The 576,716-nt window shown below is 37.0% G+C and overlaps 5 protein-coding genes and 2 long non-coding RNA genes across 18 annotated transcripts in view; 2 read left to right on the top strand and 5 right to left on the bottom strand.

The window, feature by feature from the left end:
• Positions 1-49,721: 49,721 nt before the first annotated feature.
• On the top strand, positions 49,722-88,199 carry VWDE (von Willebrand factor D and EGF domains). The gene is made up of 30 exons (XM_027684737.1): positions 49,722-49,773; positions 55,115-55,299; positions 58,079-58,310; positions 61,050-61,309; positions 62,767-62,856; positions 64,089-64,233; positions 64,888-65,102; positions 65,429-65,502; positions 67,499-67,772; positions 67,852-68,060; positions 68,503-69,488; positions 70,685-70,821; positions 73,648-73,803; positions 74,401-74,505; positions 75,212-75,326; positions 76,321-76,571; positions 76,691-76,910; positions 77,459-77,596; positions 78,200-78,262; positions 79,728-80,408; positions 80,735-80,830; positions 80,915-81,010; positions 81,533-81,628; positions 82,571-82,666; positions 83,004-83,099; positions 83,590-83,685; positions 83,783-83,878; positions 85,145-85,240; positions 85,801-85,904; positions 87,008-88,199. The coding sequence occupies exons 1-30, from the start codon at positions 49,737-49,739 to the stop codon at positions 87,026-87,028; spliced, it is 5,466 nt and encodes a 1,821-aa protein (XP_027540538.1). The 5' UTR covers positions 49,722-49,736; the 3' UTR covers positions 87,029-88,199.
• On the bottom strand, positions 77,464-80,916 carry LOC113968298. Its single transcript, XR_003534473.1, has 3 exons — positions 80,310-80,916; positions 79,911-80,033; positions 77,464-77,568 (listed from the first exon to the last, which is right to left on the bottom strand). It is a non-coding gene; the product is annotated as an uncharacterized LOC113968298 (long non-coding RNA).
• Positions 88,200-92,556: 4,357 nt separating the features above from the next.
• Positions 92,557-101,064, bottom strand: LOC113968297 (wnt inhibitory factor 1-like). The gene is made up of 5 exons (XM_027684738.1): positions 100,812-101,064; positions 97,999-98,094; positions 94,962-95,066; positions 94,451-94,546; positions 92,557-92,977 (listed from the first exon to the last, which is right to left on the bottom strand). The coding sequence occupies exons 1-5, from the start codon at positions 101,020-101,022 to the stop codon at positions 92,868-92,870; spliced, it is 618 nt and encodes a 205-aa protein (XP_027540539.1). The 5' UTR covers positions 101,023-101,064; the 3' UTR covers positions 92,557-92,867.
• Positions 101,065-135,898: 34,834 nt separating this feature from the next.
• TMEM106B (transmembrane protein 106B) lies at positions 135,899-154,330 on the bottom strand. Its single transcript, XM_027684657.1, has 8 exons — positions 154,245-154,330; positions 150,813-151,034; positions 148,306-148,369; positions 146,825-146,984; positions 145,861-146,001; positions 145,723-145,772; positions 142,379-142,432; positions 135,899-141,689 (listed from the first exon to the last, which is right to left on the bottom strand). The coding sequence occupies exons 2-8, from the start codon at positions 151,030-151,032 to the stop codon at positions 141,551-141,553; spliced, it is 828 nt and encodes a 275-aa protein (XP_027540458.1). The 5' UTR covers positions 151,033-151,034; positions 154,245-154,330; the 3' UTR covers positions 135,899-141,550.
• Positions 154,331-198,813: 44,483 nt separating this feature from the next.
• THSD7A (thrombospondin type 1 domain containing 7A) lies at positions 198,814-486,786 on the top strand. 9 transcript variants are annotated; one of them, XR_003534448.1, is made up of 33 exons: positions 198,844-198,867; positions 211,594-211,679; positions 251,098-251,161; positions 282,720-283,239; positions 359,023-359,854; positions 378,868-379,116; positions 380,675-380,856; positions 382,636-382,704; positions 386,500-386,655; positions 388,870-389,073; positions 411,464-411,655; positions 419,555-419,789; positions 422,841-422,956; positions 425,190-425,322; positions 429,750-429,853; positions 440,931-441,125; positions 443,463-443,726; positions 455,389-455,567; positions 459,445-459,450; positions 460,139-460,272; positions 460,882-461,035; positions 461,877-462,018; positions 462,498-462,613; positions 467,777-467,894; positions 469,634-469,779; positions 470,340-470,514; positions 472,605-472,778; positions 473,663-473,758; positions 476,770-476,852; positions 477,192-477,402; positions 480,852-480,939; positions 482,338-484,603; positions 486,774-486,786. XR_003534448.1 is itself a non-coding variant. In XM_027684634.1 (32 exons), the coding sequence occupies exons 4-32, from the start codon at positions 283,080-283,082 to the stop codon at positions 482,420-482,422; spliced, it is 4,998 nt and encodes a 1,665-aa protein (XP_027540435.1). In that variant the 5' UTR covers positions 198,844-198,867; positions 211,594-211,679; positions 251,098-251,161; positions 282,720-283,079; the 3' UTR covers positions 482,423-486,439. The 9 variants fall into 9 exon arrangements, 1 of the variants encoding a protein (XP_027540435.1); XR_003534454.1 differs by lacking the exon at positions 382,636-382,704; XM_027684634.1 differs by lacking the exon at positions 486,774-486,786 and having other exon boundaries at positions 482,338-486,439.
• Positions 452,339-500,509, bottom strand: LOC113968253. 2 transcript variants are annotated; one of them, XR_003534457.1, is made up of 4 exons: positions 500,310-500,509; positions 490,376-490,490; positions 487,567-487,667; positions 452,339-452,469 (listed from the first exon to the last, which is right to left on the bottom strand). It is a non-coding gene; the product is annotated as an uncharacterized LOC113968253 (long non-coding RNA). The 2 variants fall into 2 exon arrangements; XR_003534456.1 differs by lacking the exon at positions 452,339-452,469 and adding an exon at positions 486,447-486,558.
• A 49,252-nt stretch (positions 500,510-549,761) lies between these two features.
• Positions 549,762-576,716, bottom strand: part of PHF14 (PHD finger protein 14) — a 164,176-nt gene continuing 137,221 nt past the window's right edge. For all 3 annotated transcript variants that reach the window (XM_027684660.1, XM_027684659.1, XM_027684661.1), the window contains one exon: positions 549,762-550,585. Coding sequence is in view for 2 of the 3 variants with exons in the window: in XM_027684659.1 (XP_027540460.1) it covers positions 550,511-550,585 (75 nt within the window). In the remaining variant the exon portion in view is untranslated. The remainder of the gene's footprint in view (positions 550,586-576,716) is intronic.

Genomic DNA, 576,716 nt, shown 5'->3' with positions numbered 1-576,716 from the left:
TTCATTCCTCTTTTCCTTGGGAACACTGGAAGTGCCTTCACATGTGTTATAAGAGATCAAGTTTACCTGTAAGACTTTGTCTGAAACTAACTCTTCCCTCATGCCTTTGGGCCAATCAATTTACCTGCTCTGTGTCTCCATTTTCCATCTGTAAAAAGACCAAATCAATAGCATTCCTTTGAAGGACTGCTACATGTGGCACTTCATTAGAGTGTCACTCCTATTACTGTGGTGAAACCCAGCTAGAATTTTATCATTATCCATGATTAGTATAGATACAATGCTATGTTATTATGATTATGTCCACAAACAAAAGCTCCAGATCCAAACAACCTCTGAAATTTTATTTGTCCCAAGTCTTTCATTTGCCATGCACAGAGAAAGCACCTTTCACTTGGCTGGGTTTGTCTGGAAGGGTAATTTACAGGAAGACTGGGGGCTTCATTCTTTCCAACCCAAATTTGGGGAACTGCAAACTTCAAACTATGCCTGTAGATACAATGCAATTGGCAGGAAGCTCTCTTTAACAAAAAACATTGGTTTTGTTTTCAACATCTTACACATTTTTCTTTCCACAAAGTGTTGCATCTGGGAAATCCTGGAGAAACACTGAACTCCACAACAGTGCAGACAGAGCTAGAAGATCATTGCTTAAGGGATTCTTACTAGTGTCCCAAGCTTTCCAATGTGGTATGTAACTCACTGTCTTTTGGAATGGGCAAAATGATCCAATATGCAATTTTCTTGTGCTAAATCACTATCTGAGTGTGCATTTACCACGTAGCTTACTTACAGTTTCGGTCTAGAGATTTGAGTCCAAATCCAGCTCTGGATATACCTCCAGAGCCCTCAGCAATGCAGACTATTACAAAAAATGCTTCCCCCTGCTGCACTCAACACCCACACACTATGTTTAGAAAAGAAATTGAAACTACCTGACTGTCTTGATCTTTCAGCAGTCAATTCCTAGTAATTAAGAGTCAAGAGCAAAGCAGCTGTTTCTATTGAAGGAAAGGAGAGTATGTGAGGGTTTATTTTGGCACAGGCTGCTAATCACCAGTTCTTGGGTACAGAGGACAGGGAGTTTCCAAAGTAAGCTCATGAAGGCATCCAGCACCTCTACTTACCAGCTGTGATGGGCTGTGCCATTTCTTTTACTTACAGATGGCTGAGGGACTGGTTAGAGAAAAAAAAATTAATTGATTGGAAGCATTGGTAAGTAATTTTTAGCAATACAGAGAAATCTATATAGGGAGGAATTTGTTAAGTAGAAAGAGATAATAATGTTAATTTCATGTTATTTCAAAAATTGGGACCCAAGGAGAAGAAGTCAAATACTAATAAACCAGACAAAGTGCATTTAGTATGTTTTTGTTCCATGCTGGTATTTACAGTAAGAAACAGATATTTGCTAAAACATTTGAATTTCATTGATAAAAGCTGTTATCCTCTGTGCCAGGTTTTGTACTGTTTGAAGGACCTAGGCCTCCTTTGTTACAAGCATGTCAGGTCTCTCAAAGAGCTCATTCCTGACCTCACAGGATAGACACAAGACACATCTCAGGACCACTAGTGTCTTCCGTAGCACATTCAGATGAACGTCTTTCTTGGGACCAAGAAATTGGTAGGTCAGTGTGGATAATGAGTAGAGTCTGTATCACACTGCTTTATTCTTAGCACCATGCTGCTTAGATTGGAGTTCCTGTGAAAGGAAAGACATTGGCATTTAAATACAATCATCATCCTGTAAGGTCACATCAGGCTAGTATCCCACACGATGGGAGAAAATGCAGTTTTACAGAAAACTGGTTTCATCACGGAAAAGATCAAAATTTTCCCCATGAGAAGTTTGTTTTAGACAAGATGGAAGCAGAAAATTCTGGATATTTTTCTTTTTCTCCCAGGACTTTGGCTGCCAGGCATGGAGAGTCTGTTGGACTGCACTGTCAAGTGTCAGCCGCTCAGGAATGCCAAAGGAAAGGTGTGTTGGAAGCTAAAAAAGTGTCTCCTAACACATTTAAAAGCAGTCCTACTTTTTACCTGCCTTAGAAAGCCACCCACCATGACCCTGCTTTGAGTGGCGGTTACTCCCCAAGATGATCTCTGTCAAGAGATTTGACAATTGGCAATATAGATCCTGGCTATAGCAGCAGTGGACTCTGCTCAGACAAGTGTATTTTTCCAAGAAGGACAAGCTATTCCAGCTAAGGTCAGTGTTGTGACCAGCACATTTTCATTTTTTCATCTCATGCAGATTATCAGCATTGCAACTCAGATTCTGAGACAATGCTGCATTGTCTGCATGGATACACTGAGCCCATGTAAGCCAGGATCACCCTGGATGCTGCAAGGATCTCACTTGATAGTAACCTTTCAGTAGTGCAAACCAGCCCAGCTATCTCCATTTTTTGCACTCAAATGAAGGCTTGGGTCTAGTCAGTTTAATTGGGCATCCCAAACAACGGAGTTATGGATTCTGACAGCACCCATCAATCCTTTGTTATCTAAGTTTGCCCTCTGGATGAGGGTAGATCCAGTGTCCCTAACATAGCAGAATGAACACTCGCATCTCTACCTGCAGCTGGCAGCTGGCAAAGCTTTTCCTCCACAAGATCCAAGAACACAGTGTGAGCACAACGCTGCCATCTGCGCTGCTGGGGGCAGGGAAGTGCAGATACATCAGACCTACAAAATAAAACAGGAGTGGCTGTCATACGGATGATCTTCAACAAGTTTGTCAAAGAATTTATTCTCAGACATGTTTCAGTCTTGAATCAGAGCACAACATGTTGAAATGCCTGGAGACATTTGTGTTCAGCCAATTCATGTGTTTTACAACAACAAGCATAGTGACTTGCTGCTATTTGGTAGAGTTACATTCACAACTCAGAATCTGTCACCATCTACACTGGTTCCCCAAATATTTTAATTTTTTACGCAAATAGGAGCTGTTTTATAATGAAAATAGAGGTATGGTGCTTTTGGAGATCTCTACATTTAAGTGTTTAGTATACATATATAAACCATTAAAGCATGCACCTGGTATCTGCATATTCTGAAATAGTCTGTCTTTGAACAGTCTAATATGGACATCTTAATTCCTACAAATGAATTGCCACATACAATGCTGTATAATCTTCTGCTAAAGGCTGATATAAGAAAATGTTCCCCAAGAGATTATCTCTCCATGAAAGTGAACAAGAGGTGGAAACAGAATTACATTCATGAAAATCTAAAGGAAATTGATGGTCCATGTTTCTAGATCTCCAGTAAAATGACATTTCTCTTAGGATATGCCAGCTGTGCTCTCAAGATTGCATGATCCAAAATATTAGGAAAGAAATATAATTAAGAATTATTATTATTATTATAATTATTTCAAAATATTTTTACACAGAGAAACCTAGAAGTTGTCTTTTAATGTCACTAACTGTAAATGAAGCAGATTTAGGTGGTCAGGGACTCTTTAATAGTAGCAGCTATGGATCCCATTTGCTTCCACAAGGCTTGTATGTAAGAAATCTCCTATCAGAGTCCTTTTGCTTTCCTTTCAGTGAATCAAGTCCAGTATCTGAAAATATTAAGCAAACAGTATTTATAAGCTATAGGAAAAACTGTCTGGACTCTAGGATTTGAATAGCTATGCTTATTGTTAATCAGATAGGATCTAGAAAAAGGAACACAAAGACATACCCAGTAAACATCATAAACAAAAAGATGTTCTGTCCATGGCCTTTGCTGTGACTGTACAAAGAAAGTAGTGTTTTATGCTTAATGGTATGTACGTGTGTGTACTGTAACAAGTGTGTAGTTAATTATTTTTAAAAAAGCTATCCTTACAAGAGATGGAGCTATAGAAACTACACTAAAGGGCAGGCATCGCATTGTGAACTATCCACCACAGCAGGAATGCAGATATGGACTGTTGTATCTACCATGACGATAGCAGACATTGGACATGAATCAATTGCCTGGGACTAAACCCCCATTACAAGATTGAAATTGCAGTCTTATCAGAAACATTGACATTGACAAGCAGTTTTCAGCTACTAATCCTGCTTGTATCAGATATCCTTAAATCTAAGTGTCTCTGCATGAGTGAACTAGTGTATTTTCCGTGATCTGAGTCTGTTATTTATTAGGAAGCAGACTTGCGCTGATATTGAAATTTGAGGGGTCTGTAAGTTTCACCTGAGGCACTTAAGCCAGTTTTGTGGGTTCAGTGCTCTTATTCCTGCTCCCTACTGTTCAAGCACAGGTTCCTAATTTCTTTAACACAATGAATGTGCATGTTGTCAAGGACTAACCTATGTGATTTCTTCTGAGATACAAGATGGAAAATCAATAACTGTCATGTTCTGGAGGTACCAGCATCATCTGCATGAATAGGAAGATATATTTCCTTGATTAATTGAACAAGATAAAATCAAAATGGTGAGGTTAGGCAGCCAGATGAATGCCCTGTGAAACCAGGGAGGGAACAAAAATGGTGTGTGAAGTTACATGTTGAATACTTGATGAATATTTAACTGTGGGTTAATGGATGTGGTCACATCAGAACTGCATAGGAGAGAATGCCACAAGGAGGAGAAAATATTGTACATTGGTAATTTACATACTTTACTTGTTGCCTTTCCCTTGCCTTTCTAATTCTTTTCTAACTGAGTTCTGCTTTCCATTTAATGAAGCATTTCCCATTGGCCTGAAGGGTGAGAACATTTCTAAGTGAACACAGACATTGCCTTTTTTTGTGTATGTAAGATCAAGTCTATACTTAAGAATTTTGGACAAGTGCAGCTAGTCCTCAGGTACATTTTTTACATAGAGATCTTCCACTGAGATTGATCAATTTCTTTTAAACTCCTGACAGTATGTCTCTAAGGATTCTCCCGAGGGGACATTTTAGCGGAGGTGAAAATAAAGTGTTACATTCCCTGTAGAGGCAAGTCCTCAGTTCTACTGAATTTGTAATCACTGTACAGTCTACAGCCTGCTAAAGTTACATAGTCTGAAGTTTTCAGTGAGCTGAAAAGTTAATGGCATGTCAAAGCAATTAGACAGTACATACTGTTTTCCTCCAGACCTCATAGTGGAAATCAGCACTACCTCTTGACAAAGTCCTGAAAAGAACCTCAAAATGTTTTGTTGTTATCGGGGACTTATACTGTGAAGTTTTGGTTTCAACTTGCTTTTTTGCTTTTTTCTTGTTTCTTTTCAGAAATGCCGACTGATAATTACTTTTTTCACTCAGATAGAAAAGAAAACCAAAAAACTATTAGTCCTGAGATTAGAGCACTGACTGGTGACACTAAAATCTCCTAAAGTACCTGATTCATAACAAGAACCTGAAACCCTATTTCACACGCACAGTTAAATAATATGATTGTATACTTATCGGACTCTCTGGAATTAAATTTTGGAGCTACTCAAATTATTAAAGCACTAGTTTTCTCCTGATATGGAGTGGGGAAGGTTCTGAAACCCTGAGAACATTTCCTAAGATATGGATGCTATAGATTATTGTGCTATAGTCAGGCCCTCTCAAGTGGTGATATTAGAAAACACAACATTGGAGTTGTGGGACAAACATACTTTTTTTTTTTTCTCTTCCACCGATTTTGCAAATTTATATTTTTGGTCAAGATTTGAGAAAAAAAAAAAAAGACATATTTACTTAAAGAGAAAAGTTTTGTTTGGTAGGTTTTAAGAGAAATTAGCATCTAATTGCTATTATGAAAATTGGATAATCTTGAAATAAAGCAAATTTTCCTTGAGACAGAGTATTATTTGACAAATTTCTTTTGGCTGTAACAGCTAACTAGAAGTTTGCTTTTGATTACTTTAAGTAAACTCAAAAACAAGGAAGTTAAATTCCTGCTATCGCAGATGGCAAATAAATAAAGATATGATTTATAGATTTATATTCTTATGAAGACAGAAGGGGGGAGGAAAATATTGCTTTCCATGGAAATGTAACTTTAGCCATATGCCATTTGTGTGGTTCTTCAATAAACTACGTGTTCAGGTATAAATGTTTGCTTTGGAGGACAGAAAGGATTTTGTTTATGATCTCAGTTTTCTTTCCTATTTTAGAAATAGTAAGTTTGCTGAATTGCTCTTTGGATAAGATTTTTTGAAAGGCTCAGAGGAGAGGAGATAGGAACATTTGTAATGAGAAGTTAACTGAATATGGATAGGATAATAAATCTCATTTTAAAAGATGCTACAAAAACAAATAAACCAAACCAAATAACTACTATGAAAAAACCACATTTAGATTGAAGATTTCTCCTTCTTAGCAGGTTTAACATTAAATTTACTCATTGTGAGGGAATGCACTGATTCAAATTGTATCTTGAACTTTTAAATTTCCTTTCAACTTCTTTGTACACAGTTTGTATACGATCAGTGTTGTGAAGAAAGGACAGTTTCTTGCCATATATTACGAACAAAAAAGCTAGCACGGTGAGATGCTGATCTCAGTTAGGGCTGCTAAATGGAAAAATTACCATACAATACTTCCATCCAGCATGTCAAGCAATTCAACTGCTAGCTATTTATTCGAGGAAAGCAGAAAGTACAGGCAGACGTTACAGTGAACAAGGTAAAGGTGAACTGATTAGCTCTATTTCAGTCTGCTCTACCCAAATAAAAACTACAAAGCACATTAAAACATAGAGCTCTAAGGCTCCATTCTTCAGCATTCCCTACGGAAATCTTTTGGCAAACACTGTGTGCCTACAACACGGTTACCTATCAAAGTTAGATCCAAACTGCAGTATTAACTGCTGGGTTTGGGGTTTTTTTTTTGCTAATGATACTGACATCTAGTGGCTTCATTTACCAATCCTCAAGCACGTATTTATTTCAGTGTATTTGCTTTACAAAAATCTGGGACCCAGACACTTTACCTGCCTATAATTGTGGTGTTTGGGGTCTTCATACACACCAGTATTATGTTTGGTATTCTTCACAAAGAGTATTTTGACCTCATAAGAGTTGATCTGTGGAAAGCAAGTGACAAACTGGAGCAGGTCCCTTCTCTTTTCTGGAAGAGGAAGGAGCAGCCTGGACCTATGCCAGAAAGCTCTTGCATGGCTATGGTCTCAGAGGTACTTTTCGGTTTCAGTTCCTCTTTCCTCCCTCCTCGTGGCTTCTCAGAAGTGTTGGATGATCTATAGAGCTGGAAGCTAAAATTAGGAGGCTGCTTTAGCCATATGTCTGTATTGGCTTTGGATTGCTGCACTTCAGTGTGTTGTTGGGAGAAAGGCTAGTCAAGGCTTGAAGAAAGTTTGCTTTGACTTTCAAATAAAATTTTTCTCTCTTCTTGGTGGAGAACATATACAACAGAACATTCATTATTGATTGTTGCTTTCAGTAGCTAGTCCTGTCTGCATAACCTAGTACATTCATTGAAGATAAATGTGTAATTGTACTTTAATATTATATTGTACCTGTGCTTAGCTGAAGTATTGCTTCTTGATACCTTCTTTCAGTTCTGCAAAGTAACCTGAAGAAGAAAACTTCTAACCCTAGAGAAACACCATCTGAAGGCAAAAGCATGGTCGTTCAGGAATTTACACATTCATTCCAGCCTGTAGGAACTGAAGCTCTGACTTTCATTTTGTCTGAAATACCCATCACTAAGTAACAACACAAATACACCCTCTCCACATTTTTGTTCTTGCCTCATTAAGCAGTACAACCTTGACAGGAGACTAAACCCTTGCACATGCAGAGCAGCACAGCAGGGGGGATGGGGTTAGTTGGGCAGCACTGGGCCCACACTAGTCTCACATTGCACAAGTAGAAGTGACCAAATGAACCTTAAATGAGAGAAATATTGAAGCCCTGGTCTCCGTGCTCCCTGATGCACTTTCATCTTGCTCTGCATTCCTGGGCACACCCAGTCCACAACGTTCATTGGAGCTGCCCCATTGCTATCCTGGTATAGGACCAGGTGTTATGTCCTGCCATGGGTTATCTCATCAGCAGTGCCACTCAAGCTTCACCTTTTTGCCCAGAGGTACAGAGAGGCCCTTTCCTACACCCAAGGATGCCTCTGGGCAGGGTGAAAAACCACTGGAGCAGCATTAACGCCCTAAATAGGCAATAAAGTATTTAACTCTTTGCATAAGCTAGATACTGTGTTATCTCTGTTTTGTCTCCATGATCTAAAAACCACTCCCATACTCTGTTACCTTTCTTACACAAGAGTTCCTTGTACACCCCGAAAATCTGGAATAAATACATAGACCGGAAGGGTATTGCAACAGGCCCCAACAGAATACAAACAATTTTTTCCTACTTTGTTTAATACTAAATGCTCAGGAAACCTGAAGGAAAGCTATAACATTACAACTTTCTCTACTTTGTGCTTATTCATTCTGAGGATAGAATGTTTTGGGTTTTTTTTATGGAATAAGCTTGTGGTCCATTGAAGGATAAGGGCATATGGAAATGTGTCCCTACCAACAAAACTCTGTTTCTGAAAAAGTGTTTGGGTAGGCAGCTCACTGGAGATAAATTAAGTTCCCACAAACTCTTTTCATATACTGGGTAACATGCACCACTAACTTACGAGTTACATGACTACCCGTTCCTCCTTACCTTTAAATCCTCCACCTGTTTTCTCCAGCCCTAATTTTCTTCCTAAAGCCAAGGTTTTGCATCCAGAGGAAGTTTCTAAAGCTATTCTATGATTCTCCATTAATTTCACCAAAGCAAAAAGTCTGTGTATTTTCACACATCCCACTTCTGCCCCCTTTGTTGCTATTGATATTCCATGTATATGTATGTGTCCTAGGAACTGGAACTCACTGATCCAAAATACCTGCAGATCCATATGCACAGTGGTGCATAAGGACACAAAAGAGAAGCAAAGAACAAAAAAAGATAGAGATTGACTCATCAGTCTCCATAAACGGGGACTTCCAGAAAGACTTCATATGCTCTACCACAGAAGGGTTCTCTTTCCTCTCTTCTAGGGGAAGTTAAGTGAAGGGACAAACTTGCAGCACATCCTTACTCAGAAAATTGTTTATTCTTCCACTGTAGAAAAGAGCTGGAATAAACAATCTACCCATCTGTGTTGCTAAGAAACAAGGCACTGTTGCCTTGGGACTTGATTCAGAATTCAAAAACGAGAATAGTGTCTCATAGGACTTCATAAATGCAGCTTGAAGCCTAGCAACAAGACTACAAGTTCATTGTGCTTCTCTTACATGTTAGAAAACAAGGGACTTAGAAAGAAAATATACGACTGAGACAAAGAAAATAGTAATTTGAAAACAAAACAGAGGTGGTGTATCACCAATTATCCTAAGGAGTGGGGTGGAACTGTGTTTTACTAAACATACTTTTGTGACCTGTGTTTTGACCTGTGTTTTGAGCAGGTTCATATTTACCATAACAAGTGAATATAAAGCAGCATCAGTATTTACACTAGTATCCTAAACATTCAACTTGTTCAGTATAAGTGACAGCACAAGAGTCGGGATAGCAGAATTAATTCCCATTTGTATTTTAATTTTCAAGCACTACCAGCAGAGCAGTTTATAGGTGCTACACACACTCTGAAATGGTCACTGGAAAAATGGCATGGATTGGATTACTGGAGCAATTACTTAACCACATGCACATAGGCTGTTTTCTACATTTGCTGATGTGCAAGTGAAGTATAAATTATATATATGTTATAAACCCTTTCACCTTAACCTTACGTGCTGTTGGAAATTACATTGGTTCAATCAGCTATTTAATTGCAAAACCTGTTCCCTCTGGTTGCAGGATGTCGCTACACCACTGAAACTGGCCAGCACTCCAGCCAGTTTCAAGTCAAGTTTGAACAGAGTTATAGTTCTCAGATGAGAAAACAGATTGTTTTTTCTTTCCTTTTTGGTGTTCCATAATGAAATCGTAAAGAGATATTCTTCAGCTGTGTGAGATGACTGTGTATATAATGGATTTAACTGGAGATGAAGAAGGAAGCAAAATTCAGTGGTGCAAATCACCTGGAGCCCCCTGAACAGTTATCACATTTGTTTCTTTGATTTTCTTCTTATAAATAGACTATTTTGAAAACAAAGAAAAGAAGAAAAAAAAAAGCTCTCTTCCTCAAATATTTCTAAGTTTGCAGCACTTCCATGCAGTTCCTTCAACATTTATGTTGTTCCAGTTGCTCAGAGTCAGGACCAAAAGACTATCTGGGAAAATACCTTCGTCTTTGGTTGGTTTTGAAGGACATTCAAAACCCTTTGAGAGGGTACACTCTTACAATACCTTTTTCTCTGTCTTTAATGAAATTGACGTTTCTTCAGGCCTTTATTTGAAAAGAAATTTGGAGATTGTAGTTGAGTTTTGTGGTAGGACTTTGTATCAGTTCAAACAAGAAAGATCTCATTGTGATCCTAAAGGAAATAAGATATAATTGGATGGTCCTTTGCAAGTTTATGCTGTTCAGATACCTGTAGTTTGACTGAAGAGAAAATAACATCTAATAAAATTCCTTAAGGATTTGAATTCCTTAAATCACTTGAAGAAATAAAGTAATTTCTCATTGCCAATAGATGGCAGCATGTTACTTACTTTACAAGGTAAGGGACTTTCGAAACCCAGGAAAGCTGAGGAGCAAGTCTTTTTGCTCTACCGTAGCATAGGATGAGAGCTTGACATTTTCCTACACAAAACCGCCTCATGTTTTCAGCTAAATGTAAGCTGTTTGTAGACTTAAATAAGATTAAGGAGACCTTAAGAGTACAAGCTAGAAAAAGCAGTAAAGCTAGTCAGGATTCTAGTCTGAGCTGCAGAATCGTCTTAGGGACAAGCAAGCACAGATGGAATATCATACCCAGATTTAAACTTGAAAACTGTAGCCAACAGTATCTATGTTTTATACCTTGATAAAAGGTATTTCATAAAAAAAAAAAAAAGAGAGAGAGAAAAAAATGAGGAAAAAATAGGGGGAAAAAAAAGAAAATAAAATCTTCCCATTCGTTATTTATAGATGGTAAAAGAAAAAAGGATGAAAAATGTTTTGTTCAATCACCATTAGCATAGAAAGAAAACACATCACTTAACAGGAGCATTATCTTGACCCTTTGAGCAGGTTGTGTTCTTCAATAATTTTTAGGGTTTTTTAAACTTGAATTTTTCTCTGCTATATTGATTCCAAAGAGTCAAAAAGAAAGCAAAACCAAAGAAAAAAAAAAGAAAGGAAGAAGTAAAAAAGGAGATTTACTTCTGATTTTGAAAATGGACAATTCTTATCACCATTTTCCAACCTATGTTAGAAATAGAATCTTGCCTCAGGCTCTCAGCTTTTTGGGATAGTGACCTATTTTCTTCTTGTATTTCTGTGTCAGCTAAGACAAAAAAGTTCAGAGCCCTTGTTTGGGATATATCATAGTAATACTCCAGTAATAACTCAAAAAAATCAGGAAGATGTCACTAGGTGTTGGTAGTTCTGATTTAGTCCTTGCACTCCTGCAGAATCTGAGTATGTCCACTGAAGTTGGTGCAAAGGCAGTGTGAGTCAGAATTATTGAAAACCACTACTGGAGCAACAGAAAGAAAGATTACATTACAGAAGTTTTCATTACTGTGTAAAATGTTGATCAGCATGTGATAACAGGGTAATATTTCATTATTCCTCAACTAGGATATAGAATGGTGTTTGAGGGCAAATGGCTGCTTAGTGTTTCCCTGCTATAATTCATTTAAGTAAGGAACAAGCCTACAGATTTCATAAATCCACTTCTTACTTCTCAAATCTTATTAGAGACTGAGTAGAATAAACCCTAGTTTACACTAAAATAACTGTTTTATTTCTCTCACTCTGAGTAGTTGTTCATCAAACCAGGGAATAAGAAGCACGTCTGCCCCATGGAATGCAACTGAAATAACCCAGCTAGCTCCAGGATCAATGCCTATGGACTGAGGTCAAGGTGACACATCCATTGCCACTAATTAGTCCTCATATTCAGTGTCATGCAAACCTAATTCTGTTGCATTGAAGAGCTGGAGTTGAGAAATGGAAGCCAGCTCAGAGCTATTTTAGGCTTCTCTGTACTACACAAAGAGCTGTGAGGATAATTCCTTGTCATCACTACTTCCACAGAGATGAAGGAAAAAAAAACAGTCTCAAAGGCTAGGCAGGGGCAATTCCTATTTCTTAAAAATGCAATAGGCAGGAAAAACAGCTAGGATACCTAGAGTAACAAACCAAACAATAATGAAAACCAAACCCTGAAAACTAGCACCAACACTTGTCAGATTTGAGTCCTTATAGATTTTTTCTTTTATCTGGCTACACCTTCAAACATCTAGACTGTAGTTTACCTTAAGATATTTTATGACACAAAACAAAAGCCTCATCTAGTTTTGCTGTGAGTAGTTGCAAATTGAATCAATCCTAGGAATCCAGCTCTCCCTATTCAATATGCTCTGTCTCAGTCTTGTGAATCACTTTTATATTTGGTACCTAACCTGGAGGCATCAGAGTTATGCAATATGGTTCCTAAAACATTCTCTTGGATACATCCTGGGAACTTTTCAACACAATGGTGTCCTTATAAGTACCTTTAACAGGCTGCAAACTGGGGGAGGACAGAGTGAGTTGCAAGACAAGGGAGAGGGAGTGGCCATGTCCCAGAGAGCATCATAGGCATAGACATATGATATGGAAGGAGGAACTGAAACAGGTCTTGATTAGCACTACCTTCAGACTTGCAGACAGTGAACACAAGAATCCTACTGGTTCTGTCGTCTGTGAATAAGTAGGGACCTAATAAATGTTCTAAGCAAATTGTCTTTGAAAGGCAGTTTCAGTCATTACTTTGTTGTCATTTGACAAATACAGATGAAAGTAATTTTCTACAGGATGTTTTTCCTAGTAGGAAACTAATTTCTTAAACAGTAGACAAAATTTACTAGAATTCAATAATTGCTTAATAAAGATAATTCTCTAATTATATAATAAGTCCTTTCCTCTTACAAATTAATTTTCCAGTAATACCTGTATTTCTGTAACATATAAGAATTATTATATTGACTCTGCCAAATACATTTAAGTCTTTAAACTCCTTTAGCTAAGCATAGTTTCATGAAACAGCCAAATGATCATTGTCTTTGTAATGAAGATCTGCAATCCTGAATGCGTTTTAGTATAAATAAAAATTCTACCACTAGAGGCTGGATATTATTTCAATTAGCCAGGACTGTTTCAGGTAAATTGACTAATCGTTTGCTAACATCCTAGATTGTAAAATGCACAATAAAGAGTTAAATTAAAGTCTGAATTCACAAGATTCTTTGTTCAGTGTTTCAGAAGCCAAATCAAATATAATTTGCATTACTACGAAGATGCTAATAAATATGCACTGCTTCCAAAGACTGAATATCAACTCAAATAGGTTGTGTATATGTGCAGCTCTAAATCACAGATTCATTTATAAATGGAAATCATTAATTCAACCACCATATTACAATAATATGCCACATTGTGGGACCTGAAATATATTCAGGTGGATGGAGTTTTCTCTCATTATTCAATATGCTTAGCCCCCAAAAAATTAATATAAAACAATAATGAGTCAGATTGATGTGAGTAGATCAGTACATGAAGAAGCCTGGTTTTTTATTTATTTAGCCATAAAATAAATTGAAAAAAAAAGAAAATACTTATCTAACAACACCTAGCTGTTTTTGTTCTCTTAAATATCTCTCTGCCTTATTTTCAAATTCTTTTTTCTTGCTTTTCTGGTGAAAGCACCCTCACACTTATGAACTAGACCTTTGTGTAGCCTCTACCACCCTTTGCTGAAATACAAATTTTGACAGTCTTTATGTTTTTATTTCCTCTTCTGTCTCTGTTTTAGTCCCTTGGTGTTTTCTCCTTTTCCTTTATACTCCCCCCCCACAGCAGGGCTGGTAGGATTGCATAGCATCTGCTGGTGACTCTGCAGGGGTTGGACACCATTTTTCTTGCTTAAGCTGAATGTTGAGAAATTAGATGTACAGCTTTGTTTAGTGAACTGCTCCCGAGTACATGTGTTTACAGCCCACTGTACAGGGACTGTTGCAGATGCAGGAAGAGAAACCAAGAAGTCATTCTTCGTAGCACATTTTTATGTTGTCCTATTCGATGCAGTTTTTTCAAAGGAAGTCCCAGATTCTACAATTCTCCCAAGTGAACTTTGTCTGAAACTGTTCAATTTCAATACTTCCTCGTGTCATCTCAGAGATGTTGATGTCACATGGAACTGGTACATACTGCTTTGTACACAAAACTGCGCATCTACGACACCATCACCTCATATTGTCCTGACTTTCCTCTTTCAAATGTCTTGCATTGATTCTCATTGAAAGGAGGTACCACTTGTTAGGGTAGTCTGCAATTTGATTATAACAGCAACATGCTCAAAAAGACTTTATTACTATCCACTGTTTTATCTAAGGGTTGATCAATTAGCCACTAATTTGAGAAAGGAGGTGCCAACCCCATTGCTTGGTGAAATGTAAGCATGTGCTTAAGAGACTCTCTGCATAGTATAAGTTTACTTATATGGATAAGGGTCTTACTGAATTGAGATGCTTGACCTAAAACATGGACCTGTGTGGTACATCATTAAAACCTAACAGTGCACAGCTGTGCCAAATCTGGTAACAGCATTCTGTACATGGTATCTATGTACATTCTCTGGTTCCATGCAACTCTTCTATTGCAAGTGCAACAAAATACATTAGGGTTTGACTCTTAGTTGTTTTGGCCAAGAGGTAGCGAAAAATTCAGAAGGAAGAGTTATCCAGTGAGCATCTTTATTTCTGCAACCTTATGAAATCTAGCTATATAAAAATTAAACAGGACAACCTCTTTGGCACTCAAATACTGCATATTTATGGTCCAGAAAGTAAAGTTAAAATTTTCCAATGCAAACCAAATGATGACACATGCTTATACTAATACAGATCGAATAAAAATCAAGATTGTTTTGTAACAAGAAGGTTTAGATCTTATACAGCTGACTGACAGACAAACTCCCTTTAGCAAGGGTTGATGCAGAGGGTTAGATATTAAAAGCCATGGCAGTGAAGTGGAGTTCAGTGAAAGCTTAGGAGTAAAACCACAAGAAAGTAACTCCTAAATCCAGATTGGGATGTGTCATCTGGCAGGCAAGGCTTATCTGGGTGCCTATCCCTCACTAGACATAATTTGAGCTGCTATTCTTTAAGCAAGAGATCAGCTCCAAATATCCCTCACTTTAAAAGACAAACAATTCCTGTTCTGGGAGTCTTCAAATGTGTCCCTCAGTTAGCAGATATTCTGGAATACTTCCCCAGCGCTGCATCTTGAAAAAATAGGTGGCAACACTAACAATGAAGTCACTACATATCAATAATCATCTGGAAATTCATGACAGGCTTTACGCAGAGCTTTTGTAACAGTGATTGGCAAGGCAGAGAACACTGCCAAAAGCCTCTCCGAGTTCAAATTGCTTTGAATCAGGACAATTGAATGTACAGATGGATAAGCTATTGACAGAGCTTTAAAGAAAAAGAGCCAGATGCTTCCATCTTCAGATGAAGTGGGAACACGACTACTGTCATGAAGTAAAAGAGAGAGTGGAAGTTAGCAAAGGTGAAAGTGTTCTTTTATGTACTTTTGTGCTGAGGTCTCTTCAACTGGATTAACTACTCTTCATTTGCACAGTATGCCTGCAGAGAGAGCTGGCTAAAAAGAGCTGTGAGCATGGCCATGTGGTTAAGTGTTGTCGTTGGAATGAATATTAATACCTCAAAGCCTCATTTTTATTTTTAGTTCACTTTCCCAAGAATAATGGTGTTTAGTTTCTGAGAGGAAAAAATGCATTGCCTGATCAGACGAAACTGGCACAGAAGAACAGTAGAGACACCAGAGAGTTAGAAATTAGCAGTATTTATGGAAGACAGTAGAGGTAAGTTATGTATCACAGATCTGAAGGATGCAGAAAGGTCCAGTTTTCCTTTGGATGATAACTTTGGAGGGCATAGATATATTATAAACATTCAAAAGAAATGCGCTACCTTCCATTCTGGAAGAATTCTGATACCTCAGAATAGCCAGGATGAAGTTACAGGAAAATCTTTTTTGTCTCTTAATCTCACTCATAATGACAATCATAACTCACAATGACAATAAATTCATTTACTGACATGATGGATACTGATTTAATTTAACAGTGGCCAGATGGATTATATTTCCACCTCAGAAAGTTACTTTTACTGTTTGGTCAATGTAGTATTCCTGAGGATCTACTTCAGACTGACAGGGACTTTGCTCCACATGGTATCACTCTGCCTCCAGCTGCCTCCCAGGGTTAATACTGATATTTTCCTTACAGGGAGTAGTAGAGATGTTTTTCCTCATCTATAAATCCTGAAAAACAAACTAGAGATGGACTGAGTTTCCAAATCAGCTCATACCCTTTTAAAAGAGACACAAAAAACCCCTTTGTAGTGACTTCTGATGTCAGTCTGTATGTTAATAGTCTGCTTTCTGCCCAATTTCCTGCCTTGGTGTCTAGGTTTCAGAATATAACTCTGATCTCTAACAAAACTGAAAAAAGTCATAAAACTAAAACATATGTTACTTCTTTTTGGGGTAGGAGTATTCTCTCACTTTCCCACCTCATGTATGCTGCAGGATGCCCAAGTCTGAAGACACATTTTATTGGTATGATGAGATATGTGAAGAGGAATGTAACGCTGTGATTAAGTCTCTCAGAAGGTCAGAGACCTTTAGCTTACCTAATTCATTTAATTCATACCTGGCTCTGTGCCATGTTCAGCTCAAGACAGAAGTGCAGTTACAGATGTGATGCTGACTTGCACATAAAGAGCAAAGGCAGCATCCACCAAAAAACTTGTTATGCACCCACTCCACGTGGAAGGAAGGAAAGAATGGCAGAGCTGAAGCTATAGTTCCTAATTTTTAGAGAAGTGCTGCAGGAGAAAGCAGCAGAAGAGCTCTTTGTTACTTCTAGTGAAGCACAACCACTAAGAAATCATTCTTCCTGGAAAAACCACGAGTTAGAGAATAAAAAAGTAGTGGGCTGACTCCATCAGTTAGTGAAGGTCACTGTCCTGGGACACAGAATTGTGGGTCCTCTTACCATGACCATTTCTCCACATGAGTCAGCCTCACCAGAGGGTATGCCTTCTCTTGTGCTCTTCCTGTTGTGTCTGTCCCAGCCAGGCACGCAAGTGCAGTAAAAAGAATGTGGGTTAGGGAACTGAAGCTCTTTAAAGATTTGCACTTGAGCAAAAGCAGTTTATTCCTGATCCAAGGTTTAAGACTTTGTGTTACTTCTTGCCGCGGTCCAGAATAGGGAAAGGATCATGCGACAGCACAAAGGTGTTCGAGTGAAGTAGAAGGTTGCTCCAAGCTATCACACTTTATTCTTGTCAGGGACTCACTTATATAGGGTAGGATGGGACAGGTTCCAGAACTGGGGGTGGAGACACACCATATATGGAAAGGGTAGGAGGGACTCAGGCCTTATTAGGGTAAAGGGGAGGGGAAATGCCCAAACAAGGACACTTAGGGGAGGAACAATACCAAATAAGGAAATACTGCAATGCAGTACATTCTAGCCAATCAGAAAAAAGGAATAGAACATGAGAGAATAAACATATTAGAATTTGATAAAATTAGGGTACAAAGCTTTTCAAACCATGCACTAACAATTCTATAACTGTCCTTTAATAAAGTTAGTTTATCTTGTCTGAAATGACGAGGTTTTAAGGCATCAGTCAGTGTCTAAATGTCTCTTTTGTACACTTCTTGCCATCTTTGAAACATCTCCCTTTCTTCTCTTGTGCCCGCCGCAACTTCTAAGTCAAATATGCTTCCCATGTGATTACTCAGTGATAGACAGGAATCAAACAAGATAGTCTAACCAGATCCCACAAACAGCTGTCTCAAATAACTGAATAGGCAGGAACTTCTTAAGTCAACATATCATGAAATTATGGTTTACCATGTCAGGAATTAATAGGATCACTCTAAAAAGAGCATAACTTGTTTCTTGTCACTCAGGTCTCACAGCTTCCTTTCTATTGACTAATAAATCCAGAATTTCACACAATGTATTTCAGTTGAATACTCTTAAGGACAAGTTACATGCATACATGTAGGACTAGACTTTTCAGTTCTGTGGCAAAACCCAAGTCCTGGAACATACACCTGGAAATCAAAATAAAACCTTTTTGTTCCTTTAAAATTGACTACAGGTTTACACTCTGTGTAAAACTGTTTAATTTTGAAATAGATCAACTATTCATTCCCTTTCAAAGTTAAAAAGCTTTCTAGGTGTATCATGATTACTTGAATAGTCAAAGCTTCCCTATGTCAAAGACCTTCAAATTAAGTATTTTTATTAAAAGATTTATGGCAGGTCACTAGTTCACAACTGACTTCAGTTTACAGCTGAATTATTTCTGCTCTTGAATATCTGTCTACATAGCTGAAATCCACATAACTAAGCTTTGTGAATATCAGAAAGCTTTTTACAGCTCCATAGCAAAGGGCATTTCAAAAATTAGTTCTCAGTAACCAACATCCCTGCCTGGTCTGACCTGGAACACCTGTTAAAAGTGAACTTAGTTTGTGACAATAATGATGCTTCTGTGGTTTGCTTTCTCAGGTTCCTGAGGCCACTTTTTAGTTTATTAGCAGAGTTGCAGACATACATTATGACAAGAAAAATACAGTTTAAGATATAAACCAGTCATATTTACTTTTGTATAAAAGAATTGGTGATTTCTGAAAATAAATATATCTTTGATATATCCCTAATTCTATCTTAATTATGTAGAGTAACAACATACTTTCCTTTCTCTAATGTCTATTTTTCCAACTGTGTTTACAAAATTTAACCATGCTTGTATTTTAACGGAAGGAGAAGCCACTCTAATTTGGCCTGTTACATAAATAGGTCTCAAGAACTTCCTTGGTTTTTTACTACCTATTCAAGCTACTTGTATTTTCTGTTAGAAAATTTTGGTGTCTGCTGTAAGGTGAGCTACCTCAATAAAAAGTGGTATCCTCCTTTACAAATGGATAAATAAAATAAATAAAATACAGATCAGATTAAAATAATTTCATATCTGAGAAAATGAAGGGAAGTCTGAGAAAAAAATGGGAATGTTAAATTTCATTTCCAAATTGGAAGCAGCTGTTTGCTTTTATGAGTAAACATTGTAGAGGGAGCACAGGTGCCTAACTTATACCACGAATAGTTTAGATTGAAGAGACCATCACACTAGTGCCACTACGGGGTTTCCAGAACTAGACTCACTCATTTTCAGTTCTCTTTAATATTTCAACACATGGACATTTCTCATGTCTCAGTAGGACACCTCCTATCAAATGTCATTGAGATTAAAATCTGCACTTTCTCACCAAAGATCATCTCAACCAAAATCTGGATCCCTATTAGCATAAAACCATTACAGCAGCCATGTGGGCTTGCTTATTCACTTCTGGTGTTTCCATCTGTAGTGTCTGACTGTCTTACACCTTATTGTCACCAGGCACCCCAAAGTAGGGTATCACTGCTTACATTTTACTTAAAGGCACTTGAGACACAAAATGCTGTGGTCAGGAAAAGTAATTGAAAGCATACAGTGAGATGAGGTTTAAAGTAAGTTTTCAGGAAAATTAGAGATATATGCAGAAAAGTCTTGTTTCTAGCAGGAATAAGAAGTTGTATTAAAAAAACAAAAAAGAGTGGGATGAGTTTAAACTGGCACTTTCTTTGGTATATCCTCCTAGTTTTGGCAGTCTTAACATTGGGTGCTGCAGATGTCTTTCAGATCTCTATGTCTAATGATGATCAGATGGCTTTCTTTGATGATTTTCTAGAATTCATTTTTTGAACTATTTAAACATCTGGTATGCTGAACATTCATTTTAATTATGCAGTTTGAAAAAAAGACCTTTTTTTTCTTTTCTTTTTTTTTTAAACTAGAAACTTTGCTATTTGACCAAATGCTCTCTAGTCCTTGTTTTCTGAGAATTCTTTTTTCCTATATCTTTTCTTCATCCCAGGAAGTTTGGCAAATCCCTATCGTGTTCCTCATCTGAGTCACTTCTCCAAGCAGAAGAGTCTCAGCCTCACAGGGACTCTTTCCTGATCTGGAAACCACTCCTTATTGCATGTGTCTTCATCACCTTTCCCTGTATACAAATGCACACAGTCCCTGAAATACATGGGCACCCCACAGACCCCACAGGCTCATGAAGGCTCATAGCAATGTTTTCTGTTCCTTTCCCAATAAAGCTAAGCATTCCGTTTGCTGCTTTTTGACTGCAACTGAGCCTTAAAGTATATTTTCAGAGAATCATCTGCAATAATATGTTCTCTTTTCTGAGAGGTAATAACTGAGAAGAGCTCTTCATGTGCAGTTAAGATTATTGCTTTGTCCCATATTCATTCATTGCATGTGTCAAAGCCAAATTTCGTCTGCCAGCTTATCACCCAGACAATCCCTATATTTCTTCATGGCCCATTTCATTTTGACTACCCTGAATTATCCGTATGATCAGCAAATTTTCATCTTCCTATTCACTTTGTTTTTTTCCTAGCTCATTTGTTCCTACATTGAAAGCTGTGCGGATTTCTGTGTATCTCACTAATAACCTCTCCCTCTTATAATAACTAACTTCTGCAGTGCTTTTTCAACTATCTTAAACAGTTGCTATCCCATAAAAACCTCAATTCCTGCAAGAACATCTGAATCTAGGACCAGAACATCAGTCGCAAGACCTCTGTGCTCAGCTTCAGTCGCCACATACTCCTAGGTGCCCAAGCATCTTCAAACACCAATAAGACTACAAATTTATGTCAGCATTTTCCAATTCCTCTTGGAAATAATCAGTTGGACATCCAAATCAGAGTCCACAACACAGAATCAATACACCTATACCACTAAGAATCAATACAATCTTGGTGGTTTTATCTGCTAGATGCTCTCACATGTGTCTAATAATCTTCTATGACATGGTTTTCTTTAAAATTCAGTGGCAGCTTTCACTTTCCTTCAGCATGAGGCCAAATTAAGAGATGAAGGTATTCTTGCATTTTTCTTCTTGTTTTATGAATATGTGGATGATATGTATGCCATGGGACAAAAAGTAATGGAAGGTCCAGGGCAAGGAGCAAGTGCTTTCAAGTGAGCGCTAACATAATCATCAGCTGTAAACCCAGGCTTGGACCTAATCCCTAGAATCATAAGGTTTTTCAGACAAAGCCTTGTTTTCAGTGTTTCTTAGTGACTCAAAGCTCAATTAATGTCTCCCATGCAGAAGAGTCGTGTTTTTTTTCTTTCAGACATTTCAGGTACAGTGCCACAGCGAGCACTGTGACAGCATTCAGCAGTATTCCAGGGTTACCCTTACATTACTCTGTTGATTTCCACCAGTTTAGCCTATACCTTTTACCTGCATTCCATTAAGAAAGAGCAATGTTTTTGATGGAAGCAGAGATGTGCCTGCTCTCCTGCTGGCATCACATTAAATGAAACATGAAACCAGTACTGAAGGGAAGATGAATAGAGATTGTCAGAGTTTCGAGGGGTTGTTTTTTATTAAATATTACAAAAAATGTTAAAAAGTCTAATTTCCATTTTAAATGTTTACATTTTGCATTGGATGAGCCTGGTTCAGTGGAACAAACACTGTTTGGCCAACAGGCTGGTAAAACAGAGCCATTATCTGAGAACCATGGGGTCCATCTACTTTGTTAATCCCTTTCATTCTTTCATCTTCAACCAAAAAGAATGATTCTGTCCCAGCAAACATTACTCATGCAATGAGCCTTTTCTTTGGTAAAGAGGTTATACAAAAGTCAAAAACCACCTTAATCCAAACCAAACATTCTTAGTCTATTAAGTTCCTTCCTGCCATCGGTGTCCATGTCTGTTTTCACTAAAAAGAGATTAGATATTACTCATATAGGATAAGTGCAGAATTGCAGACTTCTTTTCAATGAAGCCAGTGTATTTGGCATCTCAGAAAAGAAACTTGTTCTGCATCCTATTTCAGTACAATTTTTCCAACTAAATTGTTGGAGCTGGGGACCCAAGCTGTGCTATATACCTGAGGCACTATCAAAACTCTTCAATTTTTGGATAATATATACAATTTGTAGATCAGCTTTTCTTATGGATGAGAAAAAATGACAAATATGGTAGAATCTTTAGAGAATTTAGTGAATAGTACTAAAACAAAAAAGATTTAAAGATTATGTGCTGTAAGTCTAGGAGGAAACCAGTATATGTTTGACCTACTATCCTGGTTTCAGGATATATACCAAGACCTGGGGTCCCAGTGAGCTCCACAGTGTAGCTCCTTGTTTGTAAAGATGGTGCATAAATGCCATCATAGCTTCTCTGTGATTACAGCTTGTGACGTCATGTGACTGTGATGCATTTCAGAAACTGCATATTAGCATGTATCAGGTAAATATACTGCATATTTATTAACAATAGGAAAATAATTTCTGTTGGAAAAGACATCTGGACAATTACTGCTACAGAAATCCAATCATAAAGGGAATTATCCTAGCTTAGGTGTTTCTGATTGAGACATATGATTGTGTAACAGCCCCCAAAGAGCTGCTGTTCTGGAGTCAGAAAATTTCACAGATCAGCAGTGGTCTGATGCAGTAATTTGTTTGGGTTTCTTTCCCATGTCTCTAGCTACCACTCTTACTGCAGTACCTGCTAGCCCCCCTGTCACTACCTTTCTTTTCAACAAAATACAACAGCCCCTCCCTCCCTTCCCTGCAGCAGCAAACTGGCTGCCCATTTCCTCTTCATCTACAGAAGTCACCTAGCTCTGAGGTTTGCCTGTTATGCAGCATGCAGACACAGAACTGTGTCTGACTCAGCTGCTTTGCCATCAGCTGTGGCTGCCCAGTTGCCTGCCTACTTTATCTGCTCAGAGCAGCAAGTGAGAGAAAATGCTCAGCAGGACATATGAGGCCCATCTGCTGTATACCCTATAGATGTATTCTAAAGGAATGCATAAAAACTGTAAATTATGCATACAAACAAGAAGAATTCCTCTTAGGCAGCTTTCCATAGCTTCACAATCCATTTGATTTTTTGGTTATGGTTTTTTTTTCCCTGTGTCTTTGCAAGACAAAAGTTGTAGAGTATAAGGACTTCAAAAATAAAGTGCCCAGACAACCTTGGAAGCAATTTCTCAGTGGGAACTGCAAAGCTGATGAGTCTTCCTTATAACATTTCTTGTTTATACTGTGAATGAAACATGGTACCTTATGTTTTATTCTCCATATACAAACAGATGTGTTGCCATATTTTAAACACCAGAATAGGTCATTTGAATTACCATCTACTTGGAAAAACAGAAGGTCTATCATTCAGTTTCTGTTTATAGATAGTGCCAAAATAATGTTAATCTGTATTTCTTTGTTTCCACATACCCTCCCATACTTGTTTTGAATTAATCTTATATTTTCCAATTCTTTATAAAAAGGAAGAAAAGGTGCAAGGCATTTCACATGTCCAGCAACATAGAACCATGCTCCAATACTTTTACTTAGATTTATTAAGATCTTATTTTGGAAGAATGTACATCAAAAAATTAGTGGAACTTGGTTCTTCATTCCTGACTAATCACACACAAGCATCATCTACAATCTACAATTAGAGTTATAAAGGAGTATGCAAAAGCACAGAATAAAACAGACAAGAAAGAAATACTCTGGGAAAAATTATAAAGTAAGTTCTCAAGCATCTCCAAAAATAATATTTTTCTATGTTTATTTATTAAAAGATGACATAAAGCATAGACCTTTCACAACATTACTTTCCTTAAGAAATATAGAATCGTGGAACTACAGAGTAGTTTTCTTGGAAGGGACCTTAAAAGTCATCTAATTCCAACCCCCCCTGCCATGGGCAGGGGCACCTTCCATTAGACCAGGTTGCTCAAGGTTTGCAATCCATGTGAGATACAATCCAAAAGGCTTGCATGCTCCAAATACTTGCTCCATATACATGGTACATACCACTTCACCACCGGCTAGATATTCTCTGCTGCTATATAACCAGCAAAAGATATAGCAACTTCGAAGTTTACTAGTCAGGTACCAGCCTCTGCCACAACACAGAGCCATTCTTCATTCCCAACCCAAATGACATTTTACCGTTTTTTGATCTTTCCTTTCAATAGCACAGAGAGAATCTCCATCTTGCAAAATCCAGGGCACCCCACTACTTGTAGGACTGTGTTAATACCAGACCTACCATCCATCCAGACATTTTTCCTATGTTCTTCTACCTCTGAAATTTTTACTTCAGCTAATAAAGGACTTCCTCTGTCTTTTTGTAGGGATCTATTACAAAAATTTTGCAGAGGGCAAGAAAACTAGGAATTTTTAAAAGTGATCAGTCTGGTCCCTACTGCAGTCTATGGTAAAACTCACTCAAGTGTTAATGTGCCCAAATCTCTTTTGCCACAATTTGAGAGATGTAAAAGAAAATAACAGCAGGGTCTGAAGTGATCCAGTATTTCAGAAAGCTGAGAAGTCATACAGAGTGGCAGAGATAAGGGGTACTGGAACTGATGTTCTCCTTAAATATGAGCCCATTGCTGCATGCAACTGTGAATGAACAACTAGCAACTTCTCCCATTAATTTTAGAAAAGCCTTCCTCTGTTTTTACTGCTGCAAGAAACTGCCCAGTCAACAAAAGAGATTGAGACAGAAATCTCACACTTAAAGAGATTATAGATGAGGTATTTAACATGTATAGCACTTGGGATCCAGTTAAATGAGGAATGTAGGTTGCAAATGCTCCAGGGGATTTATTAGCAACAATGTCCTGCAGTGAGAGTACCCAGCAAGGTAACAAAATAATTTGCAATAAGGGTATTCCCCAGAAAAAAATAAATCATTAATGTGTTCCTGCTGTGCGAGGAGTATTCATGACTTATGGAGAGACACTGGTAACTGGGCTGGAGGAGTAAAACAACGGGTGCTTTTTACAAGATTGATAGTGTTATTTTATACCAACCAGGTATAGTGGGGGAGTAAAACCAATATGTCTAATGACAGCTCACTAGAGAGGTTATTTATACTGTGCTAAAAGATTTCAGATGTTGAATTTAAAAAGCCACCCACCAAGGAAATGTGGAATAAGAACAATAAGTGATAAGACTTGAGACTTAGTTCAGTTTCCAGGCTAAAAAGATGTTTATTGATTTTATATAAACAGTGAGATTTGATGGGTGTTTGAGTTTCTCTTAACCAGTGTCTGATCATGATGTAAAGATTGGAGTTCAGCAGAGGCTTGCACATGACCCAGAGACCTCAAAATTTTGGAAGGTTCCTACCTCAAAGTCACTACTCCACTGTACACAACCAAGAGTGAGAATTCAGTTCTAGATTCAAAAAATGTCACCATTTCAGATGCTCTAGTCATAATCAAAGACCAGATTTCAGAAATCTTTCTGAGTGTGGGAGTCAAGTCTCTTGAAAATGAATGAGAGAATTCCCATCAACACTGATGAGCACTTAATCAGAACCTAAAAAGAAACTAACTGCATACATCAGCTCTTTGTCAAGTTACATTCTTTTGACAGTAAGTCTGCATAATTTGTGACTTTCTTCTAACATACTCTATTTTTCATTGGCTTACTCTTGGAATGCCCTTTGATAACAGAGAGTCAATGGATTTCCTGGTGCTTACAGACTTTTGAAAATTCTGACTATCTTCATCACAGAGAATGACTTAAATTTGTTAATGTTTACTGAATGTTTCTGAATCTTCTGAAGGAAAATTGTAGATTAGGCAACAATATTGTTGTTTTTTGTCTCTGAAAGCTTAACTTGGGATTTGCCTTGATGCTAAAGAGAGCATTCAGGAGAAAGCTAGAAAGCTTTGGACTTTGAAAGATTCAACCTTACTTCTTAAACAAGAGAAGTTAAAAATCTTGGTATTCATTATTTTTATCCCCCTGATGATGTATGCAGTTATAAAGAGTTTAATTTTTAAGTCCTGAGAAAAGAAGCATTAAAATTTGACATCATCTGTCAATAGTGTCCTTTGAAAATGGTCCTGGAAGTGGAGACAAAATAGTGCTGATTTATTCCAGAAGCTCAATATTTACATGAACAGGAAATACAACCCACAATGGTCTATTATAAGCCACTACCGAGAGCCAGGAAATTGAATGTATTACTTTATGCTTTTCAATATGGGCTTTCGGAATTGAGATGGAGTGATTCTCTTTATGGAAGAATATGAAAATTTCGCATTTCCCATTCCTCTTGAGATTCGAGTTTCCTTTTTGCCAGTGCAATAGTGTTGCTGTTTTTCCTATTCATTCATTCTGTCATATCAAAATGTATTAGCATTCTTTTGAAAAATTATAAACAGAACGAAAAGACAGATGCTTTCAGCATACTCATTAACTAATTCAATAACTCCATTTTATTCCTCTCTCAGGTTTTCCTTCCTGGAGTACAGTAGGTCAGCCCTTATCTTTTACCCCTCAGCCCCTGCACATGGAAAAGGAAAAATATTGAGTAAAAAGATTGATTAAAATATTTTTTTTTGCAGCACCACAACACTGTAACATAATTTCTAAATATTTCTGTTGGAAAGATAATGCCAAATATAAAATGCAGATTTCTTGTTTGCAATTATTTGTCTTAAAAAACTCAGTTATTTCACATTTTCCAACAGTCATTTGTGTGTAAGTTTTGCAGTCCTTGAAACCAAAGCTCTGGTACATTCTGGTGGTCACATGTGATCATTTTGAAAAGCTGCTTTGAAGCTTCTCTTATATTTTCCTTCCCATCTGCCTTCTAATTATTACTAACAATCCAGTGTCCAATTATGAGGTCCTCCATACAGGAGAGGCATGGACACACTGGAGCAAGTCCAGTGAAGGGCCATGAAGATGATTAAGGGACTGGAGCATCCTTAATATGACAGGAAGCTGAGAGCTGAGACTGTTTAGCCTGGAGAAGGAGTTCAGGCAGATCTTATCAGTGTGTAGATGATAGATTTGCTCTCCATGCAGCTTCAATGTTTCTTTCATCACGGCTTCAGGGCTGCTTGTGGCAGTTAAAAAGTCTGGTGCAGCTCTGAATTTTCTAAAATATTATCCCATCAACACTTTTTTCTATTTTTCTACTACTATGTTTAAGTCATTCTTCCATTCTGGAAAGTCCAACACTGCATCAGGATAGTCACATTGAAAAATTTAACATACTCATTTAGTCACAAATAAAGCAAATTCTCTCTCCATGAGACAATGTGTGAAGGAATGCCTGTGAGCTGTGCCTGTAAAGAAACTACTTGCAAATCCCACAATAAGTGATACAGTGGAGATAAATGTAATCGGACTATATAGACTGGGGGGAAAAAAAGAAAAAGCAAGTAGGCAAGCAAGCAAGCAAACTATATCATTCTTATTGTATTACAGGAACCTGTGATCAGATGAAAACCTGTAGGCTAATGGCCCTCTTTTTATGACACTTCTAGCAGCCCATTGTTTATAGCTGTATTTGCAATCATATTTCTAGAGGCTTTTTTTTCCCTTCTGTAATCTGAACGTATATTCAGGGACTTAAAATGGAACTCTGTTTGTAAGCAATTGCAGAACTAAGTCCTTACTGATAAAGTCAAAATACAGCTATCAAAAATAATTACAATTATATACAGAGAAGAGACCGAATTCTGGGCTGCCTTGTATTGTGTAAGGCATAAAGCAGACAGCAATATAATTGATATTTCAGACCCTATCCAAGTTATCTGCTATTTGGTCTTCATCTGCTTTTTGTTTAACTTCATGATACTTCAGATCATGAAGCTTTCTGATAGCATGTCTAAGAAGTAAGTAATGTAACTTACTAATACTTACTAAGAAATAAGTATTGGAACAGCTATAAAGACAATTACAGTTCTACCTGGAAGATTCTGCAACAAACATGGTTTATGAAAGTTTTAAAATTGTATCACTGGTACTACCAGAGAAACAAGAATAAGAAGGAAACCGCAGAATGTTATGAACAAGAAAAGAGGACTGAAAACAGCTGTGGAAACAAGTACCCTCACTACAAATAATATTTTTAATGCCATTTTATAATTCTTTTATGTACAGCACTATCTGCTTGAGGCAGTGCAGAAGGTTGCGAATGAATATATCCTCAATATGCCAGCTGTTGTTCTACAGTTGGATAGGCTATTTTATGTCAGGCAACATTTAGGTTTATAAGAAACCTCCACATAGAATTCTGGAATAGGTGGCTCAATGGGATTCCATTGCCAGGAGCAGCAAGATCAATTGTACTATCTTAGATTACAATTACCAACTCATATTGGAGAAGCAGGAATTAAACCCACAGTCAAGAACATCAGGATGCAGAGGCAATAATCCTACCCTATGAAGCCACCCTGCTGGTTCTTCTTAAGCAAAATTAAATGGGTAGGTATTCATTAAACTGTTTGAAACGTGGTAACCTGCCAGGTCCACTGACCACACTTGATTTGGGTGGGTGGGCACCTCAGTGAGAAATCTGATTAGTAGGAGATAGCTCAAAAGCCTCAATGAAATGTTTTGTGAACAGAGACAGTCCTGCTGTGCAATATTGTTATATCTTAGCCATGCCCTGCTGAGATAACAGATAAAGCAGGAGTAGTTATAGCTATAAAAATTTGCCATGTGAATGCAATGTAGCAAAAGGATTAAACTTCTTTTAGTGACAGCATTCAACTTTAATTTTATCAACATCATCAGAAGGGAAAATTCTGTTGAACAGTGAAAAGAGCCCTAGTTTTCACAGTTTTCAATGCTGCTGCCAAATATGTGGCCCCACTCTGGTGTAACCAATCTCTTGGCCATTTTCACTTTTTATGTGAAAATGACTATGACAGAATTCAGACTGTGAAATAGTATAAACTTTTAAATACACACGCTAGCATCTTGATGTAAAATTATGTCTTGTGTACTTTCATCTGCAATGTTTCCTAGGATAGATATGTTAGAGTTAGATTAACAACTTTAACTCATTCTGCCAAGTACTTAATCTCTTTGAACAAAGTCACTTGTATTCCTGCATTGTCAAACCTTAGGGCTTTTGGCTTTTGACACTAATTTTGGAAGAAAATTTCGACACTCATTGAAGAAAACAATACAAAAATACCTTTGTGAAAAGCTATTTTAAAAAACTCCGAGTGTCGCTAGTGCTCCTATGCCACTAACAAAGACAAAGGCATAACCAAGAAAGAAAGTGCCTTAAGCTCCTAAGACAAATTCTACCTGTCGACACACAGCATCTGGGAATACAGTAACTTGGTGGGCTCTGTTCAAGTTTCCTTCCTCCTTTAATTGATAATGTAGTCTGACATTTACTCTCAAATTAAATCCAGACTAGGGCCAATTTTATAGTCATTGTTTTGTTAGGTTCACTCTGAGTGAACTTAAGCTGGAGTGAAACACTACTTTATTATTGAAATCCAAAAAGTTGCATCACGACAAAAACCACTGCAAGCAGAAAGTACTCTTAGATATGTCCATACTTCACTACAGACAAAAGGAAACTTGTCATTCAATGAAGTGTTGGAACTTTACTTGTCTCAGGTTGCATGAGAAAAGCAGCTGAGAAAAATCAGGTTCCATTGAAGTATTGTTGGAATGTAACAACTTTTCTACATATTTTTGAGATAAGACTCTAAACCTGAGGTCATGAGGGTTAACTTTTTGTTTCTAGTTTCTTACTGCAGGAAGTGAAAGCAGAGACTTTCTTTCAGCAAGATTCACAACACACTGTTAGACCTAGACACAGAGGAGAAACATTAGAAATGTTGTCTTTAGGAAGATGTGGAAGATGACCTTAAGATCTGGGAACTCACTTTCCTCCTGAAGAGCTAAATAGACTTTTTGACCAAGACTGTAATCCCTACAGAGACTGTTGAGCTTTCTTTATATCTAATTTGGCAACTTAGTGAAGTCTACAAGCTGTACTTTCCCTGCAGCAATTAGACCTGTAAGGCAACTCTATTCTAAAGAAAGGAGCCCACTCTGTGAACACTAAAACCTACATGTTCCTAATACTGCCAGTCAGTAAGGCATAGCCAAAAGGAACTCAAATGTGTTTGGTTGAGGCCTCAGGTGAAGTAGTGTCTTTATTTCATATTTAATGTCCATAAAAACTGTTTTAATATTTCTTCAAATACCCAGAATCAATAGTGCCATACCTATTATGTGTGCAGTCAAAGAGAGGATGTGGAATACTGTGTTAATATGCAATATATCTAGTGAAAGCTGCCTCTGTACGCAGCAGAGGGGTGGGAACTAGCTGATCTCTAAGGTCACTTCCAACCCAGGTCATTCTATGATTCTATGGTTCTATGATTAAAACCTACAAACATCCTCCTTTGGAACATGAAGACCAGCCTGGTTAAGCACCTTGTCTGAGAGACTCCATTTCAGGACTGGTTAATTCAAACATGTTTATGGCATTTACATGTAGATGTAATGTTAGATTGGTAGAAGCTCTAGATATAAGTTTAAACCTGTCCCCTCTTCCTTCTATCCACTGGAGATACATAGTGTTATCTAGTCTTTTCTCAGAACTTTCTCTTCTTCCCTGTATCTTGTAATTTGCTATCTTGATTCTAAATGCAACCTCAGCTTTTGTACATAAATAAAATATAATTTTGGTTTGTCATTGAATTGGCACTTGGCAAAGTCAAGAGGAAAATATTGTTGAATCTCTTGTTGACCCTGCTCAACTGTAGATCTGGGCAACTTAAGAGATTTGAATATAAGAGCTGTAGACAGCAAATCATCACAGATGGAAGAGGTGTAGTGCCATTAAACCCTTTGTCTTCTCCATACCAACACCTTCCTTGGACTCTGGAGATTCATTTATGTGCCATACAAGTTTCAGTAGAAGATTCAGCTGTACACAGAGACACTACTTTCCTCTTTTACCGCTCTTTGATGTGCATTTGAGAAGGTTAAACCCTAATGAACAGCATTTTCCACAAGAAATAAACATGACATTACATTACACAGTAGTGAAAGAGGCATTTCTGCATATTATATTTCTTTCCTCCTCATTCAACAACATAATCTGTATTGGCATCTCTGACCAGCACACTAGAAACCTTAAAATACTCTTATAAAACTTGAAGTAGACAGTTGTGTTTCCACTTACGAGAATCAAGAACTAGTTTTATTTTCCTTGAGGAGAATAACTCTGATAATCTTTATAATGGTAGAATAGCTGTTTTGTTCATCCAGTATGGGATCTGAGGGATCATAATAAATGTAACTCCATGTATTATATTACCTTATTTTTGTGATGTACTTGTTTAAGTCTACTCCTCATGCTGTATTTTTTTCTGTCAAGGTTAGCTCACATGTTACTAATTATACTTTTTAATAAAGTTACATTTTTAACTGTGTCATCAATCAATTCTGAGAAATTTAATTTTCTGTAGGAATGGCTTTAGGAAAGTGGTACCATCTACAGAGTAGCCATTAGCATATGTAAATGGAAAAACATGGAAAAGAAGATGAGACCTGTCTGTGGGCTCTGAAATGATCAATCTCTGAGACAAGATAAAAGAACTGCTTTCCTGGGGGAGACAATGACTTGCTTCTTCATGGCAGTTATTTAATGTCAATGTACTTTATTCAGCTAATAAATAAGAGGAGTTCCCCTGAGCCTGATTGCTTTTATAATGTGTTCTCATATATAATTATAAAGAGAATGAAAAGCCAAGCTGGTGTGTGAGGCAGCAAACTAACTTTGCCACCCACCATTTCTCCCCATGCAATTGGCTGCTCACCTGGGAAATTGGCAATGCATCTGTAGCTGACACAGAGCCTTTCATCTGCAGGCTGTATTTGTGACACACTTGTGAGCTTCATTTCTCTAACAAAACAATCTTAAAAAAACCCCAAACCGTCAATTTGTTTCTTATAAAAGATGTTACTAGTATATACATAAAAAGGGTGCAATAACCTCTAGTTCAGGAAAGGAGAGAGAGAATTAACTACAAATTAGATAGCCACCTCTGCCTTCACCAGATTTTAAGTGGTATTAATTCTGCTTTGAGATAAGAATACAACAATCTTAATATCCCAAATCTGAAAGCCACATAGTACCAGATGTTTAAGACACACAAATAAAATGAGACGCTAAAATCCCCAGAAGTTGTTTAACTTTCAGTGAAGAGCTAGGGATTTATATTTAGCTAGAGATTCATAATTTTAAGAGTCTGTCCCACAGTCTCTACTGTGTGAAAGCCAGTGCAAAGCCAGTGCAACATTTAAGTCCTATTAAACCATCCGTCTGTAACTTTAATGATATAAAAGCCTCATGCTGACTTCTACAGAAATGACTCATGCTGCATTCCTTCCCTTTCTACACTGCCAAATTATGCAGCTACACAGTGAATATGCAAAAAAGGGTTTTGGAAACTCAGGCAGGGGGAAAATAGCAAATAGCATACAAGATCTAAACCTAAAAGTTGTAAATATAAGAACGCTTTCCTATCTTGTATGCACAAGAAGGAGAAGTTATGACTGAGAAAAAGGTCATTTGCAAATATGAAGCTGTCCCTTGGCAAAAGTGTTTTGATGTAACATTCTAGTATTTTCTTAAGGAGTTAGGATGTTAACAAAAATACTCTGTCTTCCCTAGAAAAGAGTTATGACTGACAAGGCATTTGTTTTGTGGAATGCAAGGCCAAACACTTACTAAAAATCCTCTTGTACAGGGGCTCATTAGGATGGAGTTAATTTTCTTCATAGCAGCTCTTATGGTGCTGTGTTTTGATTTTGTGACCGAAGTGGTGGTGTTATCACATCAATGCCTTGGGTGTAGCTGAACAGCACCTGCATAGTGTCAACGCTCTCTCTCCAGCTACCCCACCAAAAGCCAGTAGGCTGAGAGTGGCAAGAGGATGTGAGGGAACACACCTGGGACAGCTGAAACCAATTGGCCAGAGGGTCCATATAATGTCATGTTCAGCAATAAAACTTGGGGAGAATTTTTCCAAAGTAGACTTTGCTCAGAGACTGGGCATCAGTCAGCTAGTGGTGATTGCTTTTGCATCACTTTCTTTTTTTCCTCTTTCCCCCCTTCTCCTAATAATCTGTCTTTATCTCTACCCACAAGTTTTCTTACTTCTGTTCTTCTGATTCTCTCTCCCACCCTATTAGGGAAGGGCTTAACTGCCAGCTGGAGTCAACCCATCACACTTAGACAAAAGAGTTCTGTACTTCTGGCTTCACTGTTTTATTCTTCAAGAGTCTCAGCCTCAGAAGAAGTCATGATGAAACTGTTGGGGGACCACAGACTTAGGAGACCTGGTCTCCTAAGCAGCCTGACAGAAAAAGAACCAGATTAATGCTTCACTAAAATTTCACTGGAATTAAGGTATTTTTCATCAGGGCAAACTGTTTTGTTGGAAGTTTTGCCAACCTGCTCTAATTTGGACTAGATTTTCTTGTGCCATGCATTCACAGACCTCCTGGTAGGAAAAGGAATGAGCTGAAAACAGGCACAGTTGGGGACCTAATTACAGCATAATTACAGACCTGTCCATGTTGATATTTTGGAGAGCCTTAGAATTAATATGGCATAGTTATGTCTACCTCACTGGACTTTTATGTCATTCCCTCAGAATATTTTATCTGGCTTTATGGCCAATAAAATTCTGAGCCTACTGCCATCCCACTCACGCCAGATATGAAAGAGCATGCAGTGATGTCCTGGGGTCTGATTTTTCCCCTTCCACATGTTTCTGGATATGAGAGGCAATAACAGTTCTAACAAAGGAGACACTGCACATTATGTATATCCTCATGAATCACATACAGCAACAATTAATTAAGCTCTTTTTCAAACAGAAATATACACAAGAATATGCATTTATTACTAATGAATGCGACAACAGATGAATGTTTAAGATGGCTGAGTGGAATTAAAATATGTATATCCAAAGCTGAAGTCAGGAATAAAACCAAAAGATTTCATAGACAGAGAAGTATATAGCTATCTACAAAGAAAGGTACAAATCAGGTTTCCATAAAGTATTTTATTTTACCACAGAACTCAAAATCAGAAGTTTTGGCTGAGTAGAGACTACAGAAAACTTTACAGTTGTTTCTAACCCCTCAACTATTTCCAGTTTTGCTCCAAAGCCATTTTTTTTGCATGTGTAAGAAATATAAAGATGTATTTTGTACAACTTTGCTTTTTCTTGTATGTATGTGCTTGTGTGCTTGTGCCTCTTCTGATATATATAGGTAAAAGATATTCTTAGACTCATAGCAAATAAAGGACTTAACTTGCCCATTGATATTTCTAAGATTATATTTGCTGCAAAATTCAAATTAAGCCTATCATGTCCATGAATGGCACAACAGGAGAACAGTTTTCTTTTTAAGGGACTCCATAAAACGTAGAGGCAATAAGCACTACAATATATAGAATCCTTTAACAGGGGCACCAGAGGCTGAACAAAATTTTGTCCTCAGTAAATTCAGTTGCTGCTGGTGTTGTCATAAAGACAAGCAGTGACTAGGAGATGCTCTTCCTTTGGAGTAATAAGAGCTGAATGGCAAGATAAGCTGTGAAGTATCACATTGCTTCGTTCAATAAGAAGGTTTGCCCACTTGTTAAGCCCTGTGTTACAATCCCTCATCAGCACACTGTTTTTCATCAGTGGTAGAAGCAAACTGCCATTTAGTCTGTTTGTACTCTCACGGCCAAAAGAAGAGATGATCTGAAAACACCTACCCTGGAGCAACACTGCATTTGAATTGGTAAAGAAAAACAAGCCAGTTTCAAAGCCACCATTCTTATGTAAAGATCATCATTAAAATTGTTTTTTAAATTGCATCCTTCACAAGTAGCTATTTGTGCTCCAAATCCTTACATTCCCATGCTTCCCGCATTTGTACTTAGTCCTATTTAGAAGGAGCTTTTGAGATATGTGAAAAGTTGTCCGAGGATGTGATTTTTTTTTTTTAAGAATAAGGTCCTCAACTAGTTAAGTACTGACATCTAGGTAAAAGAATGTTATAATATGTAAGGAATGGTTTTCACATCTACCAAGTATTCAGACTTTAATAAAAGTCAATTTCAATTAGAGTAATTATGTTTTTGCTTCCTAGAAAAAGGAAACCGCTGTATGGGTTGACTCCTGTGTCCAGTCATTGCTTTCACCTGTATCTACTTTAGAAAGTCACACAAAATTAGAGTGATGCCTATACATATAATAATAGAGGTCTTGTCTGTGAAACTTTTAAAAACTTATCTTTAAGCTGAGTCATAAAATTAAAAAACATTTTTCTCACATCTTATATTTCATATGAGATTTTTGTTTAATATGATTTTTGGTCTTCAAGATTCTTTCAAATATCCCATTTTTAAATGAGGATAATACTTTACTCCATAATTGTCTACAGCGAAATAATCTAAATACCAAGGGGTGTGTGTGTGTGAAACCCGCTGATACTTTTCCAGGTTTGCGGTAGCTCTGAAACAGCTGAGGATCCTCCAGGAGATAACATATAGAAGGGAGGAAGAGATATTTCATGGGGATGTTGCTGCAGCTCTGTACATGATTTACATGATTTGGAAAGTTTTGCAATTAGAATAGTTTCTCTTACATTTTTGTAGAATTTGGGCCTATAGCATTCTGTCTACTTGAGAAAACATGACACAATTGTCTTTGAGATATTTTGTTTGCAACTACTCCTAGAGACAACTAACCTTCCTGCCTGAAAGGTTCTTTTATCTCCTACATTTTTTTACAGATAAATATACACAGGAGACAAACATTTTAAAAGGAGGAAAACCCTATCCTATCAGTAACAGAAATGTAGCTTTTATTTCATTAAAGTACTGCTATGAGCAATGGCATATACCCAGGGTTTTTTTGTTTCTGCTGTTTTGTTATGTTTTTCTGGAATGTATGATTTAAAAACCTGTGATAGTAGAGCTTTTAAAGAATAAACAGATGTTTTTATGTTCTAGTGCAAATGAGTCTCAGTGGCTTACAGCTATCTCAGCTAAGGTTTTTTTAATGGCTGTAATGTTTATTCAGTAAGCTTTTATGGAACCCTTTTTACTGAAAACTACCTCAACTAACACTGAAATAACAGTGAACGTGCACGCACACACAAACACACATCAGCCCTCTCAGTCCTGCAGAGTTATAGTGTGGGACATCTTCAATCACATCCACAGTGCCAAATGTGCTACAGAGTGTAAGATGAACATAGAGCCAAGGTCAGAAAGCACGTCTTCATACTGAGCTGTTGACAAAACATGCTATTCCCAAGCAGCTAAGAAATGTTTTTCTAAATAGTTTTGATTATATCTATTAAGCCCTGGGCTCCTTTAGAGCCCGTGGGTTATGGTTACAAAAACTTCATGAGAAGGTAAAACAATATGTTCATTGTGCCTATGTTAGTGAAAATCTCTAAAACCTATCTACAGATTTATGATCAGTTTATTTAAAAACAAGCATTTTCAGGTATATTCTAGTACCTCATTTTCATTCATGAAGATCTGCCTTGAGTGTTATTGCTATTCTTCAATATTTAAGAAAAATCAGATTTATACATATTGTTAAAACTAAAATGAATTTACACTTTTACATTAAGCTCACAGTAAACCATAAGCAATTCCTTGTGTTCATTGAAAGATGTGGATTTTGCCATGGAAAGAGACAAAAGGTCTCATACATAAAGATTGATTATTGCATTTACATACAGTAAAGTTTTTCACCATTTTAAGTCACTAATATGCCCTACTAGACTGGCACTATCTTATTAGCTGCATTTTATTTTTATTTAGATAAATTTCCACAGATTAGAAAAGCAGTCTTAATATTTATTGTACAGACAATAGCTCCAGTGTGAAATTACAGCTGAAAAGAAAGGTCTCTGGATCAACAGGTTTAATGTTTTTATTCCACTGGGAAATGCAACTGCAGTATTCGAAATTTTGAAGATTTTTGTAGAAAACTGAAGATTTTTGTAGAACATCAGTAAGATTGCTTTGCAACAACTGATACTGCTCTACTAAAGCTACTGAAAGGTTCAGAAAAAACTGTAGAAAATACTAAAAATGCTGAATTTTGAAAATCTAACAAATAAAACTAATTGAATCATTTGGAATAAACACTCTTCAGTAAAAAGAAGATTAGGTTAGGGAACGCCTAAATAAACTGGACATAAATAATTTGGGACTGTGTGGAAAGCAGCCAGATGTGCTGAGGGAGTTGGCCAATGTCTCAATTATCTTTCAAATGTCATGACCATAAGGAAAGGTTCCCAAAGCTGGGAGGAAATCAAATGTCTCCACTGTCTTCAAGATGTACAGAAAGGAGGATCCAGAAAGTACAGGCTGGTCGGTCTCATCTTGAATCTTGGGAAGGTGATGAAGCCAACTATCCTGGGAACCATTTCCAAACACAGTAAGGACAAGAAAGTGGTTGGACATAGTCAGCAACAATGTATGAAGGGGAAATCATGCCTGACTAACCTTGTGGCTTTACGCAGTAAAATGACTAGTTCAGAGGACAAAGGGAAAGCAGTGGATCTTGTACACGTCAACTTTAGCAAAGCTTTCAACGCTGTCTCCTTTTACCTTCTCAGAGACAAGATGATAAAGTATGAGGTAGATAAACAACAGTGATGAAGACTTAAAACTATCCGAACTGCTGGGCTCAAAGGGTTGTGATCAGTGTCCCAAGGTCCAGCTGGAAGCCACTGACTGGTGGTGTATCCACAGGGCCCACACTGGGGCCAGCACTGTTGAACCCTTCATTCATGACCTGGATGATGGGAGAGAGTGCACTGTTCGCAACTTTGCCATTGGGAAGAATTCTTGATGGACCAGATCCTGTGCTGCCATTCAGAGGGACCTCAACAGGCTGGGAAAAAAATGGGTAAATAGGAATCTCATTTACAACGAAGGGAAATGCAAAAATCTTGTCCCTAGGAAGAATAATCCCATTAGGGGGTACAGAGTGGGGACCAATTGGCTGAAAAGCAGCTTTGCAGAAAGGACGTGGAGGGTCCTGGTGAACAAAAAACCTGGGCATGAGCCAGCAACATGCCCTTGTGTCAGAGGCAGTCAACAGCCCGTGGGATGCATTAGGCAAAGTGTCACCAGCAGGATGAGGGAGGTGATCCTTCTCAGCACCTGGTGAGATACATCTGGGGTGCTGGGTCCAGTTCTGTGCTCACTGATGCAACAGAGACATGGACATACTGGATTCAGTCCAGTCAAAAAAAGGACAGGAAGATGGTTAAGGGATTGGTGTATCTGATGTGAGGAGAGTATGAGGGACCTGGGACAGTTCAATCTGGAGAAGGGAGGGCTCAGGGGAAATTTCCACGTGTAAAGATACCTGACAGACTGAGAGTAAAAAAGAAAGAACGAGACTCTTTTCAATGGTGCTTATAGAAAGGATAAGAAGTAATTGACACAAATTGAAATACAGGCAGCTAACAGCGCTCAACACTGAAACAGTAGTGGAGGACCTATTTCTCTCCTTTGCTTAGCATGATCATTTTGGAAGTCTTTTAAAAAACTTTGTTTTCTGCAGAGGCATTTAACTGAGCATTACCCCCTTCAAACCCAAGGATCTGGGAACTCTTCCAGAGTGGACAACACGTGGGACTGCAAGAAACAAGGAGAGGAAGATTAGACTGGCTCCATGGTGCTACCTCTGTTCTGTGATAAGACTGGACAGTACCTTCCAGAGCAATCCATGTAACCTTTTTGTGATTCCTAAAGGCTACACAAAGAAAAAACCAGCAATTTTCTTATGGAGGACTTAAAAGATCTTTGCAGAGAATTGATAGTATCAGATGATATAAGTCATGAATGCAGAAAAATACCCCATATATGTTAAAATTTAGTGTCTGTAACGTGACTTACACTGAACACAAAACTGCATGGCATCATGCAGTAAAAATTGTGCATAGATGCTTTAGGCAGATTTACAGTTTAAACCATAGGACAAAACAATAAACTTCTTGTATCCACCAATATCATTAGGAATCCTTTATATGTGAAAGGTACATGTGTATGTATTTACACAGACACACAAACACACAGAGACATAGACACATACTCTTTAAATGAATTTATAAACATATACACACACATGTAAGTTACGATGAACTGCTTCAGACCTACACTAAATGGAGGCACAGAAAAGTACAGATGGAATTTAAGATGACAAGATAAAAGGAAAAGGAATATTTGGTGGGTTTAACTGTTTTCTAGTTTGTACACTAAATGCTAGTACATAGTGTGGAATATTGAAAAAGGCCTGAGCTTTGCTGTGGAGAGAGAATACAGGGAAGCAGTGGACAGTTTATAGAGCTGGACAGAAAGTAAAATATTCTAAAATTTTCACAAAATGGGGGGAAATGTTTTATGGAATATTTGGCAATTTCTTTCCCTACATATGTGATTGCATGAGTACACACATACAGACTAAGGAGATCAAATCACTCAAACAAGATGATAAATCCCAGATGCAAGCCATGGATGTTCTCCATCTATATATAAAAGACAAACCCTTGGGGAATCTAGCCACTCTTCAAAATATTTAATGGCACAGAGAGGATGTGGATCTTGATCCTGCAAACACTTAAACATGCTGCAGTGTAAGCTGTTAAATAGTCTGAAGAAGTCAAGTGTGTAAAGCTAAATATATAATTTAGTTGCAAATTGGAGGTTTTAAAACACAGCAGAATGTATTGCTTTTAAAACTTCCATTTTTTTTCCTTAGCAATACCACACAAAGCAGGAAAAGATAATCACAGCTTGAAAATCTTCTAGTAGAATTCTTGTAAAACCAAAGATTACACTCAGAAGGGGCGACTGTCATAACCTTTATGTTCACAGATGCCAAAAAGATGCTGGTGGTCTAGGGATTATCTTCAAATACACAATGCTAAGGCTCCAGTTGAACGGCAGGATATCTGTTCTTAGCATAGCAGCAAGTCTGGAAACAGGGGGGTAAGAACATCACAAAGAGTCACAGATCTGTAGAAGGGGAATTCCTAGTTTTACAAACCATCAAGTGTAATAACTCTAGATTAAATCTGTATCATCAAAGAGGAAAGAGGTGAAATAAGGTCTGACTGATTACATTGCCTTTGCAGAGAGGGCTTAAAGACTGAATGTTTTAACTTCATTAAACCTCCTGTTAATGGATTGTGAAGTTTAAAATGACCCTTCATCCACAAAATACAGATGAGCTGGCTTCTACATATGTGGGGGCACTTTGAAAAGAGAAGCCAAGCAAGTTATTAGGGACTGGGAGGGAAAGAAATGCTACAGAGGACATCTGTTTAAAAACATGTTCTTAGTTCTAAGACTGCCACTATATACAAGGTCAATAGTAATTTTTTTGCCTTGCCTGTATTATCTTTCTTCTTTTTAATTGAAAGTCTCTTCTCCTATGAAGAAGAAGACAAAAATGAACAGATTTTAAACCCTGTTATATATGTAAGCTTAGACCAGTCTAAATACAGCAGAATGAAAGGAAATATTTCATCGTATTGATTGCTTTTACTTCTAAACATCCTCACTTCTGAGCAATAATCACTTTAGGTTAGTAACTAAACAAATCGCATTTGCTTTATGACAGTTAAAGAACAGCATTGACCAGGATAATTATTCTTTTCATTGGAATTCAGAGGGCATCAGCTTGGAATAGGCCTAGTGGGACACAGTAGATGTGTTTGAGATACATGTTATCTATCATCCTGTACGTGAAGCTTTAAATTGTGATATTTTACATTTTCACATGGGACTAGTAAGCATTAATTTCCATCACATTTCAGGGCAGGTTACAAAACAAATTTTTAACAGGTGTTTGAGGACTATTGAAGATATGGGAACTTTTATTATCCAGTGCTTTTCATGAGCTCATTTTTTACTTTTATATTTACCGACTGTATTTTAAATTCATGATAGTCAATTCTACAAAAGTATTATATGCAATGGAAAACAAAAAATACATAGGCAGGACTGAAAGAAAACCCATTTAAATGCAAAGCCTTCTTTTCCTAATTACTGGAATTGCATAAAAATCATATAAGTCCTACAGCCAACTTTTACCAGCACAAAGTCATGTAGTTCAGTGAGGCCCACCAGTGTAAGTGGAACTATTACAACAACCAATATTTTCCATTCTTTTCAACCTTTCTCCCCCAATTGCAATCAGACATTGCTGCAGTTTAACAGTATAATTTCGCTTTAATTTTTACAGTCTCAGCAATGACCGGCTGAAAGTATTCTCCAAGCCCATGGGTGGCCTCTGAGACATATGGAAAAGGAGTGGAAAACTGAACAGTATTATAGACCAACAGGTCTAATAGGAGATTATTATTGAAAAGATACATTTATTTAATTTCATATTTTCATACCTCAGGCTCACGAAGATGAACATTTAGAATACCAATAGAGTAGGATGCTCTATGACTTATAGTAAAATTCATTTTGTAGCTCCTTAAAGCACAGCAGCTCAAAGCTCTTCCAGATGATAAATTTCACTTAACTGAAAATTGAGATATGATAGGAAATAGGTCTGTATTTCAGCAGCACTAGCCTTTCCACTGCTGACAGAAAAGATACAGGAGTTCATGGCTTTGTTCTATTCACCTATCAAAACCTTCAGGTATTTGTCAAAATCACGTTTCTTCTCCAGAAAAAGCACAAGCTGCTGACACTTCTTCTGAATACTTCCAAGTTTGAAGGAGTGTTGTATGATACTAAGTAACATACTGTAAAATAAAATGTTACCATTCCAGCAATGGCACTCAATATCTTTCTTGTTTATATATCCATATATGTACACTTATATATCAATTTATTTAATAATTAGTTTTATTTAAGTAATACTTTGCTATTTCTTCATAGAAAACAGAGGGGTTTATATCCCTACAAAATATTTAGTGCACTATACAAGTAACACTTAAGCAGATTAAAATCTTCTTTACAGCAAAGGAGATAAGTTGCTCCAACAGGCTGAAATGAGTCTTTGCTTAAAGAATGTAAAGGAGTTCACTCAACTCATCTGCTTACATGTTTTCTCAAAAACAAACAATACCCTACCAAATGTAACAAGTCAGCCATGATTTCCCTTTGTCAGGACCATAGATATAACAACGGCAGCTCTGAAGCCAGACAACTACAGTACAGAAAGGGTGCATTTTAACTGGAAAAAAAAGAAATTATGTTATAATCATAGGGTTTGGGGAAGGACTAAGGCAGAGACAAATGTCTACAGATAGCCTGTGTAGGAGAGACAACTTGGGGAAAACCAATACACTACAACCTTGTGCTAGATGAAGAAATCAAGTAGCTGTTTTGTTGGGTTTTCTTTAAATAAGTAGTAGGACTATGTCTGTTTAGATTCTATTGATGAAGTTATTGTTTGATTCATTCTTGCCCTATGTAGTCACTGGAACAAAACTTGTATCATAAAAAAAGATGCCATAAGGATTTATTTGTTCTCCCACTGACCATCTGGCTTTCATTCTCGGATTTACTTATGATCTATTTCTAAAATGACAAAACTGAGATGACTAACAATATTAAACATCAGAATACAGAAGTTAATTTTTTTTTATCCTTACTCAAAGCTCTGTCTCCATAAGCCATTTTATCTCATACAATTCACATCAAAATTCCTAACTATAGAGGAAGAAAGGTAACGAAACAGCATCTTCCTGTTACAATAGCATTGCAAGAGTACTTAAATCAACATTATGCCAGAAAGACATTCAATTAAAAAAATTACATAGTATTTACCATAGTTATTTATACTGCCAATACAATGGGAATTAATATTTTAAACTAATCTAATTTAGATTTTTTTTTTTTGCTGTCTGTCTAAGTAGAGCTTTTCTTTCACAATATTTCTGTTCCTTCCTATTGTTAGCTTCAGAACCTTAGCTATAGATTCACAAGCCTGCTAAGGTTTCCCATGTAAATCTGGCAATGGTTAGGTAGCTGTTTACCCTGTAATTTTATGCATCCCTTTTTCTGCACTTCCACTTTTTACTAAAGATTAAGAACATAAGAAAAATCAAACTATATATTGCTCTGTAGTGCCTGAGAGTGACCATAGAGTGATTAGAGAAAACAGAACACACAAGTGAAATAATTTCTTGTCCTGTTCTCACTTTTGTCCAGTCTGATGCTTTGGTTTTCCTGAGCCAGACACCATAGCTGCATCATGTTTAACACTTCTTGAGATTAACAGCCCTCAAAAGTAGTTCAGTGTAATTAATTTAGCACTAGGCTTTTAAATCTGGTGTCCTACTGTATTGTAGTGGATTTTCACATCGGTCAATTTTTTTAGAAATCCAACTAGCAACACTACTGTGCTTGATTTTGTAAAAGAGTTTTTGAACATTTTGTTCATTTCTACGTCAAAACAAGGTCTGTGCTTTGATCCCGTGTCATTACACTTCTGTCAGACCAAGTCATGCTCTGTTCTTTTAAGCATGTTAAAAACCAATGATGTTTAGCTAAAAATTCAGATGGCCAAACCATCAGAGAGGGAAGTTAACAGGGCACTAGACAGAGATTGTCCTTCCAGTTTCTTCAAACTACAGATGATAAAAACCATTTTCATAACTTCCTGTGCCAAGAAAATGCTATCTGCAGTGAGATATCTTACTCCTGTCCAAGGAAAAGACATAGTTTTGTCTGGGGAGCAGCCAGGAAATACATATTCCATTAGTGTGAGGCAGGGGAATCTGTTTTCTTCAAAATTCTTGTTTAAAGCCTCAACAAAGCCTAATGGAAAACGGCAAACGGGGAAAAAAAAAATCACATCTGCTTCTCTCTATGAGGACACTTCTCAGTTTTTTCTTACTATATAAAGATACACTTGAAAACAGACATGCTGGGTGAAATCCTCAGAAAAACCAATGGATTCCCAGTCAATAGAGCTAACTGATAATCTGTGCTTCTGCTCCTTTAGAGTGCATCTGTTCTTACCATCGCAACCTACGTTAAGTCAGTAAATATTGCCTTTCCCTACAACACAGGCAAAGGCTTATGGAAAGGCACAGACTAACTTACTGCAGCAGTAAAAGCTGAGGAATCCTCTGCTTGTACTTCCTTCCTGTTATGATCCTCAGCTGTGAACTCTCTCCTTGAGAGACCACAGAGATCTTTTCATAAAACAAAGGCAAAGAATGTGCTTTTCCTGCTTTGGTGAATGCATCTTTCCTTGCCAAGCCAGCCAAGGTTATTTATTTGTATATTCGCTGTTATCAGATAGCCATGGAATGTGGAAAGGATGTGCCATGTCTGTATTTGGACACAGCCAGAGTTGGCTGCTCAGTGATCTTACTGACTTGCTACCTAGTAAGCTGTTACTGTATATAAAGTAAAAGCTGGAAAGAGAAGACATACACCCAGAAGGAAAGAAAGCAGCTTTTCGCACTAGGATTGGGAGATTTTTAATCCCCCTTCTTCTTGAGGGGTTTTACTAAAACATGTTTTAATGTTTACACAAACAAAGCCTTTGATACTAAAAAAAGGTAATGCAAGAATTTGAGAAAAATATTTCATTATTTGTTCATCATCTGAATAGGTTATATATTTTAAGAATATTTTTTCTCATCTGCATCCTAGAAGAGGACGTAACTTAGTCAAGGCTTTTATCCAGTAATGTGAACTTTTATTTCACAAGTATCAAAAATATTAATGCAAATACAAACAGGTGAAAGTAAGTAAGACTGAATATGAAGTACACTATTACCTATAAGATCAATATTTTGTACCTTACTCAAGTAGCATTTATTCTATAAAGGCTGAAGAATGAATTTTGTGGTGTCCTACTTTTTTAAAATTGCAACTAAGTAAGCTGTACACACACAAAGAGAAACAGCATGGGAGACAGAAAGAGAAGAAATAGTAATTGAGAATTGTATCACACTCAACTGATCAATGTAATTACATGTCAGTGCCCCAGTTCAGTATGGGTAAAAAACAGATTATTCCATTACTATTCCACTAGTCAAGGGACTTCCCAGAGTTCAAAATATTTTGAGTAAATACAGCTGACAGACTACGAGTTAAGAATATAAAAATACTTGGTAACAATAAAAGAGTAAGGGGCTGATCCAAGGACAAGTTAATGGAAAGCCTAAGACTGATTTTATTTGGCTCTAAATAACCCCTGGAGATCAATTTCCTATGATTTACATTAAACCTTACACTGCTTATCAAAACCAAATTACATTAGATTTTTATACCAAAGTCCTTTACTACATAAGTCAAATACAGTATATACAAGAGGTCAAATACAAAAGAGAATTAGGGGCTAAAACATACTAAAGATGTCATTACTTCTGAAAGTTAAACAGGCTGTCAACGCTGAGTACATTTACATGGCAGTTTAAAAAATATCCTCTACAAATTTTAAAAGCATTTTGGAAAACAAATGCCACCCAAAAGCCAGTCAGTTTTCTGAAAGAGCTGCCAGCAGAATAAATTTAACCTCTTGTGATGCTGTAACGTTAGCCACAGAATGACTGAAATAAATATATGCACGTGACCATTACTGGTTCTTTATTTCTATTTATTTGGTGTCAAAGATAGGGATGGGGGATAAAATCAAATATCTCATTCTGAAGTGGAACTAGCAAAGTGTCTTTTTGTGTCTTCCTACATCTTAATGATGTTTCTGGACATTAGTTTCAGAGCTGTTTTAAATCAAATGAATGTTAGCTCAGTTAAAAGTGACACAACCTACAATTTGAAGGAAGATTGGAATTTCACTTTAAGGACAGAATTGATTAGACAAAGAATGTTAACAATTTATTGTTTTGGAAAAGACAAGTTCACTTACCATTCACATATATGAACTGGTACAAGTAAAAAGAAATTATTTTTACAAACAGAAAGAACTAAAACCATTAAAGGGCAAGTGCGAGAGAACTCATCCTTCTCTGATAATTTTGGATCTGCTTAGAGCTGCAGGCTATCTCTCAGCCATCTGCTCCTTACAGGAGGGGTGTTATCTGCTGAAGTCAACTCTTTCCAAACATTCAGCACTTGGCATTACAACAATAACCTTTGAAGCTTTGCAGGGAAATTTCTCCCAACTTCCAAGTTCTGCTCACAGCTTTATTTAGAGTTAACATCCATGCTCTATCTCTGCACAGATAGCAAATACAGCAACATAGGTTTAAAGGGCTTGCTCAGATTTACCTTGCCTACAATACAGAGAGGCTTAACAGTACAGCACAGAGGATTCGTTTAAGAAAGGCTTCCATCTCTTAGATCCACAATTTGAAGGAAAAGCCCTATAATAAATCAGATACAGTGGGCAATTTTAGCTTAAGCTTAATAAGATTCTTCTCTAACTGTTTATCTGAGTTTATAAAACATGGCTAAGAATCTCTAAGTGTCAGAGTTGGTAATTCTTTGTTTAGGTCAGCATCCATCCACCCAGCTGTCCCCAGTTCTCAACCTCTGCTTCCCCTCTCTTGTGCCCTACCATTCACACTAATTACTTGTTATTCCAAGGAGGCTACCACAAGCATTGCCTTTCTTCTAGGTGATCCTCTTATTTACCTTTGAGTTGGGGGTTTAGATACAACTAGAAAAAACATTTCTGATTTTGTCTGGACCCAATAACTTTTAAAACTCAAAGGTGATTTTTCGTTTCCAGTTCACATCTAAGCAGCTATGTACACCTATATGAACATATTTTGGCTAACACTGCTGATTGTTCTTCCTGACTTAGTTACCTAAAATAGTTAAGGCTATTACTCCTTTAATCAACCTTCTATCCACTTGCCTGCTCTCCACTCTGGACTGTTTCCCCAAAAGCAATTTGAGATAACATCATCTTGTTAAATAATGTATAAGACATTATGTATTTTGTACATATTAAGTTAATGATCTAAGGTGCACTGTTACAGACATCACACTGGCACATTACCAATACAAGTGTCAGGTGATGAAGTTGCTATGTTGGCTGTATTTATAAGAAAATGCCTTCTTTCTCCTTTGACATGTTTTCTAGGATTCCTGTTATCCATACACACATGCCAGAGCTCACAGTAATGAACTTATGCAGATAACCATTAACACAACAATCTAGTTGCAGATTCAAGAACTTAGCATCAGCAGAGTCACTTTCTTTGTTATCTGAATTTTTAAACTTTTGCAATGATTCTGTTTTCAGCATTGCCCCAGTCATGTTCCTTGTCATCCAACACGTCTTTCTTCTTCAGTTTATCACTGTGCTCTTCCCTCCCTAATAAGCCAGTACTGAGCCAGCAAAAGCACTTCTGCTCGGGCTTCCTTCAAATAAGTAATTTAGTTCATTCATAGACAAAAATTTAGAATATACCTCGAAATATACATTTAAAAGCTTTACCAAACAGATTGAGATTACTAAACTGGTTAGCCTTGGAATAATTTTCAAGACCAACCTTAAATCTCTCTTTCTTCATTGTTCATCATAAAATACACTCTGGAAAATGTTGCTTTGGGCTGCAATGTCTAAATGCTCCCTAGCATTGATATCATCACTCCCTGTGTGTGTTTTCAGTTGAATATTAAACTGTTTACAACAGGAATGACTTGGACTACATAACCATTTATAGCATCTTAAATTCTTCATTTGACAGTCTCGATTTTCCTCCCAAACATCCTGTTACTTAATAATATGCACATAAAAAATTCTAGTTTGAGTTAATATTCCATTTTAAATGAGAGAGGTGTTTTCAGCAGTGCAAACCAATTTACATAGCCTATGATTTACTTAATTAAAACTACAGAAATTATGGACTAAAACTTTCTGAAATTGCAACCTGCTGGAAAGATCTATTCTCCAATTATAAGCATGAGTCTGGCCTAGAATTACTTTCATTTTCCATAGATTCACTCTCATTGACACAACTCTGTCACCATGAGTGCCAAGTACTACTTTTGGCAAGTTGTCAGCTCTTTTAGCCACAATATGCTCTTTCTCTTCTGTCTCTGTAAGAGGCTGATAGTAGGAGAGGGAGCTGGTAGAGGAAAACCAGTCTGGAAAAGATGAAAGGTGTCTGTACTCCAGGAGCCATTACTGCCACCTCTTTCGATCCCGTAAATGATCCATGACCAAAGGTGTAAATTCTCCTGTAAATACCACTCCATCATGATTTAGCAGGCGCTCAATGTTTAAATTTTGTCAAAGCTTCTCATATCTCTCTTTCTACGTCCAGATTTTGTAACTTGCTGTGTAAAATACCTCATTCTCGCCTCTTGTCTTATTTATAAGCATGTGGTTTTAAAAAAAATTAAAATTAAAACCCAAACTAATTTCAGACATATGCAGCTTTTGAGGATAAAAGTTTATCATATCTGCTAACAAATAACCCAGACAATTGAGTAAACAATTAAGAAAACTAATTTTTAAAATTTCCCTGAATGCTTAAGACAAAAGTATCTACCTGAGAGAACTGTCAGAAATCCAAGACTCCACATTTAACTCAGGTTGTGCCAGGGATTCCTTTTAAAAACTCACCACCACCGTGGAGTTGAACTGCCTCTTGCAATGAAGAGGCTCAGGGTGTGTAAGCAAAAGAGGACAGATTACCCCCACAACGCTGCTGTGCATCTGCCCCGACTCCAAGCCCTGACATCTCCTTCTGCAGGGAAACCTGCTCTGCAAACAGCCACCCGGGTTAGTACCTCCTGGAAGTAGCCCTCTTTGACCATTGTAGCCTGAAAAACTGTTCAGTGGGAGGCAGTAAGCTATGTTTCAGTGTCATGAACATTTGTTAGATTTAGGTCTACATGTCCTACAGAAAATATTAAACATTTCTGTGGACTGCTGTACACCTTGGTGTGTGCAAGGTAGTTCAGTGCCTGCACAACCTCAGGCCTACAATAGAAAATATCCAGATTGCCAAATCTAAAATGCTGAAATTTATTCTGTCCTTTGTCCTCTGAGAGGTATGAGGAATATCTCTCAGCAAGTCTTGAAAGTTGGGCTCTTGGCACTGTTAAATGTTTGCTAAACTCAGTCTGCATTAATGGTAATGAAGATTACATATAATAAAGGTTAAAGAAATATAAAACACTCTTAGTGATCTATGGAATGACCAATTTGAAACCGGCTCTTCTTCAGCATTTTACTGCACATTAGAAAATAAATACCATTCTGGGTTGGAGGGCAGTAGGACATTGCTCACGATGCCGACCAGCTTTGAGTCTGTCTGGGATAGGGAAAAGCATCTTTACAAAGCCCTCAACAAGAACTAACGACTGTTGTTCGTTTTCCTGCTGAGAATCCTCAGCAGGGAGCACCAGGCAGGGGATGCCACAGCGCCCCGGGCACAACCCCCAGCCGTGTCCCCCCAGCGCCGGGAAGGGACAGGGAGTAGACAGGGACAATCCACTGCGACCCCCGGGGGGCCGGGCTGGGGCCGGGGCTGGATGGGGGGCGGGCGGAGGGCCGGGCCCCGCCGAGGACCCCCGAGGGAGGGGCTGCGCTGAGGAGCGGGGTGGGCGCAGGGAGCCCTTGGAGGAGTGGGGAGACACCGCCTGGGCCGGGAGAGCCGCGGGGGCCGCGGAGAGGAGCCATGGCAGGGGCCGTCCCCGCAGCCCCGCGCCTCTGGCTCTGCGCGGCCCTGATGGGCTGCCTGGCGGCTGCCGGGGCCCGCCGGAGAGGTAAGCGGCGCCGGAAATCGGGCACCAGGAATCGGGAGCGTCGCCGCCAGCAGGTGGCCGGGAGGGCGCAGGGCGGGAGGCTGCTTCGGGCGGCGCAGGGCGGAGGGGCAGCGCCGGGTGCTCCCCTGTGCCCGTACATCGCCTGCGCATCGCCCCGCAGTTACGTCCCACTGGTTTCACTGGGAGAGGCATAACTTTATCAACAGAGTGGGAACTGTCCACGTAGTGCACTTGCGGAGAAGACCTGCCTAAGGAAACTCGAGGACCAGGAGTGCTGGTTGTCCCACTCTCCCCTCATGGCGCTCTTGAGGAGCCATGCGTTGCCATGCACCTCCTTGCGGTGCGTTGGCACATCCTTACCTGGGACTTCTGCAAACCCCGTGTCTGTATTGTTTCAAATTTCGGACAGAGAATAAAGAGTAGATGCAATAGTGTATTACATTGAAAACGACTACAAAAAGTTCTATAAACATATATTTTACGTTTTTATAAAGGTTATGCAATTATTTACTACCTTTGCAAAACACCCCTTAGGGTGTGGACATGAGTGGTTGAAAAGTGTTTTTAACACCAAGTCAAATAAGGCTGTTTATAAAGATGTAATAATGTGTTCGTGTTGATTTGATTTTCTTCGTTGTTCTGTGCATAGGAATAGTCATATTCCTGTTCAGTGAGATTGCAATACTGTCATTGCTACAACATTTTTGCTCACATTCTCATTTGTCTCATCCAAGGAAATGGCATCTTTTAGGTAGTTACAGTAATTTTTATATTTTGCTTTGAAAGTGTTACTCTAAATAGTTTTTTTCAGGATAACTTCTTCCAAAAAGTGAACTTCTTTTTATTTTAGTATTTTGGAAGAGTTTAAATGCACAAATACATCTAAGCACTTTTATTAAATGCAGTCCTAGTTTTAATTTCTGCCTTGGGATATTGATATGCTGCCTCCTTTGCAGTCAGTGGATGCAAGAAAAGGCACATTCATGATCAGAATGGGCACTTACTGAAGATACTGTTTAACTGGGGCCACTTGCCAGACCCTGACCTTTGGACAGGAGGAGATATAAACTGATAAGCTATTTATACCAGAGGAACTGAGTTGCTGGTCCTGCCACTCTGCCCTTGCCTATCTGTACTCTGCTGTGGCTCTTTTTCCCTTCTCTGCTCTGGTTTGCATTCATCATTTCTCAGTTATTGACTGCTCCATCATGCTGGAAACATGGACAGGTGGACAGTCATTGAGCCCTCTTTGCACATGGATGGAATAGAGATATGAACAGGAAGTTGAAAAGCCCCTCCTTTGTGGAACTCATTTTCCGCCTGAGTGCCTCAGAGGCAGTCATCAGGAGCCTTAAATATCGCTTTGGGGAAAATGAGCTCTTTTGTTAATTTCAGAAACCTCTTTGACTTTTGGTTAAGGTGTGGTATTCAGAGTACCTATTAGCCGACCCAGTTTATGTCAATCTTGATACAAACCCTGATGTGTTGGCAAAGCTTTCATCTACATCTCTCCCAATAGGCTCATCCACTGGCACAATACTACCCTTGTCTTTAAAATGTTGCAGCCTAGGGTCACATTTCTCAATATCTGCCAGGACCAAGAAGGTCTGTGATGGATCCCAGTAAAGCTCACTGTATTAATTCTGAAGACATCTGGGAAAAGGCAAATATGGAATCAAATTCTTCCTGGTATGCAGAGACTCCAGTTGAAGAACAGTAGAGACCTATATGCAATATATGGAGGGTTTGTGGAAAGAAGCACAGAATATGATAGAATATTCTGGGGAAACAGCTACATATATTCCCAGGACGGATTGCTTTTTCAGCAGACAGTATGTAGTATCTGGACCTCCAAATAGAAAAGAGAGTTTGACTTTCTAGAAATAAGTCTCTCCTGATCACATGTATCCTATTGCATGTATCTCCTTTGAGTTAAGTTAAACCAGAGGTGCACGATCTCCAAAGAAGCCTGAATTTCATGGTCTCAATTCTCAAGTATTCATTTGTGTGTTTCATAATTAGAATTTCCTTATTCTATGGCAAATATTTAAAATTAAAGTTATAAAATCACTAATATATTTAAAGGTCCAAAAAGAAATAATTAAAAAGAATATTCCCATATACGTGGAAAGATTTCCATCAAGAATAATCATGATTAAATGCTAAATTTTGTTAAAACTTACATGAGTTTTCCATTTTGTGTCAGAACACGTTAGAATTTTTCATGACTGTGGGTGAATTCAAGACAGCAGTAGTGCATACATCTTCCCATACTTTAATGTTCTCACACGCTAAGCAGAGTTGGTAGGTAAGCCTGCCCTGTAGGTAACTTTCCTCACCACTTTCCAGCTATCAGACCCTGTTTTCTGTTCCTTATAGTTTTGTCAGACTTTACTCACTGGGGAGTGACTCACTGGAGAGAGACAAGAGCACATAGTGACAGGACAGGGGATGACGGTTTCAAATGGAAAGAGAGTAGATTTAGATTAGATATTAGAAAAAAATTATTTACAATGGGAGTGATGAGGCACTGGAACAGGTTGCCCAAGAAGCTGCGGCTGTCCCATCCCTGGAAGTGTTCAAGGCCAGATTGGATGGAGCTCTGAGCAACCTGGTCTAGTGGAAGGTGTCACTATCCATGGCAGAGGGATTGGAACCACATTAAGGTCCCTTCCAATGCAAACCATTCTATGATTCTATAAAATTGCTGGGTGTTAGACACAGGCAAAGCTTTTCTGGAGCACTGCACCAAAATCAGTATTCATCATTCTGAGAATATTGTTATAAAGAATGTTTATATCAAAATATATTTTTATTTATGGCATCCTGAATAAGTAAATTGTGACTTCAGTGGAAAATTTAGCCAACTCTCTTCTTAATTGCCCAGGAGTCAACTCAGCTGTCAGATCAGACTCAGAAATTCTGGTATTCTGCTTTATTTCTGAATGAGTCTGCATTTAAAAAAAAACAAACTATCATAAAGACTTCTTTGAAATCTGATCCTTCATTTTACCTATCAGAAGAAGTAACTTTTTCACAGAGAACATGATATTAATTTCTTGTCCTTATCTATCCATAAATACGATAGTTTTATTTGTTTCTGCTGTTGCTGGAGTCAGACAGCATTTCAGTTAAACTCAGATGTGTAAAAAAGTAATTTTTATTTGTGTTATTGATGATGGTAGTTATTTTCAGTTGTTTTGCAGAATGTGTAAGGAAAGGAAAAGAAAACAAAATCAACCAGTATTACACAACTCTGAAGTTTCCATACAATAACTATGTAAATATTAGCATACTTCTAGAAAGGAAGAAAGAATAAACAAAATACTGGATGACATTTTAAAGTGATATGCATAATAAGAAACTTATAATTTGATCTTTAGTAGGATTTATAACCCTATTACAAGTGAGTACAGTCAGCTGCTCTAAAGATCTATCGAATGATGATCTAATTAAACTGTGGAGGAAAAGAAAATAAAGACTTGTTCCATGTCTAGCTTGATTTATTAATGGGGAAGGTAACAGATATTAATTGTTTCAGGAGTGGCTCAGTTACAGGAAAGGAAACTAATGAGGGTGCTCTATGAAAGGAAGAATTCCAATAAAAAATAGAGGACAGGAAGAAACTTTCACCATGGTTCATAAACTGCTTGTGCTGTAGCTTACTTGGAAAACATTTTAATAACACACATGACTGACCAGTGATTCTTCAAGGGCTTTTCTTTAAATTCCAGTGGAGGTAAGTTCTCTGTAAGGTCAAATTGTATGGACACCAATAGCCTACAGGCTACTACAAGCAACTCAGAAGCACAGTGGTGGCACAGTCAATCACACTGACTTCCAGCTGCCCTTAGAGGCTAGAAGATAAAGCTATTGTTGCCTGCCTGGGTAGCCTAAAGCCATATTGGATTAAATCTTCAGTCTTTTAAACACTACATGATTCTCATGCTGTGTGCTAAAAGAGATGAAGTCTGTTCTTTCACTAAGGCTTCTTCTCCATTTAAAGTAGGGAATTACCTGGTTTGGAAACTGTTTTATAGTTGTGGTTATCTAGACAATGACACAAAAAATGTGGAAGATTTTGCATTATTGCATGATTTGAACCAAAACATGTTTGCAGTCAGTGACACAATTATACCACGCAAGATATGTGACAAATACAGACAAACCCAGGACCGAAAACTGAAGATCAGAGCATTCGTATTCAAAATATAACATTAGAGAGCTTTACTTACTGATGCATTTTAAAATTCATTAGCAGCATAGTGAAAGCAAGAATTAAGATTCACTGTGTCATTCAGTATAATCTGAAATTCTGTTCACAGTCAGCATCAGTTGGTATCCATTTTTAAAAGCAAGGTAAATAGATAGGTGTACTTCAATTGTAATTTATTTATAAACATTCTTCTGCTTTATTTTTCTCTACTTTCACTTCCCAAGCACATTCCCGAGAAAGAATGGCTGTTCAGTATGTTGCATGTAAATATAACATTAGTCAGAATTTCTGTTGTCACTGTCTTTGACAGGAGTCATCTCAGCTGTCAGATCAGACTCAGAAATTCTGGTATTCTGCTTTATTTCTGAATGAGTCTGCATTTTAAAAAAACAAACTGTCATAAAGACTTCTTTGAAATCTGATCCTTCATTTTACCTATCAGAAATTTTGAGACATTTTTTGAGACCGCAAGGTCACTTAGATGTCCAAAAATAAGTTTTTCAGTTGTATTTACTTTGTTATAATTTAGCCTATCAGTCATGCAAATTGACATAAAGTGCATAACCAAGTGTCTACCCATTTCCATACACACTTTTGCTATAATCTGCAAGTACACATACAAACTGTATGCAACTATCCAACTACCTCTCATTCATTTGAGGAAATTCTTAATTTCATGCATTGGAATCCTGTAAAATGATAGTCTATTTACAAAAGAACTTTGGATAATCTTTACTTCAGGTAAGATTTTTATCTTCTAATATATCTGACACCCCATTTGTATTCAGGTATTCCACTGTATTCATCAGTGGAACCAGAAAGTCAAAATCTAGATAGATTGTATAAACATATTCCTTCCCTCTGTTTTTACATCTAGGGTAAATGGCTACTAATTTGCATGTATTGTCCACAAAAAAGAAGGAAAGTTATCACATGATGAATTCTATTAAATTTCAGAGTGCTAACGTGAATTTGTTGTTACTAAGACTTCAATATGTTTTTCTGTAAAACTAGTTTCAACCATATAGTGATATATCCTTATTTTCCCTTAAAAATACTCAACATCTTTTTAAAAATACTTGTTAGACATTCTGCCTTGATACTTGAAATACTCTTGCTCTGCAGTTCTTGAATGCTCTCCTGCTGGACATCAGATCCTGCAGAGTCCTTACCGAAGCGTTGATTTTGATTCATCCCATCTCCAGCAATCAGCTATTCAGGATTTGATCTGTGACCATTCCCTAACACCAGGATGGTATCGCTTTATGATTTTTGATAAGCCTGCTGAGATGCCAACCAAGTGCGTGGAGGTATTGTTACAAATCATTTGATTCCTAGAAGTAACTCTCTTTGCTGAAGAATTTTTCAGTAGAATAGGTATAAAAAAAAAGAATATGGTGGTTATGGAGACTGATGTGGAAGAATACAAAGTACCCATCTTTTCTAAATACTTGATTATATTAAAATGTATTACCTTGAAAATTGAGCCTTAAGCATTGAAAATTTTAGACTAAATGGGCAATAGCAGAAGATGATAAATCCCTTCTAGAGCACTCAAAAACTGTAATTTGTAGTCAGTGCTAAAGAAGATTTTCTCAGTGGCAGCATAGCAGGGATATCATGTTGTAAAGCTGCAACTATGTGATGGTCATTCCTATAGCAAAGCCATGTGAAAGCAGAATAATAACTTGAAGCCACATGAATCCAGTACTTGTGGAGCTTTTAAAGTGATCATGTCAGAGAGAAGGGATTACTCCCTAAGTGACTTGAACTAATAGAGCTAACTGAGGATGAGTTATCTTGTCATCTGCAAGCCCCCAAAGACTCAAGAACTACTTGAAATATTTAATACTTTAGATGTGTAATTCTTTATTTTGGAGCATACAAAAACCTGTAATATTATAAGATATGTCTTTGTAGTTTCCTATTTTAAACATTTCCATGTTTAAAAACCTAAGAATGTAATTAGAATATTTTACCCTTGATTTTTCTAAAAAATTGAAATTTCCTGGTCACAGTCTATTAAAAAGTAAAATAAAATCCCATCAATGAAGTGCTTCTAAAGGAATACAAAACAGTTAAAGTATACTAATGAATTAAATTGAGTTTATAGCAGCCTGTCTTATTTTTATTTATTTATTAAAACTTTGCAGCTGTATAACACCATTGAAGTATCCTTAATGTGCAGCTGACTCAAAGACTAAGAGGGATGTGCTGCAGAGGTTACTTGTTATCCAGGTTTTATACTGAAAAAAAAAAAATCAAAAAGTATGATTCCTGAAGGACTTTCTTTCAATTATGTTTTATACAAAAAAAAGGAAAAAGTTAATTAACTGGTTGTATTTTCTCAAAAATTGATTCTTTTATGTAAAGAGTTAGTATGAAAACCAGGCAAAAAACCAGTGTGTTTTTCAGAAGAGAGGTCAGACAAAATATCTACTCATCTCATCTAGGTAGGTTTTAGAAATTTGACTGAAATTCTCAGTGCTTAGTAAATATTGTTAAAAATAGGCTACCATTCTAACACAGAGGAGCTCAGATAATTGCAGTTGGAAAGAGATTGATTCAAAGCTTATTCAGCAAATTAAATTTATGCATTGACATCTGCTTTTTTGCATCTCTTGACAAAAACAAGACATTTATTTTGAATCTCAAAGTCAAAACATTAAAACCAAACTAAAATGCATATCTTGTTGAGGAAATTTCCTTCTTTCTTTTCTTTTAGGGGAACGTTTATTATAGCTGCATTTAATCTCTGTCAAAGATTCAGATTTAAACAATCCATCTCATTTCTGAGTACTTGTTATTAATTCTGTCCTTCTGATGGATTGATGGTGGGCTCAGAGATTCTAGATTAAGAAAGAAAAGTGTAATTTAGAGATAAGTGATTGCTCAGTGAGTCTGCAGTAGACTTTATACCAAGAGATCTAAAGACAAGTTGATCTGACACCTTGTTGCACTATCAGGTCAAAGAAAGGAATACTTGAGGCAAAAACTGAAGAAGAGGTTCTCAAAATCTCACAGTTTCAGATTTATAGTTTTCATGTAAATGTTTTCCAAATGCTGGCTTTAACATGCTGTGTCCCTCTGGTTGTTTCTCTTCAGTGTGCTTCCAGCAGCACGTGAAAGCCAGGAGTTGATCTTTAACTCATTCTGGTAACCCACGAACCAGATTCCTTCGTCTCCTCTTCTCAGAATTCATTTTTCTGTATTCCACTGGTGAACTCTTGTGTCTGTTAAATCAGACTTATGCTTTGGTTACCATGGTTGGTACTACTGCGAAGTTGTGGCCTTCAGGGCAGCTTCTTTGACCTGAAGACCTGACGTAGCCATGGCGGTGAGGGGTGAGGGAGAGTTTTCCACTGAAGACTTCTTACTCCATGAAGAAAAGTGCTGAACAAGGCTTTTGCTTGCAAGAGAAGGAGCAATAATCTGCTAAAATGACCTGTTCAATCAGCATCTGCACTACAAACCGTGGTCCACTGCTTTGTAAACACCAAAGGATTTAGGGTTGCTGCAAAGTCAATGTGATTGTTATGGGGTTGGAACAAGCATATTTGTATCTAAAGATGAGGAATTGAAAGACAGACGGGGCTTATGAGTTGTCTTGCATTTTCAGCTCAGGCCACATCTTTTAGAGGAAATCCAGGAGATTAGCAGAACCTTCAATTCGTGGCAAAGGGTGTTATATTCAGTGTGTGTATGTTCTGCCTTGTATTTGCTGTGATAGCATTCACACAGTCAGTTACTGCAGGTTAATGGGTGCAGAGTATCTCACTAAGCCATAACACAACTGTGACCTTCTTTGGGCAAAACGCTCAGTTGTGACTCCCAGTTAAGTTCTTCAGACAATAAATTATAGCCTGTCTTTAAAAAAACAAATTCATTAGACTCAATGAAGGACTTAAGTCTCTTTTGTGTACATTTGTATTCAACCTTGAGGAGGAAAGTCAGCAAGCCCTCTGTTACACTGTCTAAACTTTGCTAAAAGCTCATGCAGGTAATTAATTAATATGTACCTCTCATTAAAATGCAGCAACAGTTTGATTTAGCATTAACCATTTGATGATCTTTTTTCTGGTGGTGAAGATGAATCACTGTGGAACTCAAGCCCCTATCTGGCTGTCTCTGAGGGAGTCAGAATCCATGCCTCGACCTGGTGAGATCAAACAGTTAACAGCTTGTGCTACATGGCAGTTTTTCTTCAGCACTTCAAAAGACTGCTGTCTTTTCCGAATCCCTGTCAGGGTGAGGAACTGTGGAGATTTCTTTGTTTACTTACTGCAGCCCACCCAAGGATGCATGGGTTATTGTGCAGAAGGTGAGAAAATGCATGCTCTAATTCAGCTAAGTATGTGTGTGTTTATAAGTATGCTTCTGTGATACTTGGCTTAGCGGAAATGTCAGAAAATAGTTATGCTAGAATTTCTTGCAGTTCTTGCTTTTACATACAGTAGAAGAATGATTTGAAATGTTAAGGTGGGTTCAATTCAACCCTTTTTAACTTACATGTAGCACTCAACTATTATTCAAAGCTCAAAAACTTAAGAATTGAAATTTTCCATGTAATGAAGTGGGGTTATTAAGACCCATCTGGAAATAAAAATTCACTATACTTACAATGGCACTCATACTCCGCAAATACCCATTACTGCACATGCATAGAATTACGTATCGGAGTGAGCTTTGTCTAAGAACTTGACTAAACTGTATTTATATCTATTATTTAGCATTGTTCAGAATACTTTTGTTACTGTAATTCTTTTATCATCTTTCTGGAAAGCATACACTTCATTGCTAGAAGAAAATTTAACACAGAAATACTTTACTGATGCACACTTTATTAGTACTGTGAGAAAGAAATTTAGATTTTTTGCAATGTCTCACATTGTCTTGGACCCTTGTGCTGCAGAAGTGTGTTGGTGTTCACAGCTCAAAACTTCAGTATTTCATTATTCATGCCAGATTTTTCAGAAAACTTAGGTAAGGCATGGTTAAATCCTTACAGTTATACTGTGAAACACTGTGAAATAGGGACAAATTAGTGCAGTAGGAAATTCTTATTAGCTTGTATAACGTACCATAGTGAAAATGGTACGATATTTTTATGCATCATATACTGTAGTACTCTGAGTCATAATCTCTATTACTGACTGCTTTCAGAAGCTTAATAGCAAATCTGCCAGTGGGCTTTCTGGTGCCTTAGGGGCCTAACATTACATCTTTAGGTCCAATTGTTTGGTTTCAGCGTGCATGTGACTGAAACAATGAAGAATTCCTGCACAGTAGGACTTCCATTTACTTTGGCTCAGGGCTTGTGAAGAGGAAGGAAGACATAAAACCAGAGAGGCAGCAAGCTAGCAAATTTTTACTGTCTCAAAACAAAGCAGGCAAAAAGCATAACTCTTGTTTGGCTCTGCTGAGTGCTGTAAATCTGAAACACATTTTGAGTTTACAAGCACTCGTATAAGATGATGTTTTTGCATGAAGTGCACTGTACTGATGTGCTACTTCTAGTATCTAGATTACCATGTGTACTGTGTTTTCTCTTTCACACTTGATAACTGTAAACACTTGATGCAAATTTTCATACAGTCTGTCCTCTACATGCTAAGGAATTCAAACGTTGAATTGTGAAGTGTGGAACAACGAAGTCTTCTCTTCATTCTTTTTTGTGAATGGGATTTTCAGTGTTGTTGCTGCCCTTCTTATGTAGTTTGAGTGGAGTGACTAACCTCTTTCTGCTCCTGTTACAAATGCAAAGTTCCACTTATTTTTTTGTAGTATTCAAAGTACAAAACAATAGCAGTGCAAAAGCACTTTTTCTTAGGCCTCTGTAGAAAAGAGGATTTTTTTCAAAGCAGGTCTACACTGAATTTGGCTGTCCAGGGTTGCAGTTAATGAATAAATGTTCAGATGTGGATTTGGGGAGGCAAAATATATATTCAAGAGAATAGTTTAATTCCTTTTTATTCAGTAACAACATCTATAAGTATTGGCTGAGTACATCAGTAGTAAAAGATGCAGAGGTGGTAAATGTTTTGTATACCCTCTCTCCGAGGTGATTTCCAACACAAGCCTTTGTACTGACTGCTGCCATAGTTATATATGGAACAGATTACAAGATTGCCTCTGTTCTGCAAATTTGCACTTCAATTAGTGTTTTGTGATATTTGGTGTATTTGTAATATAGGGCAATAATTTAAGAGCACTGGAGCACATACACTGTATGTATGTGAATATACAATGTAAGAACAATTTATGATTGTTTCAGATGCAAAGCCACAGACGTGTGATCCCGAGGGAATGGAATTTCAAGGTGCCTGCAGCAGTGAGTATTTTGTTTTGATTTTCAAGATTTTCTGTGCATCTGTGACCCAATAATGTCAACATTTAGTTATATTCTGTCTTGAATAAAAACATGTTCATGTTATCAACAGTATTGCTTGGCTTGTTGCAAAATGAGCAGTTTGGAGGTAATTTCAGACAAATCTGAATTGCAAAACTAATTTCTCAGAATAATGTTTTGAGTAACGACCGAAATGTTAAAAAGTAATTGTGATAATTCTGATTTACAGATTAATTTGATTCTTTGGAAGTAAAATATAAGAGGAATCTGCAAATCTACAGTTGCTTATTCTGTTCCTTTCTAAATAGCCCTTTTCTTTTCCTTTATTCTTTTTTTTTCCCACTTTCTTCATAATTTGCGAAAGGCAAATTCTTTTGCATGTTGCTCTCTCCTATCTGGTAAAATAATTAATTGTATTTTATTCCCTTGTTTATGTTTTTGGTTTGTTATTTTTAACACCCCCCCCTTTATCACCTTCCTATTGGCTAGAATATAATAAAAGGTTCATAAGGAGTTTTTCTCCATTTAACAATTTATAAAAGGAAGATACACATTTGTGTTGATTCTCTTATAAAATTATGTAGTATTTCCACATATGAAAAAGGTAAATATTATTAGTCTATTAATTGGCAAAAGGTAGTCAGTGTCATTTTATCCAACACTGATTTTGTGCAGAATAAAAGGCACAACCCACACTTCTGTTTGAACTAGGTAACTTGGCCGCTACATCAGCTCCATCTGTGTCACCACCACTACCATCCGTTCCTGAAGTTGTAGCAGAGATGACCAAAGGCAGCATTTACTTAAGGTGTACCTTTGGCGTTCCTTCTGCAAACAGCTCTGTTGGATTCATCGTAACTTGGTCAAGACTTTCCCCTGAAGGTATCAAAGAAGAACTTACGCACGAAACAGCAGTTCATACCTTCTCACTTCTAGAACTAGATGGGATAAACGTCAGACTTGGAGACAGAGTATGTTAAAACTTAAGTATAATTTCTTTGTAACTTTGTAAATATGACCCAGTAGACACTAAAAGTGATCAGAGAGAGGTCCAGCACCGTGCTGTATAATTTTTCCTGGCAGAAACCTACTGTCTCTATACACCAAGAGTGCCCATACGAATGTGTAAATACCACAGAACATATCAGTAATTACCATTGCCTTTAAGGGTTTGAGACTGTCTCACTACAGTGTAATGTGGATCCAGGAGGTAAATTTTTATTCACGTTGCATATTCTTCACCATCTGCTGTGATTTTTCTTCAAAACTGTAAATTAGGAGGACTTTTGGATGCAACTGCATCTCGATGAGAGGCTGTAAGAGCCAGAGGCTGTGAGAAGCTGTGTTGCTGATTCATTAAATAGATTTTTTTTCTCTGAATCAATAATGAACTGCTGCTTAATGGTTTTGTCTCTAGGATTGTATTTAAATGGTTTAATTTCTGCCATCAGAAATTAATCAGTGTCAGTACCTGCATTACTTTCCACAGTAGCAGAATCAAGACATAGGCTCTCATAGTAACTTTGAAAAGCTTAAGCATTGGAAAAATCAATAAATATATATACAAAATACAGGTTATTTTTCCGGGTCAAAATAAAAACAAAAAAAACATGTAGTAGGTGTGCATGTGTGTGTTCAAGCCAAAGACAGGCTGCTTGGATGGCTTATGCACAACAACAACAATTGTTAATCCTTAAAAATCATTCAGGGACTTTGGTAACAGTCAAAGGGAAAGGCACAGTCATAATTTACCTCCTGCTGCTATGAATCTTTGGTTTGTTACAGGATTGGAAATTGCATGTGTGGTCAACATATCTCAAAACTGATACAACAAAATTTAAAGAAAAACAAAACAACAAAGCCAAACACAAAACCGAAGCAAAACCACAGTGTCTAGTAGCATGGAACTGGTTCAGTGGAGGGAAATCACAGCGAATTCATCATCTGGAAAAAGATTTTCCAGGCCCATAGCATCAGAAAAGCATAATCTAAGACCCAATGGGCACAAAAAATAATTAAAGGGCAAAAAATGTGAAATGGAAAAAAAGAAGCAAATAACATGTAATCAAGTGTAAAATGCATTTTTGCAAGATGTCATGGGTTGCAGAAATGGTGCAGAAAAAAATTTTTAAATCTGGGGAGAGTTAGGTATTAATTAAATAGGATGACTTATATGCAGCTTTTAGTTCAAGAAGTCTCTGCACCACTGGTAGTGTACACCAGGAAAAGGTCTTAGGTAACTCGATCTCTTTCTGTTTTTTTTTCTATGCTGTATTTACCAATTACCACTGGCAACCGGTAACTTCTGGTGCAGTCAGAACACTGGCCATGGTGAATCCATTGAACTGACCCATGGTGACTGGGTTTTGTCTTTATTTGACCACTTCATACCAAAAATGTATTCTATTATGCTGGTTTTGCCCTACAGATCTACTGTAGCAGTTCTGCTTTTTTCATGGAGAAGCCAGATATACAAAGCTCTTCAGTTGAGAGCAAGGAATTTTTTGCTGGAATTAAGGTAATTTTTAAAAAACATTATGTTTTACTTTATTGTAGTAGGAATCTTTGAGTATTGCTACAGCAGTCATTCCTCTGACTAGAAGACACTTAAAATGTATTAATTGTGAATTAATAGAGCATGTTGTCAGCTGAGGTGAACTTAAATTTGTCAAAAAGCGTAAGAGTCACAATTGTTTCTGTGCTCTTCATGTACTCAAGGTGCAGGAAGGCTGAATTGGCACCTTCCACACGCAGTGCAAGCCTTGGATTGCAGCAGCTTGAGCGAACTCTGGCCCAGTGTTTATAAACATGACGCCCATGTCTCAGACCTGAGCCCAGGGACACTGTTGTCCATTAGTTTAATGCTGCTGCCATTTCTGGCATGATGTTGTCCTGTGCCAACAGGCTCTTCCAGCATGTGACTGACAGGACAGTCTAGGCTGGGCCTTCTTCCCAGCTGGCTACAGGAGTGAGGAAAGGTGAGACCAACCTGATCTGGGCTTAAAGAGGGAAACAGGGACATGATCTGTGAGTTCTGTGGATACAGCTATAGGGACCCATTCACCAGCCAGGAATGGGACCCCAGTCCAGGAAAGACATACTGCATGTCCTTATGTGTTGGGTGTAGTCTTATTGACTTAGCCTGAGCTTATGTTTCTGCAGGATCAGGGCCTAGAGTTATCTCATGTAAGTGCAGGTCTGCAGTGTACACTGCAAAGGCCCAATGTGTTATTTTTGTTGCCCTGTGAGACTGAGTTCAGACTTTTACCCAGTGTACCAAGCTCAGCTGTAGGCCCCTGTTACTGATCTCTAATTGCATTTTCCATTATACATCTTTAGCGAGCTGTATTGTAAGCTTATGGAGAAGAATCCCAGGAGAAATATAGTGCTTTCAGACTCTTTTGGGAATTGTTACCTGTAGGTAACTTTCCTTCTCTTTCCCTCCCCACTCCCCCAAGACAGTACACCAAACTGTATCGTAGCTTCCAGGAGTTACTTGGAGAATACATTTTTGTGGGGTTAATGTGATTTGTTAGTTTCTTACCTTTCTATCTAGCCTTTACTCTTGCCTTTTCCTTATCCTTGCCCCTTTTCCCACCTCTTGAAGACTCTGGCTGTAGCATCCCCATCTTTTTTCCAACATGCTGCCACTCCTCAGCCCATGTAAACAAGCACTCCTAGCTGGTTAGTAAGCAGTGCTACAGTTTACTCACAGAGCATGCATTTTAAGTAGAGTTTCTTCTGTGTTAGATACATCCAGAAACTTATGATATATCAGAAGATGGGAAGGAATACAGACTGACAATAGAAAGTAGCATTCCTATTCCTTGTCCTGAGTTTAGCCAGCTTGAAAGTGACTGCAAAATCTCACTGACATTAAATAGTGTTGATGAAGGTAAGTATTACACTGATTTTGTTGCATTTTGTATGTTTAATATATTTTTCTAAATGTTCCTGCTGTATCTTTTCATGGAGAAGCTATTACACTGTCAAATATTTTCTAAAATGTTAAAGTGTTCACAGGCTGTATATGTTTCTGCTGAAAGTATGGAAGAGTATGTCCATATTACTTGTTGAAGTTAGGTGGTTTTTGACAGCTATTGATAGCCACATTCTTTTACTTGAATAGACAGAATACTTTAATACTTGTAAAGTTTAATTCAGTTAATTTTGTTTACCTGTTGTTTTCCAAATACTATATATGCAGTACCAAAGTCCTTGTTTTTTACTATTATTGACATTCTGTAGTACTTTCTCAAGCACAAGTCCCGTGAACCAGGAACAGCAGACAACCAATTTTATGTCACATTAGCAAGCCTATCATCATTTCCATTAGTCTATCAAAGCGAAAAATTCAAAAACAATTTCTTGGGTGTGTGTACGAAGGGGTAGATAGGAGGTTTTGCATGACCAAATGCAAGAAAAAAGCATAATTATTTTAGTTTATGAAAGAGTATGTAAATAAGGTATTATGTATATTAAAACTAGTATACAAAATGTGACTTATTTAGAGGAAAAATTCACTAATTACATATTTTCTTTAAAACAGGTAAAGAGCAGTTAGGTTTAAACTTGGCTCTTTCTTCTTGTCATGTGGATCTTCTCCAGAAACCCTGCAATAATGGAATCTGTAGTCAAGCTGTAATTTATTTCACTGCTGTGACAGACTTCATGCAGGATGGAGACAGAATTACCAGAATTGCAGTTGAACCTATATCCAGTGAGAATTTCCTGTGGAATGGCTATGTTCCAGAAAGCACACAGGTTGAAAATCTTCATGTTAAGCTCTGTAAACTGGCCAGAAGTATGGTTGATGTTAATGAAGTTTCTGTTTCAGTCATGACTTCCTAACACACACCAAGATTTCCAAGTACTCAGTTTTAATTGTTTTATTTTAATTTAAATTCTGTGTTTTCATTTAAATTAATTTTTTTTTACATTTTAGTATTGATATAACTACTCAGTTTGATTAAAAGCATAATATAATATCTGTACTAGAATGTAAACTAGTATCCCAAGATAAATAATGTACCTGAGTCTGTTTATTTCCAAATCTGACATGGCTTACTGTTTGCTACTTTGTTCTGAAGATTACAGTTAAGGATCTACCCACTGCCTACTGCTACTCATTTACTGATCCTCATATAATTACATTTGATGGAAGGTAATTACTGAATTGCTGCTCTTAACTTAAAGCATGTGGGGATTTTTTTGTCGGTGGTTTTGGTGGGCTGTTTTATTTATTTAAGTATTTACATATTTATTTTAAATCTCTGCTGGTAATACAAGTCAGATGTAGTTTTCTGTAACAGCACTGAGGTTTTTTGGTGTTTTTTTTGACAATAAGGATAAATGTGCTTCAGTTTGTAAAAAAAGCTTGCCAGTCATGATGAGGTTTGTAGTATTTGCATTTCTAAAGGCAAGCTTTGGGGTTGTGGCAAGAGAATTAAACAAATAGACTATTTTACTTTCTAGAGCCATACGTCAAGAGAGGAGAGGATGCTGTGCAGTCTGTTGACTATGAAAGATAGTAATGCTAATATATGAACCATGATAAAATGATTGATTAGACAAAACTTTTAATGCAAAGGTGTTTCCAATCAACAGCATTTCTGTGTGTCAGTATCTGAATCCTTGCAAGGATCAAGTTCCTAGAAGCTTTCTACTGTCTGTGTAGCATTTTGCTGAGTTTATTAGTGGCATTGACAGCACTTATTCAGTACTGTCACTTGCACGTCACTGGCCTTCTTTTTTGAAGTGAAGACAGCTTCCTTGGACACAGCTGTTGTGGTTTTGCTATGCTTCTTTCTTTCAAAATGTTTCTAATTCACAAAAGATGTCTGAACAAACACATGCTCCAAGCCTGAGACTTTCATATTCTCTGTTCAGTAGAAGCACATTTCTTCAAGTGGCAGGGTGAGAAGAAGAGGGTATGTTGCCTCCAAATAAGGATGTTCAGACCACAGCCCCACTCCTGTGAACTTGATAACAGAAGGAAAAATGAAGGTTGTGATTGATTCTCTGACAGAACTGTGACTAGTAATAATAATAAAGTCAATGGAGTTATCCTGATCTTGCAGTTTCTCCTTCAGTAGAAGTTTTAGGGATGTCTTCACTGATCATTTTAACTGTGGATGCATTGTGATCAAGCTTCCTTGTGAAGCAGTGTTTTACTGTGATGTGGTCTGTCGGAAAGCATATGCTGCAGGGAAAGAACTTTCTTTTTAAGGATAAATTATGTTGCTACTTTATTTTACAAATTGAGGAAACAAATAGAAAAGGAACTGTTTGCACTGAATCATGGACAATCTTATGCAGTCCCAGTAGGGCAGCCATCTGCAGTTTGTCTGCTGGTCCATTATACACAAAGCAGATTGCCAGTCTACAATTAACTGTCAAATGCCATTTATAGCCAAGAGGCTGTTAAACTCACAGCAAAAGTTTGGGGGTTTTCTTTCCATTCTTTCTTCTTTTTCTGTCTTGCTGCTGAATCATTAAATTGGCTATTTTAACCTTGCTTCAGGGGACAGATGGCAACCCTAAGGAAAAAAAGCAAGTTGCTATTTATGGTTTTCATTTTAAATAATCTTTGGGAATAAGCACTCCCCATCTCCATCTTAATAAAGCTGACCTTTTTAAAAAAGATGTGACTTTCAAAACCGTTTTGTCAAGGGTACTTGTGCAGTTTTCAGCAGCTGCCCCCACATGCACACTGCTGTGCATCTTATTGCTCTCTCTGCATAGGTGTACTGTTGTAGAAGCAGAAAGGCTGAGAAGTACCCTCCAGTTCCCTGTCATATGCAGAGTTAAAAAAAAATCAAAGAATGTCAAAGGCTTCATGGTTATGTTTCCATTCACAGCCATTGTCTACATATACTCTACTCCTGATACTTCTTTTATTCCTTATTTTTCTGGTGTAAAAATAAGGTTTAATTTTTTTCTTTTTTTGATTTAATGCTGCTCAGAGGAAGATATGATGGTGTTTTTTCAGGATAAGTTGTGTGTTAATCTGTGGGCTGTACTGTGAGTTTTTTCTGACTCAGGAAAATGAGTTGCATTATCAAAGTTCACCAAATATTAAAAATCTGTTCGAAGATAGAGTTGCTGACATGTGGTGATTATAACCAAGGTGATATCACATGCTATTCTTTTGATTCCAGAGTCTATGACAATTTTAAAACAGGAACATTTGTTCTCTATAAGAGTACATCTCGAGATTTTGAAGTTCATGTTCGCCAGTGGGACTGTGGAAGTCTTCACTACCCAGCATCCTGCAACTGTGGCTTTGTTGCCAAGGAAGGAAGTGATATAATTGCATTTGACATGTGCAGTGGTCAGCTACATGAATCACAGCCACACTTATTTGTAATAAACAGAGACACAACAGGAAGCAATGTCAGAGTCACTGAATCCTACCTAGGAAGAAAAGTAACAGTAAGTAGTAAATAATTGCTTACAGAGTAGGTAAAATTAAAAAACGTTTCTCATGATGATATCTTCAATCTCATTTTAGATTTTGTTTTCTTCTGGAGCTTTCATTCGTGCTGATGTGAGCAAATGGGGAATAAGCATAACGCTTAGGGCCCCCAGTTCAGATTACAGACATACAGTGGGACTCTGTGGCACCTTTGATGGAATTGCGGAGAATGACTATCACACTGCAAGTGGGGTGGAAATCCCAAATCATGCTAATGTTCCTTTTTCTTTTATTAAGGAGTGGAGGTAACAATTGTTCTGTTTAAATCAACTGTCATAATTTTTGGTTCTTCACACTCTTAAAAACTTGTCAAAATACTAAAAAAAATAATCTACTCAAGTTTTTAAGTTAATGTTAGAATGCATCAATGCATTCCATAATTAATTTAAGAGAAAATTGAAACTGAAGTGCCAAATAAGTATTTAAGTACTATGATGTAAGATTAGTTTGATTAGGTTTTGAACAAAGTATCAAGGTATACAGAAAATATCCACTCATCTCAATTCTTTTATTATAAGTTATTCTCAAGTTTTTGTGTCTTAATTGGCCTTTAAATATAGCTGTGTGCTGCAGATTCAGTGACATGCTGTAGAAGTATGAAACAACAAAGAACAAAATGTTAATACTTTAATAACACAATTAAGATAGTTCAGATGATACAGTTTCATCTTTTGCTTTCTTGTCTAGAATTTTACCAGGAGATAGCTTGTTTGACAAAACACCTGTTTCTTTAACATCTTCGAGAAAAGTAGTCTTCTGTGACTGTGCACTTGAAGATGATGGATTGTATCCATCAGTGAACAAACTGGAGACAGTTTCTCAGTCAGAACTTCCACTGTCTTGTAAAGAAAGTGAAAATGGTAGATTTCTTTCTTTGATACCAGGACTGGATGTCACTGCTGAGTATCTTGGTCCTATTGATCTTGTCAGAGGCGTTAAGAAACGTTCATCTGCACATGAAATGGATTCATCTACACTTCTGCAGAGGCAGGATAACCAAACCAAACTTCACAAAACATCACTAGTAAACTCACATGTCTCGGCAACCTCAGTGAGAAATATTGGTACAGAAAGAGAAGGAAGTTCAAGCTCAGGCATTAGAAAAAATTCTCAGCGTTACAGTCGTCATCTTCTCAGAAGTCTGTCAGTTACAAGTAGAGGGAAGCGTCAAAATTATTATGACTACCATCCAGTATTCCTATTCCAAAGTCTCAGCCAAACAGACTTAGAGGAATATAGTTATTTTTTCCCAGAGGACCATGCCACTGACACAGACCAAAAGTTCCTTCCTTCTTGGCCCACACCTTCAGGCCTCACCGAGTCTGGTGCTCTGTTACTCTGCCAGCAGGCAATAGCTAATTCCAGTATAGGAAGATCTTGTGGTGCCCTTCTTGGCCGGCGAACAGAGGATGCAATCGATATGTGTGTTAAAGATTTGCTGCTGAAAGATGACCTCAGTTGGGCAGAAGCTTCCTTACCTCTTCTGGAGAATGAATGTGAGAGAAGAATTTTAGAAGAAATAAATTACAACCCACAGGAACTTGAAGGCTCAGTTGAGAGCCTACTTACTGCATTAAAGTGTCCCAGTCTCTGCAGTGGTAACGGGGAATGTACAGAATGGGGCTGTGCATGTTTTCAAGGCTACAGCTCGTATGACTGCAGCATAATGTCTGGTAAGTGGGGGGAGATTTACGTAAGAGATTTACTTAAATAATGCTCATGCGACATACATGTATTTTTCTCTCCTGCTTTTGTACACGGACAAGGGTGGCCCTGTTTATTACCCAATAATTTACTTGCACTTAACTACAGCTATAAATATTTTCCATTCAGCCTTCTTATTTCCAAAGGACAAAACATGGGCTTACTTTCTGGTATGCCAGATTTAAAAAGTTTACCACTTGGTCAATTTGCAATCCAGAGTATTGCCCCAAGAGATTGGCAATGTTTCCACACACTGTCTTCTTCAGAGAAGATCTCCCTTCCCCAATTTTTTATAGTCTATGTGATCCTGTTTACTAAGAAAATCTGTAAGTGGGATGTTCTCTTTATTGCTGTTACATCTCTGTAAGATAACTATTAGATATGATTGAATTAGAATCGATGGTGAAGAAAAAAAAAAAGATACAGTATATAGAGCTGGGCAGGATTTTTTAAATTTTCAATAAATAAGACAGTCACTAAAAATTCAGTTAAATAGGTAGACAGGAAAAATATGAACTCTACTACAAAACTCAAAACTCTTTCAAAATAAAACCTGCTAATATTTTGTTTTGCAATGGTGTTTTTGTTTTAGTGACCTACTTTAAAACAAATAGAGAAAGAGGTATTCTTTCTATAAAAAGAAATCTTTTATTCCTCTTGAAGTCAAATAAGATGGTTTTACTTCATAAAAACTATTTTTAATATTCTAATCTGTCAGATTCTTTCCTGAAATAACTTCCACCTGAGATATTTTTCTTTAGTCCTTAATTAAAAAAAAAATCCCATTGTAAATTATTACATAACCATCACCTTTCCAGTTCCTATTACTAGGGCCTGAGTTTCATTTTGATTTTGTTCTGCCAAGATGATGTAAAGAACATAGTTGCAAAAGCAAAACACATATTCACAAGTCTTTGTTGTCTGTTGAATTTTCTCTGCTTCATAATATTGAAGTTTTAAGAGCAGACAGAAGCCTAGCTTTAAATTTAGGATTCATTTTAACAATAAAAAAAATCTTTCTGTTTATGCCTTTCTTCAGCTGGGTCCAGATTTTGTTGTTTACATAGTTTTCATAGTTGGATAGAAAAATAAACATATTGCTTAATGTAAATGCATATTAATGAGTTAATATACTGACATTTATTGTCTAATCTCTACTTCCAAGACGAGGCTCCAGAAATTACAGAGCTGGAGAATGCTGGGCTGTGTGATATTCGACAGTATGACTGCACATCAGCTAGAGTTTTTGGACATGGCTTCAGGGAATCATTGAATCTGAAATGTGAAATCATCAAATTGCAAGTAGGTCTCCCTGAGTAGTGACAATTATATTTTAAGCTTCTTGTAGAATGAGAGACAAAATGTCTAACATATTATTCATTGGTGTGGGTACAACCCAGTGCTTCAGTCAAAGCTAAAAGCAAAGGCTCTCAGCACTTTGCAGCAGACACTGAATTCTTTGCAAGATTGCCATTTCCTCCATGATAAGAGAAATACAAAACATAATGGGAATGTTCAGCAGCTGAGAGGGAGATAACAGCATAGGGCAGCTATCCATCAGAAAAGGGCAAGGGCAACTCTGTTAGTAACAACCAGTACATTGTTGTTCATTTTTTTCAGTGCTTATGGAGAGGAATTCAAGTACCACTTCTTTGAAAAAGGACAGCAAGGTTAAAGACATTACTAGATTTCTACCTAAATTCTAATTCTTGAAATAGCCCTTTATAAACATAATAAATCTGTTAGGAAAAGAGAAAGGCATCTTTCATGTGTTGTCCATTTCCCTGAGGTAGAATACCATGGCTATTTAATGGTATACATCAGCTCTATTCCCCAGATTTGAATAGGAAATTAAAAAAATTGCATGGTAAATGTTGTACGGTAAACTAAGGGGATCTGTATAGAGAGACTGTTGTTATTCAGACCTAGAATTTGCTCAAGGCAAATTTATAAGCAGTTTACAAGTTTTGGCTGGAATAAGCAATCAGCAATTACAAGTTTTTATGTTGTGTTAGACACAAGAGCAAAAAAAGCTTCAAAGTAAAACTGTTTCATTGATGTGATGCTGGAGGGGGTGAGAGTTGGCAAAAGGGGAACCATTCAATGGGAAATTTTGTTGTTGAGACAAAAGGTTTTCTTAGCTAGTTCTGGCAGATGTTAAAATTATTTTGACAGAATAAGCAATGCTGGCTATAGATTTTTCTTAAACTCAACATATATCCACTCAACTTGGCTTGAAATGATAGTCAGGAGTAAGTTTACACTCCATTAGGTTAGAAGACTTTTAGACCATGCTCACAGTAAGTCAATTATTGGGAATTCACTTATCACAGTTTGAAATGTCTCAGTTTTAACTTGTGGCAACATATTCTGAAATCTCTTTTAGGTGGTGCATTTGGCTCCCAGCTACAAAAACTTTCAATTTAATCACTTTTAGTGATGATCTGTTCACTGACAAGAGCCAATTTACTGCTGTTAGCTGCAGTTGAGGAGAAAGCTGCAAATGTTTTGCTTGAGAATACAACAGAAAGGAAGTTTGGGGTTTTGTTTTGTTTTGTTTTGTTTTTCAGGGTGGAGTAATAGTGAATTTATGGAAATGTCAATGGACTTGCAACAGAACTCCCCATATTTTGAGACTGAACTTAAATGATTAAAATTTCATAGGGGAGGCATTTTGACAGAATTAAGAATTTCTTAGTTTCAGTATTTTCACTTTTGAAATGTTAGATCGAATCTGTTGTCCATGGGGTGTCTTACCTAGCATATGATAGGAACTTGATAGAGGTTTGGGTCGGACGTGGCCAGCAAGCTATGACTACAGAGATACAGAATTGAAATGTAAAGCATGAGAGTGTGTTTAACCTCTGCAAAATGAAAATATGGTTTTATTTCCTTCTGGTTTACATTGAACCCTAGAATTAAGTTTTTCTATGAACCTAATGAGCTGGAATGCTAGTAGATCTGAGGGCTTTTTAATTGATTTTTGAAAGGTTAATCTGTTTCTGAAAAAATTATCTGAACTTGCCTCCAGGTAATAACAAAAGATTTCTGGAGAAATAGACTGTATCACTTTTCAAAGGTTACAGTACTAAATGCACTCAAAATTATATATTTAGAAATATTTAGCATTTATACTTTTACTTACCCTTGCTGTGAATTATTTAACTGAATACATGGTGAAAGAAAAACAAAATGTTTGATCGGTACAGGAATAGCCCATATGTCTTTTTAGCAAAAGTGTTCCATTTTCTGTCTTAAAAAAACCCCAAAAACCAACCAACCAAACAAAAACCAAAAAACCCCCACAAGGGCTTATACAGCAGATGACCTATGTGAGGACTGCGATTGAATAAATGTCTCGATTGGCGTCAGTAACTAGAAAACGTGCCAGCTCAGTAAAACCTATTCAAACTCAAAATTATTTTTAATTTCTTAAATTAATTTCTGTTCTCTTGATTCTTAGTCTGTCTGGATTCTTACTTCCATCTAACTTTATTTTTTTTTCATATGCTTATTCCTGCTTCCACATCCATACTTCAGTCAAACAGTATTATCATCCTTATTCTGTTACACTGAACTCTCAAGATGGATCCTTGGATGACTTGTCTTCAGTGCAGTTTAGAAGAAAAGTCTACAGGGTCAACGGTGTCTTATTCTATTGAAAATCTACTGGCTTGTACAAGGGCTAAAAGGCTCAGTGCCAGTGTTCCCCCAGCACCCAGAATGATACCTGACCTCTGCCAAAAACCTCATCTGTTCCTTCGATTAAAGCCTGTCCTCACAGGGGAGCAGAGATGAAGTGTGACAGAGGCACTTGCATGTCAGCTCGGTGCCGTTGCAGGACCACCCACTGTTTAACCCTCCTATTACTCCCCAGTTGGAAGAACTCTTTGTCCTTGACAGTGCAGTGCTAAAGGGCTGTGCGTCAGCACTGCCTTTCTTCCGCAGTAGCAGGCTTAGCTAATAATCTATGTGTGCAAATAATGTCATTTAATATTTGCCACTGCATTCTGATCCAGACACATTAGACTTGTTCAAAACTGTACAATACATGTGTTTTTTCTCTCTGATAAAAATATTTGCATGACGTGTTTCACTGAAAAACATATTTTCTGTCTTACCATTTAGTATAGTAATAGACAGTGGACTCCTGGAGATCTTCTGACTATGCCGGCTGTCTTCCAAAATGCCAGGACTGTCGACTGCCAATTACCAAATGATGGCCAGCAGTCTGATGTCATGGATGTGGTTGATGATAAACCCATTGCCAAGTGGCAAATAAAGGTATTTACAGAATTTTCAAATATTCACTTACGAGTATTCCTATTAAGATGAAAATATATCACATAGATGTTATTCTTTTTTCAATGGTTCTAAAGGTGGAACTCAGCTTGCCTAACTTAGGGTCTCAGTTTCATCACCTAATCTGAAGTGTTGAGTGTCATTTGAGAGTGTTCTCCTGGAGGGGGACTGTAGATACGACCTAGGTCCTACAGAGGCACTTGTTCTTCAAGAGTAGAAGTTATCCTAGAGCATTTCAAATAACATTGGATACATTTATGGCAGAATTGAATTGAGCCCAGGCTATATGTACTAATCCCTGGATGAGGTAGATGTCTGAGCTCTCATACGGATTGAGTCAATAAGGTCAAGAGAGTGTACATACTGTTCATCTTACCCTAGACACCTACATGTGGTTGGTCAAATATCTGCCTAGACTTATGGGCAGGTTTGACTAGATTTCTGATGACTGTTGTGAGAGTTTAAATACCCATATGTAGTTGTCTGCTAATAAGTGGAAGCTCACGTCAGCAGCCCACACTGGTGATCTGTCTATTGATACCTGTATTGGTTAATCCATTTTTGCTGTACACCTTGCAGATTTCTAATGATGGACTCATTTATAGCAACTCTAAAACAATGATATTATATGATGGATCCTGTCAGACATGTGAATCACAAGAATCTGGGTTATGTACGTTAAAGGTATGTGTTTCACTACTCTCCATTATGAACAAGGGGACCCCTGGTGGCCTAGTGGTTAGCATGCAGGACTCTCACCTCTGCGACCCAGGTTCAAATCCCAGCCAGTCCCCCAGGCAGATGGAGCCCGTTAGCCCTGTGAGGCCATCCATCTATGAGAAGGTCACTCTAAACAAACCTACGTCCTGAGGACCTCACTGCCATTGTCCAAGCTTGCTTGGCCCCGGCAGATGAACCTTAGGATTAAAGGGTGGGCTCAGTTCAGCGCAGGCTGTGTCTCACCTAAAAAATCCATTGCGCAGGCTGGAAAGGTAAAAAGACCTTTCCCCAAATCTTCGTTCGCAAAGACTGGCCATTATTATTATTAAGAACAAAATGCATTTTTTCAGGCAGAAAAAAAATGTAGAAAAATCAGCAGAATGTATCCTGTTCTCTTTTCCAACAGGGATTTTCTATGCACAGAAATGATATGCACAGAAAGACAAGCTGAGATGAGGCAATTTTAAATGCAAAGAATCAAACCAAAAGCGCTTCATATAATTACCAAATAAAACCAAAATTACTGTCAGTTGCTTAGATTTAAAAACAAGCTTAGTTGTTTTTAAACTGTTAGGTACAGAATTATTAGATTTTATTTGGTACTATACAAATTCATAACCAATTTGATAACAAAAAATATTAATAAATCACATTTTTATTTCTGTAAAAGGAGAAAACATGCAACATAGATGGACTCTGTTATGGTGAAGGAGACACAAATCCAACCAGCCCTTGCTTACTCTGCAGACCTGACATATCAAAGTTAACTTGGTCAGTTGTTGAAAGTAAGTTCTAAGTAGTTCTTTTGTTAATACCAAGAAGTTGAAAGTCTACTAAGCTTTTATATTTATGGAAACAGTGATGGTTTAGTTTTAACTATTTACAAATAACTAATGAAAATTAGCAACTTTCAGTTTAATTGGCACTTAGAAGTCTTTTGGTATTTAGCAAGTTACATCCGCATATGGTTGTCTTCAACATATAGATATAAAAAGTATTTTAAAAAAAATTATTCTGATACCAAACAGGTGGAGATCACAAACTGAATTAAATGACATGTCATATTTATTAGGCCCTTAATATTTGGACATCATCTACATCAATGGCATAGATACATGGCCTAAATATTTGAAAGTATATCCAAAATTTTCATGCTTCAGTCCATTTAGAAGCCACACTATGTAAAGAAGACCTAAGATTTTCATTTTTCTTTTCCATAATATAAAGTTCTAGACTAGAAATTGTAGTTCTTTCGGCTCAGATTTTGTATTTTCCATTGGTGTTTATGTGTATGAATGTGCTGGCAAGACTCTGCCTTGACTGGAAAGGGTCTTCTGTGAATGGGACCCCTGCTGCCTGTATTGGTGAATCTTGTCCACATTCAAACTTGTACTGAAAGCCAGCATAGCTTTACCTATTTCAAAAGAGTGAAACTTGAATGAAAGGAATGAAGTTAAACTCATCCAGCAGTCAGGAAGTCAAGGGATTTCCATGTCGTAGTCATACAGTTAAAATACAGTGGTTAAATTCAATAATTTTTTTTTTTTATGTATAGATGCAGTGCATTACAAGCTCTTGCAAAGTAAAAGTAATTTCTTGGTTATGTTGCTATAGTTAAAATGAAAATATCAAGTGTTTTTTCTGTGCCATACCAATGGCATTAAAATTTAAGAGAAAAAATTCCACGTGTCTTCCTTAATAGAAAGATATTATCCTTTTAATTTTTTTAAGTATACTGTAACTTTTGCTTAAAAGATGAAAACATCTTCTTTGTTACAGACAATCAGCCTCCAGTCCTTGAAACTTCTGAGGTTATGCTACAGACTTTTTATGGAGAAGATTTTGTATATCAGTTTTTGGCTTCAGATCCAGAGGGCTCTGCTATTCATTTCACATTAGATTCTGGTCCAGAAGGTGCCAGTCTTTCCCCATCAGGTCTCCTTTTGTGGAAAGCTGTGTCAACAAATCTCCATAAATTAACATTTTCTTTGACAGATGACTGCAATGCAACAACTAAGGTAGAAATAGAGGTAATGAATATTACAGCAAAATGACACCTACTAATAAGATATTTAAGATATCTAATTACAGAACTCTTTGCTAGTTCATTAAAAAAATAGAAAACTGTCTTATTGGGCATGTCTTGTAGGTCAGTGTAAAATCATGTGATTGCCTAAATAATGGCTCATGTGTGACAGACATTAATTTCCCACCTGGAAGTGGAAGATATCTTTGTGTGTGTGTGGCTGGATTTGAAGGTGATCTCTGTGAAGGGAATACTGATGACTGTAGACTTAACCAATGTGGTATTGGCAGATGTGTGGATGGAATAAACAGCTATTACTGTGAATGTCCACCTGAACTTCAAGGTAAATTGCTACTTTATTTACACACATTTATCACGTTCAGTGATAAATAGGAGTTTCTAATTATATGTCTGAAATTTTATTTTTTAATTTTTGACTGTAAATAGCTTACTGTTAGATTATGAAGACATTTTCTGTTCTGGTGATAAAGATATATGGTATACTTCAAGATTTTTCTTGCATGAATACAATGGTTGTTTATTTTAGTTTACTATGAAAGCAAATTTCCATTGTTTTTCTCCACAGAGGTAAACTCAGCAATATGGAGAAACATAGGAATGATGAGTTTGGTTACAGTGTGATTTTTCCTGCAGATAAACATGTAGTTCCCACAACTCATCTTCTCCGTATTCTGCAATAAGGAAGATACTTAATATAAGATGAAAAAATGTGAATTGCAAACCTAGTCAGCTGTTCTTATTAGCTGTACTGAAATGATAGATGCTTTTTTCTCTATTTCAGCACTTGCATACATTGTACTTTTATAAATATGCCATCAAAGTCTAGTGACACAATATTATAGCAAAAATTAAATCTGTAATTTAATGCAGGTAAACATTGTCAAGAGGATGTAGATGAATGTGTATCCAGTCCTTGCTTCCCTGGAGTATTTTGCTTCAATACTTTTGGTTCTTACTATTGTGGTCCATGCCCAAATAATCTACAAGGAGATGGGAAGTCATGTTATGGTAAAATTCCTTGTTTTTCAGAAGAGTAGTACTATCTTACTGTCATTTAGATAAAATATCTTTGATTATGCTTCATGTGTCTAACAATAACTTAAAACTCTTTTCAACAGTCAGCAAAACAGGACTGTGTCTCTGGTGATGGCAATATCAGACTGTACTGGGTTGCATAGCTGTAAAAGACTTCTTCTAGTGACAAAAATAAAAACAGATACAAAACACCCCAATTCTTTTATATCAAAGTAGAATACAAAGAAATTGGGGGGGGGAGTTCTTCATTATTTTCATAATATGAGAAATTATTGACAAAATATTTTTCTATTAGATTGATTAGCATAGAATTAATTACCCAAATCAAGGCATTTGCCAAATAAGATGCCCAAACATTTATTTACAATGCAATTACTAAATAACTTGTATTTTTAAAATACTCTGTTAAAAACTTTTTTAAAGTTATTAAAAAATATTTAAGAAATATTTTTTACTTTTTATCTGCTTTCTGAATTTTTAGTTGTTTTTATCTATTGAAACTTTTACTTTATTTAAAGTTGAAACAAATGTAGCTACTTCTGCGCACTACTAATGTGCCTTCACATATTTTTTTAGAAAGCTTTGAAGACACTGATGTTGAAAGGAAGGATTCCACAGGAGAAATTGGAGGGAATAAAGGTGATTTTTTTCATAATGAGAATTGAATTTCTGATTCACATACTGATCAGAATATAGTTGTCAAACAAAGGGCCTAGTCAGTTTTATTTTAGTTTCATTTTTCAGTTTGACACAATTTAATTCATTACTGGGGTTGTATTCTGATCTGAAAAATGAGACTGAAATGTCAATATCAACAAATCCCTTAGGTCAGTCAAGTCATTTTATTAAGAGTGTGATGTATGACACTCCTAGAATTGCCTTTTGTTTTAGTGACTAACCACTGACATAAAATAGGTAACATGGGGATAGGAACATCTGTTATATGAGATAAGCAAAAGTTTATGGCATTATGTTGAATGCCATTTTCCTGCTTTAACTCAAAGGAAAGGTGAAAGATGTGGCAAGTGATTGTCTTTATTGCAAAACTCTAAATGCTGTTGCTGGCATTTCCAGGTCTATGCCTGCTGGGGCTTTCTTTGCGGGAAATTCTCGTGTGTCTTTTCCCTTTGTCTCTGAATTGTTGTTGAGGGAGAAGGGAGATACTCTCTCACTCCACTGCCAATGCTGGATAACTCTTCATCAGCTGCAAAATGGTTTGCTTTTCAGCATTGGGAGACAGCACTCTAATACAATTCAGTAAAGTTTAACCTTTCGTGGACCACTTTTTAGGACTATTATAAATGGATTGGGGTTTCATTCTTCCTCTGCCCCATAATGCTAAAAGACCACATATGGTTTTGGATTACAGTGCCTTACTCCTTTCCACAGACTTCCAACTTTTCTTGGGCAGAATATAAAGAACGTTTCATTCATTTTGCACTCCTTTCAATGAGGAGGCTGAGTCAGTCTCTGTTGTTTAGCAAACACATGCAAAACCTACTAATAAAGCCCATGTAGAAACTTTAGGAACGTTGCTTAAAAAGTTTGAAGAGTAAAAGATGATAATACTTTCACAACAAGGTGGATTATTCACCGAGAATACTGTCCATGGTGCATCAGTAAGTAAAGTCATCTATATACTTGTGATTAAATTTCTGCTTCTGGACTCTCAGCTTATTACTAGCACTTAGACACACTGATGAACCATATGCAGTATTTTTTCTTTAAATTCTTTCAGCTACCTGGCTGGAAGCCACATATGGAGCTGGTAATCTGCTCTGACAGTAAATCTGTTTATTGATGTGGTATGGGAAAATCTCTGCTATCTAACTCATATATATGGTGATTTCTCCTTATCTTCCAGCCAAGAAAAGGCCATGGTGAGGGTGGGAAAGGACGTAAACAGAATACCTTGATCTTCTCTAATTCTACCAGTTAGGTTCTACTGCTTACATTTTCATATAGCACATGGAGGGACTTCTTGACCCACAGAATGAATGGGCTGTATGTTTATCTGTTCAGAAAGCATTCCTCACGCTCAGAAGGAAAAGAGTCTGTTAGTGTTCACATACTTTTCCCCCCCTTTCTTTCTAACATGCCGCAGGGTTTCAACAATCATCCTTTGAGAAGGTTTTAAGCATCTCAAGCTATATTCCCAGTCCTACAGATGTCCCAAAGAGATTTATTTCTACAGAAATGGTCAGTAGCAGCACACCACCAGCCTCCACAGTAAAAACAATCACTGCCTGGAAGTCACTTGATTCTCAGAGAAGTGCTTCTTTACAACCTGCTGTTACTGGAAACATTGCTCACACTCTCAGGACCATCAGTGGTCACCTTGCTGACATGGAAGCGAGTTCTTCAGTACATACTGTGATGACTGCATCTTCAGGGAGCCATGCTGTATCACCTGAGAAGAAAACAAGGGCACAAACTGAGGCCTACAGCTATTTTGACGCTAGCAGGAAGACTTCTTCTAGCAGCAGAGCAAATATAAGCAAAGGACTTTCTTTGCCAAGCAAAGCATTCAAAGGTGGCAATGCTCAGAGAGTTCTGCACTTATTAGCCAAGCATAAAGCAAGTAATTTACCTTTTGCCCTTGTCAAAGTCACTGTCCCACCAAAAATGCTTCCCAAAGAACTGAGTGAAGCAGTGATTCCTAAAGCAATAACCTGTACTGATTTACCCTGTTTTCCTGGTGTACACTGTGAGCCAAGTCAGGATGGAAGCATCACGTGTGGTCGTTGTCCTTATGGTTATTATGGAGATGGCTTCACTTGCAGAGGTATTACAAATAAGTGAACTTAAATGCCTTGAAGAAAAGAATCTTGAGATGTCTTTATAACTTTAAAGTACATTGTTACTGTATAATCAGTGAAAAGTACGGTGTATTGAATTTTTCACTTTTATTATTAATATTGGCATAGCCTACAGGCTTTTAGTTGTATGGATGCACTTAGAAATATTTTTCTGATGTGTCTTAGACTCCCATTTACAGACAGTGGCATAATGGATTCTCTGTGATTTTTGCATTATGTTAGGCAAAACACAGTTGTGTGAAATGCGACTTTTATTTTCCTTATTCCCTTTGTTTTCTTCATTGCCTTTCAGCAAGATGTAGACAAACATGTGGCAAAAATATGGAGTGTGTGGCACCCAATACTTGTAAATGCAAGCCTGGTTATGCTGGTTATAACTGTCAGGCCGGTGAGTACGGCATTTTGATTTGCCTGTGGTAACTCATATGCACAAATTAATGATTTGAAGAGTGATATTGATTTTTTTGCACAGCTCTGTGCAGACCTGATTGCAAAAACCATGGGAAGTGCATTAAGCCAAATGTCTGTGAATGTCTACCAGGATACAGTGGCTCCACTTGTGAGGAAGGTAAATAGAGTATTTTTTGCTTTTGAATACATAAATACCCAAAGGATGCTGTGAACAACCTCCATGACTGTTCATTCTGACAGCAAAGAGGTGTGCTCGTTTTACTTTTACTTTAACAGAACTCTTAAATAACATGTTGGCATATATCCTAATTTTCGTGATATACACTGTAAATGTTGCTTGTGATTGGATATTCCTAAATTTAGCTTTCACTGTAAGTAGAGGACTTCACCAGTGAATCTAATTGCCCCTAAGCTAAACAGTCCTGAAGAGTGAGAAGTACTCTCTGGAAATTGTGTCAGGTTTCTTTTTTTCAGGGTGGCCACCACTGTTCAGACTGTGTACTGTTGGAATGAAATTCTTCTTATTATTCTTGTCAAAAGGCATTGCATATGTCTCCTTATTTTATTTCCAGTTCTTTGCTCACTGTCAGTTATTAACATTTCCCTTTTTATAAAGCATGACCAATCCATGCATCTTTGTGGAGTCGATTTCTTGAACAACATAATTCTGTACCTGCAGCACATTGTAAACCACCCTGTCAAAATGGAGGCACATGTTTGGCCAGAAATCTCTGCACCTGCCCATATGGTTTTGTGGGACCAAGATGTGATACAAGTAAGCAAAAGAGCATGAGGGAAAAATACAGAACATTTGCTTCTGTTGTTCAGGAGCAAGAAAGTAAATTATGGTTTAAATTTTTGATGCACTTTGTCTAATGCTAGCAAATGACATAATACCTCTGCCTCTTTGAAGGAGCCCATACTTGGGCTTTTTGAACATTACATAATATTTGCACATAACTTTGAAAACATAATGGACTATTAAAGTTTGGCTAGATTTCATACTGGTAATTTTTATCATTCAGAGAGTCCAAATTTAGACATGCTGTTTATATATCCTTCACTTGAATGTACTACTTTATTGACCTTGAATTGAGAAAGTCCTTTGTCTCCTCCTCAAGTCCCAGCACTTTTGCACTCAGTTTTTCTTGTTCTAGTTTCGTTTGTGACACTAAAAAAAAAAAAAGCTGCTCTTTGTTAAGGAGTACTAAAGAGAATGAGATATAGTCTTGAAGAACTGATTCATGGTTTTCCAGAGCCATGATACTTAAATGTCTTTGCTTATTAGTCTCGTGTCACTACAAGCGCTTGCTGAAGTGATGGAAGACATTTGCCTGAACTTTCGTGGAGTCCATCAAACCCATCATGTAACATGATCTACTTGTTTCTTAGTATAGCATTTCCCATTTGCTTTAGAATTTTTTTGAAATTTTCTAGGTTTTTAACACTGAATATAACCAAACCATGGATAATTGCATGGAAAGACATTTTATTTACTTTGTTGTCTGGTGCTAACTATTATGGGTTTGAGACTGGATTAATCTGTTCAGCAATTCCTCTTCAGCTGGTGGAATTGTATGTTATTTCCAGTGTTGATATTTGGGAAAGAACTGAAATATTAATCAAGCATAATTTGTAACATATCTCTTTCTCTCTCCTCACCCCTGTCTCCTCCCCTGCCTTCTCCTTTGTTTTTGCCCAACGTTTTGGACGGTAGTGGTTTGCAACAGACATTGTGAAAATGGTGGTGAATGTCTCACTCCAGACATCTGCCAGTGTAAACCTGGGTGGTACGGACCTACGTGCAGTACAGGTAACACTCCTGCAACTTCCATGTTCCTGAGAGAGTGTCCATGGGACCTCCCATAGTTTGAAATCTGGAACTGTGTGCCTCAGAGAGCAGAGATGGGCAGCTGCTTACTGCAGCAGAGCCCCAGCACTCCCTCAGGACTCTGCATGTAGTTTTGCTGCCAGCAGCGCCTCTTGGAAGTCTTATACTGTTCCTTTAATTTTAGTGAAGATTCTGTGGGAATGGTGTTACCTGCAGTTATCTTAGGTGTTTAGTTACAGTCCTTGCAACACACACACATTTTTTTATATACTTTATTTGGATGTCATGCTTCCCACTCTTCCTGACCCTATTTCTGCAGCAATGTGTGATCCTGTGTGTCTCAATGGTGGTTCCTGTACTAAGCCAGATGTTTGCCTCTGTCCACATGGATTCTTTGGTGCCCAGTGTCAGAATGGTAATATTTTATTTTTTTTCTTACCCTCACCCTTAGCTGCCGATATGAGACAATGTGTGAGAAAACATTAAGACACAAAATTAACAATGAAGTCATGTACTTGAGAAGTGGTGCAAAACAGATACTATGGTTTTTTTAGATTTTACGACTGATTCAATGAGTGTTCAAGGAGAAGGGAGACTCAAAATTTGTCTTGTCTTCCACTCAACATTTGAGCGGCATTCAACCAGTGCCATGTATATTTTGTGTAGTCTAGTTACTCATGTACACATACAGTTGCCATCCTTGACCCCTTTTTACCTGATTTTGTCTTTACTACTGATGGTGGCACCAAACCACATTAATATGATTTTTACAACACTGGCCTGATAGTGCTGAATGCCTATACAAGCCGTCAGAATCTTAGTGTTGCTGTCTTGTTTCATAAAGTATATCACTGAGTCAAACAAAATACAAACTACAGCCTTTTCCTCCTGTTTCTATCTTTTAGCTGTCTGCAGCCCGCCTTGTAAGAACGGTGGTCATTGCATGAGAAATAATGTCTGTACTTGTCCTGATGGGTACACAGGTGCAAGATGTGAAAAAAGTAAGCCAGTGTTAAAATCCTTCCAGGATCCAAAAATAACCAACAAATTATTCTGTAATCAGTTAAATGTATTGAACAGCACATTTTTGATTTTAAGGTATCTGTGAGCCAAGGTGTATGAATGGCGGAAGATGTGTCGGCCCAAACATTTGCTCTTGTCCTTCAGGATGGAGAGGAAAAAGATGTGACACTCGTAAGTACCTTGTAATTAACAGGAGAACCATACCTTAAAAGTAAGATATGATTTAAGGTAACTCTGTCCACAAAAGTAATAGGAAGTTAGTGCCAAAGAACTTAGGTATATACACACATTGAAAAAATAGTAGTCTGTAACTTGGAAGCGAAATTTAGGATGGAGAACTAATACTATGCAGTTCTTAGGCTAAATCATGAGACCAAAATATCTTTTAAGTTCTTGTATAGCAAATATTATCTGTTTCTTTCTTAATTCTTGTCTAAATAAGAAACATCCATATTTCTGCAAGGAGCTGAGTTCAATAAAGTGAAAGAAATTCAATTTGTGCTGTAGTATATAAAATCAGATAGAAAAAGAAGTTCAGTGAAAGATGGGAAAACTGTGGAAACGGTGGGAAGCGATTGAAATAGAAGATGCAACGAGCACAAGCTCTTTAGGACAGGCAGAAATAGGACTGTGATGGTAGAATATCTGTGGGTCACATTGTATCTTAATGAAGATACTGATGGTGCATAAAGAAAATGTGTCAGTGTGGATAAAAGTATAATCTCCATGAAGATCAGCATGAGGATGGGTGGTAGAAATCCCATAGCTAAAGTGTTAGTGTCTGTCATAGTGCTCACCCGAGGCTAGGAATTGATGTGGGCAATGAGCTCTCTAATGGCACGGAGGAAAAACAGTTTTCCCTGTATTACTTTCTGTAATTACTGGAAAGGTTTTTTTTTTTGTTGAAAAAAATATTACCAGTATGGACATGGATGAGATATTCTTGGACACTGTGGAAGAGAGATTTGATTATCAAATAGGCACCTAATGAATGGAAACAATAGCGGGTTAATTATGGTTTAATAAGCAGGGACAAATGTGGAGAAAAATGGGTCACAGAAAATAACTTTGGATCAAATGTTCATGAGTTGATTCACCGTGTGTTCAGTTGCATGACAGACAAAAGATCTCTCACCAAGGTGTGGGGTTTAGAAAGGTAAATTTGGAAAAAACAAAGCTATTTAGCATATTTCAGGCTTTTGTAGCAATCTGTGATGTCACAGAACATCTCAATGTGTGCTTTGGCTGTAGGGCTTTTTGTTTCCAGTTGCCTTTCTTCTTTAATATCCTGTTGATCTTAGATAGATATTTCAGTGAAGATGATGTGACTCTTGTGTATGGAAAGCACTCAACCTCTCATGGGCATCCTGAAATCTGAGTCATAAGTCAAAGTAATCACTTGGAATTTAACCAAACTTTGTGATGATGTTTGTGCAGCAATCTGTCTTCAGGAATGTAAGAATGGTGGGGAGTGTATTGGACCGAGTACATGTCATTGTCCTCCGCAGTGGGAAGGAATCCAATGTCAAACACGTAAGAATGATGTGACCTGAAACCTCTTGCTTCAGCACAGTTCAGACTGCACAGTACAGCCACATGCAGAGCCTTGAAGTTCTATACCTTGGTTGTATTTTACCCTAATCTGTGTCAAAGGCAGGATAAAGAGTAGAGATTCCTCTGCCCATTCTGAAGCCCTCCAGGATATGCTGGCAGTCTGGGACTGTGGCAGTATGTGTTGGCTTGCTCTAATACTGTACATGCTGTACCAGCCCTGAGAAGCCATCGCAATAGCTTGAAATAGTAAGATGCATTAAAAAACATCTTACTTATGTTCCTTGCTCAGTCTCATTCATGCTCTTGGCATGTTCTCATGTTAAATCTGCATCAAAGCATGAGGGGGATGGGATAGGCATAAGAACTTCGTTGGTTCCACATGACCTTTAAGTCTCCTTATGCTGAGGGGTGTTTCCCTGTGAAAATACTGAACGAGTTCTTGGCTCCTATAAGCACACAGAATAAGTATATAGAAATAGTAGCCAGTTTTCCTCCACCAAGGTGTTTCCATGAATAAAACCACATATCTCTTGTTTTAGCTGTATGCAACCAGAAGTGTCTGTTCGGAGGCAAGTGTGTGTTGCCCAACGTATGCTCTTGTCGTCCAGGTTATACTGGAGTCCTCTGTGGGAAGAAAATTCAGGTACATGTGAAGTCAAGATGCCATCACAGATACAGTGATTTGGGAGTCATTATCTAGTCCACCCTTGTCCAATGAAGCAGCACGATATACACTAAATGTGTATTTAGTCTGATTTTTCCCTTTCAGTCTTTAGTGAGGGAAAATTAATCAAATTCCTAAGAGCTATTCCCGTAACTTTTAGGCTTTAATACTTAAAAATTGTTCTTAACACCTAATGTACGTTTCCTTTGTTTCAAATTAAGCTGAATATCTATTGTCATACAGCAGGGATTGGTAACTATCCTCTTCACAACCACTATTCTCTCTTCCAGCATCTGGCCCCATTTTAGGGAGAAGTGTCCCACTGTTGACTTTCTTAGCTTGCATCAAGTCAAGCCCTGATCTTTTTCCAGCTAACTCCACTCCCACTCAGTTCATCCCTATTTTATACAAATGTTCATTATCCCAAAGTGTAACTTGGGAATAGCTTTACTTTTTTGCATCATAAGGTATGATGACGATTTCTCTGTTTTGTCACACAATTTTCTGTTAGATTCCCTTGCTTGAGTGCTGACAGTCACTCGCTGAAGTAGTTTAATTAAACATTTCCTTACAAGTAACTTCTTTGTGACATCTGAAGTAAAAGTATGCTCTTCTTGCATCATCTGTGGTGTTTGTCTTCTTTTAATTTCAATGTATAGACACTTTTCTGGTGCCAGTAGAACTGAGAGATGGGGCAGAAATTGAAAGAGAGAAATGCTCATACATATTTTGAAAATACAAAACTACACATCCTATGACAATAAGAGACTATTTTTTTCAATATGGATCTCCAAAATTGGCCCTAAAGAGAGGATTATTTTGATTAAAATGTTTACATAAATATGACTGCAAAGCATTAATACCATTTTAATCTAGAAAATATGTATTGCTGATCAGTCAGACAGTGCTGTATTGATTAAAATGGCAAATTTTCTTTAAGAAGCAAAAGAACTATAGGCACAAGTTTAACTTATGTTGTGATTCTGTGTATCAGGAAAGCAGAGACTCATGGATAACTTTATCATATACACGGGCTGCATCATTAAATGTTTTTAATTTTTTTATCTCTCTCTCTCTCCAAGGTACAAAGGCATCATGATTGAAGAAATGTATCAATTAAATTGCATTGCTTCATGGATGTATGAGACTTGAAAATAGCAAAAGGGTTAAAGGCAATTACAGAGTTTATTTAAATGAAAGGAATATTCAGAAGTGTTATTTTTAAAGATTCGTATTAGTCACAAATACTGGTGAGCTTCAAAACAACAATCTTGTAGTCATTAAAGTGTATGTATATTTCTATAATTTTTTGCTACCTCATGCACAAATCCTACAGCTTCTGATGTCTTCACTGGACCCAGATCTGATGACTGATGCAAACCCAATATTCTGCAGTTTGTTGATGCAGTCAGCTGGACTGAGATTTCCTTTGTGGGAACAAGATTGTAGCAGCTGCTGAGTGTCTCCAGCAAGGAAGGCAACACTTCAGCACTTCCTAAATGGTACCTTCTGTTTGTAAACACTGTATACATTATGTATTATTTGGCTGCAGACAGAAGAAAAAGCAGAACTATGTTTTTCTTCTTCTCTTGTATTTGCATCATTCTTGGTATAATGATAAGCCAATAGGGAGGAAGGAGGGGGAACCTGAACTGAGGCTGGGCTACTAACAGTGGAGGCTTCCTTCCTATCTTGTTAACAGTCACCCAGATGCAGAATGACTCTGGCTTATCTATGACAAGCCTTGGTAGCCACAAGCCAGATACCAACTCTTCTGTTTTGACTTCCTTACTTCCTTACTTACACTTATAAATTTGAGTACCCAGCTACTGAATTATTGCTGTGTCTGTAAGACTTTAGGACCCTGCATTGAGATAGCATTCACTAATATGAGGAAATTTTGTCCCCAGGTCTTTAGGAGAAATTTGACAACGCTTTTAGCAATGCTGAATCTTAAAATGGGAACTAATAAGCAGAGAAATTTGTTGTATATATGCTGTCTGTACACATCATGTCAGAAAGTATTTGTAAGGACTTCTTAGAGGATTTCTTTCCATTACCTATTGCTCCAATGAACTGTTAGCACCTACCAGCTACCAGACAGTTTTTGAGCAAATAAAATTCCATTTTTTCTTAAGTTTCCTACAGAAGACCGCTACCTTCTCCTAGAGCTGTTAAAGACATTTCAGTTCCTGTCACAACGGACTTGAGTTCTGGTAAAAGATGCAAATATCCCTTTACTTAAGCCATTTAAGTTTACTGTTTTGTTTTGTTTATTTTAGACCAAAATTAAACATCATGACTTCCTGTTCTCCTGAGCAATATTTAGTTTACATACTCTAATTCTGAACGGGAAGAAAATCAGAGCTCATTTTGCCATTTACTGCCACTCTGGGATGCTGATTGCCAAATCACAGCTTTTAGCAGCTCTGTGCATAGATTTCTCCTCACCTTTTTATAGTCCTCTTATGTCATTTTGCAAAGTAAGCTGGCATTTTGAGAGCTCATCATCATTCCAGAATGATACCTGATGGATTACCAAGTGCCTGACTTGTGTATTTAAAAAATATTTTCAGTTTCCCACTTGCATTTTAAATTTCAATGTTTCCATAGTTTCTTTCAATCAAGCATCCCAGTGGCTGATAGCCTGATAATCTGAGGACTGTTCTATTATTTAAAACCTTTCTCACATCTCACAAAGATCTCGATGAACAAAACCTGACTAGCCCTTGGAACTGATGCCTCAGGATGATGCTTTGAATACAGAAGGTTCTGAAAATGTTTTTAAAGTGCAAACACACCAGTATCACGTAATCTCATATTGTAATCACCCCTGTTCCACATGTCAGTTATGGAGGTACTATGCTAAAGAGAAAGAGAACATCTGTCTGGAACATTGCTAATAGTATTTTGGTTAATGAGTTTCTGCAACCCTCTGTTCACAAAACTTAATATGTATGTATGCATTCTAAGATTTCAGGCTGAATAAAGGGGTTTTTTATCATAACTTTTAGTATTTCCCATTTATTTTCAATGGTTCTAAAGGCAGAAATTATTTTGTTCACATTTTCCAAACACAAGCTGTGTGAACAAAAGCACATCCAGAGTTTTGCTATAGTAGCTAAAAATGCTCAGTGCTAAACTGTGCTATTTTCCAGCAAACATATGGTGCAGAAAAATTACTAGTACATGCAAAAGGCCAGACAGCTACTTCAAAACTGTCCAGTAATTATGGATTAGTTCAAACTATTTTGTTACTACATTGTCCATCATACACATGAAACAGAATTCACTGTAATTAGAAAGCACATTGCAACAATGCAGCAAAATTGCTCAGTGCAGCAAGAAGAGGCAGAAGCATAGAGAGTGCTTGTGTACTGAGGTTAACAAGACTGTTCTAAACTTGCAATCTGAAATTAAGCCCCAAAGATTTAGGGGATTTGGGACAGGGAGAGAAGGGTTGCATACTGCTGAAGTTCACACAATTCCAATATGATGGAATGAATGCCCACTTGTGCCAAACTGAAGATCTTGCAGTGACCCTTAGCACATTATGCAGAACACAGGCACCTTCACTGAATTTTCTTGCATGATTTCTTTAGACACTAAAGAGTGCTGGAAGGTACCTATGTACATCATCCATTTATTACCAGGTTGTACCACAGTTGCTCTTCAGGCCAGCAGAAATTCTCCCAAGTGCAGATTGACTTTTGTCCGTGATCTTGAAAAGATCTTTAAAATGCAGTACAATTAATGCTTTCTGAAGTAAGAACTCGTATCACAGGAAATACCACAGCCATGTTGGCTGTGATTTAAAAATAAAACCACAAGTGAGCCCCATGAGAAAGGCTCTTTCTTTTTACAAAAGTTAATTACATGTTCTCAGAGCTGTGAAGAGAAGCAAGTTAACATTTCCGTTTACAAAAAGCAAACTTATAAAGAAGAATCAGCACAAAACCTAAACTAAATAGGTATAAAAATTGAAGTTACTTGACAAATTGGTTACATTGACTCCATTACTGGTCCAAATGGGAAGACACAAAGTTTAAATTCTCAATAAAACATAACATCTGGGTAGATATACAAACCCAAATGTAGAGGTTAGAAAGTGTTATTAACGACTAAAGATGTTCATGCTGTTTCTGTCACGTTAAAGGTGTCACATGGCAGTGTCAGGTCATTTTATCCAACTTCCGCCCACAGCTCTGTTTAGCCAGTAAATTATATTTTACAGATAAACCACTTAAATCAATTCTTGCCACAATCACTTAGGAGTGAAAGAGAAAATATAAATGGTAAAATGTGAGTGTAAGTAAATTAGAAAGAAGAAGCACTTCTCACATTTCCACGCACACTCTAAAAAGACAGAGTATCAAAAATGCAACCAGTGCAATATCCCTACAATTTTTCCAGTTGTTTATAGTGAAAAACAGAGCATCCTACTAACTATAGTTACAATTAGCTCTAATAAGTAAGAGAGCTAATATGTTCTGTATTGTTTATCTTGATCTTTGAGCTTCCCCCAGAAAGACACATCTATCTCCAAAAACTACATTCTGTAACTTGTACATTCAATCCTCCAGCGAGTGGAAAACAAACAAAAGACAAGAATTACTGACAGTTCTTTTAGTAAATGTATGTGGAATGTGGAAATAATGTGGGGACCTGGACTGTCCCCTTTATTCTCACTTAAAATTTAATTGAATTATAAAAAGAAATTATACTTAACAAAACAAAAAAAACATGAAAAACCCTGTAGCCAGTAGATGGTGCTACATTCAAGCAGTATTTCTAAAATATGACTACTTTCTGTGTGCTATCAAACTACTGCTTACTTATTTCAGTCATTTCTAAAGAAGAAATTAATTAAATTAACATTTGTTTTGGTCTGCTCAGAAACACCAATTACACATCTTTCACTGACTGCTCCTTTTACTCCTAACAATGTCAAGATCTCTTTCAGCTTCTAGTCACCATTATTGTCAGTTTTGTCTGTACTAGTTGAAGTCAGTCTTTTGGGAATAATACTGAGATATGATGCCTCTTTGTATTTACATAGTTATGCTCATTTACTCCAAATCTTTGGTCTGATGTAAGTAATTTTTTTCCCTTCACTCCCCTGCAAACAGCATGTCACCTAAGGTATTCAGCTCCTAAATTTCTAAATTATGGCATGATTATTGTAATGAACTGTGACACTGAATTTCATCATCATCATCAAGCCTACTTCAGAACCACTGATAAATCATCTTGTTTCATGCATGAAAATCACTTTTTTTACTAGAGGTGTGAAATAGACAGTGTATCACAGCACAAGCAGTATAAAAACCATGCACTCCTCTTATGTGGTCCTGTGTCTCCGGGAACAAATCCTGCACAACATGCCTGTAGCATGTTTTGTTTGAACTAAATGCAACAGCCTCCAAAGCAAGGGCAGAGGAAAGCTCGACTGGGCCACACAGCAATTGCTGTAACAAGAAAACAGGAGTCTCATGAACTACACCCTTGCCTTTCAATTTGCTCCCTGCATGCTTGGGTTCTCTCTTTTGGAGAAGGCTGGTAACTGAGAAGACCATTACCCTTGCCTCTTTGCTCAGTGACTTGTAATTCCTGGAGAAACATGCCCATGTAAGTCAACTCTGCCCATGAGAGCTACTGCATGTTCTGGTAAGGGAGTTTATAAAGTTAAAATGTTATTCCAACAAATGGACTAAAGTGATGCATAGCTAAAATTCTCCCATCAAAAATTCCAGTTTCACCTAGAAGACAATGAAAACCAAACTCTCTCTCTCAAAAAAATAATTGATCTGAGCATAATTGAGAAAGTTGACTGATTCAACTCACATATTTTGGCAAAACCTTCCTTAACTGCAGCATTCAAGCAACAGCACAAATTAGACATGGACATAGGAGTCTCAGTCCAATATGCAACCTGATCAATAGGCTGCAAAATCTAAATAAGGCCACATGGGAATACCTCCAGAAGGGAGGCCTCAACATGTTCCACACAGGTAATTTGTGACAGGCACAGCTTTTCCTCACTGCCAGTCTGTAGCCTCCTGTTGTACTGCTCCTATAACAACATAGTCTTGAATGGAAAAGAATTATCAATGCCTCCAGAAGAAAAACACATTTCCCTATCTCACTGGGATAAGGAGAAGAAATAATTGGAAGTTGAGAGATGATCAGATAATATGACTGTAGAAGTAGTCAAGATAAGGACTTTTTAGAGTATCAGTATGGATTAAGGTTTTAGAAGGTAACAGTAGAATTGTCTGAGTACTGTGTTTCTTTGGTTTTGGTTGTGGGTTTTTTAAATACTGCTTAACTGATCAAGATCCAGATCTGACTGGGGGAGGGGCAAGCGGACATAAAGTGATAACCAGGATTTAAATAAGATGCTTTGCAGATTGGTAATGTTCCAAAAAGATGCAAACTGCAAATTTCCTCTTGCAACTGTTTAATCTCATTGAAGTGAAATTATCACCGAACTAACAATCACTTCTGATGATCTGAATTGAGGGCTTTTTGTTTCACATGCTTTTTAAAACACACATAATTAATAGAACACAATAATTCTAGTCAAAGGGGGAAAAATCAAAAAGAAGAGCATAGATCTGTTCTGAAGTACTTGATTTGAAGAACAAATTTTATTTCAAGGTCAGCTGTATCAACCAAGACATAACACTTCTGTTTATTAAGAAAAGATGGGAACAGAAGAAAATGTGCAATACACTACATACAGTTGAATACTTAGAACAACTTTGTTACAATCAGCAACACTTTCATATAGAAAAGTATTTACTTAATACAGTGAGGACAAAAAGCTATTTGAAATCAGTTAGTTACCATGTTTATTTTAAGGTCCCCCATTTCTGCAGACATCATCTCTGGATGATTATGTAAAAAAAAAAAAAGCAGCTTATCTTTGCTGAAGTTGCTTCAATCCTTCCTTTTCTTTGTGCACTGCAGACCAGAGTATGGCAGTCGACACCTGCACACGTTTGGAGCTATGCACTTCCCTCCATGTTGACAGGGTAGTTTACATACAGCTGAAATGAGACACCAGATACACAGTATGTCTTCAGCACAATACAGGATCATTTTTCTTCTCACTGTGGTAGTAGAATTGTTCCCTGGTGACTGCACTGGGACAGTATAAATAACAGCATAATGGAAGAACTGAAAAGCAATGCCTTTCAATTTATGGCATCGTGGCCTTCACTGGAATACAGGCACAGTATATCTAGTCTTATTCATGCTCCATTTCCCTTTTAAAATACTATAATTTCTGTTCTTTAAGGCATGGGCTGTTTTTGAGATGGATGCTTCCATGAAAGTGAAAGAACAATAAAAATTCCTGCTGAAACTTATTTAAGCAAGTTCTTGGATCCTCAGGCATGAGAAAAGAGTCACCACTTTCTGTTCCCCCACAGGAAGGGCAGAAGAGGGCTGAGCTTCAGCTGTCCCCTAGCTACACATCAGTTCAGTTAACAAGCCAGGAGCTGCAATTTGCTTATGAGCATCTGCACCAACAGAAGTCAAACTTGATGCAGACCTAGTTAGTTCAGGAACAGTAATTTTGACATTAAGAACCTGACCACTTCTACCACTATTGCAGCTGCAGGGAATGGAGCTAGGCATTTTGCAAGTTCTTTGCATCTCCCACAGTTGGCTTTTATTATCACCCTCTATCTCAAGACACTGACAAATACAAAGGATAAGGATTTGCGTGGTCAAATGGGAACATCAAAGTATTATTTGTTAATGTTTGCTTGAACATATATATTGCAGAAGAACTAACACTAGATTCCTACAGCCACACAAAAACTTCAAATGCAGAGGACTTAATTCAGAGACCTTGCACCCACAATACCCAGTTTAAAAGCAATGTTTACATGAGCTTTAAACATCAAAGCAGTGCTGCTACAAGCATACAAGGCCCACGAAGAGTAGATTAAAGACTTTATAATCATCTGCTTTTGTGAATCAAAATTTGTAAAAAAGCCAGTGTTTGTTCAGCAAAAGCATCAGTACTAATACTGACTACAGGCAGCTTTCTCTTACTCAGAATTCTAAGAGCACCTGGAATTGATTCTGCCAACTTATCCTCAAAGTCAGAATCAAGTTTCAGTTTTGTATGTCCATAGAATTTAATGAAGTTTCTAATCCACACCAGCAGCAATAGTATTTCTGTAATGGTCATTTTCAGTTCTTTATTCTAGGGTCTCAGTTTATAAAAAATATTTCAGAAATACTGACAAGACATACCAAGTAATTAATTTGATGGCAACCAAAATCTGAATCTCTGTCAAAGTGGAAAAATTCTGTGTTTTTGACCAAACTAAAAAGCCATCTACTCCTTATGCATACTTGTAAGAGCCCCAGTATGCGGAAGCAGCTCTCAGTTACTATTCTAAGATACTTCCCTAGAAGCTTTGTTAGGCACTGAGGATTTGAACACTATATTGGTAAATCAAACAAGCAGAGGAAAGGATAAACGAAAAATGTCAGAAGTCATTTACCTAAGTGACATGCTCCACCGACCCATCCAGCTGGACAGCTACAAATCCCAGGAGCCACACAAGCTCCATTATTCCGACAACCTTGAGGACAAATTGCTAGAAGAAAAAGAATGGATAAGTCAGCAGGATTTACAAAACTGATATAAAAGAATCCTGACAGAATGAAAGATTCAGGATGATACAAATCAAAGTAGCAAAACACATTTTCTTCCAGGCCAGATACTCAGCTGGTATAGCTCCAAAAGCACTTCTGGGACCATGAAAATGGAAAAAAAAAGTACTTACATATTGTGTTAAGATTTTTGGTTTAAATCTTAACAGATGTACACCTAATGCAAAATAATTTCACACAATTTTATCTGAGTATGTACCAATAATGTAGGTCACTCATTTCTGTAGTAATGCAATGACATTTCCATAGTTATTAGTCTCTTAATACTTTTAAAATGGTTTTGTTACTGTAGATTTATTTTTAATCAATATAAATATTTTCATGAACGTAGATACCCACCTTCTTGGCATCTTGATCCTGTCCAGCCAGAAGCACAAAGGCACTTCACAACTCCATTGACAGAGACACATTCCCCACCATTTTGACAGCCTCCTTCACAGCTTACTGCAGAAGACAGCATAAGCCATGCATTTCAGAAGCAGAACAGAACTTCAAATAATTATCTTTAAACAGGTGGTCTAGCATCAACTACTTGTTTTATCACATCTGCAATGACTTTTCAGAGCAAGGCACAGTTCTCTAAGGAATGAGTGAGGATGACAGAACCACAACTGCAAATGCCACCTCAAAAAGCAGTTAAAATTAGGCATATGCTTAAAAGCTTATTGAGCATTTAGCCTGAGACTATTATTGCTATGGGACAGCTCCTCCCCTCCCCAGCTGCGAGCCAACAGCTCACCAGCTACACCACTGTTCATCAGCTACACCACAGGAACTACTAACATGCACATTCATATCAAACTTGCCAAATCACAGCTGGTACACCAATAACATGTGGTCAAGGATGTACGCATTTCCTTACCTGACAGGACCTACATATAACAAGAGGAAGAAGAGAAATGGATATTACTTTGACAAATGAACCTAAGCAGTGCCTTCCTAAAGGCCAAATATTTAAGCCAGCCTCCTCATTCCAGAACTGTTCCATACATCAAAGCCCTGCAGGCTTCATTAATGAAGCATTATTTATGCCAGACATATGATTGGTATCAACTGTGGTGAGCAACATCTTTGAAAAGCGGCACAATCACTCTTCTGTACAATCAAATGCTTCCTTTCACAAGCATGAATGTCAATTATACACCACCTTCACCGCATTGAAGAGGAACAACTATCCTTCGTTTTAAAAATGGACAGTTGGGATGTCTGCTTGATAATTTGTAGGGAAAACAAGGCCAAATCTCTGTTCAACCACAAGTTTTGAGCTAATAGATTTTTGGCACAAATACTAAACATGCAAGGACAAACAAGTCAACTCCAGAAAAGCTGGAAAAGCTCTTCAAAGCTTGTTTGCATATTTCTTTGTCACATTATATAAGTTAATGTATTTAATATTGATGGTGTTTGATCGATTTTGGTAACTGGGAGAAGTGCCTCAAAATTGGATGAAAGCAAATATCACTCCAATCTTCTAGAAGGGCAAGGAGGAACTGCCTGGTCCTTGGCAGCTGGCTTGAGCAGGGAGGTTGGAAATTATAACCTCCAGAGGTCCCTTCCAACCTCACCCATTCTACGATTCTGTGTGATTCTGTAATAGCACAGTACCCCACACACAAGTTTGTACAAGGTGAACACAAGCCTTACCTTTGCCTTACAGGGGTAACCTGATAACACAATCACAGAATATTCTGAGTTGGAAGGGACCCACAAGGATCATTGAGTCCAACTCTTAAGTGAGTGGCCCATACAGGGATGGAACCTGTGACCTTGGCATTATTAGCAAATACAAGAAGGACTTTTACTCAGATACAAATCCAAGTCTAGGCTGTAGTATTAGCATAAACTGAATCCTCACTCTGCTTTTTTCTATTTAAGTAGTACCACTCGTTTCTGATTTAGACTCTTGTGAGAATATCAAGTTCCCCTTTCTTGAGGGGTCCCTGTCAAGATTCCACAAAGCTACACTTTCAGTTGGCTTTTAAGACAGTTTAAGAAAAAAAAAAAGTCAAAAATTCTTTTGCTCGAAAATTAAGCTGACCATGCTCCAGTTTGCCTCATTGCTGTCAACACTGTTATGTCTACTCAAACGGAATAGTTCTTTCCCAATGCATTATGTAACAGTACTGTGTTATACAGATCTTCATCAGAAGATACTTTCTCATCTTTTCTATTCCTCTTTAATGTTAGCAATTTTGATATTAAATTATTATCACTGGCAGCTGAATTCCTATTCAGTCTAGTTAACATCCCAGAGCTATAGTTTAAGCTTCTGCAGACTTAGACAGATGTTACCATGTTAGGTACTCAGCTCACACTTTCTTCATAAAATATCAAATGCAGCTTTATGAAAAAATAAACAAACAAAAAACCCCACCAAGCCTTAACAACCCACCCACAACAAGGCTCTAGAAAGCTGCAGAAGCTAGTTGAGTTCCTTCCCCAAGTACCCAGTAGGTTACATTCCAAGTAAACTCTTGGTAGCTATTAGACATTGGAAGGACGTAAAGAAAATGCCCCCAAAATAAACATCAAGCATAAACAGAGAACCCTGTGAGGTGTTGCTAGCTGCTATGACCATAGCGAGACAGAATGTTTATTAAGTTCTCAGGACACTAATGACTGCCCAACTAATTTACCAGTGTCCTTTCAAAAAAAACTTCTAAACCTTTTTAGGTGCCACATTGAGGCTTTTCTTCTGAAAGGAAAGAAACACTTCCTTCCCTTTCTGGAGATATCTTGCCTACTACATCATTTTTCCCTAAAACTATTTCAAGTTTGCTTCCCCTTTTCTCCCAGAACTAGAGTTATCAGTAGTCCGATCAGTTCATAACAACATAACAATGTTTTCTTGGATTGCCTTTTCCAAACCACACATATATTAAATAGGCTTCACAAAACCATAAAAATTGGTCTTTGCTACTCCTCATCTCTGTAATCTTCTATTACCTCTCAACAATACATTGCCACACATATCTTTAGTGACTTGCCCTCAGTATTACAACCTTGCAGATGCTACACAAAAGTTTCAACCACTTAATGCAGAAATATGTATCTATACAAGTCATTTCAAATTATTTAGAAAGAATCTGTTACAAAGCTAAATAGAATATTTATGTAACACATAAACATGGTATTTTCTAAGCGAAAAAAATTGCTCAGATTCTCACAACACACTTCAGTAGATGTACTCCATCCAATCCTCTGCAAGCATGCAGATCCTCTAGGCCATGCATGTCTTGACAGTAAGGTCAGAGGTTTACAGAATTAAGGTCATTATTTCAAAGTGTATTAGATCCAGGACTTGAGGAGTCCCAAATTAATTTAGTCTGTTTTCAAACTTCTTGTCTTTCAAAGCTACGACTTTTTTTGGTCTTACCTTTATGACAGTATCTACCTCCATACCCAGGTGGACATCTGCATTTTCCAGGTCGGAGGCACTCGCCACCATTTTTGCATTTTGGATAACATGTAGCTGTAAGACAGACAAAAAAAACCAGCTTGGATAAAAATATGTGAAGATTACTAAAGTTATTACTTAAATACATAAGAAATTTGCACATTAGTATACTTGCATCAGTTGTCTTTGTATTTCCTAAGATATATCTGTCACGTCATCTTACATTGCCGATCAGGTGAAATAACTTCCCTGCACAGAGAGCACTCCACCCTATGAAGCTTTTAAACACTCAAAACTAAGGAATCTTTTGGACCCTAGACAGAACAGGCAGAAGAAAGAGCCATATTAAAAAGGAATGAAGGAACACAGCTGGACTGCCAAAAAAGCTTTTGATAACTGAAGTCAAGAAATGACAAGTGAGAAAATAGGTGATAAGAAGAAATGATTTTATAAAAAAATGCTGCAACTTCAGTGGCATCTTCTGATTCTTAAGATGAAATATCCGACTTTTTTCTCTTTACTGGATTCCTACATACCTGAGTTGCTTGTGTACCTCTCCAGAAAAACTACGTGCTCAGTTCCTTACACCTCTTCTCTAAAAAGTCTCCAGAAGTAAGTCAGCATTTCTTTCTCCCCCACCCTCTTTTTTTTTCCCCTCAGCTGGCCTCTCAGAGACCTTTCTGAAATGTACAGTGTTTAGTTTAGAAATCATCTGAGATACACATAACTTTTCTCATAATTGTAATTATCTTTTGTGAGAAAAGCATCTATGATCATCACAGATCCTGCAACTTTTTCACTGCTGATAGTTTGGACAGATTGGATAAGGCGCAAATAAACATTTTGATTTTGCAAAATTCTGGATAAGTCCGGTCAGATTGCAAATAAATTACCTATCACATAGACCTCCTTGCTACTCATAATCATTCCTGAATCAGCCCTGGTGTCTGAGAAAACATTTTTATTCACACACAGATTTTAGAAACCCATGTGTTTCTGAGAGTCTCATCTGAGTTAACTGCAGTTCTCTACATCACATTGCTTTATCCTTTGACTGGATGGGTGAAAAGTCTGAAACAGAGGGAAGAAAAGGTAAAAGATGAGCAGTGAGTAACACTACACTGATTTCATATAGCACTTATGATCTCATATAGCACTCTGAAGCAACCCAACGGAAGAACTCAGGATTTTTCACATTAGTACCTGCAGAATGAGTATTTGCAGGCAAATAAAGGACAGAGACGTGTGAAAAAACCAGCCAGCGCTCAGTTCTCCTTAACTATTTTACCAGATGCTCTCAGTTCATTGGAAACACCATACAAGAGCTCTCAATTTAAGAAAAATTCTATTTCTATGTCATTTCACAGTTTTCAGTTCAGTTTTCTCAACAGAACAAGGGATGAAGCTTCATTCATCCATTTTTTTTCTACATTGATGACTTTATGAGAACAAGGATTCAGTGAATCCCTTAACAATTCCAGACAGTTCACCTGTCTAGTTCAAAAATGGATCTCCATCTCCAACAATCTTTCACTTCTCCCCAAAACCCAAAAATGTCTAGGATCCAACAGTTGTTTGGAACAGTTCATACAGCATAGTTTTTAATCTCCACTACACAACACATTGGTTACACATCATTTGTCGCTATCTGCTAGCCACAGCCTCCAAATGAAACAACACTCTATGAATAATTACAGAACTGAATGAAATTTTCAGCATCTCATCTCAGAGTTAAAAAAAAATCACATTTTAAATGAAGGACATTGAAAATTAGAACTCCTGACATTGAGTGATTTTTTAGCAATTAATACCCACAAGCTCTGCAGTTAAACTTTAAAAGAAAGTATTTATAAATCAGACATGTTACATTAAACGGTTTAAACTAAAACTCTTCTTCATGATGTTCGTTTTTGCATATTGGGTGACATTTTCAAAAATACTTTGTCTCCCCTTGGAAACCAACAGGCACAGACTTCAGTTCACCTTAGCTTTAGACCTTCTACCATGGAAATGGGATGTACAAGTGACTCTGTGGGTCAGGTAACATCTAGGAAGTAAAGTCCAGTACTTTTAAAAGCACAACATATTCTAAATAAAAAGAAATCCAGAATATAACCTACTTTCCACTCACTTTCTTGATCTTCTTGTTAGTACCATCCTGACTAATTGCACTTGGAAATACCAGTTTAATGTTGCTGAAGCTTAGAAAGACGTCAGGCCTCTAAAAGCATTCAAGAACCGTCTGGATGCAATCCTGTGCCACGTGCTCTAGGATGCCCCTGCTTGAGTAGGGAGGCTGGATCAGATGGCCCACCGTGATTCTGTGCATGCTCAAATACTTCTAGGGAAGTATTTGAGCATGCACAGCTAAAGCAACAGACGGAAGCCAGCAGAAGCCTGTCCAGTAAGTGGATCTTTACCCAACGTTCAGGTGGTAAAACACGATCTACTGACCCACGGAGGGGTCTACTCACCTAGGTGAGCTCTTCACGCTGGCTCTTGGCTGTGCTCTATCAGTCCGCTACCACTGCCTCACCCCACCAAAAACTCTGTGTCGTTATCCTCTTCTTCCACCGCGCCTCATTTACGCCCTCCCCGTCACTCAACCGCCCACCTCTCACACCAGATCCAAACCCGAGCTCCTCAGTCCTTCCCGTAGGGATTACTCGCAGGAAGGCTCTCACGACAGAGAGCGAACACAGGTACCCGTGCCCAGCCCTGCTGGCACTCAGAGGCGTCCCCAGGGACCCCAGCGCGTCCCGCCCCCGCCGTGCCGCCCCAGGCACCGGTACCGTGCTGGCAGCGCTCGCCCTCGTAGCCCTTGGAGCAGAGGCAGGTGCCGTTGCCGAGGCAGAGCCCGCCGTGTCGGCAGCGGGGGCTGCAGGCGGCCGGGCTGGGCCCTGAGGACAGGGTGGCCCCGCGGCACAGCGGGCACAGCGCACACAGCGCCAGCCAGAGCAGCGGGCGGGGCAGCCCCGTCCCGCCGCCGTCTCGCCGCGACATGGCCCGGGCGGGCGGCCGCCAGCTCAGGCAGTTCCTCCCGCTCCGCTCTCCGCCCCTCGGCCGCCAACGCTCCGCTCGCCCCCCTCTCAGCCCCGCTCCCTCACCCTCCCCTCGCTTTTACCCTCTCCGTTCCTTCCCACTCCTCCTCCCCAGCTCCGGCCTCCCTCCGCCCCGCCGCCCCCCGCGCCGTGTCAGGGCGGGAGGGAGCCCCCCGGGTGTCGGTGACCCCAGCGGGGCACCGTGCGGACAGGGCCGGGAGTGCACGCAGGAAACCGGCCCTGGAGAAGAGGAAGCTCAGGGAGGACTTCAAAGCTCTCTACAACCTGGTTGTAGCCAGGTGGGGGGCGGACTCTTCTCCCAGGCAACCTGTGACAGGATGAGAGGACACAGTCTTGATCTGTGCCATGGGAGGTTTAGGTTGGGCATTAGGAAGCATTTCTTCACAAAAGGAGTGATTAGGCGTTGGAATGGGCTGGCAGGGAGGTGGTGGAGGTGTTTAAGGAAAGACTGGACATGGCACTTAGTGCCATGATCTAGGTGACATGGTGGTGTTCAATCACAGGTTGAACTCAGTGATCTCAGAGGTCTTTTCCAACCTAACTGATTCTGTCTGCAGATGCAGAGGCCTCTGCCAGCAGAGGACCAGCCACCAGGTGGTCACACAATGCGTCAGGCAAGAAGCTGACCTTAGCACCTGGCCTGGTGGCACACCCACCAGTTGCTGGCCCTGCCACCCAGTTCCAGGACAGCACAGCACTGACCTCTGACCCCCTTTAAGGCCTTACAGGCTCTCTGATTTCTATTCACTTCAACCATTAAAGGTGCTATGTGTGAATATCATGACATGATATTCGAAGGGTGATTGGAGAGAGGAGTGATGTACTGAACTCACTGTCACCTTGCAGATGAGAGGAATTTGGGTTTCATAGAACCATAGAATGGCTTGAGTTGGAAGGGACCTTAAAATTATCTAGTTCCAACCCCCTGTCACGAGCAGGGACACCTTCCACTTGACCAGGTTGTTCATATCCCCAACCAACCTGGCCTTGAACACTTCCAGGGATGGGACATCCACAGCTTTTCTGAGCAAACTGTGCCAGTGCCTCATCACTCACAGTAAATAATTTCTTCCTGATATCTTATCTAAATATACTCTTTTTCATTTTGAAGACATTCCCCCACATCCTGTCACTCCATGCCATTGTCATAAGTCCCTCTTCACCTGTCTTGTGGGCCCTTTAGGTGCTGTAAGGTGCCCTAAGTTCATCCCAGACCATTCTCTTCTCCAGAATGAACAGCCCCAGCTCTCTCAGCCTGGCTTTACAAAGGAAGTACCCCAGCCCTCTGAGCATATTCATTGCCCTTCCCTGGACTTGCTCCTTGCCGTGCTGTCTCTGGATAGGGCTTGAATACAATTCTGTGACAAATATTTCAGTTTGATCATGAAAATATTTTAGTTGCAAAGAACACAAACACAGATGATCAGGAAACATTTTTTCTCTCATTATTTCCCATATTTCACAAGCATTTCCTATAATTTTAAAAGTTTCCCAGAGAAAGCATACATTTTCAGCACCAAGATGGAGCCCAGTGGAGTGTTTTCAGATGAGTTTGATTGATCAATAGTGAAAAAGGGAGATTATAAGCACCAATACAAAATGTCCACAGAAAAATGAAATAAACCTCATGCCTTTTGAAAAAACTAAGGGAAAAACAAGTCTATTTTCAGCAATGAGAGCTGACTTTGAATTACTTTTGCAAGTGGCATAAAACAGCTTAATTTGTTTTCTAGATGAAGCAGTAGTATGATTTGGTAACTACATTCACTTTGACTGAAAATCAAAATTTGTGCAATTGCCTGGTAATCAATAGAATAAAAGGCAAAGCCACTTCTGTTGTAAAAAGGGTTTTAATCCCTTTTCATACCTACAGCGTGTGGAACATACAGTATGAAGGCCAAAAACTAAACGATCCCAGTTGGGGGTGAAAACTGGAATCTTTATTTAACATTCGCTTCACAATATAAAGTCTTGGAGGCAGGACATGTTAATGAAGAGGATGGGTTATGCTAATTGGGGGGGTGAATTATGCTAATCCGGAACAGATTATGCTAACTGGATGATTACACAATTCTCTACTACAATTACACAAAGTGGTTAATATTTTCCGTAGCGAGGACCACATGGAGGGGAGAGAACAAAGGGGCTTCTACATCATCTAACAACATTATCAAAAAGTCTTTCCATATCTTGCTGAAGGAAACAGAACAATCAAACATAGTTGAATGTTAACAAGTCTTTTAATAAGGCTCCTCAGAATAAGGAGTTTCTCCCAGCTCCTGCTGTCCATGGCCTGCTATATAATCCTGTCAGTTCCTTTTCTGCTGATAGCCGAGTTTCCGATTCCAACAATACAGTTCATAGAGGGAGTAGAATATGAGGCAAACCTCTTATTGATAGCATGAGGTGCTGTCTACCTTCTTGCAAAGATTAAGGCACATGTAATGTGATCTTTGCAAGACTACATTTAGACTTTCAAGTAGCATAGTACCATTAAATGATTAAAACGAGTAGCCTAGAAGTGCAATACTAAATAATAGCCTCAAACACGCACAATTGCTCTCCTTCTTGTGCCTAGGCAACCAAAGCAACTTTTAGATGATACATACATACAATTATATTCATCCTGTGCAAAGCTATATAGCAAATATTCTTTCATGTAGTACTAATGCTGCAAAAAAAGCAGTGATCTCATTACTCATGCACAAGGTTCCATAGTATGTTTATTTGCTATCTAGAGTAACAACATCCAAGTCCCATTCTTATTGCAGTTCCAGTTGTGGTGGGGAGAACAGCATCTCCTGTTTTTTCATACAGTATTCCCTCTTGCAAGTGACAGGGTAAGAAGATTGTGCAGTGAAAATACTTGCGGTAAAACTACTTGCCAGAAATATATTTCAGAATAAATTCTTCCCAAAAGGAATAGCTGTCTTTATACCACCCCCACAAGAGCAAAAGGAAGAAAGAAAAGAAGATGCTGACTCTGGGCTGTATTGTTCTCTGGATACATGATAATTTTGCACTTCCTTGACTTCTGCCAATAATTTTGACCTCACAGAGCTCTTCATAGAATTATTTTTCTATTTCTGTATTTTATTCATAAGACAGTTTAATGTGGAAGTGTGTCTTTCTGATATTAATGCCTAGCAACAATTTGTTCATACAGAATTCTTTCCAAGTTTTAACAGCTATTCTTCATTATTCATGTAGAGAGTCTGATTTTTAAAGTACTGTTTATTTTTAATCCCATATCCCAGCTTCCCTATTCCAAAAAGATGATTTCTGGTGGCTCAGGTTAATTAAAAGCCTCCTTTTTTTATTTTTCTCCAGGTTCCCTTTGAGGATCTTAAAATAATTAATACCAAAGAAAATAATCATATTTTGAAATATGGCAAGTGCCCCTTCAACAGGGATAATTAAATGCAAAGACTATATTAAATAAACTTGCCCAGGTGTTTCATTGAATGAAGTAAATTTGTTTAAATATTATCTTCTGTAGGAAGGATTAGGTTGCTCACCATTTTTGTGCATCTAAATTCATTTCAGGGCTTATCAAATTTGCTGAGTGCATGTCTGCATTTACAAGGGATTGAGTCATGTTAACAGAGGTTCTCACTGAAAACTGAAATGGTTCCAGGCATCCGACATGCTTAGCCATAGAAGCAAAATCTGATAAAAAATTAATTAAGAAAGACAGCAGTTAATGAAGTTGCTAAGTAGAGAGTTAGGCAGAGAGAATTCAAATTCGTTCATTCACGTCATAAGGGTCGTATTTGATGCTTCATTTCAAACTAAAACCAAAATAAAGCAGTTTTAGAAGTAGGACACTCACAGGCTCATTTTTTTGCTTATTTCTTTAGAAGATGGAGTGTCAACATATGTAATAGCCTCTTGAGGGGCACTGCTGTCCAGTTCAGAGAAAAAGACATAGAAGAAATGAACTCTGCATTATAACCAGAGTTAAGGTAGTCTATGAGGTGGTATATTGTGGCAGTAAGGATGCTCACCTGGAGTCTGGGATTCTGCTCCATGTAAGGCAAAGCAGTTACAACAACCCTATGGGAATCCCCCACTTCTGGCCAGCTTGGACCATGTGCATGTGTCTCTTGTCTATTTCAAAGACTTTTATTTCATTACAGTATGAAAAATACTCCAGAAGTATAAGCTCAGATCTTCATGTGCCATGGGAATTTAATAGTCAGCCAGCTGTAATACAGCACAACCTGCTCTCAATAGTAGACACTTGTAAGAAAACAATAAGCCTAGAAATAGGGATACAAAATCCCGAGGGGTGCTTGTGCAGTGGTGATACACAACAATCTAATAAAATGTCAGTATCCCATTAACCAACTAGATTTACTGGGGTGGGAGATAATGTTAGGAGGTGTGTTATACAGCTAAGCTCTTTCCTAGACCTGTGCACTATGTGCAGTTCCAAGCTCTGGCACAATCATCGCTGCACTGTTACAGCTGGACTGGGTGCTGTCCTTCAATCCATGTAAATAATGTGTCATCCAGAGCTGATGCTTTGTTTATCAGTGTAACATCACAGGTAGCAACCACATTTATAAGTACTTTTCAGCATAATTTGGTCTCTATTCTACCATGTGTAGATGAGCCATCAGGTAATGGTACAGTTAAGTAGCATTGATCACAGCTGTATCTTAATTCAAGTCCATGTCAAGGCTGTCAGATAATAGGGACTTATGATCAACATCAGTCTTCTTTGTTGACAGCTTGAATGCTGATTTGTCTTCCAGTGGAATTGGGCTATGGTGGCATTTGAATGAAAGTCTGCTAAAAGAAAGAAAATGATATATGGGTTTATTTTCAAACATGTCCATGTGTGAATTAGGTGAGCAGAAATATTATACATGTGCGGGCTGTGTACAAACATTCATCCACAACTGCCATGCACATCTCTTGTTGGTGTCCAAAATTAAGGGCCTCTATGGATTGCAGGTACAAATTGTCCCCATTAGTGCACCTAGCCCTTATTCCATAATATGAAACCTTATTTTAATTTATATGCAACAGATATATTAATCAAAAGGATGCCAGCCCTGTATGCAACTTCAAAACCATTATTCTAATAAGTAATCTTCTTTACATAACAGCAAACTCTTAATACATGTTCTTTAGTCAGCAAGACTGATGTGCACTGAAGTTCTTGTTCACAGATTTATCTTGCTTACTGGATAGAAACATGAAAATTGTATATGTTAGTGAGATATTTCAGAATTAACACCTTAGTCATTGCAATAAGTTGTAAATCTTTCAGATTGTCACCTTATATAGGCATTTGCAATTAGAGTGCAGAATAAATCTGTGCCTGGGGACTTTGGGTATCCCAAAGCAATACAAGAGTATTGTCAAATGACCAGCCAGGCTCACTAGGAACCAGTTTAGCTCTGTTTGAAGCTTTGTTTTATGCAAGTCAAGGTCACCTAGTAACTATTCCCTGGATGCAAACTGCCTGACAGGAAAAGAAATGACATTTCTTCTGCCCATTAAAAAACTAGTGAGCAAAAAGATCAAGGCCTGTCTTATTGGCTGACAAACAGCTCAGCTTCCAGCTGTAACCTTAGTTTCTTGTTGGATCTAATTCTATCTTTCGGGAATGTTAGGTGATGTCCAAGCTAAGAAACCTTCCATTTCTACAGAGATGGTAGGCCAGTGACCCTTTCTCTGATTTTACAAGCATAAAGCTTCAAAGTTGTTATTTTATAAAATGAGGCCCTAATATTCCACTGCAGATCACCTTCATTAGTCTCTGCAACCAGGAGAGACCAAATGTCTGCAAAAATATCACACCTAATTTAATTTTGAAAGATGAGGCCAGTCTCATCTTAACTAAGGAATTTTCTGCTTGTGCTATAGGTGTTGAGATCAGCCCCATCCTATAGATACACACCATCTGAAAGATGCTAAGCAGATACCTGTCAGATGAACCAAAATCTGTGATCCATATACAAAAGTGACCATGAAGGATCAAAGTCAAGATAAAGCAAGACTGCGAGACACTTTTAAGTATCACATCCAGCTTCCTTCAGTGCCATCAGGAACATCCTTATTTTTTTCTGCGCTGTGGTATCAGGCCCTACATCCTGGCAAATAAAGGGCAAGATATTGCAAGGTTACCTCGTATTTTTATTTGGCCTGAAGTTTAGAGGACTCAATATCTGACAAAACCATCAAAATCAAAGTGAGATAGTCCTGCTCCATTCACTTTTCTACTGTACTGTACTCTACTGAGTTGCCAAAGGGGGCTTAAAGGAAAAGGAAAAAAATTTGATTTTCTCACCACTTGTGAGCTCTCAACCATGTTCTTCATAGATAAATAAAGCCTTTTTGGTCACTGAATCTTATATTTTGCCCTCAAAGAAATTTGGCGTAGTGTCTAGTGAAAACAATAATTGAATAGCACTTGGTCAACTATTGACTATAACTCCAATACCACAGCACTGCACACAGTATAAATACCAGGGGCCTAATGTTCTGTAAATTACTTGAAGTGGAAAGTCCATATTCACTATTCATCCTGATGAACTTGAGGAAAAAACCCAAGAGGCTAAATACTAATTCTAAGATAGGGTTTTTTTACTATTGAGTAGCAAATTTTATATTGTTCCTGTAGTTAAATCTCTGCCTCACAGGATTCAGCTTTATGCCCATCAGCTTCCTGCAGTATCAAATATTATTAACCATTTGATATTTATATAGTTCTTACTGTGTCATTATTCTCATACACACTTATGCTGACATAAGCCAGAGCAACACCACTGAAGCTGTCAGAGTAAAACCGCTGTGAGTGGAAGCATTTAGAGAATCATCATGGAGACAAAGATATCGCTTTGTCTGCCACAAAAATGTTGCCAACACTAGGGTGAATGTGGCTACTGTTCAGAAGTGTACTGCAACATTATCCAGCAATGTGGAACAGGAAACGAATAAAAAAGAAAAGACCACATCTAATTGATATTTAGATATGATAGGATGTAATTACTCATGCTGGAATTCATTCAAAGCATCAGCATTCTGAATGGTCCCTTATTTAAAAAAAAAAAAGAAAAAAGAAAAAAAATTACAGACAGTTCTTTACTATCCACCAACAGAGAAGACAGATTTTGCAGTTGATTGTTAAAAATTGCTCAATACATATTTCTATGTTTTTCTTGTCATTGTTATGTTTGTTAAGCTATATTGCCTCAAGTCTACATCTGAATGAAGAAAGTGGTAGCTCAAGTAAATAGTACTTAGAAGTTTAGTCTTTACAAATTTAGCCTTTACTTAGTTTACCTTTACAAGTTTAAAATTCATTGTAAATGTTTCCAGCTTGTGTTCATTTTCACAGCACTCCTGAGGGAAAATAAAACAGCAGAACCACTCTACAAAAAATTTTTAGGCAACTCACATTTAGGCCTAATAGCAAAGCTAGAGTATAAATGGTATTGTTTGGTCCATGTTTCAAATCATGACAGCATATCTAATGTAAATGTGTCTTCATGTGACCTTGGCACGTCTGGCCAGGAAATTAATATGTGAAAAGAAGGAAGTCAGATAATAGCTTATTTCTAAAGAACTCTGTCATTCATCTGAAAACCACAGGCATCATCTTTTCTAACAGCATGGGTATGATCATGCCAAGGGATCACATCTCTAATTTTAACACAGCTGGAATCTGAGCCCTAGAAACTTAAAAAGTGAGAGCTCCTAAACATAAAACCTTAATGTCAACTGAGCAAAGAGGTTGACTTTGAATTAAAATTCATGTTAGCCAACAGACAAAAAAAGTAAAAATTATCACTAGTATCAATGAAAATATCTCCAGAAAAAAAACTATAGAATATCTGTATAGAAAAAAAACTCCAACATCAACATCATTATCTGTCTTTAAACATTCCTGTTACATGTCTCAGTTCTCTCTGCCATTTATTCACTGTGCTCCATTTAAATTCAACTCGTGATGGACACTAACCCTGATGAATACTTTAATCTGCACTGTTTGAATTTTAAAACTTGTGGCAAAGAGTTAAGGATGTAACCCTAGAAAACTCAAGCAGATAAACTTCTTAATTTTGCTAAATTCTTAAAAATAAGACACTAGTATTTTTATTTATTTATGTGTGTGTGTGTCTACCTTTTGAGCTCCTAGGGTAGGTAATACTGTCCTTAATTTCAGTTTTTATAAATGTAAAATGGCAATTTTGTACATAAAGGCACGCCTGGGAACACATGTTCATGAAAACAGAGCACAAGGTGGCCTGACATTCTAGAACAGTCCAAGTCCAAAAATCCTGAAAATCAGACTTCCAAGACATAAGATTCTCCATTTACTAATTTAGACATTACATCTACAAGCGTTCATAATGCCCTTGCATTACCTTAGACGATTTTGACATGTGACATTTTCTTAGACCAATTTCTTAGGCTGTATCTCTTCTGGTAAGTTTCCTCCTCCTTGTTACAAAGTTACAATTACAAGTTATATGTGAATCTCAAGTGTGGACAGAGGACATTCATAATTTCTGATTTTATCACCTGATTATTCTCAACTGGTTTAAATCCAGCACCACCAAAGGTGGCAGGTGCCAAAGTCTGGAGTCTTGACCCCCACAACTGGTAATTCTCTGTAAATAAAAGAAATATATTTCTTCATCTAATTGCCAACCATTGGGAGAGTTAAAACTCCAAAGTCCTTGGGTGAAACGTGCTCCAATGGTACAAAATTATCACATCATCTCATATACACTGCACCTACCTGTAGCTGTATAATGGATGTTGTTCGACACTATAGAACTTAGATGCTGAACAGAAGAATGAAGAGCTGCTGCAAAAACAGTTTTGGCTTGAAACATAGCCAAATAAGCTCAGCAAAAAATGTTCCAGACAATTGAAAACAAAACACTGACTGTACAAATTTATCCGAGTATACTTGATGAAGATGAGACTAATAAAAGCCCAGCTGCTTAGCATTTCAGACTTTTAGCACACACTGCTTGTATGTAAGATTATTTTGGTTCCAAATTGAATGTTGTTGTCTGGAGATTAATAGGTAGACTGAACATATGCTCTTTGTCTTATTTTAGGAGAAAAGAATAACTGAAGTTAAAAAAAATGAAATCTGAAAACCAAGCTGAATAATGCAAACAAATAAGACAGCCTCTTCCTCTCTGAAATGATTAATAATAATATCAAAATGTTTCATTTTTACTGATTTGAGTGATGAAAAAATCCAGTTCTGCATTACTTAACTCTCCCGTACCTTAAACAAGACGACCAGAGAATACCAGAACAGACCTTCCCTTTTTTATTATAGTTTTTTGGACATACTTTCATTAAGGGTCTTAGCAATTTTTCTAAGGCAAAACCAAATGAAACAGCCTAAAGACAATTTAGTTAATATTGTCAGATTATAATATCTCCATTCCCTCTTTAGAATTATGCCCAGTGGCCGCAGTTTTCATTTCTAAAAATAATTTCTAATCCAAAGTTTTATTTTGCCACTATGAAAACTGGTAGCAAACATACCACCAATAATGTTTGCCATCAAAACCTTTCAAAAGGTATCATATCTGCATAAAAAATTGTGTGACATTCTCATACCTATTTGCTCATTTTGTAGATGTGCAGTTCTGTTTTAAGACCCTATATTGGTGACTTCTGAAGCTGGCAAAAATACTACAGTAAAGGATGTCAAAAGTTGCTCTGTAGGACCCTGTTTTAAGACAAATCATTGTTAGAAGGTCTTGACTTAATTTTTAAAGGTGGATATTTCCATGCATTATACTGTATTAGTTTATGGACTAAAACAGAGCACGTGGCTGATGAAGTAGAGGATGACACTTTTGTTTTCTTCCTAAAGTTGGTCACTTGGTTTGAGAAACTTGGTGTCTCGTTGCCATTATACTTTAAAATAAGATGGCCCTGCATGTGCAAAACAATATGTATTTGTGTAGTGGTTTGAACCAGGTTTTCCCCCTGAAGCCAAGAAAGTGGTAACCCCCAGGGGGTGGTGACCCTTGGGGTTTGACCCAATCAGTGCTCCTGCAAAATATAAACATATCTCTGGAGACCGGAAAAGAAGCAGTGGTACTTGTGGTTAGAAGAAGTGGTGGCCATGTTGTAGAGGCCACGAAGAGCAGGGGCAGTAGCCCCTGGGGGCTTTACCCCCCCCCAGCCCCGGTTGGGGGACTGCAGAGACTCGGAACAGTGTTATAGCTGGGCTGAGTGCCTGTGGCCAGGAGCTGGGGGAGTTTCTCCCCGGTAGGAGCAGTGGGAGACGCTGGGAGCAGCAGCGGAGACAGCAGCATCCGAAGAGCAGTGGCAAAGAGCCAACTGATAAGGACCAAAGGAGCAGCAGAAGCCGGCATGCAAACCGAAGCAGACACAGAGGTGTCTGAGGAAAAGGGAAAGTTCAGCAGGAAGAGAATCGAGACCACGGCACAGACAGAGTTCCGGGGGTAAGAACTGAATAACCAAAACCCCCGAACTCCCTAGAGAGACCCCTCCGAGAAAGAGGAGGGGGTGGTGGACTGAGAGGAGTCCTAAAGTGCAGTATGCACTGCAGAGAGGAGCAAGAAGCTCAGACTGTCCTGAGAGCTACGCCAGGACGGCCAAGGAATGTGTGTGGAGGGGGTGACCTTGGGCTTTCCCCCCCCTTGCTGCAGCTTCAGAGAAGCTGGCAGCCATCTTTGAGTCAGAGCATGGGAGCTCTGTGAAGGGGCTTTGATTTCCCCTGAGGATACCAGACCGTCACGAAGACCCCGGTGCTTCGTGATATGACCGTGGTGATGCAACCTTGTCTGGGGTCAAGCAGCCCACGGAAAGACCCCCGTTTTGGGCAGACGGAGGGCCGAGAGAGGCTTGGAGGCCTCCCTCGTGTGTGCTGGCAGAAAGCCAGCAACTGTTGCCTGGAAGAGAAGAAGAGAGCCTGCTGCCTAGAGAGAGACCTGCTGCTCAGAGACTGGAAGGGGTCTTTTCTTCTTCTTCTCTCCTGGACTTTTATTTGGAGGGAGAAGAGATTTGGCCCACTGTAAATATTATTGTCATGGTAGAGATAGAAATAGAGTTAAGATTATATGTAATGTATTATAGTATAAGTATTTATTTATTTGTACAGTCCTGTAATATATTCCTTCCCCCCATATTGAGTCTTGTGTTTTTGTCTGGAAAACCCATCTCACACGGGGTTGAGATGTGGGAGAGGGGCTAGGAATCAGAATTGGATTTTGAGGCTGTTCAAACCATGACAATTTGCAAGGAAGAAAGTAATAAAACATATGTCCTCTGTTTCACTTCCTTCTTAATGGCACTCAGAGGAGCAGGTGGGCTGCAGATCACAAATACAGACCCATCGTTTCCCTCCTCAGCCAGTTCAAGGGTGGCATTCAAGCGTTCCAGGCACAAGTCATACTGACCTTTACACTCGGTAATCAATATGAAATATCAGTAATGTTTGACTCACTGTTAGAAATGTTTTGTTACACTGCTGAAAGAAGATGAGGCTGATGGAAATCTGTACCATCTCAATGGCTGCAAGGACACCTGGTCCCTGCACCTCTCCTTAGCCCTCTGAGTCATCCAGCACCAACACCCTGCACAAACTAAAATTCCCAGTGCGTAACATAAGCCTCTAGAGAAAACTGTGTTGTTCCTCAGACGGAAGCCAAAAGATATGAAAGACATTGCCAAAGGTTTATTTGCTTAAACCTGTATGGAATTTTCTTAGTGAAAACTTAGATAAGCCAAATAACCCTAAGAAGAAAATGGTTCCCACCATGAAAAAATACCCCACCAGTGGCTCCCTGCCAGCTCAGTCTGTCAGAAGTAAAGGACACCAGCTCCTCTTGAGTACCACAGTAAAAGACAGGTAGCATTGGTTCTGCCTACACAAAAATCATCCCACTGGAGTGTACCCAGTGGAAAACCAGCATTGTGGCCTGGTCAACAGCAGGCCAATGCTACTGTTCCTAGGTATACTTATGGATATTATTTTTGTGAGTTACTGTCATTTCTGCAAAGGCAATGACACTAATCACAGAAGTAAAATAAGCAGTATATAGCCGAAGCCAAGCGAGACTCATTTTAAAGTAGTACCAGACAAGGGAAGTTGCAGAAAATACAACTGTAAAAGCTTGGGTTATATTTCTGTTTTGTAAAAAGAATAAAAATAGTGATATGCAAAAAGAAAGTCTTATTTCCTATTTTCAGTGCTGAGAACACCTACATGGGATAACATCATATTCATAGCTATTTTTCCTCTACAGCTATTGTCTGCAAGCTGTCATGGAAGTCAATACACAATACAGCCTATTGCAGTGAATGGAGGTATTATGAGACTGTAAGAATTTGTGTCTCCTTTGCAATCCTTGCATTCAGTATTGGCCATTATGGATTTGTAATAGAAGGAGATTACCCCGCAGTCTGCACAGCCCATATAGTGTGTCATATTGTCTCACTGGGACTTGGTAAGTTGCTCACAGTTTATGGATACAACAGAGCTAAAATGGAGTGTAAATACCTTAATGTCTTCCCTGCAGATGTCATTTCTGAGCATTAGCTCTCCATCTGTAGAATATTGTTGAGCTGCTACAAATACATCTATTCAAATGTGTCTTAATTTTTAGCTGACTGTGGCTTTTTGACATGTCCCATCAAATAACCAATAATGATGTATTTTTGGCACTCACTCATAAAACTGCTTCCCATGTCTCTCAATTCCTTGCCCCCAGCAAAATGGCTGCAGTTATTAGCTTGTGCTTCACTGTGTCATTTGTGTTGTTCTACTTCCATGTGAAGTATGACTTCCTGCCATTTATTTGCTGATGGCAACTAGCTGCCTTTCCCCCCCTGAGGTTTTGTTTCCCCTCTAAAACATACTAGATTTTCTTCTGGCCAGAAGCATAGTTATTTTTCATTGTCAGTACATTGCTGAGTTTCATTAGGTTCTGTTCCCATCCAGCAATATAGGTACTAGAGTTACTTAGCAACAATTAAACTTCTGGAGTATAATTAAGAGGTATTTTTAAAGTACCAAATCCAAACAGCATATAATATAATATCTGTCATGAACAAAAAATACAACCATAGAAAACTGCCTTGGGACTTACAATTATGATTTTTTTGTTGTTGTTGGTCATCTTAGATTGTAGTCTTTAATTCCAAAATACAATTCCATATGCACAATAATGATGCAAACTGCCCCGGCAGAGTTTTTCAATTCTGTTTTGTGAAGAAAAATGAGTGTTTAATTTAATCTGCTTGGAATAAGCAAAACTAAATCCCGCTGAAATTCATTCCTCTCTGCATTATTTCCATTTGTCAGAAAAAATCACAATTTTATAGATTTGTTTATTCAACCTCCATTAAAATACTGATTACCAAAAAAGTCCTTTGTGCACTTCCGGGTATCACAGATAGCTACCCTGGAACTGTTGATGAAGCTGGTGTGGAATCATAAACCTGTTACAAGAAATGAAACACCAAAAATTCCAACTGAACAGTGGAAAAAAAATTAAACCAAGAAACAAACAGCTGAAGTCAAGATAGAAAGCAATCAAAGCATGAAGGCAACAGAAGAGTGTCTGTCCTATACAGTTCCATTTTCTGACCTACTTCGTTATTTCCTTTACTGTTTTCTGTACACTGTATTTCCAAACTGTGCAATTAGAGGACGCTATAGCATTGTTTGCCACCTATGCATATTGCAAGTGGTACTTCAGTATCCTAGTATTTCCTGGACTGTTTAAATGACAAAGTATGCCCAGACCTCTTGGTGTTCAGCTTTTAATCCCCTCTGACCAGTCTCCTCCACAGTCTATTTGGAAAACTGGCATCTTTAATCCTTCAAGTCATAAATGGGTCGGACAAGATGAATTTGGGATGTGGTGAACTAAGTCTACAGCTGAACAGAAGAACGAATATGAAACCAGCATAAAGATCATGCTAAACATGTAGTTCTGCATTAAACAGTGCCAGGGACTATGACTGGGGAAATGGTGAATTCTTTGTTGGTAAACTGTTCACATGATCTGCTTGGCTCTTGGCCATATAAGCCAGCATTCTTCCAGGCCACCCTGAGGACACCTACAGAGTTTGAACTCCTCAAGGACCAGTCCCAGCCTATAAAACAATGTGCCCAGTCACACTGGTTTATAGGCTAAGACTGTTTATATGGGCAGGGTATATCATGCCTGTTAGTCTCTTTACCAGCAAATAGACCTTGATGCTTTTAATATCCTAATCTAGACGCAGTTTTACAGCTCTAGCATCTCCTCATGCACCATAGGGGATCTGCATTGTGACTTACACCTAGCAGATTCACTATTTTCTAGTGTCACCAGAGTTTTTTCTTTAGGTGAGATGCAGCATGCACAGAACTGGACCCTTTAATCCTAAGGTTCATCTCAGGAAGTCTTCCATCATCCCCATATCACCATTGGCCAATCAGAGCTCAAATCAGTCCAGCAGTTTAATTACCTAGGTAGCCTCATCTCCTCGGACGGTAAGATTGACGGAGAGATAGACAACAGGTTAGCAAAGGCATATAGTGCTTTTGGAAAACTCCATAAAAGAGTCTGGCAAAATAAACACCTGAAGAAAGTACAAAGATCAGTGTTTACAGAGCCATAGTGCTGTCTACTCTTTTATATGGGTCCAAATCATGGGTCATTTACTGCCACCACCTGCGACTCTTAGAACACTTCCATCAACGCTGTCTCCGTACAATCCTAAACATCCACTAGTCAGATTATGTGACCAATACATCTGTTCTAGAACAAGCAGCAGTTACAAGTATTGAGGTCATGTTGCTGAGAACACAGCTGCGTTGGGCAGGGTACATCTCAAGGATGAAGGACCACCGCCTCCCTAAGATCTTGCTTTATGGTGAACTTGCCATCGGCTGCCACATGAGAGGAGCCCCGAAGAGAAGATACAAGGACTCCCTGAAACAACATCTCAGCCTTGGCCATATTGATAACATAACCGGTGGCCTCCAATCGGGAAGTCTGGAGACACACTATCCATAACGCTGCTACATCCTTTGAGAACACATGCAGGATCACTCTTGAGGAGAAAAGACAACGCAGAAAGAATTGTGTCTTGCCGATATCACCTAAGGAGTCTTTCTGCTGTGCCTTTTGCAACTGGACGTGCCTGTCTCGTATTGGCCTTTTTAGCCACCAAAGCGCTTGTAGCAAATGTGGGTAGAATCCTTCCCAAATCTTCGTTCGCGAAGCCTAGCCATGAGTGTCACCATACTAGAATTTGGAAATAGGAAAAAACTAATTGTGATACATCTCTGTCCAAAAGAGCCTTTTCATTCAGTGGAATAGCAGCCAGCAATTGAATTATATGCCATTATATTTGTATGTATTGGGTTAGATATGCAAAGTACTAACTTCACATTATGTTGTCAAGGAAGAATTGCTCAGCATTCTGGTGGCAAAGTATTTTACACAATATTAAAGTCAAAAGGTTAATGATGAGAACTGTGAGAGAAAGTACTACAAAAGTTTAATAGAAAACTGTTTAGAATAACTCAGGTACAGAGTGTGACTCTTGGGGATGGTCCTGTGCATGGCCAGGAGTTGGACTCAATGATCCTTGTGGGTCCAATCCAACTCAGCATATTCTATGATCCTGTGAATTTGTATTAACTGTATCATCCATATGGATATTTGTTTATTTGCTACCATTGCAGGCAATATTCTCCCCTCATATTTTACTTACATTTACAAATGCCTGGTCTGTCTGTTTCAGATTAGGCTGTAGGAAAAATGTTCAAGGTACGTTTTCTTTATTACTATGACAGTTTTGAGAGGGACTCCATGGCTTAACATGATTTGGGAAAAAGAAGGTATTCACAAGAAAGCTTGTGGAAAAAGGAGGAACCTGTGATTTACCAGCTATTAACTTGCTAATACAAGCTGAAGGAAAGTACTATTGGACTGTCTATTACAGCTTTTTAATTTCCAATCTATCTTCACAGTAACACATACTCCACTTATGCTTTGTTCCTAAAATAAGGCTTACAGTCTGCACCCTAACATATAAGCAACACAGAAATAGTTGCAAGGTTTACAAAATAACACAAATTAGGACTCACAACATTAATCAATTGTCCTACATTTTACTGGGGAAAGTCATCAGCAAAGACAATAATCACTAAAGAAAGAAAACAAATCTGTCTCTCCATCAGGTTCAATATTGCTAAAAATCACAGAAATGAGAAAACAAAACCAAACATTGTGACAACTGTTTATAACTCAGATAGCTGGGAAAAACAAGCAATTTGAATACATTATGGAGGTAGCAAATGTCCTTCTAAATTGCCCGCATCTGAGGGTTCATATGTGTATGCAATTCACATAGAAATAAATGCAAAGCTCTAACTAGACTTCCTGTTGCTCAGCAACTCAGAGAACCTCAGCATGAGTCTCACAGAAAACAATGACAGTCTGGTACTTTTACCTAGAATATGTAATTTAACATAGACTGTAAAGAAAATGGATATATTTTAAAATGTTTTCTTATTTGTTCCGACAACATCTGAAGAGAAAGTGTTGTAGACCTCAGTTTGAGTTCAGTCTTGCTAAGTGTTGAGAAACAAATCCTGGTGTCCTCAGACACAGCATAAAACAATGATCATCAACAGGAAGCCTCACATCAACACCACTTACCTTACTTGTTCCAGGATAAGGTCATATATCTCCTCTGAAGCAAACACAGCAAAAATTGTCTTCATTTTTAGCATATATGACAAGTAGACTCTGTAGAACAAAATTCACCCTCCTTATCTGTAAGTGGGTGGTTTGGCCCCACTTACACCCAGAGCAAGCATTTCCCTGTAATGGTACTGAGGGAGTAGTTTTTGATAAGTGCTTTTGAACAAGCTCCTCTGACTGAAGCCTGCAGAGCTAATTGCAAGCCATATTAAATTAAGAGGATCAGATGGTAAAGTGGGGATAGGTTAAATAATTTTAAAGCTATAATGGTAAGTTTGCCCACTTCATAAAAAGTTTCTGTCTATAATGCTCTAAGGGATGGAAAAATCTGCTTTTCTCCTGGCAAATTATTTCATCTGTCAATTAGCGTAATGAAAAATTTTGCAGCTTACCTTTACTGTGAAATTTTTTGAGTCTTTAATGTCTCCAAGTGGGAAGACCTTTGGAGTCATTTTTGCAGCTAAAGACAAACAAAATCTGATTTTATATTGATATAGGACTTGAAACTAGTCCTAGGCAAAGCCTCTACTAGATTACACAGGTGGTATATATGTAGTCTTTAAAGTCAGGGTATCTACCTGCAAGGATTACTCCTGTTTCTGAAAGATATTCTGTTAACTAAACAGTAATAGCTCTGGCATAGTTCTGTTGCAAACAGCCTTCACTACAGTGAAGTTTCAGACAGAAAATGTACCATTTTGGTACACGGTACTGATGGCAAGAGGCACGGGAAATAGGAAGGAGGCTGAGCGCTGCCCCTGACTGATGAGTAAAGCACTTCTCTGCTGTCTAGGAGGCCAGCAGAAATTGAGATGGTAACCCTGAATATCAGCAGCACCTATGAAATGGCTGCAGCTCCTCGCTTGTGCAGGGGAGGCCTCTTGTATCCCAATATATAACAGAATGCAATTGGCAAGCCAGTGTAGTCCACAATGCACACCTCATCCTTATCACTGCTCTTTGGGCATGATAAAATGGAAGGGCCATGAAAACATGAAAGCAAGATTAGGAAATGAGTTTTCCAGTGTTAACTGCAAAAGAACAGGATTTATATTGCCTGCCACCCGAAGTTAAATTTACTGCCTCTGCAACTTTGTTAAGGCTTTGACGTGGTTACTCATGACATTCTCCCTGGGAGGTGAGAGAAACTTGCTGGGGAAGTTGGGGTTGTTACAGGATGAGAACAAAACTGGTGAGAAATACCCCAAGCCTTTTCCAAGAGCTCTTTGGCAGAGTGGGAGGATGTTTTTCAGAGGGTTCATCAGCATCATAGCTCATAGGTCTGCTCCTTAACCTAATCTACATAAGAGCTGCCTTAGCCTGAGGGGACTGAGCTATCCTGAAAGATGTGCAAGAAAATTATACACATGTAAATTAGTGAAACAGGGGGATTTTGTGTGTCTGGTTGAATTTAAAACAAATAAATTAATAATGGTTGGGGGTTTTTTTGTGTTGTGTCCTTTGGCTGATGTAGTTTATGGCTACCAGCAGCTCCTGACACTGCAGAAACAGTCCTTGTAATTCTATAGCAGTCTACAAGTGACAACAGGTGTCTTTCAGACACCTGTTTATGCTCTACTCAGGACTGCTGATTGCTTCATCCCCTAGCACAGTACAGATCTGGAAAAGGATGGGTATGTCTTAAGGCCACCCTAGCCCACGTTTCCTTCGATCTCACCCACACATTCCAAGGAATCTAGTTAGTGCTTCCCCTCTTAATACTAAAATTAGAATGTGACCTGATTAACCTGCTCCTGGTGGATATTCTCCCTCATTTCAATAATTCAAACCAAGCCCAGCAGTTGTAATTTGCACAGTGAGAACGAGGTAGGTAGTATTTTTCATGTTTAAGGGAGACTGTACATTTGTTTATCTGAACCAGCTGGTATTTCTGAACTTAAAAATAAAACATGATGCCATGAAAAATGTGTAGGTCCCACATTACTTGATAGCTTTTCCTTCACTCTATGAATACAGGACACACTGTCAGCCCATTTACACCTTTGTGGCTCAGTAATGAAAGTCTTTTGTGAAGTAAAAAAGAAAAAAAAGCCTAGAAGAGTTAAGCCTAGAAGCTAGCCATTACTCTTCTTGTCAGTGTTTGTATCTCAGTGAACTTTATAAGTAATTCATGATATTCCTTTTTGTTTTTCTTACTCCACAACATAGTGGGACTATCTATTGAGACTGTGATTCCTTGTTGGGCTTTACAAAGAGTCAATGGTTGACCAAGAAGGAACAAAGGAGTTTTGTGAATCTGTCAAACTGAGGGGCTATTAGATTTTTAGCTAAATTTGAGAGGAGAAAAACGTCATCTAGAAACAAAAGGAGCATACTCAATCCATATGTCAAAGCCTAACAAATCCTGCCTTTGATTTGGGGATTGTAAATGCATCAATTAAATGGATGTTACATTCCTGAATGAACCCTTGTAGTTTTCATCCGTTTGTGGCACGAAAGCGCTTTCCTGAGTGGGAACCAGAGGTTCAGGAAACAAAGGTCTCTTGAACCCACTTTCATTTCCTTTTCACAAAGAGCTTAAGTCTTCAGATTAAACCAGAATTTAGGGCTCCCCCACTTAAGCAAAGTAAGAAATGAAACCTCTCCACAACAACTGCACTTCTGGCTAAATGATAAAATATGTAGACAAAAGCTTTTGATTTGGAGCACTTCATGAGAGTATTTCTGAGAGGTAACAGCACTTCAGAAGCTGAGGGCTATTTGTCTCCTCCCTTTCATAAGCAATAATTCTTCCACAGAATATGGAAAAGTGGCAAGGGACCTCATTTTCCTTTCCACTCCGGGGAAGGTGGTAACCTCAGAGCCAGGAAAACAGCTGAAGCCAAATGCTGACAAGGTGCCTGCAGCATCAGTTCACCTTTACAAAGTTACACCATAAACTGAGCAGTCACAAAGGCCAGAGCAGATAAGCATGCCAGGACTAGCATGACTTCCACTTTGCATGGTCAAGATGGAAGAGGTGGCTTCAACCACTGCAGCATTGCCTAGAGGTGATATATATTTAATTGAAGCAGCTGAAAAAAAGAAAGGAAAAGCAGAGGGCATCGCAACAAGGGTCTGTGGAGGCACTCAGTGCCATGAGCCAATGGGCTGGGTGTTCTGCCCCAGCATCTTCCCTGCTTTAGTGGGTGTGCACAGCAGGTCAGGGAGCTGCACTTGTCTGAAAACAATCGGGAGTGCAACAATCTCCCCAAAAATATGTTGTTAAGGACAGCATATGCCAGCATGCTCCTGGTACCATCGTAGTTTCTTCCTGCTCTCCACAACTGATAACATGTATCAAAGGCAGAGATTTCAGTTCCTGACGGTTTTTGACCTTGTGACTTTCACCCTCCTACCCCAGACTGGCAAAAAACCAGCCACCTCCTCTTTATCTCAGAGATAGAGTTGGTACAGCATGTGGATACTTGCTCACTGCAGTGACAAACATAAAAAAGTTAAGTTTGCTTGTCTATGTGACTATATGCTTGCCTTTGTAATGCCATTAAAGATGCCTGGGCTCTGTAGCTCCAAAAAATCACCAAGAGAAAGACAGTTTCTGCACTTCCCATAAGAGATAGGCTGATCAGGACATTGAAGAAGAACAATTAGTCTTACACTGCTTTTACATAGGGCTCATCCTAAGTGTCCAGGCACCAGAAAAGATGGGTTCATCTTCGCCTTCTCCCTTTTGCAGGTGTGGGAAGACTGTAATAGAGAGTGAATGACTTTGGCGAGGTCAGTCTTGAGTCACCTGTGAAGCAGGACACAGATCCCTGGTGCAAGGGCTTATTCATACCATCCTCTGCCACCAACACACAGTGACTAAGCAGTGAAGCCCGTCTCAGAAACCATCTCCAAATCTGGTTCGTCAAACTCACACCAACTAATGAGAAGTACCTGAATAAGCTTGTTCATGCTCCCTTCATGACCATGTCCCCCACCTACAGGGCACGGTGCAGAGAGATTGTCAGGTTTCACACATTCACCTGGCACTCAGTTATTTGACTCCTGCATGATGCAGAGTCCCATTTACAAAGGAGCTTTGCAAGGCATATCCAAATCAAAATCAGATTAATCAAATCCATGAGTGAAGTAGCTAATAAATATAGTCTTAATGGAGTAGGGACTACTGCCTTTTAGCTTGGTTCTAGAGAAACAAATAAGCATACACACAGTCTATCTGCCTAACTCCAGCTCGCCTATTGCCTTTGAACCCACTAAACACGACCAAACATAGAAATGAAATCAGCTAAGACATGAGGTCCTTGCAAACACTGCAAAAATTTGATGGTTGTGTAAAAGAGAGATGTCAAAAGTACTCCTGTTGTAGGAAAGATACAACTTTTATGGAGTCCACTGCAAAGTATCTAATCTAAAATATTTACTGATTTATCTGACAGAGTAATTACTACTAAAAAAAACTGGAAAAGAGGAAGTACCTGACAGTGTAATAGAAGTTTTAAAGGAAGAGAAATTAGGGGTGCCCAGATTTCCAGAACCAGCATCCTTCTAAGAAATAAATCCTAAATTAGTCAGTGCCATAAATAATCCCCTAAGAGCCTATGCTTCTGAGATTGTGGGCTCAATTATTTTTGCCATGAGAGTTAGAAGAGATTAAGCGGATAAGGGCAGAGCATGCTGATTAAGGAAAAAGTGGTTTGCTCAGCAGATGTCTTGTCAAAACCACATCCTTTAATCTGAAGTACAAACACTAAGACTAGCATTGCAATGATCTGTTTTAGCCATTAGAGTATGGAGTATTCTGGGGCACAGCAGCAGGGAATATGAAGGAAGTACAGTCATTAGGGTGCAGAGGAAATGTAAGGTAAATGTCTTTCCGTGAAAGGATAAACACGGTTGCCTAGACAGTTTCCCATCAGGAGGAACTCAGGAGATGGGCACAGACCTCCCAAGTTGTTAACACTCAAGTGGGATGTGTGGTGCCCTGAGGATGCCCCAGGGATGGGCTCATCTCTCTGTTGACCTTCTGGAGGGAAAAGATGCCCTGTGCAGAGACCATGGGCCAAAGAGCAGCCTGCCAGCAGGACCAGTGGTGTGACTCCAGCAGAAACCACCCCAACGTCTGGGAAGCTGGAAACGGAACAAATCCTTCTTTCTCCAGAGAGCATTGACAAGTGCAAAAGTTTAACTTGGGTGTTGAGCTCAACTCCATGGCTGAGACTTGGTGGTCTGAAGAAATCTGTAGCCTGAGAGACTGAAGATGAGGCTAAGAAAACAGAAATCTTAGGTTCTGTCAATGTGGTCACTCACATGACATGTAAACTTGCTTACATGAGAAAATATTCACCTTTCATTTTTGTCATTTGTCAGCTGTACTAGAGTGCTTTAAAGGGTCTGTTCACAAAACTAACAATAGCATTTTTTTTTTCAAATGTTGGATAGACTAAAAATGGTCTTCCACAGTTCAACAGTTCAGAGGACACTTTTTGCAAACAGAACCTGTACAGGAACCAGAGACTATAGACAGTCTTTTGCAATGTCAACTCACAGTTCAATCATGGAGTTAAAAGCATTGAAGCAAGAAAAGTAACTTTTCCAGCAAGAGACCTGGGATAAAAGGCCCATGGACAAACAGCTCTAGGACTTCTTTCAAGCTGGCTGCAGTCAGCACGTTCCATCAATCTAGCCCAAGGAGGGGTAGAACTTACACCTCTTTGCAGACTCTTAGCCTAAGAAATGCCTTTGTTTCTTCCACCTAATGTCATTAAATTCTGTTAATGATTTGTCAGAATTTGCTTGAAGGCTTGAATTTATGATGGGACACCAACTCATCTAAGCTCATGTTGTTTAACAATGTAAACCAGAGCGGAACTGTATCTACAGTACGAGCCCCCACAGTCTTTTCATTTGTCATTTATGAAAACATAGATATGTGGCAAAGATTATGTTCTTTACAGTATTTTCTCCATCATACCTAACATTATAGAAACCTAATTCATCTGAGACTTTACAAAATAACTCCATTTATGATGGCTGCCCTTTTTTTTTTAATCTGTTCGGTTTTTTGAACATTAGCTTGTTGGAAACCTTAATAGGGAGTTGGAGTAAATATTAACAGTGTATTACACATACATGTATTTTTCCAGCTAAATGTACAATGACCCAACAGTGCAAGAATATGAGTGTGCATATATGAGCGAGTAAACACGTGCACAAAGTCATTGACTTGAGTTGCAGGCATGGAACTAAGATTAAATAAACTAATAACTTCTGTCTGTGGACATGAAATCCCGAAAGTGATGGGGTCTGACAAGAGAGGTCTTCCAAGGAAAAGCTCGAGGGACTTTGCTGCAGGATGTGCACAAGGCGTGTAAGAGAGCACGTCCCTCCTGCCGTCTTACATCCGTGGAGCATCTGCAGGCACATGCAGAGCACCTGCTGACAAAAGGCAGAAGTGTATGAAAAGCCATGGGGACTCAGGGAGAAGGCATGAAGTAGTGCAAGATGCATCAGAACACACGCCTCAAGGTTGCTGTCCACACCTGAAACTGAATGGACACTGAAATCCCAGCACTGCTCCCCTGTCCTTCAGTCCCGGCGCTTCCAATGGTGAATATGACTGACAAGTTCACCAGATGAGCTGCTTGAAGGTACATCGAACAACCACAAAGCTGAGGGCTATTTTCCAGTTGGCCAGCAGGACTGTCACATCCAGTGCACGAGCAAATGTAATGGGTCAGAGTGTCCAGACAGTACTTCACATTACATTACAACCCCTGGATATTATTTGGATCAAGTGGCATCTCCTGTTTCACTCCTCCCCAGTTCCAACTCTGTGCTGCTTCTGAGCAGAAAGCAAATGTTATCATAGCTCTGGAGATTCCAGCCTTTCCAGATCACATTAAAATCCTTGGCAGAATGATGATTGCCCAAACCAAACATTTAAATAAGCATATATCTAATCTACAGCATTCATTTTGGTTCTAAAAGAAAAAAGTAACTTCTTATCTTATTTCAATTTTATTAAAAACTTCCGGTAACATTTTACATAATGTTTGACCAAAGATCTCAAAAAAGTTCATAAACTTGACAAAACTCTTAGTATAATAAAAGTTATCATTAAAAATGTAACAAAATACATGAACAAAATTTTAACAAAAAGCAATCTCCTTGAGTTAGGTAAATTCTGCTCCAAAATCCAAGTTCATTGATTCTTCTGCTGTCTATATTGGAGCTTACATGCAGTCCATAGTTAGTTTCTAGTAGACCAATAAACATTTTGTTCTGCATTGACTGTTTAACTTGGTGTTTGCAGAATGCGACACGAAAGGATGTTTCTTCCTGAATGTTGTAGATTTGCCAGAGGTGTAAGAATAAGTTTTGCTAATGATTTTTTAATGAATATTATTGACTTCATATTGTTATTCATGTTTCTTGCTGTAGATCTCTCTACAGTCTGATGTATAAGTTATGTATTCTGGATATGTGCACAGGTATATGTATTCATTTTTTTGTTGGAAATGACAAAAATTTCATGTGAAAAAATTAATCATGAGATGGCTCTGTTGGAAAACACCCTGGCACAGAAGTGAACTGGGAGGTTAGAAACCTGTAAGGAAGAACATCTCTTTTTTATTCTAATTTATTTCCTTCAAATCTGTGAATGTGTTTTGTGGAAATCAAGTATTTAATTCCTAGAATATAGAAGGTTTTAATGTTTATTCTTTCCTCTTTCACAGTCCCAATCCAGCTGCCTGCTTGGGTAGCCATTGCAGATTATCTGAAACTATCAGCTCCTTCATCTTATTGAGTTAGGCACAAAAAGTCTACTTAGGACAGAGTAAGGAATGCAAGGCTATAAGATTCATTTCATACATGGAAAGTTTTGTCCTGGATTTCTCAGAAAAATACACGGGTTACTTGCATAAACATTAGCTTTATTATTCAACTCCAATGCATCTCAAATGACAGTTAAACTAGAAGCTGTATTTCCAGCATCATCCACCTGACATGTCCAGGGTTATGGCTTCCAGGCACTATTGTGTTTTTGCTTAATATGCTTTCAGACACAGTCTACAGGGTGGACACTTCCATCACACATGTTATGAATGGATGCTGCATCATTTGTAGCCAGAAATTAGGTCAGAGGAAAGTGGAAAAGGCTATTAAATAAACTATGTCAGGACATGCTTTGGATAACAACACACTGAAGAGGGGTGATGTATATCAGTATCCTTTAGCTTGAAATACTGTCATACAAAACCTTCAGTCTGCATGTCAATTCAGTTTGGGCCATTAGCCATTTTTCCCCAGTCACTCTGTTCTGGAGGGAACATCTCTCTAGAGACAACACTGGATGATACAGTCATTATTTATCATCATGACACCCCTCCTGGGACTGTTAACAAATGTCTCCTGAAAATCTGTCAAGACCATCAGTATATTACAAGACAGAAAAGATAGTCATTATATAATAATTCTTCTGCAAAAATGTATTTTAACAATGCAATATTAAAGCCTAATAGCCTATTCATCAGCAAAAAACAGAATAATCCTTGGACTCAATGACTCAATGATCTTATCAATGTTTATGTCTTCTATTCTGGACCTTCAGAGCTTAATATCTCAAATGTGTATTCATACATGTGTAAATGTACACATATATACACTTCTTCGTGCACTGGAGGTCAAAATTATGGTCCATTTTTTTGCAATGAAGAGAAACAAACTCTATGGGTGAAAGTTGTCAGAACAGCAGTAGTATTGGTACTACTAATGTCCAGTCACATAGTTCTTATTTTTTTTCTAGTAGACAAACCAATCATAGTGATTGGCCTCATACTGAAGCCTTTACCAAATTTAAATGCCTCTTGTCCTGATTTAACCAATTTTAGGTTCCCAAAATCCTGGGTTCAACTATGCTGTAGAATCTCTGGTGTCTCTTTGTAGCCCAGATCCCCTGCTCATGAACCATGGCAGGGACTGAATCTGCCTATGGGACCCTGCTCCTGCAGCAGAGTAAAATACATTACCTGATAACATACTTATAGTTTGAGTTTCCAAAATATATTTTTCCTTGCTGGAAAACTCCTGATTTTTCTTCTAATACAAAATAATTTTTTCCATGAATACCAAATTTCAGCTAGCATCATTAGTTTAATGTTAAGACTTAGGCATTTGAGCAGTATTCTGCAAAAACCTACAGAAGGAAAATAAATTAGCCCATAAAAGGAAGATCAAGATATTACAAGGACAAAAGCCAAATATGTCTCTGGAAAATTGCTCTGGACTTTGAGTGTTGTACTGCACTAATAAAACACCACTTAATGCAGAAGAACTCAGTTAAAAAAAAAAAGTCTAACAATTTTCAAATAAAATTGTAACAGTTTGGTTAACTGCCTTCCTGATTATTTTGTATTATTTTTAGTAGAATTACGTGTGCAAGAGATAAACTACACTTTAACCCCACCAGAAAAGAGCTGTGTATCTTTCTATCCGACTACTTGAAATTCTACTAAAATTATCTTAATTACACTTCATGCTGCATTTGAATTACTACTTTTTTTATGCATGGCACATTTAATATTTCATTAGAAGGACCTTTAATTTTTAAAAATTACTTAATGTGTTTTATATTTCTAATTTAATGATTAAGTTGACAAAGGAAAACACCAAGGTATTTGTAACAGGCGACAAAAATTATGTACTACATGATTATTCTTTCTATGAAAAAATAAGAAATAAATTGAAAAGATTCTTTTCAATCTGAGAAAACAACAGCTAAACAATTCTGTAAAGTTGATTTTTTTATGTACTTTAGGACTCCTCCCTTTGATACCTACATGCTGGTAGTATCGTTATGCAGGAGCTCATTTTACTTTTGAGGTTTTCTTTTCAATTAGTTCATTGGCAGTGATTCTTTGCACAATTTATTTTCTCCAGGTTCTGCTGTTTCATATCACTGCCTGCCCAAGGAGAAGTACAGAATTTAAATCTGTTAAATAAGAAGTAATATTCTTACCCAAGAATAAAGCACAGAAGTTGGCTCAGATGTGTATTCATTCATCTTTTAACTGAATGGCTTCATTTCAGAAAGTACGACATGCAAATCTCACTAGCTTTCCAGGGGAAAGTTGCACCCACTTTATCAATATACCAAATATAGATTCAGCATTTCAGTGTAAACTACTAGCAGAAGTAACACATCTGTTCTTCTTTCCTGATATATATATATATATATTTACACACATATGTACATTTGTGTGTGTATGTTATATATTATGTATTATATATTATATTTTATATTACATATTCTATTTTATATACTATATATTATATATGGTATATTTTATCTAAAATATATATTAAATACAATATATAAATATTATTTTATATATTAGTTATATATATAATTTTTTAAAAAAACATTTTGTTTTCCAAAAGGATTCACCAACGCTTTTGTTATGGACTGTGTTGCACCAACCCTGAGGGAGTTAGTTTGCCATTTGAGAGGATTTTATTTATAAAAACATTTCCATAACATTCCATGTACTTATATGTTCAGATCTTTCCTAATTATGACTATGCTTTGCTAGTTACACAAGGATTTAATATTTGTCCTTTTTTTATGCTTTCTTCACAGGGTTGGTTGATGTTGTTCAGTGAAAGTGCTCACTGATCTCATGGTGATGAGCAGAAATAAAGATCTTCTGTGACTTCTATACCATCATCAATTGTAAAATCAGCTCTAAACTACCCTGATGACATTACTATTTATCATTTGTGGAATTTGTATGTATGGTTTTCAGAGCAGAATTTTTTTACTGGAGCTAAAAGATAATCACAGAGGAAAACAAAGTATTGTTTAACCTTCAAATGACAGACCTCAAACCATCCTTTTTTGCAGTCTTATGCTAATGATAAAATTTATTACTATGAGTTTTCAGCATAGAATTCACAAACATGAGGGCAAAGCTGCAAATGTGATGGATCAGTAGTCCCAATGGGAAAGTGCGCACATGCACAGGCACATACACAGGTTGAATCACCAATCATCTCATATAACTCCATAATAAAGTAATTGCTCTTCTTGACACTTGAGATGAGATTTGGGTCAGATTCTGTGCAGCCTCAGCTTATGTCTCCTGACAGTTACTTGCAGATTTCTGTGCTTTGCACACCCACCGCTATCCATCAGCCATCCTAATGGAGTGACCACTGCCATCCTCTCCCACAGGAACTCAAACTCCAGGAACCTGGGCACATTTGTTTGTAAATTTCTTCAGTAATTAGTTCAAATGATCAGGCCTGGGAAACAAAACCAACAAAAACCCCCTACACTGCTGCATTATACCAGTTCATCAGAGGTCATGGCCAGAGTATCTGGCAATATGACCACATCTCCTATAGTCTCACAGTAGAAGCCGTGAGAATAGATCCAAAATTTCCTGAAGACATAATGACAAAGAATTGGATTCTGGATTGCTGGAAGTAGTTAATCGTATGTGCTTGGACTTTAGGTTTTGAACAATTACCCAGAAGTAGTAATGCATGAGATTCCACCCACTCACAGTTAAGTATCACATCATCGGTACCATGAAAAGGCTGTCAGGATGACTTTCCCAAAATAAAACAGATAAGTTATATCCAGGAATGGATTTAGTGAAGCCAATCATGAGTGCATTGCATTATCAGATCAAGGCTCTACTGATTACCCTGTAAGGTAATACTGTTAGTATCTATTATTCAAATAGTTAAGGAGACTAAAAAAAGAAACAAAATGAAGCAAAGCACCATCCTCATCAACCTAAAATCCCAGACTAGTTTGTCTGTGGCATAGTCAATGCCAAGAGCAGCAGAGATGTTCTGCAGTGCCTTATAGATGTAAAAGCTATGGAGGTGCATGTGACACACTAACAAACTGTATCACTGCATTTGTTACGCTAAACTTTTACACCCTTCTGGTGAATTTTCCCTACTTCAACAATTAAGAGATAACTCAGTCACCCCAGGCTACTTTTATTGACAAGATATCCAATTACTACAAAATTAAATGTCTACAGAAAATAGATGCCACTCCAGATAGATTGGTACAACTCTCAAATATACTCTCATTCATACAATAGGAAAATTGCTTTTCATAATCTGATTTGCATTAATAACGATGATTAACATACATATCTTGAAGATACTACATCCTAATCAGTCTCTCTGTAGTGAAGGGGTAAGAATATCCACATTTTCACAATAAGGCAGTTTGAACTTTACTGGTCATAATTTGAGAGCATGGGAATGAATTCAGGAATTTCTTAGTTTTGAAAGCTGGGTCCAAGCCATTAAGCAATACATCTGGTTTTAAATAAATTACTAGGTACAAAATTCAAGTGTACTGTGCGAGTGCGCTTAAAGTGACACGTCTCGCATGTCTGAGAAATAAGATTTTCCCAGGCATAAGTTAGAGACTGAATTTGGGACAGATTTCTCAATGTACTGTTAACAACTCATTATCTAAGGATGATCATGCTGTAAAACTCAAAATCTGAGCAGGTACCTTCTATATTTCCTTCCCTAGGTAGCAACAAAAAGTACATTTTGATGTTAAATATTAATGTACTTTAAAATACTGATGAAGACATCTAGTGAAGAACAGGGTCAGATATTTATACCAAGACAGCACATTTTCACAATGTAAAAAAGATATTTTACATATAACACAATATGTGTTTGCAGCCATCACTCTAACATGTTAAGGGAAACATGCAGGGTGGTAAGGTCATGGAGTTGCCTCAGTAATAGTGTACTTGCCCCTGGGATAGAGTCCACAGCTATAGTTTTTAACCAAGATCATCTCTTAACCATGTTTTCCTAAACCAGAGTTGAACAGAGTGTCTCACAGAGTACACCTCTGTCTAACACAAATTTTTTCAATTCTACCTATGTTCGGGTTAATACAATGGTAGTGGCATTAATCGCTGTGCCGGTACCAGCCCCTCCCACAGATTTATAATGACCTTGCACAGGTCTAGATTTAGAAACAACTCAAACTCACTGAATTCAGAGGCAGCCAAGGATCATGGTTTCAGCAGGATATAAAGTAATGTTGACTTACAGGGAACTAAAATATTACATTGGTCTCTTCTAGAGTAATTCTGAAATTCATAATTATGTAATTCAAACATTTTTCTGCTTGGGGCCTTTAACCCACCATTTGATTCTGTGCATGCTCAGCCCCTCAGCACTTCCAGAGGTATGGATTCACCCTCTGCAATTCTGCATGTCCTAGTTACAGGGGCCAGGACCAGTTTATCACTATATGGGTATAACCAAAACTGAGTATTCTACACCCTCTACGTCATTTCTGATGGACTGTTAATAAATGGATCATTTGCAGCAGCTGCCCAGGGCACACCTGACACCTCAGGCTACAACATGGGTGTTAAAAAACCCTATGAGGCAGGAGAGTGTTCCTTTGTCTTCACACCAATGACTCAACTGCGATAACTCCCCTCCAGAAAGGTATTAACACCTTCACACCCAGCCTGAGAGGTCATCTCTGCTAATGGGCCATACTGGACTGGCATAATAGGCAGCTGCAAGGATCTAGACCATCAAAGATTCTAAAAATATCCCATGACTCACAGAGTTAAATCATCCATTGTGATGATGCCCCGGGGGGACGTACTGGGCATTCCCCCCTGAACCTGAGCATATATAATCTTGGTGTTTTGGGACTTAACGGTACCACTCGTCGGATCCAGAGGAGGACCAGAACTCCAACAGAACTGCCACTGCCACTCTCGACAGGACTGTGACCATTACTTCAACAGAACTGCCACCATCATCTGGACCAACAGGTTTTCCTTTCCTTTTTACTTTGCCCACAGGGGAACCTTGTGGTGCTCAGCACAAGGGCCTACAAACACTGTTCTGTTCTTGTCCCAGGGTGCTGCGTTATACACCTGTTTTGGGGGTTAAAACCAGTTTTCTCTGTATCATTGTATTTTGTAATCTTTTTAGTAAATTGTAAGTCTGATTTGTAATCTCTCAAGTTGGGTTCATTTCTCCCACCGGTTTACTTTTAAACCAGCACACTGCATCAAGGGGTACTGGGAGAAGCACCTGATGCCATTGCAAGGCCACTCTCTGTCATCTTTCAAAGACTGCGGAGATCCAGCTACACAGACAGAAACAGCAGTTGCTCAAGGTCTTTCACTAAATTAAATGTCTTGGCATCAACCGTATTCTCACTGCTACTCAGTTAATAAATACTCAGGACTCTTACATTTTAAATTCAAAAATAGACCTCTCTGAATGGGAATATTTCATACATTCAGAATGAAAGTCATACTGGATTTATTAGATTGAAACTCCATTTCATCTGAACAGTTCAACTGGGATAGCCCTGTTCTTTTCTGGAAGGGTGTTTTTGCTTTTTATTGTTCTTAAGGACTGGGGTGGGGTGGGCAGTGAAGGGCTGGGGAGCAGAAACTTTTAACCCCATTCCCTTCCTCAGGGAGCATTCTCCAGCTCCTCAAGCGTCACCTGAACTACATCCATCTCACTAAGGAGGCTGCTGCCCCTGGCACATGCCAAAGGCTCCTGGTATCACTGATGGAGGAAAGGCAGCAGCACTTGCCTACCTCTGCACATTAGTTTTTCATATACAAGAAAAGATTAAATAGCACCAGAATAAAAACTAGGTTGCCTCAGACTGCACTGTAAGTAATGATCAATTCTATCTACAAATAAATTGTCAATAATAGTGGTGGGGTGATTTTTTTTTGCTTGGTTGTTTTTTTTTTTTAGGAGGTGTCTTAGGGGCCAGGGAGCTGCTTTGTTTTCTAAATAAAGGGCCCTGCATACACTTTCCCCTGGGTTTAGCTGGTTTCACCAAGGTTACTAAGTAACCTTGAGTTGTATTCAGCATTTCTACTGCTCTTTTGAGAAGGAAATTGAATCCCTCCCATGTTTGAGAAACCCAGCTTTCGGTTTAAATAGGATTTTTCAAGTATTAGCATATCAAAGAGCGTAGTTGACAGCATGCAACATAAGATTAGCACATTTTATTTTTTTCTAAGTCTCAGCTTCCTTCTGTCATACTATTTTGCATTTTTAGTGAGAGTAAACCAAAGGCAACCTTGGTAGCCATCTGCAGGAGCAAGACACTGGGTGTATTTACACAACAGCTTAGTTTGCTTTCAGAAATTTAAGAGTGATTTTAATCTGTTGGGTCCCTCCATGAACACTGCTGACCCTCTGAAAGTCTACAAGGCAACAACACTTCAGTCCTGACCCCTGAAAATATTTACCAATACTGGAGAGCTGGATCCTGCCACGCCACACAGGATGTTAAAGATGTTGAAGAAGCCAGGATCCTCTCATGATCATAAACTGTTCAGAGGGCAGTCAGTCACGTCAGGTCATATGGTACGTTAAAAGGGGCAAGAGTGGAAATAGCAATTCTGCCCCATCTCTGGATTGGCAGCAAGCAAAAGGGGTTGTAGACAGTATGAGTTTTAGAATCTATATTCTGCAGCCATATTTTGGGCTTTTAAGGATTATTTTAACACTTTTTTGCATATTTGATGAAAAATTGACAAATTTAGTTTCAGCATGAAAAGTGAAACAGTTACTTTGATCCTCTTGATTATGTCAATATGTTTAAACACACTGAATGTAAAGTTTGGTCTTAAGTTTATGGTGGGAATGGATCTCAATGCAGACAGCTGCTAACACTCCACAAACCTAAATTAAGATAGACTTCACATTTAAGAAATAATATATAAGCCTCCAAAAGTCTTGAAAAACATAGTAGGTCTTTACCTGTTGTTTTTCTAGATATTACCATGTACTGAGGTAACCCTTATATCACTGCTCTGACTAGTACTAGAACAACAGTCTTGTGGTACCATTGTCATAAGGAAAGTCAGTTAGAGCCAAACTACATTCATTTCTCAACCTCAACTATATTGCTAGGGCTGTTAGAAGCATTACTTCCTAAAAACCTCTCAAGTATGACATACATCATTACCTTTCAGGTATCTATAGCTGCAGTCAGTGAAATGCTATGTTACAGTGATGCTGAAGCTCCTTAATCAAGTTCTAGTTTCCCTGCATTAGGTGATTCACCGGTTCATGAAAAAGCAGCTCCATTACAGAGTAAGGTCAGTTCCATAGTGCCCATGACAGCTTATTAAACTGTGTGGCACCTGCTACCCACACACAGGAAACATGAGTGAGGCATCTCAGCTCAGGCTTAAGAAGCAACGATTTCTGGAGAAGAAAAGGACAAAAAAAATCACAACAAAAATGTAGCAGGATCTTTACCTCATGACACCAAGAGATTTCCAGCAAAAGTAAATGCGTGATTTAGTATTCCTCAAGTTGCCAGATAGACATCATCTTCATACTGGAAGGCAATTGGTGTCATTCATCATTAGGTGAATGGCACCTAGTCAGGTGAAGGCATTAGCACAAAAACACACACAACCCAAGTATGCACTCAGTTACATAGTTATATTGAAATCTGTATGAAATCTTGAGAAGTAGAAGGAAAGCAATGTACAGCCAGCCAGGGGAACTTTGAAATCTTTCAGAAGTTTCTGTCAGTCAGGTCTCTGAAACTAGTCTATTTTAAGATGTCAGATCTTTCAGTAGTTAGATCTCCAAATCATCTACATTGGGTGTTTTAGAATAACAATTTCTGGGTCTTTATATTTGTCCAAATTCACATTTGTTTATCTATTCTCATTTGCCAGTGTATTTTTCCCTTTTAACGCTCCTTATACTCTCCAGATAGACAAGGCAGTGTTTGAAATTTGTCAGGTAGGATTTCACTTTTGTACTCCCTACCCACTCTGAAAGGGGAAAAAAACCCAAAAAATGAGAGGAATCCAAATCACGTAGTCTGAAGTATTTGGATCAAATAAAACTGTTCATTGGTAAAGATATAATTCTGTCTACCCATCTCCAGGTAGGTAGAACAAGACAGAAACAGTTCTTCACATCTCTTCAAGCATTTATCTACACATAGCAAAGTATTGCTTAGAAGTTACTGTTCTCCAATTTTATAATGTTCAATACAGGGCTTGGACAGTCATAACAATGATTATGACAACTCTGGGAAGGAAAAAGGACCATATGAAAAAGAAAATAGCAAGCATGACTGAAATTATTTTCCCATATAAACTTAGTTTTTAAAAAATTAGTCTTTGTAAAGAGATCCACTAGTTGAAACAAAACACAAAAATCTCTCTACATACTAAGACCCTCATTAGTTATCCAGACCAGAAATCTGATGTAGCAGTCATGAAAATACAACAGGTTTCTCCAGGAGAAATCTTAAAAATAACCCCTAAGGTGTTCCAAAATGTCTGTGTAAGAATACTTGTAACATTTGAATATTATGAATGTTCCAAAGCCATGTTCTTTGTTACCCAGTTTTTAAAGATTAAAGCTTTTAGGTGATAATCGATGTCTAAAATAACTTTGCAAATAGCTGTAGCTGGGTCTGGCTGGGATGGAGTTAATTTTCTTCACAACGCCCCCCCCCCCCGCCAGCTCTGTGCTTCGGGTTTGTGGCTAAAACAGAGCTGATAACACACCAGTGTTCTGGCTAATGCTGAATGGCACTCATATAGCACAGAGGTTTAATTTTTCATTGCCTCCTCTTCCTCCCCACCCTTCACTCTGCCCAAACCTTCAGGGACTAGGCTGGACATGGTCAAAAGCTGAGAGGGAACACAGCCAGGACAGATGCCTCTAACTGACCAACGGGCTATTCCACATGGCATCATCCTCAGCCATAAAAGCTCAGGGTAAAGAGAAAGAGAGGCCATTCAGAGTTATGGTGTAAATACCTGCCTGGTGGTAGGAAATAAATTCCTTTTTTTTTTTGCTTTGCCTGTGCACATAGCTTTGCTTCTCGTATTAAACTGTCTTTATCCTGACCCAAGAGTTTTCTTGCTTTTGTCCTATTTCTCTCCACCACTGGGGGGAAGAGTGTATGAGCAGTGGGGTGGGGGCTCACCAGCTGGCAGGGGTCAACCCATCACAGCAGCCCAGGTTTGAACTCAGCCACTTCAGTAGCTCAGTCAGACAACACTAATTCATTCACATATGGTGTTCAGCTTTCAGATACTTCAGTTTATTACAGACTTAACACAATAAAACATAGTATCAAAAAAAAGTAGATTGCAAAGTTTTCACATCATGGAATGCCAATAGTTACAAAAATTGAAGTCATACCATTGAAAATACATGAAAACTAGTGAGAAAATATGGTCAGATGGGGGGGAAACTTGTGGGAGACAGGGAGGAGGAGAAAAAAATATTGTCAGTTAAAAAAAGAAAAAGGAGAGATACATGATCCAAGCTTTTTAAATAGAAAATTTAATATCATTCTTCGAGTCAAACAATCCCATCTAGAAACATATATTCATAATGAAGTTAACTCCAGAATGTGAACCTCTAAATAACAAGATTCCTTGTCCCAGTTAACTTACATTAAGACAGTTTGTGTCCTACAAGTCATTCCAAAATACCCTTTTACTTCTAGAGTGTTTATCATGCTTAAGTGGATAGATTGTTTGCTACACAGTTACAAGAACATCTTAAGTTACAAAAATAGTTATCACTCATTAGTATTTCTATACATATCTTAAGCTATTATATGCACACTCTGTACAGTGGATGTTAACAGTAGTTAAATTTGCTTCCTTAAACAAAACAGAAGAACTAAATCACTGACAGATCCAAAATATTCAGGCACCATAATACACTCACATGTCTGGTACTAAACAACCCTGCCCATGCAAAGCAAAAGCAGTTTCAGTTCCCAGGAGACATACACATCCACGCTGTAGGACCCTTGTGATGGTTGGTGGAAGAGGACAGTCTGAGGATCAGGACAGTCTCTCACTACACTGCCAAGCATTCAGATTCCATGCAGATTCCTGGACAACAAGTCTCCCAAACCGGTGGAGAGTCAGGCTTACATGGCAAAAGCTGTAGGGCAGCAGAACTACCCCAAACTAGCCCTCTGGTAATGACCAGAACTCCCCAGCTAAAGATAAAATAGGAAGGTGACTTCTCAAGTGGAACAAACACTGGGTGTTTCCCATAGCCAAATTATTGTTTCCAACATGTTTTGGTTAGGTTTTATTCCTCCCTCCCAAGGCCAAAATAAAAAAATCTAGACTGTTTTGCATGATCAGGGCCATCACAAACAAATATTTTGCTGGTTGCAAGTAGTCCATTACTGAAGTATGTTGGTTGCACTGGCATTATTTATCCCTCCCTTTCAGAAGTAATAGTAAGCCAGGAAGCATTGCTAGGGTTGTGGCTTTTTGTTAGACAGACAAGTAAAAAATAGTTCTTAGAGGTACCACCATTAGTCTTAATAATCTCTTAACACTTAAAGTCCAGTTCAACTGACATTCCACTTCATGCTGCTGCCCGACTCTGAAACAGGTCACCCTTTTCAGAAGGTGCCATCTAGGAACATACAGATGTTCTGCTACAAATTTGGAGGTGGGGGGGATGGGAAGAAAAACAAAACTACAACTACCACTCCCACAAAAAACAAGGAAGCCTTAAGTGCTGAATAAGAAATAACACTACTTCTTTTTTAACTTTTTCTGAATCTAGAAGCTTCTCTCATACTACTCCAAGTACCATGCTTTCCTTCATGAGGGCACAACACTTCAGTCAGAAGGTTAAAGACCCTAATGGTTCAATCCAGGCATTTAAGAGATTTGGTGCTTAAATGGTTCCCTTTATACACCACACACTAAAAAGCCCAGGCATGTCTGCAATGTAATACAATGAAAAATATATTCACTTGCAGAACTTCAAGGACAATTTGAAGCAAAGTCAACTAAGGCATGTACTTAAGTCTGCCAACATCAGACTGCAAAATATAAACACTACAATGTTAAAATCAAGGTCATGCACACATCAGAAGTGCATTAAGAATTTCAAAGCTATACAACACAGGAAAAAGATACTTATGCTTGTCTTCATGAAAGATTAAGAACTAAGCAACTATCCCCTAAATATCAAGATGATCAAAGAAATGATGAATGAGCGTCTACAGGCCTTTCCCCACACCAGGAATTCAAGAGTGAGTGTCAGGTACTACATCTTTTAGTAAGAGCACTTCTCTTTAAATCTCTCCAAAAAGATATTTGATTGTTGGATCTTTGACGGTTTGGTAGCTTCATCAATTCATTTATTTATTTTTAAAGCAACATATTTAAAATGTACAATAATTTTGCTCTCCAATGCCAAATACCCAACATTTTTATGCATTTAGGTGTTCCATACTTAAGTTATGATTTTGAAATTTTACAATTATTCTATACAGAATACATTAAGCTGATTTTCAATAGTGCCATTACAGTGCAACATCTGGACCACTGTTATAAGGTGTAACTAACAGAGCTTCCATTTTAAAGTGCAACAGGTTTTGGTACAGGAATTGCTACAAAGAATTCAAGTGAAAACAACTCTACTAGAAATAAACATACTATGATGCCAGTATAATGGTATTTTATAGTATTAGAAGGTTATGGGGAAATTACAAGCGAAATATGAATCACTTCAGAAGAAATCCTTCAGAAACTATCTATCTTACACACATGAAGACAAGTCAGGAAAAAATACAGTTCTTCAAGCTCACTTTCTGGAGAGAATTTGTACTTATTTATAGTGAACTGAAAGGCTTGCCTTTTTTTATTTTAAAATCAAGATAAAATAAATGTGAAAAATGACAGGTCTGTCACTTGGATCTATTCTGATACCTTGTTTAAAAAGTTATACAAGTTAATAGAGCTCCCTTGTTCTCTTAGCATGTTTCCAAGGTCAGCCACATAAATCTAGTCTAAGTTAAGTATTCACACAGATGTTTACCTGCTTATCTGATGAGATGTTATATTAAAATTAGTAGATAAATTAGAATACTTGCCTTGTTTGGTTAGTAATATGCTGACAGTTATGCAAGGAGATACTAACACCTGCAGAACCTTAAGCCTGTTACTGTTACTATTACTTCTCTCATACTGACTTAATTTGAGAATTTGAGAATTCACCAGGACCTTTAACCCACACTTTATTTTTTAAGGTGAGAACTCTTCATCATTCAGTAAGTCTACCATGAACTGATGGTGTTAAAGTTTATATCCATTAGATATCCTAGAGGACAAAAATTGAGTTGTACCTTTCCCCTTCTGACACATACACGGAAAGAATAACTCCACTCAATTCTTTAATTTGAATTAACCAATACTAAGCACTACATGCAAGGTTAAGATCTACAGATTTAAGTATGTATTTTGCTCAGCATGTCTGCCAAAATTTCAAAAGTCAGTTTGAGTCTCAGTGCTGCATAAAGTGTAACCTCCTCTTGCCATGCTTGTTCAAAAGCAGTGTTCACTACTGTCACCAAATAATTTTGTCATTGTACCATTCCAGTTATTTTAGACTACCTTTCACCCTTGGAAGAAAAAAAATATTTTAAATCAATGTAAGTATCTGCCTAGAGCTGCTTTCTTCTTTTCTCTTTCAAAAAACACAAACAAATAACAACCCCCAAACAAACAAAACCAACGCTCTAGGTGTAAATACTTAGGCCTAGAAGAAAACGCCTGTGTCACTTGCTGGCTGACTTCAGATCTGACATGATTTAAATCAGAATTCTCTGCCTGCTCTCCAACATAAGCAAATCTTCCTACAACAGGTAACATCAAAAAGTTAACCCCTCTGCTTTTAGCCAGCTTCCCACTATCCTTAGTTATCACCTTTCAGACAAGCTTATCCAGGTGTTTTAGCAGCCACAGGACTGAACCTCATCTATACTCTAGAAAGACTAGTCAATTGTGAACTAGTTTCCCTCATGATTGCAAGCTGTAATAAAGAATGTTTACTTTCAAGGGCCAAAATTCAAGAATAATTTTCAGAATATAACTACAGGAAGTCATCCAAATTGACTACTCCAATTCCAGAAATTCTCTAAAGCCAAAACCTGACATCATCATCTTATCAAAAACTATATGAAACTGACAGTTCAGGTTCCAATAGTTTTCAGAGACTGTCAGAGTAAGTGCTCATAGCATTTCAAACAAAGAAGGGTTTTTTTGGTTTTGTGTTGGGGTTTTTTTGTATGGTTAAGTAATGCCTCCTAAGTAAGTCTAACATCATTGATATTCTTTTCCCCATCCACTCCCTTAGGTCCATCTAAGAGAGGCCAGTAAAGAAAAGAGTAATGCAGACATTTATCTTGACTGAAGTACTGGAGCATCAGAGATTGTTAGGGGCAAGAAGTTACCCAGCAGCCTTTTTCCACAGTGTTTATTGCTAATCCATTTTGTGTAACTTATTTCCAGCAGATGGGCAAGACAAAAACCACAACATCTATTTAAAAAAAAAAATCATTCACTAAAATCCAACAGTCTCAACAGTACCTTCTTATAGCTGCATCTTATCTAATTCAGAAATAAACCAATCCTGATCTAGTTAATTAAAACATTTTGCACCCAACCCTTAGAACAGTCAGCCCTAAGGAGTCAAGCAACTTTGGACCCAAAATTTATAAACACCATAATTGATAAGAACCCTGGAAATTCTCACCGTGCAAACTATGCTACAGAAACTATTTACTGCTGTGAGTCAGTCTTGCAATTACATCAGCATTTACCCTTACAGAAAGGATTGCTGCGTTTTTCCTTACTTAACTTTGATGTGAACTGTGAGTGCTCTGGAGATACAGTAACTACTGCATTTGCTTACTGAGCCTGTGCAAGAAATAAGCACAACCAAACACTTTAACACTTAGAAGTAGCTTAAATACATAGTATATTAAAACAATAAAAATCATGAAAATTTACATGAAGCTCTCCAAACCTGTGCTTAAAGTTTCCCATCTAGTTCCAACTGCACAATATTGATTTTCATAGCTATTCTCAAAAGTTTACTATAAAACACACTGGCAAAGCCTCTACTTATTAATTTTCTACAGTCTTGAATTTTTCCTTTGTCAGTAATTGTTCGGGGGGTTGTTTTTTGTTTAGTTTTAAACCCAACTTCAAATTTAACAATGTACATTCCCCTTATAACGTCTCAGAGGTAGCAGGAGGGAATAAGAATGATTCTAGAAGTTGCACATTCAAGTGTAGTGTCATCCAAGAGAGCTTTCCTGGCTTTCACAGACTGCATGTCACCTCTAATCATGTATAGCAAACAAAAACATAGAATCCCAAAATAAAGAACTATTGTCACTGGGTTACTAATAGAAGTTTCACACCCAGATACTTTAAAGTAATCTTGTTATTTAAGTAGTAATACTGCCTTTTTCAATAGTCAAATATCAAGAACTGAAGTATAATCTTAAAATTTATAATTTTTTTAAAAATGCTCATTAGTGACACATTTCACCTAAACACAGACATACACACAGTTACTCTAAGATGATGTACCACACTGTAAGGAAAGGTCCCAGTTCTGTTCAAGAATCCAATATTCCCCCTCTCCCTCCCACCACACAACTTGACAGAGGTGCTTAGAGTAACACAAAGCAAACAGAAGGGAAAAACACAACACTTAACAAGTGCACCTATATACATTTTGCACCTCTTCCTTCCTTGTATCTAAAGTGAACAGGTCACCATGTCTGCTATGCTGTACATTGCACGTACTCTCCCCTTCATGTAGTACCAGTCCTATCCAAAGGATCTCTGCAAGCACCAACAGCAGTCATTCCAGATCAACCAGCAGGTGCTTTTACTGTGGAGGTTGAAGTACATTTAAATATTCTGACTGGCCCAGCTGATAGGTCGTGTTTCCTCCACAGTCCACATACTGGTATCTCTCCTGGGATGTTTGCTCAGAGTGGCCAAAGTACGAGGTTGTCACTGTCACTCTTAAAAAGACAAAACAGAAGAGATTTTGAGTTTCCTATTCTAAAAATGTGCTGTTATACTACTAGGGTTTTTAAGGAGAAAGTTTTGGAACAAAACATGTTATAAATAAATTTAAAAACATTAGTAAGTTACCACTATAGATTTTCTCCATACAAGACATCTGGTTCCCTGAGTACACACTTTTTTTCCTGAAGATGCTAAAGCTGAGGTTTGCTCATAATATATTTTTTAGTGGTTAGAAATCAAATGATTAGACAAGTCATCGTATGTCTAGCCTAAACAAAGACCCCTACACCCCACCATGCTGAAATTTATGTAATGTCAAAAAAGCAGTCTCTGATAGAGTACTAAAGCCTGTAACTCCTTCAAGATCACAAAGTTCTTAGCAAGTTCTGAACAGTGGCTGATACACAAAGTCATTTTAAAGTCTTTGAGACATTAGTAGCTCCACAGGTACAGCCCAACTGCAGAGCAGATACAGTAACAACAGTTCTGTTTATTTGAGTGTCTTTACACCACCAGAACCTGTCAAAAGGCCTAGTTCAGTTTCAAGAACTAGAAAGCACGTTGATTTCATTTTATCTATGATGCAAAGACTCAAGGATTAAATATTTCTGAGTAATATTTTGATAACAATTACACAGCTTCTAAAATTTTTTCCAACAAATAGGAAGTTTGCCATACTTACTGCATCATCACTACTATGTTATGTACTTTGATAGATGGTAAAGTACAGAAGTCACTGCAAAAAAAGAAAAACAATTATTAGATTTGCATCAAACCTTTCCAGGTAATTATCTAAAAAGCAAGACTTGTGGCTTCAACTGGAAATTCTGATAGAGACTACAGAGTTGGTAGCAATGGCAATAAAATCACTTGGTGACTTTAAGTCACCAGCAGTTACTGTATGGTCACCTAGATCTATTTTATATACACAGTCTTGCTTTCACAGGAACAATCTAAACGCGTGTTTGCTTACACATAATACCTGTCAACAGAACTGTCCTAAGAAACTGTTCACTCCATCTTTCAGAAGCTAAAAAAGTTAACCTGAACCACTACATTAAAGCCTGTTGATATTACTTTGCCACTGACAAAGACTTTCAGTATGAAGGGATACAGAAATAATTTGCTGCAACTCCACTTCATGTGGAATCTATATATAGAAACTTTACAAGAAAAGATCAATGTTATGCCAACTTTAGCATTTTTTCATGTAAAGTCAGCAGCTCCTATTAAAAAACCCCCTCAAACATCCTGAAGGCACTGCTATTCTTGCTCAACACATACCAACAACTTAGGAAAGTCCCTTTTATTTTTTGCACTCATCCACCTCTACATTATGCAAAGTAACCTTTAACCAATACACAGAGATTCTGAAGTCAAGGTCATTGTTCTCTTGCAAGAAAACCTTTTCGGAGTGATGTTTTCTGACACGCACCTACATACCAGTTATACAAAGCACCATGTAAGTGCATATTTTTAACTCCCACTTCTTAAATCATTTGCTCTTGGGCACAAATTTATCAGCTCTAGAATGAAAACCATGTGATCAGTGCAGTAAGATTGCATGGCAGCCACCCACAATATTTGGATGGTCAATGCCGTGGTCATTCTTTCCCCTTGCACCAACAAACATACAATATAGTATTAAACAGTGGATGAACAAAGGTGATCCGAATTGTAAGAAAATACAAATCAAACAGTTTGGTATTAAAAGCTGTTCTATATCTGTACCAATATCAAACATTTTGATTTTGTTTTCCATGCTAGGTTTAAATCAGAATTTAGTTAGACCGTAATGCCAGATATTCTCAGTTAATGTACTTTTCTAATCCAAAATATAGACAACCTGTAACACAATATAAAGCCAGCTCATATACAGCAGTACATACTGCTGACAAGCAGAGAGGGGCAACACCAACATGCTGGTATTTTTTTTAAGTCAAGATTAGATGAAAATTAATCTGCTTTAAAAAACAAACCACAAACCAACCAAATAAAAAAAATACCAACAAACATTACACAGCACAAAACTGTAGCTAGGAAGCTACATTGAAGGTGAACTCCACATTGAGCCAGCTCTCTAAAATAAACGTGGAAATGCCCTGTATGATGTTGATTTCATATGCAGACACTTCAGGTCACTGAGAGTCTCTGGTATTCAAACTAAGTTGACTTCACAGGACATACACTCTCTGGGATCCAAACCTGGGAGCTCTGACTAAAGCAAGACCTAAATTAACTAGCTGGGGAAACACTGAAATGTGATCCACTGTACAATCCCCCAATGCTATAACCCACAACACTATCTGTATTAGAAAGATAAGCCCAGGGCCTTCATATTTTTGTGTGGAGAAAAAACCCAAACACAGAAACAAATACAAATCCCCAATAAGACAAGCTGAAGCTATCTTGGCTAGGTATTCAAACAAAGGAAGCTCACTTGCTGTCTCCAGGGTTGCTCCATACAGCAAACTCAAGTTTCCAGACTCACAATACAGTGAAGGAGCAGAAACCCATCACCAATAACTGTCAACAGCTCAGGGTGGTCAACTAATAACAACTGTGTAACATACAGAAAATATGGAGAAAATGAACAGCTATAATTTTGTATGTAGCTCATGTTCTTTTTAGTACATTTCAAACACATGACAGCAAAGTTAGTGAGTGCTACTCACTAGGACCTTGCTCTAACAGCCTGTACAAGAACTTAACTGACACAAACTTCCAGAGTCATGGGTCTCTTCACTAAGCATAGTCCATGCTTAGTGTCACTGTGTTGAAGCAACAAATATTCTCACACGTACAAATGACCTATTAGTCTGCTCTTCTAGCAACATTCAAAAACAGTCCTGAAGAAGGGCAAGTTCACCTTACAGCCTGCTGGCACTGACGCATTACAGCTTCACCGTTTCTACCGCACAACGTACCTCCAAGCTGGACCAGTGAGTGCATCACTGTTCCACACTACTGTTGCCAAGGCTCCAAATGTCAGGCAGAAGAGCCTAAAAGTCAGTCAGTTCAGGCCACAGACAGTTTCTGCCTGTCCATATCCTTTTACACATCCAAAGCCATGCAGGTTTTTCTAAGGCTAGGCATCAGCTTGCAGGGAAAAGTTGCAGCTAATGTTGGGAACAGACTCTCAACAGCATTGCTGAAGTTAAGGCCACAGTACTGACTATGAAAGTTTTAATGTATTATTGCACCAAAAGCACAACTAGGTAGGTATTAGGATGAGTTCTATGAAGGCTATGAAGTTTATTTATTCCTCATACATCCAAAGAGTGAGCAGATTCACAGGATTCAGTGTTTACATTAAGCTACCTTACATGCTTTTAAAAGGTGACTTTCCATTTATTTAGAATTTGTGCCCCTCTTGCTATTTCATACCTATTTCCATTTATTCCAACACTGCAAAACTAGAAGGTTCTCCCCCACTCCAAAGGGGCTGTCATCCATTGAAGCTGCACAGGGACCTGAAGTCTCAATAGTTAACTCTTTCTTTTCAGTCTGCATTTCCGTGTAAGAGAACTAACATTTAGCTTTTTTACCAAGACATAATGAGCTAACGGTCTGTTGGACAAATGAACTTTCAGAAGCTATGAATAAAACCACACAAAGGGCAGGCTGTAAAAACTGCTTACTATTGTATACACATGGTCTGAAGAAAAGAAATACAAATTAGTCTCTAATTTGTATAGTATTAAATACAAATTTTCTTCTACTGCAGAGAAAGTTGTAGGAAGGTTACTAGAGAACTTGCACCTTCACCCTCCAAAGCAGCTATTGCCAAGGCCTAAATCATTTGGAGAGAAACAATTTAAAGGGCTAAGTGCCAGGTACAGGAAAGCCAGTATATGAAATTATTGAAACAACTGTGGTTGAACTATTCTTCAGTACTATTAAACTTTAAGAAAATGCAACAACATCTCTGCAAGCAGATTTACGCTAACTTTGGAAAAAGTTGCTTTTAACACCATTGCAATTTTTAATAAGACCCATGTGATATTTAGAGGTGAATACACTTACAACATGTAGCTCATTTCATCTTGTATGACCGTGGGCACCATATAATCAATCTAAAAAAGAAAGTAATGAAAACACAAATGAGTAGATCTATATATGAAGATTAACATGTATTCAACTTTAAAAGCCTATACTACTTACCTGTTTCATATCCAGAGGACCAATGTTGGTGATGTTGTTTAAACGCGCTTTGCCAATAACTGTTTTTGAAAACTGAACTTGGGCTGTGATATTTGCCACTTCAACAGAGTAATAGTTGTTATTCGTTATATTTAGTGTGTTCTGAAAAAAACAAACACAAAACATTAACAGCTAATCCATTCTGTGTATCTTCATGAGAAAGCATTTTAAAACTTGTGCATGAGACAGTAACACCTGAAATTATGCAAGTAAATTTTCTCGCTTGCTAGGATTGCGGGGAGGAGTGATGTAATGGACCATCACTTAACTTCTTTCTCAGGATTTGTTCAGTGAATATACTGAGTGGCACAAACTTCTTCACAACTTCCCTAGTGACAACCCTCCACTGCAGATACTGAATTTCTTCCTATCCTCAATTATTCCTTCCAGGAAATCTAGCTATCAGAGGACCCTCTTCTCCCAAGGCAGCTTTGCTTTATTTAAAATGAAGAACTCTACCAAAAGTCTTTAGGCAACCCTGTATTGAGTGCATTACCAAGAAGTCAAGAACCATATGGAAAGAACTCCTTTAAGTTATAAGATGGATAAGAAATCATTTTTCCTCAGCCCTAATTTTGACAGATGCATAATACAAGGGTAGTATCAAATAGCATTCCTACATAGACACATTACCTTTCACTTATATTCCAAAAATAATGCAGGAAACTCCAAAATCACTGTTCCCATGAAAAAAAGAAGTCCCAGTGTTAGCCTGTAATTCCAGTTCTATTAGCTGTAGATACAGGAATGAGCCACAGCAGATACAGTTACACTTTTCCAACTGCTCATTTTAGCTGCTTCTATTTCTTAAGGCACTGACTAAACTTGTCAGCTAGACCAGAACTTCTATGTATATTAAACTATCACAGTACTATCTCTTGATGCATTATTCAGTAAAAATACCCAAAGAGACAGTCAGACTTACCGTAATATTTAGATATATTATACGTCTACCCTGTTCGTAAGTGACATACACTGACTTCACACCGACGTATTGAACGTCAATTGAGCGAGGAAACAAGAAAAATACAGCCAACCCAGAAAGCAGTAAACATACAGTTACAGAAGCAGTCACGTAGAGCTTTCTGGAGAAAAAAAGAGCACATTTCAGAGTCAAAAGCACGTTAAACAACAGTGGCATGCTACTTTCTGTAAGTGATAAGTAGCAGGTCTAGTCAATACAAGTAATTCAGTCTATGTCTAGCTTCCATTAGCTTCTAAAAGGGAAAAAAATAGCTATGCTGCACTTCACATCTATGTATCAAAACAGCTGTTACTCTTGTTTATACATCAGAAGTCACATTTCAAATCACACAGTTATTCCAACATTTGTAACTTATAGAGGAAACTAGAAGAGGTAAATATTTTTGTGGTTTGAAACAAAAGCACTTCCTCTTAACATTCATTTATAGCACAACTTCTGTCATTCTGCAGGACTCTTGCACAACACACTCAGAAAGCAAAATAAAGCTCTTATGACAGAGAATCCCAACTTTCAGGGAAAGTGTTAGAATCCAAATAAGGAGCAGGAAATTCACAATTAACGTAATTGTGTGGGTGGGTGGGGGTGTGTGTGTCTGTGTGAGATAATAAAAAAACCCACCCTCAAATATAAGACTCTACTGTAGCTCCAATTTTGTCAAAATTAGAACACTACAGTGATATATTTCAAACTTGTACTAATGTTACATCAGGTGTATGATCAGAATATATTATGTGAAGTTACTGTATTTTTTTTTCCTGGCAATCATTTCTGTTTACTCAGAAACATCAAACATTAACCAAACATTAGAGAAAACAAAACAAACAAACAAAAACAAAACTAAAAAAAACAAAAACCAAAATGTGTCAGAGCAAGAAGCCCTGAGCATTGTAACCAAACCTTTAAGTAGATCCTAAGAAAAAAAATAAATATACTGTATCAGAATGATGAATTTGTTGACTTTGCTACTTGCAAAAAATCAGAACTTTACAAATTAATTTTAGGTGACTTATTTAGTAGTAGTGGCTCAAGGAAGCTACCACTTAACCCAGACTTTAACAGTGAAGATGTATCTGCTCAGGTCAATTAATATACCACAGAGATTGATAAATACTTTCATCATTACTGTAAACACACAGATAAATATCTACATGAATAGGTCATACAGTGTTACTTAGCTTTGTACTTAGCTAAGACATACTGTGATGGAAGTATGCACACCTGTTAATAAGTAACTCCTCTGAAGTTAGAGGTTAAAACTGACATAACTCACAATAAGGGTTCTTTCAGTACAGAATACAAGAGAACATTCCAGTGATCTCAGCTTGATTCTTCTTATCACTATCTCCTTTAAATTCTTGAATTCTAACTAGAAGAGAATAATTAACTGTAGATCCATGTATGACAAGTAACCATTAACTTACGTTCTTCTTGGCCTCAGTCTCTGATCACTGTATGGAATTAATGCTACCAGCTGATTTTCCTGCCCTGAAAACAAAAACACCCTTTAAGAATTTAAGCAAAGAATAAGTATTGTTGCAGTTATTTTACCCGAGTGCCCATTATGACTTAATGGCACCAAAGAATAAACACTAATGATAAACATTTAAATTCCAGATAACCAAGTCAAATATTACTGCAGCTTCTGTAATTTTCTAAAATAGAGCAGGGATTACACAACATTGAGAGGAAAAAACACCAAGTCCGCAAAGACCAAAACACCAATAAATTCCACCTCTGTGCTGCACGCATGCACCAGAGGCAGCTTGCCTCTGGCACCACTTCCTGGAGGAAAACAGAGATAGAACAGCTCTGTGCCAGACCATGTAAAGTCATAGGACAAAACATTCAGAAGCTTGGGCAGTAACAACTGATACAGAAGGCATTCTTCATGTACTCTTCTGAAAAGCAGAAGTCAGGTTTGGTTAAAAAAAAAAAACCAACAAACAACAAACCCAAACTGAAACTACCAAGTAACAACATGGATGGCCTTGGCAACACAAGTTACATCCACACTGCATTCTGGAAATCACTGGTATATAAAACCATTTATCATGGTGCTGCTGGGCTGCAGCACCCTGTAAGTAAAAGTAAGTATCTACTGGAATTTCTCCAAACAACAAGTTATGTCACTAGACAGCTTGTTTAAAAGGGGAATATCTTAACAGTAGAAATAAAGAACGCAGGCACAGATGAGTTGTTGAAAATACATGGACCACACCTGCCTATATAGCTTTTGCTCTTTGCTGTGGAACTGAGATTTGTCTGTACGAGAACAGAGGCCTCAAGGCCAAGTCAGATTTGCACTTTTTAAGCCAAATGCAGAATTTGACCAAATCATCACTTAGCTAATTAAGCACTTGGAAGTAATTTCATGCTGAATCACTAAGCTAGGCAAAGCATGATAACCAAGCAGGTACTAACATGTAAAACATCAACCTTCTAAAGAACCTCTACCAGCTGAAAACAAATTTTCATCTCTGCTTCAATTAAGCATCTTCAACCTTTGAACACAACAGCATAGTCCTGCTTTTATACTATATCATACTGGAAAAGCTAAAACTTTCCAAGTTACAAAGCATAATTTCATGTATTTATTATAGTTTAGTCGTAATATCGTGTATTATAGACTTACTAGTCATGTAGTCATTCTGTGAACACTTAATTTATCCCCTCTCCCCTCAAAAAACCTCCATACATTATTTTCTTCTTCTCTAAAGTACTAAGGAGAAATTAAAAAGACAACCCTTAGTTCTAATAACTCATTTAAAGTTCTAGCTTTAACCACATTATTTCATTAGAATGTATGGACAACATGCATGTTTTAATAGTTACTGCAAAATGTTCAAAAATAATTAACTCGCATTTAAATATTACATCTAAAGATCCCACAGTCAAAGAAATAAACTTTGGAACAGAGGAATCCTGTTACTTCTACATTTTAGCTAGCATGGTTTTGAGTAAAACTTGCTATTGAAATTATCAAGTATTTCAAGTTAGCAAGCTAACAGAACAAACTTCCTTCTCTATAGTCTTTTGGTTAAGATAATTTTTAGTTTTGTAGCTTTTCCACACTTCAAATTTGCTGAATTCACTCCAATCATAGTATGAAGTTTAACAGCTAAAACACAAATCTCTTATATTTACAACTGTTTAAATATCCTGTGCCCCCTGCCACTTAAACATATGTGAGACACAAGTATTTTTGAACTATATCATAACCTAATCTCACTGAGGCACATGTGGGAGGACACAGCACAGACATCAGTTTTCCTGAGATGTTGGTCAAAAGCTTTTACACACAATAATCTGTTTTGGATAAGAGGTCTGGCAAAAGCAGACCCAAACATGAAATCAGTTCATCAGTTCTCCCCCCCCCATCAAAAGGAAGATCTTACATCTGAAGCAGAAGACCATCCCTTGGCCTGCTGTGTTTGTCACTCTCTCCTTCTGTCCACTTTCAGATATCCTGCATTCTCCTTTCACAGATCTCTTCCTAAATAGCTATTTAGGTGGCTTATTATACAGGAGAGAAATGCAACAAAACAGCTTCATATCAAAGGAAAAACAAAATATGAGGGCAAAGTGAAAAAAACCCCAGTTAGGTACGAAGACTAACACTGGGCAGCCTATTCTTTCCCTTGGCAGCCAAAGATCCTATATATTTTCAACTCTAAAGCTGAGAAGAAAGAAACAGTAGCATTGTACAGACAAGTGAAAACTCAACACTGAACAGCCAAAACTGACCCAATTTTTTCCATTTACGTAGTGTAATTGTAACAAAATACTTAGTGCTAAAAAGCCAAAAAAGATGAAAAAACTTGAGTAGAAGGGCTATTCGTTACAAATTATTACACTTATAACTGCACCTGGTTATGAAGCAAACTTATAAGTTAAAAAAGAAATTAAAAGAATAAAAAAGAAAACTTACCTCGTGGAATTCTTCCTGTTCCTTGGCAAGTTGGGCAGGTGACACTGTCTCTTCCTGTAAATTCCACATAGGGAAACTGCGACACATCTCCACATCTGCTGTCCTCATTGTGCACTTCTGAGTGAACTAAACCATTCCTCACGTTATCAGACACTGAGCTTCCATCATAGCCATCTTCCTTGCATGTATGCATAGGCAGGTGAGAAAGTGATTTTCCCATGTCTAAAATAAAAGTCAGAAGAAAGTTTTCAGGGACAATGATTCAAACATGGCTTGTATTTAATTCCCCTGCACCGTGTAACAGTTAGTCTATGGTCACAGTCTGACAAGACTCCAGGTCTCCTTTGTTCAGATCCCTTAAGACCTGCAAAGCACCACGGCCCTGTCAAGCTGTAAAGAAACTGAACTAACTGGGAGCTTTGTTCAGATCCTCTAATATGCACAGGTTGAAAGGGGATCTATGAGAGGCTTTAAAGTTCGAAGGGTACAATCGCTGGCAAAAGTTGCAACAGTCTAGCAGGGCTTTTCAAAGGATTGTTACTGTACAGAGTTTAACACAACACATCCACGTTTGTATAAAAGAAAAAATAAAATCAAGATTGGGCTCTAGAAAGCAAGTTTGTAATTTTTAGTTAATTCTACACACGCTACAGACCCAATTCTAACAAGTTTTTTAGGTTGGACTTGTTTTGATAACATGGAATCAGCTACCAGTTTCCAAGCTAGAAATATAGATATCTAGGTGTTTAAATTGATGAGTCCTTTTAACTCAAAAGAGGACTAATTCACAAGAAAGTCAAGTTAAAAATAGGAGTGAGTTTAACATAGTTGCTGCCAAGTAGCATTTATAAAGACTTATTAAAAAAAAAAAAAGCATTACTCACAAAAGCATTTTTGTTACTTACACAAATTTTAACTTTTTTCTCATTACTGTAGCTTTTCAGCCATAACGCTGAAACACTTTGAAACACAGAACGGTTGGATCTAAAGTCTGTAATAAACTGAGGCAAACAGAAACCTTCCCAATTTGCAACAGGTGGAAAGCAAACTCAAAGTTAAACAAAAATAAATCTGTACAGCAGTGGCAATCGGCTTATCCCCATAAGCCATTTTAATTACTTAACACATAGGTACACCAGTCACTCAATTCATCAGTGTCTTGGGGAACAGCATGATTTAAGGAGAACATGCAAAACTCCATTTTTTTTCCCACTAAGTGGCATTTTTAAAGCAGCATCTAGCAATTATCATGCTGGTTCACTGAAAGGAAGCCCTAAGAGGAAGATTAAGAGAGCAAAACAAGTCAGAATATTTTAAACCAACCACTCAAGACAGAACAAATCTCAAATATAGTGATGGTAACACAAACACAACATTAATTCATTATATTGCCACAAAGGATAGGTGAACGTGGGAGTTGGAAAGTAAGTCAACAAATGCCAACAAGTCCCAGTTACTGCTCCAGCAAATATGCAGGATTTTTTTTCCATCAAGGTCATTAAACCCTCACAAGAAGGAAAAGTACTAACCCTTGTGCTGCTACTTTTTAAAACATTCTAAGTTTGAGAGCCATTCAATAATACAAATTGTTGAACTGAAAATTAAAACTACCAGGCTATTGGAAAAAAATCCTGAAAAGGCTGCTGACAATTATTCCACAAGGGGTTTTTGTTTACTGTTCTCCTTGCAGCTGACCTACAGCCTTTATGCTACGAAACTTGAGTCTTGCAGCTTAGGCAATAGCTGCCACAGCTACAGGCCTGAAAGCTTACGGATCAATCCCTGGTGCTGTGGTGCTACAACTACACTCAACTTTGATGCTCTACTGTCACTAGGTCCAGGCTACGTCTACATTAACAACTTAACACAGACCAAGTAGCAACTCTTAAAAAGAAACAGTCACTGAGCATCCAAAATCCACACTGCATCTGTTTTTGTGTGTTCATTCCATTGTCTAGACTGACAACACCCACTGGTAACTGGACTTCATCTTCTAGTTTTAGCTTCTTCCAAAAGGAAGAGTTCATGCACTCCCTGATCACACTGTGACATTAACCAAAGCGCAGCAGGCAAGGGTAACTAGGAATTCCTTTCAAGAGCACACCCTTTACTTGAATTAAAATACTGATGCAGATGCATCCTTCAATGCCAACTCTACCTGAGCTTCAATAGTTAGAATTTACTGGTGCCAGAGACTTGGGAAATGTCTCGGTTCACAAATAAGAAAAGAGAGAACCATTTTCAAACAAAATTTGATCCTCCAGCATCCTCTCTCCCCCAACCAAGCCTAAATCATATTACAGCTTACTAATAATCAAGAACATGTTGTTTTTTTATCCAGCATTTATATGCTGAAGAGTAGTAACTATGAGAATATAACATCTTCGTATGTGACAGCCTCTACACTGTCACCAAAGCCAGAAACCCAACTTCCTTAACAGCTTTGCTTTGATCCAGTCTCTCCCTTGTAACTGATGTTACACTTCAGTCTGCTTGGACTTATCTGGAGTTTCCTTAAATTCACAGTCTGTTAAAAACAGTTTGGTAAATTAAAAATGTTTTGATAAGCGGCTTTGTTTAAGACTGCACCCTTCAGATTGCTACAGCACTGTAGCATACTACTACATAGTATGTAGACAAACCCCAAACAGTGTCGCAGATACATAGAACCACCACATCCTGTGCTACATGCAAGACTCTGGGAGGTGGGGAGAAGGACACTTTTTGCTTATAAACTCAGTGAAACGTTATACAATCAAACTGAATTGTTATACTTCTCCAGCAGGTTAGGGTGGCGTTCTTACCCTTTATATGCAAATACATAAACATGAGTTTACAGACCTACTTCTTTTTCAATACATCAAAAGATTTCGAATCGCGACCATCTCTTGCCCCATCAGCTGTGCTTTAATCATGAACATCACAAGCTCCTCCAGAGCAGAGCACGCAGCAGGGTAAGGCAATGACTTGGCAGCCACAGACCCGCCCAGCACAGGTGGGCACGACCAGCTTGACAACTCCACCTCTCGAGCGCTGCCTGCCCAGTTAAGGCTGGCGCTGCCAAAAACACGGGAGTCAAGAATCCCGGGATTTCGGGGTTTTCTCGCCCGCCACCGCCAGCTGCTCTCGCAAACATGGCGAAGTTTACGGCCGGCAGGCTCGGACAGGGCCCGCCGAGCTCGGTCGCTGCCGGGCTGCCCCCGGCGCCCGCCCTCCCGGGGGATCTCGGTGCGGGAGCCGCTCCGGGGCAGGGCCAGGTCAGGCCAGGCCGGGCCAGGCACCCCCCGCCCCGCCCCGGGCCTGCCCAGGCCCCGCCGAGGCCCACGGGAGGCCGCGGCGACCCCCGCCCGGCGCAGCTCCGCCAGCGTCCCGCAGCCCCGTTCCAGCGCCGAGAGCGCCCTTCCCTTCCCTTCCGGCCCCGTCCCTCCCCACCTGCGGCGCGGGCTCCGCTGCCGGGCCGGGCACGGCAGGACCGGAGGCTCCCGTTGCGACGCTGCAGCCGGCGCTGAGCCCCGGATCGGGCGTGTGCGCAGCCGCGGGGCGGCGGGGGCGGTGCCGGGCCCGGCACATCCCGCCCAGTCTGTCCCGCCTGGCTGCGGGTGGAGTCGCGGCCGGCTCCCGCAGGGGTCGGAGTAATGGGGGTCACCGCTGTTCTCCTGGCAGGCCGGGCCGTGCCAGGCCTCCAGCCGGCGGGAGGCTCGGGAATGGCACATAAACTACGGTCACTGGCCGGGAGGTGGGGGTGGGTAATTCCGCGCGCGGGCATGGAATCAAGGGAAAGGGGAATGGGCGAATGGGGCAGCCCTGCTCCGCGGCGGATGGAGCGGGATTTCTCCCGGGGTTTCCATGTCATCTGTGGTTCAGAATCAGAATCAGTTAACTTGGAAAAGACCTCTGGAGATCATTGGGTCCAACCCATGACCAAACACCACTATGTCAACTGGACCATGGCACTCGGGGCACTCATGTCCAGTGACACCTTCCTGGGCAGCCCATGCCAGTGTCTAATCACCCTTTCTGTGAAGAAATTCTTGCTCATGTGCAAGCTAAACCTCCTCTGGTGCATCTTAGGGCTATGTCCTCTCCTCTTGCTCGTTCGCTGCGCTGCCCGCAGCTGTGTGCGCCCCCTCCTTCTCTCTGAAACTTCTTGGTACTTTGTGAGGCACCATCGCAATTTGCTGTGCCCCGTTTGGTAGCTCTGGTGGAAGTATCTCGTCCCGCTGTGCTCCGGGACAAGGGAGATGCTCGAGGGAGGAAAATCGATGTCAGGTCAGAAAAAAAAAAGGTGTCAGAAACCTCTGCAGTTTGGTTTTATAACTTGCATCATATTATACAAGGTTGCTTGTACAGCAGATAGTTATCCAGGGCACGAAATGTTATCCAAACGATTTGCCAGAGCAAAATTAAGTACGTTGGAAGTGAATAACTTGTGATGGTTAGTCTTCATGCTCCTGCCTCTGGTCCATGAAAACCTCTGCCCACTCTCTATGGCAACATGGGAGATGGCTCCTCTGCGGGGATGCAGGGGCACCAAAGGGAGCTGTCCAGAGGGGACACAGCTCAGGAGGGGGACAAGGAAGGAGCTCTGCCTGGTTTGGGAACCTCAACCCAGCTGCAGGAATGAATCAGACTGGGGGTAATCCTGTGATTCACACCACGTATTAAACTGCAAGGGCAAGGGTAGGGACAGGGTTCGAGGGAGAGAATGAGGAAGAGAGTTTCCTAAGACAACTTGGAGTGATCACGAGGCTGGGGCAGGGTGCCAGGCTGCTCCAGAGGCTGGGAGGAGACAGGCTGCCTCCAGCAGCCATGCAGAGCAGGTGCAGCTGTGACACCACCCACAGTACAGCCCTGCCAGCAGTGTGCCCAGCACCTGGCTGTGGGACCAGGATATGATCGGTACAGAAAATAACTTTCTCCCATCCAAAAATGTGCTTAGAGAAAAGAAATCTGCAGGTATCTTTATCTAGGCCAATGCCAGCTCATTGTTTCCCTCTGTTACTGGAAAAAGCTGACAAGTCCTACATCCCTCTGGTAGACTTTCACCTGAGTCTGTGAACTATCATTGCTCAAGGTTCCTGAGGTGCCCATATAAAGCTCTCTGTACAGCAAGATCAAAAATACTGTGGTATTTTGTGAGTCCTTAACTGCAAAATGGTATGTGCAAGATACCTTGAACAGATGCCTGGCATGCTTAGCACCTATGTAGAGTTTATATCTTGCCTTAAAGTATCAGCAAGTCCCAAATTTGGTAGGCTCAGGCCTGGCTTAGTTTCACTGGCTATTTACTTTTGGGTCTGGCTCAACTTTGTATTGATCCAGGAAGCACAAAGCAAAATGTAAAAAATAGTCATAGTTTTTGGCTGTCCGAACAGAAAGTAATGCTGTCTTTGCCTTTTACGTTGTTTTAAATAATGGCAGCCAGTCAGATTGACCTGAATCATCACACAACGGGGGATGTGCCAAAAAAGGTCAAAGAAAAAGGTTTTTGGAACAGCTTTGGGAGGTCACACTGAGTTCTGGCAATTAAATTCTGTCAATACAAATTTATTCAAGAGAAATATTACTAGTAAATTGTAATTCGCAGGGAGATTTTTATCAAATCAGGATTTTGTATCTTAAACTGCAGCAGTTTTTATCTAATACTTCCAACCCTCGAACTAGGTAAGGCATCATTCAGGTAAGAATATTACAAGGTTACCTGAGACAGTGTTTCCCTTGCCCATGATAGAAACAACAGTTGAAATCAGCGAGGGCTTTAGAGACAGTTCTCTGTTACTGTAATCAATAGAGATGTTTTCTATTAAAGACTTCTCACTACTTGCCATAGCCTTTCTGTAGCTTTGACACAAACAGTATGGTTTGTGGTCTTTATCTCTTTATAGCTGTCATGATGAAAGGGAGCATATCTCTAGCTATCTGTTTGCTTTGTGTTATTTTCACTTTGAAAGTACAGGTTAAAGATAGCATTGTAGAAATAGAAATCAAAATGTTGGAAGGATCTGTCTCACCCTCAAGCTCATCCACAAATCCTCAAGGTCATCTTAAATATAATTTATTTGGTATAGGCTAAAATAATTCAATGGAAACTGAGAACAGAAAATAATATAAGGATAAAGTGTCACACCAACTGTGCAGTCTTGAAAAAAAGAAAAATATGTGGTAACACGAGGTACAAATTAGAAGCACATTAGAAGTGCTTAAATATGCGATGAGGTGCTTAAAAGTGTTACTGAAATGAGCCACTGAGGTTGGGATAATCAAGACAGGGTTCCTGTGATTATGAAAGGATATTTTGCAGTAAGGAGGTACAGAATGTACGATATCCAATATTCCTGGTTATGTCTAATGAGGATTGCATGTTTAAACAGAGACACAGAAATTAATCAGTTCAGAAATACATGGTAGAGGGGTGGTATATAATACTAGTAAACAGAAACACTCAGATGGCATAAGGAGAGAAGATGAAATCATCACCTTTGGATGGAGTTATGGGACAGCTGCAAGTAATACGAGCTCTTAGTTCTCATAGATCACTTAACAGGTGCAGTTTGTACTTCCGATAGTACATCAGTAAAGAAATCCAAGTGATGAACCTGCTTTCAAGTTGAGTTTTGTGGCTGAGGGATGATAAGGGAATCAGGGCCTTGAAAGGGCTGGAGCTGGTAATTGTAGCAGCGGATTGTGCCAGTGTGCAGCCTCCAAGATCCTGTGAGCATCTGCAAGAGACATAGATCCTAGAAGTACTAGTGAAGAATTACATTTACTTCTAATTTTTCCCCGAGATGAATTACAATCTACTAGCGTTGGTTATCTAAAGAAACTTCAGACTGCTCACATTTATTTCATCCTTTAGAAATATAAGCTACTAATTCTGTGAATATTGAAGGTAATGAAGCCTGGTTTTCTATGGATTTTCCTCTTGGTTGGGTATTATTTACCCAAATTATAACATTTTCTATTATGACTACATATACCTAGCATCTTCTCCTGCAGAGCATTTTGACAGCAACATGAAGGCTGCCATGTTCGGACGGGGAAATTTGTAGATATTTGCTGACTGGATAGGAAGTTATTATGTTTCGACTCCTAAATGTTCAGTTCCTTCTGTCTCCTTCCTGGTTATCTGTTTTTATGAAATTTGTGTAAACGCTATTATCTCTCAAACTCCACTGAAGCTGGATAATGCCCTCAAGGTTATTGGAACTTTGTACAGACAGAGGAAGAGAGATTGCATAAACCTTGTTTTTATATAGCCTACTTGGCTAAAATTGGATGGCATGCTATCTGAACCAACCAAAAAAACCCCCAACAAAACCAAACAAAAAGAATGTGAAAACTATAATCCCCATCTAATCTAGAGTATAAAGTAGCAGTATGGGGGATTGTGTCCATATACCTGTTGCTGGTGGTAGAGAAGACACTTTAAAATTCCTCTAGTTACTTTAGGTTCATCATTACTACACTGGGGTTTTTATATATAAGGAAAAGCAGGTTTTGCAGAACTATTACAGTTGTAATGTGTGGATTACATTCCTCATCCGCCTTAAGTAGCCCAGGGAATTGATATGCTGCCATGTCATAAAGATCGTGTCTTTTTCTAAATTTCTCACTAGTTCATGAGGACGCCCAAAAGAAAATGCTGGTTCCCTATAGCATGGTTTTCTTACTGAGAAACTTCAGAAAAGAGATACAAGTTAACTAGATAAAAATAAGAACCCTAATTTTTAGCAATTTTACCCTTGATTCAATAAAATTACAACAGTCTTGTTTTTTTTTGCCAGTCATCCTAGTCAAAGGATGCACTAGACTGAGCTATAACAGTGGTTTCAACAGTGGCTTAGTTGCAAGATTGCAAAATATGCCAAGTTTCATCATTGAAGGGTAGCTAAAGTCACACTCAGGCCAAAATGAAAAAAAAACCCCAAGCTTATATTAAAAAAAAGTTCCACTGTCTTAACTTGGACTTTTAAAAGGTCAGTTTTGGAGCATCTAGTTTTTCCCCCTATGAAGTATTATCTGTATTTGAGAATTGCCAATTTTAATGGTATTCTTTGGTAAAAATTTTTAGACACGTTTAATATTTGAATGTAATTTGTCACAGATACTTTCATTGCTCTGTATTTTCTGATGGTAGAGATTGTGCATTGAGTTATTTTGCATAAATAAAACATAAATAGTCTTTTGTAACTGATGTGTTTCTGATAGATTGCACAGTTACAGGTAGCCGTCATTCTTGCAATGCTGTATGGTCTTCTGCAGTGTATACATCATAGTTTCTCTTTGTTCATCACGTGTGCACAAACCTTAAATTCTGCATTAGTTGACAAATGAATGGGATGATTATATTCTGTAAGAACATGATTTTTGTTCATTCCTCCACAATTCTGATGCCGTGTGAGAACTGTGTCTCACTGCAATAAGCGCTTCTAATACCTTCTGGGGGAAAATGGCCCCTATTTCTCCTTTTTACATATTCTCACCTTTCTTTTTGAAAAGAAAACAAGCTGAATGTTGATGAGGAAAAACCAAAAAGCAATCCACAGATCTAGATAGAGAATAATAAATCTTTGGATCAACTGGGGGAATGACTTGGTGATTATACTTTTAATGCTTTTGAATAGCTTCTTTCAGAACAAGGTTTTTACAAATTGCATGCAGAACCATTTATCTTTACCTTGGAGGAGTGGCAGCGTGCGGCAGATGTGGCCACCTTTGGCTATGCATATGGACATAGAATAATACTATTAAGAACAGACCATTGATCTTAGACTTATCTCATTTACATGACCTATGCTGCAATTTCTGATGGAGGAAAGTACAAGCAAGGATATTCTAGCTTTGTTATTTCTAATGCATGGCTTGACTAGTTTTAATCAAATGGGCTGTATGCAGAGTTAAACCTATTATTGAGAGGCTTTTTAACTTGCATAGCTCCTCAAGGGGAGACTTGAACAGCCAATGGAATATTTAGCCTTTAAACATTCAAAGATATTTAACTTCTAAAATGAATATGTTTTTAATGTATGTTTGGGGAACAGTAATGATGTATGTATGACTTACATAAACCTCTGAGAAGATCTAGTTTCCTGCATTTGGAAAGTTGTGTGAGTGATGATGACTGTCTCTCGCTGACTTTGCTAACATAAAGAATTAGTATTTCACAATACAATAAATAAATGGGTTTTGCTATTGATTTATTTTTGTTTAACCTGATCAGCACTAAGAAAATCCACTTGAACCTTAAAAACTTCCCATATTCTTCTAAAACACCTTGGAAGAAGTCTGGTATTAAGTTCTCTATCTTTCATTTAGGACTCTTCCAGCTGATTTAAGGCTCAGGAATCAATCTGTGCAACCTTCTGCACAGTTTATTCCATTCTTTACATAAAGAGATTGATTTATCAGTCTTACAGATGCGTAAAATACTTTCTTAAACCACTATTAAAATACAAGAAATGGTATCCATAACAAATAAGTAGGAGATAACAGAAGGTGCAGCATCAGGAGCAACAGTGTGAACAGATAACATTGAGGAAATTTTTTCACATACAGTCTAAAGCCTGTTCCTGGCATTGTAGCTTAAATGTTTTTATTTGTATGTATCGCAACAGTAAATATCATATTTATCAGTAGCATATGGGAAGACATCTTTGATAACCCACTTACTGTAGCAAAATGATAGACAGTTTGACCAACCTTTAAAATAATGTGTTAGACTGTCAGCTAGCCAACTTGAAACACATATGTTTTTTGGGAGTGCTATTCAAAACGCTAACAATGTAATGGTCTCATCATTGTGGTTGTGTCTAGCCGCACTCAGCCTCTTCTGAAGGTTTGCCAGGTGAAGGTGCTGGAAGATGTGAGTTTTATTTCTTGGAAAATAGATAGAGGCAATCTGTTCACAGAGGGTACTTATGTTTCTAGAGGTTTAGCTTTCAAGTGCTTATAATTTTTACTTATTACTGACTAGACCAGAGTCAGAAGCTTTGTAAGGTAAGAAAATTGGTAAGTGTCTTAAAAATAGAATATCCCGAATTCCCTTACCTTTTAACAGGGACTTTCATATAATGGTTCATTTAATAAACAAAAGCTCCTTTTTATCCTATGTCCATCTCTTGTATGTTTTATATTAGGAAACCTTTTTGTTACTAAAAACAGCATCATAGGTTGTGAAGGCAAATGAAAATAAGTAAATATGATTTAAATAACTGTTCAACTAAAGGTTATACTTTAAAATACATTTTAGTGTGGGGGGAAGTCGTAGCCCCACAATTAAAGTTTGAGGCAGTGCAAAAGTTAGGCCGTGTTCCATGGAAGCAGTGGAGCTGGTTAGATGGTTTCCATGGACACGGCCTTGGGTTGCAGGGAGTACAAGGTTAAGACGGTTTGATTATGTGCAGGTGTTTGGATTCCTGGGTGTTGTTGTAGGAATATGTTTGTGTTGTGTGTGAACTTAGTAAGCTCAATAAAAGGCTGCCTGCTGCACTGAGCAGGCAGACATCTCGTCTCACTATCCTTGTGTGTCTTGTGTGTCTTGTGCGTCTTTCTTCCCCCACCGGACCAGGCCTCAAGACAAGATACCCTGCGACATTTTAGTTCTTCAGAAAAATACTTTAATAATAATTTTTAGTTGTCATATTTGCTGTGCAAAAGTGCTTCCAGAGACAGTGTTGTAATATGTTCTGCAGTATTCCAGTGGAATACATATAGAAGAGATGGAATTAGAAATTAATATTTTAACTTATCATCATCATAAAAATAATTTTTCATGGAAAAGATGATCATATAATTGCATTATGATTATCTTAATAAGTATAATTTGCTATGTCTGATTTTTTGTCCACTTTTGCACTTCTTCAGAACAGGATCCTATTAAAATATTTTTCATTACTGTCATGACAAATGCATTGAAATATTTTATTGATAATTTAATCAAGCTATTATTGCCTACTCTCTTATTGCAAAGGTAGTTTGACCTGCGTGGTGGGTTGGCCCTGGCTGAATGCCAGGTGCCCACCAAAGCTGCTCTATCACTCCCCTCCAGAAGTGGACAGGGGAGCGAAAATATAGAGAAAGGTTCGTGAGTTGGCATAAGGACCAGGAGAGATCACTCACCAAATACTGTCACAGTCAAAGTAGACTCAACTTGGGGATGTTAATTGAATGTATTACTAACAAAATGAGAGCAGGGTAATGAGAAATAAAAATAAATTTCAAAACCACATTTTACCCACCCCTCCCTTCTTCCTGAGCTCTATTTCCTCCACCCTCTCAGTGGTGCAGGGAGACGGGGAGTGGAGGTTAGGGTCAGTCATGTTGTTCCTGCCACTGCTCAGGGAGAAGAGTCCTTCCAGTGCTCCATCACAGGCTCCCTCCTATGGGAAGTCCTCCATGAACTTCTCCAGCATGAGTCCATCCCATGGCAACAGTTCTCCACAAACTGCTCCAATGTGGGTCCCTTTTACACAGGGTGCAGTCCTTCAGGCACAATATGCTCCAGCGTTGGGCCCCCACAGGGTCACAAGTTCCACCAGGAAACCTGGTCCCTGCCAGGAGCCTGCTCCAGCACAGGCTTCTCATGGGTTCACGACCTCCTTTCAGGCATCCACCTGCTCCTGTGTGGATCTCCTCCACAGGCTGTAGGTGGATCTCTACACCACTGTGGACCTCCATAGGCTGCAGGAGAACAGCCTGACTCACCACAGTCTTCACCAGAAGCTACAGGGGAATCTCAGCTCTAGTACCTGGAACACCTCCCCTGCCTCCTTCTTCACTGACCTTGGTGTCTGCAGAGTTGTTCCTCTCACTTCTCTGGGTGCATTTACATGTGCACAATAACTTTTACTTTTTCCTTCTTAAATATGTTATCACAGAGGCATTACCATAATTTCTGATGGGCTTGGCTTTGGCCAGCAGCAGGTAGTCCTGGACCCAGCTGGCCTTGGCTCTGCTGGACGTGGGGAAAGATTCTGGCAGCTTCTCACAGAAGCCACTCCTGTAGCCCCTGCTACTAAAACCTGGCCATGCAAATGAAATACAGTCTGGATGAACTTTTTCCAAAGAGTATGTTCCTGCAGAGTAGTATTTTTAGTCAGTACACAATCACAATGTATTCATTCCTGTAATACTCAACATAATTATTTTTAAAGGTAGCAGAAAATTCCATTCCAACAAAGAACATCTTTAAACAGGATAATGCCATATAAAATTATCCTTGTACTTTCTGTTCTGTAGTACAGGAGAGAACTTTTGTTGTTGAATGGCACTGTAGACATTTGAAGAATATAGGCTTAAGTTGCTTGAAGATTAAACTAACTTTTTTCTTTTTTTTTTTTAATGAATCATGCACATTTCAATATATACATAGTGCTCACAGATCTCTGATTCTTGATAGAGTTTGTTATTAATTCACAATAGATTCCTTCTTTGTTGCTATGGCTTTAGATTTCAAAATTAACCTCTAGATTTTCCTTCCCTTCTTTGAGTGGTAGATACCAGGAATAATATGCATTTTTTGCTAAATAAATTAGAGAATTTCCATTTTATCTTCCAGCTGTTATCCTCGCAGAGCTTTGGTTGACCTTATGTGTTGTATTAGTTAGGAATCCAGTAATATATCTGCAGTTAAAGGATTGGTGTTTCAGACAAAGCAGTGATCATTAAGAATAAGTAGATCTAACTGAGCACATCCATTTCTAGATGTTTAGTATGTTGCGCGCATTCCTGTAATCTTTTAACACTCAGTCTCCCCTGAGTATGCATACTAAATAGTGTCATTATAACTGGGAAACAATCTAAAATAACCAGAAATAATTTTACACCAGCTGTTGATGGAGAAACAGCTATATAACATTTGTATGAAGTGTGAAGATGCTTTTAACAGTGGTAAAAATGCCCCTTTGACTAATTATGAGATTATATGTGATTCAATTGATAGCTAACATGTTTGAAATTAAAACCAGAGTTGTAATACAGGTAGCCTGAACAGTCAAAGGAAAATGCACAACAACATTTATGCTCTTGCGTAAGGCAAAGAGCAGAGTGGATGACATGAATTGGCCTAAGTTAGGTCATAAGAAAATAAAAATTGCAGATGAATACATTTAAAAGCATATCAAATTACTGCTTTGCTTGCTTGAATAATGGGGAAAAAAGAAATGCCTGAAGGACAGATTTTATTAATTGAGGAGTTCACAGCTTGTTTTGGAAACATGAAGATTTCACTGCTGTAACACAGTCATTAAAATCTGTCTTTCTGAGAACGTTTATGTGCAAAGTACAGTGTTTGGACATTTCTGTGAGTGAGTGTGAAGAGCAAGAAGATTCTATCTCTCAATTTGAATTAAACATATGGAAAAGGTTGGCTTATATTTTTCTAGACTGCTGATTTGATTTGATTTGATTTGATTTGATTTGATTTATTTGATTTGATTTCATTTCATTTCATTTCATTTCATTTCATGTTCTGTGAGAAGAATAATGTTCTCTGGGGAGGGCACACTGTCAGCATAAGGGTGAGTCGAATATAAGGATATCTGGTGTGCAAGGATATCTGGTTAACAGCTAGTCACCTTAAAAGACAAGGACAAGAGCAAGAGAAGTAATAAACACTTTGATTTAGCAAACTTTAAGGAAGAGGAGATAGTGAGACAGTAACAAATACAGAGGTCCTCGGGGCACTGATTGATGGGCTGCTCAAGGAAGCTTTGAAGCATGGTCTTGAAGAGACCAGAACTTTGTCTCTGATAAGAAAGCAAGAAACAAGACTATTGTAGATCTTGTGGGAAGGTGCAAACTTCTAATGGAACGTTTGAAGAGACTTGGGAGGTTCTGTAAAACTTATTAAGGCCTTTTGGAGGGGATTGTGGGAATGAATAAAATTTATTATATCACATTTAGGAAAGGGGCTAAATGCAGGGAAAGGAAGAGATGGTGAAGGACCAGAGAGGAATGAGTAAAAAAAAGGAGAGGAGAATAAAACAGATTAGTCAGGAGTGAAACAAGCTGCTAGATGGTATGGTTCTCTGACTACGCCTTGGTCTTGATTACCTCAGTGTAGCTTATCATCCAGATAAACTGTTCTTCTCAACTATTTTCCCATGTGGGTATGTCTGATCAGTAGTGAGCTTCACAACAGACCAGCTGGTGGCTGGGATGAGCAGTCAGGGTGCCAACTCATGTACGCTGAGGCCACGGGTCAAAGGGGCCAGTAGGTCGAGGGGACAGTGACTGGAGAGATGGATCAGCTGCCAGAGGGACCCATTTGTGTGTGTGTCTGCCAACAGCACAGCTGGAGTAGCTGTTGAGTTGGATAAGGGGACTGTGAGGCTCTGATAGTCAGCTACTGGAGGGACCATACACCTGGACCAGCGGCCAGAGAGCCTCATGGGTGTGCATGCTAGCAAGCTTTGAGCCAGGTTAGCTGGCAAGTAAGGCATGATCAGGCCACCAGAATTGTTCATGTTTATGTGAGTCCTTTTGGTGTAAACTGTGCATGTGCAGATGCCAGAGAAGGCACTGCCCTCTGCCCGGGTTGCTTTGTGCTGCCAGATGTGTGTGTGCATAGCTGGGCTACCTACCTAGCTGAACTGTTGTCTGGACCTGGGAATGGTCACAGCAGCATTTACACCAACCAGAAAAAAGCTCTGGGGTCCTACAGCCCACCAGACTTAGCTTACCTTACTAGCCACTTCCATGGCCTTATGCCTGTGTATCTACACCATGCCTATGCTGTGTACAAACATAAGAGATGTGTGCTGGCAATTGCAGATGCAGTTGTCTGTATGGAAAATCGGTATGTCAGTAATTTATAGCCTTGCTTCTTAGCACATTCTCAGAGATGGTGATATGATTTTATAACATACATACGCCCCAGGACTTGAAAACTTTCTAGATATAACTGAAGTTAATGTGCAAGCACAGCAGAGAACTCAGAAATGTCTGTCTGAAACAGTAAGTGTGTTTCTAGGAGCCCTATTCATATATTTTACAGAAGCACATTGATTTAGTGTCTTATTTCAAGTACACTTCGTGGATCCCTGGGAATGACATAGCTTTTGCCATCAATATGATCAGACTGAAAAGTTGTTTTTCTGTCTTCATTTTTATTCCTAAATGTACACTTTTGACACTTGATTTGTGACAGCTGACACCTCAAAGCTTATATATGGCTCAAGAGTTAAGCAGCACAGGGTCAGACAGAATGAGCTAGCTGTAATCTCTCGAACATACAATACACTCTGACATCAAATGTGAAAATCATCAGCGTGTGAATAGTGTCATACAGAAAAAAAACTAAAATGAAGTGGAAAATTACTTGAGTTTTGACTTGGGGGAAGTTAAGCTTTTAAACTATCTGGTATGTATTTTTTATCCCCTTCTCTTTCTTTTCAAGGCTATAGAAATAAAAATTTTATGCCTGTATTTCATATCCACTTCCATGTCTCTGTTGCTGAGGAATAGCAAGGGAAGGGGAGGGGAAGGGGAAGGAAAAGGAGACAAAGAAGAAAGAGTCAGAGTCTTTCCTAGCAGGCTTCTGGATTTTTCAGTACTGCACTAGAAGAAGGGGCAACTAAACTACAAAGATAGCCTTTGTTTCCTGTATCTTCTAGGAAAAGGATAATTGAAATGAAGGTAGAATTTACCAGGGATGTTTTTAGGGAGAGGAGAACTGAAGTTGTTGCACTCTGAGTTACTATACCAAATATATCTGTTTAAAAGCAATTTGCTGTAAATCAGTAGTTGTCCTGATGGTAAGAAACGTGTTTTGTGTATGTTAAAGAATTCAGAAGGTGACTTTGAAGGTTTAGAAAAGTTTTATGCTACTAATATATGTAAGCATATATAGAAGATGGTTTTAACTGCTATAGTAGTGGTCATACGGGAGTTTGGGCAAGAATGGGCTGCCTTCCTCCAATAAAGCAAAAGATGGAACAGAGTTTGTAGGTAATGTAACTGATGGTCACTAAAAATGTACTGAGGAATATGAGACTTAGAAGAAAAGGCAAATACATTATTTCAGGCATCAATATGTGATCTAAATGTGTTTTGAGAATAGTCACACTCAAGGTTGGAGAGTGAAACCTGAGTATATAGCGAAGGCTATTTCAACCTCCTTGAATTGGGAAATTGCCATAATGCATGAAACCAATTCCTAGACACTGAAAGGATTTTTTGTGTTGTAAAGTCAGAAGGCCTTTCAAAGAAGCCAAATATCATGGAATCATAGAATCATAATTATAATCATAGAATCAGAGAATAGTTTGGGTTGGAAGGGACCTTTAAAGGTTATTTGGTCCAATGCCCCAGCAATGAGCAGGGACATTTTCAACTCCATCAGGTTGCCCAGAGCCCCAGCCAGCCTGACCTTGAATGTTTCCGCAGATCCAGCACCTCTCAGGACAACCTGCTCCAGTGTTTTACCACCCTCATGATAAAAAATTTCTTCCTTATATCTAGTCTAAGTCTACTCTCATTTAGTTTAAAACCATTACCCCTTGTCCTTTTGCAACAGGTCCTGCTAAAAATTTGTCCCCATCTTTCTTATAAGCCCCCTGGAGCCTTCTCTTCTACACACTGAACAACCCCAAATGTCTAAGCCCGTTTTCACAGGAGAACTGCTGCAGGCTTCTGATCAACTTAGTGGCCCTCCTCTGGACTCGCTCCAACAAGTCCATGACCTTCCTATTCTGCCCCAGAGCTGCCCACAGCACTCCAGGTGGGCTCTCACCAGAGTGGAGTAGAGGGGCAGAATCACCTCCCTCGACCTGCTGCCCACATTGCTTTTGGTGCAGCCCAGGATATACAGGCCTTCTGGGCTGTGAGTGCACATTGCTAGTCATGTTCAACTTTTCATCCGCCGTATTCCCAAGTCTTTCTCTGCAGGGCTACTCCCAGTCCCTTCATCCCTAGTCAGCTCTGTGTCATCTGCCAACTTGCTGAGGAGGCTCTCAGTCCCACTGTCTATGGCATTGATGAAGGCATCAAACAGTACAAGTCCCAGTACAGACCCTTGAGGGACACCATTTGTCACCAATCTCCATCTGGACATTAACTCCACTTCTGGTTATCAGTTGTCTCATGCATCAGGGATCAGAGGAAAGATACGTGCCAATACTCCCCAAAACAGATCAATAAATAAGTTTCAGCAGAAAGAGACATAAATATACATTAAATGGTTTGCTTCATTTAAGAATATTTAAATAGGGATCAAAATCAACCACAGTGTCAGGAAAAGGCTTGCTTCCATGCAGTAGGACAGCTGTTTTCCATTTTGATCTACTGAAGAGAAGCAGTATTTTTTGGCTCACTAGAGTCTAGGTCAGGAAACTGAGATGTTTTATGATCCCACTGGAATGGTATCAATCTCATCGAAGTTTATTACCCAGAAGAGTGAAGAATACTAATTTACAATCATGTTTTTAAAATAAAGCAACTACTGAAGTATTTTGTGAAAGGTTAGTACTGAGCTGAGTGCCAGCTGTGCTGTTTACTCACCTATTGCTAGGTTTATGTTATTTTTTTTAATTTCTAGGTCTCACTAAGGATTACAAGAAAGGACAGATGCTGAACTCCCAATAAGAGTAGTTTGGAGTTTGTGTAGAACCCCAACAACTGGGGTCTGTCTCATCCCTCAGAGCTGCAGCAGGTGCTGCTCAGGGGACCTTCATGGTTCTGGACATAAAGCGCATTATGAAGCCTGAGTTTTCTTTTGGATTTGGCTGATATTCTAGTTACTTTTTAAATTCAGAGTTTAACTTCAAGAGAAGTTAAGTAATCAAGGGGAAATTCAGATCACAATGAAGTTTGTTTTGTAAACTTGGAGATATTCATGCAGGATGTGAGACCAAGTCAGCCTTTTTTTTAAATATAACTTGTGGGAGGCAATTGAGCTGTGGATAACTTAGGCTCTGAATTTGAGTGGTTGCCGCTGTGAAGTTGTGAAGGAATGTAAACAATGAAGATGAGAAGATGCACAGGGAGGACGGAGCTGCGGGGCAGCTGTGATAGCCAGAGAGCCTGGACTGTTTGCTGAGTCACCCTGAGTTGCAGAAGCTATAGAGCAACCAATCTTAGCATGTGTATGTAGTAAGGGCACCAATGGTGGTGAAACACGCTGGCTAGGGGAGACTATAAATTAACAATGTTTGTATGAAATAAAGCTTTTTCTGCGTAAAATCCCAGTGTGGTGTCCATCTCGACAACAACATCAGCTTTTAATAATAAAGAGGCTTATATCTTTTTAAAAGTTGTGTCCCTCCCCTTTGCATTCATTAACTTTGCTATCTGTCCTGTACAAGTGCAGGCTAAGTAATAGCAGAATACTTCTGCTGCCAGGGGTTAGGGCAACTGCAACAGAGGGAGAATCCTCGTGCAATGCCCTGTCCGAGTGGTATCAGTGAGAACTTGGGAATCTTCTTCCAGCTCAGCATTTTTGTAACTTCTGGTTACTAATACCTCAGATTGAAGTTACAGGTTGAATTTATTTTTCTTTTATCTGTTTCTTCAAGCTTTATCTGTTTCTTCAAGCTTTTAAGGCTAAAAAAACAGTCTGTTTATCTAGCCATAAGTTTTTTAAATTTGGTTATATTTGATTTTGGGTAACAAAAAGCTCCATTAAAGGAAGCTGTGTAACGTGTAAAGATAAGAATTTTCTTTGTAGCCTGGTTATAGCTTTGGACAACATTTTAAAGCCTACTAGCAATTGTAAATCAATATATGTCAATTAAATGTACATGTGGCTGCCATTTCAAATTTATTTTGGATTTATTTACTCAGTTTGGCTGCTACCAATTATTTCACCTTTTATCAACTACAAACAACATGAAGCTAGCAATGAAGAATGATGCAAATGTAATGATCCTATTGATTGAACCAGGTTTCGTTCCTTGGGAGACTGCACCTACTGAAACAGAAGCTACTTAGGTAATGGACTTAGGTGAATTAAATATCAACTGAAACTCTTAGAGAATGAACATTATGGTATTTGCCTCCTGAGAATCTCTAGATATTAGTCAGTTATTGTCAGAAGCTGTACCACAGCTATGCTTCAGGGAACATTATGGTTCATCGTAATGGCCTCTACAGCTCAGAAAGTTCAGAAAAAATGGGGAATGAAAACACAATAGGATTTCACTTCAAAATACTGAAAATAATTTACAGCTATGGTTTTCCTCAGCCTTACAGAGGATCTCTCTTACCCCTTACCAGTTGCATGGCTAGGTTTCCTGTGGCTTCAGCCCTACCTGTAATCCTATACTGCAAGTGGACAGTGAATATAGAGAGTTGTCAAGTACAGCACTATTTCCTCTTCGGAGCAAATGGAGAATCAATACTGCCTGAACTCATTATCTGCTGGTGCATCTGCATTGCCTGTATAAATTGTTATTTCTGATAAGGGCTAACTTAGCATCCATTTATCTGTAGTAATGTGATAATTTCAAGATATTTCTGTGTTTCAAACAATTCTCTAAATAAGCATAGTTACAGCAAGGTACCATCTCTGTGATATTATCATGGCTAAGTTAAAATATGTGTTGGGAGCTTTGATTCATACACATAGAAATGCTCTTTACACTTATGCTTTTAAGATATGTGAAGCAGATTTTCCTTGTTCATTCAATGATCAGTGTACAAGAAATCTCATCTTCCTGATGGAGAAAAAAGTCCAGTCACTTAATTGCATAAAGCCTGAATCATTCAACCATCTTCAATGCTATCTTTGAGAATATATTTTTAACGTAGAGTTGTAAATTTTCCAAGCTTAGTAGGTGGCTGCCGATTCTGGTGCCCCAGACTGACATCCAGCTCACAGCACTGAATTGGTTAGGGTACTCACCATTCACCTGCCCCTGTACTAGGACAACCCTTTTGGCAGCACCGATCTCCCATCACTTGAGACAATTGACTTAATCCTTTAATATTCAACCTCGTTTTTTTCCCACTCTTACAAACACTGGTTTTGTTCATTCGTTCAAGTTAAAGATGGGAGGAAGTACAGAGACAGTAACTAAGGTCAGCCACAGTCCCAGGATGGCTGGGCAGGGCTGTGGGGATACAGATAAGCCAAGGCCAGGCTGGCATGCCAGCTGGTGGGTTGGAGGCACTCCCACAGCCTATCTGAAAGGGCTCTCTTCATGGTCACCAGTGACACTGTCTCTAAAGTGGCATTCCTCTAAAGAGCCTGAGGAGCCAAACCCCCAGGGTAAGGGATACACTGAGGGTCATGCCACCTTGAGATGAAGATTTTTAGGGAAGAATGGGAAAATTCAGCTTGTCTGTATATAGAGGAATAGTTTATTTGGGGGGCTTGAGGTCTTTTTGCTTTCTTGGGTTTTTTACTTTTTTTGTTTGTTAGTTTTCTGAGAGTTTAGATACATAGCTGCTGTCTTTGTTTTCATCTGTTAGAATGGGCCTAGAGATAGGATGGGATTGAAAAGTGACAAAACAGAAACAGTGCCTTGCTGGTGTTTAAAAGACTGTCATTTTGATTCCTGTCATTGAAAAGATGAATTTTACTTGTTCAGTCAATTCCACAATGTGCAATTGTCATACAGGTTGCTCTGCACTGTGGGGAAATGTTCTCCAAGTTATTCTCCAGAAATGAAAAATGTGTTCACATTCCCAATCACAGTTCCTTTGGTTCATGAAACATCCTACGGAATATCAGGTTTTGTAACCTACCACTTCTGCTCTTTCCTTTATTTGGTATCTTTGCCTAAGCTTAATATGTCCAAGTGTATTGGGAGGGGCAATATTTTTTAACGCTCTTTTTTCGAAAACTATTTGTCTAAATGCCTGGACAAGAGCTCTTGGAGTAAATAACATTTTCCTCTTGCTTTCTGGCTCTTCATTATCAAATACCTTTTGTTGTTGATATGCAATATCAGTATAAAAAGGTCAATTTAACACAGATCAGTTTCATCACAGATCAAAACAGTTCCTTGATTAGTACCATGAGGAGCATAACTAATCAGTGATACATACTGTATGCAGCCTAACTGCATGGAATAATATTTTTGTCTCCATATAGTTATGGCTAACAGTGAGCTTTCATAAGCTGAAGTAATAAAAGTATGCCATGTCCCAGAGTATGCAAAAACTTAGATGAACTGTTAGATATAATGCTTGCACTCCAAGTATGCCTAATACCTCGTTTATTGGGATTCATCAGTTCTGGCAAGGCATTATCAGGGAGTTCTGCAGTGCTCTTCCCAATGTGTTTGATTCCAGTGGGTTCACTGGCTGGATGCAAAAGCAGTACTGATCTGTTTTCCAGCTGGATTTATATATTTCCTCAGAAAGGGAGCTCCCAAGAAGTCCCAGCATGGCTGTAAGTGGCACTCTGTTTGTGGCATAGCCAGGTTCCGATTGTACTATGCCTGATCTAGTAAATTCCGATGGAATTTATCAGGATCATCAGTAGGATGGTTTTACTCATGCCTTTGGACTCGTTAAGTGCAACCCAGCTATACTGCTACAGAAATGAAGCTGTTCTGTATTCCAGGTCTGGATGCACAATTAGCATATGCTCACACCCTGCTCCCCAGTCTTACACTGCCTGTCTCAAAGTTCCGTTTTTCTTAACTGTGTGATTCTGACTCATACTAACCCAGATATTACTTTGTTCAGTGCTTTTACTTTGCCTAAATGCAATAGAAGAGCAAAGAAAGAGAGACAAGAGCTGTCAATATTCAGTCTTTTAGGCTAAAACCTTCCTGCTAAATATCTTTGCCTCCTCGTTCTGCCTTCCTGCTAGATTAGTGCCATTTCTTGCTCTGTATTTGTTTATAATTTAAAGCCCTATAAAAGTTTCTTAATCTTAATAATTTTATCTCTGAACTGAGAGTGTAAAAGCATCAGACACATAGGTTATCTTTCACCATTATGGCCATATACCATGAACCCAGAAAACACACAAGCAATGGTCTAATATTAAAGCCCTTGCTCAGTAATTCTTGAACAATTCACTAGATTAGACAGAAAAAATCTAAGCCTGAATGTACGTGCATGGAAATGTTGTTTACAGTTTGTTACAGAGCCCTTATTATAATAAAAATTAAAATAGAAATAAAATGTTATGTAACACATCTGTTTCTATTACTTATAAATGATCTCCTTCAGAACCTGTAGATATTGTACATACATTTTTTGAGCTCTGTATGACTTAGGATGCATGATCAGAACAGAGGAGACCAGCCCTTGATGAAGATTTTTAGGATCTATCTTAAAAAAAATAAGAAATTATTTTGTTCACAATGAATTGACATTGCCAGTCAATTCTTTAAACAGAAAATGTGGTTACCCATCAGCAAAATTCTATAGAGGTAGTTTCACACAGTACTGCGTAGTGTACAAAATAGATAAACATTAAAATGAGAACATACTGATTTTTTTCTCTTTGGTTTCTCCTCGTAATAGGTATACCATAGTTACATATGGAAAGAATATGTCCAAAGCTTTGGATGGATATAATTTCCAAGGATAACCCCATGCATGGAAAGAATTGTATCTTAACTGTTTAACTTCTATTTCTGTCTAATACTATTTGTAATTTCCCAGGAGTGGAGGAGCTTGGTTTCACTACTCTTTGCAATTTCTATTAATGATCTCCCAAATTAATACTTGACATCAAATATTCATTTATACTGTGATTGTGCTATTAGCTGGCAAGTCAGTCTTCCACTGAGGAAAATAATTTAGCAGTTGAGAGGGAAAACAGAGAGATTAAATAAGTTCCATGGGCAGTTGCTGCCACAGATCTTTTTATTTTGGTTTGATAGGATAGGAGATGAGAAAGGGTATCACACTGCCAAGCCTAATCACAGCAATCAGTAAAGGTGTTTGCATTGCTAAAGGGACTTACATTGAAAGTATGTGAACAGTGGTTGCACTTTGTGCGAACCTCCAAATAAACATGGGTGCCCTTTTTATGTTTGTTAAACAGAAAATTATTCATTTCAGGTTAGGTTTTATCCTGTTTCTCTGGATTTTATTTGGTGTTTTATTTAGATGAAGTAGTAAGTCAAACTAAAGGCTATGAAATTTTGTACTGACATGCTTCTAAACGTTTCTTCCTGGAATAAATCACTTCGATATTGCAAATGCCATCTTAGATCACTGTAACTCATCTATCCCTGCGGGCATAAAACCAGAAGAGCTTGAAGGAGGATAAACCTGGCCTCTGAAATTCCAAAGCTCTCATGTAATGGATTCTTTATGCATTTCTCAAGTATTTATAAGTGAAGGAGTTCCTGATCCCATGCATGCCAATGACCAATCCCTGATAGACTTCGGAGAAACCAGAGATTCACTAATTTTTGGTGACTTCTTTCAGTAATTTCAAATGTTCTATTTTAAATCTCGCTAGCATTGTCCTCCCATTGTTTTTCTAAAATTACTTCTTCCAATAAAGATATTCTAATTAGTGATATAATTATTATTATTACTATTTTTATTACTTGCAATATTCATTGTGTTTTATGAACTTTCTTGAAATGTATTGCCATCACAGGGTAAAAAAACCCAAAACATGTTTCAGCAGACATGTTAGATATTTGATATATCAGAAAACTTGAAACATTTTGTCTGAGAACGTGCCACATGTGTTCTGTACTTCTGTTGAGGCATTACGGAATTGTGCTGGTTTGTGCTTCTCTAGTGGGATGCTGGACCCCGTTGGGATTTGGTTTTTGAGAAAATGTGTTTTAGGTTTTTTGTTATGTTATTGTACTATGTTATTGTATTATTCCCTTCCATTGTACCCCCTTTTTCCCTTATTTTCCCTGTGCCTTTGAACCCTGTGTTTCTATTGGCCAGTTGGTGCTGCATTGCAATACCAACCTTATATGGCCATTTCTTCCTTATATAGATATGCTCCTCCCCTTTTTCTGCCTATATGGTCCTAGTTTGCTTATTCTGCCCTTGCTCCTCCCTGGTTATTCTCTTTGTTCCAGCAAGTTCTGCTCCTGCCCTATGAAAGGCAGGAGCCATGTTAATAAAGAGTTCCATTTTGCACCCTACATCCAAGTGTCCGAACCCTCATTCCTGTCGGGCTGTCGGGGACGCTGAAGGCCTGGTTCCCACAGGACCCCACTGGCCAGGTTCCAAGGTACAGCATGTTTAAGAGTCAGGAATGATGTTCAAGATCCGCCAGACAGCAGAGTCCTCAAAATAACAAGTTATTTCTCTAAATTCAATCAAATGGGAAGTTAAACTAAACTGTTTGGTTCTTCAGTCGGTGGTTTGTGTAATGCATCTGCCTCTCAAGGGATAACCATATTTTCTGATACAATCAGCAAAATGCTGTGAAAATGTACAAAGCATGGTAGAAGAAAACCACAAGTTCCACTCAAAACTGATTCTGAAATTATCATGTGATTAAGGTGTGAGACTTATTTTTGCTTTTTGGAAAGAAGTGCGTCATATGATCTCTTTTCATTGCAGCATGAGTCATGCTACACAGTTTATCTCTGCAAATTTTTGTGTTTCTTTGCTTTTGTTGTTACTAATTCTTGGGATTTTTACTCTTTTTACTCTGAATATGTAAAATGTAACATTGTTGTTCTATCTGAGAAGTAAAGAAAATTCAAAGGTCAAAATCATAGATACAATGAGTCAATAATTAAAATCATTAATGTTTCACCAACTAAAAAGACATTTAACACATTAATGTATTAATTACAAAGTGGGAAGAGAAGAACAATGATGGTGCTGAAAGATATATCACAAGCAACTAAGCAGGGTAAAAAATAGGTAGGTGTATTGGGGAATTGTGGTTTACCTTTTCAGCCCACAAGGACAGGTTATAGACTAAGTGAACCCTTAGTCTGGTTTTTTAGTCGTTGGTTTCTTTATATTTTTTTTTTAAATACTTGCACGGCTATATCACATACTGCTTAGATATATGTAAAGTAAGGAGTCATTGACAGAAACTATGAAAGAGTATATCTGGAAACTCTAGATGAAGTAGTCATACTAAAACATTCAAATCAACATAATGGTAATGATTTTGCAAGTTCTTCTTTCAGGAACTCTTAAAACAGAGCTAAAATTTTAAGCAAACAAATTTATTGTACTTTGCTGAATAGTCTTCAAGAAGCTGGATTTCTCTCTGTAGCAGGAGAGGAGAATCTGACAAGTAATTGAATGAACTTTTAATGTAAATATGTGTGACTTGTAAAAAATGTATCCATGAAAAAATTATAGGTTTATACCTTTTTGAGAGCTGTGTAAGAGGTGAAGAACTTTTTTAAAATCATTCTTCCATTTTTCTTTGGTATGCTGTAATTTGAATAAGAGATGTCTGTATACACAGGGAAAGAACAAAACACAAATTCTGGCGCTAACACTCTTTCTTTAGCGCTAACAAGGCACAACCATTGCTGATTTGCCAATAGGTTGTGATAGGTATGATTGTCTACCTGACTTTCTATTAAATACAAAACCAGAGCAGTTGCAGTAGAATATCTGTAGTCTCCTGAGGATCATTTACATGGACTTTTATCTGTCCATATACATACAGATATAGTGACAAAATGGTCTTTTTGTTCCTGTGGCTTGCTATAATGCACATTAATCTTTCACACATATGTGTGGAGTTTTCATTTATTGGTCAATCTGACTTTGATAAGAGGCATCATTATTGCAGTCACTATGAGTTAATGAAGTGGTAAATGTTTCTGTCACGTGTCTTGGAAAGGAAAGCCAAGCAGTGTGGTGAGATGAAGCATTGAAACTTGCAATGAGGAATTAACTTTTCCTGATGTAGCCTTTCTCATAATAAAAATATAGTTTTATACATTTTTTTTTTAAATAAGAATTTACATTATCTGTTTTCAAAGCATAAAGATGTCCTCCATATTTTATCCACAGAACAGGGACAGTGCACTGGCAGCCTACTGACATGCAGCCAGATGCAGACTCATCAGTGCTTCTCCATTAAGGATTAGAAGTTCTACACAAATAGTAGAATGGACAGTTTAATTTTTATCTTCTTTCCACTTTTGAAAATTCTGCCAAAGGCTGTCAGCCTGTATTGTGACACTGCAAATGCTTACATATGTACTGATCTGCCAGAATGTGAGATGTTACCATGAACACAACACCAGAATCAGAAAGCATTTGAGTCAGCAATGCTGCTCGTGCAGAAAACTGCACTGACATCTGCAAGATCGAGGCTCAGGGGGGCAATTACTACAGATGGTTTTGTGTGGTACATATCTGTCTGTAAGGACCTGGCATGAGACCAACGACACATTTTACATTGGTCAATGAGTAACATTTCATATTAACTAGAGTTTACCCCTGGTCTGAACTGAACTGAAAATAACGAAATGGGATTTTACCTTTTATTGGGCTCACTTGTCTTTCAAAAAACTTGAAATGCTAATATTTTGGTTTGTTGTAGACTGAAATTCATTTGAAAGTCATGCTACAGCTACTATTCCTTTATTATACATTATCATGAAACATGCAGTAAAGATAATTGAACTAAATGAGTATTTGAATATTTTCAAGGTCTAATTCACTGTGGTTCTCTCCTGACCTGAGTTAGTATGGTTTTCTTTTTGGTTGGTGAGGGTTTTTTTTGTTTTTTGTTGTTTGGTTGGGTTTTTAAGGGTTTTGTTTGTTTGTTCATTAGGGTTTTTTTTTCTTTATTCCTCACTTTTCTGCAAGAGGTTTTCAGCTTCTTTTATGTTAGACCAATCTTCCACCTTCCTCAGAGGCGAAGTATAAATGATGTTAGAACTACAAGGTTATTTTTTGCATGTGTGTGGCTTTTCCTTCCTGAAGGCCCAGTAAGTGACTTTTTTCCTTCAAGACTGTCTAGCAATTTAAAAGTATAATTCAGCTAAATTAGAAAACTCTGTTTCATTAGAACAGCCTTACTAAATGAGCAGGGAGCCTAGCTAGATGTTAGCCCCCTGGGGTATACCACCACTTGCAGAAGAGGGCTTAGATCTCAGGTGTGAAATCACCCTCGCCTGTGGGTGATTTATCTCTCCCCTCCCACCCCTTCCCCTACCAGACTTGTTATTTTACCTTTAAATGCTGATGAATTACCAGCTGCTGACCTGTGATGGATTCTGTGTGGCAGGGTGGGTGACAAGGAAGCAGGTGCATGAGGACAAAAGCTGGTTTGTTGGTTCTTGTGTGGTTCTTTCTGTAGGGGTCCTTTCTTTTAATGGCAGCAACGTAGACATACAGTAATTTGACAGTTATGCAGTTATATTAAATTTTTACACCCAATTTGGGGGCAATATGAAAATGGTGTCTTTAAAATAAGAGTGGTTATAGAACAACCAATAGGAGTGCATTTCCACTGTTCTGCATTGATCCCTCTTAATCTTTCCTCTCTTAGTGCAAGGAAAATAGAGTAACAGAACATAGATGAGGAGGCAAATACGGTGGGGAGAAAAGCATGGTGGAAGGAAGTAGGAACTACATTAAACAATTGACTACTTAAGTGCTTTCAGAATTCTTTGTTGTTCAAAATACTTTCTATGGTATTTTCTTGTGAGATGCTATGTTTTCTGTATATAATAAGGAACATTTTTCCTATCTGTCTGTAACTCTAACTACCCAATTGGTGCAATTGGATGGATAAGATACTTTAATTTTGGTATTCTGCATTTAAACGAAAATGCAAAACTCCAATCATTCCTAAGGTAAAGGAGCCCAAGGGCAAGATAGTAATTAACATGTGAAAAAGATTTCTAGGGGGAAAAATACTTCATATATTTGCATGCTAATGCAAATTAGAAATTAATACATTCCTGGAATAATTAAAATGATTTAACATTTACAGCTTTCTTCAATATTTGAAATTATGCTGCCAAAGTTTTTCACATCCATTTGTGCTTTTCAGCAGTGTGACGCCATTGGGATTGCTTTTAGTATTTGTTTTTTAGTTTTCTTCATAATACTTCTAGTTTTGCTTTGTAACTGATCACAAGAGAGATGTGATCATCCTCCTACTCTATGTAAAGGTAAACTTCCCTGAGAACAATTTCCAAGAAACTATAATACCGTGTTGGCATGTGGCTTTGCTAACAAAATATACACAGACAATATGAAAACAACTTTCTGGGATTATTTTTTTTCTGTATAATTGAAAAAAATGCCTGAACTTCAAACCTTACCATCAGAAAAAGAAATAATTAATTGATGTAACTACTACTATGGGGTGGGGGTGGGGGAGAAAATACAGCAAAAGCTATATAGAGGTGATGGAAAATTCAGTAAAAGGAATGGATTCTTCTGACTCAGCAGCTTTATATCAAAGAAATAAGTTCTTATTTTATGGTGGCAAACAAGAAGGAAGCACAGAAATTGCCAACTCGCCTTCTAATTCTCAAATAGTTTTCAGTAAAAGATATAGACAAACAAAAAAAAACCTCACTGAGAGATATTTCTTAGTTTCTTCAGCCTTGGATGTGTCATAGCTTGACTTCAGAGTCTTATCATAGACTGTCTGCACAATGTTATTTAAATAACCAAGGCTCCATCAGTGAAATGTATTTTCCTCGCTATTTTTCCTTGGACTGTAACAAATTTATTCTTTTTGTTTATTCTGAGCTGAAATTGGATTTTTTGTTACATATGAAGTGTATTAGTTAACAATTTTTTAACAGAATGGAAATTAGGTTTAAGAAGAGGGAGAGAAAACTGAAAGGAGACTGTAAAGGGAAGCTTTCCAGACATATTCATGCCTGGCATCGACAAAAGGCCGATCAAACCTCATGTTAGCAGGTGCTTTTACAGTATGAGGCTTTTTTCACCTAAATGATTTTTACTTATGCAAGAAAAGAAATCTGAAGAACTTTTAAGAGCTAAACTCTGGTCTGAATGAAAGGTAATCTTAGTTCAGATATTGATGTAAAAAAAAAAATAAAATCAGGAAGGGACATTGTGTCCAACTCAAATTGGAGAGAGGGTATTGCTTATTATCTTTTCCAAACTTTAGCACACTTGAGAAACCAGCTGATATCTTTTTAAACCTGTAAGAATTTTCTGAGGAATGCCTCCTACAAAGTTCCACCTATCTGTTGTTTTGTGGTGCACATACAAACACACATGAAATACATTTTAAAAAATATTTCTGAATGTTTTATAGATATGAAGATGAATTCATGTGTTTCATATCCAAAGTATTGTGAACTGAAGTCCTCAACAAGCATTTCTTTTCATGTTGTTCTTGCTCACTTTGAGAAACTGGTAACTTAACAGCTATGATTATCCAGTATATAAACAGATGCTGTATAAATTACACCTTCTTCAGGAACTACACCTTCTCCTTCACCAATCACTGCAGCAGAGTCCTTGTGATGTTCCTATCAGCAGAAGGCATGTGTTATTTATTCCAATTATTTCTCCATAGGGCACTGATACTCAGTATGTTTTATGTTCATATTGACCCAGGCAAACACAGGAGGGGAAAAAGTTTCAGGAATAATTGTGATTATCTACACCAGTAAGGCCACATGGCTGGAAAGGAAATGAGAGATTGTCTCTTACTAGTCAGAGAAATAAAGAATTTGTTATATTTTTTTTTTTTAAGAGTTGTTAGAACTGAAGATAATCCCCATTATTACTCTTTAGATTTACTAATCTTACAGAAAAAAAAATCAAAATGTTTCCTGTGCTTTTAAGAGTCTTTTTGTACTCAGAGCATGGCTATGTAGTAGAACTGAAGCTCCATAACAAACCACAAATAGTGTTTAGCCAAACATTTATTGGGGGGATTTAGAAAGTAGCATAAATTAGTTGAAGTGAATTAATGCTCTAGGACATGTTTTGGGATACAATATCTGTGGCAGATTATGTACAAGGATGATATGACTGTCAAATAAATTAAATGAATCCTCTTCAGTGTGTGAAGTGACAGAATAATGAAGTTTAAATACAAATAATGACTACATTTATCTTAATTTAGAGGCTGGTCACCCTAAATCAGGTGCAGATATGAGTTAAAAGTCTGAAAATAGATACTTGGTATGTAAAAGTAGTTGTTCTGTGGACTCTGGAAAGTTGTGTTTGTTTGCCTTTTTTGTTGTTGTTTTTGTCTGAAGTAGTATTTATTTAAATACCAATTATATGTTTGATCAGAACAGAGCTAAACACTACTACTAAACCTGGAGCTGCATAGATAGTATATGTTGTTTAATATAAAATTTAGGAAAAAAAGTTTTATATCAAGTCTAATAGAAGCTATTTAACATTTTGTCAAAAATATGATTGTTGTGGGCTACTTTGCAATGTTCCTGTTATCAGAGCCAAGCAATTACAAAGACAGGTTGGTTGGGCAAAACCTTCTCAACTTTGTTTCAGAGTTAAACTGAAAAATGTAAACATTTCTGGGTTTAAAATCTGAGCTAATAATGTGGGTGGGAATATGACAGTTCTTAATAGTTGCTTATGGATGCTTTTGTAATTGCAGTCCTGCTGCTTAAATTAACCACAAGGAATTCAGTTAACAAGGTAAATCTGACAAGTGGGTCATATAGAGCCACCTTCTTGATTTTTCTTTCTCTCATCTTTTCATAAATAAATGAAGAAAAATTCAAGCTGTTTGTGCTCAGATCTGTAAGACCATTTGCAATACAAGCGATCGCATTTCAAATAGGATTGGGGGCATTTTTTTGCCCTGGGTTTTGAGGCCAGTATTAACATTTCATAGTTCCCTTAATAATGAAAGACACAACAGGGAAAACTAGTATATATGTAATGAAAACGAATATCTAGTGATTGCTATGAATAAACCAACAGATCTTCTAAAGTGTGTAATGGCAAGCTGCAGAGTTAAATGAAAGTGAGTGATGCTCATTAGAGTCTGCTATGACACCTAGTTAGATTCATTAGTGCACAAACAAAGGTTTAAACTGCAGAAGATGGGCACATAGTTTCATCTGCAATGGATTGGAAGTGAACAAAAGGAAAAGGGAACAGCTATGAAAGAAAATTGTATTGTAAAAGTGCCATGTGGGAAACTAATTCATTACTGGTTGCTTACCTTGGAAAAAAAAATTCTCTTTGGGCCACTTATAAATAAGCATCTAAAAATCCAAAATGAAATAATCAAAGCCTCTGCACTGGCCTTTTGATCCATAAGAAGCTTTCTGCTTTAGGTTTTCCTGTTTCAAATCTGTAAACCAGCTCTCCACCAAGGGATGATTCTGCTGCTCTGCTTGCCAGCAGGAGAGCCCATGATGATATACTGTTTTAAAGGATGCTGCCAACTTTTAATTATTTTTTTTAATATTCCTTCTACCCTCATTAATAATCCTTCTACTCTCATTCATGATAACATTTTAGGTTATTAATAAAAAAGAATATGAACATGCTAATTTCTTGGCACTATTTATGCCACTCCTTTCTTTTTGGCTTGGACAAATACAATGGCCTAGATGATTTAATTGCATTTTTGAGCTGTTAGCATAACAGCATTGAAATTAATAATATAGCTATGACCCAGCTCCTTACAACAGGAAGGGAGTTCCTGGGAACTCCTTTCAAAGAGACTTCCTACGTTGGCACCCACAGCAGGGAGTGGGCACTCTCCTTTCCCTGAGTGAGGAGAGGAAGCCAAGGGGCAGTCAGCTGCCTCAGGACTTCTGACCTCAGCTGGAAGGAGATAGGAAGCCAGAAGCAGAGTGGGCACAAGAGGTGCTGTCCTGGTTTGTGGCTTTCTGTGCTCCCCTAGCGGAGAACTTGTAAGGATAGAAGAGCAGCTCAGCACTGTAAGGGTTCTCTTCCTCAATGCTGTGGCTGCAGCATCCCTCAGTTTCTCCAGAGGGGAACCCTCTACTACGGGGAATGTAAATTTGCGAGGATCCCCTTCCCCAGTGGGCTGCTGACCCCTAGAAACCAACAGAAGTCACTAGGCAGAGAAGCATTAATTTATTCACAAAAATACATGTACATTATTAAAAAAGTTAAATGGGTCTTAGTGATGAATATATTAACAATATGATTAAATTTTTTTTGTGGGGAACTTTGCCCTCCTTACTTTTGAGGATTTTCTGGCTGATCTATGATTATTTCTTTGCTTCTTCTCATGGTTATATACAAAAAGATAAATCTAGAAATGCTGATTATAATTCCATTAACTCCAGCTATGGGCATGTTTTGCAAATGAGCTGCTGCAAATACTGCAGACAAGCATGTAGAGTTATATCACTCTTGTATATTTGCAGAGCAGTTGCTCTGTTCTGTGTTTTATCAAATGGCAGAAGGCTGCTGTTTTGATCTAGCTGCTAGAGTAAGAACCTATTCAGGAGAGTGTTCTGGATAGGGTGATTATGTGGCAGGAGTCATTTGAGTGCATTACTTCATCATAATGAATAATAACTGAACAAACGGGTCTGGTGAGATTGAATTACTGAGTCCAGTGTACAGCAAATCGCAAACCTTCCTGCTAGAAAATGCTGAAAAAAGTTTTTCTTGGATGTTATGTAGCAGGACTGTTGCCAAGGCTACACTGGAGTTTCTTCTATAAAAAAACTTTGAATTCTTTCAGTCGTTGCTGTATCTCTTTACAATTCCCTGTCATCAGTCACAGCAGTTTCAAAACAGTTAGGCTACTTCTGGGGCATCAGGTTTGAAGTGAGGCAAATGATGGGTTCAAACTCACGTATGTCATGTTTTGTGACAGTCTGTGGAAAAGGAAAGGTCACCAAGTGCCCCAAAACAAAGAAGGAATTTTAATTATTGGTCTTAGCAAAATAACTAATTCTAGTGATGCAAATTATCTGGGTAATGTCAGGTTGACTCCTGATGCCATAAATCAAACCTATCAGTGAGCTGTGTAACCTTGAGAACTAAGCAAGACCTTCACAGAGCTTAATGAGGAATTCTCCAGCTTGTAGGTTATTAAAAATAAGACAACTTTGGTTTTTATGCCTTTCGAGACCACTCTTGAACAAGAGAAATCCCGTGTTATGAGAGCTGCAGAGAAGAAATTTCCCAGGCTTCAATATCCTTTGCTCAATGAACTGTTTGCATAGTTCCAGAAAACTCTCATTCCTTTTCTAGTCAACCCAGTGCTTCCTTGTCAGCAGGCCCTTGTCTCTACTTATACATCTTTTCTAGAGCCACATTTAGCACAAAGGAGCTACAATGTCTGACTAGGAATCCAAAAAGCCAGGAAACAGAAGAAATTAAAAATAATGCTTTATTAACTCAAGACAGCATGCTGATACTTTGACACAAGCATGAAAAGACAAAAGTATCTTGACAGACATTTCAGTGCAATCCAAATGCAAATGTATTGTAAGCAATGCTCTACTTCCCTGCGGCAGTGAGGAGCTGCATGCACACGGACAAAACGGAGGAATTAGAAAGTACTGGCTTATTGTGGTCAAGAGGTTATGAAAAGGAAGTAGTCACAGGATTTCTTGACTGTGGGATGACCACAAATCTGAGAGCATTAGGACTGGATTTGTTCTTTCCAACCTCTAGCTTACTGTTCACTGAGCTCATTTAAATGATAATTCCAATTTGTTTGGAAAAGATGTGAAGTGCTGCTAATGTGGCCTGAGCATAACTAGAATGTCCATTTGTTTTTCTTCATCACAGCTCATACATATTTAGTACCAGAGTAGAGACAAAGTGAATGTGTTTTGTTCAGTACATAGTGTTTCCTTTTATATGGTGGCAAACAGAAACTGTTTCTTTTTTTTTTTATTTTTTTTGCTAGTATTCAGTTCCTCCAGGAGTCGTGGATGCCGCAACCCAAGTGCTTAAAGGCTACTAAATGATGGATCTTGTCACCTGTTGTGGCTAATGGTGGATGAGGTGCAGAGAGAAGGATGCCCCTACCTCACCATGCAATGCTGATTGAAGAGGTGGGAGGGACTCTCCATGGCAATTCCTTCACAGCCTGCAGCATGGGATTTGCTTATCCTATCTCTTAAGAGACAGAAATATTACAACCATAAAATTATCCAGCTTAATACGAATATGGAGATAATTTAATATAACACTTTTGCAGAGTAGGTAATGTGAATGAATATATAATTTAATATAGGTAAGTGCAGGAATGAGCTGTTAATTTAATGAGACACCATTACTACTTCTTACTGGAGATTCAAAAAGATGGAAGTTTATTTCTGTGAGACTCAATTATTCTTTTTTCCTTACCTATACAGTAAACAGCAGTCTAACTAATGGTCATGACTCATTTAAGGATAAACAAGTGCTACCTTCCTGTCTAGACATGTACAGTATGTAATGACCTACCTTCCAATTAAATGCTTTTAAAAGCTATAGTTAAATTTCTTCTGTTTATGAAGATCATTCAAGAAAACTAAAATTAGTCTTGAACAGACAATATGAATGCAAGTTCATCTTTTAGTATAGTTAAAAAAGAAAAACAACAAGAAGAAAAAATAATTGCTGAATACCCAGACAAAAAATAAATGATGCATCTTTTAAAGATATCAAAGGCATGTGGTAACAAGGGGGAAATTTTCTGTTTTGAGGATTTAAAAATAGACTGTTAGGCATAAATCAAAGGGACTTTTAATATTTTTCAAATAGTATGCAGACTGACCTCAGACCTCAATGCTACAAATTATTATAAACATATGAATAGTGTTGTTGTAGTCAGTCACTCTCAGAAAACCAACACATGTGGAAGCAACACTGTTAACAAGATTTGTCCTCTTTTCATCTTGACTGGTTTTAGATGTTGTGACTTATTAATTGGTAGCCTATTTCTCAGAATATTGACAGAAAGTTCAGTGGTTTGGACTGGTTTGCAGATGCAGTTAGATACAACAGCCCACAGATGGAGATGGTGCTTTCTTCTGGTATTGTTTGGTAATTATGCATACTTTTATAGATGGATATTTAAACAAGGAGAAGGTCTTAACAGTTATGCATAGGTGAGTGGCTTTAAAGAAATGCAAAGTAAATCTATTGTGTTTCCTTTGGAACTTTATTAAAACCATTAATGTGTTCTGAAAAGATGAATTGAAAGATGAAGTAGATTGTGCAGACAATAAATTCAGCTTTGGAGACAGGAAATGACATTTAGTTTTAATATTAAAAAGCAATTTAAATATCAGGGGGTTTTATTTTTCTTTTGAGTCATCATAGAAGATTATAATATATAAGATAAAAAACTTTATTTTTGAAAGAAAAAATGATAGGTGTTTTAGTTATTTGGGAGTTAATATTTGTATATCTATTCTTCATAAGCCGTGTTGAGTTTATCCTTCTTTTTATTGCACTTTATATCCTTCATGCCTTATAGCTCTGTCTCATAAAGTCCTCTGTCATCTATTCCCAAATAAATATTACCTTGTGTACCATTACACACTTTTATGATTTTTTTTCTGCATGAAACAGTGATTCTTGATGTATTTCTGCTTTCATTTCATGCTATCTAAGCCTCTTTTATTCAATTACATACGTTAATCACAGTGTTACCATGAGAGGATAAATTTCCTCTGGTTTATTTAAATCATATTTTAATTTTGCTGTTATGTTACTCTCAGAGGTCTTGAAGTCAACAGATGACACTGGAAGGAAAGGTGATCTAGCATAGGCAAAGTTGATTACTGTGAAGTAATCAAAAAAAAAGGATTTTTTTTTCTGGTTTACCACTACTATCTCAGGAGAACCTGCATTAGCCATTGCGGGAATACCAGTAAAAGTAGCCTACACTGTTTTTAACACATATTTGATTTGGAAAGTAGGAACAGGGTGTAGAGGGACTGAAGGCATGGTTATAAATGATTTGAATGTTGCTTCTCAGCAGGGTTAGGATTCCAAGAAAGCCATAAAATAATGACTTTTCCCGTTTCCCAGGGATTAAAGGTTTCTAAATAGGCTGTCTTCTGAGCAATAGATTGCATGATGTAACATCCATAACAGTGCAGATAAGGGCATATTCTCCCTATGCTGTGGGAAACAACAGGGAGGAGTGTTCAGAAAACTGCTATTTTTTTTTTTCCTTAGAGGAAAAGTGAATGGGAACACTTCAAAAAGTAATTTAAGCCATGTAGTAGCCATCTCCCAGCAACTTTGTATCTTGAGGCAAGCACTGTCCTTTGCGTGTAACTGAAGTATAGATTTCAATGTTTTAACAGGGGAGTTTTGAACTGGTTTTTGAAAAGCGCTTATCTTCAGGATCTTTTTTCCTTTTTTAACAAGTAAATTATGTGGATACGTATCAACAGAAAACCTTAACTCTGGTTAAAGCAGCAGAGTGGGATGGATTTATCAGAACTACAACACCAAAATAACAAATAACTGTCTTACTGGCAAATAGAGGAAACAACTGCAAACTTCAGGGGCACTCAGTGAGAATCTCTGGCCTAGCAAATTACATTTTCATGCTTATTAGTTTGATCATTGAAATGTTATATCAAAACAGTGGGGTTTTTTCTTGTAAATTAATGAACTCTCCAAAGCTTTACATCAGCCACAACTTTCTGTTTGCTGTTTGTCAGGTAAACTGTAGTAACTGCAAAATGGTTGAGCTGAAAAGGAGCTGGAGCTTTGAAAGCCAGAGGAAAGTTGGTGGACTGGCATATTGTCCATTACGTAGTCATCATTAAGATTCCAGGACTTAAAGCACACTTAAAATTCTTTGCAAAAATTAAGTGGCCAAGCCTGGTAATGAAAACAGAGGATGAAGTGACTGAAACTGGTTGCTAAGCTATGAAAAGGTTTTTGCTAACAGATGTACATGAATGGAATGCATAAATAGCAGCATCTTTGATATATTAAAGTTACTAATTGCATTACTGGTTCTTAGCAGATGCAGTGCAGGTCGTCTTTATAAAGAATACATTTGTTTGTGGCTAAGGTGTGACTTTTCAGTAAAAACTACTGTGCTTGATGCTAGCAATTCTTTATATCCCACTACAGGCTGTTTCTTAAGTACAGTATAATCCCCTTTTTTAAGAGACAAAATAGTCTTTTATACCCAGAAATTAATTAGGGCTTTTTTTCCAGATGTTATTTTAATATTTTTTGAAGCAAATACACTATATAATACTAAATCAAGGTATGTCTTCAGATGTCTCTATTTTACAAGCTGTTATTTTGAGTGGTATTAATGGACAGCTATTTGGGAAATTGCTTTAGGAACTTGCAGTTCTGTAAATCAGAAAGTAAAGGTAGAATTAAGATTCACAAAAAAAATAGTTCTAGAAACTCAGATGGTTCCTCAATATGTAATGTTATGAGCTGACATATTTTTCTTAGTCTTTCAAAGATGAATCAAATATAATCAGCAAATTCATCTCTGTAGAACACAGAATTAAAATTGATTCGGTTTGTATTAGTAAAATGAGTGGGTCATAGTAGTGTCTAATATTATGGGAATCTCTATGGGAATCACACTAATTAACAGAGCATCTGTCCCCTCACCTCTCTTCACAAACAAAATTTACTTTAAACAACATTTTTGTTCCAGAGATGTGCATATTGTGTTTATTATACTTTTAAAATGCCAAAATATAATGGATGTTTCCCACTTTTTCTGGGAGGGGAAAGTAATAAAACGATTATAATGATGTAAGGAATCCAGTTATTGAATAGGCTTAGGAGAACCTAAAGTAGAAGGATTTAGCTCTAGCATCTCATAGAAGTTCTTCAAAAATGAGGATTTTTTTCTCATTACAATTAAACTTCTCTATTACAAAGGCAAAACACACATATTGTAGAAGATTTAGTTTTTCTCTCTCTTTTTTTTTTTTTAAGAGTAAGATATTGTTGATGCCCATATCAGTGGCTGCCCCACAGCAATGACCTTACTGGGTCAGTGACCCGTCTGTGCAGCACCCCTGGTGATGGGAAATTAAAGATCTGAGCTGGCACCTTCCTCTGTGTGTTTTAGCAAACTACTGATCTGATGGTAATGTAAAGAGGAATAGAAAAGTGTAGGACCAAACAGGGAGGTGTTCAGCCATCTCCATCACGCATAATGGTTTACTTGGCAAGACAAATGTCATCACTCAGAGCACCCTCTGCTTCCTTCTTCTTCCCCCAGCTTCATATGCTGAGAATGATACCATATGGTGTAGGATATCCCTTGGGTCATTTGGGGTCAGCTGTCCCAGCTGTGCCCCCTCCCAATGTCTTGTACACCCCCAGCCTACTCACTGATGGGGTGGGGTGAGGAGCAGAAAAGATCTTCACTCTGTGCAACTGCTGTTCAGCAGTAACCAAAACATCCCTGAGTTATCAACACTTTGCAACATAAATTCAAAACATAGTCCCATACTAGATACCATGAAGATATTTAACTCTACTTCAACCAAAACCAGCCAATTCCCTTCCCACATCTTCTTTGGAAAAGGAGAGTAACTTGAAACTTAAGAGACCAAAGGGAGTCACCTATGAAAGGATTTGTCACCACAACCAGTTTTGCTGTATTCATAAGTCAGCATCTGTTCTTGCAAATTGGGCAATTGTATGTGCAAGCAGGTATTCACTAATTAGGTGCTCAATTATCCATTTCCCTCAAACAATGGACATTTGTGTGTATAAAATTAAAGGTTTTATGGACAGCTAACTCTTCCACCGGTAATGAGATTAAGCAGGGACTGTCTTAAAAGACATCCATCAACATTTCAAGGCCTCAGGGAAGTCAAGGGGATGAAATTCTCTTATGAATAAGCACTGTATAGTGTTGCCTAACAATTAAAGCACGTGGCAATATTAATATCAGAAAGTAGCAGAACCCAATATAAATGATAATTAGGAGAAATGACAGCTCAGCAAAAAGGAGTGATAACATCATTAGTGCCACTAGGGGCTTTGTGAAGCATACTCTTTACTGTGCAGCTATAGAATAGGGAAGGGGGTGGGGAACAATAGCTTTTGATTAGGCCAGATAATTCTCTGGAAATTTAAACCATTGCCTAGACAGATTGAAATAATTTTCTGGTTTTCAGAAGGGTCTACCTATGGCTTTTCAAGGCATTTTCTGTTAGCTATCATAAGTGCTTTATGAAAATAGGACTTAAACTTGATTCCAGAGCCTTTCTTTTGCCTTCTCTCCATATTGTGTTAGGACAATTATTCTAGAGTGACAAACTGAGAGTCCTGAAGGCTTTTAAAAATACATTCAACCTAAAATATAATGAACTATACTTTGTGGAGTAGACAATAGGATTACATGTCTTAAATATTGTTTCTCTCTTCCAATTGCTTGAGGATTTTGTCTGCTTTTTGGGGATGATGTCAGTTTTATCCATGTTCATAAAACAACTTCCTAAGTTCTGAGGTAATTCTAAGAAGGAAAAAACAACATATGAATTTGAAAATTGTTACTTTCTAGCCAATATCATATTCATAACTTTAAACCACATCAAAGGTGAATAAAAGTTTTATTTTATTTAGGATATATAATGGCAAATAGTGCTTTCATTTTATATAAATTTTTTTTAAAAATCATAATTTTCTGTATACCTCAGAGCCTATAGAGGTGCTTCTGATTGTGTTTGTCAGTCTTGTCATCAGGTGATGTGTGTCCAATGGAAGAAAAAGTCTGTAACTGAAATCCCAAATCCCAGCAGCTCTCAGCTACTGAAACTATTTCCTGCTTTGATTCAATGTAGCCTTAGAACTTGTCCCAAGTCCCCTCCAATTTAGGGGTATTGCAGCCTTTTGAGTCCAGAGGATTCAGCTTTTAGTGTTTAAAAAGCATCACTGTGTCAAACTCTTTAATATTTTTATTTGGGTTTGGTTTTGTGGGTTTTTTTTTGTTTGTTTGTTTGTTTGTTTAATTGGCTAGAAAACTCCAAAACTGTAAAAGACCCTAAACACTAGCTTCCAAAGTCTTAGAAGACTTCTAGAGCCTTAAACTGAAAATAATTATGTTTCTCAATGCAGAGTTTAGGTCAAAAATTAAATTTGTATCATTGATTAGGTTATAAAAGTCTGTGTAGCTTATTAATCAATTATTCTGGCTTTCAAATAAGCAAATATATATCAGACATAGCAGCAAAGAAATAGTATCCTCATCAAAGCAACAGGAAAATTTGCTTTGAACCTCAAGGATGACAACTGGGCTGTCTATTCTTTATTTGGTTTATAAATCCCTTTTTGGACACTTTTACTCAAATTTAGATAATACTACTGATTTCAGTTGTAGTCTTGTGAACAGAATTTTGCATAAGAGAGGCAGAGGAGTTATTCCTGTCTTTTCTCTTATCTACATCTATCCTTTCATAACATGCTGTGACCTAATTGGCTCATTTAAAAACAAACAAACTTAACTCTAATCTGAATAAAATCTGAAAAAAAAAGAAAACCAATCCACCAACCCCCAAATGTTTCTATACTCAGAAAAGGAAAAGTCTGTAAGGTGTCAGAAGACCAAGTCATATGAGTAGTCATACAAGGTTAATACTTCCCCCTAAGGGATTTTAAAAGATACAAACATAGTTCTGCAACCATTTCTGCTGGGCAGTTTTTATTATGATTTATCTTCTTTGGTAATGCTTCTATGATACCAGTTTAAAGCATGACAGCACTCTGTGTGACAGTAAAATATCTACCATAACAAAATATTTTCATATTCTACACAGTCTGAAAAATGTGCTAAATACTCTATATGCACATTTCGAACATAATCCTATACGGACGATTCTATACCATGACAGCTTATGTATCACTGATCAAGTCAGCCTAGATGTAACATGTTTTTTGAGGTATTAGAATAATGTTATATTGAAAAATTAGAAATGTAGTATTTGTGTACATTGCACAATATTGCAGTCTAGTAGAAAATTTTCATCTCTTGTAAAAAAAGTATCAACACAGTAAAACTGATAAATAAAGGGCAAACTGAAAACTCACTGTTGAAAATAATTCTTATGTTTGACAGGCACACCATCTCTTCATCCTGTCCCTTGGAATGATGATGTTTCCATTTTTCTGAGCCAAAATCACTGTGAGGTGTGGCCTGCATTTGGCCATGAAGTTTAACATTAAAAATTATGTTGTTTATATTGTAGCGCATTAAAAAATGACCACTTCTGGTGGTCATGATCAGTTCATGTGTGTTAATGATAGGATGACCTAGTACCTGCTTTTAGTGAATGAAAAGACTCCGTAAACATTTATGTTTCAGATCAGATGCAACAAGTCTTTTAGGTAGAGCAGGTTACTTATATAGCATCTACATAGGCATCAGGCATTTGTTCCACTCAAAAAAAAAAATTAGTTCAACTTTATGGCTAAAAATTGAAAGAAACGAAACCCTAGGAGATCTTTTGTCACCCCATCTACTCCCAGGGCCAAAGAGCATGATCTTTCTCCACATTGCTATATAAGGGGGTTCCCTTGTGTATTCATGCTTAATTAGATGCTGCTACTTTGGTCTGTGGTTGGCCCAGCCACCTGTGAGAATCCATTCTTTTCCTGCCAAGTTATGAGAAAACAAGCACTGATAAACTAGAACTTCATCCTTGAAGGGAGCATCTTGTATAAACTATAGTTAATTGGTACCTTGCTATCGGTTGATGGCCCTCCAAGGGCATTTGAAGAAGAAAGTGAAGAGCAGGAGGATGAGGTAAGCCCTCAGACTCATTTAGGAAAGACCCCCAGAGGTGCGGCATGCACGCATGGATAAATTCCAGAGTACCCATGCATGCTCAGAAGAGATGCCACTTGCATAACAGGGGGAGGGACTGAAGGCCTCTAGCTGGGCAGTGCTGGCCACACCTGCCCAGGTAGACGTCACCAATTAAATTGGATAAAAAGCAAAGAGCTCATGCTGGGGGAACGCAAGCTTCACATCAAAGGACAACGTTGCCTTTTGTGGGGACGCCCGCTATCTTGTGAGTCTGCTGACACTCCAAGAATGCAGCTTCTGCTATGGGTAATTTTAGGCATTCTGGGGTCAGCAAGAAAACTTTGTAAGCAATGTCTGGGTGAGAGGGGGAGTCGTACTGAGGGCTTATTTTCCTCCTCCTTCCTCTATCTCGGGTTTTCGTTTTGTTGGCCACCTCTTGGTAATAAATAATTTTTGTTGAGCTTTCAACGGTGTATGGTTTCAGTTTCAGCATCCTTCCCCGCTACACCTTGAAAGAAAAGTAGCACATTGGTAGGGCTCAGTGAGTGATATTACCTATCTTCTCACTTATAAATTAGTGATCTTCTTCAGGACACTTAAGAATGCTGTCAGGGATACATTTTTAGCTCTCTAGAGGCAAATGTGGGAAATTTTATCCAGTTTTCTTCAACCAGAGTAGATTTTTACAGTTCTTGATTTAGCTATGAATTGTGTCCTTTCTGCCTTTGATATGTGGCCCTTTGTGGTAGATTCAAGCCTTGTCTAAATTGCAGTTGTGCTATGTCTTGAAATAGTATTATCCACATGTTTCCTAAGGGATGATGAGAGTAATGAGCAATTAGTCCACAGCGGGACAGCTTTTCATGGCAATTCCTTCCTTCTATGTATATTCTGCTTTCGTTAACAGAAACTGACCTTTATAGATCAAATTGCCAGCTCTCTGGAGTTTCTCTAGTCTCCAAAAATATCCTGAAAAAAAATAAAAAAAAGAACAAAGAAAAATGTTTCAGTATGTTATCCTTTGTTGGTTTAACGCCAGTGTAAACATCAAAGTGGCAAAAAAATACTTCTCCACTTAGTAGTTATCTAGTGTTAAGAAGGTTCATTATTATTAAATAAAGGTAATATACAACTGGGGTTTCATACAGGCATTACAAGTGTAATAAAGTTGTGCAATAAATGTTCTTGTTTTTGTAAATCAGCTTTTATAATGCTAAAGCTGGCATGCTTTTGTTTGGTATATATTGGATGTGCAGTGAATGATAGACCTTCAATTTTCCAGGTAAGTACTTGCGAAAGAAGATCAGGAAGTGCAGAGTGTGTTCCAGGAGTACGAATCCAGGACTGGAATGTTCTTCTGACACTCCTTGTACTTTCATGAAGCAAGGGAGAGGTGGGTTAAAATAGTGACTAACTTGGGATCAAACAACCTCTTTTCTCCCTCCTGTGGAATATAGATGATCAGGGATATATATGCCTCTGTAAAAATACATTGACATTTGTCACGTGAAAAGGGGCAGCAATGAAGGATTTTCTGTCCCACCTGTATTAATATACTTTTTGTCTATTAGTGTCCCCCTCTCTGGAGCCTAAAGCCTTTAAAGTCCGAAAACAGTCTGTCAGCATCTCCTTAAGGGGAGACCCTTTGCTTGAGATTCACTGAGATGGACAGGATTTTTGATACCTTACTTATGGGGACTGCACTTAATAGCAATGGAGAACCTTCTCAGCGTGTTTCTCCTACGAGTTATTCTGCTGTTGACAAGACTGCCAGCACTGAAAAAACCCCCAAACTACTAACTCTTAGCAGTTCACGAAATAACTTTTATTAATACAAATCTGTGGCAACTTATAGGGTTCGCATCCCCAGGGATAACGTTTAACTGCAAAATTCCACTTAACTAATAAAACCTCAACCCAGAAGCGTGCTCTCCAAAAACAACACAGCTCCCTAAGAAGCAATAGATCACTATAACACCTCAATACAAAACTCAAGCAACCCCCTCCATGACAGACCAATTTACAAAGACTAGGACAAAATCTAAACACACTCTCTAACACAAAGCAAAAAAAGAAAGAATATTGCCGTTTCTCACTAGCACACACTTTAACTCACTAAGACAAAGAAATACAAACTTTAAGGCAAACCACATACAACGAGTTAGAGTACACGATCTAAGGCAATAAAGTACAATATAGAAAAAAATAAGGTAAAATATACACATGGCAGTCTATAAGATATAGGGCAAGGTAAAATTAGTATCTATAAGGTAAAGGTCAAATATATAAAGCAAAGTAAAATATCAAATATATAATAATGGCCAGTCTTCGCAAACGAAGATTTGGGGAAAGGTCTTTTTACCTTTCCAGCCTGCGCAATGGATTTTTTAGGTGAGACACAGCCTGTGCTGAACTGAGCCCACCCTTTAATCCTAAGGTTCATCTGCCGGGGCCAAGCAAGCTTGGACAATGGCAGTGAGGTCCTCAGGACGTAGGTTTGTTTAGAGTGACCTTCTCATAGATGGATGGCCTTACAGGGCTAACGGGATACCATCTGCCCGGGGGACCGGGAATTCGAACCTGGGTCGCAGAGGTGAGAGTCCTGCATGCTAACCACTAGGCCACCAGGGGTCAAATATATAAAACAAAGTACAATTAGTATCTATAGGGTAAAGGGGAAAGCAAAGTAAAATATATAAAGCACAGTACAATTAGTCTATAAAGTCTATAAGATAAAGATAAAATATATATAAGGCAAGATATAAGGAAGCAAAATACAATTAGTAAAGGTGAAAGCAGAGTAAAATATAAAAACAGTTGCTCACCCCACAGCATCCTGAGAAGTGGAAGGAGAAAAGGCAGCCCATCAGTTAACCTGCAGAAATGCTGGAACTTCTCCCCGATTTTTGCTCGTGTCCGATGTCTTTTTATACTTTTTTTCTTAGGCAATTTGAGTGAGTATAGTCCATAAACTAACTTTTGGGGTGATGGACAGATGACATAGGCCTAAGGGTCATCTTCCTGAGTTCCCATCAGGTAGGATGTTTATGAAGAAAGGCCATGCTATCTCCATACCATTCCATACTTCGTTGATCCTATCAGTCTGTTGCTGAGAAGTCTCCCCCAGGTGCTGGGGTCTTTCAGAAAGCCATCAGGAGTCTCTTTGGTGTCAGGGTCTTTCCCATAACTGCTCAGGACTGTCATTGTGGCCTTAAATTGGTCTATCACCTTACAACATTTTCATGAAATTAATAACGTTTCTGTAATAGTTTTAAAAATCTGACAGTAATTCATATTTCATGAAGAACTAGTAACATTACCTAAAAATGTGTATACACTCAAAAACTCTCATACATTTTGAAGGTAATTTCTATTAAACTACTAAGAAAAAAGGGTCATTGAGTATCCTAAGATACATCTTGATTAGCTACAACTTGGAGAACTCGGTGAGGAGAATGAATGGATACTTTGCTGCACTGTAACAGTGTAGTCTTCTGCACAGGATTTCTACACTCCATATCCTCTACCCCTTTAAGATAGGGTAGACTTTGAGCTGTCCCATCTCATGACTGACAACTGATATTCCTGTGAGTCTTCTGCAGCAGCTGTATGCCATCCTGTCCTGTTCATAGGAATGTACTGAAAATACATTGCCAGGAGAGACAGTATGATAATAAGATTTCCTGCAAGAGACCACATGTGCTTATTGGCACGGTAAGCACAGAGGATCACAGACATAAATTGAAGTGGATGCTCCTAACTTTATTTCCTCTTTCAATTTCTTAAAGCATGAGTGTTGGAATGGTTCTATTAACTTCACTGATCTGAATAAAATGTTCACTGCACGTTGCACAGAGCTTTTAGCAGTAAAGCTTCCAGGCCTTAGGCAAAATAAATTTACCTGAGAAGATAAATACCCATGTGGATTAAAATAAAAATAAATATTAGCTAGTTCTTCTGCTCTGAAACATTTTCTTGCTACAGTTACATAAGCGTCTTTCTCAGCTCCTAGCAGCCCCTTTGTGCACCCCATTGCTGTTTTGACCTTGTTCTGGGCAATATGATTTCAGGACCTTCTTTCCCCCTTTCCTACCTAATGTCTCATGTCTTTCCTTCTGTCCTTACAAAGCTTTCCAGATTTCTTACTCTTGACAGCTGGAAATATTTATTGCTCTGATCTTCATTGCTGGAGTTAGTCGTAGATATAAAATATCATAATATCTTTCTTAATAGCTGATTCAATTATCAGTTCTCCCAAGGCAAACCTTTATGGCATGACAGAACCTTCCTCAGTGTTCATCCTCTATTCCATTACTTTCCAGTACTGGTTTTTAGGGAATACACAGAGAAATGGATTTGAACAGAAACGTCTAACATCTGTTTCCATTTTTTATAATCTCTTTCTAGTAGACCAAATGTACTCTTAACAATTCATTTGATGTTCTACAAAAAGAAAATCTCCAGCAGAAGCCTTTTCAAAGATGTTAATCTGTTAGGAAAACTAACAGGTGGAAGGTCTTCCAATTTGGATATTTCAGATATGGCAAAGGCATTTTTATTTATGAGGCAAACCCAGAGGTATCTCTAAATAGGTGGAAAAATAAGTATTCTTTTGTGTTTCTTCTTCTTTAGGATGTATGGCCAAAAGGGAGTGCCTTAGACAATACTTGTGTGCAAGACTGTTTCTATATCAGATACAATTTAAAGCAATTTAAAGATGACTCAGGGTAGGGTGCTCAGCAAATCCAAATGCTAAGAGTAAGTTAAAAAAAAAAAAGCCCTTTTTGATATTTTGTACATTGCTGTTCTTAAAGCTAATAAAAATTGCAAGGATTTTCCTAAAAGAAGCTCTTAATAATGAAAATTAAACTGATAAGCATGGTGAACATTTGGTTTACATATAATGAATTAAGATTTAAATATTTTTCAAATAACTATTGTAAAACCTGTGTTTTGAACGGTAGTCCCTTTAGTGTGAAAGAACAGATGCTATTATTGAATTTATATATCAGGCTTCTGCAAAATTCTGAATATTACTGTAGACTGATCACATTATTTCAGGATATGCAATCAAGCTCACAATTACTCAGTCATAGGTATTGGGGCTAAGCTTATATTTAGTCAAGCACTTGACATATCAGTCAATATGATACCATGAAAGATTGACTGAAGTTGATCACACTATAACTCATTTTTGTTATGTAAAAAAAAAAAAATAAAAAAATAGGGTAGACATATGAAAAAGGTTCTTCACTTGGAAAATTTAGATTCCACAGAATGTCTAATGTTCATTTATGAGTTTTGAATAAAAGTGGCATTGATTCACTCCGTTCCTCACAGTGCATGAAGAAAAATAAAACTTGAATGAAAAATATTTTGCTGCAGTAGTTACTTAAATTAAAGATAAACCTACTGGAGATATCAGGACAAGCCTATTAACTTACAAATTTGCCTGCTTATTTCAGGAAGGGCATTAAAGAAATTATTTGGGCGCTGGTGAAGTTTGGCTGGCTTTGCTTCTCACCCATGTCTGAAATATATCTGCGTGAAAAGTCTAATTTCTTCTTCAGGCTTGAAGTTTCTGACATTCAGGAGGGAAACCCCAATACTTTCATTATTTAGAAAGAGAAACGTAACAGCGATTGGAAACACTTTGTCGTGATATGAAGTGAATATTCATCTTCCTAAGAAACCCTTCTCTTTAGGAAAATGTACGAGATTTTGTCACTGGCTGTTTAATAATTCCAGAAGTTGGATGATTTACGCCAGACCTGGAGAGCGCAGCGTTTGCCTGCCATCTGTCCCAGCTAATCTCCGAATTCCATCTACAAACGCGGATGACTTGCAACCTCCCTGATTAATGGCATCTATCATTTTCTTCATAACACAGAGCAATTAATCTCGGCCAATCCCAGGGGGGTCCGCTGCAGTAATAGGTTTAGGAGGGAGAAACCGGGGACAAAAGTCTGTTTGGACGACACCCTTTCATAACACTCTTTTCATCCCTTCCCCCCCCCCCTTTTTCTTCTTTGCTTTTTTTTTTCCTTTCTTCTTCTTTTCTTTTTTTTTTTTTGTCTTTTTCTCGTTTCCCCCTCTCCCGTCTCTCCTCCCTGTCTCACACCCCTGACAGCGCACTGACCCGCTCTGGCCGTGCGCCCGCCCGCGGGGCTCCCTCGCCGCCCACCCGCGGGGCCGGGGCTGCGCTGCGCGGCGGGTGGGACCGGACCCAGACCCGGACCCGGACCCGAAAAGGCGGCGGGCAGATGCCCGCACGGGCCGGGTGGAGAAGGAGAAGGCGGAGGAGAGGGCGGCCGCAGCTGCATTGCGGATGGAGCCGCTGGCTCCCGGGGAGGGGCGGCCGGCAGCCGCGTGATGCCGGGGGGGGGCGGGTGAAGGCCCGCGGAAGGGAGCGTGGGCGGTGCGGGGCACCGGGGGGCGCGGAGCCTCCGCCCCGCCGCAGGAGGGAGGTGCTGCGAGCGCGTCCCGGCGCGGGCGGCGGAGCGACGAGGGGCGGTGAGTGACTGAGTGCGGCGGGCGGGCGCTTACGGAGGGGCAGCACAGCGTGAGATGTCGTCCCGCTCCGGGGGAACATCTGCCCTCCTCGGGGTCGCTCTTCCCGCCGGTGGCGGGGGGCGTGGAGCCGCCGCAGGGTCGTACGGGGACGGGGCGGGGAGTTGCGGGCGGCCGCGGAGCCGCGGGCGGCCGCGGAGCCGGGCTCTCACCTGCGCTCTCCGCTCCGCGCCCTCCCCGCCGCTCGGCTCGTCGAGAGCGGGACCTTGACCCCTGCTGCCCACTCACCTCCCCTGCTGCCCACTCACCTCCCCTGCTGCCCCGGTGCGGCCGTGACCGCGAGTTGGCGTGTCCTGGCAGCGAGCGCGGGCTGGTCCCGCCGTGGAGTTGCGAAGGTGCCGGGCGGGCGGCTGCGAAAACTGCTCGGGGTTCTTGGAGGTGTCGCGCAGAGTTTAGCACTCTTAGAGCGGCTGCTTGGCTGTGGATACACTTTTTTTTTTTTTTGAGGGGGGTGTGAGGGGGGGACAAAGCAAAAAGGCATAAAAGGCATGACGTGAAGCCATGGCTGTAAAAAGCAAAGAAGCCGTCGGGGTGTGCCCGGCGCTCCGTGAGCGAGCCTTCGGCCCGGACTGAAGCTGTCAGGGTGCTTTGTAAAAACCAAGAATTGCAGTCTCTGCAAGACCTTAGAAAAGAAAAAAAATCTCGTTTGTCAGGTTAATTTGTGCGCGTTGCAGGAGCCGGGCTGTAGTTTTACCCTTTATAAGCAAGCAGAAGTACAGCTCGGTGCCTGGAAGCGTTCAGTGCTGTTACTGGCATGGTCATAAGGCGTTTTGTAACGGGATTGGGGAAGCTGATGCTGCAAGGGTAGCGAAGAGGCATGTGAAAAGAGACTAGAGGGGATAGGGACAGTCTTATAACCCATACGGTGAGAGGTCTTCTGGAGGTCTCTTAATAAACCAAAAGGAAAGTAAAAAAAAAAGGTATAATTAAAAAAGAAAATAAGTCTTACAGCAAATGCTGTTGGCATAAAGTAAAATTCAAGTCGATGGTGTTTCCTTTTAATAACTCAACCTAAGTGAAATGTAAATCTGTGATATTATGGAAAAAACCAACCAGTTCTGGGTTATGGATGCAGTTTTCTATGCTGTATGCACTATTTAATGTCCAACACTGAGGTTGGGATGCTTAATTCTGAGTGAAATTTCTGATGTGGCTGCACTTAACAATTTATAAATGGGTACTTGTTTCAGTGAAGCTCCACCGAAGAAAGTTGTTTTAACAGACTCTTGTACTTCATTAAAAATGTCCACTTTCTAAAAACTGATCAGGTCATCCTTTAGTTTTAATGTTTGTAGGATAACATAGTAAAATTATATGCTACTTATGTAGAAGTCACAGGACCTGTCCTGTCCTTTCCTAACTCTAGTCCTCTTTTCCAAAGACTATTGAAAAAGCCATTTTTTCTAGGAAGTCTCTTGGAGGACATCTGGAGACGTTATCAAAGTCGCTTGAGAACAACACGCTGTGCTTTGGGAGCAGGTGATTTTTTTTTTTTTAGGTACAAGTTGTCCATGATGTGATGCTGTTTTGGCTATACTATTGGCTTTGTTTTGAAACGACTTGGTTTCTCTTAAGGCCATTGGTATAATAATAGGTAATAATTTTAAGACTTTTTAAAAAAAATCCAGATGTTTGTGACTGGTTAATTTTGTGAGATCTGTTCTGTCTCGAGATTCAGCAGGACTGTAAAGATGTTTCTTTTTCTTACATGAAGTTATCAGATGTTTCATTGGGTTTATGGCACTACTCTGGAGTAATGCAAGTTTTCTGGTGAGATGGCACTGTCTCTACTTCATCACTTCTTTGTGTCCTTGGAACAAATTAAGGCTTAATATTGTTGATGGCTTTTCTTTGTAAACTAAGGAATTCAGAGCATCTTTAGCACCTATCATGTTATTCCTGATATTTTATAATTCGTTTTACTGGGCAGTACAATATACCAAAAATTCAAGCTGTGGTTAGGCACTTGGATCTGCACTTATCTTCCCACACTGTGTGTTTTATGAGAAGGGGCAGTAGTGGGAAGTTGACAAAGTCATAATACTCTGACATAGTAATTCTATAGGCCATATATCATGTCAGTGCTCCATATGTTACAGCAGTCCTATGTAGTGTATTTTTCCCAGCTGGCCATAAGAGAGGGAGAAGGGAACTAGGATTGCTACAGTTAGGCCCTCCTTCAAATCCCCATGAGAACAACAAAGTTTATGCTTGGATCCTATTGAAACACTAATGTGGTCAGAAGAGAAAGGGATAACTTTAAGGATTAGTTTGTACCTGATACGAAAAATTTTGTTGAATTAATGAATTCAACTGAAGTAGTAAAATCCCATGCTTTCCATTCTTTGTAATTCGTTTGGTAACTACTTGGCCAATGTGCATGGGGTGAAATACCTTTTCACTTATCTCTGCCTGAACTTTTTAAATGTTAAAGGTTTGAGTCACTGCTTTATCGCACTTAATCAATAGTTAATCAATGTATCCCAAATGTATTCAGAATGTAATCAGGAAGAGAATGCATTTTAGCTTTTTTCTTAACAGCTGCAAAACTATATTAAATTGATTCTTATCCATAGCATAGTCTACTTTCTCCAGCTCTATTTCATTAGGGAGAAAAGACAATGTGTAATAGAAAAGATATCCTAGGATTTGTTTCTTTAATAATATGAAAAAAAAATCATGCTTCTTTTATTACTTTCTTCTGTATTTGTGACTTTTACAGGACAGAGGTTGAAACCAGGATTGAATGTGTGATGAAAGAAATGCAGGAAAAGATGAGCTAGAATGCTAATATGAACATATATCACAGGGTTCAGTCTGCTATTCTGGATTGTGCTGGTGTAAAAGTTACTCTTCCATCCAGAAGTAGAACTATTCATGAGCTAAATATATTCAGTATCTTCTTTGAGCTATTAGTTTCATTTATCATCAGCTCAAAATGCCTGTCAGAATGTGCCCTGAACTCAAATTACCGCATACAAAGAAGGTACCCAAATAATATAAGAAGTGGTTCTCAAATTTATTTCAGTTTGTAGACCGTGAACAGTTTTTCCAGTGGAATCAAGTTGCCATTTAAATCTTGGTTTCAGTAGGCCCATTTCTCTTAATTGTGTGTATTAGACCACTTGGAAGTAATTTGCATATTATGACTTGAAAATTACTGTTGTAATATTTGAGTATCCACTTTAACTTTCATATGGTAGACTGGTGCTGTGTGGATGTATAGTAGCTCTCATGAAATTTATGTATGAAAACCAAGTCTCTCTTTCCACAGTTGTCCTTTTCTCCTCTGTTGTATATTTGGCAAAGATGTTCAAGTTGCTGAATGGTATTTAAATGATATTGCAATTAATTGATTAGTCCTCATATTCATATGAATATATAACCTGTATAAGATTTTACTGTGATAGAAACTTGGGTGAAAAATAAAGGAAATATTCACCTGGATGACCAATATAACAGAAGTGGGACAATGAAAATCTAACCTTATGATGCCCAAGTAGAGAGGATTCTGAAAGATCTAACAAAAATAATAGTGTAAACTCACAGTAACTTACGATGAGATGAAATGTTCTAATTACTTATCTTTAAGAAGAAATAATTGAAATTGGGTCAGGTGCTGAAAAGAGCCAATAGGATAAGGTCATACGGAGATAGGGGAGATCCTGATTTGTTTGACCAAGTGAAATGAAAGCTGTGTGGGATATGGACTCCATCTGCAAACCCAGGAGAGGATCAACAGAAGGGAAGCAAAGGCTATGGATAAAGGACATTGCTGTCATGAGAACAACTGAGTATTGCCTGTGGTTTGGAGCACATGGGTTCTGAAACACTCAGTAGTAGCAGAGAGTGGTGGGGAAGTACAGCACAAGTTTTGAGATGGAGTTTGTCTCTTTTCCAGAAGGGATCATATGTGCTCAGGGAATGGTTGCATTTAGCTTCTGTCAAAGCCTTGAATGTCATGCCATGCAACATGCCAGTCCGGCTCCCTTTCAGTCTGTTTAAAATGCAGCTTCAGAAACTCTTTGTTCCTTTTTGGTGCTTGCCAACGTTTAACTCCTCTCGAGTGAACTTCTCTTCTACGTCAGGTTTAAGCTGCTTGTCTGCTCTTAACAGGCTAATGCCACATTGTGTGCAGCCTGTCTCTCTATTCTTGGTTCTTTTGTCTTTCCTTCAGGAGCCCTCTGGGCTGCCTGAAGTGGGACATAAATCTGTCCTGCTCTCTTGTTCCTCAGTCTGTGCTTAGGACTGGGTCCCCCTTTGTATGGCCTGACACTCTTATCAATTCTTTCTGAAAACACATAATATTCAAAATGGTTTCTAATCAGAGTCCTTTAATAAAGAAATATGAAAAAATGGGAAATGTAGGCATTTTTAGACATTCTTCTTTCATCCTAATGTACAAAGGGCAGCAAGGAAAATGTATGCAGTAGTTTGTGGAGCTGAAACTCTGCTAATAATAACAGAAAATTTTAAAAGAAAAGGAGAGAAGTTTAGAAGAGCTTTAGTCTGAGGAATCTTGTTCTTTTTTTCCTCTCTCTCTTTTCGTGTTGTGAACATCACTTTGCTTCTGTGTGGCATGCCAGCATCTTCAGTGGAACTACTCGCATTTCAGATAATAGCACAGGCTTCTATTGAGCTCTCCATTGTTCCTTAGAGATGTCTTTTGGATTAATCCATTAGCAACCATAGTAGAGTATTTGCTAGACTCTTCCTGCTTCAAGTCAGGATGACAAAATTTGGAAAAAGCTGCTCTATCTCATGGTGGATACCTAGGTAACCCATGTACTTAGGGACTACTTGTTTGTTTGTGTAGAAAGGAATTTACTTCTAACAATTTTATTTAGTAAAAAGGTCCTTTACATCGGTAATTTTAAATGTCATAGATTCCAAATGGAGAAAGGTAGGTGATACTAGCCCCCTTCTCTTCCCTGGCCCAAGAAGATCAGTGGTGGTAGTAGTAGTATGGAAGTGGAAATCCAAAAGTCGTCAGACAGTTGAGTTTGAAGTGTGGGCATGTTCACCCTGGCCAGAGTGAAAAAAGCTGTGAGAGCCGTGTTTAAGCCATCTTAGCAAACTTGACTGATTTTTTTTGAAATATCTCATTATGCTTATGAAATTATTTGCCTCCTCTCTGGCCTTTTACGTCCTCACTCAATCACTGTCCATTCTTTTGGTTTTATTGTTAATTTTTTTAATAACTTCTCCGTTTTGGTTACTGATTACTTCATTCTGCTTACTCTTGCATCTTTTAGTATCTGCATCCCCAGAGCTAAGGCAGTGGAAAGTTTAAAGTTGAATTTTTAAGCAAATGCTGCTGCTGGGTGAAAATTCTAAGTGTATAAGGTCTATTAGCATTGTAATGAAGTGTCCATGGGGAACTGACAAATATTTGATTTTTATTAAGACTTCCAGACAGAAATTTCATGGAGAGTTTAGTATTACTTCAGCTTAAAATCTCAGATAGGTTATAAAATTATTTAATTTAGGATAAATTGCCTGAGGGAGAGCTTGATGCTTGGTTTTGTTTGTTTGTTTGAGGAAAGAGAATAAAAGTGATGAGGAGCCTACCCCAGATCAGTCACTAACAATTTTGTCATTATGTTATCACCTACCTTAATGCATGTATAGTTTTTATAATCCCAATTTGAAATTAACCAATATAATAAGAAAACTAATCAGAAATCTGTATTTTTAAAAAATGAGCTTTATATAAATAGGCTTCTGGGTGCTGCGATTCTTCTTTTAAAAATGTGCTGTCCAAAGTACTTTAATTGAAAAGGCTTCTCCAGCTTTGCTTTTGGGGGACTTAAAGCATAAATGCAGTATCTTAGACTCCCCCCAGTCTTTAAGAGTTCAGTTTTGTTACTGAAGGGAAGATGTATTTTTCCATTGACTTCAGTATGTGTAAGATTGGATTCCAGTGGCCCAGTAACTATATAATATGGTGGTGTTCCTCCACTTAGATACAATTAGTTACATATAAAAAGATTAATCTTAAATAATGTAACAGATCAAGACATTTTGTGAAATCCACTACAGTGACAATGTGATTATGTGAATTATCAGTTGCATGTAAATCTTACTAAGGATGATAGATAGAAACAATTGTAACAATACACCTTTTGTGGTCTCTGAAATTAATTTAATAAATGTTTTGGAGATTTACTAATATACATATAATGACCTTTTTGTTTAGGTCAATGTGAAGTCCAATATATCTTGGAGATTAGTATTGATCAGAGTAAAGCCAAAATCCATCTTCAATTTTGAGGGTCATTACACTTGGAAATAGATGCAATACTGCAAATGTTGGATTGTGGAAGACTTTTACAGTAATTGCGGAAAAATAATCTTTTGCTTAGTTTCAGTGTCTGAAAAAATGGACAACTTGCTAAAAGAGTAGTTATTTTAATAAGTAATAAATTAAACTCCTTGCATCTTTCCTTAGTTTGACAGATGATATCCAACAGTCTTGAAGTTGGTATTAAAGTTCCCTATTGCTTTAGCGGTAGGATTTTGCCCTCACTGTTTGGAAGTCATAAGCTGGTGTTGAGGAAAAGGTTAACCTATGTTTGTTTAGAGATTTTTTTTTTTAATGGTAAATTGTTTTCTGTCCTTTCCTTGGATGTTTTGGTCAAGTTCAATCTGCACAGCTGGAGACATACAAGTGGAAGAGGTAAATTGCAATACAATGTACCCTTCAAATATTGCATAGCAAGCATAATCAATTTCCCTGAAGGTCAACTAGTGCTGCTAGCTAAATAAGAAATCTTTGAACAGAACTTTCTATTTTTGTCTTTAATGTATTTTGTTTGCATGTTTTGTCTGCTATAAAGAGTCTGGCCTGGGTATCTCATTTAAAAATAACCTGATGAAAATTTTTAAGATCTTGGCTGAGAGTTTTCAAGTAAGTGTTTGTGAAAAATCTGACTTGACTGAAATGTTTATCCTGTATTAAGTGAAATAGCACAGTGTTTTATCCAAGATTGCTTGGGAAAACATGTCTTGCTTTCCCCCATATTTTCAGAACCTAAAAAAAAAAAAAAGAAGATTGTTTTGTTTATTTTCTGCACAAAAGTTACCTTAGGATATAACTTTTTTTGCAGATAGTACTGAATGATGTTCTCCACAATTAATTCATACAATTTCATTAAGATCTCTGATTTATACTTTGGCCTGTCACCTATCCTTATATATTGAAATCTGAAAAGCTATAGTTAAGCTGATAGATTATGCATTTATATTTATGAATGGATACATATTTCTAATCCTAATCATGTGTTTGAATGCAAATGGAAGTCTGTAGGTACATGTGCATGTTTATCAGATTGATGGACCATGTAGCATTGTCCTTGAAAATGAAAGCCTGATATAAATGCCAGCTATTGATATTGGATGTGATCCTCAAAGCTGCTCCATTTAAAGATATTTAACTATTAATAACGAACTGCATTCTAGATACAACATTAGTTCATATTCTGAGAGATCAAAGTGCCAAGATTATAGATAGCAATTTTCAGGCTGTGAAAGTTCTTTTACCTGAGCAACAAGATCTTATCAGTTAACTTTTCTTGAATTTCTCATAATAGTTATCCTCAGAGAAAATCTGCAGTGTATATATTAAGAAATTCACCTTATTTATACCTGAAATAACACTTTGAAATGTATTAGTAGGAACTTCTAGAGAGGACTAATATATGCCACCTTTTGCTTCACTGACAGTTGGTTTGGATTTAAGGCAGACTCAGCCAGAAAAAAAAATTAACCAAAAAATCCTGATAACTGTTTTTCAGAATAAAATTGTTTAAAAATTAAAATTAAACTATTTTTAAAAATGTCTCAGAAAATGTGACTTTTAGTGTGGAAATATTTTTCTTCACACTGAAATGTTTGGATGAAATTTGTAAGAAAATTATTTTCCAACTGACATTTCCACATGGGATAGTATTTAGGTCAATTTTACTAACTATAAGTTTGTCCACAACCGTATCCTAATGCATCTCATTCCTCTGTTCCAAGTTCTAGCAAAAGAAGATACTAGAATTGAGTTAAAGAATTTTCATTGTTTAGCTTCCCAAAAGAAGGAAGCAGTATAGCAATAATAATATTATATTAACTTTATAGGTATTGATTTTTGGTGTTTCTTTTTATTTTCAATAGAACTAGTGGACCATGATCAGAAAAAGCAATGATTTTTCTGTTGTGCTCAACCTTTAACACTTGTTTACTCTAGGAATTATTAAATAAAACACAGAACTAAATGCATGTGAGTTCTTCACATCAATCTTTTCAGAGTATGGAATTCAAATGCTAATATATTTAATATGTGAGACCTGTAATGCAGAAAAAATATATTATGAAAATTGATGGCAGTCACCTGACTAATTTATTATTTTAGTTTTGAAAGGCCCACTCAAAATGGGTCAGGGTTGCACTATTCAAGCTGACTTTGAAAAAGTTTGGAGAGAGTAGAAACCTGACCTATATTTTTAAACTGGGACTTCAGAAACTGGGCTGAAGGAAAAATCATACTTTATAAACTTTTTTCTATGTGTAGAAATGTTGATGTTTGGACACTGATTTAATCCTGTTCTAACAAATCATATATTAAATGTACTCCTGAGTTAGGGACTGTTTTATAATTTTATTATAATTGTATCTGTGGAAGAGCAGAGGAGGCTCAAGTTGCATTTAGCCAGGCATGTGTCTATAAAGAAGGTATTGTACATTAGAAAAGTGGTTCCTGATGATTTTTAGTGTTTTGTTGCTTTTTCAGTAATGGAATTGAGTACTTTTGAAGCAAAAGATTATTTTGCTTTTTTAAAAATCAAGATTCTTATAGCACTGATACTGTGCTGCAAAGTGCTATTGCTTGAATTGGTATCACAAGTCTTCAATAGTGTTTTGCTTGAACTTTGCCTCCAACTATGTTAATGTTCTACAATTTCTCAGAAAACAGATCACAATCCAGACCTTTTGCCTCTTATGCTTCTAACTATTCATCACAGGAGACTCAGTTGTCTGACTTTGAGTATGAAAATTTTACATAAATTTCAGTCTATTCTTAATTTAAAAAAAATGTGAATAGTATTAGTAAAAACATGACATTGGGATGCCTCTTAGTGGTGTGGCTTGGTGTGTTGATTTTTTAACTACTACTTTTCCAAAGTGGAAGGATGGCCACCGCAATACAAAAAAAGTTTGTGAAAGAAGAGGTAATTACCCTTAGTTACTACAGGTTTTTCTCTTGCTGATCTAGATTGTTCTCTACTCTCTGAATTTCTCCATGCTGTCACAATCCTTCACTAAGTTCCAACAGCTCTTATTTTGGTAAACTGTCTGCATAAAAGGATGGCTTATCCTCTGGGTTTTTAAAAATGAGAACCTGTAGTGATCAAAAAGGAGATTAATACTTGGGATTTTTGGCACTGACTGACACTAGTATTTTGTTGTAATTCAGTATTTTGCATGCTGATTTAGTCAGACTTTACAATTTTCCTATGACCATGTATAAGGTCCACTTGAAAAATGAGGAAAGTGGGTGTACAAATAATCCAGTACACAGAAAATTAAGGCGTGATGTGATCAACTGATACCAAAGACAATGCAAAGTCTTTCTTTAGGGGCCCTCTTGGACAACTTTTATATACTCTTTAGACCATTTGCAGTATGTTAAATCACAGTGCTTTTTAGGCAATTCTCTTTCAAGTAACTTCGATTTTTAGTTTGTAACAAACGTGCTTTTGAGTTAGAAAAATCTAGTGGGTTTGAGATACAGTTTTGCCTGCCCCACAAAAGTTTTCAGGAACACTTGGGATTATCACTTTTTTCTTCTGATTTTGGAAAGAAGCCTGTCAAGACATGAAGAGAGCATCTTAACTCTGTCATGACAGCAGCAGATTTGCTGGTCTAGCTGCTTAGTCGAGTTACAGCTTCATTTGAAGCAAACTTATTTGGGGAAAAGAGCAAGTCTTTTACACAGTTCTGCTACAATCAACTTTCTGCTGTGAATTTGTTGTATTAAGAGTAGTTTTACTCATGGGTAGCAGTGGCATTAAATACCTCCAATCTGAGTGCTGCAGGGTCTTTGTGTATGCTTGAGGCATAACTTGTCATAAAAGTGCTACTGATAAAACAAAAGCCCTTTTCTATTACTTTTTGTCCTACTTGCCAAATAAAAAGTACAGACAATGAAGACTAACAACACTTACTGTAATCTTGTAAAAGTAAAATCAAACTATTCAAACTGAAGTAATTAGAATATTTTTGTTGCTTAACTTCTGTGATTCTCTTTTTTTAGAAGTTTTTTTTCTGTATAATCTTGTGGTTAGCCCAACAAGCAGTTTCCTAATATGTCATTATATGGAATCAACCACAGCTTAAGCCTGGCAGACAATTGCCATTCAGTGCATGTGGTGTGGGAAGAGTGGCTTTGGATAAAAACACTTTGTGAGGAATTTTAAAAATTAATTTTTTCATTTTGTTTGTTTCTCATGAAAAAAGGAGACTTTCTTTTGGAAATATAAATGAGAAAGTAGAATGTTAATGAGTAGAAAATTCCTTTGCATACTCTAGAAAGAGGGTTACAGCACAGAAGAACTGAGCTTCTGATTTCAGACTTTATCAGCCTAAGGATGATGTTTGGAACAAATTCTGCCTCAGGTCACAGCTAAAACATTTATTTAACTAGTCTCATTATAAAGCTTTATGGAGTTCCAAAAGAAATTAGTAATTTAAGAGGACATCTGTTAGTAAATAATTTAAATAACCATTTTTAAGGTAATAGTCATTAGTTATGTGTGTGATACTTCTGAAGAACAGTTCTCCAACAGAATGTCATGTGTGGCAAGATTACAAGAAGAGAATAAGTTGACAGTCTTCAATATGTGAAACACATTCTTTTGCTGCTGTTAGTTCTTTTAACTATATGTATAAGCTTAAATGCTTTCAGCATTTAAGATGTGGCTTGGACACTGAAGGATGTAAAGACTAGAAGGGACTAGATTGCAGTTTAAGGTATACAAACATGCAGTGTGACCACTTCCTAATAAGTAATCATTTGGGTAATGATTTAAGGTAATTTTGTTGTATCTTCTTTACAATTACAAAACTTTCCTCCTTAGAGTCACTTAGAAAATATAAAAGTTTATCACATACTTAAAAAGAAGCTCAGCTATGAACTTTCTGTAGTGCTGATGCTTCTGTAAGAGTTCATATGATGACATTTCAAGACTTTAGGGTTTCTTTGGTGTATACAGACCTTTTGCATTTTCTTGTGGCATGACTTAGACTTAATTCTAGATACAAGTTTCCCAAATCTGCTGTAGAAACCTGTATTGCCCATAATGGTTTTATTTTTCTGCTTTCTATTTCTTACTCACCAGAGAGTGAGTTAATTCTGGGTCAATGGAAGCAAAACCTTGAGTAGGGCCATCTTAGGCTTAGCCAAGTCCTCAATTTATGTGCAAATACAGTCAATTGCATTGGGGAATTCAGGTTACTGTATGCATTAAAATATGTAAAAAATATAGCACCAGTCATAACATAGGGAGACCTTTTCTTTAACTTTGAAAAGTTCAGAAACTATTTTTGTTACCTATAAATAGCTTACTGGACTCACTTTTTTCTCTCTTGTTCTTGATACATTATAAAGAAAATTCCTTCAGGTCTTGATACCTTGAAAATTTTTTTTTTGTCAATATAAGGGAGATTTTAATATGTTTGTTGTTTACTACTGTTTAATGGTTAGATTATTTGCAATAAATATATATCTAAGAATATTAACTTCAAAGTATACAATAATAAAGTTACTTAATTGTAAAATCTAGATATTTTTGAACTTAGAAATGTTGGGGAATAGAAAGGATCCAGAATACAGTTGAAAACTTTCTACACTAGCAAATAATTGATTCCTAAAAAAGTGTGTAATAAATGGAGGTAGCGTAAAGTGATCTTTTGCTTGGAAGAGACTGTCAACTTCTGCTGGTTGGCAGTTTGTTGTGTTCTATGTCTAGATCTCTGTATGCACATAGTGTTTAATGATTTATGCTTTACTACCCTCTATAATCCTCATTTTTAGCATTTGACCTTCTGAGTATGTTGTGACAATGAATTCCACAAACCTGTTGAGCATTTGTAAAATAACTGTTCCTTGCACTTGAAAATTGTCAATAATTTTATTGAATAACCTCAAGCTCATGCACCTCAATTTCCCTTTAATACCCTTAGATTTTATGGACCTCTACTGCAGTCACTCTGTGTGCATCTCTCTTTCATGACGAAAAATACTTTTTTTTAAGTAAGTCACAGTATAATCTTGAATCCATGTTGTTATGCCGCATGTTTTTTCTAGTCCTTGTGCATCTCTGTAATGATGTAAAGCAAACAGCAACCAGAATTTGAGCTACCAGGGAGCTATGTGTTTTTATAAAGTAAATGATGATTCTTGTTTTGCTATCTAAACCTTTTCCAATTAAAACTCCTCCCACTCAGTCCCATTGCCAAAACTGATAGATTTTTCTCAGCTGCTGGACGTCAAGGTGGCATTTTCAGATAGTTGTCCTTGACGATTCTAAATGTCATCCTTATAAGCTGCTATAGAGCTCATCTCTGTTCATATATGATTGGGGTTGTGTGTGTGTATTTTTTAACACATTACATATATAGGCAGTGGATTTCACCTATAATTCAACTTTCTACACTTGCAGTTTTGAGAGCCTTCTGCAACTTTGATCATTCTGAATTATTAGCAGGTATGTTTTTCCTTCTTTATCACTTTTTTAACAGTTATCTTTTCTTCTTCACTTACGTGTGGAAGTGTATATATAAACACATCCATCTAGAGATAGATTATATGTATTATATTTTGAATATATCCATATTATACATTTATATGATATATTGTAATGAATGAGTACATTTCCTTTATAGGTATTTGGTTATAGCATCAACATAAAAGCACAGAGATGTTTAATCTTAGCCTTACTGGTAACTTTCATATATCCTGCTTAATCCTTATACTACCAGTTTTATAAAATTGCGGAGAATTTCCAATCTAATTTTGTAGCCATTCTTCCTCCTGTTAAAATTGTATCAGTGTTGTATGAGAGCTCATTCTGGGGCCACCAAATCTGAGACTTGTACTGAGGTGCTTAAAAGTAGCAGCTGGCATCACAACAAATTTTTAGTAGTCCCATATCCACCCGAACAAAATCCACAGTGCAGATTTACCCAGAGACAGGAATTCTTTGGGGGACCCTGGAATATATTTATTTTTATGAAGTTTAAACTTTGTAAAACTCTGGCTCTGTAGTTTTAACTTATGCTTCAGTGGGGTGGAGCAGTTGTGATTTATGAAGAGTTCACTGTAATTTTGCAAGTTTTTGGAAGTAGCTCTCTGTTAGAGAAGCTCCACAACTGGAAAATATAATTAAAGCCCAGTCTGCACAGATCAGCAAAATTTTTGCCCTCTCCATTGCACCTGTCTTTCATTGTTCTCTCTACAATTGTTATTGTATCTTGAGAAGATTTAGTTGAAGAAATACCAGATGCATTCATACCTTCCTAAAGTAGTACCCTGTGGTACAGGAACTGCATATGGACAAGGAATATCTGTATGTGTGCATTCATCACAGGTGCCAACACTGCCATCAAAGTGTGTTCATAAGCATGGGAGTTTGGTGAAGGCATGGGAATGTTTTGTGGGATTTGTGAATCCTCACCTGGGGGTAGAGGAAAGTTTTTCTGTCCTATGTGCCCTCCTCTTACATAGCAAAGCAGCAGGGACTTGCTGGCAACTGAATACTGTCCATGGGCTTGTGGTGAAGGGGAAGGTTAGACCCAGGTCAAAATTGTTCATGTGCTGTGAAGTGTTATGATTTGAAGTATTTTGTTTGAGAGAGCTGGCTTGTTGTCTGTATGCAGTACTAATACTGCTTTATGTCATACCTACAGCCTGTCAGGTATTCAGAGGGCTGTATTGATGTTCCGTATTGTTACTTCTTGGTAGTTGTGTCTTTGGATGTCCTTCCATGGTATGAATTTATAAGCACATTTAAAATATGGCTCTTAGTCTGTGGTGGATAAGGACATTCTTGTTGTTTTCCTCGCAGTTGAGTGCAACAAAGTGCCTCTGTTTGTTGAGTAAATTTCAGTGAAGAGTTCAGCTGTGTCAGAACAACAGTATTAAGGAATATTGGACTCTCAAAACAAACCAGAAAAGATTAAATCATTTTTTTTTTTCCAGCTGAGAGGCTACCTTAACAGAATAAATAAAATTAAAGGGGAACAATTATCTCCTTACTTAAATAAACTAGGAGAGTTTTTAAAAATGTGTTTGAAATCTGGATGTTACTTTTCTTTTGTAATGTAATTAGATCTGGAAAGATGTGTGTGAGACTGACTCAACGCCACCCAGTCAGCTCTGCGCTGCAATGCTTCCAGGAGGAAGCTGTTGCACATGAGAAATAGGGTTTGGATGGATTTCTTTTGTTGTTTTGAATTTTATTTATTTGGGAGTTTGTGGTTTTGTTTTGTTTTTTTGGTTTTTCTTTTCTTCGAAGAAATGCTTCTTAAGTACCTAGTATTTATTTGCTATGACCTCCTGTGTGATATTGATTGTAAGTACATTGGGTACATCTGCATTTCATTTTAAAAAGAATGAAAAAGCATTGCTTAATCTTGTTGAATGATTGCACTTTGTTTTCATTCTGGCAAAAGTTGCTTCTTTCTAGAAGAACCAAATGTCTGCATGTGTCCGGAAATGGTCCCATTTACTGGATCTGAGTACTTTTATCTGAGTTCTGGTTCAAACAGTGATGGCAAGACTTAGTCTGAAGATTTTTGATAACAGTAGGAATACATATAGGGAATTATCTTGATTTAATCTCACCTGTCAGCTCTAAAGAGTTGTGCTTCTTGATTTGCTGTCTGTTAATTGGCTTTTCTCTGGGTAGCACAAGATGAAAAACTCCCCTTGTAGGCAAAGTCAAAAGCCTGAGAGGGCTGAGGCTAGTGCCATTTCTTACCAATGGCCTTAGAAGGAGCCAGGATAAGCCAGAAAGGTTGCCTGTCTTCTTCAATTATGCCATTTTCTCCATAGCTCCTCATCTGAATGCAATGTTTATTGGTGTTAGAAAGAATCAAAATAATTAAGATGGAGAAATGAAAGAGTCTTTGAGTATTTATCGTGTGAAAGATAATTAAAAACTAACCCCATGATTAATAATTTAGTCTTTATTATATTGTATTGAACTGGGTCTGTAAGAAGAGGAAGGATGTAGCGTTTTAATTTCCAACATAAAAAAAAAAGAAATAGTTTAATGGATGGGCATTTTTCTGCAAGTGGTTGTTGTTTTCCTGCATTATATATCATATCCACTGAAACAGACTTGCTTTTCTGTATATTCCTGATAGTTTTAGCCTTATAAAAATTGACATATTACATGAAGATATGATGTGTCACATCCTTGTGGTCCTTTCTGGGTAAGATTAACATCTGCCTTCACTTTAAGCCAACCAGAAGTTGTAGAGAAAGTGCTGAGCACTTGACAAACTCTAGTTGAGACCTGAACTACTTTCCTTCAGATTGTTCTTGCTACGGGTTTCCTTCTGGCTTTAATGCAAATTAGGATGAAAAACTGCTGAAGTTTAATAATTTGCTAGCATTTTGTTACCTCATATGATCAGCTGACTTCAAGTTAAGTGTTCTGTGTAAAGTTTGCTAAATTTGTCCTTGCTTGGTATCTTGCAGAGGCCAGTGTTGCAGTACTGGTCCCTCTTCAGTCCCGTGTTGTGTAAAATGTTTCACTTTCTTGGTTGATCTAGATCATAACCTCTTGATTTTGGCATTTCTGTTGTCCTGTTGCTTGTGGCACTACTACAAGTTTCTGGGGCAGCACGTTATCCATGAGCCTTGTGTTGGAAAGCCCTGACCTCCTCCGGTGTCACTCGCCTGCGGGCAGACCTGCGACAGGGACCCTCACTGTGGCTTCAAGAGGACAAGCAGTGGCCAGAGCTGCAGTTCTATTAAAGCTCAGGGCCACCTGAGCAGTGAAGAAACATCTCTGACAGGTTTTGCACCAGCTGTCACTCACAGGCGCTTGAGGAAACCCACGAGAGAGATCCGCATGTTGCTCACCCAAAGGTGAAAAGCAGTGGTGCATGGTCTGGCCTTGCTGTCCTCCCTGCAGCTGCCTGAGGTAGGGGGCCAGGACCCTTCAGGGCTGCCTGTGCCTCTCTGGCTGGCAGAGATCTTACTGCCATTTAATGGGCATCCCGTATCTCCCCGAGGTCGTGACTGGCTCCTTCATCGCCTTGATGCCTGCAATCCACAGCACATCTCTCTGCAGTACTACACTGCTTGTGACTTGTCATGTTGGTCTGCTGGCATGGACTCTGTCCCTCTGGGGGTCCTATTAGCAATGCTGTCCTCAGGATTGTTTTTCAAGATATGGTTATCAGTTTAGTTTGCTTAAAATTAGCCATAAGGAGAAATAGGCCATGAGGACTCTCTTCCTGGAAGGAATTTCCACCAGGCAAAATCTGTCACAGAGCATTAGCTGCTCACTGTCACACTACTGCTAAAAAAAAAGAGCAAATTTCACTCCATTATTCTGTATATTACATGTGCTGTTAGGAAGATAGGATCCTTTAGGAACCATCCTGTTCTGGTTGGTGCTTTAAATCCTGAAATCTCAGGTCTCTGATACTTTTGTCTCTGCTTTAGATAGTTTTGCTGTTGCATAAAATTGTGAATTTCAATGGAGAGTAAGAAGAAAATGAGCTCTTAGCATTTGGTGAGCCTTTCCCACAAAGCGGGAAGCCGCAGAGTTTGTGGATTTAGTACACCAGGATGAACTCACTGAGCCCTTGAAGTTGTCTTTAATGATACAATCAATCTTAATACTTGGTGGTGGTTATGCAAATTTAGAGACTAAAAAAATGCACTTTTGTAAGATCTAGATCCACTGTATCTAACACTTCTGGCTAAATTTGGCATGAGATAAAGTTTGCCTACTTGGACTTTCTAGAGGCACTTTTTTTCTTTGTGCTTTCAAAATATGCAAAGTGCTGACAAGAGCTAAGCAGTCCTCAGTTTTCACCTGGAATCTCTTAAATTAGTTGGTCTTAAACCAGTTCTGGTGGAAGAAGACTACTTCATAACAAAGAGATTATGTATTAGTTCTAAAGAGTAGATATGTAGGTTTGAACTTGTCTCTTCTTGAGGAATTTTTCTCTAGTGTTTAATACTCAATGCAAATTTAATAACTAAAATCCATTTTGTTTGAACAGATATCACAATAAAAGAATAATAAATAAGCATTTATTGGTGTGTGACAGGAGGAAGATCAGGAGAGAGTGGACCTGTAAAGCTTGGAATTTTTTTGTTGATTTTTCTTTTCAAATCCATGATAAAAATGATGCTATGCCTCTTGGGCAGACCACGTTAAGGTGCCACCTGATCAAACCCAATCACTCTTTACAATATAGCACCCTCATCATTGGCAAATATTATAAATTGTTATTAATGATTACTTTGTGTTTACTTCTGGATTCTGTAAGGTTGAGCATAGCAAAAGGCCCAGACTAAAAAGGTCTGTTACTCCCTCTTAAAACAAAAGAAAACTACATCAGCACCAAAAAACCCCTGTGCAGCAGTACTGTTTAGCAATTCCATGTCTGGAATTCCAAGTTCCGTTTTATATTTGTTAACATATTTTTCATTAAAAAACCTCATATATTACTAAAATAATCAGTCTTAAAAACATTTCAGTTATTGGCATTTGAGTTATTGCATTTTTGTACATAATTGCATGTATTGTTGACATTTCTAATGACATTTGCAGAATCGGTGTCAAACTGAATGTAAATCTGTGGGTTATCCTTTTTTTGGTTGGCTGATTTTGTTTTAAAAGAACCATTTGCTTTCTCTTTTTGCGTTGTGTTACTTTGTAACTGTTTGGACCCTTTTTAAGGCAACATTCAAAGCTGGGGAGCTCTGTCAGCATTTTTAATACTTTGGGATGCATGCTTTCTGCTTCTGAAGGCTTTAAAGTATTTTATCAAGTAGTTGTTATTTAATAACCAATTTTTTAATAAATAGAACCTAATTGTCACTGATACATCATTCTACTTCCTTATGATACAGGAGAAATACATTTTGAACGCTTCTGCCTTCTATCTCCTAAAGAAGATTAAAAGATAAGAGTTTTTAACTGTGAACTCATTGCTTGGTAACTTAGGCGTGCCTTTCATTTAACCGCGAGAGCATCAGTGGAGCGTGTGAATTTGTGAAAGGTGATGATTTCATGACCAGACTAGCCAGGAGAATTTCAACTATAGCCTTAACAAGTCCTGTTATTTTTTTTTTTTTAATTTGGTTGTTTTGGTTTGGGGTTTTTTGTGTCTAATGAAGCTTGACCTAATAGATCTCTATGTTTGTTTAAGTGTAAATTGAGCTAATTTCATTTATCTTTTTCTCAAGTCTTAACTGTGTTAGTACATTGGATTCTACTAGAAACTGGCATATGGAGAGAGTAATTTTGAAGTGGTTTAGGATCTGCTCTGTAAATTCCCTTGGAGTTGATTGGAACAGACAGCTCTTGGCCCTGAAATCAACATGACTGCAGAAGGGATTTGCGTTACTAAGAAATGCCACAACAATACAAGTGTTTCATTTAAAAAAATAGATTGGCTCATCTTAGTTAAGAGGGGAATTTCTTTAAAACACACTTTTATTTTGAAAGGTGTGATGTATATTCCAATCAAGGTCCTGTGGATATTTTCATTATAGTATCCACACATTTGGGAATATTTGAGATTATTGGAAATATTATTTTACTACTTTCTTTTTATGTCTCTTTTTATTTAATGCTTATAAGTAAGCATTACAATATTTTTAACTTCTTGAACAAGAAGAATTAACTTTCTTAATTAAAATATATGTTCCATGATTTCAAGTACTTTTTTTATGAACTTCTAAGCAAATGGTTTTACCACTGATGTTTCACTACTCTATTAGATATTCCTAAGCTCTGTCTGTCATTCTCAGGTATTTACTCAGAAAACTGAACTTGGATACTACAACTTTTGTACCTTGTACAACTTTTGTATAATATCAATTCTATCAACCAATTGATACAATTAGTGCAAGCCCAGCCTAATTTTAGAGAAACCATATATTTTATTTTCTTTCCTGAGCAGAATCACAGTAAGGAAAAAAAAAGCTGGGAAATAAATCCAATAACTTGGTGAGAAAAAACAAGTGCCACAGAATTAGCTCAGTTGGTTAGAGCATGGTTCTAGCCTTAACACCAAGACTTGTGGGTTTGATCTCCCTATAGGCCATTCATTGAAGAGTTGGATTTGATGATCCTTGTGGGTCCCTTCCAACTCAGATTATTTTGTGATATCTCATCAAGAGTAAATCTTTTGAAATCTCTTACTTGGGCAAGTAATATTGACATCTTTGAAAATTTTAACATAAGAAGTTGAAAATAAAGAAATATTTAGGAATCCCATCATTTGGAGAGATATTGTCCTTAGTTGTGGGACTTTAGGTTGGTGTGAAAAGGTTTATTCCTGTAAGTAAAGCAGATTTGAGTTGGTCATATTGGTCCTTATCAGATATTAACTTACAAGGAAGCCAAAGTGTAGTATATTCTTTTGTCTCTGATCTCATCAGATGATGTTTTCCTCTTCTGGAATAAAGCCACCTGTCAGCCACTTGTCTCCTGATTTTTGGCATGCTTTTGTGACTCATCTGTTATAAAGTGTACTCTGCTTATATTTCTGAGTTGGTAAGGGAGCTTTTTGGACCTGGGTAGCTTTACCACCTAGCCTAATTCTTCAGCTCCTCATTTGCCTATGCTGCCAGGATCTCAGTGAGTCTCATTTCTCATCTATGTGTTGGTGTCCCAGGGTCAAGATGCCAGCTGTCACACATGGAGTGTTCCCTGATGGCTAGTGCACCTCTAGCAGCACCCAGAAGACAAGCAACTGGCAAAGGTTTGAGCATACCACTGTGGGAGCTTTTACCATATGGATAATATTGGTATCTCTGGATCGATATGAAACCACTGTATAACCATTAATGTTCATCACTTTCTCCAGCACAATAAGAGGAAAATTTACATTTTACATTTACAATTTGCATTTTATAAAGTAATCATATATACTGCAGTAAAATTGGACAATCTGCTGCTTCTTCCCTGGAGAGCTGGGAGAATAAGCAAAAAGTCACAAATGTTTCTTGGATGGTTCATTACAAAATTATTTATGATAGCAAGTAGTAAAGAACTAAGAAGCTTAGTAAATAAGGGAAACCAGATTGGACAAAATAACAACAAAGTGCCAGTAGAATTTGGTTAAGGAGTATCCAACACTGTTCACGTTCAAGATTTTTGGGTGGGTATTGTGACCAGAGATGTTAAAATGGGTCTGGACTATTTGGCACTGATGTGTGGACAGCCTTCTGGCTGCCTACTGGAAAATCTTTGTATTTGTAGTAGCTAACTTGTAGTTAACATCAACTCAGCAATAAATATATTGTTGCCTTGCATTCCCGCTGTGACTAATTTCTGTAGATGTTTGTTTCAAGAATGCTACTAGGTGACTAGCTGGAGAGAAAATGAGTTTTCTCAGAAAATCATAAGTACAGAGTGAACTGTTCATGAAGCAGTACCTATCAAAATATTTCACCCCAAAGTCAAGACTTGCCAAGTCTGAGATGTGACACTGTCTGTCTTATGGTAAACTCTTTCAGAGCAGAGGGAGCGGACTTGTGAGGGGCTATCAAGAGGAGATGTTGCTGTGGGTGATTGCAGGCTGGTGTGTGTGGTCATCACTGCCCGTGTGGTGCCACTGACGGGAGCCATGCAGGAGGCAGTTGCTCCAGAAGTGACATCTCTTACGCAAGTTGATTTTCTGCTTATTTCCTACTGAGGTGCTTCTGGATCCCTGATGGAACCACTCATGGGGCTTTGTACTTTGAAAACAAAAGCCCTTTCTCTCCTAGGTATAAGTGACAAGTTGGTGTTGAGGCAGAGCCTTCAAAAGTGTGTTTTATTCATCAGCTGTCAGAAAGCGTGAGGCTTCTTCCTTTAACAAATGGTAACAAATGAAAGCCCCTTGTGTGTTGTTTGATAAATGTCTTTGAAAATCTCATGGAGCCTGTTAAGAGTTGCTTTTGTGTTGAATTGTCTTCAATATAGTCCTGGAAGTTACAAAAATAAATTCTATCAGTTTATCAGGAAGGAACATGAAAATGAAGGTCGGTAAGAACCTGTGAGCAGTCTGTTATAACAAATGAGTACCAAGAGATGTGGGCTTGATCTAGGGTCTTTGCTACCAGAGAGCATTATAAGACAAGTATTATAATTTGATCATAAAAAGAGTAAGTTGAAAGATGTATCAGAAATCACAAGCAGTTGTGGATATTATTTGGCTGACAATATGTGAGAGAGAGTATGTTATGATACATCCTTGTCATTCAAAGGCTTTATTTTTAGTCTCACTTTCACAGTTGGTTTCATTATCTCCAGCACTATAAATCATTCATACACCATAAACCATTTAAGCTGTGCATGTTTGTTCCTGAAGTATAAACTGGAGTATAAAATTCATGGTAATCTTACTGGTATCAATTTGTCCTTAAACCCAAATTCTACTTCTCTTGACTCTCAAGTTTTCTCCTAAGTAATTAAAAATATAAAATGATACCTTTTTAGTAACCAAAAGACTTTCAATATTAGTTTAACTTAGATTTTATTTTTTATTTCTTTATTTTTTTTAAAAATTTTAAATTATTTAATCCTTTTGCTGCTTTAGACAAAGATGTCCTAATCTGGATTGATATGAAATCTTACAGGAATTTTTATAGTAAATATTGTTCAGTCTTAAGGTTTCCCATGATGGCCAAAGGTTGAAAGAATGTTGTAACTGAAAGTTTTTTTAATGAAACCCAAAGGAAAGCAAAACTGATTTTCTAGTACTTAAGAACTCTACAAAATGGCTCCTCGTAAATTTTGAATTCCCAGGTTGTGACTAGGATATTGAGTCTTTTTTTTTCAGAGTCACAAGTGAACTGCAAAAATGCACATCACCAACAGGAACACTCCTCTTACTTCAGAAATGGCACTGTAGCCTGTTTTCCATATCTTAATGCTTTCCATGAGGGACTCGGAATTTTTATTTTTAATTTTGTTTTTAATACATAACCTCATCCAGGCTAATTTTTTTCAAGGCTTCCAAAGAGGGATTTTTCTAAATCCTCCTTTATTCCTGTCAGCCAGTAAATCATACTATGTTTTCCCTGAAGGTCACAAAGAAGGGGAAAATAAAAGGCATTTTAAGTTTTTCCAGCTTATGATATTCTACAACAACGTACTTGGTTTGCTGCAGTATATGCTCACTCCTCACCGTGGCTGGAATTTAGCTAGGGAATTTTTTAAAGGAAGGATGCTGTTCTATGCGTTCTCTTGTGAAATTGTGGCATTTTTCTCTATTGTCACTCAGGAATAAGATGATTTTGCACACCTCAGTTATAACTAAAATTGGGAACTGTAAGGTATATTTTAGTGTTTGTCAATACAGTTTTACAGAAATTCCAGTTATTGTCTGTAGAGAACTCTTCTTGCATAATAAATGAATTTAGAAACTATCATTCAAATACCAAAAAAATGTTTAATTTGAATCTTTAAAAATGGGCCACTGCAAATGAATTTAATTAGACCATGCTGTCCCAGAAAAACTCCTGCTTGACTTTGAAGATCTGGAACGAAAGTGGTCATTAGACAACAGTCAGCTATCGTAGAGAAGAGGCAGCAGGTTTTTTGGGTGTGCCTTCTTTTTTTTTTTTTTTAATTTAAATCACCATGTTTACTTTTTTCCTTTGTGTAAATTTGCATATCAGTTCAAAGTATAGCACAGTTCAGCATGAATAAGCCTTGGATAAGGTGATGGAAAACTGGGCAATTGTTGAATGTAGTACTAGCAGCACAGAACTAATAAGCATTAGTAACACTGGATATTAAGTTTTGAATACTTTTTCCTCCTCCCCTTTCCATAACCATTTTAATTTTTAATAACATGTAGTTGAACGAAAATTATCAGAGAGCGCAAAAGCTCTCCTGAATTGTATTTAATCAGAAAAAGTAACGTTTCTTCTCTAGTGTCTTACATGTTAGTGTAGGCATAAACTTTTCAATACAATTTAACTATAAAGAGTGGATTTTATTACTTCTTGTTTCAGAAGACAAATGGATGACACTGCAACTTCCGTTGGGTGTAGCTCACTGGAGTTTATTTAAATCCACTACTCTCCATACTGTAGGCATAAAGGTTTTTTTTTTAAATACAAGAATAATTTCTGCATTCACTCTTTTAATGTGTAGTGTCGCTGCAATCACCCAATAAGATTGTAAGGTTAATGACTGACTTTCAGGAGAAACAGATTGTCACATCTACTTTCAAGTTGCATGTCAGCCATTCTGATTCCCAAGTCAATGTGAATTCATAAATGACAGCTTGATTTATTTTTTTGTGGGTTGTGTCTGGTTGCTTTTTTTTTTTAATGGACCTCTTATCTTCTTACATCTCTGAAACTTGAAGTGGAGATAATCTAGTAGCTAAATAACCTTGTTCTAATTCATCCCAGAGACCAAAAACATGGTTTGTATTTGTGATTGTATGCTCAGAAGAAATAGTTGGAAGGTAAGAGATGGAAAAAAATCAGGAGATGAGTAAGTGTGAAAGTGAAGGAAGAATAGAAATAGAAGTAGACTGTCCTCTTGAATGCTTACCAGGAAAACCAAAATGTTAGTTTTGATCTGAAAGTTCAGAGACTTAGAACTTGTGCATTAAATCTGTGGAGTGATCCCGCTTCCAGCATCTGCAGAGGAGGTGGCAGGCAGCTGGGCGGGGGGGGGCACTAAAGGAGAAATGACATGGTGACAAAATTTGAAAGGTGTGGTAGACGTTCTAATCACCTTTGGGGTTTGCGGAGGATGTCCATGCCATTTTGCCTGTGAGCTTCTGACAGCATAGCACAGTGAAGAGATGTAGGGATGTGGCACAGCTTGCATAGAACACATAGCGTTATCTGGACCTGAGAATACCTATTTATTTTATGTGACTTAGCACTTTTCTGGCATAGCAGGTCCAAAATAGGTCATTGGTAGGTAAATTACATCTTGCTTTTTCCCCTCCTTATTCTGATCACTGAGGTGTTTTCAAAACCCAGAATTTTCAGTGGGGAGAAGAGAGATTGGTTAGTAAGTGCTAAAATAGGCATCCCAAAGTTGAGGTTTCACACTCTACATTTTACATACCAAACCTGGAAGGTAAAGCCTTGCTGTGCTTGGGTAAAACTGTGTTTGGTTGCTTAAGAAGAGGGACAGCATCCTGCCTTTTTCTTCTGAGCTGAATTGGAAGGAAGGATGGAGATACAGGTGGACCAGGTGATAAATCTGGAGAGTGGGACTTGCTGCTTCTCCTGCCAGCACAGGGCCATTGTGAGGGACTCTCATTCTCTGAGAAAATGCTCCTCCTGTAGTAAAAGCTACATGAGCTGAGGAGAAAGTAAATAATTAGTGTCTTTCTCTTTGCAATGTCTCTTGACTAGGTAAGGGAAAAAGCTTTGGTGGTTGTCTTGCTGGAGGTGGAAAAAATACCATGCCTTGATGATCTGCTCACTCCTAAATGTAGTTTTCTGCCTTCATGGACTGTGTTCAGAGCAGTAGTATAAAACCGAGGTAGTTTAAGTTTCCTTCAGCACTCTGTCAAAACAAGTTTCAAGATATTGCGTGTCATATACCAGACAGCTTTCCTCAAAAGTGATGCTTCTTTTCAATGCTAACGGTAGGTTACTTTATGAACTGAGCTTATGAAGTTAATTACAAAAAATCAGAGTAAGCCTCAAGGGACTCTTTTAAAAGAGACATTTCAGGTGTCCATATGGATAGATTATTTTAACCTTTTAGTACAATAAAATGGTTATATTCAGTTAAAACCATCTAATTAGATTCCTGCTTAAAGTCTCTTTTTCTCCATAAGAAGGTAATAGTATGTCTTGACTTTTATTTTATTACAGTCTGGCCTATTTCATAGCATTTAGCTTAACTTCATTAGAAATAGAGAGGGCTTAACTTGGATAGAAGCAGAGCTTGGTTTCTTACTTGTATTAATAAGGTAGAAATGTTTCACTGAATAGGCCCAATACTGTGAGGAGTGAGATCAAGGGGCAACATGAATTATGATGTTGTGATTTAAGACTAAATGCGTGTAGCTTTTACACAAAGATTGATGCTGTGAATATGTGTAATAGAAAGACTGGAGGAAGTTTGAAAAGATAAATGCATGTAGCAGACCTTTCAAAGACCTCTCTGCAGTTGTATATGGGCAAGGGCAGCTCATACAGATCAGCCCATGGTGCCCCTTGGCTTCGATTTTGATAGGTGTGTATTTGTTGTAGCCTGAAAGTCAGTATTAAGTGAAGAAGCTGTGTAGGACCCTGCTTGACCCTACCAACCATCAGCGCTCATAGGGACCACAGCTATCTATTTGTCCTTTAAATAGCACCTTTTGTGTAATTCACATTCTTCGTGACTTTAAAATGACTAAAAGCACATTCCAACAATCACAACTAGTGTGTCACTCAATGGGATTTGATCCTATTAGGGCTGTACATGCAAGGTAGCTCTTGGAAAAAATCTTAGATGCCAAGTCTTTCTTGGATTTCTTCCATGTGGAATCCTAGCTGTGACCTAAATCAGTGTTGCATAAGATTTTTTATGTGATAGATTAATTTTTTAATTGTTATAGTTGCATGAAACAGATTTTTTTTTTCCTCTCGGTCTGTCCAACTTCTTCATGGCTGACAAGAGTTCTGAGCTTTTGAAAATCCCAATATAATGTCCTTTTTAAAAGGATTAGAGTGTCACGTTGAAACTTTTGTATGGTTCTTCTTAAAGCAGAAGATTCTTAACTATTTCACTCATTGGTCAGAGTGTATTGGATAACATGGCATGGATAATGAAAGTTATTAAGGTGTTTTTTGGCTGTTGTTGTTAAACTAAGACATAAGAATATTTCTCCAAACTGAGATTTTGAAAATTCTATACTTTAGAGTTGATTTGTTTTCTCAAGCTTTTTTGTTCAAGAGTTTAAAAAAAACCAGGAATAATTTCATTGTAAAGTTCCTATATTTGTCTTTTATATTAGTACATAGTAGCATGATTGATGAGTGTATTGTACAAATAATACACACAAAACTTGGTTGTTTACCACTCATAGGCTGTGTCCAATTCCTGTATTCAAGTTGCTATAGATGAAATTATCCCTTGAAGTTAATGATGCTGCTCTCCTGAGTTTCAGCTATGGCATCTTTTGTTAGTGTTTTGATCATTCATCTTGCTGAGTGCTGTTGTGAAGCTGTTTGGATTGATCTAGATTCTGATTGCAGTGGTGTGCATACCCTGAACTTAATCTATGTTGCGTTTATGGATCAGAGACAAGAACTTTTTTTTTTTACATTTTCCGACATTTTTCAGAAGAACAACTACTCTTTAACGTTTCTATAGGTACGAGTTCTGGGTCTGGATTGAGCTATTTCTCTAAAACTCTGTAAATTAAATACGGAGCTGAAGTGGTTAAGATTACCAGAAACCAAGGCGGAAGTTTTTACCCACTTGATGATGCTCACTATTAGTAGCTGAACACTCTGTACAGAGATCTGGTTTGCATCTTACCACACATTTTCCTGCCACCTACATGAGTAACATCACCAAATAATAGAACATAAACAAGGCAAGTTGAAATTAAACTTTACAAAAGAAACACTAGAAACATGGTGTTCAGAACAAGACAGCAAGAGTGCTATCTTGGTTTTTGGTTAATTTAATGTTATTATTTTAAGTGCTGGTTAAAGTAACTGGCTGTAGAACATTACACTCAGAATGCATTGAGCAGTGTTTGAACAAGTGACTTAATGACCATGTGCTGTTCAGTTCATGTAGTTGGTGAGTGTTTAGCAAGTTACCTAGTGCCTGCTGACAAATACAGTATTTTCAAGCTGGCAAAGTTTCTTACGTTAATGAGGAGTATCATGCTCTTATTAGCCAAAATAATTTCTGTAATTAAAATCTTTCTTATGTCTTTTCTGAAGTGTAGGAAAAGAAAAATGTTTTGATATACTACAGAGCATTTTGTAATCCATCAGTATGATGGAATGTGTGTAACAACTTTATTTTTTTAAACCTTAAGATAAAGGTCTTTTCTCCTGCTGGCATTTATAGAGTGACTAAAACCAAAATACACAAGGAGAAACTGTTTTATGATCCTATTAATTTTATGCAATCATCCTTAAGATAGGAAGGTGCATGCCTGTGCATATTTGTGTGTGTGTGTATTTCCTAGCTAACTGGTGTTAAACAGCAAATTTTAATTCCTTATTCTATATCTGAGCTTACCTTTATAAAACTCATGTGGAGATGAAAAGCAGTTCTGTGTATGGCATCATGTTAATGCTAATTTGTGAGTTATTACTTTAGAGTGTGGGAGCATTTGTTCAAGAAGTTTCCAATACTCTTTAAATACAGCCAAGCCTTTCCAGCCTGAAAACCGTTTATTTGTTGGCCCTGCAGTTGTGTCTGTGCCTGTCACCTGTGACCTCAGGTGTTGTAGCACTGGGCTGGGGCTCAGGGCTTGGGTGCATTAAGAGGCTCCATGTAGGAGTACTGAACACGGGCTGAGGCATCAGTGGCTGCCAAAAGCCATGTTGTCACCTCTCAGCTCTTCCCAGCTGTGGCTGTCGTGGAAACCTTCCGAAAACATACAAAAATAGTGCTGTGGGCCTCAGCAGCTGTGGGCTTCCTCTGTTTTCACCATTGCTGACCCCAGCCATCTCTTCCTGGTGGTTGTTCTTGCTCTGCTCCCTGATGGCTTATCACCTCAAGGGTGTTCCCTGACCCCTCCTTTGGAGAGTCAGAAATCTAAACAGATAAACACATTTCTGAATGGAAAATATTACAGCTATCTGCATTGCATTGTGTTCCCTTCCCCGGAAGTGTTTCAGGGAACATGGTTATGTGCATAATATATTAAGCCCTATAATATGAAGGAACTTAATTATGTATCTAGCTTTGATATTTATTCCTTGCTTGATCAAGATAGTGGGAGAATGGTGAAATTGGGTTAAATGCAAGGTATGTATAGAGCCACATGCTCTATACATGCTCTCTACTGTACATTGGTACAGTAACTCAAAACATTTTGTTCCTCACTTGGCATTAACTGCCTCTTGGATGGTAAGAAGGTTGACTTGGATTCTCATGTTTAGCAATCAATAAACTTGTCAATAATCTCACTGAATAGGTTATAATGTAGCATTTTTTGTAAAAGAACTGTGAACCTTTGTAATGGCAGTCAATCTGTGAAAGAAAAAGTAAATAATTTGGAATTTTTAATGGAAATTATGGTATTGTGTGATTTTTTTCTTATTATTTTAAAAATTGTTTTTAAATGCATAGGAGGACCGTCTTCACTAATGATTCCACTTAATAGAAAAGTAATATAAGGATACAATCATGCTCCAGGGTATTTGAAAATTGACTCAAGTTTTCTAAGTAGCTCAAGGCATTTTGACAAGATAGGTCAAGGGCTGTTGCAGTTCCTGTGACAAATTCATGTCACATTTTGTAAGATAAAATTTACTTTTCTTCCTCTTACGTACTCTGTGCAAATAGGAGATACCTGTCATTTAAGAGATAATGAACAGGTATCTGTGGGTAAAATTTATCTTGTATTACCTCTTAGCTATTTGTGATAACATAATGTATATCATGTTATGAGGTTGTAGATAACTAGGTCAACAAAAGTGAATAGAAATTATAATAATTCATGTGAAATAAAAGATAGGTAAAATCCAAGCACTCTGTCCTACCATTGAAACAGGTGATTTTATTTGAGGTTCAATTTCATCACAAAACTATTGAAGTCATCTTACAGGCATATTTAAGTGCAAATTTGTTAATAATTCTGTTGTAGTCTTTCACTAGAACCAACCTGAAATAATAGGGTAAGGTTTTTTCCACTGGTTTTAGGAGCTATTCACCTCACTTGCATCTTGTATTTACTTTGCCTACTATGTTTGAAGTTAAGAACCTAATTGTTAATGTACATTTTAATGGCTTGAATCCTGGAGATTTACTTACACCACATATGTCAGCTAGACAGTGTGAATACGATTTATGAGCCAAACTGTTATGTCTGTGGACATTGTCAGTTCCAGTGCACTCAGCAGGATTGCACAGAAACAGTAGAGATTAGAATTTTTTAGTGTGCTCTATTAGCATATATTCTTTCATTGAGAAAAATAGTATAACATAACAATAGTATAATTCACTCCTTTCATGAAATCATAAAGATATGTGTCATGAAAATGATCATTATGAGATTTTTTTTTTCCATGCATGATGAATTGTTTATAAAGTCCTTTGTGTACCCAACAAAAACCCTCTCACTGGGAGAATTGGTTTGGGTGAGTATGTTAATTCTGAGCTGTGTGCTTGTACTAATCATAAGGAATTCCAGTAAAGTAAGTACTCTAGGTCAAAGATGTGAGCAATACTAGGTACCCACCATAATTGAAAAAAATTGCTAGGGGCAAAATTTTGTAGGGTAAAATGGGACAATAAGCTTTTCTAAGCCTTCCCTAGGGAAAGAAAAAAGAAGACCTTTGGCCTAAATTTACATTCTGAGAAAGAGAAAATCCATTTTAATTCCTTCCCTTTAAATCTAATGTTACTTTTCCAACACTTGGTTGGAACCTCTCTTCTTGGAGTTAGCATTCTGTTAAAAGACTGTAAGCACTGCAGAGGCACTGGATGCAGTAGCAATCTCTCATTCAAATTTAAAAGTACTAGTCTGAGTCTTTCAGGATTCTTTTCTAGTAATACTTGAAGTATATGGGTTTATATGCTTTCCCGGTGTTCCGTATGTCCATTCCTTTATACACTATTTCTTGTAGAAGATCCTAATATAAAAATGTTCAACAAAATAGGGCTATTGAATACATAAGAATATTGTGAATATTAAAGATGGATGTTAAAACTACACATACCAAAGCCTAATTTGAGTACATGTGTTAGAGATTTGTGCCATGGTTTCTCTGCCTTCTGGGAGGTAATTATCATGACAGTTTTTGTTGGAACAGTTACAATGATTATATGAAATCATCATTGAGAGACTTAGAAAAAACCTGTTAAAGCAAGTGAAGTTGTGTTGAAGGAGAGAATCTGCAGGAATGATTCCAGTGTCCATGAGACCTATTTCATATCAGATTTATCTCTGTGCACAGTGGCTGTGGAATGAAACCCTCCATGGGTGTTCGGTGTCCTGTCCAACAATTCCATACAATAGAACTGAACTGTGGTGCACGTAGTTTGCTAATGTGTCTTTTTTTGTAGAGAACAGTAAAATAAGATGATATTATAGCCTGAAATGGGTTATAGAAGTTGAAAGCTTTGTGATCCTCAGGTCTTAATTCAGAAGTGGTTTTGAAGAAATGAAATTTGTGATTTCTGTTTAAAACTCATTAAGTTCTTTTTATGGTTAATAATGCATTTTATTCAAAGTGATGTTATGGGACAGCCAAAACAATTTTTAATTTAATGTTTGTTTTGTAGGTTTGTCCAAAGTATTAATGGCATCATCTTTTCAGTTTCCTGACATCTACAAGTCCACCAAGCTGAGAGTTAGAGGAACATCCATTCTTGCTTTCCAAATTATGAAGTAGACAAGTGACTCAAACATTTTCTTTACTGATAAGCCTCCTGCTTTTGTCCAGAGGACTTGGATCCATAATTCTGATTGCACAGACTAGGCAAAAAAATATTTTCTGTCTTCATTGAAGCATTCTGCAGCATAAGATACTACAGTTTAAGAGGTTAGTTAATTGCATAGTCATTTTTGCTTTTTCCTCTAGTGAGTATTCAGTGTTGTCTTACAAAACTGGCCAAATCTCCTTGAGCAAAGTCTCATGTGAATGGCTCTGGACTTTGATCTCCACTGTTCCAGGGGAATAACAACTCTTATGGTAGCTCATAAAACACACTCTGGTCTATTGTATAGTTGATTCTGAATGTTAATGCCAAGATCTTAATGGATTAGAAACTTCTGTGGAGGCATTAATATCTTGAGACAGAAACTTCTTTTGCAGATGATGGCCCTACTTTAGGAGATGTTAGGTAGTTGCTTTAGCATATGTTAGCTTCCATGTTGCCCTTTGTTTTACTATGCATTATCTATGCAGTATTTAGTAAAAATCTGTATGGATTTCTGTGTGATGACCTTCCTCATAAGGAAACAGTGGAGAGTGACATAATATGTTATCCATAGGAGGCCCTGAATTGTGTTTGCCTTCCAGGATTGGGTTGGAAGATGAATTAGAAATATTTGGCATGTTCTACATGGTACAGAAGGAAACCCTCATGCAAATGCCATGAAGCAATATCAGATATTAAAACTAAGGTATATGCTGAACTGGCCATGCATTAAAATTACTTCAGGTTTTGTTATTTGAAATAGCTAAACATTTTCATTATTTCCAGAGGTATTGTACATACTTTTTTACTCTTGATTCAGTCAAGCATTTGCCGAAAGGGTGGTCAAACATTGGAACAAGCTTTCTGGAGAGGTTGTCGATGTCCCAAGCCTGACAATGTTTAGGAGACATTTGAAGATTGCCCTTAATAACATACTTGATCAGCCCTGAAGTGGTCAGGTAGTTGGACTAGATGATCATTGCAGGTTCCTTCCAACTGAAACAGTATATTTTATTCAAACATGAGCTGTGAGCTGGTTCTGCACTGAAAATGTAAATAATACTTTCATACTGATGTATATACCACAGTCCAGAGTGTCTGGGTGCATGCATTCCTTCTGGAGTGTAGCTGAATGCTGCTTCCCTGACAGCACTGGGAGAAGATGGCTCCTTGGAACAGGGTAACTTTCCCTAGACAGAGAGCAAAAAAAACTTTGGGTTTCAAATAAAATCGAGAGTACAGATGTTCAAATCAGGTAAAAAGAGGGCCCTGAGAACCTGAGACACCCTCTGAGAGACACTTTGGTCAGTCTTATGTAGAGTTTGTGGGATGCTTATTTCCAGATAGAAACTGAAGACCTGACCTATTTAAATAAGCAAAGCAAAGGTAAAAATTAAATACAAGTGATCCATACAGTTGTTTGTGTATATGTATACACCTATATTTAAAACCTTTAGTTTCTCTGAGCCTGTAAGGAAATTTTTGTCTGAAATTCCTGTCATTTGGCACATTAGATAGAGAAGTAGTTTGGAATTCGAGGTCCTGCTGCTTTTGCAAAGAAATGCATGTGCTCAGTATTACCAGCCTGTCCAGAACATGCCCATGTATGTGCTAGATTCCTCTTCAGTGAAACAGAAGTCACTATATATTTCTAGGTATTCTGCACTGAGGGGAATACGTAGGGCATGACTTGTGGTGTGGTAGGCATATGTCCTAATCATGTTTCAGAAGGGCTTTTCGTATGAAGCTCAGATAACACACAATCAATTTCAAATCAAGAGTTGTTTTTTCTTTTCCTCAGTAGTAGTCTATCACAGTGACATGAGGTAGGATTTTGACCTTATTTACACCCTATCTATCTTCATTTGGCTCCAGGAATCAGAAAAGGCTATTTTAGACCTTAAAAAAAAATGCCCTTTCAATATCTTTCTGTATCATCTTGCTTTTGTCACTGAAAAAAGGCACTTCTGTGTTGTTATTTGGCTTAGCATTTGCACAGATTTTAGGGTGCTGTCACAACTTCTAATAAATTCAACAGTTTTTTCTTTTATTAGAAGAATAGAACGAAGTGACCCTTGATCAACAATTTTTTGTAATTGTTTTATTTTGCATATTCCACAGTAATTGGCTTCCAGATGTGCATCAAGCTCTTGTGGTCTGTTGTTGAGCCACACATTCAAATGGGGTTTCATATTTTACTTACTTTTGTATAATAGAACGTAACACTATATGAAGTATCACGACTTTTAAAAATAGAATTTCTACAAGCTCCACTAGCATCTGGACTAAATATTCACATAGAGCAGTCAATTTATTTAGCAAGTTCGTATTTGGGGGCTTGATAGAAGTGACCATATAACCTGAGAAATTCTACCTGATATTCCTACAAAGGTGTGAAATAAGTATTTTACGTATCATTTGGGGGGGCGGCATTTTAGAAAATAAATTGTAGTTTGGCATATGATTATACCATGAAATAATTTTACTTTGCTTGAAAGTGAGGGCTAAGCATTGTTGACCAGCATGGAAAGAACTATAAGAACAAAAAAATTATTCCCTTTTCAAATTGTGAGAACACTGTTTATTCTTAATTTTCTTGGAGTTACTTGCGAGGATTTTTGGTCTAACCAAACCCATTTTTTAATAGATAAACTGACCTGAAGTCACTGTTGGTTTTGCTGTTTAGCTACTGTCTGTGCTTTTTTCCTTGGCACAGTAGCACTCACACAGTAAATATTAAGCTTCCATGCCTTGAAGATAAAAATTCCTCATGGATGAGTCTGAAATGCTTATATAGACAAGATCATGACAGACCCACGCTTTCTGAAATAGGCAGAAATACTTTGTTTTGACCTTGTTTTCTACAACCTAATGGCACAGACAAGTATATGATTATAAAAATCCCAACATAAACAGAAATGCCTTCCTAGAACAACATGCTAGTTGCAATTAGCTCTGAAGTTTGCTGGATCTGTGTCTGATAAAGTACTGATTTTACTATTTCTTTTCTCATCTCCAGCCTGGTGTGTGGGGGGAGTAAGAAACCACCAGCCTTGCTTCCCTTAGGTCTTTTGGCCATCGTAACTCTAGAAGGATACATTTAACACAACCCAGAACAAACCTCTACTGCCTACATTTCTTCTCTAGAAGAGGAGGACAAGGGAACAAAGATGATAGGTGGTTTTCATATACTATACTATGAGGAGATGTTGAGAGAGATAAGAAAACCCATGACTTCTGAAAGAAACAATGGCCAAAATAAATATAAAGAGTTTGTTTTCATCCTATTTGTTCAGTAGCTGATACTTTAAAAGTATAGGTATACAGAGTCAATGATCTGAGAAATTCCATTTCATGCACTGCAGGATAGTTGGAGAATTTCACCTCAAGTCCTGCATCCTTGAGAGAAGTCATGCTAGTTCTGTGTTTGCAGTTCAGCACTTTTTCTATAAGGCATGAGTAGTGATATGGTGGAGATGGAGTAGATGCTGTAGTCCTGGTTGTTTCTCAGACTACACCCCAGGTTTAAAAGCAAGTGGTCACTGTTGTTCTCCTTGAACATGCCATAGGGTGGTAATTTTTTATTTCTTTTAATTTTCTTGTACAGGTATGAATATCTCATATCCCTGAGTCATTGGATTCAGAAACTGGTGTTACAACCTGACAAATACTTGGTGTGTGTGTTTTTTGAAGTGATGTGAGCAATATAGACTGAAATATAAAATTTATTTTTCTTTTAAAATCTGTTTAAAAGCTTGCCCTTTTCAAATAACTTTCAAGATGAACATTCTTTTAATTCCATATCTGCAGATACTAGCATGGATGAATAGTTACTGGTTGTTTCTATTAAGCCTCAAGTCAACATGTTAGAAATATGAGTAAGTATTTTATATTTTATTTTTAGTGAATGTCATCAAAATAAGAAGTGTGAGGAACGTAGATACAAAACTATACACCAAAAATGTGCAGGATAATGTGATCATTTGATAGAATTCTATCTTTGAGAATTAAAAATCCTTACATTAAAATGCTTGGCAATCAATGGAATTGTAGGGGTTTTTTAGTTGTGTTTTTTTCATATTTTATTTAATCTTATATTTTTAATTGAAGAAATGGTTCACATGTTTTGTATGCTTTTTGCTGGAGTCTGGCTGAATAAGAGTCTGGAAATTAACTGTTTAAAATGTTTTCACTGTAATGATCTGCTATTATCTCCCGTGTTGCTTAAGACTGAGTGCAGTTGTGTTTGAAAAATAGGTAGCAAGTTTCCACCACAATGAAGCACAAACAAATAATGCTTAAGTGAAGATTAAAGTTCTTCAATGCCAATAGATTTAATTTATTTTTAGCAATGTCAATCAGTAAACAAGACAATGCAATATGCAGACCTCCAAATGAAAAAAAATCACACCATGGAGAAGAAAGAATGAAAGAATATAAGAAAAACAAAACCAGTTTGTGTATATCGGTTTTGACCACTTATTTAAAAATTATGTTTTTTTTAGAAATTATTTATGCATAGTCAAGGCTTTGTTTTGGTTTTTTTTTTTTTTTTGAGCAAGGGAAGAAGAAGAGTTGGGGAAAAGTAAAAGGAAGAGGGAATTGGTTTTGTTTTTAAAGTATGTGTCCATCCACTACAAAGCATAGAAAACCTGCAGTGTCTGGAATTTCAAAGTAATGTGTCTGCATTTTCTCATGTAACTTTTTCCTTTCTTCAAGAAAACTCAATATTTTGATGTGTATGAAGAGAATTTCTCTGCCCAGCACTGCTCTAGACTGGATTTCAGTACTTCGTACTTTAGACACAAATGCATTTAATTGGAACTGCTCATGAAAATACTTACAGGTCGTAAATTTCTCTCTCTTAGAGTTCATTGATTCTTTTTTTACATTTTTAATGCTACGTCCCTTTTCTGCTTCTGCTTTCTGAAGTGTTCCTCCAGCTCCTGCCTGATTTCTGGGCACTCAGAGCTCTCGGCCATTTCTGTGTTGCTCAAATGTCTTTGTGTAGCTTGTGTATTTTTACCATTTCCAGTCATAGCCTTTGGTCTTTTGCAGATTAATTTTTTTCTTCTTAATATGGAATTTACGTGGGAATGATGTTTAAATGAACTTAGTTGACTTTGACATTTGCCTGCCCACTGAAATCTGCCCATTTTTCTTTCTCTCTGCATCTCTATTTATACCTTCCATCACATATTCTTTTTAGCCCTATGTTATTTCCTTTATGGGCAAATTTAATTTGTTATTTCAATTTTAATGTTTTGAAATGCATTTTTCCTCTGAAGAGAAGTGATTGTGTCCTACTTTAGAAAAGACTAAACCATATAATGGTCTTGTACATCTGAAATCAGTTTTTCTCAGTAACTGCAGACAGCTTAAAAAATATGATTTAAACTTTTTTTTTGTTCATCACTGTTTTTAGGCTTAATGTTCCTTTGCATCTGAATGTTCAGGTTCATTTGTATTCATGAAGTTTAGCTAGCTAGTTTAAGAACATTTTTGTCATCTTACAAGGATATATTTGACTTATCTTTATTAATCTTAAGTCTTATTTCTCTTCAAGCTTCAAGACATCGTGATCTTTATCGTATGTTCTTGCATGCTTATGTTAGCAGAGTTAGCATATCAAAATGTTGCTTCAGGCTTATCCTGAAAAAGGAATGACACTGGTTTCCCAGAACCACTGTGCGAAGCTGTAGGGATCTGGCTGTAGGGAGCCATGTATCTCCCTGCCTTAGTCCTTTATTAAGATCAAATGGGGCAAGGATTTCACTCAGTATTAGTGCTCTTACTTTTTGAACCAGAAACACTGCATTGTATCACTGTACTAATTTTACAAGAGGTTCCTGACTGATTGCAACCCAGAGGCCATCTCATGCTATGCAATGATTATATGCTTTCTTTAAATCTGCTGTATACTCTGATCTTACTTCTTTCATCTCTATCATTATCAACTATGTGATTTGAAATATTTGAAACACTGTGGGCCTCTCTTCACTTATTTTCTCACTCATTTAAAGATAATTAGATGGGAAAATTATTAATGTTGTTAATACCCTAGGATTTTAAAAAGAATACTGTGTTTCAATGGAAGTTCTTCTTTCCCTTAGCTTTTTACATCAAAAAATTAGTTAGGTAAGCCAGGGGTTGCTAACACAGTAATGCTTAAACATAACTCTTCAGTTTTCAACTTCTTCAGAGTTTAGAGATTGGAAAACAGCAAGAACTACAACAGTTAAGGTTCCAGCAAAATGTACCACCTTGAAGACAGTAAAAAACAAACCTTAAGCAAATGAAAAAGGGACTGATGTAGGTTCTCTTCCCTTTATGTTGTTTCTTGCCCAAATGCTGTAGGCTTACACTTTCCAAGTTAGTCCCAGCATGGTGACTCTTCTTGTTTGCCTTTGCTGCAGTAGAGTAGGTTGCCAGACAGTCAGCTCTAGGTGAGACCTCTACACCACCTCTTTGGTGGTGGGCACTGATGGTCCTTCCTTAGGTCTTGCTTTGTCTGATGGAATGATGTAGGGGGATCATTACTGGAATAGATATTTGGATACAAGAATGCTTATTTACAAACCTATATTTGTAATAAGAGCTAAGTTACGAAATTATAGAACTACAAGTTCTTTTAGCATTACACTGAACAGTAATTAATCTTCTTATAAACTGCAGTAGACACTACCTTTTGAATTTGGTCAGTGTGACCCCAAATTTTCTGAGAGCCATGCTTTCTCTGTTCCTGTATATAAAGAAAGTGGCTAGAACAGGCTGTTTGAGGACCTTCATTTTCTCTAACCAGGGATATCATGGTTTGATTGTAGCTTTCTTTTTGGATGATCCATATTCCCAGAGATTATACCACTGGACATCATATGGTAATATTCTTCCTCATCTTCCTCAAGTTTCTTAAAAATGTTTTTAATGCCTTTCTTGATTAGATTGCATTTTTGTCTTCAGGCTTTAAAGTGCTGTCCCCTACCTACAGTCTTCTTAATTCAGAATGCCTTTGAAAAATATGCACGTAAATATTGCTAATTTTTTCAAAATTTATGTTCCTTAGTATCTTTCATAAGGAGTGATCTGTTTTCATTGCCTACAGTGTTGTTGTGCAACGCTGAGTTAGCATAAGCATCAATTAGAGCTGGAGGAGGCAAAGAAGCACTTCAAGGTGTCTTTCATTTATTCTAGATGTCTGCTTGGAGGGTGACTGACTTCATCCATAAGATGCATTGCCTAGGATGCTACCTTATATCTATTTTTAAATATATTTTGTGTATGATAAAAGGTTAATCTGAAGACAGTAGTGTTCAGAGAGCAGAGCCTTCACTTGGCAGTTTTAAAATTTAGGGCAGCTCATTGCACAAGAGCTTGGTTTAGATTAGGTCAGCGTTATCCCAGAAAATAGGGAGATATATAGAAAAGAATATGAAGTACTTTCTAAGATGCTGGAATATAAATTTCCTGAAAAGAATGTATGGATGAGAGAGATTTATGTTGGGGAGGGCTGGAATCTCTTCACAGAAGCTTGACATTTAAACCTGATCTGCTACAGAACCAGTCATGAATATGAAATCTAAATGTCACTTCTGGGTTTGTGTGGGTTTGTTTCTTTATACTGTAGATATCCAAAGCTGTAAAATATGAAATCAAATTTACTATAGCAATAAAGTTTGGGGTTTATTCTTCTTTTTAATGTAAGCAATGCCAAACAAAGTAAAGAAATCATTGGAGTGACTGCTGAATTGTAACTGTCAAAACTGGAAATCAAATAATTGCAGGTGGAAAGCACTTTCTGAAATTAATGCTGAACGTTTTCATTGCTCTTAGTTGGATTTGCATGGTTAAGGCACATTATATACCAGTCAGTCTGGTTCATAAACTTTTACAAGCCTGAGTATCTGATTTTTTTTTTCTTTTTGATCACAGTGTGCTCCAATATTTTCTTTACTAATTATGCGATTGTAGAAAGCAGTGATTACTACTGATTTCTTCTGGGTGACTTATCATACTTACTTTGGCAAGAATGGCATAAATTGAAGACCTTTAGGCATCTCAGTGAGCAGTTTCTTTAATTCTTTGTCTCCCTAGAACTGCAGTGCAACTTACTAAAGTCCAGGCATTTCCAGCCACCACCGACACCTAATGCAATGCAACAGCTAAAGCTGAGGCCAGCAGGTTGACCAACTTATAATGCTACCCACAGTGTCTTGCTTGCTTGCTAGTAATTCCCAAATCTGAATATCTATGCATAGTTTGTTTTAGGTAATAAGAATATTAATCTGGAAATGAACCTCTGAGGTGCAAATAGAATGTGCTGAATAAATATCAATTATTATTCATTAAAATGCAAATGAAGATAGGCACTTTGGAGACAGTTTAGATAGTCAAATGAAATGAAATAACAGAAGTCATTAATAATTAGACACTTATAATATTTTACCATGATTGCTGAACACAGATGTCATAAAGCTCTTTTTCCTTCAGCTTTATGTTGCAGACTCACAACAATTTTTGTCTCTGATGACTATTTAAAATATGCAGGTACTGCAGCTCATACTTAAATTTTATTAAATGTATTCTAAGGATAACTCTTTCTATGGCAGTAAATTTTACTTATACTACTTGCACTCACTTTAATGAATTCTGTAGTTAAATCCCTGTATGCTATGAAAAAAACCCTGCTCTCAGTTTACAGAGCACAGTGGATGGGAATATTTTAGTTTAGCACTTAATGAGTGTATGTGTTCTAGGTTTACACAGGCTTTGCACTTTCAATTCAGTACTCAGGAAAACAATTAAGCCCTCTACACACAGATGTCAGTCGAGTAAGTAAGAAAAATGACAATGAAAATTTTGTGAATTTTTCTTCTGAATGATGTGGAAGGCTCATTACAGTAAGCCCTCAGAAGGGTGTTGCTCAGTTAAGGAGGATTTGTAGTGACTATTTTGTGTTTAAAGTGCTATCGCAAATTGTGAACAACAAAGTTCAGGACTTTTGTGACACAGACAGCACCGTGTATTGTGTTGCTATTAACTTTTAAATATCCTTTGAGGTTATAAATTTGCAACAGTCTGCTAATGGCTGTATGATAACAGAGGTTGCGCTTGGTCTGCTATCAATGTCGTAATGGCTTCATTGAGCCATATCTGTGTGTATGTATACTCATACATAATTAATGCTAAATATAGCCACATGTCAACATTTAACCGTTTATTTTCTCTTGAGTTAGATGTTAACAAGATCAAGAAACATAAAAATAATTTTATGTAGTATCAATTAGTCATTTGTTGAATCTCTTGAAGGAAATGGGATCCACATATAAATTGAATAGTGATATCCTATCTATTAATAACCATATCTTAAAGCAAATTTATTCTAGATACTACCAAGAACACAACTTTTTATGTTTTAGAGCAAATTTTTTTTTGTAAGTTAGTTCAAGTGACTGATTTTCATGGTCTATTTAATTCCTTTTTAATGATTTCTCTTTGCTGTATGATAGCACCAAAATGGGAGATTATTTTAATGTCATTAGAATTAATTAACTTATATTTGGCAGATATAAATTATGGTCCAAGTCCTTAGTGAATTCCAAATTACATTAAAATTGCAATGCAATGAGTGGTATTTTACAGAGGGCAATATCCAAGGTTTTTTCCATTTGGGTCAATCCCTGAAGTATAAAGTGAAAGAATCATTAGGTAAAGTCCCATGGGAATTGTTTTGCTCTTTCCTGAAGCCAGGCTTTCAGTGACATCAAAACCAGAAAAAGTAGACTTGATAGTGATCTGGATTTGTAATGATGTGAGGAAATGAAAAGGTATGAGAATTAAGTATTTCATAACATCATTCTGGTTAAGTACAGTAAAAGCAGAGGAAAAAGAGAGTTGCAATAAAAAGTTTTGCATAAATGGTGGAGCAGAAGTTGGATGATTGCCCTTTTCCTTTATGTGTGTTGACTCTTAAAGTAACCGGGATGGTGACATTCACACTGGTGTCACTCCCTGTTTGCATCTCTGCCTGTTGTAAATGCCTTGAAATAAAAAAAAAAGATGGCAGATCTCATTTGCAGTGGGGAAATACTTTGCTCATTTTCTTTAAATGAGTGGGCAAAGAGCATGGTCTTCTGTAAATGATAGGAATGGAAATTCTCTGCATAGTGCTAGGAGTGAAATAATATTGCTATGAAGGCTAGAAATACAAATCGCTATCTCCTCCCAATGTGAAGAACGCAGATCGTGGACCAAACCTCATTTCTTCCCTTGAGTTTACTTCAAGGGACCTTGCAATACTTGTGACATAGCATTCACTTTATATTACCTTTTTATTCATCCATCTGCCATGCTCTTATTATTTCTCTCTATTAACATGAACTGGTATCTTTAGAAAATAAAATATTTCACAATGGATTTTTAAAAATTGATATGATTTTTCATTTCAATGTCGTTTAAAGATGCTTAGATATAGCAAGCAGTAATGTCCCTATAAAAACCTGCTTGGGCCCGAGGAATCAGACTGCATAAATAAATCTAAAGAAAACCTTCCAGTGCCGAAATGCTTATAGCTATGGTGGGAATTCTGTGATTCACATTTCTTTATTTAATGTAAGCCTTGCTGTAAAATTGTGTCTCTGATCTTATTATTATTCTGTTCTGTTCTATGTGTGGCTTGCAAATATACAGTTATAAAAATACTCCTTTATCTTGTGTTACGATAAAGAGTAGATTTGCAGATGGGACTATTAGATACAGAGAGTACATACACATAGTAAATGTCAGAAAAGACAAAAAACGAAGAGCAAAGATCCAAAGTGGATTTGGACTGCTACATATCTGAGATACAATTTCAAGACAGATTTACACATGCAAAATTAAGAGATGAAGATCTAACTTCATACTTCAGCTTGTGCTTATTTACATAAATGATTCTTCTGATCAGCTTGTCAGAAGTGTTATAGATGGGGTTTCCAAAGGCTTGGAAACTTCTCACATAGTATTCCCAAGCGTATTGAAAAAATTACCAACTCTGTTACACCCAAAAGAGGAAAAGGAAAAAGTGAGCTATCAAAAATTCTGTGTGTGCGCGTGTGTGTGTGTGTGCATACTCTGGACACAATTTACATCAGAAAATTAGGTTTTCTGTCAAGATGGGCTGGTTAAATTGAATTGCATGAACTGTATGTATTCATACAGTTTGAATCTACAGAAGGTGAGAACACTAAATATTATAATCTGGGACTATTTAATTGATCTACATAGAAATTACACAGTGCAAAACTGTGCCATTGATAGTATTGCTGGTATAACAGTTGTTACTGAACAGGGTATCCTGAAAATAAATATTTTCAAAATTGTAATGCATATGGATGGGAAAAAAAAAATCTTTACAGAAAACAGCTACCTAGCAGTGACCATTTGTTTTGGGAATGAGCAAATATGAATCAAACAAACATTGAAAGACTATGTTCTGATTGAAAATGAGGTTTGTCTAATGGTAATCCTGAAGAAAAAAAGAGGCAAATCAGAATGAGTGAATATAATGTTGGTTTTACTGCCAGCAACATAGTGTAAGGAAATATTTTTGTAGTTTACAGGTAATTCTACATAAAATGATCACGAAGGTAATGAGCACAGCTAAAACAAAGTAGACACTTCTACTTAGGAAAAGCTGTACTTTTTGCCAAGGAGTGTGAAAAATGTATCCTCTGGTGCACAGGAGGTTATCAGATCAAGGCTGCTTTAAAAAAGTTTGTGGAAGGTCCCTGTTTACCAAGTTCATATATTTTAGTAACCACAGTTATCAAACATCAGAAAATTTTCTGGTTTTGAGGTCTTTAAAGCATTCATATTAACTCATAATCTAAAGAATATTAGAATAGTTAACTGGGATACTTCTGACATTCTAATTTTAGTAGGTTTCTGCTTGCAAGTCAACAGGATTCATATTCTTGGTTATAAGTTTTGGGTGCTAGATTGTTGTCACGATGTTTTGTCGTGCAATCTATTGCAGATTCTTGTTATAAATGGCAGGTAACAACAGCCCTTCACTGTGTACGCATTTCTTCTGAATGCTCTTAGTGGCACCATGCTTTACTAGTGGAAGGCTCAGAACTTGTTTTGTTTTTTTTTGAAAACTTAAACTCAGTTATGTAGCAGGAAGAGGGAGAAAATCTACACCAGCTGTCTGTTGCATTAAATCATAGGAGCCACAGATAACTCACAAGGGTTGCAACTGAACCACAAGAACACGTGCCCTTCTGCTTTTACAAAGGATACTTCTCTTTTTTATTTACTGCTGTCGTGCGAGACTTAATAGATCTAATTGGCCTTAGGGATGAACTCTGAAGCATTTCAACTTTGAAGTTAGGAAGGGAAAAGAATCTTAACTTTGTCTTGTTGTTATTTATTTCACATGTATCAAGTAGAAAAAGCCATAAAGAGTTACCGTTACTGAATGTGAATTGTATCTTATTTCTTAAATATAAATCTATTTATTTTGAAATGTCAAGAAGAATAGACAATCCACCCTCTAGCAGAAACTATTTGGTATGGTAAGGGCTTGTCAGCATTTTATTATAATTCCATTCTTCAGGCTATAAAAATTTGCCTTAAAACGAAAGCTGAATGTGAAATATTAGCCTCATGATAAACTTGATTTATCAATTTTGGTGGAGTTTGGCTTTATTTGGAACAGTTCAGAAGTTCAACTAAAAAGAAATTTGTTGGTTTTGACCATTCTGCTATTTGCTTTACTCAAATTAATTGTTTGTATGTAACTGGCTGTTTTGTGGTGCTTGTGTGAAACTCTTTTGTTTACTTTATATGGCTGCCATTTCTGTGGATAAAAAATAAACACTAACATATGGGTGAGATATATCCCCAACTAACTCAACTCAATTAGTGTTTCTAATTGTGCCCACTGAGCTTGGTCTAAAATACTCTGAATTAGAGTAAACTTGTGTCATGGTTTAATCCTGGCAGGTGGCTCTGCCTCAGATGGCTGCCCACTCACTCCTGTTCCAGTGGGATGGGGAAGAAAATCACAAGAGTAAGAGTGGGTTGAGATAAAGTCAGTTTAATAGGAAAAGCAGAAGTGTTGTGCACAAGCAAAGAAAACCAAGGAATTCATTCACCGCTTCCTGGGGGCAGGGAGGTGTGCAGCCTTCCCCAGGAAAGCAGGGCTCCATCCCACTTAGCCTTTGGGAAGACAAATGTCATCACTCTGAACGTTCCCTCCCTTTCCTTCATTCTTCATCCCCCAGCTTTATATGCTGAACATGGCGTCCTGTGGTGTGGAATATCCTTTTGTTCAGTTGGGGTCATTTGTCCCGACGCTGTCCCTTCCCAATTTCTTGTGCACCCACAGCCAAATTGCTGCCCCATGAAAAGGCCTTGAGTTTGTGTAAGCACTGCTCAGCAGTAACTAAAACTTCCATGTGTTATCAACACTGTTATCAGCACAAATCCAAAATACAGCCCCATATGAACTATTGTGAAGAAAATTAACTGTATCCCATCTAAAACCGGTACATTGTATTAATTCAAAAAGACTGAAAGCCCACTAAGATGAATTTTCACTTTGATTACTGAGAGAGATTTAGTCCTGAATGGAGGTATCTGACTCATACTGCCAAGGAAGTAAAAGAAACCACAAAGGATATTTCATTCTTGCTCCAAGTCCTCAGCTTTGGCAGTGGTGGCATTGTTTTCTGATAATACCAGACACCTTCTTAGTTTAAATTTTCCTCATGAAGAAAAAAGTAAAACAATTTTTGGAATATGGAGTTTCAAATTAAATGTTCTTATCCACTATCATGAGGGTGCAAAGGAAAATTGTCTTTTGTTGCTGCAGTTCTTTTGCAATAGTCAATATAAAACCATAATGTTACAGCTTAAATGTGAAGAGAATCACTTTGTACAATAAGATCTATCTTATGTTAAAACTTCTTTGCCTGAAGTTTTGATTACATATATGTTTCCTGAAACTGATTTATCTTTCTTGGTTTTTCAACAAGCTAAAATAGGGTAGGAAAGTCTCAAATGAGATTAGATATAATCACAGAATTTTCTCAGTGTAGGCAAACATGGGTTCAGCTAAAAAAAAAGTCCTTATTGTGGTCCATCTTCTTATATTCAACTTGCTCTGCTCTTCTGTGTCCTTTATAAAACAGAGTAGGGAGGTTACATTAGGATAAGGCTGAGGAGTTCACTGAACTCCAAAAAGGAATTGGGACATAGAGCAGACGGACCAGAAAATAATGGCTAACAATTTTAATTTTTTTCTGTTTAGCTGGCATATTTCTCCTAGTTAAGGAAATTTGGAGGTGTGATTGTATAAAGGCAGAATCCTTCTGTTTACTGCTTGGTGCCAATGTGCTGTACTTTGTTTACTGGATTAAATTTGTATCATTTGGTTCCTGGGCCTACTGACTTGTCAAAATGCTGGAATTTTTTTTTTTAATAAGTGTCTGTAAGGATCTAATGTTAATTGTTTGGGATTGTAATGGCTGACAGGAAACAGATGGTGTTTATTTTTTATTAAAAAAAAGATTCAGACTGAAAATAAAAATCTCTTTCAATATACTTGGAAAGGTGTGGGCAAGACTAAGGCGTGACTCAGATGAATGTCCTCTTAAATTAGAACTTTGGGATGGATGTAAGTAATGTGCTCAGATGGCATAAATGGAAAAAGCAATGGTGGGAGAAAAGGTTCCAAACAGATGCCTGGCAGCAATTTTTCACAGAAATAAAAAATGTGTGGAATGACCTTATAGACATGATTATGCAATGGAGAGTTAAACATCAGGAGTGTGTGGGACACAGTAAGCTTTGAAATGGAGAGAGCCATTAAAATATGCTTAACTTCATATGTTCTTGGCAATACAGAGATACTAATGCTGGATTTACTATAGCTTGTACATAGTTTAGATCATCAAAACCTCTCCTTTAGTGAATCACCAGGGAAACTCATATGGGTAATTTATTTAATTTTTGCCTTCTGACTTTTTATCTGCTTATTTATTGTTTTTTTCTGAAATCGCTGCATGGAAGTTTCCCATCCTTATGATATTGCTTTAACATGCTGTGAAATTATGATGGTTGTGAAGTCCTTCTCTAGCAGTGGAGAATTATTGCTTATTGTGGCAGAAAGGTGCATTTAATTTCTATTACTCGTGAATTTCCACGTGGAATGTTAGCTTGCCTCTTTCCTATCAACTCTTTGATTCTTCTTACAGGAAATTTGAAATACCTTTTGAATCAATAGCAATTATCTTTGCTTAACTGAGACATAATTTACAGATAGAGCTACAATCTACATAAAGCAGTTCTACAAGTAGACTACTAAAGCAGGCATGATTCTTATGGGGATAACAGTGAACCACAGTTTGTCTAAATGAAATGTATAGAGTTTCGGGTTGCATATTTTTGTTGCAGTATACTTAGGTTGTCTCTCAAGTCAAAAACTGATTGCAAAATTGTACAATTCATCATAAGTGAATCTGGTTTTGGGTAACATAGCTCTGACTAAAAAAAATTATTGTAGGTAGCAAAAAAATTCTTTTCTTCTGCAACTTACGTGTCTATAGTTTGACCGTAAATCCCTCAATAATTAAAATTGGAAAGATTCATTTCTGACCAAGAAATTAAAGAATCTTTCCTCTGAAATAGCATAATTTTTATTTAATTTGTGATCTATAGGATGAAACCAGGAGGTTTTTTGTAGAGTCACTATTTTAACAGTCAATAGTCTGACTAGGACAATAGTTTTGTATTAACTATATTTCAGTCTATCCAAACCTATTCAAGTCACTTTTACCTAGTGATTTCTGATTGATTTGCTTTTTCACTGTATGTGAAAAATCTGACCTCACAATGGTGTGGACATGTCACTTTCATAATCAGAAGGCTGCAAACCATTGATTTTTTTTCCAAATGACTTGGTTTAATTTAACAATGTTTGGAAAACACTCTATGAAAACTGCAAGAATGATGGGGCAAAAAATCCTTTGGTAGGCAGATATGACTGAATTATTTATAAAGTACTAAAACAATTTAAATCCTCTCAAATGTCCTTAACATTGTTTTTATATAATCTATCTAAAATATGCAATGCATAGGATGGTGTACCTGATGCATTTTTGACAGTTAGTTGTCCTAATAGACAGTTGTGCTGTCACTCAAAATTCATAGAAGTAAATATTAAAATATTTGTTTATTGTCCTACATAAATCATACATCTCGCATGCTGTTTTGAATATTCTAAAACTTCACTGGTTGGTATTTTTTTTATTTTATTTTAGAAGGAAGAAATAAAAACTAGAGCAAAATGTTAATGATAATGGTTGCATATGAGAAATTGAAAATGAAATAAAACCAGAATGTTCAGGTATTATCATGAGAAAAGGGAGGGAGTAGTAGTCTTTTTGATTGCCGTATTGTAAAAAATAATTGGCTTATTATCATAATTGCATTCTTGTTCATGATATGAAGGTCGAACAAAATAATAGTAGCAGTAGAGAGATGTCATTTTACTGATTCTGGCAGATACTAATTGAGGTAATGCAAGTTAGATGGTGCTGAGAAGAGACAGGTGAATATCAAACCCAGAGGACTTTCAGTGTATTTCATATTCTTTACCATCTGTGTTGGGAATTCCATATTCAGCCATGGACTGGGAAAAGAGGGAGGGTTACATCTCCTTATTTTCCATTTAACTTCTTAAAAAATGTTATTTTCAAGATAATGTTACAGTAGAATATATATATTTTTAACTTGAATTTAGAAGTTTGGGGTTTTTTAACAGAAAAATATGTTTTCCATTAAATGTTTACATTTTGAAGCACTGAACTCTTAATTTTTTATTCTGGTTCTAATAATTTTTCCTTGGTCATTAATGAAAGTCATTAATAGTTTCAGCAAATGAGTGTTGGCTGTTTCTCTTCCTTGCCTCTAAAATCTCTTTTAATAGAGAAGTCATTTACCTTGACCTGTTCGGTTCTGGCTCATTCTCTGATGAATCTGCCTTCAGCTGCTCTCTCACAGCGAAGGACTTTCCACAAGGGAGGTCTAGGGGGCACTCATTGCCTCCGGTGTCCCACACCACTCCCAGCCCTGACCAACAGAGCGGTCACATAGGGGAGAACATTGGGCATTTTTGGCTGTTGGAACTAAGACCATAACAATGTGACTAAACGCTGTAGTCTTAGCCCATAAAAGATGAAGCAGTATTTGCTGACGGTGACCTTTTGTCTGAAAATGAATTGGACATATTTTACAGTGATTGTGGAACGCACAGTTTTCCTATGTTATGAAAGTTTCCTTTTTTTATTGTGCTGCAGAGAACAATGTCTTCAACAGAGTATGATGAGTAGCAGATTTATGAAACTGAATGTGTCTGTGCTAAATATTTGGTCTTTGACACTGAGAGGATTTTTTTTTGTTTGTTTTAATCTTGTGAGTGTAAGTGAAAGGAAAAGATACATTTTTTTCAGATCACCCCAAGAAAAGTGGGAAAATGACTGAAATAGTTGGATATTTCTGTTAATGTGCGTGTGTGTTAGTGCTTGGTTAAAATTATGGCACTTAAACAGATTTACATTTTGAATTGTCAAAAAGAAAGCATTTGAGTTCCAGCTGGTAATTACCCTCTACCATCTCTCGGCCTCAGCTCCTCTCACGGGGTATGTGTTCTAGATGGAGAATGTAATCTCTTATCCTCTCTAATTTCCCCTGTAATTGAATGTGTATGTCTGTGCCCACTGCAAATGGTTGTGGCTCCATGTTCCATCTCAGGAAGATGGCATTACTGAATCACATCTGCCACACCTAGCTTTAGGATTTCAGGTTTAGAGTAAAAATGGAATTTTACTTAAAGTTAGTAGGATTTATGGGAAAGGAGAAGAAAAGACATCTAGGGGTTTTATTGTTGTATTGATTTATTTTGGGTTTACCTTTTTATTTTTTGACTTTTATTTTTTCTATTTTTTTCCAGTATTTATTCCCTGTAAGCCTGTGGAAGTTGGTGTTTGTTGCCTTTACACAGGGAGGGACATGACTTTTGGCCATAGGCTGCATCAATTCTCACTGCAAATATCTGATTGCTACCTGACCAGCAGCTAACCCTGCTGTCCAGCTGCTCAGTGAAGAGTAGTATCTCATATCCACTCAATAATCAGTGTAATCTGTTACTGGCCTTCTCACATTAGTGCCATACCTTCACTCTGCTGACTTTTATTTCTACATTCCCCCTGCCGGTCAGGTATCGTGGGACCTGGGAAGCCTCCCAGCTTCCTATGCGTCACATTATTTTTCGGTAGCTGGCAGGAAGAATTATGTAGTGATCATGGACATTGCTATGAAATGCATTTAATGAATGGCCAGGCTGTCAAATATTTGAAAGTGATGGAGGAGAAATGTTTCTTGCCAGTTTGAATAAGTATCAGAAAGCTGGGATTTGCAGTAAGTGTTGGGATTCTCTGCTTGTCTGGGCAGCAGCTGCCTGCCAGCCTGCAAAATCTGGAACCAGAAATTAAACTGTGGCATGGCTGTGCTTGTAAAAACGTCAATATTTGCCTGCTGTGTTGATGACAATTTTTAGTTCTTTTTGTAAAATGTTCCCTAATTAACCACTGACATGAGCCTCTCCATGGGAATTAGGTGTTTAATTTTTCAGAAAGAAGGAAATATTTTTCATCCAACTTGGGAGGAACTGGCAGTAGTACCCTGTCATGGTTTGAACAGCCTCAGAATCCCATTCTTGATTCCTAGCCCCCCTCCCACATCTCAACCCCATGTGAGATGGGTTTTCCAGACAAAAACACAAGACTCAATATGGGGGGAAAGGAATATATTACAGGACTGTACAAATAAATAAATACTTATACTATAATACATTACATATAATCTTAACTCTATTTCTACCATGACAATAATATTTACAGTGGGCCAAATCTCTTCTCCCTCCAAATAAAAGTCCAGGAGAGAAGAAGAAGAAAAGACCCCTTCCAGTCTCTCAGCAGCAGGTCTCTCTCTAGGCAGCAGGCTCTCTGTGTCTTTCATGAAGCAGCTGGATCCTTGCCAATGCACACGAGGGAGGCCTCCAAGCCTCTCTCGGCCCCTCTACGCCAAACGAAGGGTCTTTCCGTGGGCTACTTTACCCCAGACAAGGTTGCTGCACCACGGTCATATCACAAAGCACCGGGGTCTTCGTGACGGTCTGGTATCCTCAGGGGAATTCAAGCCCCTATACAGAGCTTCTGTGCTCTGTCTCAAGATGGCTGCCAGCTTCTCTGAAGCTTAGCAGCAAGGGGGGGCCAAGGTCACCCCACACACACACATTCCTTTGGCCGTCTTGGCTTATCTCTCAGGAGGCCGGAGCTTCTTAGCTCCTCTCTGTAGTGCATACTGCACTCCAAGACTCTTTCGAGTGAGTCCAATCATCCTCCTCTCTCTCAGAGGAGTCTCCAAGGGAGTTTGGGGGTTTTGGTTTTTCAGTTCTTACCCCCCGAAACTCGCTCTCTGCAGTGGCTCGGTTCTCTTGTCCTGCTTTCTGCTGCTGGCTCTTTTCCTCTCTTTACTCGGCTCGCAGAAGTTTTTCTGTCTGCTTCCTCGGTTCTTATCAGTTGGCTCTTTGCCGCTGCTCTTCGGACGCTGCTGTTCTGCTGCTGCTCTGTCGCTGCTCCCAGCGTCTCCCACTGCTGCCTACCGGGGAGAAACTCCCCCAGCTCCTAGCCACAGGCACTCAGCCCAGTTCCGAGTCCCTGCAGCCCCCCAACCGGGGGCTCGGGGGGGGGCAGAGCCCCCCAAGGAGCCGGAGCCCCTTCCTCGTGGCCTCTACAACATGGCCACCACTTCTTCCACAACAAGAACCACACCTTCTTTTCCGGTCTCCAGAGATATGTTTTTATTTTGCAGGAACACTGATTGGGTCAAACCCCAAGGGTCACCACCCCCTGGGGGTTACCACTTTCCTAGTTTCAGGGGGAAAACCTGGCTCAAACCACTATATACCCAAACTCTTTATATTGCTAAATCAGTTCTTGAACTGAAATTGAAAGTCAAATTAATGCTTATAAAAGTTGCATGATAATTTAGTTTCCTTCGTATTGGTGGGACGTGTGTGATATACAGGTCAACTGAATCCTTGCTCTGTATTTTATGTGGGTGTGTGTAAATACTCTGCTTGAGCTGAGTCATATTTCCTTTGTCCTCACAATCCTTCATGAGCAATGCAATTAAACAGCTTATGAAAAAATATTTACTAGTAAAATTTGATTTATGACAGTGTTTAAAACACTTAAAAGAATGTATCTCAGGCCTATAGTGTCAACATAAAACTACATTATTAAAAGCATACAGCTACTGTAATAGGTGCTAATTGTATGTTACTCTTACACCCCTTAAGAACTTTTTCCCTGTATACACACCTGCTCTGGGAAGAGGGAAACTTTCAGGTTGTTAAGTACTGTCCAATTTGTGTTCATACCTGAATTTTGGCACCAAAACTGGTATAGACCATTAGTCCATGCTGTGATATGCTTCTGATGCTTCTGAAATAGTGATTTTTCTTTTTCTTAATAGATGCCTTATCTTTACTCTACAGTGAAAAATAGAGATGGTTGTAAAAGATCTCAATTGGAGTAATTTTCACTAAGAGGGGAGTCTTAATGGGGACAGCAGAAAGCTAGATACAAGAAAGTATTGTAGTGAGATTCTCATGGATAATACTTCTATATAAAAAGGACATTTTTAAAACAGCTACAAAATTAGAACTTCAGAAATTAAGCAGATGGGCAAAACCAAAGTTGTTACTTTGCTTCCTTCATCTGTTTATGCAAGGTCTCAGTCTTCTAATGCACAATAGAAGCGTGATCTCCTTTTCCCAGGTATAGGAGCTTCCACATGCCTGGAACTAGTAAAGCAGCAACCAACAAGCAATTTGGAATTGGTTTTTCAGGAACAATGACTCCTAATCAATAAACTGATACTTCTCATTAGTCTGTTTCTTGTATGCTGTTCTCTAAATGCAGGTATTAATTGTTATGCTATTACATAAAAGATATTATTTCATTCTGTAATGGATGTATTTTGAATTATTTGGGCTAGCTGAAAAATAAACAGTCTTGGAGCTTGGTAGCTGTTTTTAAGAATGTGTGATGACTTGCAGATTTTTTAATTAATTGAAACATTCATCTTTTTTTTTCTTACAAATGTGTCTGGACTAGTTAAAGATGTGCAATATAGTAAAATAAACTTGTAAGTTATTTCCTATGTAAGGGGTTTAAACAGAAGGATTTCTCTTTCATTCCATTTATGCCGCTTTCTATGTTTTGAATAACATTTTCAGATACAAAGTGACTCCTCAGAAGTACCCTAAAATGAGAAAAGCTTAAGGGCAAGTTGTGCTCTTGGTGAGTGATGATACTTTTGTCTGGCAGTTCAGTCGACTTGAATAATACAAGGTTTATGTGATTTATAACCTTACAGTACTGAAATAGTATCTACTAATACAAATGTTTCCATTAAAAGAGAAAGTGAACTTACTAAATGGAAAATATAATGTTTTATTAATTTTTCTTCTTGGTTTTATATTCTTGTGCCCTGCAGCTCCTGTGCAGCTGCTCTAAGTGCAGATGCAAATACCAGCTTGCTTAATGGGATAATTAAAGGCAGTGGAGAAAAGTTATGTAATGGATACTCACAAAGTGTAAAATATATTCAAGGCATAGCATATGATATTTTAGACTGTGGAATTGTCTCCTGAGGTTGGAAAGGCACTGCATATGACTTCTCGAGTAGTTCTTTTTTTCGGAAATTGGATGTGGAAAAAAAAAAAAGCCCTTCCTTAGTTCTGCAGATTCTAAATTCATTTTACTTGAGTAGGATAATTTAACATTTTTCCCATTATTAACCTAGCTTCCCTATATAGTTAAAAAACAATGTATTGAAGTCCTGGCTAGCAGCTGTATTATCAGGATGACCATTATGAAAAAACTGTTTTCAGGAAAAAGGCTTTGTCTTCAGCCTGTGCTCAGTGTTGCTCTTTACAGCTTTGTGTAGAGCATCCTGAATGTAATTGAGGACAGACTCCAAGGGCACAGTGCATTGTGTAGGTTAGCAGGGGAAATAAAAACTGCCTGTTTAACATGTTCAGAAATCTGTGATTAGGTAATGGAAGACACTTGTTTTCAAAACTACAAGGTTTTGAAACTGGACTTTGTCTTTTTAAAACTAGTAGCAACATTTTGGGACAGCTTCCCATATACAAGACTTCACAAATCTTTGCAATGATGTAGTTTTTGGGCTACTCATTAGAATTGTTTTTTCTTTAGTAGCAAAGTGTAAAATTCAACTGTAATTAGCATATTAACCATAGAGATAAGGTTATAAATATACAGAATTCTGTGTACATTTGAAAGGAGATTGCCTACATTTTAGAGAATGAAGCATAAATTGTCTTTGCTACTAAAATAAATGTATATGGGACTACAACGTGTTTCAAATGAATTAAGTAAATGTTTGGACAAAATGTATAGTATAGCCTCAAATTGAGCCAAGGGAGGTTTAGAATGGCTATAAGGAAAAAAAAATCCTTCATGGAAAGGATTGTTAAGCATTGGAACAGGCTCTCCAGGGAAGTGGATGAGTCACCATCCCTGGAGGTGTTTAAAAGATGTGCAGTTGTGGCACCACATGATTTAGTGGTTTAGCAGTGCCAGGTTAACAGTTGGATGCAATCATAAAGATTTCTTCAGCCTTAAACAATTCCCTGATTCTATGGTGAAGTGTTAGATTATGGCACTTGAAGACTTGGAAGGGGTGCTCTGATGGCATTATGACACTTGGTCTTTTTGTAGCTCATACCAGACCATTTTAGGTAGGATCCAGTTTGTAAAGAGTCCTGAACTACCAATGTCAGTATCACCCACAGTCTTTCTCCTCCTTCCTGTCCTCAAACCGCTCTCTTGTCAAAGTTTTTTCTTTTCTAATTCCTTATCTAACATTCTAGTCTGTGAAATTATTTCCACTCCTTCCCATCATGTGTGCGTATGGAGACAGTGTTGGGGACACAGGGCAGCTGATCCAGGTCCACCTTGCAGTGAGAAAAGTAACTGCCAGCAGGGTCTGTGCTTGGCTACTGTAGCAATGCTTCTTGTGCTGGCAGGATTGTACAAGTGTTAATTAGTGTCATACAGAAGGTTGAGTGCAGATAGAGTAGTGAAATCTTTGATCAGTGCTCTCCAATTACTGCCTCTGCTAGAAATTGCTTGGCTTTATTAGAATTCTAATAAAGTTCTTTTCTTGTTTGAGTAGATCAAGAGGTATATCTCTGGTGCCAAACATTCTCTGCTTGCTAAACTTCAAACTCTTCTTTTTGAAAAGCATTTTGAAAAGGTATTATGATAGTCCTTTTCAGGAAATTCATTGCCATATGTTTATTTGTTAGATTGTGGTTTGGGTTTTTTTTGTTTTATTTTGTTTTGTGTTTTGTTTGTTTGATTTTGTTTGTTTGAACTATCTTCTTATTCCCATAAATAGAACCCAGGCAAAACAAACTCAAAATCATGACCTCAAACATCACCCTAAGGAATGAGTTTGATTGTAGAATAGCTAGATTAAATTAGTAATAATCAACTAAAATATGATCTTTCAATGGAAATAATTAATATCAAGCACAGGCATTACTCCCATAAACTATATGTTTAAGGCTAAAATTTTAATTGCAAAACCTTCCATATTCGGAAGCCTTCTATCACGGAAACATTCCAAAAGCTATAATTTTAATTTTATGGAATCTCTAGTAATTTTATTTTATTACTCTATGAAAAATAGGATTATGATGTTCTCTTTTTTTTTGGAGGGTGGAGTTGGGAGGGCGCAAACAGTTTTTAGATTTTTTCCAGTGTTATGTTTCATGTGCATTTCTTCTCCGTCTCATGGGAAATTTAATGTTGTTTTTTTCTGCTCTCCTTCATGAGTTCAAAAGGTAAATCTTCATTTCTTTTTTTAAAAAAAGTCTTTCCACAGATCTTTTATTTTGGAAGTGTTTCTTGCTTACCTAAGCTTATTTATTGATCTGATTCATTCACTTCAATGTAATTACAATGTTAAGTTGTCAAATTGATCTTAAATAGTGCAGTTCACTGTCCCCACTTGATAATTTTGCCAGGTTTGCTTGTTTACATATTTTTTTTTCACTATTTCTTTTCTGGAATTTGGCTCAGGGCTTCTTCATGAGTAGAACTAAACTTGTTTTGAAAATTTGTTATAAAATATTATTTCTGATGTACAAAATCTCATCTTGTGTAAGACTGCAAGATACAGTCAGATAAGAGTCTAACAGTAATGATTCACAAAGACACATGTGCTGATGTTAATCCAAAGTGATGGACTACATGTACATCTCTGGTATTATTTCAGCTGGACACACATTAATTCACACTGTGATTATATTAAAGTTATGTCATGTTGCTTGTATGACGAGAATTTGGTTGGTGCATATACTTTTGTTTAATTTATAGATATTTAATGAGTATTTAATTGTGACCATTTTAAGTCATGTATAGTGTTAATTGAAATGTTCTAGCAGTGGATTTGTTTTTTTCTCTTGTCCTTTTTTATTATTAATTTTTTACCTTTAGGCCTTCACAAAACTGAGTTGCTCTTTGAGAGCATGGAGGCAGGGGTTACTGTGTACCTGGAGCTAGCAGCTGTCCTGGGCTGCAGCAAGGGACAGGCTTCCCCTGTGGACTCTGCTTATGCTAACAGTCTGTACCGAGCACTTGGGGGCCTTAGCAACACCTGCCTCTATGCTGGGTGGCTCTCTGTAGTATGCTCTTCCTATGGCCCTTATGAATCCTACTGTACTAAAATTACATAAGATTATGTCAGTTTGAGTCTACCATATTGAAGACTTAAGGATTTGAGGCTTTTTAATTCTTTCTGTGCTTCTACCTCACCTCTGAAATCTGGACACTTTTCCACAGTACTGACTGCTAACACTCCAAGACTTAAACCAATTTGAACTCCATCAGCCTTCAAATTAACTCAGAATACGCTGTCTTTGTGCACCCTCCCTCCCCAGACCTGAAGTATCTCCAGTGTTTTTAATGTATTCCCTCATCATCACAGCTGAACACATATGAAAAAGCCAAGAGGTGTACAGGATAACGGTTGAATGCTTATAATAGTAATAATAATTTTTTAAAGGTGCTTGATAGGACATATTTTTCCTTTGACGTATATTGACTGACACTTCCTTTGTACCTTGTCTTTAATTCTTTATTTTCACAGAATCATAGAATGGCTTGGGGTCAAAAGGACTTGAAAGATCATCTAGTTCCAGCCTCCCTACTGTGGGTAGGGACACTTTTCACGAGACCAAGATGCTCAGAGGCCCATCCAACCTGGCTTTAACCACTTCCAGGGGTGGGGCATCCACAGCTTCTCTAGGCAGCCTGTTCCAGTGCCTCACCACCCTAACAGTAAAAAATTTCTTCCTAATATCTAATCTAAACCTATTCTCAGTTTGAAACCATTCTCCCTTGTCCTGTCAATACTTGCCCTTGTAAACAATCTCTCTCCAACTTTCTTGTAGGCTCCCTTCAGGTACTGGAAGGCTACAATTAGATCACCCTGAAGTCTTCTCTTTTCCAGGCTGAACCATCCCAGTTCTCTCAACCTTTCCTCTTAGGAGAGGTGCTCCATCCCTCTGATCATCTTGGTGGCCCTCTGGATTCACTCCAACAGATCGATGTCCTTTGTGTGTTGGGGACCCCAGATCTGGATGCAGCACTCCAGGTGGGGTCTCACTGAAGCAGAGTAGAGGGGAAGAATCACCTTCCTTGCCCTGCTGGCCACGCTGCTTTTGATGCAGCCTAGGACACAATTGGCTTTCTGGGCTCCAAGTGCACATTGCTGGGTTATGCCCAACCTCTCATCCACCAGCACCCCAAAGTCCTTCTTGGCGGGGCTGCTCTTGATCCCTTCATACCTCAGCCTGGATTGATACCAGGGGTTGCCCTGACCCAGGTGCAGCACCTTGCACTTTGTTTAGTAAAATCTCAATTTTATGTATCTTGTGTATACCCTGATAAAGATGAGTGAAGTAAACAACCAGGCTTTGATAAGACGTGAAGAAGTGCCTGATGGAATTCTACATAGAAATTTAGCATCTATCTAGAAGTGAGCAATAAAAAAAATATGAAGGAAAATGCACCAACTGGATTAAAAAGTCTGTTATTGGTCACAGTACAAAAAGAAATAGCTGGGATCATTGTTCAATTGTGTTGTTTCTGTTGAACACCCTTACTTAAGGAAACACTGATATTTTATATTTTAGGTAATAGCCTTGACCTTAAGTTTCAAAATCAGTACCTATGAAATTTGTAGTTGCTAACTTGTTTCTTTAGAGGGGCAGAATAATCCGGACTGGTTGGTAATATGGATTTATGCAGACAAAGTATGATTTGGTCTAACCAAAGTCAAAATGATGCCTCTAGAAAAAAGAAGTGTAGGCCATATTTTCAGAAAGCTCCTGGATTCTTGACTAGGGAAAGCACTGACTCTAGAGAGGGCTTAGAGAGTCAAGGCAGAGCAATGCCTCAACTCCTCTTGAGCAACCAATTTGACAAGTACTAGTTTAGTCTCTGGCTGTGAATTAGTGCAGGAAAGACTAAAAGTCAGCATTTAGTAGAAAGACTGAAAGACCTGTTCTTTAATCTGTGAAATTGATACTGGAAGTGTTCTTAGTGAGTGATGTTGATAGTTTAAAATGGTGCAGAAGAGCAGGAGAAGATGTAGAAAAATTTCACATAAATATTGCTTGAGGAAACTGCAAAAAAACCCTGTTTATTTCCTTGATAGCAATCTTAAGTATTACTTGGTACAAGATGCATAAATCCCTTCAGACGGAGAATAAATATGGGGTGTTAAAATTTTCTGTTGAAATAAATATGTTTTTTAAATCTGGAATAGATCACATATAGTGCTGTGGAAATATTTGGAGGAGTTTAAGGTTCGGATATAACCCAGCAAATTCTGATTGAGTGAATCCAAGGAACATGTGAAACTCTGGGGCAACATATTTAGCGTGTAGTCAGAGATGATGTGTGAGGATTGTAAGTACCCCATTATAGTCCATTTGTGTTGTAGTGGAAACAGATAAGTAAGGCTGAGATTCCATAATTCCAAGGCTGATTTGAGATTCTGTAATTCCATAATTTTAATTTTATAAATAACTTGACTTTTAGGCATTTGATTTTTTTAGTTATTTAAATAATGATTATTTCAATACAATAGCAATCTTTTTAAATAGTTGGTGGGGTTTGCTTTGGGAGGGGAGTGTTGTATAAAAGTTATAGGCCAGTTTTTGGTGCGTATGTGCACCATATTGGAAGGATAGGAAAGGTTCAAGATGAGCTGTGTTGGAAACTATTACATGTTTATGGTCCAAGTTTTGTAAACCTTTCCCAGTCCAAGCAGTGATTGGCTGGAAGAGAAGCTTATGAGAAGCATAAGAATGGGGATTATGAATAGAAGTGTTAAAGAACTGTAATTACCGTTATAAATATTTTAAAAATTATTTTTACAGAAGAAAGGAACATACCCCAAATCTGGAAGCCAGGCATCATGGACTTAATCTAATTTAGGTGTCTGTAGCTGTGTTGGTAATATGTCACCTCTTCTATATTCAAAGAGTGTTTTAGTATTTTCAGTCAGGATTCCTCTGACTGGTTTTAGAAATATGTTTCCAGGCAAGATGAATTGTATCTTATTGACCAGGTCTTTATTGACTGTAATGAAGCATAGCTGAAATGTACATAACAATGGACACTGATGAATCCTATTCAAGATACGTATTCAGGAACTACACAGGGAGTGTAATATTGCACATTTCCTTCAAAAATGCATGTACTCTCTGAAATAGTTGAGAGAAAACTATATCTATGCTTCTCAGCACTGCAGTTTAAAAGTTCATGCACTCCGTTAATAGAGAAAAAAATCAAATGCGTTGTATGGTTGACTGATATATGTTGAAAAAAACTGTTTATCTTTGAACTCTCAGATCGCAGGTCAGGCTGAATTGTATAACTTTTGTTTCAGAACATTCTGTGCAGATGTGATTGAAGAGACATTTGCAAAAAGAGTTCTTTCAAACGAAAGCTGAGTAGACTTCTCTAGCTGTTGCCTGTCCTGGATATTATCAATATAGGCTTGAGAAGCAACCCCAGTCCTAATAAATTGCACTAAGCTTTTAACTGGTATTTTGGAGTGAGCGCAGATAAATTCTGATGAGTGGTTCTAACCCATTTTCCTAAACTTTCTCCCCTTCAGAATGCTACATACTTTAGCTAAGCTTCCTTTTTGTCTCTTTCATTAACCTTTTTACACAGTTGTGAGTCTTATTTATGTACTTCAAAGAAATAATTTTACAAGAAGTACGAATATTTTTAAGTGACTGCCAACATAACCAGATTAAATGAGACACTGTTCTTTTTACTTTTGTTGTTAAAATTGTTCGATAAAATAGTTAACTTTTGAAAGCCTTTTTTTTTCACTTTTAATATAACTTGGGTATTGAAATTTGATGAATTTATACTTTTTAATGAAAATATTGAGAGCGTTTTTATGGCTTGAAGTGTTAATACCATGCAAAGCAAAATATTACAACAACAGAGCTTTGATGACTTAGTGAAAGTAAGCAATGGGATGTTGGTAGCTGCCAGAAACACTGTGTTTTTTCATCAACTGGGAAGGCTTCTGTATCTTCTAAAATTTTTTGTCAACACACTTATTATGAGTTTAAGAGAAATTGTTAAAATGCATGGAGGAAAGTCTTACAATAGCCGTGGTTAGTGTGAAACAAGAAAAGGCATTTTCTTCTTTATAGTCATATTGAAGTATTGAAGTATCTGTGTCCTTTCCAATTTTGTGGAGTATGTAACTGCCAATAAAGTTCAAAATATAGGACTGAAGCAGTTGAGAGAATATTTATGCATTAAAATTGCAAGACATAACATAAATGGACTGGTTAAGGATATGAATGTTTGTCTTAATACATGATGTTTCCAGCCATGGAGAGTCCTTTTAAATAAATTCTGTCTGCTGGTAGCTGTAAAATTTCCATGATAGGCAGGAAAATAGAGAACTCATAAATTCAGGAATAACAATTTCTGTTGATTTCTACTCTTTTGCTGAATAGACTGAAATAATTTAAGTCCCAAGTGATCAGGCATGAATTGAATCACTCGGGGTTCCTCTGTGGCTTTGAAGTATTCATTTTAACACCTTGCACTACTTTGTTGTGTGAGATGTGATAATTGATTTAACATTTTAGATATGTTTATGTCAAAGAGTAAAGTAAACTTCGTTAGTGCTGTGCTGTGGTATGTATCCTCATGATCTATGGAAAGGCTATGGAAATTCTGTTTTAAAATCTAGAGTATTGATAGCACTTCTTGTTACTGAATCAGTTCATGTTTGTATTCAGAACATGCAGGGGAAAAGAGGGGGCTGGGAGAAGTATCTTTCTTGGTAATTAAAGTACTCAAATGCTGTAGTTTGATGCAGTTTCTTAGTTATTCTGTTCCTGGTTTTATACAGTTTCTGTTGAAATTTGCAAAACCAAGTGTTATTCCAGACTCTGCAGGAGTACTGAGTTCAGAACCTTTGCTTGCCGTGCGTACTGATAACACAGGTATATGCACAGAAGGCGATTTGGGACTAGATTTGCACGCTGAAATGTTGTGCCACTGGATCTATTTAATTTCCCAGTACAAATGAATAGCTGTCTTGCCATGAAAAGGAAGGTGTCCTGTTGTGTACTTTGGTATGAATTTCCATCCTATGTGTGTCAGGAAGTTTGAAGGAGGTGAAGCATTTGGCAATACAACCAGAGCTGCCGAGGGCTTTTTGCTTCTTAGGACACAACTGCACGTGGCAGTTTTGAAGCACCAGGCTAAGGTGGCCAATGCTCATCTGGGCTGAGGGGACGGCCTGCAGCTGTGTTCTTTCCCTGCTGGGGATATTCTGTTTTGCTGTCGACATCTGCTCCTGCTGCAGTGCTGGCCCCAGGTGTTCACTGAGGCATGCTGTCTGGTGGTATCACATGCCCCATCACCCTCAGATGCTGACACATGTCCTAAAAGCCATCACAAGTAGCCCACTTCCTCCCCAGTGTCTCCCTCAGTGGCCAGGCAACCACACCTCCCACCATGCCACCACTCTTCCTCAAGAATCACCATCTGAAGGTTGTGCTTTTAAGCACTGTATTTATAAACACGTGTAAAATCATTACATATGCATAAAATAATTAAGTTTTTTGGAAAATAGCTGGAAGTTGAGTGAAGGTCCAGTAGAGGTGGAGAATATGTTTTTACAAGAATTTAAATCAAGACTTTTACACTTCTTTGCATTTTTCAGTTAAACAAACAAAGGAAGATACTTCTGTTGAAATTTTATTGTATAATCCAAGATAACATCTTCATCTTATATCCATAACATGCTCTAAATTATTTTTGCAACCTTAATTTATTTTTGTTTTGCTTGTTTTAGAAATAAGGCAGGTACATATGGAAGGGCAAACAAGCAGTAGTTTCCAGCTTTAACCTAGCCTTGTACATTAGCAGTGGTGTGACAATAATACTTCCCAGTATACTTTAAAGAATTATCCCATTTCAGATAATGTTTCTTTTTATTGGTTCTTCAGTGATTGTCCTTGGCTTTAATATCTGCCAACTAGCCTGTCTGAGAAGCTTACATATAGCAAACATACATTTATATATAATTTCCAGGGCAATAATCAGGAAAATTAAATAATAAATAAATCTTCTTGCAATGCAAGGTGAATTAAAAAATTACCTTTAGAGGAATTTGTTATACACATTGTCTGTAATTAATCTCAGAGGTCTCTTGTACAGCAAAATATTTTTTGCATAAAGTCTACTATATGAATATAAACATATAGATTTAATTTAAATGTTAAGTTCTCCTGTTTTTTCTTTCTTTGACAATATTTAGTGGCTTCTTTCTGCATTTCACATTTAGCTTCTTTTTTTTTTTTCTGATTTTCTGCATGAAACAAGATCATGTGCACAGTATTGTCACTGAATCTTGATGAGAAGCAGGTCCATGGGTGCTAGTAATGTAATTAAATCTTTCTCATTTTCAGTATACAATTTACTTCGACTATAAATTAATTAAAACATTATGTAATACTGTGGGACTTCTGGTTTTTAGATAACAAATCCATGTCTGTATTTTTTTATTTGTATTCTGTGTTACAGTTACTCCATGAGTTGATGCTCATATATATTTTTTTTTTGATGACAGAAAGCCAGAACTGCAAATAGAAGTTCCATCAGTAGCAAAAAATATCTGTATGAAGTTTATTTCTTTTTAGTGTTCTGATTTTTTTTCCAGTAGCTCTTCTAATAAATTGTCTGATAATATGTGTCTTTTTTACTTTTTATCAGTAATTTGAAGTGTCAGTCTGTCTTTCAGGATTAGGACACAGGTTCCATTAACTTTCATGCCTCCCTAGAAGTCTTGATAGTGGAATGATAGAATGATAGATATTGAAATAACAGTGAGAGATAAGTATGAGAACTCTCCAGGAATATATTGTACTGACATAATGCCATACTGGAACAGTCTGATATGTGTTTTGATATTTTTCTGACACTGTAAGCAAAAAAAAAAAAAAAAAAAAGTCTTGTTATGGAGTTATATGAATCCATTTTAATTTACATATGCTCTCATGTATTAATTAAACTGTTTATAGGTTTTAGAGATAAGTCATGTTACTACTTATAATTTTGATTTCATAGGACTTGTAAGCAGTCAATAGAGCTATGTTTTTGTAGTCATTTATAGCTTAGAACTCTCACATTTTGTATAACAAACACTTGCCTAAAGTCTTGATTGGGAGATTTCACAACAGTGAATTTGGATTTATTCCAAACTCTGTTATTACTCTGAAAACAGTAGAAGCTACTCATATATGAATTTCTTAAAATGTAACCTATAGTTTCAAATTACTGAAGACTGAAACATTAATAATATTATTTCTCTGTGTGTGGTCAGCATTCTTGAGATGTTTTGTTAGAATGATTAGAAATCTTGGGTTTACAAACAAGGTAGCTTTAGATTATACATATATCCTCAGTAAATGTAAACTACATTGTAGTGCAAAATCGTCGATGCTGAAGAACAATGCTGACTGGTGCAAGCCATTTTCTGTGAAGTCCCATTTCTGAACAACTACCGATGCTGCTTAACATTTTTGTTGGTGACATGGACAGTGGGATTGAACACACCCTTGGCAAGTTTGCTGATGACACCAAGCTGTGTGGTGCTGTCAACACAGTGGAGGGAAGGGATGCCATCCAGAGGAACCTTGATAGGTTTAAGAGGTGGGCCTGTGTGAACCTCTTGGAGTTCAACGTGGTCAGTGCAAGGTCCTGCACCTGAGTCGGGGCATTTCCAAGCACAAATAAAGGCTGGGTGGAGAATGGATTGAGAGCAGCCCTGAGAAGAAGGACTTGGGGGAGTTGGTGGATGAGAAGCTTGACATGACCAGGCAATATGTGCTTGCAGCTCAGAAAGCCAACCATGTCCCGGGCTGTATCAAAAGAAACATGATCAATAGGTTTAGGGAAGTGATTCTGCCTCTCTGCTGTGATGAGACCCCCAGATGGAGTTCAGCTGTGTCCAGCTGTGCATCCCCCAACATAAGGATGTGTACCTATTGAAGTGAGTCCAGAGAAGGGCCATGATGATGGTCAGTAGGCTGGAACACCTCTCCTGTGAGGAAAGGCTGAGAGAGTTGGGATTGTTCAGCCTGAAGAAGAGAAGGCTCTGGCGAGACCTTTTAGCACCTTCCAGTACCTAAAGGAGGCCTGCAAGAAAACCAGGGAGAGACTTTTTACAGGGAATGACTTTAAATTGAAAAAGTGTAGATTTAGATTGGGTTTTAGGAAGAAATTATTTACTGTGGGGGTACTGAGGCACTGAAACATGTTGCCCAGAGGCGTGGTGGATATCCCACCCTTGGAAGTGTTCAAGGCCAGGTCGGATGGGGCTTTGAGCAACCTGGTGTAGTGAAAAATGTCCCTGCCAGTGGCAGGGGATTTGGAACTAGATGGTCTTCCAGATGTCTTCCAACCAAAGCCATTCTATTCTATGATTCTATGAAAAAGATATAGAGAAATAATAATTATTAAAAAAAAAGCTTAAGTCCTATTTTGAAAATGGTTATTCCTGTAAATATCTAAAGCTAAGTTTACTGTTGGTGCACAAATCTGAGCAAGGTCATCCCACAACTGTACACATTAGTGGTCTGTAGAATGCAGCAGGGTAGGCTGTCTGATCTTCAAAACATTAATTGAAAATATATTAAAGTACTTCTCAAGTTTAAGAGTTGTCATTTACTATGTACTGAGAGTACAATTGGTGAATGTCTGCAGCATTATCAAAGAGATCTCAAAGGAAAGTTTCTGGTGTTGGAAATACCTATGAGAGTATTGCAAAGATGCAAATCTCTGTTCAGCAAGAAATCACGGAAAAAGAACCTGAGCTAAATGATAGATTAGTCAGTGTTACAGTAAGAAAACTCTGCAGACAGAGAGCAAAACATTTGAACAACCAGGCCAGTGCTTGGTTCCAAAATTAAATAAATGCATAAACAAGTCAAGCTTTGGACAACCTATATTTTTTTTTTTATGTTACAAAAGATGTTGGAAATCTGAACTTCCACGTGACGGTTTTGACAATCTATCTGTTGATTTTGCAAACATTGTTTATAGCTGCTGAACATCAATGATCTACAGGTCCAAAACTAAATCTTCTGAGAACTGGATTTCAGAAAGAAAATATCTGATTGTATTCAGACTAATCTTGCCAATAACTGAACATTCTGTTAGTTCTTGGAGTACTTTGCAGTAACTCAATAAATTTTAAAATGCTGTGATAACAAGTGGGAAGTGGTCAACTAAAAATATCACCCTCTTTAGTCAATATATCTAAGAATAACCAGTACTGTGAGGTACTTATGAGGTGTTCCACAAAGATAAGGTTATTTCAACCATTGTTTGGGTTACTTTTTCCTCCTTGTCTTTTTATATTCAGAAGACCTATTATTTATGGTAAAAATAAATTCTAGAGTCTTATCAAACTGATCAACGTTGATATACAATGGTACATCAGTTCAGTTTAGTACAACACAGCTTTTCAGTTATGTGTTCATATTTACTTGAGCTTGCTGGGTATTAGAGCCAATATCTAAGCAGTCTACTTAAACACACCATGTTCTCCTCAATTTGGAGAAAATAGGTCAAATTCTGACATCTGCAGTGGCTTCTTTTAAATTAGAATTCTGTCTTTCTGCTGCAGACTAACTGATGGCAAGTTTGGCTTGAAAATATTTCACATTCATAATCTTTGCTAATGTTGGGAGAATAGCTTCAGCTTCAAGCTTATTGTAAAAGGTAAAAATTGTGTTTTGTGCATTTCTCTAGTTGTATTACATTAAATGAAAACAAAAATGTTTTCTCTGCTTTATATCAGAAAAAGTAGTATGCATATTAAGTTCTGTTATTTCTTACTCTAGGAGTTCAGGTTCACCCATTTGGGTCAGATTGCTACCAAGGTAATGTAACCCTTCACTGCCCAAATAGCATAGGTATGGGAAAAAGATTTTCTTAGCTGGAGAGTACTGTAAAGGTGTATATATGTAAGTGTTGTGAAGTCCTGCTTTGTAAAGCCAGGTACAACTGCTCTTTATATTCAACTCTGTGTTAGTGTAATAGCGAATGGGAAACAGCTGGTGGAAGCCAGAGCAGTGCTAGAGTAACCCAGCCTGCACATCTGTTTGAATGGTCTTGGAGGTCTTATCTTGGTGTGACCAGAACTGGTCTGCTTATTTGTAAAGGGGCATACCTTTGTGGCTTCATTATAGAAGAAATGTACAGTCAGCTTTAATGAAAACCATTGATCTCAGAAATTACATGGAGTGACTGAATGCTGCTATAAAAACACTTCACGTCAGAATATGAAAATATTGTTTGTTTGTGCTGAAAATAACTGTATTCCAGATGTTTTATACACATTCCAAACATTAGATCTACTTGTGTGTACTGAAAATAACAGTTTGACAACATATTTTGCAGATAAGTACACAGTAAACCTTGCTTCTCTTTCCCCCCTAGTGTATCACAGATGGAGTAAATGGGGCTGTAACTCCCCTGGGTTTTTAAAAATGCACTGCCTTAGTTCGGATGCTGTAGCTGCATCATTGCCTTACTACTAAAATGATCTGACTCAGTCTGGCATACTGCATGCAAAGCCCTGCTAGATTAAACTGACAGCTTTGCTTAAAATCTCTTTATGGATTGTTAATCACCAAAACAGAGACTAAACTGCAAATATTTACTGGACTGCAAGTGTTCTTATGACTGGATAATCTGGTAGATTTGAAAGGCAATGGTAAGCAGCTATTCTGAATTGTTGAACAGCTATTCTGAATTAAGAACCAGGTAAAATGCAGAAGGAGTAGCTGTAACAAGAGTTTTTACTTATCTCATTAGAATTCTTGTCTTTCAATGTGGCAGAAGTCTCTCTCCCTGGAATTCAAGGAAAAATTGCAGGATTTGTTCTTAGAATGATCATTTTTAAATGAGAGGAAAGATGATTGAAGTGAATACTATCTTTCTCTAGAAACACTTTGGATGTGTTGAATTTCCTTTTTTATTTATGATGTATGTTGGAACACAGTATACAATTGGGATTCATGAAAATCTGTCTGCTTGTACGTCTGCCTCCCTTCCTTATTTTTACCTCAAACTAATATGTATGTGGATCTGTGAAATCTGTTTTAAAGATTATTTTTTCTTACATTTTTTTCCCAGAGTGCTTTTTCCCCCACTTAGTTGTGGTTTGGTGTTTTGTTAATTATTTAAGTTGATGTAATAAAATTTAGATAACTTCTTAATTCAGTTGAAGAGTTTCTTTCCTGTGAAAGTATTTGTTTTTAAATCTTGGGTCTTACACTCTCCTTGCCCAATGACAAGTATATAGAGGAAATTAATGTGCTAATCTTCATGGAAAGCACATTTAACAGGAAGGGGAAGGCTATATTTAAAGCCGGAAAAGAAAGTGTTTATTGTAATAGGATGTTGATGAAAATAATTACCATACAGAATTACCTTATTGTATACACTAAATTATATCATGGAGGTATCTAAATAGAAGAAACGCAAATTGTGACACATAGTAAGATAAGTGTTTTGCTAGTATAACTCTTAGATTGTATGCATATGTTGTGTTATTTTGATAATATCTAAATCCTAATGCTGACTGAAATGTCTGGAAACTTTTACCTTCTTTTATAAAGTTTAACATGCACAAAAAAACACTCCTGGGGTTTAATTTTTGAAATTATTTAATTTAGCTAAAGTGTTTTCCATATTCAAAATCCTGCATCACAGCCACAGAAGTCCCAGCTGACAGCAATTTCATGGACAGAGATGAGGAAGACAGCAGTTGAGGGATACCAGAAAGGTGAAGATAGTTCTTGTTTCGCCCATGTGGCTAAATGCTTTTTATACAACAGGTGTCTTTAACCCAAACCAATGGAACAACTCTTACAATTTAGCTCCTCTGTGGCCTAGAGTTAGGGCAAGACCCAGCCTCTCTAACCCACTACATGTTTGGTTGTTATCTGATGGAGAGTTTAAGGCTTCCTCATTCACTATTCCATTTCCAGGCATCCTCCCACAGCCTCTACAGATGGGTCTTGTGCTACATCTTGCAATCTTGCCTGCTGCTGAGCCCCTTCAGATTATTCGTTGTCTTACAAGCCACAGCTGCCCAGCATCCTTAGAACTGGCAGAATTTCGTTCTTTTGCCCTGTTTCATGGGCTGGTTAGAACTTACTGTTGCAAAGTTATTTTTGTGACTCTTCTGCTTTGGATAGCACAGGCATAGGCCTTGTACTTTTCCTGTGCTGATTTCCTGGTTCAGAGTCTGTGCCAGCTCGGCTAACATCAGGACTGGGGCTATTCCAGTAATTGTTTTGGATGGAGAGCATAGGAGGAGTCCTCAGTTAAGCTCATTTTCAGCAGATTAACCTTTTATTTGCTGGTCCCTTTTCTAATTGCATTTTGTTTACATGACCTGTAGTTACAGTGTCATTACAATAAAGCCATGAAATTTACATATTACAAAATTTCTTTGATCTTTACTAAATAAATAAGAGGCAGTGTAGTGAAGGCAGACGTAATCCTTGAAATTCAAGCTTCCAGATTTCTGTGGCTAGGAATCTGTTCTACTTGGAACTTGTAGCTGGAGAGATATGTTCTTAATAAACTGTCAGTCTGACCAGCTATGTGTAGTGAAGGTCTGAAAGCAATTTCTTCTTAAAGCCTTTGTTTTTCTTTTTTTAACCTTTATTAACAGACTGTCAGGTGTAGTTGGATTAGTAGCTAAAGGACTTGTAACTGTAATCTTCAGTAATATTTAATGTTGGTTATTTTATTACCACAGTGACCAGAGTGGATGAAAATGATAAACAGATAAGTCTTGTACTTCTGGTACAAGTGAGAACCTGAGGATTTATCAGAATAGAGCTCATTATTTGGTTATCTTCATAGACAAAGATTTGGAGGCTGAGTTGTATACTACAACTAACCCTAGAAGAGCCTGTTTGAAGTGGGAAGCGTTCAACAAAGATGTTCAATTTACCTCAAAATGTGCTTCTTAATGTAGTGAAACTTCATTGTTCCACTTTTAATTTAAAGGCACATCTGAAATGTGACGTATTCACAAAACTCAAGGGTTTTTTTCAATTATTTCAATATTTTAATTTACAGCTTAATTTTTATGAATTGAGGAATTTAAATACATGTTTCTTTATGGTTTTAAAATAATACAATTGTATGATAATGAGAGGATTAATAAGTATTACTTATGTACAAGTTACACTTCTTGTACTGTACTTCACATATTTTAGTTTGCTTCAGTATGAATTTATGTGTATAATAATGTCATGGTTTATGAATTGTATTCCCCAGTTTAGTGTTCCCACTGAAACACCCCAAACCATGCACCCCTGTTCACTCTTCTCTCCCTTCCTCCTCTCCCCCATGGCTTCTTGGAGAGGAGAATAGGAAGCACAAAAGGTTAAAGATCATGGGTTGAGATAAGAATAATTAACTGGAAATAGCAATGAAATAAGAAAACAAAAAGTAACAGCAAAAATATTAGTAACAGAGGGTACAGGAGAAGCAAATGATTCACACGATTGCTTCCCACACTGAAACCGCAATACCTGAACCACGGCCATGCTACCCTGACCTGGAAAGGACCCTGTCCCTGGAAAATGATGTGAGGTGGTGTAGAATAACCTCTGAGTCCTAGCCATGCTCCCTCCTGGCTCCTGTAAAAACTAACCCTGTCCTGGCTGGGTTATATCTTTGAGATATTTCTTCCAAAATAGATTTGTTTTCTGACTGTACCTACCCTTACAATATCAGATATGTAATTTCTCATTCTATATCTAATTATCTATATAATATCTAATATTTAATGCGAGGTAAATTTGCTCTCAAGCATTTGAGCTTATGATTGTTACTGTCTGTTGAGCTGGACTGTAGTCAGCATCAATGTTAGTTCTGTTATGCGAGTTCTTTTTAGGATAACATATAAGTTCATGAGTTGTAAGACGTTGTCTTGTTCTTTAGTGATACTCATTGAATCAGAACAAATAATAATAATAGATCATAGCTGCAAGTGTATATTGTGGGGACCAAACCATTCCTCGGTATTGTACTAACTTGGATGGAAAAAAAAATAAATATTATTTTACAAAATGTTATTATTAAGCAAATATCACTATTTTGGAACAACAAAGACAAAAATAAGGTAACAGTGCACTGTGTCAAACATATGATCTTAAACTTCAGTTGTTTCATTTAGCATTTCATCCCTAGAGTAGAGATTACATTAGCACCATTACTATTATAGGCTGTATCATGCATCATTCAGCCACTTGTAACATCGCCTTTTCAGGTAACTACAAAAATGAATACCTTTCTATTTTCCTTTTTCTTTTTCTTTTATTTTTTTTTTAGTGTTAGATAATTGTTTCAAATATGGAAAAAAAGAACAGTTTTAAGTGGGTAGAAGCTCAGTAGATTGGCCCAAACCTGGAGAGTGGAAAGTGAACAATGGAGGCATGTTTTCATTAGATTAGAAATATTATTCTTTGGAACTCAAGGTGCAAATTATGCTGTGCCATAATGTTCTTTTCAAACACACAAGATAAAATTTACATATCTAAATTGGATCAGCTTGAATGGGTTTCCCTGCTGTCTCATCCCCTCAGCTACAGTCTTTCTGAAATGGCCTGCAGGTGGATCCAAATAGTATTTTTTGAGTCTATTTTTAAGAGCATCTCTAAAATAAATATTTTTTCTTTTAGTTTTATATTGATTTCTTGCAGTGAACATCAGCAAAAATTCTCCTATGCCTCATCTGAGTGTAATCTACATAATAATTGAAGGTTTAAATTTAATTGTGCTTATGCTGGCTTTCAGAATAACAATTTAAACTGGCTCAATAAAATCACAATTGTTTCATATTGTTAAAAGAGTAATATTTTTCTCTTATTTCTTTCTGGTTTTATGTGAAACATCTTAAAAGTATGTGTAAGTTCTTTATGATAAATGTGACAAATTTTGCTATCCAAAGGAGTTTGAGGGAAGACTCTGCAGACAATGTTGTCCTACATTGCTGGATTTTCTTTTGTTTTTTAAAGGTAAACTCACTGATATTGTACTGATTCAGATTTTTTTTTCCGTCTCCATAAACTTCTTTCTCCTAACTTTCATAATATTTTATTACATTAATCTGGATGAAAGTATATAGACTATTTTTACCCCTACTGAAATAATTATATTCTTAATAGATTTTTATCAAGTATGAGGGTAGATCTCATCATGGTCTGCAGCATCCTCATGAGGGGAAGTGGAGGGACAGGCACCAATGTCTTCTCTCTGGTGACCAGTGACAGGACCTGAGGGAATGGCCTGAAGTTGTGTCAGGGGAGATTTAGGTTGGATATTAGGAAAAGGTTCTCCACCCAGAGAGTGGTTGGGAACTGGAACAGGCTCCCCAGGGACGTGATCACAGCACCAAGCCTGACAGAGTTGAAGAAGCTTTTGGACAACGCTCTTAGGCACATCAGTTTTGTCCTTTGCAGGGCCAGGATTTGGACTTGATGATCCTTGCCGGTCCTTTCCAACTCAGGATATTCTATGATTATCTTATTTTAGTTCATTTTATCCAGCTGGTCTATTTATTTTGTGTTTGTTTAGCAATACGACTTCTGACATATTGAGGAGAAACAGCACAAGTAATAATTTAACTTCTGAGAACAGCATCACTACAGCTCAAAGATAATATTTTATGTCCTGCAAAACAGAGTTAAAAAGTTCTAAGGGGAGTATTTTTAGAGTGTGTCTCTGATGTATGCAAAAAAAAGTGTAGAATAGTCTTAGGCTATAATGGTTTCTGTATCAAGGAATGCATGACCTCAAGCTATGCCAGTTCATCCATGCTTTACTAGGTATGCATGTATTTTAACAGTGCAAAATTTTATTGTAAGAATAAGGAGTATTCTTGTATGTTTAATAGACAATTAGAAGCAGAAAAGTGTTTGATGTCAACGGAGCTGCACAAACCTCTGTCCAAGGTGCTGAGGGTTAGAGTTGGGCTCAGCATTGTGAGGTGGTACAGCACCTGCTGTGGCACTGGCTGGGGTGGGTGAACTGTGCTCTCTTGCCATCATTATTTTTATGTCAAGGTTATACTCTGGGTGGGTTTTGGATTCAGAGGTTTTTCGTTTAGTTTTGGGTTGGGTGTGTGGGTGGGTGTTTCTATTTTTGTTTTGGTTTGTTTCTGTTGTGGGTTTTTTCCTAAACTTCTTATCTAGTCTATGTAGAATGTTAGAGTGTTACAGAAAAGTCAGATCTGGTTAGGAAGTTTTATGTACAGATGGCTAAAACTCAGCATTATCAGCTCTTTATCAGTTTGTCTACTGGCTTTAACTCAGGCTGTTGTTTATGTTGCATTACCTGGAAGATCTGAAGAGTCTATTAAGTTCTATATATAGTTCTGATTTAGGTATTGATGGAGTTTGTTTCTCCTGTTCTTACCAAAGTAATTTGAAATTTTATGAGAATAGGCTAGTATTATTGCTGTATTCCATGATGATGTTACTCTTATATATTAGAGAAAAAAATTCATCCTAATTAGTATTTATCAATACAACATTAACATTTCATTTTTTTTTGAAGATCACAATAACTGTCTTCTTCCATCTGAGTGATATTCAAGGAGCCTACACTTTTATATTACCACAGTAAAAGATTAATAATACTACTTCTTGAAAAATACCTCAGATATCATTGGTGAGGGGGCTAAGGAATAAGATATATTCTGGTGGTTTTTCTTTGATTGTAGGATTAGTTCTTTTGCTTTAGGCTTTTAGGGAATACAGCTTTTAGGGAACACAATAAGATCTAAATATTATTTCTGTGATGGGGAACATAAAGTGCCAGCATTTTGGGAGAAGATTCTGACTATGTTGTGATGGGGAGAGAGGAAGTTGAACTCTAGACAAGGTAGAGCTGTTGTACTCAATTTATTAGGGGACTAAACTAGGAAGGATGGGCTGTGTGAGGGAAATCTCACACATGCATACACAAACATACCTGTCTTGAAAGTTAACTGACATGTGCCCCACTTGGCACTGCAGTGGTTTAGCACAACCGAGCTGGGGTGAGGAGAGAATGCAGTGTTCATTCCAACTGGCCCCAGTGTCAGGCTTTGGGTGATGGATTGGTCACAACCTGCACCTTTCCAAACCTGGGCACTCTGCATCTGCAAGATATTGGGCCTCTGTGTAACCAGTGTTTCCCCACAATCTCTACGTGTGTGTGTTTGTGTGTGTCAGTCAGACAGACAGAGACCACCAATGAAATCAGCCAACAATGGCATCGGGTTGCAGCTTTACAGACTTCAAGATGTTCTTCTCCTGTCATCTATGGTCTGTACTATTCATAACGTTTTAGCATAAGTGCACAGTTCCAGATATCACATCACGGATACCATGTTGGAATTCCGAAAATAGATGAGTAGAACAATTTTTGGAAGATTCTAACTGTTCAACTTCATTTATACGACACCTACATATGTTCATAAGGTAATACGTTCACCAAATTATAGGTATGATGTTTGGCTTTTTATGGGAAATCGTAGGCAAAGTATCATCATAGTTTAATAATTTGTAATAAAATTGTAATGAATTGGTAAGTTGTAATGAAATTCCTTGCTGTTTCCTCTCTGGTTAGTCCTTAGTCTTTTAAACTGCATTTATTGTTTATAATCCAATATGTTTCAGTTTAGCAGACATAACACTTGTGCTAAGTGTCATTTTTCATCTTTTCTTAATATTTGCCATCAGATAGAATGTGGATTATTAGTTCATTAGGGAAAACCAGGACACAAAAAAGTTAATTAAAAATGAAAGTATTGCTTTTGTGTAAGACAAGAAATACCTTGAAAGTTTTCCAAAAGTCTGTGTTAAAAAACAATGTTTGCTTTGCAAAGAAATCATTTGTTCTGCCATACTGAAGCTAATTATTCTCAGCACACACTAGCTATGTCAAATTGCAAAATGAACATCAGACTTTGCATGTTGTAAAAATTAAAACACCATCAGTTGAGTTAATGAAGAGCATACAATATGATCTCATTTTTGCAATGCAGTTAAAGTGAAAGCCATTTAAAGAACTGTTGCAAAAATCATAATTTAGGGGGAAAAACAAACAATAAAAGAAATGTTTACTATCTATTTTAATTACTTTCTGCTTAGAGGTATGCATTAAGTTTATTTATTGTTTGATTTCAAATTCTTTCTCTTAAATGGTTTAAGAATACAGTGGCTAATGATCCATTCTCAAATCAAATGAATACAGTCTTCTGTACTCCATTATACAAAGCCAAAGGAACTCATTTGTGACTGTTTCATTATGATATCATATGAAGAGCACTACTTCAAATTGTAGGGTAGCATAAGGATGGGAATTTGAAACAGAATATGAAACACTAAAGAGAATTACTGCAATTATTTTTTTTTCAAATGGAAAAAAAAGAGACTGGGTTTCTGAAATATGTACCAAACATGTGAATGTAATGAAAATGCCATCCCCTATTTATATTTCAATTATTTTTTTCTGTAGAATTTCTTACAAAGACAGCACTACAAAAATCTATCTCTGTGATAGATGATCTCCTTCGGACTTTCCTAATGTTTGGTGGAAAGAAGTTATTCTGTCCTGGCCAAAGACAATAGCAGAAGCAGGGAACCTTCATTGTACTTCACCAGTCCATTCAGATATGAAAGTTGTCTTGGGAGCTTCGAAGAAGCCCTGCCAAACTGCCTATCTGCAAATCAAGAATAATTTTTATCAGAGATCATTGTAGTCAAGTAACTCAATGTAGTTAAGTTTTATATTAAAAATAAATCTGATTCACAAGGTTGGAAATCAAGCAAGTATTTTGCTGACTGCCAGTCAACCAGTTATTGACAGAGAGAGGTGATTTGGTGTAGGCATATGCACGTTTGAAGTGTTTGACATAATGGAGTTCTTTTCTGAATCCTGTCAGGATATTACTTTGCTATGGCAACACTGTAACTTTACAGGAGATGAATTTATTGAATGGCACCCTACTTGAGCCTAAGTGAGATACGTGTCCTGCTATTCAGCAAGTTTTAGTATTTGGAGGGTATTCAAAGACCATGTGATACTTAAACTCCTTTAGATAAGATCCTATACGGTTATCAGATATGGGCAAACTTCTACATATGTTATAGTTCTGCCTGTATATCTGTAAGAAGAAAGACCTAAAATGATCTGGGGATTTAACATGCAGTTATCCTCCAAGGTCTCTAAAGAAAATTGCTTATAATGGTTTTCTAGTAGCTTTGGGAGGAAGCAGAATATATTTTTTGTCTTCATCTTTCTTCATGTAAAATTATTTGGTTTTATAGTTGATATAAAGAAAAATACTAAATACTTATGTACTAAAAATAGCTTCTGTAAACATTGAAGCATTGAAAATACCTCTGAGTCAATCTGTGTGATAGAGACATTACTGTTGGAGCATACGTAGAAATGTCTGCAGGCAGTGGGTGGAGTTGGACCTAGTGGTGAGAGTATTTTAGCAACATATTACAAAAATTGCCATTTTCTTTTTGCTGTGTGGGGTATCTCAGAAGAGTAACCACCTATTCAGGCATCGATACATCAGCCAGACAACTGAAGTTATGTGTTGTATCTGTATTTATATATGGGTGCAAAGAGAATTCAAGCTGACATAAATTGTGTTAGTATCTTGTTAGCATAATGTTAATATGTGAAAGAATCGTAAATTATTTTTATCCTATTGATACATCCAGGAAACAGGTTCTTATGTGAAGTTCGACTTTTGCTTTATGCATGACATGCCTTTTTTTTTTCCACTAATAAATCAAATTCATCTCTTTACCTAAACTCAGGTTGTTTTTTACCTGAACTCGGCATCATTCAAATGTTGTCATTGTTGTTTCAAAGTCTTGCTTCATTTTTTTAGTGCTCCATCTGTGTAAATTAAATTTCCTTGTCCCAGGGAAATCATGCTCTCATTTAGCTGGATGGTAACAACTGAACTCAGAGATGATCTAAAGACAACTGCTTTGCAAGTTTTTATAGTATTTCAATAATAATCCAGTCATTGAGAAAATTCTTGTTTTAATCTCCTCCACACCATTTCTTCCTTCAGTGAGCAGAATATCAAAGTAAGTTGTCACATATTCTGCAGAGATTGTGTAGATGCAACTGTCAGTTATTTAGACCGTGGTTAGTTTTGAACCTCATGGGAAAAACTTATGGGAGTACCAGAGCTCCCACTAACAGTTAATTGGGTAAGCTTTTTATCCTGTTTTCAGATATACAAATATAATAGCAATTGGAGAAAACTGACAATATTGTCTTTTGTCACCACAGAAGAACAATGATGCAAATTTAATGAATCTTTTTGCTGCCCTGAAGTGTCACATCACCTTAAGCTTGGCTTGATCCCTCTAGTGAGGCTCTAATTTTAATGTTAATGCCGATAAATTTAGAACACATTTTTCGGCAGCACACAGAATGCATTCGATGCATTGTCATCTGCATGCAGAAAATCCAGTTATGTGTGGTTGTGATGTCAACTATCTCGGTGCATAGATTTGGTTACTCATTTGCTTTTTGCCACAGAAATATTGGTGTGACGGAATGTAGGAGAGGATGGTGGTGCAGCAGCAGAAGAGGAAGAAAAGTCAGCACATAGGAGAATATGAGGTTTAGTTAATACAGCTCAGTGTTTTGAAACTAGTCTTTGTGGTTTGAAATGATAACCTGCTTTCATTAATATCTGCTTAGAATTTGTTAACTTTGTTGCCTTCCTTATTTAGATTTACTTTTTGCGTTTTAGTTTACTCCAGAATTGACTTCAACAAGTGACCTGTAATTTTCAGTAATTGATCAGTAGGAACAGATTTGCCTCTACCTCCCAGGTAAAGCATCTACCATATAATGAAAGTATAACAGATGGAACACACTTGTGAAGCTTTTATATAAAAATTGGAGAGTGAAGGTTTTATTTTGAGATATTATCTTCAGTGCTCCAACTTTATTCATAACCTAAGATTTTGAGAAATATTATTATTAATGATATAATGGGGTTGGGGCTTAGTTAGTTAGCAAATCAAAATTGAACCTTGATGGTTAATTTAGAATGGTTTATATCTAACCTCATCTTACCCCATGTCAGAATGGTATGAGATAGATTAATCAGTTTCCTGAAGTTATACTCCTCTTGTTTATTGAACTCTTGAAGCCAGCACAAAACACACAGCTATACTTTTGACCAGCTAAGTTAGGACTCTTAAGAGGTTAACAAATTATTAAAAGCTATTTCCACCTATATTGTGTTTGTCACTACTAATGAGTCTGTCGATTTCTGGAAACCACTAAATGTATTGGTTAAGTTAAAAAAACCTGCACTTATGAAACAACAACTCACAAAAGAAAGCAACCTTGTTTAATTTTCTTATTATTTTCTATTACTTAACTATTTTGAGAGTTGATAACAGAATGTTTGAGTGATTTATAACCTGAAAAAGAAGAGCAACATTTCCCTCCTTGAAAATGGAAATTGGCTTGTCAGACATTTAGATGAAGAATGATCAATCAATAGGATTTTAATAAGGAAAAGGCTTAAAATTGACTGAAGGTGGCTTTTGTTTAAGGTGATTTGGTATGTGCAAATTACTAAGCTCTCCCTGGAGAGGATTTTCAAAGGCAATAATGGGCACTGATTTTCTTTGTTTATACCACTCTCTTTCTGTTCCCCTTGTCAGGGATTTCAATACTTACCTCTCCATTGCGTCTTTGAAATCTTCCTGCCTGCCTTTCAGGTCCTGTGAATAATTCTACTTATTTGCATGTACAACTATAAGTTTTAATCACTGTTTTTCTCCAGTGAGGATGTTACTTGGATAAACGTTTATTTTCAGCATAAGTTCATGGTATGCATAGGGGCTAGCTGTTCCCATTGATTTTAGGAATACAAATTTCAAAAGTACATGCACACATTGGAGGAACAGAGTTGACTTGGAAAGTCCCATTAAAATCCTGTTTTGCTTATCTGTTGGAAAATTTAGTATAATGGGCTTGGAGTTAGAAAACTGGTTCTAAATGACAGTTATGGTCAATTGGGTTTGTTTGTTTTGTCCATTAATGAAGTCTGTATTGGGCTTTCTGAAACTGAGGTAACTAAAGTTGGATTAAAAAAGCTCCATTGCCTGTGAAGTCTTAATCACATAGGTACACAAACTGTAGATCAATGCCAAATGCATTAAAAGACTAAACAGTATATTTTTTTCCCCCTTAGCACTCTGTAAGCAAGTGCATACTGGTACCACAATTATAGAAGAGGTTCTAGTTTGTGCAGACTTCTTTTTGGAGGTTATGATAAGAAGAGCACACTGATCTACATGAACAGTAGAAGCAAAGTTCAAGTTTCTTTCCCGAAGCAGAGATTACCAAAAGTGAAAAATTCACCATTTTCCTCATAAACTTTTTTTTTTTTAAATTAACATAGAAAAAGTCACAGAGGTAATTTTGATCTTTGCATCCAGTTCTGATCTTTGGATAGGTTCTGTTTCATGCAGTTGGCATTGAAGCCAATATAATCTGAGCAGAAATGACAAAATTTATTCACAGAGTTTAAAGCCAGATAGTAGAATTATCTAATTTAATCTGGCCTTCTGCAACTCTTGGGCCACTGCATTTCAAAAAGGCATTGATCTGTTTAGCCCAGTAGCCTTTCCTCAGTTAAATCATCAAGTTAAAACTAACATTTTTCTTGAAAACAAAGATGGTAAATACACTCTTTCATCATGTGTCTTGATCCAAAGCTAGGTGCCCTCCTTGATAAATTAATTGATTTCTTACTTGAATTCCTCTAGCTTGATCTCTCACCAAGCTGTTCTAGACATACTTCCTGGCCATACTTTACTGTGCTCTCCCTACAAATACTTTCTTTCCATGAATGTTCCATGCCAAGGATGTTGATTTTGTTACCTACCAAAGGCATCTACAAAAAAAAGTGGAACAACCAGTTTAGAAAAAAAAAAAAAAAACACTTTTGTTTTTGTAACTGAAAAACCCACACCATACCAATGAAAAAATGGCTAAGGCTAGGAAAAGATCTAAATTTAAATTAGATTAGAAACCAAACACTGCCTTCCCCACCTCCTCACCCCTCCACCAGTATAATCAAACAATAAAAAGAAAACCTTAAAAAAAGATAAATCAGTCCAGGAATTACTAACTTACCTTAACAAAAGCAAAGCATTCGTAAAGTCAGAACTAGACTTTTTCTTGTTGCAAACTTTTTGAGTAATCAGGAAATACTGAAGAGTTTAAGTGTACATTATTAACGTACTCCAGTAGTTTTGTACATGCAATGCTTTACTTCTGCGCAGCTCACACATGTAACTCTCAAAATTCCTAATTTGTTCTCCAATTCCATGATCTAAAAGAATGATACAAATTTAACAAACAGGCGTCGTGATATCTCTAGTATTTGCAAAAACATTTGCTCTGGGAAAACTATCAAAAATTATACTATTTGTATGAAAGTTGGTTTTGTTTTTTTGTTTTAGATATTGCAGGTTTAAAAAGAGGATGTGTTACAATGAAAGAATAAAATCAGGGTCTCTTACCTGCTATTAAAGGATAAGAGAAATTCATACTAGCATACTATGACATGGTCGAGTGTGACACCTAGAGGCCATATGTTTAGGATCCCTAAAAAATAACTTTTTTCGGCTGCAAGTTTTGCACAGCACATTTAATTTTTAAATTGACTTAAACACTGAAGCTGCTGGATTTTGAAAAACAAAGATATTAATATTTTTTCCAGATTTTTCATGTTTAGGATATTTTTTGTGGCTTCCCTGGCTGGGCTCTCTAGCACTGATATGAAGTAAAATAAGAGACTGTTACTTAGTCTGGTAAATAGTATTTAATGATCTGCAGCAAAGCCTAGAAGAGCACTGTACAGCTTATTCCATCCTGAAGTTCTCAATATCTGAAAAAATTCTTGCAGTTCCCATCTCAAGGCAATTATTACAATATACCTGCAACTTTAGTAAAATATCTGCATGGATGTCAGGCTCTACAAAATGCAGAGCTAGAATTTTTGGCCCATGAGTTTATGCCAGGGAATGAAGAGAACAAAAGCTTTTTTAGCTGTTGCATGAATTATTTAGATCATGGATGTTGCAAGGGAAACATGCATGTAGGAGAACATACTATACCGTCCTAACTTCTTTAAAAGTTTGGAGTGCAACCATACTACTGCATCCCATGACGGGGATATATCCAAGGGCATCCTAATATGATGACTGAACCATATCAGCATGTTACAAATTTAGAGTGCTTTTCAGAAATATGTGGTACTGTATTATCCAGTAGTCATTGGTTGTAATAAACTCATTATAACTGTAGAGTTAGATGTCTAGAAGACATCTAACAGTCTTATTTGCCTTTGGCTGCATTTGTCATTTTACACATAAGGGAGGGGGAAGAGTCTTGGAGATAAAATGAACAGTTCAGATGGAGGGGATTTTGACTTTTCTACACAAGAAATAAAATATTTTTCATTCTTTAGAATTTGGGTGGGTTTTTTGTGGTATCCTAGTACTCATGCAGATCAGATGGTTTAGTGGAGTACAGCTGTAGAGTCCATAAAATATCTTCTATAGATCTAGAGAAATGGACTGAAACTTTTCTAAAGATTTCTAGCTCAACCAGAGTCTGAAATTGAAGGCGAATGAAAGTGATGCTGGATGCTGCTCTTCAGTTTGTATTGTTTACCCTAGAAACAAGTGTGCCCTATATATTTTGTACTCTCTGCATGCTCTTTGACCTTACTATGTGTAGAAATACATCATCAGAATGTCAGATTAATATGAACCTGAAGCTTTTATTCATGGCATTTCATAAAGACAAGGGTGCTAGTGTGGGACTTCCTGGTAGCAGAGGACTACCAGCAGGGTGATTCTATTTGAAATATATATCTTGTTATCATTTCTATTTCCAATACAAAAAAGGTATGACATGTTTGTTTTGTCATCCTCTAACTGTTTAGTGCTTGGAGATATGAACAAAGTAATTCCAATATTTCAGAGTTAACTCTACCTCATTTTCACAAACGTCTTTGAGGTTAGTCATATTTTTTTCAAGAAAATGAAAAGGTGCTAAGTTATCAATCATTTATTTGAGCAGTTTACAGACTTCATGCAACTGCTGTGCCTCAAATAAAATAATAGAATTGTTTAGTTTGGAAAAGAGCTTTAAGATCATTGAGGTCAGTCATTGACCTAACTCTGCCAAATCCACCACTAAACAATGTCCCTAAGTGCCACATCTACATCTAAAGAAATAATTGTATCTGAATAAAAGTCTGCCAAGGCTCGTATGTTGGTGCTCTAAGGGACAACACTGACACTATTAGATTTGTGATATGGATACCAACGTTGATTGTAGTTTATTTCTATGCTTTGTCTAGAGGTTTCTTCTCAAAAGCACTTAACCATTTCTATGGGAATGTCTAAGCCATAAAAAACTGATTCATTATGATTGTTAATACGTATATTATAAGATGGGTTGCCAGTGGACTGGAAATATTGGTTACACTGTTAACTGGACAGAACTCCAGTAGCAAATAGGAAGAGGGTAGGAGCGCATTGGATACACTGGGGTGGAAAACGCTAACAAAGCATTCCGGGTAAGGCGTGCTGACAGCAGCGGATGCTTACAGTCGGGATATATTCCCTCTTGCGTCTGAAATCCAACCCCTGCAGTTAGGTTAGTGAGGTTGGTGTTGGTGTCTCTGTCTTCAGGCATCAGCCTACTCTTTGGCCTGTGGTATCACCAGCCTTTTCCTGTCCTGAGTAATAGCGTACATACTGCATAAGTGATTTAGTGTTTGCCAAAACCAGCTCTTCAGAAATCCTTTTCTTTTTTATTCCAGACACACAGATACATTTGCATTATTAATATTCTTTCCGTTTTGTCTCTGTAACATATTTCTGAACAGTTCTAAATTCATCATAGCATCTTACAACAAAAAAAGATGAAATTATTCTCTCGTAGTTCATTGATTTTTTGACACAAAAATGGTAAAACCATAAAAAGTAATGTGAAAATATTTTATTTTAATAATCTCTATTTTAGTTATTTTAAAGTATGTGGTCCTATAGTTGCATAAATATAAGAAAATATTTGAGTGTCTGTGTATGTGTACTTACCCTCTCTCATGATACTGCTTTGTTCTGCTGTCAAAACCCACTTTGATTCATTGTGCCAACTACATGGATGATCTGTTCCCTGATGATGTTTCCAGATGATCTGAGTCACGTACAAAATATTCTCAGAGGCTTTCTTTATACATTCATAAAAAATTCTAGGTAGAATCCATTGTATTTAATAACTCCAAAAAGAGTGCCTTTTCCCCTGGTCACTGTAAAAACTTGACTTTTAGCTCTGGCTAAAATATTTTTACTCTTAATTTTTCAAAGGAATGTGTAAGCTATGTTTTATTTTAACTATGCAAGTCAATACAGCTATTGCCATAGACTTCCCAATGTTCTTAAAACTTCTTTAAGCCCTTAGAGTCTTAATGCTATTTTTCATAAATGATGAATCTGGCATTGTTTTTATTAGGTTGAATATTCTCAAGTCCCTCTACATAGCATGTTAAATAATGTGTGTGTGATTAACCCCAAATTTAGCTGTAAAATTGCTATAAATCAATAAACCCAGAGAGAATTTTGATTTAAAACGGTGTTTTGTCTAGTTCAACAAAGCACAGGCTGAAGGGGGATCCATGCTTTCTAAAGTGAATACAGCACGATGTAGCATAAGTGAATAAAATGTATCTTCTGAAGTGCTTTAGCTGAGGGTACAAGTTCTACATCAGGATGCTATAAATTTGTTAAGATCATGGCTTTCTGTGTATCCCTTATCAACCTATAATCTCCTGATTGTTTCCTGTTTTTCAACAGCTGAGGAACAGTAATCCACACTTGCTTATCTCTCTTAATCACAGCCTCATGGTGCTAGAGCTCCCTGAGCCTTTAATTCCCTCTTAGAGGCGTAACAGAGTGGAAAGTAAACAAAGACGAATTTGCAACCTTCAACATTGCTAATTTGCTCTGATGTCAGAATATTTAAACAGGCAAGGACTTGGGAATTATTTGATCACGACTGATTTTAGTCTAATGCATGTGAAAAGGCTGAGTCTGAGAAGGTTGTGCAAAATGACAGGCGTCCCAAGAGAGGTTGACTGAGGGTTTCTTCTTTAAACAACAATGGCTCCATCATTTTTCAGCTCTGGGTCCCGTGTTCATGCTGGGTATTTTTGTTTGCATTTTTAATGTAACTTTTTGAATATGATAAAGGTTTTCTTGAAAATTCCTCATTTGCTTCCTTGTTTATAGATGTCAGAAGCCCAATCTTTAGGCTAGTTATTGCATCTGTTCACTGTGTAGTGGGCGGGAGAGATAAAGATCCCTATTTAAAAAGCTTTTTCTCTCTCCACGTTTTTGTATCATCTTGACAGCCTAATGTATTCTGAATACTTTCATATGTAAAATGATTGATAACTTGATCTTCAAATTATTTTAAATTACACAGTTGACATTTATGCATGTATATATGTGTACATACTTACTGGATAGGAAAGGATGTTATCTTGCATTATATATTATGTGCACGCTTCATCTACCACAGGGGTGATATGCTTACACATACATACACACTATCATATACATATATTCATCTGTCCCCATAACAAATAGCTATATGTCATTACCTGAAACAGATTTGATAAATATGCAAGACAATGTAATGTGGGTTTTTTTGTTTGTTTGTTTTCCTACATTTTCTTCAGTTTTCCTTTGTAAGGTCTTAATTGTCTGTTTTATGCATGTGTAATCACCTTTTTTTTTTTTTTTGTTTACAGAACAGTTAATGCAGCATACATATTGTTATCAGGATAAACGTCTGATGCTCTCTTAATTATTATATATTGTTCTGTTTATATCTGTTCTGGTTGAATGACTTGTGTTTCTGAAGCATGTCTGATGATGATTTCTTCTTTTCTTCTTAGTGTGTATCATTTGGGATATTCCAGGGAGAGACGTGTCTGGGAAGCCAGCCTTTTGCAGTCACTCTCTGGGCTGAGATTACAGCACTGGGCTATTTGTGTTTCTCCTCATCCCTGTTTCTCTCTGTCTCTCACTCTCTCCAGCTGGTGTAAATGACTGCTGCTGCCTCCCAGAGCAAGATAACCTGCTCAGTCAGCTGGAGCCCCCTGCGGACAGCTGTCTCGCTTTTAGCTGATGGAAAAGTGCTATAACCGCTGAATGGAAGAGCGTGGAGCAGCAACCGTACGAGCAGGAGTAGCCGCCGCCGCAAGAGCAAGCGAGGAGGACTCTATTGTTCCCTGGTGTTAAACAGTTTTTCCTTTTCAACTGCCATGCACAATAGCAGAAGAGAGGTTTCCAGTCCCTTTCTCCCCGTGAAGAAATTCTGAAGAGGGGAGTATTATTTGAAGAAGGTTTCGTGGTCGTGCTGCGGGTTTTGGAGGCAGCAGCAGGCTGCTGGAGGCATGGGGTTGAGTGAGGGGAGCACTCCTTTCTACCGTGGTCCAGGGGTTTTTGCCGTGCCAGCCCGGTGCGTGGGAGTTCTCATGCTTCTGCTGCTGGGAATCTGGGACGCTCGTGCACAAAGTGAATTTCAAACTTCGTCAGTGTATTTGTGGAAGACCGGTAAGTAAGGATGCTGTGATAACACAACAGCAGTGTATTTAGTTTTTGTTGTAAATAATAACCTTTTTGTGTGCTTTGTTTATGTGGAGGGAGAAAGTTAATCTAAATTACTAATGCTTACTGGTAGGATTATAGGGGGGGAAAAAATAGGTCATCTTACAGGATTCCACCCTCCAAGCAAATATTGCAATTAAAAAAACACACATCAGTGACTCTGTGGCAGTGTTTCTGGGAGCTCTCATGTGTTTTCTGTGTCTTCTGAGGTTTTTCATTTTGTTTGGTAGCTCTGTCTTGTGCATAAAGGTCAGAATACTAGTGCCTGTCCACAATAGGAAGGAACGTTTATTACAACTGGAGTCAGCATCATTAACAGTGCTCTAAAAATATTGACTTTTCACAAAGAAAGGTGTAATTCAGCATGTCTAATCTTTGTGCCCTGTGCTGACATGTAATATATTCAGTGTGGTAATTGATGGGGAGTTGGGTTTGTTAAATTTAGGTTTGTTGCACAGTATATAGGACACGTGAAAGCTAATGATGGATTAGGTGAAATAATCCAAGTGATGCCAGATCTCATAACCAAAGAGCCAAAGGCAAATAGGCTATGTGGATTCAGCACCACAGTAGATGGATAATTTCCTCTACTTTGATCCTAATGAGTTACGTGTCTGTTTTAAGGATTGCATAGTCATAACAGTGTTTCAGCCTTAACTCTGCATTAAAAATCTGTGGGGAATTTTCCTGTGTCTATTAATATATTACATTAATTCAGGACTTAAGCAGTGATGAATATGTGCATTTTAGTTGTCTTGGTATAGTTTTAGTTCCTATGTAAGTAGAGTCAAACTCTCCTTTAGGAAATTTAAAAAATTCAAACCAGGAAATATTTCTCATTGGCTTTGTCAGTTGTCTTTCTTCCCTGTGTGTTGCCAGGAATAAAACAATCAAAAAAGTGGTAGTTTTGTTTAAAAACTGCTTTTCCATTAAAGGATAATATAATAGCAAGAGAGAGTGCAAATTAATCATTTGTCTGAAAAACAACTTTGAGAAGACAGTCTCTTTCCTGGATGGAGGGACTCAGCCTTCTGCCACAGAAGCAGATCAATTTACAATTACAGTGATATCCTGAATTTTTTAAGAGGCTCCATCTATCCAGGAGCTCAGGGAGGAGATTAAAAGGAAATTCATTTAAACAAGAAGACAAGCTTTCCAATAACACCAGAAAGAGAAATCTGAGGAAGGGAAAATCCTTTGCAACTTTCACTTCTGACTGAAAGATGGATTATACAATGACAGTGACCCTTTTTTTACTTTTGAACCATTGAAAAATTAAAAACATCATTTCCATTTCCATTACAGGTTTGTAAATGTTCAGCACACGCTTAAAAAGAGATGAAATACATGCACAGGTTTATGCAAAAACAAAGTAATAATATAGCATTTTCATGCAGCATTTTCATTTACCCTGAGTTGCTAAGCATCAGTAGAATAAACTCTCCAGCATTTTATTATGTCTCCATTTAACAGTTTAAAGGATTGTATTTAAAAATGTTAAAAGGTTGAGGATAATAATATTTCTAGTCAACTAGTACTTAAGAACATGTGCTATCAATTTGCTGTGGACTTACTTCGCTGTCCACTTACTTTGCACATAGTACACGTGCTCTGAAGTCTCAGTTAAACCAGCAAGAAGAAAACTGGGCTGGCTTTTGTCTTCTACCCCTTTTCTCCTTTCCTGGCAAAGACTACTCTTAAGAAACTTTTGTATAGAACAGGTATGATCTAATTACTTTGCCTGGTGAAGAGCTAGTTCTTCCCTTCAGCTTTTCTTCTGTGAACTCTCTCCTCTGTTTTGCCTGCAATAAGATATATTTCGGGCATAACATCAGCGATTTGATGATAACATGATGAATAACAAGTCATGAAAAACGAAAATGGCTCTTTTCAAATGATGAATGGCAAGATGCTGTGAATAAGGCAGTGCATCTGTGTTTGGCTTAAATTAAATTTTTGCACTCTTTTTCTCAGCTGTTTATTGAATTTTTTGTTTTCCCCCTTCTCTTGTGGGAGGATCTAGAAAGTGAACTGGGAGAATTGCTGGTCAGTGATCTGAAGGGATATCTAGTACAGGATTTATAAAGTTCAGCTAAAGTATCAGAAGCAATAATAAAACTGAACAGTAGTGAGCTCATGCAATTCAGATAGTATTTTGCTTCTCCTTCTGTGAGGGAGACAGGGTAGGGGAATGTGTAGCTGAGACTTTGTCTACGAAGTCAGCTTCATTTTATGCCTTTTGGGACCAGTTATGTCCATTTTTTGAGAACTGTGCTTTTTTTATTGAATTTAGTCTGTCTTCAGCTTTTGTAAGTGCTGTTTATGACTTGCAGCCGTCTGATTTTTTATTTCTAAAGATTTTTGAAATAATACCTTGCTGTATGCTATTCCATGTCTTCTATACTGGTTTACTGCACTGTGTTTTCTTAAGGATGCCCTTGACAATAATCTGCAATGGTTGTAAGGTTTGAATTGAGGCATTCTTTCTCCTATAGAATAATAGTGTGTGTGTGGGTTGTTGTTGTTTGTCTCGTTTTTGTTTTTTGATTGTTTGGTTTGGCTTTTTTTTTCTTGAGAGGTTGGTGTTTTGTTTATGCAGTTTGGGGGGATTTTTTTTGCATTGAGTGGAGGGGAGGAGTGTTCTAATTCAAATTTGAAGTGTTTAATTCCAATCTATGAAAATCTCTCAGGGGTCATGACTTCCTGTTTACTACCATCCTCCTATGTACTACCATAAAAATCTGAGGTTTTTGCAATACTCAGTTTAACCTTTTGGGTTCTCAATTATCTTTGATTCAGCATGGACAATGTTGTGAACAATCTGCTTTGAGCAGGGAGATTGAACTAAAACTTATCTCCAGAAGTCCCTTCTAATGACCACCATCCTGTGATATGGATGCCATCACTATGTCATTTATACTTCTCCGACTGAAACTGCTTTGAAGTTTTGGCTTTTGTTACTTTTTTTGATCTCTTGAGAGAACAGGTATTTGCTGTTCTGGTGTGTTTAATGGACCTTCAGAGTTTTGAGTGGCATTTAGATGAACATAGTTGATCATAGTTACTAGTGTTTAAACTAGGTTTCTCACCAAACATTCTCATTCCATACCATGCAGAACTGGTGTATGTAATTTATTCAGTTACAAATACACAGCTGGTTCATTTTGTATGGTCATTGAGAAAGTCATCTTTTTTTGACATAAACTAAAGCAAAGTTATGAAACAGCTAGATTCCCAGAGTTAAGTCATGATGTATGTCTACTTGATGATATGAGCTAGAGAACAGCAGTTTTTAGCAACTCATGGAAGAGAAGCTGTGGTACTAAGGGCTGGTGATTCCATTGATGTGAGGTAGACACTGCCAAGTGTTGAACTTTTCAAGTCAAAAGAGATTTTTAATTACCTGTTTTGTTCATCGGTAATTGCCTTCTCTGATACTATTGAATTAATTTGCTACGAATAGTTGTTTGATTCAGGTTCTATACTGCTACATTGAATTTCTGTGAGTTCCTAAGATGTTTTAAATTTCGTTCCTATTCTACCTTAACCATTACAATTTTCTCTTGAAATTTACTGAATATTATTGAATTGTTTCTGTGTATGCACAAAAAAAAAAGGGGATATATCTATGTGCCACAACTCAGAAAAATCCACGTGTTAACTTTTGTTAAATTTTATTGTCCAGTTTGTTTTATTTTTGAGTGATGTTGGGTTTTTTGATCATGGTTCAGTTTATCCAACACCAAGCCTCCTGGCAACAAATGGGGTCCACCTGTCTCAAACATGGAAAAAGAATCTTAGCTCAGGAGTTGGCAGGACTTGTTGAGAGAGCTTTAAATTAGATTTGAAGGGGGATGGGAACAGGGCCAGGCTCAACAGAGATAAGGTGTGGGAAGGGGAGAACTATAGTGCCCACTCTAGTAGCAAAAGGAAGCTTAAAGAGGGAATACCTCAAGCAAGCACAAGCAGCCAAAGACATAATTACAAGACAGGACTATGGGTCGTCCCTTTGCACCCCTACTGGGACATTGACACCATCAAATACTTCTACAAAGTGCCTGTACACAGTATGGGGAACAAACAGGAAGAACTAGAGATCTGTGTGCAGTCACAGGGTTTTCATCTCAGTGCAGTTACAGTGATGTGGTGGGATAAGTCACATGACTGGAATGTTGTCCTGAAGGGCTACACACTGTTTAGGAGAGACCAGGAAGGCACAGTGGTGGAGTTGCCCTTTATGTGAGGCAACACTTGGCATGTATCGAGCTAGCTCTGTCTTGGGATGGATGACAAGCAAGTCAAGAGCTTATGGTTTAGGATAAAGGGACTGACTAGTAAGGGTGACACTGTTGTGGGTGTTTGCTACAGGCCACCTGATCAGGAGGAAAAAGTTGATAGGGCCTTCTACAGGCAGCTAGAAGCAGCCTCAAAGTCGCGGGCATTGGTTCTTGTGGAGGACTTTAACTACCCTGACATGGGCTGGAGAAGCAACACAACAAAGCACAAATAGTCCAGGAGGTTCCTGGAAAGCATTGATAACAACTTCCTGTCACAGGTAGTGGAGGATTCCACAAAGAATGGTGTGCTGCTTGACCTACTAACAAACAGTGAAGGCCTCGTTCGCTATGTGAAGGCTTGGCTGTAGTGACCATGAGGTTGTGGAGTTCAGTATGAGGTGAGAAGGAAACAGGGTAGCAAGTAAGATTGTGAGCTGACTTCAGCTTCTTCAGGGACCTTCTTAGAAGAATCCTAGGGGAACAGGCCCTGCTGGCAGAGAGGTCCCAGAGAGTTGGTTGATATTCAAGGATCACTTCCTCCAGACTCAAGAATGATGCCACCCAATGAGCAGGATATTGGGCACAGGGGGCAAGAGACCTGAATGGATGAATAAAGAACTGTCGTTTCACAAGCGTAAGCAGGAAACACAGAAGAGATGGATGCAGGGTCAGGCTACTTTGAATGAATATAGAGAGATTTTCAGAGTAAGTAAAAATGAGACAAGGAAGGCCAAGGCCCATCTGGAATTAAATCTGATCAAGGATGTGAAGGACAACAAGAAGGTTTTTTGCAAATACATCAATAACAAAAAGAAAACAAAGGATAATATGGACCTGTTACTAAACGGAGGGGGGACCCTGGTAAAAGAGGATGCAAAGACATATTTACTGAATGCCTTCTTTACATTGGTCTTCACTGATGAGACCAGCCCTCAGGAATCTCTGACCCAAGAGACCAGGGTAAAGGAATGTTGGATGGAAGAATTTCCCTTGGCCAAGAAGGATTGGGTTAGAGAACACCTAGGCAAACTTGATAACCACAAGTCCATGGGCCCTGACAGGTTGCATCCATGAGTGTTTAGAGAGCTGGCAGACACCATAGCTGGACTGCTCATGATCATCTTTGAATGGTTATGGTGATCAGGAGAAGTGCCTCAAGACTGGTGAAAGCAAATGTCACCTCAGTCTTCAAAAAGGGCAAGAAGGAAGACCCAGGGAACTACCTGCCAGTCAGCCTCACCTCAATCCCTGGGAATGTGATGGAGCATGTCATTCTGTAGGGCGTCTATCCACATGGATGACAAGAAAGTGATAAGGATAGTCAGCATGGCTTCACTAGAAGTAAATCATGTTTGACCAACCTGATTGCCTTCTACAATAAAACAACTACCTGGATGGGCGAAGGGACATCAGTGGGTATTGTCTACCTCAACTTCAGCAAAGCTTTCAACATTTTCTATTACAACATCCTCATAGGCAAACTCTGGAAGTGTGAACTGGATGAGTGGACAGCAAGGTGGATTGAGCACTGGCTAAAAGGCAGATTGCAGTGACACAGAGTCTAGTTGGAGGCCTGTCATTCGTGGTGTCCCCCGATACTTGGGCCCAGTGTTGTTGAACTTGTTCATCAATGACTTGGATGAAGGGGTAGATGCCTCTTCAGCAAGTTCTCTGACAACACAACGCTGTGAGGAGTGGCCAATACCCCAGAGAGCTGTGCAGCCCTTCGGAAGGACCTTGACATGTTGGAGAGTTGGGCAGAGAAGAACTGTCTAAAATTCAACAAAGGCAAATGCAGGGTCTTGCACCTGGGGAGGGATAACCCCAGGCACCAGGACAGGCTGGGGACTGACCTGCTGGAAAGTAGCTCTGTGGAGAAGGACTTGGGGGTTGTCGTGGAAAACAAGATGTCCAGGACACAACAGCGTGCCCTTGTGGCCAAGAAGACCAATGATATCCTGGAGTGCATTAGGAAGAGCATTGCCAGCAGGTTGAGGGAGGTGATCCTGCCCCTCCACTCAGCCCTAGTTAGGCTGCAACTGGAATACTGTGTCCAGTTCTGTGTTTGTCAGTGGAGCTCTTGGAGGGGGTGCAGCAGAGGGCAACAAAGATGATTAAGGGACTAGAGCATCTCTTAGGAAGAAAGGCTGAGGAAGTTGGGCGGGTTCAGTCTCAAGAAGAGATGACTGAGAGGAGACCTCATCAATGTCTATAAATATCTGAAGGAAAGTTGTCAAGAGGATGGAGCCAGGTTCTTCTCAGTGTTGCCAAGTGATAATACAAGAGGCAACAGGCAGAAACTGATGCACAGGAAGTTCTACCTGAATATGAGGAAGAACTTCTGCACTGTGTGGGAGACCATACACTGGAACGGATGGCCCAGAGAGGTTGTGGAGTCTCCCTTACTGGGGATATTCAAGAACAGTCTGTACGCAATACTGTTCAATGTGCTCTAGGATGACACTGCTGGATCAGGGAAGTTAGACCAGGTGACCCATTGTGATCCCCTTCAACCTGATCCCTTCTGTGATTTTGTGATTTTCATATTCAGAGACATTTGTGATTTTCATATTCAGCCCCACTGTGGGCTAAGATGTTGATGTATCTGTAAGTTCTGCAGCAAACAATGTGATGACTGCTGATTCCTAAATAAAGACTGCTAACTGCTATACAGTTTTCACTCTTTCAAAACAAGAAGATGCACGTTTTTCTTGGTCTGTCATTTCATCATGCAGGACGTATATATACACCATTTCTATACACAACTGACTAAGCATAGACATTTCTTGCCACATGAGAACTCTCCTTTATTTTTTTCTACCCTGGATTTCATTTGTTTTTCTTAAATCAGCCGACATGGTCATCTGTAATGTGCTGTCGGTGTTAGGTGTAATGCCTTCCTGCAGTTAGTAACATAATTACTGAAGAGCTGCACAAAATCAGCAAGGTTTGATCACACTAAAATTTCATCTTTCAACACCTTGAAGTAGTGCACATTACTCTTTTGAGGTGGAAGATGCAGCACTGGATTGATATCTCTGGATCGAAAAAGTTGTGAGAAAAAATCCGGGGGATAATACTTTTGCCAGCAGTATCTATTTTAAAGACTACTAATCAGATCTCAGGTAGTATAGGTTGGTGCAGCTCTGCAGAATTATTTGAGCTATGTGCAATTGTGTAATACCAAGACTTGGTCTTATGTATAACAATTTCAGTAGAACGTTTCCCCCTTCTTTTTAACAAAGGTAGAACTTGAAATAAGCTTTCTGTAGGTAACAGTGTCCTTTTAAAATTAAAATGGAAAAAGAAAAAAGTCACTATTTCCTGAAGAAACCAATTAAGTTTCTATGTTTTCATGCTTATGTTAAGTCTCAGTATGTGACAATTGGTCCGTAGATGATAACTTGTTCAACCTTTGATGCAGTTGAGAATCAGAGGAAAGGCAGTGATATGGATGTAGGCAACATACAGAAGATCACAGGTACCCTTGGGGTAGTGGAGGCCCTGGGTGAAATCAGTGTGCCAAGTGGTTTCCAGTGGGACCAGATGGGTGTTGCAAGCTCTGCAATCCAAGAGTTGCCCTTAATCACTTTCTGAGTGTTTTTAGGCAGCAGCATGTGATTTTTCCTAGTTCCACTGCCTTGTGAGGAGAACTGCACAAGGGCCTTCTACTTCACCTCAATAGCCTATAAACAAAGGTTTTGCTGTTCCAAGGTGTTGCTGTCAGATCTTGTAACCAAATCATGCTTCTTCACTGCTTGATATAAACTTGGGTCTCAACACTCCCCTGCTTTTTAACCTCTTAGTTTCCCACTTACTCACAGAGAAAAACAAGCACAACATCTACACCATTACATCCTTGTCAGGTTTTACATTCTAAGACCCAAATCTATTTTAAAAATAGTTTGGTGCCACAAGTGGAATTAGAGAGAGAAGGGTTTTCAACACTTCTGAAATTCCTCTTCTAACACCTTTGGTGGCTAAAAACCATAAAATCACTGAATTTTATTTTCCCTTTGTATGTCTATAGGATTGTCCTTATTTTCACCACACTGACTGTCCTATTTCATATTAATGCCTGAGGAGGAAAAAAGTCCCTCCTAGGACTGGCAGTCCAGCAGGCATTTCAAAGTGTATCTAAATACACAGTAACAGGAATTATCAGAAGGGAAGAGGGAGAAAGAAAAAATTACCTAACCAGACCACTGATTAAAGTGCTTACCTTTCAAGGGCTCTGTCAGCTTGTTTGTTGAAGCTGTTCCATTGCACAGCTGAAAATTCCTCATTTTTTTTCAATATTTTATTTTTCAAATACCAGAGTAAGGGCTTTTTCCAGTAATCACAACTTGAGACCAGAGACAGATAAGCCTGTGTCAGTAACTAGGAAACTCCTGATTTTAAAGAGATTATGAAGAAACTATCTGAGAAGGAGGATTAGATGCGAAGGCCTAAGGAAAATGCTAAGTGAGAAAAAGATGTTTTATCTTGAGACCAAACTGTCAGGAAGGGAATTCACATATGATGATGAAAGAGGGCAATGAGGACCTCTTCAAAGGAAAATAAAGCCCTAGGTATGGCATAGTATCTATGCATTCTTGAGGAGAGAGGTCGGTCAAGATTTTCAAACTGTCAATGTAAAAGGTGTTTTTGAGGATTCATCTCTTTGCTTCTCTGGTTACTGGTTACAGAATGAGATAAAAAGAATATTAGTAGAAACTGCATCTTGTCCCGTTTTCAAAAAATAAAAATTATTCAAGCAAAGTGTGCTAAACAGACATTACTGTTAAATATAAATAATCCTCCAGGATGGAATATGATTAAGTATTGGTTACATATGCCCTGCATAAATTCATATTAATTAGAATTTATCACTTTTATTGCATTCTGTAATGTGCATCTAAGCAACCACACTGTTTGCTGTCTGTCTCCCAGTTAAATCTGACTTTTATGTAGTCAAATGGGTCTTATCTATCTATGACTTGAATAAGGAAATATTCATTTTCATTAAGCATGTCCATCACTGTTCCTCTTTGCCCTCATTTAAAAAATATTCTTTCAGATTTTTTATTCAACAGAAATATTGCAAAGCATGTGTTAACTCTTTGATAAATTCAAAAGGTTTGTAGTGCAGCCTGGCAACAAAAAATTTGGCAGAGATGCAAAAAATGGCTGCTTTAAGGTAATTATTTATAAATGTTGTTTAGTAATCTGCCCCTATTTAACAAAATCAAAGTAAATATTTAGATGTTTGGAGAAAAATGTTATGCTGCTGAATTTCTTTTTCTTATGTAGTTACTTTGCCATATTTGAAATAGGAAAATAGAAAAAAGTGTGGCTGATATTATAAGCCTTTAGTTAAGATAAACAAGTACTATACGCTGGAATAATGGTTGATTTCACTTGTAGGATAGCATTTTGAAGCTGTCAGAAAAGTGGAAAATGGTAGTTGATGGTGTTGTACTGGTAGCAGAGAATGTCTGGATTGTTTTCAGCAAGTGCCCTGGAGTGCTTATGCTAACTGGATCAGCCGAATCCCCCAGCTCATAGGAATGCTGGAATAAGAGAATACCTCAAAAGTTAGGGGTTGATTTGTTCTGCAGGCTGGCTACTCCAGTGTTGGATTAATTCAATTTTTTTAATACCTTGTAGACCAGGGTTTAACTTTACAGTTCCCTACTTCACTGGATGTTGATGTGGTCTTTTATCCTGCTCATTGACTCAGTTGTTCAGATAACAGAAGTATGTATCTTTTAACACAATAACTCCAGATTTAATAGAAAGCCCAATTCCCATAATATAAAGTATAGTATTATCAAAGACAAATAGTAATCTATATTTTGAGGTAAAATTTGCCATGGTATAAATTAAATTGTTCGTTAAACTTTGTATTGTGAGAAAGTAATTTCTTGGGTAAAGGGCAATGTACGTATTTATCCTGTTTATTGGAGGTTATGTCCTGCATTCACAACTTCATTATATGTGTCTTTTTATTTTTCTTGTATTCTTCTGTGATCAGTCCGCAAACGAGTCTTCTCCTTGTAACAGGGCTGAGGGATCCTTTTTCTGGATGTATGTCCAGTCAAAATCTCTGTTTCTTTTTCTTAGATTAGTGAAGCTGAAAAAAAGTGGTAGGCTCCTTAGGTGGGTAGAGATATGTTTAAATTCTCAGTAACAGAAGTTGAAAATCCAGTGGTTTAGTGTAGCAGCTCAGAGAAGGCAATGGTCTGACAGAGCCTCCAATGGGAGGCAGCAGTAGCATTGACTTGGATTTTATTTATGGATTCTTCTTTCTTTTTTTCTTTTTTTCTTTTTTTCTTTTTTTCTTTTTTCTTTTTTTCTGTTTCTGTCTAGTGAGACAGAAAAAAAATATATGGAGTCACCAAAATAATGGAAGAATTAGAAGAGAGAAACACACAGAAACCCTAAGAAACCATATTACTGGGTAAAAGTTTTCCTAAATAATCACAGTTAAAATTACTGTATTGTATGGTTATTAAAACTTAGTCAAACAAAAGTTCACGTAATCAGTTTTGCTACCACTAACACAAATTATTCTGCCCTACAAATCCTGTTGTTTGCCACTTTCATACAAATGGTTTTCAGTGTTAAACTTACCAGTGTCTGGAATTTCACACAAACTCCAACAGACATTTACTGTAGCAATCAGCATGTTCTCAGCATTAATTAGCACTGTGATTTTTGGTGCAGCTGACATTGCTCAAAATGGTCAGCAGACCACAGTAGCTGTTTTCTTTTTTTTAATTTGCTTTCTGTATTTTTTGAGCATTGCCAAAATTGTTTTGGTGGTTTTATGGCTGTAGAATAGAGAAGGAAGTTTTGGTATATTTACATGAATTTAGGGGAGGAGTGCCATTAGATGCAGCCCTTATTGACTGGCTCGAGTGGAGGTTTCTTGTGTGATCCCTTGTGAATGGCGTTGCTAGAAAGCAAACTTTCAAATGTCCAAATACCTCTAAGAGTTTTCCATAGGTATTTTGAGAAGGAAAGAGATGATGTGACTGTTTTGTGTAGTCTGCTTGTATTGCATAAAGTGAATTTTAGGGTATTTATTGGAAATGGTTTCTGATGTAATGAGACATACCTAAACATTTTAAAGATTGATGACATCTGCTAACCCAATGAGAAATTTCTTAATGAGAGATGTTATTACATTTTACCTCCTGTATTATGCAAAATGAAATGTTTATATCAGTGAACAATAATATAACTCTGCTTATATGTGCTGGGGAATAGCTGTTTTACCACCAAGCCATTAGAGAAATAAAGAGTAGAACAGAGAGAGATTGTTTTATAATGGCTTGTGTTTGTACAGTGCCGAGCACAATTGAATTCTCTTCATTTCCTGGTGTTCCTGTGTACCACAGCTTAATACAAAACAACATAATTAAGACTTGTTAAAGATGCTGTTTAAAAAGATATAAAGATAAATTATTAACATTCTAAAAGAACACTCAAATAATGTCTAGTGCCAAAAGTGGTTTAAATAGCTGATATCAAGGTGCCATACTAGAGGATAGTGGAAGAGAAAGTTATTTTCACAGTAAAACAGTCTTATGAAGAACCTTGGAAAGCAGATTTTCTGTGTAATAGTTCCAAAATGCATTGTTGGAAACAGATGTCTTCAGTAGTAAGAGAAATGTTTTTCAATGTTACTTAGCGTTTCCACATACACAGATTTGGTAGTCATCCCTTCTATTTGTGAGTAGCTAAATTCTTGTTTTGAATTTGCTATGAATGTGCTTGATTATCCTAAAAGATCACTTGTGTTATGTAAAATTTTGCGTGTTTTGCAGTTTACTACTGGTGGTTTAGTCAAGTGTACATTGTGATGAATTTTGTCCCATTGTATTCTGCTTCACTTGATTTTCTTGTGCTTTTCAGTCAAAATAATTCCTGGATTAGACTAAGAAGTGGAGGAAGAGGGGAAAAAGTCATAACAGTAAGACTGCTACATCTTGCAACCAGGAGCATAAACTTTATTTGCAAAATTTGCATTATAAGGTAGTAAAGTGGCTAGATCTTGAATCAAGTCTCAGCCTTGCAAGTGGTTTGCAGTGGTGACATTGGGAATCTGTTTACTCATCTGTAAAGGGACATTTATGTGAGTATAGTTTGCTGTTGATTCGTGCAAAAATAAAACAGAAGAAAATTTGAGTGTTGTGATTTTTGATATGGTCATCAGACAGTACCCAAGAAACAAACGCTTTAGCACACATGTAGTTCTTGCCATATGCAAGCAAAAATGGATGTACTGGAAGAGACCAGGACACTTGAAAGATGGGAAGAAAGAAGTTAATGTAAGTGGAGAATACAAACATCAAAAGCATGGGGCAAGCAACCAGCAGCTTTGTTTTATGTTGAAATAAAAAGTTTAATATAGATTGTGAGATTGAAAACCCAGGGGGCTGAGAGAAGGTGAAAATTTCTGTGTGAACAGATACGGACATTTTCAAACTAATAGGGCTTTTCTAATCAATCTATCTGAAGTTATTTTCATGCAATATTTCCAACAATACATGTAGCTGTGTGTGCATTCTTGCATGCATGATATGTGTGTGATGGTCTGAAACACTGTTGAACAACGCTGTATGGTTCCAATGACACTACTTCAAAATAAACATAATAATAGGATATCTAAGTTGTCTTCTTCTTCCTTACTAAAACAGTGGCACAGCTTGAATTTGTGGTCACATCTAATAAGAGAGGTGTATTTTTTATATATTACTAACTACTTTTCAGAAATTCCAGCTTCACTGTTGCTAAGCTTGCTATTTTTTTTTTCTTTCCTTTTTTTTTTTTTTTTTTGTAATACTATGACATTCAGTCAGGATTGCTTTTTAGATGGCAACATTGGAAAGACTGACTCATTCCTGTAAGACGAGTTTGGTGCCATGCAGGAGATAATGAAAGGAAGGGGAGGGAGAGTGATAAAGGGACAGATCATGCAAGGTAGATTTGTAGTCTTTAACTTGACGTGGATGAATGACTCATGGCTCTCCCTGTTTCAACTTGATATATGAATGTCAATACCTTGGGAGTAGTTTGGGTACCTGAACCATAAAGCTAGGAAATTCAGGTTGTTTTCTGTGCTCTATTTGCACATCTTTGTAGGGAACTGCAGGAGAATGCTATGAGCTCTGCTGTAAAATAGTGAGTTCTCTGAAAATCTGCAAAATACCATGACAGACTTGTATGGTTGATTTGCATATTTACTAGTGATAAACGCTTCATTTTTCCCCCCTCTGTGTAAATATATTTTAAAAGCTTTATAGAAGAAATCTAGATAGTGAGTATATGTACTACTATAACTGAGTCTAGGTTCTTTTGTCATAGTACAGAATTAAGCTATTCTTCCAGATACCCTGCCAATTACCTGTGGTGGAAGTAACTCTAAAATGATGATTTTGTTATATGATTATAAGATAATTTGTTTTTTGAGATAGCATCACTTTTTTCTTCTTAACTCTGCAAGAAGTTCATTTTATTGCTCTGAGGTTGTGATGTAGTAAATGCCTTCCCTTGAAAATGCTGGATTTTCAAGATTACATGCTTCGTAGTTTCTTCTAAACAGTGTACTGCTCAGTTTCTCTCTTAACAGGAAAGTAATAGTCTTTAAGGATTATGGTCCAAAAAAGCCAAAATTGAGTAGTAAAGGTTTTACATTTTAAATGCAGAATTAGATTTTTAGAATCGGTGTGTTTTGCTGAAACCTCATATATAAAGAGACATTACTTATAAGAAATGGAGTAACAATCCAGTGAACTAAAAATTACTGCCATGTAAGCAGAAAAAAGTCTCTCAAAATGACAATCTGTTGCTTACATAATGCCTTCATCACTCTCATTTAAGGAACAGGTTTGCTCATATCAATGAGAAGTATTTTGTATTATTATGAAACTAGAAACAGAAAAAACAGTGAACCTGTGTCTCAGAGGAAAAGACATATTGTTACTGTTCATTTACAGATGCTATTTAGGGTGTAAGCCATTTTAAGAAAGATGATAGTAAATAATTTGCTTATAAAGTAGCTTATGTATCTTCTACAAAGGTTGTATATGTGCCTTCTGAACACGTATGGAGTACAGTCTATATATAATCCCCTGAGAGCAATGAGTAGCATGCCTAGAGGAAGGCTTTTATTAACAAAATATGGATTTAAGGAGAACTTGAGATGAAGAAAAGGTGCAACTTAATTAGAAAGAATATATTAAAAGGAAGAGCAAAGAATGAGTTTTCAGTCTTTTCATGCCTATATTAGTTGCTAATGCAATTCAGTGTTGCAATTTCTTTTCCTTTTAGGACCTACATTCATCACCTTTTATGTAAATGTTACCAGAGAGGGTTATTTTGGAAAGAAAAAATAAAATATATTAACAAGCCATAGAAAAAAAATACCCTGCTTTCTGTATAATGAATCAGATAATATAATGCCTTTTTGTTAACTTTAGAGCATAAAAGCTAGCATGTCAATTTAAAAAAATTCTTTTGTGTTACATCACTACACTGTGTCTGGAGTTAACAGGCAGAGAGTTCATGTAATTTGCTGCAGTTGGTTATGAAGGAGAAGTCCACTTGTGGTAGAAATGTTGCTTTTGGTTTTGAATTTTTAAAGTAAAGATGAGAAGGCTCCCTGAAGATAGAAGCTCATTAAGAAAGCCAAGAGCTTTTGGGAGAATATGTTCTGTTCAGGGTAGTTTTTTGTTCCCCACTTTGTATGTCTCAGAGCACACTGGAGCTTCTAATGAAAAAATAATGCAGTTCATTAATCTGGAAAAAACTTCTGAAAGTAGCTACATTCTCACAGTATTCTGGGAATTAGTTTGAACATAATTGGTTGGATGTCAATATTAAAAAGCACTCTAATGAAAAAGGAAATGCTCAAGCTATGATAGTTTGCTGCTTCTGATGAAAAATTTAATGAGGCTGAATAATTAACCCCTTCTCTCTTCCTTCTCCCCAATCTGCCATGTCTTTTCCAATCTCTGCTTTACATCTATTGTAGATGTTTTAAGCATTAGGATTTCAATCACTGTAATAGACAGACTACACTGTTGTCTGTGTGTTGCACTATAGCAAACTATAGTTTGGTTTTTCTCTGTAGTCCTTTTTACCTTCATGGCTGGATTACTCAAGAAGAGTATTTGTCAGTTGTCATGCCCCTCAGCTATCACCTAGCTGAACTGCACTTAGTGAACTCTAATCTTTCTTGATAAATCAACCAACTAGAGTTGAGTCAAGCAGCACAGGATCTGCCATTTACATAGCGGTTGCTCTAATTGGTTTAATGTGACTTTTATTTTTGGACTTCAAGTTGAGAATTGCTTCCTTCTGAGATATGACCATAGCCCAAATACATATACTTTCCAGTTACTGAGCTGACTCTTAATCACATATTAAATAAATTTCTGAAGCACATGGAAATTTTTTCATGGAGAACCTATTTTAAGAAAATAAAGCAACAAAACAACAAAGAAGAACAAAACAACACATACAAACAGAAAGGCCACACAACCACATTATCTGAGAAAAGGTCATTTTCTTCTGATAACTAAGTTGCTACTGAGTGATATACTATCAGTTTGGTATGCCGTGCACTGTTTTCTTAAATATTTGAACTCTAGGTGAAGAAATGAAACATTTAGACTAGTTCTTTAAAACACAGTAAGTTTTTGTAGAGGTTTTACTGAGTTTTCAAATCTATCATCTATGATTTTATTTTTTGTACATACAGTTTTTAGGTTCTCATCCCAGTTTCTCACACAGCTTGTATTAGCACTTCCATATCCTACCCTTTTCTGTCTCAGTGGGCTAATGGATGCTGTATGAGATGTTTGTCCTCGTGACCTCGGTCTGTGTTAGCTGCCTGTTCCATAACTGCTCAGTATTCTGGAGAAGGAACATGCTTTTACTTTTGTACACACCTACCTGTATCAAGAAATAGTGGTTCACCCTTTTTGTGAAGTTATGTTAATGCACTTCCAAAGAGAAAAATGAGCCACAAAGACAAGACGTTCTTATTTATCTCATGCTTTCAACATCAAAGAATTTTTATCAAAAAATGAATTGATATTAGAAGACAAAGCCTGAACCATTTGGGTGTTTTTGTTAATGATGCTCTAGATCTGTATAAGTTACAAACCCTGATTATCAGTCACATCATGATGGCGATGCAAACCTGGATTTTAATATTCAGCTGCACTTCACAGAGACATTTGGTACTTCAGAAGACTGCTGTTTCTTTAGAGCCTGTGGCCTCGAAGATAACCTGAAATGCCAGATAAGGAAATTGATAAAGCTGTCAGTGGTTTGCTGTGCTCTACTTCCCAGGCTATGAGATAACTTGTCACATGTAATGCTCATGATATCATCCAGTATGTGACATTGAGAGATCATACCTTTCTCCTCACTTCATAAGAAGGTGAGAAACTTTTAGCGTAAGCTTAAGAAACAAAACATGTCATTATCTACACAATCTCTTAACAGGATTTTTTGCTTTTTAACTCATTCCATTTCATTTAATAATTCTATGATTATTTTCTATTCATCATGATCAAGAGAGCAGCAAATGTGAATCTTTCTAGCAGGACATTTAGTTCAGCTGTTGTAATAACAGTGTATTTCTGTATGATTTTTCCATTGGGAAGATAAAATTTCTGGGTCCAACTTTACATGCATGTAGCTCCTGTAAATTTAATGTCATGTCTTAAGGTAACCCTTCAAGTACTTAACATCAATTCTGGAAAAGCCAACAGTATTCTGCCCTAAAATAATTTTTAGGCTTTTACAGAGAAAATATTTAGCTAGTATTTTTTATTTTAACTAAAAAATGAGATATATTAAAAATATATAAATAGAGCTTCTTGTTTATTGGATAGTAAACAGGGAAATAATCTCCATGAGACACTCCTAGATTTTTTTTTTTTTGTATTTTAATTTATATTTTATGGTAAAAAATTATCTTTCTTCTTTCATATGTATTTTATAGTATCACTTTTAAACATATTAAACTTTGTGCAACTCAATACAGTGAGACTTCTTTTGTTGCATTGGTTAAATTTTAATATAGATCACAGTGATTGGGCTTTTCCCATCATGGAGGGATCTTTAAACTTTCTTTCCTTCATGTGTTATTGGAATTACACCTAACTGTGAGAGTGGCCTATAAAGCAGCATTTCAGAGGTTCACGAACTTTCATTTGCTTTTCAATTTTATTTAAAGGAATTTGCCTTAGTTGCTGTCTCTGACACAATATTCATTCAAACAAAATGACCGGTGCCAATTGTCCTGTATTTAACCCGACACGTGAAAATCTACTTAAAAAAAAGCTATAAAATGTGTCTTGACCTTATTTCCTTTTCAGAAGACTCTTAGCTATTAGGTAGATTAGCCTATATGCTTTAGTTAAGGAATAAAACACCTAATCTCTCGAATTAGAAGGAATGGGAAGCAGAAGGTGAAATTGAGCTAGGTGGCACTTCATTTCCTTGTGGTTTGGAAGAATTTTTAGAAAACATTACTCCTTTATCTTTCAGAAGTATGTGTGCCTGTTAGAATTTATTCTGAACATAGCGCCAATGTAGTTTTATCAAGCAGACCCAGTAAGCATACAAATACATGAGTTTTTGCTTAACATAAGATATTTTAGCATCTTTTAATTTTTCAGTTGTAATGAAGGATATATTTTTTTGGGTGATGGGGAAGTTTTAATATAGATTTTTGTTAATTCTTATAGTTATTGTACATTTGTAGTTGATGGTTCAAGATCTTACTTAATTCTTCTGATTTGTGTGCATAGCCCATTTCTGTTTCATTTTTGTTTCTACCAAGAACATTATTCTATGGAATTGAAGTAATAAAAAGTGCTACTTGCTCATGAGATTCTTGCCACCTTTGAGGTGCTTTGGTTTTGTGGGGCAAAAAAAAAATCAATACATATAGATAAAAAGGAATTTACTCTTTGCAATAGCAAAGAAATCTCAGAGAGTTAAACTTTACAGGTATAATACCTGTAATTTTGAAATCTGGTAGATAGGTACCCTTGGCTTGGCTGTTGGCAACAATTTTGTGTTTAAATGAGCTTTTCATAGCCATTCCATTTCCAAAGCAGAGCATGTCATGTGTGTTTAAAAATAACTGGTTTCAAGAAAAGTTTCAAAAAGAACGTATTGTTTAAAAACTGTCTTAATTGAAAAGCTTTCAAACTGAAATTTACTTCATGGTAGCTGCTTGTGAGACAGGCAGTTCAGTATGATTCCAAGCTTCTGCTTTTATCTGCCTTGAACAGTACATCAATCTTCAGTGCTGGTAAAGATACAGAAATTGATCCTAGCAGCACAAAAGCAAAGCCTATTTTATTTTTAAAGGTCATGCATGTGTAATGCCTTTTGATGAATTAGTAATCAAGTAATTATTTTTTGGTAATTTTGGTTAGTCTTTGTTTTTGTGAAGTATTAAGATGATTTTATTTTTCCAATTTAGTGTCCTTATATAGCCTCTCAGTACAATTTGGGAAGGTAAACCATCATTCTACTACAGGGATGTAATGGATGTTTGACCATTCTTTCAGCTCTAAGACTGCCTGCAGTTTCAATGTCATCCAGCTATTCACACTAGCTAACAAGACACTTTTGTACTTTGTTTACAAACAGGAAATTGGGTAAGGCAATTTGAAATGTAATATTTGTTCTCTGTCCAGTGAAGTTAAAGGTTTCTTTGTTAATAATTAAGAGTTTCTTTTATTATTACTGATGTGCTTGTAAGAACACATTTCACATGTCTGATCTGGTGCTTCTGTGTTTTTAGAATAATCCTAAATACTTTGTGGTGATTATAAGTAGCCTCTTGGAAATGTATATCATTGTAGTGATGCTACAGAATTACTTAATGTAGTTTTCCTCACTGAAAGATCTTGCTGTTTGTTTCTCAGTGCCAGGATTTCTGACATCCTGACAGATTATTGTAACTCAGCAGATGGCCTTAGACTCGATCTTTAATCAGTAAACTCAAGCTGAAAGTTTGGAGTTTATCTGTTTCATTCTTAGCCATTCTTAGCCAGTGGGGCAGATGGACTCACTCTGTTCAGTGAAGTTGCTGTAAAGAATGCTCCTTGGAGCAGTAAATGTTGCTGTGAAATGCAGATAGTCCTGGTGTCATTTTGGGTTGTTGTTCTTCAGTTTTCATGACTTTTAAGTCTTCATTTATGAAAAAGACAATTTTACTCCAGTTTTTACCAGAGCCCATTACAATTTTCAAAGGGAACTCAACTGAGTAACCTCATGTAAGAAAAGATAAGCACCTGAGAACAAATAAAGTACAGAAATCTGTACTTTGCACTAAATGTATTAAATAAAGAGATTCTTTTATGTGGGTTTCCAGCTTAGTTACCTACTGTGTAGTATCTTTATTACTTTTAGTTAACTTTTTCTAAACATTTGAGACAAGTTGTCTAAAAATATATTCCTGAAAAGTATTTACAATGTCACAAAACTATATTTTAAAAAATATTTATTTATACATGCCAAGTTCTTAACTGTTTTGTCTTTTTTTTTCCTTGAGAAGTGTATATGTTAAAGCTGTCAATACAATGGTTGGTTGTAAGTGAAACTCACAGCACTATTAATAGTACTTTATCAGCATGTTGTTTTCATACAATATGTTCTCTTTGTGTCAGAGTAAGAGTATTCTGCCATTAGTTCAGTGAATTTGGTGACAGGTTGTTATAATGCACCTCAGAATATAGAGATAAAATCATGATCTCTATAAATACATATCTCTGTCAACCAGAGCTAGCTTCTTCTCTGAGAGTGGAGAGAAACCTTCCTTCCTTTCAGATTTTTTATAAGTTTGGATTTTCTACTTTGTTAGAAACAAAGGTTCTAGGTAACAGGAAAAAATTACCATTTGGCTAATCAAACCTCTGTTTTTCTGAGTCTTTCCTATTTAATACATTGATGCCTTCAAATATGAACTTTAATTTCATCAGCATAGATTTTGAGTGTAAATTGGAAGGTAAAAAAAGTCTGTTAATGTTGTCAGGTTTTGTATGTCCTGAAGTAATCTATCTTTCTTCAAAGCTTCTGCTGCTGTTTCCCAGAGGAGAATGATGTTTGGCTGCCCCTGCTTATAGTGTAACTTGAAATGATACTTCCTTGCTTTATTCCTGGCATTTAGAAATAACGTTTTTCATAATGAAAAAAAGTAATTAAGTGATTCTTTAGTGAGCCTTTCTTTCTGTTATTTTGGGCAACCTTCTTCAAGTAAGGATATATTAATGCTAAATAATTTTGCAAATTATTGGTGATGGATTGAACTAATTATTAGTAATGGTTGGATTTCAACTCCTTCTTTCTTCCCCCTAAGTATAGTATCTTGGATATTCAGTGTTCAGAACTGTATTAGGAAAACACGCCATATGGTATTGCTTGTCTCTCCTGATTGAATGTAGCAGCTGTAGCACCAGCTGTTACTTTGCAGATTCCTGAGTAGACTGTATAGATTTCATCTGTAAGTGCTCAGGCATCACTTTCATATTTTTTTTCAGTATGGATTGTCTGAAAATTAGATTATGATTTATTTGAAAATATGGAGGGTATCCAAGCATGGATATTGTTTAAAAGTAGGAGTATTTTCAGTCGGCATTTTAAAACCTTATATGCAAAGTAAAAGCACAGCATTATATGGCATTTTTGTAATTCATAGAATTTGCTGCTATTTTTGTAAAGTTGTACATGTAGAAGTAATCAATTGTATTTCTTTAAAAAGTATATAAATAACACTATATGGAGTCAGGTTACATGTAATGTGTTTCCTTGTAATATGAATGACTACATTGCAAAAACATTTCATGCTTGAGTTCTTCATATTTATTGGGATTTTAGTGTTCCTGAACTATTTTAATTTCATTAAAATAATGAAATAATGAAATAATGTTTTTCTCAACAATATAAACACTTGGTTATAATAAAAACCAAAAGACTTTTACTGGCACATAAGAGTTTTGTAATAATTGGATCAAAATAGTTTTCTGTGTCAGAGCTTGGATAACACTCATTTTATTTATTTAAATTTTCCAGAAAATATTTCTTCTATTGCATTTTGCTCTTGGTGAAACCAGAATTAGCTGAACTAAGCAGGGACTTTTGAAAGATGGAAAGAGCAGGGTATTCCCAGAGTGACTGTAAGAGCACGCAAAATCTTGTGAGGCAGGTGTTCAAGGAAAGAGTTTGTACTCTTACACAGTAGCAGCTTATAGGATGGTGTTTGCAGTACTGTGGGAAAGACTATATTGTATAGCATCAGCTTATTAGTGCTTTTTTGTTCCCTCTCTTTTTCCCCAAACTGGTGGATGAGAACCTTTGTTCCCTTCAGGTATTTATTCTGTGGCCTTTGCTGTCACTGCTTTATAGGTAGGTGTGAGTTCCCTGACTGCTCTCTGCCCACTGCAGAGTGGGTGGATGGTTTCAAACATTCACAGTCATTCTAGTTGGATGGATTATTGATGAAATTGCTGTTCAGATCTGATGACAATTTAATACAGTACATGATAACTGAACTGAGTGACCTTTGCTGCAATTGATGTTGGCCTTTCTCCCTGTTAAGTGACCACCTAATTTATCTAACTTAGGGAAGTACTGTGATTGCTGCATAAACTGTCTTCAACAAAGATATCTACTATTCATCTTTAAAAGGTTGAGTGGGCACTAGTAATCAGAAAAGGTCGAAGAGCCTGATTTAAGATAGTTTAAATCCAGTGCTCTTTTTCAGAAGTAAAAGTACATGATGTAACCAAGTGTCTAACTCCAGTGTCGGTGAGTCTGATGGAGGTAAACCAGTGATGTAGAACACTGTTTAAGGAGTCAGGCTGTCAGACTGTAAGCACTAGACAGAATAAAATACAAGTTTTAGGCTTGTCTTCGATTTTCACAAAAAAGATGAGCAGTGATTTAGTTTTATCATAAAGTTGCTGTACATGTAGTTAATATTTCATAGAATCAGGCACAAATGCTTATCTTTAGTGAAAATTGGTAGATATTGATGAATTAAAAAGTCATATTTAAATTAATTTATAAGTTATTTTCTGAAGAGTTTCTGCTATTGCAGAAATGGCATTAACTATCACTTCTCTGCTGAAGCAGAAAACGATGAAAGAGAAATGAAGAGCAATCAATCTGCATGCTTTTCTTCAACAGATATTAATATAATCCATGAAGATTACCTGTTTGATTATTCTATATCTTGAAGTGTTTTAGCAGAAGGTGGTTAACACAGTGATTTTGTTCTCTCCTGCTTTCTCTGTTGACCTGATTGCATTGGTCTGTTAGTTGTGACATGTGCAGAGTACACAGGAATTTCCTGTCTACTTAGAATATTATATAGTATTTTTTTGCCATGTATGAGAATCCCCCCTTCCTTCTTTTTTTTTTATTTTTATTTTTGTATTTCAATCTGAAGCATTTGGAGATAATTTTTTGTTTGTTTGTTAAATTTAGTTCTAAGTCCTAACCATGACTGTTATGACTTCTGGTGGGTTAGCACAGTGACACTAACATTTAAATAGACAAAAATATTCTTTTAGTATTGCATAACTGACCGAGTCTGTCCTGACATGAGTGAATTCATGACTCTCCACTCTAGGCATCCAATTTTCTAATTTCTTTAGAAATTAGTCTGTTCGAACACTAACTAGAGGTATCTAAATACTTCAAAGCGTTGAGGTAATCTAATAAACTTTTTTTTTACTTAATTAGGTATCATTTCTCATAGCATTGATGCACTATTACAGAGAAGGGCTATACTTACATGGTTATGAGAGTTGACTCTCCTTTAGATTGTCCTAAATTGACCTGTATGAAGTACCCTAGAGGTAGAAATGCAACCACTTCCATTTCTCATCCTTATCTTGGTCAATGCTGAGATATACATAAACACAAGACACTTTGGTCTGTGTTTTAGCATGTTTTAATTTCTCTCTCGCTCATTCCGTAGGACTGTAGTCGTTGTTCTAGTGTGTATATCCACGTGCGTGTGTGCGTACATGCACATTAACCCAGTGCACGGTGCGACTTGATTGAAGTTTCATTACAAGCTTGTTAACAGCTAGGTTAAAGAGAGTGTGTAGACTGTCTGGTATTTAATTAGTTCCCATCAGCAAAATTATTAGCACAGTAGGTCAGAATTACTCCTGCCAAGTGAAAGCTTCAATAATCAGTACTGTATCTGGGTCAGAGACCGATCTGATCACAAATACTGTGATCGCTTGGGCCTGGAGGGTGCAGGGTCCGAGTCATTGGTACTGCAAAGTTGATGATGTAGAATTGCTCCTCTGTCACTGATGACACTGTATGCTGAACATCAGCAGTAGCCCTTTTTTTTTTTTTTTTCAGTTTTTGCTGACACTGTGGAATATAAGGCATTGCCAATAATAATGTTCAAGCATGAGGCAGCAGCTTGCATGGTGAATCACCATCACAGGAGATATGTGAATTGGGGTGTTTTTTCATTCAAAATATAACACTAATAAGGATCCCATCACAGGAGGTAGGAGTTAACAGTTAAAATGCTAGAAGTAGCTCTCCAGTTAGCTAATCTGTCTGAATTTGCTCTGAACCTGTACAGGGCAACTTTAATGCTGAAGCGTATTTTGCAAAGAAAGTTAACAGGGATGAGAGACAATCCTACTGTTCTGTCTTTTAAATGTCTGTTTATACTGTTCACTTAAGAGTAATAGGATGGAAGGGAAACGAGACTGGGCACAGTTGATATCATAGAAGTGGATCAAAAGCTTTCCCACTTTGTAAACAGCTGTAGTATTGCTCTATCTGGGAAGAACTACTCCTGCCAATAGTTTCCTCAGACCTGTGAGAAGAATATCATAGCTCAGCCCCAAAGCAAAACCAATGTCATACATAGTAATAATACATCGTTTCCATCAAGGTTGTTTTCTTTCTGAGCATTACATGTGTACTCACTAGAGAACATTTGGACATCTTCTGTAATAACCTGAAACATAAAGTTATGGTTTTCTTTCCAGCAGGGAAACAAATTGTGAGCCAAGATGCATGCTAGAAAATATTATTGATGGTAGTTTTGGGCAGAGCATATGGTAGGTGCAAATGGGTAATTCAAGGAAATACTTCCCTGCTGAAAATGCAATTTTTTTTTATTTTGATTCTACCTATTCACTTAAAAATAAAGCAGTATTTTTTCCAATGTTTAAAATAATGCCATGAAAATATTTATGAAAATATGTTTCCTATGCACCTGTCTGCCTAACTTCTTTTTATTACACTAGACTAGAAATTTTAAGATGTTCTTACATCCAAATTTTTTCTCCTACTGCTGCCTGCTGAGGCACCTTTAATGCCCACATATCAGTGCAACATCACTGTTTTGGTTTGAAAATTGAAAATATTTATTACATTTACTATTACTCATTTCAGAAGAATAATATTTATGTATATTTTGGTTCATCTCTGTATACTTTGTTTTAGCCTGGTTTGTGTACAATTACATACAATTCAGATTTCTTTTAGTTGTTTTTTTATCATTTTCTTAAAAAGTAGGTGAATGAGACAAATCAATTGGTACTATTTTCCAGGTAAGTGTCAAAACAGGTTTCTTGTTGATCTATTAATAACAGAGCAATGTGGCAACTTCAAATTATTTTTGACATATTATGTTTGTAAAAAGGTAAAGTAGAACATCTTTTTATAAATCATAAGCCCTTTTTAAATTAACCATTTGAGGTTGTTTTATAATGAGCTAAACATCATAGGTGATGAACCAGCATATGGCAGTGTTTAAACAGAAAACTATGATGTTACCTGTTCAATTTCCTATGCATTTTTTCCTTGTTATAAATATACATTCTTCAGAAAGAACTTTTCTCTGTCCTTTCCTCTATGTTAGAGAGTGGTCTCTGCTGGACTTGGATTTTTGTTTGCATTCATAAGTGGTACTTTTTTATAGGGCTTAAAAAGTCACATTAAAAATAATGGGAAAATTATTGTTTTGGTGCTCTTTGAATTGCTTTTATAATCTGAAACCAAATGTTCCGATGACAGAATGATCAAATGTTCCAGTGCTATATTGTGTTTTCCTCTCCAACCCATATTTATGAGTTTGAAAAGAAGGAGAAAGAAACAGAGTTTATCTTTAGATATTCATGCATTAATATTTTACCCAGTTACCTAAATCTCTTAAGTTCTGTATTTTCTTATGGTTTTTCTAGTTCCAATTTATAATTCTAATACTTCAGGGATTTTTTTCTTACCCATTTATTGCAGATTTGCCACAGTCTTGCAGCAGTATTAGTAACATTTAGCATAACATTAACAACATCTAAATTAGAATGGTTTTGTTTCAGACTATGCTGTAGATGTTTTCATTAACTGTCCTGGACTATATGAATGTGTTGTTTAGGAGACTTCATCTTCTAGTCCTAACATCTTATGCTTATATGGTCACAATCTTTTTGAGCTGGCATGATTTGCTCTCTGACACAGGCTTGTGCTGCCCTGCTTCTTGACCTTGCTTTTCTTACCTTTAGCTTTTCTTTGTCCCCCTTATCACGATGCTGAAGGTGCACTCTGCAGTTTTCACATTCAAGGTCCTGTGATGCTGGTGCTTCTTTCCATTTTATAAAGCTTCATTAGTTTGTTAGTGAGCAGCTTAGGGTTGAATGGAAAATGTGTATCACTCCTTTGTTATAGGTTGGGTTTTTTCACCTGTTAAGGCTAGGAATCAAGCCAAGGTCTCTTTAAGAGTGTAGTTTTGGTCCATGTGTCGAGGGGCTTCTGGAATTATTTTTAGTAAGTGTACCTTCTTAGTTGTCATCCTCACATTCATCTAATTGCTCTTTGTGTGACTGAAATAATATAGTAAATAAGAAATACCTGGATATTAGTGATATAGGATAGAGCCATAGAACTCCTAACATACCAGTTCTCATGCAACCCTTGTAAAAACAAAAATCTTTGGAATTGCTGGAATTACTTTTTTTTCTTACAGGCATGTTTTGCCAGGAGTTTGGTAATAGATTACTCCAATAACGAGTAGTACTGGAGGAAATAGCATATGCTGTAAAATTAATGAGTGCATAATATATATAGTAGTAATACACAGAACTTATTATCTCTAAATATTGGTGCAAATGTTGCCATGATGCTGTTTTAAACTTACACTGCTCCTCAAGTAACAACATTTAGTAAGCTTTAATTTTTCGTCAAGTTGGAATTAAATATCCAAGGCCAAAGAACTTAGAATATGTATTAAGTGAATTCCTAGACAAAAATAAAAGTACAACTCCATTGTGGGCTGTGTGTTTGCATGTTGGATCTCAAACCAGTATTTGGGCCCTTTTCAGTTTTCATGAGAAATTGCTAAGAGAGAGAAGTCCTTGAATGGAACAATGGGTTTGCCATGCCCTGTGATTCTGCCCTTATTTCCTTAATTTTTCTTTCTTTCCTCAAAGCCAGTGCTTCTTGTAGTATGCGTTTCTAGGAAACTGACTCTCTTGTCATCTGTTTCCCTAATTTTGGACCTAATTATGTTAAATAATCAAATGCACAATTTAAATCTGAAAGACACTTCAGACAATAAAATGTTCCTAGAAAATGTGTAAATGTGAGTATCCAGGAAGGAAAGCCACAAATTAATGTCCCCATTGACGGTAACCAGGTAAACAGCTTTTATATATACTGGCTGCACTTCAGCATTCTCTATCAGTGGTATATCAGTTCTTCTGCATTTCTTCACTCAATACAAATCAAATTCATATATTGGTCTATAAATGTCATCCTAAAGCTGGAATAAAGGACTTACCCTAAATTCAGAGCTCGTATCTAATACTTTTTAAAAATTTCTTAGTGTTTCAAAATTAACCCAGTGTTTTGAGTCTGTACCTGACCCTGAAGCTGTGATGTGCAAACCAGCACTTCCAGAGGGGAGTCTTGGTATCCTTGCCCTGCACCCACACCTATGAGTGGTGCTGGCTGTTGAGTGAGCATGGCACCATGCACTCTAGTTCATTGGTGTCATTTGAGCTAAGAAATTGCTCAAAAGAAATTCTGCCAGTGGCTATAGTACCTGTGCTGGCTGCATCAGGCAGAGCATTCTTCTCCTTCCCTAATTTAGCCATTATATAATTATCTGTGTAACACTGCCAGATTTGCCGGCTCTCTTAAGAAGCTACCGGTATAAGCCAAGTTTTTAAATAGTTATAGCGGGCACTCAGCAATCTGCGAACAGAGTGGGAGAGCCCTGTCAGGCCCTAATGCATGCTTTGGCAGACTGGTAAATTCTTGTCTGGGAGAAAAAACTTCCTCCATGTTGAAGTTGTTGCCTCCAACTCTAATACCAACTTACAGAAATTATAGGATTTATTGAGACTTGGCAAGTAACTGCTACAAGACTTCTGGCAGCAATGGCATAACATCTCCCTCTATTCCACCTTCCCAAAATCTAAACTTTACTTCAGGTGCCACTGGTAGTGAAGGGGCCAGTGATGGTAGTGGCAAAGAATCTGCTTTGTTAGAGATTTGGGATGTTTTTAAGGTACAATTCAGTGACTGTAAATAGCCGTTTTCGTCATTCTGTGTTTGTACAAATACACAACAATGTACAGAATGTGAGAAAAATGCTGTCAAAAATTGTTCATGCTAATGAAACATATAAAGCTGAGAAAGAGAGATGAGAAGACATTTTACTTCAAATCCTGAGCAACCTATAAAATACTTCTTAATACCGCATGCATTATGTAATGTCATGCTTTCAGCTTCAATATTTTTTATGCATCCATCTAATTACAGATTCCTTTTACTTCATCACAAGATGACCCAAACCAGATATCCAAATATTTGAATGTAATGTGAAGCCAGTAATATATTTAGAACTGGGAGACAGGGTAGATATGGGAGTGCAATGAGAGAGAATCAGACATGGGACAAAATAAAGGATTTGATTGCTAAACGATAAATGCTAGATACAAATAAAACAGGAATTTTGAGATACAAAAAGCACAAGGAGAGAATGAGGAGGGTTAAAAAAAATCTAATGAAAAATTTAGTATTCAGTCTATTGACCCCTCAGGCTGCTAGAGTTGCTTTGCTCTCTTAGGTACAGAAAAAAAGAGATGAATTCTCTATCCCAATCTGTTTGGATTTTTGATGTGAATACCATGATGAGGCAAATTCTCTTAAGCTGTCTTCATAGAGTTACTACCTTGGATTAGGTAATCCTTGGATAGAAATTATATCCATAAGATGTGCCTCATGCTACTGTAGTGTGGATAAATTAATTTTCTTTGTGTTGTTATTTAGTAGAACTAGCACTGTTGGCACAAAATGACATCTATAGCATTCTGTGGAGCAACCACATAGTTAATACAAAAAGGATCTGGAAACTACTATCCTGATTACATGTTGTGACCTGTAATTGGAGGCTAGTAACGAGCAGTATACCCCAGGGGGAGTATACAGTCTTGTTCATCATCTTCAGTAATGATCTAATGATGGGTCAGAGTGCAATCTCAGCAAGTTTGTTGATGACACCAAACATGGTCCTCTGGTATGCCAGAGGACCTTGACAGGCTGGAGACATGAGCTGTTAGGAACCTCCTGAAGTTCATCCAAGGACAAATGCAAAGTCCTGCATCTGGGGAGAAACAACCAGGATATGCAGAGGCTTCCCAGCTGGAAAGCAGCTCATCAGAAAAGGAGCTGAGGGTCCTGGTGACACGAGGCTGAACATGAGCCAGCAGTGTGCTCCTGTGAAAAAGAAGGCCAGTAGTGTTTTGTAATTCATAAAGACGCTTTTTCAAAGTGGCATAAGAATGGTTAAAAATCTATGTATTAAAAGCTGAGAGAATACAAATAGAAAAACATTGTTATTGTCAACCACAAAATCTTTCTTAAGTTCGCAGTCATTTTCTTGATGATTTTAAACTGAAGAGAAATACAGTTTATGAATACTGTGTAGCTTTGTGGATGTGTGCATGTGTGTATTTATATACAAAAAAGTATGGCTGCAAGTTGCATTTGTGCTCCAGCGCAGAGGTTAAGGTTACACTGTTAAATTTTACTTCTGATTTGTTGTAACCAACTTGCTTCCAAATTCACTAGTCTCTCATTATCTTTGAGAAGCCCAAGTGCTATTTTAGCAGGTGCTCAAATTTTCATACATGAAATGACATAAATCTCCCCAACTTCAAACTAAAATAAGGTAGCACAGCAGGCCTACTTTTAGATCAGAGTCTTAGCAATATGTTAATAAAGTAAAAAAAATTACTTCACCATTAAAAGCAGAGTCTGCAACCCAATGAAATGCAAATAAATGCAAATAAGAAATATAAACATTTGAAGTACTGGTGTGACCTCAGATATGTAGGGTCCACTGGAGATATGGCAAACCTACACTCAAGTTCCTACTATACATGCTTTAGCTACTGTAGCCTTGTGAGTTGAAAACAAAGGATTCATTCTCATACCAGCTGTGGCTGATCCAAGCAAGTTTCATTTATCTAGTCAAATGTTTTCTTCTGGATCTGAGATCTTCCTGACACACATGGCAAAAATGTGTGTGTCTACATATATATATATGCATAGAAATAGCGTATTAAAAATAAGTTATATATAATCCATGTAACATACCATATAACACATTAATATGTTATATATTACCAATGCAGTAAATATATTATATTTTATGGACAAAATATTATTAAGATACTATATAAAATGCATAATATGAAATATTCCTAATATATTAGACAAATTATGTATAACACATATGTACACACATGGCAGCACTTAATACATTTTGGTTTCCTGACCTGTGCATTTGCTTTTCTTTGTAATTCATCAGCTGTCAGTGTTATAATTCTTCCATATGGTCGTGCATCTTTCTCATTTGTTTGTTTGAGATAGGACTAATTTAATTGCAAGCTTTGTGTTTTGAAAGAACTGTTACACTTAGTCAAGTATTCAATCAAATTTTTCTTTCTAATGAGATATATGCAGGTGTCAATTCTGTCTTCTCTGCTTTGTTGTTCCTTCAATATCCTTCTGTACTATGACAACACATCTTTTATCCTAGTTGTCTGAAGTTTGGCTTATGTCAGCCATCACTCTTGTATTGTGTTGAACAGACAGGAATCCCTGTTATTGTCAAACCATTCTTTACAATACTTAACAGTGAGTGTCTTATCAGACTACAGTGGAAGCTCAGCTGGTGTGATTTTTTTGCTTCACAAAGCTCAGTATTTCAATTTCTATCCCATTAAAAATATTTTTTGATGGCAAGTCTGACATCTGTAATATTTCTTGTTAATCTCTGAACATGCAGTTCTAGGAAGCAAAGTGAAAGCAATGTAGAAAATTGAACTAGAAGGAACATTAAGTTCAGCCTTGGCAAGATTAATTTGTCTTAAACTTATGTCAGTAGAGGTTTCATGGTATTCATGGGCAATCTGATAGTATGTTAACTGTCTTGCTATTAAAATTACTTTTTTATTTTATAATATTTTCGCTTCTTAATGTCTAAGCTAAGCTTTCACAAAGCAAATTAAATTCATTATTTGTGTTATTCTCTGTGGATACATTTTTTAATTTCCTTCATGAAGCAGACTTTTTCCTCTGTGAAGTCTGTTTTGCCATAATTACCTTTCTTTTTAAACCAAATATTCCCTTTTATTTTTTGTTTCAGTCCTTGCAGTAGGTTTTGTTTTCTATAGATGTTGCTACTCTTATTCTTTTGATTCTGTCCAATAACTCTCATTAAAAAAAGAGTCCTAGATAAGCTTTACTTGCATGGTAATCTGATTTATATTTCTAATGGTAGTTGATGAAATAACTTTGTACAGAAAGTCAGACATAATTCTGAGACATTTCAGAACAAAATAATTAATTTGGTTTGAGATTTTGAATGTAGACAAAAGGAATACTTCACCCCACCTCTAGACAGATCTTTTCTAAGAAAAAATAAGTAATATCTTAATTTTATTCATTTTCATAAAAAGATTTCATCAGCTTCCTTGTAGACTAGACTTGACTTATTTATGGCACTGATTTTTTTCTCACCCTTTGGGTAAAAACTCATGGCAGTTCAACAAAGTTGTGGGTGTGTCTGTCTGAACTAAAATTTCATCTCTGCATTCTGTCTGCATTCTTTAAAAAGTAAAGAAAATGTGAAATGGTGTAAAACTTATCCAAGACAATGGCAGTGAGAAAACAATTCCAAACATAGCATTCCTGATTGCTTAAGATGAAACCAAAGTCAGGCTATGTCACAGTGCCAAGAGTTGGCTTTAGGGACAACCCTGATGATTAACCTTGCCCCCTCCCACCTACCTCTAGCATGATTTGACTTTATATTTTCTCTGACTGCCACTCAGAACAAAAACTCCAGATGATCTTTTATTACTGCAGACAATTGACTCCAACAAAGCACAACAAGTGGAAAATAAAACTGGGACGGGGAGGGAGATGCTCTGGATCATGCTGCTGGCATGGGGAGAAGAGTGGCATAAGCAGAAAATGGAAACCATTCTCCTTGCTTGCCTTTTCAGTATCTTGTCTTTCACTTAGTCATCCACCTTCTGTGGAAATGCCCTGTAATCCTAACAGGAAAATAAAGTCTATGGCTGGAAAAATGGAGCAAATTACAGTTAGATGACTATGTGGAGCTTCCCCTTTGTTAGCCACTATTTGCAGAGAACAAAAAAACTTTTCAGGGACAGTTTTGCAAGTTTGATTGGTATTGAGTGAAAATCTTGGGAGATTTATGAAAAATTTTGAAGAGGGATATGATGACACATTCTAGGCTTGAGGGATTAATTATTTCCACTTCATTAGAAAAATAAGCAAGGTACTACTTGGCAATTCTGTATCATGTGTTAACATTAGAAAGTCACGCTGCCATTGTATGTCATCACGAAGTAAGAAGAAATTGCTAATTTTTTTCAGCAGCTGACCATGGAAGGAGAAACAACAGTTTGAATGGTTTCCTTTCTGCAGCCCGACCTCCTCCTTCTTAGATGTGAAGGTGATAAATCACTGACTAAAACAACAGCAGGGATACTTATTAGTAACAACCTTCAGTGCTCTTTGCAATCACTCCAAGTGCAAATGACACAGTAGAAGTGCAGATTTTTAAAATCTGAAAGTTGCATTTTCTGCTAGCTAGAACATTTTCCTAGATTGAAGGGAGCCTTCAGTTGTCAGGTCTTTTGGTTTGGTTTTGGGAATGGTGTGGGTTCTGATTACAGGCAGTAATTTTTTAAAGTGAATTAATTGCTGTTTAAATTTTAGGTAATTATCTGGCCCATGTATTTCATTAGAAAGTAAAAGAAAATGTGGGTTTGGTTTTTGGTTTGTGGGAGGTTTTTAAATTATATTTTAAAGTCTTAGTTTTTGTTGCACTGTCTTTTTTTTTTTTCTGAAAAAGGCCCATGTCTGCAATGAGAAGACCAAGTAAAGACTGTCAAATGGGCAGAAGACAGATACCTAAACAGGACAAATGCAACTTTTCTGAGACATTTATAAGAACTTTTGATCTTTGTCTTCTTGTATACCTTTCCTAACCTTTTAATTTTGAGGGTGCTGGTTTGTGAAACCTCTGTTTTTTAAGAGGAACACCTGTAAGCCAGGCTTGGTACTACAGGATGTCCGAGGTACATTTGCATTTAGTGTTTTAATTTGGAACAGAAATGCATTTTTAGCATGGAGTTATGCATTGATCTCCATTTACCATGCTTGCCTTCATTCTGGAAATTGCTGGGCACACATTAGTTTCCTTTGGGTGAATCTAAACTGAATTATGCTATTTGGGAGTGCACTTGATTTGTGTCCTACTTCTAACTGGAATTTGGTCCATGGGACCAAATTAGAGCTAGTCCTTGAAAAAACAGATTGCTGTGCTACATTGACATTGCCTGTTTGGGAACCTCAGTTCCACTGTGTTCATGACCTTGGCTGGGGCTGTGGCCATGCTGGAGCTGGCCAGGCCTGTGGGTTCCTGGGCCTGCCCAGCTTTACCATTTCTCCCATTGTCCTCCTCCAGTTTTGTAGATTGTAGATAGTGGTGGCCTTGTAGGCACAGCAGCCTGTATTCAGCACCCACACCTAAATGCTCTCTACTTCTCTGGGTTTTCATATATCTGATTTCTTTAAGTAAAACTTTTGAGCCTGTTACTCACCAGTGTTGGCTGTCACACTTCTTCCCATACCTTGCTGTTATGGTCTGTAAAGGTTGAGGCAATGAAGTTGTTGAACTGTGTCAGCCATTGCTGACATCCTTCACTAAACAGCCCATCTCCAACCCATGCTTTCTTTGAACTTCCTTTTGCTGCTGACAATGTATTTAAATGAGTGTGTTTTAAAAGATGTGACATACACAACCTATACATTTGTGGATATGTTTTGTATATAGTGCACATCTTTTGTATATAGTGTTTTGATAATTTTAGAATGTTTTCCAGTATGTTAAGTCAGTTCTGTGATATATAGCAGCTGTGTCCAGCACTCAGCACTTTAACTGAACTTGAATATTAGGGTAATATTTCACTTGTGTACCTCCTTTGAAAGGTATATTAATATTTTTATGCTTTATTTCTTCTGTTATCATTCCAATAATCTTTTTGAATGTCATGCAGGTCTCATATTGTCCCTTTACAAAAGGAAATGCTTCCTAGGTGAGCATTCACTTTTCTTATAGACAGTAATATATTAATTTCATTTAATTTGAATGACAGTTGGATAATTCTGTTTTCTTGTCAAGTCCATGAAAATAAGCAAGGTCTATATACAAGAAAAGAATGAACTTCCTCAGATTCTGAGTAATGATAATAAAAATCCTTTATTGTCACAATCTTTTTAACAATGATACAAAGGTTTTCTATTTGTTTGTAAATCAGAATAATAAGCCAGTTTTTAAAGTTCCATTTCATTTTATCACTGTAATTATTTCAACATATGAAACTGTAAAGCAGTAAAAATCAAGCTTTCAGGGGGTTGGTTATTAGTGATTTAGCTTTGGCTGCCCTTGACTTACACTGCTGCTACCCAAAAAGGTTGCACTTGAATCCAAACAGAATGATTTGTATTCACGTTTCTCCTAATAAATATGTAAGTAAGCCTAAGCTGATTGAATCTGGAAATTAGAATACCTAAATATGACATGATACATATAGGGAGACTAAAGATTGTGTTCTTCAATATAAAATGAGAATAGATAGCTGATTAAGTCTGAAGGGGAACCCAAGATTTAAAACATGACTATTTAAGTATTCTGTTCAATTTGTTTGCAATTTCAGTCACAGTACAGAAGAATCAGTTTGTGGAAAAAAATTGCAGGAGTTGGCCGTTTAAGAAGTTTTAGGTTTAGATGGGTAATTTCCTATCAAATCTACCTGCCTGTATCTCATAAATGTCCAACCAACAGACCAGGTTGCTGTAACATAAAGGAACTGCCTGCTGGCGTAAGAGGAATACACGTGTTTTGCTGCTTATTCTTCCAGACAGTCAGGTATTCCATTGTTTTATTTCAAATGCTGCCAAAGCAATATTGAAAGAGGCACAGCACTCTGCCTACCAGCAGCCAAGCACCTGTCCTACTTGTGGTGAAGTGCAGCAATACTTTGCTTGAGGGAAAGCTTCACACAGAGATTGTAATTTGATCCATGTAGATTTATGATATCTGGTCATGGACCACATGCTTCTGTTGGTATTATTCAGTAGTTCTGTCGGGTAAACTCTTTATGACTGTTGGAAAGAGTAAAGTTTATTCTGGCCAACTCTGCATATACACTCCCTTATAGACTTTCTGTCATGCTAATTGCTAGAGAACTGTCATTTCATTATTGGTGATTTTTGAGTTAACATTGCAAGAGGAAAAAATGCTTTCAGAAGTTAAGGGGTTGTTTAAGCATTTATTGTGCTGCATGACTAAACGTTCTGACTGTGTGATATTGCCTGATGTTACAGGTTACATACTAACAAAGAAAGGGCCCAGCCTTTTCAGGGCTCAAATTTCCTAGGCTGGTGCATTCAAAGCAAATTGTGATTGGTTTTGGAAGGCAAATAGGATCCATTGTTTACAGAAAAAGCTGGATTTGTTAAAATAGTAAGAATGTCTGTGCTTAGAAAATGGGAATACTGTGAATGAAAGGTGGTGAACCCAGTTAAACTATGCATATTTAAATACCACCAAGATCAGTTTCAGTAATCCCTTGTGGTATCAAGAATTATTTTCTTTTGAACCTTAAATTTTGTTTATAACCAGCACTGGGATTATTCTATGAAGTTTATTTTCTGAATATCATCATAGTCAGTGCCAATTTAGGACAATTTGGAGCGAAAGGATGGAAAGGGGAATCATTAACACACATATATGGAAATCAGTTTATGGTATCTCTTTGCCAGCTGACCTCAGGCCAAAATAGCTTGAAGATCAAAAGTAGTCAAAAGGGAAATTCTGTGTCATTATGAAATGCTTCAACTTGTCTTCTATTATGTGAGCAATGAACCCTTAATTTTGAATTAGCATGTTTATAGTTGCAGCTTGATGTCTGAGTCAAAATTATACATGGTTTTGATAAGCAGAGATGGTTTAGACTGAGAAGCAACTGTGAAATGTTCACTGTGAGGGTAAATATTATTTCCATTCCAAGTACAGAGAAACAGAAATAAGTTTTCAAAACTGGATGGTTAATCTTGATCAAAAGCCAGCCGTAAATTAGGAATAGCTCCAGAATTTAAAAGTTGCTTTCAGCCATCTGGTAGAAAATATTCACTGAAATATTTGGGCTTGTCATACAAATTCTCATTTTGTCCAGTTCACCTACCTGTCAAAAGATTTCAGCAACAAGTAGAAGGATGATGTGTTCTATAATTTATTAACAAATTATCAGTGAAAATGATGGTGAATGATTTTTAATCAAACATTTACAGGAACTATAGCTTAAGCTTTATAGTTAACTGTGGACTTTGCATTATTAAAAATGATAAAATTAATGTTTGCTAAGTGCTGCTTTTCCCATGGTAACTGTTTCTAGTAGTGACAATTGTTCATCTATTTTGCTTCAATGATCTTTCATTTTTCTTGATGTCCCAGCATTTTAAAACATGGTAAACTGCTGGTAGTGGTAAGATGAAAACCAAGTTCTTAGCTAGTCTTATGACTTAATAGCACCCCAACATTTTAATTTTTTTTTTTTTAGTTCTCTGTAGCTATATTAGTCAGACTTAATAATTGAATAAGTTGATGAGAGGTTTTTTCAATTTTCTTCTGTAAGTAGAAAGCATATCTTTTGAATATTTTAGTTAATACTTTAGAAGATGGATATTTCTGTAGGAAAAGGCTTTATATGTTTTGCTATAGTTACCATTAGATACATATATGTGTGTGCTGTATAGTTACCGTTCTGCTCTCCTCCTTTCCATTCCAAAGGTTAAAAATAAAAAAAGCTTTCAATTTTATCCAAGTCATGAAATAATTTTTTGTTCCTCCTATATAACACCTTCCTGCCTCCAGTTTCAAACTCCAAAATACCAGCCTACCACTAACTCTTTTTTTTAATATTCTTATGCAACTTAAAATAGACACACAAACAGCAATCTGAGTTTTAAATTAATCAAATATGCAGGTCAGATGCTAATCGTATATATCCCTTTAACTTCATGAAAGTCAATTCTAATGTGCCAAGTTTAAGTAGCAAAATATCTGACCCATTAACTTGCCCTGGAGAGAATGGTCATGAGAGGGTCAGAATTAGATAACTTAATGTGGATACACACCATTGAAAAGCCGTGTTAAGTAAGCATCTAATAGGAACTGCAGCTGTAGATAATATGTTGTCCTTTTGTGGAGTGTATCTTCTCAGAGAGGGTTTGTGCTTTCTGGTTACGTGCACAAAATGTAGAAGAGTATTAATAGTAATATTTCCTTTTGAAAAAGATTAGTATGGTGTAGACAATTCTTAACTCCCTCTTTATATATGTATACATACAGGTAATTCTATCCACATTTAACACTGTTTGATCATTCCAGAATTTCCTTCAAAAAAACCCAAAACTGATTTATTGTTTTCTCTGTTCTGCTGACCATTTTGTCTGCAAAAACACCCAAACTACTGTTCCTATGTGGAGCCTTACAGACAATTTCAAATGAGGTATCTGAAACACAAGAGCAAAACCACTTTACCTGCAGATCTTGGACATATTTTAACATATTGACATGAGCTTTCTTTGGCTGCTCTTTAATAAATGCGTTGCACTAAAAAGAGTGAAAGTGAAAAAATGTGAATGGTTACCTGTTGTAGTATATTAAAAACAAAGGAAAAGATGAGGAAAAGCTCTTCTTTGCAAGACTGCACTGTCACAGAGCAAGTAATCATATATTGACTCAAATAATTCATTCTACCATGCAATACATTTCTTTATAGCAGAAGTGTAAAGTCTTATGACTGAGATGCCCAGAAGTCTTCAAGTAAATTAGTGAAATCAGAAGCAAAATACTTTGCAAGACAGAAAGAAAATTAAGCAATTTTTATCCAAATTTGAAACTCAACTGACTATAAAAACAGCATCTTGTTTTCACATATAGCTGCTTATAACTCCTGGTGACTTGTGACACCTGTGTCATAAAAGGACATAATAAAACTTTGAGGTTTTATTGCAGTTCATACAACATAGAAGTCTATGCCTACTCAGGATTCCTGTAGCATTGCTTTAGGCTGCTATTGTCAGATTCTAGCATAGCAGGATATCTTTGTGTAACAGCATGATACATTCCATACTGATATGTATGGATATTTGGCAATATTCTCATCTCTAAGTGTGGATATTCTAATAATTGTCCAAATTCATATTCAGCGGTAGTCATACTGGAGATACTGTACTGTAAAACAAAAATATCACAAATTAAATACTTTGGTAACTTTTTCATGCAGGTAGGAAGATAGCTTTACTTTCTTTAGGCTTTTCTAAATTTAGTTGCACAAACTTCTAGATCCATTGATACTCATAATACCTGGGGAGTTTTTCTGAGTTTTGGAAACCTTTGGATAAGAATGCATTTGTGCAGAAAGTTGGGTTTTGATTTATCCTATTTCTACTGAAGTGAATTACATTGTCTTTAATGGCTTAGAAGTGGATGCTGGAATACTAATACCCAAATTTCAGGCTACCATTTGCCTATTTCCTTCATGGACACCCCCTGTTTTTTTTTTTGTTTGATTACCAGTGCACGGCTGTTTGGAAAAAGAAGTCTGTATCTGGATATTGTGTGCACGGAGAGACCAGTATGGGATGCAATTGGGGTCAGGCTGAAGGGCAAAATGGGTTGGGAGGAGTAAGGGACTCTGGAGTTTAGATCTGGATGCTGTACTGGGACTTTGGTAAACAGGACTGGGAAAAGCTCTGAGAAGCAAGAGGTTGGCTCAGGTGGATCTGCAACAGAGACGTGGATGGAGAGACTGTGTGATGTGCAGGGCCAGCATCTGCATGGATACAGGTAACCAAGATCCTGGATAGGGCAGGAACACATGCATAATTGTAATAAATGAATTAATATATTTCTTTGATTTTCTTTTTTACTCTAATATGTACACATAGAATTAAGGCCCAAGTGCACAGATTTCATTATATCATTATATATTTAATAATTATTAGTTTATCTCTACTGAAAAAAAAAATTACCTCTTCCAAGTGGTTGTTACTCTAGTTACTGCACATATTTTCCATTTTTTTAAATCTTTTATTTACAAGATTTTAAAACCATTGAAACAGCATGGATGTATGTCCTTTACCCCTGATGAAAAAAAGACTTTTGAATTGTCTTATTAGTTTCTCATTGAATGATTGCAGCAGTTGCTTGACCTTGAGAGAAATGGGACACTGCTGGCGTTCTCCAGAGGCTGGTGTTATTAGTGATGGCTGACCTCGGGGAACTGGGTGACCTCCATTTCACCTTCCAGTCTCCCAACACCAAAACAAAGCAGTATTTTGCAACACAATGTGAATAAAAGACAAAGGATGGTTGTTTTTTTATATGAGGGAAGAGTGAAAGAGTCTGCTGTAGCTTTGATTAAAAACCACAATGTAATATAAATCCATCTTGTAACAAATAAAAAGACTATACTGCTATACATTCTTTGACACTAAATTTCAAACTTAAGGTTTTCGCTTGGAGGATAATGGACATAAACCTCTCTGTTTATGCTACAGTTAGTGCTGTTTTTAAGGAGGAGGATGGTCCGTGATGTTCAGTCTCAATTAGGTAATCGTCTTTCCCATTCCATTCATGATAGTACATTCTGTGCAGCCACCACATGCATGCTGTTCAGTATTCACTTTTTAAAATTGGTAAGTAATTGTGTGGGTTTTTTTGAAAAAGGGGGTACTGTTGACTTGATATGTTAGGCCACTATTATAAAATGCAGTAATAATTCCATTAGTGTTTCAGGAGAATTATGTCCATGTGACTTTTGCTATTTTCAGCTTACTGAAAAAAACACAATTGATGAATTCTTTTCCTAGTTGCTATTGATAATTTTTGGGATTGAAGCTTGAAGTCTTTCAAGTTGAAAAGAAAGAGCGAACTCAAGCATGTTCTTTTTTGGTCAGTGACTTAAAAGTCATGCTTGGCTTGCAGCTGGGCTGATTCTGCATCTATCCCAAATAAAGAAGATAAAAAGTAATTATGGTGCTATTTAACATACTAGTCTTGGCCTCCTTTAAGCTATTGGCCTGGCAGGACTCCGAAAGTTATTCAGAGATTCATGGATCAGATTTTTGAGAATTGCTTTGGGCTTACAAATGCTTACCAGTTCTCCTAGTGTATGACTTGCAAGTGTTGTGAAATGCTATGTATCTGAGAGACTGCCTCATCACTATATTTTCTCTAAGACTAAGGGAAAAGAAACTCAGCCTTTCCCCCTTGTTATTCTGGCTGAAGAACGAAATAGTTGAAAACTGAACTACAGTGGTGGAATAAAGTTGTTCGTGAGATGCTTTGAAAGCGGTGTCTGAGTTTCAGGCCAGAGATGGATTAACACATGCCAAAACAGCTGCTATTTGATATCAGCCTGACTGGCACTTGCTATTTATCAGTGTACTAAAGAAACTTGATTTGATCCTACAGGTGGAAAAGCTGAGTTATGTGGTTATTGTTTAGATACAACTGTCATTTTAGGTAAGTTTGTCTTCCTTCACAATCCCAGAGAAGGGAAGGCCACAAAAGGTAAGCATATGGGTTTGGAAGGCAAGGGTATAGTAGTGGTTAATCCATTTCTGAAGGTAGCTACCTTTGTATCCTCTGCTGCATCTTACAGTGAGATCTGAAGCCTGTACACCTCCTTTCTGACATGGTCTCTGGGAATGGTTCTAAACCTGAATTTCAATAGAGCTGTATACATGAAATTCATTGAAACAGATTTCTTGTTGTGAAATGAACTATTTGTTGCAGCATAATGTAGCACAAATACATTCCTGCTTAGAGACTTAAATTTAGACTACAGTTTGAAAGCTCTCATATTTGTTTACATACATGCCAAGATACTCTGGTAATTTAATTGTATATATATGGTATATGCCTGGTTCTGTTTTCCCTTAAATCACACAAGCAACTTAAACTGCCTTTCCTTTCAGGGGTCAATGCTTGTATTTTTTAGAGTTCAGTGAGGTGACAATCTTGTCAGAATATTGAAGCCAGAGGCATTTTCAGATTGGAATGGATTCGGCTAATCAAATAACAGTGCCGACTTTTTTGACACTGAAAAATTATGATATATTGTACAATAAATTAGACCTTGGCTCAGTACTGAATAGCACCCATAACTGACCTTGGATCATCTAATTTCTGTGGGAGTGTGAGAGGAGGAAGAACTCTATATTTGAGAGCTCTTTATTGGAGGTTTGGAACGTTTACTAGCAGGTGGGGTATAGAATGGAAACAGTTATGTAATATTTGTGGTCCATAAAGTGTCTATAATATAGACACTTCCATTAATAACTTCTGTTTTCTGTTGTTTCTAACAATTTAACCATTAGCCTTTATAATTTTAACCTCTGTCATGCAACTTTAATGTGGAATTAATCCATGTTGCATCATGGTTACGTCATGAATGATGTATTTCATAGCTGAAACTGTGATAGGAAAGTAATATAGAGGTGTGTGTTTTGCATATTCATCTCCGTTTTCAGAGCTACATGTATGTGCAGATATAAAAAGTCCTTTTTCATCAAACAGATGGTGATTTTGTGGGTGGAAATATTATCTGATCAGGCAGTGTAGAAGTGCTAAATATACATGGGATACAAATAAAGATAAAAGTGAACGTGTTTCTCTAGCTATCATTTGTGCTTTCTGTCTCACCAATCCAAAAGTGATCATTTAAGTTAGAAAACTCACAGAAACAGCTAATGTCCTTTGAGGACTCAGGAAACACTGTAGAGATGTTTGGGCAAGAATTTTGTTTACTGTTAAGTAGTTCATCTTAGACTGAGTAGAATTCTCAGTGTAATATTTTAGTGAATTGCAGAGAGTAACAATGAGACTGTTTAACCTTTTCTTTAAGAACTACATACACAAGTAGAATGAGATCCCAAATTATAAGCGGCACTTGCGCATCTGGTAACTGGTAATGTCGAGGCGGGAGTTCTCCATACTGATAATGAGTATTGAAGTAGCAATGAAACATTGATGTAGCAGTTTGTGTGCATCCACATGATTACCATGAACTTTCAGTCTAAGCATCTTCTTAATATTAAGAATAAGAACTTTGAGCAACAGCAAACAATAATTTTGGCTCTACAGAAAGTAAATGAGAATTTCTGTGCAGCAGAGAGTTGGAAGATGTGTTTCATACCTTAAAGAATGGAGAAATGCCAAGAATAGGAAGAGATAATGGATTCCTGGGTGATTTTGGGACCTAATAACCCTTAGGATGATTGTGCTAATGATTTCATGATTCCTTGTTAGCATGCTTTCTCTCATGCTATGAGAACCATTTCTCTCATGCTATGAGCAGCTTCTTTAGGAGCTGCACTTGAAATGACAAGAAGTCACGTGAAGCTCAGGATGTCAGGTTCACTGCCTTGTGGACTTTTAAAAAATGGTACGTTATGTTGAATTAATGTTGTGTAAGGTTTTGTTTCCAAATGTCTATTTCTTTTTGGAGAAACAGCCTCAGCAGAAGTCAAATCTTTTCAGAGAGAGATTAAAGACAGTGAGTTATGCTGAGGTAAAAGTGCTGATGTGCTGAAAGCTACAAAAGAATCCTTGGGGTGTTCAGGCCTCTGGTACTGGTGTATATATTTCAAGTAAAACAAAAATAAATATTTTGTACCTGAAGGATGTGCTTAGTTTTGCAAGCTATTCAGACACTGTGAGGTGTGCAGATACAAGAATTTGAAAAGTGGATAAATGACTCATTCTTTTCTGAAAGCCATATTTGATGTGATTCTTGTTCTGCTACAGAATTATGTGCTCTACAGAGAGAACAGTCTGCCTAGAAAGCTGAAGTAGAATGGAAGAAACAAATAATTTGTTGACCAAAGGCTCTGATACAGATAGGAAGTGTACAGCCTATGCATCTGAGATTCCCATGAGCAGGGAAAGATCTTACTTGTTGGCGTTAAGTAGTAAAATTGCATGTCCCATTGTTGCATTAAATCTGGAACTTCATTCTGCACAAGTACAGGGTTCCAGTGAAAAAGGTGGTCCTCAGCCTTCCTTGCTACAACCATCTGCTTGTACTGGCAGTCCCAGCTCCAGACCTTGTACATTTATGTGTCAGTTGGATGATGTAACAGCTAGTTCTAAGCTGCATCAGCCCACTGTGTAATTTGAGATGATTTTTGAAACTTCTTGAGCATTCAACCTGAACCATGGGTGTGGGCATCTGGTTTTCTTGTTTGTTACTTTTGTGGTGGTTTTGGTTTGATTTGGTTTTTAAATTTAATTTCTGGTCTTATTTATGTCCTACAACCAAGCTGCTTTTCTGAGGGCTTGAACTTGTCTGTCCTTGCATTGGATTTGCTGATTGTTCTTTCTGTTAAAGATTAGAAGTAAATGATTTGTAATATATGTAACTTCTTACTTTGGGCTGAAATTTTTAATGTGTAGAAAGCCTGGCATGAATTGATAAAAGTGATGTCATGCGTCTGTCAGATACTAGTAGTTTATCCATTCAAGTGTTGTTTCTGACACAGAACTATGTTCCAAAGCCTACTTATCCTGTCTTCTCTGCAGTGAACTACAATTGTATAATCTGGCAAAAAGGATGACAGTGTCAAAGTTCTGAAATTTCTAAAAGGAATTGTGAGAGGAGCAAACACTCAGGTCAAAGAAAGAGTACTGTAGGCTCTGAGAAGGATCAGACAGGTATTTTCATACTCTAAGGGAATAGTGCTTTACCTTTTGACATGGGTAACTAACCAAAGAGAGAGTCTGGGGATCCTGAGCTCGCTGTGGAGAGGGCTTTAGAGAAATAATAGATAAGAGACAAAGGCAAGTGATAAGAGTTGACATGTTTGGGTGTTTTTTTTAAATTTCTGTATCTCCTGTGTTGTGTTAATTATAGCTGCATGTGGGCATGTGTGTGTGCTTCAGCTGTTACCTAAACTGGAGATCTGAATCATGAGACAAAAATACTCCCGGCAGAAATGTAGCTGTGTCTGAACTAGTCAGCAAAGTGAAGGGCTTGAGACTGGTTATAGCTCTTGAATTAACTGCTCTGTGTGGTTCTTTTTCTGTGATGGCATAATGTCCATTTTTTCCATGTGCTAAATGACTATCCAAACATAGCTTGACTTAGGTGTCACAGATGTATTCACAGTGCAAAACAAATACATAGCTTATGTGATAGACTCCACCAGCCCTGTAAGCCTATGATTTGTATATTTAGAAAATAGGACACAGCCAGACCCTTAATGAAAGCTGCAGATATGAATAGGTGGAAAGCATTTAAGGGTTCATAACATTAGCACCATACAAAATGGTACAAACCCACACAAGCAGACTACAAAACTATGAGCCATATTAATTAGACTCTGAAAAGTTGATACAGTCTAGAAAAAAATATAGAAATTAATACTGTTCTGCGTAGTGACTCCTACTGTCCTGTGGCAGCCAAAGTCAATGGGTATGGCATGAGCAAGGTCCTATGGCCAATATTAGAGGATACTTATTTTACAAGACTAGGGGACATGGAAGTCAGTAACAGTATCTGCCCTAAAAGAAAGCATGAATATGCTTTAGTTGCCTATGGAAAAAGCATACTGACTGCTCAAAAAAAAAAGCAAAGTCAAAGCTACTTTGTACCAGGTGCTAAAATAAAAAATGGCATATAAAAGAAAACTTTCTGTCATCTCTGGTCTCATTGGAGAAAAATGAGGGTCTTGCAAAAAATAAAATAAATGAAAGTTTACACTATGCACTAGACAGTGAAAGAAGGCCTCCAAGGAATATAAGGCAACTGTAAAAATACAGGAGAGAGAAATATCTTCTTTCACTGCATGGTTTCAGGTTGATTAATCAAGAACCACATCTTTATGATTTTCATAGTTATGGCAGGAAGAAACTCTGATAGTGAGATGTAAGTCAAAGGGCATGGTTAGGAATGGGTGCATACTGCAAGTGGTGGAAACAAAGTCTCTGTGGCAGATGGTCTCATCTTTCTAAGAGTTCACAGGATCAAGAGGTTTAGGCACTGAATCACTGCCAACTTCATTTGGAAAATCCTCATTGCATCTCTCAAACAAGATGACCCAGTGGAAATCTTCAGGGCAACCTCACAATATTCATCCCTTTGGTTTGCCCTGCAAGTTTAGCTCATTCCAGAATATCAGGATTTGGTCTGAAGTTATTAGTAACAGATAACAGTTCTTTGTTCCTAACTCAGTCCAGAAATACATAATTTCATAATGCAGCAGCCTTTGAGTGTATGTTAACAAAGTACATTTACATCCTTACTGTGCGTGTTCACTCATATAATCCATTTTCCTTTTGATTGTTCAAGTTGGTAGAACAAAATGATTTCTGAAATTTGGGTTACTTTTCTCATAGATGCACTTAATTTCAATAAAACCATTTGTAAGTAAAGCCAAAAGAGCTACCATCAGTCATCCCTAATATATCAGTAGACAGAAAAAGCCTGCAGCTGGAATCAGACTTGATCTGGTTGTTGATATATCTACTGTATTTGGGTCACAGTATGGCCACAATGAAGTCAAATAGTAAAATGATAGTGATAAGAGGAAGACTAATAACTTACCTAAATACATTTGAAAAGATGGCTTATATACAAGCCATTGTTTTTCTGCCCTTTGATAAATGCATGGAACTTTTTTTCTTTTTTTATCCCAGGCTTAATCTGCTAATGGTCTTCACAGAAGGTGATTACTTTTTAGCTTGGTACAGATTTGATTGGACTTGTGTTGCAACTGCAGTGGGCACAGCCTTTGGGATAGAGTCAGGTTGTCAAATCAAAATATAACAGTTATCTTCTGGAGTGTATTGCTTGGTAATAGAAGTCTCTCTAGATTACATACATTCAGCATGGCCTCTTGGCAGATACAGTACTGTCCTAGAGCTCTGAAGCATTGTTTAATATGAAAAAGCATGAGTGCTGATGTTAAGTTTATATTTTTTTTTAGAGAAAATTCATATATGCTTTCTGAACATAAGGTTGACATGATCACAGCACTACAGTTTATGTGAAAGCTGCACAGAGATTGTTATCCAATATATGACTCACTTTGCTCCCAAATTCAGCATTTTTAACTATGTAACAAGCATAGTTTTTCAGCTTTTTAGTAGTGCTTGTAAACCATTACAGATTTGCATTTTGATTACCACATGAATTACAGAATATTTTTCTTGAAGATTTAAATTGGGATCTCAAAAAGCCAGCAGTAAATGCAATCAACAATGTTTAATGAGTACAGAAATGCCAGAAGAGAATGTTATGTATAAAGAAGCATTCTTGCAGATGGTTTTCCCTTCATTTAGCCTTCTGGGTATTATGAGCTGATATTGTTTCTGGTTTTGAACTAAATGAGCATGTTACTGTAAGATCTTAAAAATGGTGGTACGACTGTGATTTTAATTTTTTTAACTCATGAGGCTCTTAAAATAAAAACTTATATAGCGTAGCTACGGCATTTTGACATCTAATCAGATATCAAATCTGATATTTAGATTGATTTCACCATCAATATTCTGGTGTTTGGGGAAAAAAAAAGAAAAAAGTTAATAGAATTAACTGTTGCAACTGCTTGAAATTTTGACTATTCAAGGAAGTAAAGATTTAAAGTGTGGTAAAAAATTCACATACATTGAATAGTTTCTGAGTATGGTATGTAGGTGAATTTTGTCTCATTGCTGCCAAATTCAGGATCATGGGTGGAGGACCATGTTAGGAATCTGGCTTGAAAGTTCCATGTAGCTACTGAAAATGTGACATGAAAATGATGGTTAAAATGTTGCTATTTTGTGTGGCAATGTGTTTATATTAATCAGGCCCCTTCTGCATAAAAGAAACCAAGAGGAACCACTCAATATGTAAGACTGGTGCATAAAACGTGTACCTGTGGGCATCAAGGAGATGTTCAGCGTGCCTTGCAGGAAGGGCTTAAATGAGGCTACTTTGCTTAATCAGAAAGTGAAACTTTAAAGCAAATGTGTTTCATTTTATGCTTGAACAAATTAAAAAGAAATAATCAGAACAAAAAAGAAAAAGTTGATAATACATGAACAGGTAGCTTGAAGGTGGCAAAATACATATATATATAATAAATAGCAATGGAGAGGGAGAGTTGGAAACATATTTCAAGTTTTCATACCAGTAGAAGCAGTTTGGGTAAAAGGCCTAATTATTTCAAGAAAAATTCATAAATTTCAGAAGTATTTTAGACAAATGATTTTTTTTAAAGAGAATAAAGTACTTACCTTAAGTAGCAGAGGTTTGTATTTGCTGACATTGTTAAATGTCATTGCTGAAAAAGACCAAAGGCGGAAAGACAGAAAGTTGTATCTATATTGCACTGCTGTCCAAACTGCTCTGTTAAAAACATAAATTCTGTTTGTGTTGTCTCACTGGCTTAGATGTACAGACCTGTAGAAGATATGACTGTGATTGCAAATTATCTAGGAGAGACATGTTCTGTCCTTCAGGCCAACCTTGTTTACTTGCCTTTTTTTTGGTACACTTCTTATTGCACTTGCAGTCTGCTGATCCCTAATAGCATCTGAGCTGTGAGGCCATTGCACCCTTGTGTGTGGAATCTGTGCGTTGCAGAAATAACTATATTGATTGCAAAAAAGGAAGGAGCAAAAGAGAGTTAAAATGATGACACAAATAAGCTTGTTTTCAGCTCTCTTACCCCCTTTTCACAGAATGAAAAAAATTATTTTGGAAGTCAATCAAATCTATGCCTGCCTTAACTAGAAGCAACAAATTGTCATTTAAATATTGTATAAATACACCAGGTTTTGAATGTGTGGATTTTGAGGAGATTGTCAGGTAAGAGAGGCCCTCAGGTTCTCTAAATGCTTTGAAACACAAGTCGTGTTCCCTAATACATCCTTAGTCACTACATCTTTTGCTGAATGTTGTCCTACCCACTCAGACATGACCAGAATCTAAGTATGTCTATTGGCAGCACTTTTTCCAAATAACTCTATTTGCCTCTGCTTACATCTTCTATATAGGCTAAGCCATAGCACTAGACAGAAATCCTTTGACAAATATGTTAGCAATTAGTTTCTGCTCTGTTGTGTGCCTGTCTTCTTCCCCTTATGCAAAGGCTGTGGCTGCTCATTTTACAGCACTGTTTCTTGAAGAAATTTTACCTCCTAGAGAGTCTTTGCACATCAGATTATCACTGTCCAGCTTACCAAACGAGAGCCATTTCTGAAAGGAAGATGACATTAGGAATTAAAGAATATTGAAGAGGCTGATTCAGTGCTTTACATTTATCACAAAGCTGTTCTCTGACATGTTCCTTCTTCTCTGTTCCTCTCTGTATTCTCATCTGCTCAACAGCTTCAGGATCATCCATCACAGCTGTGCTGAACTGAATGGCACCTCTTGCTTCTGGCCCTTCTCACTCTGGCTCTGTCCCACTGCCTTTTGCATTTTCTCATCGATTTCTCAGTATGATTTAAGCTCCATTCCCTGGCAAACTAGCCCGTGCACTACTATTTCAACTGTGTGTTTCTGATCCCTTCCTCAATCCCCATGTTTGTATCAGTATTGCCTGCCTTACACATTTTTCCAGTATTACTCCCTTGCAGAGTTGTATTGAAACTCATTGAACCTCACGGTGACTGGAATTACATTTTACACAGAAATTTTGCACTACATAAACAGAGAATCGTGAAGCTGAGAGTGACTTGGTGCCCTTATCTACCCATGGGCATCCTGAAGGGTGTTTGTCTTCATGGGTTTTTAAGGGATTCCAGAGTTTGGAACCCTGTGACATCATGAGATGAAGTAATTCAGCACTTCTTTACCCATTCTACAATTTTTTTTTTTTCCTAAAATCCGAAATGGATGATACTGCAGTTAAACTACACTCTGCTACTGCTCTTATTGCAGATGTGAAGAGTAATAGCTCATCCTCCCGGCCTTCAAAGCAGTCTGCAAAGGTTCTTTTTCTTTTCTTTACCTTCTGAACAGAATCTTTAAAAACTGCAGCAGTATAAGCAGTACATCAAGCAGTACATCATCCATTAATGTCAAGAAATAGATATATCCCATAGAAAAGGATTATTTTTGATCCACTGTATTTTCATCATAAGGAATGTTATCATGATTATTTTCTATCATGGTGTTTCATTATGTAGCTCATGGTACATTTTCCTTCAGCTAATGAGTTTTTAAAATCTTGGATTTATATTTTGTCTTCAAGGCTGTCTAATAGGCATGACATGTCAGTTATAATAAACACACCTGGTTTTTTCTATGGTTTATTCACTACAGTTTATACAAAGTTCGTCTAAATAGGCTTAACTAATGCTGTAAACAAATTGGCAGATTCATTTAGACTTATCCTTTAAATTCTTCTTGTGTAGGTTACGTATCAACATGTTTTATGGTTTGTAGAAGCTACTAATTAAGTAATATGCTAATAAGTTCAGAAATCTATCCTGTTGCTCCAACAGTCTCTGACTGTTGCTAATTACAATCCCATTAGTCCCTGTTTTACTGTCAAAACAGGTTCATGAAGTGTTTCTTCTTAATGCAGCTAATATTTTTTCTATAGTAGAAATCTCATTGGGGTTTGAACTTTCTTTTTCTTTCAAACCCCAAATATATCATAAATGTTAATAATTTCCCACATTTTCCTACATAAAAGTCCTTGAGATTGCAAATTAATACTGAAAAAGTACAGATTTGTAGGCAGAAGTGCTGTTTTGCTCCAAAGAGTTTCTTCTTTGGTAATAATCTCCTAATTTGTTCAGTCTATTCATTCTTTTTAGAGATCAATTTAGTAACTCTTTTCTTCTCCTTACTTTTTTCAACTTTTATGTTTCCAAGTTCATTCACTCAGAAGAAAAAGAAACATTCGATGAATGAAATAGCCTTCTTAAATACAAGAAAAAGGCTGATCTGATATTTACAAATATTTTATTAATGCTTTTAACAAGAAGCTATATGCAAAAATCAGTATAAATTTTATGAGACCATGAAAGATCAAATGCTGTTACAGGCTCACAGTCAAATCTGGCAAATAATCATTATTCTGAGAAAGAGAATGTGCATCAATGTAATCACTTAAAATAATCTCCAAGATAACTCTAATCCTGAAAATAAGTTCTTTGAATATGTAGAAGGATAGAAATAAAGAAGGAGGTGTTAGGCAAAATGCTTATAATACAAAATCAGAGCAGATAAAATACCCTAAACTCATGAAAGTAATACTATTGTTGTTAAAACAACTTAAAAAACAAACAAACAAATAGTTGGGAAATGAAAGTAATAAAACAAAAACTATACATGGTGCTAAGTCATAAAGGTATTTTGCAGAAATGTAAACACATAGGCACTCTGAAGTGGGATTTTAAATGCAGACTTTTTTTCTGCAAAAAGAAAAAAAGCTTTTTTCATAAAAAGCTGTGAACTACCCTTAATTCAGAAGGATTGTTTGGAAAACAAAGCCAGGAATGTCACTATTGGTTTAGGAAGTAGCAACTCTCTGTTGTTAGGAACTGAACCAAGATCTAAAGGATGGTAGTGCCTGATATATCCTCTGACCTGAGAATATGTTTAGCTGCCTCATTCTCCTCTTGTTTCTGAGACTGTGACTGATTGATATATATTTATTTATATTCCTCTCCCTGTCTAAATACAAAAAAGTACCTGAAGTTTTAAAAATCCCTCCTTATAAAATGAAAAGTTAGTTTGAAAAATAAAAATCTAAAATATTTCAATGGCTGCATCCATTTCTGATGTCAATACTCTCACTGATGTCTGACATTTTCCCTGAATGCCACCCAGTGTCATGTGCAAGTATTGGACAAGATGTTCATTAGTGGCAGCCACATTTTGAATCACAGTAGGTGCTTACAAATTATTTATAAATCAGAAGATGTTATAAAAGATTTTGTCAATGTTAAAATTTTTTCTTGTTTTAGTCTAGCTATACAATTTTACTTCATATGATTCAGAGCAAAAGTTTATTTCTATGCCAGGTTTCAACATTTTGGAATTTCAGAAGCCTCTGGAAGAGAGAACAGTGAGTCTGCACTTAGTGTGGCTGCTAACATTGATTTTGTAGATTGTTTTTTTATTTTTCAGTGTCCTGAATTGAGGAAAAGCAACAGAAATATGTGGACTTTGTGTAGGATAGCAGAACTGACTAAGAAAGAAAGAATTTGAGATGCAAATTCACATCTTTTTGTGAATTGGTTTTGGTTGGGTTTGGGGTTTTTTGTGTGTATAGCTTTTATATATTAGGTAGATGGCCCAGGTATTAAAAAAATAGCATTTTGCCTCAGCTGTTTTTGATGCTGTTTAACTTATGGTTGGGCTTCATACATGCAGTTGGCTGATGTTTCTTACACTGAAGGAATAGGGACAGTGGTTTTTAATTCTTTTAGGGGTGTTTGGATGTGTGTGTATAATTTAATTCTTTCTCATTAAGCTGTTACAGTGATGAATCTCCAGGTTTATTATTGTTTGCTCTAGTTGTTTTACAGTAGTTAGTAGATGGACATCAAAGTTGTGTCCTTTCTGATTTTCCTCAACCAGCTTTTTTTGCATGTTTCACAGCAACACCTTGTGCAGCCTCTCTTAGCACATTAATGTCTTTCAAATGCACATTTATTTCCATATTATTCACTGTACTTAAATATGCAGGGATAAGGCTACATGAAAATTATGATATTGTGCAGGGGTTTTTTGCCTTCCCAAAGCTCATAAAGAATATTCTAATACAAACAGATGATAACTTGTTTTCTGTTAAATGCTAGTCACTTTTTAACATGAAGGAAGTAGCAACAGGCTTTCATAAAGTGACAGTACTATCCAAACTGAAAAGTTTTGATGATATTTGTTAAAGTAAGGTGGGCAAAGACACATTAGAGCTTCACATGCACTCAATGACATATGACAGGAACCTTGTGCTGATACTGCAGGCAAAGTGAATCTTGGTCATTTTGCACTCACACTGTAATTTCACACATGGTATTTCACAACAGGAGCTGACTAATGTGATAACCTCGCACTAAGGTGCAGTGTCGGCCTTGAAACAAAAGGTGGAGCGTGCTGAGCTCCCAAAGGGTGCAACCAATTAGCAATTTCTGTAATGGGGTCTTGCTGTTATGGAATGAGTGGTTTATTTGCTTCAAACTGAAAAATATTCAAGCTCCCTAAAGGTTTGGTTCTTGAGAGCTCCTTTATATTTTCTGAGTGGGGAACAATTAAGCAAAATGCCTGTCAAGTTATAGAGTCTTAAGATACTGATTCTAGATAGAGGTGTTTATGTTTTACTTTCATATTTGTTGATTAGAGTGGTAGATAATTGTAAATTGCTCCAGTATTTAGGTCTGAGGGAATATTTCCTTTCTCCTACACAGTTTTTGATCTTTTACCCTCCTTCCCCCTTTATTAATAAGGCATATAAACACACTTTGCATTTTGTGTATGCAATCCTAAAAGTAACCTAAATTTTATGGAAACTTGGTAGCATATATATATGTTTCCCCAACCCATCATATAATTCTTGATTTTTTATTTTTGATGGGCGCACATACACACATATGTAAATGTATTAAAAAAAAAAAGGCAGTCCTGGAAATGTCATCTGTTTCTACATCATGGAAAGACATTTAATCTCATTCTGCATAACAGTGAAGAAAACTTTGTTCTACAAGCGTTTACCTTGCTTATGATATACTGAAATATCCAGAAGTAAAGGAGAAGGAAACCTGGAGTAGATCTGGCTGTTTTCCCTTAGGACATGTAACAACTTTTAGGAAGTTTTCTATTTTTTCAGGCTTTCTTTGGAATTTTTATATGCAATTCCTTTTCCTCTAAAACAATACTTTCTGATAAGATATATCTTTTCATGTTCTTCCATCTCACAGTTTTGTAAGAATACATTTTTTACAGAGTTCCCTGTGTTAAATGCAGTGACCTTTGGTACACGCTGGGCAGTGTGGATTTTGCAGGTTTTGATGAAAGCATACGTAGTAATTTGGGGATAGAAGGAAGAAGAATTTTATCAGCATGGATTTTTATATATGCTGATTAAAAAAGAGAGCAGTCGTATCAAATCAAAACAAAGGTGAATCTAACAGAATATCCCTTCTGTGACACTGCCTGTTTCTGGATGCCTGGGGAAGAGTATGAAATGAGGACAATTATGTAGCAATATGCCTCTAAATGTTATCCTTGCCTCCAGCAAATTGTGTCTTTCTAAACCAATGGTAATCCCTTTCTGTGTATTAAATATTGTAATTTTTTTCCTCAGTACTCATGTCCTGCTGCTCTTTGCACATAATCACCTACAAGAAGTTCCCAGGGTGTTTTTACAATGTTACGTGGGAAAAAATCCTGGTTTGTTTTGGTTTAATTGCAAATTGGTTCTATTTATGTTTGAAGACCCGCCTTCATTTATTAAAAAATGTGGTAAATAGTTGGTGTTTATTAACAAGTTCATGAAAAACAAGGCTAGTCTCATCTTAGCATCATGGATCTCCATCATGTTGCTTGTATGCAGATGTATAAATGCTAATCCCAGTGTGGCTATCCAGCAACTCAGATTTCTGCAGTTTTTTACAGGAATAGTGTGCAATTATGACACCTGTAAAATAAATAAATGCTTTAGGCGTCATTATCTCTTCTGAAATAGCAGATGTTTAGAGAATGATGAAGTTGTTGAGAACAAGAACTTAGTAGATTTCACAGAAATAGGTATTTATACAGTTAAGGAGACCAACAACAGGTAAAATATGGTCATACAGAATAAAATAGAATCATTCAGTTGCAATGGACCTACAAAGATCAGGTAGACCAACTTTCTGACCACTTGTTTGTTTTTCCACAGCTTTAGAGTATTTATTTAGCCCACAGCTCTCAGGCCAATGATACAATTTTACAGTTGTGGAGCAGATTGATTTACTAGCTGTGCTCCTATTGTGCCTGTTGCAGCTGTGTTGGAGGATTTCCCCAATCCTGACCTTGGCATGATCATTGGAGCATGTCTAAAATAACAAGGGTAGAGGGGCTTGCAGTCCTTTTAGTGTCTCCAAAGAGACATCAGCAGAAAGTGTGGGGAAGCCTCGACCAGCAGTTGCTGCTTAGTCATGGCTTGTTATTCTCCAGCCACCACCTACTCTCTTTTGGGCCTCAGATTGTCTGGATTACAAATTTGGACTTCATGTGGGACGTTTTCTGCAAGTATGTCAAAAGCTGGTATTATCACTAATGTGATATGGCAAGTTTGGGTGGTGGGCTTCCCAAATGCTAACTTCCCTAGTGGAGGGTGTTTTGAGATCTGCCTCTTTTGAGGCAAACTTTTGTTTGGGGTGTGCATCTTTGAGATACAGCTCAGTGCCCTTGACAGCCTGTTGTAAATCAAGAGCCCAGAGCTTGTACACACTTGAGATTTTCAGTCACCAGAGAGTAGCTCACACTGACTTGTGTTTGCTGCCTCTAGCATAAAGTATGTCTCTCAAGATAAATCCATTGAATGGCATCACCTCTCTCTCTGCAAAGCCTCCAGCTCCTCTCTTGCCGTGTATTTTATGAATGTTAGCCTGTCATAAGATATCTCAGTAGGAAAGATACTGGTCTTTTGATAGTGTTAGGTGATATAGGAATGTGTATAAAGAAAGCAAAGGCTTGTTGGATCATCATTTTTCATCTTGGACAGTCTCAAGAGATGCCATTTTGGCCACATTTTGAATGCGGTTGGGGTAATTAAGATAGAGGTGTGCTTATTGGCTTGGGATTAACCTATCAGAACAGGATTGACCTATCCATTTTGTCCTCTTCTTCCATGAGCTGCTGAAAAACAAAATGCATTTAGTAGTTGGAGCCTAGCACTCTGCAAGCATGTGATTTCAGGTCAAGAAAACATTCCCTGTGTGGGTATTAATCATTGAGCATCTTGGAACTTTTGAAATAGACAGCAAAAAGCAAACTGGACTGTACAAAACTGTTGTTGATGCTAGAAACTCTACTGGAGCAGGGTGAGAGGCCTTAGCCTGATTTCTTTATGCATCTGTCTAGCAGAGAGGAATAAGAGTGTGAGGTCTTGCTGGCTGTGATATATGTGTGCTCCAGGGAGGCTTTGATGCTTGCAACCAATGGTTTGCAGCTGTGGTCTTGTACTTCTTTTGAAACATATGAATGGAACTCTCTTTGACTGAGTAAATGATCTTTTTAACCAAATAAAAAAAATTACTAAAAAAATAAACACCTTCAGAAATGTTTATTCTCAATACATATGTGTCATGGAAACTTTTACTGTATTATCTCCACTTTGAAAGTAGTTCTCACACATATGCAGTGTCAAACTAAAGCATTATCTGTTTCCCATGAACCAAAAATGCACTGAGCTGGAATGTGAGGGCCCTTGGTTTTTTCTGTGATTCTTTGAATTCTGTGTTGAAGCAAATTTTCAGGGATCCAGTTCTGTGCTGTTTAAATGGAAGTAATGAATTCTTAGTTCACAGTGTCATTGCAGGATATGGATTTTTTAGTGTAAAACTGCTTGTTTTTCCATTGCTTCTACTTGCTCTTTGTGGGAAATCGAAAAAATAATCTTATGTTCTTCAGGACCAAGTCATCACCTCTGAGCAAGTATTTTGCTTTGCTCCCCACCGGTGCTGATGCCAAGCTGAAACCTCAGAGTTTTCAAACACTGTACCCCCGACCACTTTCATTCTTAGTTTTTAATAATAATAATTTACTATAATGTTCAACATATTTTCAGTTAATAAGCTAGGAGGTCCATATGTACTAAAACCTCATCAAAGGTTAGAGTAATACCAGGAATTATTAAGCATCAAGTAGGCTGCAAGTATTGAACAGGTAGGTTCACAAAGTAACAAAAATAACATTCCTCCATTGCTACTGTTATATATATGATAGAAATCAACTCTTTAACTTCCAAAAAAGGGGATATATATGTTTGTTATTTATATTGAAATATTGACATAAAACCTCAGTTAGGACTGAGTTGCTCTTAGTAGATTTCTTTTAATCATGGAATGCTCTTTGCCATCTGATAAAAGAACATATACCTGAATAAACGGGTGGAGAGGAAAATACCTTATTTTTGCTCTTGAAATTTCTAGGGGCTTATGAGGTCAGTCTTCCTATGCTACGCAAGTGTTTCTTGCAAACTAGCATCAGGACATGAGTCTGGTTGTTGCAGCACAGCTGAAATTCAGATATTCTCTGTTAGAGAAACAACTTAACTATTTTCTTGTGTTCAAACATTTATGTTTGGAAGATTTCAAAGGAATAAAGAAAACCTGAAAAATAATTAGAAGACATCATTTTATTACATAGCATCTCAGATAATTTGTACTATCTAAAGGAAAACCAGGGTAATTTTGTAGAAAATGTCTTGCATTTCCATTGAGACTTTTTCTTATTTGTAGTCTGTAAATTGTGTAATATGGTTGACCTATGTAGTTGCTGATAGTGAAAAGCCTCTTGGCTGTAAAGAGAGTTTGAAGTGAAACATGCAGTTAATACTGAATTTGCTTGGGTAAGTGTTTCACTTCTTACAGAGAAATTATGAAAGCTTCTGATGTCATTCCTAGTAATAGAGGAAGGTCTGTTAGTATCTGGATTAGTGACTGAAACCAAGGTCTTAAAGGCCACCAAGGGAGCAGTAGAATCAGTGTCTGAACTTCTATTGTTGGATTTTAGCTATTAGTCTTTGAATTATTGAAAAAGCAAAGCACTGAAATAGCTGGGATTTTTCAAATCTCTCACTGTAATGTGTGGATTTTGTCTCCTTATTTAGAAACCAAAACATACATTTAATAAAAACTATTGCTTTAAATAAATTTAATTCAAATTTATGAATCAGTATCAGTATATTCAGTTACTTCATGAAATGGTGCTCTCTGCAGCTTTAAATTAATACTGATCTGTAGACAGCACATGTTGTATTTTACCTTCTCTTAGAAGGCAAGAAAGTAAACATGCCCATTAGGATATTTCAATCAGGTATTTATATCATATTTTATTGAGTTAACATAAAATCATAACAGATTGTTTGGGTAGTAGTAATAGAGTGCTTCAAATGAATTTATGCTGGCAAAATGCTTGCTGATCCATTAATGGTATTTTCACCTAGAGTTAACATCTAACTTAAATTTCATTCTGGATTTTCAACAGGTGTTTTAATTTTAATGTATGGTCAGGTGCTGTGGTCCAAACAGTAACAGGATCTGACAACACCTTATAAATCACAGCTTTATGGAGGCAGTAAGAAAGATGAGCAGCACCGCAACCATATGGCCACTCACCTAATCACTGATAGCAAATACGGGGTCATAAATGATGCCGTGACCATGGCAAACTGCCAGGGATGGTTGGTGAAGGGTCATCTGGCAGCAACAGCCAGTTCTGCAAATGCATTTTGCACGTGGGTTGGAGTCAGGATGCTCCTTGGCTCCAGTAACAGCAGTGGGATTGGAGAAAATCCAACCTTACATCACTAATGTGGGCAGCATCCTGCCTGTGCTGCCGATGTCAGGCAGGGTGTTGGCTGTCTGCCTATGCTGCTGATGCTGGTCGGGGTAGGGTGTCTGGAGGCAGGGTGTCAGGTGTAAGTAAGCAATTACTTGTGTGAACATCATTAGGTTCTCTGCAGCAAAACATTGCACTAATTTGTGTGGATTGTACAATTACTGTCTGTTTTTGAAACAGACAGCCTAACAGAAACAAGAAGGTTTTGAGACAGCTGAAGACTTCCACCAGCAGTAGCAGCTGTAGAAGCAGATAGAGTAAGAACCTTTTGTTTGTGAAGTCCAGTTTTGAGCTCTTGTTCTTTTCTGATTTACTGTTGAGTCATTTCTTCTTGCTTTCCTCATGGTTGCTGTACCTCAGTTCCACTAACACTTCTCATTGCCTCTTCACTACAGTTTTCCCTTTTTCTCTCTATTTGACATAAACATTCCCAGGAAAGCCTAGCAAAGCAAGCAATTCAAACAAAAACAGTTATCAAATTGTTTATTCTCTGTGCATGCATTATATATATCTCCCCTGAGCCTGATCTAGCTTTTGAACTTTGTGGACTATCACCTGGACACTATAGTTCTCTGAAGATGCACAATGTCCCTCACAGTAAGGTCAGGTGTGTTTGGTTCCTAGACCAACAAAATGAATATAAGTAATTTAATGCATCTTCCAGAAAAGTGTCTTGTTTCAATCTCAAGATTTCTAGGGAGAGAATGCTATCTTCCTCGTGACTTGTTTGAATGGTCGCAAGAAAGAAGTCTCATTTCTGATTTGAGTTTCTTTTCTGTTTTGTAATACCCAGCCCTGATAAGATATAGGTGGTCCAGTGCTACTCTAGTGAAATTCTGGTCAATTGGCATGAAGTCAGGTTTCTTATTGCTATAACCTCCTACTCTGGACTAGCTTTATTGCCTTTAAAAATCCAAACTGAAAGGAAGAATGCAGAGCTTACTAATTAAGTAGAGTACTGTGATTTGCATGTAATTAGATGCATGTGGTTGGGAGTATATTTTATTCTCTTTGCTACCCAGCTGACTTTTGTTTCTTTCAGCGGTGCCATACTGGGTTGAACTTTCCTTTGCTTACATTAACCTGCTGTTGAACAAATAACTGTGCCATGCTTAAAGCGAGACTATTCTCTAGATGACTATTTTTCACTCAAAAAAAAAAAAAAGAAAGCATCCTAAATAGTACTATTACAAGGTAGAAAGGGAAAAAAGGCAGTGGCATTGAGGATACAGTAATGAGGTCAAGGTAGACAAATTTAGGTTCCTGCATTTGATCTATAATTATTTTATTATACTTCTCTATGAGGTAATTGTTGTTATCCAACCGTAAATTTTATATTTTAAAAAGAAGGAAGATCTTCTCCAATTCTCCAGTAAAATTGGAATTGAGTCAAATTTTACATTATGATGGAGACTTAAGCCAAATGCTTGTGTGTCCCTGCTTGAACACTTTTGTTCTTCCCTAGTGCATCTGAAGAAAGTGAGAGAGATTTTATGCCTCTTAAAGTAGCCTGGATGGATAATTACCTCTTATATCTCCTCCAGAAAAATAAACAGTGGCCGTATGATCACTGTAAATGTCCTTTGTGACATTGTAATTCCCATAACAATTTTTTTCTTTTTTTCTGAGCGAGCCCAGTGAACATTTTCATGTTGATGAGTTTTAAAAATTATTAGGAAAGACTTCGCAGTCACTCTTCCCCCTTTGTAGAGAGTCTCCTTGAGACAAAATGACCTTTCTGTTTTTCAGAGCCTTTTGAAGATTTTTCAGCATAATTCAGGCTGATAAGGATCTTTGCATCACTTATTTGGCAAGGGGGCGAGTGTTTCTTTGTCCAACAGTAACCTTCCTTCTCTACTCATTATCTCTGGTGAGGGCTGTTTTAATTGAAGTCATCCCTTCTGAAAGATCTCTCCAATGCAGTTCGTTATTGATTTTGAAAGATCTGACCTGTTAAAATTTCCTTGCCAACGAGTTAACCTTCTTCCCTGAAGGGGAATTAAAATAGAGAATGACATTTCTAATTTCCTAAGTGATGTAGCCAAAGGAGCTGTGCTAAAGTGGTATAATGTTAGCTCAGTCTTTTAAAAGGATTTGTTATTTAGCATGGTGAGACTTCTTGGGCTGTGTAACAATAGCTTTCCACTCAGGTGCTGCTGCTTTCTGGAATGGCTTTTAATTGAATATTAGCATATCACAAAGAGACGTTCTTGGGTTTGTCTCTCTTTCTTGAAGTTGTGTTGTAAGTTACACATGGAATTCAGGTCTAATGAATCATTAGCAAAATTGAAGAATATGAAGTAAACTATTTAAGTGCCTAGAAATTTGACTGATCTGATATCACAGCATCATTTCAGCAGTTTCGATGACCTGGACTCCACAGACACCTATATAAAAAAAAAATGATTTCCTAATTCCACTTGCAGTGACTTCTTGATAGGTACTCTGACAGTGTCCTAAAATTTCTACTAGTATGACCAACTAAAAATGATCATACCCCAGTTCAGATATATAGATCTCTCTCAATACTTTTCTCCGTTAAATCAAACTTGCACAAGGACTGTTCCTTCACCATGTAGAAAATGAGTTTCTGTTTATCTAATTCTTTGGAGTACTGGGAGGAAGAGTTTTAAGAATGGATATAAGTATGCATTGTTCAGTGAAGCTTAAACAATGAGATATAAAACCTGTGGGAATTCATAGAGTGCATTATAAAGATTTCTCAATGTATAATTTTAAATCTTTTCTGGCATTTTGTATCTGTCACATTTCTTTCTCTATTCAGCGGGAGTTAATAATTGTAAAAGTATTTAGAAATTCATTTCTAATGCAGTTAATATTTAATGAAGTGTGAATCCGTGTTACACATTTAAGTTTATGGGAATTGTCTATTAGATAAATTTTTAAATTCTGTGGATTATTTTCATAACAAATAGTTCTTCCTGTCAGTTTGCTGATACAGAATCTGTGGCATGGAATTAAACAGCTATTTCTAGAATGGTAGACTTTATTGGAAGTTCTATAATTCATGAACTCCAAACCTTAACAAATAACATTTTCTTACCGTCTACTTTTTGAAAATGTGTACTTGAAAATACATAATTTCTTCTAGTTTTCATATAGCAGTTTAAACTTTGGCATAGTGAAGTTTAGGCGATTTTGGAGATTCTGGAAAATACACAACCAACTACTGCCTTTGTGACTTTTGTGTTTCATATTGATATGTGTATTTCACAGAATTCCAGAACAGATGAGGTTGGAGGGGACCAATGGAGGTCACCGTGTCCAAACCCCATGCTCAAGCAGGGCTACCTAGAGCCCAGGGCTGTGTCCAGGTAGCTTTTGGACATCTCCAAGGATGGAGACTCCATGTCGTCTTTGGGCATTCTGATGCAGTGCTCAGTCACCCTCAAAATAAAAATGCGTTTCCTGTCGTGGCAACTAAGCGGCAACTAAGCCCCGCACAACTCATTCACTTTCCCTGTTGAGATGGGGGAGAGAATTGGAAGGAGAAAAGTGAGAAAACTCATGGGTTGAGATAAAGACAGTTTAATAGGTAAAACAAAAGATAAGGAATTCATCTCTTCCCATGGACAAGCAGGTGTTCAACCATCTCCTGGAAAGCAGGGCTCCATCATGCATAGTGGTTGCTTAGGAAGACAAACACCATCATTCTGAACATTCCTCCTTTCTTGCCCCCCATGTTATATCATAGGATCATAGAATATCCTCAGCTGGAAGGGGCTCACAGGAATCATCGAAGTCCAACTCCTAATGATGACCATGACACTATATGATACGGAATGTCCCTTGAGTCAGCTGGGGTTAGATGTCCCAGCTATCTTCCCTTCCAACGCTGTGTACATCACTGGTCTCTTTGCTGGTGGGGCAGTGTAAGGAGCAGAAAAGGCCTTGACTCTGTATAAGCAGTGCTCAGCAGTAATGTAAACATCTCGTATTATCAATGCTCTTTTCAGCACAAATCCAAAACATAACCCCATGTGAACTACTATGAACTATGAAGAAAATTAAACCTATCCTAACCAAAACCTGCTCTCTAGTGTTCAGGGGAACCTCCTGAGATTCGGGTTGTGCCCACTGCCTCTGGTCTTGTCACTGGGCACCACTGAAAAGAGCTCGGTCCATTCTCTTTGCACCTTCCCATCAGGTATTTGTCTTGTATTTTGTAGAACATTTAATATTGCCAAGTCTTATCTCAGCAGTTGATAAAATGATCTGTTAAGTTACTGCTCTCAATGGAAATTTGTCGTCAACCAAGGCCAGATTTAAGCCATTCTTTTTTAAGTATAATTGGTGATTTTAAATATCCTCTAGTAATGTGAATTTTAATTACTTTAGCATTTTTCTGCCTTTCACAGAAGTATACTCGGTAGAGGAAGTACCATGTGGTTTATTATCTTTACTGGATGAGCTTTTAGAATTGTGGCTGGCTTTCTGGAAGAGCAGAAACCAGAGGTTTATTTCCTTCCTCCCTCACCCTACTTATTTTAATAGCAGTTAAAAGTCCCACCTGCCTACCATGTTTTACTTTATGCTAAATTCTCTAGAAGAATTTCTCTTTTCTATAAAGGTTTTCTTTTATCTCCACAAGGATTCTATCAGACCTAAATGTTGTCGGAATTCCTTTTATAAAATTTCTAATTTTTTTTCCAAAAATTAAGCCTAAAAGAATTGTCTTGATAAATATCTGATTATTACAACATGGTACATATTCTGTCACATTTTCCTTTCTAGTGACTTTAACAATGTCTTTGTAGCAGGGAGGATACTGAAACTGAAACCAGCACACCGTTGAAAGCTCAACAAGAAAAATATTTATTACAAAAAAGTAGCCAACAAAACGAAAACCTGAGAGAGAGGGAGGAGGAGGAAAATAAGCTCTCAGTACCACTCCCCCACTCACTCAGGTGTTGTGTACGAAGTTATCTTACCGACCCCAGGATGTCTAGAATTCCCCATAGCAGAAGCTGCACCCTCGGAGTGTCAGCAGGCTCACAAGATGGTGGGCGTCCCCACAGAAGGCAACATTGTCCTTCGGTGTGAAGCTTGAGTTCTACTCCCAGCACGAGCTCTTCTGCTTTTTATACAATTAATTCGTGACATCTACCTGGGCAGGTGTGGCCAGCACTGCCCAGCTAGAGACCTTCGGTCCCTCCCCCCCGTTATGCAAGTGGCATCTCTTCTGCGCATGCATGGGTACTCTGGAAATTCCCCGGGCCTGCGTGCTACACCTTGGGGGGTCTTTGCTGAATGAGTCTGGGGGCTTACTTCATCCTCCTCGTCTTCACTTTCCTCTTCCCGTGCCCTTGGAGGGCCATCAACCAATAGTGAGGTACCAATTACTTATAGTTTATACAAGATGCTTCCTTCAAGGACGAAGTTCTCATTTATCAGTGCTTGTTTTCTCATAACTTGGCAGGAAAAGAGCAGACTCTCACAAGTGGCTGTGGTCAAACACAGACCAAAGTAGCAGCATCTAATTAAGCTCGAATACACTAATGAAATCAAAGGTTTACAGGTTTCTTGAAGGCTAAATAAGAATATATTTAGAACAGGATAATATAGTATTTAGAACAGCAACAAATATAGTATTGGAGGAGTATTCGATGACATTCCTCACTGCTGAACTTTAATGCTTTAACACAGTTTTCAAAGACCAGCAAGTTATTAGAAAAGACAAAAATTCAATTCTTGTGTTTGCCTTTCTGGAGAGAAGCATGCACTTTGCCCTGATACCAAGTTCCTTCCTCAGCTCTGTAGCTTCATGTTTGAAGTCCTCTAATGCATTCTCCATCTCTCACCTTCTCTTAACTGGGAGGTTTGCCAAAGTAGTAATGAAATAAATCCTTCCAAATCTACAGCAGGTTTAAGGTGATGCTAAAGAAAAACGTCATTTGCCAAGAAAAAAAGAGTAAAAGAGGTGGTGTTTCCTAGTAGCATCTGCTAAAAGATTCTGCTGTTACTTATGAAATAAACTCTGTGAAGTAACTACAAATCAAAGGTAGTACTAGCAGTGGAAAAGTAAGTGGGTTTTGTGCTAGAATGGAAGACTAAAGCCAGGAGTTGGTTGCTGAATTTCTCTCTCTGTTTCTTTGATGGGTGAGAGGAATTTTAATAAATTTCTGATATGAGTTTTTTCTTGTGATGCACTCCTTAAAATACTTGTGTACTTTTAATTTTTCTTTAATAGTGATTTGTTGTATTTTTTGAAGGACATCTTGAGTTCTTGTGATAGATCATTGTGGTAATATCAGATCAAGTTCATGTATTTTTAAGCAGAAGTCCCTGCTGTGGTTAGTGGTGCGTTCTGTTTAACAGCCAAAATTATTATATAGTCTGAGATATTGAAATAACTGCCTACACTAATATTTCATAGAAGTTATTACTTATTTCTAAAACAAAAATTGGAAAAAAGTATTTACACAGAAGGGTTTGTTAGATATATTTCCAGCATCATAAAAATAGACAAATCCACTTATTTTAATACAGTTTTGCAACATGTTTGCCAGATGGAAATAAGTGATAAAGTAATAATAATTTTCTTGAACTAATTAGTTCTCTCAATTGTATATGGAATGAAAATGATTGATTACAGGGCACTCAGATGAAGACATTGCTTATTTTGCACACATTGCAGTGACAGGTATCATATGGTCCTGATAAGACTTCTTCAAAAGTTAGAGAGATCTATGCTTGTCTGATACACAGTGGCACCTGTATTTTGAGCACATCCACATGGCTTAGTTGTCTTTCCTTCCCACAGTTTTAAGTACGATGCCTATATAATGAATGCACCACAGTTTTAGGGGAAAGTTGCCATTTAGAATTGGAAATGGGTTTCAAAGGAATTTAGCAAAATGAAGATGATGAATAATAAATGAACAGAGGATATGCTTGGGAGAACGTATCTCAGCAAGACATAAAGTCTTAGTGCACTTCAAAAGAGTTATGACTGGATTGTTATTTCAGCCCAACACAGAGGTAATTTAAGTAATGAAATATTTAAAGGTAAATAAATATAAATATATAAATTTGACCCTTTGCATAGTGTTCTCTGCTTAGAAGATGCAATTTCATTAAATTTTCTTTGCTCCAATGAATTAGAAGAAAACCAAAAGAATGACTGGTCCATTACATTATCTAAGTGATATTCATTAAGTTCAGGTCTGCTATTTTATTTCATTCCATTAGTGGCAAAGAAAACTATAAACAATCCAGAGATATGAGAAATCTTCCTATTTGATCCTTGAATATCTGTATTAGCTCTCTTGTGACCAAAGAGTCAGAGGGAAGACACAGATGAGAAGTATGCACGCTGTACTCTATGAATAAGATTTCTGTCAAGAGTAAGAAAAAGCGGCAGTTTATCATCTGGGCTTCTTGCTTTTTTTATTAAAGCGCACCTTTCAACACAACTAGGATTTAGGGCAAAACTCAAGGGAAAGATATTGAGTAAACGGTGTGCTTCCAGAGAGAAAATGACAGAGCATGTATGCGTACTGCTGTTTACTTCTTGCATGCGGTTTTCCATCAATACCTCTAAAGGTACTTTAAAAATTAATATTGTTGTCCTTGCCTTATGCAGAAGAAGCTGAAATGCAAGGAGACGAAAATGATGTACACAGATCCTGCAGGCTAGCATTAGGGCTGAGAGTACAACTTAAATCTCTGACTTCTTGCAACTTCATTGTAGAGATTTCTTATAACCAACTTCCCGCTACCTTGTCTGACATTATACCTTGCAGGAAGTCTGACCCTTTAAATAAGTTAGTGCACAAAGATACTACATTTAATTTCTGATTTCTGGTCCTAGTAGCTTCATTGAAAAGCTGTAGCCAGTTTCTGAAGAGCTGTAGCAGTGAATTTCTTCATGTCTCAGTGAAGGAGGTTTGTGACTTCTTTGCCCTTGCCTAATGTAAGCAGAGACTGGGATTACAAACCGCTGGGCTGGCACAAGTGTGATGGACCGTGTTGACGGATGTACCCTGTGGTTGCAGCAGCCTCACAACCAGCACTTCTGGCCATCAGCACCACAGCAGGAGGCTACAATGAACAAGGAGAAGAAATCAAGAGGCAGAAAATGAGATAGAGGCAGAAAAATAAAAGCTCTTACTTGATCTTGATGAAAATTGAAACAGGAATATTTTGTCTTCTCTTTTTAATGTATCAATCTGTGTGTATTGAGGAAAATTACATTTAACAAACTGAATTGCGAAATTATTCATGATAGAAACAAAAGTGATCTATTTAAAGTCTCCGTTACCTGTTCAGTATCACTAATTACCATTAGATTACATGAGACATGCACAGAAATAAACTCTCATAACACTATCAAGAAATTGGTGCTGCAACACATGCTGATGCCCAAGAGTCATCACAAGCACTAGTGGTGTTTTTTTTCAATAGATCTAGTTGGGGTTCACTCTAATGAAAAGTGGAAGGCAAGGCTTAATTGCTTAAATTAGTGTGAAAATCTGCATTTCCACATATGGTCACTGAGAACAGTACTAATAATGAGATTTTCAGGTTACGTGAGATGTTATGTCAGAAGCGTTTCAGTAAAAATCTGCTTTGAGATTTGTGAGTGAATTGAATATATAATGCTGATGGGAAGAAAACATTGAATCTTCATTCAAAACCAAGGAGAAAACATCATTTTAATCTATACAAATCAAATCCTCCCCTTTAATAGGCATTGGATCCTGTTTTCACTACAACCTATCTCTTAAAATCAGATTCGGACAGAAATAGAGCTGTAAAAATATACAGGGACACAAATGAGAATAATTTGTTGTGATGTTTTTTGTTACACATATTATTATAGAGCTTTCATTATAAAATTATAATATTTACTCATAATCACACTCTGAATAGTAATTGGGAGTAGCTGCTGATTTCATGGATTTACTTGTAGTTGGCTCTGCTGTTCATGGGAGTGTTTTTTGTTTTGTTTTTCCTTGTCTACTTCATTAAAAAAATAGGTTCATGCCATGTGTTTTCTATCATTACATTTCTGATATTTCTATACATTTCTATTGTTACATTCTGGTAGCATGGAAAAAAGAACAATAAGTTTAGGAGTTTCTGGTATGATTTCTAAAACTGATCTTCTTTAGAAGGTGGTTGAAGAACACATGCATGTTCTTTATATGATGTCTATTTATAAGTATTTTTTATATGAAAAGGTTTGTACCAGCATGTCTGCTGTGGTGTGTGATCTGGAACTTATGGGAAGCTGTCAGGGTACCAGGGAAGACATCATATATGCTCACTGCATTTTTATACCTTCTTCAAATCTCTGTTCTTTGTTGCTGTAAGAGATGGATACTGGGATAGGCAGGTCTTTGGTCTGACTCAGTATGTCTGTCTCACAGGGGACATGCAGAGCAACTTTCAACTTTTCTTCTGGGTAATCAGAAGAAAACCAAAATGGCCATGTGGGAGAGATACAAGCAAAGGGTAATAAAACCTTTCATCCAACTTACAAAGCCTGCAAGAGTGTTTGCTATGTATGAGAATCATCATTTTGTCAGAAGAGCATTATCTGGCTTTTCAGCCAGCAGTGTGACTAGAGAGGCAACATAAGGAGAGCAGTGTGAGGAATATGTTGATATGGTTTAACACCACTTCTAATGAAACTAAGAAATGTTCATGAACCAGCTTCATATGTAAACAGACTATGGGCTAGAGGAAACTATATTCAATATCTTACAATATCAGAAGTATTTATTACAACAGGACTAGAAGCTCAAAGCAATGTAATTGCTTTGTAGAACACAGAAGTTATATTTCTCTTTAAAGCATGCTGCTTCAATTAAATATTCCTTTTGTGTATTCATTTAATATTCATTTTGTCTTCTACTGCTATTCTTTGTAAAGAAAAAAATGAAGAGTGAGAGGAACTTATTCTAAAAAGAAAGTTTTGGATGAAGAACTGTTTTAAAACTGACTAATGTTTTGAGAATTAGCTGAATAATTATAATTATAATAGTTATAATAAGCCTAAAGGAAAAGATTTCATTGGAGGTGATAAGAACAACACGAAGCCAAATAGTTCTGCACTGTGAGCTGTCAACCTTTCATGTTTGTGCATGTGCCAGTACATACTTCAGATAAACATGTTGCACCACTACTGCAAGCTGGAGACTCTCGATAGTTTCGGTGCAGATAGCGATTTTCAGGGTGTTAAGCCACTGCACAGTCAAATTACTTCAGAAAGAAATGTAGTTTGAAAAGTGTAGACCCTGGTGCAGTTTCTTTAAAAAATTGCATCTGCACAACCAAGGCAACAAAATCAATATTAAACAGTGACAAATATAAGAATGTTAAGAAGGTGATGAGTGGGGTAGTTTTTTTGGCTTTGGGTTTTTTTTTGGTTGGTGGGTTTTTGTAGTTTGTTTTTTGTTTGTTTGTTTATTTGTTTGTGTTTTTGTTTGATTTTTGTTTTGTTTTTTAAATAAGCATTAAATTAGGTTCTCAGACCTGCCTGTCTGGGGGGAATGAAGAAACTAGCATTATGTTTAAAAGGGGAGAAGAATTCTGAGACCATTTTATTTCTTTATGGTTTTTGTTTGGGGTTTTTTTGTACTGTAGAGATACATACTTTTTTACCCTCTTGATGTTTATAACAAAGGGAAAAAAAAATCAGTATCTATTATAGTTGTCAAAATATTAAGGCACAGAGAAAAGCATAAAGCAGAAAAATAACATCTCCACCAAGTGAAATGTGGTGTTAAAACTACCATGAATTACAACACAAGAAGCCACTGCATCAACAATGGTGAAGCATGTTAAATTCAAAACTTTTTGTTATGGAATATACAACCTTGTCTTAGAATTGTTAGTTTTCTAATATACAAAATTTATTTTCCTCCTTGCTGGAGGAAAATAAATAATATCTGGTTCCAGTAATTGTGAGGTTTTAGTATGACAGTGCTGTTAGGGAAACACTGAATAAGCATTCTGCTTTTTGTGATGTCAATGTCAGAATTTAAACTGGTATGGTTACTCTTAGCTCATATTCTGTGTGTTACATTCATGATTTTAGGAGAAATTTGAAAATAGATGCATAATGTTAATTACCATATCTTGAACTGCATCAGGAACATGTGTGAATATATTTTCCTAATGGATATTAATAGGGAAAAAAATAAAAAGGCCCATGTTTTATTAAGTGCCTTAATAATTAAGTACACACATAGAAAGATAAACTTAAGTGCCTTAATAATTAAGTGCACACCTAGAAAGGTAACTAAGTGGCTGATTTTTATATACTTTGGTGTGCCTTTATCCCATTATTTGAAAGTGTGCTCTAGAAAGCCGGGGAAACAATGTGCAATTTATAAATTAAATTAATTTACATTACTTTTTAATGGTAATTTTTTGTATTTCATTGTTAATTTGAGAAATTTCAACAACTTGTTCTTCAGATTCTGAAATTCTTTGAACTGCACCATGGCTTACACTATTAGGAAAAAAAAATTGATCTAAGAGCCAAATAATTTGTAGGCCTATTTGGTTCTCCATTATATTCCTCTGAAATACAGGTGTTATATTTTGTGATGTTGAGAATCTTTTCCTTTTTTTATCCCTTTTTTATATTCCAAATTATTTTTCTTTGATGTAGACACTGCCTTGCATGTTCTTTTCAACCTCTGAAAGACGAGCCAAGAAAGGTGAAAGGATTAAATAGAAACGGCAGTCAAGGTGATCCATAGCACTCCTAGAGGGGAGAATTTGCTGGCAAAGAGAGCAGACAGCCAGTCATACAGCAGCCAGGGAGTCCTGCCATGGGTGGGAAAGATGTGAAAATAAAGGTTTTGTCTTTACTTTCTTGACACTCCCAATAGTATAAATTACAGAACCTGTCTCTCCAAATGAGGCCAGCTCGTTCTGTTGGCAGCATGTCAGATTCTGTATTTAAAAAAAAAAAGTATCAATAATTTATCTAGAATTACAGCATTTTACTGTACTACTTTATGCAGGTAATGTGTCTGTATCAGTGAGACTGTTCCCTGTTTAGATTTTCACAATAATTACCTGTGGTAAAAATACTTTGTTGTAGAAGCAGTTGTTTTTCCTTTGTCACTGTAATTATGGAAAGCAAATATAGATTATACAGGAATACCGTACCAAGTTGCAGACATGCTTATCATATTTGAATTTAGCAAAGCAGATCTGCAAGTGATTTTAGCAACAGCTCTGAGGCTGTTATATTCTTGGTGACCTGCTGTTCACCCACCTCCTTGACCAGCTCTGCTATCAAGAGCTGCAGTTTGCACTCACTGTCATCTCCCGAGTTCTTCAAATACTTCTTGATCTGTGTCTTTTGACCCCTCTCGAGATTTACTGCTTAGGCTTGAACTGTATCTTGTAATACTCATGTCCTTCTGACTCTCAGCTCTGTATCACCCAGTTAACCTTCTTGGCCCTCATCATAACCTTTTCATAATATAAAGACATTTGAGGTTCCAATACTGGGTAAGGTTGTCTTTTTTCTGAACTTAGAAAAAGTAGATTTCTGCTAATCAGTCTCTCAATAGTCTCTTTAAGTACAATCCTTGCAAAATACTGAAAACTAAGCTGCTCATTGTCTTGTGCAGTCTGAGTCTCTCTTCCTGGCATTAAACTGTTAATGCTACTTACAGGCACCAAACCAGTAACACAAAATGGGTCAAAACCAGTTCTCATGGCAAGTATGGCAAAATTCAAATGAAATCAGTGGTACATTGTTAAAAATGGGAGTAATGTCTTGCTCGATGCTTTAAGACATGTTTGGAGTTTTATGTTTAGGGATACTTGGGGATTGTTTTGTCTTTCTTTGTATTTGAATGAGGAGAAAAGCTTAAGGGATTTTCATGTAGCCTTATTTGCCCTGGATCAAAGTTCAAAGTAAGTTCTTTCTTTTTCAAACAGTGATAATTTTAATACCTGAAACAATATTAAAATGTACAATACTAAATACTACGATAGCTTACTTTGTTATCAGCTGCAAAACTGTCAGTGCTTTAGTGGAGGTTTCGTCTTCATTTTTTAAATCCATTATGATCAGTCTCTGAAATTTCAAAATAAACCTGCAGTAATGGTTAATTCACTTATGTTCCTGCTTCCTAAAAAAACCTAAATGTTAATCCTCCAGAAGCTTAGACAGAATCTTAATATTGTATTTTACAATAATCTCTTTAGAAGACAAAGAATTACAAATGACATTTTAAACTCACTAAGACTTCAGTGACAACTCCCAACAACAACAAGAAGCAAGCTTCCTATTTATTTCTGTAATTGCCATTTGTAATGTGCTGATTACTTAGAGTGGATAAACAATAGTATTTTCATGAAACAAGTTCAGCTTGCTACAGGCAAACTATGATTTGTTCATCTAAGTATATTTGAAACAAAATCCAAAGAAAAACTACTTTGCATTCACAGCAACAGCCTTTTTTCCCCTGTGTGAAATGGTTTGAGTGCACATAGATCCCACTGGCAAGGTGGGATACAGCAGGGATAGCAGTGTGTCTGTGTGAAGACTGTTTCAATGGGAGAGAACCTAAAGAATATTCATAAAGAGCAAATTAAAATATCATATGAGGCCTTGATTAGGCTTGACAGCTTTCCTAAATACATTCTTGTTGTTACTAGTGTTTAACATCAGCTGAGGATTTGTGAAAGAGCAGCCAGCCACCCGCTGTGTCCTGCAGCCTTTAAGTTAAGGTGGTGGGTGAGACTGTACATTGTCTTCTGCTGATCTCTTTCATTCTGAGTTGCATATCTATGCTACATTAGTTTCTGTGACATTAATTTTATCCCAAAATTTCACTTTTACAGGTACAGTCGTAAATGTACTACTTATAATAATAATATAATACAAGGGATCTCTAGGTGCTTTTTCGTACTTCTGAGGATCATTTGAAGCCTTTACCTTCACTATTTTTTCATCATTTATCTTCAGTAATGTCTTGACCAGCAGGCAAAGAAATACTGTAAGGGTGTGCTGTGTACTTTCTCTTCTATCTGTTACAATGAGAAAAAAAAAAGCCAGTGGATTAGGAATACTTTAGGATTTATTTCTTGTTTGGTTGTTGTTTTTTTTTAAAGTCACAAAGCCCCTTTACTCCGTTCAGAGACATTTATTTTCCTTTTTTTCTATGATTATTTTTAAATGAAACCCCTGTCTTACCTTGATGCTTGCAATGTGTTTGAGACCTCTTAAATTAGAAATGCATTACTGTAGACTCTTGATAAATGAGAGAGTAAGATCGGTAACTGTAAAGAAAATCGGAGAGGAGCTTCTCTCTTTGTTCGTGAGGTCCACATAAAGAATGTATGGCAACAACGTTCCTCAGCAAGTGCTTGAGGTTAAAAACAGCGACTTGTGATCCTACAAGGAAATGTGGATAATTTAACTGAAGATTTCAAATTGTGCAACTGAAAGATGACAGAAATATTGGTTAATGTAGATGCCAGAAATTGTTTTTAAAAGAAAAAAAAATTTGGTATTTCTCAGAATAATTTTGGTCAAAACAAGTTCATATAATTAGAAATACATCAAATTATCTTATTTTATTCTTTAAAAACTAAGGAAAAAACACAATGGCAATTCCTCTTCTGCACCCTAACTAAGACAAATGAGTTAATTAAGCTGGTGAAATTACTGAGTAGGTATTTTGAAATCAATTCATTGGAAGTTAACTTGAAACTCTTATTTTAAAGGAGCACTGAGTGTGGAAGTATTAGGGTTGGGATTTTTTTCCTTTATTTTTTTATTTTTCTATATGTTCCCTAACCCCAAAGAGAAATGTAACTAGTTGTGAAGTATGGTACAAGTTACAGTTTTTTTGTTCCTGCACATATTAAAGCATGCGTTAAAAAACGAACATGCACCACTGACTCTATCATATAGATATACAGAAAAATTCTTTTGGTTTTGTGTTTAAAGTTTTTCAGCTTAAAAGCAGCACAAACAACTTTTTTTTTTCCTATGTGTTCCTAATGTGCCATTTTTTAAAAAAGTAGCCATTCATGGAGCCATTTATGAAGATGGGGGAGATAGCATAGAAAAGAGAAAAAGTCCGAGCAAGGGGAGGGTATGGCAGGGAGAGGGTGGCCAGACTGCAGGGCCAGAGTGATTTCTGGAGATACAGGACAGTTTCCTGCAATTTAAAATCACTAGTATAGAGGCACAGAGGCTTAGAGGGCAGGGAAGATATATATAACTATTTTTTTGTTTGTTTGTTTTTCCTGCCTTTTTATTCAGCTTTTTTTCTTTAACACCTCTTCCCTCCACAGGTTTTAACTTCCTGTGCAAATAAAATTTGCTTTGATCAAGTGTGGAAGCACTTCAGTTTTTTGAGGAAGCTCACTGAGGACAAAACCTAAACAGATCCCTACCCCAAAGCTGTGGTTCACTTTTAGACCTTGTCACAGTCATATAAAGAAGTGTGCAATAAAATTAAAATTTATGCTTTTGGTGTACTTGCAGTCTTGGTCTCTAAATTGGTTATTTTGTATTTAAACTTGAAAATTAACCTAATGTAGGTAAGAGGGAAGGTCAGATACATCGCTTAGAGTTTTGTGTCAACATGCACATACATGAACATAGAATTGCTGAGTAGTTGTTTGTCCATATAACTGTGGTTTGTTGGTACTCACTGGTAATGCTTTTATAAAATGGCTTGTTACTTCACAGCACAAGAAAAATAATGCAATTTACTACTTGAGCCTATCTGTGCACCTCATCATTATTTTATATTCAGTTCTATAAACAACATACTTGTAATCTAATGAAAGAGCTTATTTTTGCCCAGTTTTCACAGTCACATGCAGACTTTTTGTTCATATTTAAGTTGCCAAAGGCAATATTTATTGCATTGAGGCTGAAATTTTTAACATTTGCATTAGTATAAACCTGCTCAAGAGTTGAAGATACTTTGATGAGAAGCACAATTTTTAGGTACAATGTATTTCTTAGATTATTGACGACTGTAAATTTGATAAAATCCCAAATGAGCAAAATTTTCATCTGGATTAAAGACCTGGTCTTTAAAAAGAGGGATTTCTTCACTGAACACATGAGGTGTAGTGACCTGGTAAGACAGAAATTTGAAGTTTGCAGGATAAAAATTTAGCTTTATTTCAATCAAGATTATTTTTTATATCTCTGCTCTAGTTGAAGATTTTCTGCAGCCTTTATTCTTTAAAAATTGGCAAGTGTTCAAAGTGGTATTCTGAAGAAATTATATCTCTCAACTCAGTGTAAATACACCTAAATTAAATACGATAATGATTATGTAATTCATAATCATGTAATTCATGGTTAGAGATAAAGTAGTGCAATCTTGCTGAAATGAAAACTGAAATGTATTTGTATTAAATATACATTCATTTTTCTGGATAGCTAGCTGAATCTTGGAAACCATAATTCAAACTAAAGTATAGCAGAGTTTCCATGGGCTGAATCTGCCAGCTGGCATTGCTATTTAGTGTACACTCTTAGGGTTTTAGAACTACAAACAAACTGTTCAGACACAGTGTCTGAAAAAAAGAAACAATGAGGAGTAGAGGCTAAGTGTATGGCCTATCATCAACCCATTCCCAAAGTGGTACCGAAGTTAATATTGGGTGAACAGATGAAAATTGTGTTGAAGTCAATGAGAGTTTTAAAGCTCATGGGAATCAGTAATAAGATGTGGCTTCATATTCCTCCCAGTCATTCAATTACATGTTGTAAATAATTTGTATCTTTCGTAGTTCATTTACTTATTCTTGTGCAGTACTAAAATTATGCTGTTAACCTGCTTTGGAAATAGCAAAGGCTCGGCCCAGCTTTACTCACACAAATAGTCTTGTTACCAGGGTCAGTCAGATGAATGAGAATTGTGTGGCCTGGCCCCAGTTTCTTCATAGAACATGAGCACTCCTTAGTCAGAGAAAATCTCTTCTGTGTCATTAAGTGAGTGCAGATAGACAGATTTTCTTTGATAAATGATTACAGCGGTTTTTCTGAACTGTTTGTTCAGTAGCTCTTACATAGTAAGTCAATGCACCATGTGTACGAGTGGAGGTCTTAAAAAACCTGAAAAATATATGGTTTTTTACCTTCTGATTTGTGGATTTCATGAGTTGAACTGGGTGAATATCAAAGTTTTAATAATGGAAAAAACAACTACATCAGCTTTCAATGATATAGGTTTTATTGATTTCTGTTGACATTTATTATAACGACGTGTTGCATATTGAGTATTTATCATGGACCTTGGAGATTTAAAAAAGCAGTGGGTACAAGTTACCTCTAGGTATAGCTTACTCCTGGGGATATTCCAATTGGACACAAGAAGAAACTTTCTCATGATGAGAATAATCACTAATTGGACTAATCTCCTCAGGGAAGTGGTGGATTCCTCAACATTGGACACTTTTAAGATTCAGCTGGACAGGGTGCTGAGCTGTCTTGTCTGCACTGTGCTTTTGCCAAGTAAGGTTGGACCAGATGATCCTTGAGGTCCCTTCCAACCTAGTATTCTACAAGTCTGTGATTCAGACTTGGAGAGTTACCAGCTGGTATGTCTCTGTCTTCAAGAACTTATTCTGTTCTATAATAATATCATAGATTGTGTGGAACAAACATTTTTAAGTGGCTTTTAATTTTTATTTTAGTTATAATAAAGACTAGAAGTGGCCTACTTGTGTTACCAGTATTTTTCAAAATGTATTGTGATGTCGTTCTCATTTTTGTATACAATATGGAAGGAAGAGAACATGATATTAATTGGCATCAGGGTATAAAGTGTAGTGCTGTAGAAATGCAAAGCAAAATCAAAACAGTCCAGGAAGGGGTATTCATGCAGGTGAGAGAGATCGGAGTCATGCCTTGGAAGGGAGAGCTTTGGCTTCTGTCTTAGCAGTCAAAACTAGGTGATGAATTTGTGGTTGCTCAGTTCTTAGTTCTCTAATGTGATTAATTCCTATGTATGTTCTAGAAACTAAATATTCACTTTGTCTAGGATAAAAAGTGAAATGTATCCATAATCATAAAAATAGGAGATGAAGAGTCATCCCATACTTGTGTTTTTCAAGTTTGAGTTTCTCCAAGAATGAAATTCTTAGAGATACAGTAAATGCTGTGAGCTTGCTTTTGCACTATGCCAGAAAAATAATTTAAGTGTGCAACGTAAGCATCTTTTCTTGTTTTTCAGGTCCATGGGGGAGATGCATGGGAGATGACTGCGGTCCAGGAGGCATCCAGACGCGAGCGGTGTGGTGCGCCCACGTGGAGGGCTGGACCACCCTGCCCACGAACTGCAAACAGCCAGAGCGACCGGACAACCAGCAGAGCTGTTTTCGGGTCTGTGACTGGCACAAGGAGCTGTACGACTGGCAGATTGGCAGCTGGAACCAGTGCCGGCCTGTTCTCTCCCGCAGCCACGAGAAGCCCCTGGAGTGCCTCAGAGGAGAGGAAGGGATCCAGACAAGGGACATCACCTGTATACAGAAGTCCAATGGGGTTCCAGCTGAGGATGTCATCTGCGAGTACTTTGAGCCGAAGCCCCGGCAGGAGCAGGCATGCCTCATCCCATGCCGGCAGGACTGCATTGTGGCCGAATTCTCCCCCTGGTCGGAATGCTCGAAGACCTGTGGCAACGGGCTTCAGCATCGAACTCGGCATGTTGTGGCTCCACCGCAGTTCGGTGGGTCTGCTTGTCCCAACCTCACCGAATTTCAGATCTGTCAGTCTAGCCCATGCACTGTTGAAGAAAGCCTGTATAGTCTAAATGTGGGACCCTGGAGCTCATGCTCAGTGCCCCATTCAAGACAAATAAGGCAAGCAAGGAAACGAGGGAAGAACAAAGACAAGGAAAAGGACAGAGAAAAGGCAGTTCGAGACCCTGAGGCTCGTGAGTTAATTAAGAAGAAGAGGAATCGTAACAGGCAGAATAGACAGGAGAACAAATATTGGGACATACAAATTGGGTACCAAACAAGACAGGTCACATGTACTCACAGAAATGGGAAAACTGCTGCTCTGAGGTAATCACTATTTCTGAATTTGCATATCCTAATTTTTATTTGTTTACAGTAAAACATGCATAAGTGGATTCTTCTACACAAGCCTGAATCTCAAAATGGGACTCGCTATTTCCAATCGAACATCCACCATCAAGCTCAAGTTTTTTTCTGTGACATGAAACATGCAAACTGTGTTGGGGATCATACTAAGCATCACATACACGTACACTCTTAAACTGTAGCTCCCTAGTCTCTCTTTGTCTAAATAGATTTGTCCTAAAAGCTTGAAGATATTTCTCAAATGTCTGCTCTGTTTCCATGTGTTCAGGCAGGCGTTTGCTCTCTAACAAGTTGTACATGTTTGGAAGAGCTGATGTTACTGCTTTTAAGGCTCCTGGTAAAAAACCTGGAAACTGGGCTGCGTCAGACTTACAGTAAAAGTAGAAAACAAGAGAGAAAGATGCTGCACAGGAAGGCAGTATCTACTCATTCCAGTATTTTTGTTTTGAAATAGAAGAGCATGAAATATTGTTTGTCCTTCTTGATTCCTATTGCAAAATTTCTGAAAGAGAGACTGTAAAACCTCTTGGTTTCTTCTGTGTACCTGCTCTGTTTCTTTCTTATCTGCACCTTTATGCTGGCTATCTGCTTTTGGTCCCTCTTCCTCCCCCTCCCCCATCATATTCATTCATTCATTTATTTTTTTATTTATTATTTTACTTTTCAAGAGTTTTGGCAATCACAGATGTTTTGGTAATTCTTTGTACAGGCTTCTGGGTGCATTTCTGGAACCCTATTATCTTTGATTTGTTTCTTTTATCTGGCATTCTCTTGCTAGCTCATGTATTTCTTTCCTATCCTCCAGAATGTTTTTGTCCAACTCAAAAATCTTCTTTGAGTCTAATCTTCCCGTCTTTGATGTGATTCTTTCTATTTCCTGACCCCTAGTTCAATGCCTGATTAATCAATTTTACTTCAGCTGTGAAATGACCATGATATCTTGCTGAATGAGGCTGACTCCCATTGCTGCTACGTTAGTATTTATGAATTTTTTCAGGGTATTTTACTCTAGTTTTTGTTGTGCAAGTTAAACATTCTATCACAGAACTTGTAATTGCTTCAACCTTTTCCATCCAAAACCATATATTAGGGATTTTTTCATGTGTAGAAAACGGTTTTCAACTTTATTCTTTTCAAGAGAAGATCCAGCAGTAAAACAGGAAAATGATGACAGGTCCCTGGCTTAAGGAAAGAACTAAAAGGTTTGAGTTGTTTAGTTGGAAGGAGGGACATATGGGTGAAGATGCAAAGTGTCTAGGAGTATGTAAAAACCCATCACAAGGAAGAATGGAACAAGATATTCTCTACATATAATATGGATGTATTAGAAAAAGAATAATGGACTAATCCCAGCAGTGTCAAATGAGGCTCAGCTTCTCAATACTGGGAATAGTGAGGCTCTGGAAAAAATTACCTGGGACATATGTGGCACCTCCACCTTCAACAGTTTATAAGAATAGGCTAGACAGTGATGTCAGAGATGACATACCTAAAGCAGCTCTTGGTTATGGAAGAGGGACTGACTGCATAGTTTTTTGGCAGTCTCTTCTAGCTGTGGTTTTCTTTAGTTCTTTAAGATTTTGATCCACAGTTGGATGAATGTCTGCACAAAAAATCCAAAATCAGTTTGCTCGGGCAGAGGTTGGCTGCAGCACTGTCTCAGTGCTGGTACAGAAACAGATTGCCTTTACTCCTTTCTTTTCCAGCCTCACAACATGCAGCCCATACTGTGCCTATACCAGGAACATCATTACTCTTTAAATACAGGGAGTAATTTATTAAACATCTGTTGCTATCAGATAGCAACTGGCCACTCTTTTTGGATATCCCTACGTTTTTGAAAGGCTAAAAAGTTTATTGAGAAAAAAAAGAAAGGGAAGAAAGCTTCAGTCATGTGCTGAAGCTCTGATAAATGGTAAAAGAAAGTTAAAGTATAGTTGGAAGTCAATGGCATACTTTACTCATCATCTTTACACTCACTCTTGAATTCACTTAGATCAGTAACGCTGTCTTAAGTTCAGATACCTCAGTGTATTATGCTCATTTCAGTCTGGTGCAGGAAATGGATGAATCCCTCTTGCCTGAGGCAGTGAAACAGTAGATAATACAATGTAGGAGCAATTCTTTACAGGGGAGAAAATTATATAAGTGATGCAGTGGGCATTTTAATGTCTAATGAGTGAGATTTTATGTTGTAAATGTACAAAGGATTTCTAGTGGTCTTTGCAAGTTTAATATAGAACTTTTTTTTCCAGTTGCTTAGTATAAACAAGAAAATTTGGTTAAAGGACTCGTGCGAAATTCTGGCACTGATAACTTAGTTTTCAGGGACCTATATATGTATGTATATCATCTGTATATCTATTTGCATCATTTACACTGCACTCTTCACTAAGAGGTCAAATACTTTATTCTATGACTGGCATTCCAGAATCTGAAACAATAGAATTATTTTTCTGCTGAGAGTGTCAATGCAGATAGATCAAATGATTGTATAATCTCCATCACATAATAACTGTGTTATTAAATAATATAGAAAAGTAAGGTGACTGGAAAACATGCCATTCTCATGTGAAATGCTTTTCAGCTTGAATAGTCCATTTTCAGTGAGTTGACTTCAGCAATCAGAAACAATCAGCCCCCTGGCAGCATGACTGAAAGAAGAATAAAAACCCTCAGGCAAGGAATAGTTTCTGCAGAGGTAGCAAAATTGGTATAGTATAAAAAGGGTTTTAAAGCAGAACAACTTTCAGAAGGGTGCTCCAGAGAAGATGGTTCTGTAACGCTGTCAGCAAAACTTCAAAAAAGGCAAATCCTCTTGACACATCAGCACACCAGGCATGGTAAGAGAAGTGAAACAAGAAAATCAAAGTTTAATTTATTACCGAGTGAAAAATAGATGATCTCCCGTGAAGGATGAAATATTGGATTTTGTATTGCTTATTCTGCAATAATGTAGGTGTTACATGGCCTGTGTTTGCCTTATGTTCCCCTTAGTCTGAAATTCTGGTGCACTGAAAATATTTTAAAAATAGAAATGTTGGAAAAAAATAATTCAGAAATTTTTAAAGGTGGCTTATAAAATAAACCACTGGATAGCTAACAAAATCTGGACAATGCTGCTGTTAGAGTAGAGGACAAAACTGATCCTTTGAAATGTTTCCTCTTTGGTGAAAGTGGGGTTTGCCAGAGGTCCTGGAGAGAGCTGTTAGACAACAAACTGTCAATGTAGAGAAACATAAAACATATGTAAAAGTTCATTTTATGTTGGAAGTCTGTTTGCCCTATTACAAATTGTAATGATTATGCCTCATGTTAAGACTATAATTTTCTACTGTAATATAGACTCTGGTTTTACTTTATTCTACTCTGCCAAATTGTTATTTTTGTGTCTCAAATGGTTCCTCATAATTATTTTCCTGAGCAGACTTCTGAGGTACAGTTTAGCAAGAAAGGTTTGCCTGGTTTTGCCTGGTTTTGTACAAGTCTAAGAAGAAGTATTTGGAAAGACTGGAGCACAGACAGTTATAACTATAGGAACACGGAACAGAACTAGAGTATCTTCTTGGCCTGTATGTTTCTGCATTTAAGCAAAGATTTTGAAATCCACTGACAAAGCACCTCATGTTCCCCTGAAACAGCTGGTCCACAGGTGTGGGGACAGCCTGTCATCGCTAAGAGTCACTTAGCTCAAATGGCTGGAAAGGGAACTGTATTAAAGCAGCTCTTCAAACATCTACTGCCTCTTAAAACAAAGATGTCCCAGGAATTTCTGCACTATTTCCTTTCTCTTTCTCCATCATTTGAATATGGCTTGTTTATCTTGCTTAGACTGGGACCAAAACTACTCCTGTCTGAATGGCAGGAGAAATGGAGGATATCAAGTAGGAAACCATCCCTGCCAGCTCTGGCTGCGGTCCCCAGAACTGGTTAATATTCTCTTGGCAGCACTACTGTAGTAGAGACCTGTTTGTGAAGCTGAACACTATTGATGACCTGAATGACCTGAAATGAGAATTCAAGAAAAAACAGTGAAATTTTATATATATTCAGAACTTTTACTTCTTTGTTGGGAAATAACCTTATGCAATTACAATAGTGGAACATAACGATGGGGGCAGTAAAGAATCCAAAATTTTAGATATGCTGACTAGTTCATGAGCAGATTGGTTTAGCCTCTTTGTGCATTTGATCATGTGATCATGTTTCATTAGTTTCACATCTGTCCTTCTTAGAAAGTAAGTATTTGTTATTTCTTTTCATCCTTCTCACTGATTCTGTGTGCTCATGAAATATCTAGGAAATTATATCCACATCTTGTAACACATTAAACTCTCTTAGAAGTTTCTGTAATGGTCTTGTTGTAGTGCTTTACTAAATTTGAAGTTTGGGAGAGTTTAACCTTTTGTTTATTCCAGTATTACAGTTAAGACATGAGATATGACAGTAGGGCCAAAATTATCGAATTGTTTTGCTGATTTTGGGCATGCAGTTTGAAGATACATAACACATAATTTTTCAGCTTGCTTCAAGTAGACCTGCATCTGCTTAAAGCAGAGTCATTATATTCAATACTGACCACAGTCTTAAGCTGGATACCCAGGAACTAAGGAATTCAAGAATGGCCAATGGAGTATTTAACCAATGAGCAAGTGATACTTAAGATGTTTTGGCATGAGAAAAAAGATAGAGAATCTGCTCCTCTAGAATGGCATTTTAGCTTTCTTTTCCTTTCCACATCCTGAAACTTCTTAACCCAACACTTACCTTCCAAATAACACAACAAATGTCTCTATCCATGGACTTTCGTTCTTCTTATCAATTAGAGACTGTCTGATGGAGGAAGATAAAAAAACCAAAACAAAACTGCATAAACCTGTTGCTTTATTTCTTCCATTATTTGGAGAAGCAGGCAAGTCATACTGAGCTACGTGCTGTCAGACAGCAAATAGAAAAAAGATTCAGACAGCAAATAGAAAAAAGATTCAGACATATAGTACAGCAGCTCAGTTTGTTGGACCCTGTAATGTACTCCTTGCTTGGAAAAGATCTTGAGAGATTCTCTGTACTTCTCTGAGCATCTCTGTGAGGCAACAGGCAGAAAGAGTCATATGTATGAACGTGGCAGTGGTTAAGATAGAAAAACTTCAAGGAGATGGGCTGCGGGAAGGAGAGGGAAACAGCAATGCAGAGAGGACAGGTCGTAGAGATGAAGGAGCATAAGAAACCTTTTGTTTGTTCATTGAGGACCAGATGAAAGCATATATATCTGCATGTGCTTTTTATGTTACTAGAAAGGCAGCTCTACAGATGTTTTTATAGAGGAAGCCTGCGAGCTAACCACACTCTAAGGGTTTAGAAGCAATAAGTGGTTCACTTACAGAACACCCGTAAATATCACGTTTGGATAGTGAACTATATACAGTCATCTTGATTCATTAACTTGGAATCACTTAGAGCACATGCTGTTAACAAATGGAGAATAGGAAAGAAGAAAGTAATCTTGGAAGAAAAACCTCTTGATAACTAAAAATGGCAGGGTTAATTGTCAGGTGCATTGGGATAATAAAAATGTAAAATATTAGAGAAACAGGATGCAAACTGCTTTCCTACTATTTTCCACTATGCCTTTAGAATTTCCATGAATTTGAAAGTCAGAAGCATCCTGTAGTTTTTTAATGTGACTTTGGTGGAGACAGTATTTTCTGTGGATATGCACAATATATTCAGTGGGTGTTCCTTTCTATTCTAAGTACCTGCTCCATCATCTTGCCGAGGCTGCTGCTTTGACAGCGACTTGTCAGTATTGCTACACATTTGACATACCATGCCAACATCTAGATTTAAGATGGAAACCTATACACACCGTGCTGAATAATTGAAACATCAGCAATGAACAATTTCTTTTTCCATACCATATTTTAACTCCTTTCATACAGTGAACAGTTGTTCTGTCATTTAGATGTATGACATTCATATATTTCTGTACAAAGCATCAAGATTGGATGCCTTTCTAGAATATGATTTTTATTCAAATAAAAAAATCTTCCTTAGCAAAGTATAATAGCTTGTAATGTAATGAGGGTTGAACTACATGTTCTGATAATCCCTTGTGGCCACAAATCCTATGAGTGAATAAATGAATTCTATGAATGAATGCAGTGTTGAATTTCTAGCCTTAATATAGTAGGAGATTAAGATACACAGTGGTAAATTGAATTAGGCACTGTGATCTTCAACGAAGATTCTCCTGCACTGTACTTTTATGCATATTTTCTTCCTTGTCAGATAATCTTAATGTTGACTTCAATATGACTAAATAAATACATATGAATCAAGAATTATTTTTGTAAATTCTTGACTTCTTTATATTGGTATTATCTCATGATAAATATTCCTGTAAGGAGCAACCTAGAATGTATTACTTTTTTAGATTTATTTTGTGTTGGGTTTTTTTCTATTATATAACTACTAAGCATAGTCTAGGATGTAGAGTATGCCCTTGTTTTCTTGATCAACTGTATAAAGTTATGGTATGGCTGCATGTGAGATGAGCATCCTCCTGGGACATACTGTCCCTCAAGGTGAGATTGCACAGGGTGGGAAGTCACAAAGTTCTTCCCTTCCAGATCCTCAGAATAGCAGGGTTGAGTACTTCAGTGTCTAACTTCCAGTGGTCTCACTGAAAATAGAATGTGCAGCCTACCTCCTAATATTGACCGCTTTTTTCCAAATGTTGGAGACTGAGATGAAACCAGTGATACTGTCAAATCTAAGCATCAATAAAGGGAACAAATGTAAAATAATATCTGAAACACAACTAATATTAGTAATATAATTTTCAGTAATATATTTCTTGACATCATAACATCAATATTGCATATTTTTATTCACAAAGTTTGGCATTGTGTTTATTTTTTCTTTACCAATAACTCCATGAAAGTAGCTGTTGTTTTGGATCAAAGTAAATGCTGATTAATGCTATGTAACAAAAACTTCCACTGACAAATAGAAATCCCTCCCAAAAGCTTTAATAAGTCATTTGTGTAGACTCTTGCCAAATAACCTGCTCTACCAATTTTAAAATTGTCTATAGGATGAGATGTGCATGCATGTCACTATATTACTGGACTGTGAAAGACAGCACCTCTAACTCAACCCTTCTACTTGTCTCCTCAAACACTCATGGTGTCTGTGATAGCCCCACAGCAGCTGTTGTTGATGCTTTTTTGGGTGTAGTAGAACTTCTTTTTGCTTTGCATGTTAGATGATATATTTTTCTTGATACAGAAGTTGTATCTTCTATCTTCTCCTGTAATGTAGAAAGCCTGAGTGGTTTTGTTTATTTCAAAACTGTTTTGGCTGTGCATTCTTGTTGGCAGAATTAGTTAAAGTCATGAAAGGATCATGGGAAAATAGTCTTGTGAAAAGCACTTAGGTGGACAGTACTTGAATTGTAAACGAATAAAGTGGCCTTATTGTTTGTGTGTTTATAACAGCCCTTTATACAGGGAGGTACTAACAGTTTCTCAGAACAATGCACAATATGACCAATACTAAACATTGCAGCTGTAGGGAAAATGAATCAGGACTATGTCATTTTCCACTTGGAAAATGTACAGGCACTGCATTTTTGCTAACTTCTTTAAAGAAACAAGTGTGTACCAATCATAAGCTGAATCTCTCGAGGATGACTAGACTCTGTGACATTTTTTATCTTCAGACTAGCTCATGAGGGTTATCTAACCTCCAGATTAAAATCATCTTTCTATTATTCCTACTGTCTAGTACCTGAAAATTAAACTTTTTAAATTTGATTTTATTTATGAGAAAAAACCTTTTTTTTTCCTTTATGCCAAGAGTATCAGTCTCTTTCAAAATCCAGCTGTAGCTGTGATCCAAGAATGGCATAGAGTTAATTTGGTTATTTTGCTTTAGAGGTTAACACATCCAGCAGGCTGTATGAAGTCTGAGGAGATCATTGCATGGAAAATAAATAGCTTTTTGCAACACATCAGATTGCATCACATTGTGCTTCATACTTGTATCCCTAAGTTAACTCCAAAATCCCTCTTACTCATGCAGAGCATCTTTTAAGGTTCCATAATGGTCAAATATAGAGCAAGGAGTAGACCCTACACATGCAATATTAAGATCTGGATTTAATTCCAGATACACAAAGGATTAATATTCAGCATGAGTATTGCTGTATTTCCCCAGGCCTCCTGACTAGTGAGTGATTATTCAAAGTTGCCATAGAAAATTGCAGACATGGATAAGTATGTTTCAAAGGTTGATTTGACCTTCTGACCCAACCAGATTATTTCTGCAAAGTAGTTCTGTTGAGGGTGTGAGCATCTTGTCTGTGGGACTGCCTGTAGGTTGGCAAATTTCCCAGCAGCGTAAGCCTGAGCTTCTCTAGGATGTGGTACTAATGAGTGGTGTGGTACAGGTTTTACCCAATCCTTCGCTGTAAGGTTACAGTTATGAGAAGCAGACGTGGTCTTTGGAAAGTGTTCCTTACAGTCTCTCATTTCGTGTAGCAGTTTACCCAGATTCAAGCAAATTTAAGGCAAACTTTTGATATTCTCTCTACTGGAAAAAGTAAAATATGCTTGTATTCAAATCCTGCTTTAATTTCTTTTTTTTTCTAAGAATTGTTTGGGAGTTGGGCCAATATTCATTTATGCCTGTAGGTTGTCTTGCAAGGACTCTGTCCAGCTTAGTGGTTTGTTTTAGTGGGATTTACAATTGCCATTATTTTCAATCATAAATTTACTTTCTGATTCTTTTCCAAAATCTTCCACTAGCTTTAGTTTGCCCTTCAGTCAGAAATGGCAGCCTTAACAAACCTCTTTCTGTGTATTTGTGTTTCTGTGTGTAATTTTAATTTTCAAGTGCTAAACTACCATGTAGGTTTGGTGTTCTATAAGTAATTTGTTACAGTTTTGAATCTTTCTGCAGACAAGTTTGTTTGGTCAAATGGGCTTGTATGTCAATAGTTTTCGTCTTGTGGCTGGTGGGAAAGATTGAAGACCATTTTGCTAATGGTATTCAGTGATGTAATGTCTCATGAGATCAAAAAGAATTCAAGAGAGACTCTCATCATTCCTTATGAAGCAGATGGTAGTAGGAGATGCCTGATGGTGTGCAGGATATTCAAGGCTAGGAAATGGTTAAATTATTATGCTCTGAGGGAGCACACTCATGCCTTTTTTCTTTTTTTTTACCTGCCTAATAACCTTTACTCTTCTTTCACAGTACTTAAATGAAGCCACGCAAATACCTGGTAAAGAATTTAGGATTTTCTTAAGTACGTCGACTGTGCTTTGATCTGAAACTTTCAGAATCAGCTCCCTTTTTCTGCTGAAATGCTGAACTGCCTTGTATGGTACTCAGTATGAGTTTCTTTCAGGCAGTTACATAGTTTTTGTTTATGTCTTCTTCAATCTCCTAAAGTTTGTAATTCATTCATTCAATCTTGTGGATTGAATAGTAATTGGATTATGCTGTTGGGGTTTTGCTTTGGAGAATACAAGCGTAACTTTTATTTTTTGCTGGAAATGGAGTAGCCTTCTTCAAAAATAAAAATAAAGTTTCTTCTCAAAATGTACTGGGTTGAACCCCCCCAGCAGACAGAACAGGTTCTGACTCCACAGCCCTTCCTGGTCATGAAGGGCATGTTGTATCTAGTCACTGTGATACTATTTAGTATGAGAGGGTCAAAGGGAGGAAGAATGCCATTTTTTCCTAGGTTTTGTGTGTGGTGTCTGACAATATAGATGTCTGTTGAGTGTCTCTGAAAAATGTCGGCTGCACTGAGCTCTCTGATGTGGACGTGTCTGCTTTCTCCACTAGGGCTGAGGGTAGGTCAGTCATGCCAGGACTGGAGCAGCCTAGGCAGACCTGTAGGCGCACCTACAAAGATGTTTAGAGCCACAGGACCCATGAGCCTGTGGACATAATCCACTACCCCATGAAATAGTGATCCAGGATCGAAAGATCACAGTTTTCAATTTAAAAAATTGAAAAATTTCACTTCAGTCCTTTTCAGTCGAGTCCTAACCCATGGTTTTGTTTCTTGTGAATACCTAAAGTTTATGTTGGCATCAGTCTCCTGAACTGTAGCCATGTTATTCATTTCAGAACAATGGAAATCTCTGTGTGTAATCAAATGGAAAATCAGCTAGAGAAAAAGTAAATATATCAGAATTCCAGGAGAATGCATATAGTGAAAGTAAGGAATAATAGCTGTGAAAATTTCATTAATGAAAATCAAAGCTGAATATGGATAACAGGAAAACCAAAGCTGAATGCTGATAACAGTGAAGGAATAGAGGCAAAATAATGCAGACAAAAGTTATCAAAGAGACTATTTGGCTTCCATTAACCTTGTCTATTGGGCTCCATTACTTTACAATATAGTCAAAACTAGTAAATAGCAGTTTTTGTTAAATATCAGGACTTAGGTGAATTAATTGAATTTATTGTAAAGGACATAATCTTCATTGTTCAATTTTAGGTTTAAATTGCAAAGCTCGCATTGATGCTCTATTACATTAGAACATGAGGAGCAGCTGGACAGGGAAAGGCACAAAGTCGATCTTCAAAATGGTGTCTCCAACAGAGACAGTCGAAGAAAGAGGTTATAAGCTCAAAAATGCCACAGAGAAAGTGAGTATAGTTATGCAAGGCCTGAAGCCAGAAAATGAAATTAACTGAGCAGTTTTAAAGCAAAAATAGCTATCTACAGTTGTTGGTGAGTAAAAGAGGTGTATAATGTGTTGTTTCTAAGATGATGTAGGTACCAAAATGTTATTAGGTTCAGAAAGCATTTATAATAATTCATGGAGGAGAACTCTATAAAGGGCAGTGCAAAGATTCAGCTTCTCTTCAAAAAGTCTGTAAACTGTAGTTTGCTGGAAAACCAGAGAGTATCTTGGGAGAGTGTGATCAAATACTTGTTGTCTTTACAATTTGCCCTCATCTGTTGCTGCCAAGACAGGTTTCAAACTGCCTGGATTATTAGTTAGAACCCCTCAGCCATTCTGATGCTGCTGTTCATCTCTTCTCATTAACTCTTTTTTGTAGTTATGAGTCCAGTATGATACGGAGGAAATACCAGCAAAAGTAGAAAATCTCTTAGTTGTACAAGTTATGTATGGAGTATGCTCATGAAGTAAAGAGTCCTACTGCCTAGTTTAAAACCTATTTATTTTTTCTATTAATCCTGCATAAATTTAGAGATCAGTCCTACCCTCAAGCATTACCATGCATTTGGCTTTATGCATGCAGTATGCACAGCTTTATCTATTGCAAAAGATTAAAAGAAAAAAACTTTTTTTTCCTAGTTGAATTTGCAGGGGAAGAAATTCCAGTGGTTTCTTCTATGACTTTTCTCATAACTTAAAAGACAAATTTTGAAACTGAGATTATAGATGCTCATACAGGCATGTAAAATCAAGTTTTCCTGATTTTTAAGAACTGTGAAAGTGTTTTTCACTCTAATAGAAATTTAGGATACCTCAGAAAGAATTTTTTTATCTCTCGACTAATCTAATTTTATCACACCTTTTAAAGCTTATCTTTGATTGAAGAGAGTGCTTTCAATTGCACAACTTGCTCATTTGTACACACGTACTATGGTCTAATTTGTTCTGGGTTTATGCCTCAACCTTTGTTCTCCATGTGTCTATAGCCTTAATTATCCCATAAATTACTTTGAAGTCTCCAGGTGTAACCTTCCTATCTAAAGTGATATTTAGTTTTTATTTATTGCTGTAGGAGCAAAAATGAGGCTACAGAACGTGAGTAGACACAAATTGCTGACCGCATATCTCCAAAAGAGGCTGAGCAGCAATTATGTTCTGTATCTTGTCCTTCGAACCAGAACTGCCTTTTTCTATAGTTTTCTTAATCTAATATCAGTCTTTGAGGTCAGAAACAGGCTTAATGTTGGCTTAATAGCACTAGGGATCATTCATTCCCTGTGATCTTTTGTTTTGTTTGGGATTGCTTTCTCTTTCCACTGCATGATTTAAGTGCTTATATACCTTAAGCTTCAGTTCCCCACTATATCTGACACTTAGGACACTGTCCTTTGAATGTATTCACTGGATTGAGAGCAAGTTCTTGCAGATTTTACATATTATCCCTATGCTGCTACTTCTTGTATCCAGTCTACTCTGTTGAGTTTTAACAGCATTTTAATGCAACTCATGTGATTTTATTTGAGCATTCCAAGCAATTATCTGGACAAAACTGTATGGGTTGATAGTGAGGACTTATTTGTGCTTCTTGAATGGTTAACTTTGCATATAATGTGTACTTAGATGTTACTGAACGTACCCAAGGCATGGAGATGTTTGATGCAGAGTGAGTTGGGTGATATCATGAAATGAATGTTAACTGTCTATTTTTATCTTCTGTTGTGTTACCTGCCCATTTGCCTTTTATCCTGTGAGAAGATTCCCCCAAATTAGGGTAACTAAATCAGAGGTGAAATCCATCAGAAAGTGCAGAGAGATTTACATGAAAGTAAGCTTTGTTTTCCATTATTTGTGAAGATCAAATCTGTAGCATTAGGCACCAAACCCAGAAGAAACTATTTTGTGTAAAAAAAAATTCCCAGGTTTTGATTAAGAACCATTCTATGCAATTTCTTTAATGAGACATTTAAAGGAAATGTGGCCAACCTTCTCAACTAATGTATTGCATATACTGAGCTTTTTAAATGGCACATGTATCTTTCAGAGTTAGCATTTTTATAGCATGCAGTATTAGAAACTTTAATTATGAATGTCTGTCTATATATAGTAATTTCCTCTGAAAGATATGATGAACATCTGTTTCTTCTGGTAAAACAAAGTTTGGAAATATTTTGAAAATATTTTAAAAGTGTCAGGTGTAAAAAATGTATGTTCAAAAAATTATAGGGGACTTTGGATCATCAAATTCATTCTCCCCAAATTTCTTGGGAAAGGGGTATATGTAGAGATGCAACATGAAATTAGATTAGTTCAGTTGCTGGTAATGGGTATACATGCACTTGGGACAGGGAAAGGAATTGTAATCTGCTCTGGAAGGTACTCTATTACCTTCAAAGGGAGTGAAGCACTTCTGTAATCATTTACTTAATTGGAGAATTTTAACTGGTCTTGTTTAGAGAGATTTGTGATACTGAGTTTAAATGTGATTCTTCCCTTCCTTACTTGATCTATACTGCAACACATCCTCTCCTACTGCCTGCAACATGAAGGAAAACTTCATAACAGCCATATGGAATTAGCTCTCACTGTTTCTCTAACTTGTTCAAAGAAAACCAAGTGTTAAAAGAATAAACAGCAGCTAATTGGCTTTTGCAACACTTCTTTTGCTAATTGTAACTGTCTCTGCCCTCTCACAAAATAATGTCAGCATGTATAACAGTAAAGAGGTTGTTTGCTCGTGACTTACAATATCAGTTACTTGGTATTTATGTAGTACTGCAAGTGGTGCATGATTTTAATAAGCAAGTAAGGAAATAAATGGAAACTCACTCTACCTCTTGTTTGTCTCCCTAATAATATTTATGTTCTGATTACAAGACTTAAGAACTTGTTTTATATTTATTTTAAATTGATTAATTTTATAAGTAATTATTTGAAATGAGGCATGCTTTAACTCTATGGCTCTACTTCTGTCAAGGATCATAAATATGCAATTGAGTTAGTAATTAACATGTCACAGTTCTGTTTGGGTCCTCTTCACGGCCACATATGGAAATAATTAGTAACAAAAAAGATAAAAGGACCATTCTAATTATATAAGCTGTAGCAACAAGAGCTTTTATTAAAACATAATATGAGCATGATGTCAAAGGTATGCAAATGCTGAATCTGTGCCACTGACCAAATAGCTCTTCATTTGAGTCCTGTGGAAGAATCTAGATCTAAATTTTTTGAAACATTTTGCATCATGATTGACAGAGGAACTTCAGCATCATAGCATTCAAGATTACAGGGTACTGAAAAGTGAGAAACTTCAGGAGGTCTTTTTGCATATATAGCAATTACAGTTTAAGGATCTGTGAAACTAAAATTTGCTGTTTAAAATTGTGGTAGTGCCTATATTGAATTCTTTGTGAATGATCTAGTAGCAGTTGGAATCTGAAAAGGGCATGCGACCTATGCAGCTTTCAGAAAGTTACTATATCCTTTAAAAAGCAATAAATACGATTAGTTTGCAGGGCTGGGCTTAATTTTCAAATGGAGATGATTGACAGCTTTCTGTTAAAATGTTTTTTTCAATTGTGGTTATGGGAAAACTTTTTTGTCAGTACACTGGCTCAGTTTTGTCAATTTTTTCCATTTACTTCAGAAAATCTGTTATAAAATTTCTTTTTGAATTCAACTAGCTCAGAATACATTTTAAAAAAATAATTGGTAAGTGTATTAGTTTTGAGCTTGATTGCAGCTCAAGGTCTCACTTCTCCTATGCATCACTCATCCTAAAAAATTCCTGTAGGACTTCAACCACCCTGATATTTGTTGGAGGGACAACATGGGCTGGCACACACAGTCCAGGAAGTTCCTACAGGTTATTGAAGATAACTTTTTGATGGAAGTAGTGGAGGAGCCAACAAGGAAAGGTGTGTTGCTGAACCTCATACTAACAAACCAGGAGGGACTGGTTGAAGTTGTAAAGATTGGGGGCAGCCTTGGCGAGGCTAGTGGAACTCAGGATCCTATGTGGGGGAAGCAAAACAGTAAGCAGGAGTAGTATCCTGAACTTCCAGAGAGCTAACTTTGGTCTCTTCAGGGATCTGCTTAGAGAAATCCCATAGGAAATGCTCTAGAAGAGAAGGGAGTCCAAGAGAGCTGGTCATTATTTATGCACCATTTCCTCCAAGCCCAAGACTAGTGTATCCCCATGATGAAGAAATCAGGCAAAGGAGACGTGGGTGCGCAGAGAGCTCCTAGTAAATATCAAATGCAAGAAAGAAATTCATGGGATGTGGAAAAAGGGACAGGCCACATGGGAGGACTATAGGAACATTGTCAGCGTATGTAGGGATATGGTGAGGAAGGCCAAGGCCCACATGGAATTGAATCTGGCAAAGGACATCAAGGGCAAGAAGGGCTTCTACAAATATGTCAGCTGCAAAAGGAAAAATAGGGGAAACGTGAGGCTGCTGCTGAATTAGATGGGTGTCCTAGTAACGGAAGACACAGAGAAGGCAGAATTACTGAATGGCTTCTTTGCCTCAGTCTTCACTGCTGAGGATGGCTCTCAGGAGTCCCAGACCTCAGAGGTAAGAGAAGAAGGCCAGACAAAGGAAGACTTCCTCCAGGTTGTAGAGGGTTGGGTTAGAGGTTGGCTAAACAGACTAAACACCCATAAATCTGTAGGCCCTGATGGGATGCACCCACATGTGCAGAGGGAGCTGGCATATGTTGTTGCTCTGTCACTCTCCATCATCTTTGAAAAATCATGGAGAATGGGAGAGATGCCTAATAATTGGAGGAAGACCAATGTTTACTCCCATCTTCAAAAAGAGCAAGAAGGAGGACCCTCGAAACTACTGGCCAGTCAACCTCACCTCCATCCCTGGAAAGGTTGATGTAACAGGGCATTCTGGAGGTCATCAACAAGATGTAGAAGAAAAGAAGGTCATCAGGAGCAGTCAGCATGGGGGAATCATGCTTGACCAGTCTGATAGCCTTCTATGATGACATGGCAGGTTGGGTTGATGAAGGGAGAGCGGTGGATGTTGTCTATCTCAGATTCAGCAAGGCTTTTGACACTGTCTCCCATAACTTCCTCGTGGGTAAGCTCAGTAAATGTGGGTTAGATGAATGGTCAGTGAGGTGCATCAAGAACTGGCTGAATGGCAGAGCTCAGAGGGCAGTGATCAGCAGAGTAGAATCCAGTTGGAGGTCTGTAGTTAGTGGTGTTCCCCAGGAATCAGTACTGGGTCCACTCGTATTCAATTTGTTTATCAACTACCTGGATGAAGAGATAGAATATACCCTCAGCAAGTTTGACGATATGAAACTGAGAGGAGTGGCTGATACACCTGAAGGCTGTGGGCAGAGATAAATGTAATGATGTTCAAGAAAGGCAAGTGCAGGCTACTGCACCTGGGGAGGAGTAACCCCAAGTACCAGTACAGGCTGGGGACTGACCTACTGGGGAGTATTTCTGCTGAGAAGGAACTGGGAGTATTGGTGGGTGACAGGTTGACTATGAGCCAGCAGTGTGCCCTTGCAGCCAGGAGGGCCAATAGTATCCTGGGATGCATTGGGAAGAGTGTTGCCAGGAGGCTGAGAGAGATGATCCTCCCCGTCTACTCGGCCCTAGTGAGGCCACATCTGGAATACTGTGCCCAGATCTGGGCTCCTCAAGGCAAGAAAGGCAAGGAGCTGCTGGAGACAGTGCAGCAGAGGGCCACAAAGATGATTAGGGGACTGGAGCATCTCTATTATGAAGAGAGACTGCAGGAGCTGGGCCTGTTTAGTCTGGAGAAGAGAAGACTGAGAAGGGATCTCATTAATGTGTATAAATACCTCAAAGGCAGGTGTGAAGAGGATGGTGCGAGACTCTTTTCAGTGGTGCCCAGAGACAGGATGAGAGCAATGGCAATAAACTAAAATACAAGAAGTTTCACCTCAACATGAGGAAGAGCTTCTTTATGTTGAGGATGGCAGAGCACTGGAACAGGCTTCCCAGGGAGGTAACGGAGTCTCCCTTTCTGGAGACATTCAAAACCTGGATACGTTTTGTGTACCACCTATATATGTTACCTGTGACCCTGTCTTGGCAGGGGGATTGGGCTGGATGATTTTCAGAGGTTCCTTCTAACACTAACAATTCTGTTATTCTGTGATTTTGTGAATTTGAACCCTTTATGTTGTGGTAGAGGCTTCCTTCTTCCAGAGAAGAAAACAGTCTCTGCAGGAAGATGTGTAGGAATTACAGCCAGTCACAGCCAGGGACATCTTTAGTGTTGGTGAAAGTCAGGGAATACACCCAAGTTGAAGGTAACTTCAGTGAAGAAAGAGTATCTATCTATCTATCTATCTATCTATCTATCTATCTATTTATCTATCTATCTATCTATCTATCTGTCACCCTTTCTCATGTAACACTTCTCCCAAATACGTGTTGAAGCACACACAAATGAAGCACATGGACTCTTACACATCATGAGTTGATCTCTTCCTTTCTCACCAAAGCTACTTTGTAGTAGCAATTTTGTGCCTGTAACTGTCTATAATTAAACTCAGCCCCAGTTACAGTGCAAGCGAAGAGGTTGGTTTTGTCTGCTCTCAAAGGTGTCACATTGGATAGGAACTTGGAAGGTGAGGATATTTCATCTGTTCTACAGGAGAATTTGCAAATACTGCCCATCATAGAAACCATAAGGAATTTATCTTTTCTCTGGTCATTAAAATGTGTCTCTGTGGGATAAGTGAATCTACATGTTTTGTCAAAGGTACAGAAACTGATATATTGATTTTGACAGTACTTCAGTACTGTACCAGATGGGGCTATATGTAGGTGAAAAATTCCACTATTAAAGAACAATTTTCTAAAAATCTTTCAGTGTATTCACCCCAAACAAGATATAGTTTCTGTCCTTAAGCAGAACAAATGTTGACTATCATGTGTTAGGATTCCCCTCACCCCTGAATCCATATGTAGACCAACAGCCCACAAATTCATCGACCTCCTTTTGAACATGCTGGCATTGTCTGTCTCCACAACCAGGATCTTCTATTTGCAAGCTGTAGAATTGCTCTGCCACTTTTGCATGAATATGCTTTCATTTATTGTGGTTTTAAATCTCCTATTAGTCTCAAGTATCCCTAGTTCTACTATTACAAAACTTTGTAAATAGCGGTTCAAAACTATGTTGGATATATGGGTAGGGCAAAATTTTGTATAGCAACAAAATAGTAAATATTCATTATTCTGTATTGTTTTGTATTCTTTTAAAAAGAAAAAATGAGCCTTCATTTTATTGTTTATAGGACTGGTACTGAACAGAGCATTTCATTGTGCCATCTGCAGTGCCAGTAAATCCTCTTCCTGCCTGTGTAAGTGCTTCAGAAGCCAAATTTTTATTCCAAAACAGATATGATAAAAAAAAAATTTAAAAATATTTATGTTGTAATTATAATTAAGGAGATAAAGTTATGTTCACTTTAACTGTAGTTTAGCTTCTCTATTTCTCATTTTTCTTTTGTTAATCAAGCTTCTAAGTAGAAATGTTAGTTTCTACTTAGAACGTAACATTTGAAATGCAGAGGGATTTAGAGGGAAAAAAATCTTGCTGACAACCCATGTAATATGTGAATGAAGCAATCAAATGGAGAACAGAAATTAAATGATGGCCTTCATAAGAAATAGGAAATTAAGGCTATGTGTTCACTGCATCAGGGAAGACTCCACTTTAAGGTAGAGATCATTCCCTATTTAGTTCATGAGACATCACTGTGGCAATATACCAGCTGTTAGCAAAGTAAATGATTAGTGACCAAGCACTCAACATATTTGCCGTTGTGTTTTTTAACAAATTGTAATCTGGAAATTAAAAGAAGGTGGCACTGAGCACTTTGTTCTCTTCAAAAACATCTTTAGTCATCTCTGTTATTGATCCTCCCTTACTTTATGTTTCAACAAAAAAATTGAGTATACCTAAAAATAAAAGATATGCAATGAAAAATTCATTTTTTCCCTGTATTGTACTTCTATACATCTATGAAGATTTGTATTTTAATTTTGATCACAGATAGGGCAGTATTTTGATCACAGATATGGCAATACTGGTAATTTTTAACTGTAGTAAATCTAATGTACGTGGTTTGAGTCACTTTAACCAAAAGCCTTTTTGCCTGACTTTTTGGGCTCAATGGACATCACTTTTCCTTAGGAGTTCATGACTGTCTGTGGATGTGTGTGCTGAAAATTGTAATGCTCTCTTATTACAGCTTCTGCAAACAGGACAAGCTGCCCATTACGTTTCAGTCCTGTGTGATCACGAAGGAGTGCCAGGTGTCAGAGTGGTCAGAATGGACCCCCTGCTCCAAAACCTGCTTTGACATGACAACCCCTAAAGGGAATCGTACAAGATCACGGACCATTAAACAGCTCCCTGTTGGCAGTGAAAGTGAATGCCCACAATTAGAAGAAGCAGAGCAGTGTATTTCCCAAGGAGATGGCGTAGCACCGTGCATTACGTAAGCTGGTTCATTTCGGTTCTCCCTATATTAAAATGAACAGTTTCAATTAAGTGTACAAGGCTGGTGATGGAGTAGCAACCAAACCATTATTAAAGAAATAAGAGCTATGACTTTACTTTTTTTTTCATCGTTTGTGTATTCAGTGTTCTTGAAAGCCCCGAAGCCTGCAAATTGCCCCTATTGTAGTGTAATCAGTTCCTCCTCTAAATACGAACTATAACAAGTACATTTTTTCATTTGTTTCAGTATTTAAAAGACAATATTTGTGCATATGCAGGCTCAGACAAGATGAAAATAAGTTAATTTTACTGATTTGTCAGTGATATTTTCCCTATATAACATTTCTAGCAGAATCATTGTTTTCTGAAATCCTTATCTGTTTGGAGACAAAATGTTGAACACAGAAAAGAGGTGATAGACATCTGGTTAGCAAACAGACTATTTTAGTGAGACTTGTATTCAGCACAAGAAAGGCATTACTGAGCCCCAAATGGAAAATGTGAGAGGATAACAATGGCAGTAAATGAAGTTTAGGAGAAATGACAGCAAGCACTTTACGATTTAAGAGATTGCTGTAATCCTTATCAACTAATCAAGATTGATATTTAAGTCCTAACTGTGCTTTTTCTTTATCAAATTGAGAAGAGGGTCTGAAGAAATGTCATTTGATGTTAAGCATCTTTGACTGTGGTATATATTTTTCATTTAAGTGTCGAAATGTCATCTTTCTCTATCTTCAGCTACATTAGGAAACACTTTGTGATTTAGCCTTAAAGTACTTGTTGGGTAGAAAATTCTGTGGCATTTCTTGTGGTTCATAATCCCTGTTGGGATTTTAACTATGAGTCAAAGATCTTCTTTCCTGTGCATTCACTGATTAGAAAGCTCACAGCTTCTCACCATTCATCAGTACCCAGCAGGGATGCTTCAGTACCGCAGAATGATCTTTCTCTTAACTGTGAAAAAGGAACTTACTGAAAGGTTTTTCTGTAGTAATAATAAAAAAAAATACCATTATACTTTCACCTTGATATCTGAGAGAAACTGTCATGTCTCCTATCAAATATTAACAATGGGCTTTTGGGTTATTTTGGGAAGTTGAGTTGTTGTGGGGTTTTTCCCTCCTTTTCTGGCTCTTACATTTCTCAGCATTCGCATTTCTTTGATATTTTGGCTTTCACTTATATAAATTTTCTAGCTCTAAAAAAATGCTGAGAGTCACAATCTTGAAAGTGAACTTATCTGAACATGGACTATATGTCTCTATATCAAGTTTTTCTTCCCTCAAATAAAACATTTATATGTGTGATATGTTTCAGGAATTGAACAGAAAAGATATTCCCCAAGAGTAATAATTTAAAAAATGAAATAATAGGAAAAATGTTCCAACCATATAAAATATGAGAGTTAATGCACTTCTGTGTGCAAGAAATTGTGGTGCTCTGGCCTTTTAGGAAATTAATAAAGCTACTAAGGTGTTTCAGCTTGTGTAAATGAATGCTGTGTAAAATGACTTCATGATTTCAAGAGACCCAATTAACCAAATTTGATACAGGTATGGTTGGCGGACCACAGAGTGGACGGAATGCCGTGTCGATCCTCTCCTTAGCCAACAGGACAAGAGGCGAGGAAATCAGACGGCGCTGTGCGGAGGCGGCATTCAAACCAGAGAAATGTACTGTGTGCAAGCTAATGAAAATCTCCTCTCCTACCTAAATACCCTAAAGGATAAAGAAGGTAAATTTGATTCAATTGCATTTGAATTAGTGTGAAATCAGAGCATGTCAGCATTCCAGAGCTCCTTGACAGCCATCATCTTCTTCCATGAGTGCCTTCTTACTTTGTGGGTTACTGCTGTTTTTGAATTCAGATGAAAATGCTTAATTGATGTAGCAGAGATTTCATTCTCTGTGCTGCAAATTTAGGTTCCTAGCTACAAATTACTCTATCTTAATACCTACTGAAAACTACTGTCTTATGTAAAGGATGTCTCTCAATAAGAAAGAGCATGAGAAGGTGTGTCAGAAATCCTAGATTTGGTTCCTTTATCTGCTGTAAATTTCTTCTTGTGTAGGATTTCTTTTGAAATCCTTTTTCTGAAGGATTTCAGCTAGGTGATGAACTTGTACTCTTTCATGTGTGGATGGAATATGTCAATTCTTGCATGTAAGCTCAATATAGAAAAATGTAAAAATATGATTATATTTCATTCTCAAGAAATTGATTTTTTTTCTTCTTTTCTTGATTTGTCCAAGTTCTTATGTAACTTTCAGAACTTCAAGCCAATATAATTTCATCAGTTTATTTCCCTGACTGAAAGAGGAGATTATTCCTTGTCACTGTTACAGCTTGTACAGCTTCTTAAGAAAAAAGAGAATAGCTCAGGAGACAAAATGTTTAATTCCTCTGATAATATACATTCTTTAGAACAACACTTGATTAGTTTATGTTACATCTACTACTGCATGCTAATGCAGCACTGTAGATTTAGAAATCAGTGAATTAAGCTAAATGCATTTAGCTTTTTAATTGTTTTATCCTCTTCTGTACCTGTTTCATACAAACACACATTATTATTAATAAAACAATAAATAAATGCAGCCACATACTTCAGGAAAAGCAACATCATTGTACAAGTCCTTTGTAATACACCTTTTAGACCTGGGTTGACCAAACTGCAGGCTGGTGAGGTTTCTGCTGTGGTTTAAAGGTACTCTCAAACTTGCCGTGGAGGTAGAGTTTGTGGGGAATATTAATGCCAACAACCATTTCAGCATGATTGCTGGGATCAGTAGCAGTGAGCTACTGAGCATTATGAGCTCCCTAGGCCCTGCATCTGTGTTTATAAAAGAAGAAGTTTTCAAGCCTCTTCATTTAATGAAAATCAGCTTCTGCCCAAGGGCTTTTAGTAAATCGCCTCTGTGGAACAAAGTTTAGATGCCCCTGCAATAGTGTGAATGAGGAAAACCTCCCAGCTAAGGAGAAGTAACAATAAAACCAGTGGCAGCTTACTGTTCAGAATGATGATTAGGATTTTGGTAGGCTGTGAAGTCTTGCCGGCTTAGGCGAGTGTGAAATCTACCCTTATCAGACTGTGACAGGAATACGCAGAGCCCATCAGGAGGTAATCTCTGCAGGCCCTGGAAAGCTGATTAAAATGTAACTAGTCTTTGGATGCATAAACATGAGAACAGTTTTTCAAGAGCTGAGGGTGAAGTGGGTCTTAGTTTAAAAAGGAGCTCTGGGCTGTTTCCATATTAGGGGACAGATTTTCAGAAGAGCTGCTGCTTCACTCATCCTCCCTCCCTTTCCCCTCATAGAAACATACTCATAGAAAACTGAAAGTAATTTGAGGACGGAAAAAAGCCAGGTAACACACCCACCAGATTTAGCTGTGGGGAAACGCCTTCATTTCAGTGTAGTTTGCGGTTGCTTGTAGAGAATGCTGTCTGAGTAAGGCTGCTTTAAAGACCTCCATTCTCATATACTCATGGTGGCGTTTCCCTGTTATTTCAGAAAGTCAGTCACAGAGCAAGTCGAAGGCTAGTGCTGCACCTCTGCTATCAATCACTTTTGAAATAACAGGTAGGTAAATTAAGGCCTGTGACCTGGCCTTTTGATTAAAAGCATGCAAAGGAGGCAATGTCCCTTTTGGGAGACCTTGTTTGTTATATGTGTATAATTAACATGTTTATGGAGCTCTGGAATATTTAAATAGATTCATGCATTCTCAGGAAATTTCAGGTCAGTTTGAAAGTGATAGGCGCAAACCCAAACTAATGACGATGAGCCTGCTGGGATGCTGGGAGAGTTTCCTGCTCCACTCCTTTCGGTTCTGAACTCTGGGAATCGTTTTGCAGCTTTCATCATATCAGCTATTTCCAATCCCTTCTGTAGATTCAAAACACTGAGTTAGGGCTCCAGTAAGAATTTGAACTTTTAATACTTAGCTGAACCAGAATCCCTCATGGCATTCAGGTCAGAAAGAAGAAGAAGGAGTATTGTATGTAGTAATTAAGCAGGTGGCAATCAAGTTTCATGGAGGCCACTGTCATTCTGCCATTTACTTGACATTGACTTAAATAGTTTCATCTCTGTTCACCTTAACTGGTTTAGTCATGAAGTTTCTCTCACTGTAAGATGGGGTGGATTTTGTCATCGTTTTTGGAGTACCTTTAAAACTCTTGATGTAGAATAAGAACGGGAGGAAAGTTCCTTTATGGGCATAAATTTATTCTACATCTGCAAACACACAGTCATTGCCCTAATAAACACGGGAGAACTGCATACGTGCATGGAATGGTGCTGTTTCTTAGACCATCAGGTTCTGAATTATCTAATGAATTTTTATGATAGAATTCAACGTTACAGAAAATGAGAAGAACAGGAATTATTTAATTGTTGGCCAATTAATGTGTTTTGGGCTTGAGTTTTTCTTGGGTTTTTTGAGTGTGGAGAAATTTCCTATGAAACCAGCGTGACAAATGACCAGAAAGAGAAATATGAAGTTTTGTCTGCTTACACTGATGCAGTCACACACAAATACACTCTCTTTGCCAGCCTGATCATTACTGGGCACTAGTCTCTTGAGGGTTTCTAGAGAAGGATGGGGAGTTTGAGATCTTGATAAATGTAACAAATGCATAAGAACAGAACTGTTCTTTTTCTTTTCAGCCCTTTATAAAATGCAGTAATTCAAGGACATGTTTTACAAGGGTATAAAATATATTCAGCTAAAGTTTCCTAATATAGCAGATAATTTGAGGACAGGATAATTGAATCTTATTTTGGTTTTTAGGTCACTACTCTCAAACCTGAAATTTATTGAAAACTGAATTTAATTGTTTAGTTAGACAGAAGGAGAAAGAGAGATTATCAAAATGCATTCACTTTTCTCTCCATTCTTGGCCCAAAATTTGGTCAAATTTCACATAGATCTTGTAGTATTACACACAGTCTAATCAGCATTCAACATTACTTCCAAGTTCAAAAGAACAATCCTTATTGCTGCCACAAGAGAGTATGAAAGGACAGAGATAAGACATGGTTTTAAACTGTAAATTTCTGCATCCAGAATCATTGTCTCTCAGAGTGGCTTTGATAAACAGTAAGCATCAAATCTGAGCTCATTTATACTTTTTTCATACTGAAAGAAATCCATTTAAATTGATGGGAGCAAGATGGTCATAACATACCAAGGCAAGGCTGTTTTCTTATTTTACTGTCATCTTAAAGACAGAATTCTGAGTAATCCTGACTGAATGGATCCTTAATGCTCCATGATGAAAACAATTTTTTTAAATAACCTGAAAGATAGCTTATCTATCCTACTGTTGAATTCTTTTGTTTTAAAAGCAATATATCACAGATCTGTTAGCAGACATTTGTACATCACTTATGGCCTAAAAGCAACATTTAAAAAACATTTTGGCATATTTAGAGATTTATTGATACCTGTGATATGAAAAACCTGCTATTTAAAGCTTCCTAAGAAAAGATCTTTATTATTTTTCTAAGTAACGTCCCATGAACTAGTGTGATGGTAAGTTCTTTATCCAGATGCAGGCTGGAGATGAAGCAAGGCATTCCTCAGAATACTATCTCTGTTCCCTGAAGCAAGGCTGCGTCTCAGGGGTGTAATTGACCCTTAATTTCAATTGTCTCACTTGGGTAATTCCCTGATTAAATCAAGGTTAAAAAAGTACAGATAGGAATTACTTACTGGTTTTCTTTTTTTATTAGAAAATATTCAATACAAACTCAATTACAGGCAAATTATTTTTATTTATATCCATTTTCTATACAAAATATGCATGTTATGTTGATTGTCATGCATGTTAGGTGTGAATGTCAAACTTACTGTAAAATTCAATGCTCCGTCATAAAATTTAATTCCAACATAGCATTAGGCAAATGTTGGAATATTTGGTTTTGTATTATTTTGTGTTGAGAGACTGGTGAGCTGGAGGCAGTAAGGACTATGTGACATCTTCATACCTTCATTATGTGGAGCAACACAGTGTAAAACTGCGCCAAAGGAGGCAATGTGGGAAATCAGAATAGCGGGAGGATTTTTCATTCCGTTTTCCCCTTAAAAAAGTGAGAATTGAATGTTTTTTCTGTAACTGGAAAGATCACCTACTTAGAAAGTCTGAAGAGAAAGACACACACACACAATGTCTACAAGTAAGACCACACTTTAACAACTTGGTGCTTACTTTCACATTATATCAGTTGTTATTGATCTCATCTTTTGGAAGGGTATTTTGTCATATTGTGAACTTTTTTCATCAGAAAGCTCTTTCCGTCAAAAAAAATTATTTGTAGTGGTGGCAAAAAATTAATGAGGTAATCTTCCTGTGAAAAAAAGTGCTGAGAGAGTAGAATGAGAGTGTTTTAAGTTAGGGAATAGCGTGTTTTTTCAATCAACCAATGTGAATTAATGTGGCAGACTTCATTTTGCCTGCTAGCAGATATTCTCTGCTTAGTGTAATATTTTTTCAAGTCCTGAATTATGAAAGAGAATTAAAGTCTTGCTTGCAATAAAATGGTACATTTTTAGTTAGAGTTCTGCACCTTACTCTGGCATCTTTTAGAGTTGTCCTATTATTTGGATGACCTGGAAGTCAAAGATTAAAGTATGTAAGGAGGAGGGTGATTTTGGCCTGGCTTATTGATCCTTAAAGAGCAGAAGAATCTGCTTTCAGATGTGTCTTTATGGATTAATAATACTTTAATGAAAAAATAAATTATGCCGTTTTAATTATCTTGAATATATTGCTTATATATATTTATAATATATGCAAACCATATATATTGAAACAAAGCCTGTCTTGAACTAAAGCTGCTACTGCACAAATCTTGCTGCTGAGTGTGCATTTTATGGTCTTTAGAGTAAAAAAACCACAATTTTTTTGGTAATTTTAGCTTGTTTCAAATTATAGCTTAAAAATAATCTTTTAAATATTAATTAACCAGGCCTTTGAAGTTATAGTATCATATACTGTATATATACACAAGTGCAAAGGGATTTATACAGCTTTTTTTTCAGTTTCTTAAGAAAAGAAGTAGTAAGATACAGGACATCAATTAACACAGAGTGCACAGTGAACAATCATTATAGTAGCATAATTTATCCCTTAAATGAAAGGACTAGTCCAAGAGGGTGCTGCAATATCTACAATCTCCCTGACTCCACATAATCAGATTTGACTCTGTTTATGCAGAGAGTAAACTGACTTCTGTTTCATTTTTTCAAAGTGGGCATTTTCCCATCACTTCTTCAGTTTCAAATGATGAGATATCAGCCTTTCTGATTGAAGGATGGTTCTGTCCACGTAAAGCTGACATATGAGAAATGTTTTTACTTTGTTTTGACAGCTTCGAGGCCGGTGGACCGTAAACTGTGTACAGGACCTCTTCCCAGCACCTCCCAGCTGTGCCATATTCCCTGTCCTACAGAATGTGAGACCTCAGCATGGTCAGCCTGGGGACCATGCACCTATGAAAGCTGTGACGACCCTCAGGCCAAGAAGGGTATGTAAAAATTTAGCAGATCCTTTTAATGGTGATTAATATTCCTAAGTCACTAGGAATCTCTGGCTATGCAAGCACACTAAGTTTTGTACCAAGAAGTATATATTCAGTGCCTCTGAGTGTCAAAATAAGGTCATTGAATTAGGGCTATATTTAACATTACTGTTACACCGAAGCTGGCAAAAATGTAGCCTGTTTACTAAACTCTCAAGATCAGTTTGGGTTTTTACAGGGCGATTCCTGTTTCAAGCCTTTCTCTCAGATTGAAAGGGATATAGTTTGTCTGTGTTTTCAAATCACAATTCTGGCACTGTCTCGAAAAGAGGACAGAGGCAGCCTTTGAGTTATGTAGTGTCCAAGTGACTCAAAGATTTACAGTTCAGTAATAGCTTAAGGATTCACCATTAGACTGTAAAGCATGATCTGGCAAGGAAATGGGACCATTCATTGTTGGTTCATGACACTGTTTTACTGGTGACATATGTGCTGGTTTCAATTTCAGCATGTTTTACAGCTTATTCCCATGCAGAACAGATTGTAGTAACCTGCCATCAAAATAGGAAAGCAAGAGTACAGAGACAGGGACCTCATGTTAGAGGTCTGCGGGTTCCTGGCTGTAAATGAGAAAAACTGGCCTAGTCATTGCTGCAATGTGATTATCTGACAAAACTGGGAATACAGACTTGGTTCCTTGATTAAAAACAGCCGTAAGAAAGGGCAGCTACATATGTCCACTTGAAGCAGCAACTGTGATTAGTATGTTGGTTTAGTTTGGCTGTGTCTTTCTGGCATACTGCTAGCTACACTTCTGTGTGAGCAGCAATAATGCAAGTTTTGCAAAGCTGTTTTGCAGAACTCTGACCCAACCTTGATCAATTCAAGAAGGAAAAAGCAATTCAGTGTGTAAGCCTATTGGATTAAGTCTCCTCTGAGTATAGCTGTCAAGTAGTCTGTTTTTTCTGTTGCTGTTCCATCACTGAAAGATTTGCGACATTTTGGGGGGTAAAGTTTGGGTTTGTGAGACTGATTTGGACATCTGCCTAAAGGAAATATATTAGGATGTACATTATGCAAGCCTTTATTCCTGCACACATGAGCAGGGATCTTTTCTCAACTGCCAATGTTTTCCTTGTATCTGGAAATTCTTACATTTTATTTTATAATTGCATTGACAGTTCTTCTGAGAGAATGATGTAAAAGTTGTACAGACACTCCCACTTTTAGCAGCATGTCTTTCTACATATTTCCAGATCACTTGCCTCCTTTGTTGCTGTAGACATTGGAGTTCTTTATTTTTGAAATTATATCAGCCTTTTGTGTCAGACTTGCTAAACCATTTGCTCATAATTTGGCTGATCTCTTCAGTTTAGAAAAAAAACTTCACACAAACAACAATGGAAGATACATGGAAATGTATTTTTAAAGTAATTTATTATAATTAAATTAAGAGGCATGTCCTCAAACAAAGAATCAGTTCTTGTGTTTGACAACTCTCCTGTTTAGTTTGTGTTCTGATAGAAATGAGTTATATGTAGCATTTTATAAACAATATCTGTATAATACTAACCTGCCTGAATATTGATATTAAAAAAAGAGACTGTGAAAAGAAACAAACCATTGCCAAAGTTAAAAATATCCCAATCAGATAGAAACTACAGAAAGTTATTACATGAGAAACTATTTTTTGAATCCATTCAATTTGGTTAGGCTGTTCTGACTATGTGTAGTCTGGCTTTTTCAACATGCCATCCTGAAAGTGGGAGAGGGAGTTGCTCTTGGTCACTAACATTGACCTGGCAGATGACACACTGTATAAAGGCCCATCACTTTCTCCATCTCAAAATGAGCTTGGGTAGTCTTAAGGAAATTTGTAAATGCTTTCAAAGGAATATTGTGATGTTTATTACTGAAAATTTGTCCATAGGACTTCTTGTTTTTATTTCTATGCCTTTGTTTTTCTCATAATGTAGTCTTTTTATTCTTCTATTTTATTTTGGGGGAATTGGAGCAGGAATGTAGTGTTTATAAGCTGATTTCATTTGGTAATCCACCCCTATTGGAAGATACCTGAGAAGAAAACAAACAATATATTGGAGAAATGGCAGCCCAGCAATCTAGTCAAGATTTATTAGATGAGATGGATCTGTACAGATACATTAAAAATGCTTCCCTTTGCATTTTAGAATTGAATTGTTATTTTCATGAACTTTTCAGGCTTTAAACTAAGGAAACGTCGCATCACCAATGAGCCTACAGGAGGAACAGGAAACTGCCCTCACCTGCTAGAAGCCATCCCGTGTGAAGAGCCCTCATGCTATGACTGGAGAATCACAGGGCTGGAGGAATGCATTCCCGACAATGAAAAGCCATGTGGCCCTGGTACACAGGTTCCTGTTGTCGTCTGTGTCAACAGTGATGGTAAGATGCTTTTTCCTGCAGTCCACACCAACTAGAGTGAAGATGCTAATATGTAGTCCAAAAGGGTAGCAGTTTTTGTTCTCAGCTTTCTTGATCCTTGAAACCAAGAGGTCTAGAGTAGAGATAAATGTCCTTTAATATTGGTTAGGAAGGGTAAGACCTCTGGTTGCTCTAGGATCAAGCTCCTTCATCTACACGCTGTAGGTTTTCAAAGCTAAATGAAGAGACTTTGAGAAAATTAATAGAAAACAGCTATTGTTCATCAGTAGATCAAACTCATGCCTGCAGTGGCGTGACTGAATTCCCTGATGTAATCTCACTAACAAAGCTGATCCTCTCTGTCCAGACACAAATAAAGTGTGAGTAAAGTGAGATGCATTGCAGTAAGTATAGCTGGAAGAAAAATAATAATGTGTTTATTAAAAAGCATGGTTTGTTGTGTATTATAAAGTTGGGTTGACAGTCTGAGCTGTCTTGCTTCTACAAAAGGTCAAAAAATACCTCCATTATTCAATTATCTTCTGTGGGAGAAAAGAGATTTTGCATGACATAGTCATAAAAGCCAATTTTGAAAGCTGCTTACAGAATACTTTAATCTACAGAAGATTTATGAATTACTGTTGCAAGAATATTCCTTATTCATTAGTGATATTATAGTCTAGAGCAGCATATAAATTAAAATAATTTTACTGACTACAGTGTAGTATGGTAATAGGCTTCTAACTCCCTACAGAAGATTAAGTAAGAGGATACATCTGATGAGTGTTAACAGCTGCACAAAATATTTTGAAATTAAATTGATCAGAAGTAATAAGAACTGATTATAGAGATATTTAAATCTTGGGATTTCATGCTGAAGAATTTGGGTCATAATTGAGTTTTGGGGCTTAAATTGAAAAGCTTAGATTTAGAGTGTAAGCTTTATTTTTCTGCATACACCTAAGGGAACTGGTAACAATTTTTACAGCTCAGAAAGAGATTAGGCTAAAATTACAATACTGAATCTACTATATTTTTTGTCCTTATATCAAAAAATTTCCCTTTGCAGTGTAATAATTTCTTGGCAACAACACTGAAACTACTGACAGTCTTGTTTGTATATGTTTTTGGATGAAAAATGGCCTTTTCCTTATAAATGAAAATGTTTCCTAAATAACTGTGATTTTTAATAGCAAAAAAAAATTGATCTGTGAAAAAAAAGAAAGTGCTGGGGTTTTCTTTGTTTTGCTTTACTAGATATGATTAGTTTGGTTTACCTTTTTTTTTTTTGAGGAGGGGTATTTTCTCACATGTGTTACCTAATTGCTTACTAAATTCTAATATAACAATTTATATTGACTATAACTTATATTTGGAACATGCAATTGAGCCACTACACTTTGAGATATCTTTTAAGTATATGGCATTTTCTGTTGAAAACTCACAGGATTTGCTCTCTGTGCTGCATGGGCTTTGGTTTTGGCCAAATTTGACTTTGAAGACTCATGATTTTTTTTACTCACACTATTAATCTTTGTCTCTCTTTCTTTCTAAATTATATGGCATTATACATTGCCTATGTCAGCAGTCTTCCCCAGAAGAAGTCAAGCTTTGGCCATATGCTTGTCAGTGTTTAAAATTTAAAGAGTTGTGGGCATAGTTTCAAAGAAAGGAGAAAACAAATTGCAATTGTGACTTGTTTTGCAAAGGTCCAATCACCCACAAAGATATATGTTCAATATCTTTCGAAAGAGTGCAAAAGCAATGAAGAGTAATGTAGTGGATTGCCCCAGCTTTTCTTTGAATCCCTTCTCTTAGTAAACAATATTCTGTGTACTTCACCAGTAATACCAAGTATCTTTTGCTTAGGACTCTCCTGAGAAAGATTAGCATGATGCAGTAGAAGCAAACAAAGTGCAAAGTAAGGACCCACCAACCTCATCATTCTCTCCCTCCAAACTCTCTCTTCTCAAGCATCTCCTTACTTTGTCTCCCACAGCATCAACCCCCTAAAAAACCTGTAGGCAACTCTTAAATACTTCTCTAAATACCCACTGCCACCTCTACCCAGGTAGTTCCCATCTAGTACTTTGGCATCCTATCCCTGCAGTCAACAGAATAATCATGGTATCCTTCACCAAACACTTGTTGCAGGCGTCTAAATTCTGCTCTGCAAAATACAAGACAGCAACACTTTGCATTCAGGCAGGTTTTGCTTCAAGCCCTACATCTGCAGGGTAGTTTGCAGTAAAATAAAGTTTGGAGAATGCTACTCTTCCATTGTCTAAACATCATAGTTTAAATTACTCATCCCAAGAAATTTGTGATATTCAGTGTTCTTTGAGCATTTCTTGGAGAAGACTGCATTGACTGTCAGATAAAGACTGTACCTCAATTAACAAGATACATAATTTATATAATAATCATGTGTTGCTATAATTTTGATCTAAATATCTCACAGGGAATTTAGTTTTACATGTAAAAATGACTCTGAAGAGAAATAGCGTGGGGAAAGCATTAATTATTGCCTAAGTTTGCTATGTTGCTCAAACTGAACTAATCTTTGCTTAACAATATTCTCTTCAGTCTCTCAAGAGCTTTTTTATTATTATTATTATTAATGAGCCTATCTTAAAGTGCCTGGATAGGAAAGGTTGGATTGAAGGGACCTAAATGTATTAAAATTTTATTTTCCCCTTGGCTTCTGCTTTATAAAATGAAAAAGGCTGGTGGTATATATTTGAGAGTAAGCATTGTACTCTGAAGTACTGCTTTAACAACATAAACCCTACGCTGATTAGCATCTTCTCTTCCTGTGCACTGTTCCATCGTTCTGTATATTTGAAGCATAACCAGTTGGGATAACGTGTCTTGACCTGGATGTTTTACTTCACAATTAGAATCAAGCAACAGTGTTTGTGAGATTGTTTCATGTAATTGGAATGAGCTTCTCTCTTCAATTTGGTGTATAGATAAGAGTCATTACAGCCTTTGAGACAAAAGCAAACAATAGATTATCCTCCTGTCTCATTGCTGGAGGCCTGCGATTGTCATTTTCTTTCCACAGTGGATGGCAGTAATCAGAATTTTCATTCAGGCTGAAAAAAATATGACAGTCAGTACCCCAGGTTGTCATTGCACAGGCTATAATGAACTTTGATGTATTTTATTATATAAAAGGAACTTCAGTCTTTTACTGTGGAAAGAACCTCTGCAGAATAATTTTCCAGGAAATTTCATGAAAGAGCTCCTTTAGGTGAAAAGAACACCTTTCAGTTGTGGCAACTCCCAGACTGGACAGAAACTGATCAGAATTCCTCCATTGTATACATAATTTTAATAAGTAGAGATCTGTTGCTAGTGTTCCATTCTACAGATTAACTTTGAATAATGATAGAATGACTTTTAAAAAATAAATTGTTATCCATCTGTATTTATATGTGCAAGGCATACTTGCACACACACAGGTTATGTACATATTATCTATTATAAGTATTTTAATACAGTTCAGAAGAGTGTTTTTAGAACAGATGAATTTGCTCTGTTTCTCTATAGCTATGACAATTTATGAAGAATACAGTTTCAAAAATATTTCTGTGTTATTTGAAGTCTATAGCAAGAAAGCTGGCCACGCTCCGTTAACAGACACATTAGTGCCAATCATATGTAAATAGGGCAAACCAATTTCTGACATAAAAATCCACAAAATTAACTACTGCTGAAAATACCTACAAAATGCTTGTTTCATTCATTTTTGGTTTTATCTTTGGACCGAAATCTGCAGCACAGGTACTAGCAGTGGCTGTAGTGTCAGTAATGTGATTCTGATCCTCACAGTCAGCTGAAATGACTTGCTCATTTTGTAAGAATGTGTAGATAATAAATTGCTTTACAGCCTTTATGATATACTGGGCTTTGTGCCACTGTATGTGCTACTCTGGATAAAACAGATCGCACTTTTGAAGGGCAATTTTTTTCCAGATCTTGGTCAAGCTCACTAATTGTTGGGTTACAGCTAGCTTGACAGGGGATGGGCAGGAGTGGACGTGCTGCATCTTCTGTATCCCAACTGTGAGAGAAACTCACCTTAGAAGAGGGAGCCATGGCAACAGCAAGGCTCTTCATGTGTATGTAAATTCCTAAAACTCTTTGAAGTAGCAAAATTGTTCCAAAGTTGTTTAGGCGGAGGTGCGTGCTGATGTAGCTGAGTGCCACGAGCTCTTTTCTGGCACCTGGATGGATGTGGGTAACACAGGTCTGGTCTTCCTGAGACTGAAGCGCAAATTCAAACCACCGCTGACATTAATATATTTCCATGTAAATGGATGGGTTTTACCCATTTTGCAATTTTGGAGGATAAAACAGTGGTGTCGGTAGTTAATTAGAAGATATAGAAGGTAGACTATTCTGTTTTGTTCAGACACATTTCAAAACAATTAGTTTAGCTACTTTGTCTGGAGCTGAAGCACTGTAGTGAGCAAAATGGAACAGAGCACATTTCCAGGGTATATTTCATTTATTTTGTGTTTATTCTCATCTATTGCGACTGGCTGAAGACACCGTACCTCAGCCATATGAATGTCCTATATGTTTTATTTGCCTTATTGTTTTTCTTTTGATTTAGACATATTTATTTCTGAAATATTTCTCTCCCTTTTGTTGAATTTCACTTTGAAGTAAATCTTATAAAATTTCTTCATGTAGTTTAAATTTTCTTCTGTTATTCCCTGATCAGTATCTCTATTTTCTGTATTAATTTTTTGCTTATGGCTTTATATCATCTTAAAATAGGCAGTTAATGAAACATGTAGAATAAATTTCAGGAAAACTGAAGATTGGCTGGTGCAACAACTTTTATTTAAAGTATTTTGGCTGCTTAAGGAATTGGCTCTTTTGGTATACTTATGGCTTGAATCAAATATATGCTAAATGAGTAGCTGCTGGTCTTCATTTATTCAATTGATCTGGGCATAAGTATTTTATAGGTGTGCCCAAATATAAAGATCCTACTTTTTCTGCCATTTTTATTGTGTGGCTACATGCACTGAATGAAGAAACCATCAGACTGGCTGGATTTTTTGATGAGTGTTTAGGAATGAAAATACTACTTTGTGTCACTTTACAACTTAGTTCTTTAAAAAGAACAAAGAGCCAGATTCAAATTCAGATTCCATTGAATTATTCAGTTAATCCTATAACAAAACCCAGATCAAAATCTGGTCAATGCTCAGCAGTCAATTAGTAGAAAAATATAGTTAATGACAGTTTCTTTCAGCTTTGCCTTATACTTACAGGAACTTGATTATATGGGCATTAGTCATCATTTCCCGATATTTATTACCTAGCTAATATCATAACAGAGCTGCTTTAAACTGTTCTTTGCTGTCGAGAGCTTTTTGGATGACCATCTGAGGCATTTAAATCAAATGTAACATGTATAGTTTTTTCATCTCTATAAACATGTAGGCTATGGAATTTAAAACCAAGTCTTTCCATCCTTTCTTTTATTTTTCTGCTTACATAAAAAGATATTTAATAAGTTTATCAGATGTTTGGTGTATGTAAACATTTCTTACTGAGAATAAAATACAGTCAGTTTAAAGGACCTTAAAATTGACACTCTCATTATGTTTCAGAGCACAGGATTTTTAAGGCTTTTAATTTTTTTACAAGATTTGCTTTATTTAATATAAAGGAATATAAGGAAAAACTAGTTCACAGTACTGCTTAAAACATCTCATTCAAATCTCAGAAAGTTTGATAATTGATAATTCTTCTGTCAATAAAAGGTCACCTTTAATTGGTAACACCAATTTCTTTTAGTCTCTCATGTTGACATTAGGAGGGTGGGTATGTCACTATTGAGTTCCATATAAAATGAGTGCTTTTAGTGTTTATGTAACATAAAGTGATTAAATTATATGGAATGAATTAAATACATCACTTTCTTTGTCCATGTCTTTAACAGTTGCCCTATAATTTGATGTGATGATTTCAATTAAAGTGATGAGTAGAATGTAACTATGTTTCATCTGCATAGTTCAGTAAACAATTATCCCTTATGACAGTGCAATAGACCTTTGTTTCCAATTTATCATATATTTTTGAAGACAGAGTTGCACTTGGTATGGTCAATGCCTACAGAGACAGTAATGTCCATAAATAATATAATTAGGTTAAAAATGGGTGGGCCAATTTAATTACCAAAATCCTTTTCTCATGTCGTAGATCATAACTTGACTGTCTGGTCAGATGAGTTCAGTGTGTTTTGGCCTGTTTACTTCTAAAATATACTATAACACCTTTGCAGAGAGGCTGCACTGGTGTAAGATTTATTGGACTTCTAGGAGTAGAAGTTGATGTAGCGGGAAGTGCAAGTGTTTTGAAAATGTAACAGAGAGTGCAATTACATGGTTTATATTATGCATACTCTTAGTAACTTGCTTTTGTTTTTGATGGCACAACCAGTATGATACTGCAATACCTGCTTGTGGGTAAATTAAGAGGGGGGATTTTGAAACATACATTTTGATTTAAGTAGCATTCTGCAATGCAAGAACTCAGTTCTGATTAGACTCCAAGCTTCATCATGGTAACAACTCAGAGGGGAATAATTGTAGATACATTTTAAAACCATTGGGGTTTTTTAGGAAGGTCAGTTTAATGCTTTACAGGATTTCAATTTGTTACTTCAAATTATGCTGTTATGAAAAAAGAAAGAGAAAGGGGTTTATGGAATTATGGATGGATTGTAAAACTGGATTTATAGACCCAGTATTGAACTTCGGTTTTGGATTTGTATGTCAAGGTGTTAACTCCCTAGAACAGACTCAGAAAATACTTGAAATATTTTTACAAAACATATTTAGAAGAGATAATGTTACATCTAATACTGTTATATATAAAAAAATGCTACATATTATATTACACAGTACTAGTCATTAATCTTTGTGATAAAATGTTCTAAGACAGTATCATCTCATTACATTTGATGGGAGTCAGTTTTCCATCTGAGAGAAAAAGGTTGCACAGGCCTATTTATATTTTCCAACAACCTGCATGCTAATGGTACATTTTCTAAATAAATATTATCAAATTTCAAAGCTGTGAAACTAGTGTGTTGATAAATGGTGACAATTAAAACACAGTCATGAGCTAGTCATGTTGAGCCAGCATAAATAACAATTTTACTCTCAGTACTTCCAGCCTTAAGCAGCTCATTATCTGACATTTCTTACAGATCATAATTTGTGTTGAGTACTGATTAATGAAAAACCACTCTTACCTGCCAAAAATGTTTGATTTCACAAGATAACTGTTCCAGTGGCAATTCAGAGCCTTAAGATAATCTGTGTCATTTTGCAATTCTTGCAACTCCTGTGCACTGCACAAACACCATCTCCACTGAATACTTCAGAAACTTCAAACTAAAACATGCCCAGCCACAATGATTACTTGGAATCAGGGCAAACAACTGAGAATATCAATCTCTCCAGTGTTCCCAGTGACCTGTTCCAGATTTTGAGGTGCAGGTAGTCTGTGACTCTACGTAGCTGAAACAGTATTTTCAGTAGTAGAGGGAAAGGAACAGATTTGTACCTGGGATTCGGTGAAAAGGGGGATGGAAGACAAGAGGAAGAAACTGGTTGTGACCAAGAAATGAAGTTAAGAACTGGAGAAAGGTGGGATTTTACCCTGGTTTCCAGGACAATTTACTGAGACCAAGCAAATTATAAAATGCCTCTACATGACAGGGATTAGGAATGAATTTCGGGAGGGATTTAGTCTCTTAACAGTCAGCCCAAGGGAGGATTTGACAAGCAGCTGGGGAGAATTTGGCAGGACCGGGTGAAAGGGACAGTGAGGTGGCAGACTGAGATTAGTGTCTAGAGAAAATAAGGCTGGATAAGAAGCCAGAAAATGGGGAAGAAAGAAGGAAATTCGTAACTTCTAGAGCTGGAACGCAATGCATTATAGTTTGCTTCTGCTTTTGCCTCATGAGGTCACCAGGCAGAGCAGCATTGTCCAGCATCAGTGTAACACCCATGGCAGAAGTACTATTTTTCATTTGGCTTCTCTTTTAAAGTAGAAAATTGGAAAGAAATATTATGTCAAAATTAAGTATTTTAGCTTGCAAAGGCAAGCCCTCAAACATCAGGAAATTAAAAAGGTTTGTCTGGTCCTTATGCAAATGTGTCAAATGCAAGTACTTAATTATTTGAGTGTGCTGACATGACATTTTCCCCCCAGAACCTACTACTTATTTGTGATACAGATATATCTATCTCCTTTGGTGATTAAGTGTGCATTTTGTAGTAATGAATACAACATCTTTGATAAAGCTAGCCTTAGTTTTCTCATTCTTCAGGGTTTAATTTTGCTCCACTTTTGTTCAGTGTCAGTGTGGTGGGTCTGGCTGAGCTGGAATTTATTTCCCCATAGTAACCCTCACAGTGCCATGCTCTGCGTTGGTAGCTAGAGGTGTGTTGTTAACAAACCCATGTTTTGGCTTCTGCTGTAACATTCCTTCTTCAATCGAGGGTGAGATCCTGGGAGGGGACATGAGTAGGCCAACTGACCCACACTGACCAAGGGGATATTCCATACCATATGACATCAACCCAGATATAAAAGCTGAGGCAAGGAGCAGGACTGGAGGCACTCATTGTCTCAGATGGCTGCCGCGTGTTGGAGCCCTGCTTCTCAGAGAAGTGGCTGACCATCGCTGCTTATGGAAAGTAGAGATTAACTGTTGGCTTCTGCTTTGTGCATGCGCACACTGCTTTTGCTTTTGCTTGCGTAAATATAAACTGTCTTATCGCAACCCACGATTTGTGTTGTTTTCTTTTCCCACCTTACTTTCTCCCCTGTCCAGCTGGGAAGGGGAGGGAGAGAGCAGCTGGGTGGGCACCTGGCATTCTGCAAAAGTGAACCCACCACAGTCAGCAAAATATAATATGAACCCATCACATCTTGAATGTTCTGAAAATAACACTGTATTAGTGGGCATCTGAGAGTCATGACAGAAAGATCTTAGGAAAAATACCAATTCTGTTTTAATAACATTTTGAATTAGTATGTGGTAAATAAAACATAGCCCTGTGCCTTGAACAAAGAGAATCAAACTAAAAATACCAAATATCTCCTCATTAAGGAGTTTCCAATCTGAAACTGGGAGGAGGAAGAGACCCAGTGGAAAAATAATAAGCGTGTGATTATGCAATTAAAAAGCCTAAATTGCAACTTTAATTCTGACATTTACTCTTGTTTGCGTTCTTGACATAGTTTTGGGGGTAATTTATTGATTAACTATGTAAATCTTTCCCTAGGAATTATCAGATGTTTGTGTTTAATTTTACTGATATTAGACATCATTTACTGGTACTGATATGCATTAGTATTTTCCAGAGAAAAGATATTAAGCAAAAACTATATTAAATCTCTTGTTCTGAGGGTCTAAGAATGGATTTTTTTAATTATTGCATTTATTTATTTATTTATTATTATTGTTTATTATTATTTATTGTTATTCATTATTTTATTATTTTGTTATTATTTAATGAGGGGGAAAAGATGAATTACACTAGCTAGAATCATCTTATATATTAAAGGAGGCTCCTAGAAAACCGATGATGTCCTTCCAGTAGGGAAAGGGAATCCCAGTTTCCAGGATACAATTTTTTTCTTTGAGTAGGGTAAATCTACAGTGAAATCTCTCAGATTTCTATGACTTTAGGACATTAGCTTGTATAACTTATTAGCAAAGTAAGAAAGTTGCAATGTCCCTATATATTGCAGATTTGCTCCTGTTATTTCTGATTTAGTTATGACAATGTTATTATATTTCATTAATTTAGCATATATAAGATGTAAAGGTATTTACCTCTGGCTGCTTTCCTTACATCTCTTTCTCTGAATCCATATGCTGAGAGGCTTGGAGAATGGAAAAGTCAAAAGGATGGGTTAGTTGTAGTCTTCTGGAATCAGTTATGAAAATATTTCCAAAAGAGAAGATTAATTCGTGTCTGAGCTCCCTAAAGGCGAGCTGTGCCTTCTACTTGTAATGATGAGAAGATATTCTTTGCAAGATGCATAAAAAGATGTTCTCCAAAGACTGCATTTTATCTGCCAGTAGTAGGACACAGACAGAAGCATCCGTGAAATTAATTTTAAAACCATTTCTCAGAAATGTATAAACATGACAGTGGCAGTGATCTTTCTTACACCTCTTGGGTCCTGTGTTTTAACTGTGATTTAATTGAGCTGTCAGATTACATAGAGAGTGACAACTCTTTACTAGCTGCAGCTGGATGAATAATGCAAAGAAAATGTTTGAAATCATCTTTTCCTATATAAAATAATTTTTCTTACTCTCTTAAACCCCCCTTTGAGATACATGTATATTTGTGTGGCAAGAGGTATGACAGATACATATGAATGCACAGTTGTAAACTTGCTGCAAATTCACTGCATATTTGTGAAATACTAGGTAATTGAAAAACTGAAAAATTCACCTAATATTCGGTCAGGTGTATACCATTAGTCATTTTTTTTCAGCTGTGGATTAAGCTTTTGCATTAGAGAGAAGAATATCATTAAACTGTCGGTGGCCAAATTCTAGGAAAATACTCAGTATTGAAACTGCAGTGCTGGAGTATTTATGAATCAATTTATGATGCAACTTCTTGAACCTTTTAGCTTAAATGTATTAATTTATTCACCAAAGCTCATATTTGTGCAGAAAATGAGAAGCCTGAAGTTTGTGAAAGTTTTGATGTTTCTTGAAAAACCAGGCCATTTAAGGTAACTGCTGGAAATATGCAGATTAGTACCTCAGTGTAGGGAATTTTTGAAAAGATTGTGATGAGCACTCACTTTCATTCTACTGACATTAGTGGAACTGTCACATTGTTTTCATGCTATTGTTTGTCTAGTCTTGCCTATTATTTCCTTTTTATGCTTCTATTCCTGACTTATATCCCTGAATATTAATCTAGTTCAGATGAGCACATCAGAATTATCTTTTCTAATCAAACTGGTTTGATTGACATTCCATTGCCCTTCCCAAACTTGTTCTCCACTTAATTTTGAGCTTATTGGAGGTGAGGGGGAAATGCCTAAAATAGCAGTTACAATAAAATGCCTGTGAAACCTTTTAAAAGGCTACAACACTCTACTTGTCTATATCAGATGAATTAAAAAATTTTATGAGAATACTCAGCAGTGAAAAAATAGTACTGCAATTGCCAGTGAAAAATGTCTTGTTTTCTAAATAATGAAAAAGACATATTGCAATAAAATATATGCATTTTGCATTTTCAAATCCATGTAATTGAAATCCTATGGTTAACAATATTCAACTAACAGTACCAGTATTTCTAAAGTCTATGAAAGGACTTTTCTTCACTTTTAAACCCAGTAGAGTTTCTGTAACATTTTACACACAAATAAAGTATTTTTAAATTTTTAAGTCATATTTTTATATCCTTTTTTCACTATATGAATTGGGGCTTGATTGGGAAAAGTTTATGAGACAGTCCAGTTGAATTTGGAATCAGCTATATTTTTTAATGTGACTTGGTGCTTTTGACAAGTGTTTTTAGAAATGTAGAGTGAATTTTCAAGTGATCTCATCCTTCAGATTCACACTGTCTTTTTGTTTCCTTATAGCTCTGTCAGCACTTTTCTCCTCCTTTCCCCGTCCTCCTAAAATGGCCTATTGGTCTGACATATTGATCCCACTTGGTCCCATGACTAATATTGATTTTATTCTCAATGGGACTGTTGCCTGTCATCAAACTTATTTTTTCTTTCATATCAAGATGACATTTGATTGGCTTATTTGACACTAGAAGGCAACTGTGCTTGGTTATGATCAATACACTTGTATTCTCTGTTCCTTATCATTCTCAGTAAGACTACATTAGCAAATGAACCATGAAAATGCTTCAAATACCTGTCAAGCAGTAGGAAAATTTTATTCCTTTTGTCAGGCAGTGTATGGGTACTCCACTGTGCTAGACTTCTATCCCTGTGGTACAAGTCTGCTATGACATCAAGTAAAAAGTATAGGAGGTTTTCAGCTAAAGGCATATCATGTCTAAGTTTTGTTTTGTCTTATATGCATGGAGACACTTTGAAAAGTCGATCCAAACTAACGGCAAAAATAATTAAACTATACTAAATGTGTCTCTGAATCCTCTTATTAAGAGTTAAGATGGCCTTAATTATCTTTGTCAAGAATTTTCTCTTTCATTCCAAATAAGGATAGCCATACAAAATGGACTATTTATTAACATAAAATGTTAATACAGTTTAACTAATCTCCTTCAAAGTCTGATTTTAATTAATTTGGATTAATTCTTCAGTATTCCCATTTATAATACACTTTTTTAGTGATACTCATTTTATCACTAATAATTCAGATACAGCCTCTTTCATGCTAGTGAATATTCAATTGTATCTGAAGTAGTGAAGAATCAAAGAAGGTATCATCTGTAAGAAGAATTTTCCAATAGCCTTTGATGCGTAATACAAAAAATGCACTCAGTAACTCACAGGGTTGTGTCAGAGATAAAAAGGCTGTGTTACTTTTTAAGTCATAGTGCTATAAGATACCATCAGTGTGCCTCTGTGTGTATACTGAAGGAACTTGCCTCATGTGCATTTATTTATTTATTTATTTATTTATTATTTATTTAACTGGTACCCTCACAGGTAGTCAGGTGACTGCTGTGTGCTTGGGGGAACAGATACTGTGGCTGGCGTCACCCTTACTACTTAGAAAATTGTATAAATAAGTACAGGTAGAATTCGAAAACCTGTTTCTATATTTTTTGAGTGAAAATGTGTAATTTTAGTTTTCAACCCTAGTAAATCTAGAAAAGAATAGTGAAAATTTAGAGAGGGGATAAAGAAGTAAGAGGTAAATTTTCAAAGTGGATACCACAAAATATTAAGTTGACAAAAAGAGAACAGCTATTTTTCACTTTTCTCATTCTCATTGAGTAAAGAATGCAAGCACAAATAAGCAGGTTACCCTTTAATGGAATTGATTTCCCCAACCAAATGCTCCGGATTTCTGTATGTTTTTGTGTTAACATAGTTATGGACTATTTTTTTTCATACTATTTAATCTGTCCAGATGACACTGCATTTTACATTAAAAAAAATTATTTGAGTAAAGAAATATTATTTTTTTACCTGTTTTTATTTGCTTCTATGAAATTTAGACTGTATCTACATGACTGTAATCCTGATAGATGATTCCAATATAAATGGAGGTACAAATGTTCTGCTATTGCCAGATATGGAATGGGATTACTGTAAGCATTAATATTGTATCTGAAGATGTTAGTTCATTATTTTTAACCATTATTTTTAAGTTACATCCAAACAATATGCAAAGATGTTTCCCATCAGAAGCAATTATAGCAGCAAATATCCATCTTTAAAATAGGTTCTTAATTTTTGCATCAGAGTTGTCCCTTTATTGTTGTAATTATTTCAAGGTATGGAGTGTTATTTTGGTTTTGGTCATTCCTGTAACTGTTTTGTGTATGGTGCAAAGCTTTACCTGATGGTATAAGGAATACTGACCGGGATTTTTTAGCAGTGCCTTACTTTCTTGAAATTTGCTTGATTGAAACTTTGGATGAGCTTAAACACAGGGAAGAAACTTGAAGCTAGAACTGTCTTACCTCTGTAGCAGAATAGCTTTCACACCTTTTAGCTTTCCTATAAACCACTTGCAAGGGGTTAGCTGCTTCTGCATTCTTTTACACAGGTGGCAATATGCTGTTTTGTGGGAAAGGTGAGTAAACACATGCTACTCTGTAAGCTATAACTGAGCTGTAGCAGTAGCATTTACTGGTTTGGTTACAGAGAAGGAGCAGAAGTGTTCAAGTGTTATTGTTGAAATTAGATTTCTGCATGAATGTGGGAGTTCTTGAAGCCACTGTCATCCCACTCATCAAAATTTCCCATAAGGTGAATACATGAAGAAAGAAGAAAATTGCACATGGCCATCAACAAGAAGTTTATTCCTTGTAAAATGTGTTGTTTCATCTCATTAAGAAATAGAAAACCTTAAAAAGATCATGATTTTTTTTTAAGTATGTTGACATGCTGTTATCTTTGTTTGGAAAAATATTGGATATGGTGGATTTCTAAGCTCCAGCTATTTTTGTTTTGTATATTATTAGTTCCTGTCATTATCAATCATTTGTCATCACAAATATTTGCTTAAAAAAACAAAAAGCCAAAACCACATTTTAAAAGTTAGTATTATAAAAGTATTTTAAAAGGTATTCATATCTTCCAGTATTTGTATAGTGAAAGGAGAGTAGTCAGTGACCCTTTCTCTATGTCACTGATTTGTGTGTGCTGTTATGGTAAAGATGTAAATAAGATGAAAGTCTATGTGCTTGTGCTAGCAAGTCTCTCATTTTAAAAAAATAAATACATCCATGTGTTTCTGAGATTCATGATGGTTTTTTTGAGTAAGTGGCCAAAGTATCAAGTTTACCATTTTTCTTCTAGTAAGGAATAGACTGTATGATACGGCATTGAAACTAAAACCACAGTAAACTTGCACACACAAATCACCAAATCAAACAATTTACAATCCTACAATGTTTTCATATCATTAAACTATTAAACCAACTTTCTGTCCTTTTTTACCTAATGAACAGATGTAACCAGTGTATTTGTCTTCATTGAAATCACTGCCATTTCTACTTAGGCTTCTTAGAAGAAAAAGACTTCAAGAATATTAACCATCAGCTAATTAAGATGTACTTAATTAAATGCAAATACTACTTAGCAAAAGCAATTGAGAGAAAGGCTTGTGATTAGGGAATCAGCAATTGGTTTAACACTTGGAGCTACCAGCTAGGCACCTAAGAATTAGAAATGAATACAGAAACTTCACTTGATAAGAATAATACAAGGGGAAAATACACCCTCACGTTGTGTTTGTTGAAAAACTTAGGAGTCAATGAAGTAGAATATATTGAGGTCATAAATTGTAGTTGATGTGGCTTTATGTTCAATTAGAGAGGTTAAAATTATTTCAAACATTGAGAATTTATCAACCTACCTCATAAAGAGATATTTTTGACAGCTGGTCACTCAGGAACCATAACAGAAAATAATTACTAAGGTTGCTGCAGTTTTCAAAGGCATTGCCATTTTACTAACATAAAAGCTTACATTGACAGACTTGGGAGCAGATATGAATAAATACCATCAAGATGATATGAAGGCTAGTGGGATTAATAGAACACAGAAAGTTTCCTATTGTCTATCAAAGTATGTGCTACATGCAGGTATTGAATTGATTCAAGAGCAAAAATTGTTCTGTCAGTCAGGTACTCCTGTATGTGCTGCTTTTTTTTCCCTCCAAATACTCTTAAGATTGTTGAGCTAAACTAGATGGTAAATGATGAATTGCATGTAAATGTTATTGTTTCCCCTTTCTGTGGCTTATTTGATTAGGTTTTCAGAGATTAACTTCTAAATTCTCCCTACTGAAAAATCTGGGTCAGCCTTTCGCAGTTGTGTATGCATTTTAGTTAGAGATAACTGACAAAGATAACATTCCTCAGAGAGTTCCTCCTGTATAAGGAAAACCAAACAAAAACCAAAACAGAATGGTCAAAAAAAAAAAAAAGAATAAGTCATGGTAAGAGACTGAATTTCCAATCAGCAATTCTGATAAAGTAGAATTATGATAAGGTTTGAGGAAGACACATTGCATGTGTCTGATTATGTAAAAGGACAAAATTTGAATGAAAGTATTATGGGCCCCCACTTTTTCCTATGCACAGTGCACAACGTAGTCCTCTGCCTCTTCTGATCATTTTAGAAAGAGAACTCCACACTACTGCTGGAGCACCGAGGTTTGGAAGGAAAAGTTAATTTACTGTGACATTAACTTACATGCAATTTATGCTAGGCAGGCAGGATTTTTCCTTTTGTGGTGAATTTTGGGGACAGGTAATCAATTAGTGATTTGAAAAAAATACAAAAGTATTAGAAATTTAAACCATAATTTTAGTTTATCCTGGTGATTGATTACCATCTGCTCATTTGTAGATATAAGGTGTCCTAGCATGTGAAAAATGTGGGTTTTTGGATAAATTTGATAGCTGTTCTGTAATATGAAGAACTTCCATCTTGCATTAGACTAATCATCCAATGCATAGACAAGGTTATTATTATTTAAAATCTAGTATGGAATTTCACATTTGAATAAGTTTGTAAGTTTTCTTATTTAGTGATTTTCTTGAAGTTGTTTTTTTATTTTATTTTATTTAGAATAATGACAGTTAAATTTACTAATACTTTGTCTATACTGTTACAGTCTAGTCATGGCATTCCTGTAACTTTGAGGCAGTTAGATTTTCTTTCTGGTTTTCTGCCCTGATTTAGGCACTTCAGAATTGTAAGAAAATTAAGAAACAAACAAACAAAAATCCCCATATTTTCCCTTCTTCTAGTCAAACTATCATTGTATGTCTCTACAGGAATAATGCGAAACAAATTAACATTGTATCACAAACTTTTTAGTGGAGAAGGATATGTTTTATTAACTTCAGCTGCAGGAAGTGATTAAAGTTAGTTCCATATGAAGAACAGGACTGAGCACATAGCGCAGTCCTGGTTTTACTAAGTTTTGAGTATAAATATGCATCTTTTGTTCTTGATGGACAGCTTTGGCTCCTCATCCAGACTGAGGAGGTCATTCAACACATTTTGAGACTGACGAGGGAATGTGTGAGGACACCCATAGGACCTCATGTGGGAAGAATGTATGTGGGAAGCTGCATGTTCAAGATAAAGAACAGTCTCAGCCATTTCAGCCTTTGCAACCCATAGCGGAGACAGTTCAAGACTTTCCTGTTGATTATTTTTCTGCACAGGAAAGGAAGGAAACAGTCAGTGGCAATCAGCACAGCTCACAGATTTTGTTATTGTGTGAACTAACTGCATTTTTCTCCTGCAGCCTCCAAGCTTAGAGGCATTACTGAAGGCAGTTGAATAATGTCCAAGCCTTCTTCACCCACAAACATCGATCACTTTAAAAATTGAGCTCTGGGGTTCTTTTCCAAGTATTTTAGGTGCCCAGCAGTTTTCCAGTGGATGATACATCATGTGCCTCCTTTTCAGCTTCGATGGCAAGACAAGAAAACTGCTAAGAGAGGCATCAGCTGAGAAACTGATGCCTACAACTGATGTAGTCACATATATGTAACACAGTACATATCTTAATATGTATAACCAGTACATGTAGATCATGCAGTGCTGTGAGCTGTTAGTCTTTTCCATATTTTGTATCTTTGTGTCATTTTAAATGTGCAGTTTTCAAAACACCTGAATGATTCTTTGTGATTTGTTGTACTTAAAATCAGACTATTGTATGTGGGTGCCAGGAACCACAAAAAAAAGGTACTGACCTAAGTGAGATTTTTCTTTTCTTAGAGTTGAAGAATAGCAAATTGGACACATTGTACTAAGCAATTCAGAATCTGAGGTTGCAATTTTAGCATTTGGTCTCAGTTGCTGTCATTAACTCTTTTATGAACTCTAAAATATAAATGTAAGATTGCTTTGACACCAGTGTGATATTCCTGTCTTATACTGATTACACAGACATATTAAAATAATGTTTGATATTAATGTTCAAAGCACTCTTTTGATTTAATCCCGTTTACTGTGATGTTATTGTCAATTTTTTACAGAGTTTATATTGGTTTATAGCTTTCAGAAACAATAGCTGATTTCCTGGTAGAGAACTGAGACCAAGCTTCTTGTCTTATTGCATAGGACTCCAGCAGCAGTTTTATTTTATGTTGAATTTCTTTAAAGTGTTCTCTATGCTTCATTGAATCTTGCAGCAATTTTAGTGCTTATTTTAAGGCTTTAAAAAAATTTTTCCTTTGTTAAACACTTGCCTTTTCATTTACTACAGGTTAAAATTTCACAGCAATTTTTTTACTGTGCACTGAAGCACATCATGTTAAAAAATACACAAAAGCAAGAATATTTCTTTGCCATGTCTCTTTATTGATACCAACTCTAAGAATGCTTCCCATTGGAACTGTCTTAAATCATTTTACAAGAAACTTAAATATCAGGCACATTTTACACGAGTGACCAAAAACACAAAGGACTGACATGATTCAACTGCACTAACCTCAGAAAGTGGGTCTTCTGTGGTCTAGACTGACCATTAGCATCTAGACCAAATTTTCACAGATACCACATCAGCTTTGTGAATATGATAAAACAAAACTAGTGATATGAATACAGTCTGGTACTTATCAGCCAGTTCCTCTGGAATGCTATTCACAAGTTCCCTCTCTGATCCGTAAAATTTTGCCTATTCAGTAGGAGGTTTGGGGGTTTTCGTTTGGTTGGTGTTCTGTGTTTGTTTGTTTGTTTGTTTTAAAGCAATTAAATCGTTCAGTAGTTCAGTAGTGGCTCTCCTGTGTGCACACATACAGGAGGTCTTCATGCCAAAAAGGCGGCCACAAGGAGGTTTTAATGCAGTGACTCGTTTTGCTCATTGTCTAGCTGGATCCAGCATTTGAGTTTGAGGAGCCAGTTTGAGGAATGCTAGCTCAGCACTCCTCACTGATGTAAATCTGTAAAAAAATCCCAGCAACGGTTTAAACAATTTTTGACATTTTAAATTCCTGAAAAATAAAACCTCTTTTGCTTCCTGCCATTTCTACATACAGTCACTCCCTTAAGTGCAGTCTGGATATTTTAGTCCAAAATGTGCATCTGTTGCCTAAGAGAGAAATATCATTCAACAACATAGACATTGTTTCTGAATATGGACTGCTGCTAGATACCAGGTTTTAAAGAACAAATCAACTGATAAATGGTGAAGAGTTCTCTTGACAGAAATGTCATATTGTGTTTTCATCTTTTTGCTTTTTACTTTTTGTCATTCTGTCATTTAGAGTATAAATAACCCAGGGCAGAGGCCTTTCAGTCATGTTTTTGGAGTTCTGTCTTCAACTCTTGTGCAACATAAATTTATACCCATAACATTCAAACAGAATCATAGGATCATAGAATGGTTTGGGTTGGAAGGGATAAAGTTCATCTAGTTCCAGCCCCGTCCTGCTATAGGCAGGGACACCTTCCACTAGACCAAGTTGCTCAGAGCTCCATTCAACATGGCCTTGAACACTTCTAGGAGTGGGACATCCACAGCTTCTCTGGACCATCTGTTCCAGTGCCTCACCACCTTCACAGTAAAAAATTTTTTTCTTTTGTCTAATCTAAACCTACTCTGCTTCAGTTTAAAGCTAGTCCCCCTTGTCCTATCACTACATGCTTTGTAAAAAGCCCCTCTCCAGCTTTCTTGTCGGCCCTTTTTAAATACTGGAAGGTTCTACAATGTCCCACTAGAGCCTTCTCTTTTCCAGGCTGAACAACCCCAATTTTCTCAGCCATTCCTCATAGAAAACATGCTCCTGCTCTCTGATCACCTTCATGGCCCTCCTCTGGACTTGCTTCCACACACATGGCAAACTTTTTCAAATGGAACGTTTTCTGAGTAGTTTTAGTCTTTACACTGGCATTGTTCCCAGCTTAGGGTTGAGTGGTTCCTGGTAGTTGACTACTATGCACTTTAAAGAGGAAGGCAAAAAAGGTCAAGTTGTTCATAAAATCATTAGTGAAATGTCAGAAACAATTTAGTCTAAAAAACTATTTCACTGAAGATAAGAAGTACCCATTATAAACCTTCCTTCCAACTACATTTCTATGCTATTGGATTCATCAGATAAGAATTGGACAGTTGACAAAAATGAAATGCCAATATGTAAGATCCGTATCTCTAGAATATTTTCTCTGTAAAAGCAAAGGAGAAAAGAAGGGTTTGATTCTGGGAGAGGTCCAAGGCTTAGTTTTGTTTGAAATATAAACTCAGACTGAAACTAGTTTAACAGAATTTCTCATCATGGCCCCAAATTTAGTTTGAGTTTAAAATTAACAGCTAGCAGGTTATAAATAAGCTTAATATAGTATCATTTGTTTACACTTTACTGTAATAGTAGCCAGCATGAAAGTATCCCGGCAGTTTACCTCATTGAGTCTTACCTAGAAATGGAACAATTTGAGAGTAGGGTTAACCCCTTTTCTAGCTTTTTTTCCCTCTTCTTTGGAAAGGATGTTTGCAGTCCGCTCCTCTGTCTCTTGTCTTTCAACCCAAACACATTCTTCTCTGAGGAAGCAGAAAGGAATCCATCCTGCACTAGTGTCAGAGTGTGGTGACCTGTGATACAAAAGAAGGAGCAATTGATGCAGACTGAGTCCAGTGAGGGAAGCAGAACTTGATGTGGGAGAGCTATGAAGCCTTCGGCAAGGCTCAAATTTTTATTTTTAATATGGGAAAATACAGCTGTTGAGACTGACTTGATCTCAAAGGTCTTTATAATTCAGACAACTATGACTACTTCAGGTTATTTTAAAAACATGAGCTGCAGATTTCCCCTGGTTTTCAGAGCCAAGGAAGATTGATGTTTGCAGTTCTGTTGTGCCTAAATATTCTGTATGAATAAAATATTTGGCCCTGGCTAATACTGGATGGATGGCCCTCATCTTTTCCTCTTTCATAAAGAATTTGGTCATTAATAGCTCTGGGACTCATAATATGACTGAAGTACTAAAGAACCTCCTAGTTTCAGGAACTCAATTTAGCAGATATTCTTATTTGAGAGACTCTAAGTCTGTAAATCTTGAATGACAAAAAATGTAGTTTCTGTTTAGATTAGTGTTTGAATCATTTTATTATTATTCTATTAAGCAATAAAGCCTAATTTGAGACTTGGGTAAAGCAGTGTTTATAGAGCTTTGGCTTCATTTGCAGTATGCACAGTTCTCACTGAATTAGCTTTCAGAATCCAGCTGATAATTATTAACAGTGGCTGATGCATTTATGATTCAGTTATAGAGCAATTAATATACCTAACAAATGTTTTGTTGGATTGAAGACTTATGTTCATTTGCAGATTGTTGCAAAATAAGACTTTATTTTGTTGACATTGGCTATTAGAACAAAGGGATTCACATGATGGATCTTAGAAAGTGCATGCTCTAGACACTCCTGTTGAGTCCTGGCAAGATCAAGTATGCTTCAACAGTATTTCAGAAGGCAAAACATAATTCAACAGGAGGTTTTATGCCCTAGTACAGCAAGGATCATATAGCACAAAAGGCATTCAGATGCTTTGAAATTTTATCCTTTTTAGAAAATCTTTTTTAAAAGTTTTATGTTTACAAATGAACTGGCTCTTTCCATGCCTTGATTGTAGGTGGTTATCAGGGCCTTAGAACTCCAGTGTGCTCTTAGATGCAACTTTTTTACAGTTCCTTGAAACTGGCATTATGTATTGGGCTACTGCTCAATCCTTGTGCTTTTCCTTGCAAGCACTCTAATTGGTTTGTAAAATAACAAGGCTAGAATTCTAAAAAGTGAACTCAAACCTCTCCCTTCTTAGTTAATTTTTTCCATCATCTGCTCTAACATGAAGATTTATCATGAGACTTATTGACATCAGAATATGTGGTTCCTCATTCATTCCTCACTTAATGAATATTAACTTATTTGATCAAGAAATCATAAGTCACTTCACAAAACTATCCATTTTCTGATTAGGGTGCTGTTCAGACAGATCTTAGACACAGTGCTGTCACGATTTTTCTTATTGAAAACAAAAGGAACCCTGCTACTTAAACAATAGCTAATATTTCATTGAACAATTTATACCAGCCTGGATCTTTTTATTATAATGAAATGTGTACCTTGATGTGACATAATACAAACGCATAGATCATTTTATACTTCCATGACACAAAGAGTGATGTGTTGCTGGTTTGCTAACAAATGAAGATCTTTCTAACCAAATGACACTCCGACTGCAGTTTACTGCAGCTTTTCATATTTTGATGGATAGCTGCAATTCAAAGGATGAATTGTGGGTTACAAAACTGGCTAAGCTGGAAGTTCAGATGTTTTTCTCCTTCTCCCACAAACATGGAAGAAAACTAGGTCATTACAACATGCGTTTCCATGCACACAGTTTTCCATAGGTATGTTATATACTCTGTTACTCACATTTGGATTTTCTGTGGAATCAAGTTTTACAAAATGAAAGCCTCAAGACTGCCCAGGCTGGCATTCACTTCATCAGAATATCAAATTAAACTAGATTTAAGCAAGTTCTCTCAGAATCGAGGCAGAGGAGACAAGTAATTTTAATAAAAAATCTATTTACTTTGTTTATATAAAAGAACAGAATCTAATTTATTTGTGTGTCCATCTGGACTAGATTGCTCATTTTAAGTTAATTTAACAAATGATGGACTGCTACCGGCCTTTTTTTCCCAGGAGAAGAGGTTGACAGACAGCTGTGTAGAGATGCTATCTACCCAATCCCAGTTGCCTGTGAAGCTCCATGCCCAAAGGACTGTGTGCTCAGCATGTGGTCTGCATGGTCCTCCTGCTCACACACCTGCTCCGGCAAAACCACAGAAGGGAAGCAGATGCGTGCCCGCTCCATTCTAGCGTACGCAGGTGAAGGTAAGGTCGCATACCCTTGCAGGCTCTCATTTGATTGTGAATTCTCAACTGTCTTTGTAATGTCAAAGTAATTTCTCGATCTACAGAAGCAAATTATTAGATGGAGTTGTGTTTTTTTAAATATAGAAAAATTATTAAATGCTTATTCTACGTTACTCCTGGTACCTCAAGCTGTTTAAAAGAGGAGATTTTATTTTGCTCATTTCAGTTAATGCTTCTATTTTTTATTATTCTGCTTACTGTTACCATTTCTGTTTCAAATACATGGTTTTCTTGTTTTCTACTAAAATTAAACGCAGCAAATGGTTTATCCGATGCCCCATTACATGTAACTTGTGTTACCCCATTAACATTTTTATTCATAGCAGGACTTTGGTTTTGCCCTGCAAGTCCTCACTCGTAAATGATTTTCATTCATGCAAATGGTCCTTCTGCAGCAAATGCAAAGAGAAGACATATAAAGGAATATAAAGGAAAAGAAGAAAAAGGTTTTAGATATGGGCTAATATCTATTCTTTGAAGTTTTCCCATGCTTTCTACAATGGGTTTTGTTTTGGTTTTAATTGCCAGGGAGGGGAGTGTTGTGGGCTGTAGAACAGATATATTCTGTACGTAAGATGGTTGTAACATCAGGTGTGCCAGGGTCCAACTGATAAAATGCCTTGTGCAACACAGGGAGCCAGGAGGCGTAGCCACCAAAGAGTTCTTAGAAAATGTTTACTCACATTTATTACTGACAGAAAAGTTAAATGCCTTCAATATAAAAGGATCAGATGCACGTTAGTTCTTTAAAACTGTTAAGCATTTTATAACTTCATGTTAAGATGAAATTTAGCTGAAAAGTGAAAGCTGTAACGTATGGAAGCAGTAAAACTGAATATCTGTACACCGCTATTTGCAGACAAAGGTAACACCATTGATAGAAGTGTGCAGTGTATTTGACAGAATTCAGGTGACTGTAAAAAAAAATTGGTAGCAGAGCACTTTTTAACTTTTTCCCTGAAAGAAACCCTTGGTAAAAGTGTAAGAAGCAATCAGAACTCTATTTTAGTAGATGATTCAAATAATAAGTTACTTGGATGAATCTATGTAACAAAGTAGAAACTCTTTTAAAATTAGAAACAAAATTTAGTTTATGTTGTCTTTTTTTTTTTATAATGTGTCAAAGGGACTCATTTTGAGGGAAACACAGAGGCAGATAATTCAAATAAACATGTATTTATGTGCTTCTTGCTTTTCCATATAGGTCAAGGCAATAAATTTTCGATACACTTTTGTAGTTTTACTGGAGACAGAAATTTAAACTCCTGACAAGCATGCCACAGAAGTGAAAACCTAGGTTACTAAAAAAAAATTATTCCACTTTCTTATGCTTCTTCTTAAAAAGTACTCTTTTTATGCTGACTTTGATACTTAATACAACCTAAGGTTAATTTACAAAGCTGCAGATGCAGCAAAACTGTTCAGCATAGCCTGGATTTTAGGTATGTGAATTTTATTTATATTTGTTGTGCAATGATCAGAATCAGAACCAAGTGATCACAAGGTAGTAGTGAAAAGATCCTTAAACTAATGCTGAGAAAGCTAACTCATTATCTAGGTGTTGTAGGTATTGAGCTTTGCTCAAACTCTGGCCTCTTTACCACTATTCTGAGATTAGGTTATTCCTTGGGTTTTTTTAAGGATACAAGCTGGTATGTCTACATAGCTTATAGCAATTCACTCACATTTTGAACAGATCTCTTCAACACCATGCTCTTTTGCACTCTGTACAAACTCCAGAGAATGGAAGTATATAAATATTCCAAGGCTTAGCATATTGTTACAACTCTCTAGCTGGAAGGTACTTTTCACCTTTTCTTGTATTACATTCAAAATGTATCAGTTTAACTGTTATTTTTTATGCTTCACTGGAATTAGAGTTATTGTCGTCTTTCTCCTCACATTTCTCTTATGCCTTTTAGTCATTTGCTACATGACAAATAACTGAATGACTTTTCACCTCCAGAATTGCATGATAAAGATCAGCCATGTTCCCAAAACACTGATTGGTGTAGTTGGTGCTGGAAGGTAATTTTATGTTCTAGAATACAGTGTATGAATACACTCATGTATCTGAACATTTGTATTCTGCTGATGTAAAAAGGAAGCTTCACATGAACATTTTTTGGCAAACATACAGTTCTCAGTTCTATTCATAACGTAGGAAAAATGCTCAATACTGTAGATGAAAACTCTGTAAGCATCATGTATAACTAAAACTCCCAATTCTCATAAATGTAAGACCAATAATTCCATTTACACATTAAAACTGGGTTCTGAAAGCAGCTGTCAGTACTGTTTAGGTGAACAGTCCCACAGATGTTTTCTTTTGGATTTTTGAACCTGTCCTAGAACTGTAGGTATAAGAGACAGACCAATAGGTAAGCTATTTCATAGTAATTTCTGTATAATGTAGCCATGATATCTGAGAGTTTTTATTCAGAACACAATAGGACTAATATATTGTACATAAATATATACTATTCCTAATACATATCAGGACTGGATATTAATTAATGAAAGAATGTAAAAGGCTGTTGCCAATCTATGAATAAGACTAAACTTGTCTTCTAAGATGACATAAGGGGTCCACATTTATCAATGTAAGTCCTTGATCACACACATCCTCCTGCTAATCAAGGAGGATTTAATCCACAAGCATAGGAAGATCACAACATTGCAGGCATTACATACACAAGGAATACTGCAAACCCTCCAAGTATCTGAAGCACCTAATTCTTGTTCATTTGGGCACTTAAATATGAAAACATTTGGTACTTAAACATGAAACTTTTGAAAATCCGTAAATACATGTGAAATAGGTTCTTTTATCTGGATCTCAGATGGCTTCTTATTAAGTATTGTCTGTGATTGTTCAGTTTCTCTCTTCTATGAAATAAAAAATACTATATGCTGTCATTTTGCTTAATGTTGGCAGATGACTGCCTGTAATAGAACTATGTCATTTCACACACAAGAAATTATTTTTCTTCTTATTTCCCAGCTATCTGTGCTGCTGAATTGGTTTGAAGAAACCATTAAGTTAGCATAAGTGGCCACCAGGAAACTGCCACAGTATAATCAGTTTCTTTGAATGACTTAGAATAGGAATAATTCAGTAGTATTATAATAATTCCTCAGTGACAAGAATAACTTCATAGGAAAAACATAAGCCATATGTAAATTACAATAGTGACAAAGTTTTCTAATGAGCTCTGGGATACTGACTGCCCCTCCAGCACCACACTGACTTCTGCTCGAGCCAGGAGCTCACCTCAGTGGTACTCACTCTCATCATTATTTCCTCATTCAAAACAAGACATTTTCCTTATGGTCAAACCTCATGGCTGCAGAGCCTCAAGCCTCAAGCATGGTGTGGTCATGCACATCTGGGATGGGCTTATTTACTTGCATTCAGTGGAAGAGTCTCTTTTCTCAAGATAAAGACTTACTATGATTCGTGAGATGACTCCATGTGGAAATGGGTGTCACTATAACTATTTTTGATATGTTTTCTGAGATCATTGTCCTCAGCTTGAAGGTTTGAAAGGCAAAGTGCTTTATAAATTTGCCTGTCTGTGAGCCTGCCTATAGTGGTCACTAATTTGTGTCACTGTCAAATATATCTTCATGGTACAGTAAGAAACTCGGGAAAGTCACTGTCTCAAAATATAAAATGACAGCAAAGGACACAGTGATGTTACCTGATACATCCTATAGTTATTCTGCACAAATCTAGTAAAGCCATCCTATACAATTCAGCCTATCTCTGTTGAATGTTTGTCTATTTTTGTTTTATATTCTGTTTAATATTTCTGGTTTTTTTTTATTTCCTGCTTGCAATAAATCTTTTATAATCAGTAGTATACACTAAAACTACTTCACCTAACTACTAGATCTGAGACTAAAAAGTACTAAATGAATCTTAGTTTTTCACTAAGTAGTATTTATGTAGATTGATTCTGTATTGATTATACACTGCCATATATTAACACTGTCAGAGAGTATAATACTAATGTTGTGGATACATTCAAAGTTTTATCAGTAATACCAATTTTGGAGAAGTAAGGATTTAAAAACAAACAAAAAACCATGATTCAAATGCAAAGGGAAAAATTATCTGATATAAAAGCTTATTTAATAAAATGAGAGTGAAGGGCAATTTTGTTCGACATATTCTCTTAGGGCAGGGATGCATGTGCATGGAAATGTCTTACTCTGGCTATTGTATGCTCATAGATTAGCAAAGTATAATGCCAGAAGGACTATTTAGTGTGACCTCATATATCACAAACTATTAAACATCACTGAGTTAGATAGTATAGAATATCAGTTGTCCATCTCATCAGATATGCTGTTTGTCAAGGACCGGTAGCTCTTACTTCTCATACATCTGCAAGATTGATTTACTGGATATGTAAGGAATAGCTGGACCAAAGGAGTTTTTAATTTTTGGTTTTTCCTGGCTTGAAATAACAGTGCTTGGTAATTAAATATGAAAGCATAGAACTGAGTAATTGTTTTCCCAGCAAAATTGTGCATTCACTAAAGAATAAGTTTTGGAGAACATGGGTTTTCTCACGAAACAGGAACAAAAAAATTTATTTAGTGAAACCTGAATTTTCAGGGAAGACTTACAAAGTGACCTGACACCTGTGTGTGATGGTGAGCCAGGGCAGAGGATGTTACTGTGCTTTTCCTTTTGTTCAGGAGCCCATCAGCTCATATTCCTGACTGTATTGTGGTGTCTGGGGTTCAAATACTATCCATGAAAAGACTTGAGGACAGACCTCTCATTTCCCATGGCCGCGCTCTGTCTCCTGTCCTGTTGTGTATTGTAGGACAGGTCTGCTTGGTTTGTGTAACTGATATGCAGCAGGTGGGGAAGCATCAATGTTTGCAGTACTGGAATAGTCCTGGTTCTGACTGTGTCTGTGTTCAGGAAGAGCTGCTGCCTAGAGGAGTGCCTACCTCATTCCTCCAGCAAAGAAAGGAGCAACTCCTCACTTGCTAGACTACAAGAGGCATTTCAGTCACATCAGTTTTCTCAGATTTTAAGATTATTCCAGTTGCTTTGAAATGCATTTATAAAACTATATGCATTTTTAGAAATTAGTGATATCAAAATCATTAATTAAAATGATCTTAAATGCTTTGAAAAATGTTAATAATTTTGAAATTAAAAGTTAAGTCAATGTCACAAAAGAGATATATAAAATCCAATCATTGAATATCCTAGAGTGAGATGTCTTGCCCATTACCAGCTCCAACTCAGCCAGAACAGCAATCTAAGCATATGACAATTCGGTTAAAGCACTCGAGGAAACTACCTTCATATCTCAGCTATTTTATAAGTAATATACAAGTCCCTCTGCAAACATAGTCCTTCACTTCCAAGTCTACTTTGCTTAAGTATCCGACCCCAAAAAGATATGCTTCAGTTCCAACTGTTTTCTGTACCTTGAAATTACTATTTTAAGTACTTCCGAGCAGTTATTTGATTGTGTATTATTAAGGAATGTATTTATTATTGTATGTCCCTATTTCACATATTCTGATGAAATCAAATGTCTGTTTTATTTTTTTCTGTGATACTCATTAACTTTTATATTTCTGTCAAACCTGTCCCCTTTTGGGGATATGCTCTTAAAGTTGAGCAGCCATGATCTCGTTACCCCTACAAGGATGTTGTAAAAGGCATCTCTAACTGCCAGTTTTCCAGCCATTTCTATTTTTTGAGGGAGCACAAGGGAATGCTCTTTTCCTGGAGAGAATGGCATTTTGATTTATAAATAAATAGTTGGGGGGTTTTATTACGACATTTGGTACTAGCGATAATTGCTTTTTATTTTAGTAATATTATTTCCACATTTTGTTCAGTCTTTACATGCTTTTAACTCCTCGTTTAATTTGAACAGAACTGGATTCCCACTGAGCTGCAGACATTCATGCCCCAATGTTTTTCATTTACAAGTCAATGTCACTCTCATTTTTTTCCCTGAATATACATTCTTGCATAGCTGTCAAAACTGAACCTAAGTTGTCACTTTATTCTCAAATGCCCTAGGAACTGCTGGCTGTGGCATCCAATTCTGGGGAAACATTTCTTTGCCCCCACACACCCCTTTAATTTATTAAATTCCTTAAATATTTCCCTTGTGTTTCTTCTTGAGTTAACATCAGATGAAAATAATTAGTAACCTTCCTTATGTCTTTTAAGTTTTCCCTTTTTAACGCTATTGCTGCGTGAATCTGTCTAGACTCCTCACATGGATCTGTTTTCTATTCCATGACAAATAATTTGTGTCTGTTTATTTTTTCTTTTCAAAATACACTCACTTTCCTAATTTCCTTGCTAATATTCCTATCTGCTGGTGTTAGCTGGAAATTTTTTTCGTTCCTGAAGGATGCTAACTACATAACTTTTTGAAACTTATTACATAATTTTATTTTACTGTTTGGTTTTTTATTTCCTTTTTTTTAGAAAAATGCATCTGGTGGTTTGTCTTGAAGTTTTGCACACTGATATATATATTTAAGCAATTCTGATAGAGTTGAGTTGCATCCATTCTGAACCAAAACAAAATTAGTTGAAGTTAATCTTTAATTACATTCACACATTTGTAGGTTTTTCTTATCCCCTTTTGCAAAATTTAAGATTAGCTGACCTGTGGCAAAACATCTTAATTAATATGATGCTTACTGTTCCTTGGTTGCATCAATATTTTTAGCCCAAAGACAGAAGTTAGAAATATCTCTAGAGAAAAATTTGAGAATCTGGATTTTATGTTGTGGCTTCGATAGAATGGACTTTAGGCTAGTATACTCTCCAACATGCATTTAGTGTGAGCATACATATTTCTTTTTAGAGAAGTCATATGGCTCATTTGCATTAACTAATAAAAAGCTCCTCTTTCAGTTGCCTTTGTTACTTTTCCTGTCTTTTGGGAAAGGCTGAAATGTTATTTAGATTTTTTTCTTGCCTTTCCATCAGTTGGAAATAGGACTCCTATTATTCTTTGTAGGCCACAAATGTTTAAGTTAATTCTTAAGCCTAGATTCTGTATGTCTAGTAACACCAGATATCTAGCAGACATGCAGTCTACTCACAGGGCTGGACATCTAGTAGCCTATTATCAAGTCTAGTAGGAAAAACCTCTTCACTTCTCGTGGAGGACTGGGAGGCCAGAGTGACTTCGAAGTGCTTGAATATAATAAACTGAGCGTACTATCTGAAAACAAACACAACAAAGATAGCATTATCTGAGCTTTTCTTCACAATTATTGACACTTGAATGCATTTTAATCTTAACCTGCAACAGCCTTTGTTATCTCAGTGTGGACCTGAAATTGCCAGCTGTGCCATCCTCTTTGGTAATTACATAACATGGATAAGCATCCATTGGGAGCTAGGACAAGAGCTCCAAAAATCTTTTTAATTGATCTGTGAATTAGACATAAACAGTGGTCTTTACACATGCATAACTAGAATAATTAACCATTTCTTCTGCCTAGAGCCTTTATATGTCCTTATGTGATCCCTCCTAGAGAACCTCAAAATAATAAGACTGTAGATTATTCCAAGCACATTAATGTGTCATAGAAGTTATGATTATTTTGGCATCTTTATGGTACAGATTTACATATTGTCCATGAACAGTCTGTTCTGTGTGGTCTGTTGACTGAAATTTGTCAAAGTCAATATTGAACATAGAGAGAGGAGGAAAAAAGGAGGACAGCATTTTTTTCATGTAATCAAACCAATAATGTGAGTTCAAAGTGGGTTTGTGGGTTTTTTTTAAATTAAAAAAAATCTCCTTCCACTGAATGAATTTTTACCCTCTTTTATTGTTCCAGGAGGAATACAGTGCCCAAATATCAGTGCCCTGCAGGAAATGCGCAGCTGTAACGAGCACTCTTGCACTGTGTATCATTGGCAAACTGGCCCGTGGGGACAGTGCATTGAGGACACGTCTGTCTCTGCTTTCAACTCCTCTGCCAGCTGGAACGGGGAGGCCACCTGTTCCGTGGGGATGCAGACAAGAAAGGTCATCTGCGTGAGAGTCAATGTGGGACAAGTGGGCCCAAAAAAGTAAAGATCTTTAAAAATATCTTCATGCTGTAATTATCTTCGGATTTTGCTGCTTTATATTTTTATCCCCAGTGACTACATGAAAAGACAAAAAGACCCTGTTCTTTCTCATGAATGTTCTCACAGGTGAACACTTCATCTTCTAAGATTACAAAACTGGTACAACAGGAGGACTAGATGATACCTTTCTCACTATTGATTTTTATAGGGTACATTTGCAATGGCGATTCTGCTGACTAAGTCCAGTTGGCTCCTTGCCATCGTCAGGTTGAGTCGAGGTAAAATTCATGGGGTATGTGTGTGACATGCAGAGCAGCATTATTCCAGAGATCCTTGTGGTACCTCAGAGCAAGCACTGCAATATATGGATTAGTCCAGTTCCATGCAAAAATAGTGGTTTAGATTTAAATCCAGTACAGCACATGTAAGTGCACCTTCTCAGAAGCAGACCAAGGAGATGTAGCATAGTGAAACCCTGACAGGGCATTAATTTGAAACGTTAGTTTAAACATTAGCTAGACAACCTTTGTGATTTCTTTTCCCCATATATATCGTTTTTTAAGTGATCCCTTTGGCCCAATGATTTAATTTTACAGTTTAATGTATGACCAGGGTTAAATATGGATTAGCTGCTAGTAAAATGCATTTGATAATATCTCTGTATGGATTGGCAGTCTGTAAATATATCCCACTCAGGACAGATTCAAAACTGAAAGAACTGATATCAGAGGTTGTTTAGAAAGTTCACGAGGCAGCTGTTCTCGCACTAAATATTTGCATGGTGCCTGCCATTTGTTGCTTTATTCTGCAGTAGACCTTAAGCCTAATTTACTTTAAATGGAAATATGGGGAGTAATGCCAGCACATTCAGTAATCTAAATTGTTCTGTATCTGCATTAAGTTGCTGTTCTATTTAGTCATGATAACATTATATCTTTTTTTTGGCCCATTTACATTAAAAAAAAACAAAACCCTCTAATGATTTATAATTCTTTTGAAATCTCTGCCTTTGATTTGACCTTAAATTTTTGGAGGAGGGCTGTTTTATTCTTTCATAAATTAATCATATTCAATGAAAAAAGGTCTCAGTTGATGCTTCAAATTGTCACATTAAAATCACAGAATCATTTTTAAAGACCCAGACATTTAACATGAAAATGTAAATAGGAACCTTGTTTTAAACTCCCCTTAATAAAAAGGATTACTGTGGTACCATACAATCAATATTATTGGCCTTATCTGCCTCACAAGTTACAGACTTCAGCATGTATCTTTTCTGTTTAATTTGACCTTGAGTAAGGACTGCAAAAAAATCAATACTTCGCTTTAAGCCACATATAGTAAATACAAACAATATAAAGGATAGAAATGGTGTTCTAATTGAACTAATTGCCTTGCTTAAGTATCTGAAGAGGAATTGTAGTGTTCAATGCTCCTGAAAGATGAAGTTCTCAGTGAAATGGTGAATGAGTATATTTCAAACTCTTTTGTATGCTTTTAATTCCTCCCATTCTTTAAGAAAAAAGCCAATGTAAAAAAAGCCATTAGTAGGCCAATGTTCAATACTTTTCAGAAACATTTTTTATTTTCACCTTAGAGAAAATTTCTGCCAACATAGTTAACATATATGATTGGTAGCAGAGGTTTTTTTTAAAGTGTACCTGTTCATATATAGTACACCCATGCATATAAGAATCTGATTTTATGAATCACATAGAAACAAGGCACAATTTGAATTAGAAATGTAGAGAGAGCTTATAGAAAAGTGATGGAGATTTGTGTTGCTATAGCTATGTTATTTCATAGTCTTTCACATTGGTGGAAGGGGAGAGAAGAGAAAGTATGGAAATGTTATTATAAGAGGGCACCGAGGAGTTGGTGCTTGTTCATGGTAATGGATCATACATTGAGAAGCTTATGTGAATTGACAAGAAAATGCAGAAACAACTGATGAAAAACATGAACTAGCAAGTGTTATTGCTGAAGAATATGTTCCTGAAAAGCTGCAACTCAGCTTTTGTCCTCCTAACACAACACAGGCATAGTTCTCCACTGACCGTGGAGACCATATTTTCTTGATAGTTCACCATCAAACTCGCTTTACTTCCTTTGGACTGGCAAGAAAGATGCCTTGCACAAGCCAAGATTTCCCAGCTGTTGAACTCTGGTGTCTCACCTCTCTGGTCCCAGTTGCCCAGCAGCCACAAGAGGAGAAGCTAGTCACAGTCATGTTTTTCTGTAATGATGCAAAAGCGCTGAAATATGGAAGTGATGTTGTTCTTGCATCTTCACATATTCCTTTGACAGTCCACAGTCTTTATGCTTTTAGAGCAAGAGTAATTTTGAAATTATTTTAAAGATTTGCAGTATTTCTGTGAGAGTTATTGCATCATTCTGATCAAGTAGAGAGTTGTTTGTCCTTGATGAAAAGGGACAGAATCCTCACAGAAGGGGGAAAATGACCTGGGTAATGAGTCCCATATGTGGCAGTCCAATAATCCTTTTTATATGCTGATCAAGCCTCTTTCTAAAACAAGTGAGGATTTTTGTCTTTTCTGACAGTCTTTCTCAGTCTCATTGATCAGGCAGTTTCAAATAATTTTCTGGTTTCTCTCATAGTCATTGTCAGTTTATACCTATTTATTCCTGAGTTAGCAGTGTTATTTTAAATATGCCTCCTTCCAGATTTTATACTTCTGGTAAAGTCATGAGACCTAAAACTGTATTTTGCTAAGCGAAATGAGGTGACTTTTCTTCATAATTATGTGAAAACTTGAAAATAACCCTGAGAAGAACAGAGTCTGGCACAGTGGGTGAGGAACAATGATTATTTAAGTTAAATCCCCAGGTGTAGAATACACTGGGTTTGGCTTGTCTTCACCAGAGGTATTTAAATGCTAATAGTTTTTCTGTCTGTGCTCCATCCTGGTGAATTCTAGGCAACTAGCACTGCCCTCGTCTGCCTGCAGGCATTCAGTACCTCTCACGATTCACCCCTTCACTGCAGAATGATTGTTTATTTGATAATGCTTCTTTGTTGGTTTTTTTTAGATGCCCTGAAAGCCTTCGACCTGAAACTGTGAGACCTTGTCTGCTTCCCTGTAGGAAGGACTGTATTGTGACTCCATTCAGTGACTGGACAGTGTGTCCTTCTTCATGTCAAGAAGGTAATTTTATCCATTGTGTGGAGTGAGACTAGCAGTCACTTTTGGCAGAATAGTTATACACATCTCTTTGTGACAGAGGACATGTAATACCTGGTACAGCAGCTGCAAGGAGGACATAAAAGTTTTTGATGAAAAGAATAGTTTTTCTATACATTTTCTACATACATCTGCTTATAGATTTTTCCCCCATTTTACCTAATGTTACAAACTCTCATTTGCATCTTACACGGATAAAGAGATAACTAGTCATGGACTAAACACATATCTCTTAATGTAACACCAAAACAGATACTTGTGCAATTGTAGCATTTTAATTGTCAGATTATAAAATTGACAGATTTGGGCTTTGGAAATCCTTAAGCTTAGGCTGTTTGCTCATCAGAAAACTGAGGCTTTATATACCAGGAGAAAAGTAGGTAGATAAATAGATATGCAATTGTATATGATTTTGGCTGGCTGTTTCTACTTCAAGGAAAATTGAAGGAAAGTTCATAAAAATCAGCAGACTTTACATTGATGGTAATGGTCTGATTTAAACATATAATCGAGTACCATTTTATTACACTTGGCAAAGCTCTTAAAAACAGTGCAGGTCTCCCCTGAATTCTTATTACATTGAAATCATACATGAAGTTGAGACATGAAATCACACATGAAGTTGAAGAGTTATGACAGGCTTAATATTAGCCACATTTTTATACCTTATTTCTTTTTATAAGCTTAACAGGAGTTGTTTTTCTAATATGTACTATTACAGATAGACTCTGGAATACATCCTGTTCCACAGGGTGCTAATCTCTGTGAGGGATGCGGTGATTACTCACAGCTACCAGATTATCAGAGTGTAAGATACAGTTATATCAAACATATAGACTTGGACTGCCATGGCCAATTCTATATGCTTTATAAAGGACACAAGCATAAAGGCATTTTTGCAGTAATTCCTATTACTCTTTAACAAATGAAAAAAAAAAGGTTAGGAAGACTTAAATTCATAACCTTTGAAAAAGAGCAGAGAATTTAAACCATTAAATCTGAAACTATGAAATAGTTATTCATCATTACCTAGTGTGTTATTTTGCAGTAGTATTAATTATTCTTTCTGAAATATTTTTGTTAGAGCAGATCATCTTGGACAAAAATGCCATCTTTTCCTGTTCTCATTTCTACGAGTTTTAAGAAAATTCTTGATGCAATGAGCATATCTTCACAAATATTTACTACAAACTAGCATGTAGACTTCTATTAAACAGTATATTTGTGAACTACTACAGGCATCTTGTCTATTCAGTGATTGAACTCTTTTTATACTATATAAACAATTTTTATTTCATGGGGTTTACCCATTTGTGTCAGCAAGCTGGTCAGTAGCTTTGCCGGGCTGCACGTCTGTCTCATCCCTTGTGACACCTCTTGGCATCTCCTGGAGCTGTTTGACTCGGGAGTGAAGGGTTTCCTATGTGTTGAAAAGCAGCCAGGTGCTGGAGAGCCACCACCGGGATTCTCCTACTGCTTGCTCCTAATTACAATTCCTTGGCTGTGGTCCAGCACGCTTCTGTGTTCAGACAAGCTGCAGCTGCTGTAATAACCCACCCAAAGCTGATATCAACCGAGTCAGCCAAATGTCTGCTCCACTGCTCACTGAAAAAAAAAAAATCCAAGATTTTTACCTAACTATTTCTGTATTAGGCATTGCTGTGGAACTAATACAGATCTGTAGCTTTTCTCTTAATTTTCTGCCTGAAGAACTGATACCCAAAGATGACTGAAAGCAAAATTCCTGTAGAAACTATTTGTTGTTTATCATTAATAATGAATGACTATAATAATTAAAAGCTGTAAACTGCAAAGGAATTCTAGAGTGGAATTTCTGTCTCTGGTTTTACATGCAAATGATTAGGGCAAGCTTATAACTTCACACTGGAAAGTGTAGTAGCAAACTGAGCTGGTTTAATTTTTGTTCACTTGAACTGTGTATTCATTTCAGCTGTCTGTTCATTTGTTCAGTCATTTTTTCACTATTGCTGCTATTGCTTTATGTTTAGTTCTGCTTCCTGGCCTCTAGCTGAAACTAAAGTATTTTTTCTATTAGTCTTAATTTTTCTGCTTATGGGCAAAATAGCATGTTGATATTATAGCAATCAGTTCAAATACCTGTTAAGTCCTGTTTTCTCTCTAATTACTGTCATCCCTATATAGTAGCAGGAGAAACAAGCTCTTGTACTCTTTGCAGGGGGTGTCACAGTAAGGAAGCAATCCCGTCACCGAGTCATCATCCAGCTCCCCGCCAACGGTGGTCGAGAGTGCCCAGACTCTTTGTTTGAGGAAAGGGAATGTGAAGCTTCTCCTGTCTGCCATAGCTACAGGTATGAGAGACAATCCACCAGAAATACCTTAGACGTGATTTTTCAACTTGTACTACCTCTAAGGTTTGCTGAATTCCACTTCTTAACAGGAGGTTCTTTTCTAACATGTACTATTTAGAAAAAAAAGAATGCTTATCTAAATCAAGGTTTCAGAATAGATATGTAGACTTGGTTGGGCCCATAGTGAATCACTGTTTCATTTTGTTCCAGTTCCTTTGCAGGAACAGTGTAACAGCTAAGAATTACTTTTCAGGATAAATTTTTCCTAGAATCTGTTTTGACATTTTATACACGTAAAAAAAAATCTATCTTTCTAAATTCTAAAGCACTGAACAGCAATCTTATCTGTTTAGGAAAGTGTAGGAGCGGCTGGAAGGACAACAGCAGTCACCTGGATGATAAAAGAAGAAGAAGAAAATACTAAAGCAAAAATATTGTGGTCCTGAGCTAGCCAGAGCTAATATTAGTGTGTGTGTGAAAAGAATCACAAGGTCAAGCTGGAAAGCCGCTTGAAGCATAGTTGTTCTCTGTGGCTGGAAGCGGTCACATGGGTGTGTGCGGTATGTGGGGAGATAAAGAAACATCTGCCTGGCTGGAGAGCTGGGACTCAGGGTTGGTAGAGAGTCTGTATATAGGTATGGAGTAATAAAGTTACAAAAGAGTTCCTCTTGGACAAAAGTCTGTCCCACTAGAATTCATTCGCTGCAAAGGGTGCAGAGTGAGGGATTTTTTCCGCAGGAGAGCTGAGTTCTGGTGCCACACTGTGCCACCCACTGTATCCTTCATCTTTCTATCCCTCTAAGCCCTGAGATAGTTCAGAATTGAATGTATCCACATATTCCCTATGTCCTCTGTGTTGTCCTAATCTTCACCACAGAATGTTGAGGACTGTTCCAGTAGGCGGCGATCTCCACCATCACTGGTTAAGAAAATTTGTGGGTAGTTCTGTATAATCCATCTGAGTGGTGTGGGAAGGTCTAGTCATACAACAAGATCTGGCTGTTGATACAGACAAAGTTTAGAAAATTCTGATGCAGCTAGTTAGATTTACATGACAAAATAATAAAAAGATTTTTTTGTTTTGTTTTATGAAACTACTCTCTGTTGCAGAGGTACAAATAGAATTCAGGCTTCTTTTAATGAAAAGAAATTGAGATTAAAGAAATGTGTTGCTTTCATCATCTGGTAAGAATTATCATTGCAAATTCATTAGGAGATCACACTCTTATGCAACTAAAAGTTATGAGAAGATTTAAGAGCATTGGGAAGCTACCAAAATCAGTACTCCAAACATCAGAGAAATAGATCTCAAGAACTTTTTCTAGTCCAAATGAGAGTCAGTTTTATCTTTTAAAATGCTGGCTGCTTCTCATCTCTTCAGTATCTACAGTATCTGAACTGCATGACAATGTGCAGAGCAGAAGAAAGAAGAGTTGCTAGAGAGTGGAAGATGAGGTCATTTATATTTCATGACATGAACTAATACTAAACACATGTTCTGTGTATTTCTTTTAGCATCTTTCTGACCTGCACACATGCTGCAGCAGATGGACTCACACACACAGTTGGCTCGTGCCTTAGTTCAGTTGCTGTCCCATAGAGGCAAGTTGCAGTGAAACTTGTCGTGGGTTTATGTGGTTTTCCCCACCTGGGAGCCAATGATGGATGGCTCCAGGGAGGACTTCCTGGTGCAGACCAAGGAGGAGAGCCAATTAGAAGTTTTAGTAACGCCTCTGTGATAACATATTTAAGAAAATGTTGCGTAGAAGAAAATTCCAGCCAGGGAAGAGCTGATCGAAGCTCCTGGGCGGCCCGCTGCGTCCCCGGCCGCGGTGGGGGGGTGGCGGCAGGCCAGCCGGGGCTTCTCGGCACCTAGCCCGGAGCAGGCAGCGGCGGCCCCTGCGAAGGGGCGGCCGGGGCGGGGGCCCTGGCCGGGGCGTGGGCCCTGGCCGGGGCGTGCAGCCCCGTGGGGGAAAGGCTCCGCAGCCCCCCCGGGCCCGCCCCGCCAGCAGCCTGGGAGAGACATGCCCGCGGCAGCCAGGGCCGGGGCGGGACCGGGACCGTGGCACTGCGGAGAGCGGCTCCGCAGCCCCCGGTCCCGGTCCCAGCCCATGCTGAAGCCCATCCTGCCGGAGGAGCCAAGCCAGGCCGGGCCGAGGGGCTTGGGGGCAGCCTGCGAGCTGGGCCAGAGGGCGGCCAGACCGAGGGTGCTGGAGCAGGCGGATGCATGAAAGAGACAGTCACCCGTGGGAGGCCCAGTATGGAGCAGAGTCCTGCAGGAGATTTGTGGCCCGTGGAGAGAGGAGCCCATGCCGGAGCAGGTTATTCCCAGATAGGACTCGACTCATGGCCCTGTGGGGGAGCCACATTGGTGCAACTCATCCGTCAGGGACTGCATCCTATGAAAAACCATCGGGGTCTAGAGACCCCCTGCACCCCATGGACGAATGACATTCGAGACGGCAGATACGGAAGACCTGCGGCCCAGGGGAGGGGGACCCACGTTGGAGAGGTCCATCAAGGACTGTTTCCCGTGGGAGGGACCCCACGGGAACAGGGGAAGGACTCAGACCTTCGGGTCCCCTGTAGCCCGTGGTGAAGACCATGGTGAAGCAGGCTGTCCCCCTGCACTCCATGGAAGGGTGACCCACAGGACAGCAGACTTGGAAGACCTGTTGCCCTATGGGTGGACTTCTCTTCCTGCACTGATGCAGGGGGAGGAGGGAGAACATGGAAGGAAGGGCGGGTGGTCAGAAAGTGTGTTTTAAGACTGCTTTATTTCTCACTCTTTAGCTCTTATCCTGTTAGTAATAAATTTTAGTACCATCCTCACACTGAATTTCGTTTTGCCTGTGTGACTTCTCCCAGCTCTTAGTGATTTTAGTGGGTGCCTAGAACACGGCCAGGGTCAACCCACGACAAACTTGAGGTGTAAAACCACTGAGATAGTTTAAAATATGCAAACTGCTGATGGTTGGAGCTGCGCACAACTGTGGATTATTTTAGAGTTGTGACAACAAACAGACTTGCTTGGATTTGTTATATTTAAGGCCTAGGGTATTCTGCAGCATCAGCAGGGAACTTGGTAGAAGTTTCATAGCAGATAATATTAATGGTAGAATAATTTAAGCAGTACAATGTTGTATTTGTTTTCAATATTTTTTCAAGTTTTTTGTTTGTATTTTTTTTTTTGGTCTGTGTTTGATATGGTGTGGTCCCATATTCACATTGTGTTGGATTTCTTGGGTGGCTGCACATTTATAAGGTGATACCAGTCAGCAACCCAAGATCCCAGGAATTGACCCTTGCAGTCATTCAAGCCCATTGTCCCAATACTTTACTTTAGCTGCTGTTCTTTTTTGCTTCTTATTTCTTCTTTTGGAATAGCATTTGGCAAATGAAGTTTAGCAAAGGAATTTGCTTGTTGTGACAACTTTACCCTTGTAAATTTGAGAAAACAAAATAAAAATCCTAAAACTTTGTTCATCCTACGTTGTCTTTGTAGCTCCAAGACTTGTTTGTGCTCAAGCAAGGCAGAATTGCTCCATTTACTGTTGTGTTGCAAGACATACCTAAGGGAGTAGGGGAAGAAAAGACCTGGGGAAGAGAAAAGAAGGAAAAGATAAAGAAATTAGCTTTTCATGTGACAGTATTTACTGCCAAAAGACAATTCCAGTATTTCCTTAATGAGAAATCAATCCTGAAATCTTATCTCTGGAATGTATTTGGGAAAATTCAACACACGTTTGCTTCATATAAGTGGAAAAAAACAGGAAGTAAAAGAAAGTGGGAAAGAGGGGAGGTTTATTAGGACATGCTAGTGTTTAAAATTCATCCTTACTTAATGGGTCCAAGTTGTTTTTATGAGCTGCTAGTGTCCCTTCACTAAGTCCGCTTTTCAAATTTTAGCATGTCATCTTATTGACTTGTAAAATACTCTGAGCATGCTCAGATATAAATCCATAGCAAAGGAGTTCTTCTATTAAATGGGTATTCAATTAATATAATTTTATTGTTCTGTATAGTTTTCTTTTTTAAAATTTCTTTCTCATATCTTTTATGAGCACTGTGTTAGTGCTTTGTGTTAATGTATTCACTGTGTATTTGTTAGGTAGTTTTAATGTACCTTCATGCTTCGAAATGCTTGAAAATATATATGGTTTACTTTCTCTTCCCTCCTTTGCCTTCACCTTTCTTCACTGTGTCCTAAGCGGCCTCATCCTAAAAGGAGAAAAGAAGTTAACAGAAATGGGGATAAGTTTATGGTATTGTTACTGTTTTTTGTGAATTGTCTGTCACCAGTTAGTAATAACAAGCAACAGCTTATGGTAGTTTCTAACACTGCCTAGCACTTGTGCTGCCTCACGTTTGCTGGCTACAAGTGTAGATGGATTGTTTGAAGCTGATTACTTCCCTTCTCATTTCAGGTGGAAGACCCACAAATGGCGCAGGTGCCAGCTCATACCATGGTATGTGCGCCAAGACAGTCCGGGAGCACATGAGACTTGTGGACCTGGGCTACAAGCAAGAGGTTAGACGCTTTGTTTCTGTTATTTATTCCTTAGAAATCTATAGCTGCACTGGTGTGGGAAATGCCTAAAATTTTAGTCATTATAACCTAATATTAATTTATCTACCTTTATGTTCATCAGCAAAGGAAAATACTGAATGCTAGTACGGCAGGGTAAATCATAACTGATATTTGTCAAATGTTTTACTCATAAAATATCAGTGTTGATTTATTTTGAAGTGTATATACCACATTAGTCACTAATTTTATGATGTTTTTGTTCAGTTTTTTTCACCATCCTTACTTGAATCAAGTTTTCATAGGTGTTTGTAGAAAGTATGTTTTCAAAAAGAAGAAGAAAAGGATGAGTGACTTTACATACTTCTTTTTGTAGAAAAGGTGTAAATTCACCTGTGAAAACGTGACATTTTTCATGGTAAGGATTTGCAGACATGTTTATGAGTATATCCATTAGACAGAATAAAAGGCTTTTGCACCCTGTGTTTGTTTGAAAGTTTAGGGTTGAAGAACCCTATGATAATTCTCATCTGAGAGGAAATTCTGGAAGTCCCTTATTTAATCCTCTACCCAGAGCAGTGCCAGTTTCAAAGTTAAATCTCACTCAGACTAGAACAAGTTGCTCAATATGTTTGGAGAATCTGCCAGCATGGAGATCCTACAGCCTCTCTGACACTTGCTCCCTGATGCAATTTGTGTCTGTGATCCCTTACCCTTTCCCTGCATATCTCTGAAAACAGTTTGATTATCTCTTCTCTATGCCCTCAAATTAAAGTAGTCACAGAGAGCAATAGGAGCATGACAGATACAGGACTTTGCATTTATACTATTAAAGTTCAGTGCCAGCCCATTTCTACAGGCTGTCAAGGTCCTTTGAATGGCAGCCCTACCTTCCAGGTAAGTACTGACTCCTCAGACTAGCATTGTCCTCAAACTTGCTGAGGATGCTTTCTGTACAGGTTGATAAAGGGGCTAAACAGAATTGCTCCTGGAATTAACCACTGAGGTGCAACACTCTTAACTAGCTGCTGGCTGGGCTTTGAAACCACTGACCCTTTGAGCCCAATGATCCAGACATTTTTGCACCATTTCCATTTCATAGCAAATAATTTTTGCATCCAAATGCAGTTTTACTCTCACCTGTTTTCATAGAGAATGCTGTGGTTTTAACAGAATTGTGTATCTGTGATTCTGTTAAATATAGTCAGGAGAAGGGTTTTTAAGATGCATTGAATAAATTCAGTATGAAAATATGCAATTCCTACTTACTGTGTAACAGTAATTGAATTGCTTTGAACTACTAGTCAACCTTGAATTCCAGGAAGGTTTTCTCCTTTGCCAGTTTTTGAATGCAGACTCCTATCTATTGAGGCACTATTGGCTGAGCAGGTTGTAGCATTCCTGAGCAAGGACACTGCTAACTGCAGAAGTGAAATGTTCAGGTCATTAACTTCCTTGCAGTATTAAAGGAGGTTATGGTATACTTAAAAAAGTCATAGAGTAAATCTTAAGCTAGTAGCTCCTACCGCTTACTAAAAAAGTGTTACAGGAGATCAATTTAGGGCTTACCACCTGAGGGCATTGCCTGAAAGCATTGAAACCTGAAGGCATTGCCTACTAACACGAAAGACTTCTGGCTGTGGTAATTATTTCAAAGGTCTATCACAATGCAATCTATTTGTAGCAGCTCTGGAGGATACATTTAAATTGCACACTGAAGAAATAAGATTTCTGTGTTTGACAGAAGGTAGGAGTTCACATAGTACAAAGTGTTGTCTTCTGCACTTACATGGTAGTACCTAAATCTCTTGACTTTTCCTCAAAGCCAGTTAATAAGGAAAGATAGCTAATTGTACCGCATGCAGATTGGGTTTTATTATTCCTGTCATGAGAGTTTCTTTTTTTCTTTTTTTTTTTTTTTTTTAATGTAGCTCAAATCATGTGCAGGGCACACACATATGGAATAATACATGATTTTGGAATTACTGGGCATGCAGTTTTCAAATCTGGTAGAACAATCTGGCAGAATTTCTCTTTGGTACTCCACAGAGTTCGATCTTTTGAAAGATGATATATTCAAACAGTAATCTTGTTCCTACAAGCAAATATAATGCAAGTAACTCTCTAGTGTAATGTGATAAAGTGGTAGGATGAGTAATCGTTCATTAGGAACCCCTGGTGCAGCTAAGCCTGAAGAAAGCAGGTGGTTTTGATAGAATCCTGTGAATAATTTTGAGATAAAACATTAGAAAGGAAGATTTTGTTTGCTCCTGGTTTTTTTTAAATATATCTCATGTATAAATTTTATTGTAGAATTCACAGAACAGTTGGACAACCAAAATTCGTTTGTACCTCAGTCCAAATATCTAAATATGAATCTAAATATTGTTTAGGCTGTTGCAGTGGTGAACATTACAGGGACACTTAAAGACAGAGATTTTTTTTTGCCCAATATTTTTCCCATTTATGTAAGTGGTGTAAATTAAAATCTAAGTTTCAAACACAGATATATTATGTATCAAGTCTGAGTGTTTTTATACCTCACAATGTGTTGAATATATCTTTTATTTTTGTCCTCAGTAATGTAAACTGATAGCCTGGAGGAGCTAAATAAACTAGTACAGCTTTTCCTTAGATTGAGACAAATAAAATATTTTACCTTTACAATGAATATGATTTGGAAGGAAAAGTTGAATTTTTGTAGAAAAGTAAATTTCATTTTGGAAAACACACTTCTGTAATTTTAGAGATTATCAGTTACTTCACACATCAGAAAATTGCATTTTGAACGTGAATAATGTTCTTTGTTTTTTTAATGTAGTTTATCTCCTACACAGGACGTCAACACATTTCCTTTCCCCTCTTACATTCCAAATTCTACCATGAAAATTGTCATGTGTGAATTTTTAGCAATACACATCATTTTGTTTGGTCCCCTGCGCAAGAGTTGATTTCATGCAAAGTGCTAACTGAAGGGAGATTGACCTGAGAGCAAGCATCTGTCTGACTGAGCTCTGCCCTGGACAGTGTTAGAAAGATTTCACCAGTTTCTGAAGAAAGATTCTGGAAGTGGTTTTGTCCCCTCTCTGCTAATTTATGCTCATAAATAAAGTTTCTACAGGCCATGAAAAACTTTGATAATATATCATTAAAAAAATCTGTACTATAAATTATTTATTCGAAGAATATTTTATGATGTAGATACAGAAAGGACTGAGCTACTACTGTGCAAGTCCTTTTAATCACCCCAAAACCAGGAAATGCTAAACACTGAAATATCCATTTGGTATAACATTCTGATACTGCATTTATAATTGCTGCTGGAATGCAGATATTTTGAACATTACATTTAACTGTTTGTTGGTGATTTCTGTAAAAATGTTGATTATATTGTTGACATAGTAGCATTTCTTATTCTATAGAGAAAGAGTTCTCTTTCAAATTTCTGGCACTCATGAATGTAAAAATCACACATTCATTCATCTGTTCGTGCTAATTTACTTTTGATGACAAAGTGAAACAATAATCTTATAGAAATAATCTCTGTCCTTTGATATCCTGTGGATTGTCCTTTCATTTTATGTTGATACTCAGTAGAGCAAGTAATCGCATTATTGTATGTGGGGAGTTCTCAGTTCCTCTTTTTCAGTGCTAAGGGATGTTGCCATTGCTATCAGTTTGTCCTATTTCCGGTCTGATGGCCCACGCACAAACACTGTAACACGTATTTTAGCAAATGTGTTAAATAAGAAAGAACAGGAATGTGCACCAGCGAAAGGCATATCTGACCATGCATTCATTAGCAGTTTGTTTTGAACCAAATAGTCTGTTGCTGTTAATATTTTAGTTAGAAAGATAATTAAATCTGAAGGAAAAAACTAGAAGTTAGGAATCATTAAAAATGACTCGTTAGATCTTAAGAGTCTGTAACTAGAGCATATGCATGCCTTGTTTTATATCACAGCTTTACTACTTACACTTCCATTCTTCAGCTTTTTTATCACATTTGGTCCTTCTTGGCAGAAGAGATACTTGGGTGAATCATAAAATTTAGAATTGTGATTCATTGTTAAAGACAGCTCTGTTTCTATCTGTCTTGTATAATGAAGGTTTTGTTACAAATCATGTCAGTTTTAATGAATATCACAAAACTGTAACTTGGGTCAAAGCAGGGGAAAGAGAATAAAAAGGTTTGGTGGTTTCTGGGTCTTGTTTTAAAAAAAGAATTTCTTTAAAATTTTTTAGAAAAACATATTTGTTAGCTACTTATGCAAATAATGGTCAAGCATTTATGTCTAATCCTAAGCATAGTAACATAGCATTTAATACGTGAGCAGCAAATTCATTGTTGTAGGCATGAACTTTATTTGAAGAAGGCAGGTAGTCATGACAGTTGTGTTGAATTTCTATGATGAATGAAAATCTGAAGTTGTTATCACTGATAAAATGCCTTTTAACAGCGCCTTTTAGCGGGGCAGGAATGTATTACGGAATTGAAGCAACTTAAGACTTCTGTCTTTTCAAAACTCTCAAGAGACAATGATAGGTTCATCAGCAAGGAGTTTAAAACTTCCTTTTGACCTCAAGAAAAAGGAAATATAGAAATATAGAAAAATATAGAAATATTTTCTATAATATAGAATAGAAATACAGAAAAATATAGAATATTTTCCATATTTCTATATAGAAATATAGAAACCCCCCATATTTTACTGCAACATTTATGTTGTGTTTATTTTCATAAGCTGTTTCTCAATTAACAAGAGTAAGTTGATCAGATGTCTTAATGAATCACCTGAAACCCAGGAGGGAGATGCACAGTGTTGGCAATTACAAAATACCTCCTGCTAAAAATAAAAATGAAACAAAAATAAAAATGAAACCAAAAACTAGAATGAGAAAGTAAATCCTCAATAAACACAAGCTACTAATATTTAATGGGGCTGTGGGCTATCACTCTCACAGTGAAAGAAATTTGGGTAAGGGTGTGCTGAGAGATATTACTTTATATTTTTAAGGCTGGCATTTATTAGCTCATAGATCTAATTTCAGATTAGTGGTCTGCTCAATGAGATAGAAAAATGAAGTTTGAAATTGTGAGCAACTTAGGCAGGTATGTGTTATGTTATACTCATATCTTAGATTGATGTTAGTAAACCTCAGCTTTGGTGACTTTGAAGAAACTTAAAAACACAGTTCAAATCCCTTTGAAATTGTGTAGGAAAACCTAGGAAAGTTACTAAACCAGCTTGTTTCACCAGTAGCTCCTTCAAATTTAAGTAGGGTTTGTTGGAGGGCATCCCAATGCTAGTGAAGACGACATGTAGCAGATGAGAAGCTTGAGTGCCCAAACTGCAGTAGCCTAATCCCATCACGATGTATATGGATGGATGCACACGGTAAGACCTATCCCAGTGACCAAAAGAGATCTACAGAAGGATGCACAACCTGCAGTCCTTGCCACCATGAATTTTCCTCAGAGTTTTGTAGGAGGAATGGGGTGAAAATTGTGAAATCTGTCAGCATATGCTGTAATAGCAAGAGGAAGGTTATTTGTAGATTTAAATAGGAGTTAAAGTAACCTGGCTGTCAGAGAAAGTGCCTGGATAGCCGTACTTGATGTCACTGGGAACTGGCCTTTATTACAGACCTGATCCCGAGCTCTTGTAATTTCTTCATTCACAGGGTGTCTGTAGACTTATTTGAAAGACAGAGAATGGGAGGAAGTTTCTCAGGATGGCCATTAGCACACGTAGAGGCCTTTCAGGCTTGTTTGTGCCACAGGGAGGCTTGGAGGCAGAACCTGTGGTGAAAAGCCCTGTCCTCCGTCTTAAGCAGGGGCAGCAACCTCTCTCTCTGGGCATCGCTTATGGAGGTGGGGGAGATTGCTCTTGTGGGGGTTTCATGCCCTTATTGAAAGCATAGGAAAGAAGACAGAATCATGAAGGAGTGCTGCTCTTCATGGAGATATAAACTACTATTGTAATGTTGTTAAGACTTAACACATAAGAGTACCCTATTGCCTGGTTCGTATTTTAGTCATTGCAAAGGACAGGGGTCAACTTCAGGATTTATACTGAAGTAGTTGGACAGCAGCTCAAAAGCTGTGTTTATGTGAGGTTTGTTTTTTTTTTTTTTTTTTTTTTTGCAACACAAGAGCCAGAATCTCCAAACAACTTTATTTTGCAGAAATACATTGTTATTCTCTGTGGAACATAAAGAACACTCAGGCTTGTATTTTCTCAATATTATGGACATGTGCTTCTGCTTAAGATACTTCATGGTAGAAACATTTCATCATGCAGTGTCTAATCTGCTGTGTCCCACAGGGGAAGAAATAAACATAGATGAAATCGTAGATTAGGCAACGTGGATAGAAGGTGTAATAAAAGTTAGTGTGCTGAAATAATTCTGGTTTTCTAGAATTGAAAAAAGAATGTTTTTGTTGTTAAAAATACTGAATGATTAAAAAAGGACATAGAACACTTTCGTTTATGAAGTAATTTTTAGGTATAGGGGTCACTGAATCTCACATCTCAGTGAAATCTCAGTGGAGTATGCTAATAATGTTAACACTGGAAAGGTTTTTATATAAACCCACACATAACATGACTTGTTAAAATGCAGTCTCAGTATTTAATTATGCCAACAACAAATATATTAGCCTGTAGTCCCCTGTGGGGACTTGGTGGAAACAATGCTGTCCAATAAAGTTTTAATTACATCAAAGTCCTTTGTCTAGAAAATTTAGACTGCCATTTATTTCACACCCTTGTTCTGGGAGATAGTGATTGTTAAATACCAAAGCAATTTTGTAAGTGAAAGGTTTCCATGTTAAATTTGATTTTTCTGTTAGCTGTACTCCTGTTTTTTCACTTAATAATCGCTTGCATTTAATTCAGTAAAAGAGGAACCGTGCTTTTTCCACTTATTGCTAATGTCTGCAATAAATATAACAGGGTTGTATAGACAAAATAATTAGCCTGTCATGGTATGGCTTTATAGTAGTTGAAGACACTTCTCTGAATAGTGAGTTAATCATCAATCTCAATAACTTCTACCAAATATAATTAAAGAACCACAGGTTTGATCAGAGAAGCAGGGGATGAGTTTGCCCAGATTGAGTTGTGAATGGAAAAAGTAACTCCACTAACACTAAGAGTATTTCAGATGTCAGGACAGTTAGCTGGCCAAAATAGTGTATTAATGGAATTTATACAGTTATCAAAATCCCTGCTTTAAGTAATGGAAAAATACCCATTCTTCAACAGTCATAAGGAGTATAAATCTTTCACATTGATACTTGAATATGAAGAATAACAGTAGGAAAATAGAATAAAGAGCAAATTATCCAGGTCTTGTCAATTAGAAGTAACATGAATAGTTATGGACAGGCACTGTAAAAACTAAGATTCAGGAATTGATACAGTATGCCAAGCTGTCCTCTAATTTGTGTTGTTATTAAGGTGAAATATTTAGGTCTCAAGAATGAAGAGTTTTCCTGCTTTGATTGCTACAGTACAACTGACAGTTAATCTGGAAAGAACCCCGAAGTGTTAATCCTCAGGAGAGCTTTTCACCTGGCTCTGCCCGATGTAAATTAAATGCATTAATATGAGTATGAAAAAATTTATGACAGAGTGGATATCTGCACATGGAGTAATGTTTAATAACTAGGAAAGATGAGGGAAAAAAGTATTGGATTTAGAAAAAGCCAATTTAACTAGAAAGAAAGAATGTTCATCAATGAACAATATTTATGTCTTGTCAAAGGACTAGGTGGAGAAGCAGTATGTTGAATAGGTAGTAAACTTTTGAAGAAAGTTATTAGAAGTTATTGATTAATTAGTGGACCATCTTTTAGCCCTTGGCTATAGTGTAGTTTTCATTGCTAAAAATGGTGGCCTGTAGCTCCCTGAGGATGCAGTGAAGATAATGCAATTAGTTTTGCTGATGTGTGCACATGTCAAAGTCAAACTCAAGACAGAGAATTTAGGTTTGACCTCTGTTAATTTCCACATGGTAGAACTAGTCTGAACTGTGTTTTTACCTTGGGGAAACTTATGTGTGCTATTAGCAAAGAAGAGTATCTCAGAAGAATCCAACACCATAGCCTAAACTTCTATTGGAAGATAGTAGTTTGACTACTATTGTGTTTTTCCAAAATATTTGTGTAATCGTAGAAATTCTATAGTATGGATTTTCAATTTTTAAATATTTGATTTTGCTCATTGAATCATTACAATTATATTTGAAAAAAAAAGATTTCCTCATGTAAACTACACCAATACTAATAGGGTTTGACAGAATAATTGTATTAGACAATGTGCAGCTGGACTGTCCTCCAGTAAGCACAACTTAATGCAGTACTGAGCCTATTACAAACATGCTGGCAGCCCTGCTCCAAAGGGCAGTCAAGGATCAGGGAAGTTGTTTTCTTAGCATCCCAGGAAAAACAACACCCCCCACACACACACACACTGTGTTTTACCACATACATGATGCAAAAACAATGCCCTTGGGACCTCTGGATATGTTTTAACAGGCGCACGGTCTTGAAATGGACCATGTGGGTCATCAAGTTCAGCTTCCTACAGTCATCATGAGGAAGAAATTTAGTTTAGAACTAGTCAGACAAAAAAGCTTTTTTCAGAAATCATAGGTTGCTAGACAATTACAATTACCTTAGAGCAATAAAAAAAGTTTCCTCAGCTATTCTTCCTTTTTTCCTCCTGGAGGACATATTCATAGAATCATAGAATATCCTGAGTTGGAAGGGACCCACAAGGATTATGGAATTTCAGCTCCTGGCTCTCCACAGGACAAGCCCAAGAATCACACCATGTGCCTGACAGTGGTTGTTCAAATGCATCTTGTACTCTGGCAGGCTTGATGCTTGGTGACCAGTCCCTGAGGAACCTGTTTCAACTACCCTCTGGGTGAAGAACCCATTCCCAGTATCTAAGCTAAACTCCCTTCGGCATAGCTTCATGCCATTCCCTCATGTTCTGTCACATAAAAGAGATGGGCGCCTGCCCCTCTGCTTCCCCAGTCATAGGTGGTTTTCTGCTTTATTTTAAAACTTTGCATCCAAACCCCCTTTTCTCCAACAGTTGAACTTGATTTTTTTTTAAATTCACAAGCTAATAAAAGAATTATTGTATACACAATTGAAGTGATATGCTTAAATTATAGAGTATGATCTAAAAAGTTATATTCCCCCATATGTATACAGCATGTTATTCAGATGCAATGTTACTGCAACAATTGGTGACCCGAATTATTTCACAGTCTTGAGCTACGGCATCTACTGTGTGCTGTCAGATGCCAAGAAGCATAAATGTAATTCTATTGTGTGAACAAACAACTAGAAGTTTCCAATCTTATTACTGTGTAACAACTTTTATGTTATTTTGGGAAAGGAAATAAAGCTGGGTTTACTGAGGCTTATGACAGAAAAATAGATAAGCAAACATGTTTAAAAAAAATATACATGAGAAACAATAATAGGGCATTGTTGACTTTGATGAAGGGATAAAGTGCCTCCTCAGCAAGTTCGCTGATGACACAAAGCTGGGAGGAGTGGCCAATACCCAGAGTGCTGTGCAGCCCTTCAGAAGGACCTCAACAAGTTGGAGAGATAGGCAGAGAAGAATCACCTGAAATTCAAAAAAGGCAAATGCAGGGTCTTGCATTCCACGTACCAGAATAGGCTGAGCGCTGACCTGCTGAAAAGCAGCTCTGTGGAGAAGGACCTGGGGGTTGTAGTGGACAATAAGCTATCCATGAGCTAGCAGTGTGTCCTCGTGGGCAAGAAGGCCAATGGTACCCTGGGATGCATTAGGAGGAGCATTGCCAGCAGGTCGAGGGAGGTGATCCTAAACCTCTACACATCCCTAGTGAGGCCCCATCTGAAATACTGTGTCCAGTTCTGGGTTCCTCAGTACAAGAGAGACATGGAGCTCCTGGAGCAGGTCCACTGGCAACAAAGATGATTAAGGGACTGGAACATCTCTCTTATGAGGAAAAGCTGAGGGAGTTGGGCCTGTTCAGACTCAAGAAGACTGAGAGGGGAGGGTATGAAGAGGCTCTTCTTGGTGGTGCCAAGTAGTAGTACAAGAGGCAATGGGCAGAAACTGTCACACAGAAGTTCTACCTGAACACGAGGAAGAACTTTTTTATTCTGAGAGTGAGCGCACACTGGAACAGGTTGCCCAGAGAGATTGTGGAGCCTCCTTCCCTGGAGACATTCGAAAGCCTTCTGGGCACAGTTCCTGTGCAATGTGCTCCAGGGGATTATGCGTGAGCAGGGAGGTTGGTCCAAGTGACCTCCAGTGGTCCCTTCCAACATTAACCATTCTGTCATTGTTAAGACTATATTAATGAAACAGCCCTATTCTTTGTACATCCTTATGTTCCAACTGTTTCCTTTTGTGTGACCTGAAATTTTCTTAAGGAACTTTTTTTCTTATTAAGTAAGAAGCTTTTATTCAGGACATTGCTATCCTGTTCTAAAAATTTGTACCCCTATTGGCTGATCCTCCACTCCTAGGAAACATGCTTTGTTCTTCAACCCTTTTTCAAGACTAAAAATTGCTGAAGAACATCAGATATCAATACTGTTGTGATTAAGAAGTATCCAGAATTCAACTATGCTTCTAAATTTTATGTCTATCCCTTTTTCTAAAATACATTCTGCTGATAAATGTCTATAACTTATACACAATTCAGTTACTTAAAATGATATTACAAGTTTTTTAATGTCTGAGATGTAGACTGTGTCTATGTAAAGCAGTATAACAGGTGTGGATAGCATGGTACAACCTTTATAATATTTACAGTTGTCTGTAAGATTTTTTTTTCCTGGTAAGTCCTTATAAACTAATTTAAACAAAATCTCAAAAAAATCGGAAATGTCAAATGTATTCATTCAAGGTAAAACTTGTGGCAAATATTGTTTTTATATAGGTATTCTGGGCTTTCGGTGTGTTTTTGTGGTAGAATATTGTTGGTTACTAAATTGAATAGAGACATTCATACAAAAAATGCTGAATTAGAATCCATCCCTTTTTGCTTCCAGCAATTACTTGTCGCAGACAAGACGGAGGACAAGCAGACATCAGTGAGTGCCTTAAATATGCTGGCCCATTACCATCCTTAACACAGATGTGCCAGATTCCCTGCCAAGATGATTGTCAGTTTACGAACTGGTCAAAATTTTCTCCCTGTAATGGGGACTGTGGAGGAGTCAGGACAAGAAAACGCACTCTTGTTGGTAAGAATAAGCAGAAAAATAATGCTTCTTTAATTAATTATTAATACTGTTTTGTTTAAAACCTGAGGATTTCTGAGGTTCACTTTTGACAAGCGTTTGTCATAGTGGCAGAAAGCAGATGCAGTGTCATGCTTTATATACTGTTAGTGAAACAACATCCAGGAGAAAAAACTCCTGCCGTATGTCAGAGACTCTTAATTATGAGTAAGTGACTAGAGAGAAGATGGGGAACACAAGGTACCAAGGTTTTTTCCAAATGTAATTATATATTTCATAATTTAAAAAAAAATTTTAACAGACAAGTCAACAATCATCTCACCTTAACAGGATTGGGTGTTAACCTACTTGCTTTCCTCTTCCCACATCTGGTCTTGGCTAAAACAGGACTTCCCTCTTGGATGGTGTTTTGGTGCATTTAGAATCACTATGGCAGCTGAATGCTTTTCAGCCTTTTGCTATAGACCACCATTTTCAGCCTTAAACTTTGGTTTACCTCTTTTGAACTTCTTAGCTGCAGTCTTTAATGTCAGATTTATGATTAAGCCAGTCCTTTCTCTGGCTGAATGCTTGCTCTCCCAAGTTCTTTTTGTTCTTTGTTCTTCCATTGCCTAAATCCAGCAGCACAGATCACCACATGAGGCAACACATTGCCTAATTTTCTGCCTTATTTCTTGACACAAGTAATAATGCTCTTATTTTGTGTCCCATGAAACTTCTTGAGGTTTTAGTTAACAGAATAAAAAGGTTTTCCAGTGATGTCCAAACCCTTACCACAAACTTTTCCTTTTTCCACGTAATAGACACTGTTCCACTTAGAAACACTTTTTTTCTTCAACTTGTTTTTAATTTGTTGGTTTGGGGTTTTTTTAAATTATTATTTCTTCTGTGTGAAATGAAAAAAAATGCTGTGCTTCTAAATTATAATTGAAACCTCAAGAGTGAGACTTGGCCTCTGCCACGCCACTCTCTGCCAATTAGTCTGTAATGTCTGCAGTGGAGGAAAGCTAGCTGAGGGGGGGTGCCCATTAGCAGCATCAGAAAGAATGTGTTAGGATCCAAACCCTATCCCCCCACTCCATCCCCCTGTAAATCAGACCAGTGGACAATGAATAATTCATGAAATTCAAGAAACCTCACTGTGACTGTCTAATAATTCCAGTAAACTTTATGCCAGGTTTGCTTCCACAAAGAAAATAAAACCCCCCTTAACAGTATTTTTATTTTTTTTTAAAGCAAGAAAGTACAGATTCTCCTACCACACTAATAACACTTTGTGATACTTCCTGTCTTTAGCTGTAACCCCTTCAAACTTGCTAAGACTGTAATACGTGCTGTGGTGTATTTTCTGTGGCAATGCTGCAGAGAACATGTACAGTGCTACAGGCTAACATGTAAAGCTTGGAGTAAATTCATAATTATTTCCAGAGAAAAGGAGGAGGAGAAATTCACATTTAATGAGACATTGTGTTGTCAGAAGAATGGTAGACTTTTCTTGAGGTACCTGTTGTCTATTCTAAATAAAGGCAGTAGGAAATATAAGAACTAAGGATGCTGCAAAGTTGTGTCCAGTGCCTTGTTTTGAATAGCAAGGAAAATGCTACAGAATATTAATTTACAGTAGTATCTAAGTAACAAACCTTTTTAAAACTACTTTTTCAAAGACTACTACATTAATTTATATGAACTGTCTGGTATGGAAAGGAAAACTAAGCACACTTTACCAAAGAGAAGATTAAAAATAGTTTTAATGGGAAGGGAAGTTGAGTGGATGGTTATGCTCCAGTTAAGGAAGGAAAACAAGAAGAGAGTTGAATAGAAACAAATTCATAAAAGCAGCTTATTCTATTAGAGGGGAGAATGGTAATTATTAACAAATGTACTATAAAAAATGTTTAACTTAAAGAATTTTGACATGTTGAAAGAAGGTACTAGTGCAACAAAGATGCATCTTACTTCTTTCTGCACTTTCAACTTGAGAAAACTTGACCCAGACAGAAATCTTGTTATTGAACTGCACACTGCTGATGAAATAAGAGAAAAATGGTATATTTGATTAATTGCTAACTTTTTCAAACTGTAGTCCCCAAGCATTTTTATTCAAAGTAAATATTGATTGTGTCTTTTTTAAAGAAAAGCATTGCCTTTGAGCAAATTGTAAGTATCCACTACTTTTAGAAATTCAAGTCAATAACCTAAATGAATAAAGATTAATGTAAGTAATATTAAGCATATGTATATGATTGTAAGCACTCGTTACAGAAGTCTAAATGAAATTTTTTGGGAAAACAAAATGTAAACCGATACAAACTTGCTAAAACAACTATTTCTTCTTTCTAGGAAAAAGTAAGAAAAAGGATAAATGCAGAAATTCTCAATTGTATCCTCTGATTGAGAATCAGTTTTGTCCATGTGACAAGTACAGTGCTCAGCCTGTGGGAAATTGGTCAGACTGTATTTTACCAGAGGGTAAGATGGAAGTATTGCTAGGAATGAAGGTCCAAGGAGACATTAAGGAATGTGGACAAGGCTACCGTTATCAGGCCATGGCATGCTATGACCAAAACAATCGACTTGTGGAAACGTCACGATGCAACAGTCACGGTATTTAGAAAACTATTTTCTTTCCTCTGTGCTTTATGTGCTTTAATTAATTTAACATAATATGTGTACAAGTAGAATTATCAGGTTAATATTTATTGCTTAGGCTGCATTTTATCCCACAAAATACCTTCAAACCCAGCACACGTTTTTGCTGACATTAAATAGTAAACTTAATTTTTACTGATTGCTACAGTGTAATATTTAAAAGTAAAATCATGCAAAGTTACTAACTTAAGTAGTTTAATGAAAAAATAAAATCTTGTTATTTTTTCTGATAACTGTATCTAGAAATTTGAGAATAAAGCCAATTAGAAGGGTCAAATTCTCAAAAAATAAAAAAGCACGTGACTATTTTGGAAAGGCTGAAATTATTTCCACAAATTCTTTAGATAGCTTTAAACTTCTTAAATAGCCTTATCTCTCTTCATTTGTTCTTCAGCACCTTAACAGGCAGGCATATATTGATCTGAGTTCGACCGCACTCAACACTTTTTCTCTGTATAAATCTGTCATGTGTAAAACTAGGATGGTTAAGGAGTTTATATTCTTTCTTTTTATATTGCTTCAGGAGAGAGCAGTGTTCCTTCCTACAGGGGATCCATCTGTAGCATTAGGATCAAAACTGGCACTTTCTGGTTTTCAGTGAGCCAGAATTGTGCTAATTGACATCACTGGAGTTTTGTGTTCATTTTTTTTTCCCCACTTGCAGTGAAAAATTGTATCTGAGCAATTGGTATGAAAAGCTGGATATTAGTCTCTGTGTCATTAAAAGGTCAATATGAGTTTAATTCTTATATGTATTCTACTTTCTAATGTTAAATTAAGATAACAGAAATTTCATTTATGTAGTTGGATAAATTTAAGATAGCTAATCGAATAAATTGAATTAAGTCAGGAGATTTTAATTTGTACTATTAATTCCTGGTTAGAGCTATGATAAATTAGAAACTCAGTGTATCAAGCCAAGCTGTTAGCATGTCTTTGTAATACAATGGAAGAGTGAGCTTGCAGCTTAATTCCTCAAAAGCTGGAAGATAATTTTGTGGAGAATTTTCTCCTATGTTTATTTTTATTCAAAATCATCTTTTACTGTAGTTAGCTTATACTGGAAGATATGTTTGTTTAAATATATCTGAATGACAAAGTCTAAATCCTACACTCTCATGGGACAGAAAATCTCTCTTTTTAGTCTGGGAGTATTCCTTAGTCCTGTTTTCAGCTATTCGCCCTGGGTTGAGGCCTGCAAAGATTTAGTTTTGTTCTGTGTAGTCTAAAGAGGATGTGCTATGCTTGCTTTCCTGACCAGGACCACTTGTCATTTTTGTAGTACCAAAAGATGCAGCTGCCTCTAACGACCAGCAGTCGTGTGAGCACAGATCTGCCAGAGCTGGGTAGTAGTCCTGAGGGAATTAGAAAGCTCCTCAGAAAGCTGACAGGGAATGCTCAAAAAACCAGTCATAGAATAATCTAATTTATTCAGAGGGCACCGTTATAAAATGAAGAACAGAAACTTTTTCCTATTTCTTTGGTGATGTTTTTTAAACTTTAACTGTATTTGACACTGTGTTAGAAGTTCATATTCTTTCAGCATTAAGTCTGAAACGACCTTTGAAAAGTGGAAAACTCTAAAAGAACTTAAGTCTGTGGGAAACTAGGGGAACTGATGGCCCACTGCCTATCAGTTTTCATTGACTTGAGGAATGGGGACTGTCAGTTTTTGTGTCAACAGCCAAGGGAAGACACATGAAGGAAGAAGCTGTCTCTCCAAGAGGAAATTGAAGGTGTTGTATGTGGTAGGTAACGTGCTGCTTGAAGTGGTTTGCAAAAAGGGGTAGGGACAATTTCTTTGTATAGAGCAAGTATATATGTAGCTGCTTTCAAGCCCTGGCATTGCATTTTGAGGTGCAAATCCATTGCAAAAATTAAAGAGATATAAGAGGAATAAAAAATTATTTTAAAAGGATATTCTCAACCATCCTTGTTTACCCTGATATAATATATTCATGATAGGAATTTCTGATCCAATAGATTTTATCAGTGAATGTTGCCTACACTCACAGTGACCACAATGGATAATAATCCAGTGGAAAAGCTACTAACAGTGTGTTATTGTTATTCCTACTATAGCCAGGACTGCTGTTTACATGCAATTAGCGCTCACAGACATCCTTCACAAAACACAATAGGGCATTGCTTTGCTGTGTTTTTTCTTTCTGCAGTTCCATCCTATTTTTCTCACAGGAAATTTGAAGTCTCTTTTAACTCTCCTTGTAAACTGGAAGTGTTTGCCAGTCATTACTACATTTGTTGTAAATTGGGAAGCCTGAACGCTTTGGTTTTAGGTGTTCTCTTTTGAATTCTTTCTCTCTAGATCAGTTCATTAAGGTGTCTGGTTCTTTGATATTCCACCATGCCACCCTCCACCTCACCCCCACTCCCCTCCTCGTGTGTGTTTTCTCATCAGTTCCATTTGAGGGAGAGAGTACAGTTAACTTGGTCCATGGTGTAGTGTGTGAGCAGATGAAGCTTGGAATTGCTATTGAACTAATCCTGTATTCCTTGCACTTTTCTAAAATTGCTTGACAGGAATTTCTCGTATACAGGGAATGAAGTATCTAACATTGATGATAAGGAATTAAACTGATGCTAAGGAATATGTCATTGAAATTATGATTTCCTTTCCAGTAGCTCCCCTAGGTGTTGTACATAGGTAATAGTATAGGCTTACCTTATTTATTGTCTGGTTTCATCATTTTTCCAGGTTTAGCATACTTTTGCAGATACAAGGGGGCTAGAGCAAGTTACATAAATTTTTCAATCTAATTTCAGTATATGTCTGCTTTCTCTGAATGTCTGCTTTATATCCATGGATTATGTTCTGATGATTTGTTTTGTTTTTCTCAATATGTATAAGCTGCTGTTTTGCCAGGTAAATCTTATTTTATACCTTCCCAGTATTTATGATGCTTTTCATGTTATTCTCATGCCCTTGTTCTATGGCAGTTCTTTGGTTTGGCGTCATCTCTATATTTCAGTGTGCCCTTTGTTCATTGAGTTGGCTATATTATGCCGAATCAACAAGGGACTTCTGTGGTATCACAATAGTACCCCACCTGCTAGCAAATAAAAGTGCCTTGTAGCTTTCCATCAGTCTGTGTTTGGTTTTTCAAGCTGAAGTTGACAGGACTCAGAACCCAAACCTGTTTGGGTTTTTTTGGAAATTTTAACACAGTAGCTTATTTCCCTACACGAATGATAACACTGGATTTTTCACTGATTTTATAACTGATCCAAAGTCACATCAGTTTTTTTAAACTATGTTATCTGTTTTACTCAGAAATTTGTTTTACTCTTTGTTCCTGTGGATCTGTTATTTCTTTTCCAACTAGTATAGTATGTAATTACATTTTTTTATAGGACATTATTTGCTCAATTAACTTGCAGTAGTAGAGAAATCAAGACCTTTAAAGGGAGGTTCTTTCCTGTGTGGTATCCAGCTTTTACTTGAACTTTTGTTATCTCCTAACACTATGAAATCCTGAGGTGCTAAATGGAGATAATTGAACTTCTTCAGCTGTGACAACAACCTCTAAATTTGACAAGAGGGACAAACTGCACCCACACTGATGTTATTAATATATCATGGGATATGCTATGATATCTTAAAATACCACAAGCAACTCAAATTGAGAGACTGTCAAAAGTTTTATATAAATAGTGCCATGCAAATTTATGAGGCAATGAGTAGGTCAGTGCTGCAAGTCATGATGTTTTAAGTGGAAGGAATGAGAAGACAGATCCGCTCTGCAGTGCCACAAAATTCGTAAGCTGTTTTGAAAAATGTTGTGTGCTTATAACCACAACTCAGTTGACTTACTCAGAAAAGAAAAGGTAAACAGGAGCAGAAGAATAAATACTTCAGTACTCTTTTTGCTGCTTGAAACATCTCATTTTCAAAAGATTTGAGAAGAGTTAGCAACACACTAACAGTTTCACGGACACCAAGGAGCTCAAGGACAGGTATGACACAAGGACAGTGCTAAATTAGCAGACCCATTGGGAGATTCTGGTGATAATTTTTGAAATTTTGGGTGCAGTTATAAGGTCCCACGTACAAACAAGTTTCTCAAAATTTCAGGAGTGACAAAAGGAAAGGCAAAATAGGGTTAAATAAATCTGTTGTTACTACTGGGTGAGAATACTGGGGAGCACAGGGCAGAGTCCTTCTGAAGGAGGTCCTTAGCTTTCTGTAGCTTAACAGGTGCTTCAAAAGAAATCCCAAGCAAAGAGCTGAAAACAGACCTAAGTTTTAGCTGCAAAGAGGCAAGGCAGTTTGGTTTTTTCCCTCATTTTCTTTTTTATCTTGGAGGGAGTTCCAGTGTAATATATACCCAATATTTTGATTTTTCATTTAAAAATACTTTTTTACAAATTTGAGCTAAATTTATTGGGGAAAGAGTTTACACCATTCAGCAGCCATTTGAAATATTCTGCCACTGGTATTTTTCAGCCATTCCAGTTCTTCAGAGTGTGGGGAGGAGCTAACAGCTGCCAGTTGCTAACAGATGTGGTAACTGAGCTGTTGTTTACCCGTTTTCCTTAATGGAACATACATAAATTGCCCTTTCTCTTGTTCCTGCTTTTCTTCAATACTACATAGGTAATTTTACTGGAGAAATATAAAAACGTATAGTTCACTTAATAGTCATGTGTGAGAGGTTTTTTCCATTAGAAAAGCATCAGTTGTTTTTCATAGCTTTATCCCTGTCATCACTAGAATACTAGTGCTCTGTGGATAGTGACATGTGTCTGCCAACAAGCTGTTTCAGTGTATTTATGAAAAAAATTGAGATTCTCTTCATTGTCCCTTTAAACTGTACTTTGAATTTTTGTGACAAAAAATCAAAAGCAAGCCACTGTCATGTGGCACTACACTATCTGCTCTTCAATATCTAGTTTTTCCTCATCATACATCAATTCAGAATCGTGACCTACAAAAGCTGAGCAGTGGTTGTGTTTGTGTGCCTAGTGAAGGCAAACATAGTTCCATGGCAGACAGATGCAGAATTTTTATATAGGTCGTATTACCCTTCTTAATTCATGTCCATTCATGTTTACTGTTAAGACCTTAGGCACAGTCAAGCAGTCAGGATAGTTTGTCTGCTGCCTTATTAGTGTGAGATTATTTGCCCCTTTAGCATTAATTAAATGAGATGCATTGATTTGTGCTGACTCTACAAAGCCCTCTGTGGCTACAAGGCTTATGTGGGGGATTAGAGAGGAATATCTGCGTATCAGTGAATACTTTTACAACAGCTGTTAGGAGTATCAATGTGAATCGAGGAATTTTGTATTTAGTTGCTTAGTAAAATCTCGTACGATATAATGGAGTCTATGGGGTCCAGGATGTCTGTTAGAACTTGCTTTATCCACTTTTATTAGGATTTTTTAAATCTGTGGGGTTTGACTTTCAATATTCTAACTTGAAGCAATGCAAATTTATCCAGAAAAAAATATCAGTGTTAAAATTTAATTGAGGGTTTCTGTTGAATGTTTATTCAAAAGCAAATTTGTTTCCTGTAGGGACTTCTAATCTAGTATGGTAGTAAGCTAATGTTCTGAAATTGTTATTAGAATACTTTGATGTTTCATAGCTTATATATTTTCTAAGATTTTCTTTTAAAATACATATTTATGTTGTGTGTTCTCTAGGAATATGCTACCTTTTGTTTTGCACCACAAATCCTACCTTAGGCCTCTGCATTGTGGTGCCACCACATCTGCCTTGTCAACAGGTCATCAGTCTTGAAGCAGTCATCCATCAACCCAAAGATGTGTAGTTAGTTCACCAGAGACAGAACTACTGATGCAGAAGATAGTTAAGCATGAACAATTGCTCTCAAGTTTTGAGAGTTTGAAGGGTAATCCAGAAGAAAAAAAAAAAAGTCTTATGGTCTTCAATCTGTCTTTCCATGGCTCAACAGAAATATGAATAGTCTCCAAAAATACATATCTTCTGTTACAAATGAAATGCAAATACTTGTATATTTCTAGGTCCTGGAAGGTATATATATTTCCTATTTCTGATATTTTATCAAAAAAAATCTATGATAAGAACATAAACCATTCTGACATTGCAGGTGGATTGTTTTTGGAAACATAGTTTGACATTTGGTCATGAAAGCAGGAGCAGAACTGTCAGTCCTACGAACAAAAGAGTTCATGTTAACACTTCGTAAGATGTTTATATTTGCACATTTTCACCCTTCAACTCAAGTAGTCAGTCTGTTGTTACACACTACAAGTGCAATTTGTGGGGAAAAATCCTGTATCCACCTGCTTAACCTGCTTTGTCATTAGAAAAAGTGTGAAGTCCATTAAAGTCCTCCCTTATAAATTATCCATCACATCTGTTAATGACTTTGTTCTAGGAGTCCAGATTTTATAGCCAATTAGCAAGGGGACAGTCTTTTCCCTTTTGCTAATGAGTTCTGTTCATAATCCTAGTGGTTCAAAGCCATTTTTTAAATTGTGGTTCAGTAATCTTTAATGACAGAATAGCCATGTTCCTGCTCATAATAGACAACTGCCCATTTCACAGCCTCGTGAAATTCAACTGATAGGAGCTGAAATAATCAAGAAACTACTGCCCTGGGAAAAGGCATAGGCCCTTAGAGATAGGCATCTCTTTCCAGTACCTCTCTGGACCATGCAGGGCCTGTACTCTGTACCACAGTGCACCAAGGTCTCATCTCTCCGACATCCCTCAGATGTTCTATGGCGAAGGAAGTGATTTAGGAAGCATGAAGGCAAAAAATGAACTGCTGATGTTCAGAGAACATATCTTCAGCCTTTACAGTGTTGGTCTTCTATTTCATTATCCCTCCCTCCTCTATTAACTTTTTTCCTCAGCTCTTCTTCATAGCCATTTCACTGCTCTCATTCTTTCCTTCTCTCTGCATCTATTGTATTTCTACCTTGGTAATTTCTTATTTGTTCTTTAAACCTCAAAGCTCTGGTGTGACTTTTGGTGCAATAATATTAACCAACCTGTCTATGTGATATAACTGAGTGATATTTCACCATACAGACACTCACCCACACATTAGAGGCCTGTTTCATTAATAAGGTTTTGCACTCTAACACAAGTGTCACCCTTTGAAGGATGATTTGATCAGACTGAAAACAATACTGAAAATTAAAAAATGGCTTGTTCATGTCCTTTTCATGTCAGAAACAATGTGTCTACATCATCAGTCCCATTTGCATGTAATATATCTGGTTTCTGCTTTTATATTTTTTTAACATATTTTTTCTATATAACAACATTCTATCCTCTCTTTTGCTGAAATTTTTACACTGTGAACAAAGTTTACAAATACAAACGCCTGAAATTTAACAAAAAACAACTAAAAAAAATTAACTTTTAAAAATTCCTAAACATCTGCTTTCTTGGATATGAGGTAGGGTTGCTATGAACTTACGGAGCTTATCATCCTTGATCACTCTAAAAGATATGCAGACATCATAGACACAGAAAGAAGTCTGAGGTGATGACAAGCTCCAGAGAAGCTTTTTCTGAAACATATCATTCAATAGGTAATAAATGGAGTGGAACAAGTCATTTGCAACAAGTAATTTATTTTTTTGTTTCACTCTTCTTTCTTGACTAAAGTAGTATCTGTAAGCAGTTTGAAGTCTGCTTCTGCTTAGTTCTAAAGGAGTCCAGTGGCACAGCTAAATGCTAAATAGTCTGTTGATCAAAATAGTGAGGCCCCTGAGAGGAAAAGATGCCAAGGGATGAATATGCCAAAAACTTTTTGATGTCAGATAGAACAGGGTCATTTTCATTCTGCATACTAATTACACACAGAATGCAAATCAGAGGTCACTGTTTTTATTTCTTCCCATTGTCCTCTATTTTGATTTTTGAGAATGTTCTTCATTATATTTCACTGTCTGGTCAGGGGATATCAGAGTAAGCTGTCAAGAGCGTTTCGTTCCGCTTGTGCTTCACCAAGATATTGCTTATGGCACGGTGTTTTTTTCTTTTCTCTTCTATCCCTATGCAGTGTGTCTTTATAATACTCTTGAATTTATTTATTTGAGCCATTTATTTCCTCTTCCTTCTCCCTGTCTTTTCTTACCCTTTCCTCTATTCCCCCTCAGTCTCTATTTTGTTTTACATTTCCTCTGTTGTTTTGACTTCTGTCTCTTTGACATGAAAAGTAACTTCATAGAATCATAGAACATCCTGAGTTAGAAGGGACCCACAAGGATTATCAAAGTCCAAACCCTGACCTAAGAATCACACCATATGATTGAGAGCATTGTCCAAATGCTTTTTGAACTCCAGCAGACTTGGTGCTGCAATCACTTCCCTGTTCCAGTGCCCAGCCACCCTCTGAGTGAAGAACCAACCTAAACATTGGGTCCTTTGTTTATTTATTTTATTTCCTTCTTTCTGAAGAAGCTGTGAAACTTTTTCCTGGTTACCTTTACTCTGTTCACCTCTTTGACCTTTTTTTGCATGCAGTGTTCTTAGTATATCAGTGGTTAGGAGGTTTTTTTTATGCTTGTCTTTTATCTTACACAATTATAGGTGATTTCACATTTTCAGGAGCTTTCTACCTCGTTAGAGCTTCTTTTTATGCTTTCAATTATCGACTCCATTCTTATTCTCTTCTTTTCCATTCTTCTTTTTCAACTGTTTTATAAATGGACTTTGGGTCTTGATGTCTTTCTGAGGAAATAGGAAAGAGAGAGAGGAGAGCATCATAGGCCGGATATACTAGAGATGGTATAGGAAAGAGCTGTACAGTGAGCAGTAGCTATTCCATGAAGCTTGTAAGATTAAGGAACCAGTATAAGACTGCAGTTCAGTATTTTTTCATGATAAAGTGTGTGTGAATTGTCAACTGAACCACTGCATTCTCTACAAAACGCATTAACATGTAAACAAGATCGTGGTTTTCCATGTTATAACTCTTACTAAGACTCTGTACCTGTAATATGATACTTTTCTGGCTTTTTTGCCTTCTATAGTAAGGCAGTTTTAGTGTCTGACTTAAATGTAGATATTTCATAGATAGTGTGAACAAAGGTTGCTGTAGTGATATGGTTTCATTTGATATTTTATGGAACTACTGGAAATATAGCTCAGTGTAATTAAATGTTACCTGGAACTTGCATATAATATATTTTATTTGATACAATTTGTATCTGCAAGGTTCTAATGTTAAACTTTTTTATTAACATTAACAATTAACATTCTCATTATCTAAAAAAAAGAAAACCCCAAAACTTTATTGTCCTTGTTTGGATGAACTGAAGGGAAATAAGGCAAAATAGTTTCTAATTTGTCAATCATTTTAGTTTAGTATGTTCCACATAGGCTTCTTTTGGTGGGCTATGAAGTGTTATCAAATTCCCAAAATATCATGGTATACTGGAGAATATCTTGGCAAAGATTGGGAAGATGCCTTTGAGTTATTAAGATAAACTCAGAGGTTTATGGAAGTCCTTAAAATAAAGTCTTTCTGAAGCAGCCTGTACCAGTTCAAGTCACCTACTTAAGGATGTACAATATATTTAAAACAACTTGAATTTGGTCCTTTCAGACCTTAATTACCAGATATAGAAATTTAATGGGTGGTAAATGGCATAATTGTGTTATAGTAGAAAGGTTTCTCCAGACAAAAAAAGTATTTAGAAGTCATGTTGAAAGTCAAGGCAGCATTTCAGAATCTCAAGACAATTCATAGAGCAGTAAAATCTTTGCTTAGTTCTATGAGACAATAAATATCACTTAGCACTTACTGCTTGACGTAGTTGTTTCTCTTAACTTTGGTTTTGTCCATTTTCATTCAGTATGTATGAGTGCATGTTTTTGTATAGCACCTAAGAGAGCTTGTTGAAAGCTCATTTCTGGTGAAGATACAGAGTCTGATATTTATTCAGTCAAGGTTCAGTGTAGGATGGAGCTGTGACATAGGGTGCATTGGATTTCTAAGACTCAGAGATGTCAGGTAAGGTGAAATGTAATCAATTTTGGCTTTACTACTGCAGGGCAATCTATATCACCACCTCCGATATTCAGTGATATGATCTTCAAAAATGTATTTTAACACAGTGTCCCTTTTATATATCATCACTGAGCTGATCAATCAAATGGCAAGATATATTTAATAAATATGCTTGCAATCAAGCTCATAACATTCTAGGCATTTTAAGGAGATATGTGGAGATGGTGGGCAGTAGTTTTGTAGTGCTCAAATCCAGAATGTGCTCTGTATATTTATTTAACTATTTAACACTTCCAAACAGAGGAAGGCCATACATGATAAAATCATCACCTGAATTTGACCATAAAATACTCTGAATGCTGCCATATATTTTTTTTAAAAAAAGTTCTCTTCTCTATATCTAAAACAAATCAATGGAAACAACTAGACATAAGTATATATTTTAAGTGTTTTGATTCTTTACACACCTTGTGATTTGTTACTGCTGGTTACTTTTAAAGAGACAGAATAGCTTTACTTACAAGTATATGTTAAAACACAAAGCTGCTAACATCAACTCTGATGAAAAGATAGTGATCGCTTTCAAACTAAAAAAATTAAATATTTCTCAGAAACATGCAAAACCATGCCTAGCAAACTTTACCAGTCTTTTGAGAATGATCTTACCCAAGAGTTAATTTTGCAACTGTTTTCATCAAACATTTTAACACACTTTTAAATGCACTGAAGTTTTTTTAGTCTTTAAAGTGAACATTTGGCAATAGTAAATACCTTGTAGATCTGACACAGGAAAGGGGAGATGAGAGTTCATATATGTTCAGGATATTGTTGTAAAAAGACAGTAAAGGTCAGCTTTTTATTTGAGGTTTTATAACTTCTCCCTTAAATATTGGAATAAATTACACATATTTTAGAGCTATGCCATATGTTGCTTTTGAAAGAAAGACATTTTCACTTATTCAGTGAATTGAGGCCTCATGTTATTCCCCACAGATCATGTCATACCCACTTCCAACCTCTCAAGACCGATGACTTATCCAAACCAAACGTCTGCTTTTCCATTCAGTGCAATTATTCAGTGTGCTACTAGGGGCAGATGATTGTTAATTGGCAGATCATTAATGTGGCAGGCTACTCTTTCTTTCTAGCCTTACAAAGGTCACAAGGAGTTAAGTTCTCTTGCTCCAGGCTGGCGAGATGCATATCTTCTCAGTTGGATTTTTGATGTAAAACTGCAATCGAATTACTTGATACAGTTGTGGAGTAGCCTTTAATTGAACCTTTCTTCCTTAAAAAAAATACATATTGTTTATACAAATTAAGAATGATGCAGCCAAGAACTGGTTAGTGTCAATTACGCTGTAGCTGTCAGAAAGTTTGAATGCTGAAATCTGGTGAGTGTGAATCCTAATCACATAGCGGTGAGGATGATCAGCTGCTACTCTAACACAGTCTCCAGCTATATGTGTCAATTTTCTTCAGAATTTAATTTAGCCTTAACGATGAAGAAATCTCTCTATTCACACAGTCCTGTCAAGTCAAAGTTTGGACAATATAAATGAAGTAGACGAGGGCTTCAGGGAGAAGTGGCAAAGTGACATGCTGAAGAGATTTCACTTTCTTTTCCATTCATGCAGGGTACATTGAGGAAGCCTGTATTATTCCATGTCCCTCAGACTGCAAGCTCAGTGAGTGGTCCAACTGGTCTCGCTGTAGTAAATCCTGTGGGAGCGGGGTAAAGGTTCGGTCTAAATGGCTCCGTGAAAAACCGTACAATGGTGGAAGACCCTGTCCAAAGCTAGATCATGTCAATCAGGTAATTTGATTTATATTTACATTATTGACATAGCTTTTTCCATACCTCAGATAACTGTTTTATCTGTGTTGTTTGTTGATGTAGAAAAACAATTCAACATAAGAGGCAGATGGAGGTAGAAGGAGGAGAGTGTGTTGTCTTAGAATTCCTCAGTCAGCAAAGGATCTGCCTTCATTACTTCCTCATCTGCAAGAATTTAGCACATTATCTGAATAGCAGATTGAAGACAATAAAATGTTCTTACGTTCAGATTGTGAAGACCTCTTACCTGAAGGGAGCCTCCAAGAAAGATGGAGAGAAACATTTAAAAGAGCGAGTAGTGACAGGACAAGGTGTAATGGCTTCAAACTGAAAGAGAGAAGGTTTAGAGTAGATATTAGAAAGAAATTTTTTACTGTGAGGGTGGTAGGCACTGGGAGAGTTTACCCAGAGAAGTTGCAAATGCCCCATAACTGGAAGTGTTCAAGACCAGGTTGAATGGTGCTCTGAGCAACCTGGTCTAGTGGAAGGTGTCCCTACTCATGGCAGGAGGGTTGGAACTAGATGATCTTTAAGGTCCGTTCCAGCCCAAGCCTTTCTATGTTTCTATGACAATGGGTAAAATGTCTCATTACAGTTGCTCAAACTGGCAAGATTCTTAGTATCCCTCTCTGCCCATCTTAGATCAGAAAGCAAATTAAAACTCTCAAACACTCACACATTATCAATCCCAGTGTCTGTTAGTGGGTTTTTTTGACCTTCTCGGTACTCTTGCCCTGGCACTGCAGTTCCAGTCATGAATGGCACTTCCGAAGTCTGTCTCCCCGTTCTCCCACTAACTGCACTTTAATGATGTTACACTATGGAACAGTCTGGCCATACAATCTGTATTATCTTCAAGTGAAACTAAGCCAGAAAATATGATCCAAGACCACACTGGGAGTGCTTGGGTGACTAATAAGCATGTAGTCCTTGGAACCAAGTTTAGCACTAGTCCAAGTCAAACCCCTGAAGCTTCTTTGCTTGGAGAGTTTTAGAAAGGAAAAACATTCCTTGTCAATTAACTTACGCTCTTCAAAGTTGATTTATATTCATATTACTGTTGAATTTAATTTAGTCTGCAGAGGCATGTTAAACAGCCACATGGTCTTTTCTGTAAATATTCAAAGATTTAAAAAAAAGTGCTGTCAATTTACATTTGAATAAAAATGCATGTACTTAATATTATCCTATTGACATTTTGCTTGCACGGAGTGAAATGGCTTGTTGATCTCATTTTCTACTTTAGGGAATGTAATTAGTTCTAATTTAGAAAATAATAAGTGTTAAACTGCAGCTAATAAACTAAGTTTGTGATCTACTTTAACTAAATACGAACTAGAATAAGGGTTGCTGGATTTGGGTCAGCATGTAAATATGCTTTAAATTTAGGAGGAATGTGATTCAATAGGAGCAAATTATAGTCTATACAGAAGTCTTTTTCCTTCTTTAATATTCATGTAGTACATAATAGGCTTGTATGTTTCTGCATCAAAGAAGGTGATTTTACTAGAGGCCTGTTCACCACTTGTATGCAACACTATTGCCCTCTGCCGGTACTTTGACTCCAATTTGATTTGTGACAATGTTACATGATACTTGCCAAATACAACTATGGTAAAAATAAAATTGAAATATAGTACTTTCATGTGAAGGAATCCCTACAGATAACATAAATATTTTGAAGAATATAGGGGCTGTATCTTTCATTTTTAAATACATTCCCTGTCATTTCAAAAACATGCAGGGAAATACACATGCATAGTTACTTAATCTATTTAATCTAGATGTGATCCACCATTCATTCATATGGCAAAGTACTGACTCTTCACAATATTTATTTCAATTATTGAATGTAATTTGGTTTATTTACATATTTATTACTTATACATGTAACATGCTTATTTGCATACATACAAAGCATAATGGTTAGACTGGATCTTTGGTGCTCACAAATGTGTGGATTATGATTTACAGGGGGCTATGCTGTAAGCTAAGATCTAGGAATTTTGAGCCTGAGGAAAGACTACAACATGTTGTCTAGCCCAAGGAACAGAAGATGGGAGGGAGGATGCTGGCAGTCTGATAGCACATACATAAAAGGCTGTTGCAAAGAAGGAGGAAATAATCCATTTTCCATGGCAATAATCCATTTTCCGTGGCCATCATGGATAGGATAAAAAGCAGTGGGCTTAGACTGCTGCAAACAGATTTGGGTTAAGCCTTTGGAAAACTTCCTAATAGCAGGGCTAGGGAAACATTGAAATAAAATGCTTAAGACCTTGTTAAGAAGTTGTTCAGTGTCTCTCAGGGCTGGCATGTGTGCCTATATTTTGGAGGAGACTGAACACAGTGAACACATAGATGTCTCACTGAGTGTCTTTCCTCTTGGGCCGTGCATGCCGGAGTGGCTCCCAAACCACACTGCTGCTAAATGAAGCTTGCTCAGTACTTACTTCACTAGGCTAAAAGGCTTCATAATTACAGTAATAATAGAGTCAGGTTTCTTATAAAATCATGTCAATAGCCTTCAGAGGATTTCAAAGAAAGAGACTAATCTGAGACTGTTAGACAAATCAAGGACATCCCTGTCTTCATTGGCTCTAGGCGTTATTTGCCACTTTATCAGGAGCAGGTGGGCATACAAACCTTACACTAACCAGCTGCTGTGGCCTGTAGTCATAGCTACAAAAATGCTAGAGTGTTAGGAGAATACCACTAACATGTGCAATGAAATATAGAGTTCTCCTTTATATTTCTGGCAAGATATCCAGATTTTTTGTTACTGGAAAAGCTGTTGAATATGCAGAGTTTAGGTATTTCTTCTTATGCTAATCATGGTCAGACATATAGACAGTTCCCTGAATTAAGGCTTCTCTAGTCTCATTTTGGAAATTCTGGAGAAGAATTCTGAAGAACAAATTGTCCATGGAGTCCAGTATCTTACGTAACATGCATTTACACCACGCACCTTTATGCCTTAATTAATGCTTATGTAGTTCAAGGAAGGCCTGAGTATGCTGACTCTGCTAGTGGTCTTGTGCACAGGCTGATCAGCTGCATGGTGAAATATCAGATTCCACACATTCAGTGTTCAAGGCATTATATTTTTTGTGATTGGTGGTATTTTCTTGCAGGTTAACTATCAAACCATCAACCCTCTTTTTCTACATGAGAAGTGTTGCTAAAAAGAAATCAAACACTTGTTTAAGACAATGTCTTAGATGGTCTAGCAGTATTAGTTGTGCTGACTTGATACCTAAAATATGTGAAGTTGGCTGATATATTGAGGAAATAGACTTTAAGTAAACTATGCATAATTAAGATACTCAATGAAAGACCTTGGAACTTTGAAAGGATGAGAACTGCCAGTTCCATTATTCCTTTGAATCTATTGCACTTAATGCTGTCAGAACAATTTCAATTAATAATGAAGTCCAGTAGAGGATTTTCTCTTATCTTGGGGAAACTGGATTTCCTACTGGGTGAAGGTTTGATGCTCATTATAGGCAAAGAGGGAAAACAGTTCTATCAAATGTTCAAGACTGAGAAAGAGATTAGGTAATTTATGGTTTCATCCCACCGGTTGTGGTTTATAAACTTTTATTTTCTTCCAAGGGCAAATTTCTTGCAAAGTGCCTCATGACAGCAAGGGAGATCCAAGAGGAAAAACTGGATGCCTTTTGCTTTGCAGAAGTAACAGAATATTGTTTGTAATAAAAGCTAAATTAATGTCATTTAAATACCTATGCTTCACTCTAATCATTCTGTCTTTTTCTCTTTGTTGTTTTGTTTTGTTTTTTTCTGTTTGTTGCTGTTGTTGTTGTTTCTTTTGCGTTCATGAAAATACTTTCTTCAGGCTCAGGTAAGTGTTTCTAGAATAGAGATATAACCTTAACATGTGCTTCCTGATTATGCCCGATATTTATGTTGTCTGTCCCTTTTTTTGTAATATATACTTGAGACAGTAGATGGAACACTGTTTCAATTACTATATGAGATGTTATTTCAAATTTTTTGTTCAAATCCAAACACAATACTAATGTCGATACACAATTATATTAGAGTGATTTTGATCATACACAATGAATAAATAAAATTAATGTATATTGGTATAATTTTCTGTCACCCCTCTTTAGAAATACAAATCCTCCACAACTAATAACGGTGGAATGGAATAGTGTAGGGGAGATGCGAAGAATAGAGGAAAAGTGTTAGTAGAGTTTTAGCAACATTTTTCTAAAAGGTATACTCATGAGCTAGCCTAGTTACAGACTTTATGTTAGTTGTGTTCATGTTTTTGGTGAAAATGGCACAGCATGGGCTTAGTGGCAGAGAAAACCAGGGAATCCATCATTAGATAGCTTTTTTCTTTTTGTTATTTGGTAGTTTTCTATCAAATATTTAATCTGTGTTATTACTATGGCCTTTAATTCAGCAAGTTTATATTTCTCATTCTTACCAAAAAGAGCATTAACCTTTTTTTGTATGATCACTGTTGCATGTTTATCTTACTTGTGTGCAACAAAACTGACACTGAATGTGGATTCCAGGTGTATGAGGTAGTCCCCTGCCACAGTGACTGCAGCCAGTACATATGGGTTACTGAGCCTTGGAGCGTCTGCAAAGTGACCAATGTGGACTTAAAAGAGAATTGTGGAGAAGGTGTTCAAACAAGGAAAGTCAGGTAAAACAGTGTTGTTCCTCCTTCACTTTAGAGAACCTTCACTTTCAGTTATGACTGTATTTAATTTGATGTAATTCTGTGTAATGTACAGCATTGAGTCCAACCATAATGTACCACACCTGAATCCTGCCTGATATAAATCAGATTAATTTCACTGAGTGCAATATGACTCTGTCTGCTGATTATGGATTACCTTGATTCCTAATTTAATCTATTGGTAATTGAATAGCATCTGTGGGAATTAGGGATTAATACTAATAATATAAATTTTTAAAGTGTTAATTATTCTGGATTTAAAATTATCAGTTGAATTATACAGAAAATATGTCTAAACTATAAATTATTTGCATTGTTCTGGCTTAGAGGTAAGCTAATGTCAAGCAAATCACTTGCCCAGAAGCTCTCAGCAAATTACTGATAGGGACTGTCTATATTATATGGCTATTATCTGTAAAAACAAGGATTATTTTTGACTCTTGGATATTCATAGATCAATACTCAGGTCTGTTATGTGCTGACAAAATGTTAAAATGTTTCAGAATACTGTAGAATGCAGTTAATGTACAAAATCCACGACAAATGCAGTTTATGTGCAGTTCTTTTTTCCAGGTGCATGTTAAACACTGTGGATGGTCCTTCTGACACTGTAGAGGACTATCTGTGTGATCCTGAAGAGATGCCGCTTGGTGCTAGAAAATGCACATTGCCATGTCCCGAGGACTGTGTTATGTCTGAATGGGGATCATGGTCTCAATGTTCTTTGGTAAGAAGTATACTGAAGTGTCACATTTATAGTTTTAGGAGGATACTTTAAAAATTTATACCAGATGTATTCTACAAAGATGCTGAAATGATCAGTGATTACACCTGCAAATATCTATATATAGTGTCATCTTTAGGGTTGTTGATTATTGACTGCAAATAAAGTGTGCCAGTATTTTTCATTAAGTGAAATTACTCCAAAATACAGACTATAATGCCCCAGTGGTCACTCCTTAGTGAGGGATGCCTTCTGTGTAGTGGAATAGCTTTGGTAGTGGCTTGGGAATCTGTCTTTGAGCCTAGCTCTGAGCCTCTTCCTCGTGGCACAGTCACTGTACTAAAAATGTCACTGTCTGATAACGAGTGAAGTCTGTAGATCAAAACTGAACATAGAAAGGTAATTTTGGGTCTTTTTTCCCATTCCTGACAGCAATTTCAGAAAGAAATGTCAAAAAAAACCCACCAAAAAATAAAAGTGTTTCAGGACCTCTAAGTATTGATGCTCTGGTGCACTACATTATAGCATTTGGAAAGTGAGCCTCTCAATATCCAGACATGAGTGAAATAGTTCCAAAGCAATAGTACTGAAACATGCACTAATTAGGAAAATAGAGAGGTGTTAACAAGTTAAAGGCTATTTCACCTTGGGTGGTACTAAGCTGCAAGAGCAGACTAAATTCCCTCTGAAATAAAAGAAAAGGGTTTCTCTTACACAGAAGCATGAACCTGTTATATAACACTTGTGTTTTGTGAAGGGATTACTTGAAAGGTTGTTATAACAAATGCATAAAAAGGTATCAGGGTGCCAAAATATCAAAGCTGTTTCCAATCTCCCTTTTAAGCCATGCAATGGAAGTAGTGTTCGTGAAAGGTCAGCTGAATCCCTGAGACAACCAGATGATGGAAAGCCTTGTCCTGCTGCCACTGAGGCAGAAGCCTGCACTTTGAATAAGAACTGCTACCACTATGACTACAACGTGACAGGTATTTGTGGTGTTATGCTTTAGTGACAACCTGGGACTACAGTTCACTTCCATTCACCTTACAGGATGGATTTTTTAGCTTTCTGTTCTTATCCAGAGGGAGTTGTGGAACTTGTACTGAAAACTGATTCAGGCTATTTGATCTACATAAAATATTAAATGGAGGCTTTGCAACTTAGGTGAAATGGGTATGCTGTCAGTCCAGGAAATTTATTTCTGCTATAATTTGGGGATTTACTCAAAATCCATGCAGATGAAACCAAATATGAACTTTTCAGGAAAGCACCATGGCACTGACTATTTGTAGTAAAAGTCGCTGTTTCCAAAAATGTATAGCAGCTGGGCTCCATGGGCCTTTGCATGTGTAAAAGTTGCTTTTTTGGATTATTTTAGGCCATTGGAGTTAGAATTAGATAGGAGATTGGATCATTAAGAATTCTATCTGAAAGTCTGCTATGCTAATGAATTAATCTTTTCCAGACTGGAGCACATGTCAGCTCAGCGAGAAGGCTGTCTGTGGTAATGGCATCAAAACACGGATGCTTGATTGTGTTCGCAGTGATGGCAAATCGGTTGACCTGAAGTACTGTGAAGAGGTGAGTGGGTACCTGTGACTAAGCTCCCTTCTAATGGTGCTAATTAATACTGAGCAAACTGAGCTGTGTGACATCTTCACCAGATGTTTTGCAACACTATTCATGGATTGTTAAGTACCTCTGAAATGAACTGATCCATCAGCAGCGATTTTTATATAATTTCCTTTGGTTGCTTTTAAGTGCCTCCATGAACATATGCTAATTATTTTGTCCTGAAGGAAATTACTTAGAAACAATAATTAATAAAATAAAATAAATGTAATAAATCTTAGTCAGAATACTAATCATAATTCTAATTTGATACAATTTCCGCATGGAACCTTGGACACCTGCCAGTATCAATCATTTTACAATGTGTTGTAAAATATTTCTCATGTGCCATTCTGCAGCTGGGCTGAATGCTAACTTCTTGTATCCAGCTGTGCGATGGAAAAGATACCCAGGCTAGTGTGAAAAAATGTGCAGCATGAATGTAGTATTAAGTAGGAGCATATATGGAGAACTAACTAGTAGATCTTAAATTTTGAAAGAGCCATTTTGCAAATGTTCAAACTAACCTCAAATTCGACAGCACTGGCTTCCTGACATTTGTTTGTTGGTCTTAATATTTTCAATTGCATGGAGATAGCAGTATGTAGGAAAACAAGAAGACAACACAAATACTACATTAAGGGCAATCCTGCATGCATTTTTGATGGAAAGTAACTGCACTTGTTTCAACTGCCATTCGCCCAACACCATGACATCAGAAACAAAATCAGTTGCAATGGGGGACAAAGGTGGAGTGGCTTCCACAGAGGCTTTGGCACCAACAGTTTTTCTGTGTGATTCTTCTGACTAGTAGCTGCTCTTCAGGATGTGCCCATAGAAACAGTCTCATCAGAAATGGAGGGAATCAGGAGACTCATCATTTACTTTGGACTATCGTTTTGTAGTGGTGTATCTGACCTACTTAAGTTTCTCCAATCCCTTCTGACATCCTAGATTCCTGAATCTCTAAGTCCTTAGCAAAGGCAGGAGGTTTCAGTTGAGGCTGACACTCTACTTCTGTCCCATGTTCCTCCTTCACACACAGCTCTTGGGTTTATAATCAAATCTAATAATTTCATAGAATCATAAAATGTTTTGGATTGGAAGGACCTTAAGGTCCTTCCTTAGGGTCATCTAGTTCCAACACCCCTTTCATGGGCAGGGTCACCTTCCACTAGACCAGGTTGCTCAGAGCCCCATCCAACCTGGACTGGAACACTTCCAGGGATGGGGAATCTGCAAAAATTATGTCTCAAGAAAAAACACAGGATCTGACTATCTACCAGCAAGTTGCTGTGAAGTTAATAAGGCACTGCATTAATGCATTCTGTTAATGTTTTAATATGTTAAAAGAAGAAAAAATGTCTGTCAGGTTATTTCTAAGAGACGGCGATATTGATTAATTAATACCAAGACATAATATAAAATATCCATCACATAAATATTTCAATAGAAAAAATATGATTTATTAGATTTTAAGGGGAAATATAATTCTTCTACCATAAACCAAGAAATTATTCTTGTTGTTAACTAAAGATTTAAAGCAACATTTAGAACAAATGATTACATTTTACACTGAAATCTCATTTCAGAAAACCTCAGGAGCTTTCCTGCCTTTAAGAAATGAAAGTTTATTACTCAGAGAAATTCTTATTTGCCCTTTTGATTTGCTAGATCATACAGAGATATATCTTCTTGTAGAAAGCTCTGATCCACTCCCCAGTCATACCATTAAGACTCTTTGTTGAATTATGGATGTGTAAGCAGTGGTACAACAAGGTCAAAGGCTGATCCAATAACTTAAGAGTAAAACCTGTTAACCTGATTAACAAGAAAGCCAAGCTGTTCAGATCTGAAGAGACCCTTCACTGTGAAGACGTGAAAGCCAAGGTTGTGACCTTCCAGGTCATGAGAGGAGACTATTCAAGAAATTATCAAAGTGTGAATACATACTGTGTACTTCTTGCTAATGATCCTTCAGGGTGGGGATTTTTGCTGTGGTTTTGCACTAAAAGGACAGTGCAGAAAGATTAAGTGAAGTTCAAAATAAGGTGCATGGGGTTGGAAAAGTTGATGAATAGGGGAAATGTGAAATAAGTTTGTAATGACCTAGCTAATGGAATTTGCCTGGGCTATCATAAAAATTTATACGAGATGTATGAATAAAACAAAAGGTTTGTTTAATTTATTTGTACAGACATGTACCGAATTATGTTTCTTACTACTGTGTGCAAAGTAGAGAGATCAGAATAAATAAACCTACTCTGATCACTAAGAAATTAGGTCACATGATTTCACATGATGAGACATGGGGAATTAGGACACATGATGTCTGAGTTTCTATATAGTAGAAGGTTCAAGAAACTAATAAAAGGTATATATAGAAAGCCCCTTCTTACTGACTTTTGTCCATCACCATCTTCAGGTATGAGAATCAGTGTAGTTAAATACTAACATTCCTGCTGAGCCCCTGTGTTCTGGTTTCCTTATGCATCCATATGATCTTGGGTTTGTTTCAGTCAATCAGCTAAAAAAGGTAGCTAGTCATCCTGATTACTGCCAAGATAAATCAATTTCTAGAGCTTATTTCCAAGTCCTGGTTATGTTAATGTAGTTCTCTTCACACTTCCAAGGCACAGTAATACTGGATTACTTGCTCTCTAACTCTACAAAATTAGCACCTCGCACGAACTTGACTTTTCTCCTCCTTGAGTATTTGAAAATCAGATCACCAAAAACAAGCTGTTACTGGTCATATTCCTATTATAGACTTATTTTCATTCATTTACCTTCAATTAAAGATGAGAAAAGCCTAGAAATCAGCATTAAAGCAAACTTTTCCATTTTATTGGTAAATAGTCTGCTTGCCAGATTACATGATTGACCTCTGGCAGCATGGGTTAATCTGTGGTGCCAAACATTCTTATGAACAAATGCAGGTACTTTTTGTGGATCACAGGGTTTAAAGAGCATGCTGGTCTGGCAGCCTGCTGCCCCTGGCATATGTGATCAGGAGCACAGGGTGCTCAGGGTTGTCTTTCAGCACTTGCAATTGTTAAGTCAGAAACCACAGCTCATCCAGAACAGAGGCTTTCAGGTAAGGGGGCTACTGGACACTTTTTAAATGTTTTCTAAGCTCTTCAAGGTGAATTGTTGTTCATAAACTGCAGGAAGGAGAGGAATTAGAAAAGAATATGTGATTACTATCAAATTGCAGCCTGTCAATTGCTCCCAAGATCTATTTAAACAGCACTTGACTAAGACACGCAAATAGAAGGTCACCGTGGGTAATCTGGACTTCAGCTTTCTCCTCTTCATTGTTAATATCTCTCTTGGGCTTTTCCCTCTTGAGCTGATAAAGTCCAGCTGAGAAGGCCAGTCTCAAAAGAGAGTAGTCGTGTTTCTATAATTGGCAGGAATGAAATCATCAGGCTTTAAAGCCTTTGCTCAGAAGGTTTGACCCAAATAAGGACTTCAAAGAGGGTTCTCTAGCTTCCTAATCATCTGAATTCCAGATTATCCAAAAGTTTCAGGTGTTGCCTGTGTGCGATAGCTGTATAATCAAGGCTATACTGAACCACTGAGAAAAGCCAAGAACTCATTTTCTGATGTATAAAACATTTGTCTCAATAAATGGTACTGCAAATGCAAATTTAAAACGTGGTGAGTCTATCAGGAGGAGACATTTCCAGTACTTGTGGTAGTTTATTTATGGAGGACACATTAATGTTGCGCCTAATTATTGCTCTATTCTTGTATTTAGTAGGAAATAGTGGTTTTATTTCCCTTTTAAAGTCTTAACTGCTGATTTTATGTCATTAACCTTTCCAGTCATTAAAATTAATAGGTTTTGAAATGTCTAGTTTGTTTTAGTTTTTTTTTTTTAAACTATGTGGGGATTTTATCTAAAGATATTCACAACTTCCTGGGATTCTGAAAGGCCTCAATGATGACCAAGGTCCGCTGGTGAGGTCCAACGAGGAGGACAGTCTTTTATGCTGGAAAGCTGTAGATTTGTTCATACGGGCAGGATTGATTTTCTTTCACATTTTATATCATACACCCTGACCTATCCTTTTAACTCATGCTGAGACCAACTCATTAGGCCAAAGGACCATGTAGACATTGTTCCATGTCCCAGGCGTGATCATAAAACTCTTTTTTGCCTGGGAGGGAGGGGATTTCCATCATTTGTTATTGGTAGGCTGAATCCAACTCAGGGAAGAACTGAGTAGAAAATATATTTTTGGGAAAACATGTGAGTCTGATTATTTTCTCTGTCCCCTTCTCACATACTCCTCCAGCAATTGCAGCTTTTAGTTTATGAATGTTAGAGGATTCTGCTATTTGCAGAGCTTTTCAGGAAAACATACAAAGCTATATTTTTTTTTTTGGACCATATCATTGTCAATGTCATGTCAATATTTTTCCATGGATAGCATAATATATGTCATGCACAAGACGGAAAAAAACAAGATGGCATAAGCAGATGCCTAAGGAGGAATAAGAAGAACAGACATCCGTGAGTTTCCATCTACTACTTTTGCAGCCTCCACCACTTTTCAGCTCTTGGGCTGCATTTGCCTGATGGGGTTTCTGTGTGTTTAAACCTTCAGATTTCTCTTTCATTAACTTGTTCAGTCTCACTTGAGAGTAAACTTTTAGCATCTGCAGCATCTTCAGATAAATAAACTGACTGTCCAATACATGTTCATCTTCCTCCTTTTGTTAGTTTTGAACCTGGCTCCTAGCATCACTTCAATTCGGTTATGAATAGCTGTTGATATTTTTACATTCCCATTTCAAAATACTTCATTGATACTTCATAAAATTACTTTGGCCTTTACCTTGTAAAAAGTAATACTGTGAGCTGAAGCCGTCCATTTATAGGCTCTAGTTAGAAAATGATTGATGAAAATAGGATTTAAGCATGTATTTAAACATCAGCATATGTATTAGGATGGCCTTGAAGTGAGATTTTTGATGTCCTAATTGCTTTACTTTTTATTTAGTAATGACTTAGCGCTTGCATAAAGCTTTAGTTATCTCAGATTCACCATGTCCGAATGCATCACACTGCACTGATGACGGAGAGGCCTGGAGTTATGTACTGACTTCAACAATTTTTTTTAGCTTGGTTTGGAAAAGACGTGGCAAATGAATATGTCCTGTGTGGTGGAATGTCCTGTGAACTGTCAGCTCTCTGACTGGTCCCCTTGGTCTGAGTGCTCTCAAACGTGTGGCCTTACAGGTCAGTACGTACCTTTGGCATATTTTAAAGAATGAACCCTTGGGCTTTTTTCTTTAATAAAAACAATAACACCTCTTTTTGCAGAACTATAAAATGTAGCTAGCTAAGAAGAGTGACAGAGATCTAAATCAGTCTTATTCATGGAAATAGTATGCTTGAGTGAGACTTTACTCACTGAAGATAATGAGAATTTGGTATGGGAACAAAGCGAGATATGATGAATGATATATGAGACAAAAATAAACATTGATGTTAATATTTATTTTTCAGCTGGTGGGGGGAGGAAAAGGAGAGAGGGATTTTCTCTTAAGTTTCATTATTAGTGATGAGTTTAGAACAGCTAAAATTGTGGAAGTGCACAATGATTAAAACTAACGAACTTACTGCAGAATTCTATAGTTTTAAATACAGAGCGAGTATGGAGGTACAAGTTACTTTTGCTGTAATTGTGCTAATTTGTTTTTTTCTGAAATGTTGCTGACCATTATCTAAGTTTTTTAAAATCAAATATATGTCAGTACTTTTCAAGAGAATCTTTTTTCTCCCATGACATCTCAGTTGGAGCAGCTGTGGATTCAAGAATGATGAGGCTCTGCTTCACGAACATCTTTCTTGCTGTCTGCAGTGAACACAGCTGTCTGGGAGATTTATATGGTTCTGCTTCTGCATCATGGCTTGTGTAGCTTGCTCTCAGCAAAAGATTCGTGTCATTATCATTAGGGTACTCAATTCCAAATGCATGAGACTGAAATGTAGGATTAAAGATTAATTCTTTGGTGAGCTAACATCAGGTGTTATGTAGGTAAACCTGGGTAATGCTTTAGTTTATTATAAGCCTTAGTATACAAATTTAAATACATACATCTTTTTTCAGACTTGACTCATATTTATATATAGATTAAAATGCTACAGCTGTGTTGGCTTTGTGGAAACCCTTGTAAGGTGACAGAACAGCCCCTTGGCCACTACTTCAGACACAGAAGAAAATTTTTGGTTATATCACGATGTCTCTGTAATGAAGCATAATGGTCTAATGTCCACTGCAAGATGAAAGAAGCAAGAGTTGCTGAAAGGATAAAAATGTCTTCATCTTTCAATTTATATAAATATTTGAATTAAAACCTGTATCTCAGTGAAACTGAGTACTACTCATGGCTGAAGAGAAGATTAATGTCAGATGAGCCTCCCGTATTTTAATTTTCTTTGGGCCTGAGTGAAGAATCCTCCATCTCTTGCAAAATCTGCATGTCACGTTATCCAGACAGACAGTCACGGAAAGTTGCAAGCTGTTCCAATTTGCAGGAATCAGACAATTATGGAACACATGTTTCTGTGTTAGGGAAGAACAGAAAATATTGGTCTCTTCTAGCAGAAAACTCCGGATGAGGAGCAGGAATCTCCAGTGAAATGCTACAAACATATTGTCACTTTGAGAAAGAATATTTTTCTACAGGCTTCTGAACTATGAAATTACTGCTTTTGTTTGCTGTTACAGGAGCAATCCTAATTAGACATCCTCCTGCACTTGCAGTACAAACAAACAATAAAGTGTCTGTCTTGGAAAATATGAATCCACATAACAGACAAGAGCCAACAGATCTGTTTTACAATTCAATTTTTCAAATGTGGAAAAATGACTTTACTCAAATACAACACTTCTCAGCAAAATAGAACCATCTTGAGGAATGAATCAGTCTAACCACTCTGCTGTTAGTTATATTGTTGTTTCTTGTTTACAGGAAAAATGATCAGAAGAAGGACCATAAATCAGCCATTTCAGGGTGATGGGAGGCCTTGTCCCTCTCAGATGGAGCAATTCAAACCCTGTCCAGTAAAACCTTGTTATCGATGGCAATATGGTCAATGGTCTCCATGCAAAGTAGAGGTAAAAGCCATATGGGACTTTGAAGTTATGGACCTCATGTATTTGGGATATACCCAGATACCTCCTTCACAATGCCGTAAACAATTTGCTTCCACCTCTCTTATACAAAAACTAAAGATTTTTTTTCCTTAGGGTTCATATTTTTCAACAGATACAACACTGTCCTAGAGATATTCAAAGTATAAATGTAAACTTTAGTACCCAAGCAGCATTTTTGCTAATAATTTAAATACTTCTATTGTAAAAGTATATCAGCAGAAATATAATCATATACTAGAAGAGATCTTCACTTGAGATACTGCTGTGGTTCCAATTCAAAGGCATAAATAGCTCCATACTTTAAGAAACAGAGGTAGCAGCCACCAGAAATTTTGGGTTGGGTTTGCTTATTTTTTTGTTTCAGAAGTATTGAACTATGTCTTTTTTTTTTCTATTTTTCTCCTCACTGGAATGAATAAGTAGTTAAGCAGAAATAATAGAAGACAGAGTGACACATAAGTCAAATCTAGTCTTTTGGCACTTTCTTCTGTCCAGTATCCATATATGTCCTCCTTCCATAGGATGCTCAATGTGGAGAGGGAACACGAGTGAGGAACATTTCCTGTGTGGTTTATGATGGATCCCTTGAAGATGTTGGCAAAGTAGTAGATGAGGAATTCTGTGGAGAAATAGAGCCTATTATAGACGGTGATAAGAAGATGATACTTGAGGAAACCTGCACCGTCCCTTGTCCAGGTAACAAAGCTGTTCAAATAAATGTTGCTTTTCAAGATTGGTTGGGTGTCATTACAGTTATTAGTGCCTAGCATTAGTCACAGGCAATTAAATCTTTTCATGTGCTTTACTGATTGGATTCATCCATCAAATGGCCTACAGAGTTACTTTCCAGGAGTGGCTTCATGACAATAAATCAATTAAAAAAATACCACGTTTTAAATTTTATAAAAGACATCTCAGTCATAGATTGTACCTAAGAAGAATATATTTTTTCACAAAATTGTTTTAAATAAAAACTGTATTTAACTCTGTAGAGTGTTGATTTGCAGCAAAATATTTGTTTTAAGTGCTTAGATCACCTAACAGCTTTACTAATACTTTTACCAGTGACTAAGAACTCGATGCGTTTTATGGGTGTCTAAGGAAGCTAAGCTAAGGGGTCTTATTTTTTTCTTTAAAGGGTCTATTCCAAATGAAGCTATTGTTTTGATCTCTGAGAAAACATGAGTGCCTCTTAGCTGTTTAACTCTCTGGATGAGACATGCACTATCATTGCCTTTGTGAACTGAATCCAAAGGAGCTGTTATGAATTATCAGGTCGATGATCCTCCTACTGAGCAGTATTAAGAGCACATAACAGCTGTTTAATTTTGTAGTAAAACCCCTCCAGTTCATTTCAAACACTTACTTGTAGAATCTGAAGTATGTTACTGTTGTTCAGTAGTCATTAGTGTTGTATCTTCAGAAGTGATTAACTCCTTCAGTTCTAATGTAGCTATCATTTCATACCAATACCCTATTTTCATTCTCTTGAAATTCTCCTCCTTCTCAGATTTTTTTTTCTAGTTCATTTCAGATTAGACTGAAGGCAAAGTTGTCTCAATAAATAGAAATTAATCAAAAATGGAGAGGCTTCCATCACTGCTTTGTACATAGCATTCCAAATACATGATTTTCACATATTTTTACTTCTTAAATAAAAATTGGAAGAATATTAAGCTTGTAGTTATGTTTTCATATTAGTCAAATATAAAAAAAATAGCTGCTTTTTGCTTGCTTTTAAAATTTTGCTGAGCAGGAACGTATTCTTCCCCGATCTCATATTTAGCCAGCAAGAATAACTGCCCTGTGGGGATGTGCTAATGATACGCTCCAGCTAATGTTTCCAAAAATCACTACTTGTTTTCCTATTATGTATATACCAGTTTGTCAATTATTCATTTCTTCGCTTGCTTTCCTAACGCTGGCAAATAAAATTCCTTCATTAATCAGGCATCTGGTCAACACAGTACTGATTATATCTGCCATCAGTATAATGCAAGGTAGCATGAATTTTTAATAGCTTTTTCACTGAAATAATGAGAACTAAGAGGTTTATTTATGAGTCTGTGCGTAGTCTAGTCCAATTTTTGACTGCAGTTTTAAAAAAATGGTTCCTTTGTGTTGTGCCTCAGATCTTCCTTAAATGTTCTTTAGCTGTTCATGCTAATTAGTATAATTTTATTTTTCGGTTTTACACTATAACATTCTAAAAACCTCTATTATCCTAACATGAAATAGCCAGAGCAGACATTTTAATCATGTTCCCATTTCCCTTTCTTGCAAAGAATGTTCCAGCAGTTGCTTCTACATCTGTTTAGAGAAATTCTGCATGAGGATAAGCAACAATTAATCTTTTTAATACCAGAAAATGTTTTCTCTTTCTAAGATCAAAGAAGAATTGCAAGAGAATGATATATAAATTTAGCATAGGGCATACAATACCTTAAAATTCACAAAAAATCAGATATTGAGTGGAGCATTGTTTAAAAATTCAAAAAGAGAGTGATCCTATGGGAATGCTACAGGAAACTACCCTGCTTTAGAACAAATAGGCCTTTGTATAATCTTTTTTTTTACTATTTTCTATGAAACAGATATTCAAAGAGTGTCAAAATATTATCTTCTCTTAAGTATAAGTGAAATTTAAAAATAGTAATGAAAGGAACTAAAAAGAAGGAAAATTAAGAAACCAGATTTGGGCATTTTTTTTTTTCTAAGACATATTCAGTGCTAAAAACTCTTCACATACAATGATCATTCATCTTATAAAAATTACTCTTTGACAGGGGACTGTTACTTGAGAGAATGGTCAGGATGGAGCCTTTGCCAGCTCACCTGTGTTAATGGTGAGGATCTCGGCTTTGGGGGAATACAAGTCCGATCTCGAGCGGTGATCATTCAGGAATTAGAGAATCAACATCTCTGTCCAGAACAGGCTTTGGAAACAAGATCATGCAATGGTAAGTAAAAAAATATACGTAAGGCCTCCTCCTATAAGGAAAAAACCACAGAACAACAGTAGTTTTATTTTCTTTCTGTTCATGGTTCAAAAATTTAGGCAAGTGCAGATTTGATAACTATCATATGTTACCGCTTTAAAATTATCATTTTTTAATAATTACATTTCTTTTTATGATATGGGACAAACAGTTGCCTTATCTGCTTTAGTAACATTTAAAAAAGAAATCTTTAAGTTTTGATGCATAATGAAATTTAGATTTCTCTCTACCCTTTGAATTGTTAATTGCATGCCTCAGCCATGCTTACCACTGGTAGTGGACAAAGTATCTAAGAAAAGTAGTTTCTTGTACAGACATTTCTTGTCCATTCAGAGGCCAGATCAGGCAAAAAGGAATTAGGACTTCATGATTCATCCCAGGTTTAGACATGAAGCCAGGTGCAGCCCTGGCCACTTCACCAAGCACTGGAACATTGACTGAAGCTCAATGTTACCAAGAAAAAAACCTGACTTCTAAATGAGTTTTGCAAAGCACATGGGCCACAACCATTATGAGGTTATCGGAAACACTTCTTTTACCCATTAAGTACCTCAGAGTTAATCAAAAAGCAGAGCGTACAGCCTTTATAGTTAGTGTCCAGGACACATCTGGTCTATTCTGTCTGTTTCCAGTAAGTGCAGGAGATGTTGGAGCTTCCATGTATGCAGTGCAGTCCTCTAAGTTGCTGGATGAAGGAGGAAGACCCTACTTAGCTGTTCAGGCTGTTAATTATAATGAGTGTTGTCACAGAATGAGAATGATCTACTGATGAAGTGTAGTTGCTAACAGTGGTAGCCTAAGATCTTGTCATCAGATTTCTTGAAAAACAAATTTTCTCTCTGTAGATGGCCAGTGTTATGAATACAAGTGGATGGCTAGCCCATGGAAGGGATCCTCTCGGACCGTGTGGTGCCAAAGGTCAGATGGTTTAAACGTCACAGGTAACTACTCTTTTTATACGCACAGAAAAAGCCTGGAAAACAGGTGAATAATGTGGTTTTCCAACAAATTGAAAAAAAAAGAAAAAATCTGCTAAAATCCCTTCCTGATGTTGGAATTGCCATGTTGACTTGAATCATGATCTTTTTGCATATTAAAGATGTGGTTTCTTTTCCAGAATTATGCAGCAAGTAATGCTAAAAGTAAATATAAATATTATCTTCTGTAGTGGACCTGAAATACTTTACATTGTAAATGGTTGTTTTGGTTTTTTTTACCATAGGCATCTTTGCACTTCTAAATCTAGGGGTTTAGATTTCTAGCCCTGCAACAAATAGAACTTTTATGTATTAAAGGTCATTTCAGTGCCTATACAAAGGCAGAGAAAGTTGCAAACTTGATAATGTCATCCATATATGATACATCTCCTTAAAATTACAAAATATCAAATTTTAATAATTGTGCTGATATAAGTTTATTTCTTTACTTCAACGCCATAAATATATATCAGGATACTTCAGTGGACAGCTTTGGGATGGAATGAATTTTTTTGCAAACCAAAGCATAAAAAACATGAAATAGAGAATAACTGAGATCTCAGAAGAAAATCTTCATATCTGTCTATTTATATAAATTTTTTTTTCAGAAATAGGGATTCATTTAAGCTAAGAGTTATGTATTTGTTGTATAAATAGCTTTTGTATCAGCTCAGATGATAGTAAAAGAATCCCAGAGATTGTAAACACATCCTCAATGCCAGCCACTGCCAGGTCAGTCACAGGAGGAGAGCTGTTATTCATGGACTGCCAATACAATACTTCTTGATGTTGGAATCCACCACTACTGTTTATTGTAACAGTAGAAATAAAATATCTGTATTAGTTTTACAAGGTGTTGAAATAATAGTTCAAAGTTTCTTGCAAATCTTACCTTATGCTGTTAGACTATTAAAACACATCATGTTCACAGCAAATGCAACAAGGCATTATTTGTGCACCTTGATTCCTTCCTGCTTAGCTAAGATGCTTGTATGGTAAGTAAAACTCTTAAGTAAGAATTCTTATTGAGATTAATATAGGATATTATCTATGAAAGGTCCTCTAGGATTTCAAAATAAATAGCATATTGGAGATTATGGCTCTGAGATGTTAAAATCAGAATGTATTCATAAATCACAGTCAGTCACATTTGTTCTGATGTGACTGAATATGGCCATGAGATAAATTCCAGGAAAGACAAATGTATGAATATGTTGTTGGCAGATTTTTTATAATGGGACCTCCTAGGCTGACAAACCTCAGACCTGTACTGTATAACTTCTTTCAAAGACATTGGAAGACATTTTTGTTTGTATGTGGCCTTAAAGCTGTGGTGACTTTCTGGTTTGAAATGAAGAATAGTGGAAAATTCCAGATCATGCGATCACCAGTCTCTGTGCAATGCAAAACTATATTTTTCATATGTTTCTGATTGTTTTCAGACACAGCACTTAAGTATAAGTTCTGTGAGAATTTCTCTACATTAAATATACAGTAGTGAACCAGATTTTAATTTACAATTGTATGTTTTTGAAAGTGTTTTGTATAAACTACAGTATTTAAGAACTCGAACTGATAGATGCATATACATGATTGATTTAAATGGAGATTACCTATTGTGATCTAGAATCAACCCATATCTCTGATGACTGTGTTTCTTGTCTGCCTTATTGCTGCACATTTGGCTCTAGCATAATATATTTTAATTCAGACATTGTCAAAGAATTAATTTGAGTCCTGTTGGTATTTTAAGATCTTTATCTATTTATTTACTTGAATAATATTGCTGTGCTGAATAGCTCTTTTTTACTTGAAGGTGTTATTTCCCATGGACGATTTCCTTCTGCAGCTTCCTTGGATGACTGATATTTTATTGCATAGTTTCCCACAGGCATGTGATTTGTATGCTAGGATGTATGATTTTCTTTTCTGGGGATGGGGAAAACTTATGGTAACCAGCAGGGTTTTCTTTGTTCTTCATTGGTCATCCTGTTAACACTTGGATCTACATAACCACATCTAACTACATCTGCTATGGTTGTGACCAACCTCAGCTGTCAGGATTTCATTATCATATCACACCAGTATAAAAATATTACTAATGTGAGAGATGAAAGATAAGTTGTCCTGTAGCAGTATAAATTTTAAACTACATGATGCATATCCCTCTTCTGTAAGCTAAAAGGAAACACAGGTAAATTCAAACTGTTTCTAAACGTATTTTAAAGACATTCTGGCTGAAATGATAGTGAAAGCCTGATTGTGTGTATTGGTCCCTAACAATAACTGCACTGTACATAAAGTTACAGAAATGAGAACTAGGTCTGTATAAAAAGGAAAAAGACTGAAACCCACTATATTATCAGTATTGTAACATTCAGTACATGCTTTACTGATAATACTGCTTTCCTTTCAAAAAAATCTTACACTAACATGAAGCCTCACTTCATGAAGACAAAGCTATAGCATGTGTAAAAGTGACCACTGAGGAGCAGCAGAAAACAGGTATCCTTTCATAAACAGGATGAGTAAATTGTTTTCAGTTTAACAGGCAAAGACATAAATTAAAAATATGCTTTTACTTCTATTTTGGCCACAGTTTTAATATGAGAGTCATAAGGAAGGCCCTAGAGAGCCAAATCTATTCCCTTGAGCATTTAAAGCTGTTTTAAAGCATTTAAACTGTTTTTTGAGCAATCCACCAAAGGAACAAAGAGTAAAGCAAAAGGCTCCATTGCCAATTATTAGTTCTCTAAAATGCACATGAAATCAAATACATTTGCTGTATCCATTTCCTCTACCTATAAGAAAATACTTGATACCAATTACCCTTCACCTTGGAACAAGAGAAGGACTCTTAAATTCAAATTAGCAAAAATATTGACATCCATGATATACTGCAGCAAGTAATGACATCAGTAATTTCATCAGTGGTGAGGTATTACCATGTCAAAATATGATTTTCTGTCCTACAGGGGGCTGTTTAGTGATGCGCCAACCAGATGCTGACAGGTCATGTAACCCACCGTGCAGCCATCCCCACGCTTACTGCAGTGAGGTATGTGCTACTGCATTGGAGCATAAAACACCCCCGTGAGGGCTTCCCACACATCTTTCTGCATTACAAAGATTGTGCCAACAAAAAGTATTTTTGGAGATTTTACTAGTTATTCATTTGTTAAAATCAACCTCACACCATTTTCTACCTTTCAATTAAATGTTAAATAATCTCTGTCGATATGGTATGAACTTGCATAAAATATATATGAAGAGGTACTCTCCAGGCTAGCACTCATCAAAAGAGTCTTCTCCTCCAGTCATCCATTTTGTTATGCTTTGTAGCTCACAGAAAACTTTATTTTTCTGCTACACAGTGTAAAACACTTGTTCCCTACAGACTAGAACATGCAGTTGTGAAGATGGATACACTGAAGTTATGTCCTCCGATGGCACACTCGAACAGTGCACTCTCATCCCGGTGGTGGTGATCCCCACCATGGAGGACAAAAAGGGAGATGTGAAAACCAGTCGAGCTGTGAACCCCACCCAGCCCTCCAGTAACCAGTCAGGACGAGGAAGGACCTGGTTTCTACAGCCTTTTGGGCCAGGTGAAGTCATGCAATGAGCAGTTCTTAGTGCTAAGTACTGCTTCAGGGTCTGGCATTTGTATTTTTGTGATGCCAAGGAAGAAAAGAAAAACCCTCAAGTGTTCATTTAAGAAGGCAGGAATCTGCTCTGACTGAAAACAAAGGGAGATAAGTAAACCCCCAGCCTTCTCACTACTCCATCAATATATTTAAGGAAATCTTATATTGCAGAAGATTTCCTTTTATTCCCTTATACCTGTTAAAATTCACAAAAGCTATTTGAAATGTGACTTTAGAAGCAAGTTGGCTGCAAAGGTGCAAGCCAGGATGTTAAATTAAGGTGTCTCAACAAACAATGCTGTTGACAGAGGAATGAAAAGGTAGATCTGGTGACTGCAAAGGGTAAAAGCTGCTTGAAATATGCAGCCATAGGATAAATTGTAGGAAACTAATTGTAGAAAATAATATGCTTTTCTGCCATATCCATATTTAAGCTAATTCATTTTAGTCAAAATCTAAACATATTATTGACATTTAGCATAGACATGCTTGAAGTCTGTAGGCAGTATTTGCTTTCATAATGGACCGTGCTCGTAAGAGCTGAGCAAGGACTTGTATGCAAGAGTGGCATGAAATATAAGTCAGTTATTTCATAAAAAATACTTTGTATAGTCCATCATGTAATCACATGCCAGTAAATATTTCTTAGTGCTATTAAGTACTGAGATAAATAAAACTTTAATTAACAAAATATTTCACATAAAGATATATGTTGCTTGTCCAAAATGTTATTTATGTGGAAGAGAGCAATTGGTTATCATCTTAAGTGTCTTTTAAATCACACAGAGCTAAATAATCTAACACACTTATGTCTTAAAATGTTCACTTCTTTCTAAAGGTTTTAGGATGTTTTTAATCTCAGAATTGAAAGCACTGTCTTTACATGCATAATCCATAAAATGTTGCAAATTGAGAATTATCACAATACTTCTAATAAGCAGATTAAATAACATTCGGGTTAGAAATTAGAAATACTTATGTTAGATCCCATTAGTCCTACTAGCATTTACTGTTATTTGTACTGTGATACATATTTGATACCTGCAATAAAATGGTCTTTAGTCTAAGTACTTTAATCATCAATAAAAAAAAGAAAAAGAAAATTAAACTTTTCTCGTCCTCCTTTAAAAAACAGCATCTTAACAAATATGTTATCATTTACTCATTCTAGCTAACTGCACCTGAAAAGGCCAGAGGGTGGGCTGTAGAAGCCAGATTGGCAACAATAAGCAAATATCGGACAGTTGCCTTAAACTGTTTAGGAATTTGGATGCTCATGTGAGCTCAGGCATGGTTTTGGAGCAAAGTCCAGTTGAGAGATTTCATGAAAACTCACCAATTTTTCTATAATTCAAGTTAGGAAGGAGACAAAGCTTGGTTCAGATAATCCCAGCCATATTCAATAGAACTAATCCTTTATTGCAGTGAAGGTATGAGCAAATGTGAAAGAAAGTGAACATTTTGCACTTCAGATGAGATTTACTGGATCATTTTAATTTCAGGATTGGATATCTATTGGAAAGGTTTTCATTTACTCTGGCATGTTTATTCCTTTCCTTACAGTTTCTAAGTCTAAATTTAAAATAGCTCTTTCACTGTCTTCAACAAATTTTATTGCAGTTTCAGAAAGGAAGGTATTAAAACTATCCTCCTCAGTTGTCTGTGCTGATGTATTACCACAAACAGATGAGTTTGAGATGCCAATTCCCTTGTATACTTAGAAATAATCTGTCCAGAGGGAATTCAGAAAGCCTGAGTTAGATGCCAGTAGTTGCATAATAGGAATGACCTCATTAACAGAGTTCCTTGCTTTGACAAAAATAAATAATCTATACACAAGATATTTCCAGTTTTTTTCAAGATGTTACTATTTTAAAACAAGTCAACCCAAAACAACCTGAAAACCCTTAAATTTACCAATGGAAGTAAGGCAAGGAGAGAAGAAACTAACCTATTTAGCAGTACTGAGGTCTGAATTCCTCTCATTGATATTATATCATAGAGTATGTCAGGTCAAATCTACTGTTTAATTTATCAGTTAATTTCATTATATATGTTATAATGTTTTTTAGGTTAATTAAGGTAGCAAAGGTAAAATGTTTTGCTATTGATTAGTCTTGAACAACTTGTCCACATGACTGCAAGATTTTGCATTGCTAGAGACCAGAAAGCTTAACTGCAGAACAATAGAAAGCACTACTGTGTAACTGAGCAAACTCCGTCTGACTAATTTTTGTTATTATTACATTGCAGAAATATAAACTGCATTGATGATGTCTCTTTGTTCTAGAGAGATATCAGGAAGCAGTAAGGGTTTGGTCTGAAAAATTTTATCTGTGTTTGCTTACGTTGAAAATATACACAACTTCATGAAATAAAACTTTTGCCATTTGTAAATGAAATGAAACTTTTGCCATTTGTAAATGAAATAAAACTTTTGCCATTTGTAAATGAAATAATTCAGATTTATAATAGATTTTTTTTATTGTCAAGGAAATGTAACAAGGCTAGCTAACATCCTGGAAAACAATGTTTTCAAAAAGCCATGTAGAAATTTGAAAAATGAGTCGCATAAAAGTAGTGAGTCAAAGAGCATGCCTGTACTTTTAGTTCTGACATGCTCATTTGGGGTCAGAGCAAAACCCCACAGACAAAGTCACATCATTTTTCCTGGTAGAGTTAGGTGCTTCTAGGATCGAGGCAAGAAGGAGAGTGGTATGTGTACCTCAGCCTGCAAGCACATCATGTCCAAAATACAAACTGCACAGGCTGCATATAAATACAGTCCTCATTAATAACAGACAGTTGTTCTATCTATAAGCATGGATTGTCTTTTTTAGTATATTTTTATTCTGTGAGGAGAAGTAGTTTTGTGATAACAAAACTTGCATTTGGTGGGAAGAGATATTAAAAAAATATTACTTTATGCTGTAGTGAAAGTTGTGTATGTACAGTTAAGGTATGGATGAGATAAAGCATGCTAGGATTATTTAAAAACATGAAAATAAATAGAAACAGGAGTAAAAATAACAGGCAGGTTGATTTACTGGAGCTAGAATGGAAAGTGATGCTAACAGCGTAAATGAGCCCTGGGCTGATGGACTGCCCTGCAATCACACTGAGGGATTGCTCACTACCAGTGGGCCCTGGGGCTGAGTTTCCAGATATCTCACCTACTCCCTCTGTCCCACATCTCAACTCCATTTGAATTATCCAGACTGGCTGAAAAGCAGAGCACAAGGGCAGAGAGAAGTCATTGCTCACTTATTTAACAGCATTTACTCTTATTAATCTGTAATTTCTAGTGAATACATTCATTTTGAATTATTAAAGTATTTCTATGCTATATCAGAACTAATAATTCAACAACGCTAACTCAAACACTACTGACTAACATTCATTCCTTTTAGATGGGAGGCTGAAGACCTGGGTTTATGGTGTAGCTGCTGGTGCATTTGTTTTACTCATCTTTATTGTTTCTATGATCTATCTAGCCTGGTGAGTTCTTTAATTATTTATAAACAAACAGTCCCACACAGACTGTAATGCAAGTGTTTACATCTGCTGCTGTAAGAACTGCAGTGTTTAATTTTCCATGTCCTTTTGTTCAAACTCAGGTTAGTGGATTCTGGTTTTACTCTAGTTGATGGATAATCACATGCTCTCCTGAGGTTAGAAGAACTTACAAATAAGGGGTAGCTTAGTGTACATTTTACTTTTGCTCAGTTTATCTCTGTTACAGTGTCCATAATAATTTTATTTTGTCTGTATCTCGAAATGGAAAGAGAATAGCAAGAAGGAAATCCAGTAATCAGGGAAGTCAGATTTTATATATATATTTGACAGGACATAGAGATACACAACCAAAAAAGTCTGAAAATTTTCTTGTCTTTTTCATACATGAAATGATATTTTTTTGAACAAGTCACCTTTGCGAATGTGCTCCCTGAAGTTTTCTAGGTCTTTTTTGGAATTTCTGATCCAAATGATTGTGCAGGTGAAAGGTGAGGGAAGTGTGGTCATATACATCAGGCTCTTGGTTGTACTGCATTAGTAGGCATTTGGGCATTTAGGGCGCTTCTGGATTTGTTTGCCTTTTAGTAGTATTCTGTGGCCACTGCAAGCCACTGTAACAACTGGCTTGATATAAAAGTTTCACATTTGGGCAGCCTAAGTGACATAGCTGAGATAAGATTTTGGACAAGACTGAGCATGCACAGCCCTGATTTAAAGAAATGCTTATATTACACTCTAAAAGAAGACAAGTACTAAAGCATGCATAAACATTCATTTTCCTTTGGCTTGGTAATTTTTTAAAACTATATCAAATGGATTGGAAATACTGCTGAATTATAATCTAATTCAAGGCTGGACAAGGAATGTTATGGCTAACAGCCATATCCCTGCTATTTATGACCAGTTTGATTATAATATCTAGAATTAACTCTAGTCATTCCAGCAAGTATAATGAGATAAAACCAATCAAAAGATGGAACTTTCCTGTGGAAACCCTTGATCTGTTGAGAGAGGTTTAAGATTTGAATAGCGTAATTTAAAAGAACCTGATTGCAGCTTTGATACATGACCAAATGTTGCATGGCAGGCTGCGAGTTCTTCTGAAAACTGACTGATATTGCAGAAGTACCTGCCAAGGATTTTATCAAGTCACATCAGCACCATAACAGCTTCTTTCTGTACAACTGAGCTTTCAATTAGATACTGCTTTGGTTTGATAAAGAGATAATTAGAGATCCAAGTGAAGCTTTTAGACTTATAGCTTTTATAAATGAACAACTGAATGCATTATCAGCATGCTCATCTTTTGTTTATGACTGAAGTCCGTCTTTGTATGTTATTAGTTGCTTGTTCTATTTACAAATTATCTTATTGTTTCAGCAAAAAGCCAAAGAAGCCCCAGAGAAGGCAGAACAACCGACTGAAACCTTTAACCTTGGCTTATGATGGAGATGCAGATATGTAAAATATAACTTCTCATGGTGACAAATGGAGTCCAAATTATTGGATTGAAATAAGAAGGTGTCCAAAGCCACAGGAATTTTCTATGGAGTGGATTAAGTGTTTTGACTCTTTCTTTTTTTGTAATTGCACCATAGATAAAGAAGGATGGATTTCATAATGCCTATGGATATTCAAGGTATTATTGCTTTACTTTAGACCATCAGCACTGAGAAATCTGACAGAATCACGTTAATAGACACTGCAGTTGGAGATCTCTGGTGTTTCCTCAATCTTAGAAACTATAAGCACCACTTCTGTCTCCAGAATACTGTAGCTGACATAGTACTGAAAGTTGGAAGCCTCTGCATCATTAACCAAGTATATTCAGTACGCATGAAGAGTTTGTACCAAGCTGTCTATGACTCTTTATATTCAAGCATAACATATATACTCAGTTGAACCATATGTATTACTCTATCTGATTATATACTTGTTAAAGAGCATTTTAGTGCTTAGTACAATATTAACTTTTAACTGGGATCAACCCACTGAGCAAGCTCAAGAGTTTGCCAGTCGATGATAACTTGTGTTAACCTGCATTTCAGAGGGCAATGACTCACTTGCAAAATTCTGTCCTGTTACCACTCCAAAGTATAAAGGCCTCATGTGTACATCCAGAAAGGAGGCATTCTCAGATTTAATATTTTCTAGTGGTTGCTGTCTGGAAAAAGAATATCTGTTGTAAATGTTACAATACGTTTCTACTTTCTCTAACTCAAACTGTTGCCTGCATCTTTTTTGCTACATGTAAGGCAAATTTTTGCACTATATTAGTGCAGCATGATATGCACTTAACTAGTATTGCCATAGAAACTGCCTCTTTTCAGAAAGGATAATGATGTATCTTGTGCAAGGAGTGTCAAGTAGACAGGTCTTGAATCCTGAAGAGAGTAGTGTTCGGTTTGGACTGTGGATGGAATTGGCTAACGACGTGTACTGTACACACCGTTCCTCATCACAGCAGCCATTTGTAGTCTACATCATGGCAGTAATACAAGTGTCTAGTTTCTTGCCCCATCTACCTATACTGGTATAGATTGTCCTGCTGGTTTCTAATTGTACTTTGAAGGCTGTTTATGACTAGATTTTTTATATTTGTTAACTTTGCTAGAAAAAGAAGAAAAGAAAAAGAAAAGTGGTTGCCCTGTAATCCTGAGTGACATACTTCTTGTCTAAAAAGCTGTTCTGATTGTTCAACTGAAATCAAATGGTTTTACTTTTCTTTCCTTTTGCTAGTGAGAGCTTTTTCACTGTTGCTGACAGTGAAATACTCAGAACCCTTTCATCTTTTCTAATTAGGATAATTGGATAGACTCTTTTAATTAGTCAGTTAAATTCTTGAGTGTACTGGCAAGTAAACAATAAGATCAATAGTTCTGCCATTTTAATACTTATGAATTTTTAAAAAGTCTGGCAGTATGAAAACTTACTGTTAACTTCTTCCATGCTTATGGCTTTTCAGTATTACCACTTCCAACATGAAGGTCATTGACTTGTATCTACATGCCTGTTACGGATTTGATCGATGACCTGAGAAGGGTTATTCTCCTCAAATGGCTTCTATGTGTAGCCTGAACATACAAGTGACTGTGCCACTAGTAAGCAATAGAAAACTCTATCAGGCAACCTCTCAAAAATAATTGTTATATAAAGTTCAATATTAGGTTCTCAGGTCTTTTTTATAACCTAAACCACTTCTGCCTACTTATCATGCTATTTGCTCAAGAAGCACCGGGTTTTGCACACTGAATAAAACTGTAGCTTTGCAAACTTTGGCCCAGATCAACTGAAATCAATGGCAAGATTCTCATGGACGTCAATAGGTAACATCAGTCCTTAAAAATACAAACTTTTTTTTCATGTAGAATAATTTCTGGAACCAATGAGCATTTTGTGGATGTTCAAGAGAGATTATGGTCCTACTTTAACTTAGCTAACATATTACCAGTGTGGCATTACTGAATCAAGAAAATTACCTTCCTCCCACTGTATAAGTATTCCCCAAATGGGAAGGATGAGCAGAGGAACAATAGTAACAATCTTTGTTACAGGTTTAATTTCTCATTTTATACCTTGATCCAGGCACAGAGGATGAAGTTCCATGGCCCCCTGCCACAGCAGTGGTTCACTCTTACATCACTTTGTAAAGATCCATAGGAAAAATACAAATCTTGAAGATTTTAATTACCTTGGCGTTCTTGAGTAGAAAACAAGAAAAACCTAGTTGATTCCTCTGTTGTCAGACATACAAAAAGTAACATGGAAAAGTTATAAAGTTTTAAAGAATGATAACTACATATGGAGAAATAAAGTTTAATAATGTTTTCTGTACTTTTAAAAGTCTGATTCTGTGTCATCAAATTGTTTTGGACCAATAGGGCATGGAGGGAACAGGGTTTCTTTCATTGACAATGAGTCATCTTTATTTATTATACAGGCTGGTCTTAGCAGGAGCTGTTGCCTAGTTCTTGCCTTGAAGAGTTTTATGTCCTAAATCTAAGCATTTAATAACTTGAAATTAAAGGTATGACATCTCCTTTTTCTTACCATATAAAATGGACAAAGAAAGAGATAGGAGGGTTTTTTAGTATATTTGGCCTTTGCAATCCATGCAAGTATTTTAGTATGTGTTACATTTTATATCTGATCAGTGAATATCTGGTGCACATCTGCATCATACTAGTGCTGCATTTAAAATCTAGAGTGCATTTTTATTATTATTTTTTTGTATGAACAAAGTGCATGGAGATTTGAAGCCAGAATGGCTTCCCTCATTATCAAGAAAAAAATATTAGGCTGTAAGGAGGGCAGAAATTTTATGTAAAGCTAAAAGTTGCTAAGGTGATTAAGCCCTCTAGCATTGAAACAGAAATAAATAATAGGTGAATTATCAGTATAGAATGAAAAGCAATTTGCTTTAAAAATCAGAGTGCTTCTACAAATCCAGTGCCTAAAGCAGCCACTACTGTAGATTATTAGTTTGTGAAAGTAATGTTTCCAGTGATCAAATAAACCATTCAGAAAATAGCAAAGTAGACATTTTCCTGTTGATGTGGTGGTTTGTATTTTCCTTTTTAAAACTGTAGTTTCTAGATTACTGTGTCTGCTTTGAGTCCTGGAGCAGTTCCTTTTTGAAGCTTTGATGCAACTGCACGAGCTTGTTTATATTTGGTATAAAGCATCAATTTTGAAACCCCCTTCCTCCTGCCAAAATGTAATAAAGTTTTTTTTCCCCTATTACAATCTGAAGAGGCCAACTTAAAAACTCTATGTGTAAATCACTGTAAAATATACCTTGAATTAAATGGAAATCTGTCTTTTTACCTTTATGTAAATTGTGCTCACCCAAAGTTAAGAGTTTATTTTGCCTAATTTAATTTACTTGAATATTTATTTTGTAGAACAAGGAGGCAGCTGTCTGAGGAATGTTTACCTTTTTTTTTTGTTAATGTTAATTTGTAAATTGTGTAATGCATTTTTATTTTTTAAATTATGTACATTTCTTTTTTAATGCACAAAATGTTTACGTACAACTACTACTGCAAATTTGTGTATATTGTCACTAAGCTTTATTCAGTTAATACAGATGATGTGAAAATGTAACAAGTCTTACATTTTCATCTGGGTTATTTTTACATAACTGATGTATTGCTGACAATAAATATAAACACAAAATCATTTAATGTCTTTTTTAATAGATGTAGTATATAGTGGGATAGAGTAACAATAAAAGCCAGATCCCTAAAATATGACCACATTTTAAATAGTCTCTTTTTGGTTTGGTTTTTTTGGGGTTTTTTTTAAGGAGTTAGCAAACATATTCTTGTTAAAAACAAGTCTTTAAAAAGAAAAATAATTGCTGATGCTATGGTAACTGTCAAGTCTGTTGCTACAGTCCTAGTTGACTTAGAAATTTACAAAAGATATTCAGTTGATTGATAAATATCCAATAAATGCAATAAATAATTGATATTTTAAATTTTCTTCCTTAATTGGCATTTTTATATCAGAAAATCCAACCCTTTTGTGGAGAATAGGAGGCGGATCAAGATCTCACTAAAAGACATCACTTCAGTGAAGCTGAGTCTGTCACTGTCCCTATACAAGAAGAAAAAGAATCACTTTGCACTTTTTTTTCTGTAACTGCTCATATTCTATCTCTGTGCTCTCCAAAACTCAATTTGTTTTCATGTCCAGTTCTGCTGTGTATTTACACACCAGATCACAGGGGATTTGTCCTATTTCAGTAGTTATTACCTCTCCAGTAACTCTTCCAGGCTAACACAATTTTGAGAGCACACAACTGATTTTAGAGGCATTTCAGGATTTTCATAAGTACCTCCTACCCACGTTTTCTCCTGCAGGAATTCACAGTAAAATCAGAGAAGTATTTTTCTTGAGTCCTACCTGCAACTTAATAGAGGAATTTCTTAGATCACTTAAAATTGTTTAATTCAATATAGGCAGAATTTTAAGAACATATTTGAGAGAAGAACATTAAAATTCTCATTTAAGCTCTGCAGAATAGAATTAGCTATGATATACTATTGAAGATTATATGATCTTCACATTCAGTAAAGAAAACGTAGGATTTTGACAATTGGTTGTGAGACTTCAAGAGTAATGGCTTACAGATTGGGAAAGGTAGTCTTTATTAAAAAAAAAAAAGAAATTACAGGAGAATATGATTTTCCAGTACAAGTATAATGAAAGGACATAAATTGAGAGGTAAATCAAGGGTCTTACATAATCCTTGTAAATATTTTAACCTTCTAGTAATGTGAAGACTGACAGTATTAGGTCTAAAAAATTATCCTGCTGAAACAGCAGTGAGCTTAAGCAGCCATTCAGGATCTGCTTGGTATCCCAATGCACAGTTTGACTACAGAACAGATGATCTCTGAATCTTCTTATTGTTTTCTTAGACACAGTAAAGCTTACTGTCTTTCCAAAAGCAGCTAATGACCAGGCAGATTAACACTTTGGAGGGGGGTGGGGATCATGAATGTGTATATGTGTGTGTGTGTGTGTGTGTGTGTATCTTAGTCTTCGCTTGCCTGTTCATTTATTTTTCAGCGGAGGGTGCAGGTGTCTAATTTTTCTTACCTTCATTCAGGCACTGTCCCTGTCTGTGGAGAGGTTGGTCCTGTGCGGACATCCTGGTGAAGCATCTCTACATCCTTTTGTAAATGGGCATTTTCTAAGTCCTGCTTAATGGAAAAGTTGGAAGGCTTACTGTGAGGCACCCCTTCAGTGCCACTGGGTGGATGCTATTGCTCTTTCTGTTTGCCAGTGGCATCTTTGCTCTGGGACAGGACTGAGCCTGATGAGAATACGTCGGCATCAGGGTGGCAGGTTCATAGAATCACAGAATATGCTAAGTTGGAAGGGACCCACAAGGATCATCGAGTCCTACTTAGCCCTGCACAGGACAACCCCAAGAGTCACACCATGTGCCTAAGAATATTGTCCAAATGCTTCTTGAACTCTGTCAGGTTGTTAACACCAACCTCTGTGTACACACAGGTGGTGGTGGTGGAAGCTGACCCTTCCAGCCTGATGCATAAGCCACTTCTGGTATTGATATTCTGACCAGCCTTGACAAGCTGATGCTGTTCAATGCCTAATCCTACTTGTCCTACTTTGGTCAGGTAACAGCCCTGCTGAAAAGGTGGTGAGTGGGCAACACACTGAGCATGGCTCAGCTGCAGACTCTGGCAGTGAGGGAGGCAGCTGCACACAGAGCTGCACTGGAGAGAGCTTGAAGGAGGTCAGTAATTCTCCCAACTCTCATAAGGCTCTGCTGGGAGGCCCATGACTGGTTTGGACCCCCTTTGGGTAAGGGAAAAAGTCCTTCGATTTGTCACTATGGTGAAGGTAAAACTTAGCCACAGGATCATAATCCACGATCATACCTGTTGTTGTTTTCCATATTCAAAGAAATCACATTTCAAAGAGTTCAAGGTTGAACCCATTAAATTATCACTATGCATTTATGTATTAGCAAATCCCGTCTTTCTAGAGAAAGTAAGATTTGGTACTTGTCCATGTATAGATGAGGGTTTAGTGGCTCCCATATATGTTTTAATTTTTTGTCGGTTGTATTCAGAACCTAGTCCTTATGTTTGTGAGAATTATATTCTGAAACTGAAATTAAAAAATTAATGAGGTTTTGTTTATTCTGAAAAATACCTTTCAGAGTGTCAGTTTTGTTTAGCTTACAAAAAAAAAATTTCCTCACAATTACAGCATTGCATTTGAAAGCAAGTCTAATTGTTTCCTTTCCTTAACAATTATAAAAACAAACTCTCTTTCTTACCTATACATATCAAATTGTGACTTAATTCTCATCCTTTTAATTCTACCCACTGCTGCTCATTGAGATGCATATATGGAAATATTACTTGAGCCCATGACCAGAATTTAGTTAACAGTTCTGTGAATGGATGTTCAGTTTGTTGGCTGTCCAGTACTGACAGGTTATTTTTAATGTGCTGCATAATGAAGTCCTTCAAAAACCTCTCTCAGACTAAACTCAAACTTATTTAAACAACCTGCGTCATATAAAAAATATGAAAACTGTCATAGAAAGACAACAGTGACATATTGTGTCTTGTTTTCATACTCTAAACCCAACTCCCTTAATGTCTTTCTTCCTGTGTCCCCATTGTGTCTTGGTGCTTGACAGAAATGCTGGATTTCATCTTTACGTGGAACTTTTCTGATTTGCACTGATTGCTATCATAGCTTTAATTTTCTTTTGATGTGTCTTCTCACTCTTAAGATACAGTTAGACAACAATAGTTACCAGTTGACAGGTTACAAGTATTTGAAGACATGCTGTCAAAAGCAAAAATATGCATATTTAAAATGGGAATTTTGAGGCTGAAATCATTTTTCCTCTCTTCTTGCAACCAAAGCTGCAGCTATGTATTTAGAAACCTTGAAGATACCTGATTCTACATATATTAACTATACCATTCTATTGCTGTTACTTCACACTTTTCTATACTGTTCCGTTGTTATGCTCATTTTGTATATTTGTTAATTTTAATTGTAAAAGCATAGTAAGGGGTCTCTGTTCTGTGTGTACAATTATAGCAGAAAGGAGAAGTCCCTTTTTAAAATCCTGACTATGATATGACAATAAACAATGATTAACAGAAGCTCAAATTCTCACTATCTATTATTTTTCCAAGAATTCTGGGATGAAAGCTTGGTGGACTAGCTTGGAAATGTTCTCTGTTTGTCAAGTCCCTAAAGAGTAAATCACCATGGGAGTAAACCAAAACCCCTATTCCCATGAGCAGCTCCATGGCAGGAGGTTATTCACGTTTTCTGTTTCTGTGTTATTCTAAACACACATGGATGTCTGGCTTTAGTTACTTTATTCTAAACACACATGAATGTTCTGGTTTCAGTTACTTTAAGCTATATCAACAACTTAAAATCAGGGGTAGTACAGATGATCTTGAGATATGTTAAAACAGTTTATCAAACCTGTGTTAACACAGAGCTGTGTTCAGGTAGATATTCTGTACTTAAGGTCAGGAGGGGCATCTCCATACAGGTATCTTTCAACTTTGGATCTCACTTTTAGTTTCGATATTGCACAAAATGAAAAAAATTCTCATCATTTAATTTGATTTGTACCAACATAATAGAGACTGAAACATCCCATGTACTCAGTACTGCAGAAAATTACCTGTCAGCTGCAGATCTGCTCGTTTTCAATCAGAAAGCTGAACCCACGTAACCTACATCTCCAATCTGATTATTAGTCCCCAAAACATAAACAGTTATTAATAAAGGCCCTGTGACCTACTAGCAAAGAAGCAATGTCCCATACAGAGTCTAACTGCCAAGGTAGTCTGACAAATTGGTAGGAAATAAAGTTTCACTGGTTCAGTCTTACCTCTTTTTGTAAGAATTATGTTGGTTGCTTCCTCACTGCTTTGTTTCTTCAGTCTTCAGAATGCAGGATTCTGTAGCTCCATTTTGTGAGTGGAAATTGGTGACACCAGGTTTCACTTAGCCGAGGAAAGAAAAAAATAATTAGCTGGCAGTTTTGTGACTGCCTGAAGTTGAATTTAATGAACTGCAGCAAAAGCTTTCTGCAACATTAGAACAGCAGCTGGAGCTAAATCCTACATTTCTGCCTTAAATGGCCTCCACTTACTAGTTGATGAGCACAACATTAGTGGCAGTCATTTGTTGAGTTTTACAGAAATATAAAAGGAAGCTTTGCAACACAAGCAAGAAGTTAATCATCAGTCTCAAACTGACTCTCAAATCCTATTGCAGAATTGCAGTGCTGAAGAAGCCAGGGCAGAAGTCTAATGGCCTCAAAACTGTAAATGGGCTCTTTCAGAAAGGGAAAGCATTATTTACATTAAAAATTGCCATACTCCATCTCTGTTAATATATTCTCTTTGAAATGAGGTGGTACTGCAGATGACAAGACTTCCATCTGCCACCTTAGATCAATGAAATGGCAATACAGTATGTTTCTCCAGAATACCTCATGGGTCTCATCAAAATGCCTTACCATGACATATTAAAAATTGTCTTTATGTTTAACAAGTTCTTATAAGCCATAAAGTTTTCTGCTATTATTTAAGGCTTTGTATACTTATAATTACACTATGAAGATTATAAGAAAATAATATATGTGATAATAACATTTATTATTACTTGATTTAAATTGTTTAAAGCTTTTAAGTTGTACTTCAGCAGTTGTCAATTAGCATGCAAAACATCCTGAACAATCTCTACATAATTGTATTGAACTATGTATACAAGAAGAAATCACAAACGCAACAGGATTAGGAGGATTGTTGGGTTTTTTGCAGTAGAATCACAGGACAATTAAATAAAAGTAAAAAACATTAAATTTCTTTTAAAGAGGGAAAAAATATTATTTTAAAGAATTCTCCAGATCACTGTGTGCAAATTGCTTTTCAAAAAACCTTCCAGATCTTCCATTTAGCATACAACCCCTAAGGACAAGGAAATTCATTGTGCTCCCAGTTTCTCTGTGGAGGGCTTGCACAATCCATTGTCTGTGCATGTCTTCGTATTTCCACAGCCTTTTTTTTTTTTTAATTATTTTTATTCTTTTAGGGGGAGGGAGTGGGGAGGAGAATCTTTCCCTATTTTAGTTTGTGTCAGTATTGTACATATTTGACTGTCAGATACTATACATCTATGTCCATATTTCATTCCCTTATCTTCTGGAAGCCTTTTAACCCAGCTGAACTGGTTGCTAAGAGCATCACCACAGGAAATCAAGTTGGAATAGCAGGAAGGACACCAGGTGTCTACATTTAATTTGTTTTGTTTGTCTTTGTATAGTAGAATCATAGTTTTACACAGGTAGCAGTAATAAGCTTTGCAGAGTCATGCTTATGATTAACATGATGATTGTGGACCTGGAGCTTGACAGAACTGGTTTTAGAGATAACAAAGAAATAGTATCTAATATAAATAAAAAACACCATGTATAGTAAATTGGGTGTAATATGAAACAACAGAACAATGAAGACAAAGCAAAAGTGCAAAAGGGTGTTGGCAGACACATATAAATTACCCAAATTGATCCTAGAGTAAGGATCACCACAAATATCACATTCCTCACACTGAAAGACTCCAGAGGCTGACAATTCACTGACACTTCACCACTGCCACCAGTGTGAAACCCCAAGCTCAGCACCCAGAGGAGCAGTGGAGACATCAGCCTAACACTGGGAGGAAGGGGTAAGCAGGTATTTATATAAACATTTTACCTGCATTATTGTTCTTTTTTAAACAATGAGATCTGGACTAATAATGGTCAGAGTGCTTCACTTTTAGTAATACTAATAATTTTTTATCTCTACGTACATAAAAGGTGTGCTTACTGCTTATGCCCATAAGCAAGATTTTAAGTGTAACAACTCTGCAGTAGCATAGAGAATTCTGGGGCAGATGGATGAGAAAAAAGGATAGATAGAATTTTTGAGTTGTATAAATATAGATACACTAAGCTTCTCTTGGTACATCAAATTTTAAAAAGCTAGACAGTCTGGCTTCAAATAATTAGAGAAATGTTTAAAAACGTAGGAAAATATTGTCTTTACCTTAAGGACACATTTTGCTATTTTTAATGGAGAAATTCAAGCTAGTTTAGCAGGATCTTTTAATTTAGAACTGAATCAAAATCCTAAATTTACTAAAACTGCACTACATGCAAAAAAATGTGATGACAGAAAAAAATCAACAATGACAATTTTTGTAGGAAATACATAAGTATTTATTACCATAAGCAAGGCTTTTTGTCTGAATTGTGATTTTGTGTCACAAGTGTAACCAGCTAAACTAATGTTGTCCACCTAATATACCAATGAGCTAGAAAGCTGTTCAATATGGACACAGAACTTGCTAATGCTAAAAAAAAAAATACTGACTGAGCGGAGATGGTAAAGAAACCTATGGGCTAGTTACTGAAAATATTAAAATTATGAACAACTGGAACAAAAAACTGCCTGAAGTGAACAAAAGAGTAGCTAGGATTGACTGCAAAAAACCTGCAAGATAGCAGTGAGGGACAAAGAAGAGCAAGGGAAAATATGTCATAAAAGCAATGAGCCACATCAAAATCTGATGTGATCAAAGACATGAAAAAACGTGCTGTGAGGCTTTTCTCCCTCAAGAGCAGGGTAGAATTATTTCAAAATAACTTACATTTGTGATAGTAAATAGAATCATAGTGCCTTTAACTACAGCTCAGCAAAGAACTGGTGAAAGGGACAGAATAAGTAAAGAATTATTTAGCAGTTATACATCTCGCAAAACAACTTATTAGCAAAAGATATTGAGTGGAAAATTTGAAATTAATCTTTAAAGAATAATAAAAAATTAAAAGTTTTTGTAGCACGGAGCTTTTTCTTGTATTTACAATATCAAGCCAAGCATTGTTTGTTTCAGGACTCCTTTAGGCCAGTAGTTGTCCACCAGCTACAGTATATAGAAGACTTAGGTGGCTTTTACTTTGGGACCAATTTGCTTTTGAACTTATAGCATCTCTTAGCATCTACCATCCTTCTAATGGCTCCAGAGTAGTCAGGTAAGAAGCAGATCTGGGGTATGGTCTACAGCAGGTACCATTGCCATAAATTCATAAAAGACAAGAAGCAGGAGAGCCTGTCAGTCATTTTACCCAGAGTGTGATTCCTCCTCGAGCATCAAGGGTCACATGCACACGTAAGTGCCTGAAACATGCCTGCCCACCCATAGCATGGTGGAAAGAGTCTTGAGCTGAAGACAGATGAACAAAATTCTTTTTAAAGGAGGACTTGAAAGAATGTGAATGTCATAACAGGGTGAAGTAAGAACAGCATAAAATTCCAGCACATTCAGATAGTCAGTGTACCTTGAGAATAACGCAAGAAGAACATGTAACTCAAGTGCATGTAGACAAAAAAGGACTTTAATATATTGTCTGGATATATGGCCTTGAAGAATTACCTGGGCAAACTTCAGGTCCAATATTTATGATTCCTAAGACTAAGGCATACTCTCTCCAGGAAAATAGTAGAAGTCCCATCTGGGAAAACATTCAAAATAAACTGCCTACAATAGTGGAACATTTGCTGATCCAAACAATCCTGATGGCCAGGGAGAGCAGCCAGGTCCATTCCAATAGGGAGTACTGTGCTGCGGATAGGCCAGGTGGTCTAGGGTGACAATTCTGCAATATTGACCATTATCACAACTTGTTTCAATTACTTATACCTTCATTGATCTTTATGCAATTAAATACTGTTTTAAAGCTTCAGCTAAAATTGGGTACCATATGATGACTTTCTTATTAAAAAAATGCCTGACAATCCTTTGGTTAGAAACCTTACTTTTTCTCCAGTTTGGGGGAGAACCCAAAACAGAGGAACTGCAAGGAGGAGCTGACTGTAAAGTCAAAACTAGCCTTTCTTTCAAAGCATTTAAATGAGGAAAAATTACAAATCTTTTAAAACCCATAATTTCCCCCTTGTCCCATAGAAACATCTTCAAATACTGGAAACTGAACTCCCACAAGATACATACTCCTGGTATGGCACACTAAGAGGATTAAGGGATTTATAGAGATGAAGAAAGATGAATTTGGGAGGAAGATAGGGATGAAACTTGAGAAGAAGGTGCAGAGAAATGAAGTGTAAGAGTTGACTATCTGAAGTGAATGAAGATTGCACCCTGTGAGAAAAAAATATCACATGGTTATATAACTGATAGTATTGTAAAATATATACACTTTTGCTTCCATGCTTTACTCTGTTTTCTTTGGACACTGAGTCAGGTATTGGGTTAGGATTCATAGAAATCTCGATGGGATTAACAAATAATGGAAAAGTGTTTTATTTTATAGGTTCTAATGCCTGCGGGCATGACCATGGACAATATCATTATTTCTCACACCTAGTAGGCCAGGCTGGGATCCCAATATTAAAAATTATCATATAAAACTTACTAATTAGTTCACAGACAAGTGAGTATATCACACATATAACCGATTGCCAGATTCACAATTGACCAAAGATGTCAACTTCTTTTGTATGCTTGTCTAATAGAATCACATTTTTTCACTGCGTGTAAAATGGACCTAAAATACAGTGAAAGCACAGCCCAGATATATTAACTTACCACCTTCAGATTCTTAGGGACCAAAATCTATAAGACTGCGAAAATACTACATGCCATCACTGAAGATTTTGGGCTTTGCTTTTAAAAGGTTTGCTTCCTGAGAGCTAAATGCTGTCCAAGTTGTCATCACCACATCAGTATATCAAATTAAGCTTACTTTTCAAATGAGCTTCTAATTTGTTGGCTGAAAGAAGGGGGAAATAAGGCATGATTTTGCCACATAAATTTCCCTTGTCACCAGTCTGCATCCAAGTAATTTGATTTCATGGCATGTAATGCCATGTTTTGGATGACTTAATAGAGATTATTTGAATTAGCTTTACTTTCCTGGCATTGTCTAGATTGTAATTAGAGCAGGCTATTTCACACACTGTACACTGGTTTTATAGCAAACATATGTGAGAATTCTGGGATGTGGAAGCTGATACTAACAAATAAGTATGCTAACAAATTCAGCCAACATGTTAATTTTTCAGTTGCAGGCCCTTATCTTCATCTATGAGGGTGATGCAAATTTTCTGTAGACTTTGGTGATGCAGCTACACCTGGATGAATTCTCTGGCAAAACAAATATCTATTTCATGATCTCTCAGTAGCAAACACTCAGAGTCATGTTTCTGTTTCTTCTGCACAGAAAATCACAACAGTGCTGCAAGATGAATAGTTCAATTACCGGGTTTGGTTTCACCCCTGTACCACCTATAACCAGGGCCTCTACGGCTTCCCAAAACCCTCTTTAACACACAAGATTCTCATGCATTGGACTGCCAGGCAAAGTACCTTTAGGTAAAATCCACTCTGTTTAGATTCTCCACAATTTCCCTGTGGTCTAGTGAGAACAGGGCCAAGGCACAACACTTGAGCACCAAGTTCTGTATATGTATACAGTGATATGAAGCATAAGCCTATGAAAAGTAAACCACAGCCACAACAGTGTAACAATTTATAAGCGAGCATATTGATTGGAAAAGGGTAAAAAATTAGGGGAAAGCTGCTTTGCTTATTTGCACAGCAGAGGGCCAGAATAGCAATACAGCTATTCTGGAGGTATGTAATGTAATGATTCAAAGGATGAAAAGGATGCCAGCTTCACTGAATTGAGGATGAAAAGAACTCACTGTTCAGCCTGACTCACCAAACTAGCAGACAAGACACTCAGATAAACATATAAACTTTACAAAACTTTCTAGCACCAAACTCCCTAATTATTGTAGATTTCTTCTGTTTCATAAATAAATGTTTCAAAAGGACATTTTTGGTTAACTGATAAAACAACAGAAATTACCAAAGCAATGCCAGGTTGGGAGGACCTTAAATGATTCAGATCAATTGATAGGTAATATGTGAAATGAAGCAAAACAAAATCAACTTGTTCACAGTATCTGCTTTGCTCTTACTTCTTGCACTACAAACTGCAGTTCCAGTGAGTACTGTAGTGTGAAGAACAGAGAGCTGCAACAGCATTATGAGACCATGCAGCAGCAGCACGAACAGACAGCCAGGCACAGAGAGGTCTCAAGTTTGCATGTTTTTCTTGTCCAACATCAACAATTGTTCAAGAAACAATAAAAAACAGGAAGAGATGAGAGCACTCATGGGCAAGCTGATGTGGAAAAGCACAACCACCTCTTACCAGAGGCAATACCACAGAATTTCAGATTCATCAGTTGTGATTACAATGCAGAATCCACAGAAAATATCATGGTATCTTGACAACTCTTTAATTTAGAAGGCAATAAAAGAAGTATTTATTTCAACTACCAGGGGAGAAATAGAAGAAAAAATCAAGGTCATAGAGGAATTGATATGTCTGAATTCAAAACACGATTGATTATAATTCTTAAAAGACTTAAAATTTTAAAAAGAAGTGAAACATGACCTCCTTGGAATATACATACAGTAACATACACTGAGAATATGTTTGTTCTCCTTTTCTCTTTTATGTAGGAGTTACTCTAGCTGTGTACAACACACATTCACACACTGCCTCTTAAGTGAAGTGGCCATGGGCTGAATATCAAGGATGGCTCACCCTGTGGCAGTCGGGAATCTCCCAGGCAATGTGTATGTGGAGGCACAGCACAGCCATCACAAGGCAGTACACACAGAGCCTCTCTGGGCACAGAGGTGTGTTTTGGTGATGGTTAAAGGAAAGGCAAAGGAGAAATGCAGCTCTACTGATGCAAGATGTGCCATGCTGCTTGTTCTCAGTTCTGAAGACAGACTAGTTATGGGTCATCATTAGCACAGATATGATTCACAAGGGCTCCAAAGGATGCTGTTATTGACTTAATTACTCAGGGAAATGCAGCTATGCTATCAGGTGTTGCTGTGGCACTTGAGATTCTGCAAAATAGAGTCTGTGAATATCTTCTTAGACTTCGTATATATGTTCTATAGAACTGTTTGACATTTTGAAAATGACATATTTATACTCCTATGTGGTTTTTGAAGGATATATTGTATGGAATTGTTTGGTTTCCTTTTAACCAGTTTGGTAAACTCAGGTGCCCCCATTTTTTCTACTGCTGTGAAGGTAATAAGACCAGTTATTAAAATGCCATTGTGTGGACTCTCAATGTTCTTGCCTTAGAAAAAAAACAAAGATGCAACAGTTTCAAACATTTTCCCCTTTCCCATTACTTTAATGGAAAGTAGTCCATAGTCTGAGGTAAAAGCAATTTAATAAAGTCTCCTTCTGGTGTTTACAGCTCCAGAAAGAAGAAAGGAAAAAACTTCAGAAAAGTTTAGCAGAACACTAAAACAAATTGGGGACATGTTTTTTCTGTCACTTTTGTGATGTCTTCTAAACACTTTTACATGTCATCATACCAATTAGCCAAATGGAAACCTATCAGTGAACAAACTGAGCCAGAATGACTTCATTATTTAACAGGAATAGCACCTTTTCAAACATTACCATCCAACTTTCATTTCCTTGAATCAAAGAGAGACTTCAAAGATGTTAGATTAACAACAAAAAACCCTAACTGATGGGGAAAAAAAAAGTGATGGACCAAGAAAAAAGATTAATCAAACAGAGGTGCAAATGAAAGCAATGAACCTTTAGCAGACTTTTTGTATAAACATTAGTCTTTGCATGTCAAAACATGAATAATGTTGATGAAAATCTTCACAAAATTTTCTAAGTGCTAATTATTACAAACTTTGGACTTCTGGAGAATTTACTGATAGTTTAAAACCAACCTGTTTGAACTACTAGTGTGTTACAATGTCTTGGCACAACACCAGGGAGGAAGAACAAAGTGTTGTATCAAAAACCTTTATACATATGTAGGCTGTATTAGTCTGTGTATGTCCAACATCCATTGCTAGGGCAATAGCTCTGGAAACCATACTAATGATACCATTAATAAATGATAAATGGATATACAAGAAACTGCACACGGGGTATCAGATATTTGAGCAAGGTACCACTGAGCCAAGACACACTTCTGAACCCAAGACATCAGACAATTTTTGAGTATGTAAGACTGAACTTGCGTATGAGGATAACAAGACATTTTCAAAGACTTCCCCATTTGAAGACTTAACTGTAACAGCCACATTTTCACTCTTGCAGAAAAACAGAAAGCATACAACACGAAGGAGTCTCTAGGAGGTAGTCAGGTGTCCAGTACTCTGCCTTGCATTTTTGAAGGGGTTGAAAAAAGTAGCTCCACCTTTTGAATAAGCACCTAGTTATTTGTTGAAGTGAGAGAAAGATCATTATTAATGTTTAAGTTTGATATTATCAGTGAAGAGCTCTGCCTGTGTTTACAGTCATCTTTCTCTATTCTTACAAAATAATATCTCTCTCAGAAATTAAAATGCAATCACTACCAAGAAAAGTGACATCTCTTTTTATTCTCAGTGCTAAACACAGAACAACTCAGAGTGAAACCTCATGACAACTAAGGTGGACACATTCAAAAGCCTCACAGGTACCAAGTTAAAGTGAAGAAAAAGGAGATACCTCCCTTGGAACATGTGGTGAGATGTGAGATGGTCAGTGTCCTGGGAAGGTGAATTTTCTCAGTCTTGGCATGTTAAACCTGGCCTTTACCAGAGGTTAAATCTAGAAATGTTAATGGTGGGCCTGCAACAGAGAAACACATACAGGAAAACAACTTTGATACCTTGCTTACAAAACCAAGTCCTGCCCTATCTTTACATTTGGAGTCTACAATTATTAACACTATTACGAGAGGTTTTGTTACTCTTTCTTCATGACACTGTTCCTGCAACAGCACGACAGCTATTTCCAGCTCATTCCTCAGTAACAGATGGGTATGAGAGCTCCTGCACTGAACACATGAATAATGAGCAAGGCACACTTTTTGGATGGGAACTACACAACTGAGGCATCTCTCCTGTGCTCTGCTTTTTTCTGTGTCCATCATGTTCCTACTTCATTATTGTCCTTTCAAAGATTTTCTCTGGAGAGGACACTGGAATTAAATTACTTCTCTACTTTTGATTGACTGCAAAGCAGCTGTGGAGCAACCGAAGAGTTGCCAATCTCTCTCACAAATTACAGTAAATAGCTTCTAAAATAAACTTTGACAAGCTGGTTATGCCTAGCAGCACTGACTCTGAAATATGCACTGGACTTAAATAGGAGGAGAGAAGAGTATTTGGCAGTAGGTAATACAATGCAGAAACAAAGCTCATGACACTCCTGCCAGTGTGAGCTTGCATGTTTTGAGAATGTAAAAAGGGAGAAAATTAAAACGGAAATAAACACAGGGGTAATGTTAATATTTCATATTTGGTTATTGGAGGACTTCATTACCTGAAAAAATTGAGTCTTTTGTTATAAAAACACCTTGGCTGCATCTGAAAAATCCTATTGCTATATCGATTATCAGCTCTAGGTGATAAATATTTTGCACGGGATAAAATGACGTATTAATTGTTTCCCTGGCATAAGACACCTCTAGTCTGACCTACACTCCCCAGCTCACCGGAATACCAGAGTTCTTACAACTCTGCGCTTCAGCATCAATGGCAAGCTGTGGGGCTGTCAAGAGCATGATAGTGCCTTTGTCTGGAACTCCAGGGAACTCTCCCCTTACTGACACAGGAAATCTCTCTGCTACGGTAAGATGACAATCCTACAGTGGTAACTGCGGAAGGCAAGGTGCAGAGAGGAAGCGGTATCAGCGAGTTACTTCACCGTGAGATAGCTGCCAAAATCAAACAGAACGCGACACTCGGCAAATCCTGTAAGTTTTAAAATACTGTCAGTTTCTTGTCGTGTGTGTCGGTGCCTCACAGCAAAGCACCGGCAGCGCTGGCGGTCGCTGCCTCCGCACGGGGCTGACGGTCCCGGGCCGGGGGTCCCGGCGGCCCCGGCCCGGCGCAGTTCGGTCCGGGGCCACCAGGGGGCGCTGCGGCCGCGCCGCTCTGTCCGCGGGCACCGCCCTCCGCTCGCTCGGTGCCACCTCGCAGCACGGGCGGCGGGTCGGCTTTTCTGCCCAAAATCCGGGTGAGGTTACATTTTGGAGATGCACGGCCTGTGAATTCTACCACGGTGCTGTCTTTGTAGCAGATGCAGAAATAAAATCAAGGCAATGTGGAGATTTAGAGACACGGATTACTGCACTGGGAGGGTCCCATCAGACACCAACATTTCCTATTCCGGCTCTCATCAGCATCTCTTTGAATACAGCATTGCACTATCCACTACAGTACAGCTGGCAAATCTCTGCTCTGCCAATGTTTTTCCTAGCTCTAGCTGTCACTGTTGCCAGTGCCATGGCCCTTTGTGCTCCTTTTTGCTGATTTAGCACCCCTAGAAACACGGACATGTAAATCCACAGGATGTAGATCTCCCTTCTGATATCAGATGTAGATATAAATTCAGGGCCAAGCAGAGGGGACTAATGACCTCCTTCAAGCTGTTACTCATGCAGCCCTGTGTGCAGTTCTCTCTCTCAGTGCCACCATCTGCAGCTGAATTGTGACACATGGTAAAAGTTTAGCAAACACTCAACAACTTTGAGGAAAGGCTTCAATGCTGTGAATAAGCTTTTCAAATAAGATGAAAGTAAAGTGATAAGATAGAAGGAAACAATACAATGCAATTTTCTGATGAGATGATGCAAAGTTTACGCCGCTGATGAAGAGCAAGTGCAATCATATGCACCAATGAGCAGTTTCTGTAAATAAATGGAAGAAAGGAGTGAGGACCAGAAGTTAATTGAGTTTTTTAAGCATTTTAGGGAAACAGACTTTTAAAGGCAAAGAGACCATTCCTATGAAGGGAGCAGCATTCTTGCAGAAACTTTCTCTCTTATTCCCTGAAGAAGCTCAGCAAAGAGGACAAGCTGTGCAGGAAAGAAGATTAGACACAACCATTTGCTAAAAATGTAATGGTGAAACCTTTCAAAACGAAAGTTTCCATCAAATATCACATCCATCTTTTGGGTGCTAGAAATTATGAAAATAAAATATAATTACCCCATTATGCACTGGGTGTGGATATTTGGCCCTCTTTGGATGAATTGCCAATGTAGTTTTATCAGAAAGTCAGGATGCCAGTGCCATTTATCCCAATGGTCCTCAGACCTCAACCAAGTCAACATGGTTCTGAAAGTCAATGGATTAGAGGTCTCTAGCCCAATTTGTGCAACATGAGGCAATTCTCTTCCCCAGTTCTTGCCTGAAAACCTAACAAAGTAACTACTGCATATAGAAGTCAGCATCTTTTCCACCCACAGGTGGGTAACAGAGAATATATGCAGTCACTTTTCCCTATTTCTATCCTTTTCTGGGCAAAATTAAGTGTCTCCACTTGCTAAGCTAGTTAAGTACTTTGACTGATTATTTCAAAAGGTGTAAAGAATTTATCTATAATTAGAAAAAGATACATAATAAAAAATAAATATATCCTTACAAATATTGCAGAGAGATTACAGAGGTGCTAAGATAGCTTGCAGGCCTGGAAGTCGCTCTTGGTGGTCAACATGCTGACTGTGACTCAGCTGCAGACCCTGGCAGTGAGGAGCCAGCTGCATTAGGAACAGCCTGAAGGAAGTCATTAGTCCTCTCTGTTCAGCCCCAAATTTATGTTTATCTCTACAAGCTGGTCAAAATCAGAACTTAAAATAGTAAGCAAGAATAACTCCTTATTCTTTATTAGCAATAAATCAATCTGTTCTTCTATTCTGTTATAATCTACATGGACTAAACCAGATTATAATCATGAATGCCAACAACATTATATGCTGTCTACATTAGATAATTATCATATTATCTTTACCTGTCCTAAAGGGCTGAACTTTCAAATATTTTATTAAAATCAATAAAAAAATATTATATTAAAAAATTCTTCTAAGGCTCTTGAGAATAATTTTAATACTGCACTTTATATCCTTAAATATACTTTCAGAAAATGCATGGAACATAATACAGTCATGGCAATCTTGCTGATAGTAAATCTGACTATAGCCATGATTATGCCATGATTCTTATTTATGTGGCACAAATACTGATACTTCTACCTCTGAGTTTTCTCTGAGTGAATCTGTTTCTGAACAAGGCAAGAGAGACCCTTTCCCCATCATGTGTACACCCTGTATTACCTTACCCTTACCTCCCCACCACCCTCCTATTATACCCTGCTTTATTTTTTTTCCTTAAAAGTCCTTGAAAAATAAGATGGAAAGGGCTGAAAAGTCATCTAAAAAGGAATGAACAGTCATTTTGGTAAAAACACGTAGCTTGTCAGCACTGTTAAACCACCTGGAGCTCCAAGGACAAAGAAACCGTTCTGATGGTCAGCTTGTCAGCCCCTATCCATCCTGTGAACAAATAGCACATTGGAAAACTATTCCTTTGGCACTGGCTTAGCCTCTCTCTAAAGAGGAGACATAATAGAATATCGTAAAAACACCCTCTCCCAATCTCTTCTGAAATATTGTACACTCAATATTGTACTTGCTTTTCCTTTGTAACTCTCATTCTTTTTCACAGGAGTCACAAAAGCACACTGATTATGACTTGATTCTTTGGACTCCCTCTTTTCACCGGAGAATATCCTGTCTGCAAGCAAGAGAATACAAGGCTTGGCTGCACAGAGAAGCTGGTGTGCAGGGAGCCAGAGGCTGTGTTTGTAGTGCGTTAGCCATTGCCTCATGGAAGCCCAGTTTGCACTAAAGATACCTCCAGGACCTTTCTTACCCCCCTTTGAACATAGGTGGTGCTCCTCCAAGGGTTAAAGCGGACTGAAAGTCTAAACCCTACCTCAACTTTCTGAACAGGGCTTACTTCAGTGTTCTTGAAATTGCCTGTGTGATTTTAATGATGGTGGTACCCTAACATATCTTCAAAGATCCTTGTTGCTTACAGGAATAAGTACTTGCACTAAGGAGAATTTTTTTTCTCTCAGCAGAGGTGGCAGCAAGTATTTATATCAGGGAATGAAGTGTTTCTTTGTAGTAGAGCATTTTGCTGGGTGTGTGTTATATCAGCAAACTCAACCAGACTTTCCAGAAGCAAAGTATTGGGTTTGCAGTAGAAATTCTAAGGGTGAGCCAGAAGGGGGACACTTAGTCTGTGTATTTCTTTAGGATTCTACTGGATAAAATATGCTGCATAACATGTAAGAATGTAGGGCATGTTCAGGCGCAAATGAGGCTTATTGTTATTACTATTAACTTATGTTTTCCAGATAAATAGGTAATAAATTGTTCTACCACCCTATCACTCAATAATAAATAACATTTTTGATCACATCTGACAGAAGGGCAACAGCCTCAAATGCTTCTGTCTTGTAATGAAAATGGATGTCAAGGTAGAGAGATGCTCTTTATGACAGAGCAACTGCCATGTAAACCCAAACATACGTATTCACATATATTCCTTGGAAAGCAGAAAATCTCACCCTGAAGGCATCCTCAGGACACCAGGCATCAAAGTCTTCCTACTTGTGGAGCTCTTTGCCTCCCAGGGCCTCAGAGAGGATGGCTCTGTGACTGTATCACCTCCTTTCTTTGGCTGGACAGTGACACACTTTGAAAAATTATTCTAAAAATTTCACTCGCACTCAGTTTCATAACACATAATAGTAGATTTTAGAGTCCATAATTTGGACGACACACCCCACAGACACAAACATCATGCAGACAGATACCCAAGTTTTTGTTCCCTTCTTTAAACCACTTTCTTACTGAGGCTAATTGAAAGAGTTGAACCAGAAAAAACTACAGGTGTATTTCAGTGTCACCTAAAGAGTAGAAGAGGCAATTTTCCAGTATTAGCAAATGTATGGTTTTTTACAAAACAGCACAAATTTAATTCCAAAAGCAGCAAGCACAGCTATGTCAACAATGGAGGCTGACCATGAATGAAAAATACCAAACAACAGTATATTAGTAGGCAAATTTGTATTTATATAGCATAATTTGAAAAAAAGCTGCTACATCATATGCACTAAATCTGTCTTAGCAATATTCAATGGAACAAAATGAAACAGTCAGAAAGGCAAGGACACCTTTGTATAGTGGTTGTAACTACCGTAGAAGTTCCACAAGAGGGCAGCATATACTTGAATTTGAGAAAGCAATGACATGGACCTGCTCTTTTCCCATCTTTTCCCTTCTTCCATTATTATTATTCCACTGCAAAAAGATAATAAATGCAAAGGTGCTCAGGCTGTTGGTACAATAGCAGTTCCTGAATGTCAGAGGACTTGCTATCCTGCTCCAAGCTGACAAAATAGAAGATGGTCGCATAAAATACATGATAAATATTAGGAAAAAATATATTAAAAATTATAAAATATGTTTCCCTATGAAGCTTCTTAAGGACATATTCATTTCTAGTAAAGGGATTTATTTTTATTAATGAACCACAGATATATTATGGAACACTTAAATCTATGTTTAGGGATAGGAATATGTGAAAATATTTTGAGGTGGAATAATTCATTAACTGTTTCAAGAGCATTGCAAAAATTAAGCATGAGTCAGAAGAACATTATTGTGTACTCATTTTATACAAAAAGACATTTTTTACATTTTACTATGCTAGGAGTTTTACATTAGTAGCACATAACAATATCAACATTTCTATAGACTTATATTCCTAACAAAAAAAGGATTTTAAACCTCTTCAACATCAGAGGCTTTTTTCTGAAAATTCCAGAAAGAAAAAGCCCCACACTTTTATAGATGTCTTTGGCTGCATGCTTTCTATGCTTCCATAAATCCTGTAGTTCAAGTGAGGATGTTACTGGTCTGTACAGGAATAATCATAACATTTCCAATGCCAAAGCAGAACTGCAGAAATTCAGTTGCCACTCTGGAAAAAGAGGGAGCAGAATTATCCATGCCAAAGCAGAAATACTTGCAGTAGCATTGAGGAAGAAAAAAAATGTTTTGGAGGACATGTCCCTGTTTAGGTTAAAAAACCTGATTAGATCTCACTGACTGAGTGGTGAAGTTTGTGTGTAACACAGACACTTTGGCTGACCCTGTTGAAGGGGCCACGGCCAGCACTAGGCTGAAATTCATTTGATTTATACTAAAGAAGCCAAAATGACTGACCACTCCCATTAGCATTTCCTGCTAGTGAACTGCTGTACTGAACGCTGGTTTTCAACACTATCATATTCTCTGAAAGGCAGGCCCCATTAACAGAGATGTAGAAAACGCTGAGGCCAAAAGAACAGAAAAAACATCAGGCAAATATTTAAATACTAGGAGTGCTTGGAGTAGTAAGGAGATTTGTATAATTTTGAAAGTGATTTAGAAAACAGTTAGTTATCATAGATGTCAATTTACATAAAATCAGTTGTAAAACATCTGCAGATAACACATAGGCTCTTCCTTCACTTCAGTGCTTTTGGAAATCACAGTATTTATCATTATTTGGGCATGATGCTTGCACTACCCTCCCTACTGCCCCTGCATCTATGGAGACAAGTCTTCTGTTATATATGTCTTTCAGATTCTCTCTTTGATGTTCATTTACAGAATAATGAAAAAAAGTACTAAGGGACAATCATACAGGAAACAAAACAGGGATTTCTGACCTTTTTTTCCCCAAAAGCAGCAGAGAAATTGTGTGACAAGAGATGGGTCATCAATAAAGAAGAAGCCATCTGGACACCTCTAGCTGTTTGACTAGCTCTTTGTCTTTCTGAGGCTAAGTCTCAGAGCCTTAGAGACAACCCCATCAAAGAAATTTGTGGCAAGATTGATACTCGAGCAGAAAGCCTGTCACATACAATCTTTTTAAAGAACTCAATCATGCAAACAATGGCAATTTGCATCTTCCAGTCTAAAGATGGCATTTAACTGTTCCAAAGCAGCCGTACAAATGAACAAATAAATAACTTATGTATGATATGGTTTTCTTGATATATGCTAAACATTTTAGACTTCAGACTTCACTAAATGCCCATTCTGCATCAGTCCAGGATCTCTAATGTGACCCAGAGGATTCATGCTAGTCCTCAGCTCTGCGGGTGATTAGGCTGTGTAAGTCTATGAAAGATAAACAGCAGGAAAAAAACCCAAACAAACAAAAACCGCCAACATTTACCAATGAGTCAACTCCATCAGAAACTGACTTTTTTTCATTATAATTGCAGGCTATTTAAAACAACAATTATAAGGGTATAGCAATGATTCATGCAACCTCTGTCCCCGTTCTTTAAATCAAATTAAAGATGTAAAATTCAGGTGTTTTGCACGTGAAAAACAATAGGGTCCCAGAGATTTTTTCTCTTCAATTAATCTTCATAAATGTAGTTTTCTTAATATCTGTTAAAGAATTAATGTGTTTTATCAGCATCATTTAGCTGTCCCTTTGTCCCGGAATGATTTACCTGCAAATGTACTCTACTGCTTTTAGAGATCTTGTGATTGGTGAGGGTTTCTGCTCTTCATAATCCTTCTTTTGACTGAAAAAAAGAAACAAAAACAAAAACCAAAAAAGAGCTCCATTACTAATTCTAAGGAACTTTATATTATAGGTTATCATGGTTTTGCAGTCATTAGTGGTTTATCTCATTTTTCTACTATTTGTTACAGGCTGGAAGCATTTTCAAAAGATATGAGTGTGTGAGAACTTTGTTACTTAGAAGATATATTAGGCTGGTAGGTCAACACTCATTTCAGAACAATCTATGAACTAGCCAGAGTATTCCAGGATAGTTGTGTTTGTTTGACACTTATGAAATTGCATTTTAGGTAATGATACACTTCCCACCTGCCTAATATCTATTTTCCAATCAATTCCAATCTGCTTCCCGGGACAATAAAAAGGTTTGTTTCTGCTTAACACATACCTTTCTGGTTAATGACTGCTTCTTTTTTCCTTTATTGCACATAATAGGTTGAAGACACATTAGTAGCCATAATTCAATCATACCTGTGATCAAGTTTATTTTTTCTTTAAAAAAATTCTCCACTATGCATAGATTGCTAGCATGGCAATGCTGGCATGTCTTGTTCAGCCTAGAGAAAAGGAAACTGAGGGGAGACCTCATTGCAGTCTACAAATTCCTCACAAGTTGAAGCTAAGGGATAGACACTGATCTCTTCTCTGTGGGGCCCAGTGACAAGACCCAAGGGAATGGCCTGAAGTTGTGTCAAGGGACATTTAGGTTGGATATTAGAAAAAGATTCTTCTCCCAGAGGGTGGCTGGGCACTGGAGTAGGCTCCCCAGATAAGTGGTCACAGCACCAAGGTTGTTGAAGTTCAAGAAGTGTTTGGACAATGCTCTAAGGCACATGATGTGATCCTTGGGGTTGCCCTGTGCAGGGCCAGGAGTTGAACTCGATGATCCTTGTGGTTTCCTTCTCACAAGGGATATCCACTCAGGATATTCTATGATGATTCTATAATGATTCTATGATCCACAAACAGAAAGTTTTTATGACTGCATATTATAGACTTTCAACCTAGCATAGGATTCAAATAATAGAAATATGACTACTTTATATAAGACAAAGATACTTCATCAAACTTTTCCCAAGTTAGTTTCAACTGAACCATTTATTCTTGTGGCACTTTTGAAAGATACTATTTTTTTTCCTTCTGTACTTTACACATTTTAGCCATTTTTCTTCCAGACGATGAAAGAAATGTGCCACATTGTGTAACAAAGCATGGTACATTCCCAGGTTTGGACAGAAAGGATGTGGAATATTTTACATATTGTTCATGCATTATTTACTTTATTTTGAGAAACTTGATCCTTCCCCTTGGTATGGTGTTGGTACATCATATGACCAGTAAAAGGAAAATAAAGTTACAATTCAAATACATTTGCTGTCTTACTAAGTGAGGACCTTATCTCTCTCAGATATTCTGGCTTCTGAAGGTTAAGGTCCTGGGGATTTTGCCAGAAGGCAGATGCTGGGCTGGCAGACGGCATGTCCTTTCAGTCATGGGGGTGTTGTCCTTCATTTCTTCTGAAAGGAACATCTTTTGAATAGCTGTAAAACAAACACTTTTAACTTTGCCTTTTTCTATGAACAAAGTAATAATCCTGTAAGAGGACAACAGTTCCTTTGGAATCCATTCCCACTCCACCCTCCCCAAGGCTGTTTGTGATCTTACGACCATCATCTACTTTAACTTTTGTTTTATTTCTTTATGAGGAATAACAACAGAATTATGCTAGATTCTTACTTATCTCTTTGACAGAGCAAAGCATTCTCCCATTTGATCTAATACACTACTAGTTTATGTGTTTCCTTAACCTCCCATGCCACAATCCTGATCCATATGTCTAACTTCTAATCCTAGCCAAGGGCAAACAATGGTAACTGTCAGAAACCAGATTAGCAACAGAGCTCTAAGCTTAGTTTATAAGGAGATGCTGCCTAACTGATCTTCACAATTTCCCTGCCCTCTTTAATTTTTCAGGTGTGGGACATGAGAACAAGAACAGATGTGTGACCTGCACTGGAAGCATTGGAAGGGACAAGACAACAAAAAAATAATAGTGTTGCCTGAAAAGAAAAAAAATATGAAGTGACTGATTTTAAAGCATTTTAAAATATCAGAAAATCACTTTCTTCCTCTCCTGGTCAGAATTTTAAATCTTTTATTCAATCTTACATGTCTGTTACGATATGGGGGGCAGGGGAATACTACAAGGCACAATAAAAACTACTGCAAGACAGAGAAACATAGGACTCTCTTTGAAGTTCCAACTAGTTCCTTTTTCAGGGATTTTCTTTACCATCATGGTGTTATATTTAAGAGAAGGAAAAGAATTTCACACCAAATTACTTGCAGCTGGAATTATTTCTACTTGCAAAAATGTGCATTTTTAAAGTGGATCTCACCGATTTTCCCATTACATCTGCCTTTTTAGTACAGCTCCTGCACTCTGCAACTAGATTTCTTGTGTGGCAAGTAGCCTGAGAGCAATTTCTGTCTCTTTCCCACTATCTGCTCTCACCTCACTGATTTCTGCTTAAGGCAACAGAACTACCTCAGCTGTTAAAGACAGATGTTCAAATAATCAAATACCTAACCAGTTATACAAACTAATTTCATAAGCAATCATAATTTTCACCACCTTTTTCAGAAACAAGAGGAAAAACTTATTTTCAAAACGGAAATGAAATTGCCTAGCCATGTGCACTTTCACTTTTCAAAAGTCATTATTATACTGCTTAACTTTGGCAATTTAAAACCACCTACTGTGAGAAGTAGGTATAAAAAAAAGCATAATGAGGAAGACAATTCTGTTCTCAGTTTATAAAAGGACAGGCTTGAAGCAAGATCTGACTTCAAAGGCCTGGATTCCTGGCTGATCCTCAAGTCACATTAGCTGTGAGACTGCACCTCCCCAGTGCTGATTTGCCTACCACAGGTACAGTATTCACTCTCCAGAGGTGCCGGTGGTGAGAGACAAATTCTTGAGAGCAATAGCAGGTAGGCCCAGAAGAAAACCCTTTGCTTCCACTTCACTAGTTGCATAGTTAGAGATCTATGGTTAAAAAAAAAAAAAAGCTTACAGATATATATAATAGTGGTTTCTGCAATCTTGAAAAAAAATTTCTGGATATCATAACTTTTTCTTTATAAGCACATTGTAAACATAAATTCCTATAAATAATACAAATGAAATCAGTAAATAGGCCATTGGTCTCTCTCAGATGGTATAATTATCATCTGTCAACAGCAAAAAAGAAAATTGTTTAATTACAACATGCTCCAAAAGTTCATAGGCACTTATTTCACAAGCTCCCAAATACAGCAGCATATTATCTCTTCTTATTGGTAGAAGACTGGGATAACAAAGACTAAATGTCTTACCTTGGGAGACAGAAGATTGTTCATAAGGACTAAGTCTCCAGCTTTCCTACTGTGTCTGAGATTTTTTTTTCAAAAGGCCATTTTCCCCTCTTCATGTTGCATTCTTTTTTTAGCAAGTCTAACTACCATCCTTTGGCAAGCATTATATTGAGCCAAATTAAAATGAAATTACATTGGATCTAATATTTTTCTGACTTCTTTTTCAAAGCTAAAAATGAAATTCGTAAGATATAAAAAATGAAAATACAAGACAAAATGAACAGCTTGAATTTCTTTATACCTCAGAAGAGAAAGAACATAAAATATCAAAGAAATGCTTCATTTTATTTTGCAATGTATGTTTAGGTAAGCGTGTTTTGTCAGATTGAACTTTCAAACAGGAAGTTTAATATTCTTGCAATATTCCCTGCTGATTTAGACAGGACAGTAAAACTGCAGCCAAAGGACTTCTCTAAAGTCAGTATTTTGGCTCATACACTCGTCAGTTTCTGTTCAAAGGTTCTTTGTGAATAATAAATCAAGTGAACAGCATAACAAAATGCAACTGAAAATCTTGTTTGCTTATAACAGAAAACTAAAAAGAATGAGTACTATCATATTGGACACAAGGAATACCAATGGCATTAGCTCATGTTATGCTGCCTCAGAAAACCAGTTTGTTGCTAAAGTTGCTATCTGTATTAGTGAAGCATCACAAGCAATTTCTATAGGAAGCTGTTAGAAAAAAAAAGAAATCAAAATTGTCACAAAATTTATTTATAACCAGTGTTCTATACCATATTCAAAATGAGGGTGCAAGCAGCCCTACAAAAAGGGTGAATATCCAAACTGTGGCAAAACCAGTTAGCTACCTCCCTGACTAGCTGCATGACACAGCTGGGAAGTCACCTATAAACACCCAGTGGATCTGGCTGAGCCAACAAGCACATCCATTTCTGGAAAGAGAGCATAAATGTGAAATGTAATTCATCAATTCTGCCTGTTTCTTTGGACAAGAAATAGGAATCCAGGTTGGTAGGAAGCAGCTAAAGCGTACGGGGGACAAGCCCTGGAGACATTAATGAGAAATTAAGCAACTGGACAGTTGGAATTGTGTTTTCTGTTTCCCTTTTTGTAACCTTCGCTTCCAAACTTGTGATTTCCAAACTTATACCTATAGATCTACAAAACTAATATTTGCTTTGCTATTAAGCCTGCCTGGGGTTGAAGGCAGTGGGGACAAGTCTGAAACCTGCAAACTTGCAGTGTTTAATACAAACAAAGTGTTTGAAGCCACCTGGGAAGGACATTGGACTCTGTAGAATCTTTCCTTCCTATTTGTGAAGAAACAGCTTAGGGACCCGACATAATGATTAGGAACAAGTGCACTTCAGCAAGCATAAACCAACTCCTTCCCCTGCCACGATCAGAGAGCTGAGACAAATCCCATTGCTCTCAGGACACCCTGAGCTATCACAGCAACAGGGCACCTAGGATGATAATGAGTGGTGTAGAGAAGGGAGAGTGGCAGCTCCTTATTAACGGAAGAGGGGGGAGATAGTCAGCAAAAGGAAAAAATTACAAAATTCAAATCTGAAAAAGATTTTTTTTTCTTTTCACAGTGTGTTGCTAGACAGACCTGTAGTTTGGGCAAACCCGTGTCACTGATTTCTGGCATTAAAGGTGAAAAGGATAGACCTCAAGTAATTAAGGTAGATAATTTCATAGCCACAATAATAAGACACTGATAGGAAGACAAAAATGGAAAAGTTATGCAGTGTCTGGTTTCATGGTTTTATCTGTTTTCCCTGGTAGAGTTATGGTTACATGTTTAGGGAGGGCAGCTTATCCTCTTTCCTCTGAATAATTTGTACCAGCTGATTTGTTAATTACTTCTCAGGTTTCCTGCTATTTCCATCAGTGTTGGGTATAGTATAAGCCTGATATTTCAGAACTTTCTGTCACTGAAGAAAATGAGGTACTGTCAATACTCTAAAAAAACATATCCCAGGATTTGTTCCCTCAAAAATTTTCATAGGGATATAATATGACAGTTACAAAAATAATTAGAATTATGTACATATGAATCCTTTTGAATTGCTTTGTTTGATTTTTTGTTGTTGAATTGCACTGTCCAACATTTATGAACATGTAGTTTCACATAAAACTTCACTGACTGCTATTAAATAGATTGCTTTTTGTCTTCCATGTGTATTCAAACTAAGACTACAGTCATGCAAAAACAAATGCCTTGAAAATATGTTCTCTAGTTTGTCACTCATCAATACAACTACCTTACTAAAAGATAAAGATAAAAGGATAAGACTTCTTATATCACCCCTACTATCTACAGAAAACAAACCTAGCAACAGAATCAGGAAATAACATAAATTAACAATCATACCATGAAAAAAATAAATAAAAATGTACTTTAATTTTCAATAGTAATACCTTAAAAAGATGAGAATTCTGATACGGAAGATGGGTTTCTTATAAGGTAGTATAAAAGTTAATACTAAGCCAAAACTGTTCCTTTTAGGAAGTAGCTTAACTTTAGTAGTCAATACTAGCCACACTTGAATAGTTTTACCAAATTAACTTTGGTTATGTAAATAATCTCATAATTTGATATTATTGCTATTTTTTGTTAAAAACAATAATGGATGATTTAAAATTAATGAAGAGGTGTCAAAACTCAAGTATAGGAGACTGAAAAGGGATTAAAAGAACTGTGCCTCGAAATTTTCACCAGTGTTTCCAACATTACTTGTATTTACAGGAACAATGCTATTGAAGAATATACCTTTCCAGTCTTTACAAGATAAAATTACCAGTAAGGTAGTGTCTGACAACTTCCAAAGGACTCTTATAAACAATGCAATCATTTTTTAAAGACAGAACATAGTAGATATTTTGTGAGGAAGATATTTAAGATATAGAAATAAGTTTCTCAATAAGGGACCCTAACCAGTCCTCAATCATTTTGAGATGAAAATAGGAATGAAAGCTGCAAGCATGTAATGAGCCCAGAGAACACTGCCACACATGCTTTGAAAAATATATAGAAAAAGCTTGGAAGATAACAATAAAACTGGAAAGCATATTTTGTTTACCTTCATTTATGGTTCCCAGGTTCTTCAAAACAGGTGGTATGATAGATATTGAGATGCATTTTATGTGAAGGCTGACAAATTTTTTGGTCTTTACACCTGTTGTAACGTTGTTCTGAAAGCAAAGAAAATAATTAAACACCAAGTACATGGAATAAGAACTTGTTTTAATACTAGTATTTTATTTAAGTCATACCGATTACTTGAAATTAGAAAACAGAATTCTGCAAAGAAGAAAGTGTTCATATAATCTGTGTGAGATTTTATAGTTTTTATAGTTCTACAGAGGCAAAATACTTAAAGAGGATAAAAGCAGCGAGTCTATGAAAATACTAAAACACAGAAAGATTTGCTGAATAATGTTCCATTACACAGGAAAGAAGAAAAAAATTTCCTTCATGACACATACCCAGTGAATTAAATTACTTCCAGTAAAAGAGTTATACACTTACACAATATAGTCCTGGACAATGTTGAATAAAAAGACTCATGAAATAAATTTAGAAAACGTAGTTGATGAACAAGAACATCCTAAAGATTAAAAGAAAGACAGAAGGACTTCTAGAGACACTTCTAGAAGAATGCTAAGAAAGATGGTGAAAGTCCAGAACAAAAATAAAATTATATGCAAACTTGTCTCAAAGGGAGAAAAGGATCTTTGCTCAGGAGTTAGAAGAGCTCATTGAAAGAGCTTTAAACCAGATTTGAAGAAAAGGATAAAACAAGGCTCACTAGAGACAAACCTGAAGGCAGCACGCCAATATCTTAGGGACGGTGTGCTAGCAAGGTCCTTTTTTACCTCTTCTTAAATCAGGACCTCACAGATATGTGATGAGAAAAGGCATTAACTTTCTGATAAAGTCAAAACATACAGATAGGTTCAGCTAAGGCAAGTTTATGGACAAAATTATTACCCTATTTGTTACTTACCTTGGTGATGCAAAACTTCAACGGTTACATAAAAAGTTTGAAATCTAAAATAAGTTTATTTATTGGCACTAAAACTTTATATGTAAGAGTAAAGTAAGCAGGAAGATTTAAAATTGCAATTATATCCCATGTTTGTACATGAAATGTCTTTTATTACTTTCCTTAAGAGCTATTATTAGAAATGCAGTTCTTTGTGCGTAAGTGTGGCAGATGGTGCATAGAAGTAAGTGGTGAGCAATTTACAGTAAACAAATTCTTTATTTCTGACGGGTCATGGGGAGAACTAACATGGTCCCCAATTCAATCAGGGAGTTGTCTGGAAAACAGTGGTGTTCAAATGTACTAATCGTGGTGGAACACGCTTAAAAAGAAAAACAAAACCAACACAAAGCCTTTATCGAGAAACACTTTTTCTATGGAAATTTGTCAGCCTTCTGGGGCTGACAGCATGATGCAATTTGTAAAGGTACTCCAGTGTGTTCAGCATCTACTATTGAGAGCACTGTTAGAGGCTTAGCACCACTGAACCAGTCAAATTTAATCCAGGTATTTACTGGCACACAGCGGCTCTTGTTAGTAGCCTCTATATATGGGCTAATCTGTGCAAATAAGACTTTATGACTACTTTAAACCTCTGTCTTACAAGACAGCACTCAGTGCAGATCTGGGTTTTCCTCATCTTTTGAGAAGATGAGGAAATTTGTGTTAGAAGCAGATTGATCCCTTTGAGTAAAGCGAGCCTAACTAAAGGGGTGTGAGTAATGCGCTTATGGGATTTTTGCTGCACTATTCAGACACAATATATTCATGATGTCCATATTACCTATATCTATCTGCAGTAGAACTACAAATGAATTGTGGCAGAACTATAGTTGCCAAATACATTTTCTCTACTTTTTAAATTCGGACTCAAACAGCTGTCTGTGCTAAGCAAGTAATGAGTGCCACTAGCACTCAGTGGAATAACAATGCTTTCTCAAGTAGATGATGGGCTTGCTAGGTTGCAAATATTCAAAATTGTTGTCTTCTTCCTTAAACTAGAATTCAATTAACTTTCCATGGAAAAATAATTTATGTATTTTCAAAATCTGGTTAGATGTAATCACCCTGGGAATGATTCTAGCTTGAAAGATAAATTGGTATTTCCATCAGTTATCTTCTCCATAATTCCACTTATCTTTGAAAGTGCAAATTCTCATGTTCTTTACAGAGATGCTAACAAAATACCAAATACTGCTTTCTTTGTCTGAGCACCAAAATCCTGACAGATCACAGCCTTCCTCTGCTTCTTCTGTAGTTCATCTCTTTCTCACACACATGTAACTCTAATATGTCATGACAATGTGAGAATCCACTTTGACACAGATGTTGCTTCCCAAAATACTTAGCAAAAGCACATTTGTCCCTGAATCTCCATATTTTCCATGCTCCTGTTTACTTTTCTAAGCTTAATTGATCCATTTTCCTTAATTTATAAGTCACAAATCTTCCAACTTCTGTGCATATCCTTTTTTACTTCTTTAACTAAGGAATAGATCTCTTCTCAGAAAATTTCATTTTCCTTGTTGCTTAGGCTTTCTTCCTGAAACCTGCCCTTTGTATCAAAGTTGTGCACTAGAGCAAAAGCCTCTGCAGACTTACCCGTGAGAACTACTTACAACATGTAACGAGCATTTGCATATGGAAATAGAGAAGGTGGAGAGGTGGGAGACGATTTCCTGAAAACAATGACTGGCAAAAACACATGGTATTTAATCAGTTACAAAAAAAAAAAGATCTTAACATGTTACTTCTCAGTTTCTTATCTCATACACTTCTGAAAATCTCAACTCTTTCTTCGACTGACACTAAAAAAGCCATCAAAGCTTTTGCAGAATCTAGTTAGTCATTTCCCCAGGGAAATTGCAGTTCCTATCACTGGCATCAAGACCAACAAAAATCACTTCTCTTCCCTCCCCACCACCTTAAGCAATGAAAAGATATGATGGGGTTTAAGTAAATAAATATTCGCATCCAGTACTTGAAATACAAACATCGAAACAAATGCCATCATCACTGATTTTCACTATGTACAACAGCATCAGAAAGAAGAATTCAGCGACAGGGATGAAGAAATGTTGTTAGTTTTCTTTAATCCTTTGGTTTTTCAAATCTGATGCAACAAAAATCATTGGTAAAACAGTTCTCATTTAGATCACGGAGTTTTGAATCTGAGCTTTCCTGTATCGTTTCAGCCTGGATTATCATTTATCTGTGTTGTTTTGTTCTTTGACATTAAAAAATGTGGATTTTACATTTCTGACACTCCTTAACCATTTTGGATAATCCCACTTAAGCCATTTTTAGCAAATTACATTAAACCTATCCATCTGCATCTGTGCTTAAGATGAAGGTAATCATCGTGGTTCATGTTTGAGACATTGGGCTGACACAGAGAGATGCAACTCTATGTGGTTGTGGAATAACACTGTGAGAGGTACTTCTGTGAAGTGAATCTCAAAGCTGTGGCATGGTTCTCTAATTTAGCAGATCCTGAGTGCTTTTTGCTGATGTATGTGCTCTGCACTGAAAATACTGTCTTCAGAGAGATCTGGAAGTCCTATTTTCATGAAAGTTTTATATTTGCTTTCCAATGTCTGAATAACACTGTAGTGCCTAGAAAAAAAAATTAGTACAAGATTTATTTTCTTTTTAATTAATATCTGCAGCTCAAGAAAGGTTAGGAATGTTTACATTATTTTACAGAACATCATCTGTGTTTTAAGTTAACAGAAATAAATCCAGGGTATCAGGAATATTTTAGATAAATTATTACACTTAAGGTGACGTAAAAGTCACCTGCATATAACACAATTCTGTATGCCTTTGGGGGTGTTATTCAAGAGTTCTTTACGAAAATTTACTTACACTGTTTCAAGTTTTCTTGTTCTTTTCTCAGGCACCTGATCCGGTACTTTCTGATATTGCAAATTACAAAATAAATGACGTAAAACACTGAATGAAAAATAGAGCTAATTTTACTGTAATAATAAATTTACTGTTAATTGGAAATAATTATCCAGTTGCATCCCATTCTTGGCTAGAAAGTACTAAATAACTTTGGGCAATTAACTAGAAAACATATGAAATCATTGTTTATTGAGGTCAAGGATGAGAAAAAGCATGGGGAACAACAGTGAAGTTAATTTAGATGAACAACTATTACTGATATATCAGATTCAGTCAATCAGCTACTGTTTGAGTCCATGAAAATTCTAGAAAAAGGATGAAATCTCTTCATATGACCTTTGCATCCAATAAAACTAAATACTATTTATTTTTATGACAGAAACTTGTCCCTAACAATCTACACAGGAATATTTCTATAAGAAAGTGTTTATCTATACACAGCTTCAACAGGATGTATGGGCAAACATTTCATTATCAGCATTTTTTTTTACATAATATACATCAATATCTAGTAGTAGAAGCACTGTTTGTGAAGTAAAAATTATATTTGTTCTACAGAAATATATTTATTCTATGAGCTGTAATTATTGAAACATTATTTTAAATGAGATTTCTGTGTATTTTAAGTTCTATAATTCTAGAAGAACACTGAACTACATTGCAAGAATGAAAGCAGGTTAATTCTACTTCAGATAAGAGCTCTTAAATGCAGAGGTGTTACATAGAGAAATATTCTGCACAAGTTCTCTTATGCCCATCTCCACCTTTTCTTTTTTTTAACAGCAAACATGATATATTTTCAGGTTTAAGAACATGAATGTCAAGCTTTCTTCCTCTGGATCCTTCTTCTTTCACTTTTTTTTTCTTTTTATTTAATTTTTGTGTAAATCTCTGACTGCCCTCTTAATGAATGATCAAGGTCTTTTAAAATATTCCATGCTGGCTACCACAGAAATGCAAGTATTCAAATTACTTCTTAAAAACCTTGATTATGACACTTTTTCATTTTACATCATGGTAAGTCAATTAAGTTTTTAATATGGGTGGTTTACTGAATAACAAAAAAAATTAATTAATTTTAGGTCCTTGCTTTTATTCTATTTTGGCAAGGATGGTCATAATACCACTATAAGTAAACCTCCAGAAATGAATTCCTGATCCTCTCTTTTCAGTTATGTATTGTAGCTCAGTATGCAAATGAATTCTGCTTCTCTCTCTCTTACACACACACTAACACGAGTATTTCTGCCTCTTCCTCAACAACCAGTGCCCCATATTATAAAAAGAAAAAAGAGATTCTGAAATGACTTGTTATCAAAAGCAATCAGATGAACATATTAATATTATTTATAATTGCTGCATTGTTGCCTAAGGAGCCAGTTGCCAAGGGAATCATTAAACCCACTGATTTTCACTTTTGTAGAGGATTTGAGAAAATTGCTTTTAAAGGGAATGTCTTTCATTTTATCCACAAAGTAGAAAAAAAGCTAAAGTAGGCAGAACAAATAGAACTTCTTTGATATGTCTGATAGAAAATTCCCCTGGGTGGAAGGATCAAATGAATACAATAAATCTTAATTTTTAGAGGTTTTTTGGTACCACATACTTCAAGGGAAGAAGCATGAGGGGTTTGAGTCCCCATCTCGCTAATAATATGCCTACAACAGAGTGCTAACAATAACCAGAGATATTGTAACTGGCTGTTTAGGAGCAATAATAAAAGAAATGTCAGTGTAAATATGTTAATTCAGTACCGAAGTACATATAGTTAGAAATATAAAAGACAAAGCACACCATACCATCATCCTTTAATGTCCTTCTTAGACTCTTGCCTATGCATATTTTGTGCCGTCCTCTATAGACTCCCTGTGTGCTCCACATTTGATTCAGTTTCTTTCTGAAGCTGCTCCTAAAGCACAGAAATACTGGCCTACATTGAGACTAATTTCTCTCAGTATATAAACTAAGTGGCAAGTTAGCAGAGAGTAGCTTCCAAAACCACCCTTCAACAGTTCCATCTGATATCGCTTTCAGTCACCCTTTTGTCTTCATCCTCCTTTGTACTAAACATTGCTGGGTCCTTTCCTCAATTCCAATCTTAATCCCACCACTGACCCTGAGAGGACACTATCCAATGCCAGTTCCCTTCACTTAGTGAAGCCTCTCAATTTTGAAATATTAATGCTCCATTAGCCCCAGACTACATGTCACAAGAAGCAAAGAAATGGTTTCAACATGGTGCAACATTCAGCCTTGTGTGCAGCCAAATCCTGCCAGGTACTGACTCCAAGGCACCAGCTATTTTAGAAAGAGTAAAAGATGCTGCAGAAAGAAAAAACATTGCAGACATAATCAGCAGTTTGAACATTGCTTTGGACATTGAATCCAAGAATCAATGCATTCAGCAACAGAAACAAGCAGAGGAAGGTAACCTTTTTTTGCTTGTAACATTTCTCCTATTTTCAGCATTCCTGCCTGGTTTCTCACACCCTTTTCCAGTCTCCAGTTGTCTTCCACTTCAGATCACCTCTCCTTCCTCAGAACTGGGGATTCTAGCATAAACAGCTTTTGCTTATTTTGGGAGGGGGCTTGCTTATAAGCATCTTCAAATTTTATTTTAATTTTAGATTCTAACTCTTCAAGTTCTCACCATGTTGTGACCAGCAATTGCCCTTCCTGAGAAGACATTTTACCCTGCATCACTCAGACTTCCACATTCTAAAATGTAAGCGACTCTACATCTTTATATCAAAATATATGAATTTTTTCCAAAAGTGACACCCATTTCCTTTGTCTCATGGCTAGATGTAATGACTTGAGGCATAGTTCCAACATAAGGTGTTCCAGTGAATCATTTCCATACAATAAAGCGGTAAAATTTCTCTCTGAGAACACTTCTCTCAGTCTTAGCAGGAAACATGCAAAATCAGCCACAAGTGTCTTTTCTTTAAATGGTATACACTCCTGAGTAACTAAAACTATTAGCAATAACTGTGTGGAACTACTTAAATAGTACTTAAGTGTGGATTTGCCAATCTGTAAGTACATTGTATTTTAATTGTACCATACAATTATAATTATATTTTATCATTGAAACACACAAAACCAGTTCAGACAGGTTTGCAAAAGTAACCTCTCTTCATCCGATTATTCATTTTTTAAATTTAAAAAGCCCTAATATCAATAATTTCATTTTGCTACAACTGTGGCAAAAACTGTTGCAATAAGTAGTGAGAGTATGTGAAAACATATTAATCAAGCCATCTCAGATGAATGTCATGATAATTCACAAATATCCTATGTCTTATTCTATAATCATTGAATGATTATAGGATTACAGTGGTTCTAGAACAACGACGATTAAAGTTGAGAAAATGTCTGCAGAAGCATTTGAAAATATGGTAGATTATAGAGTGTTTTGGAATTATGACAAAATACTGATTTTTTACCTAAAGAATTGTTATAATTTCAAGGACTTAAGTGGTAATGAAGGAAAAAGGAAACTTTGCTTACACAGAATATGCAGTATCAACATAGGAGAAAAGAAGATGAGAGTATGCTTAAGAGAAAACTTTCTCAACAATTTCACAAAGACTTGTCAATGAAACAAACACTGATATTCTTTGTCCTTTTGTAGATTAACATAGTATTAAAGATGCATTTATTTGCTTTCCTATCCTCTTCCTTATATCAGCATCTCCAAAATGTAATATAAAACCTCTGTTCCATATTATTAAGCATTAAGCAATAAAAGGATATAAAACTTCTCTGCTTTTCATTCCATAATTTATATAAAGAACATTTGCACCAAACAGTAAGTTCGTATTAGTCCTAAGATGGATCATAACAGAGCAACTGTGCTGAAGCATGAATAAAAAATGTCTATAAAGACCACAGGTAAAGTGTTAGTAGAAAATTATTTCTGAAACCTTGAAGAGTGTGCAGATTTCCAAAGATCAATTTCACTATGTCCTAGCTTGGACTTACATTATGCAAAATCTTTGTTACTGGTCTGAGATGGCCTCAGCAGTTTACAACATTTAGAAGCTTTTTAGTCTTTAGCTGTAAAAAGTTTCTTTTTGCTCATAGTTTAATGGCAAAAATTGTCCTTGGTAGCTGAAGAACTTCAAAGAATATCCTTCTATGTGTGTGCTGAACTTTCTTGCCTCTTATGTATTTCAACTTTCTTCTTTTGTAAATTTTTGAAGCTGAAACATCATTAGGAAAAGACAGTTTAAATACTTCATAAAGACAAATGTTAAATAATTTTCACTGCTCTCAGGATCTTCTATTAGCACAGTTATGATCTCTGATAGCTCAAAGCCAGATGTTTCCCAGTTGGATGAGGGTGAGCACAAAGCAGAGTTTGATGTGCTTAATCAATCTTAAACAGAAAATTTCTAGATCTTCCAAGATGCTGAGAGAACTATTTCAACATTTAAATCATTTCAACAATTCAATCTATTAAACAACTTCTTTTTTACATCTCCTTTCCCTAAAATATTTAACTTTTTTTATACAACTATTTTTTCATGTTCAGTAGCTACAACACTACAGGACAAAACACGTATGTCATCAATGCAGCACATGAGCTATTTAGGTATGATTTGTGCCACCACATGCTCATTTCTTGCCTATATTGGACTACAGATAATTCCTGAACATAAACATAGTTTCCTGGGAAATTTTTTATTCAGAATTTCTTCAGCTGGTAGAAAATGGTCAAATTACCCAGACAAAAGCTTCAAGAGAAATACATTGGGTTTGCACAAGACTGTGTAGGGCATGCTCTCAGGGTGGGCAAAGATTGTCTAGTGACAAAAGATGGCTAAGCAGGTCTGGGTTACTCACAGATTTATTTTTTTTTCTCTGAATCAGCAGAGAATGGATGCAATTTTTTCATAATTCAGATTATTAATCAGGTTATTCAGATTATTCACTTTTGCCATTAACTGTCTTAGACAGTGGGTGACTTTCTCCTACCACTACTTGAAAAAAAACCAAGAAAAGTTTCATGCTATTGTGTAACAGAATCAAATAATTAGGCCCATAGTAGGGACTGTTGCATTTTTTGCAAGAAGAAACTCCTGCTTTCAGGTTGTTCCTAGCAATAATTCCTAATATTAAGTAACGGCAATTTCCTTTAGGTCACTGGAGCAGTATGCTCGATGCTTGGCCTGTCTGTTTTTTTTTTCCAGAAACATGGACAGGACCTTCTTTGTTATATTTCTAGAAAAGAGCCCAGTGACTCTCATTCTGAGGTACATTTTGTGTAGCTAAGGCAAGCTTTTGTTTTCTGCTTCCATCTGTCTAGAAAGCTTCATTAAATATTCATGTAATAGGAATTTGTTTCAAAGGAAGGCTACATGCCTCATTTCTGAGTCCCTAATTTTAGTAGAAGCTGGAGTGCTATAAATGAAGCTCTGTGTGTATAAAAGCTCTGCTTTAAGAGTATGCCATTTGAGTGTCATCTTTGTTGCTACAAAAGGAAAAGCAGTGACACTGCTTTAAGTTATTACTTTATAAATTGGAATTTCCCTTATTGTCTCTAATTTCCTTTTTTTGTTTTTAGTCCACAAAGCAGAAAACCAGTATTACAGGTTATCTGAAACAGCACTTTGTTAGGAAAATGGATAATCTTGAATAAACAAGAACACACTCTCTCTTTTTTCTGTTGAGCCTTTCACTGTATGCCAGCATAAAACCCAGAGGACAAGCAGTGATTTCCCTGTGTTTACTGTGCACACATAAAGTTTCCTCTGTTACAAACCTTCTATAAAAGTTTCATTCCACCAAATTTCCTATGTTTATTTCCCATAGAGTGTAATCCAGGTTTGGAAAGAGTACAGATGTTACCTCTTCTATCACTTAATCTCAGTGGGTAAAATGCCAAAGACCAAAAAAGAAAACAGATGGGTGGAAAGCCTTTCAAATCTCAGACTGAACAGGCCTGTTTGTTGGAACCAGCTAAGAGAAAACTGTCTTGATCATTTTAATTTTATTTCAGATATTTTAGGGAATGAGTAAGGAGGAAATTAAACCACTTCTAAATACTTTAAATTACCGATTTAACAAAACATTAGCAAAAAATTTGTGTATCCATAGTAAAGATAATTTACAGGCCCTTATATCTTCCAACATTTTGCAGAAATACACTATATTTTTCACTCTGTTGACATTAATGAGATTTTTTCATGGACTGAAGAACAGGATTTATCCTGATTAGAAGCTAGAGAAACATCCATTCCACTAAGTGAACTTTTCAGACTGTCTTGTATCTAAGACCTCTTCATTGCAATTAAAACAAACAAACTTACTTCAGAAAACATTAAAAACCATCATCTCTTAAAATGCATTTTTTACTATTTTCAGCAAAGTAGCCCCAGGAGAGGCTGTGAAAGTAGAGATCATAACTTGTTAGTTATGGCCACTTGTGCAAGGCAGTCCATAAACTGAAACAGAAAAAATACCTTCAAAAAAACCCCTGACACATTCTGATGTTACATGCCATACTACAACATTTGATTTGAATAATGCAATGAATAATTTAAAAATACATATTCAAACTCCTCAGCATATGTTTTACATGCGCCAAGTTCAAGAGGAAGAGATTTTAACAGACCAAGAAGATACTCTGCAAGCAGCTCCATCTAAAATGTGTCTTTGAAACTGTGAGCTCATCAAGAAACAAGTGATGACTTTGTGTGCACATGCTGTCCTGCATACTGGACTCTGAAGTTCCTTAGACTCTTTTAATGCCTTCTGACAGCATGATGATCTCCCTGGCAAACACATTCCTGAGCTGCTTATCCTGCCAGCGGTACTGAAGAGGAGACAAGTTTTCTGTTGCTTCCATCAGCTTCCAGTTAGTTTGCTGAAAAGTGAGGAATTAATCCACTGACTTATAGAAAAGTACTGCTTGGCAGAACTCGGGCTGTGGCAGGAATAGCCGTTGGCGTGGCTTTTGCTGGTAGGTTCCCGTGTTTTATGGGCTTGAGGGAAAGTCTCTAGTGACTTGCTGAGTAAGAGAATGAGCCTAAAAATCAGTAAAATCCTTTGCAAATCTCCTTAAAAACTGAAAAAAAAATTTAATTCCCTAACAGAAAGATTAGGGTCTCTGATGTTAGAAGGCTGAGGGCATAACAGTGTCTTTTTCTCCTAGGCATCATATAAACTCACAACATCTCCAGTCTGGGCACTGCAAGTCTTTCTAATATGATTGCTCTAATCTCCCCTACATATCATCAGCAAGCTTTTTAAAATGTCTATACACAAAATTGGTCATGCACAGGGATTTCTTTGAACATCTGACTCTTTTCCTGAAGAGTCATCGCACTGAAACAAAACACACGTACACAAATTCCTGTTGCTCCACTTTGACACTGTTGTGCTCCTTCTGCATCTGCTGATTCTTTGTGATATCTCTGAAACAGCACACTTGGCATGGTTCATCAAACCAAAGCAGACACTAAAAAAACAAACATGAAGAAAAACAAAACCCAGACCAACTCTAGAGCTCAATTATACTGACCTAAAAAGATTCCTATTATGTAGATCTTGCATTAAGATGTAACTTTGCAAAATCATTCCTGCTGGGTTATAATGTCCTTATTTTTTATTATTGTTTTTTTAAAATCTCCCACTTGTCAGGGAAAAAGCCATGATATGGATGTTGGAACATTATGAAAATGATTTCATAAGCCAAGTTTATCTGCCAGAGTGTTCTTGCTAAATGCTGCAATGAGTGAAAGACTCAGCATGTGGCCAACCAAAACTGCTTCACAAAAGAAAACAAGAAAAAAAAGCAAAGGAATGAAGGCAAGAAAATATTTCTGGCATCTATTTAATGATCATGCAGTTACATAAATGTAAAATGCTCAGGGCCAAGAAAAGGTCTCTTGATTCAAATCACTAACCACTGTGGTAAAGCCAAGATGAAGGTATTAATATCAGTCTCATGGTGTTCCCACCACACACGTTATATAAGAGCAGACGTGTGAACCATGGAGCCCAGAACGCTGTTCCATCTTGTGTGCTCACGGCCAGCATCCATGACTGCTAGAGCCTGTGCAAAGGTAGGAAAGGTAAGATACAGACCCCAGGCTCTGAGCTACAAGCTCATCAATGCGGTTTTACTTTAAAAACATGCAAGGCTTCAAAAATTCAACAGCCTAACCTTTTAAAAGGTCCTTCAATTCTTTCAATACCTTGAGAGAGAGTGCATGGGAGAAGACGGTGCCCACCTTTTCTCAGGTGGTCAAATAACACACTTTTACTGGCAAACTTTAGAAAATAAGGGAACTCGGCAAAAGTTCCACAAAGCATTGACTTAGCACATGCTAACCCATACAACCTAGCAAAATCCAGCTGTAAGTTACCCAAACTATCAAGAAAGGAGATTAGGAGAAGTAAAGAAAGAGAGAGAAAAAGAGAGAATTGTAGCTACCACCCAGAATCCTGTGCAAGTCCAGCTTCCATATGTCCAGACACTAGGGTCCAACAACATGGATACCACGTCTTTGGTTTTATATGCTCTGGTCCCCTGTGGTAAACCCCCCTCAGGTGGGAATTTCTGTGTTCCAGCCACTCTGGCGATGGCTTAGGGGCTCTAGGGGGTGTGCTGTGGGGCAGTGCTCCCCGTGTCCAGTGGTTGACAGCTGCTCCAGGGCTGCCCAAGGAGGCTCCAAGGGGCTGAGGTATGGAACAGGGCACCATCTCACCTTTGTGAAATTCAGCCTGTCCCTTCCCCCACCACACGCACATTGAGTTGTGTGTAATTGTTAGTCTGAGCCAATAATTAATATAATAATCCAGTGTCTCACAACAGCCATAGCTGTGCTCACAGTGCCAGCAACAATCCAGGTGACTTTAGAATGACTGTAATACCAGAGTCAGAAAGCCTTCTCTCCTAAAACTAATCTGTACCCTTTTTATGTTTCATTTATAGCTTTTCTGCTGGGGTTGGTAAGCTTCATCTCCAAATGCTACTCTCTTGCACAACCTGCCTGCTGCCTGGTGGCAGAGCACTTTGTGCAGCTCTCCCTCTCTTGCCAGTGGTTTTGTACTTCTCTTAGAATCATAGAATCATAGAATCAACTGGGTTAGAAGGGACCTCTGAGATCATCAAGTCCAACCCTTGATCCACTACCACTGCGGTTACTAGACCATGGTGCTAAGTGCCACATCCAGTCTCATCTTAAAAACCTCCAGGGACGGAGAATCCACCACTTCCCTGGGCAGCCCATTCCAATGTCTGATCACCCTCTCTGGAAAGAAATTCTTTCAAATATCTAACCTAAACCTCCCCTGGCACAACTTGAGACCATGCCCTCTTGTCTTGCTGACAGTTGCCTGGGAAGAGACACCAACCCCCACCTGGCTACAACCTCCTTTCAGGTAGTTGTAGAGAGTGATGAGGTCTCCCCTGAGCCTCCTCTTCTCCAGGCTGAACAGCCCCAGCTCCCTCACCCTCTCCTCATAGGACTTGTGCTGAAGTCCCTTCACCAGCCTAGTTGCCCTCCTCCGGACCTGCTCCAGGACCTCAATATCCTTCCCGAACTGAGGGGCCCAGAACTGGACACAGCACTCGAGGTGTGGCCTCACCACTGCTGAGTACAGGGGAAGAATCACTTCCTTGGAGCTGCTGGCCACACTGTTCCTGATACAGGCCAGGATGCCGTTGGCCTTCTTGGCCACCTGGGCACACTGCTGGCTCATGTTCAGCTTCTTGTCAACCCAAACTGCCAGGTCTTGTAGCATACTTTGGTAATCTAGTCATTCTCCAAAATTGTGTATCAAAGAAATTAGTCCCTTCTTTTACACCTTTCTTCGATACACAATTTTCGAGAATGAATAGATTAACAAAGTGTGCTACAAGAGAAGCTTGTGAGGCTTTGGCCGTACTGCCTTGTCCTGTCTCAGGCAAAATCCTGGTCTTACTTATAGCAACCATAAAAAGCATTCTTCATTCTGAAACTTTTTCAAATGTCACTTGCTCTTGAAGTGCTATTAATTTCTCATCCATTTACCCTCAAACAGTTAAATATTTCTATCAAACACAATAGTACAATGATAAGTAGACTTTTAAATCAATCTTATACAATTAACAACAAATTCAGGGGTAAAACTGAGACTAAAGTAAAAAACTCTCTGGATATGGAAACTAGATCAATGAGTTGGCAAAAGTCCAACATAAATGTCCGTAAGTTTAATTTAGAGGACACTGGCATGTGCACAGTAAGATTTATAATGTCTGAAATGTACTGTGGCACAATTAATAAGGTATGCTTGGGGTAAAAAGAAAAAGAACTAAAGAAGAGCCACTCCCTTCTACTTAAATTGGAAATAAGATGTGTAATATGCTGGAAACTGCAGAGTACATGTCAAAGCTCAAATATGACAAAGATAGGGTGAGGACAAACTTCGCACTGTATTTGATCTCTAAACCTCAGTGAAATTTTAATTAGACAAACCCTGTTCTAAATGTTTTCTTCTGCCTCTTAAGTGCTGTTTAGCATTTTAGTAGAGTTTTTTTAATTCTTTTTCTCCTAAAGCATGTTTTCCCTGTTCAGAAGCCTCCTTCCTCCATAAAAAGAAAACCGATTACTGATGATTTGTCCAGCAATGTCACAGAGCTGCCCATTAGCCATCTCCTTCAGTGGTACAACACTTGTTACAATTGTGGCAATGTTATAAGACTTACTGAATGCAACCCATATGTAAGTCAGTCCTGTTACTAATAACAGTCTCAATTCCATTTCCTGAAGGCTCTTAAAGAACAGAAGCTGGGAGAGAAACATAACAGCGCCATTTGATGATTTTTCTTTCCACCAAACTAATTAAACTAAACCCATAAGGTAACTGCAGGGTGAGCATGCCAGTCCCAGGACTGTTCTAAATAAAGTAAGAAACCTGGGGTCATAGTCATAGAGAGTAATAATGGAGATCAGTGCTTTGAACCTACCACTAAGCTTTCAAGTTCAAGCTAGGAACAAAGGTCCCACTGCTGCCATGAACATGGCATGCTGTGACTGTGCTGTGCAGAGTTTGTTGCAGATTAAGGCAAAGCTAAATTTTATGGACATGCTTATTCAGAGAAAAAAATTAATCTTTTTTTTCTAGACTGCTGTTTTTCTAGAAGGAAGATGTAATATGGATTGTCTCAGCTAAAAGATGCAAATCCCATTCTCAGGCCTGTCAACATTTATATACTCCATTGTACTGTTAACCCACTTCACAAACTTTTTCAGTTATTAATTTTCAGTACGCTGCTGTAGCCTGTACCTTTTCCTACCTCCTCTTAAGTCAAGATCCGATCTTTGAGAGATGTCTCTGCCAGAATTAAGGTGCAAATACGAGCTTATGCCAAGCTCAATAGTATGTAATTTATTTAAAAATAAAATGTGAGGTAGAGAAATAGAAAGAAATAGAAAAGAGAGGAGAGAGAGAGAAAGAGAGAGATCAAGCAGAACATAGTCATCACCCCTGGATCCAGCAGCATCCCACTAGTCCTTCTTCACAGTGGGCTTCTTGGTGTTGGGGGTACCAAAGTCATTCAAAACTTTTCACTATTTGTACATTTTAGCAAACAAAAGAATTATTGGTTATTGGCTACTCAGTTCTCTAATGCTATTGGTTAAATGGTTCCCTTGCCTCTAATGCTAATTAGTCTGCATGATCAGTCTTTCACTTCTTTTGAGTCTGTGGGTTTCTTGGGTCACAAACTCCCACTGCCAGAATTTACCTAGTTGGAGCTGATTTCAGCACGATTCCTGAGCTGGCTTTTCTTGTGGCCCATAAATTCTCAGCGATTCATTATCAGTGATATATTATTCTCTCCCAGTTTTGTTAATCTCCCCCTGGGTCTGAGGTAACACCCAGACAATAATACCACCTTTATCTTTTCTCAAGTTCCTGCTGTGGGGGCTTATGTTGCAGTCTAAGTTCTAGGTATCCACAGTGGCATATTCAAGGAGGGGCTTTAGTGGTCGTCGGTGGTCACAGATGCCATCTGTGCCATAACTTGTGATGATCTTTGTTTGACCTGTGATATATGTATGAGCAGTTGCTTCTTTACACAGTTTGCCACAGTGGGACTTTTTATCTGGATGCATTACCCAGGATGTAATTTACTAGATTAACTAGAGGACAGATTAATTAGATCTGTCCTCCACCAGGTCTGGAGTTAAAACCATCATCACTCCATTCTGTGCTTATCTCATGGCAAAGTCATTCTGTGGTCCTAACAGTGTCTAAGACAAGCAACTGTGTTCTTTAAGTCCTTACACCATATAGGCAGTACTGTCATCTGCCATCCATCAACCAACTGTGTGTCAGGCAGGAACACTGGGCATGAAGCGGGAAAGAGATTTCCACAGGATCTTACGCTCAGAGACACCATGTTAAAAGACACTTTAATACAGACTTATATTTTATACTTCTTCCCATCATATTATTCTACCAAACTCTACCACATGTGCCCTCCAAGTAGTCCTTCAGAATATGGGACATGGGACCTCCACTAAGTTTTAAAACTCCTTTATGCTGTGCACACTCTCGTACAAAACACTACAAAAGTCTTATCAATGTGTCATTGAACACTTGCCCCACTACTTTGCCAGCAATTTTCAGAGCACGAAGACACAGCTTGGTGATCTGAAAGAGAAGAGGGACACTGGAGGAGCACCTACATCTCTTTCTTTTCTTCGCTCAAGGTCAACTCACCTCCTGGCACCACCATTGAGAGGTGGATGGTTATCCCAGTTTGTTCAATTCACTGTCACACTCCACCACACTGCTCCAATTATTTCTCACACCCATCAGTTCAGTGACAAGTCAGTAAGTACAAGTATCTCCATCCTCCAGATAATAACTGCTGGCTTCTACCAGCTTCATGTTGGGACTCCACCAAAGTTATCCACGATTGTGCCTGACCTGCCTGTCCTGGGTCTCATGAATTTGCTTTTATGCAACTTGGTAAATGAGCCAGAATAACTATTTTCATTCTGCATTAATAAAGTTAGTGATCATCTAGGACTAGGCTTTCAAGGTTATTTTCATATTTGTCTGTTCAATATAATACGCATTTTATTGATTGTAGAGACGTTTTGTCATCATAATTCACATAATGATTTCTTATATTAAATAATTACTTTCTAAGAAGCAAATTGCCCACTTTTAATTTTTTAAATGTTCACTGACATCAATTTTTAGTATATATTACTTATGATCTAGTATTCAGAGTTCTTTCATGTAGTCTCAAGCTAAAAGCCCTGAGCAGAACTACTCATTCAGAGCATTTTGCACTGAGGGTGGAGATGAGGTCATTCAAGTAGCAAAAACTAATCCAAGAACTCAGAAGTGAGAGGAAAATGCTTCTGATGTCCTTTCACTTTGTACGATAATTTATCTAAAACAAATGTTCTTTTAATTTACTTTTATAATGGCAATCACAGAAAATGACTGGTCAGCTCTCAGAGGTTTATCTGCAGTAATTAAAAATTTTCTACCCCAGAATTTCTCTTTTCATTGATGAAGCTAGAAGTGCAATTCACTTTTCTGGAAACACACTTCCAGAAGGTCAAAAAGTAAACTTGTGCCATTTCCTTCACCTTCTATTAAAGATGTATCAAACTACCCATGAACATTCATACTGTATATCATTGAACATGAATGGGCTCAATGACCTGTGCAGAACAAGGTTATTGAGCAACCTATTAGACATGCTGACAAAAACACAATATTTGGGTCATATTATACAACACAAAAACAATTACTTCAAAGTTACACTCAAAGATACAGCTTACTTAAAACTGCAGATAACTTTTATTCTTCACAAGTCATTTTTCTAATAGAGAAGGATAAATGCATTTTTGTTGGGTTATCATTACAGTAATGAAGCCTGTCTTACAGCACTGTATAGCGACAAGCTGTGTTTAGAATCAAAAAATAAAACTGTATACAACAATTATCGTTGTATCTTATTTTATTTAATTTTGCCCTTTTTTTCTACTCAAGGAAAACATTATGAGAAAAACCTTCCTACATAGCATTTTGTAACGCATTTGTAGATTAAGTAGCAATCTGATATTAGGATTTATGACAGAAACTTTGCCTTGGAAAAAATGACCAAAAAACTCCCAATAAATGTTCTCCATTACAATCAGGTGCAGATAAGGTTTGGGTCATGAACAGTCCCCCCTATATAAGAATTTTGTACTTAAGAAACTCTTTCATGTCAGTATGTCTCAACCAATCTGACTGGTGAACGACAGACTTCAATGAATGAAAGCAACACAGGAAATCTCATTAAAATATTGCCAGCAGATTCAAATCATTATGAATTTTCCAATAGAGCATCCAATAATTACATTAGTTTTCCAATAATGTAGTCAAATGTCTCTCCTTACAACTAATTGAGAAAGTACAGCAGATTACCCAATCTCACTTTTTTATGAAAAGAACATGATATTTGGTCAGCTCTGCTAACAGTTGAATGTATTGACATACATGAAAATTCACAAACATCATCACTTACCTTTCTATGGGTCAGAATTCTCTCACTGGATAATTCTTCCCATGTAAACTTCCAAAACTGACCTATAAAAAGTTGCATGAGGCTTTATATCCCCAGTGATTCTTTGATTACAAACATAAATATTTCTAGTCACCAAGTCAAAATACATTTTTAATTTCCTGTAAGTGTCAAACTCAGAAACTTTATTGGTACTCCAGAGACTTAAACTGTCTTTGACCCTCAGGGCCACAGTTCTGGGGATGGCCCCATTAGCTTTACACAAATTTCTCTCAGACAAAACCTGCAGGCAACAGGATGAGGCATAATCAGAGCTGCACAGTCTTTGCCACTGGCAATGAGCAGAATGCTGGAGGAAATCCAGATGAAACTTGTAGGGATGGCAACTAGGCTGGCTTTGCCCCAGCAAAACAATAAAATCTACATTACTATTATTACTAGTCAAGGCCAAGGGAGGTGATTGTCTTGCTCCACTCTGCACTGGTGCAGCCTCACCTTGAATGTTGTGGCAGTTCTGGGCACCACAATATAAGGAAGATATTAAGCTCTTAGAGAGAGTCCAAAGGAGGGCAATGAAGATGGTGAAGGGCCTTGGGGAGAAGCCGTATGAGGAGCAGCTGAGGTCACTTGGTCTATTCAGCCTGGAGAAGAGGAGACTGAGGGGAGACCTCATTGCGGTTACAACTTCCTCGTGAGGGGAAGAGGAGGGGCAGGCACTGATCTCTTCTCTGTGGGGACCAGTGACAGGACCCAAGGGAATGGCTTGAAGTGTGTTAGGGGAGGTACAGGATGGATATTAGATGAGGTTCTTCCCCCAGAGGGTGGTTGGGCATGGGAACAGGCTCCCCAGGGAAGTGGTCACAGCTCCAAGCCTGACAGTTTGAGAAGAATTTGGACAATACTCTCAAGCGCATGGTGTAACTATTGGGGATGTTCCTGTGCAGGGCCAGGAGTTGGACTCAATGATCCCTTCACACACCTATAGCTAGTAGAGCTCTGCATAACTAAGTGCATAAAGCACTGGGGTGGTAAGACAGAGCTCACAGAACCTACTGTGCTGCTTGTGGCAAAGTTGCCCTCTAAGCCTGGGCAATGGGCATCTCTCAGCATCAGCATTGTGAAATCACATCAAAACTATGAAGCCTGTTTGTAGGCATAAAATTAATGGCCATTCAGTTCTGAACACCTGTATAGCCACTGGCAGTTTACTTTTTACAAAATTAAAAAAAAAAAAAATTAACAAACAGAAAGCTGAGGCATTAAAAAATACGAGGTTTTAACATGCCCATAGTGTGTCTTCACCTAGAGGTTCCAAACTCATAATTGTTTAAAACAGGACACAGAGGGGAAATGCAACCCCAGGTGAGATTCAATTTTTAATGGTAGAATTTGGAGTCATGAGCATGACACCAAAGGCCTGCAACCAGAGAGATCATGCAATTACTGTTCCAGCTCTGTTTTGACACCACCTCCTGAACATCACCCTTGTGTTTCAGAGACTTCAGGGCTGGAGGCCACGAGAAGCATATGCTTCCTATTGCTTCATGCACTTATGCCTATGGCTAGAGTGCAGTGGGGTCACTGCACTGAGCTATTTGTGGCTGAAGTCCTGCCCTTCACATCCAGGGCAGCAAAAGGCAGCCATGGTTCAATGTTGCAGAAAGGGCTATTCTGCCCCTGGCCAATGGAGAAAGTAGAGCTGGTGGATAAAAACTTAGTAGGATGATGCAGGAACATCTCTGTGCAGCTAAATCTGAATACATTTCAGTGTTTCAAATGCCAGACAAAAAAAGTTGTTGAAACTTTACCTTCACATATGAAACTGATTCCTGTCTAATAAGCACAAGACTACAATAATAGGATGCCTACAGTAATATCCATAGTTATAATAATTATGTTGGTAAAGGAGACTGTTCTGTAATAAATATTATTATGATTATTTTTCCAGAACTTTCAAATGGCCATTTCACACCACTATCTTTATATATTATGAACTATGCATATATGTCATCATTGATTTTTTTTTTCACTTACAAGTTTTGAAATATTTATGGCTTAAATCAGCAAAAGACACAAAATATGCATGGAAAAAGACAGCACTGGGGACACTTGTGACACAATTGAGAAGTGCTGCACAGAAAGATGTACAATTATTAAAAGAGTGGCAAGACATGAAGATACCCACAAAAGTGATCACACTGTGTGAAAAAGTATTTTTCAAAAGATCTAAAAGGATTAATTCTCCGTCTAAATGAAGCTTTCCTTTCTTCTACACAGCATTCATTTCTGCACTGATAGCAACTTTCCTGATTAGTAAATAGGCTACCCAAAGCAACAAATTTATTTAGAAAGATGGGCAATGGGGAAGAGCACTGCAATGAGGCAATAAATTATAGTTGTGTCATATCTCCCTATTCAGGAACCACTAGCTGACATCCTGGCTGCTTCTGTACAAGCACTACTTGGTTTATATCAAGTACAAATTTATCACTCAGCAATAATCTATCCCCTCAGAAACTTAACCTGGAAATGGCTTTTCACTGACTGGCAGGATAGATTATTCAAAGCTCTTCTTTTCTGTCTGCATCCAATGTAAATGTCTTTCAAATTCTCGAGAGAGAGTGGTAATTATTTAAAGGTCAGGTTTGGAGAAAATTAATGAATATAGTTAAAAGACCTGAAAACAATCTAAACCAAATCTGAACAGAAAAGATGAACTGTTAGAGTCAAGATGGGAATACAGTTAAGATACCCTGCTAAATATAAAAAGTTACCAGGTCCCTCAGTGGCCATTTTAAATAATTCAAGCCATTTTTAGCCCTTCAAATCACCAAAACCAGCATTCAGAGTGATGCAGGGTGTGGGTGTGGGTGTGTGTGCATGCGCACATTTGTGTTTCTGAGGGAGGAATAAAACTTGAAATAAAAAATAAAAAAAATTGAAATTAATTTATTTTGCTCTCATTTAGTTTGGCATTTTTTCTAAGTGAGACAGACTGTGCCCCATGGGTAGAATAGAACCTGCAACTGATAAAATTCCAGCTAATTCAAAAGAAAATCTAAATTCTCCTTATTGTGAAAACAACAGTTAATTAAATGTCGGCAAACAGAATAATTTATCAACAGTTGCACAGCCTCATGGAATGAAACCTAATTCAATGCTATTTTCAAAAAAAACCATATCCCTTTCTTTAATGCAAAGATGGGAATGAAAATGAATACTGTACTGACTGATAAAGGGGAGCTATTGCTTTCCAATAAGGTAAAATGGCACACGCCTGATCCCAGAATAATTTGACATAAAACTGGTTTTCCCGGTAACATGAAAAGGACATTGTGTGTGGAGTCTCTTCCCATTGATTCATTCTCTCTTTTCAGGCTCCGGTGCTGCTGAAACAGATTGTCTCCTCTAGCGCAAACCCAAGTGGCATCTGATTCACCCACTGGCAGTCGTTCAAGCCTATCTGGACAAGCAGGCCTCCGTGAACTGGGGACTTCAGGTTTTTTCCACAGTGTTTATCAGCAGTTTTCATGCTGTTGGAATGATCTTGGCAATGCTGCTCACAGTAATCCCTCACCCCTTAGTGCCACTACTGCCTGCAAATACATCTCTCCTCACTTCTGGGTGTGTTATCTTGTAAGACTTTGGCCTAGGAAGGCTGTGTGAATGATCAGGTAAGTTGAGAGTACTCAAACAATTTGGATGATGTGCAAAATCAATGCCTTCTAAAAATTAATATAATTTTTTAAAATGCAGTTATATTAACTAGCTGCTTATTTAACCCTAGCATTTAAATCCCTCAAGGGTTTGGAGCCTGCAAACGGTAAAGCACTTCAAGCACTACCTAAATATATTTTCTCTGGGTGCTAGCCGTGTCCTCAGGTGCCAGAAGCTGCTTTGAGGATTCAATTATCAAACAAATGCATGTTAAATGCATGTAAGTAAGATGAGCCACATGCTTAAACACCCACACTGTATGGGGTGACAGTCTGTAGAATAAAAGAGCAATATGTTGTATATAGGAGGGGAGAAATTTAATTTATCTGTACCTACAATCATGCCCAGGAGCTGGATAAAAAAGATGCCAAGTGAAACAAATTGTTTTAACAGCGTGCCTCAAAATATCTATGAGTGAATGTCTTACAACTTATTCCCTGAGGGAAGAAAAGGAACCAATCCATATCTATATATAACCATCAGCACATAATACAGTGTTTTGTATCATGAATTAGATGTTATCCAATGAAGACTCCCAAGAAAAAGCAAATTAAGAACAAAACCAGGAACTCTGGAGAGTCCTAGAAAAAACTGAGGATGAAAGCACAGCACATTCCAGGCATTTATTAAAGCATTTATCTCTTTGATACATAAGCATCAGTTCTTCAAAGCTAGTCTGAAACACTGCAACAACCAAGATATAAGCACGCTTAAACAGTACCAGACAAACCTATTTAAAATTACAAAGGCTGGATGAAAAAAATCCCCATGGGTCAGTGCAATGTCAGAAGAAGAGGAAAGATTTGATTCGACTACACTGAAAGATGCCCATGCTCAACACACATCAAAAAAATAACTTCACAATTCAGCAGTTTGTATACAAAATGACCAGAGCTCAAGAATGAAACTTACTTGAAAAAGATTTCTGCATCTGTTCCAGAAATTGCACATCAACCATCTTTTTGATTACTTTAGTAGTGAAAGAGCTGAAAGAAAAGAGGTACAGTAAGTCCAGCCTTTTAAGTAGGAAATGTTCACTTAAACAAAAGACAGGTAGTATACACAAAAACTCTCCTTGAAAATAACCCTTAAACTCATTAATACTGTGTGCCATTTAAAGATCAGTGAAACATGCAAAAAGGTGATGGCAATGTTCTAGTGATAAGAGGAATTAAGTAGTAAAATTTTATTTATTTTTCAATAAGGAATAATTTATTGACAAGACTGAACAATGAACAGAAAATAATTTTTTTTGACCTACCAGTACAGTTCTAATAATCATGCAAACATGATATACTGTTATTTAATGTGGCATTATTCCAGATACAAAGCTCATCAGATTTCTCCTATTATCAATCATTAAGGACAGATCAAGTGGTCTTTCCAACCTTTGAGAAGATACAGGAAAAAAACTACAAACATTTATCTTTATATGTAAGATACATGTGATAATGTAGAGAACATTTGGGGGATGAATCTGAGATCTGATACAGCCACATTTTGTATCATCATGGCTAGGCTTCGCGAACGAAGATTTGGGGAGGGCTCTACCCACGTTTGTTACAAGCGCGCTGGTGGCTAAAAAGGCCAATACTACTAAACATAACAAAATGTAGACCTAAGGGTTACCTAAGGATGAATGGCCAATATGACTGCGTGGTGTAGTGTAGTTGCCATGTCAATAGGATTCTTCAGCAGTTGCAACTACACACCACCTGTCTCCATTTCTGTATTGAAAGGAGAGTCTTTAGATAATGGATAGATTCTGAAAGTAAATTTACTAAGTCCTTTCATTTTATATACTGATTTATCAGACCCTTTGGCATGGAATCAAATGTTTATTTTTGCTGTAATAGGAATCTTTGTAATCTCACTGTCCTCTTTGTAAAAAATTATATTCTTAATCAAAGTCTTCCTTTACTTACTGTAGTAGTCATTAAAACTCTGAATTAAACCAGTTACATCTTGTATTGACTCCAGATACGTTGACTTAAAGAGTGCCTCAAGTCTGAAATCAGGACAGGCTGCTATCCTTCATCCGCACATGCACTTTTTTTAACATGTCTGGTTTCTTCTACTTTTACATAATCTCCTGATATACTTACTCCATGAAACAAAAAATAAAACATTCTGGGATTTTTATACTGTCCAGTATAAAAGAACTTGGGCCTTAAGGCACAATCTCCGTCCAAATATGAGATAATTTAATACAAGATCCCCATTATGCAAATAATTTTTATTATGTGCTAAATACATGATCTTATGTATAAGCCCTCAGAAATTAACCATTAATCATCATCACATCTTAAATTTATTTATGTGGGAAAATTGCTTGGCTTTATTGTATGTTATTTATATAAAAATAGATTGCCCTGGCATGAATTAAAATACAAGCATACATTTTCATCAATTAATAATCAAAACCTGACTACATACCTTGCATACGTCACTAACATGGCTCTTTATGCTGTGCCACTAAACAAATATCCAAGTGGTGAGTAAGTAAGAAAGCATCATTAGACTGACATTTCTATTGCAGTTCCAGGTGTAATTACATTTTTGTACTTGTGTACATATTTACAGGATAACAGGTATTATGAGAATGTGGACTTTAGTTTACCAGTTTTTAATGGAAAATATCTTTTATTTGAGTGTTTGTTTCCAGTCAAGTTCTCTGTGAGAAACTTGGACCTCAGTGATGATAAGCTTCAGGGAAGTGGTACAGCAATTAGCAAGTACAAGAGCTGGTTCCATTGGGAATTCAGAAATAATAGCTTTCCTGCTGGTATAAAAAGAGGCAGTATTGAAATCAAAATGTTTTGTTATAATACTTGATGCTATTAAAATCAGTTTCTGCTGAATTCTCTCACATGGGAATGAAAATTCTTTTGTGTGTAGTGACTGGCACAGTTAAGAAATGTTTAATGTCAAAATAGAAGCTTCAAATATTTTTACAGATGAAAATTTAAAAAAAAATGAGAATCACATTAAGAAAGAGACACTGTTTCCCCAACATCCCGAGCAAGCAAAGGTCTCACATTTTGCCTCTTGCACTGTAAAGTTAAATTCTAAATAAACTGGACATTTGCAATATGCAACAAACAACTTGATGTTCATTTCTCATTACAGTGGTCCTATTATTCTATAGAGTGTCTATGGATAGGCGTAATAAAAATATGTAAATCTGCCATAAAGTCAGTATGTTCTGAGTTTAGTTATATGCACTCCTTTGCTTACTGTGTATAATTAGCATACACAAACAAATTGTTGTCAGGTTTCTTATTCACTTGTTTTTCTATAAATATAAGTTGAACAGGTCATATTAGGTTTTAGACAACAAAAGAAATGAAAGCATCAGTCTTTAAATATAGAAAAACCATTCTGCAGCCATTCAACAGTTACATACTACCTTGAAAAGGTTGATTTGGCAATACAAATGTCCTTTGCATATCCTCTAAAGGACATACAAACCATTTCCTTCAATTAGTAAAGTTAAGATGATAAAGAGCAAGAAATTTCTTTTTATTCCAAATGAAAATAATTGTAATTTGATTAGAGTTGTATCACAGTAAAACTTCATTTTATGACATAACGCAATTTGACCACAGTCTAAAATATTTTAATGGGAATACTCATTGGAAAGGATGTCATGAAATACGTTGGTTTTCTCACTATTAGAAGTCTACATTACGATCTCTACAACAGCAGAACACCAAGACTTTCCCCAAGCTCCTGTGTCCCCACAAAGACAATTGTGTTAACTAAGAAATTTTTCAAAGTAGAAATTAAAATTCCAGGTATTACAAATTAAATCACTCTCTAATATAGTTTAAGGATAAAACAGTATTTCTTGTGTTACAGTCAAGTAAATAAATATCAAGCAAATGATCACATACATACATATTTGTACATGTTTGTATGTGTGTGGGCTTCTACTGAATAAGAGTCCATATGCTTAATTTAAACAATATTATTTATAACTAAATTAACTGGAGCTGAAAAGTGTTGCCTCCCAAGTTTTAGATAGGTGTACTTCTGAGTCATGATGAAACCAATATTTCAATTCAGAGAAACTAGCAGGCTCTGTCAGAGACAGACCCACCTGAAGTAGGGCTGAGGAGACTCTGGTAATGCCCTATCCAGTCCCACCCATTTTAGTTTGATTAATGCCACCGTGCAGCAAAAACATTATGCTGCTGACAGTATAGCAGGAACCTCATGTGGTCTCACTCATGGTTAATGCAGCAGGGTTGGTTATGCTTGTTAGGGTAGGGAAGATTACCTGTGAACATGATATTTACCTACTTAGAGAAGTGCACAGGAGACAGAGGGGTGGGCAGAATGCCAGGGTTTCCTAATAATGCTGTTGGGTTATATGCTGGGACAGACCAGCGGTTTGCTGGGTGCAGCCTGCAAGACATAACAACCCACACCCTTCTGCCATGGTGATGTACTTACAATGACACAGGAAATCAGCTTTTTGCACAGCACATGCATATAGAACAATTTAGAAAGGCAAAATGAGACTGCTTGTATAATAATTTGTCACATAAATGGCCCTGCTGCTTGTCATACTAGTATAGGTTAACTCCAATGAGTTCTTGGCGGCTTTGATTATTCTCCTCTTTTTTATTACAGCACCTTTCTTGACATCAGTGTCCATTGTACTTTACTTCCCCCATAGATTGCTTTTTCCCCAAATTCACTGCTTCCGTTACCTGTACCCACATAACTTACCTTACTTTGGCAGAAGGAAAAGAATATACAGCCTCCTCCTCATGAGGTAATCAATAGTGCTTCAAAGATAAGTCAGCCAGCAAAGGCTTGTAAATAAGTGTCACTTTTGTCTTCAACAGCCCTCCCTATGTGACATTTGCAATGCTTTTAGTCTCAATTGACCTGACCCAAGGGAAAGATGTCAAAAAGCCTTTGATGAATTGGAGCTCCTGAAGTTACTGCTTCACTGGAGAATCATCACCTTATGCCACACTGCTTTTTTTCATAAACATCACCTTAGGCTTTATTCAAATGTTATATATATCATAGATGAACTCTTTAATAAATGATAATCAAAAAGTGAAGTCATCTTTGTTTAAAAGGACACTATACAGTGTACCCTAAAGCAGTAACACTGTAGATTATACTTTGGGATTACTGTATTCCTAATAGAGCATTTAGCTGACATAGATGTAATGAAACACTGACCACGAACTTCTACAGAGCCACAGTTCAGTGACAGCTACTAGAACAGCTCTGTAGCCAGCAGTTACTACAAGGCATAGGCACAGTCCTTCTGCCAGCAGAGTAAGACAGGCAGATCCTCACAGAGCAAAAGCTTACCTCCATCCATTGAAGAGTTGGCAAGGGAAATGCTATAGTCAATGCTATTCTAACAGACTAAAACACTGATTAAAAACATCATCTTCTACTATAACCCTTTTTTTTAGTTGGTTTTAATAGGTTGTTTCATCTACAGTGAAACGTAAAATAAACAATGCAAAAATAATTACCTTGATGGAAGTAAAACAAAAGAATACAAGAAAAAAAACCTTTAACAATGCTCTCTTGTATACTGGTCATAAACTCAAAAATATTAATCCCTCCCAAGTTTTATCTTGGAGACTGTTCTGTACATATCATATTGCAAGTTTAAGCTTGTGTGGTTTGTGATAAAGTCCAGTCACTGGAAAGTGGCATCTCCTCACATTCCCAGAGGGAAAACAGATACACTTGGACTTTATAAGAAAAGTGCTTTATTACCTTTTCTATTTGCACATACAAACTACTAAGTATACAAACATGAAATACTTATCACTGAATCACAGAATAATTCAGATGAGAAAGCAGCTCAGGACATCTCTAGTTGAGCCTCCTCCTCAAAGCAGGGTCAGTTTGAGATCGGGCCAGGTTGCTCAGGCCATTATCTGGTAAGGATGGAAACTGCACAAACTATAAATCTATGCAACTGAAAGAAACATAATACAATTTTTAGATATGTCTCTATATAAATAATACTATATTTAATTGATATCTAGAGTTAGACAAGCAGCTGATAATGTTCAAAGAAGGTTTGGATATGAGGTATTAGGGGATATACATATTAGACAGAGCTGGATATAAAATTAGAATTCATTGTAAAAGAGGCAAATAAAGCATAGATAAAACAGTGCTCTTCTTAAAAGCAAGGGAAAGACAATTTCTAAGTGAAACATAAATCATAAATGTTACAATAATTTGATTTCTAATGGCACTATGCACCTGATGAGAAACTAACTGTAACTTAAAAAATCAAGGTCTTTGAAATGTAGTGGTACAAGTTCAAAGGCACTGATAGTAAAACTGCTGCTTAATTGCTGTGACTCTAACTCTTCACTGCCATCTTGGGCAAACATAGCAAATTGACTGTTCCATTTTTAGGGGCCATGATCGTGACATGCAGTGGTATTTCTACTGGTATGCTTGAATGTTTGTTCCTTCTGATTTGCTCCTGTGAGATTTCAAAAATAGCAAAGCTGCAGTGGTGTCAAAGATCTGTAATTCTCTCACTGCACATACTTTATAAATGGTATGTACTTTAATATTCAAAAAACAACACTCTTCTGTCCACTGAACTGAGTGTCTACATGTTAATGGTAGACCTGATTTTCTTATCAATACTAGAGGCAGAACGTTGATGCATATCAACCATTACTCTTCTATTTTTATCATTTGCGGTAAAAACAGAAGTCTACTTGTCCAAACTATGTTTGAAAATAAGTGCATTTTTTCCATTTCTATAACATCATGTCCAAGATACATTTGTTTTCCTTTGCAGTCTCAGATGACTCTAAAGGTAAACTATTCACACTCCATAGACTGTTTGTTAAACATAAAATAAATGATGGGGAGATAGCAGTTGTATTTTTTTGCCTTCCATATTTTAGCTGCGTTTGAGGATTTTTGGGTATCAAAATTTTAAATAATGTGTCAAATATTAACATGGTTAATAGTGAGCCTTGGTATTAAAATTTGATATGTCCCTTGATCTTATTCTAACAGTCAAAATGCTAAAAATAAAATACTAAGATTAAAAAACACGTCTTGATAATTTCTCGAAGGTAAATAGTCACTGTTGTAACTGGTTTATTAGAATCCTTCATTCCATTCAAGGGCTCATGCAATTCTCAGGTTTGTGCAATTTCCTTTGCACAAACCTTTTAGACCTAATTATGAACATTTTTAAGGCCTTGTAAGGTACTTACACCAAAGAAAGACAACCAATCATACCACCAGGAAACATCCTATAGGCTACAGCCAAATCCTCCCTAGGTACTAAATTTTAACTCAGACTAGAAAAAAGATCAATTTGTTATCTTTCATTTTTACTATTCCTAAGAATTTGGGCTCCAGGTACATGATGAGATATTACTATAATTAATACCCCCCCCATAATAGCAAATGGCTATGATAAAAAGGTCTCATCTACAATGAATAAATCTGTAAAGGGAATAGGCCGTGAATCTATATGCAAGTCAGCAATTAGACACTTCACTTGTGTGTAATAAATATTACTTCTAAAATAATCTAAAAGCTTCTACCCAAGATTAAGTGCTCAGACAAGAATACAAGGCAATTGATAACCTTGGAAAAGTTACCTAGTAATTATCCATCCAATAAAACAGTGATTTTTGTTGTCATAAGGTTTATACCTTCAGCCTTCTCTTAGGCCCTAAAAAAAATGGATTTTGCCCTACTGCAGAACTCTGCTGATCTCCCAAGGTTGACACTCACTGGACAGTAGGAAGGTAGGAAATTAATTCAGCCTTGGTGTCCTCTCAGGAAATACTTGAACTGTTGTCTTTTGTAGTAAGCGAACCTAAATCAAGTGAGCCTGCGTGATTTCAGTAGTGGCAGTATGCCCAGGCAAGAGGAAGTCTTTGCAAAAAGGACCATCTCAGGCTATAGGGCAGAAGCAGGGTGGTTGTTCATAAATTTGTATTTAAACTGATACCAGAGACCAACAAGTAGACCAAGAATGAGAGCTTTGTGCATTTTTATTCTTTAGTGAGACATTATCTTAACTTGACACTCCAACCACTTTTGGGGTCTAATGTTACACAGAATTCCATCCCTGAAGAAAAGAGGAAAAGATAATGGGTCTGACTCTGAAAGTCTCTTCATTATGAATAATTTGGTGGGGATAACTTATGAAAAATTGCAAGCTGGTCAGAAAAAAAAAGTGTAACTCCTTGGACCCAAGGAGTATTCACTGAGGCAAGGTCTGCCATTTTTGCTACAGTGTGGCTTACTAAATAACTTAAGCATTCAGCAATCCAGTCTTCTACTTCTTTCTCTCTTAACAAAGACAAAAAAATACTGAAGACTATGTAAGGATGTGCTAAAACACGATCCAAGCTATGCCTCTTCTTCAGCCTGGGTTTTCAGGCTGTTGTCATCTGTAATGAAAACAAAGCTTTGGGGAATGAAAGTCTTCTCTGTCCTGCTGTCCCACCACTGGCAGCAGCCTCACCCTGCTGATTCCCATCATGCTGACATCTCTGAAAGGTGGCAATTCCCTTGGCAGGTCTAAAAAGGTTTTATCTACAAGGAAGAAAAGGTAGTCTCAGTTTTGTTTCGACTCCAAATCTTAAGGATGGGAATCAACAATGTGACTTCACATCAAAAGAGAATATTTAAATAGGCAAGCTGCTTAGCAATTAAAGACAATTCCATAACTTGAGCAATGCAGTTAAAGGGTGAGTTTAGCAATGCCATGTATTATCTGCACTATGCTTGGATTCAAGAAGGGTCAGCATACTTTTGTGGAACAAATAAGGGTGAAAGGGGGCATTTTCCACCTAGTTCCTTGGCTTTATGTTATTTCATAGCATATCTTTCATAGCAAAATGTTAATAAAACAGTCCAGCGTTGAGTCAAAAATATTCAGATATTGGTGACTGAAACAGTGATCCTTAAAATAACTAGTAGGCATTTCAACAATTAAAATGAAATAATCCCAAAATTTTTCTTGTTATTGTCTTATTGTTACAGTCTATCTTTTATAAATCCCATCTCCTATACTGCTAATTAGTGTTTCTTATTCCACATGGGTTTAAAGCGCTTGCTGAATATTGGCTCACATAGTCTTTGCAACTTCTGATGATGAAACCTTCACAAATTACTGATGATTCAAGTCGTCTTTGTATTTTTTTTCTTTCCAAGTCACTGGAATTGGCTGGTTTTGACTCACAGCCCCAGCTTGCAGACTACCTCTTGCCAGAACTCCTGCAGGTATCACCTCTCATAAACAGAAATGAAAGCTCTGACACTGATCTGGGGAAAACTTTTCAGATCACAGTAGTAAGTAATTTGCCTATAAGCCACAAGTTACTAGACTTGCTATATTGCTGCTTCTCCAAGCTTCTTTTCTCCATCATAAGAACAAACTCCCAAACCCCCTCCAACTGTTCAGTTACAGGGCAGAATAGAAACTGATTTCTCTTAGTATCTCTCTCTGCAAATTATATTTGATACAAATGGTAAGATATTCATTGTAAAACCTGGTGGCAACTTTATCCTATGAAGTGACATATTTTATTTTTCCAATAGCAACTCACAGAAGTACATAGCAAAGCAGTGAGAACACTAATTGTTTTCAGCTGTATTTCCTTCTTTGTGTATCTTCCAAAATCTGGTGCCTCGCTAGAATGCAACAGTCTGCACTGCTTTACCTGAAAGAATATAAGCAATCAGCTTGTTCTGACACGCTTCCCTTCTACCATAAGATGGCAGACATAGTACATAAACTTCCAATAATATACTAAAAATTACAGTTATTAGGTCAATACTTATATGATGTTCAGTATTGTCCTTACTGGTACAAACCAGAAAAAAGTGGTCTCACAGTACCATCATCTCCTGCTGCATTTATGGTCTGCTGTTGGTCTCAAAAAAACATGACTTGGCAAGAAAAAAAAAATAAAAATTTGATCAGGCATAAAATGACTGTATTTTTGGTTAAAGTGCATAACAATAGCACAATATAGGTATGGTATAGCTTTTGCTTTTATGTAGCTGTTTAGTATGCTGTAGGTATAAATGAAACTTAAACCAAGCATCAAAACTGAACCTTTCAGACGTTAATGTGATGATAGTTGTGTTATTATGAGCCTAATGATATCTAGTGCACACAAGAATACATAGGTGTCATGCTGGGAAACCAATGATCTGGCTCTTATTCTGACTGCAGGCAAAGAATATCTCATCAAAGCTACAAATTTCACGACTCTGTTCCCAAATTTAAAACCCTTAAGGAAATGGCTTTCATGGTTCAACAGTTTTAAAGGGTTGCTCTTACTTGGCTTTGTAACAAGGAAATTAATAGTTCTTCCAAACAAATCAGAACTATGCCATAGCTCCATGCATTTTCATGCTGTTGCCTTCAGCATTTCACTTCCTTCCCCAGATAACATCACTGCAGAATCCACACTGAATTCACGGTGGGGAAACATTTATTACCTGCTATGATTTTGCTCTATAGCCTTAGATAGGTGATAGAAGTCATTTACTCATTGTAAAAATTGTTTTCTTTAGGTCATGTGAAATAGAGTCAGTTTCTAATCAATCTTCACTTTTCAGAGTAAAACCAGAGTAAAACCTATCCAGCCTAATGTCAGGGAGAGTTAGTTTCTGTAGTGTGATGCAGAGCAACCAACCAAGAGGTAGGCGGCTTATGGGACTGCAATAACAGAGAACCACTGAAGTGAGATACCTCTCTGTCAGTATGGTTCTCTCCCTTTAAAAATTCCTACTGTGCAAGTATTGAAGATCCTCAGAAGGAATAATTGTTTTAAATAGTTTTCTTAATTTAAAGGTATACAAATTCTTTCTAATGAGCAGAAAATGAATATTGTGTTAGGATTAGCCACTGCATGTGACACAGTGCATATAATGCACTATGCCTAGTGTTGCTCAGGAGAAAAACTAAAAATGAGCATCAAATGTCCAGCGTAGCAATACACTTCAATATATCATTATGAAAAAACAAAATACTGTGGATTCCCATTTAGCCATAAGAAGTTACACATATGCTGGGATTAAAATACCAAGATATATCTGCTTTAGTTCAGAATCCTTATGACTGCACCACATTTTAGATCCGACAATTTCAATGCCTGTGCAGCTACAAACAGGAAATTAACACCACCTATGTCAAAAGTAGCTTTGCTTTTTTAGCTCATGCCAATCATTTAGTCCTATCTTTAATGTAGGAATGTAGCATTCAGAACAAGAATCCTTGCATGACAACAACAATTAGGTAATAGACTAAGGAAAATCATCTAACAGCAAAGTATTTCCCATAAGTCTACAATACAACATAAACCACACTCATAAGTCAGAAACATTACTCTGTGAGTGACTGACAAGAACTTTCACACCTCAAACTGTTGATCCCCATATGAGGTAGTCCAAAGGTCAGACATTATTTTCTAAGAACAAAAATTATAGTAATAGAGAAATTTGCTCTTCTCTGAGGATGAAGTGGTTGTCTGTAATATAAAACAGTGTTGGAAGTCCAAAAAATTCTCTATAGCCCACTGTACCACAGGAGGGAAAAGAGCAAACATGGAGGACTGAACAAAAATCAACAGTAATTCACATTAACTGCACAAAAAGCAGGGAATTTGCTCTAATATGAAGAAAATGACAACTTCTCCTCAGGCACCAAAAACATAATTATCCCCTAAGCCACCCTAAAATAGCTATCACTAGTGCAATCCAGAAAACTGCAATTCCCAACTGAGGAGCACCAATACTGTCATGCATGAGAGGGATGCAGTGCGAAGTAAGTAGTACTCCATCAAGATTTTCAGATCAGCATGTGACTCATTATTAAATAACAGCATAGAGGAAAAGAGAATCAAATAAAAAGGATAACTGGCTGCTTGCACACACGTACATAGAGGTGCCTATGTGTGTTTGCACACAAAGAATATACTGCTCCATAAAAGTTTCTGTAATCAGCTGAATTAAAGCTGTCTCAACTTTTGTTCATCCCATCTCTAAGTTAGCTTTTAGTTTATTCATATAAGCTTTGAACTTCATTCTGCAGGAGCTGTTTGCTGTATCCAAGCTGGCTTGTATCCACTGCAGCACGGATACAACTTTAATAAAAGTCACAATATTCTGCATCAGGTTTTCATCTTAGTTCTGATAAGCAGTAACATTCAGAAGTATCATGTCATAGTCATGCAGGAGTGTTGCAGCCATCTGCTTTACACAGTGCATTGTATTAAAAAAACCCTCTGGACACTAATGAAAAAAATATATGACAAAAATGTAATTCATACAGGTAGTCTGAAAACTCAAGAATGCAAAAGAAATCAATTCAGCTGCAAATTTTAACTAGGTCAGAATTGAAATAAAGGAAATAAAGTCACCTATTTTGTATAGTGTTCATCTGATTGATTTGATCTTTATCAGCGAAATACCCCTCTATTTAGTAAAAATGTCTCCAAACAAGACATTAAAATAGGTCTCCTACATTTTTCTAGAAGGGATGAAGTTAGGACTGCATTTTGATTCAGTCACATTCATTTCACTTCATCTCCACCCCAGATGATTATTATAACAGTACTGATTATTATTATTTTGCAGTGAAAATGTCTAAATTCTGGTCCTTGAATTTTGAAGTAAATAACCAAGGGACAGGTTAACAACACTGACTGTTAGATTTCTGATAAAGAAGTTACCTAAAAGTAGAATTTATGTAATTATAATTTTACACTAAATTTTTTAATAATTTAGGAAAGATACAGAAATACTCCATTTAAGCTGATGAGCATTATGCATCAAATGGAAGGTTCTGTACCTTTCAAAGTCTTAACTATTTTTCTCACTCAGGTGTTCAAGGGCCAAGTAATATATTTTCATACAAAACCTGAACACTGAATAACCACCCTTCTCTTCTTACACACTCATACAAGTCCTAGGCTGTCAGAGGGCATAGACTCACAGCAGAAGGACAAACGTGCTGCCATGGATTGAAATGAAATAGATTATTTTGCACAAATGAGACCCTGTCTGTTTATTTCAGACAGGATAATTTGCATGGCTAAACCCAAACATCAAGTGCACTGGAGATGGGGACAGGCAGAGATATGGCCACAATCCATCCCAGCCAATAAATCCCCCTGCCATTATGCTACCTTTGTGTAAGTCCCATGTAAAACTTCATTCTCTCACTTTTTTTATAAGTTACTAGTTCTGTCCTTCAAAATTCAGAGGCCTTTCAGCCTGTTCCAATGGAAACCCTGCCCCTTCTTCAGATCCTGTTGAGAACTAAGCTCTGAGAACTGACTGTGGCTTTCTCGGTTACTCTGAAAAAAACAAAAGCATTCCTTTTGTTCTCATCTACCCTGTGATCCTTCACACTGCTGTGCAGAGAATGGTCCCTAAGGTCCTGCAGGGTAAAACTCAGTTTCTATCTTTCCTAAATCTGTCTCTTCCACTGCAGTGAAGACAAAATCATATTCCCCCTCCTTTCTGAGATGGTTACAGTAGCTGATCTGCACCAAATGGACCAATGCTGAATTTATTTTATATGCTAATTTACATGATAGCTGCATTCGTTAAAATGAGATCTGATGTTATTAAACTCCTGTAGAGTAATTGTGATTGAAATTTGTCCACGAACTACACACATTTGAACCTCATGAACCAGAAAAGAATTTATAAAAGATATTGCTTAAGCACAGGCATGTTGTTTTTAAAATATCTGAAACTATAATTTACACAGACAGGATAAAATTCAGGGTGAATACTATTTACAATCTAACACTCAATACACAGAATAACAGTAAAAATATAGAAGAGTGGAAAAAGAGGTTAACTTTTTCAATTAAATACAATTAATTTTTTCTGGAGCAAGATAAACTTCACTCATGGGACACTGGTGAGTGTTGTCTTAATCCTAAAACAATCAGTGAGATTTTTTGCTTCTTCATTGCAATCTGTGAAACTATTGGGCTATAAATCTACCTCTGATTTTCTTGTACTAACCTTCCCATTAACTGACCTGCACAGGTTAAAAAGCAGAAGTAAATTGCAAAATAAAATTAGGACTATAGGAAGAGAAGTTATTTTAGATATTTATTACTCACTTGAAAATCTAATGACACAGAGACAAGTTATTTAATTTTGTTGGAATGGAAAGATTAGCATGAAGGAATTAGACCTGGGTAGGATGGCCTAATCAAGATGAAAGCTTCATATTCATTAAAAGACAATGATCACGTAAAGATGGAAAAGGTTTACATAAAGAAAATTATAATGCAACAAGAAACCAACTAAAAATCCCATGATACAAATGTAAAACTCATTATTTCTGAAAACATACTACACATATAAAAAAATCCTTGCCTCCATCTAGTCCTCAGAAACATTTATTTTAATCACTGATCATAAGAAATTTCAGAACTCATTTAGTAGAACATACTTATCTAACTTTTAAGAATAAAAACTCTTGCTCAGAAATACCAAAATATGCCTGAATTCTAACTATCCTTTAAGGATAACATTTCTTTGTAGACTAAAATATAAAATTGCCCTGTTTTCTGAGTAAATGCTATTAGTGATGAATAACCCATCAGTTTTCCATAACGTGTTCAAAAAGCTTTCAGAATTTTATTGGTATGGTACTCAGTTCTGATAATTCAGCTTTTAATGCAATCAAAAATATCACCAGGAGCTACTTAATTAATTCCCCAGTGAACCATGAATTTAATTTTCAATGACTTTATTGAGAACTTTTTTTGTTAATTTTACAATGAGAAACTATAATCACTGTTACACAACTTGCAAATATTTCAAACAAGACAGTAATCTCCTATTTTTTTGACTTTTTCTGTTCCAAATTCAGGTCCTGAGATGGATTTTCTGCTTCAGCTTCATTTTCATCTTCCTGTAAAAGAAAATGAAAACATGAACATTAATCAACTTATTGAAGAAGTACACCTTTTCTACTTACGCAGATGTATAGAATTCTGTAAAGACTTTTGCCATCTTTTGTCTGACCAACAAGCATACAAATGAGCAAAAATTGTCATTTATTCAAGTGGTTGATTTTTCTCAAGAGTTAAAATAAAAATGATAAGAAGTTTAAACAAGTCTAATCACCTATTTATAGCAGCAGAATAATTTAATGGGTAAATATTTTACTGACCAATTTACTGGATGGTTACATAAAGAAATTACTAAACCACACACCAATGACAAGATTTTCAAATGTCTGCAGCAGACAGTATTATACACCTTTCCTTTGTTCTTGACCAGAGGTTTCCACTAAATTACTTTTGAATGCAAGAACTTTCATCATTGTACTAAAAATTACTTCTGAAAAGCATCTGCCATTGAAAAATGTTTCATTTTTTTGAGATACTTTTTTTGAGATACGTTTACTTCACCATTTGATAAAAGACAATAAATTTAACTTCAGAGACACTTTATGTGCTGCAACATCGTATTTTTGTCCCATCTAGCATATTTTCTTGACAGGTCTGCCAATTTTCCAATTACTTGTACCACCATATGTTATCTGAAGATCAGTCAGGTCTAAAATAGGAAACATGAGCATGTCAGGCAGCAGCAGGCTTACAATATTCTACAGCTTCAGCTCCAAGAGTAAGGCTCATAACTCACTACAGGTTCCTCTGGATCTCACTGAAAAAATGAAGTGACATCATAATGCCCGTTTCCATAGGAATGGATACTATTTTGTGTCCAGTACAAAATCACAACCTCCAAAGTATAAATTATGGAAGACTGAGAAAACTGTTTTATAAGGCAACTTGCAACCTACCGCATCAGGAAGAGTCCTTATCACAATTTCAAAGTACGTCCAGTTTTCCTGCCTGCATTTTAATTCAATTTACAGAGAATCTTCCATGTTTCAATAACACAAGAAACGAATTGACATTTGGGAATGAAGAAGCATCCTGGCTGCCATAACACCACTCATCACAAGTCAACAGCTGAGAGAAAGGAAACACCAGGGACATTAGGTGGGACCCAGGAACCCAGGGTGTAGTAAGTTGATTTAAAAATGCATCTTCATTCTTGTAGGAAAATAACTTTATATTTTTGCATCCTAGTCTTTTTTCACCATTAAAGCATGCTTTGTAGGAATGGCTATAAAAAAGTTTTAGACGTAGAAAACATATTGGAAGGTCACATGGGCAGCACTACAATAAAATTTTAGAAGTAGAAAACATATAGGAATCTCATATAGGCAGCACAAAATATGGAAGATCTCATTTAAAAAAAGTGGTCTTGTAATATGTTACACAGAACTAAAATAAAATGGAAAAGCTAGTTGTTCTATTAAAGAAGCAGACACTCTAAGCCATTCTGCCTCTAAATCCTCCCCCTTCTGGGGACAGGCTAGGCAGTGAGAAATATTTACGTGACTGACCATGAAAGGCTAAAAGCATTTTTTCTTATCTTTCTGGACTGTCATCTCTTCAATTACCTTTAAAACATGTAGTGAGCCCTGTGGCTCTTTTGGTTTAGGTCAGAAACAAGTCTGCATGTGTGTGAAACCAAAGACTGCTGATTCACTGAAATTAGAAGTGTAGAATATATTCAAGAGAGTGTAATGTATAGTACATATACAGAGGTCAAACTTCAAAAGAAAACACAGGCAGGGCAGAATGGGAAACTACAAAGGAGCGAGGTGTAACTAAGCTTAGACGTACTGCTTACAGGTGACAAAAGAATAAATGGAATAAAAAAAACACCCACAGAAACTGGTTGCTATAGAAAAACAGCAGGTTATTTAACGAAGAACTTCTTAATAAAAAACAGCAAATCTGTATGTTTCTGAAGGTTCCTACAGAAGTTGTATCCCAACTGACCTCAATGCCAACTAACCCACATCCCTAGAACACAACCTGATATTATTCCAATGTCCTGACTTGTGCTCCCTCATACAGGGAATATAAACCTTATACTATCATTTTTTTTCCCAGAACACTTGACATAATGCTTAGGGCTTCCTCTCCTAACACACAGAGCGTGCAGAAATTTCAAAGACAGCAGAGTCCTACCTCCACTGAGGACCACAAGAGGGTGAAGGCACATTAGGTTCAATACTGAATATCAGTTTCCTGAGCCTAGTTTTTGAGGACAACAAAAAGTTTTATCCAGTGAAAGAGGGTTTTTTTAACAGAATCTTCTGGCTTTGTATAGACTTGAAATGTTTTAATTCTGTGCTCAAAAGGTCATGCTTGTGCTCTGGCAGATTTCCCAGGTTACAGCAGCATCTGCAATGATCAGTGTATCTGAGATGCAGAAATGATGGCTGAGTGGTGATGGCAACTCCAGGAGTTGCTCGGTGTGAATACTCAAAATGGAAGTATCTGCTTTGGTATATTTTGCAGAACTAATACTCCTTCCTTTGTTGGTCTCCTGTTGCTTAAACCAAGTAAAACATATTCAAACAGGTAAAATCTACTGGCAGGGCATAAATTTGATTTATGTGGGCAGATTTCCACACGCAAGTCATCCAGATGCTTGACTGATACTTTGTCATTTTTGTATTTTTATGCACAAAAACTTTCTGACTAGCATTGTACTAAACCATACTCCACATAGGACATCCTAATTTTTTACGGGCGCTTTTACTTCATCTCTGTTTTCCAAGAACAGAAACTCACATCTCATTTTGAAACGGCAATTGAAGTGTGGTATCTCTGAGCAGAAGTGACTGCTGTGCAAAGAGCTGAGTAATGGTGTTTGATCCTTTGCATCGTATGAATTATCACAGGGAGAAAACTTTTTGTTTGTCAGATATACTTTAAGCCAGATCAGTTCCCAGACCTGTGCACAGCCACATGAACAAGAGTCAAGATGGAAGAAAGGATTTTCAGGGGACACTGGCAAGCATGAACCACCAGTTTTGGCAGTCATGCAACTTTCTGCGAGAAAACAAGTGACAGCAGGAGGCCTTAGAATGGCAAACTTACTAATGATGGAAAATTGTCACAAAAATTTGGGACATGAGCTCCTATAAATTATAAGAAGTAAAATATCACTGCCAGTATGCTTGGGAAAGATTTGAACTGGCAATTTAGAGCACATATTAACCACACCACAAGATGTAAAGACTCACTATTATTTCAGTTTGCTGACAATGCCAAATTCCTATGAAATGCTTTATCATTTTTTTTTTAGTAATCCAAGAAGCAGCCCAAGCACATAGATTACTGAAATGGTTTGAGTTTCCAATGTCATTAATAATGTTTGAATTTTCAGCTACATAGTCTACATAGCCTAATTATACAGAAATTATGCCAAATAGACTGCAGATTAAATATATTTAATATATTTGTTTTAGTAATTACCACCTATCATTATCATTACAATGCTTTTAATTCTGATGGATAGCAAAGGAAAACCTCTTTATTTTCATGTTATCTGTAAAAAACCATCCATGACGGCAGTGTGCAAAGTTTCTATTACCAGTGGCTGCACAGCAGATGAAATACTGAATTCTGGTTTCTGTTGACAGAAATTCAGTTCGCATTATTTCTATTAATACCTCACATCTCTATTTTACATTGTCATTTATTTTGCTTCCAGATGTCTATGACTCTAATATCTAATGCTTGCATTCTAAAAATCCTAAAATTAAAGTAGTTTTTGCTAGCAGATGTCAGAAATCAAACTTTCAAAGTAGTTCTTGCCATCAGATGCCAAAAATCAAACTTCTCTCAGTATCTTTTCTGACTACAGGCAACCACAGACTCAAATATTATACAGTGAATACACTCACCTAAAAGATGCCTTGGCACAGAAATGGTGACTTGTAAGAGTAGCCAAGGGAAGTGAATCCCTCAGAACTGTACTATTAGTCTTACTGAAAAAGCACACTTAACAGCCCGAAGATTATTTTTATATTGAAATGAATAAAGTTTACTAGCCTGGAATTGACATTATTCCAGATTTACAAAACCAACAGTGATAAGGAAAAGTACAAAGGGCATTACAAAGTGCTGTTAAACCCAACGCTGAACTGAAATGTCAGCTCAGGAGCTCTTTAAGCCACAGAAGACTGGACTCCTCATCTGCATCCTCATCTGATGCTGATGGAGTGATGGACCTTCCACACCAGTTTTCCTACATCCTTTGCCCTGGCATTCCTCCTTTTGGAAAGGCATTGGATTCTTTGGGTGCTCTGTGGATGTCTCCAAATGCCTTGTGGACATCGCTTCCTTCAAACTGCTTAGTCTGTATTTGGTAGCTGTGCATTTATGGGTCACAGCAATAAAACAGGGCCAAGAATTTAGAATCAAGACCCTACAATCTGCCACCTAAATAAGTGTTTAAGTATTGAGCATTCAGCAGCTTTGCTGAAGTTAATGAGAATACTTCAATATTTAGATATCTTTAGCTGCCAAAACCAAAGGTAAGAATCTGACTTTTAAGATCCTATTTCTGAAAGTTTTTAGCTGACAGTTGAGAGAGAATGTCACATAACTTCATCCCCTTTGAAAGCATGTTTAAGGTCAACTACAAATATTGCTCTGACCAGAGAATAATGGGTCTGATATGTAAAGTTTATTTTGAGTAATTATTCCAGAATATTCCCCCGTAGACAAATTCTGGAATAAAAAATGAAAAAGAGTTAAGAAATAGGTGTTTGAATGTCCCTTTCTCTTTTTGCCCCTCTAACCAATTTCATTCAGAATGTCTGAGAACTCCTTTTTACTCCATTACTTAATGACATGAAATCTAGAAGACGACAGTGAATTAGGCAATTCTTAGCTCTGCAGGGAATCTGACACTATTTTGCAAGTAGAACAGATCACACCTCAATTAACTGTGCTAGGAAATGCACCAATTCACAGATTTGTCCGTTACACCATACCTGTAATTTCTAGAGCTGCATTACAAATGTATACTTAATGTAGACTTGCTGTTGTGTGTTTTGCAAACTGTAACCCATATTCTAAACTCAATAAACATCTATATATTATAGGATGATGTCAAGGATCATCTGAACAATAAGAAAATATGCAAAACACAAAAATGTCTTGCTATAATGAGGAATGGCTAAAGGGTTCTCTATGCTATCATATAATTTAGAAATATAATCCCAAAACCACTCAAGACTAATTCTGATACTATTATTTTCTATAGTATCTTAACCCAAAAGAGCTGTAGTATGACTAACATACTAAGCTCCAGTGAGGGTGTCCATCCAAGGTATTTCATGTCCTGCCTCACAGAATCTAGCTAGTTGGAAGTAGGTAAAAATACTTTCAATACTCTTAAAAAATATATCAGGAAAAAAAAAATATTAACTATGAGAGCTTTTGTTTGTGTATATAAAGTCTAGCTTTCCAAAGTCATAGGCCAAATTTGGAGGAAAATTAGTGTCAGGCAAATATTGGGGGTTAAAGTAGCCTCTCTGTTAAACGGGCAAAAGGTAAGCATCCAACAGTAATATTCAAAAGTTATTTTTCTTCCAAAGTCTATGCTATCTTTTTCAAATGCCTTACTGACAATCCTTATAATGAAGAATGGTGCAAGAATACAGAGTACAAATGGAACAGTTCTTTACCAATGGATATTAGAAGCAAATATAAATTTCTTGTGATAGATGACAGTTTTCTGTCACCGCAGCTCTGCAGTGATAAGGCAGATGCTTGTTTCCAAGGAAAAGGAGACCCTTGCTACATGGATCATTTTCATAGTGACAGCCTTGTCACTATGTTTGACATTTGTTTCATGAAGTATTCTGAAGCAGCCATCAAGAAAACGCCCCCTCTGGGACCACTGGCAAGCTGACAGTTGTACCTTTTAATGTGCATCTCCAGTAATTCTTACTGTCAAAGCTCACCAAAGTCCTACAACGAAATCTCTGTTGATCTGTTCCATTAAAAACTGTAGGCTTTGAAGGGACTAACCATTACAATGTAAGCAAAGCCGATATGAATTAACTGGAAGCAGCTCTCCATCCCACTTTGTCCAGTGAAAAGAGCAACGTTTGACTGTTTCCTTCCCCAAGCAGTACATGGCACTGTGCTCTAGGTGGCAATGCAAGACCAGCAGAACTACTTTTACTCTAAAGCTCCTCTTAAGCTACAAGCAGCTGCATGTTTATCACAAACTCTTTCCTTTAACTTGCACTGATACAAGAACTTGAAAGTCTTTTTGAAATGTTTGTCAGTGTTCTGTATTTTCTATTTCCTCGTTGCTAATTCTGATTATACAGATAAATGTACCATTGCAAGAGCCCTTACAGTCAAATTTCATTTAATGCTTAGTACAGAAGTGGAATTTCATGCCAGATTCCAAATCTTCCATCTGTTCCTCTCCTTTTTAGGAGGCAACCATTCCACTGAGTGGTCTTTTTGGCTGACTGCCACTACAGTTGGGATCCTCTTCAGGGCAGGTGGTGCTTGAAACCCAACCGTTGTTTTACAATTTCAGCTGGTTCTCCTTGAAGAAAGTAGAGGAAAATGTTTCCTCTTTAACAGTTTGAGTCTTTGAAGGTTCAGGCTTATGAACATTAGACTGCACCTATAAATGCTTAGATATCACAAACGTGAAACATCAACTAAGAAAGAGATGAAAAGCAACTTTAACATGACTGTCCTCTGCCTGTATGGGACAGGCCTCCTTAATTTCCACTCTGGTCTCAGTTTTCAAGCTTTCAAGTCTGACCTTGTCCTGAATAAGATCCTTTCTAAGGTAAATTTATCCCTCAATTATAATAATTACATCTGTGCATATATAAACACATATTTGGAAACCACAATAGTATTTTCTACTTATGTGGTAATATATTAATTATTTTTATAAATTGTAAATTTAAAACAGAAAGTTCCACTTTATCCATATTCATAATACTACCAGAGAATAATATTCCATAGCCTAGAAATGCATATTCTAATCAAGATGATTTTAAATATTTATGGTTACACTCCAGCCATATTTACACTATACATTTACTAAACTATAAGAAGCAAAACTTATTCATTTTTATATTCTTTATACTAAGAAATAAAATGTCTTCTTCTTACAATAGTTACATGAGAACAAAAGGTGCTCAGCCCAACAATAAGGAATTAATAGCTCTAAGTACTATTTAATAAAAAAAACCCTAACAAGTAAAAGTTTAATTTTTAAGTGGTCAATTGTTAGGCTATACATGTATCTTGGTAGTTACAAATGATAGTTGAAGATTTTTTCATGCTTTAACTGATGTCACAAACAAGTTTGGCTATAGAAAGCCTTTAATCAAGAAGTCTGAACATTCTGCTTCCAAAATGATTAACTGAAAACAAACTCCCCAAACCCCTCTGCGACCTCCTAGAAAGGAGGAGGAGATGAACTCTTACTTGAGAAGAGTCTTGGAGTGCTACAGCACCGAAAAGAGAGGAGCTGAGAAGGTCAGGCTTCCGGAGTTGGACCTGGAGGGCCGAAGGAATGCGGAGGAGGGCTTCGCTCACCCCCCAGCCCCCCGCTGCTGCCAAGCTAAGCTAGCAGTCTGAGATCAGAGCACGGGAGCTCTGTAAGGGAATTTGAATCCCCTGAGGATACGGACCGTCATGAAGGTTTCCGCACTTCGTTGATATGACGTGGTGAAGCGACCTTTGTCCTGGTGAACGCAGCCCACGGAAGAGAAAGACCCTTGCCTGGAGTCGAAGGGCCGAGAGGGGCTTGGAGGCCTCCCTCGTGTGTAATGATAAAAGATCCAGCCACAGCTGCTGCGTGGAAGGAGAGAAACTGCTGCCCTAGAGAGACTGCTGCTCTGAGAGTGGAAAGGATCTCTTCCTTCTTCCCTCCTGGACTTTTATTTGGAGGAAGAAGAGATTTGATCCATTGTAAATACTGCTTTATCATAGAAAAGATAGTTAAGATTACGTGTGTGATGTATTATAATATTTATTTGTACAGTCATTGTATTATAATCCCTTCCCCCCATTTTGAGTCTCGTGTGGGGTCTGGAAAACCCATCTTACACTGGGTTGAGATGAGGGAGGGGGGCTTGGACTCGAGAATTGGATTTTTGGGGCTTTCAAACCATTACAAACATTAAATAGAAAAGCAAGAAAAACTGAGTTATAGCAAAATGCTTCTGAAGCTGCTATCGAGACATACTGCTCGAAGTTGAAGGCAGCTGAAAGACATTACTGTAAACATCATTGAAGGACATATTTTTAATGGAAAAAGATAGTACTATCATATGAAAGGAATACATTTATCTCAATAACAGAGAAAATCTAGACCCTAATGAAAATGTTTTAGGAAAAATGAGTGCATTGCATGCTTCTGACCAAAATTAATTAGAGTTTTAATGTTTTACATTTCCACCATAATTCTTTAAATGGTGCATTTATTTCATAGTAATAAACACTCGGTTCATTAAGTAAACTTCAAAATCTGTGTTATTCGCTACATTTAACAACCTTTGGCCCTCTTCTTGATTCAGGTTTCCAAAGCATTGAATAAGCAATTGAGGAACACAGTTAAATTTCATGACTCTGCATATTTAGGATTCTTATTTCACCTAAGACAAAGGGCAATTAATCTACCATTCTATACTGAATTTCTACTTTAGTGAGCCATGATAGATACTGGAATGAACTTACAGGAAATGCTTAATTAAATTACTGTAAAAAGCATAATCAAAGTTCTTTCTTTCCTTATGACAAAAGAAAATGCTCATTTAATTGGAAAAAGTCTACTGCAGTATTTTAAATTTATTAACTTTGGAATTCATGAAAATATTACTATAATGTGACAGGTAAGAATTGAGAAAGCTTTTTTCTTCTTATTTCATCAGAACATTTCACCTGAGTACAGCCGTGAAATTCTGCTCAGGCTCAAGATGTAAAAGACAGATCTTTCAGTGGAGTTAATATGATGACATAGGAGTCAAAACAGCAAAGGCCTTTATTTAGTCACCTATTTTTCAAAATGTCATATAATTAAATGCTGTACAAAAAAGACTTTATATTTGTTGTAATACTGAATTCCTATCATTAGTAGCAATCAATGAAGTTGCCAACAAAACAGACAGAAATGAACAAAGCTGTAGAAGTAGATGGACAACAGACTGTGAGAGCAAATAGAATCTGTGGTACTGATGAAGAAATCAGTAATTGAAAAGACTTCTGCTTTTTTAAAAAAGCCAAAACCTACAATTCCTTTCAGTAGGTCCCCCCAAACACATATACAGCTATTTAAACCCAGAATCTAACGACTATAACAAGGTAAACTTCAAAATCTATTTAAAAAAAAAGAGCATTTTAGGCCAGAATCAGATCCATAGTTTCATACTAGCAGGCCCAGTACAATCTCTCATGGAAGACCTACACCTTCCCTACTGTTATAATTCATTTACATTGAATTAACAAATCAAATCATCATGGCTAGGCTTCGCGAACGAAGATTTGGGAAGGGCTCTACCCACTATTCTTGCAAGCACGTTGGTGGCTAAAAAGGCCAATACGAGAAAGGCAAGTCCGGTTGCAAAAGACACAGCAGAAAGACTCCTTAGATGGTATATTCTGCAAGGAGACTCCTTAGATGGTATATTCTGCAAGGAGACTCCTTAGCCAAAATCATTCCTTTCCAAGCTGTATAAACATACTTTTAATCTGATGATATAGAATTGCATAATGATTCACAGAATGATTCCTTTCATCTATTTGTCTATGGACCTGAAATCTAACAAGACAAGAAATCTATGGACTTAGACATTGGACTTCATTTGGTTTGATGGCAAAGGAGGGCTTGTAAATTTTATATTTTATAAAAAATATAAAATTTTATTTATTGTTTTTTATATTTTCATTGCTGTATTTGAAGGTAGCTCTTACTGTTCTGACCCTGTAATGATGCCTGAACAGTCCTGTTTCATATAATAGATCAAATCAGCTGTCTTTGAAGCACCAAGAGTGTATCAGTTGGTAATAAACACATACTTAATATAGCAAGGTTTTAATAGTTTCAGGCTGATCAGCTTCTAAATTTAAAAAAAAGTATTAGGTTTTACAGTAGGTTGAGTTCTCTTAAAACTCCACTCAACTTTGCATTTCCAAGTGAGGATCTAAAGTCAAATGTTATTCAATTCAGGAATGTTTGGGTAATTTGTCATGATAGTCATGTTGTTTCTCTGTAATTTTTTGAAGTCAGAATCTGATGAAACTCTTTCAACTGGAAATAATGTGATGTGTAACCATTTCATGTTCCAAATATCATCAAAAGGAACTTTCCAAAAAACCTGCCCTGTAAAAGCAACATCTGCTTTCGAACATACTCTGATATCCTTCCAAAACTTGGTATCTAACAATATTTATATACTTTGGGAAAAATAAAGATTAGTTGAAAAGATTAGTTGCCTTTCAGAAACTTAGAATCAAATTAATTTACAGACCTCATCTTGGTGCTGGTAGTCACCACAAACAGGACTCCTTACAGGTTCACTGTGCATTTCTTTGTGATAAATTTAGAAGTTACTGTTTCACTATACCACATCAAAGTCATCTTTTGGTTTGTCAATGGCTTGCTTCTCATCTCTGCCCATCCTCCAACCAATCACACATAACTTTGTTAGAAGAGTGGGAGAAAAAAATACTTTGATGTGATTCAATTACTGAAAAGCTATATTTTAGAAGATTTCCAAAGCTAGGGAAATTCGGCTATAACTAATCAGTGTTTTGCATGTTTATGCTAGAAGAGCTCATTACAGAGCTCACATTATAAATTGTTGTTTATGTACTTTTCCCTTGAAACACTGAAGTAACTTAATATCATTCACTGAAACTTTTTTTGAAGCTCACTAAACTCCATCCCTCAGATGACTACTCACTCAGAAGGTTTTTTGTCTCCCATTACATTGTATCACAGTGCTACCAAGACATAATATTCTTCACAACCATTAAGGGCCACAACTTGTAAACATGTATACATGCATCATTACATTCAACTCATCTGATTACTGAACTGAACAGTACCATTTACTGGGGCTATATATGAAATATGTTGTAGAACAAGGTTCTCTGGAATTGAATACTGCATTTAAACAGCCCCTCGATCAAGCAGGGCATTTAAATTATGGATATTTAAGAGGAAGTTGAGGCTAATTTCAGAGGCCTATCTTTTCCAGAAATCTTAGTGCTGCCACTCAACAACCTCTAGAAAAAGTGTGACAGCACCTTATGCAGGGTCAGCTATGGCCCAACAGAGATGTTTGGTAGTTGCTGCTCTCTGCTCTTGCACAACAGCTAGTCTTGTAACTATCAGCGTTACCTAAAACATCAAGGAAAAGCTTACATATTCATTCATTTTACTTAGTTGCAATCTATTTTCCTGGTTTTATTCATTGGGCTTTCTCTTTCTGCATATACGGGAGTTCCAGGAACTGGATATCACAATTCTAAGAAGTAACTGCCAGTAGCTATTTCATTATTTTCTGTTTACTGATGATTTAAGATAAGCTTAGGACACGTCTCCCTTATACTAACAAAACCAAACAAAATGTAGTATATATAAAAAAAGGTTATGTAGAAAAAACGGGTTCGTGTTCTCCTACAGCAAATATCACTTAGTATTTGAGACAATTCATTTGCTGCTTCCTCCCATCTGGATGTACCTCAGACAACCAACACATCAAGAACCATAGAAGCCTATAGCACATCCATTTAAATCAGAATTTAAATTTGGAAATGAAAAATGTAACTTTACTACTTTACTAAATTTCTCTTAGAGAAGAGTGTGTGACTCTTTCTCCAGATGTGAATTAGAGGTTATAATGCACCAAAAGGCTTTTAAAAAGTCTTAAATAAAACGTAACCGCTCTGGGCAGCTTATGGCTTAAAATCTGGAGTGTAACACCCTGTCCATTGAAAATTCCCCCAAATTATGCCTTTTGAGACTTAGATATAGAAAGGTCTCTAAGTCCTACCAAAATTTTGCTGTTCAAATTGATAAATGGTAATACATAGACATAATATTTATTTATCTATAATATTAATGAATAATCCAAATCCGGCTAATTCATATCATGCCACATGCTGTATAAACACATCTGGAGAGTTTAATCATACAGAGTCTAAAATCAGTTATGAAAAAAAATGAAAGAAGAGAAGGCCAAGAAGTAAAATATCATAAAAGCTAAGTGGGTCAGGATAATGGCCATGTATCTCAATCACATTTTTGTGCCAATTATGGCTATTAAATGAAGAATTAATCAAAAGCTATTATAATAAAAATGTATATAAAACTATTTCATATAGAAATATTTTATATTTCTTTACAAAACAAATATACTGATTGTACAGGACAGACATAAAAATGAGACAGTTATTGAAGACATTTTATCAAAACAGTACCGGGCCTTGAGTCAGTCTGTAGATGTGTCCTGCAGGGGAAACTGAGTTGAGGTCAAGGGTGTGTAGAAAAAGCTGAGAAAACCTCTGGATAACAAAAAACCTCAGGAAAATGTCACTGAAGAAGAGGAAGAAATGGAGGAGTGGTACTTAATGGGGTTTCTAATCTAAAGGAGATTCACTAACAGAAACCAGCATAAAGCTAATGCATGTAAAGCTAGTAAAGCAAGGTTTGAGAATCAGTTGAGGAATTTCTCAGCTAAAATCTCTGACATCTGTGCCCCTACTATAATACTTATTCAGCCTAGAGGGTGTGGAAATTGAACTGACTGCTATGTTAAAGAACTTATCTGTAAAATGTGACTAATAATACTTTCAGTGTTAGGATGGAGCTCTATGCATAAAAAGATTTATACAACTGCTAAGTGCTGTCATTGTTATTACATTCAGAAAGTACAGAAGGCTTTAAAAGCATTAACTTTTCTAGCCCAAAACATCATCCATTCTTTCTGAAACCAGCAAAGAAAACATTAAATGAGTGTAGTTATTGTAAGAAATTGTCTGTTTTTAAGTTCTGATGCTTATTTTTTGTCTCTAGGAAAAGTAAGCAATCATTGATAGCAGGAATTTTATGTTACACGATATTGTATGATATGCAGCAAGCTATAAAGCACATGAAAAACAGTTTTACTTCATATAAACTTGTTTTCTGGACATTATTGAATTGGAAAGATGCTTTGAGAGCAACCAGAAAGCAATGCATAAAAAAGGTGTCTGGTTTGGAATGATGAGAAGAGAATGCAGTAAATTTTTAAAATATAATGTAGTAAGGAAGTAACTATCAAGTCAGTGCTAGTATATCAGCCAGTGGGATCAAATGAAATTGATGTGTCTATTCCTCTTTTTCAGAGGGAGAAGCATCTGCTCTCCAAGGAAGACAAAATCCTAAAAGAATGTAAGTGGTAGTCCATATTCTCTCTATGAAAGCTGCAGTGGCCAGCTGGAGATAGATCAGTTTTTCTCTACATGAATGTACTTTCATTTTTAGGCTGTCTTGCATTGTGTGAAGATAATTGCTAAGACTGTGGTCAAGAATTATATCTTTGGATGCAGAAACTCTCAGATATTTTGTTTCTGATCCTAAACTTTTAAAAAGTATCATTTATGTCCTGTCTAGTGCTTACAATTTAAACTTTACTGTTTACTCAACGGACAGTGGAAGTTTCACACACAATATTCCCTACATCCAAGAACAGCAATTATTCAGTTGTCCTAGCAACATGACATTTTCAGATATTATGAGAATTGTCTCTACATATAACCAATTTTGAGAAAAACAAAAGGCAGAATTTTCTTTCATATATTTAAAACTTTAATTTCAGGAAGATAGCTGTTACTATTGCCCAACATGTTAAAATACTTGCTCTGAAGAGCTGCCACTAATATAATATTTAAATTTACAAAGTGATTTCTACATGAATGGGATTGTTCCAGGCTGAAAACAACATTTTTAATACCATAAACAAACAAGAGATGAATGCACAAAATGAACTGTTTAACAGGGGTTTATGTACCCCCTGTGCATTGTATTTGGAAATGAAGTCCTTAAACTCAGAGGCAGAGGGATTCTCTGCGGATTAGAAGAGAGACACACGGTCCTTTCAGCAGCATCCTTTTATACAAAATTTGGCACTAACACTTTGTTTGCTTCAGCAAATCACTTCACGCTTTGTCCTTTTAATCCAATTTCCACCTTAATATAGACTGAAGTGTTGTGAAAATATTGAAAGAGGATGCCTGGAAATGTATTGTATTAGAAATCTAATGCAGGTGGTAATCCAATCCCACACAGTCAGCTTCTCATTAACTGAGGCATTTAACCCACAAATGGCTCCATACAAACCAGCATGAAGCACTAGCTATGGCGGGATATAGTTCTCATATATCAAAATGTGACTCAAGTCTGACAAGAAGAAGAGGAATAGGCACTATACTGGAAGGCAAAATAATTGATTGTACTTGAATAGCTCAGATTTGTAGGTTATTACAGCACTAGGTATTAATGGTGCAGCCCATAAGTGTATAAGCCACCCTATTCGGCAAGGGCTTCCTTTAGCAGGTATTCTATCCTCTTAGGTGAAAGCACCCATGTGTACCTTAAACAGCCATCCCACAGCAGACAGGAGCCCATTCAGTAAAACCTTATTCATATTTTACTGCCACAGAAAACAACAATTTCCTAGTCAATGCACATTGCTACTTTGGTTTTTTCTTTCTTGAACTGATTAACCCAGGAAGCACTTGGACAACATCCTAATGACAGACACTGGTGGATGCGAGCAGCTTGCTGTCTATATGTCCTGGCAAGAAAGGGCCAGAAAACCAGCATCCTTATGTCCTCCTTGTAGAAGCTATGGGTCCATTCATGTCTCAAAGGCAATATAACATTGGTGCTCATTGCTTGTGAATATAATGTCAGACTTCCTGTCAGCACGGTGAGATCCACCAGGGATTTAAATAAAAAATATAAACGCAACAATCTCTAGGTAACTTAAACATGATAAAGGTATATCACTAAGATATTCCCATCACAATATGCAGTGTCACAAAGCTTTTTATCCTAGTCAACCTAGTATCTGTTCATAGAGGTGTTTGGCTTTAACATGTCTTGAGTAGCAGAAGTAGAAAGAAAACGGCATGTACCCAAATTAAAAATTTCTACAACTTGTGAAGCAAACATGTTCTTAACATACAGTTTTACACACTTCTCCACAGAAAAGTAAATTTGTTCTTTAATAATTTCTACATTTTTTCACAAAGTATACGGATACTGTTTATACATGAAATTACAAAGTTAGGCCAGTAGAGGTAAAAAAATGTGCAGAAAGGAGGAAGTCTACCTAAGAAAACAAAAAATAAATTTCCTGGCAATATTCTTTCCAAGGTGATTTGAACTGCAGCTTTCTTGCACTGGATCTCAGCAATAAGCTAATATTCTTGCTTAATGAAAAGCATTTGCATTCCTAAACTATGCAAAATACAGGCTGTATCTGTGATCCTCTTTTTCCTGTTGTTTCTCTGAATGATTGAAGTGACAGCTAAGGTTTTTATTTTGTCTGATTAGTTTTCTTAAATGTTACACAGTCCTCTCCTACTCCTTGGGTAAAGTCCCAAACATATTTTTTCATTTTCAAGGTCTTATCCATTGATAGAGAGAATAAAAGGGAATTTTCTCCATGCCCATTTGGTTGTTTTATTTTTAACTGATAACTTCAGGCAAAAGCTGATGAAAATAATATGTCTCAAGGTCACGCCACTTTCCTCCCACAAACTGCCTTCTCAACATGTGTAGAACTTCACTCTTAAGTGTTTCACCACTTTCAGGCTTCTTTTCTTCTAGCTTTCACAGCCTACTTCACAAAATTCTCATCTTTTTAACTAGGAAAGTTCCTGAAGATCCTTGGGATAACTCTTAAAATCTTCTTGGTATCCTTTTCTTTAGATACAAGCTCTTCTTTGTTGCTGTTCTACATCTACTTGCTTAAAAGAACATCTTCTCTTGATATAAGGATAAGGTTACCCTCATAAGCCTACCCCTTATAGCCATATTTAAGGTGGGGAACTGAGTAGGTTTCTCTAGAAATGAAAGATCTGACTTTTTAAAATTCTCAACATAATTTTTCCTCTAATTTTATATTTAAAGTGGAAAAACTGAAACAGGCACCAGTCTCTCTCCCTGAAGAATTACAAACATGTTTTGGGACTATGTTCCAACCAGACAACTACCACCTATTTGGAAACAGTGACATATTTTTATCATCATGTTCATAAGCCAAACTTTAAAATATGTTAGAACTCCCATCACATTAATGTTTCATCACTCTGAAAAAGATTTAGATTCCACAGGAATGAGGCCTATAGCCATGAGATACACCATGTGATATGTGGTGAAGGGATTTCCATGACATATGCCATGAGATGTGTCATATCCAGCCTCTCTGATCTCTGAGGACTAGCTGGAAAGCAAGGGTGTTAATTTTCCGCCAAATTTCTATACTCTTAATGTAACAGATTCTAACAGCGATAATAGCAGTTTTTTTCTCAAATGTTGTGGATTTTCTGAGGAATACAACAGCAGGTTGTGGTCATATTTATATCAACTGAGATAAATTTTCTAACTAACTTTTATATATATAAAATCGTCCTGCTTTCACCATGCCAGATGCATGTGCCCCACTAATCCAAAAATATTAAATGCATAATTGAATTTCATTTCCTCAGGGCATATGATTTCATAACCCATGGCAGGAAAGGATGAGAAGAGTCAATTAACAACAAAATGTCATGCCTGTCCAAATAAATGAAAGGACAGATCTCTTCAATAGAGATCTTGGCTTGTGCATCAGTCTCCTCCTTTCAACATTAACGTTTATGAATCAGTGATCCATCAAGCCCTTCAAAACCAAGCAGTAGATGCTCAGCAGTTAACAATTTTTCTCACACTCTCTGAGATGCACAGTCAAGGATATGCAGTATAAGACACTTGCACTTCAGAAAACCCATGTATATCCCTCCTGACTGCTTCCACTGTAATACCGTTTTCGAATGCAAGATTGGCTGACTTGCTGAAATTTCTAAGCTATGCACTTACAGCTCACTGGAATGCTATTATGAAAAGAGCAACATGACTTTATTTCTGACAAGTGGTGGCCTTCCTCAATGAAGCTTTTCAGTGCAGGAAGATGTGAAGCAAGCTCCTCAGAAAACATTCTGAAGTTGTGAATTCTCCTGCTGGAATTCAGAAGTCACCAGATTATATGATCCTCGAGTTTGCTTGCCTCAGAAATAGTGATGTATGTTTGAAAAGCATCAGGGACCAGCAGTCAGTGTGCCTGCTCCATCTCCCATAAAGACATCATACTTCATGCAATGTAGGCAGGCTCCTGTGGTTTAGGAAGGAATGAAAACAACTAAATACTTCTCAGTACTTCCGTTTCAAAGCACAAAAAGCTGACTTGTAATTAATTCAATTCATCTAATGTCCCTACTTTCTTGCAACAGAAGATACTGAGAATTTACCACAGTGAGAAAAGCCTCTGCTATATGCAATTATACGTACTGGTAGCCTAATGCAGTTTTTGTCTGACAAACTTGTTCCACACTATACTAGAAGCCAATTCTTCGAAAGTTGCGCTGTGAATGCGAAATAGCTAGCATGGGTCTTTATAGCCAAAAGCCAAATGGATGTGCTGGTCTAAATAAGTGCCTGATTTCCAACAGGTATGACCCCATACTTTGATACAGACATATCTTCATATGGCATCTTTCTTATTCTGAAACAGAAAGCAGTGGAACCTACGAGTTAAAGCAGGTTCTCATCTTGTATGTACGCAGCTGTTTGGGTTGAAGTACTGTGTTATTTTGAGGCCTCTTGAGATGGCTGACCAAAATTCAGTGTACATAAAAAGCATAATCTTAAAAAAAGATGCCTCAGACCTGAACAAAGCATGACCAAAGCTAATCAATTAATTTCTACGCAGTTTGATACAGAACCACTGTTAATTTCAATGTCTGTGACTTGGATTCCTCTTTCCTGTGTTTGAGCTCCCTGAAAGTTAGAAAATTTTCTTACACAAGATGCATTCGGTGGACAATAGAAGGAATAAAATATAACTCATCACCCTTATCTTCCACATTGATTTTAGGATGGGATAGTGCAACAATTCCCTAATATATATGCTGAAAACATTCTGGCAAGGACAGTTGGCAAACAAATGGAGTCACCCATAACACTGTTTCTACAGAGTGCCCATCCAAGAGTAAATTCCACTCTGTCTGTAAATAATCACAAAGGTAAAGATGCAGAGTCTGTAGAAACTAGAAATATTTACAGAAAGAATTAAAATTGAAATTGCAAGTTTCTTTCAAGCTACTGATCATGCAGTATTAAACAAGCTTTATTGCCTTATCATAGCAATTAATTTTTGCTTCACACTAATGACATTCTTATCATGCCTAAGATGCTAATGCAATTTGACAACAGCAAATACCATAAGATCACTTAGCTTATTCATGTCACTAGTGGGAACAAATTCACAGCTTTACATTAATGACCTTCCAAACATACTAATTGCTTATAAAATGGACTGCTTCTATGATTTTGTCATGGAAAGGAAAGATTCATTCTCACATTGTCTTTTAATATCTGATATTTTAAAGAAAACAATTATCAAGTTTCTAGGCAGCCGTTGTAAACAAAAACTTTGGGTGTACCCCATAAAATTATATTTTCACACGTTTCTTGTTAAATACATGACCTTACTAAATCTTCCAGCTTATTTCATCAGCAGTGTGATGTGATACTAATGAGTGATTAAAGTTAAATTTATTGCTGGAAAAAACACTTGGAGTTCAAAGTAAAATTCTCACATACATCAGAAACAACAAGACTTGATTCTGCTTATTTGCAAACAGTTGTTCCAGCCTGTGATGGATTCTTTGGAACTTCTGTGTATGAGACTGGCTCCAAAAAACCAATGTCTCTTCTGATGAGATGCCTTGAAGAGCACCTCTTTCAGAAGACTGTGAAGCTGCAGCTGGAATTAGGGAGCAAGTGGCCATAAATGTGGGAGTTGCTGCTGCTGCTGCTACAGCTCAGGGCTTGGGGAAGGAGCATTCACATAGAAAGCACGAAACTTTACCACTCAGCCTTGAATGGATTAGAGAAACGTGGCATATGATACTTTAAAGTACTTTAAAACAATAATAAAGGGAAAGCTACAAATTCTGAAAAACTGATTCAGGATTTCATCATATACAACTTTCTCTTCTGCTATTACTTCCTTACAAATACTACCAACATTTTCCTGCATTTCTTGTTAAAGAAGCTGGAAGCAGAGCTGAAAATGTGTTAAGATACTGAATCATAGTATTTGTGTATAAAACGCTTCATTACAAACATACTTTGAATTCTAATTAACCCAATTACTTTGCTATGTGTATATTTGAACATAATTATATACTATGATATGCACCTCTCCACTATTACATTTACTGCTAAGGCTAATTTTAACTAAATTAAGTTCATTCAAATAGACTCAGTATACGTATTTTTTGTGAGTTTTGTTTTTTTTTTTCCCAAACCACATTACTATTGTACAAAATAGATAGATATATCTTAAGCTTTTTATAAGAATAAAATGGGTACAAAATAAAATTTACACTAAATAAGTGTCATAGTTTGCTAATGTGTTCTAAACAAAAATATTTGCAGGATTAGTATGAAGTTTACTGCAAGCTTGTTTTAACTTTCAATTGACCTTCCCTTTTTTAAAAAAAGGTTTTTATATTCATACATATATTCCTGTTGAAGATGGGGTTAAACTTGTCAGAAGGATTTTAATAAAATACTGAAGACCTCCTTTAATTTATGGCATATATATTTTCAAGAAGGAAAATGCTGATATTATCTTGGTTATAAGCTCGCTGCTGAAATGATTTAGATATTCTTTTCCTTTCACACAGTATCAGTATAAAGCTTTTCTTTGCAGGCAATGAATTATAGTTGACACTTCAAACCTATTCTATCAGTATCTTCTAGTTCAGAAAAATGAGAAAACATAAATATTTATTCTTTGTATAGAGAAAAGACACAGGACTCTGATACAAATGATCCATTATGGAATGATGAATAATTGTTACATGTGTCACACTTAGAACAGTAAAGGGCAAAAAAATTTGCCACTTTTTAATATGAGGATTTGAGGTTATTGTGCAAATAAAAATGCAGTCATTTTACCATAGTGAGCTGATAAGTGTTTAGGCCCAGTGATTTTTGATGACATTCACTTCATGACTACATGGATGATGAAGCTGCTTGATACAGATCCTTGGTCTGATTTGATAAAGCCTCTTAATGATGAGCCTTAACAGTGGAAAAATATTAATGTAAACAACCTTCCAATTTCCCAGTTCATATGTGCAATACCTCTCTATCTTAAGCTTACCAATTAATAAGACTGAGAATCTGTTTGTTCCATTCTGTGATCTTTTCACTGTCTTTAATCTTGTTTCTATTACTAACTTAGGTTTATATATTATGCAGAGAAGTAGAGGCTATTATAACCTGCTGAATAATAAACTCTGTAGGAAAAAAACGTGAAATTTTCAAATATTTAAAACAATATTATCAGCCTTATTATCAGTCTTTCCTCTTGAAAAAACAAGATTTATCCTATTAAGTGCAACCTCTAGCCAAAATGCAGTAAAAAGAACTAATCCAAAATATTTTTTAATTTTTTTTTAAATCCATAATGTCTGTTTTTGTACTAGAAAGGAAAGCTCTTTGAAGTAATGATCTTTCTTTTTTTTTTTTTATTCAGTGCTTTTAACTAAAGAACCCTGACTGCAACATTAAAATGCATCAATGATATAAATTATGGAGCTAAAAATAAATACCTAAAATTACAAGCTTTTGAGTAAGACTGCCATGAGAAAAGGATAATATATAATTGCACAGAATTATTTGATAATTTGTGTTATAGGAGCTTCACACACTGTAACGTAGAGATCCCTTACTTATTAAATTCAATGATTTATTTAAATTGATTTAAATGAAAATAAACTAGCATTAATTCAGTAAATAAAAATCAGGAAGTTCTAAAGTAATAATACTCTAGAAAATTGGCAGAGCCATTTTCTCAGACTGCTACATTTGTATTAAACAGTGAACTATAGTTCACAATTCATAGATGGTAACTTGGCTTAAAAAAATAATCCAACCTGGAACCACACAACATATGCAATACTGCATCTGAAAAGTTTTAATTTTTGACACTATTTCTTGGCTTCATCACTACACATGGGCTTTGGCAGGTTAACTTGTGACATAAAGAAATAAAGTGCTACAATGAGTAAGAACAAATGTTTCCCTAGTCAAGTTTCTTGTTACCTTCAATGGCCACAGGCAGACACCAAGAAGACTACAAGATGAAGGCAAGACCAAACCAAATTTACCCATATTAGTTTCCAAAATTAAATGTTATTATTAAGTAGAATTACCTATGAGATAAAGAAATTCTACCTGAAATACTTAATATCATAGAAATAATTTTAAAAAAGTAGACTTTAGAAATAGTAGTATTTTAAAGAACACTCCAAATTCTTCCACCTTTGACCTTTGATAAAATAATTAAAATTTATTTCAAATTTTCTCTGAGTGTTTAGTGTTTCTACATGAGATCTTGAGGGAGGGGTGGAGGGATCAAATGTATCTCAATGGCATGAGAGACCTTGCAGAGTGTCATGCTTCTGGTGAAGAAGGAAGTTTCTTTGACTTCATCTTTCCTACAGGAACAGGGATTGGATTTACTTTTTTTGTAAGGTTTTAATGAGCTTCCCCTTCTTGAATTACTGAGTGCCTCTGCAGACACTAAAAGCTTTCTCAAGTAACAACATGACTTCAAAATTGGGTTATTTTTACTCTGCTGCTTATCAGGCTACAATATGAGCAATGGTGATCCAATGATTATCTCTACAGGCTCTGAATGACACTACAACTTTTGTCTGTATCCTCATTTCAAATACCACTCTTGAAACTAGAAAGAAGCTGTTAAAACAAGCAATATTTTGCAGAAACAAACATCTAAAATTTTGCACATCACGCACACAAATCATATTCTCTGGGTGAATCCATTTTTAAATGCTGACTTACTGAGATTTTTTTCCCAGAGCTGACTATATAAATAAAGAGTGTCAGAAAATAAGAATAAAAATAAGCATCCAAAATGAATTAAAAAAAAAATCTCTGCTCCTTTCCTTAGATTCACTTTATTAATGGTTTTTGTATGTTGTCTTCCATTTTGAGTATTATACCTCCCAAATTCAGAGATACATTAGAAGAAATATGACTTTATTTTGACTTATTTTCTGTACTTCTCTACCAGGTATTTTTTATAGGTCTGTCTTTATCCTCCTAAACTCTGGACATTTATTTTCATAATACTCACCCCATGTGATGGAGTTTACCTATAGTGAGACACAAAAAGTCTACCGAAAATTTGGAGGACACTGGAGTCAAGTACAATCAATAGGTTGAAAAACATACAGGGAATGTTTCTATTGTCATTTAGTTGTACAAATTTAAGGCAACTTTCTCCACTGACTGCTCATTTTGGAATTTTGATTGTAATTCTCTCCCGAATTAGAACCTACTACTTGAATTTATTCCAGTTTCAGAGAGAATTCTCAGGGTAGAATCCTAGATTTGAACACAGAATCATGGAATTATGGAATCCTTTAGCTGGAAAAGATCTCTAAAATCACCAAGTCCAACCATTACCCTAACACTGCCATGTCCAACCATGTCCCTAAGTGTAACATCTACAAGTCTTTTAAATACCTCCAGGGATGGTGACTCAACCACTTCCTTGGGCAGCCTGTTCCAACGTCAGGCAACTATTTCCTTGAATACATTTTTCCTAATATCCAATCTAAATCTCCCCTGGCACAATTTGAGGCCGTTTCTTCTGATACTGTCACTTGTTACCTGGGAGAAGAAGCCGACGCTCACCTCATTACAACCTCCTTTCAAGTAGTTGTAGAGAGTGATGAGGTCTCCTTTTCTCCAGGCTGAACAACCCCAGGTCACTCAGCCACTTCTCATAAGACTTGTGCTCCAGACCCTTCACCAGTTCTGTTGCCCTTCTCTGGACATGCTCCAGCACCTCAGTGTCTTTCCTGTACTGAGGGGCTCAAAGCTGAATGCGGTACGCAAGGTGCAGCCTCATAATTTTGCTCAGTACAGGGGGACAATCCCTGCCCTGGTTCTGCTGGCCACAATAATTCTGCTACAAGCCAGGATGCCATTGGCCTTCTTGGCCACCTGGGCACACTGCGACCTCATTCACTTTCTGTGAATTCCAGTGCTTATGGTTCTTGATACCAATTCACAGTTTAAATTTTGTGTAACTGATCACCTGTCTGAAAATCTTACAAGGAGTAAGTGATCCTAATTTACAGAAAGAAGCAGAATTTTCATTAGTTACAGCATTAGGCAGTAGCTCTTAATTTTAGTCAATCTCCCGAACAACCCAAATATGACAAGCCTACTCTTGTGGGGTAAACTGAGAATACAGCTGTAAAATGAGTAAAAAGTGTTCTTTTTGAATGGATAAATACAGAAAACTGGCTAATACATGGCCAGAAACAATAATGAGTACTTTGAAGATTATTTTAATTTATTTTTTCCAGAGCACAAAAATGACAGTGCAATCTCACTGTCAATCCTGGACCATACTGCATGCTGACACTGAAAAGGGAGGTCATGGTCCATGGTTATGTATATCCTCCACCTCCCATGGATGTCAGTCCCTGGTCTGCGAGACCAGCTCACCAACCCAGCTCACGTATCTGCTGGTCCCACAAGAGCAGCAGGAAGGCTGTGAACACAGACTGCCCTTTCAGCAGCAGCATGGGCTTGGGCTGTTGGCCCCTGAATTGCAGAGCATCTCCAAACCCCATCTTAGCCACCTCCCTAGGTTAAACCCTCCTCCAGGTGCTCTGAGAAGTCCTCTGCAAGCATCTTTCAAATAATTTTAGCCAGCTAAGTCTTGCAGTAGGCCTCTCTCCACCTCTATTCTGTATATGAAGAATAATATGAAGCAGTCCTTATAAGGGGACATGGAAATATCTTTATTGACAGGAGGTGTGTGTGTGCTAAATTCCTGTGATGATTTTAACCAATTTAAACAATAATCTTTCCAGAGTAAAACACTAGGACTGGGTAATGGAGAACCAACTTCCCAAACATACCACTCCTCATCACAGTCTAAGTTTCTCTGAATTTAACTATATTTTCAGGAACTCTTTTAGTTTCTAAATAAAATAAAGCCCATAACTACAGCACAGAATATATAGTTATGGGTATTCCAGGTAATCTAAAGGTTTTGGGAGACTCAGATAGCTAAATAGCCACTCTTAAAAATAAAAAATTAATTATAGGAAAACTATTCACTTAAGAACGATTTAGCAGGTCAGTGAGAGCTATTAAAGATAATGGTGTGTGTTAATCTGCTTGATAGTCTTCAGAAAATACATACTTGAAGTTAACTTAAATTTAGTTTTAAATTACTGTTAATTAAGGTAGACTAATGTATATATGACTCACAAAAATATACATTAATAGCAAAAAGCTATTCTAACAAATAACAAATCACTGATCCTACTGCACTGAAATATTTAGGCGATGCAAACTCTTCAATGTCTAAAGATTCTGTTTAACAGTGAGAGAAATGCAAAGAAACAATACTTTGATGAAGCAGCATTGGAACACTACTGGGATTGCACTGCAGTTTAGAGATAACCCTGAAGCAACTGGGTAGGGAAAATCTATATAACCTACGTTATATTAATGACTACTGACTGACCTCTGCTTATCTTCATTCCCTTAAGGACGACATTGAAATTTTCAACTATGCTCAAGTTTCATTATCTGAAATCTAGCCTATAATAACTTAAAAGGTTTCTGATGATATTCTCAACCTGTCATATTAAAATAAAATGGAAAATTTCTGATATCGTGTATCACCTAGAAAAAGGATCACTGCTTTGTTCATACAGTGCAATGTGAAGTCTAATATTTACACTGCATGCAATGACCAGAGAATGTATTAGCTTAATTTTTCATTCAAATATTTCAGATAAGAGAGAAGACAACAAATCCCTCAGAAAAGAAAGAAAAAAGAAAGAAGATGAGGAGTGTGCACATAAAATATCGAAGAAAGGAGCTACATTTACTTTCCTCCAGGAAAGAACTTCCATTGTATACCACAGGTGCCACACAGCAAATGGCACCATGCCACCTCACGGATATCTCAAAGCAATACAGTCAAAGCTGACCAGATAGTGCACACAGGTACACTGAAGTTCACTGACATCAATACAGCTATCAAAATATACAGCAGGTGGGAAACAGCCTTCAACTTAAACAATTTCCTGCTATTTTCCCCAAAGCTTGCTTAATTCTAATTTTCCAATCAATTTTCCACTCTCTTCCTCTAACAAAAAAAGTAAATTATGACTTAAGCATGTCATTGAAGCTGAAATTAATGCTGTTCTTTCCTCTTAGAATATAACAAGTTGTTTAATGCTCCATAACACTTTAGAGGGGCCAAATATAACAACACGCTCATTTCAAACTGAATTTACAAAAATTAACTTTTCTTTTTTTTTTGTGGGCAAGGTGTTAAACAATGTGTATTATTAAAAATACAGTAGATGAAATTTAATTGCTTTTTCTGATCCTATCCATTTTAAAAGTTGTTTCTAGTATCATTCAAGGAAAGATCTTTTTTTTTTTCTCTTTGGAGGAATGCAATTCCAACTTATCTGTCTTCAGAATATGAATACAAATTTGCACACAAGTGATCCTAAATGCCACTGCTTTCCTGTTTTCAATGCTGCTGTTTTTCCAGAGAATGTATCCACAGATCAATGACCCTTTCATGTGATCTGGAGATGCCAAAGAATAATACCTCAGGGAAAATATTTTCACTTGAGCTAAAATACTAATTTTTACAACAGAAAGAAAGCAGAAATCCTAAAGTCTCTGAGGATGCCATCCAGAAAATGTATAGACCTGGCAAATAAAGAAAAAGAAATAGTAGAGAACTAATAATTCTTCATGGAAAA

The sequence above is a fragment of the Neopelma chrysocephalum genome, unplaced genomic scaffold (genome assembly GCF_003984885.1).
Source record: "Neopelma chrysocephalum unplaced genomic scaffold, ASM398488v2 Primary Assembly neopelma1_67, whole genome shotgun sequence".
NCBI classification, from domain to species: Eukaryota; Metazoa; Chordata; class Aves; order Passeriformes; family Pipridae; genus Neopelma; species Neopelma chrysocephalum.
Note: the sequence above shows the minus strand (reverse complement) of the source record. Positions and strands in the feature narration are given on the sequence as shown.

What these genes read in the sequence shown, in the direction of transcription:
- THSD7A (XM_027684634.1), top strand. Translation starts at nt 283,080, where the DNA reads ATGGGGTTGAGTGAGGGGAGCACTCCTTTCTACCGTGGTCCAGGGGTT. An exon ending in GGGAAAACTGCTGCTCTGAG is followed by an intron (nt 359,855 to 378,867) that starts GTAATCACTATT and finishes CTCTTATTACAG; the next exon opens with CTTCTGCAAACAGGACAAGC. An exon ending in GGAAACAAGATCATGCAATG is followed by an intron (nt 472,779 to 473,662) that starts GTAAGTAAAAAA and finishes TTCTCTCTGTAG; the next exon opens with ATGGCCAGTGTTATGAATAC.
- VWDE (XM_027684737.1), top strand. Translation starts at nt 49,737, where the DNA reads ATGGGCTGCCTGGCGGCTGCCGGGGCCCGCCGGAGAG. An exon ending in ACGTCAGACTTGGAGACAGA is followed by an intron (nt 61,310 to 62,766) that starts GTATGTTAAAAC and finishes TTTGCCCTACAG; the next exon opens with ATCTACTGTAGCAGTTCTGC. An exon ending in ATGTTCCAGAAAGCACACAG is followed by an intron (nt 65,103 to 65,428) that starts GTTGAAAATCTT and finishes TTTGTTCTGAAG; the next exon opens with ATTACAGTTAAGGATCTACC.
- TMEM106B (XM_027684657.1), bottom strand. Translation starts at nt 151,032, where the DNA reads ATGGGAAAATCACTTTCTCACCTGCCTATGCATACATGCAAGGAAGAT. An exon ending in TAATATATCTAAATATTACG is followed by an intron (nt 146,002 to 146,824) that starts GTAAGTCTGACT and finishes TGTTTTTTTCAG; the next exon opens with AACACACTAAATATAACGAA. An exon ending in GATGAAATGAGCTACATGTT is followed by an intron (nt 142,433 to 145,722) that starts GTAAGTGTATTC and finishes CTTTTTTTGCAG; the next exon opens with TGACTTCTGTACTTTACCAT.
- LOC113968297 (XM_027684738.1), bottom strand. Translation starts at nt 101,022, where the DNA reads ATGTCGCGGCGAGACGGCGGCGGGACGGGGCTGCCCCGCCCGCTGCTC. An exon ending in AGGTAGATACTGTCATAAAG is followed by an intron (nt 95,067 to 97,998) that starts GTAAGACCAAAA and finishes TGTCTTCTGCAG; the next exon opens with TAAGCTGTGAAGGAGGCTGT. An exon ending in AGGATCAAGATGCCAAGAAG is followed by an intron (nt 94,547 to 94,961) that starts GTGGGTATCTAC and finishes TTTTTCTTCTAG; the next exon opens with CAATTTGTCCTCAAGGTTGT.